At 43.0% G+C, this 576,716-nt stretch overlaps 1 protein-coding gene across 1 annotated transcript; it reads left to right on the plus strand.

Annotated features, from left to right (window-relative positions):
- Positions 1–14,475: 14,475 nt before the first annotated feature.
- Positions 14,476–382,649, plus strand: LOC309548984 (vertebrate ancient opsin-like). The gene is made up of 4 exons (XM_082248920.1): positions 14,476–14,893; positions 46,084–46,412; positions 248,463–248,696; positions 382,371–382,649. Exons 1-4 carry the CDS (start codon positions 14,533–14,535, stop codon positions 382,644–382,646), a joined length of 1,200 nt encoding a protein of 399 aa, XP_082105046.1. The 5' UTR covers positions 14,476–14,532; the 3' UTR covers positions 382,647–382,649.
- Positions 382,650–576,716: the final 194,067 nt, after the last annotated feature.

Here is a 576,716-nt window from a genome sequence, read left to right on the forward strand (position 1 = left end):
GCTCCTGGTATCAAAGTATTATTGTGATTCTTTAAAAAAAATAAAGATAAAATAGTTTTATCTAGATTAGTGTTAAAGTCGGTGTTAGCATTACAGTCAGCGTCTGCATCATAATTGCCAACATTTCAAATATGTTTCCAGTGACACCATGTCTTGCTGTATATCCAGCAAGCAATTGTAGGACTAGAATGTACTTTAATTAGGAAGGGTGCAGGGGCAGGGATTCATCTAAAATGGGCATGCTTCTACAAAAAGAATATTGTTAACTATGAATTTATTTAAGGGTCAGCACTGATGGAGAAGCTGCTAATGATTGCAGGTGGAGTTGCAGAAATCCTCTAATAAATGCATAAGTGACCTATATTATATAGTAGGTCTAAGTATAAGGTGAGCAGGCATTGCACTTATTTGGCGGATTGGTATTTCTGAGCACTGGAGCATGGTTCGTTAAGCACCTTCGGAAGTTATATTTTCAACGTTCATGGAATGGACACTTATCGAATCTGGACATTGCTTTTGATATTTCAAGGATTTTTTTTTTATTATTTTTTATACTACTGGGACTGTGTGTGAATATAAGCTTTGTGTTTTTTTTTTTTTTATGTTCCATATTTACTGCTACATGAATGTATAGTACATTTTTTACACGCTGATTATTCATTTAGAAGGAAGTACACTTAAATGTATGTGATAAAATAATTTAAAGGGACAGCGCACCATTTATTATAGTTTTAAGTACTGTGACAAATAGCCCTGAACTGTACATGAGGACGCCAAAGCCTGGAGCATCAGAGAGTTGAGCGGCAGCTGACATGAGAACAAGGATTAAGTAAAATTAATCCTTGTTACTTGTACCTTAAGCTTTAAAAGCATTTAATGCTTACAGTGCGAAGAGAGCCCCGCTGTGAAAGCATTTATTGTTTTCCCCAGAGTTCAATTTAAATATAGCAACTTTTATTTTATTATTATGGGTGCATTAAATACATTTTTGCAAACAGTGGACTGTGCCTTTATTATACTTTTTCTATTAGGGAGAAAATATCAAAAAGGGTTTGGGTTGTCGGGAGAATTGTTTGTTATCTGTTTATTACCAGATGTTGATCTACATTAATCTAATGTTTCATATAGTAATTCTGCTGAGAAAAACTGATATTGTTATTTCATACTTTTTATATTTATTATTTTTCTCCTAAAATTAATGTGATACTAAAAAGAGAAGTGTTAATTTTCATAATTTATGCACATAAATCATATATATCATGCAACTGTATTTTTTATTTTTTTTTGTTGATCCTCAAAGTACCTTATTTCTGCTTTGTGGTCACATGATCTTTCCCTGTTCTTTGGCATCTGCAGAGAAAGATCTTTGGGAGGGGCTTCTATTGCTCTGCTGATGTATGCCCTCTACAGTGTGAGTCTGTGTCTGGTCAGCCCTGATTGGTGCTGTGCCAGTCACATGATTAAAAAAAAAAAGGTTTCAGAAGAGCAATTCAACAAACTATTGCTTAAGCCTGAAGAACTCCATCCCTGAATCTTAGAGAAGTGGAGCAAAGAATTATGGGCACCATAGTTCATGGAAAATTAGCATCAATCCTAATTGATAACCATTCTAACTTTTTAAAAATCTGGTCTCCATGGCTCGACTATACCAACAAACTCAATATTGATAATTATCTGCTTTCTCTCTAATGTTATATGGCTACATCCATCATTCACCTGAACTCAGCATATCATAATCCACCTCTTCCTCTACTCTTTATTTCTTCTCTCCCCCCCTCCTTTTTCTTTTTCATCTCATATTTTTTTTTGTTGTTAATAATTCGTAATATATTGTATTGGTTTACATATTATACATGTTTATTTTTGGATGATAACTATGTAACATGTTTTTCTTTACATTGTTGGTATTTTATATAACATATCTGTATAACCCTGTTTATGTATTCTATGTTAATCTTCTTAATAAATAATTTTCAAATAATAATAATAAACATTCTAATAATAATAAACAAATAATAAAAAACATTCAAATTAGATTATAAATATCAATTAACTGTTTTACAGCTCCCTATAAGGCTCCATTCACACCTGAGCGTATTGTGTTCGGGCGTTTTTTTGGGCTTTTTTTAAGGCGTTTTTAGGGGGGGTTTTTTGCAGGTGTTTGGAGGCAGGTATTGACATCTAACAAAAACGCTTATAATCTGCCAAAAAAGAAGCTCATGCACTTTTTTGAGCTTCAGGCCTTTTGCTTCAGGTGACAAAACACTCAGATGTGAACAGGGACCATTGAAATGAATGGGATTTTGCTTGTTGGGCGTTTTGAGACGTCAGAGATTAGCATTTTACAAGCTGAAATACGCTCAGGTGTGAACAGGGCCTAAATATTTACTGAACATCAGATGTGTATTTGTTTGTGCATTAATATGGTATAGGCAAAGTCAGAGATGGCTGATACTAGCTTTCATTTTGTTCAGACAGCATCTGTATCCTAGGCTCTTTTTTCTACTTTATAGGTATTAGCAATTACATTTAGATATATTTAATACTTATTTATATTAATGTGATACTAAACACACACTGTGTAATATACATTATCGTTTCTATTTCTGTATGTAAATGATGGCACTGTAATTATTTTAATAATAAATAATTGATAAAAAAAATAATTGATATAATTAATTGAATAATTTATATACGGCTGTCACACGACCCAGATCTTTCCCAGCCTACCTGCAGGAAAACATAAGCAGGAGGAGCCTCTAGTCCTCTGCTGTTGGTCACATGTTCAAAATAAAAAAACAGCCTTTTGGTAAAAATAAATAAATAATATCAATAAACTGTTTCAAATTGGCATATAAATATATATTTGAAATCAAATCTTTATTATTTTGTGGAAATAACATGGTGTGGGTGGATTTTTGCCATTCATATGTGTCACGCACCTCCAGCCTGTGTCTTTGAATAAGAGGGAGGTGAAGCCTGAATCAATGTACATGTAGTATCCCGCCCCCATTGTGTTTAGCTTGTTAGTGGACAAGAAGGAGGAGGAAGGGAGTGGGCTGTCATTTACCACTGTGTATACACCCACATGTGTGACTCTATAGTCACATGGGCTGCTCAGATGTGATAGGCAGGAAATGCTAAGCATAGAAATTCACTCATAACTGAGCATGTGTAGAATTGCCACCACAGCTGAAAAATCCCACGCTGGGGACATAAACAGAAGGTGAAGATAGAGAGCAGCAGGATTAACCTGATTTTTTTGCAGAATACAGAACGCAAATCTCATAGTGAGTGAGTAAGTATGAACAGCATGTAATACACCATTTATTGATATTTTTTTATGACATGAGTTTAGTGACACTTTACAACTAAGCATTTTTGGAAGTTTCTTAATGAATGTAATCAATCAGCATATTTTATCCCAACCCACAGCATATTATATTCTGACCCCCAAGAGCTTAGAAAGGAAATGAAACTGAGCATGCTTAGTAGAGGACACCAGCTGGTCTATACCATCGCAACCTACAGTGGGGACTCTAGGGAGGGACAGCTGAGGGCAGGATCAACCAGGTATATTTCACTCTACACAAAATGTATTCTTTGGAGTCTTTGGGAGTATGAACACTCTGTTATATAGCATGTAATGGGTTTTTCAAAGTATTGGTTTAATGACACTTTAAATTAGAATGCAGCTGGCAAAGATTCCTTTTATATTCCTTATAGGTAGGATTCTTTATCCTTAAATCTGAAGCTTAGTGATTTTTTTAATCAGCACCATGGTCACCTATGCCCTTCTGCCCCCATGCTTTATTTATAGAAGTTGTACTATCAGTTCCCACAGTGCAAGGCATTCTGATTAAAGGAGAAGGACCTTCAATTCTTCCACCCAACCTCCAATCACAGAATGCTTTGCATTGTGAGAACCTATAGTATGACTACTATTACTGAACCCCAGGGTGGAAGGGGCAAGCATAGCCATCACTTCTGATGAGTGCCTGTCACAGGCATAGTTGCTGATATTAACTCCTGCAGCACTGGAGCATCACTGCTGTGGGGGTATCATTGGGCACAGGATGGAGGATTTCTACTATAAATAGCAGCCACCAGCAAACTAGACACACCTCAGTGCTGGTGCTGCCTAACAGCATTGCCACTGCCAGTGGCAACCGCACAGATTGGGTTTTCAGATTGCTGCCCACACACGCTGCATCTACTCACAGTCTCCCTTGCTACAAATGGATGGAGCGGCATCACAGGGACGGGGGAGAGAGACTGGAGAGACTGTAGCAGCTGTCATCTCTTCCTCCCCAGCTGCAAGTGTGCAGAGCAGAAGGTCAGGGGAAAGAACGGAGGAAGGAGCAGGGACACTAACAAACTGTAGACTGTATGCCTGCAGTCACAGCTGTCGGAGAAAAAGCCTCACCCACCAACTGGGACAACAGGGAGGATTGTGATTGGTTGTAGGGTGACAGGAAAAGTCAGGAGGGGAGTGTGCTGCTGGGAGCTGCATAGAATTGTAAAAAATGTAGGTAACTAGGTTTGCCACCTGTCCAGGATTCACACGGACATTCCGGGTTTTGAAACGTGTCCGGGTTTCAGGCAGACTGAAACTTGGACACATTATTCAGACTGGGCTGTGACTCCCCAAGTGACCGTACGGGAGCTATGGGCAGCTGTCTGGGGGCAGGTTCAGCATCAATGGGGGGGCAGGGAGATCATGTCAGCAAGAGCAATTTGGCCACACCTACTGCTGCGGCACGGTATGCGCACCACATTACTACTCTCCTTGGGGCACCCAAAGGTGTCCAAGGCTGCTAAAGGCTGATCGGGTTTAGCTTGAGGTAAAGATGGCAACCCTATAGGTAACCCCTGTTTAGGAAGAACTTTTTGGGACTACAAGTCCCAGAGAAGAGCTGGGCTGGGGAACAGGAGGAATAGCACTGTAAAGCTTGGGATGTGGGGCAGCCTGACGTTGAGAAACAGGCTGAAGTTGCTGGAGAGCTGCTGCTGAGCCCGATAATGCTGCTGAGTGTCAGATCTCCCTGTGTTATTAGATCAGAACAGTCTTGTTGTACCTGTCAGAGATCACTGTGACTGTACCCTGGAGTAGAGGGACCCAGCGAGCTGTGGGAGAGGACATCTGTGCTTGGAAACATCTGTAGCTTAACCGAGAATTGCTGTAATAGGTTTCAGAGCTGCTACCTCCTCTCTCTTAGACCACAGGAGGTAGCCTGATTGTGAACCCAGTGTTCTAGACCAGCCTTTTTTAACCAGGGTGCCTAGGCCCCCTGGGGCTGCCTTCAGGTGTCTTTAGGGGTGCCTTGGCAAAATGCCTAAAAACTTCCCAAAAATGGTATACAAGCCAGTAAGTGGATCAAGCCTGCCTTTAGTTCCACAAAGCTACAGGTTTTCATTATGCGCCATTACAACCTTCTAGCCACAGGCGTCCTAGCAAGCAATGACTTCATAGGTTGATAAGGAGGAAGTTGGGCACCTGCAGAGCACCCTTGTTTGCCCCTCCCCTACCCCTCTCCATCAGCACTGGGGGTCACATTAGCTGAGTGAGGGAGAGAAACTGAGGAAGAGGAGAAACATTGGAATACTTGTCAGTACCAGTGTGCAAAGGTTTTTGCTTTGGAAGGATAAATCACCGCTAAGGTTGGGTGTCCTAGGCATATGGGTGTTGCTGCATTATGCAAAACTATTATTTTATTTTTTAAATTTTAGAATGGTGTGTCTCGAGATGTGGAATTCTAAAGGGTGCTTGACTGAAAAAAAGTTGAGAAACACTGTTCTAGACACCCAAGAAAAGGAGGGGACTCCATGGCTAATAGCTACCATCTTGGTTACTCTCCTTTTAAAGAGAAAGCACCACCTCAATTTGGGACCTCTGGGTATTTGATTTGGGGTTTACTCCCCTTTTCATTGGAATTACAAACTTTTGTTAGGAGCACTCCAGTGCAGTTTAGGCCTCAACACCAGCCACCACCTGGTTTAGCACTGGCCAGTGGGAGGAGATAAGGAAGGACTGAGAATTTAGCCCTTGAGTGTATATATCCTGTAATTAGGGTTCTCCCATAAGTCAGGTCCTGGGAGATGCAGATATTACCCTCCTTGAGACAGATTTCGGGTACCCTGTGAAATTAGGTTTGATAATATCCCGTTTATAATTTGTTACTGTTGTAGCTGCTATTTGCCGTTGTTTGCAGTTCTTGCCACAGTTATTTGCTCTGCTGGGCATTCTGCCTAAATAAACATCTTTTCCTCCAGCCTTGGTGTGTCAGAGGGTGCGCTATGGCCTCAGGGTAACTCACTACTCCTAGGAGCCAGGGAACTTAAAAACTGAGTATGCAACAATGACTAAAACCTTTTTTTTCATGTATATTTTAGCAAGCAAAATAAAGAGTGTTAAATTAAGAATATACAAAGATAGCATCCACTCTGAGCTTTGTAAATTGGCCTCTAAGGGCTCTTTCACATGTGCTTTGTCTTCTGAAGAGCAATCTGTGGTGGATAACTTTTCAGAGGGTGTTTGACAAGTTGTGAGGAGGCATTATGTCGTCTCCACACCACCTGTTTAGGCCTGAAAAACCTGCACCCCCGCTTGGCAAACACATCCATTACACACGGTTGCAGCACGACCCTATTCGGTTGAATGGGTCACATTTGGTAGGCGGTACTGCTTGTGTACACTAACATCTGCTGCCTTTGCAGCTTAAGGGGTAGCAGTTGGGGGGAGGTATAAATGTTGTCCCATCTTTTTTTTTTTTTTACTGCTTTCCCAACCCCAAGTGTAAATTAGGCCTAATGTTGAGCACTTTTATTGCAATGTTTCTTTAACTAGGTGCAGGTTAGTACTATGTATGATGATTTGTATGTACATTAATAGTTCAACTTTTAAGGAGAAGCTTTCCAGGTTCACCCCCTTCTTCTTGGCCCAAGCAGTACTGATACACAGAGATTCACAAACGAATAAGGCCCCATTACATTTATGCAATGCAGAACCCATGTGAAATATGTTCTGGCATGCGAAATTCAGTGATATTCATTCTACAAGGCATCCTAAATGCCCCAGCCAACACGTGTGCACTGAATGCCAACTTATTGCCATGCATTGTAGTGTGTAGTGGACATACACTTCTGCGATCGATGTGCGAAGGGCTGACCATATTCACACGTGCATTGGTAATGCACATGCACTATTAAAGTGTTTACAAACCCCATTAATGAAATCTGACCTAGGCACATATATCTGTAGTGTTTACTTATCTCTCTCTCCAAAGCTCTGAGTGCTTTTTCTCTCTGGTACGTGTATGAAGAAAGGAAGAATTGCCATGTAGCCACGTCCCACGGCAACTGGATGCACAGCAACTCTTCCTTTCTTCATACACACCCACCGGAAGTGACGCTTCAGAATGCTCAGAGGAGTCAGGTGAGATAATGACGTATGCCATTAGGTCAGAGTGGTGACAGAATGGAAAGAAAAGGGGGGTTCAATAACCCCCTTTTATCTATGGGAGAGTGACAGGTGTTAAGCTTAGCAACTGGGAGTTATTTTGGCGGGCTTAGAGTGTGAGGAAACCTTGTTCCTGGGGGGGGGGGGGGGGACAGGGACCGTAGCATTCTGTTGGTTAGAATAAGCCCCTATCCAAGGCTAGGAAGATTAGGTACTGTACCTGTTTTTTCCTGTATCTTTCCCGCCTCCAGAGCTCGCCTCAGCGCTATTTAAGGAGGCTCACAAGTGACAGAATCTTCAGACCACCTCACAACTCAAACCGTGCTGTTCCCCTCCCTCCCCTTTTGTTTGTCGCGGCCAGTATATTATTTGTAGGGTCACCTTTGCTTAGTGCAAAGGGGGACGATACCTCACTTGAATATGTTTTAACAATATGTTTTGGTTTAAGTGTGGATAATTGATTTATTTATTATTTATTTGTTTTAACCTGGGCCGTAGTGGCCGGGTTTATTTGACTGCTTTGAACTGTGTTTCAAGTTATAAGTGTTTGTTAAACAAATAATAAACGGCCGCAGCCTTTTTTAAATCCAACAGTTAAGTGTGCAGTGTCATCATTTTAGTATAAGTTTAGAGTATAAGAAATCCTGTCTACTATCCCATCACTTTGAGTGCTAAACTGCGTTGGATTCACACGATTTCCGTGTTTGGACACCACACATGTTTGAGGATATTGGGAACTTTTCTCGAACTTCATTGTTTAATTTAGGTGTCACATTATAATAGACTTTTTTTTTTTTGTGGTGTCACTATTGGACTTAAACACTTTATTTATATTTTTGTTCACTTGGCATTAGTCACTTTATAGGTTGTTTTGCACTTTAATTTGCACTAAGCACTTTTGGCAATCATTGTACATTGTATATATATATATCATGTCCTATTAGCAGGTTTTTTTATATAGGTTGTAATGGTTTATGCAATTTGTTTACATTGTTGACTGAGCACATTTAGGTAGGTGTGTGGATCAGCGCTGCTCACCAAAAAATCCTTCCTTCACATGAAAGAGTTAAAGTAGGACTATAGGCAAACGTTTTTTTTTTTTTTTGGATAGAGTAAAGGCCCGTACACACGATAAGAAAATCTGATGGGAAATTTCGTCCGACGACCGATCTGCCGATTTTTGGATTGTTAGTATGGTGCTTTCGACAGCCGACTACGACTTTTCGGCCGAAAAAAATCCTGATGTGCAGGCTATATAATTTTTGTTTATTAAAAAAGAATAGCGCACACATGCAAAAGAAATGACTATCAGATAATCCAAAAATGGGGATTTAGTCCCACCATATGGCCATATCGTGCTCAAGCCCACCACTGCATCAAAGTACCCCATTATCAGTGGGTCCTACACTATCCATAAAAAAGGAGTGAGTCCAGCCTCTCTAACCCTTGGAGACAACACTCCTTGCTGGGAAAGATGTGCTAATGCACTACAAGGGACTCCTCCTATATCTACTTGATAGTGGACTCTGATAGAGTACAGGTGTGTGTGGGGGGTGGAATGCTCAACCTCAGAAGTCTGGTCAAACCGAATACATAATAAACAAGCAAAAAATTGGGGGAGCAAACCCTGAACATGTATATCTAAAGCCGGTGCAGCTATGGACCAAGCAACATGTATATTAAAAAAGAATAGCGCACACATGCAAAAGAAATGACTATCAAATATGGAGACAATCCATAAATAAAAATGGGGATTTAGTCCCACCATATGGCCATATCGTGCTCAAGCCCACCACTGCATCAAAGTACCCCATTATCAGTGGGTCCTACACTATCCATAAAAAAGGGGTGAGTCCAGCCTCTCTAACCCTTGGAGACAACACTCCTTGCTGGGAGAGATGTGCTAATGCACTACAAGGGACTCCTCCTATATCTACTTGATAGTGGACTCTGATAGAGTACAGGTGTGTGTGGGGGATGGGATGCTCAACCACAGAAGTCTGGTCAAACCGAATACATAATAAACAAGCAAAAAATTGGGGGAGCAAACCCTGAACATGTATATCTAAAGCCGGTGCAGCTATGGACCAAGCAACATGTATATTAAAAAAGAATAGCGCACACATGCAAAATAAATGACTATCAAATATGGAGACAATCCATAAATAACAATGGGGATTTAGTCCCACCATATGGCCATATTGTGCTCAAGCCCACCACTGCATCATGGGGTACTTTAATGCAGTGGTGGGCTTGAGCATGATATGGCCATATGGTGGGACTAAATCCCCATTTTTATTTATGGATTGTCTTCATATTTGTTAGTCATTTCTTTTGCATGTGTGCGCTATTCTTTTTTAATATACATGTTGCTCTGTCCATAGCTGTACCGGCTTTAGATATACATGTTCAGGGTTTGCGCCCCCAATTTTTTGCTTGTTTATTATATAATTTTTGTCGTCCGTCAAATCAACGTCCGATTTTCGTCTCATTAGTACAGATTTCGACGAAGAAAAATCTTAAGAGCAAGACTAGGCATGCTCAGAGACGAAAGAACACATACAAAGCAATCCAACACATGACATCACTTCTGAAGTAGAATTCTGTCGTACGGGAAAATTTGTATGAAAATAACCTCTTCACTTTCCATATGAGACTAGCATGCCACAAAAACGGACGACAATCTGATCGTGTGTACGGGGCTTTAGGGAGGGTATAACCCCCTGTAAGATTTTTTTCCCACCATCTGTGTGGAGATTTCCCTTCACTTCCTATCCTAGCCAAACAGGAAGTGAGAGGATATCCCTGCAAATTCAGGGAATTTCTTGGGGACCCCCAGGTCACCAGAACTAGTGTCCCCGTTGGAAGATTTCACCTCTATTACTTTTCTGGGCACAACCCAAAATTTGGTATTTTATTTTACTTTCACTTTCAATGATAATGGTAAACAGGACAAATAGAGAGGGTGAATCTCTCTAACAGAAGCACAGAGAGCAATAAAAACTGACAAGTGTTCTAATCCATCTCCATGCTATGTAAAAAAAAAAGTTTTGCCTTTAGTTTTACTTTAACAATAGACAGTGCAGTCTAGAGCAAGTCTGTGCTTGTAAAAGGGATGGAGAGGAGGAGGCATGAGCAGGGAAGTGCCTTGCCACCCCAGGCTATGGGGCTATGTGTTTCTATTGATAGATACAGTGTGGGGAGACACAACTCTAGTCCCTGCATACAATAGTGGCTCCAAAGGATAGTGTAAGGGAGTCACCCTGAAACAGGAAACCTGAGGCAGCATTCATGGCACCAGCTTAAACTGGAACAAGGATTAAAAGGTAAAGAAGCTGTATACTCAGTAATTGATTCCATCAGTTGCTAAAAGTGCTTAGAAAATGAGGGTTTAACATCACTTTAACCAATTGCAGACCCGCCACAGTACATATCCTTTTTTTTTTTTTCAAAATGTTCATTTTTTTTCTTGTTTATATTGCAAAAATTAGTGTCTCAGCTGTCTGAGATTTTCTCTCCTGATTTGGCTGAGACACAGCAGCGCCATTGGCTCCTGCTGCTGTCAATAAAAATCAGCTAGTCAATCAGGGGAGAGAGGGGACGGGGGCCGGATCGGGGCTCCATGTCTGAATGGACACAAGGAGCTGTGACTCGGCTCAGGTGCCCCCATAGCAAGCTGCTTCCTGTGGGGGCACTCACCAGGAGGGAGGCGCCAGGAGCAAAGAAGCGGGACCCGAGAAGAGAAGGATCCGGGCTGCTCTGTGCAAAACCAACTGCACAGAGGAGGTAAGTATAACATGTGTGTTATTTTTATAGGGGAAAAAAACAAGACTTTACAATCACTTTAACTTGTGCAGTGTGGGCACAGCCCCACTGCATTTGGAAAAAAAAACATTTTGCCTGGAGTTCAGCTTTAAGTGGTTTGTTTCATCCATGTAAACTGATACATTCTGCTGGAACGCTTGTCCTTTTAGGCCGGGTTCACACATACTGCGGCTCACAGCAGGGAGTCCAGTGCGTCCCTGTTCACCGATTTAGGTGCGAATCAGGTACGATTTTCTGCCTGAATTTGCACCTGATTCGGAGCCAAAGATGCACAGGACCCTTTCCAAATGTGGAAAAAAAAAAACAACAGACTTGCTGGCTGCATCTCCAGAAAAAAAAAAAGTAAAAATTAATACAGCCATAACATCTCAGAATTGGTAAGCTGTAATATAATGTTTGTTTTTGGGATTAATACTGTTTTAATTCTGCATTGTATGTCAATGTTGTCTAAAATTGTTCAGAATAGCTGAGTGCAGGTTCACAATAGATGTGATTCGCACCGCAATGCAAACCGCATGCGATGTCTGTGCGATGCAAATTCATCCATACAGGTTGTATGGCTGAATTTACATCACATTCATACCAAAGTTGTGCAGGACCCTTTCTTTCGTCTGCACCAGAATTGGATCACATGGGTGTTCACACCTATGGGATTCAATTCCTGTCCGAATTGACAATTCTCACTGTGATATGTGAACTAATCTGGGGGTGTCATTAACTTTGTATCAACACTCCCAGCAGTTCCCATATGGCAGTGTGAACTGCCTGCGAGTCGGGTGCGATGCGGGAACCCCCAGTGGATTCGCAGGGTTCCCGCATCGCACCAATGTGAACCGGCACTGACAGTCTTGTGTACAATCCTTCTCCGAAGAGACAATTAAGCTGGATACACACTATACAACTTTTGTTGTTCAATTTCCTTTAAATTTACCTTCAACTATGTAGTGCAAGGGCCTGCCCAATTGCATACAAATGAAAAGTGTTTAGATTTGACCTCATATTATATGGTTTTGGTAAATCTAAAGGAAAAAAATCTAAAGCTAGTTGTATAGTGTGTATCCAGCTTTAGAAAGGTAAGAAATATTTTTTTAACTATTGAATTAAAAAAAAATGTATTTTTAGGTATGCTGTGTGAATGGGAACACATAATAAAACATATATTAGTAAGGTTCATTTCTTCACCCCCCCCCCCCCCCCCCCAGATGCTGGGTATATTTTTGATGCCGACATGTGTAAGTGATGAGGCAATATCATTTTTTTTTTTTTTTTTGAGATTTTGTGTTTTTCTATACAAACCTACATATTATACATTTACAGGTAACTCTTTGGCTTTAAGCTACTGATGAGTGGACAGGGTTCCACGACACGCGTAGAGCTACTTAGGCTGCATTCACATGTCAGCGTATTGATCGCGGGCAGAATCCCCGCGATTCCGTCCGTGATCCGAAAATCATTGCAAATCACGGGACGCCTGTGCGATGCCCGTGATTTGCAATAGCACCCCAAACGCTGTGTGATGTTGCCGCGACTTCCACCTGCCGAATTGCGGTAACGTCGTGTAAAAAAGATCGCGGGACGCATAACGCTCCAAAGAAGCTCTTGTACTTTTTTGGACGTAATGCGTCCCGCAATTTTTTTTTTGCGCGATGTTAACGTGATTCGGCAGGCGGAAATCGCGGCAACATCGCACAGCGTATGGGGTGCTATTGCAAATCACGGGCAACGCACAGGCGTCCCACGATTTGCAATGATTTCCGGATCGCGGGCGGAATCGCGGCGATTCTGCCCGCGATCATTACGCTGACATGTGAATGCAGCCTTAGACACATAGATGCAACATTTAGCGACGACCATGTACTTTTTTACTGAATATATCTTGGGATAGTAGACAGGATTTCTTATACTCTGAAACTTATATTAAAATGATGACACTACACATTACTGTTGGATTTAAAAAGGCTGCGGCCGTTTATTATTTGTTTTAAAAAACACTTGTAACTTGAAAACATCAATTCAAACCAGTCAAAATAACCCGGCCACTACGGCCCAGGTTAAAACAAATAAAAAATACATAAATCAATTATCCATACTTAAACGAAAACATATTATTAAAAAAGATTCAATAGAATATCGTCCCCCTTTGCATTATGCAAAGGTGACCCTACAAATAATATACTTGCCACGACAAACAAAAAAGGGGGGGGGGGGGTGAGAAGGAAACAGCATGGCTTGACTTCTGTGAGGTGATGTGAGGTCCTGTCACTGATGAGCCCCCTTAAATAACGCTGAGGCGAGCTCTGGAGGCGGGAAAGCGCAGGAAAAAACAGGTATGCTGCCTAGTCTTCCTAGCTTCAGGGGCAGGCTTAAGCTGATTGGGGCTTATTCTCACCTAACAAAAAGCCATAGACATTTTCTACCCCAGCAACAACTTCTCCTCACATTCTAAGCCCGCTAAATTAGCTCAATTTTACTTTAGCTAGACCTGTTTTTGAAACCTCCTTTTATTTCCATTCTGTTATAACACTGTATTATATGCATTTTTTCATGTCAGCCTTTTTTGTATACATGTCTGCATCATATTTGTAACTTATGTCAACATTTGTATCAATGACTGTATCTATAATAAATGCTTACATTTATATTCTAATTTTGTATATCTTAGTCTCATATAAAGTCCCACGACCTGTTTTCTGTTTGCATTAACCATTAGGGATGGAGGCACGTCACTGTGTTTGCTTCGGATCATATTCCTCTATCTTTGCATATAGTAAGGTTTTCTCAAATTTGACTGCAAAAGTGGACATGCCCTTTAAGATAAGGGAAGCTACATCCCTGCTGTGTGTGTTATCACAGGGGAATCGATGACAGTACAAACCTGTTTAAATTCTTCTTTGCTGAGGAATCCTCATGTGCAAAGACACTGCCGCGTGGAAATAGGATTAACGATGAGGATGCTTGCTGCATCTAAGTGACACAGCTAAGACTCCCCCCCTCCAGCTCTCACTACGCGTGTAAGCCCCTCCAAAGGTGCACGCCGCACCCCCTTTAAATCCAACACGCATAAAAAGGCAGGCTGCCAGCTGACAAATGGCCACACGATGGAGCCTCGCAGGCACTGCTTCCTCTTACAACGCTGCCATTAACCCTTTTCACTTCACACGTGCTACCGAGCCATCACAGACAGCAAAAAAAAAAAGAAAAGTAGTGCATGAGAAGCAGCTGCTTGCATTATATTGCAGGCTCCCATCATGGCTTTCCCAAGTTTCAGTCCCAGCTGTAGTGACAGCAGTAGTGTCACCTGCAGAAGCAGCAGCCACCAGTATGGGACAGAGCATGCAAACTTGTCACCGACAGGCCACCTGCTGGTAGCTGTGTTTCTGGGAATCATTGGAAGTTTGGGATTCTTCAGCAACTTGCTGGTACTTGTCCTCTTCTGCCAGTACAAGATTCTGCGTTCCCCCATTAACATGTTGCTGATGAACATCTCTCTGAGTGACCTGATGGTGTGTATTCTGGGCACCCCGTTCAGCTTCGCTGCCAGCACCCAGGGACGTTGGCTCATCGGAGAAGCCGGATGCGTCTGGTATGGATTCATCAACACACTTTTTGGTGAGTCTAATCCCCCCCCCCCCCCCATACCACCGCTGTGCTGTGATCATCCTTCATTGCCGAGCCATTTACTCATACGGACGGCAAACAATCTTCCGTCTCATGTCGCCTCTAATTGAGCTGGACTGGTGGGAGCGAAGGTGTGAAATGCATTGGGCTCCGAAAGAAGTAGAGCATGTTCACTTTGAAAGGCAATTTCCACTTAAAGTGACACTAAACTCTGGCTTAAAAGAAAAAAAAAATGCATTTTTAAATCAAAAAGTATATTCTATCCATCTAAGCCTCCTCTTATTCTCCTTTTTATTGCTGCTGTGACTTCCTGACTTCCTGTTAGAGTGAGGCTATGTCCGCTCTCCATGGTCCCACTCTCACCGTATGGAGGAACTTGCTTCCTCCAGAGATGGACTAGGGACTATTGGATTTGTAGTGTGCACATGAAAAGGGAGGGGGAAAAGACAGAGTTAGGGAACTCACAGAGGATGTTACAAGGAAGCAGAAAAACACAATAGAAATCATTTCATGACAAAAAGATACAAATTCTATTAAGTAAAGGATGTGTATGGATTATTTTTGAAGAATATACATTTTGTTTAGTGTCACTTTAAAGTATAACTAAAGGCATATTTTTTAGTTTTGGATAGATTGGAGAGAAATTAGAACATCTGTCTTCTTTTTATTGCTTAATGCCCCTTAGGGAGATTCACCTTTTCTATTTTTCCTGTTTATCCTTATCCCCTCCCAGAGTGAAAATGAAGGGAAATTCCAAATTGTGGGTTGTTACCAGAACAGGAACAAAGGGGAAATCTTCCAATGGGGACCCCGGTGACAACAAGGGATTCCCTCGCTGCGGAATGATTTCCACTATCTTCGAAAATGAGAAGAAAAAAAAAAAAAAAAAACTTTTGCCTTTAGTTTTACTTTAAGTAAACATGGTAAAACTTCACTTTGCAATGGATACACAATCACATGCAAAGAAAAAAAAAGAGGGGGTGTTTTTTTATTTTTTTAGCCCAGCTTCATTCCATTCAGTAGACTAAAGGGCCATACACACTATAAGATTTTCTGAAGACTTTTCCCTTCAGATTTACCTTTTCTATGTAGTGCAAGGGCCTGCCAGATTGCATACAAATTGAAAGTGTTTAGGTTTGACCTCATATTATATGGTTTTGGTAAGGAAAAAGTCTTCAGAAGATCTTATAGTGTGTATGGCCCATAAAGCTGGTTACATACAATGTTGGGGGTAACTAGTTACAAAGTAACTGATTACAGTAACTACATTACTTTTTTTGGTAACGAAGTAATGTAACTAGTTACAATACTAATATTGGTAACTACACTACTTTACTAGGTTATAGGAGGTAACTACACTACTTTACTAGGCTATAGGAACGCGCTTTCCTGCGTTACCCAAGCCGTGCGATAAAATCGTTATTTCGAAGAATAGAGAGGAATGAAGTTTATGACTTTTTGTTGCACTTTATGTTTTATTCTGTTTTTTCAGGTTTTCTTCTCATGTTTCCCAAAGCCTGTGTTTATACAATAAACTCTATGCAGAAAGAGTGTCATGTATCTTCTTCTACACGGTCAATTAAGAAAGAGGAAAGTAAAGTAATAAGTAGTGAAGTTACTTTTCAAATGCAGTAACTAGTAAAGTAATCTCATTACAATTTACAGAAGTAACTAGTAACTAATTACATTTTTTGAGTAACTACCCCAACACTGGGTACATACTATACAATTTTCCTTAGATTTATTTTCCTTTAGATTTACCAAAACCATATAATATGAGGTCAAACCTAAACACTTTCAATTTGTATGCAATCAGGCAGTCCCCTGCACTACATAGTTGAAGATAAATCTAAAGGAAATCGAACAACAAAAGTTGTATAGTGTGTATCCAGATTTAGTGAAGGTTCCCTTGCAAAGTAAAAATCCACTTTACTATGTAGTCAACCTAAACTCCTTTAGTAAATGAACCCCATTGTGTGGAGGAGGACAGACAGGAACGTAGAAGGCACTTCCTCTCACTTTTTTAACTGTTTTGCAAACATTTGCAATTATAACTTCAATTTCCTTCAATTATAACTAAAGGCATTTTTTTTAGCTTTAAATAGGATGGTAAAGACTTAGAACCACTGACAGGTTTTTATTGTTGTCTGTGTCCCCATTAGGGAGATTCATTCTCTTTAGTTGTCCTGATCACCAGTGCCACCAGGAATGAAAGTGAGGATCAATCCAAAAGTTTGAGTTGTCACAGAACAGGAATAGCTTCCAATGGGGTCACTTGTTCCTGTGACAACTGTCTAAGGAGGAATTCCCCTCACATTGGAAAGCTATTCTCTATCTTCTTGTTGAGTCTACAGGATAGAAAGTTAAGGGAAATCTACCCAATAAAACTCAGATCGCAAAAAAAAAAAAAAAAATTACCCTCCCTTACTCTACCCAAAATGAAGTTCTTGCTTTAGATATAGTTTAACCACTTGACCTCTAGAAGTATTTTCCTCCTTCAGGCGATTTTCTGCGATACAGTACTGCGTTATTTTAACTGACAATTGTGCGGTACTGTACTGTACCCAAATAAAATGTATGTCCATTTATTCCCCACAAATAGAGCTTTCTTTTGCTAGTGTTTGATCTCCTCTACGGTTTTGTTTTTTGCACTATAAACGAAAAAAAGACAGAAAAAAAAAAAAAACAATATTTTTTTCTTTCTGCTATAAAACATAACCAATAAAAAAAAATCAAATTTCTTCATCAATTTAGGCCAATATGTATTGTGCTACATATTTTTGGTAAAAACAATCCCAATAGGCGTATATTGATTTGTTTGCGCAAAAGTTATAGTGTCTACAAAACTATTGTATTTTTACTATTGTATTTTTACTAGTAATGTCCGTGACCAGCGACTTATAGCGGGACTGCGGGACTGCAATACTGGGCAGACAATCAGACACTTACTGACACTTTTTAAAGACTAGTCACACTAAAACGGTGATCAGTGCTAAAAATATGCACTATCACTGTACTAATGACACTGGCTGGGAAAAGGTTAAACATCTAGGGCGATCAAAGGGTTAACTGTGTGCCTAGCTAGTGTGTTTGTGTACTGTAGGAGGTGCTTTTACTAGGGGAAGGCATTGATCCATGTTCTTGCTTTGCAGGAACACAGGATCAATGCCTTCTCTACTGACAGAACGCCGATCTGTCTTGTTTACATAGGCAGAGAGCTGTGTATAATCACAGTGAAAGCGGGTTGCCGGCGGCGCCCATGCACACCCTAAACCTGGAAGTGTCGGATCATGTACTAGGTACTGTATGTGATACTGGCGGCAGGTGGTTAAGCTTGAATAGAAAAATAGTAATTTACCGCCCATCAAAACTCATGAATGCTAAAATAATATATTACAGTCTACCGGTCCGCAGCTGTGGTGGCTGCAACATTTTATTTTATGCTCATCTGGTGATCTAGCTGGTAACACACATCCCATTCTAGGGTCACACCGCTCACATACTCATTGTATTGGGGAAGCAATGTTGTCATGGGCATCTGCAAGTAAGGACAAGGGGGGACAAATACCCCCCCCCCCCGGAATCTCAACTTCCCCCTTAAAGTGGTTGTTAAGCCACTTTATACCATCCTTTCTGGTCTGTTTAATAATCCTGTTTGCCCCTATGTCTGTGAATGTAACTTAAACAAAATAACTAGTTTTCAGAGCACCGAGCGCCACTCACGTGACCCATGTTTGCTCTCTCCTTTCCCCGTCTGACAGCTGCCTGCAGCGGGTGGGGCCAAGGATTCCTTGCTGTAGTCAGTCAGGAGGGGAGGAGAAGGGGAGAGGCGGCGGGTCACGTGAGCGGCGATTGGCGCTCTGAAAAATTGTAAAGGATGGCTTATTTTTTATAAAATACAGACACAGGGGCACACAGGATTAATAAACAGACTGTAGATAGGATATGAAACTTTAAATGAAACTACAGTAGCAGGAGGGGAAGGGTGGGCACTGACACAGGAGCAGACAGGCAGGGAGGGAGGGGGGAGAGAGGACAGAGGACAGGTGAGCTGCAGATGAAGGAGGCACGTAAACTGACCACGGTGTCAGGGCTCAGCAGCCATGGTGTACTGTGGTCAGTTTACAGAGGGGAGGACATAGCCAGCCAGGATCAGCCAGGTATTTTAGGTGATACGGGGGGAGGGGGGCAAATTACACAGCACAAGCACTGTGCTGTTTAACCACTTAAGCCCCGGAAGATTTTACCCCCTTCCTGACCAGGGGGATTTTTTGCGATTTTTTACTGCGTGACTTTAACGGACAATTGCGTGGTCGTGCGACGCTGTACCTAAACGAATTTCACGTCCTTTTTTCCCACAAACAGAGCTTTCTTTTGGTGGTATTTGATCACCTGTGCGATTTTTTGATCATGCGCTATAAACAAAAAAAGAGCGTAAATTTTGCAAAAATAACAATATTTTTCACTTTTTTTATATGAAATTCCCCCCCAAAAAAATGTAAAAATCAAAATTTTTTAACATTTTCGGCCAATTTTTTTATGCTACATATGTTTGGTAAAAAAAAATCGCAAAAAGTGTATTTTGATTGGTTTGCGCAAAAGTTATCGCGTTTACTAACAAAGGGAAAGATTTTTGTCATTTTTGGTGTTTTTTTTTTTTAACGAGTAATGGCGGCGATCTGCGATTTTTTTTGCGGTACTGCGACATTGCGGCGGACAGATCGGACCCTTGACTGACATTTTTGACACTTTTGGGGGTACCAGTGACATTACTGCAGTAATCAGTGCTATACATATGCACTGTTACTGTAAAAATGACACTGGCAGGGAAGGGGTTAACTGTATTGGAGAGGGAGGGGTTAAGTGTGTCCTAGGGGCGTGTTTCTAACTGTAGTGGGACAGGTCTCCTATTGTAAAAACAGAGATCAACGGTTCTACATAGTAGAACCGTCTGATCTCCATTTTTACACAGGGGAGAATGACAGGCGGCTTGTTTACATAAGCCGTCCGCCTTTCTCCCGCTCTACCGACGATCGTAGTGTGACCGGCGGACATCGGGTCCGCCGGTCACACGCCCGGACTCCTCTGTGAACGAGCCGAGGCGGGCGCGCGATCGCCCGCTATTGGCTCAAAACCCGGTGAAAGGCTAGTGACGTAGATCTACGTTACTCTGCCTGGCCGGGGCTGACTGCCACAGTAAATATACTGTGCGCAGTCGGCAACCGGTTAACATGCTTTAAGGGAACAGGATCAATTTTTTTTGGTTAACAAATGCTTTAAAAACAAATTCTGCCGTTTGCTCTTTAAAAATAAATACTAAGCCCCTCCCTTTAATGACATTGTTGAAAAGGGGTGGGGCATGGGTGACCTTAAAATGATGCCCCCCCTGAAAAAAAGTTCTGCGGACGCCCATGAATGTTGTCACCCTAGGACCCAGGAACTGCAGAACGCCTTCATCTCTCATAGAAGGGATGTGGTTCTGTAGTATTCAGATATAGATGGAACAATGTAACTGATAAAAGTCAGTACAGGCAGAGAAGGGAGGAAGGTATTAGCTGAAAAGATTTCTGGCAGGATCAACAGGTATTTTTTTACTCTTAAGACGATATAACAAAATGCTTCCAATCATATATTTAACTTACCAAAAGGGAGCAGGGAAGAGAAGTTCATGTTGCTGAACCGGGCGAATTTTGATCCATGGATGGGCAGGGTGGTTGTACAGATATCCATCTACCGATAAACGATCAGCTATAGCCTACAGCGCTGAAGGCTCCATGCTGTCATAATACAATGACACAGCGAGGAGGGTTCCCCCATCCACTTCAAATGTGGGGACAGGGGAATCGAGCCATATTTTTTCATTCAACTCACTGGTTGAATTAAAACATATGAATCATCAATAGGCTGCCTAAAACTGCTTGCTGTGAAGCGTACCTTTTCATTTCCATTTTTTTAAATGAAAAATTACAGTATGTAAATCTAAAACCTTATTTTTTTTAGATAAAGTAGGATACAGACAAGATCCCCTGTTTTTAATATTTACCTTTTTTTTGTGTTTGTCCTATCTGGAAATGTCCTTCCACTTAACCACTTGCCTACAGGACACCGTTACCCCCTCGCTGCCCAGGCCAATTTTCAGCTTTCAGAGCTGTCACATTTTTAATGACAATTGTGTGGTCATGCTACAGTGTACCCATATGAATTTTTTTTCACATAAATAGAGCTTTCTTTAATCGCCGCTGGGTTTTTTTTTTTTTTTTGTTTTTGCTAAACAAACGAAAAAAGACCGAAAAATTAAAAAAAAAAAAAAAAAAGAAAGAAAAGGTTTTTCGTAGCTTGTTATACAATTTTGCAAACAGGCAAAAAATCCACCATGCCTCTTACTAAATACCTTGGACCAGGGACGTGCAGTGAGGTCAGTGGCTGGTGAGGCACTGGCTAGTATCAGAGCCAGATACAACCCCCACATTATTTAGTGAATAAACCCCACATCACCATTTAGTGAATAAACCCCCACATTACCATTTAGTGAATAAACCCCACATCACCATTTAGTGAATAAACCCCCATAGTGTAGCTGAGCACTGTGAGATGAAAAATGTCATCTTCATCTTTAACCAATTGGCTTGCGCTTAAAAACCCGCGCGTCAGGACGCAGGCAGTCAATCAGATTCCCCCAGACAAATAAATAGTTGTCTGGTGAAAGGAATCTATTGAAAAGAGGATTTTTATTTTTTATTTCTGCATTCTGTAACAGCTCTGTAAATGCTGATATTTCACTGGTTAAGTAGAGGGCCGTTACATAATGAAGAATTAAAAATTAAAAATTACACTGTGCTCTATATAGCTATCAACAGTCCTGATTTTATTATGATTATAATTAACTAATGAAAGTGCCATATATAATCAATAAAAGAATAGAACTTGAACCATTCTCTGAATATATAGATTATATATAGCACCTTCATTAGTTCTCATAGTTTACTAATTTAACCAGCATAAGGACTTGTTTTAGCAACTTTAAACGGCATTCAAACCACACATGTGAGGTTATTGTCGCAAACGTTCGAACGAGAGCACCAATTCAAGCACTAGACCTCCTCTATAACTCTAAACATGTAACCTGTAAAAAAAATGTAAAACGTCGCCTATGGAGATTTTTTAGGTACTGAAGTTTGGCACCATTCCACAAGTGTGAGCAATTTTAAAGCATGACGTGTTAGGTATCTATTTACTCAGTGTAACATCATCTTTCACATTATAAAAAAAAAAACTTTAGTGGTTTTTTTTATTCATGAAACTGTTTTTTTTCCCCAAAAAAAAAACTTGAAAAATTGCTGCGCAAATACCATGTTGCAATGCCCACCATTTTATTCCCTATCATGGCTGCTAAAAAAAGTATACATAATGTTTGGGGGTTCTGAGTAATTTTCTAGAAAAAAATGGTTAATTACCATAAGTAAGTAATATACAAAGAATTATTATATGTTGTTTTTAAGGTAATTTACTATATTTTGAAAAACTGCACTCAAGCAGGTGGCTTAATGGACAAACTCCTGAAGTTTGAAGTCATAACTTCAAACAACTAATTTCACAGAAAATAGATAGATAATAAATTATTATGGTACAGTATACCATATAGCATAATCATATATTATTTTGCTTGATTAAAAAACCTTTTCAACAGCAGCAGCAGATTCTTCCTCCTAACTGTGCGAGAAAACATGGAATTATGGGTAAACCTTATAACCATAAACCCATGTTTTTTCCTGGAAGGGAGCATGTGTCTTTTAGACACACTCCCCCTTCTATGACACTGCAGGAGAGCCTCCACTGCAGCATTTTTTTGGACAGCTTGGACCATTGGTGCTTTACCATTGGTCCAAGGCTCCAAGCTGTCCCTTGAGCTCAGTGCCTCTGACAAGAAGTCAGAGACACTGTGAGCTCATCCTCTCAGTCTGCTGCATTACTATAGAGAGTCCTGCTCCACCACATGTATTACTATAGAGAGTCCTGCTCCACCACATGTATCACTATAGAGAGTCCTGCTCCACCAAATGTATCACTATAGAGAGTCCTGCTCCACCACATGTTTTATTATAGAGAGTCCCGCTCCACCACATGTATCACTACAGGGAGTCCTGCTCCACCACATGTATTACTATAGAGAGTCCTGCGACACCACATGTATCACTATAGAGAGTCCTGCTCCACCAAATGTATCACTATAGAGAGTCCTGCTCCACCACATATATCACTATAGAGAGTCCTGCTCCACCACATGTTTTATTATAGAGAGTCCCGCTCCACCACATGTATCACTACAGGGAGTCCTGCTCCACCAAAGGTATCACTATAGAGAGTTCTGCTCCACCACATGTATTACTATAGAGAGTCCTGCGACACCACATGTATCACTATAGAGAGTCCTGCTCCACCAAATGTATCACTATAGAGAGTCCCGCTCCACCACATGTATCACTACAGGGAGTCCTGCTCCACCAAAGGTATCACTATAGAGAGTTCTGCTCCACCACATGTATTACTATAGAGAGTCCTGCGACACCACATGTATCACTATAGAGAGTCCTGCTCCACCAAATGTATCACTATAGAGAGTCCTGCTCCACCACATATATCACTATAGAGAGTCCTGCTCCACCACATGTTTTATTATAGAGAGTCCCGCTCCACCACATGTATCACTATAGAGAGTCCTGCTCCACCACATGTTTTATTATAGAGAGTCCCGCTCCACCACATGTATCACTACAGGGAGTCCTGCTCCACCACATGTATTACTATAGAGAGTCCTGCGACACCACATGTATCACTATAGAGAGTCCTGCTCCACCAAATGTATCACTATAGAGAGTCCTGCTCCACCACATATATCACTATAGAGAGTCCTGCTCCACCACATGTATCACTATAGAGAGTCCTGCTCCACCAAATGTATCACTATAGAGAGTCCTGCTCCACCACATGTTTTATTATAGAGAGTCCCGCTCCACCACATGTATCACTACAGGGAGTCCTGCTCCACCACATGTATTACTATAGAGAGTCCTGCGACACCACATGTATCACTATAGAGAGTCCTGCTCCACCAAATGTATCACTATAGAGAGTCCTGCTCCACCACATATATCACTATAGAGAGTCCTGCTCCACCACATGTTTTATTATAGAGAGTCCCGCTCCACCACATGTATCACTACAGGGAGTCCTGCTCCACCAAAGGTATCACTATAGAGAGTTCTGCTCCACCACATGTTTTATTATAGAGAGTCCCGCTCCACCACATGTATCACTACAGGGAGTCCTGCTCCACCAAAGGTATCACTATAGAGAGTTCTGCTCCACCACATGTATTACTATAGAGAGTCCTGCTCCACCACATGTTTTATTATAGAGAGTCCTGCTCTACCACATGTATCACTACAGGGAGTCCTGCTCCACCAAATGTATCACTATAGAGAGTTCTGCTCCATCACATGTTTTACAATAGAGAGTCCTGCTCCACCAGATATATCACTATAGAGAGGCCTGCTCCACCAGATATATCACTATAGAGAGAGTCCTGCTGTACCACATGTATAAAATTTGAGAGTCCTGCTCCACCACATGTATTACTATAAAGAGTTCTGCTCCACCACATGTATTACTATAGAGAGTCCTACTCCACCATATGTATTACTATAAAGAGTCCTGCTCCACCATATGTATTACTATAGAGAGAGTCCTGCTCCACCACATATATCACTATAGAGAGACCCGCTCCACCACATGTACCACTATACAGAGTTCTTTTCCACAACATAGATCACTATAGAGAAGCTTGCTCCACCACATATATCTCTATAGAGAGTCCTGCTCCACAACATGTTTTGCCATAGAGAGTCCTGCTCCACCACATATATCACTATAGAGAGACCCGCTCCACCACATGTATTACTCTAGAGCAGGGGTGTCAAACTCCATTTCATCGCGGGCTGCATCAGCATTATGGTTGCCCTCAAAGGGCCGGTTATATCTGTAAGATTAGATGTCCAGAGCACCCCATGCCCTCTTACATAAAATGTCAAGAGCCCCACCACCATCAGAAGTCAAGAGTCACCCACTCTTCTTTACATCACAATGTACCCCCTTACCTTGTGCTGCTGCCAGGAAGAAAATGCGGGTGGATCTGGGAAGAAGTGCAGGGTCTGGAGGAGAACCAGGAGAGCTGGAGTCAGCTTCCAGAGTCTGGTGAATGCTCAGACCAGGGGAGGCAAAGCAAAGGTGGTGGTGCGGCTGCACAGAGAGGTGCAGAATATGTAGGAGGAGTTCTGCTCTCTGCTGAGAAGAGGGGGGGCAAAGACGAGCCTTTCTGCAGCTGCACAGAGGAGTGCAGGATCTGGCAAAGGAGTTCTGTCCTCTCTGCTGCCGACTACAGAGACAAGGTGGGAGCAGAGACAAGGGGGGTGCCGCAGCTGCAGGAGAGGTGCGAGGGCCACATGAAAAGGCCTGGGGGCCGCATTCGGCCCGCGGGCCTTGTGTTTGACAGCTGTGCTCTAGAGAGTCCTGCTCCACCACATGTATCACTATAGAGAGTCCTGCTTCACCACATGTATTACTATAGGGAGTCCTGCTCCACCACATGTTTTACTGTAGAGAGAGTCCTGCTTCACCACATGTATTATTATAGAGAGTGCTGCTCCAATACATGTATTACTATAGAGTGGGGATCACTAAATGGCAGACCGTGGGCCAAATGTGGACCACGCCACATTTTCATTCGGACCACTGCAGTTCAGCTATTTAACAGCCTTTTCTTACCCTGCCATCGCTCTGTAATCCTTACAGAGCAGACAGCAGGAGTCAGGACAGTTCTGGATGGAGGGCAGAGCTGGGCAGAGCTAGGCGGAGCTGCCCGAGATTAACAAGCAGGTAATTGGCTGCTAGGATGAAGGGCGGCCCTAGCAACCAATCACGATCTTGCCACATCCCCCTCCATCCAGATATTCTGTGCCTGTGTACAGTGAGGGAGGGGGTGAAGTCACAGGGAGTGAGGACACTAGTTTGAAAAGCTAAAAATGAGGAATGTGTGTGCTGAGGACAGTGAAGGGGGAGAGCTGAGGACTGTGATGTGTGTGTGTGGGGGGGGGGGGGGGGCTGAGGAAATTACAGTGGGGGACTGAGAACATTAAAGTGGGGGACTAAGTACTGTAATGTAGGGGGGTTAGGACATTAAAGTGGGGGACCAAGTACTGTAATGTGGGGGGGTAGGACATTAAAGTGGGAGCCTGAGAACTGCAATGTGGGGGGGCTGAGGACATTAAAGTGGGGAGGCTGAGGACTGTGATGTGGGGGGGAACTGAGGACTGTGATGTGGGGGGAACTGAGGACTGTAACATGGGGGGGACTGATGATTGTAATGTGGAGAGGGCAGAGGACATTAAAGTGGGGGACTGAGGACTGTAATGTGTGTGTGGAGGGGACATTCAATTGGGGGAGGCTGAGGACTGTAATGTGGGGGGCAATAAGCACAGTAATGTGAAGGGGGCTGAAGGCAGTAATGTGGGGTAGCTGAGGACTGTATTGTAGGGGAGGGGATTGGGGGATCGAGGACAGTAATGTGGGGGAAAGATGTAAATGGGGCAGAGGATAGTACTGTCGGGGGGGTCGATGACAAGGAAGTATGAGAACATTACTGTGAAAGGAGTGGAGGAGGGTGAAGTAAAGGGGACCTGAGGACACTCATCAAGAGGGGATCTTGATGTGAAGGGGGAGGGGACTGTGATGTGCAGTGGGGACATTTTAATGGGCTGAACTACCCGCTAGAAACAGAGAAAGAAGTCCTTGACCTTTTTTTTCCAAAGTCCCGCAGGACCAAGCTGCATGGTGCTGTGGCAACATGCTATTTGGTGCATGCGAAAAGATGCCACAGGTACCAACATGATATTCGGACCTCTGCTACAAGAAAATTTTACTGACCAGACCTCTGTGAATTTTAATTCAATACCCCTGCTATAGAGAGTCCTGCTCTACCATATGTATCACTATAGAGAGCCCTGCTCCACCATATGTATCACTATAGAGAGTCCTGCTCCACCATATACGTCACTATAAAAAGTCTTGCTCCACCAAATGTATTACTATAGAGAGTCCTGCTCCACCACATATATCACTATAAAGAGTCCTGCTCCACCAAATGTATTACAGCCTTTCTCAACCTTTTCAACACAGAGGAACCCTTGAAATACATTTCTGGTCTCAGGGAACCCCTGCAAAAAATCAACAATCTACAACTCATGACACATTAGTGTGACAGTCAGTGGGAAGAATGCTCCTTACTCTTGTCATCATTGGGAAGAATTACCACCTTACAGATAGCTAAAAGGAACAATGGTGTCATTGGAAACTTATCTGAGAGGCATAAATTGCCTATTACGCAAATAACCCCTAACAACCTCAGAAGGAACCCTAGGGTTCAACTGAACCCTGGTTGAGAAACCCTGCTATAGAGAGTCCTGCTCCGCCACATGTTCTACTATAGAGAGTCCTGATCCACCACATGTATTACTACAGAGAGTCCTACTTCACCACATATATCACTATAGAGAGACTTGCTCCACCACATGTATTACTATAGAGAGTCCTGCTCCACCACATATATCACTATAAAAAGTCCTGCTCCACCACATGTTTTACTACATAGAGTCCTGCTACACAACATGTAGTACTATAGAGAGTCCTGCTCTACCACATGTATTACTACAGAGAGTCCTGCTCCACAACATGTAGTACTATAGAGAGTCCTGCTCCACCACATGTATTACTATAGAGAGTTCTGCTCCCCCACATGTATTACTATAGAGAGTTCTGCTACATCACATATATTACTATAGAGAGTCCTGCTCCACCACATGTATTAGTATAAAGAGTCATGCTCCACCACATATATCACTATAGAGAGTCCTGCTCCACCAAATATATTGCTATAGAGAATCCTGCTCCACCAAATATATTGCTATAGAGAGTCCTGCTCCACCTGTGGTTAGAAACAGATGTACACCCCAGGATGTGAACTGCTGCATCTAGGGGAGCACATCCATAACGGCACCATGTGTGATTATATGCAGACAGCAGTGGGCTGTGTCAGCCTGTCATTGGATTTGTATAGGCTTCCTGTCCGTGGCTAATCAGAAACCCCTGGCTGTACCTGCTGCAGAAATTCGCTGATCTGGGTGGTGTACGGCCCTAATCCTCCCTTTGCATGAGCCGTAAACAAAGGGGATTTTATACAGCGAGCTAATCCCATTCACACACAAATCTCACAGTATGAAAAACCTATTCGCAGAGTTTAACAAGTCAGACGAGATTGCACTGGCTGGATGTTTCTCATGCACCATGTAGCAGGATGCTGTGTGATAGTGAGAAAGTGTCACTTGTAATCAGGAATGGGAGTGTGAACTGACAGTGCCATGAGATGCGTTATTCACTTACTTGTCTTTATTATCCTGCCCAACTGCTGATTCCTGCTGTACGAGATTGGTGACAGATGACAGGTGATCTGATCATATCACAAACTTTTCTAAGACTTTTATAAACTTTTCGAGTTCATATCGCTTTATTAGAAAAAAATATAGAAAAATCTTGTATAGGAGTCACACAGACAGCTAGTAGACCCCGTTGTCTTTCTCTTAATTATGTTATCTGTCCTTGTGATACAACCTTTTATTTTGCTCCCGGGATTCCACCATTATACTAATTCCTATTATATTACCAATGCTGAGCACATTGTTCTGAAATGCAGTGTTCAGCCTTGTAATTCCTTCTGACCTAAAGAATGAGGATAACTGGATACGCAGCACATGTCAATTAACTGAAAGGGCATTTCAGTAGCCATCTTTCTTGCTGACAATGGTAAAATTAGTTGTTGCCAGAACTGGTCCCTTTTTAAAGGAAGCTTGCATGTTTTTTTCAAGATACTGCTCCCATAATTCTAGGTTTCAATGACATGCCATCTGTGGGGGTGGGGGTGGGGGTGGGGGGGGGTTGATCTGGTATTGCAGGTGTGAATAGAATCTTGGTTGATGTCCATGTAACACATACAGTGGGGATCGAAAGTTTTGGCACCCCAGGTAAAACTTTGTATTAATGTGCATAAAGAAGCCAAGGAAAGATGGAAAAATCTCCAAAATGCATCAAATTACAGATTAGACATTCTTATATTATGTCAACAAAAGTTAGATTTTATTTCCATCATTAACACTTTCAAAATTACAGAAAACAAAAAAATGGGGTCTGCAAAAGTTTGGGCACCCTGCAGAGTTAATATCTTGCACTGCCCCCTTTGGCAAGTATCACAGCTTGTAAACGCTTTTTGTAGCCAGCCAAGTGTCTTTCAATTTTTGTTTGAGGTATCTATTCCCATTCTTCCTTACAAAAGTCTTCCAGTTCTTTGAGATTTCTGGGCTGTCTGTCACGCACTGCTCTTTTAAGGTCTATCCATAGATTTTCAATTATGTTGAGGTCAGGAGATTGTGAAGGCCATGGCAAAACCTTTAGTTTACACCTCTTGATGTAATCCCCCGTGGATTTTGAGGTGTGTTTAGGATTATTATCCATTTGTAGAAGCCATCCTCTCTTTAACTTCAGCTTTTTCACAGATGGCATCAAGTTACCATCCAAAATTTGCTGAAATGTTATTGAATCCATTTTTCCTTCTACTCGTGAGATGTTTCCTGTGCCATTGGCTGCAATACAACCCCAAAGCATGATTGATCCACCCCCATGCTTAACAGTTGGACAGAGGTTCTTTTCATTAAATTCTCTGTCCCTTCTTCTCCAAACGTACCTTTGCTCATTCCGGCCAAAAAGTTCAATTTTAACCTCATCGGTCCACATAACTTGTTTCCAAAATGCATCAGGCTTGTTTATATGTTCATTTGCAAAGTTCAAACGCTGATTTTTGTGGTGAAGGCGTAGAAGAGGTTTTCTTCTGATGACTCTTCCATGAAGACCATATTTGTACAAGTATCTCTTTATAGTGGAATAGTGTACCACAACTCCAGTGTCTGCCAGATCTTTCTGGAGGGATCGTGCAGTCAAACGTGGGTTTTGAATTGTTTTTCTCACAATCCTGCGAGCTGTTCTGTCTGATATTTTTCTTGGTCTTCCAGATCTTGCTTTAACTTCCACTGTTCTTAATTACATTCCGAACAGAGGATATTGACATCTGAAAACGCTTTGCTATCTTCTTATAGCCTTCTCCAACTTTGTGAGCGTCAACTATTTTCAGTTTAATTTTTTTAGACAACTGCTTAGAAGATCCCATGGTGCTGATTGTTGGGGCAAGGTCAGATGAGTCTGGGCATTTAAAACCTTTGAGATTGACATCACCTGGTCTTCCCAGACGATGATTGAGAACAATCCATGACACTGGCAGGTCTCAGCCTTGAAAGGGGGCAGTGCATGCTATAAATTCTGCAGGGTGCCCAAACTTTTGCAGACGCCATTTTTTTTGTTTTCTGTAATTTTGAAAGTGTTAATGATGGAAATAAAATCTAACTTTTGTTGACATATTATAAGAATGTCTAATCTGTAATTTGATGCCTTTTGGAGATTTTTTCCATCTTTCCTTGGCTTATTTATGCACATTAATACAAATTTTTACCTGGGGTGCCCGAACTTTCAATCCCCACTGTATCCTATGTAGCACTGTCCTTGTAGGGCTTGCTGTATGATGACTTGTTGGGCCTCCTCTGATTACCAGCACACAGTCACTTAGGAAACAGTTCACACATCACTCATTACTCCCAATGGCTCGTCACACAATAAACAGCCCAGGGGTATTGGCTTTTAGTGTTTATTTTGGAACTTGGATGGGAGAAGGGAATAGTGGGATACTCCAACTGTAACTATTCACAATAGATAAGGACAAATCTCACTTGGCTTCACCAAGCTGCACTGCCTAATCCCTACTGCCACATGTATGGAAAGGGTTAAGTCTCCTTGCTCTTTCTCTCCAGCAATAGACTTGGTGAACCTACATTATCTTCGAGACACTCACTAGGATCCCCTTTACTGACATGATGCTCATGCACTCTGCAGTGTAGTTGAGCATCATGGGAAATGTAGTTCCAAAACATCTGAGGTGCCAAGGTTCGCCATCACTGCCCTAGGCCCTTTAGGCCGCATGGCACCTCTACAGAGGAGGAGGCAGCAATCCCCTCCCTTCGGGACACCGCTATCCAGCCAATAGAACCCGAGCACATGTGTTCCTGGCATTTATCCAGTATCCCAGCATGCAACGAGGCCCTTTCCTCTGCCAAATCACTAGGGCTGTATCAAACACCTGTGCACTCCTTTGTCAGGTTTCCTCTCACTGTCCATCATGCCTCCCTATTGGAAACACTCTGCAGACAGACTGAGCTGCACCTGAGCACATTGAGCAGACCTCACTAACAGATCCTGCTTTCTGGTAGGCAGAGAACAATATAGATTTACCTGCAATCCCCCTGGTAAGCAGACAGGATTCAAAACTAATCTCTCTCTCTTTAGCACCTACCTAGGAGGGTGCTACACCTACAGTATATTACCAAATGTATTGGAACGCTTGCCTTTACACGCACATGCACTTTAATGGAATCCCAGACTTAGTTTGTGGGGTTCAATATTGAGTTGGCCCACCCTTTGCAGCTATTACAGCTTTAGCTCTTCTGGGAAGGCTGTCAACAAGGTTTAGGAGAGTGTCTATGGGGATGTAGCACCCTACCAGGTAGGTGCTAGGCAAAGTATAGTGGGCCTTGGCTGCCTAACAGCAGGACCATGATTTTCAGCTGGGCTGTCATGTCTCCCAGGTGTTGCTATTGAGGCTGGGGAGTCTCCAAACTGGCTCCATGAGAAGGGTTCTCATTGGGCAGTGGAGGAAACCCAATCAGTGGCACATTCAGGCCTGTATCTACCCCAGAAAGGCAGACTCTGCTGCACAGGATTCTGGGAGTGGGTATAAGTCTGAGGGGAACGCATGACGCATCGTCTTTGGCGGGAAGCAGAGTCCCAGGAGGGAGGGTACAGCTGTCTCTCCTCCTGTCAGAAGGATTGGGTGTCTCAGTGGCTGCCTGAGAGTCCAGAGAGAGAGCTGAGCTGAGTTGCAGAGAGGATCTGGTGTGCCGAGGACCAGTGGAGATAGAGGGGTTCAGTTCCAGGAAAGCATGCCAAGTTCGTGAGTACTGTGAATTGCCCCTGAGGGTCTGCCTAGTGTAGAGGGGACCACTCCGGTGTAGGTCCCAGGGATCCAGGAGCCAGCTAGTGTCAAGGGGTGCCTAGTAAGAGGACCTGAAGTGTCAGAGGGGGTGCCTAGTGAGAGGACCCTGAAGTGTCAGAGGGGGTGCCGAGTGAGAGGACCCTGAAAGTGTAGAGGGGGAGCCAGAGGTTGGGTTGAAGAGTCAAGTGTACAGTGTTAAGGGTTGCAGCAGCACAAGTAGTTACAAGGAGCTACCTCAGTCAGTGAAGGGCAGGAGGGAGCCATTTGCAGGACTTTTGAGCTAGACAGAGTGCAAGAGTCAAGAGTTAACCAAGAAGTCGAAGTTTCAGCACATTTCAGCAAAACAGTATGTTCAAGTGCCAGGAAGCGTTGGTCGGCATTCAGCTGGCGTCAGGACAGTGCTAACAGGCATTTTTCCTACAAAGTGTCCCAGTCAAACCTAGTTGAGCCAGAGGAGTATCCCACTCATTCCCTTCTCCCATCCACATCACAAAATAAACAAAACAAACCAAAGATGCCGGAATGAATGGTCATTGTCTCAGCTCTCACACTTGGGTTTTCAACTTAAATGTGTTGGAAGTGTTACGGGTAACAATGGTAGACCCACATTAGGCCCAATGCCTGGAAATCCTGCTACAGGAATAATTGACCATTCTTCCAGAAGTGCATTTGTGAGGTCAGGCACGGACATTGGATGAGAAGACCTGGCTCACAGTCTGTGCTCCAATTCATTCCAAAGGTGTTTTAAAGCCATAAAGACATGGATGAGTGAGTTTGGGGTGGAGGGACTTAACTGGCCTGCACAGCAGTGTTAATTTTGGCAGCAAATTTCAATTTAGTTTTAGTCTTAGTCTTAGGACTAAAATGGCATTTTAGTTTTAGTCCCATTTTAGTCTTCTGCAAGTGTTTTAGTTTTAGTCGTATTTAGTCGACTAAAACTCCAGTATATTTTAGTCGACTAAAACGCCCTACATTTTAGTCGACTAAAACTCATTTTAGTCATCTATAATCGAATGGGTGTAGTTCAATTGTAATTTGTAATGCATTATTTAAGCATTTCTCTACAATTTCCAAACTCATTATATACTACTGCTGGTCCTGGAGTGAAAAATCGAATATGTTATTATTTATGCTTTGAGCATGCACCAGTGTTAATTTTTGGCAGCAAATTTCGATTTAGTTTTAGTTATAGTCTTTTGACTAAAATGCCATTTTAGTTTTAGTCGTATTTTAGTCTTAAGACTAAAATGCCATTTTAGTTTTAGTCGTATTTTAGTCATCTGAATTGTGTTAGTCGACGAAAACGTTTTAGTCGGTTTTAGTCGACGAAATTAACACTGCTGCACAGAGCCCTGACCTCAACCCAAATGGGAAACCTTAGGAATAAATTTGAGTGGAGACTGCGAAGCAGGTCTTCTCTCCAACATCAGTGCCTGACCTCACAAATGTGCTTCTGGAAGAATGGTCAAAGATTCCCATAGACACACTCCTAAACCTTGTGGACAGCCTTCCCAGAAGCTGTTATAGCTGCAAATGGTGGGCCAACTCAATATTAAACCCTACAGACTAAGACGGGGATGCAATTAAAGTTCATGTGTGTAAAATGAAGGCGCCCTAATACTTTTGACAATATAGTGTATGTGCGGTGTCAAAAGGGAGAGATTTAAAGCGGAGTTCCACCCAAAAGTGGAACTTCCGCTTTAGGGAGTCCTGACCCCCTGACATGCCACATTTGGCATGTCATTTTTTGGGGGGGGGAGCGGGTACCTAGTTTTGACAGGTACCCGCTCCCACTTCCGCTCGGAACGCCGCGGCGCCCTGAGCGGAAGTTCTCCTCTCCCCCTCCCTCCCTGCAATCTTCTGGGACACGTCAGAGGTCCCAGAAGATTGCCGGCCAATCACGGCGCGCAGCGCTACTCGCGCATGCGCAGTGGGTACCCGGCTGTGAAGCCGCAAACTGTAACAGCCGGGTGCCCACAGCAGTGATGCCGGCGCCGAGGGAGAGGATCGAGGCTTCCGGCGGCCGCATCGCTGGACCGTTGGACAGGTGAGTAAATGGCTGGAACTCCGCTTTAACATCCACACTCTGCACATATGTATAACTGATGTTTCTGTGCTGATAGTGCACTTATTGCATGCTCCCAGCAGTGCACAGAGGACAAGCTGTGAAAAGACAGATTTAGGTCTCTTTAACGATTGATAGCTAGCAGGATCGGCTGTGGCAGCTAATTACAGTGGTCATGTGATCGGCTGTTGTTTCTCAACCCCCGGTGTTCATAACTTTTTAAGGGGATTCTGGGATGGACAGGGAAGAGTTAAAAAGGAATTCCAAATATGGATATTTTATACATAGTTCTATTGGTCCAGCTTGAATCAGTGTACAAACTATACCTGGCCAATGCCCCTCAAAGCTGGAAATTGGTGGAATAGACTCAGCTACTCCAGGGTTCTCCACTTGTTTCTGGGTCCAATGCTGAGTGGATGTAGAGTGTGAGGTCACCGCCTCCCTTCCCCGCTACTTACATTCAGAAAACACTTTGCATTCGTTCAGAGGATGCAATGCATCCTCTGAAGAGTTCTTGTGCTAAGCGGCCGACCTCCTGTCTTCACAATGCATCAGTCAAATGAATTTCTACATGTTCCGTTCACACCACAATGCTGGTGGGATGTGTGATGTAGTGCACTGCAGAAAAATGTTGCATATCTACATTTTTACACAGCGCACTGCAATGCTGCACAGAGATGTTAATGAAGTGTCATTATGTGACACTTCAAATATGATTTTAAAAAAGTGAGTAGTGTAATGTGCTGAAATACGCAGCACACCACTTCCTGTCAGAGTCCACACTGACACTAGTCTGCACATGAAAACGCTGCATTTTACAGTGTGGGATAGTGTGAACCTAGCCTAATGTGTGTTGAATGAGGCAAACTGAAAAAAACCCACTGTTTTCTATGGGCCCATGGAGTGACCTACAGCCCCTAGCCAAATGTTTTGAGAATGACACAAATATACATTTTTGCAAAGTCTGCTGCCTCAGTGTTTATGAGGACATTTGCATATACTCCAGAATGTTATGAAGAGGGATCAGATGAATTGCAATTAGTTGCAAAGTTCCTCTATGCCATGAAAATTAACTTAATCCTATAAGAAAAACATGACTAGGGAACCTCAGATCCCACTTGTATAACCAGATTACCTGGATCAGTAAAAAAACACCCCCCCCCCCTTTACCTTTAAATGACAACACTAACTCAGCATTGGGATTAAATGGTCGGTTCGGCCTGACAGAAAAACATAAAACAGTCAAACCAATCCAGATCAAAGAATGGTTGCAGATCCTTGACGATACCATCTCCCACAACTTTGGAGTCTATAGTAACATTAAGCTAGGTAATGCCCCCTGCCGCTAAAACACCGCCTCAAGGACTATCCTAACTGACCACAGACCCCTACTATCTTACACTACCCAGTCGGTCTAGACTGAACCAGACCAACCATAGGACTCCAAAACTGAGATGGGTCCCACTATTTTATCGTTCAACACCATATTTTGGACCCTCGTCAAGGACCCCAATTGCCACAGCGACACAAGTGTGAAATCTTACATTTCCGCCATACCGGAAAGCCCTCTGGATACCATCCTGTAATCCCAAGGCCCACAGGTCAATACCCACCGCAATAAGATGCACTCCATCCCCTCTCAGGTACAACCATGTGTCCTGGAAAAGAGAAATGGACAGAGGACGCACCAGCCTAGCGCATTATCTTTAAAACAATTTATTGTAATAGACATGTATACACATTATACTCACAAAATGATTATGAAACATGGGCAATAAGCAATGAGGGACCACCAGGGGTCTCCAGTGGGCATCTTCAGCCGCCGCAGGCCGTGGAAGGATGTAGACCTCCAAAAAAACGCTTACGCGTTTCGTGGTGTTCCCCCTTCATTAGAGCTTCTGGGCGATGGACTGGTCAAGCATTTCTCCAGACCTAAACCCTATTGAGCATCTGTGGGGCATTTTCAAATGGAAGGTGAAGGAATGCAAGGTCTCTAACATTCACCAGCTCCGTGATGTTGTCATGGAGGAGTGGAAGAGGACTCCAGTGGCAACCTGTGAAGCTCTGGCAAACTCCATGTCCAAGAGGGTTAAGGCAGTGCTGGAAAGTAATGGTGGCCACAGAAAATATTAACACTTTGGGCCAAATTTTTATTTTTTTACTTAGGGGTGTACTCACTTTTGTTGCCAGCAGTTTAGACATTAATGTGTTGAGTTATTTTGAGGGGAAAGCAAATTTACACTGTTATACAAGCTGTACACTCACTAATTTACATTGTAGCAAAGTTTCATTTCTTCAGTGTTGTCACATGAAAAGATATAATAAAACATTTACAAAAATGTGAGGGGTGTACTCTCTTTTGTGAGATACTGTAAATGTTACATATTGCCGCACATGCCGGCTGATTACCTATAGGGGAGTTTTGAAGCATCGCCTATAGAAAATAAAAGGTACTGAAGTTTGTGGCCATTTCATGAAATTTAAGGTTTGTTGAATATCTATTTACTCAGTAAAACCTCGTCTTTTATATTTTTTTAAAAAAATGTGGGTAATTTTATTGCGTTTGTTTGCCCTAAAGTTTACATTAGTGTGTTTTTTACTGAAATTTTGTGTTTCCTAGACCTTTGTGGTAATATCGTGTGACTTAAAAAAAACATAATCTCTAGGGCAGAGGTCTCCAAACTTTCTAAACAAAGGTCCAGTTTAGCGTCCTTCAAACTTTAGGAGGGTCAGACTGTGGTCAGTGGGAGCAGAATATGCCTTGGCGTCAGTGGGAGAAAACAATGTTCAATAATTGGTATTAGGGGAAGTAATAGTGCTGTATTGTTGGTATCAATGAGAGGAATAGTGTGCCACCATTGGTATCAGTGGGAGGAATAGTGCCCAGTCATTGGTGTCAGTGGGAGGAATAGTGTCCCACCATTGGTATCGGAGGAATACTGCCCCGTCATTGTTATCAGTGAGAGGTATAGTGCCCCATCATTGGTGTCAGTGGGAGAAATAGTGTCCCATCATTGGTGTCAGTGGGAGAAATAGTGTCCCATCATTGGTGTCAGTGAGAGGAATAGTGCCCCATTGTCAGTGGCAGGAACTATGCCCCCTGTTACTGACAGTGGGGGGAATAATGGCCAAAGGGCCAGATAAAAGCAAACAGTTTGGAGACCACCACTCTAGGGTGTCTGCTTTCAGAAAATATAATGTTTGTGGGGTTATGTAATTTTTAGTCCCAGGAGGAGGTGGACGGCTGTCTCTCCTCCTGCTGAAGTGAGGAAGGTGGTCCAGGCAGTAAGCCTAGGGACCAGGGGTTGAGCTGTGCTGAAAGGATTCAGTGTGCTGACCGAGTGGAGCTGGTGGGCAGAAGACTTCAGGAAAAACAGTGTCGTGAATACTCAAGGAACTGCCCAGGGGTCTGCCTAAGAGAGGAGACCATTCCAGAGAAGTCAAGGGGATCAAGGAGCCAGCTAACCCAGAGTGTTACAGGAAAGGGGGTGACAAGTTGTTAAGCCCTGAAGATTAGGGATAAAGTGGGCACCAGGAAGGGCCCTGAAATTGCTGCACAGTCTACCTTAAGCAATATCTTGCCTTAGGACAGCATTAACCTCAGGAAGCTTAAAGAGAACCTTTCACAGCCAAGGGCAATGTGGAGCAGCGGCCGAGCCCTGACTAGCTCAATTTCAGTGTATTCAGTGTTACTCAGCATTAACCAGCATTTATTCAAGTCGTCCCTGCCTATTGTGCATAGTTTAATTCAGTTGGAGTATCCCACTCATCCCTTCTCCTATCCATGTTCCAAATTAAACATAAAAACAAAGAAACTGGACTGGTCCTTGTCTGAGGTAAAGACACTTGGAAACATGTCAGAATGTTCTGCTGTTGCTAATGGTAACCCAGGGGAACCTGTCCACAGCAGCTCCCTTGGGAGTAGTGCTACATTTGGGGGCTTGTCTGGGATTTCACCCTGGGTTACTGGCCTGGTTGCTAATGGCAACGGCCAGAAAATTTTCAAAAATGCCATTTTTGTGTCTGGGACTTTGTTCTAATGCTCAACCTAAGTGTGTGGCCTGCTCTACAGGAGATCGGGAGAGTGGGATGAAGATAAAAGTGCACCTTGAAGGTTGCCCGTGGCAACGCCAAAATTTCAGTCAGAACTGTGCTATACAGTGCCTTGCGAAAGTATTCGGCCCCCTTGAACTTTTTTCGACCTTTTGCCACATTTCAGGCTTCAAACATAAAGATATAAAACTGTATTTTTTTTGTGAAGAATCAACAACAAGTGGGACACAATCATGAAGTGGAACGAAATTTATTGGATATTTCAAACTATGTTAACAAATAAAAAACTGAAAAATTGGGCGTGCAAAATTATTCAGCCCCTTTACTTTCAGTGCAGCAAACTCTCTCCAGAAGTTCAGTGAGGATCTCTGAATGATCCAATGTTGACCTAAATGACTAATGATGATAAATAGAATCCACCTGTGTGTAATCAAGTCTCGGTATAAATGCACCTGCACTGTGATAGTCTCAGAGGTTAGTTTAAAGTGCAGAGAGCATCATGAAGAACAAGGAACACACCAGGCAGGTCCGAGATACTGTTGTGGAGAAGTTTAAAGCCGGATTTGGATACAAAAAGATTTCCCAAGCTTTGAACATCCTAAGGAGCACTGTGCCAGCGATAATATTGAAATGGAAGGAGTATCAGACCACTGAAAATCTACGAACACTTGGCCGTCCCTCTAAACTTTCAGCTCATACGAGGAGAAGACTGATCAGAGATGCAGCCAAGAGGCCCATGATCACTCTGGATGAACTGCAGAGATCTACAGCTGAGGTGGGAGACTCTGTCCATAGGACATCAATCAGTCGTATACTGCACAAATCTGGCCTTTATGGAAGAGTGGCAAGAAGAAAGCCATTTCTTAAAGATATCCATAAAAAGTGTAGTTTAAAGTTTGCCACAAGCCACCTGGGGGTGAAACCAAAATTGAACTTTTTGGCAACAATGCAAAACGTAATGTTTGGCGTAAAAGCAACACAGCTCATCACCCTGAACACACCATCCCCACTGTCAAACATGGTAGTGGCAGCATCATGGTTTGGACCTGCTTTTCTTCAGCAGGGACAGGGAAGATGTTTAAAAGACTGGGACGGAGATTTGTCTTCCAACAAGACAATGATCCAAAACATAAAGCAAAATCTACAATGGAATGGTTCACAAATAAACATATCCAGGTGTTAGAATGGCCAAGTCAAAGTCCAGACCTGAATCCAATCGAGAATCTGTGGAAAGAACTGAAAACTGCTGTTCACAAACGCTCTCCATCCAACCTCACTGAGCTTGAGCTGTTTTGCATGGAGGAATGGGCAAAAATTTCAGTCTCTCGATGTGCAAAACCGATAGAGACATACCCCAAGCGACTTACAGCTGTAATCGCAGCAAAAGGTGGCGCTACAAAGTATTAACTTAAGGGGGCTGAATAATTTTGCACGCCCAACTTTTCAGTTTTTTATTTATTAAAAAAGTTTGAAATATCCAATAAATTTCATTCCACTTCATGATTGTGTCCCACTTGTTGTTGATTCTTCAAAAAAAATTACAGTTATGTTTATGTTTATCTTTATGTTTGAAGCCTGAAATGTGGCAAAAGGTTGAGGGGACCTAATACTTTCGCAATGCACTGTAAATCATGCAAAGTGACAAAGTGAATTAGCGTCCAATTCCTTAAGCCTGGTATACAAATTATAAGTGTCCACACAAAGTATGATCCTCTGTATGGAGATTAAATCCCAATCACAAGTGCTCAAATATGGTCATGAGCAAACTTGATTTCACCTCCAATCTCTGTGCCCCTCCCCCCCCCCTTCAGGTGGGTGCCTCACCTTTATGCCTGTGACCTTGCACTTAAAGCGGTTGTAAACCCTATATGAAAAAAAAAAAAAAAAAAAAACCTGCAAGACAAAGGCATAATGAGCTAGTATGCATCGCATACTAGCCCATTATGTTTAACTTACCTTAAAACGAAGCCCCGACACGGACCCCCGGACATCGATGTGGGCGCTGCCATGATCCCTCGTCGTCTCTTCCGGGTTTGGCGGCTCCGGCGCGCTGATTGGCCGGAAGAGACGGCTCCAGCGCGCTGATTGGCCGGAGCCGCGATGACGTCACTCCCGCGCATGCGCGCGGGAGTGATTTTTCCGGCAAGCTCCCGGCAAGTTAATTGAAGGTCCCCCCGGACCTTCAGAGCGCATGCGCCGCTCGCGCGAGCGGCTGCATGCACTGTAAATATCTCCTAAACCGTGCCGGTTTAGGAGATATTATTTGTACCTACAGGTAAGCCTTATTATAGGCTTACCTGTAGGTAAAAGTGTCAAAAAGCGGGATACAACCGCTTTAAGCATGGTCAGTAATGGCCTTGTGCTCAATCCAATAGATATGGATGCTGGGTTGCTTTTTCTTAAATGCTGTCAGAGTGCTCCAATCCCTCAGGGTTGGCTCACATGGATAGGAAGAAAGATATACATGGTGCAAGTAACGTCTTGTAAACAGACTTTATTAAAAATAAACGTATTGCACTTACATTTAATTGGTGCTTGCAGCACACCACACTATAATGACTATTTTGCAAATAGTGGCCCAGAAGCTCAGGCAGGGGTCTCCAACTGTTCTGGTTTATCCGCTCAGTGGGCTGTAAAAATGCTCTCAGCCGTACTCACACTCCGACGTATGGCCCCTCCCGTATCGACACAGGGCTCTTGTATAGAATGCCGTTGATATAGCAAGACTTGATTTTATAGATAAATGTTTGTGAGGGTTGAGCAGGGCATGGTGTCAACCCATCGGTGATACGATGGAGATAGAAAAATTATAGTTTTGATAATCAGTTTTCCTTTTTATTTTCTGTGCCCTAATTGGAGAGATTTCCCATAATGTTCTGTCCTGACAGGAAGTGTGGGATATATCACTGCAGTATGGAAAAAGACAGCAATAAAAACCCGACAGAGGCTCTAAATTTCCCTTGTCTATCCAAAATAAAATAATAACTGGTTAAAGTTTGAGTTTAAAATACCTAATAGGGTTTCCTTGTCCTTTAACCACTTAAGCCCCGGAAGATTTTACCCCCTTCCTGACCAGGGGGTATTTTGCGATTCGGCACTGCGTGACTTTAACGGACAATTGCGCGGTCGTGCAACGCTGTACCTAAACAAATTTGATGTCCTTTTTTTCCCATAAATAGAGCTTTCTTTTGGTGGTATTTGATCACCTGTGCGATTTTTTGATCATGCGCTATAATCAAAAAAAGAGCGACAATTTTGCAAAAATAACAATATTTTTCACATTTTTTTATATGAAATTCCCCCAAAAAAATGTAAAAATCAAAATGTTTTTAAATTTTTGGCTAATTTGTTTTCTGCTACCTATGTTTGGTAAAAAAAAAATCACAATAAGCGTATTTTGATTGGTTTGCACAAAAGTTATAGCGTTTACTAACTAAGGGAAAGATTTTTGTCATTTTTGTTGTTTTTTTTTTTTAACGAGTAATGGCGGCGATCTGCGATTTTTTTTGTGGGACTGCGACATTGCGGCGGACAGATCGGACCCTTGACTGACATTTTTTTGGGGTACCAGTGACATTACTACAGTAATCAGTGCTATACATACAGGTCCCTCTCAAAAAATTAGCATATTGTGATAAAGTTCATTATTTTCTGTAATGTACTGATAAATATTAGACTTTCATATATTTTAGATTCATTACACACAACTGAAGTAGTGCAAGCCTTTTATTGTTTTAATATTGATGATTTTGGCATATAGCTCATGAAAACCCAAAATTCCTATCTCAAAAAATTAGCATATTTCATCCGACCAATAAAAGAAAAGTGTTTTTAATACAAAAAAAGTCAACCTTCAAATAATTATGTTCAGTTATGCACTAAATACTTGGTCGGGAATCCTTTTGCAGAAATGACTGCTTCAATGCGGCGTGGCATGGAGGCAATCAGCCTGTGGCACTGCTGAGGTGTTATGGAGGCCCAGGATGCTTTGATAGCGGCCTTGAGCTCATCCAGAGTGTTGGGTCTTGCGTCTCTCAACTTTCTCTTCACAACATCCCACAGATTCTCTATGGGGTTCAGGTCAGGAGAGTTGGCAGGCCAATTGAGCACAGTAATACCATGGTCAGTAAACCATTTACCAGTGGTTTTGGCACTGTGAGCAGGTGCCTGGTCGTGCTGAAAAATGAAATCTTCATCTCCATAAAGCTTTTCAGCAGATGGAAGCATGAAGTGCTCCAAAATCTCCTGATAGCTAGCTGCATTGACCCTGCCCTTGATAAAACACAGTGGACCAACACCAGCAGCTGACATGGCACCCCAGACCATCACTGACTGTGGGTACTTGACACTGGACTTCAGGCATTTTGGCATTTCCCTCTCCCCAGTCTTCCTCCAGACTCTGGCACCTTGATTTCCGAATGACATGCAAAATTTGCTTTCATCTGATAAAAGTACTTTGGACCACTGAGCAACAGTCCAGTGCTGCTTCTCTGTAGCCCAGGTCAGGCGCTTCTGCCGCTGTTTCTTGTTCAAAAGTGGCTTGACCTGGAGAATGCGGCACCTGTAGCCCATTTACTGCACACGCTTGTACAGGGTGGCTCTAGATGTTTCTACTCCAGACTCAGTCCACTGCTTCCGCAGGTCCCCCAAGGTCTGGAATCGGTCCTTTTCCACAATCTTCCTCAGGGTCCGGTCACCTCTTCTCGTTGTGCAGCGTTTTCTGCCACACTTTTTCCTTCCCACAGACTTCCCACTGAGGTGCCTTGATACAGCACTCTGGGAACAGCCTATTCGTTCAGAAATTTCTTTCTGTGTCTTACCCTCTTGCTTGAGGGTGTCAAGGATGGCCTTCTGGATAGCAGTCAGGTCGGCAGTCTTACCCATGATTGCGTTTTGAGTAATGAACCAGGCTGGGAGTTTTTAAAAGCCTCAGGAATCTTTTGCAGGTGTTTAGAGTTAATTAGTTGATTCAGATGATTAGGTTAATAGCTCGTTTAGAGAACCTTTTCATGATATGCTAATTTTTTGAGATAGGAATTTTGGGTTTTCATTAGCTGTATGCCAAAATCATCAATATTAAAACAATAAAAGGCTTGCACTACTTCAGTTGTGTGTAATGAATCTAAAATATATGAAAGTCTAATGTTTATCAGTACATTACAGAAAATAATGAACTTTATCACAATATGCTAATTTTTTGAGAGGGACCTGTATGCACTGTTACTGTAAAAATGACACTGGGAGGGAAAGGGTTAACTTTATATGAGAGGGAGGGGTTAAGTGTGTCCCTAGGGGCGTGTTTCTAACTGTCATTGGATGTGGCTGTGTGTGTGACAGCACAGATCAACGGTCCTACATAGCAGGACCGAGTGATCTGTGCTTTTACACAGGGGAGAATGACAGGCAGCTTTGTTTACATTAGCCGCCTGCCTTTCTCCCTCTCCACCCGACGATCGCGAGTGACCGGCGGACATCGCCGGTCACTCGCACACCCGGTACGTCACTTTGCCTGGGAGGGGCTGACCGCCGCCGTATATAGTCGGGTGGCGGTCAGCAAGTGGTTAATAAGAATCCTAAAAAATATTTCTAAAGCTTCACTTGAGACTTTACTACTAGATTATTTTTTCAACTTGCAGGGCATGTTTTTGTTCCCCCAATATTTATAGGATTTCTTTGAATTTATATTACAGGAAGGTTTCAGCAATTCTAAATGCAATCCATATTGTTTTTATGAAACATGCCACCACATATAATATATATCTTCCTCAATAACACAAAATAATATATATCTGCTTTTAGAGGTCTGTATAATCTGTCATAAAACTCCTATTGCTATCATATATGAGAAGTATTTTCATTCACTTCTTTATTGATCATGGCAATATAGAAGCCAGTATAACACCTACTATACATATTGTTCTTCTGGGTCTTGCAAAATCTATACAGTTTGCAGTCTGGCTGTCCTTATCTTTGACCTTTTCTCTGTCACATAGCATCCCTTGCATTTGCGATTAATTTTTTGTGCATATGATGCCTTTAGTCGCTTATCTGTACCGCTGCGAGTGACTGTTCCTTTAGTGATGACACCTTTCATTTTTTTTGACCTCCCCAAATGTTTTATATGAATGTTTGAATATTGTTATCTTTATACCATGTTCTTGCTAAAAAAGAAGCTTTATGAAATATCTCTATATTCATATAAAATGCAATCTTATGGCTGTTACTATGAATTATGGCATCTGTGTTTAAAACAGATAAGCTATGCATCATCTCCATATTTTTTCTGTGATTACATAAAGATTTATTCAAATGAACTTTACATTTTTCAAGTTTTAAATAGCTGATTCTTTGTTTTAGCTGTGTTTTACCTGACCTGCAGAAATCTCCATAACTTTTAATTTAATTATGTTGCCTTAACAAGTCTTAAGCTTTTACTGAGACAAGTTAGTCTTATTCATTGATTGCACTAGTCCCTATATTCATCATACATAATCCTATATAAATAAAGTAGAGGTTTTCAAAATATTAACCAAATATTGTCAATGTATCGTTTCCCATATACTGTATAAAATATATATATATATATATATATATATATATATATATATATAAAAGATACATTTAGATAATGATTAAAGTAGAACTATAGGCTATTTTTATTTTGGATAGAGCAGGGAAGTGCCCAAATATGGGGATTTCACTTCACTTATGCTGGCCATACACTAGCAGAAAAATCGGCCGAAAATCTACAATGACGATTGTTCGCCCGATATTCTTATAGTTAGTGGATGACGAACGGCAATCTCTCAACTTTTTGGCCTTAAAAAATTGTTTAAGAAATAGGAAAAATTTTTGCTGATCTACCTACATTCTTGTGTTTTGTGGCTGCCTCGCTCGAGAACAATCGTGCGACTTTTCTTGCGCATGTGCCGAAACCTTTAACCTGGAAGGTAAACATATTACAGAATGAACATAATAATAGAAATGTACGATCCTCAGCCATTGCTTGGACCATTGACTTCTCCTCTTCTTATCATTTGCCTGTTGTATTGCAATAACTCCAAACATTGCTATGGCAATGGTACTCTCATCCATTTGATCCATTGTGAATGTATCAGGAAAGAAGGTTCTTCAACAAACACACCGATCGTTCCGGAAATCAGAGTGAGTATAACCCAGAGGTCAATTTTATGTCGTCATTTCCCTTCTGATTTCACGAAAACTAATGATAAAATGGTTAATTTATGTTCATGGAGCGTTTATCTTTTTTCGAAATTTGATGGTTCCATGATGGTAGTATCTTTTGCCATTCCGATAAATCGTTTGATTTTATAAAACACGCACGGCCGATTTTTCTGCTAGTGTATGGCCAGCATTACTGTTCCATAGCCAAACAGGAAGTGAGAAGAAATAAAGGGAATTTCTTGGAACCCTCAGGTCACCAGAACTAATGTCTCCATTGGACTATTACTTTCCTGGGGACAACCCAAAATGTAGGATTTTCTTTTATTCTCACTTTCAATAATAATGGTAAACAGGACAAGTATAGAGGGTGAATCTCCTTAATGGGGGCACAGACAGCAATAAAAACTGACAAGCCTTCTAATCCCTCTCCATTCTATCCAAAACTCAAAAAAGTTTTGCCTTTAGTTATACTTGGTGGTGTAGCCCCTTCTTCAAGGTCCAAACAGTGCTTTTTGTTTGTTTAGTAGAGCTACAATCACCTCACATTTATATACACAACTATGAAATATAAAAAAGATAAATACCTTTAATATGATGGTTTCCCCCACTTGTATTTTATAGGAACAGTATCTCTGGTTTCTCTAGCTGTACTGTCTTATGAGCGTTACTGCACCATGCTCAGGAGCACAGAAGCGGACGTGACAAACTTTAAGAAAGCTTGGTTGGGAATTATAGTTTCTTGGGTATACTCCCTTTTTTGGACTCTACCGCCACTTTTTGGGTGGAGCAACTATGGCCCAGAAGGACCAGGTACCACGTGCTCAGTGAACTGGCACTCCCGCGATGCCACAAACACATCTTACATTGTGTGTTTATTCGTATTCTGCTTGGCATTGCCTTTCATCGTCATTGTATACTGTTATGGAAGACTGTTGCTTGCCATCAAACAGGTAAGGAAATCTATGTATTGTCACAGTGTCATGGTGAAAAGAAGTGTCATATTTGAAACATGATTCAGTCCTGGTATATAAAATATATCTTTATTTGTATATATTATGAATATCTTTTGTCCCCACTTTGTTTGGATTTTTGGCAAAGTGGCAACGTATGTATGCTGGAACCACCATCCTCTCTCTCCTGGGGGCAAAGTGAGTAATGTCATTTAAAGGGCATATATAAAGGGCATCTATAGAGAAAATGTTTTCTTTTTGTTATAGATACAGTAGGAAAGGGTTAAAACCCATGCAAGCTTTTTTTTTTTTTTTTATTGCTGTCTTTGTACCATTGGAGAAATGTTCCATTTACTTCCTGTCCCAGAGACAGAACTCAAAGTTAAAAGATATGCTGTCCTACTAACGCTTACCTATAGCTAGCTAACAAAACTGTTCTGTTAAACTGCAATACAATCACATAGACTGAGGATACAATACATTCTTATGTATGTCGCTTACAAATTCATACAATGAACACATTGCTTGCAAACAGCTACCTACAAATCACAATAATGACATTGCAAAGCAATATATATATATATATATATATATATATATATATATATATATATATATATATATATATGGGACAAATGGACAGAAATGTTGGGGCATAGGGCAGGATTTTAAGGGTACCATCTATGACAAATAGTCAATAGTATACAGAGATACAACATAGTATATTAAAAAATATTAAATTTTATTACAAAATCAAGTTTAAAAAACATATACAAAAACAATAGGACAGTCCAAATAGACAGTGCAAGTTAGTAAAGCTATAACATTTGAGCAATTGTAGCAGGCCATGTGGAGATCCCAGATGTCCGGGCATACGCCCTGGTATATCTAGGAGACCTTCCTCGGACCAATTACCCACTACACAACATGTTTTGCGGGTAATTCCGCTTCCTCAGGGGTGTACAATCTCAATCAATGTAATAACCAGTAAAAAGGCAATAAAAAGTGGATGTCAGACGGTGGAGTGAGGGGAACTGGATAACCCAATTCAAGATGTATTGCTCACTGATGGACACAGTTAATAGATAAAGATGAACTAGCGTTCCAAAAACTCCAAATGCGGCATGAATAGGGGTCTAGAATGTGTCCAGTGTCAGGCATCCACCATCTGCCTGCCTGTCTGCTATATGTATATATAACTTTAACAAACAATGAATGATCTTACAAGCATATGTGTATCAAAGGGAGAAAGGAGGCCTTCACTGCTGTGTTCTTCTGAAAGATATAATGGCTTTAGACCAGGCATCACTAAATGGCGGACCATGGTCTGAATTCTGCCCAAGCCACTGCTCTATCCAGACCGCCACAATTGCACCATTTAGCTGCAGCTTTTGTCCCCAGCCTCCACCGCTGTCATTAGCAGAGCAGAGGGGGCGGAAGGTGGGACAATTCTGGACTGAGAGTGGATGCAGCACTGCATGGAGAGCAGCTGCCTGAATTAACTTTTCAAGTTAACCAAGAGGTAGATGGCTGCTAGTATTCAGAGGGCGGTCCTAGCAACCAATCACCAGCTTTTTAATATGAAAAGTTAACCCGGCAGCTCTCGTCCTCCATCCAGTGCTGCTGTGCCTCCTCCTTAAGTACAGGATTGTCCCACCTCCTGCTCCTCACTCTCTGTAAGGAAGGAGGTTGAAAGGGGCAATGGACATGATTGTGACCTTGTGAAGGATGGGGTGGCGGGGGTGATGTAAAGGGGGGTATGCTGTTTGTGTTGGGGATCATGTAAAGGGGGGCAGTGCTGTGTATGTGAGGGGGGAGGGTCATGTACAGGGGGCAGTGCTGTGTGTGTGTGGGTGAGAAGCCATGTAAAGGGGGGCAGTGCTGTCTGTGTGGGGGGTCATGTACAGGGGGGCAGTGCTGTGTGTGGGGGTCATGTACAGGGGGGCAGCGCTGTGTGTGGAGGGTCATGTACAGGGGGCAGTGCTGTGTGTGAGGGAGTCATGTACAGGGGGGGGCAATGCTGTGTATGGGGGGGTCATGTACAGGTGGGTAGTGGTCTTGTACAGCGGGGCAGTGATGTGTGTGTGGGGTCATGTACAGAAGGGCAGTGCTGTATGTGTGGGGGTCTTGTATGGGGGGCAGGGCTGTGTGTGTGTGTGGGGGGGGGACATGTACAGGGTCTATGCTGTATGTTGGGGATCATGTACAGGGAGGCAGTGCTGTGTGTGTGTGTGGGTGGGGGGGGCATGTAAAGGGAGGCATTGCTGTGTGTGGGGGGAGGTCATGTAAAGGAGAGCAGTGCTCATGTAAAGTGGGGCAGTGCTGCCTGTGTGGGGGGTCATGTACAGGGGGCAGTGCTGTGTGTGAAGGAGTCATGTACAGGGGGAGCAGTGCTGTGTATGGGGTGTCATGTACAGGTGGGTAGTGCTCATGTACAGTGGGGCAGTGCTGTGTGTGGGGGATCATGTACAGAGGAAAGTGCTGTGTGTGTATAGGGGTCATGTACTGGGGGCAGTGCAGTGTGTGTGTGGGGGTCTAATACGGGGGTCAGAGCTGTGTGTGTGGGGGGGGAAATCATGTGCAGGAGGTAATGCTGTAGGTTGGGAATCATGTACAGGGTGGCTGTGCTGTGTGTGTGTGGGGGTCATGTAAAGGGGGGCAGTGCTGTGTGTGTGAGGAGGTCATGTAAAGGAGAGCAGTGCTCATGTACAGTGGGGGGTCATGTACAGGAGACAGTGCTGTGTGTGTGTAGGGGTCATGTACTAGGGGGACAGTGCTCATGTACAGTGGGGCAGTGCTGTGTGTGTGTGGGTTCATGTAAAGGGAGGCAGTGCTGTGTGTGTTTGTGTGTGTGTGTGCGTGGGGGGGGGGGGGGAGGGTTATGTAAAGGAGAGCAGTACTCATGTACACTGGGTTAGTGCTGTGTGTGGGGGGTCATGCACAGGGGGGTATTGCTGTGTGTTTGGGGGTCATGTACTAGGGGCAGTGCTCATGTACAGTAGGGCAGTGTTGTGTGTGGGGGGTGTCATGTACAGGGGGGCAGTAGTGTGTGTGAGGGAGTCATGTACAGGGGGGCAGTACTGTGTATGGGGGGTCATGTACAGGAGGGCAGTGCACATGTACATTGGGGCAGTGCTGTCTGTGAGTGGGGTCATGTACAGGGGCGCAGTGCTGTGTGTGTGTGTGTGTGGAGGTCATGTACGGGGGCAGTGCTATGTGTGTGGGGGAACTCATGTACAGGGGGCAATGCTGTATGTTGGGGATCATGTACAGGCGGGCAGTGCTGTGTATGTGGGGGGTCATGTAAAGCGAGGCAGTGTTATGTGTGTGTGTGTGGGGGGGGGGAGGGGGTCATGTAAAGGAGAGCAGTACTCATGTACAATGGCATAGTGCTGTTTGTGGGGGTCATGCACGGCAGGGTATTGCTGTGTGTGTGGGGGTCATGTAAAGGAGAGCAGTGCTCATGTAAAGTGGGGCAGTGCTGCCTGTGTGGGGGGTCATGTACAGGGGGCAGTGCTGTGTGTGAAGGAGTCATGTACAGGGGGAGCAGTGCTGTGTATGGGGTGTCATGTACAGGTGGGTAGTGCTCATGTACAGTGGGGCAGTGCTGTGTGTGGGGGATCATGTACAGAGGAAAGTGCTGTGTGTGTATAGGGGTCATGTACTGGGGGCAGTGCAGTGTGTGTGTGGGGGTCTCATACGGGGGTCAGAGCTGTGTGTGTGGGGGGGAAATCATGTGCAGGAGGTAATGCTGTAGGTTGGGAATCATGTACAGGGTGGCTGTGCTGTGTGTGTGTGGGGGTCATGTAAAGGGGGGCAGTGCTGTGTGTGTGAGGAGGTCATGTAAAGGAGAGCAGTGCTCATGTACAGTGGGGGGTCATGTACAGGAGACAGTGCTGTGTGTGTGTAGGGGTCATGTACTAGGGGGACAGTGCTCATGTACAGTGGGGCAGTGCTGTGTGTGTGTGGGTTCATGTAAAGGGAGGCAGTGCTGTGTGTGTTTGTGTGTGTGTGTGCGTGGGGGGAGGGGAGGGTTATGTAAAGGAGAGCAGTACTCATGTACACTGGGTTAGTGCTGTGTGTGGGGGGTCATGCACAGGGGGGTATTGCTGTGTGTTTGGGGGTCATGTACTAGGGGCAGTGCTCATGTACAGTAGGGCAGTGTTGTGTGTGGGGGGTGTCATGTACAGGGGGGCAGTAGTGTGTGTGAGGGAGTCATGTACAGGGGGGCAGTACTGTGTATGGGGGGTCATGTACAGGAGGGCAGTGCACATGTACATTGGGGCAGTGCTGTCTGTGAGTGGGGTCATGTACAGGGGCGCAGTGCTGTGTGTGTGTGTGTGGAGGTCATGTACGGGGGGCAGTGCTATGTGTGTGGGGGAACTCATGTACAGGGGGCAATGCTGTATGTTGGGGATCATGTACAGGCGGGCAGTGCTGTGTATGTGGGGGGTCATGTAAAGCGAGGCAGTGTTATGTGTGTGTGTGTGGGGGGGGGAGGGGGTCATGTAAAGGAGAGCAGTACTCATGTACAATGGCATAGTGCTGTTTGTGGGGGTCATGCAAGGCAGGGTATTGCTGTGTGTGTGGGGGTCATGTACTGGGGGGGCAGTACTCATGTACAGTGGGGCAGTGCTGTGTGTGTGTGTGTGTGTGTGAGGGGGGGGTGGTCATGTACAGGGGGGCAGTGCTCTGTGTGTCTGGGGGGAAGTCATTACAAGGAGAGCAGTGCTCATGTACAGTGGGATAGTGATGTGTGTGGGGGTCATGTACTGGGGGGCAGTGTTCATGTACAGTGGGGCAGTGCTGTGTGTGTGTGGGGGGGGGGGGGGAGGTCATGTACAGGGGGGCAGTGCTGTGTGTGTGGGGGTTCATGTAAATCGAGGAAGTGCTGTGTGTGTGTGTGTGGGGGGGGGGAGTAATTTAAAGGAGAGCAGTGCTCATGTACAGTGGGGCTATATGTGTGGGGTTTATGTACAGGGGGCAGTGCTGTGTGTATGGGGTCATGTAAAGGGGCCAGTGCTGTGTGTATGGGGGGGGTCATGTAAAGGAGGGCAGTGGTGTGTGTGTGGGAAATAATGTAAAGCGGGCCAATGCTGTGTGTGTGTGTGTGTGTGGGGGGGGGGGCAGTCATGTACAGGAGGGCAGTGCTGTATGTAGTGGGGGGTCATATAGGGGATAGGAAGGGGGCAGTGCTGTGGGTGGAGGGGGGTATGTGAAGAGGGCAGTGCTGTGTGTGGGGGGTTATGTAAAGGGGGGCAGTGCTATGGTGGGATATGAAAGAGGCATTTCTGTGGGGATGATATGCAATATGTACAGGGGGGCAGTGCTGTGTGTGAGGGAGTCATGCACAGGGAGGCAGTGCTCATTGACAGTGGGGCATTGCTGTGTGTGTGTGGGTTCATGTACAGAGGGGCAGTGCTGTGTGTATGTGTGTGGGGGGGGGGGTCATGTACAGAGGGGCAGTGCTGTGTGTGTGTGGGGGGGGGGGAGTTCATGTACAGGGGGCAATGCTGTATGTTGTTGGGAATCATGTACAGGGGACAGTGCTGTGTGTGTGTGTGTGTGTGGGGGGGGGGGGCATGTAAAGGAGAGCAGTGCTCATGTACAATGGGGTAGTGTTGTATGTGGGGGTTATGTACTAGGGGCAGTGCTCATGTACAGTGGGTAAGTGCTGTGTGTGGGGGGTCATGTACAGGGGGGCAGTGCTGTGTGTGTGGGGGGCTTTGTAAAGGGAGGCAGTGCTATGTGTGTGGGGGATCATTTAAAGGAGAGCAGTGCTCAACAGTGGGGTAGTGCTGTGTATGGGGGGTCATGTACAGGGGGGTAGTGCTCATGTTCAGTGGGGCAGTGCTGTGTGTGAGGGGGGTCATGTATAGGGGGCAAAAAATATATAAATCAGCGCAACTAATACAAATAATGCATATAAAGCAGCTATACCAAAACTTTTCCACTTCAAAAGTAAATAGATGTATAAAGTAAAGGGGTACAGCGCTAAGTATAGGGGGCAGTGCCGTGTGTGTGGGGGTCATGTACAGGGGGCAGTGCTGTGTGTGTGTGTGGGGGGGTCATGTAAAGCCACCATTACTAGGAAAAAAAAATGAATAAAAAAATAAATAAATAAATAAAAAATGAATAAATAAATAAAAATTGCATAAATCTTTCCCCTAGTTTGTAGACGCGATAACTTTTATGCAAACCAATCAAAATATACGCTTATTGTGATTTTTTTTTTTTTTTTAAGTCGAGCCGCAAATGAAATCACTGTTCAAACCACACATGTGAGGTATCGCCACGATCGCCAGAGCATGAGCAATAATTAAAAAAAAAAGAGCTACACTCTAACTCTAAACTGGTAACCGTTAAAAAATGTTAAAGTGTCGCCTATTGAGATTTCTATTGACCGTAGTTTGTCGCCATTCCACGGGTGTGCGCAATTTTAAATCGTAACATGTTGGGTATCTATTTACTCGGCGTGACATCATCTTTCACAATATACAAAAAAAATGGGCTAACTTTATTGTTTACTATTTTTTAAATGCAGTGAAATGTTATTTTTCGTAATTTTTCCAAAAAAATGGCGTTTTAAAGACCGCGACGCAAATACCGCGTGACAAAAAATATTGCAATGACCGACATTTTATTCTCCAGAGTCTTTGCTAAAAAATATATATATATAAGGTTTGGGGGTTCTAAGTAGTTTTCTAGGAAGAAATACTTTATAATATTTATTTGGTACCTAGAACAGCGCTGATACTTACATTATCTATTCAAGAATACAAATTGGCCTGAAAAGATGAGAAATTTAGATTTTTTTATTTTTTTTTATAGGGAATGTTTTATACCAGAAAGTAAAAAATATAGTTTTTTTTTTTTTTTCAGCGTTGTTGCTCTTTTTTTGTTTATAGTGCAAAAAATAAAATTGCAGAGGTGATTAAATACCTCGAAAAGAAATCTCTATTTGTGGGAAAAAAAAGGACATCAATTTTGTTTGGGTACAGCGGTGCACGACAGTTAAAGTAACGCAGTGCCGTATCGCAAAAAATGGCCTGGTCATTATGGGGGTAAATCCTTCCAGACCAGAAGTGGTTAAACAGGTGTCCCCATTGGAATATAATGTTTGGGGGTTCTAAGTAGTTTTCTAGGAAAAAATACTGATTTTAACTTGTAAACAAAAAGTGTCCGAAATAGGGCTGGGGCTTAAGTGGTTAAGTATACCTAATATTGGACTGCTGCTGATATGAGGTAATGGTGACCTTGAATAGATAATGTAAGTATCAGCGCTGTTCTAGGTACCAAATAAATATTATAAAGTGTCAAGTGCATATCCACAATCGCCAATAAATATTCAACAATATATAATAAATAGATAAATAAATAAATATGTGAATATAAAATAATTGTTCTTAAATTGATCAAAAAACCATATGGTATTAAAGTGCCTGTGCTAAAAGATGTGCTGACAATCAAAAATGGATAACCAATACATAAATAAATAGATAAATAAATAGTTCTGTAAATAAAGTTCTTGTGAATAAATAAATCATTTATTTATTTATTTATTCACAAGAACTTTATTCACAGAACTATTTATTTATCTCTTTATTTGTGTATTGATTACCCATTTCTGATTGTCAGCACATCTTATAGCACAGGCACTCTAATACCATATAGATTTTTGATCAATTTAAGAGCATTTATTTTATATTAACATATTTATTTATTGAACTATTTATTATATATTGTTGATGAATATTTATTGGCGATTTTGGATATACACTTGACACTTTATAATATTTATTTGGTACCTAGAACAGCGCTGATACTTACATTATCTATTCAAGAATACAAATTGGCCTGAAAGGATAAAAAATTTCGATTTTTTAATTTTTTTTATTGGGAGTGTTTTATAGCAGAAAGTAAAAAATATAGTTTTTTTTTTTTCCAGCGTTGTTGCTCTTTTTTTGTTTATAGCGCAAAAAATAAAAATCGCAGAGGTGATTCAATACTACCAAAAGAAATCTCTATTTGTGGGAAAAAAAGGACATCAATTTTGTTTGGTTACAGCGGTGCACGACAGTAAAAGTAACGCAGTGCCGTATCGCAAAAAATGGCCTGGTCATTGAGGGGGTAAATCCTTCCAGACCAGAAGTGGTTAAACAGGTGTTCCCATTGGAAGATTCTCCCTACCCCTTGTCCTGCGGACAGTGCTAAAATGTTGGCTTTCCCCTCACTTTTTTTCTTGGTGACAATGATCATCAGTACAAATAGATTGGTGAATGGTCCCGATGGGGTCACAGACAGCAATGAAAAACTTGACAGTGGGTCTAACCCTTCCTCACTCCATCCAAAGAAAAATATTTTTGCATAGAAATACACTTAATGCAAAAAAAAAAAAAAAAAGGAAACAGGGCATTTTTTTGGGGTATGGTTTAACGCCTTACTGTCTTACACCTAGTTACTGGTATGATCACCACATGGTGAATCCAATCATCTCTCTAAGTCTAAGAGGATGTATAAAGCATGGGATGTTGCAGATCCCAGTTGAGGAATATCAGGCCCGTTATACAATATTCCTATTCTTTAAGAATGTTCTTATGGTATGCACCCACGGGCACAGGAACAAGTACAAAGCTTCATAATGCTGGGAAAAAAACAGAAGCACTGTGGGTGCAATGTAGTTATACCTTGGAATTGATGATTATGTTGTTCTAGATATGACACCAGATATGCAGAATGACTATGGAACAAGATGAATCCTTTTATTTTCAGTTCTTCATTGTTATTGCTATAAAATATTTCTAAAATGCATTGTAACAAGTCAGTATGCAACCATATTCCATGAGACAACTGTAGTGCTATTTATGTCCCGTCCATAACATATTTAACTCACACGCTACAGCATACTGAAGTCTTATATAATACTGTTATACACAAAATAAACCATTATTCCTTGACCATGGGTTTTATAGAAACAAACAGCTTATGACTGCCATATTGATACATGTGATCAAATATAGGCATGCCATTCCATGTTAGGTTGGCCAGTAAATGTTACAAGCAGATGCTTTTATTTAACAGTCCTGCTATTGTTTTCTTTCTGCATGGTAGAGCTCAGAAGTCCCCTGAGTACAGGAAATCAGTTCCAAGATGGTGAATATCTGTCTGCGACATTTTTTTTTTTTTCACACAACTACAGTCAAAATATCTATTTATCTATTTAAACGTTTGTTATATGTGTGTATATATGTATATATATATATAGTATCTCACAAAAGAGAGTACACTCCTCACATTTTTGTAAATATTTTATTATATCTTTTCATGTGACAACACTGAAGAAATGACACTTTGCTACAATGTAAAGCAGTGAGTGTACAGCTTGTATAACAGTGTCAATTTGCTGTCCCCTCAAAATAACTCAACACACAGCCATTAATGTCTATACCGCTGGCAACAAAAGTGAGTACACCCCTAAGTGAAAATGTCCAAATTGGGCCCAATTAGCCATTTTCGCTCCCCGGTGTCATGTGACTCGTTAGTGTTACAAGATCTGTGAATGAGGAGCAGGTGTGTTAAATTTTGTGTTAATCGCTCTCACTCTCTCATACTGGTCACTGGAAGTTCAACATGTCCCACCCTGCTTCGCCTCACCTCGCCCCGCCTGTCAGAGGCGTGTAGCACGGAGCTAAGGAGGAGTTTTCAGACTTCACTCAGCTCTGAACTACACACGTCTGACAGGGGGGGTGGGGCAGGGCTGGGTGGGACAGGAGTCACCACTGGAAGCTCCATTAAAATGAAAAAATGCAGCGATCACGATGTGGGGACTCGGGGCACCAAGTGACACATGCACAGCTGTACACATGTCCTGAGTGCCTGGCAATAGGACACAGAAGCCAGGGGAGGAAGCGAGTAGTGCAAAAACTTCCTCTACTGCCTTCTTTGTTCAGTGACAGGATGGAGAGGACAAGGCTGCAGGAAGGTGGCAGAATGCCATTCCGCCACGTTTCGGCAGAAAAGATTCCCTGACTAAAGCTCAAAAAACTCTGAAAGCGACCATCAGAAAATATATAAATACATTCTAAAATATAGATCAATATATCAAAAAGCTAATACCAAACATGTTATGTATGAATAGTAAGGATGTAGTGATCACATAGCAGTGGTGCTATATGATTGCTACATCCTTTTTTGCTTTACATAAATAAAGCAAAACTTTACCCATATCAACTTGAAAAAAAAATAATGTTCTTTAGCAAAGAACATACATTCCACATTAAAAAGGCAACTACCCAAATTAGTGTGCCCTGTAAATTGCCTACAGCATTGCTCCTGTTTCTTCTCGCTTGAGGCTGCCATTATGTTGAAGCTCAGAGCCCCTGAACAGCAGTAAATCATAAAGCGGAACTAAACCCATCGATTTACCAGTTTAAAAAAACAGTTACATTCCTGGAATGTTGGAAATGCAAACTGTTACATTTGCTTGTGCCCACAACCAAACTGCCAAACCATCAAATGGCTGGTGACATAACTGATCAGATGTGCAGCACCATGGCAGTGCAGATCAAACAGAAGCAGCTACCTTGGCTGTAAAGGATAGGAGGGTTTAATTCTGCTTTAAGGTTGTCAGCACATTGGCCTCTACAAACTCAGCAGTGCTTGAAAATGGAGAGCAACTGAGCATGTGCAAAGCAGGGCGAGACAGGGTATTACTGGATTTTAAACTGAATAGGCACTTATTTTTAATGTTTTACATAGCTATACCTGCAAAAGGGGTCAGCCTGAAGTCATCTAACAGGACCACCCACCTTCAAACAGTCACTTCTACAACCCAGGTCTCAAAATGATACAAGGATGCTCATTGGTTGCTGTTAGCAACAAGAAATTTTTCTGTTAGAACACTGTTCGTGCATAAGCCCCATAATTCCACAGTTAAACCCTTTAACATTTTACCTTTAAGGACATCAACTTCCAGCCCAGACTGTGATATTCAGGCTGAATTACAAAAGGCAATTAGGCTGTTTACGTTCAAAGGAATGAGTCTGGGAGTCACCATCTCGGCATGGCGCTCTCTGCATCCACGGCACACTCATTGTGCCCTGAAGTGACATCATTGGATGGAGTTGATGTGAATATCTACTAAAATTGCTACATAAGTCATTTTGTAATTTAAAGCAGCATTAAACCCAAAAACAAACATTTATTATATTGTAGCTTACCAATCATTAGGCGTGACCTTTATACCAAAAGGAACAAAACTGTTGCTGTAACTGCCTAAAAAGTGTTAGCTGGAGTTTGGCTTTGATTAGTTATTGTATCTAAATCTGCTAGTACTGTACATCTAACACTCCCCTACCCATTAAACTGACACTGCTGTTTTCTGTATCTCTGTGGACACCCTAATACAGTCTGAAACACCAGGAGAATACAGAGGGAGAAAAGTCTAAAAAAAGAAAACAAATGCAGCCACCACATCTAATGATTTGAAAGGTGCAATATATTACATTTTTGGTTTTGAATTTAAATTTAAAGAAGTATGGCCAAAGCTTTTTTGACCTTACTTCTCCTATGGATCACAGCAGTGCAGATTGTGCTGCACTCCTGTCAATCCTTTTCAGGTGACAGTAGACTAAAGCCTGCTGTCAGCTGACGTCATTAAGCTTGTTCAAGACTCAGGAAAGATCCCAACCATATGGTTGGGATCTATCCAGATCCCTGGACTGGCACCTTGCACAGCCTCTCAGTGATCCACTGAGAGCCTGAGCCAGCCCCTCCAACCCCCCCCCCCCCCCCCCCCCCACAGCCCAGTGCTCCAGTCACCGCTATGTGCTCAGAGCAGAGGGGGAGAACTGAGCGATCAGAGGTGTTTGATCACTTGGTTCTAACTGCAGAGATGATTGGATCAATGCTGCATTCACCTAGGTGAGTATAATTGTTTGATTTTTAAATCCCAAACTTCTCTTTTAATACAGCTTTATTCCAGTAGCTTTATTTTCATGATTGTGAAAAAACAAAAATTAAACCCGCGCTACACAACGTGAGAATTTAAATCAAGATAAATGTAATATTGGGCAGCTGCTGCAGACACTAAGAAAGTCTTAGGAAAATATGATGAAAACCAAATTATGCAGCGCTAGCTCAAAACAAAGTGTTAAGTGTTGTGATATAAATACAATAATCAGTATGATCAAATATACAAAAAAAGTGCTAAGTGCTTATAAATATCTGAGCAGTAACAGATAAATATATAATTAAATATGATAGTGCACAATAAATAAGTGATTGAAAATAGTCCAAATAAATATTCAGTGCTTGAAAAAGTCCTTATAGTGATCCAATTAAGGTGCCAAGGTGCCAAATAATTAAGGTGCTTGCAGAGTGATATGGTGCCCCTCAAGGTTCCCCACTCACCAGATTGCAGATAATCATAGACCTTCAAAGTTATTGCACATTGCCCGGGATCTTTACAGGACCAGAACTTCTCCTATGTAGCCTTGGAAATTGTTTTGGGTCAGCTTCCGCTTCCACCGTTAAACAAAAAAATGGCCATACATGGTGAAGTAAGTATGAGCAATTTTATTCCCAAAAAAAATTTTAGATGGGTACTCACAAGCAAGAATATAACTCAGGCATATACAAGGAACTCGTGTGGCGCCGCTCTCGGCGTGCGTTCCACACACAGGAAGTTCCTGACCGGAAGTGACGTTTGTTTTGGTCCGCGACCGGAAGTGCGTCAACGCGTTTCGCCGTCAATACAGCGTCTTCAAAGACATCACTTCCTGTTAGCGGAGGCTCTTTATATCGTAGCCTCTCGATGCTAATTTCCGGAATCTAATTATTTAAACTTTGGCAATCGATCATAAACCATATATCTTATCCAATGGCATTGTTATAGTGGAATTACTCATCTATAACCTTTGTTATTTAATTGATATATCTATAATATTCATGAGCGATTGTTACGTCCGGGCATCACTTCCTGTGCACAATGCTTATTTAACCCATTGTTTATCCTGCTGTTTTACAATGTTAAAAACATCAAAGATATAAATATTTTATTGTGTTCTCATTAAATAGTTATTCAATTTTTGATACTAAGTTAATTGATGATAATAAAAATAATAAAAATTCATTAAAATTGATCTTAAATTAAACAAAATGAAAATAAAAAATATATAAAATTATAATAATAGAAAAACCTGTAATATGTTCCTATAAATAATGGGACAATTGATATTTTAATAATATGATATGCATAATTCATTAAAACCTTTATATAAATTAATATATAATCTTGGATTATAAAAACATGTAAATATATGTGTGGAGAGGAAATATGGTCATCAGAGGAATATAATAATATAATAGTATATATAGTCAATTCTGAATTTCTATACTAAAAATAATGAATAAAATGTTAATTAAAAAAAGGTTGAGAGGAGATTATATATATATATAAACATTTTATTCTTAAAGGAATAAAGGATATTTAGGGAGGGTTACCAATTGGATAGGAAACAATTGACATCTAAGTCTACGTTCAATCCTTTTGGTTTGAGTGTCTCCAACCGATGGATCCACTGGGTCTCGTTTTGTGACACTGCTTTTTTAAGGTTACCACCCCTCCAGTGGGGTTCTATTTTGTCTATGGCACAAAAGGACAAAAGGGTGGGGTCACTATGATGGAACAATTTGAAATGGTGGGAAAGGCTGTGGTTTTTAAACCCTTTCTTTATATTGGAGACATGTTCTCTCAGTCTCACCTTCAGTTCCCTTGTGGTCCTACCCACATATTGTAGTCCACATGGACAAGAGAGAAGGTAAGTTACATGTGTGGATGAACACGTTATAAATTTATTGATTTTATACATTTTACCATTAAAAGATGATTTAAAATTCATATTTTTCCTTTTTCTAAACCTAGAGGTGCGGCAGATCATACACCTGCCGCAACTAAAGAACCCATTCTGATCCCAGAATGTGCCTATTTTTTTAGGTGGATTGACCACATTATGTGCTAGTTGTAACCTGAGGGTTTTAGGCTTGGTATAAATGAACTGTGGTTTTGAGGGAAGTAAAGTTTTCAGAACATTATCTTTTAGTAAAAGGTGCCAGTGCTTTTTTAGAATCTTCTCCATTTGGGTGTGCTGTCTTGAAAAGCTGGTGAGGAATGCCATACTATAATCTCTATTAGTCTTTTCTTTTTTCTTGAATAGATCCTTACGTTCAATATTTTTAACTTTTTTCTTTATTTTCTCCAGATCTTTTTTCTTATATCCCTTTTCAGAGAATTTATTTATGATTACTTCTGCTTGTTCATCGTAATCACTTTCTTTGTCACAATTCCTTCTTATCCTCATTAGTTGACTGCTAGGAATTGTATTGAGCCATCTGGGATGGTGGCAGCTACCTATGGGGATGTAGCCATTGGCATCCACTTCTTTAAAATAGGTTTTTGTAAAAAGTTTGTTAAAATCTTTAAAAATACAAAGGTCCAAAAAATTGATACCTTCCAAACTATTTGTGTGGGAAAAAGAGATGTTATATTTATTGTTATTCATAGATGATAAAAATTGATCTAATGTATTCTGGGTACCCCTCCATATAATAAAAATGTCATCTATGTATCTCTTATAGGTGATGAGTTCCTTAGGTCTGTTTTTGAAAATTTGTTCACTCTCCCATTTCCGCATAAATATGTTTGCTATGGAGGGAGCATATTTTGCTCCCATGGCGACTCCTTTCTTTTGTCTATAGTATTCTTTCTCATGCCAAAAAAAATTGTTGCTCATTGCGAGGTCAAGACCTTGTAGTATAAATTCCTTTTGTTTCGTTTTTATTTCCGTCTGGTCCAGGGCCCATTTTGCTGCTTGTAATGCATGATCCTGCTTAATATTTGTATAGAGGGAGTTAACATCTACTCCCACTAGAATGTCACTTTCCTCTATTTTAATATCTTTTATAATTTCCATAAGGTGTTTGCTATCTCGCAGGTAAGCCAATCCTTTCTGTGCTAGCGGCTGAAGAAAACAGTCCAGATATTCTCCTAGACGTGATAAAAGGGAATCCACCCCGCTCACAATGGGCCTGCCAGGTGGTTGTTCCTTGTTTTTGTGTATTTTGGGCAGCTGGTATATTACCGGTACTCTGGGTGCATCTGGTACCAGGTACCTACTTTCCTTCTTATTAATAATATTTTCTTGGCGTGCCCATTTAATAAGTCTGGTAAGTTTAGCTTTGTATTTCTTAGTAGGGTTCCCTTTTAATTTTTCATATGTCTCAGGATCATTGACCAGTCGGTTTAATTCATTCAAGTAGTCATTTTTATTTAAGATTACAAGACCACCTCCTTTGTCTGCGGCCCGTATTACTATATCTTTTCTTTTTTCCAATAATTTAAGACCTCTTTCTATGTCTTCTTTTTTCCTGGAATTTTTTATTTTCAGACTATCCAAATCATTTTCTACCATAGCTTTAAAAACATCTATAAATTGATTATTTAAAATTTTGGGGTTAAAAACAGATTTGTTTCTCAATTGGGTATAGGTGAACTCTCCTAAGGGTGCAGTGTTAGATGTATTCTTCCCCGCATAATATTTTTTGATATTTAATTTCCTCACAAATTTTTGGAGATCGATATAGGTATCGAATTTATTTAAATTTTTTTCTGGCGCATATTTCAATCCCAAACTTAAAACTTTGAGTTCATCCTCTGTGAAAGTGGCAGTGCTTAGATTAAAAATTCCTTCTGTTAATTTGTTCTTTTTCTTTTTCTGCCCTCCTCTACATCCTCTCTTTCTTCTTCTCTTTCCTCTCTCACATATTGTGTTTGTTCCATCTGGGGCCAGGGTCTCCAATCGTCTCTCCGGTCCAGGTGGTAGGGGTTCCCCCCTCCTCCTCTGTAGTTGGGTGCTCCCCTTCCTCTCCATGGGGGTCTGCCTGATCCCCTCCTTTGAAAATCCCCTCTGTAATTATTGTATCCATAGTTGCCTCTACCTCCTCTGAATCCTCCATTATTTTGTGGACGTCTTGCTCCACGTTGTCCACGTTGTCCTCTATAGTTATTATTATATCCTTGTTGCTGGGGATAATGTTGTTGAGGATATTGTTGTTGAGGATATTGTTGTTGAGGAGTTTCATTCCTTAATGGCATGAATCTGTTACTCGTAGGAACATTGTACATTGGGGTGTTTGGTTCCGATCTACCATATGGAGTAAAGTTGGGATTCTCAAATCTTTCCTCTCCATATTCTTCGTTCTCATTGAGATTCACTCTGGGGGTCATGGCAAGGGGATATGGGAGACCTCTTTCTGGAGATGAGTCTCTAGAGGCTCCTTCTTGGGGAGGAGCTTCTTCTTGCCATTTGTAGATTTTATTAGATTTGTAATCATTTGAATCTCTTAAATATTTTTTCATTTTTTTCCTTTGTGTGTCCCTATCAACTTTTTCAACAAATTCTTGTAGGTTTTTCATTTTTTCTTTGAAATCTGTAGTTTCCTCTAAGTTCACAAATTTAGCCTTAATACCGTTAATATTGGCCTCCAATAATTTTAATTTCTTTGCTTTCCTAGAGATGAGTAATTCTAATAGTTTCCTCTTAGCACTTTTTTTGTATATTTGATCATACTGATTATTGTATTTATATCACAACACTTAACACTTTGTTTTGAGCTAGCGCTGCATAATTTGGTTTTCATCTTATTTTCATGATACTAATAAAAATACTAATAAAATAATCTGTTCATTTTTAAACATCCTACTATCATTTAACATGTCTTACCACTTTAAAGGTATACTCTGGTTACAAATGGTGAAACTTTTATATTTCAGAATATCCATCTAACATGGCTTATTTCCTGAAGAGTGTATAAGTCCCCCTGGCATTCAGTCCTTGCAGTTTCACTAAATCATTACAGTGTTTTTATCCTTTTTAAATGGTCCTAAAGCTAAGCTTACATTTTGCAGGTTCAAATTGTTCCCAAGCAACCCTCTGTAGTTCTCAGAGAAAAGGAGATTGCACAGCATGACATAATGTCAGCAAACCTGCCAATATACTCTGTGAATATTCTGCTGAACCTGGCCATGACAAATTTTTATGAAATCAGGCTAAAAGTAAATTGAGCGGACTTTATGTATGTAGCACAGTTGCCATGTTCCCTGGATAGCAATATTTGTTTCATAATGTTACTTTTTTGGCTAGTGTTCGTATTTAAATGAGAAAAGAATATATCAATTTATATTTGCTAGGTAGAAATACAACTATTTTTTTTGAGCTGCTGTTTTAGTAGATATCTGTTATTTTCAGCAAAGTGCAAAGACACTGTTATAGCAGAGTAATAATAAATACTAGCTATATACTGTATATATATCCATAATATTATTCCACCAAGAACCTTTCTAACAAGTAACAAGCTCTTAAAAGTTATAATATACATTAGCAGCCAAATTTCATACAATATTACAATTTATTAAAGCATAACTAAGGCAAACTTTTTTTTTCAAAATTTTAGAGTGGAGATGGATTAGACTTCCAGTCAGGTTTTCTTTGTTTTTGTTTTTTTGCTGTCTGTGCCCCCCGTTAGGGAGATTCACCTTCTTTTTTGTCCTGTTATCATGAAATGTTTAAGTGTAGCACCACCCCCGCAGGAGCTGCTGATTAGATTATTGGGTCTACGTCCTGCCTAACAACCCACAGAATTGGCTCGAACCCTCCCTAGGCACAACTGACCCAGAATAGGACTGGAATACCAAATGGCTACACAGATTGGAATATAACACTTCAATAAATAATAATGACCTGTTACCTCTCTCCAGCTGCAGTCCTTCTGGGTAATACAAGGTGACCACACACAAGCTTGCTTTTAAACAGGAAAGTTATTTACTGTAAATCAAATAAACAGTTTCGATACAGTAAAATATGACTTTGTAAAAGGATATACTGATTAATTAATCAAAGATAAGATAAATACTGTGATATCACTCCTCAAGGGCACATTAATTGTTTCAGGAAATGTCTCAGAGCCTATAGGACCACCATCTTAATCACTATTATACTTTTGGAGATAAGGCTCAGCATTCAGTTAGACACAGTATCAGAATGTCAGACCTATCTGAGTCCGCTGTTTCTTCTCTATATCTTCGCTAGCAACGTTGGTGCACTCGCAATTTGTAATCCACATTGAGGATGGGTGATCAATAGAGAGAATGGCAGCAAACAGTTAGTAATCACCGCGGGGTGTCTGTGCAGGATCGGCGGTAAAACTTCTGTGAGAGATGTACTGGGCCACCTGGTATATTGCCTTCTACTACTCTAAGGCTAATCCTGACTAAAGTTACTTCTTTGATAGATAGAGTCAGTTTTTGGGCAGGTGCCCTCTCACCAACAGGACTGTCTCCCAGGAAGCCTCAGTCTCCGGCCTCTGTCACCAGCCGCGCTAGGTATTTGGGGTGGATGAGTCTGGTCTCTGTAGAACATCGATGGGACCTCCAGGAGGGATCCTCTACTGGAGATGAAACACTGCAACTTAGTCACTTAAGGCCCAGGAGTTTCGGCCTAGCATACAGCATCAGCCCACAGCACTGGCATCCTGCTTGTCTCACTGTGTCTTTCCCAAGAGAGTGAGCCTGGCTCCTCCCTTCCTTTATAAAGCTTCCCCCAGAAGGCTGTGCGGTGCAGCAGTGCACCCTGGTACTCTCAAAGCACTATGGGCGATGAAGACTGCTCAACTTCCTGAAAGGAAAATAACATCAAAAGAAATTCCATAGCCGCTGCAATGTGTCCTTTTGGCCACTAGATGGAGCCGAGTTCCTCTCAAATGTCAAGCAGCAGTCTTTTAGAACTTGTATAATGGAAGACCCCGCTACACAAGCAAAAAAAAACACCCCAGATTTTGGGTTGTCCTCAGAACAGTAATAAATGGAAGTCTTGGACATGGATTCAGGTGACCTGGGGGGCCCCAGTGGATTCCCTTAACTTGCAGGGGTTTCCTCTCACTTCTTGTTTTGGGATAGAAAAAGGTAATTCTCCCCAATGGGACACAGTTGGCAAAAAAAAAAAAGGAATCTATCCAAAATGAGAAAAAAAGGCTTTGCCTTTAGTTCTACTTTAACAAATAATCTTTTGCAAGTGCCGATATACATGGTAGGATTTTTCTGTTGGTGCACCTTTTTGCACTTAGTGTACAAAAATGCAATCAGCGCAACCCTATAAACAAGATACGATATATATATGATATGTAACTCCAGCTGCTATTACTAATAGCGATGAACTTCGAGTTCGATTCGAACGTAAGTTCGACTCGAACATTGGCTGTTCGCTCATTCGTCGAATGACAAACAAATAGGCTTCTTCGTGGGAAATTTGAATTCTTGCATTATCATGGACTCTGACCTCCGATACCAATAAATCACCTGCTGGCCAGGGGATTCGAACCCCTTGACCATCTACATTGCAAGCCTGGTATTCTACCAACGACACCGCCATCAAGCCTGCTGCCTGCTGCACCATCGAGCAGCTTAAGCATGCTCGATGGTGGTGTAGGTGGTAGAATGCCAGGCTTGCAATTGTGAGGTTGTGGGTTTGAATCCTTTGGCCTGCGGGTGATTTATAAGTGGAATTCTATAGTTAATATTACATTGCCGGGAGAGAGATTTTTGCTTTTTACAGTTTGTTGAGATCAGATAGTACAGTGTATACCACAAATATATATGTGTATATAGGCACTTTAGGTTATATCAGTTATGTCAGTATTGCTGAAAAAAACAGCGTGGGGTTCCCCCTAAAATCCATACCAGACCCTTATCCGAGCACACAGCCTGGCTGGCCAGGATGGGGGTGGGGGCGGGATAGCACCCCCCCCCCCCCCCCCTCCTGAACCATACCAGGCCACATGCCCTGAACATGTGGATGGGGACAGGGGTCTCTTCCCCACAACCCTGGGCTGGTTGTGGGGGCCTGCAGAGGGAGGCTTTTTGGAATCTGGAAGCCCCCTTTAACAAGGGGCCCCCCAGATCCCGGCCTCCCCCATGTGAATTGTACACCTATCCATTCACCAAAAAAAGTGTACAAAAAAATAAAAACAAAGGCCAGTTTTGGACAAGTTCTTTTTTAAAAACTAAAAAATAGTGTCCCCTGATGATTAGTCGCCTGCCCGCCTGAAAAAAAAAGAAGCTCCTGCTTCTCCGGACGCTTCCCACACTATGAGCTGTTTTGAGTTTGACAGCTTTTTTATAGGGATCTGACGTCACGAGCCGCCCCACAATGCACTGCTCAGGTGCAGTAAATAAATTACACGATGTCAGTAATTTATTCACTGTACCTGAGCAGTGCATTGTGGGGCGGCTAGTGATGTTCGATCCCTATCAAAGAGCTGTCAAACTCAAAATAGCTCATAGCATGCAAAGCGTCCGGAGAGGCAGGAGCTTTTTTTTTTCTTTCTTTCTATTTTCGGGTGGCGACTGATCATCGGGGGACACTATTTTTTTATTTTAATTTTTTTAATAAAGGACTTGTCCCAAACTGGTTTTTGTCTTTATTTTTTTTGTACACTTTTTTGGTGAATGGGTAGGGGTACAATGTACCTGATATCCATTCACATAGGGGGTGGGGATTTGGGGGCCCCCTTGTTAAAGGGGGCTTCCAGATTCCGATAATTCTCCTCCCGCAGACCCCCACAACCACAGCCCAGGGTTGTGGGGAAGAGACCCCTGTCCCCATCAACATGGGGGTAATGTGGTTTGGGGCACCTACCCCTCCATGTTGAGGGCATGTGGCCTGGTATGGTTCAGGAGGGGGGCGCTTGCTCGCCCCCCACCCCCATCCTGGCCAGCCAGGATGTGTGCTTGGATAAGGGTCTGGTATGGATTTAGGGGAAACCTACATTTTTTTGTATTTACCTATAGCTAAGTAGGCTTAGCTATAGGTAAAACTTAAAGATGGAAGTTTAAAAAATGAATATTTTCACTATAATTAAAATAGAAAGAAAATATTATTTAACACACTGTAAACAAGGACTGGAACAATGTCAAAAACCTAACTGAATGTGACTTCCCTTTTTAATACTCCCTTTAATAGTGATTAATGAGAATATACACTTGGAACATGGCTTTATGACTCCACGTGCATAATTTATACTGCTTTATATTATGCTAAGATAATATTTTTTTGGTCTTTACTTGATTGTATAACTTATAACATTGATTAATGTGTCTGTGAGAAAACATTGCGGGGAATTAAAATGTGAAATTATGGTAATATTTTCCTGTTGCAATTGTAACGGTAGTTAGAGGTCTTCTGGGGCATTGAAAAGGGCCCATACTGTATTTCTTGCAGCACCCCAGAGTCAAGTGTACCACCAACATAGTATGAGATGCAATCATCAGCTATTGTCTCTTCCATGCAGCTGCATGCACAAGGTTAGCTTCTGATTAGAGTACTTACTTTGACTGTAGTTGTCATGTATGTTGATTCCTTCAAAATAAGTTTAAAGTAATTGTAAAGTCTCTTTTTTTAAAATAATAAACATGTTATACTTACCTGTTCTGTGAAATGGTTTTGCACAGGGCAGCTTGGATCCTCCTCTTCCTGGGTCCCTCTTCTGTGCTCCTGGTCCCTCCCTCCTGTTGAGTGCCCCCACAGCAAGCAGCTTGCTATGGGGGCACCCGAGCCGAGTCACAGCTCCCTGTATCCATTCAGACACAGAGCCATGACCCAGGCTCAGTCATTTTAAATGACAGCAGCAGGAGCCAATCACGCCACGCTGCTGTCTCAGCCAATGAGGAGGGGAGTCACAGGCAGCTTAGACACTCCTGCAACATTGTTGGATAAAGATGGGCTCAGAAATATACTAGGAGGGCTGAGGGGGGCTGCTGCACACAGAAGGTTTTTTTTATCTTAATGCATAGAATGCATTAAGATAAAGAAAAACCTCTGCCTTTACAATCCCTTTAATAAGATTTGATCTTACTGGTACAAGTGTTCCACAAAAACTCTACTCCTAATTGCAAAGACATAATGAAGATGTTTAATATCACCAACATCATTGTCACCAGGCCCCGACCAGCCATAGGGCACACCAGGCTTTTGACGCCGGGCCACATATCCTATCAAAATCCAATCCGCTGTTGATTGGCTTCATTCTTCTTTCTTCTCCCTTGTCTTTAAAATCCAGGGCAGCGGGTCCTCTCAGCACTGCCCCTGGATGCTTGGTGACAGCTGCAAGGTCCGCCTCCAAGGGCGAGCTAAACATTCGGGTACTTGAGCCCCCTCTCTCTTGCCCTCACCCCCTCTCTCCCTCACCCCCTCCTCTTCCCCCCTCTCTCAACCCCCTCTCTTCTCCTCTCTCACTCTGACCCCCTCTCTCTCTCACACCTCTCTCTTTCCCTCTCACCCTCTTTCTCTCACCCCTCTTGCACCCTCTTATCTCATCCCCTCTCTGTCCCTCTCTTTCACCCCCTCCTCTACCTCCCCTCCTTCTCTCCTCTTCCTTCATCTCTCTCCTACTTTACCATCTCCCCATCTCTCTTCCTCCTATTTCTATCTCTCCTCCACCTCCTCCCCCTTCTGCCTCTATCCTTCCACCTCTCTTCCCCCTCTAAGGTTCTAATAGGAGTTTGTGGCATATCTCGGGTTCTCAGTAAAAAATGCATTCTGTCAATAGATTTTCCATGTTTTCTCAGTGTAAAAAAAAAAGTTGTAGAGGGTTGGCAACCCTCTCAGGAAGAAGCTGAGTTGGAGCCGAACGGCTGCACAAGGCAACCCCTCAATCATCAGGCATGTTTACTGTACTATGTAACCAGCAGGTGCTGCCGAGAGCCCCCAAAAAACACACAAACATTTACTGCACCGCACTTATTTCTCTGCCTTTAGAGCCCAACTTATGATTTTACACACAAGCCCACTGTAAACATAAACTCCTCTGGTTGTGTCATAAAGATGGCTGCTACCCATCTACCCAGTGGCTAACAATAATCACTGTATGTTCTTCCGGCAGGGGTGGCTTCCCTCCCCCCCCCCTGCTGGGAGAACACAATGCCTCCACAGGAGGGATCCCCATAAGGTGGGGTGGCACCCAGAAGAGGCCTACATACAACCATCCCCCTTTTCCCTTCTCCCCTTTTATTTCCCTCATTCTATTCATGAAGGCGATAAACCTTCTGTGCTGCAAAATCCCCCCCCCCCCCCACCAACACGCCCTTATCCCCTTATACTTACCTTAGCCCGATCTGACCCAGCGATGTGCATAGGAAAAACGGCTTTTGCTGCTGTCTCCCTCCTCCCTGGACAGATTGGCTCCCACTACTGTCAATCAAATGCTGTTCCAAGCGAGCAGGGGATGGGGCCGAGCCGCCTGCTCTATGTCAATATATGCAGCCAGGGTGGCTCAGGAGCAAGCATGCACAGGTGCCCCCAGGGAAAGCTGTTTGTGGAGGAGGAGGAGCCTGGAGCTCTGATGGGGGACCCCAGAAGAAGAGGATCGGGGCTACTCTTAGCACAGAGCAGTTACGTAAGTATAACATGTTTGTTATTTTAATTTTAAAAAGAAGCTTTAGGCCCCTTTCACAAATACGGTCCGTTTGTCCATTTTTCATCCATCCATTGATGGATGAAAAATGGACATCAATGCATCTCTATGTAAATACAGATGACAACGGATGATCATCCGTTAACATCCGTTTTCATCCGCTTCCGTCAATGTCCGTTTTTGGAACGGATGAATGCCCTATTTTTCATCCGTCAAAAAAACGGATCGGACCGTTTTTCATCCATTTTTTCATTGGTAGTGGATGTAAAAAAAAGGATGAAAAAACGGATGAAAAACTGATACATTTTGACGTGACTGAACTGATGAACTGAACGGACCATAAGTGTGAAAGGGGCCTTAATGCCGCTTTATAGTGAAAGTACTGCTAATCTATTTCTTCTCCCCCTCCTCTAATGTATTTGGCAGGCTTTGTTTTTGGGGGGGTTCCGCTGTCTGTAGCTATGCCAGCAGCGTTGCCATTGCCATGCCCGCAATGGGCAGGGTACTCTGAAAAAGGGGCCCCCTTTTCTCTGACTCAGACCTCAGATCAGACACGGCAACCAGCTGAATTTAAGCATATTACTAAACTCCCACTTCCACGATTATCGCCAGTTTTTGTAGCTGCTGACTTTTAGTTTTTTTTTTAAATTACTGCAGTTCCTGTTTAATTTGGGTCTTTTATATTTTCAGATTTCAGATATTTTTTAGAGTTAAGCTTTAAGTATTAGAATACTTCCATTCGCAAGTACTCTAAAAGATATATATCAAGTTCAACCTAAGTTGGATCCAGAATACCTCAAAAATATCCTCACTGAGACAAGTCAATTAATCTTCACAATCTTGACCTTAATATTCCCCTTGATACATCACTTTCCTATTGAATTCTACTAAACAAAGCTGGGCATGTCATTTTGAGAAAGAAAGGCTTCCAATTCACATTTAAATACATACTGTATATGCTATTAGATATCCTTTGGAAGAGAAGTCTGTCACAGATCAAGTTTTCAGAGGATACAAGGACGAAAGAGACCGGATGATGCAAAAGATATCGCTGCCTGACGCACTTCCTTTGAAATTCACCAGCCACCACCACCAAATTACCATAACAATTCAAATCAACCAAAAACATCAGGCATGCATTGACACTAATCTGCATGCAATCAGTTTGACCGTCTTGCTCTCTGTCAGTCAACCACTGCAATTACTAAGAATACAATGGAGCGACCACACGATACAATCTCTTACAGATTAGTAGCACATTTACCGCCAAGCACTAGCAGGTACTGGTAACACACAGTTAGTGCAACTGTTTCTCTAATAATTGTAAATTCTTTGCTTTGTATACAGAATGTCAGTTTATTAATTTTAATTTGTAATATTCCAAAGTCAGAACATTGCACGGAGATATGCACAGAAGTAATAAATACGTAAAAAACAAACAAAAATAAACTACATACAGATATACTAGCTATTTGATAAAACAGGAGAAAAACATACTGGAATGCAAGCCAGACATGGGTCGAAATCCAAACTAATTTTGTTTTGAAAATCATACATTTTGGGCATTTTTTGATCCGATGGTGCCACCATTGATTTTGAAATTCGACCAACCAAGCCTTCAATTTCACCTCATGTTGCTAGGAATCTTCTTTTCTTTCCGAGAATTTTCTTTTCTTGTGCACTTTTTTTTTAAATATATTTCTCACACGATTCTCCTATTATTAATTAGAAAATCGTTTGTTTTTCAAAAAATGTAATGTTTAATCACTCAAATTCACACAAAAAGTGGCCGTTGCCGTGACCCACTAATGGTGCAAAATTCAACGAAAATTCTTAGATAAGATTTAAAAAAAATAAAATAAAAAAATCTTTTAGAATTCGACCCATGTAAGTAAACATAATGCTAAGTAAATGTTACCATATGGACAGTATTGTTTTATCCTGTTGTTGGGAGAACTCCAAGAAAAGCTAGTAACTGACTTGTTTAGAACAAGCTCCAGATGAATTACACTGTTCAGTTTAACCACTTGCCTACTGTGCACTTAAACCCCCTTCCCATCCAGACCAATTTTTAGCTTTCAGCGCTCTCACACTTTGAGTGACAATTGTGCGGTCATGCTACACTGTACCCATATGAAATTTTTATCATTTTTTTCACACAAATAGAGCTTTCTTTTGGTGGTATTTAATCATCTCTGGGTTTTTTATTTTTTACAAAAAAAAAGAAAAAAGACAGAAAATTTTGAAAAAAAAAAAGTTTTTCTTATTTTCTGCGAGTAAATTTTGAAAATAAATACATTTTTCTCCTTCACTGATGTGCGCTGATGAGGCGGCACTGATGGGCACTGATAGGCTGCACTGATGGGCACTGATGAGGTGGCACTTATGGGCACTGATGAGGTGGCACTTATGGGCACTGATGAGCACTGATAGGCGGCACTGATGAGCACTGATAGGTGGCACTGCTGGGCACTGAGAGGTGGCACTGCTGGGCACTGAGAGGCGGCACTGACGGGCGGCACTGATGGGCACTGATAGGCGGCACTGATGGACACTGACGGGTGGCACTGATGAGCACTGATGGGCGGCACTGATGGGCAGCACCATCAGTGCCCACACTCAGTGCCCATAGTGCTGTCAGTCACTGCTGGGCACTGAGAGGCGGCACTGACGGGCGGCACTGATGGGCACTGATAGGCGGCACTGATGGGCACTGGCGGATGGCACTGATGGATGGCACTGATGGACACTGACGGGTGGCACTGATGAGCACTGATGGGCGGCACTGATGGGCAGCACCATCAGTGCCCACACTCAGTGCCCATAGTGCTGTCAGTCAGTGCTCATCAGTGCCTAGATGAGCAGGCACTGATGGGCACTGACTGGCAGCACTATGGGCACTGATTGTGGGCACTGATGGGGGGCACTGATGGCGGGCACTGTGGGCACTGATGGTGGGCACTTTGTGTATTTTGTGTACCTTGTGTAATCAGGGCACTGGTGATCAGTGCCCTGATTACATTCCTCTGTGTCCCCGACGGCTGATTGGCTCTGCTCCTTCCTCACACTGCAGTCTCTGTGTGAGGAAGGAGCGCTGGCGATGAGAGATGATCTCATATGTTTACATATGAGATCATCTCTCATTGCATGGGCCGATCACGTGGTAAATGGCCGCTGTGATTGGCCATTTACCACGATCTGTGATTGGCTGTGTCCAAGGGACACGGCCAACACAGATTTTCCCCGCTGCGCACTCGCGGGAGCGCGCAGTGAGCCTGTCTCTGGGAGACCGTATAAAGACGGCCTCCCGGAAATTAGAGTCCGCGCTGTAGCCGTACTTCGGCTATAGCACGGATCTGAAGAAGTTAATGGGATAGCAGACAGGACTTATTCCAATACTTAGCAACTTATCCTAAAATAATGACACTGTACGCCAATCTGGAATTTAAAAAGGCCGCGGCCGTTTTAATACTTGTATAATAAATTAACATTCAGTAAACATAAAATTAACCCGACCACTACGATCCAGGTTAACCAATAAAATTATATAACCACCAAAAATTATCCATCACATATTCATCTCTTGAAACAAATAAACAATATCAACACATCGTCCCCCTTTGCACTACGCAAAGGTGACCCAACAAGTATAAACTGGCCGCGACAAACAAAGGGGAGGGAACAAAAGCTGGGATCTTGACACGAAGTCCTTCTTGAGGTGAGTGGAATCTTCTTGTCCTGAGCCCCCTTAAATATCCCACGGGCAGGCTCTAAAGGCGGGAAAAACAGGAAAAAACTAGTTATCTGCCTAATCTCCCTAGCTACAGAATAAGCCCCACTCAGATTGGGGCTTATTCTGACCAAACGTGGGCTCCCTTACTTATTCTGCCTAGCAACAACTACCTTCACTAAAAAACCCTCTTAAGATGGATTCTTAAAGCTACCTAGCCTGTCACTATCCCATCTAGAAAAAGGGGCTTATTCAAGCCCCTTTTTCTTTACATGGGATAGCAGACAGGACTTATTCTAATACTTAGCAACTTATCCTAAAATAATGACACTGTACGCCAATCTGGAATTTAAAAAGGCCGCGGCCGTTTTAATACTTGTATAATAAATTAACATTCAGTAAACATAAAATTAACCCGACCACTACGATCCAGGTTAACCAATAAAATTATATAACCACCAAAAATTATCCACCAGACAGGAGGCTTAAGCCCTCCTGTCACCACCCCACTGCGCGGCCTGTTCGGCACAAGTGCCCAGATTGGCGTTGAAGATATCGAGCCCGATATCGGACAGGTGAGTGTCATCACACCTATATAGTCCGGCGATTCCACCTTCCAGCTCGAAATGCCGAAAAGATAAAATGCCAGCATTACCTAACCATCTAGCTAAAGCCTTGTTGATTCGCCTCCGCACCTTCTCCAATGGCTTCAAGTGCGGATGCTTGAACCAAACAAGCCTGGGAATAACCTCTGAAAAAACAAGCTTTATACCTGGATAAGCGGACTTAAGGTAAACGAGATCGTCTCTAATTTTAAAAATTAAGTCAAGAGTCCTAAACTTACCAATGTCATTTCCCCCCAGATGAATTATCATTACATCAGGGGGGGAAAGGACCTGTAATAATCTACAAATTTCGGGTAACAATTCCGACCAACACATGCCCCGTTTACTAAACCATTGGACGTGATAAAACCGTGGATCCAGGCCAATGTTCTCGGAATAAATCCTCCTCCTTGCTCTCGCTCGGGCCCAATGAACAAAAGAGTGGCCAACAATCCAGACCGAGAGGCATTGGAGTCCTAGAATATTAATGACAAGTGTTAGGACGAATGTAAGTGAGATAAGCATCTGACTTCCACCTACCAATGTTTTTTAAAACCTGAGCATTGACCCCTAACCTAGCGGCCTCAGTGGCCGCTCCAATCCTAAAAGAGTGTGAGGATAGCCGAGATTGCTCCAGGTTCAAAAACTTCAGACACTTCTGGAAGACAGCATTAAATTGGAACTTAGTCAATGCCTTACCAGACTGGTGAATGAAAAGAGACCCATCATTGGTCGACCGTACTGATAAAAAATGTTTTAGCAATAAAACAGGGCATATCTTGGATTGCGTGTATTGGTGCAAATGAATCCACTTACCAATACCTAACTGATCCGTCTTGGAGAAACGCAGCAGAATACTGACAGTGGTATCCCGAACTTTAATATCGGATAATAGTTAACCGGAGTTGCCACGCCTGCCATCATGGAGAAGCTCAGAGATCCTCAACGCCCCGAAAAACATAACCGAAAAAGCCGCCTTGAACATGGCCGACTCATAAGGAGAAAAACATATACGCCCAGTTGCATGACATAATGTCTCCAAAAGGTGAGGTGTAACAGCCTCCCTGCGATCAGGGCGCCAGTTTGCTTTGCGATAGCCCTTTAGAGCCTGTCGCACAGAAATATAGGATGAACCTGGGGGGTGATTAAGTCATTTAGCGAAAAAGGAGACACCCGCTAATAATTTGTTGATGTGGGACCAAGAGTACTGCTTAAGGAATATAAAATGTAAAAAGGATAAAACCAGCTGTTCTGAAAAAAGATCTGGAGATTCCCAATAGAGCTCAGATGGGACAACCAAAGATCCCAGGCCGATTGATATCCGGCCAGTGTCGCCGGAGCCAGGGAAACAGCAATATTGTGAGAAACCAAATTCATACAATGCCCCACAGCTGAGCCGGATAACGACAACCTGCTCGATCCGCGTCCGGAAATAGCCGAAAAAATCGCTCCATCTGCAGACGAGATAAAGAGTCTGCCAAATCGTTGTCCTTACCAGGCACAAAAGCAGCCTTAATCCAAATGTTTAAGCATAAACACCTGGATACAAGGTACCGCAGAAGTTTAATGACAGGTGGGGACCTAGAAGAAAGGCAATTAATGGCAAACAGTACCCCTTTATTGTCAGTGCGAAACAGAATGTGCCTGTTCCGGAAATGGGAACCCCAAACCTCAAGGGCAACCACAACTGGGAAAAGCTCCAACAATACACTGTTGCGAGTGTAACCCAGTTGCTTCCATCTGTCAGGCCAAGAGTCAGCACACCAATGAGTGCGCCATATGGCGGCGAAACCCACTGAGCCCGCCGAGTCTGTGGCAAGACAGAAGTCCCGATCAGTGACAAAATCTTCCTGCCATACCGCTCTACCATTAAAATAAATCAGAAACTGCACCCAAACCAGCATGTCCTCCTTGATTTCAGAAGACAATCGGATGTGTGCAGTAGGTGACTTCAAACCAGAAATGGCAGCGTACAACTTCCTAGCAAATAACTTACCCAAAGGGATAATTTGAGAAGCAAACGCTAGGAGCCCTAGTAGTGACTGCATTTCTTTTAAAGTTGCCTTCTTTCTGCGTATCATTAGTAACAAGCAAGATTCCAACCTGTCAACCTTCTCCTGGGGCAATTTGAATTCCATTAAAACAGAATCAATGGAGATACCCAAAAATTGCACATTAGTAGATGGCCATTCCGTCTTTTCATGCGCCAAGGGGATCCCAAACTGTTCACATATATCAAAAAATGTTTCAAGCAAATGTAAACAATCAGAGGATGCGCCTGACCCATGAACAAAAAATCGTCCAGATAGTGTACAAGACAAGAAGAACCCCACTTGCAGGACACTACCCACTCTAAAAAAGTAGAAAAACATTCAAAATAAAAACAGGACAGGGAACAACCCATGGGGAGGCATCTATCAAAGAAATAATGGTTCAAAAAGAAAAACCCCAGAGAATTAAATGAATCGGGATGAACCGGCAGCAGGCGAAACGCAGATTTAATGTCCGTTTTCGCTAGCAGCGCTCCCCTACCCAATTTCCGCAAAATCACCAAGGCATCCTCAAAGGAAGAATACTGTACAGAGGCATCATCCCCGCTAATCTCATCATTTAATGACTCCCCAAAAGGGAACGATAAATGATGGATAAGGCGATATGTAATAGGTTCCTTTTTTTGAACTATGCCAAGAGGAGATATCCGGAAATTGGGAAAGGGGGGGGAAACAAAAGGGCCCCCAAACCTACCAGCCTGTAACTCCTTACATATTTTGTCAGCAACCACATCTTCAAGATAAGAAACAGATTTGAGATTATTTACCAACTTACAACCTGTGCCGCTAAACTTGGTCAAATAAAAACCATCAGTAAAGCCCTCAATTACCAGCGTGGCTTTCGCCCTGTCGGGGTACTGCTGAAGCCACGGTAGCATTGCGCACACCCTCACCGGCGTTGTGGCCTTTTGAAAAACTCCCTGGTTGTTGAGAACTCTGCATTCTCTTAAAACACTTGGCAACTGGGTGGGAACCCGCACAAAAGGCACATTCGTGCCTATATCTGCAGGTCCCAGGCCACTTGCACTGTGAATCATTGTAACTAAAGCATACTCCTTTCCGAAAGGAAGGAGCAGAAGGCTGTGGTTGTGTACCAACAAACGCTTGTCTCTTAAAAATGGACCTTTGTGGAAGTAAAAGATCCAGCCAAAGGCCGACATCCTTCACTCTCCACTTCAAATTCTGCTGCACAGACAACTTCTGACGGAAGGCAACGTCATAAGAAAACCAAGCCGTTCTGCCAAAGTTTTTATATGCTTCCAGAATGATATCCAAATGCTGGAACAAACCGATACATTTGGAAGGGTGTTTCTCACACATTACCGCAGCATATATAAAAAATGCCTGTAACCAGTTATAAAAATTTTTTGTTACTGGGCGTCTCCTCTCATCCTCATCCCTCCTGTCACCCTTGGAAACAAAATCCTTTGCAGAAGGCAGCAAAGAAAGCATGTCTATAAAATTTCCACTCCAGATTTTTTCCTTTATGGAATCCGATAGGTGGAAACCTAAAGGTGACATCTCACATGTCAAGGCCTCCCTGAGACACACCTCGGGGAGATTCTGAGATTTTGCCAGGGTGACAGAGCTAGGAGGAGCGGGAGGAGAACTGACACTTGGGACAGGATTAAAAACTGGCATGCCCGTATTAATTCCTAAAAGGCCACTAGATGGCGCCCATACATCCAAAGGAGAAGAAACATGCACTGCAGCATCAGCTGAGGTGGTTGACACAGGCACACCAGCATTAACAACAGGCATATGCACGCTGCTAGTGGACACAGGGACATTGGAGTGCAGCACTTGTCTAAACTCTGTAAGAAAACCCTGAAAGAGACTCGCCATGGCATCGGTGGCTGACTGTGCAGAAAATTCAGCACCCTTGTCAGCGTGTCCCGCCGTGACCGCATTGAGGTCATCAGAGAGGACTAAACCTGGGGTCAATAGGGAAGGAGCCTGTGGGAGACAAAAGTTAGCAGCCTCACCTTGCCCCATAAGGGGCGGAAGATCTTAAAACTGCCGATCCTGTTCCGCGGCTGCCGGGGCTGCGACCAGCCCGCCGCCGGTGCGTGAGGCCGACCTGCCTCTCTCCTCTCTCCTTGGCGACGGACGCAGTGACTGCCTCGGCTCCCTGTCGGCGACGGATGGCGAATAGCGGCGGCGGGGTGCCCGTTTCCTCTTCGCCGGGATGGCCTCCGACCCGGAAGGTCTCGATGTGCCGCGCCTGCGCACTGCCGACGAACGATCTCCCCCGTCCGGATCCGGTGACAAAGACGCCCTTCGACCTCTGGCGCTGACGACATCCGCTCTCCTGCTTGAAATGGCGGCCGGTTCCATCGCTGTGGAAGGACGAACTGCTGCTTCCGGAGGCTCCGCTTGACACGAAGAGGACAGCATGGCCAGACACTGCTTGATCCAGTCTTCCGATCCCTCCTCACCGGCCCGCTCGATCAAACGGCTCATCACGAAGAAGATTTCTGGACAGGAACAAAAGCTGGGATCTTGACGCGAAGTCCTTCTTGAGGTGAGTGGAATCTTCTTGTCCTGAGCCCCCTTAAATATCCCACAGGCAGGCTCTAAAGGCGGGAAAAACAGGAAAAAAATAGTTATCTGCCTAATCTCCCTAGCTACAAAATAAGCCCCACTCAGATTGGGGCTTATTCTGACCAAACGTGGGCTCCCTTACTTATTCTGCCTAGCAACAACTACCTTCACTAAAAAACCCTCTTAAGATGGATTCTTAAAGCTACCTAGCCTGTCACTATCCCATCTAGAAAAAGGGGCTTATTCAAGCCCCTTTTTCTTTACATTCTACTTTATTTTTTCTGCATAGAGATGTGGGACGGACTCTTCCCTCTTGCGGATGTTACCATACTGGGTGTGAGGAAAGTTCTTGCCTCAGAACTGACCATCGGTTAAATATATGGACCAGCCCTGTTTGATTGCTGGGTTAGAGTTAGGATTTCCTCAACCAGGGCATCATGTGTGTTACGGACGGACCAAACACAACCAGACTGTCAAGGGCAGGTTCCATATCACTGTTTAGTAGTTTTTTTTAGGCCGGGACATGCCATTTTCTACCTGCATGCAGGTCATAATTCATACTGTCAGAAGGAATAACTCTCATCTTCCCATGACTAATATTTTTATCTTACAGGGGATAAAACATATTCCTTCTGATCTGTGGGAATGAGTAATGTTCTCAGACAGTTTGGTGCCCCAGGTTGACTGACTATTCCCTCCTTTCTAATTTGCCGTTGCAAAGTCTGGGAGGATTGTTTTTATGGTTTGTGAGGTAATAGCTGATTACATTTATCTTTAGTAACAAGCCAACGGGATCCTGTCAGAGACTCATTAGCACTGAGGTAATAATGCCTCAGATTTACAGATCTGATAGATGCCTATTCAGATTCTGTTACATGCAAATCTGACACCACACTTGTCTGTACACTGAACATATCATCCTACTTTCTATATCTACAAACTCCATATCCTGCCTTATGTCAGGGAAACAAAAGTGACTGGGGTGGTTGCCGTTTGTTTGTGGTGTTGGTCTGTTGGTTAGGGGATACACTGGATACCTTCCCTGCCATAGCGCTATTGTTCATTGTCCAGTGTGTTCCCTTACCTTTAAGGAGGGTGGACTCCCTCCATACATACCTTCCCTTAAAGTGTTTGTTACCCCGGCATTCCAAATTCCTGATATGTGCCTGCTGTACCATGTACTTGTATGAAAAAGCATTATGTTCTCTTTGTATTGCTTCCTTTGTGTAAAATCCCTTGTGTTCCTTCCAGCCCCTCTGCTTTCCTGTTAAGAACTGACCACACTAGGCAGAAAAACTCAACCTAGTCAGTTCCCTAGCTGTGCTGGGAACTCAACCTAATCTCCTCCAATGATCAGACTTATCTTGACATGCTCCCTGCCCCCCCCCCCCCCTGCACAGTCAATCACTGGGAAGATCAGTGTACTGTTGCTTCTCCTACCCCCTGCTCTTTGCAACTGAGAACAGAGGGAATGTGATCAATTATAAAAAAGACAGAAAAAGGTATTTATACTGTTTTTGTTTCTATCTATATCTAAATGTTTGCCTTTCATTAACATTTTAAACGGAATGGTTTATTTTGCAAGGTGATCATTTACAATCACTTTTTTCTATCTATTATTATATATGTGCTCCAGCTTAACCACTTAAGCCCCGGAGGATTTTCCTGCTAAAAGACCAGGGGGTATTTTGCGATTCGGCACTGCGTGACTTTAACGGACAATTGCGCGGTCGTGCGACGCTGTACCTAAACGAATTTGACGTCCTTTTTTCCCCACAAACAGAGCTTTCTTTTGGTGGTATTTGATCACCTGTGCAATTTTTACTTTTTGCGCTATAAACAAAAAAAGAGCGTAAATTTTGCAAAAATAACAATATTTTTCACATTTTTTTTATATGAAATTCCCCCCCAAAAAAATGTAAAAATCAAAATTTTTTAACATTTTCGGCCAATTTGTTTTATCCTACCTATGTTTGGTAAAAAAAATTGCAAAAAGCGTATTTTTATTGGTTTGCGCAAAAGTTATCGCGTTTACTAACAAAGGGAAAGATTTTTGTCATTTTTGTTGTTTTTTTTTTTTAATGCGTAATGGCGGCGATCTGCGATTTTTTTTTTGCGGTACTGCGACATTGCGGCGGACAGATCGGACCCTTGACTGACATTATTGACACTTTTTGGGTTACCAGTGACATTTCTACAGTAATCAGTGCTATATATATGCACTGTTACTGTAAAAATACACTGGTAGTGAAGGGGTTAACTTTATTTGGGAGGGCGGGGCTATGTGTGTCCCTAGGGGCGTGCTTTCTACTGTGAATGGCTGTGGCTTGAGCTGTAAGGACACTGATCAACGGATCTACATAGTAGATCCGTGTGATCAGTGTCTTTACACCGAGGAGAATGACAGGTGGCTTGTTTACACAAGCCGCCTGACTTTCTCCCTCTCCCCCGCCAACCGCCGAGTGACCGGCGGACATCGGGTCCGCCAGTCACACGCGCGGGGGGGTCCGTGACCGCGCGGGAGCGGGAGCGCGCCTCCGCGGGTGCGCGCTCGCTCCCCAGACCCTCCCAGGCTAGTGACGTTAATTAACGTAACTCTGCCTGGCAGGGGCTGACCGCCGCAGTAAATCTACTTGCGGCGGTCGGCAAGCGGTTAAGTGCCGGTTCACACTTGTGCGATGCGGGAAGGCTGCGAATTCGCAGCCTGTTCCCGCAACGCATCCGCACAAGAGGCAGTTCACACTGCCATATGCGATACGCAGGGGGTGTCAATTAAAGGTTAATGACACCCCCAGTTTGATCGCATATCGCAGTGCGATCTGACAGTTCGCACAGGATCGGATCGCACAAGTGTGAACCACTGTGCGATCCGATCCTGATGCGGCTGAAAAAAAGAGTTCAGTGCGTCTTTTGTGCGGGTGCAGTGCAAATTTCAGCCATATAGAGTATATGGCTGAATTCGCATCCGCACAGGAGATCGCATGTAATGAAGGAGCAGTGCGCCTTGAATTACATGCGATCAGCGCACCCGCAGTAGTGTGAACCGGAGCTTAGAGTTTATAATGACTGCAGTACACTGAGGCGCAAATATGCAAAAGTAAACCCCTGGTTTTAACGTGAACTGTTAGACAGGACAATTCAGTTTATTGCAGGCTGGTTCGTAAGGGAGCTGGGAATTTTCCTTTGTTGCATTTTGACATAGGTCTCTCTTTCATGTGCTCTTTGCTGCAAAGGACAGTTATAGGTTGGGTGGTTGCCATTTGTTTGTTTAAACAGTAGTGATCACCTAGAAAAATCCATCTCAAGAAACGTATCCTTCTGCTAAGGTCTTTTGGTCTAGTACTGTCTGCACAAATTAAGGTCAGTCCCTAAACCTATAGTAATTTCTCAATCTAACCATTGCCAGCTAATAGTGATTTTATATCTATAAAAGCTTTAGTGGAAATCCCTATCTCACCTAGAGTCCTAGGAACTAGAGGGAGTGTGAAGAGTGTGCGTACTTCAGGAAGATAGTCTTTCCAGTGGTCCAACCCATGATTCTTATCTAATCATTAATTAATCTTCTGCTGGTTGTTGGCTAGAGTTTCAAAGTATTTACTAAGAACAGCTATGAAACCTTTTTTTGTGAATTCTTAGCAATTGTCTGAATGTGTTCTTCTCTGGAATTTATTTCTACAAATCCGAATAGGAGATTAAGCCAGTGTTTGGAGTGGAGGTAATTTAATTCATTTATAAGAAGGATGCAATTCTAAATGTAGCCACAAGGTGTCACCTGTAAACAACTGTCCTGTGCTTCTTATATGCAAGTATTTTTGTGAACACACCTGAAGCATTAGAAATAGAAAACTAGTTTCCTTAAAGTGGGAAAATGTCAGTCAGGGGTCCGATCTGTCCGCCGCAATGTCGCAGTCCCGCAAAAAAAATCACAGATAGCCGCCATTACTCGTTAAAAAAAAAAAACACCAAAAATTACATAAATCTTTCCCTTAGTTAGTAAACGCAATAACTTTTGCACAAACCAATCAAAATACGCTTATTTGGATTTTTATTACCAAACATAGGTAGCAGAAAACAAATTGGCCAAAAATTTAAAAAAATTTTGATTTTTACATTTTTTTGGGGGGAATTTCATATAAAAAAATTTGAAAAATATTGTTATTTTTTTCAAAATTGTCGCTCTTTTTTTGTTTATAGCACAAAAAGTAAACATTGCACAGGTGATCAAATAGCACCAAAAGAAGGCTCTATTTGTGGGGAAAAAAGGACGTCAATTTCATTTGGGTACGGCGTTGCACGACCGCGCAATTGTCAGTTAAAGTCGAACAGTGCCGAATCGCAAAAAGTGGCCCAGACGTAAGACAGTAAAATCCTCCGGTGGTAAAGTGGTTAATCTTCTGAGATGCACATGCATGGGATTTACATCATCCCCACATGGCTAATCAGGATGACCAAAGATCCCAAACCTAAAAGAAGACCAGGCAAAGATGTTGCTGCTGGCTAGGGAACCTTACAGATGTTGCATCACTGCAGGGGAGGTTATTAGAGTTCTGTTTTAAATTGGGCATGAGTCAAAGGAAAAATGCATGTGAGTGTGCATCTGCCTTTATTGTTGTATTTAGGCTACAGGTAATGTGTTTAAATTAGAAAGTCTGTATAAAAGAACAAAAAGTGGGCGCACCACCCTTGTGAATTACCCAAATGGGATTTAAAAAAATGAAATAAAAAGAAATATACTCACAAACACAAATATTATTAAAAGCATACCAATCCACAATGGACCCAAAGCAACCACGTTATCAGGACAGTGTCCAGCACACCAGGAGACCCTCCAAATAGCTTATTTCATTTTAATAAACTCCATTTGGGTAATGCACAAGGTCAGTGCTCCCTCTTTTTGTTCTATTATACAGACCTCTTTTTGTTATGGTATACAGTGTTCCAATTGGGTTTTCCCTCACCCCAGGAGGCAAAGATTCTCTACTGTCTCCATGCAAAAAAACCTACTAGGCCTCAGTGGCAGAGCAATGCCCAATACAGACTGAAGGGCAGTCTTTCCATGTGTAGCATCCTCCTAGGTAGGTGCTAGTGAGAAAGTATAGTTTGGGCTCTGTCTGCTTACCAGAAGGGCTGCAGGTAAATCTACTGTATATTGTTCTCTGCCTACCAGAGAGCAGGATCTGTTAGTGAGGTCTGCTCAATGTGCTCAGAGTGCAACTCATTCTGAGAGTGTTTCACACTGGTAAAACAGGGAGGCATGTTGGACAGTGGGAGGAAACCTGACGAATGGGTGCATGGGCTTTTGATACAGTCCTGACGATTAGCAGAGCAAAAGTTGCCTTGGTGCATGTTGGGATATTGTATAAAAACCAGGAGCACATGTGCTTAAGGTCTTGGGGAAAGGATGCGGCCTCAGGGGGTCATCTTGAGGGCTGGAAGATTAGCAGTGAGGAGCTGAACCAAGGGGTCCAGGGAAGCTGACTGAGAGGGGCGACACTGGAGGATGTGTCTCTGCAGTACAGCGAGTACAGAAACTTGTGTCAAGGGGGCTTACCTGAGTGGGGCCACCCCTGCTCCCAGGATAGTCATTAGACGGGTGTCAGCAGGAAGAAGATGCTAGAGAGAGTGTCTTGAAGATAGGTTATCGTCCATCAGGTCGTCTTGTTAGAGGGCAAAGAGAACAAGAGACTTAACCCCATCCACCTTAGTGGAGGTGTGGATTAACAGTCTGGCCATTTCTATATTTTCAAGCAGAACTCTGAAGATAGAAGTCCTCAAACAATGTGAATAGTTCAATTGGAGTACCTCACTATAACCCTCTCCTATCCCAAATTATCAATAAACAACAAAACAAACAACACCTGTAGACTGTTCATTCATGTGACGAGCCATTAGGAACAAGGAGAGATTCAGAGACTTGTTCTAGCAAATATGTGTTGGTAACCAGGGGAGCCTGCAAAGACAATCTTCAGCAGTTCCTACGGGGGCAGTGCTACACATGTTACCCTCAAATTGATGTCAGCTGATCAGATGTGGGTGCTGTTGCAGAGCCGTGGATAACACAACCTACAGCTCTACACATACTCCCTCATAGTTGTGACCTGGACCTTGACTCCCTACACTTGTAGAGCACCCTACATCTGACTTTACAGGTGGAACGCATATTGTTCCCCATCCTAGGTATGCCACTTGATAATTATTAGCTTTTTCTTTGTTACTATGGGCTTAACCTATCCATCTTAGAAGGATGAACTGTCTGAAGACCTATAATGAGTCAGATTCCTTCTTCTAGTACAGCTTGGGGGAACAAATGAGATCATCTGTTTTTTCCCTGTGAGTAATAGTTCTTTTTTATTAGGCCCTAGGTGAAATAGCTGCAAGACATGAGTGAGGGATGAGTACAGGTATTGTTTGTATTCTAAGGTAGTAATTACATAAAGACATTGTCCAAAGCATAACTATTACTTAGGTTTATTTACCCATTGTGTGCTCACAGTATGTTCTGTGGAGAATGAAATATTAACTCACAGAGCTTTCTTTGTCCTGTTACCTACCTCAGTTCCATTAGGTTTACTGAAAATAAATAAACTAGATCATAAAGTGTAAAAAAAAAAGAAACAAAAAACATCAGCTCGAGGGCTGATTTTGTTGTTCATTGTGCATATTTATTAACCACGTTTCAGATACTAAATTCATATTAATGAAATTTGATTTCTTATTGGTTGCTGTGAGTCACTGTATTTTGCAAATAGTCTCCAAGCCTAACTCCAGGAATATTTATTTATTACAGGTACTTATATAGCACTGCCAATTTTATGCAGTGCTTACATATACAGTATATAATACATTCACATCAGCCCCTGCCCTGAAAGAGCTTACAATCTGAGTCCTTAACTCACATTCATGCATACACATACTAAGGCTAATTTAGGGAGGAGACATGTACCCTACCAACATGTCTTTGGAGTGTGGGATGAAACCTGATTACCTGGAGGAAACCCAGGCAGGTACAGGGAGAACTTACTAACTCCAGGAAGGTAGTGCCATGGTTGGGATTTGAACCAATTACTATAGCACTGCCAGGTGTAAGCGCTAACCACTTAGCCACTGTGCTGCCCATATAGTAAAAAAAAAAAATAAGCAGCAGTATTGGGGGGGGGGGGGGTTGGGCACATGGCAGGACATCAATGATGCTGGGGGTTCCAGTACAGGAAGCAGAGATCAGAACAGCGGTGGGGGGACATTTGTTTTACTGTGTTCAATCCTCTTGTGGCTGCAGCAGGTGAAGCTAGCAAGAGGGGAGCAACAGGGGGGATTGATGCTATGGGGGAGTTCAGAGCTGGAGGGGCACAGAGGAGAGCTATGGGGTGCAAGAGCAGGGGGGGTTTGTAGAGGGTGCAAGGAGAGGCAGTGCATCGGGGGATGTGCAGTGGTCAGTAGAGCGCAGACAGAGCTTTTGCCGCCCCACGGCTCTGATTTCTGGAATGCAGCCCAGGACACAACCATCACAGGGCAGCTTTTTAAAAGAGTGACTGAAACTACATGCTATTAGCTCACGTCGGTTCTGGCAGTGTAGGCTCTCCCATCTGGCTGCAGATCATTTGCCCACCTACCTTTGCCTCATCAGGTGTGGACTCTCTGAGCTGCTGCAAAGTAGTAGCAAAGCCCCACAGTCGGTATTGTTTTTAAAATTGGTTGGCCTTTTCCCAAAATACACATGTTCAGGTTCAGGTTGCATAGTTAAATAATATATAGAAAAATAAGTCGCGCTGCGTGATGTGGGTAAAACAAATAAATGTCCAAACAAATGAATGTCCCAAATATCAAGTTGAACGACGTTGGAAACAAAGAGTAACTCCACAGTCTCTTTAGGAAATGAGCTTACCAAATAGCCATTAAAAATCAGCAAGATTCATGAGCCAAGGTGCAGTCACAGATCTGGAAGATTGGAGTGATCAGAGTCCTCAACGAATGGTGTTAGTGTTGTACATAAAAAAGAAAAACTTGCATAGTGTGATACCGTACAAGTAATGATCAAATCATAAGTTCCACCACCAAGGGAAACCCCTTAACAATTGTGCAGCAGCCAAATATGCCCCGTCCCTTGCCAACCTCTTCATGGCCCAATGGGAGGAGGACGTCATCTATGCATATCATCGCCCACAGATTCTTTTGTGGGCTAGATATATTGATGACGTCCTCCTCCTGTGGGATGGCACACATGAAGATCTTTCTTTATTCTTGGAGGATCTTAACTCCAATGATAGAGGTATACACTTAAATTATGAATGTAGCCAACTTGGTGTCAACTTTTTGGATTTGAATATTTCCATCCGTGATGGACAATTTGTCACCTCTACCCATTTCAAATCCACCGACAGGAACTCCTATATTCCTGTCGAGAGTTGCCACCACACCCCTTGGTTGCGAGCCATCCCTAAGGGCCAATATCTCCGTATCAGACGGAATTGTTCTGATATTCGCGATTTTGATAGACAGGCACATACTTTAACAACTAGATTCCTTGACAAGGGATATAATGAGGAATTCCTCCAACATGCCTTGTCTGAGGTGAGATCAACGGATAGACAGTTTTTGTTGAGCAAATCAAGAAGGCAGGACCAAACTGACCCCTTCACTCTGCCATTTGTGACTACTTACTCTAGCCAACATATGACTATAAAAAATCTGATTGTACGCCATTGGCATATATTAAATAACGATATAGTGCTTCGAGAGAACTTACCAATTAAACCTAAGGTGGTCTTCAGGGGTGTCCCCTCTTTGAGAGACAGGGTGTCCCCCAACATCTTGGAGCCCCCTGTCCCTAAACCCAGTTTTTTACAACAACTTACTGGATATTACAGATGCAACCGTTGTCAGATCTGTACCCTCAGTTCTAATAAACGAAGAAGGGTTCAGGAATTTGTATCCAAAAGTACAGGACGCAAGCATAGTATAGAGCCTTTTATATCATGTACTACTACTGGGGTGGTTTACCTTCTACAATGTCCATGCGGACACCAGTACATAGGCAGGACAAAACGTCCACTTAATGTTAGATTAAACGAACATGTGGCTAACATAAGGAAGGGTTTCCCTAAACACTCAGTATCCAAGCACTATGCAGCAGTACACAACAAAGACCCCAGACATACCCTGTTCTTGGGCATAGATCGCTTTGTGCCACATTGGAGGGGGGAGCCTCTAGTGAGGGGCATCTCAAAACTCGAGATGTCCTGGATACATCGGGTCAAATGTTATGTACCGTATGGCCTCAACGTTGATGTTGAGGTTAATGCATTTTTGGACAACTCCTAATTCTTCCTTTTTTCTGGTTATTTTCTTTTTGGTTTTTATTATTATTTTTTATCAATTTTTTCTGTTATATTAATTAATTAACATGTTTTGTGTTATACAATTTATGTTAGATTTTCTTTATTATATATATCTAATTGAATAACACTAAATAGTTTGAACGATCTACATATGTGGATGATGTGCTATACGAATCCCCAGATGTGGATTGTGTATCTATATACATTCAATTATGTTTTTATTTAACTGTTGGGATTATGTCCTAATGCTGTTACTGCGTAAGTGTTTGGATATTAGATCAGCCTTTACGCTACTTGTAATATCTTGTAACATTAACATGTGCTCTAGTTTTGAATGTCGATCTCTGGTGGTAGTTTGAACACTTTCCGCTATAATCTGACTGCTCAATATTGTTTAATGGCCCCTCGATATGGTCCTCAATGCCGTTTGCCCTAGTTGTCCTCTTTTTTCTAAGCGCTAGATGGCGCTGTTGTGCCCATATCTGCTAATTCTTAATTGAATTTAATTTTAATTTTTTTAATCATTGTTTTATATATTAGTGCAATTTATCTTCACCCCGATTATGCCTAGTGATATATAGCAATATATATTCCGCATATCGAAAAAAATGGTTGCCTTGAATGGAACATTTTGGGTGAGTGATCTTTGATTTATGCCCATATTTAAAATGGTGAATTAGTTCACCTAGTTCCGGTCACATGATGTCCGGTTTTTTAGTTGTAGAGCGGAACTATTCAAACACTTCCGGGTTTTTTGCAATTATTCTCGCATATAAGAGATGGCGTCAGCACGCCGTCTGTACCTTTGATAACGTCTTCTTGGACGAAACGCCGTCAGGTCGCGGCGTGCTGACGTCATCCCGGAAGTTATCCTAGGAACGGATGTGCTTTGCCGTCCGGCCGGCGGCCTTCCATCCCACACGATTTTATCGACTTTTTTGGAAGTGTATTTCCTTTATCCAATAAATTTGTCCAGACTTCATTACACTATTGGGGCTTTTTTCTCTTTTACTCCGGCTGGTGCTAATACTCTGGCACTGAGTTACAGTGATTATTATTGATGCCGTTGGTCATGAAGTTACACCTGTGAAGGGAATGCGATAAAGGGATCATACTGCACAGATTATTTTTCTTCTGGTAAGAGGCTTGCAGTGCCACCTGAGTGATTCTTTTGGCTCATTGGTTCTCTTGGATTCACCTTGTTTGCATTTTATTTTTTAACTTCGGTAAGAGGCTTTGCAATTGGTGGAGGTTCCTTCCTCTATTTCTCACTCCCTGTTACTTGGTTTCACTGATCACTAATTTTTCTATTTGGTGAGCTGCTGCACAATTGTTAAGGGGTTTCCCTTGGTGGTGGAACTTATGATTTGATCATTACTTGTACGGTATCACACTATGCAAGTTTTTCTTTTTTATGTACAACACTAACACCATTCGTTGAGGACTCTGATCACTCCAATCTTCCAGATCTGTGACTGCACCTTGGCTCATGAATCTTGCTGATTTTTAATGGCTATTTGGTAAGCGCATTTCCTAAAGAGACTGTGGAGTTACTCTTTGTTTCCAACGTCGTTCAACTTGATATTTGGGACATTCATTTGTTTGGACATTTATTTGTTTCACCCACATCATGCAGCGCGACTTATTTTTCTATATGTTATTTAGGGTGTGGTCGCACTTGAAGTCGCTGCTTTTCTGATTTTTTGTTCACCTTAGCGCAGTTATTTTCCTTTATAATTTCTAGTTAAATAATATACAGAATATATACAGAAAAATGGAAAATATGGACTTTAAAGGCACAATTTACTAAAAAATATACATTTTATTGATAACAATTTACATAAAAACATGTATATATGATAAGATTACAATGTAAACAGCAAAAACATATAGTTAGTTCTGACAATAGGGTCTGGAGCTCATTTTCTTGTACATATTCTCTATAACGAAAACACGTCAATAAATACCCAAGTAAGAAACAGATTTCATGTACAAACAATATATTGAACCATATGAATAGGTAGTACAAATGTAGATTAACAAAATGTTATATTATTACTGTGCCAGAGAGCCCTTGACCATAACCAACATACATAAGGACAAAGGCAGATGTGGGGACACACATCAGGTATGAACACAGAAAGTATAAAACCTAATTAACAGCCCCATAAAGAGTAATATAATAAAGGCCCGAAAAAGCTGCATGTTCAACACCAAAGGAGAGTCACTAACCTATACACGTTGCTGTACCCGATTGTACAGGAATCTGGTAATTGCACAGGATAGGAACAGATGATTTTGTCTTTAAAAACACTTCCAAAGTTCAAAATGTCTTCTGAAATGAAGAATATATTTTATAAATATAAAAATAAAAATTGTCCAGTGCAGGAGAGGAGGGAAAAGAAAAATGTGTGTGGGGGGGAAGGGGGTGGGTAAGGGAAGGGATAGGGGATGAACCTAAGGTTGAAGAAAAGTTAGGTGGATAAAGATGAGAGAGAGGAACAAGAGAACAGAATCTCACCTTAACCATAAGATAATATTGCTTTAGATAGGAATGATGGTATACTAGTTGGTGACATTATTGCATCACAGATAGAACACAAAGTCGTTCATCATATTTTTTTAAGGAGCCTGGAGATTCACAGCGATTAAGTCTGCAGAGACAAAGTAGAATACAAGGACAATATACCAAGTATATGTATATATAGAGTTCAAGCCAGGGATAAACATAGCCCAGCAACAAACAGACCTCAAGTGTAAGGAAAGAAAAAGATTTTTAAGAACCTGTGATTGCTGGTAAAGAGACCTTGGTTCAACAGCATGGTAGAAGCAGCTGGTGGAGAAGACATCTGACACAATATAGGGCTTAATGGAAGCCTTATATGTGTGACCCAATCAGGTCGCCGGCTCCGTGACGACGACCTGACCTGGACGGAACCGCGCATGCTCCATATCTTCGCTCATGCTCAGACAAACCCAGTCGTGTCGCCACCAATAGAGACAGGAAGAGAGCATAGAACGGTCCCCAGTGATGGCGCCACCACAGGGAGATACCCTCTGGTGTTGCCAAACCAGTTCCGCATGCTCATTGGCACCCACCAGGGTAGGTCCTGACAGAAAAACAGCGGCTACCCAGCCGCACATGAACCCCGAAGCCCAGCAGGCGGTCCAGCACAGGGCACCCAGGAACAGCCCAATAGTTACACAAATAAAACAAATAAATTGCACAAAAATATATATAGAATCATTAGGTAGTATTGGGGAAAATACAAAAAAATACAAAAAGGCAGAGTGTATAGGCACATCTTAACCATTTCAATACAGGGCAATATCATCCCCTTCCTGCCCAGACCAATTTTCAGCTTTCAGCACTCTCACACTTTGAATGACAATTGCTCAGTCATGCTACGATGTAACCAAACAAAAATTGTATCATTTTTTTCCACACAAATAGAGATTTCTTTTAGTGGTATTTGATCGCAAAAGAGCGAAAATTTAAAAAAATTAAAAAAAAAACACTTTTTTTTAAATTTTTATTATAAAATTTTGCAAAAAAGTAATTTTTCTTCATACTTCCAGGCCAAAATGTATACTGCCACATAGCTTTGGTACAAATAACCCAAATTAGTGTATATTATTTAGTCTGTGTGAAAGTTATAGAGTCTACAAGCTATGGTACTAATCACTGAAAATTGATCACACATGATGTACTGACTGCCTATCTCCTTTCTTGAGGCCCTCAGGCCAGTACAAATACCCCCAAATGACCCCTTTTTGGAAAGTAGACAGTCCAAGGTATTTAGTAAGAGGCATGGGGAGTTTTTTGAAGTTGTAATTTTTTCCCACAATTCTTGGGAAAATGAAAAAAAATTGTTTTCTTTTTTTTTCCCACAAAGTTTTCAATTTATAAGATATTTCTAACACATTGCATGTACACAGCAAAAATGACGTAGCGATACCACGTGTGAGACTTTTACACAGCCTGGCCACATAAAGAGACTCAACATCCAAGTAGCATCTTCAGGCGTTCTAGGAGCATAAATTAAACACATCATTTTCTGCCTACCTATCACACTTTTGAAGGCCCTAGAGCACCAAGAAAATTGAAATGCCCTCATAATGACCCCATTTTGGAAGCAAACACCCCAACGTATATTCTATGAGGCATTATGAGTCTTTTGAACATGTCATTTTTTTCCACAAGTTTTTGGAAAACGTGAGGAAAAATGAAAATTTAATTTTTGTACACAAAGTTGTCAATTTATAGGATATTTCTAACACAGCATGTACATAGCAAAAATGGCACCCCAAAATACATTCTTCTACTCCACCTGAGAATAGCAATACCACATGTGTAATACTTTTTCACAACTTAACCACATAGAGGGGCCCAACATCCAAGGAGCACCATCATGCATTCTAGGATTATAATTCACACACATAAATTCCTGACAATCTATCACATTGTTGATGGCCCTTTATATTTCTAACACCTAGCATAATACACAGCATAATACTTTCTGCTGAGCAAAGGGTAAACTAAAGATTACCTGTGGTTTTAGCAGTGCAGTGGTCCACAGAGGAGAACATTGGTCCAGGCAGCAGACAGGAACGTAAACAGTGACAGTGAAAGGATTGTCCAGGCAGCAGGCAGGAATACTGTCCATATTCAGTACAGGCAGAGATATTGTCAGCACAGCCAAATAATTGGTCCAGGTAGCAGGCAGGGATGTGGTCAGCAGCAGCAAAAGGTTTGTCCATGCAGAAGGCAGGAATACTGTCCTTAGTTAGTATAGGCAGAAGGCAGAGATATGGTCAGTACAACCCAAGTATTGGTCCAGACAGCAGGCAGGACTATCAAGCTTAGGGCCTCGGTCAGGAAAGAATGGGGACAGTGGTAGAGGCTTCTCCCACCCGAATCACTTTGAAGCCTCTGGATTTCAGACCCTGTTCTGGGAAATACAAAACCCAGAGAAAACCAAAAAATGTTTTTCTCAACTCAGAACACTATTCTGAAGCCCCTCACATATGTGAGATCCCTTCATTATTTTGAATCCCACTACTACAGTAGCAGGCGAAAGAGGCAGGCAAAAAAAACATGGTCGTAACAGGCCGAGGTCAGTGCAGGTAAAAGGCAGAAATAGATGGTAGGCAAAGGCATAGTCAATAAACAGTCCAGGGCCAGTTCACGTGAAAGGCAGAAACGTAATGGATAAACAGTGTAAACGGCAGGCAGAGGCATAGTCGATAAACAGACCAGGGTCACATGAAAGGCAGTGATATGGCTGGTTGAGGTAGCAGGGAAATATTCAGCACAGAAATTGAAAACAGGGGAATGGTAGTCAGTTAGGAATATGAGCTAATAGTTTAGGGCAGTGTGATAGCGAGGGATGAGCTTCGAGTTCGAGTTGAACCAACTTGAACATTGGCTGTTCTCTCGTTCGTCGAATGACAAAAAAAATGGTCCTCTTCGTGGGAACTTCGAGTCCATTATCATGGACTCTGAACTCTGATTCCAATAAATCACCTGCTGGCCAGGGGATTTTAACCCACAACCATCTCAATTGCAAGCCTGGTATTCTACCACCTACACCACCATCAAGCCTGCTTAGACTTTACACACTCTCCCTAACTTCTACCTCATCCACTATGTTTAGGGTGAGATAGAAGTTAGTTAGTTAGGCAGGGAGAGTGTGTGCAGCCTAAGCGTGCTTGACGGTGGCATAGGTGGTAGAATACCAGGCTTGCAATTGCAAGGTTGTTGGTTTGAGTCCCTTGGCCAGCGGGTGATTTATAAGCGGAATTCTATAGTTAATAATACATTACTGGCAGGGAGAGAGAATTTTGCTTTTTACAGTTTGAGATCAGATAGTGCAGTGTATACCACAAAGATATATATATATATATATATATATATATATATATATATATATATATATATAGGCACTTCAGTTTATATCAGTTTATGTCAGTATTGATGAAAAAATGGCGTGAGGTGACCCCCAGTCCATGCCAGGCCCCTCCCCTCCTGAACCATACCAGGCCACATGCCCTCAATATGGGGGGGTGGGTGCTTTGGGGCACCCCAAAGCACCTTGCCCCATGTTGATGGGGACAGGGGTCTTTTCCCGACAACCCTGGGCTGTGGTTGTGGGGGGAGAGGCTTATCGGAATCTGGAAGCCCCCTTTAACAAGGGGGCCCGCCATATCCCACCCCCCCTATATGAATGGATATCGGGTACATTGTACCCCTACTCATTTACCAAAAAAGTGTACAAAAAAAATAAAGACAAAAGCCAGTTTTGGACAGGTCCTTTATTAAAAAATAGAAATAAAAAAAAATAGTTTTCCCCAATGATCAGTCGCTCGCCAGCAGTAACTGACATGCATCCCATTAGTACCTGACTTGCAGTTCATTAGTAGAAAAATAGAAAGAAAAAAAAAAGAAGCTCCTGCTTCTTTGGACACTTCCCACGCTATGAGCTGTTTTGAGTTTGACAGCTCTTTTATAGGGATCTGATGTCACGAGCCACCCCAAAATGCACTGCTCAGGTGCAGTGAATAAATTACATGACGTCAGGATGTAATTTACCCGATATCCATTCACATAGGGGGGCCCCTTGTTAAAGGGGGATTCTATATTTTGATAAGCCTCCCCCCCTGCAGACCCCCACAACCACAGCCCAGGGTTGTGGGGAAGAGACACCCTGTCCCCATCAACATGGGGGCAAGGTGCTTTGGGGTGTGGGGGCAGAGCCCCACCATGCCACAAAGCACCCACCCGCCCATGTTGAGGGCATGTGGCCTGGTATGGTTCAGGAGGGGCGCTCGCTTGCCCCCACCCCCATCCTGGCCAGCCAGGCTGTGTGCCAAAAACTGAACTGCACATTCCAGATGAAGTCTTACTAATAATTTGTACAGGGGCAAAATTATATCTCTCTCTCTCTGGAATCCATGCCTCTCTTAACCAGTTCTGGACCAGAAGGATTTGCCCCCTTAATGACCACGCCATTTTTTGCGATTCGGCACTGTGTTAATTTACCGGAAAATTGCGCGGTCGTGTGACGCTGACACGCTGTACTGCAATAAAATTGATGTCCTTTTTTCCCACAAATAGAGCTTTCTTTTGGTGGTATTTAATCACCTATGCAAATTTTATTTTTTTGTGCTATAAACAAAAAAGAGTGAAATTTCTGGAAAAAAACAAAAAAAAAACAATATTTTTCACATTCTGCTCTATAATATTCCTCAAAAAAATAAAAAATCTATTTATATAGAAGGATCACAGGGGCTCTGTGATCATTTCAGAGAGAAGAACGGTCAGCTGTGTTTACAACAGCTGACCGTCCTTCTCTCTCAGCGGGGAGTGATTGTGGGTGCCCAGCGGCAATTGCGGCCGCCGCCCCAGTGCATCGGCATCCCTGCTGCCTACCACACGCACGCAACCAACATAGGGCTATGTCGGTTCGTGCAGGAGAGGCAGCCTGCCACAGTAAAGGAAAGACTTTGCTTGCTTTGGAAACCGCAGCTTGGCATTGCATGCTATTATTAAGCTTATGATTTACCAGAACACCCCGATCCTTCTCCACTATGGATTCCCCCAGTTCTACTCCCACTAGTATGTATGCTGCTTGCCTATTCTTAGCCCCCAAGTGCAAAACTTTACATTTATCAACATTAAACCTCATTTGCCACGTAGTTGCCCAAATAAACAGTGCAGTTGAAGACATCCCATATTACACTGCATAGCTTGGTGTCATCTGCAAAGGCTGAAATGGTATGTTTAATCTCAGACCCTATATCATTTATAAAGATATTAAAAAGTAAGGGTCCCAAAACTGAACCTTGGGGTACACCACTGATAACCTTAGACCATTCAGAATAAGAATCATTAACCACTACTCTCTGAATTCTATCTTTTAGCCAGTTTTCTATCCATTTACAAACTGATCTTTCCAAGCCCCAAGACTTTACCTTACAAATTAGCCATGAGTGGGGAACTGTGTCAAACGCTTTTGCAAAAAACAAGTATACTACATGCACAGCCACCCCTCTGTCCAAGGTTTTTCTCACCGCCTCATAAAAACATATGAGGTTTGGGGGGGCGTGGTCGCCGTGTAGCCGCATGGACGTGTGAGCCTGAAGCTCCGCCGGACCAGAGACACTATCCGTCTGCATCGGCGCCCTAGCATCTTTTACAGCCACATCCATACCCTTCTCGGACTCCCCTACACTTCCCGAGCCAGGTACCATGGCCAGAAAGAAGAAAGAGAGTGGCCATCCGCGACAACTACAGCACTTCTTCATGGTGCAGGGACAGCAGCGCGTGCAAGATGGCGCCGGTGGAGGTTCCCCGGCGTCTTCCAGCGGATCGTCCCACTCACCTCATAGCCCTTCGCCTCCACACTCCCAAAAGGCAGGACAGCCGCGCTCTCCATCGGCATCGATCCCACTCTCCTGGAGCCCGGTGAAGAGCAGGCCCAGGATGTCGGATGATTCGCCTACAGGGGAGGTTAGCCTTGGGGACTCTTCTTCATTAAACTCCACAAGGGAGCTGGCTGCTAGTATTGACTCTTTCCCTGCCAGCGACAGGCCAGTCTCCGAATTAAAACAGAAAGACATGATGATGTCCCTGAGAGCCTCCATGCATGCTGATTTAATGGCATGTGTTAACTCGTTCAAAGGGGAAGTCAAGGCCTTGGGGGGGCGCATGGAGAAAGTGGAGACTAAGATGGGTGAATTTGCCTCATCCCATAATGAGCTTATTGATGCTCACTACAGTCATGAGGAGGAAATTGATCTATTGAAGGATAAAATGGTGGACATAGAGGATCGATCGCGACGTAATAACGTCAAAATTAGGGGCATACCTGAATCAGTCCAACCCAGTGAGCTAGATCGCTATGCCGGGAACTCATCCAAGCTGTCCTCCCCTCTACTCCTCCCTCTTAACTGGTAATAGATCGCATCCACCGTCTCCATAAACCATCCCATCTGTCTGAGGACATTCCCAGGGACGTTATCATGAGGGTCCACTTTTTTCATGTAAAAGACCATTTAATGTCTGAATTTCGCAAGATGGCCCCTGTCCCGGAGAAATATGCTAGAATCCAACTTTTTGCTGACCTCTCCCAGCACACTTTGCAAAAGAGGAGGAACCTTCAGCCGCTTACCAAAGCATTGAGGAACCATGCCATCATATACAAGTGGGGCTTTCTGGTCAAACTCACTGTGACCTATAACAACAAGGCCCACATTGTCACCTCCCTGCAGGAAGGCCTGGATCTGCTACAATCGTGGGGCATTCTCCCTAAGCAAAATTCTGACCCCCCTCCCCTTTCCACCCGAGTCTCTCCGCTCCCAGATGCTTGGCAAACAGTTTCGTATGGGAAGAAGGGTAAAAAATCCTCGAAGGGCTCGCCGCCTCACAGCAACCTCCAATAAGTGTCTCTCCATGTCTGGCTACACAGACCACTGTTCTTTACCCCTCCATAATGTTGTGCAGCTTGACTGCTTTCGAGTTTATTCTCTTTTTTTATTGACTGTTTTTCTCCCCTTCCTTTATGTCTTCCTCCCATCCGATCTTGTCCCTTTCCTGAGATCCCTTGGTCAGCTCAACTCATGGATTCCACAAGACCTAATCTTCTACCAGGTTGGTGAACACTTTGGTCCCTACATGTATCTCGGAGGATCTGCTGCTCTCCCGCCACGCATCGTCTTGATGAATCTCGCTACAGGTAACACTTTTATCTCCTTTGCACAATGACTATTAAAATAACGACCTTCAATGTTCGTGGATTGAATCATCCGGCCAAAAGGGCATCTATGTGGAGGGAGGCGTTAAAGCTCCAAAGTGACATACTATGTGTCCAAGAGACTCATCTGCAGATGAATTCTGCCCCTAATATTGCACATAGGAATTTTCCGCATGTTTTTCAAGCTTCAACATCCCAGAAACAAAAGGGAGTGCTGATTGCGGTCAGAGACTCTGTGGCATTCTCCCTGAGAGATCTCATTATGGACCCCAACGGCCGCTACATAATACTAACTTGTGAGATGAATAACATGCCACTCACGTTGATTAATGCATACTCTCCTAACACCTATCAGCTTCGTTTCTGGAGAAAGATGCTCCGTCTAGCGTCTAAATCTAAGAAAGGATCCGTCATAATCTGCGGAGATTTCAATATCACTTCTGACCCTCTGGTGGATACCACTTCGGTGCCCTGCCGCCCCCCCCCCCCCCCGCCGCCTTACAGCCCCTGCTCCACTCAGCGGACCTATACGACTCTTGGAGATGTCTCCATCCGGGAGAGAGAGACTATTCCTACCATTCTCAATGCCACAACTCATATTCACGTATAGATATGATATTGGTCGATAAGCACTTGTTACAAATGGTTCAGTCATCGGAGATACATGCAATCACCTGGTCGGACCACGCTCCGGTTTCCACAACCTTACGGGAGACTGGGGCTGCAAGCCCGGCTTACTTGTGGAGAGCTAATAGCCAAGTTCTGGATGCTCCTCAACATGCCCAGTATATTGCGAAGTGTTTACAGGAGTATTTCATTAATAATGCAGGTTCTGTGTCAGATCCTACGGTGGTCTGGTGCGCTCATAAGGCCTTTATTAGGGGTGTCATGATCCAACTATGTGCTAGACTCAAGAGGCAGAGGAGTCAGCAGCTCGACCACATACTGCAGGAAATCAGGAGACGTGAGTGTAATGTTCTGGTACCTCTGGTACCCTTGTTCCATATTTCTCCTTTGCTAATTGCGTCCCATCTTGTGTAACAAGAGACGCATATACCTTTAAGACCGGATGACATCATTGCCGAGCGCCGCTATGAGCGGCTATTTCAATCGCCGGCTTTCTCTCACTCATCGCTCGTTCAAACCACATGTTCACCGCACCTTCTCCTGTGAAGTCGGAGCTGCTGACATTTCCTTTGCTGAACTGACGCCGGAACCTCGCCGCTGATCCGTATCTCGCTACGGGATCACCTCTCTATCTATGGACATTGTTACTACTAACCTATCTAAGTGATAAGTACCCCACAGGGGATTCCTTACTAACCAATCTCCTACTGTCATCTACTGCAATTACCAGGACTATCTATCTATCTATTCCATACCATCTGCATAGACTGTTAGCTCTTGGGACTACCTTCAACTATCCTTGCACTAGGTTACTCTGTCTAAGTATACTCCATCTGTGTCCTCTTACCATCTGCACTATACTAGACATCAGAACCTATCTGCTTTACCATCACCTGCAACTCTCCTAATATTACTCCTAGTAATCACCATACAACCTGTCTCTCATCTATACATTCTCATATGTTCTATCCCTCCACTAAAACATCTGATTGAGTATATGTATATTGCATAACAGGCTGTACACCGTGATGAAGTCCTAAAAGTTGGATAGGTTTATTCAACAGTATCTCTACAAGTCTACTGAGTGTGATAATTCTGCAGCTGAAAATCCATCCATTAACAAAAACGCATGAACGTTACAGATTGAACGAGCCCTAAAAAAAAATATGGATTCAGCAGAATTACCCACTCATGTACTACAATTAAAACAGCAAGTAGATGCATTGATCCTTGCGCTTACAGAGGTACAAAACGAAAATCAGACCTTGAGACAGCAGGTTGGCCGTCTCACACAGCTTTCTGCTACTCAGCCCCGTGAGCCTAAGATAAACCCTCCTCTAGTGTTTTCTGGTGATCGGAGCAAATTTAGTGAATTTAAAAACGCATGTCGTTTACTTTTTTTGTTAAAACCTCTAACCTACACCAATGACCAAATTAAAGTTTGTACCATCATCTCCTATTTAACGGGTGAACCCCGGGCCTGGGCAGACGCTCTCTTTGAAAAGGATGATCCACTCCTTAATTCTTACCCTCTATTCCTAGCACAACTCGCTAGTTTATATGAAGACCCCAATAAGCAGAGTACCGCTGATACCCAGTTACGGGCCTTGAAACAAGGAAGGAGACCCGTTGAAGATTTCGTGGCAAATTTTAAAAGATGGTCCCCTGATTCAGGGTGGAACGACACATCTTTGAAAACGCAGTTTAGACTCGGCCTATCTGAGGCCATTAAAGACGAGCTCGCCCGAGCGGATTTACCTGGCACTCTGGAGGGACTGATACAGACCAGTATCAATATTGACAGACGACTACGAGAAAGAAAGGCTGAGAAGATGGGCTCACCATTTTCCAGTCCTTCTCGGATGTTGCCTGCTGACCCTACTCCTATGGAGGTAGGAATGATACGCCCACCTCTGACCCTTTCTGAACGTGCCAGAAGGAAGACCGAACATCTCTGCATGTACTGCGCATCCCCGAATCATTTGATAAGCGGCTGTCCCCTTGTCCGCAGAAAAGAGGGTGAGTGTTCAAATGTCTTGCTAGGCGGAATCACAACTTCCTTTTCTAATCCTTATCTTTTTGTTCATTTAACATTGCAGTGGGACCAAACTAGGATCACCACCAAGGCTATGATCGACACAGGATCTTGTGGAAACTACATTGACATTTGTTTTGTCTCCCTTAATAAAATACCTATTGTTTCAAAACCCAAACCTGTCTCCGTTAGTTTTATTAACGGTACCCCCCCTATCCTCTGGTCCTATCACCAGTCAGACACAGGCACTCCTTGTAACTGCTGACGAGTCTCATGTGGAGACCACCACCTTTGATGTGTTAACATCACCACATTTCCCAATCATTTTGGGACTTCCCTGGTTACACATACATCAACCAATCATCGATTGGAAAACAAGAACGCTAGCGTTCTCTTCACACTATTGTGAAACGACGTGTAATCTCCCCACATATGATAGGATCCTGTCTGTAGTGCCGGATGACATTATACCCAAGTGTTACCAGGACTTATCTGAGGTTTTCCTTGAAAAAAACGCTCAAATGCTACCTCCTCATAGGGACTATGATTGTTGTATCGATCTACTCCCTAATAGCAAGTTGCCCTTCGGACATGTTTATCCTCTCTCACAGAATGAACTCTCTCATCTTAAGGAGTATCTGGATGAGAACTTGGCAAAAGGATTCATCCGACCTTCTACTTCCTCCACTGCTGCTGGACTCTTCTTTGTCCGCAATAAGGATTCTAGCCTTAGGCCTATCATTGATTTCAGACAATTAAATGCCATTACAATAAAGGATCGTTATCCTTTACCTCTTATTCCTGAACTTATCGAACAGGTGCGTGGAGCTTCTCTCTTTTCAAAATTGGACCTAAAAGGGGCATACAATTTAATTCGAATCCGTAAAGGGGATGAATGGAAGACGGCATTCAGAACCAGATACGGACTGTTTGAGTACCTTGTAATGCCATTTGGGCTATGTAATGCTCCCTCAGCCTTCCAACGGTTTATAAATGAGATATTCAGAGACTTGCTTGACGTTTGTGTTGTAGTATATTTGGACGATATACTTATCTATTCTCATTCCTTACCTGAGCACATAAAACATGTGAGACTTGTGTTGTCAAGACTACTTGCACATAACTTATATGTTAAATCAAAAAAATGTTTGTTTCATAAAGAGGAAGTACTATTCCTAGGATATATTATATCAAAAAATGGAATCAAGATGGACATGAGCAAAATATCCTGCATTCTAGATTGGCCTGTGCCAACCACTCGCAAAGCATTACAAAGGTTCCTAGGATTCTCTAACTACTATAGGAAATTCATTAAGAACTTCTCTGCGATTGTGAAACCTCTCACACAACTCACAAGCACGAAGAAACCATTTAATTGGTCAAAAGAAGCAGATGGAGCATTCTGTCTGCTGAAATCAAGCTTCACTACTGCCCCCATACTATGCCATCCAGACCCATCCCTTCAATACATCTTGGAGGTAGATGCGTCAAATATGGCAGTAGGAGCAGTTCTCTCACAACGACCAACAAACACCTCACCTCTTCACCCAGTTGCTTTCTTCTCAAAGTCATTAAGCAGCCCCGAGGTGAACTACCCAGTAGGAGAGAAGGAGTTATTAGCCATAAAACTGGCATTAGAGAATTGGCGACATCTACTTGAGGGCACTCAATTGCCAATCCTGATATATACTGATCACAAAAACCTTCAATACCTTCAGACTAATAGAACTCTTTCCCACCGACAGGTTCGGTGGTCGTTATTCTTTCTGAGGTTTAATTTTTTAGTGACTTATACGCCCGCAGACAAAAATAAAAAAGCGGATGCACTTTCACGACTAGCCGAGAAAGATTCTACCGAGGTTCACTCAGTTCCTATAATACCACTTGAACGTATTATCGGTGTCATTCGCTCCCTGAAGGAAGAGATTTTGCACAGCATAGGACTGGACTCACCTCCACCACAACTAACTACTATAAATTATACATACCCCCTACTATGCGAACCAAGATCTTGGAATTGTCGCATGATGTACCTATGGCAGGACATATGGGTATGACTAAAACTTTAAATCTACTTACTAGGCAGTTTTGGTGGCCAGACATGAAGACAACCGTAAAAAAGTTTGTTTCATCTTGTGATATCTGTGCAAGGTCTAAAATCGACAACACGAAACCATCGGGGTTACTTTGTAGTTTACCGATACCCCAGGTTCCGTGGGAAGTGGTATCCTTAGACTTCATAGTGGAACTACCACCTTCCAAAGGATTCAACACCATCTTGGTATCGGTGGACCATCTGACCAAGATGGCACATTTTACTCCTATCCGAAGACTACCTTCGTCCAAACAAACAGCGGAATTACTTGTGAAACATGTCTTTAAGTTACATGGTATTCCAAAAACACTGCTGTCTGACCGTGGTTCACAATTCATCTCAAAGTTTTGGCTAGCTCTATGTCAGATACTACGAATAGAGCGTAAACTTACTTCTCCATACCACCCTCAGACCAACGGACAGACAGAGAGAGTTAACCAGTGCATTGAACAGTATCTGCGTTGCTATACTTCGTATCTACAGGACGATTGGGCAGATCTCCTCCCGCTGGCGGAATTCGCCTATAACAACGCGACTCATAGCACTACTAAACAAAGTCCATTTTACCTAAATTACGGGTTTCATCCCACACTCCTTCCACCACGTATCTTGCCATCAAGTAATCCAGTGGCATCTGATTATCTTGCCCAGATAAAGGATTCTCTGGGATTACTCAACAATACCATATCACATGCTCATAGCCAACAAAAGAGGTACTACGACCTTCGTAGGAAACCCTCTCCCCAATATGCCATTGGGGATCTTGTTTAGCTTTCTACAAAAAAATCTGAGATTAAAAATCCCTAGTAAAAAACTTGGACCTCTATTTCTGGGACCTTTCCCAATAGAGAAGCTTATTGGAAAAGCTGCAGTACAACTCACATTACCAGCAAACCTCAAGATACATCCTATCTTCCATGTGTCTCTACTGAAGCCCCATTTTCCTAACCAAGGAATAAGGCCTACTATCTCACCTCCACCTCCTGTACAAGTGGAAGGTGGAAAAGAATTTGAGATAAAAGAAATTTTGGATTCCCGTTTCAATAGAAGAAGACTCCAGTATCTTGTACGATGGAAGAACTATGGGCCCCAAGATGACACCTGGCTGGATACCTCCGATATACATGCCCCTAGACTGATTCGCAATTTCCACTCGAAATATCCAGAAAAACCAGTTCTAGAGGCCTTCCGGAGACGGCCTTAAGGGGGGGGTACTGTAATGTTCTGGTACCTCTGGTACCCTTGTTCCATATTTCTCCTTTGCTAATTGCGTCCCATTTTGTGTAACAAGAGACGCATATACCTTTAAGACCGGATGACATCATTGCCGAGCGCCGCTATGAGCGGCTATTTCAATCGCAGGCTTTCTCTCACTCATCGCTCGTTCAAACCACATGTTCACCGCACCTTCTCCTGTGAAGTCGGAGCTGCTGACATTTCCTTTGCTGAACTGACGCCGGAACCTCGCCGCTGATCCGTATCTCGCTACGGGATCACCTCTCTATCTATGGACATTGTTACTACTAACCTATCTAAGTGATAAGTACCCCACAGGGGATTCCTTACTAACCAATCTCCTACTGTCATCTACTGCAATTACCAGGACTATCTATCTATCTATTCCATACCATCTGCATAGACTGTTAGCTCTTGGGACTACCTTCAACTATCCTTGCACTAGGTTACTCTGTCTAAGTATACTCCATCTGTGTCCTCTTACCATCTGCACTATACTAGACAACAGAACCTATCTGCTTTACCATCACCTGCAACTCTCCTAATATTACTCCTAGTAATCACCATACAACCTGTCTCTCATCTATACATTCTCATATGTTCTATCCCTCCACTAAAACATCTGATTGAGTATATGTATATTGCATAACAGGCTGTACACCGTGATGAAGTCCTGAGAGTTGGATAGGTTTATTCAACAGTATCTCTACAAGGCTACTGAGTGTGATAATTCTGCAGCTGAAAATCCATCCATTAACAAAAACGCATGAACGTTACAGTGAGCCACTAAACAAATCTTCCCCGTCGCTTCCTCTAGCCCAACAACTATCCCACCTTAGAGCAGACCTTAGACGAATGTTAATAGAAAATCAAGACAGATTCTTCAGGGCCATGAAGGTTTCCCACTACTCACAAGGTAATAAAGCCGGCAAGCTGTTAGCCAACAAGCTAAAGGCGAGACAGGTTAAAAACAAAATTGCATATCTCCTGGACCCGGCTACGAATGCAAAGATCATGAATCCCCAGGCGATTGCGGATTCCTTTGCTAAGTACTATAGCTCCTTATATAACTTGAAGGAGGATCCATCCACTCCCCAACCCACTGAACAGTCTATATCAGACTTTCTGTCCTCTATTGACCTGCCTTGCCTTACTCCCGACCAGCTTCGGATTCTTAACGCCCCTATATCCCAGGCGGAAATTGCGAAGGCTATACATATGCTGCCTAGTGGGAAATCTCCTGGCCCGGACGGCTTACCCAACCTCTACTATAAGAAGTTTGTAGATATACTTAGCCCACATTTGGCCTCAGTATTCGAGTCTGCTGTATCCTCTGCCTCCCTACCTACTGAAATGCTCCAAGCTTACATTGTGACGTTGCCTAAGCCAGGGAAAGACCCTGTATCTCCCCCCAACTTTAGGCCAATTTCTTTACTGAATACAGATGTTAAGTTATATGCTAAAGTTGTGGCGTTGAGATTGCATCCTATCCTACCTGAGCTGATTCAAGCGGACCAGACTGGTTTTGTGCAGGGCCGTCAGGCCTCTGATGCAACAAGGAGAATAATTGGCCTCATTGATAAAGCTGGGTCTGGTGCCTTCTCTGCTGTTATCCTTGGATGCAGAGAAGGCATTCGACCGCGTCCATTGGACCTATATGACTCGGGTGCTAATGAAGTATGGTTTTAGTGGTCCTATTGTATCGGCAATATTGGCGCTCTATTCGAACCCGACCGCCAGGGTGTGTACCTCCAACATGCTGTCCCAACCTTTTTCCATAACAAATGGAATGAGGCAGGGTTGCCCATTGTCCCCCTCCATTTTTAATTTGTTAATTGAGCCGCTTGCTGAGGCGGTTCGGTCGTCGGGTGACATCAGTGGACTCCACATAGGCTCCCGCCACCATGTGGTTAATTTATTCGCAGATGATGTGATCATTTTCTTAACTGATCCTGCCAACTCTTTGGCTGCCACCCATCAGATATTGCAACGCTTTAGTTTGGTGTCGTGTTACAAAGTCAGTCAACTTTTCGAAGTCCCTGATCCTCCCGGTGGCCGTGCCTCCAAAGCTTTGCCACACTCTGAGCGCGCAGTACCCCTACACGTGGAAAACGAATAGCATACCCTACCTGGGAATTCACCTCACCCCTAAAGTCTCTCAACTAGCCGATGCCAACCTGCCTCCTTTGATCACCAAAATTTCTAATGAATGCCTCCGTATGACCAAAACTGAACTCACATGGTCGGGCCGTCTTGCCTCGTTTAAAATGATCCTCTTGCCCCAAATGAAAGTTGTGGAATTCATGGTGTTCGGTTAATTGAATTAAGCACTCATGTTCTCTTTTGAGCTGACCCCCCCCTTCCCTCCCCCTTCCCCCCATTGTTCAACTTCTTGTTGTTGAAACAGCAGTAGTATGCAGATAAAGTGGGACTAGCGATATATGTTGTATTGAAATATGGCAGTTGCCCTCTGAGTCATTCCACTGCCGTTCTACCCTCACGCCTAACCTAATCCCTTCCGCTTACCCTCTCCTCTGCCTCCGCCTTCTCCCTCTTAACCTCTTCCTTCCCCCCATATCTCTATCCCTTCTTCTCCCCCCCTTCTAGTCCACCCTCCCTTCCCCCCCCCTCTGCCCCTCCCTACTATCTTCCCTCATTCCATTTCCCCTCCTCCTTTTCTTCCTTTTCTTCTTCTCTCTCTCTCTTGTCTTCTTCTTCTTCTTCCTTCTTCCTTCTTCTTTTTCTTCTGCCTGCTTCCTCTTCTTCCCCTTCCTCTTTCTCCCCTCCTCTCCTTCCTTCTCTTCCCCCCCCCCCCTCCCCTCTACTTTCCATTTTCACCGGCAGTGAGGGACTATTCTATTCTATGATATGCTTGGTATCTGTGGCCCACGTCGCATTCCGATTGACTATGTACCCTGCTTATGATGTATGCTCCGCTTGTCGACATTGCTATGTTTACTGTGTCTTTACTCTGTATTCTGTATTTGTTTGCTACTGTTCCGTTGTTCTTGTAAAAATCTTAATAAAAATGTAATGGAAAAAAAAAAAAAAAGATATGAGGTTTGTTTGCAAACTTCTGTCTTTCGTGAATCAATGCTGTCTGTTGCTTAAAATATTTTTTTCCAGCAAGAATGCATTTATGTGGTCTTTTATTAAATTCTCCAGTATCTTCCTAACTATAGAAGTTAAACTAACAGGTCTATAGTTACTTGGTAAAGACTTTGATCCCTTTTTAAATATAGGCACCACATTGGTCCTATGTCAATCCAGCGGTACTATTTCAGTCCTAACAAGTCCCTAAAAATTAGAAACAATGGCTTTGAAATGACAGAGCTCAATTCTTTTAGGATGCGTGGGTGGATGCCATCTGGTCCAGGCGCTTTATCCACCTTTATTCTGTCTAGATATTTTTGGACCATATCACTTTTAAGCCATTGTGGATCATTTGAGCGTGTGTTAATACCATCCCCATTATAGTCATGAGCTCCCCCATGCTCCTTTGTATACACAGAGCTGAAGAAATGATTTAATAACTTTGCCTTCTCTTTGTCCCCAGTCACCCACTCCAGATTATTTTTAAAGGGCCTACAAGCTCAGACCGGACCTTTTTACTATTAATATTTTTAAAGATTTTTGGGGGGTTTGTCCTACTATCTTTTGCAACATGATGTTCATTTTGAATTTTTGCATCCTTGATTTCCTTTTTTCATATTCTGTTATTTTCTTTGTAACAATTAAACAATGATAGTGTTCCTTCATATTTACATTTTTTAAAAGCTCTTTTCTTGTTATTTATAGCTTTTTTAACTTTGGCTGTGAGCCATATAGGTTTTATTTTTAGCCTTTTAAACTTATTGCCCATGGGTATATACTTTGCAGTAAGTTTGCATACAGATTTTTTGAAGAATTCCCATTTCTTGAGTAGGATTGTGTCGTTATAGTGAAACAGAACATAAACAGAAGTAAAAGCTGGTACTTACATCCTTATTAAATTGATTATACATCAAAATCTGATGAATCTTGCCAGTCAAATGGCGGTGTGAGGACTGGGGAGAGGGGGACTTTAATGGTACCCAATAACAGGTTTAGACCACAAACCAGTAAAATCTATATATAAACTTTATTACATAAAACAGTTGTACATAAAGCAAAAGACATTGAAAAACTTGGCTTATAAAAACAATATTGGTTTCTCAATATAACCTCAGATGATCAGCCAATACGGCTAGTATCCACAGATAGTGCCCAACATGTTTCACTGTCGCTTCCTCAGGGGCAAGTAACTGTAATAAGATGAACTTTAAGATTCTATATTGAAATATAGACACAATGTTATTATTTGTAATACAACATTCCGCTGAGTGACTCACCAACACCGCGCCATGCCTGCTCACCAAATGACCCCCACCACCAGTGAAAAGATGGAACAGACATAGACTAGATGGCATGCAAGGAAAATTCTCCCCGAGGACGAGTGCGGGAGCCGGTATGTAGTTAAACATCACTTAAGATATATTCCATATTCTAGTAAAAAGTTGTAACCATATAGAGGAAACAGTAATCCTAATTCCCACACCACTATGTGGTATATTAAAAGGATATTATCATTACTGAAGAGGGTTAGCATCATACCTATTGTTTCAAAGCCTATACTTGAGAACTTGTGTATCAATTCCACAAGTCACCACTGGAATGGACTAAGGGAGTATGGGATACAAAAAACATAAATGTATGCCTTTATATAAAAAAAAAAAAAAAATGTAATAGACTTATTTGTCCTATTCAATAAGGACAAGGACTCTATATACATATTATGGAGCCTAAACGGGATCCAATAGGCTTATCATTCAACAAAGGTTTACATAATATATGGTCCTACCTAATTATCGTTTGATTGTTGGTATGTGGGTTCACCTCCCCAACTTTTGCCTGTATGGTAACATGTGGCATAAAGATGGAAGTTTGAGCTGACTCTCTAATTAAAATACATAAAAATCCAGTGGCCCCCCCGGGCAGACCCATAGTGTCTGCCTGTGGGGGCCCACTGGACAGGATTGGTAAATATTTAGACTCATTGATCAAGGATCTTGTTCTCGACCTTCCCTCGTATGTGAGAGATACGGGGGACGTCCTGAACAAGATCCAGGATCTTGAGTTTACCATTGAGGCATTGCTTGTCGGTATAGACGTTGAGTCTCTCTATACCTCCATCCCCCATTCTTGGGGGCTACTATCAGTATACCACTTTCTGGAACAGAAATTTCCATTGCTAGGTTCACAAAACGAATTCCTCTTGGAATTACTTGAATTCTCCCTATCGAATAACATTTTTCAATTCTCCAATTGCTTCTATCAGCAAATTAGAGGTATGGCCATGGGTGCCCCCTGGGCACCGTCGTATGCATGCCTGCACCTTGGCATGTGGGAGGAAGAAGTGGTGTACACCTCGTCTATGTACCTCAGCCACGCGTTGACCTGGCTGAGGTACATAGACGATGTGCTCATGGTTTGGGCAGGTACGCCACTCGAGCTAGAGCAGTTTATGTCGGAACTCAACGCTAATCAGCGCAATATTCGGCTGACTTATACAGTTGACAAGAAAAAGATTTCCTTTCTAGACTTGAATATTTAGCTTAAAAATGGAAAATTAGTCACCACCACCTTTCGTAAACCAACAGCCGCCAATACCCTCCTTAGGGCAGATAGTCATCACCCAACCAATCTCAAAATGGGGATCCCTGTGGGACAATTTATCCGCATAAAGCGTAACTGCTCATCCGGAGAGGATTACTTACGGGAATCCAGAGAACTATATGCGAGATTTCGCGAGAGAGGATACTCTCACCGAGTGATTAGGAGGGCTAGAAGGAAGGCGGCTGCTAGGGATAGAAATGAGCTCCTGACCCAAAATAAGCCAAAACCAGAAAATCCCAACCTACCGCGCTTAATTACCAAATATGGTTGCCAATGGAACGAGGTGAGACATATCCTTCAATCACATTGGCACATATTACAAAATAATGAACAACTAAAAAATATAGTGGGCCCACGTCCACTGTTAACAGCTAGAAGAGCCACAAATCTCAATGACCACCTGGTACGCTCTGAGTTTACACGTACCACCAAAACCAACTGGCTCACTGAACTACAACCTCTAAAAGGAATGTACCCTTGTGGTCATTGTCAGATTTGTAGCCATGTGATAAAATCACAGGTTTATACTGACTCACAATCAAAAGTGATATACAGAGTTGAGTCCTTCATAAACTGCTCTACCTCCCGAGCATTATATATCATAGAGTGCCCATGTCATAAAATGTAGGTGGGTAAGACCAAACGGCAACTACGTATTAGAATAGGGGAGCACCTGAAAAGTGTACGCCTCAAGGAAGAGACCCCTATTGGCTTACACTTCGCCGAAAAGCACAACGGCGACCCTTCAGGTTTGAAGGTAATGGGCTTCTGGGCTTTAAAGATATCACCCAGAAGAGGTGATTTCGATAAAGTCCTTCTAAAAGAAGAGAAGGCGTGGATTTTTCGTCTCCAGACGTTGGTACCCCTGGGTCTGAATACTGACATGAGCCTCAGTATATTTCTTGAGCCATAGCACCCTGTAATAAGCTCTAGCATAAGGCCCCTGGGTGGGCAATAGGGTGTAAGACTAGGCAGACTATGAGACACTGAGCCACAGAATACCAAAATAGAGAGTGATAGGGTACTCCTCACTCTCTGTGTTATCAATCAATACTACCTAGTTTCCCTGACATCCTCTAGCGAGTTTTATGATGCCCCCTCTGAATCAGTACCCGCTTGATTGAAATTATATATGTCCTTAGTGAATCAAGATAATTTGCTTATATATTTACTCATATGAATGTCAATCGTGGGTGATTCCAGTATATAAATGTCACTCTCTACATGACCTAGGCCATTGTATAAAAGTATAGTTCTAGACCTTACTATATTAGGAGTGTAAAAACTCCCTCTCAAAATTAAAATAATGCTCATTTCTAGGCACCTAGCAATACCTGGGTTAAAAGTCACAATCGATTAGGGCTTGAACAATGGCACTTACGGCCATTTATTAATCTTGGTATCTGTCTAACTATATGACAATTCTAGGCCGCATTCATCCCTGTCATAATATGACTAATGACAATGTGATTCGTTAGTGGAACGTTGGAAGATAAAAGTATTAAAGTTGTCTAATGATTAGTTTGGCCAATGGGACCCTTATATCGATTCAGCATCGTTTTGACTTATGCCTTTAAGGAATACATTGTTGTCTGGAGAGCTGTTGAGAGTAGTTCTGGAGCGGGGCCATAATTGTCAATGAATATGAAATATAGAGCATTACCTACTCCAAGATGGAGTTTCACCATCCGGTTTTTAATTACATAGGAAGTGGTAATGGAGGAATGTCTGCAGTACTGCCACCTGACGGCATTCACCAATCAGGCTATTTCCCTATTTATTTACCTTCCGTACCATCCAATGACGTCCTGACGAAGCGTGCGTCACGCACACGAAACGCGTTGACGTCACACGCCGGCCGCACGCCACCCGGAAGAGCCACCGCTGCGTTCCAGCTCCCGCCCACGGCGCTGTTTCCCTGTCAAACCCGGAACACGCTATCTCCTCGTGGCATGCCGGAGCGGAACATCAATATCGGGCCTGCATTCTAAATAATACCCAAGGAAGATGAACAGAAGCCCCTCCATCTAAGATCTCAAGTGCACGGTGAGCATATGCTATTAAATGCCAGGGGATAGAGAAAAGGCAGTGACCACCAGGCTGTCCTAGTCATATAGTGAATTAATGCTAACCAGTGTACGGCCACTGACTGGCCAATGGCAAATTTGACCTATATGGGATACAGCCTATCCATGGTGTGAGCCCACGCAGCCTTTCCACGATACTGCGTCTCTCCCCTGCTCCCGCACTTTCGTCCATCACTAAAGAGAGAGACTTTCTGTCACAGGGGGATATATGTTGGCCTGATTATGCTACCCAAATCCCAGAGGATCTGAACTTCACCTCCACGAGGACATTAGTCATTACCCACCCTAAGGATTGGCTTTCCAAATAGCCCATGTAACTCGGTATTCAGACATTCCTCCAGACACCTTCCCTTTCATGGTGAAACTGCGTTGAAAATTTTAAGCACATTGAAATTTAAAGCACATATGCATTTCAATTATAGCACTAGTGTCTAGGTCCAATCTGCATCTGAGTCGTCGACTGGTGCCTCTCATCCATCTGATAGTCTGTTAGTGGACTCCAGAATTACAATTTCATCATCAGTTCTGAAGCACTGGGTTGACTAGATGGTAGTGTACTACATGATGTCCATGACCCTCTGTATTATTGGTGCAGCTTCATTGGTTATTTATTATACCAGGTAACATTACCTAATTGTGGCATCGACCAGCAGACCCATGAGCTAGCAGGATCTAGAAATTCCGTTCAGGAATGCATGCAGCTTACTCTGGTCCCTGCTGGTCAGATCTTCTGGAGTGTGTGTGAGGCCGGCCTTGTGAGTGTGAGTCATTGTTTTTTATGTGTCTTGTGTGTTGTTAGTAATATTTCTGTACCTGTCTATATTTGCATATTGTTCCCCAACGTAGGGGTAATTTTTAGACTATATGTCATTTGATCCTCAATAAATTTTTTTTGAAAATTTACACTTAGTTGGTCTGAGCATCCCTTCTTTGCAGCCGTTCCTAGAGGCACTCTTTGGCCCCTATCATTGTCTATTTTTTTGACTCTCTAATTAGACAGTGGTGAGTATCTGTAATCCAAGTGCAGTAATGCAGCCAAGCTACCTGTAATGAAATACTATATCAATGGCCAGTCCAATCGGTAAAGCCTCCCATATCACAGAACCCATTACAGCCTACCTCCTGTTCTGATGTTGTTCATATATCCTGTGGCCTGCCGCCGCTCCGGCGGCTCAGGCATTTAAGTATCGGCTTCAACCCGGCACGTCACCTCCGTCGGAAATGACGAATGTCAGGTCAGGTCTCTAACTGCACACGTGTCATATAGGCGCATATGCGCAGTGCTAATACAAAGGGAAACAACGGATGCCCCGAGGTTCCTACAGCCATAGGGAGACAAGGGAAGCCAACGAGCGGTTCCCATCACCCTATCCAGAGACCACATACTCGTCCCCATAGAAAAAACATCCAAAACACGCCCCCAGTACCCAGTTGATGAAGGGAATTGGCAAGCCCACAGCACCGGAGCTATCCCAGTGAGGAATGGATTCACCCAGCGTAATGTACATGAGCCATTATATTACTTACAGTCAGGTCCATAAATATTGGGACATCGACACAATTCTAATCTTTTTGGCTCTATATACCACCACAATGGATTTGAAATGAAACAAACAAGATGTGCTTTAACTGCGGACTTTTAGCTTTAATTTGAGGGTATTTATATCCAAATCAGGTGAACGATGTAGGAATTACAACAGTTTGTATATGTGCCTCCCACTTTTTAAGGGACCAAAAGGAATGGGACAGATTAACAATCATAAATCAAACTTTCACTTTTTAATACTTGGTTGCAAATCCTTTGCAGTCAATTACAGCCTGAAGTCTGGAACGCATAGACATCACCAGACGCTGGGTTTCTTCCCTGGTGATGCTCTGCCAGGCCTCTACTGCAACTGTCTTCCTGCTTGTTCTTGGGGCATTTTCCCTTCAGTTTTGTCTTCAGCAAGTGAAATGCATGCTCATTAAGATTCAGGTCAGGTGATTGACTTGGCCATTGCATAACATTCCACTTCTTTCCCTTAAAAAACTCTTCGGTTGGTTTCGCAGTATGCTTCAGGTCATTGTCCATCTGCACTGTGAAGCGCCGTCCAGTGAGTTCTGAAGCATTTGGCTGAATATGAGCAGATAATATTGCCCAAAACACTTCAGAATTCATCCTGCTGCTTTTGTCAGCAGTCACATCATCAATAAATAAGAGAACTAGTTCCATTGGCAGCCATACATGCCATGGGCGTAGGAACCGGGGGGGACGGGGGGGACACATCCCCCCCAGGAAATAATGCGGGCGGGACGGGTATGGTGAAATCCCCCCCAGTTTAGCAGTGGCGCGTCCGAGCGCAGTACAATTGAAGGTCCCGCGCTCAGACCGCGCAGCCACAGACGTGGCGTCCAGGGAGCAGCAGTGCGCCCCGACCCGCCCATTCTGTGACAATAACGAATGAGAATTCGCTATTGTCACACGGATCCTCCTCCCGGCCAATCAGGGAGCGGGTCCTCCCGCTTCCTGATTGTCCGAAAGGCAAACACCGTGCCATTGGACGAGGAGGAGGCGCCGCGGGAGGACTGAAGACTCGGAGACGCATGGAGCCGGGGACTGAAGAGAAGCTGCGAGAGAGGTAAGTGCGGGGGGATCTCTGGCACTCTGCAATCATTGAGGGCAATGTGTGGCTGGCACTCTGCAATCATTGGGGGCAATGTGTGGCTGGCACTCTGCAATCATTGGGGGCAATGTGTGGCTGGCACTCTGCAATCATTGGGGGCAATGTGTGGCTGGCACTCTGCAATCATTGAGGGCAATGTGTGGCTGGCACTCTGCAATCATTGGGGGCAATGTGTGGCTGGCACTCTGCAATCATTGGGGGCAATGTGTGGCTGGCACTCTGCAATCATTGGGGGCAATGCTGTGTTTTGGCACTCTGCAATCATTGGGGGCAATGCTGTGTTCTGGCACTCTGCAATCATTGGGGGCAATGCTGTGGCTGGCACTCTGCAATCATTTGGGGCAATGCTGTGTTCTGGCACTCTGCAATCATTGGGGGCAATGTGTGGCTGGCACTCTGCAATCATTGGGGGCAATGCTGTGTTCTGGCACTCTGCAATCATTGGGGGCAATGCTGTGTGGCTGGCACTCTGCAATCATTGGGGGCAATGCTGTGTTCTGGCACTCTGCAATCATTGGGGGCAATGTGTGGCTGGCACTCTGCAATCATTGGGGGCAATGCTGTGTTCTGGCACTCTGCAATCATTGGGGGCAATGTGTGGCTGGCACTCTGCAATCATTGGGGGCAATGTGTGGCTGGCACTCTGCAATCATTGGGGGCAATGTGTGGCTGGCACTCTGCAATCATTGGGGGCAATGTGTGGCTGGCACTCTGCAATCATTGGGGGCAATGGTGTGGCTGGCACTCTTATATCATTGGGGGCAATGCTGTGGCTGGCACTCTGCAATCATTGGAGGCAATGCTGTGGCTGGCACTCCGCAATCATTGGGGGCAATGCTGTGGCTGGCACTCTGCAATCATTGGGGGCAATGCTGTGGCTGGCACTCTGCAATCAATAGGGGCAATGCTGTGGCTGGCACTCTGCAATCATTAGGGGCAATGCTGTGGCTGGCACTCTGCAATCATTGGGGGTCCTGTCCTGTCCTTGGGGGTCATTTTCTGTTCCTTGGGGGGTCCTGTCCTGTCCTTGGGGGTCCTGTCCTGTCCTTGGGGGTCCTGTTCCTTTGGGGGGTCCTGTCTTATCCTGAGGGGTCCTTTCCTGTCTTTGGGGGGTCCTGTCTTGCCCTGGGGGGTCCTGTTCTGTCATACAAACACAGGCTGGCAGGCGGGTGGAGGGGGGCGTGCACAGCGGAGTGGCATCATGCAAGACGTCTCACCAGCATAGGGAGAGTGCGCGGCGCGCACCAAGCACCCAGCCTAGGCGGCCAGGCCTAAAGCGCATGTGGGAGTGGCGTCACATGGACAGTACTGACTGACTACCTAGCAGTCTGTCCACTGTGTGTCGGGGACCGGGACCGGACAGTGAGGAGGTTCCGGCGGCAGCGCAAGGCAAGGCACTGGCAGCAAGCATATGCCAGCCCAGCCAGCAAGCCAAGCAGCAGCACCAGCACTAATTTTTATTAATGCCATGGGATTAATTTGGGGGTTCATTTTTATTAATGCCAGGTGGGTTAATTTTTATTAATGCTATGTGGGTTAATTTTTATTAATGCTATGTGGGTTATGTGGGATATAATAAACAAATTTGATTAATTAATTGTATTGCACGCACACACACACACACACACACACACACACACACACACTCTCTCTCTCACAGTTTACTGAAAAAGCATATACCTGGCGAGTAAAAATGCTGTCCCCCCCAGATTTGTGTGGGTTCCTACACCCTTGATACATGCCCACGCCATGACACTACCACCACCATGCTTCACTGATGAGGTGGTATGCTTTGGATCATGAGCAGTTCCTTTCCTTCTCCATACTCTTCTCTTTCCATCACTCTGGTACAAGTCGATCCTGGTCTCATCTACCCATAGGATGTTGTTCCAGAACTGTGAAGGCTTTTTTAGTTGTTGTTTGGCAAACTCTAATCTGGCCTTCCTGATTTTGAGGCTCACCAATGGTTTACATCTTGTGGTGAACCCTCTGTATTCACTCTGGTGAAGTCTTCTCTTGATTGTTGACTTTGACACACATACACCTACCTCCTGGAGAGTGTTCTTGATCTGGCCAACTGTTGTGAAGGGTGTTTTCTTCACTAGGGAAAGAATTCTTCAGTCATCCACCACAGTTGTTTTCCGTGGTCTTCTGGGTCTTTTGGTGTGGCTGAGCTCACAGGTGCGTTCTATCTTTTTAAGGATGTTCCAGACAGTTGATTTGGCCACACCTAATGTTTTTGCTATCTCTCTGATGGTTTTTTTTTTTTTTTTTTTTTGCAGCCTAATGATGGCTTGCTTCACTGATAGTGACAGCTCTTTGTATCTCATATTGAAAGTTGACAGCAACAGATTCCAAATGCAAATAGCACACTTGAAATTAACTCTGGACCTTTTATCTGCTCCCTGTAAATGGGATAATGAGGGAATAACACACACCTGGCCATGGAACAGCTGAGCAGCCAATTGTCCCATTACTTTTGGTCCCTTAAAAAGTGGGAGGCACATATAGAAACTGTTGTAATTACTACACCTTTCACCTGATTTAGATGTAAATACCCTCAAATTAAAGCTGAAAGTCTTCAGTTAAAGCAAATCTTGTTTGTTTCATTTCAAATCCATTGTGGTGGCGTATAGAGCCAAAAAGATTAGAATTGTGTTGATGTCCCAATATTTATGGACCTGACTGTAGATCATACAATCTGGTCATATGGGTCCGGAAGTGGTTAACTGTTCCAGCAGTGTCATTACTCCAGTCAATGTCTAGGTAGTTAAAATCCCCCATTATTATCATTATCCCAGCCCTTGCAGCCCTTTCTATCTGTGCAAGGAGCTGAGTCTCCACCTCCTCATTAAAACCGGGAGGTCTATAACAAACTCCAATGATAATCTTTGTATTACGCACACCCATTTACATTTTAACCCATACTGCTTCAGACTCAGCACACTCTCCATCAACTAGGTCCTCTTTCACACTCACTTTGAGATCACTTCTCACATAGAGACAGACACCACAACCCCTCCGTTTTACCCTGTCTTTCCAAAAGAGAGTATAGCCAGGAATATTAATAGCCCAATCATGTGAAGAATGAAGCCCAGATTTAGCAATACCAATTATGTCATAGTTCCCCTTGTGCACCAGAGCTTCCAACCCACCTTTGTTGCTTGGCAAACTTCTGGCATTGGTGAACAAACACTTTAATTCATTGTCACATTTTGCCCACTTATTTTGCATATTTTTATATTTTAGTACAAATAGTACAGTTTCCAATGGTTGTTTGTAACATGGGAACGTTATCTTCTGCTATAGCCCCCCCCCCCCATCTTTCCCCATTCCGTCCATCAATAGGGGCTGACCCCTGTCTGACCTGTCTTCCCCATTTTAATCTAATTCACCCTCCCCCCTCAATCCTAGTTTAAATACTCCTCCAGACTTCCCATAAACCTCTCCCTCAGCACAGCAGACCCCCTTCCATTTAGGTACAAACCATCTTTAGCATATAGGTTGCACCCCAATGAAAAGTCAGCCCAGTGCTCTAAAAACCCAAATCCCTCCTTCTTACACCGGGTCTTTAGTAATGCATTCAGCTCTCCAATCTCCCCCTGTCTTTCCTGTGTTCGGCATGGCACAGGAAATATTTCGGGGAATATCACCTCAGAGGTCCTTCCCTTCAACTTGCAGCTTAGTTTATTAAAATGGTTCTTAAGGAGCTTCTACTTTCCATATATTCTGTCATTGAATCCAACGTGGACCAAGACAGATGGGTCATGCCCAGCCCCTCCCAGTAATGTATTAAACCTGTCCACCACATGCTGAACCCTGGCACCAGGGAGAAAGTAAACCATTTGGATGAGGCGATCCTGGCAACAAATTATTCTATCAGTCCTTCTAATTATAGAATCCCCTATTACCACCAACTGTCTAGGCCTACCTGCACTACCCTTACAACCCCTGCTAAGATGGGCTGCTCTCCCAGCTGTTAAGGATAGCAGTGACATCTAGGGCTGCCACCTCTGAGCTTGACATCCCACATCTTCACCCAACTTGGCAAATCTGTTAGGGTGCTCAAACCCAGGGCTGGTCTTCCTTTTCTGTGAGCCCCTACCACTCCCTCTGATTGTATTAACCCATCTTACTACCTGATAATCCTGACTTACCCCTCCACCCTCCCCATTAACCCTACTAGCCATCTGCTTAACGAGCTGAGGACCACTTTCAAGGTTACCAGTTCTAACTGGTGTTGCAACTTGCTCCTTCAGATCTCTAATGTGAGCTTCCAGAAGGGCAACCTGCTCACATCTGTTGCAGCAGTATCCATCCTGGAGTGGTTGCTCTATTAGTGCATACATGCGGCACACTGTGCACTGCACAAAATCGCATAATTTTATGATTACTTCAGCTATCGCCAGATAATTACTACAGCCAAACAGACTATCCTAGAGAGCACCTACAAGACAGTAAGCCCATTTTGAACATAAAAAGTATGAATATCATCACTGTGCAGCAACATGTGTAATATGCACTACCACAATGCAGTAGTCTAAATGGGCTCTCAATTACACACTTGGTAAATTAATCAAAGTGAAGCGATCAAAGCCCTCCCCCCCCCCCACCCCCCACCCAAAACCTTCTGGGACACCTCACCAGTCCCAGAAGGCTGCATGACCATTCACAAAACACTGCACGGCTCGGGCATGAAGCCACAAAGAATCACAGCTGGTGGCCCACAGTAAAAACACTGGTGTTGGGGACTTGAATATGGGAGAAGAATGATGGTGCTGGACCCTCGGACAGGTCCTTTTATTAAGGGTGAAGAACCACTTTAATTTTGCCTAAAAACTACCGTGCAAAATTCATCTTTTGTCTTGAATTAATTCTAAAAGTTAGCAGTGCACTTCCTGAAATGTGAGTGTGCCTAGGCACTCTGGTGTCTACAGACCATAGCTATATGGATACATTGTGAGAGGCACAGTTGTCTGTGGATTAAGAGTGACATTTTGTGATGCCCCACTGCTGGGTTACCTGTCGAAGGGGAACCTGCATTGCTTGCATCTCCCTGCTTCTGTGTTATTAATTCTGTGGACCTGTGCTTTTATCACCTCCCCCACTGCTTCTTGAATATTACCCCACCAGTCATCAGGGGAGGAGGGCAACTCTGACACATGGAAATAGGACATGTTCCTCTACCAAGATGGCTGCACCGACACAGAAACACAGTATTGGTAACTAGTCCTTTTGCTTCTGCTTGCCCTTTTAGGGCATGCAGGTCCTCTTTAAGATTGTATTAAATAATGTTATGATATATGACACGGCTGAACACTTTTAATGCTTTGTGGAATACTTTCTTTCTTATTAGGTTTAGCATAGCCAATAATGATTGTCATTATTCATTATAAGACTCAGGTCTTCCCATGTTTTTTTCCTTTACTTTGTTTGTTTGCTGAATGATTACATCAATTACCTTCAAGCTGATTCTTTTTTATTTAATTGCTTTTAAAAGCAATCATATAATCACTATGTTTTTTTGATATGTAAGAATAATCACATTGTTTAATATATTTATGTCATGTCATATTTTTCTTGAAAACGCATTTTAAAAAAATGTAATCCAGTTTTTTTTTTTGTTAAATCTAGAAATCATATAAAACTAATACTTGTATGCTGTCTACTTGGGTTTATAGGTTTTCTGATAAAATGTATTTAGTCATATACTGGACTATTAAATATGGGTTAACTGGTGTCTCCTGCATACACTGCATGAGAATATGATCGAAAGAACTCACTGCTTAGTTCTAAATCTAGTCCTGCTGTACTCGATGATAATCAGCCACTGTTCACGTAGCTGAGTTCTTCTAAGCACTCAGTAATTTAGCATCCAATCCAATTTTATACTTTAAAACAAACAATTTTCACTCTATGCTGATGGAAAAAACTACAATAAAAGCTGAAAATCCCAGCATCTTTTGTTTGCATTGTGGAACAAAGTTCTTTTGTGCCCTTTATGGCTGAAGATCATCATGCTGTGCTCTGTATGAGATGAGGTGGATCGTAGAGGAGCTAAAGATAAAACAAAACGTCACATATCTTAGTTTACAGTGACTGAATACCGATCGATAAATGCTGATGAGATGTGCAGTAAAGAATGTTATATGTTCGAGTCATACAATATATATATATATATATATATATATATATATATATATATATATATATATATATATATATATATATATATACAGTAAAACCTTGGTTTGAGAGTAACTTGGTTTAAGAGCGCTTTGCAAGACAAGCAAAATTTTCAAATAAATTTTGACTTGGTTTACAAGCGATGTCTTGATATACAAGTAGCCTCAAGTCACAGCTGAGTAGAAAAGAGAAGAGAGGCGCCTCTAAGTGTAGCAATATGGTTAAATTTAATGAAGGTACAACATTTAGCAACTCATATGGTTGATGATTGGAACAAGCACATCTAAGGATGCAGGCATCCAGGCTAAAGCTGTCCACATAGACGGTCCTCCACACCACCATCTACGTCATCCCTTCCATGCTGCCCCTCCATTTCAGATCGCTTTACTGCAGGGTGGTCTTCCCGGTCAGGATTACAGACTGGCAGCCGGCGGTGCAGAAGATAGTCTATGTGGACAGCTTTACCCCGGATGCCTGCATACTAAGATGTGCCTGTTTTATTCATCAACCATGTGGGTTGCTAAATGTTGTACCTTCATTAAATGTAACCATATTGCTACACTTAGAGGCGCCTCTCTTCTCTTTCATACTCTGTAGCTCCTGCTGGAAGCGGCTATTTGTGGATGGACATTTTATGGTTATATAACCTCTCGCAATGCTATAATCTTTTTATATGGACTATAAACTGAAGGGCTTATGAATAAATGGTTGTGGAACGAATCATCTGAGTTTCCATGATTTCTTATGGGGAAATTCGCTTTGATATAAGAGTGCTTTGGATTACAAGCATGTTTCCGGAACTAATTATGCTCGCAATCCAAGGTTTTACTGTATATATACAGTATCTCACAAAAGTGAGTACACCCCTCACATTTTTGTAAATATTTTATTATAGTGTAAATTTGCTGTTCCCCTCAAAATAACTCAACACACAGTCATTAATGTCCAAACCGTTGTGTAAATGTCCAAATTGGGCCCAAAGTGTCAATATTTCGTGTAGCCACTATTATTTTCCAGCACTGCCTTAACCCTCTTGGGTATGGAGTTCACCAGAGCTTCACGGGTTGCTACTGGAGTCCTCTTCCACTCCTCCATGATGACATTACGGAGATGGTAGATGTTAGAGACCTTGCTCTCTTCCACCTTCTGTTTGAGGTTGCCCCACAGATGCTCAATAGGGTTTAGATCTGGAAACATGCTTGGGCAGTCTATCACCTTTACCCTCAGCTTCCTCTGCAAGGCAGTGGTAGTCTTGGAGGTATATTTGGAGTCGTTATCATGTTGGAATACTGCCCTACAGCCCAGTCTCCGTGAAGATGGGATCATGCATCTTCAGTATGACACAGTACATGTTGGCATTCATGGTTTCCTCTATGAACTGTAGCTCCCCATTGCCGGCAGCACTCATGCAGCCCCAGACCATGACACTCCTACCACCATGCTTGACTATAGGCAAGACACACTTGTCTTTGTATGCCTGACCTGGTTGCCGCCTCACACGCTTGACATCATCTGAACCAAATAAGTATATCTTGGTCTCATCAGACCACAGGACATGGTTCCAGTAATCCATGTGCTTTGTCTGCTTGTCTTCAGCAAACTGTTTGCGGGCTTTCCTTCACATCATCTTTAGAAGCGGCAGTGTGCGGCATATGTTCTGAGCAAAGACAGGCTGGCCCCCCACCCCTTTCACCTCTGCAGCAATGCTGGCAGCACTCATACATCTATTTCCCAAAGGCAACCTCTGGATATGACACTGAGCACGTGCATTCAACTTCTTGGTCGACCATAGCGAGGCCTGTTCTGAGTTGAACCTGTCCTGTTAAATCACTTTATGGTCTTGGCCACTGTGCTGCAGCTCAGTTTCAGGGTCTTGGCAACCTTCCTATAGCCTAGGCCATCTTTATGTAGAGCAAAAATTTTTTTTTTTCAGATCCTCAGAGAGTTATTTGCTACGAGGTGCCATGTTTAGCTTCCAGTGACCATTACAGTTTGGCCCTTGTCAAAGTTGCTCAAATCCTTATGTTTGCTTATTTTTTTTACTTTCAACACATCAACTTCAGGGACAATGTTCACTTGCTGCCTAATACAGTACTGTGCAAAAGTTTTAGGCATGTGTGAAGAAATGCTGTAAAGTAAGAATGGTTACAACAATATACATTTTAATTGTTTATTTTTATCAATTTACTAAATGAAAAGTGAGTGAACAGAAGAAAAATCTAAATCACATCATTATTTGTTGTGACTACCCAGTGACTTCATAACACCATCAGTTCTTACACTTGTACACTTTGTACACTTACACAAAGTCATGGATTTTGGAGGATTAGAGTCAGGTGTATGATTAATCAATTTTACCAAGAAGGTGCTAATAATCATCAATATCATATGTAGGTTGAAACACAATCATTATCTAAAACAGAAACAGCTGTATAGAATGCTTAAAACTGGGTGAGGAAACGCCAAACTAAGTTAAAGTTGTGGAAGACAGTTTCATGTCACAGGTCATACCAATGGTAAGACTGAGCACAGCAACAAGACACAAGGTAGTTATACTGCATCAGCAAAGTTTCTCCCAGGCAAAGATTTCAAAGCAGACTGGGGTTTCAATATATGCTGTTCAAGCAACATTGAGGAACGTAGACACAGTGGTCGACCAAGGAAACGTAATGCAGCAGATAAAAGACACACCATGCCTACTTCCCCTTCGACATCAGAAGATGTCCAACAGTGCCATCCGCATAAAATTTGTGGAAACCGTTGGGACCCAGGTACACCATCTACTGTCCGGAGAAGTCTTTCAAAGAGTGACCTTTAGGGAAGAATTTAGCCCAAAAAGCCCGGAGCTGCATTACTGCAAATGAAGTTGGAAATTTGTTTAGAATCAATGGTGTCCTCAATGAGGAGAAATACGGGCAGATACTTATCCATCATGCCATACCATCAGGGGGGCGTGTGATTGGCCCCAAATTTATTTTGCAGCAGGACAACGACCTAAAAACATACAGCCAATGTCATTAAGAACTATCTTTATTGTAAAGAAGAAGAACAATCCTGGAAGTGATGGTTTGACCCCCACGGAGTCCTGATATCAAAATCATCGAGTCTGTCTGAGATTACATGAAGAGACAGAAGGCAGCCTACATCCACAGAAGATCTGTAGTTAGTTCTCCAAGATTTTTGGAACAACCTACCTGCCAAGTTCCTTCAAAAACTGTGTGCAAGTGTACCTAGAAGAATTGACACTGCTTTGAGGGCAAAGGGTGGTACACCAAATATTGATATGATTTGTATTCCCCTTTAGTTCATTTACTTGCCATTTTGTTAATTGATAAAAAAAGAAACTATAAACACTTCTGCTTGCAGACAAAAGCAATTAGCTGGAAGAATTTACCTCTGCATTAGGAATGCTACGAAAGCTCCTGTTTGGGGATATCTGTCATGGTCAGATAGGATCTATGAATAAAATATCTTGACTGAGCAAAGATTTCCTCTCTAAATGCTTCCTAACAGAGAAATATACATTAGACAAATGTGGGCTAGGCCCATGAAAATATGTAGAGCCCAAAAGGAAGGAGAAAAAAGTTCCCCACCTTTATTCGATGTCCATCTTGACTGTCAGCTTTATTTTGTTTTCCTGTAGAGCCGCAGCCATGGTTCCAGAGAAAAAGATTTATCAGCATTTAAAGTGCTACTACACCCAGGACCCTGCATTCACTATATCTTGTCTCTCATAGTACACAGATCATGGAAATACAATAGTTACAGTGAATATAAACTGCTAAATACCTTTTTTTTCTTAAGCAGTTAGAGCAGTCTTGTGACTTCTATAAGTGTCTGGTTAAAGCTTGTAGGAGTACTTTTCATTCTCCCCTGATTGTCCTATGAGAATGCAGGACCCCTGGCCCTCTGTCTGGATAGTGCTGATTGGCCCTGTGCTGATCACATGCACTCTCCCAATAAAAAAAAAAAACCTCTCATCAATACACACCAGACTGAGCGCATGTGCAGCTTGTTCCCTAGCCTCTGTTCTATCAGGAAAAAGAGAGGAACAGAGAAGACAGGATCAAGCAGCCTTTTTACACAAGGCAGAGGGTTAACCCCTTAGGTTCCACACTAATTTTACGTTTGTGGGTTTAGTAACACATTAAAACAAATGCTCTCGCCCTCACTATTTGTTCAGTTTACCAGTGTGATTGAAAGTGAAAGTGAAAGCAAAAGCTACTCCCAAATTTTGGGTTGACACCAGAACAGTAATAGAGGGGAAGTCTTCCAATGGGGGCACTAGTTCTGCTGGCAACCAGGGTTTCCTCACTTCGGAGGGTTCTCCTCTCACATCCTGTTTGGTTTAGATTTTATAACTATTCCTTACTCCATCCAAAATGAAAAAAAGTTGCCTTTAGTTCTACCTTATTACATTGAGAAGCCAAAGAAAACATGTTACTAGGCTTCAGAATAGCATTGTATCTCTCATTTGCTGCTTTCAAGGCTAAAGGTTAAAATGATTCTACCGTATGGATTTAGTATAAAGTGAATTCTTGCGATAAGTATTTTCAGCAACAGATTATGCCATTGTTAAGTAATTTTCATGTCAAAACTGAACTTTTTTTCATACATGCCCTCCAGTACTACTCTATTTTAAAGCACATAATCCAGGAATCTGTACAGAGAATTATGTGAATCCCCAGGTTCCTCAACGAAGCACTAGTATTCAGGTTTTGGCCTATATAACATTTCCTCTATGGAATGCCACACTTGACTAAGTCTGAGAGAACTTATACGGAGGACAATATCTGGAGAACTGAAAAACGGTGAAGTAATGGAATTTGACATAAGCTTTTAAAACTCTGGTGGAGTTTAAAATAGTTAAAGTGATTGTAAAGTCTTGTTTTTTTAATAACAAACATGTCATACTTATCTGCTTTGTGCAGTGGTTTTGCACAGAGCAGCCCGAATCCTCCTTCCTCCTCTTCTCAGGTCCCACACCGGAGCTCCTGGCTCCTCCCTCTGGCCAGGTGCCCCCACAGCAAGCAGCTTGCAGTGGGGGCACCCAAGCAGGCGTATTCCCAATTAATGGCTCTCTATGTCCAGTAACCAGATGCTGTTAGGGTAATGCTGTGCAAAGCCTGATACATACACCCAGTCTGTGTCTCCTGCCTCCATCCCTGGGTTGACGACTCGGCCTGCTGCACAGTTTACATCACTCCCTATGTGCTGACAGCACACCCAGCTGCAGGTACCGTTTTTCCTGCACTCTAGTATCAGGCTTTCCACAGCATTACCCCTTATTTTTTGGTCATCCATCCTTGTGGGACTACACATACCAGCTATCAGCCTTATGATCACACAGCTGTGGCTGTACAGACTTCTATCACTCAGCGCTATTCATTGAGGAACTTTGTGGTTGGATTTAAATGTTTTGGCACTCCCTTGGTGCTCATGTTTTTCATCTTAGCTGTGAGGGGTTTCAGTTTTGTACACTATTTTCATCAATTAAGTATCTATTGTATGCTTACAAGAAGGGAGTTGCAATAGTCAAGGCGAGAGATAACAAGGGAGTGAATGAGTAGCTTGGTGGTTTCATTAGTTAAAAAGGGGCGAATTTTAGACATATTATGGAGGTGAATTCCTGGCACATCTAAACTTATTTCTGGTTCTTACAGGGTATTCAAAAGGGATAAAACATGAGCAGTTATTTATGTTTTGCAGAGGTGTACTGCATATGTGTTTTCTTATTATTGATGGACAAAGCTCTCTTGACTGCTGAGAAGCATAGGCTCATTTATGATCAACTAATAAACCAATACGTTGCCCCCCAAAAAGACATGGAAGCTGATTAAGTTAGAAAAAGGGCAAGGCCACAGCTTTATTGAACTCTGCAAAAGTAACAACTTTCCAAATGTACCAAATAACAATGCCAGTCACAGTTATACTGTGAGCACCTATAAGACTGCATTCACACTTGAGCGTGGCGTTTTTACATCGATTTTTACCGCGATTTTACCGCGATTCTTACCGCGTTTTTCAGGCGTTTTTTTCAGGCGTTTTTGGAGGCAGGCATTGACATCTAACAAAAACGCTGGTAATCAGCCCAAAAAGAAGCTCCTGTACTTTTTTCAGCTACAGGCGTTTTGCTTCAGGCGTTAAAACACTCAGATGTGAACAGGGGCCATTTAAATGAATGGGGTTTTACTTGTTGGGCGTTTTGGAACGTTTTTTTTTGCGTTTTTGGAGCTGAAAAACCCTCAAAAACGTCCAGGTGTGAATGGAGCCTTAAACATAAACTCACATAGTCTAAGAGGCCTGTCCTTACCATCTGTGCAAAACAGGCATTAGACTGACCCAAGAATTTGCCAAACAACGCCAGTCACAGTTTTACTGTGAGCACCCATAAAACATAAACTTACATAGTCTAAGAGGCCTGTCCTTACCATTGCAGATAAAAAAGTAATTAAATTTTTCCTCTGTAATATAATTGCAGTTGCCTGCCAGTGAGTGTCAGGCCCACAGACTGTACGGTGCCCACTGCAAATGGACTGTTTGCGGTTGTTTGAGGTGCGTTAAACAGGGAGTTCGTTCTGACAGACATTAGACTGACCCCAGAATATAACTTGAGGGCTTAGCCCATAAAGCAAGATCAATTTCTGGCAAAGTCAAAACCACCAATAAAGCTGTAACAAAACATCACATCGGGTGGAAGGGTGGGCAACTCTTTTGACAGCTGAATCTCCTCAGAGCAGTTGGATGTGCCCAAGCTTAGCCTTTTCCTAGAGTTCAGGCTGCACCCAGTCACCTCAGGTCTTTGTAGCCAATCCCAAGGGAGCTACTTTCCTTTTAGGTTCACACCCACAGTGATGTCATGCTTCCAGCAGTCAAGGCTCCCTTTCCCTAAAGGAGGTTCAAGGGTCCTTCATCATTTGTTGCAATTAGGCTATACTTTTACCTGCAGGAGTAGGACAGTAGGTACAAAGCAAAACCAATTCTCAGACTAGAAATGACCCTTCCTAGTATAGTACAGCACAGTTTTTGACCTAGTGTAAAGGAGTTAGGACCACATTTTTTCTGTTTGTATTAAATTTTTCTGTTTAAGGGCTCTTTCACACGGAGCGGACCTCATTGCAATCCGCTCCGGCACTTTTTTTTTTTTCACAGAGCGGATGACATTTGTGTCATCCGCTCCGTATGTCCGCATATCATCCCATCCGTTTGCGGATGATATACGGACATAATGTATGTCTATGGGCATTGCGGATGTCAGCGGATGACACCACTGACATCCGATTTTGCTTCCTTTCCGTTTTTTGAACGGAGGAAAAATAGGGTTCTGTTCCGTTCCAAAAAACGGAACATAACTGAAAGGAAGAAAATCGGATGTCAGCGGATGGTATTCCGCTGACATCCGCAATGCCATTGGCTTACATTATGTCCGTAAATCATCCGCAAAAAAATAGGATGATTTGCGGACATACGGAGCGCCCGTGTGAAAGGGCCCTTATCCATGGAAGAAAATGTAGTGTGGTGTCACCCTCTGTAGTATGGTAAGCAACGGGTTAAGTTGCTGTCTGCAAAATGTTACAATTATGTATATGTCTGGGAGCTGGGTGTGGCTGAAGTTAGTTGCATGCGTGATGTTCAGTGAATAAAGAAGCAACCTGTACAGCCTGGTCTGTGCTAATACACTACATGTTGGCGACGAGGATGGCTAGCTTTCTGGATTTACCGGCTATCGGACCGTTTGATGTGTCTGGAGACCACACTAGTCTCTCACAGCGCTGGGACAAGTGGAAGAAGGGATTTCAGCTCTATGTTATAGCCACAGGAGTGACTGCACCTGCTCAGAAGAGAGCTATGCTGCTGCATCTAGCTGGACCTCAAGTTCAGGACATTTTTGAAACCCTGGGAGCAACAGGGGAAGATTCAGACTATGAGACAGCCATGAATAGACTGAGTGAGTACTTTGAGCCAAAGAAAAATATTCCCTATGAAAGATATAAGTTTAGACAGGCTGTGCAAGAACCGGGAGAAACCACAGACAGTTATGTGACTAGGCTGAAATATCTGGCAAAGTTTCGTGATTTTGGGACTGTAACTGAGGAGATAATCAGAGATCAGGTCATAGAGAAATGCACTTCTATGCACCTCAGGAGGAGATTATTGAGAGAACCTAGTCTCACACTTACTAGTCTGCAGGAGATTGCAAGAGCCATTGAACTGTCTGAGCTCCAGGCTCTGCATATTGAAACCAAGGACACTGCATCTGTCAATATAGTCTCCAACCCTACCTATAATAATAGGAATATCTGGAGTAGGAAAGAGAGTTTTCCAAAGAGGACTTTACATGTAACCTGCAGTAAATGTGGCAGAGAGGGACACACAAGTCAGGACTGCACTGTGGTACAGAATAAAATGTGCTATGCTTGTGGAAAGACAGGTCATTTTGCAGCTGTGTGTAGAAGTACAACCAGAGATAACAAAACCAAAGGACCATCAGCACAAGTAAATGTTATAGCTGAGGATAAAGAGAGTGCTCCTGACTGTGAATTTATATTCTCTCTGTGTTCTCTGCAAGCTGGGACATTAACCATTAAGATTGGAAATACAGATGTGTCAGTGTTGATTGACTCTGGAGCTACATGCAGTGTTATGGACTTAGCTTCTTGGCACAGTCTTAATGGCAGAGAAAATCACCTTAAATTGTGTAACACCACTAAACAGATTTATACTTATGGCTCCAGTACACCACTACAACTTAAAGGCAAATTTTATACCTCTGTTCAAACACATGAAACTGGTCCTCCATTGCAGACCGAATTCTATGTTGTAGATGGCACAGGGTCGCCTCTGCTTGGTCGTCAAACCGCAATGGCACTAGGGGTGTTAAAGATTGGCCATGATGTAGGCATGAATATGGTGTCTCCTGCTATTTCTGCATTGAAAGAAGAATTTAAAGATTGCTTCTCTGGGTTTGGAAAATTAAAGGATTTTCAGTTGGAGCTTCACATTGATCCACATGTAAAGCCTATTGCACAGCCAGTACGCAGACTTCCTTATAGCCTGAGATCACCTGTTGAGCACAAACTGGCAGAGCTGCTAGACCTTGACATTATTGAACCTGTAGAAGGACCCACTCCGTGGGTATCGCCGTTAGTTGTTGTACCAAAGGGCACAGATATTCGGATTTGTGTGGACATGAGATGTGCTAACCAAGCTGTGCAGAGAGAGAGACATCCAATTCCCACTATTGAAGATGTTCTACATGCAATGAATGGGGCAAGTGTCTTCAGTAAACTGGATTTGAAATGGGGTTATCATCAGATTGTATTAACCCCAGCATCTAGAGTCATCACTACATTTGCAAGCCATGAAGGTCTTTTTAGATACAAGAGGTTGATGTTTGGCATTTCGTCAGCACCGGAGGCCTATCAACATGTGATTCAGCAGGTGCTACATGGTTGTGAAGGCACGCATAACATTTCTGATGATATAATTGTGTGGGGAACAAACACACAGGAGCACGATGAACGTCTCCGTGCAGTGCTAAATCGCTTGAAGGAGAAAGGGTTAACATTAAATGAGAAGAAGTGCACATTTCAAATGAATAAAATGACTTTTATGGGCCATGTGCTGTCTGACAGGGGCATTGGTCCGGAGGACTGTAAAATTAAAGCTGTGTCTGATGCCAGAAATCCTGAAAACCCTGCAGAAGTACGCAGTTTTCTTGGGCTAGTGAATTACTGTGCCAAGTTTATTCCAGATATGGCGACTGTCAGTGAACCTTTGAGATTGTTGACTCGCAAAGCAGTCCCTTGGAAGTGGGGCCTTTTGGAACAAGGTGCATTTGATGAACTTAAGAGACGGGCTGACTTGCGCCACAACTTTGGCTTATTTCAATCCTACTGCACACACCCAAGTTATTGTCGATGCTAGCCCTGTGGGGTTAGGCGCCATCTTGGTTCAGAGACAATGCACAGGCGATTACAGGCCTATTCAGTATGCAAGCAGATCCCTTACTGATGTAGAGAGACGTTATTCTCAGACCGAGAAAGAAGCTTTGGCTGTTGTTTGGGGATGTGAAAGGTTTCACACCTATCTCTACGGCCTTGATTTTGAAATCATCACAGACCACAAGCCTCTGGAAGTGATATATTTGCCACGCTCAAAACCATCCGCCAGAATTGAAAGATGGGTTCTCAGATTGTTACCGTATCGATTTGCAGTGCGGTACAGACCTGGACCGACTAATGCGGCAGATGCACTTTCCAGATTGCCTCAGTCTTCAGCACCTGTTCATAACCTAGCAGAAGAGTACATTCGTTTTGTGGCTACTAACGCCATGCCTCAGGCATTGACACCGCGGGAGGTTGAAGAATTGTCATCTGTGGATCCGGAAATTGCTCAGTTGAGAAAATGTGTAAGACAAGCGGTTTGGGTGGATTGTGACCCAAGCTATCACAGAATCAAACATGAGATGAGTATTGCAGGACAACTAGTTTTACATGGCAATCGTATTGTGATGCCTAAAGACTTACGGAAACGTACATTACATTTAGCCCATGAGGGCCATCAAGGCATTGTACGCACCAAACAAAGATTACGTGAGAAAGTCTGGTGGCCAGGAATTGACAAGGATGTGGAACGTTTGGTTTCTTCATGTCGAGCATGTCAGTTGGTGGGCAGCAAACCTAAACCAGAACCAGTAACTCACACTGTTCTACCTGAGGGACCATGGGAAGATTTAGCCATTGATCTGTGTGACATTCCATCTGGACACCATCTTTTAGTTGTTGTGGACTATTATTCAAGGTGGCAAGAGGTGGTAGTTCTCACTAAAGCTACATCATCAACTGTAATTGAGGGGGTTGGAGAGCATTTTTGCATCTCATGGGTTGCCTAAACGGATTGTGAGTGATAATGGTGCCCAATTTACTTCTCAGGAATTTCAGGATTATCTGAAATCAAATGCTATTGAACATCATCGTACAACTCCATACTGGCCACAGGCTAACGGGGAAGTGGAACGCCAGAATCGAACCTTGCTGAAAGCTTTGCGGATTGCTCATTTAGAGAGAAGAGACTGGAAAAAGGAACTGTGGCGTTTTCTTTTGGCTTATCGCACAAATCCGCATACTGTCACGGGAGTTAGTCCTGCGGAACTTCTTTGTGGTCGCAAATTCAGGACAAAATTGCCAGATGTTGGGGGTCCTCCTACGAGTCAGAAACCTTTTCGGCATATTGATGAGGAAAGGAAGATCTGGGCTGAACAGTATGCAAACCACCGCCGCCATTGTCAACCTAGTGGCCTTCAACAGGGTGATAAGGTGTTGCTTCAAAATGATCGGTTTAACAAACTGGCTCAGTCCTTTGAACCTGAGCCTTATGTTGTAAAGGAGAAAAGAGGTACTCAAGTGGTTTTAGAGGATTTAGATGGACACACAAAAGTGTGTAATTCCTCATTTGTGAAGAAATTTATTGAGTCAGAAGGTCAAGTATCGGAAGACGGCGAACAGGCAAAGAGTGGTGATGATACTGCCAGTGATCCAAACTTCAATCCACAACCATCCACATTGGAATGGCCAAGAGAAAAACGAGCAACTAATCCACCGGCCTACCTTAAGGACTATGTGTATAGTCAGGAGTTTATAGTTTAAATTTTTAGTTGTTCATCCATGCATTTTAATCTTTAATACGTTGTGCATGTTATGTTTTATTCAAAGAGAGGAGGGAATGTAGTATGGTAAGCAACGGGTTAAGTTGCTGTCTGCAAAATGTTACAATTATGTATATGTCTGGGAGCTGGGTGTGGCTGAAGTTAGTTGCATGCGTGATGTTCAGTGAATAAAGAAGCAACCTGTACAGCCTGGTCTGTGTTAACCACTTACCGCATACTAACGTAGGTCTACGTCGGTAAACTTTGCGGTAGTGTACCGGGATGATGCCTCTAGCTAGAGACACCATCCTGGTACCGTGGTTTGAAGCCGACGGTTGGCTTTCCGTCGGTACCGACCGATGCGGCTTGGGAGCCGCTCGATCGGTACCCGGGGGGGCGGGAGGGGACGTCCCCCCCCTCCCGCCGCCTTCCGTGGCTTTGCTCGGGGCTCCCGTCCGCCGGCTGGATGGTGTCCCGATGAATGCCGGAAACGGCATAGATCGGGTCTCCGTTGACGTAACCCGGAGGCGGCGTCCATGACGTCACTTCCGGGTTACTGTGCTGCAAAAGGCGGCAAATTTGAAAATCGGCTGTATGCAAAAACACAGTTTTTGGCGTTTTGCATACAGGGAAGTGTAGTGGAGGGGTCTAGGGTCTTTTAGACCCTTGATCCCTCCATAAAGTGTACCTGTCACACATATTGCTGTCACAAGGGATGTTTACATTGCTTGTGACAGCAATAAAAGTGATCAGATTTTTATTTTTTTTTAAAACTGTAATAAAGTTAAAAAAATAAATAAAATAAATGGGAAAAAAAATAAAAAATTTAGCTGCCCCCGTCACCGTTAGCTCGCGCACAAAAAAAAAACGTATACGCAAGTCGAGCCGCAAATGAAATCGCTGTTCAAACCACACATGTGAGGTATCGCCGCGATCGCCAGAACGTGAGCAATAATTAAAAAAAAAGAGCTACACTCTAACTCTAAACTGGTAACCGTTAAATAAATGTAAAGCGTCGCAGATTGAGATCTCTATTGACCGTAGTTTGTCGCCATCCCACGGGGGGGCGCAATTTTAAACCGTAACATGTTGGGTATCTATTTACTCGGCGTGACATGTTCTTTCACAGTATACAAAAAAAATGGGCTAACTTTACTGTTTAGTATTTTTTAAATGCAGTGAAATGTGATTTTTCAAAATTTTTCCAAAAAAATGGCGCTTTAAAGACCTCTGCGCAAATACCGCGTGACAAAAATGATTGCAATGACCGACATTTTATTCTCCAGAGTCTTTGCTAAAATAATATATATAATGTTTGGGGGTTCTAAGTAGTTTTCTAGGAAAAAATACTGTTTTTAACGTGTGAACAAAAAGTGTCCGAAATAGGGCTGGGGCTTAAGTGGTTAATACACTACACCCTCCTTCTTTGATCTTCTTCAGGATAACCAAGCTGTTTCCCTCACTTTGTGAGGGAAACGCATAGAATCAAAGTTTCTTTTTTTTGCTCCCTCAGGTGCTTGCTGTGCTCAGTAGCAACAATCCTAGGAATTTTATTGAGAATCTCCATATCACTTTTTCCCTAGGTGGTGTCCATCCCGGGTGAGACACACACCGCTCCTTACGGTGCGTTAGTCTGTGTCTTTTCCCATCCTTGCTGCACCTCTCGGTCCAGCTCAGACTAAACAGGAAGCCGAAGTGTACTTCTACACTTCCGGTTTCGTCCCCCGTGTCGGTGGAGCGCAGGTGCCGATCCCGCCCGCACCACGTCACGCCGCCAGCGCGTCACGGGGGTTGGGGGCGATCTCGGCACCGGTGCTCCAGGAAGTCCTACCTGGATGCCAGCTGATACCTCTCAGCTGCAATCATTGAGCATTCAAATAGCTGCCTCTCCTCACAGTCAGCCAGCGCATTCGTCTGCTGGCTGCTGTGTGGAGAGGACGCTCATCTAAATTTATCCCTGGTTAAGGTATTGTCACTGGTTCATTTGCTTTATTATATTTACCCCAATTCTGGATCCTCTTATGGACCTCTCTGCAACTATTTTTGTGTTTTTTTTGCAAAAAGAAATCTTTTTGCACCCTATTCAAGCAAGATCCATCCCACTTACCAGTAACTATTTGCCTATCTTTTTAGATCGGGTATATCCTGCCTCTCTGTGGACATTTTATACCATCTGGGATTGCTCCTGGCTCCTCCTTTTCAAAGACTTCAGATGTTCAGCTAATACTAGGGCACCCTCTCAATTCCACCAACTAAGATGCTTATGGATTGATCATAAGTGCAATTTACTCTGCCACATATTTTGCCGGACGGATCTACACCTTCAGTTGTTTTTAATCATTATGTATACCTTGTAAGCTCAACTCTGACTCAAAACTCTGTAAGTACTCACTATTTATCTACTATGTCTTGCGAAATGCAAGAATATTGTACAACATCTAATCTTTTACAAAATATGGGTCTCATACCTCTATTTTTATATTATTAGAGTACCGCTTTGAGAAACAACCCCTGAAGAAGGAGCAAATAATGTTTATGGCTTCGAAACATGTTGGGTATCCATCTTAGCGTTATGAGTTTTTTTGTCTTGCTGCTTAGTGTCTACACATGGTATTTTATCTCTTCTATTGTACTATATATTTAATAAAAAGATTTTTCATATTATTATATATCTTTCTATATTTTCCAATATTTATGTGCCTTTAAAGTCCCACTCAGGGGAACCATTTCTTCTTGTACTTAATCAGGGATGTGGCACTTCCTATTAACCTAGGTCCTCAGCACCCCTTGCCTGTCAGGAAGAATGAGTCAACAATCCACATTCTAGTGGAGGATTACTCCTTCTTCAAGGATTTGATAGATAGGAAGGCAGAGGCTGTGGCATGATCCTCGTGGAATTCCTGATCTACATAAAAATCCTAAAATCAAGGAACAGCACTGTAAAAACCCTAAACCTATAATAATAAACACATCAACAACATATAAAGCGCTCAATCAGTTCAAAATATATAAAGTTAAAAAAAGGTAATATTGCACTCTGCTACTTCAAAAAAACTAATTTACTAAGCTCAGGAGCAGCTGCTGTTGCAGAGTGAAACTGCACTTTGCAAAGTTCACAGTGTATTTGCCTTTATTAAATAAACCCCATTGACTTTAATGCAACATCCATAGTGCACCCCTTCCAAAATGTGGGCTCCACCTCCACACTGCACTCATCAGAAGGAGTTGACCTTTTACATAAACAATTGGATCAAATAGATTAGCAAATCCAAAGTATTAACCACTTACCGACTGCCCGCTGTCGATTTACGTCGGTCCTTTGATGCTAAATGAATAAAAGAAGGGTTTGGGACTTTGAGTGAGGTGGAGACCAGAAGTTTTCATCACTATCTGCAGCATGGCAATCATGGTTCCTCTTGTTCATGATATACAATTACTTATTTCTTTTTCATCGTCATTGTGCGGTCCTGTGGGCTGGGCATTTGTTTGGTTTCCAGACCAGGGAGCTGCGACGCGTATCGGTGCCCTGCCTTTCCCCCCCTGCTTCACCGGCATGGGGGGTTTGGCAGGTTTATTCCGACGCGCGTCGGCGCCACGTTTTTGTGTCTATTGCTGGGCGTCATTTGGCGTCTTAGCATTAGATACCATTATTACATCTACAATTGCTTTGTGTCTGAGGTGTATCACTCCCTCTTCTGGCAGCAGGTTTGCCTCAATTGGGAGACACCTTTTACCAATTAGCAATCAACGTGACGCTGGGAGGCACCCGTGGTTGTGCTGACGTGCATATATATCCCCTATTTTGCTACAGGTCATTCAGACCCAGGATTTGAGAGACAACACATGTATACTACTACTATAACACTTGATGCAGTCATTTAAGGTAACCACATTTTTAATATTTTGCTGTATACTTTTTATTTTTGGATATACTGCACCTACTTACTACTTGGTTATTTTGACTGATTCTCTTGGAGTATTTCCTATCGCTACCTATTTTATTTTAACTTTTTTTTTTTTTTTTCTTCTTTTGGGCTGTGGAGAGTTTATTTTTTTTGGTCCACTACTTCTACACATGCCATTTTTTCCCACACTTTTGTTATTTCAGACTCTTAGTAGTTTTTTGCTTTTTCACAGCAACACAGCCGCAACCCACCTTTTTTCATTACTCTGCACTTCGTTTTTAGGGTGATATGTGTGGGGCGTTGTGCGGGACTGCGGGGATGACCACCACAGCTCCCAGGGGAGGCGCATGCGATGCCCTGCGCCCACAGAGCCGCACTTTGTTAATGACAGCCATCTTGTAAGTAACCATAGGATTGGATAACCCTTTCCTCCCTCCTCATTCTCATGTATGCGATTTTAGTCGATCAATAGTTACATTTATACTTTTTTACATTTATACTTTTTTACAGAGTTGTTTGGCATCCGCTCCTGAAGAGTGGTATTTAGCCATGAAACGCGTAGAGCTACAAGGATGTCATCAATTTTTCTACTATACAGGAATTAATCGCTACTCAATCAATTTTAACGGTTACTTACCCATTGAACGTTTATTGCAATTCTGTGTGATTCAACACATGATATATATTAGGTCCATGACTGCTGCAGCAAATTCTTGATTCAACATTCATTACCATGGTGCACCCTGCAGACCGCCTACAGTATGGCAATAATGTAGCAACTTTGGACTGTGTGGCCAATACGAAGTGCCATAGTCCCTATACTCTTTATGCATATTTTGTGTACCTGCAAATGCATCAGACTGACCGATATGTTTGTAATATGCTGTTTATACATGAATTGCTATTTTACATGTTGTACTTTGTCTATTGATAGTATACAGTAATAAAATGTTTATTACCCATGTTTCCCAGCGTTCTGGTCTCCACCTCACTCAAAGTCCCAAACCCTTCTTTTATTCATGTAACCAGGGATGGGGGCACTATTTTTAGTGCTCCATTTAAAGTCCCAACCTCTGCCTTTTCTACTTTGACGCTAAATACCGGAGTTATGGCAGCAGATAGCTGCCATAGCCCCGGGATTTTTTTCAACGGCGGGCGATTGGCTTTTAGGTAAGGGTGGTCCCAGCAGCAGATTTGCCACAGGATCACCCTTACGATGCAGCAAAAAGTTGCCCCCCCCCCTCCCGCCCCGTCCTGGTCCTTTTCCCCACTTACCGGACCCGCCGGCAGCAGGGAAAACGATCCGGTCTCGGATCCTCTTAGACAGGAAGTCGAGTGAGGGCAAGATGGTCTTAACTCTTGGAGGACCGGAGCGACCTCAAACGTCGTTGCCTAGCAACCAGCTTAAGGAGCCATTTTTTTTAACTGTTTTTTTTTTTTTTTCTTTTTTAGTGTACTTGTGAGATCTGAGGACTTTTTGACCCCAGATCACACAATAAAGAGGTCCTTTGTCCATGTTTACATTCCTTGTGATAGGAATAAAAATGATCACATTTTTTTTTTTAAATTGTGTAAAAATAATAAATAAAATAAATAGGAAAGAAAAAAAAATTAAAGTGCCCTGTCCCCGTTAGCTCGCACGCAGAAGCGAACGCATATATGGAAGCCCCGCCCACATATGTAAACGGTGTTCAAATCACACATGTGAGGTATCGCCGCAATCGTTAGAGCGAGAGCTATAATTTGAGCCCTAGACCTCCTCTGTAACTCTAAGCTGGTACCCTGTAGAAATTTTTAAAATATCACCTATGGGATTTTTAAGCACCAAAGTTTGTCGCCATTCCGCGAGCGTGCACAATTTTGAAGCATGACATGTTGGGTATCTGTTTACTCGGCGTAACATTATCTTTCACATTGTGGAAAAAAATTGGGCTCACTTTACTGCTTTCTTATTTTTTTATTTAAAAAAGTGTTTTTTCAAAAAAATTGTGTGTTGGAAGACCGCTGTGCAAATATAGTGTGATAAAAAATATTGCAATTATTCCCATTTTATTCTCTAGGGTCTTTGCTAAAAAAAAAAAAAAAAATATATATATATATATATATATATATATATATATATATATATATATATATATATATATATAATCTTTGGGGGTTCTAAGTAGTTTTCTAGCAAAAAAAAATTATTTTAGCTTGTAAACACCAGTTGTCAATAATAGGCCTGGTCTTAAAGTGGTTAATATGGCCAATATTCCAAACAATGTTTCACCATAATTCAGTACCCAGATTTAGAAACTCATATTTCTGTTAGATTACATGGAAGCAATGGAGTGGAAGGAAAAAGACTTTCATTGTGAAATACTGCTTACTTCTTAGAAAAAAAAAAAAAAAATTAAAACCAATGCACTTACATTTCAAATGTACAAGATTGCTTTGTAATCAGGAAGCGCCATAGGTGTGCGCAGCCTGTTGTATTAGAATGTGCACCCCAAAGCTCAAACACACGTACCAACATTTGGAAAAAATTTCCAGGGACACCTGAATTCAGCAAGCAAATATAGGCAGGGAATGTATTTTTGTTTGGGGCAATCATTTAGCATGGGCGTGGTTCCACAATAGGCATATTGTTAATCTAATGGCAAGAGAACTTTATGGTTAGAGCCGGTTCACACTGGGGCGACTTGTCAGGCGACCTGGTCGCCTGACAAGTCGCCGCGGGTCGCCTGCCATAGATTAGCACAGGACCCGTTCTAATAGGAGCGACACAAGTCGCTCCGACTTAGAAAAAGGGTCCTGAGCTACTTTGGGGTGACCTGGAGCGACCTGCATTGACTTCAATGATATGAAGTCCGTGCATGCCGCTCTGAGGTCGGGTCGCGCCTATGTGAACCGGCTCTTAAAGGAAAACATAAGTAAACCAAATCAACAAATAACACGGGTAGTAACAATCAAACAATACATTGATCCCAAAATTTTAAAGGAAGACTGCTTTACAATGAGCGAACAATGATTCTATACAGTAAAGAAATGGTGAAAACACACTTTGTACATAAAAATGAAGCTGTCCCATGCAGCATGTACATGAGAGGAGGGTTTAAACCGAGCAGTATGTGTTATATCATATATATATTTATTTATTTAGGCAACCCCAAGCAACCCCAAGCACTGAATTTGCTTTGTGACCATTCCATTTAACTCCGTACAATCCAAAGTGTAATCTCACCACATAAACTAAACCCTCTAAGGCTAAGTTCACATCTATGTGCGTGGGGAATGCGTACAGAAAAGTATGTTTTCCCAAAATGCACAGAAGTGAGCTGCCATTAGGCTGATCTGTAGCAGTGCCATTAATTGTTATTGGCACCCCCATGCATCTGCAAACATGCGCGCCAACCTACATGGTGCCGCAGCATCCTGCGGTTTGGTGTGGCACGCTTTTGGAAAAGACTCAGGGACTTCTTTTTAGTTCCCTTAGTAAAAGCACCCCCCACAGTACACACATAAACACTGGTTAGGAACACAGTCAACCCTTTGATTGCCCTAGATGTTTAACCCCTTCCCAGCCTGTGTCATTAGTACAGTGACAGTGCATATTTTTACCACTGATCACTGTATTAGTGTTACTGATTCCCGCAAAGTGTCAGTTAGTGTCCGATTGTCTGCCGCAATATCGCAGTCCTGGCATAAGTTGCTGATCGCCGCCATTACTAGTATAAAAATAATAGTATATATATATATCCAATAGATTGTAGACGCAAACCAATCAATATACAGTAAAACCTTGGATTGCGAGCATAATTCGTTCCGGAAACATGCTTGTAATCCAAAGCACTCTTATAGCACTTCCCCATAAGAAATAATGGAAACTCAGATGATTTGTTCCCCCACCATTTATTCATAAGTCCTTCAGTTTATAGTCCATATAAAAAGATTATAGCATTGCGATAGGTTATATAACCATAAAATGTCCATCCACAAATAGCCGCTTCCACAAGGGATTAGAAGCCAAATCCAGCAGGAGCTACAGAGTATCAAAGAGAAGAGAGGCGCCTCTAAGTGTAGCAATATGGTTCCATTTAATGAAGGTACAACATTTAGCAACTCGCGTGGTTGATGAATAAAACAGGCACATCTAAGTATGCAGGCATCCGGGGTAAAGCTGTCCACATAGACTATCTTCTGCACTGCCGGCTGCCAGTCTGTAATCCTGACCGGGAAGACCACCCTGCAGTAAAGCGATCTGAAAGCGAGGGGCAGCATGGAAAGGATGACGTAGATGTTGGTGCGGAGGATGGTCTATGTGGACAGCTTTAGCCTGGATGCCTGCATACTTAGATGTGCCTGTTCCAATCATCAACCATGTGAGTTGCTAAATGTTGTACCTTCATTAAATTTAACCATATTGCTACACTTAGAGGCGCCTCTCTTCTCTTTTATACCCAGCTGTGACTTGAGGCTACTTGTATATCAAGACATCGCTTGTATATCAATCAAAATTGATTTGAAAATTTTGCTTGTCTTGCAAAGCGCTCTTAAACCAAGTTACTCTCAAACCAAGGTTTTACTGTACAGTTATTGGGTTTTCTTTTCTTTTTTTTACCAAAAACATGTAGCAGAATACATATTGGCCTAAATTTATGAATACATTCAATATTTTTAACTTTTTTATTGGATGTGTTTAAAGGAGAAAGTAAAAAAATATAGTTTTTTTTTTTTTTTTTTTTTCAGAATTGTCAGTCTTTTTTTGTTTAGAACACAAAAAATAAAAAAACCGCAGAGGTGATCAAATACCACCAAGAGAAAGCTCTATTTGTGGGGGGAAAAAATGACAAATGTTATTTGGGTACAGTGTCGCATGGCCAGTGAAGGTGAAGTAACACAGTGGTGTATCACAAAAAATGGCCTGGTCATGAAGGGAGGTAAATCTTCCGGAGTCAAGTGATTAAGGATTGTTATTTTGTACATAGGGTGTTTATGTGGTCAGTTTACATTTTGATTGTTCAGAGTTTAGATAACACAGGGTTAATTAGAAAGGTCATCAAGTAACTTCTCAACATCTGGACATACAGAGGGCTTAGGCCTTAGGGGATGTGTACAGTGATGTGTATACAGTGATATGTGCCAGTTTGGGAGAAATGTCTTATCTATGAGGAAAGCTGCAGACACAGTCAGCTCCCCCCCACACACTCATCCCTCTTCTAATCCTTCTTATCAGTTTCACTCTTTTCATGTCCTGCAAACAAATTCTTATAAATCCTTACATGAAACTGCCAGCTTACCTCAGGAGCCAAATAGACACTCCTCAGAAGAACATCAGTTTAGCGAAACGTTCTCACTGCACAGTGTCAGCACACCCGGCAGTATCTATGCTCCGCCTCCAAAATCTCTCAGCACAAGGCACTGGAGATTGGTGAGATCAGAAGCAAGTAATGATAGGGCTGCAGTACTCACAGCCTTCGTTCCGGGACTGAGCTGTAGCAAAAAAGTCACTGACTTGGCAAGCATGTAATGCGCACCTGACTGATTAGGGTGTGCCTGTGCACACTCGGCACACCCCCTGCGCACGCCTATGGTAAGCGCCACTCTGTATACAGTGTGCGCTCCAATTGGCGTATATGATGTCACCCAAAAGCCCCACCCAGGATTCCTGATGTGTCCTGTCTTGGCCACACCCTTTGTTACACAGACCTAACCAGATAAGCCAAACTCTTTCACTAGGTTTGGGTGCATGAACAGGTATCTTCTGTTTTTCTTGGACCTGCTGGAACAACTGATTTAGGCTCGGGCATATGTATATATTGTGCCTGTTCTCGAATATTGGGACTATTAGTCTCTGGCATATTCAGGGCTTTTTTCAGCTGGAACTTGGTGGAACTGAGTTCAACCACCTTCGGTTTAGGGTCTCTGCTCGGCGATCACCACTATTACTTGTAAACAGAGAAGTGTGGCTTCTGTGTTAACAAGTCACAACTTGTCTCCAAACATCTCCCACTGATCTCATCTCTTGAGCAGATCCCACTGAGTGCAGGAAGGGGACAAGGGAGATGCAGGTGCCCGGGGTGCAGTGTGGTCATGGGCAGGAGGGGGGCATTGTGTGGTAGGCTGATCCTCTGTGATTTCCATTTTTCCCTGGTGTTCATATGCCATTGCCAATACCCCTGCTGGATGATCTCCCTGCAAGTGAGAAAGGCGAAACTACCTACAGTTTGTGGGGAGGTACTAGAGCCAGCTGGGTGCTTCAGTTTAAAACAGCAAGAAAAGTAAGACATGCGAAAGATGGAGGAGTGAGGGAGAAGGTGGGGAGTGGAGGGGGGGGGGGGGTTGTGGGCAGAGGTCAGAGCTAAAGAGGGGTGAAAATGAGATGTGGATGGGGAATAAAAAGTTAAGTGGCTTTGGAAGAGTGCCACCCCTGAACTCTGCTCTCAATGTGTAGTGCCACCCCTGAACTTGGCACTCTGTGTATAACCCCCCAGAACTCTGCACTCAGTACATAATGCACTCCAGGTATTTATTGCCCCTTTATGACTTGGCAACACCCACTATTTAATGCCGTTTGGTGTGTGTGTTTCGGGGGGATGAGTTCCTACACCTATTCTCTGAGAAAAAAACTCTGGGCATACTTATTCCTAAGGTTCAGGTGTTTCTTTAGAGGATACTACCCTAAAGATTATTAAGAAAATCACAAGGTACAAAGTGTTACCCTGTCTCAAACGAACAAGTCTAAGACTTCGTGTCTAAAGTCAGATACTGTCTTTTTTCTCACAAATGGATTTTTAGTTAACAAGGAAGCCAAGACCTCCAAATACTTCACCCCCTTGTAGGGTAATTTGAATTGTATTTGTAATATACAGTGCATATACAGTATATATTTTTTTTTTGATGTACATGCATGACAGGTAGCAGTCTATGTGCAAACTCAATTAAGCAGCATTGTTTTAACGAGCCATTGACCCTTGTCAGCTGCCTCCATTGGTTTCAATGACAGTAGAGAGCAGAGTGATGACTCTTCAGTCTCCTGCTGCTCTTTCTCAGTCCATTCACAGCAGGGGATCAGAGAGGGGACTGGTCTGAATAACTAAACTACAGGAGAAAATTAAGGTCACCAATGTGGCCCTGTTGTATGACAGGCCTGTGTAAATCTCGTAATTCAAAAAAGCAATACAAATGCCTTACCAGGTAAACCAGACATTATATATGTATTTCAATTGTATATGTACCTGTTTGTCTGTAGTTTCTTTTTTAATGGAAGTTGGAGATTATACTTCTTCTCACCTATCAATAATGTAAAAGGCATTTTCACCTATATATTGGACATTATTCACACTGAACATATCATTTTTTCCCACTAACTGGGTTTAATTTATTATCACTGTTGTCACTAACATTGCTGTTACCTGTGTATTGTCATGATTACCCATTTTTTGCTCACATATGGTCACATCTGTTGCTTTCATGTTGTCAAGACTACCCATTTGTTTTTCACCAAGAGTATTGTAATTATTGCTCTGTTGTTGTTCACGAATTAACCTTGTGTTGTCTCAATTGTCTATTTGTTGGGCCTACATATTGTCACAATTACCTGTTTGTTGCCCATATATTGTAAGGATTGTCAATCTGTTGTGTAAGTGCCTATTTATTATATGTGTATGGTTGCCTGTTTTTTCCTGCAACGTATTGTAATAATTGACTGTTTCTTGACCACGTATTATGCTTGTCCTTTTGCTTCCTATGTTTTGTCATGACTGGATTATTTTCCTACAGATTGTCAAGCCACTGCCATCTAGAGGGCCATTTTACTATAATTTAATCCCTTGCAGACTGTTTGCGGTCAAACAACACCACTACTTTTAGTCTACACCCTTTCACAAGATTAAAATTTGCCATTGGAACCTTAGCCTAAGATGTAACGTTAGTGATTGTTAAGAGGTAATGAAATGCAACCATTCGGTGACCATTCAGTCTTTCTTTCAGCCCTGGCTTTGTGTAGGTCAGACATTATTCCAGCAGCTAGTTGCAAATGTTGTGAAACCTTTCTTTCACAGTAACTAATAAATCAAAGTGACTAATTTGTAAGTTTACACTTTCATGATTTTCAGCTGTTCAGTTCATGATCAACACGATCATGATTTTCACCCACAAATGACTCATAAGGCCTCTTGCACACAATACTCCTGTTTGAGCATCTCCTTTTGGCCTCTTGCACACAATACTCCTGTTTAAGCATCTACTTTTCTCCAGACCTTTTTTCTTGTATGTATTTGCGAGTATTTGAGAGTATTCGCGTGTATTCGCTAGTATTGAGGCTTAAATTACTGACCAAAAATGCAGATTTTTCTATTTTGTTCTTACTGAAGAATACACAGCGCTTGTTTACGCGCCTGTGTGCATAGGCACATTACAATTAATGGGCTGTATTTTAGCTGAAAAAGCTGTACTGAGCATTTTCAAGCCGCAAGATGCCCAAACAGGAGTATCGTGTGCAAGAGGCCTTAGTGGTCAGAAAACTTCCATTAACTCTAGAAATAATAAATCCCAGGACATCTAGCTTGTCAACTTCATATGATAGTGCAGTGTGCTGCAGTGCCATTCATTGGGAATTGGCACCGCAAAACATTGTACAGTAGAGCCCCACCCACTACAGTACTCCACATCAAATATACCATGTACTGTGGTGCACTACATTTTTTTTAAATAATGGGCATGTAATATTTTCATCTTTTGTGGTGCATGGGCATCCTATAAATAATAAATGGCTGCCTTTATTCAACATACAGTATGCGCCATAATGCATGATAATGTGTGTGCATTAACACACCGCTACAAAGAGCTTAAGTGTTAAAGGATCCTCAGAGTAACCAATTCAGATATTTTCCTCCTAAGCAAATTACCTATAGAGTTTAAACCACACAGACGGGTGTTGTTTGATCTTGAATATGCTAGTATAAACATTATTAGCTTCAACATGACTTCGCAAAGCATGTCACAAGTTTGGAAAAGCTTTCTCAAAGCTATTGAAGTACAGTATCATCAGTTTTATCACTGGTTTCTTGAGAACAGACATTATAGGAAACTAAGAAGAGAGGTGGTGGGGAGCTGAAAGAATGCCATCATCCCAGTCAGTATAGAACAAAATGAATCCCTCCAAAAAATGGGAGCAGGGTCAGGTTAACCTTTAAACCATTTTAAATGGGAGATTTCAGCACCAATAGCCTATATTTGTCATTAGTTTCCTATAGAACAAAAGGAAACCCTCCATAAAATGGGACTGTTATGGGCAATATCAACAGGCAAAAGAGGGGGCATGAGTATATGCATATATATACTAAAATAGGTTTCTATTTTATGACAACATTACAATTGTCAGAAGAGGATATTGCCCCAAGATATCCCACTAAAGACACTAAACAGTTTTAGAGAGGTTTGCTCAAAAATTTATATTTCATCTACTCCAGGCCCACTAACACCTATTCAGCTTAACCCAACCTTTCTCCCTGGAATGTCTGCCCATTTTCTAAAGGATTTCTGGCCGCACCCTGAGATACTAGCCAGCCATTTCTTCAAAGAAAGAACCCTATCTGATCTTTCCAATCTGAATCTGACTCTGCTTGAACATTCTCTTCCTTTTTGGAATTATTACCAAATACACCACTTTCTTAGGGAGCTAGACTGTGACACCTCAGTCTCTTGACCTCTCACGCCATTTGAAACATTATGCTCCCGAACATCACCCCAGAGGCATGTGATATCTACCCTTCACAGCCTGCTTTATGACTCCATATTGCCTAAATCAAACAAATCATGCTCTGCATGAGAACGAGATCTGGGACTCGATCTTTCTACGGAACATTGGGAACGCATGTTCTTTCTTGCTCACAAAGGATCTAAAAATGTTAAAATACAAGAAAATAATTATAAAATCCTGGGTCGCTGGTACCAGGTACCAACCCTACTCCACAAAATGAATCCCTCCTTATCTAACCAATGCTGGAGATGCGCTAAAGACATAGGCACATTCCTCCACATCTGGTGGTCTTGCCCAATACTACAAAAATTCTGGCAGCAAGTCCACAATGTAACAACACAGGTCACTACATAGCCATTGGAGTTCGCCCCAGCCCCTCTCCTTCTTTATCACTCCTCCAGATCTGCTTACTCGTACCGCAAATCTCTAACAATTCGTTTGATAAATGCTGCTAAATTCTGTATCCCAAAACATTGGGGATCTCCTTCTCCCCCAAAGATTTTTCAATGGCTCTTATGTGTTAACAAAATCACAGAAATGGAGGAGCTAATATGTATAGTGAATGACACTCCCACCAAATTCTCACACACATGGGCATGTTGGACGCACTTTCAATTCACCAGGAAAGATACAAATCTCTACTGAACTCGGAATCACATAACCCACCACGTTAACTTTGGCTTCTATTCGCACACCCCTCCAATCAAATCAATCTACTCACTTAATTACTGACGATGGCTCTCCTTCCCCTAAACAAGGGATGAAGTTGGGAGAGTACCACGTCAGAGCAATACGCACTCAAAAATGATCAAACCTAAAAAGCAATATAAAATCAGGACTACATTTCCCACATACAACAAGACACTTCTGTACGCAAACATTTAACATGCAGATGACAGCACATCTACGGTGGAGACCAGGGAGGTACACATACAAATATGGACTCATAACACTTCACTCCCTTCCCCCCTTTTTTTTCCTCCCCCCCTTTTTTCCCCTTTCTCCCCCCCCCCCTCTCATTCCTGCTTAACCCCCATATCTCCCCCATATGCCCCACACCCCTCCCTGACCCAGTCCCAAATATAATTACACAACAGATTCGTTTAGAGCTCTACCTCATACTAATTTTATACTTCTTTAGTTCACACTGAATAAAACCCTGGATACAACATTTACACGAGATTATAGCTATTTGATGGATATACCCGACCCTTCGGACGAACTAAATCCACAAAATAGTGACCCCCAAGCATGGCTTTTCCACTATGCTCTATGATAGATGTTATTAGTAGTCTATACCTTTCATGATGAAAATGGGTTCGATGTTTCTAGGTTTACTTACCTTGATATTTTTATGTTTACTTACCATGCAAGATACCTACTGAAACTTGATAGGTTTTCTTTCTTTTTGTCTCTACTTGTAATCCTTACATGATGTAACAGTTAATTGCTTTGGACTAAAGTTGACATTGTGTATCGCTCTTTGTTATTTGACAATAGTTTTTGTGGGGGAAAAAAAAATTGCCAGAAGAGACACAAAGACATACATTTTTTTTTTTTTTTTTTTAGAGCTGGCATGTATGTGGATACAATGTCTCATTGTCATAAGAAGATCCTCTATGATGAACAAAAAACAAGGGGTGAGACAACTGACGCGTTTTGGGACTTCAGGGTTGTGCTCTTCTTCAGAGATGCTCACATATATAGTTTTTTACATAGATGTTCTAAAAGGCAAAGTAGAGTAATAAATACAGGATATATGGATATAAAAGCAAGTAAGTATATGCATTTAATGTATAAGGACATGATATACACCATGAAATGAAACCAATTGGACTCCGACGAGATGCTTCACATACAAGATTAGCCTCAGGAATATTTAGAACCAATAAGCAAGAAGGTAGTCTGCGTTGACCTAGTGGTCAGCCGAAAAATTAGCAGCCCGCCCAGAATCCCCACCAAGAAGGGAGATGCGGTCCAGACCACACTGAAGCTGCATCGAGCTTCAGTGCATTATATAGGCAGCCAGGACTTAAAAGAAGCCAATCAGTATATACTTGGGGAACTTCAGTGTCGACAGCCAATAGTGGCAAGGCTAATGGTAGGGGTCCAAGCACACCCCCCGGGCTAAGGGTGCACCACAAGGCCACCGCACTGGGGGTAGTATCACGCTGCATCATCTGCCAACCGGCACATGACGTGGCCATGGGCAGCACAAAGGGGCAGAAATCTGGAACAGCAACCAAACACGGGCCAAAAACGGCCATGAACAGAGGCAGGACCGGAGACCGCACACAGGGGAGATGACAGCAAGTCCCATAGCCAGAAAAGACAGGCCACCACATCCTCCATATATAAATGGACAAGGCTGGCAGCCCTCATGCGCCGGGCAGCACTGCACACGCAAGACAGAACACCGAGACAGAGCGATGTGCAAATCGGGCATCACTCACAACAATACAGATACCCACATGGCCATTGCATATGTATCGAACGTCTAAGCGGAAAAACACAAAAAAACGGGTGAAGAACACCAAGATGGGGCTTGTATTGGAACAGTGTTTCTCAACTCCGGTCATCAGGGCACACTAACAGACCAGATTAGAAAGAAAAACTGAAATTTATCACAGGTGATATAATTTGCTGCTCAGTGATTGCAGTATTCTAGTCTACATCTCCCCAAGGTAAAACTTAAAATCTGGCCTGTTAGTGTGCCCTGAGGACCGGAATTGAGAAACACTGTATTAGAGGAACATCCATGTCCAGTCGGGCCAGTCACATAGCAGATGCACATCATAGCCCTATAGTGATTTCAACCATTTTTTGTACCTGAAAACTACCGATATCAGCAGGTTTAGGTTGGTCTCAGACATAGAAGTAGAAAAAAAATAAAATGAAATAAATAAAGTAAAAAAATAAATAAATAAAACATAAATAAATAAAAATAATATAAATGAAATAAAAGAAAAAATCAAAGAACAGACAAACCAAGACAAAGCAAAACCAAAAAAGACAAAACAGAACAGAATAAAGAGAGAAATATGTTGTTATAGATACATATAAATGTTGGAAAAAGAGATTACAGATTGGTTAGGCCCTTGGACATATCTCTCCCAGCCCCTGAGTGGAATCCATGAAAGCGCTGAAGGATATAGCCTCATTGAGACCAGGTAGTGTGGTGGAAGTGAGCCTAAAGATCCACCAGAGCTCACAGTGAAGGAGGATCTTATTCCAATCTCCTGTGTGAGCTCGGGTGGACCCGATCCAGCACCAAAAAGTGAAAACAGGGAAAATGTCCCCCATGGATATTTATAACATGACGACCAAGTGGCAATTCATCGTCGCAAGACTGCATATTGCGAATATGCCGATAAGCCCTCCTCCAAAGTTCCAATTTGTTTTTGTTTTTTTTGAAAAACATTTTATTGAAGTTCAACTCTGTACAGCAAAATAGACAGTACAACCACATGTGAGAATTACAGGAAGTAATATGCATACAACATGGTATTCCGTAGTGCACAACAATCACAGCAATAAACCTGAGAGTAATCTCGAGGAACTCCACATAAAACAGGGTGTTAAGGAGGGTATAGGTAGAACTTGGTACGGGTATTTTCAGTTTTCCTCGTAGGGTGTGGGGAGGGGGAAAAAAAGGGGGGGGGGAAGTGATAAGAATGGGGGGGGGAGGAGAGGTGTAGAGAAAGGCAGGGGTGGGGAGGGAGGAGTGGGAACTGGAAAAATGGGGGGTGGGGGGAGGGGAGGCTAGGCACAATATTGTTCAACATCAATATAAGAGGTATTGGTGGGTCCAATGCCCACCATGGGGAAAATACAACATAGATATATATAAAGTAAGTAGCTATGTAGGTCACCGTCTCTACTGCCCCTTCTTGACAACAGCACCATGGATCACCTGCTGTTCATGTTGGCTAAGGGTGATGACGCTCGGCACTCAGGTAGTTAAATGCGTATATGAGGGAAGAGCGTTATCAGCCTAGATGCAATAGGTGAGCCATCAAATGGTCAGGGTTGTGTTATTCAGGGCCAGTTCAGGTCACAAAGGTTGGGTGCCTACACCCCAGGAGGGGGGAAGGCAGACCATTTTCTAAGTAAGCGGGTGTGTCCGTTGGAGGAGGGATATTGCATGCCTACCAGTTCTCTATCCCTGAGGAGGGATAAGTCACTATGCAGTTCATGGATGGTGGGAGGAATGGAGTCCATCCAATGTTTTAGTATTAGCCTGCGGGTCACCATGAGGCAGGTTATTATCCAATGTTTGTAATCCAGTAGAGGTTTCTTTGAATGTTTGGGTAGCGGTAGCGTTTGTAGCGAGAGGTCACCAAACAATAGGAGGTATATATCCTTCGGTAGGGAAATCCCAGTATATCTGGCTATGTACCTCAGCGTCTTGTCCCATAGGAAGGATATAGGGGGGCATTGCCAAAATTTGTGAAATAGTGATGGGAACCTTAACTTGCACAGCGTGCAAAAGTGATGGGAAATGTCTGAGGACCATCTGATATGGGGGAGGTATGCTCGATGCATAATTTTGAACTGTTGCTCCCTCCAGAACTCATTGGTGATGAAACGACGAGTAATTAGGTATCCTGACAGGATACGGAGATGAGCATCGGGAGAGTTCAATGGATCATCCCATGCCTTAGCAATTTGAGTAGAGGTCCCTCGGTAAAGTTCTGAATGCAGCGGTTTATATATATGCGATATTTTGTGTTTAGCCTGCTGTATCCAAGTATCCAAGATAGAAGTTCGGAAGCGGTTTATAGGAGTATGGCAGAGAGAGTCCACAAAGCTTACACATTGGTGATAGTATAAGAAATGGTCAGACGGGAGGTTGAAGTTTTCCATAATTGTAGCAAAGGGATGAGGTTTACCAGTCTGCACATTATACAACTGTATGAATTTCGTGATCCCTCGCCTTGACCATTCCTTATAAGCCGAGCACTGCTGGGCCTGTGGGAACACGGTCTGATTACGGATAGGCAGATAGCTGGAGAGTCGTTGGGGCAATTTGAAGCGTTTTCTCAGTTCTCTCCATGCCATCACAGTGTCTCTGAGTAAAAGATTGTGTCTCAGAGACACAGGTAAGTCCGCGATCCCACAGTGCAGCAGTGCCGTGAGATCATAAGGAGCAGCCAACTGCGATTCCAGGGAGAAGTTGGTGTATCTCGATTCGCGGCTCAACCAATCCATACATGTCCGTAATAGACAGACCACATTGTATACGCGGGTGCTCGGGAGGTCCACTCCCCCCTCTTGAGTAGATAAGTGTAGCTTGGGCATTGAGATCCTAGCCCGTTTCCCCTTCCATAAGAAGAGAGAGACTGCTTTGTGTAGTCGCTTGATGTCAGTGTGTTTCAGTAGAAGTGGTATAGTTTGGAGGGGGTAGAGCAGTTTAGGGAAGGTGGCCATTTAGTACAGGTGGCACCTGCTTCTGAATGAGAGGGGGAGATCAGCCCAGTTCTTCAACTCGGCTATCATCTTGTCTATAACAGGAGTGAAATTGAGCCTGTACAAGGAGGACGGGAAGGGCCCTATTTTTATTCCCAAATATGTGATGTGGCTAGTGTTGATGCGAAGTGTAGAGGAGGACGCCCACTGCGGGGATTGTGTGGTATTTAACGGGAGTACCTCACTTTTGGCGAAGTTAATGCGGAGACCAGAGCACCGTCGGTATTCCGCAAATATTTGTTGAATAACAGGAAGATCGTGGCCAGGATCTGCTGTGAATATCAGCACATCATCTGCGAACATAGCCGTGCGCAGTTCTTCTTGTCCCACCTCAATGCCCCGGAGCTCAGGTTGCGTCAACAGGCATCTGGATAAAGGTTCCAGTGCCAGGTTGAACAGCAGGGGTGACAAAGGGCACCCCTGCCTAGTGCCCTTGTATAATTTAAAGGGTTGTGATGCGTGCCCGGCTACTATCACCTGAGCTGCAGGGGAGGCGTACATGGTTCTGATCATGTGTAGAAAGGGGCCTGAAAAGCCAAAGCAGGTTAATACTTTGTCTAACCATTGGACGTTAACATTATCGAAGGCCTTTTCGGCGTCGAGGGTGATGATGGCTGCCTTGTTAGTAGGATTCAGTTTCGAGGCCTCGAGAGCTAGCAAGACCTTTCTTATATTGGATGTGGCCGACCGGCCTTTCGTGAATCCCGCTTGGGCCGGGTGTATGAGCGTGGGTAAAATGGAGGCCAGTCTGTCTGCAATAATTTTGGAAAGCAGTTTGGAATCTATGTTCAATAAAGATATGGGTCTATACGATCCCGGGTCTCTGGGGTCCTTGCCTTTCTTGTATATCAGCTTAATGTGAGCTTGGTAGCCCGTGGGCAGATAGGGGTGTCCGGTTAGGATGTGATGGAAAACCGACTGCAGAGTGGGGGCTACTTGATCTATAGCCAGTTTGTAAAATTCCGGGGTGTAACCATCAGGCCCGGGTGATTTCCCGGGTGCCAGCCCTTGGATAGTTTTGCGCACTTCCTCTAACGTTATTGGAGCGTTCAGAGTGGTTAGTTGCTCAGCGGTTATTTTGGGGAGATCAGTCGAGGATAGCCAACGCAAGGCCACGGCCTCATCGCAGGGTTCATGGCTGTACAGGGAAGTGTAGAAGTCTGCAAATACCCTATTGATGTCTGAAGGGGAGTCTACCAGTTTGCCGTCCGAGTCTCTAAGAGTAGTTACGTGTGTGGGCATGAAGGGGCCCCGACATAGGGAAGCTAGTAGCTTTCCAGGTTTGTTTCCAAAGAAGTGGTACTTCCACTCCTGCTGGGATTTATAGAGGAGTTCCCTGGCGTCGGTCCATGTGTCAAAAGCCTCCTTCGCTTTCCGCCATACTTCCCTATGAGTAGGGGAGTTGGTACGATACAGGTTTGCTGGCTTTCATGTAGGCTTCTGCAATGCGTTTTTTGTAGGCCGACGCGTACGAAATGATGCGACCCCTTAGGACCGCTTTGCCCGTTTCCCATAACAGGGTAGGGGATACCGAGGAGGAGGCATTAGTGTCAACAAATTCTGCCCAAGCGTCGCCAATCAGTGTAGCCACCCCGGGGTCCCTGGCTAGGTAGGAGGGGAATCGCCAGTGTTTAAAGGAAGGAGTCTGGGCAAATATGGATATGTCTATAGAGATGGGGGCGTGGTCCGAGATTGCAATGTCATGTATCTTAGGGGAGCTAGTGTACGGGAGTAATCTGTCATTTATTAGTGTATAATCAATCCGCGAGAGTGTGTGGTGTGGGTGGGAGAAAAAGGTGAACTCTCTGCCTGTGGGGTTCGACAGGCGCCAGGCGTCTGTCAAGTGTAGGCTTTCCGTCATGTGAAGCAGCAGGGGGGAGTGATATTGGCGTAAGGTGGGTGAGGAGCCTATCGCTTGAGACCTGTCTTCGGATGGGGACATGAGCTGATTGAAGTCACCTGCTACCAGTAATGGCAAATGTAGAAAAGGGGCCAGGTCGTGGGACAGTGTCTGGAAAAAATTTGCCGAGGGTGAGGTAGGTGCGTACACCCCAGCCACTACCCATTCTTGGTGAGAGTCAGTGAAGTGCAGGATGGCTGTTCGCCCTTCCTTGTCAAAGTGGGTGAACTTAACTGTGGTGGGGTAGTTCTTATGAACCAGGATCAGCACCTCGGATTTGCCTTTAACTGCAGGTGAACCATATACCTGCCCTACCCAGAGTTTTTTCATCCTATGAAAGTCCCTTTCCTCCAAATGAGATTCCTGCAATATGGCTATATCCGCCCTTAGACGCTTCAAGTGTCTAAGGACGGCCATCCGCTTATGAGGCGATCTGAGACCCTTAACGTTCCATGAGATTATGGTCATGGAGGATCATATGGATAGGATTGAGCCGCGAAGTAGTACAGAGCAACAAGGGGAGTGAGACGGTGCCACGTGTGATACACAGAAGCAAGCAAGAAGCTTGTACACCTTGAGAGTGATGTAGCTAGACCTAGCAAACAGGTGGGTGTAGGAAGGGGATAACAAGACCCAACTGGGGTCAGAGGAAGGAGGAAAAGGAAGCATAACCAGAAGCATGAGGACTTCACTTTTTTCCTCATGTAGGGGAGCATGCTTATGGACAGCGTTACCGGACTCACTATGCTTTGCGTCTGGTGTAGATATGATACGTACGGTTTAGGTCGACCGCAAAGTGCGGATGGAGGCCGTGATCATATACGCCAGGGGCAAGGCCTAGGCCTGAATAACAGTAAGGCTGTGCAATGCCATAACATAGAAAGGAGCAAATAGCATCATATCATATAACATAACATATCACCGTAAGTGTATGAGATAACAAATGTGATAGCAACCTAAAATAAAACATACAACCTCACGTAGACCTGCCAGGGTGGCCGTGGTCGCATAGTTCTGTATAACGTGGAACACAGGGAGAAGCAAAGCTGAACAGTTACCGGAACGCGTTGCAGTACTGTAGACCAGAGGATGTAGAGACAGAACCTGGTATTCAGGGAAAAGGCAAACCGTTGCCAATGTAGAGCCTAAAGGCTCCTCGCAGAACTGTAGTGGAGAGCAGTAGGTGTATACATCATGGAGGTGAAAGAATACACATCACACCATAGGAGAGTCGATGAGTTCAGCGTTGTCTTTGGCGGGACGCGGAACCATTGGTGCGCCGTTTCTTCGCTGGGTCCTTTCTCGGGCTGCGTTGTTCTCTCGCCCCCTGCGGGCGTTGGGGAGAAGGGGTTGCAGGCATGTCCACCTGAATATTAAAATGGCGTTCGAGAAAGTGCATGGCTTCCTCAGGATGTGAGAACGATTTTTGTTCCCCCGATAAGTCCGATAAACGTAAAGTAGCAGGGTATGCCAGGGTGAATTTGATAGATTTTCGGTACAGTGCTTGGCAAATCGGCTGAAAGGCTTTTCTACGCCGTGTTACCTCTTGCGAGTAGTCTGCAAAGACCAACAGCTTGTGGCCATCAACTTGGAACGTTTTGGCGTTTCGGAATGACTTGAGGATGTTTTGCCGGTCCATATAGTTCAAATATCTCACTATAACCGGTTGAGGTTTTTTCCTGTCATTAGAAGGAGCCCCTAGACGGTGAGCCCTCTCGGCCGTGCACGTGTTGTGGATCCCCAAGGCCAAAGGGAGGCGTGTAGTGACTATGTCCATAAGTGTGTCAGCTCCATAGGTTTCAGGGAGGCCTATAACCCGGAGGTTGTTCCTCCTAGAACGATTCTCCAAATCGTTTAATTTGTCCAGCAGGTATCTCTGGGTCTGCCTGGCTTGCTGGTCCATGGAGAATGAGCCCTGCAGCTCATCCTCAACGTCGGACAGCCTGTGCTCCAGTTCCTGCAGCCTGTGTGAGTGATTCCCCCAGTTCCTTGCGGAGCTGTGCCATCCCTGAGGCTATAGCTTTGTCTACTGCCTCGGTGATTGTTGGTGACAGCAGCGTTGCTACTGCTTGGGCCAGGGATGCGATCTGAGTGTCAGGAAAGGGCGATGGAGGCTGACCTTGCCGGACCGCGGGAGATGAAGGCGCGCCGTCCGCCATTATGGCCTCGGAGTAGGCCGGAGATGGAGCCGCGGGCTCAATTTGTGGCGGTGCGGCGGAGCCGTTCGGGCGGAGGAAGCGATCCATCCCACAGTGTCTCCAGAGGGCGGGGAGCGGGTTGTGCGGTCGGACGAGTCACCCAGACCGGGTGGAAAGGCTAATGTAGCGGGTAGTTACCGGAGCCGATGTCCCTCACAGCCTCTTACATGGGCGCCGGAACCGGAAGTTCCAATTTGGTTTTACCAACATAAAATCCAAAGCATTCATACATGGGGAGGTACACTACCCCTTTATTCTTACAGTTACCATCATTTTTAGGGATATATTTTATATATAACATATTGTTTTTTCTGTATTAATGTACCGGCAATAATTGCATCCCCCTCATCTAGAGGTGCCCGGATATTTAAACAGATCTCCCTTAGCATTTCTACTGTACTCGCTCTGCACCAGACTGTCCTTTGCAAACCTGGCTTGTCTAAAAATGAAGCCTGTTATTCCTGAAACAAATGGTCCTATATTAGGATCAATTGTTAGCAAGTTATGGTGTAGTGAGTCCTGCGCTGTCTAAACTAGAGCGATAGCAGGGGTTTAAAGGAGACCCCAGATGCTGCTAGTACCGGAACTGGTGACCAAACAGTGTAAGATATATAAACGGTGGGGGGTACTGCGCTTCTGGGTAGGTGAACAATATTAAATAAATAAATAAACTATATCTGGTGTGTGTGCCTATCACAATATATATAGAAGAGAACTATACCAAATAAATTAAGTCCATATTCATAGTAAACAATTTAAAATAAAAATAAAAGTGCAATACTCTAAAAAACACTTAATGTGCTGATGATGCTTTAGTGACAAATAAGGTGCTCGGGTGCATATCTATAAAACCAAAGTGTCCTCAGTGCTTCACAAACATATTATATAACGGTCTGGGTGTAAACAAAGTCCAAAATAAATAAAAAAATGAATAAACAGATGTGTTCAAGTGGGTAAGTTAAGTCCACAGGTGCTACTCCTTCACCAAACACTGTGCTGCAAATAGTGGGGTGCTTCTCCTTATCCCCTCAGGGTGTTCTAGCCGCTCACCTTAAAGACTAAGGGTAAAAAGCCTTATCACTAATCCAGGGGGCTCCTCTCCAATTATATGCCGTACTCCACTAGGGTCAGATATCTGGGCTGCTGCGGATGATTTGGCTCCCTCTCCCTCTCCAGACTCTCCCTAGGGACGTTCGGACCGGAAGTGACGCACATCGCGGAAGTGAGGACAGCGATCCCACTCCGACGCTATCCTTTTTGCGCTTTGTGTACTCAGCAAATGTGAGTAGTTTTAATATTTTAATAAAGCACCCGTTATCCAGACATACTGCACTATTTTGAGTATTCTGTTTTGAGAGCCATTGTGACTGTGGAGAGTCTGGAGAGGGAGAGGGAGCCAAATCATCCGCAGCAGCCCAGATATCTGACCCTAGTGGAGTACGGCATATAATTGGAGAGGAGCCCCCTGGATTAGTGATAAGGCTTTTTACCCTTAGTCTTTAAGGTGAGCGGCTAGAACACCCTGAGGGGATAAGGAGAAGCACCCCACTATTTGCAGCACGGTGTTTGGTGAAGGAGTAGCACCTGTGGACTTAACTTACCCACTTGAACACATCTGTTTATTCATTTTTTTATTTATTTTGGACTTTGTTTACACCCAGACTGTTATATAATATGTTTGTGAAGCACTGAGGACGCTTTGGTTTTATAGATATGCACCCGAGCACCTTATTTGTCACTAAAGCATCATCAGCACATTAAGTGGTTTTTAGAGTATTGCACTTTTATTTTTATTTTAAATTGTTTACTATGAATATGGACTTAATTTATTTGGTATAGTTCTCTTCTATATATATTGTGATAGGCACACACACCAGATATAGTTTATTTATTTATTTAATATTGTTCACCTACCCAGAAGCGCAGTACCCCCCACCGTTTATTTATAATTGTTAGCAAGTGCCAGTATTTTTTTTACAATGTTTTTGACCGGTTTGTGTAGATTAGAATATCTGGTGATAATACGAGTGGGCATAGTAGAATTTTCATGTGTTTTGTTTTGATTAAATATAAGCTCATGTCTACTTTTTTTCTGGGCGTGGTTAAAAGCCTTTTTCAGACATGAGGATGAGTATCACTGCGCAAGGAGCCTCTCTCTTAGCTTGTCTGCTTCCTGTTTGAAGGAGCTGTCAAGGGAACAATTACGTCTGAGATAATGGCTGAATGGGATTGACTGTAATACAGGTCTGGGGTGAATGCTGCTGGCATTAGGGATCGAATTCCCAGCAGTAGGTTTATGGTAAAGATTGCTATTTAGGTATCCATCATCATCTTTTTTCATCTCCACATCAAGAAATGAGTGACGTGAGTCACTTTGGTTGGGGGGCTTGTGGAACCCAGATTGCTTTAGGGAGGTTGGGAGACTCCTTGTCCAAGCTTCCCCAGCCCCTCTTATGTCTAAGTTACCCTGTGTCTATTAGGTGCACAGGGTGCCCAAGAATCCAAGTTGGGTCTGCACTAGTTAGACTCACTGCACAACCACAGTGGACTCAGTGTGTTACCCCGGTTATCCTGGGTTCTATATGTGTGGTTTGTGTTGAAAGAGTGAAGGGCCTCTTTAACTTGGGACAATAATATTTTTGGATAATATCCCTCAGGAAACATATAAAGATAAACAATTTGACTTTTCAGATTGCTAGAATTTTGCAGGAGTGTCTCATAGACCCTTGCTAGAAAGAGAGGTGGGTGGGGTTTGTTATTGTTAAGTACCTGTATTCCATTGTTCTATTGTTTATGTCTGCCTTAAGATCAACCTATTATGGGATGTGTATGTGTATGTGGATTGGCTGCTAAGGGGGAGGGGGGATTGTCCCAAAGTGTATATCCCTTTGTGCCTGTGTTTAAATCAACAGTTTATTTTCTGGTTGACTCCAAAACTTGTATTGTCGAGTTCTTGGGGTAACCATAGCCAGATTCACAGATCTTGTGTTCCAGAGCTTAGGAAGCAGCTTCTTGTCAGAGATAACTAGTTGGGGTGTCCAGAGACTGTCACAAAATTATATGGAGTACCTACTGTAGTTCATAGTGAACTTGAGGTCAAACTCATTATAGTCAAGTGCCTTTAAGAAATCCTGTAATGAATCAGTTGTGTCATCCCAGACTATAAAAACATTGTCAATATATCTGTTCCAGAGGATCATGTGATCTATGAATCTGGCCAGTATGTCAGAGTCCAACAGCATGCACTCCCATTCCCCCAGGTACATGTTGACATAAGCATGTGCCAATAGCCACTCCCTGTACCTGTAGGAAATGGGAGCTATTGAAAGAGAGATAATTGTGATGGAGAATGAAGTGTAAAGACTCCAAGATTAACTTTATCATGGAGGCTACCCTGAGGGAGGATATTTCTAATACATGCAAGGCCTTTATCATGGGGAATCGAGCTGTATAATGCTTTGATTTTGATAGCTACCAGATAGGCGTCCTGAGATATATGTAAATTTTCTAAGATTTGAAGAAGGTAAATTGTATCAATTATATATGAGGGCAAGCTAATCACAAATGGTCTTAAAAAGTTGTCTACAAGAGTGCTTGAGTTCTCTGTGAGGGAAGCATTGCCCGAAATAATCGTGCGACCAGGTGGAGGATAGACATTCTTGTGGAGTTTGGGAAGCGCATAAAATACAAGAGTGCGTGGATGTGTTGTATGAACAAATTCCCATTGTGTCTTATTGATATTCTGCAAAATGCAGTGTCATCCAACTGGTAGAATTCATTGTGAAATTTCTCAATGAGATTACTACCTTTTGAACGGTACCATTGCCTGTTTCGTAAGATTGTGTTACACATATTTTCATACTGTTCATTATCCATGATAACGAGATTTCCTCCTTTGTGAGGGGGCTTGATTGTTATGTTGGAATTTTTTGCTAAATTTTGAAGTGCTAATTTCTCTCCAGTGGTGCAGTTACTAGTGGTGTTGTGAATTCTTAATTATTTTATCTTATCTGTCGTAAGTTTGACAAATGCTGCCAAATTTGAGTTGAAACTAAGTGAGGGGAACTTGTTAGATTTTTTCTTGGTTGCAATGTTTGTTTGTGGGAGCCAAAGGGGTATTTTCGCAATTGAGATGCTCCAATATCTCATATGTAGCTAGCTGCCCTGGATCCTGCTCGTCAAGAAGAGATATAGGTGTTGTTATGAAAGCAGGTAGGAGTCTGTCGTGTAGAGGTTGGCCTACCGATTGCCAGTGGGTGGAGCTTGGATGGAACCCCCGAGGTGAGTAGCACAGGCTAACCTGAGGTGCGGAGTCTAAGTATCCACCGGTCTTAACCAGAGCCTCTGATGGTGAGGATGGATTTGGCTGCGGGTGAATACCAGGTCGCGGTCCCCAGGGTTTCACCACCAGGGGAGAAACGGTCAAGGTCCGAAAGCAGATGAGCAGACAAGGAGGATCCAAAAGAATAGTCAAATGAGCCGGGGTCAGGACAGGCAGCAAACAAACTAAGTCAGGGACGAGCCAAGGGTCAACAGGAGTCAGACAGGAATCAACAGGATGCAGGTTTAGGAACATGGAGAAGCTGAAGACAAGACAGCAAAGTTCAATTGCACCAGCTGCCTTTAAATAGGCCTTCTTTGGCGCCAAAATGTCCAGGTCAGAACACGCAAACGCGGTCACGCATATTGCGAACGGGCATGCGCATTGGCAAACGCGCATTAGCCCTGGAATAACTCTGAAGATAGTTTGCGTATGCGCGAACGCTAATTTGCATCTTCTAACAGGTGTGTCCAAGACAACTAGGTGTTGATTCTTATTTTTGTTGGATGAAGGGTCATTTTTGTCATATAGGGACTTAAGGAGCAACTTTCTCGCGAATATGTGCAGATCTTTAATCAACTCATATTTATCAGTAGAGATGTCCCGAACTATTCGCCGGCGAACAGTTCCCGGCGAACATTGCTTGTTCGCGTTCGCCGAGGTGGGCGAACATATGCGATGTTCGGTCCGCCCCCTATACATCATCATTGAGCAAACTTTGACCCTGTACCTCACAGTCAGCAGACACATTCCAGCCAATCAGTATACCCTCCCTCCCAGACCCTCCCACCTCCTATAAAAAAGCAAGGACAGCATCCATCTTAGATTCATTCTGAAGCTGCTGAGTTAGTTAGAGCAGGGAGAGTGCTGCTGCTGCTCCTGAATTAATAGGGAAATCATTAGCTAGGCCAGTGTTCTGTGTCCATTCCTGCTGTAAGGACAGCGTCCTGACAGCACCCCAAAAAGCCCTTTTTAGGGCTGGTATATCAGTCTGCTTTTATTTATTTTTTTTCTATATATATATACAGACTGTACTGTGTGCACACCACTCATATCGGGGGGCACAGTACCTTGCAGATAAAAAAGTCATTTAATTTTTACCCTTTAATATAATTGCAGGTGCCTGCCAGTGAGTGTCAGGTCCACAGACTGTACTGTGCCCACTGCCCACCACTCATATAGGGTGGCACAGCACCTTGCAGATAAAAAATTAATTTAATTTTTCCTATAATAAAAAATAAAATTCATCCAGAAAAAACAGGAACTGGCTTTTTAATTCGAATTTCAGTAGCGCAGGGATAGTGATAACCTCTTACCAAATAAATAGGATGATAACATATAGCAAAATATATGAATCAGATGTGATAAATATAAGCATAAAATCATAAATACATAAAAGCATGAAATCACATCAATAGTAGTCCACAAAGTCCATAGGTATAAAGTGCATAGAGCAATGAAAGTGCAAACATGAAGGATCATAGGTGCGACTTATGGGGACCACCCTTGCTTGCCACCACCACACAGTGCCGAGAGAAGTATCTGAAATTCAGACTCACCAGACACCTATGCCTAACCACTCTCATGGACTAGGCAACAACAGCATATAGTAAAATCAGGTTTCCTCCAGATCTCTGATTTATGCTGCAATGACTCCTCTGGAAGATTTCCTGGTAAATTTATAGTGCACTATTTATGATTTTATGCTTATATTTATCACATCTGATTCATATATTTTGGTATATGTTATCATCCTATTTATTTGGCAAGAGGTTATCACCATCCCTGCGCTACTGAAATTCGAATGAAAAAGCCAGTTCCTGTTTTTTTTGGATGAATTTTATTTTTTATTATATTTACTCATTTAAGTAGCAGCAATTTGTGTTATTTGTGTTATTCTGTCAGGTTTGTGTTACCTGTATTTCCTAAAGCGCAGTGGATTACAACATCGTCTATTAATTTAGTACAAGTAGTGATATTTATATATTTAATTTTTCCTCTGTAATATAATTGCAGTTGCCTGCCAGTGAGTGTCAGGCCCACAGACTGTACTGTGCCCACTGCCCACCACTCATATAGGGTGGCACAGCACCTTGCAGATAAAAAAGTAATTTAATTTTTTCTCTGTAATATAATTGCAGTTGCCTGCCAGTGAGTGTCAGGCTCACAGACTGTACTGTGCCCACTGCAAATGGACTGTTTGCGGTTGTTTGCGGTGCGTTAAACGGGGAGTTTGGTCAGTCAGAGTTTGGTCTGTCACTGTGAAGCGGGCGTAACCCTTACACTACCTGATCGATACAACATCATACCTGATCGTATTCACACACTGGATGTTTTAAAGCACGTTATTCCAAACAATTTAGGAATGTTAGGTGATTTATGCCCTTTATGGATTAAAACCCGACTCTGCGTCAGCTACGTAATTTTCCACGGGAGTTTTGCCATGGATCCCCCTCAGACATGACACAGTCCAGGTGTTAGTCCCCTTGAAACAACTTTTCCATCACTATTGTGGCCAGAAAGAGTCCCTGTGGGTTTTAAAATTCGCCTGCCTATTGAAGTCTATGGAGGTTCGCCCGGTTCACCCGTTCGTGAACATTTGCGGAAGTTCGCGTTCGCCGTTCGCGAACATAAAATTTTATGTTCTCGACATCTCTATTTATCAGCATTGCTGTCAGGACAGAAGCTCAAACCTTTAGTCAAAACTGAAGTTTCATCAGGTGAAAGTTTGTGATGTGAAATATTGACAAGTGTGAGTTGATCGTTGAGGTCTCTGGGAGATATTTTGCTATCACAAGATTTAGTGAGTGAAGTAGATATTTTACAGGGGGGTGTCTAGGCCTAAAAAACCCTCATCAGATGGTACAACTGGAGTGGTAGTGTCCATGGAGGTTCAAGCAGAATGTGAAAGAGCAGAGGTTTGAGTGAGTCTTGGTGTAACATTGAAACCACCACCTGTGTTACCTGACACCGATAGAGAGGAAGAGACACCGAAGCCTTGAGAGTGAGGTTGTTCCACTGTGCGTTTCTTTTGTGCTTGCCCCTGCAATTTCCCACTGTGGGAAGGTCGTTTCAATTCTTGTGGTTTTTTCCACTTGCTAGATCCTTTAGAAGGAGTAGAAGAGTTAGAGGAGGCTTGGGAATGAACAGATTGTGAGTCGTCAAAGTTTCTATTATTACTATAGTGAAATCTCCTAAACCCATGACTAGAGTTCCATTTGTACGCAGTCTTTTCATCAAATGCCAATTGGTCTCTCCAAAACTTTTTTCTTTGGTTGTAAGATTTTCCCCTTGTAAAGCTTTTTTTTTTTTCCAACAAGTTTATTGAATAGTAATGAGGTTAACAACATGTAATTATACTTTTCACATTGTATGAAGAAATAACAATCATATCTGATCCAATAACATTATAAACGAGTAAGTATCAGTTTACATTAGGCAAAAGAAATAATCAGATGTCAAGGAAAACGTATGTTGAAACACGTGTTAATACAGGAATGATAAAACTGAGGTGATTCGCCCTTTAGAGTGAGAAGTTTTATGTTGAAACAACATAACCCATGAAATATGGCTGTTAAGGGCTAACATCTTTTTCCGCTTAATAAAGCTAAAATAACAGAGTAAGAGGTAGAATATCAGAGGAAGTGGGGGAGCGGACCCTCTGACCAGCATTGGGTCCGCTGGGATGGGGAAGGAGTAAGCTAGAGAAGTAAGATGGGGAATAGGGAGAGGGAAGGCAAGGAGAGTGGGCAGAGGGGAGGCGGGTAGGGACCAAATCAACTTATGTGTCTAAGCCACTTAAGGGATCATGAAGATAAATGATAATACGGAGGAGGTGGATTAACTAATTAGTAGAAGAGTTAGTAAGCTGTTCATATTCGGCAGAGTATCGGAAAATGATCCACTCTTTCCAGATTTTAAGATATTTGTTTGGAGAGTCATGAACTGTAGATATGAGCTCCTCCATTTCGGAGATTTTGTTGATCTGGGTAAGCCAAGTATGTAGGGATGGGACTTTTGTGGTACCCCAAAGTCTGGGGATGCAAAGTTTAGCAGCATTTATCATAATCATAGGAAGGGATTTGAAGTACTTAGGTGGAGAGTTGGGGTGAAAGTGCAGTAGAAACTGAGCTGGATGTAATTGTAAGTCTTGAGTGGTTATTTTGAGTATGTAGGATTTGACCGTATTCCAAAATGGCTGTATCAGGTGACAGGACCACCAGATATGTAGTAAATCTGCATGAGATTGTTTGCACCTCCAACATTCATTTGGGATATCTTTGTTATATTTGTTGAGCAGGAATGGGGTGCAGTACCATTCGGTAAGTATCTTATAATTATTTTCTTGAATGGATACATTTATTGATCCTTTTAAGATGTTACGATATATTTTTTCCCATTGGGGGTCTGTCAGAGATAAGTCCAAATCAATGCCCCAGTCATCACACAGTTTGCCAAGTTGTATAGGGCAGGAATCCCAAAGGAGAGAGTGTATAGCTGATAGCAGGTGTCGCTGGGGTTGCTGAAGTGCACAAATTTGTTCAAATTTGGAAAGAGGTGCCTCTTTAGGATTTTTTTTCAGGCGTGCGGAGAAAAAGTAATGGAGTTGTGTGTATTCCCACCAGGTCAATGCGGGACTAAGTATAGCATTTTTGAGATCCTGAAAGTTAGGAAATTTCCCATTTTGTAAGAGGTGGAAAATGCGAATTCCTATATCATTGGGAACCGAGCGCAGGGTGTGTGAGGATTGGCCCGGAGGGAATTGCGAGTTGTCTAGTAAAGGAGTAAGGAGGCTATGTTTACGGATTAGTTGGCGTTTGCTGTATGAAAACAACGAATGGTGGGACCTATTAACGGGTGTTTTTTTAGGGAGTCCTGTAAGGAGGAATAAATTAGCCAAGGGGTACTTTGAATGGGAATCTGAGAGAGAGAGTCTTCCAATTCAACCCAATCCTTTTTGTGCTTCTGTGCGTGCCAGTCTGCTATGCGTAAGAGGTGTGATGCCTGGTAGTACAAGTAGATGTCTGGGATTCCCATTCCACCTTTGGATTTGGGTCTTGAGAGTGTCTCAAATTTAATGCGAGGGGCTTTGTGATGCCAGATAAAGGATCTGATGGCCTTTTTTAAAGTGGAGAAGAAGTGTAAGGGCAGTTGAATGGGAACCGTTTGTAGTAGGTAGAGGATACGCGGAAGCACATTCATTTTGACAATTGCAGCACGACCGAACCATGAAAAGTGTACTTTATTCCACTTTTTAAGGTCTTGGAAAATATCCTGTGAAATAGGAAGATAGTTTTTTTTTGAATAGGTTATTTAGATCCGTGGGGATTTCAATACCCAAGTATGTGATGGTATCCGTTTTCCATTCGTAGGGGAAGGATTGTTTACACTGCTCAACTATTGGGTCAGGGAGGGATATGTTAAGTGTTTCCGATTTGGATCTATTTATTTTGAAGTTAGAAATGTATTGAAATAATTTCAACTCTTTTTGTAAATTGGGGATTGAGATAAGGGGGTTGGAGAGGAACAGCAGAACATCGTCTGCATAGGCAGCAATCTTATATTGTTTAGAGTTGGAGTGTACGCCTGAAATGTTAGGATTTGTTCTAATACTATTGAGAAGGGGCTCAAGTGTGAGTATGAATAGGAGAGGAGACAGGGGGCAGCCCTGACGGGTTCCGTTGCTGATGGAGTAGGCATTCGATAGCGAGCCGTTCACACGTACCCTTGCTGATGGGCTGTGGTAAAGTGCAAGTATGAGGGACATTAACCTGGGTCCCAGACCGATTGACTGAAGGATTGCTTTCAAGTAGTCCCAGGCAAGCCTATCGAATGCCTTCTCCGCATCAAGAGATAGCAGGAAGCCGGTCTGTGAGGAAGAAGAAGGAATGTGGTGTATATTAAGGGCTTTAAGTGTGTTATCCCTAGCTTCCCTGCCAGGCACAAAGCCAACTTGGTCAGAGTCAATCAGGGATGGAATGAAAGAAAGGAGGCGGTTAGCTAGTATTTTGGCAAATATTTTCAGATCTACATTGAGCAGTGATATTGGACGGTAGTTTTGAACTCGTGTGGGATCCTTCCCTGCTTTTGGTATAACAGAAATATGTGCTTCCAGGAGTCTGGAGTGGCTGGAATTCGAATTGGAAAGACTGTTGAATGTTTTCAGAAAGGGTACGGTCAAGATATCTGCAAAGGATCTATAATAGGCTAGAGAGAAACCGTCAGGGCCAGGGCTTTTCCCTGGTTTCATTTGCTTCAGAACCAGATTAAATTCTTCACTCGTAAGTGGTCCGTCAATATTGGAGGATTGTTTATTGGTGAGTGGTTTGAAGCCGTTTTGAAGTAGGTATTCCCTGATAATTTCAGCTCTAGAACTATCAGTCGCTTGAGGTTTGTGTTCAGGTGGTAGGTTATAGAGAGAGGTGTAGTATTGAGTGAATGCTTGTGCAATTTCAGAGTTGGAGTGATTCTTTTTGCCTGTGGAGTCTGTTATGCAGTGGATGGTGTTCTGAGCTCTTTTTGCCGCCAAGGCCCTGGCCAAGTATTTGCTGCTTTTATTGCTAAATTCGTAGAATAGCTTTTGTGATAGTATGAAGCGCTTCCTGACTTTGATGTTAAAAAACTCTCTGATCTTATACCTGACCTAATCTAACTCCTCTAAATGTTGAAGAGCATGCGATCGTTTATGTGTGAGTTCCAGTTTCTTAGCTTGCGAGAAGAGCTCAGAAATGCTTTTTTGTGCTGCTTTTTTCCTATGTGCCCCCATTTTGAGTAGCGTACCCCTTATAACGCACTTGTGGGCCTCCCATATAGTGGAAGGAACCATGTCACATGTATCGTTTGTTAGGAAATATTCAGATAGTTGAGTTCTAATTATTTCCGCGTTTTTGGGGTGCATAATAATAGACTGGTCTAGTCGCCAGATTTTTTCATGTCTATTAATTTGAGGGATCGCAAGTGTGGCAGAGATAGCACAATGATCTGAGATACACATCGGTTCAATAGTCGCTTTTTTGAGTAGATGGATGTCTTTTTGCGTGATAAAGAGGTAGTCCAACCTCGAATATCTGTTATGTGGAGTGGAGAAGAATGAATAGTCCCTGCTGGACGGGTTTAGAAGGCGCCAAGTGTCGTGTAAGGACAGATCTTGTAGTTGTTTCTTGACCTGTTTAAGTGCCTTATACGGCATGGATGAGGTCCCGGTGGAGGTGTCCTCTATGGGATTAATTGCAAGATTGAAGTCTCCTCCGAGGAGGAGACATCCCTCTTGGAAAGATGTGAGGATTGTGGACATCTCTCTAAAAAAACTAACTTGTGCTGTGTTGGGTGCGTAGATATTAGCCAAAGTCAGTGGAGTGTTCCACAAGGAACCCTTCACGAACACGTACCTGCCGTCTTTGTCAATCAGGGTGTCCGTTATTTCCAAAGGGATGTGTTTCGCTATCAGAATAGAAGCCCCCTTGGTTTTGGCAAGGCTGTTAGTCGCGTGGAACATCGACAGAAATTCTCTGACATGCCATTTCGGAATACGGTCAGTCTTGAAATGTGTCTCCTGCAAAAATACTATGTCTGCTTTAAGAGAGTGGAGGTAGAGGATTAGTTTGGACCTTTTTTCAGGAACATTTAGCCCTTTAGTGTTAAGTGAGATAATTTTAAGATGTTTGAATGCAGGTGTGTGTGATGGAGTATCCATCATGGTGAGAATCGCAGATGACAAGGGAAGGGGGTGGGAAAAGACAAAAGAAAAAAGGGGAAGGGAAGCGGGTGTTAGGAAACAAGAGAAGAAGAGAGAAAAAAGAGAGCAATTCCCCCTTGAAGTAGGAGGGGGATCACGGACCAACAGCAGATAAAGACCTGCTTTAACTGCTATAGGGATAGAAAGTGTTGGATTTAGTCAGCTCAAATCTGAGCTGTGTGGGGAGGTGGTAGAAAGCGTGCGGTATCTGGAGGGTACCAAAGATCGACCAAAACGTGGGAAAAACACATGGTACCCCCACCCGACCACCCGAACAAAAACTTATTAGGTGTTCATTTCTATGAGGTAACATTGAACCTGGGATAAAAGCAATATAGGAGTAGAAACAACACTATAACTGTAAGGATAATTACCTTTGGCAAGTGTAGACAGCACCAGCAATGTGGAATAGGTTGAGGTCGAGTGAGGAACTGTGTGCACATACCTGTGTCCCGAGAGGAGCACTGGAACATATCACGCAAGAGCAAAAGTTTCTGTTGCGTATGGTCAAAAGATAAGAAATAGGGAATGAAAGGACAAAAAGTTAAAAACTTTGATACCATATTAATATATAACCATAACAAGTTGTGAAATATCGCCATCTAGTGACATCAATTGGAACTGAGCCACGATGGGGATCTTAAAAGATACCCATGGTAATGGATCCCGAATAAATGCTCCAGTGCTCCTCACCCGAACCAATATTAAACTTAGACTAATAAACAAGAGTATATGATTCTGGGTAATGAACTGAGTAGAACCATAAACCTGACTCGCCCTTCAACCAGGCACTTACAAACCTGTGTGAAACCGTTGCAAATCATTAAGAAGTATAAATGAGGACCTTAGTTCTTGAAAAACAATATGCATAAGCAGAAAAGAGAGTAGACCCATCCCCCTCGGTCCCTAGAGAGTCCGGGGGTAGCCACTCTCAGGTCCTTGTGAGCCGCTGCTAATTGGTCATAAAAAAAAAAAAAAAAAAAGGAAAAAGGCACGCAAAAACGGGTTTTCTTCAGGTGTCCAATGTGAATTGGAGTCGTGGTTTAAAGTGATGATAATCTGACACCACATTTGTACTCCTGGATTCCGATACAGAGCGTTCCTAAAGCAGCAGAGCGTTCCTTTAGTAAACATCCTCTCTGACGGTTGATGAAGAAAACAGTGTGGATGTCATATAAAGGGGTGGAATGCAAGGAGGTGAAGCTAGAGGAGGGTGTATTCAGTATAAGCGAGGTCTCCTATGGGCAGGAGATGAAGGGGCACTGCCCTGGTTACGGCCTTGCCTGTGTCCTGGTGAGGCAGGACGATTGGGTGAAGGTCAATGTCTTCCGAAGTGCTCAGGGTCCTCTTGATGATGAACATCCATGTCCTCTATTTGCATATTAGGAGGTTGTCTGCTCACATGTGACCAACCAGGAATCTCTATTAAAGGTATGCCCAGAGAATTGCAAAAGGTCATAGTATCTTCAGGATGTCTGAGTGAGGCAAAGCGACCCCTGGAGCCGGCAAACAGACAAAACGGAAATTTCCATTTATTGGGAATTTCCCTTTCTCTCAAGATGTTCAATAATGGATGTAAATCTTTGCGCTTTTGCAAGGTGATTGGGGAGAGGTCTTGGAATAGTTTTACCTCAGTGCCCTGATAAAGTTATCCTAGTGTTATTGAGGATCTCCTCTTTTAATTTAAATTGTGCTAGACAGCCAATAATGTCCCTTGGAGGATCCGAGTCCATTCCTTTAGGTCTCAGGGCTCTGTGGAGCCGCTCTATTTCTATTGGGGTATCGGGTGGTCTTCCCAACAGGTCATTAAAGATTGTGAGGGCAGTTTGAGTCAGTTGGGCAGGTTCTATTGATTCAGGGAGTCCGCGAATGCGAATGTTGTTTCGACGACCTCTGTTCTCAAGATCCTCCAGATGTCTGTGGAGGTCTCTGATCTGGGAGGAATGATCAGATATCTCTCTCTGTGCACTCAGTATATCTGCATCTTGCCTATCAGTAATTTCTTCCACCTCTTCCAGTCTATCAGTAATGTTATGCATCTCTTTTTTAAGGTCTGCAATAGGAGCTGAAAAGGAAGCTGAAAGGGTAGATTTAATGTCGTCTGCTACTGCTTTAAGATCTTGCAGTGAAACGCAGTGTGAGGATGAAGCATGGCCAGGCATATCTGTGCGCACATTCTGGGCAAGTGGGCAGGATGAGAGGTCACCAGAAGAAGGGGTTTTTGGTGCTTGTGGTGTTTGTGCCTCTTTCAGCTGCATGCTGTTGGGTGCAGCCTGTGCTGCTGCTTGTGCAGTTTCTCCTGTCTGTTTTTTGAACATGTCAGGAACCTGGATCCCTGAACGCTGTGTTTGGTCCCGTGGAGAGCGAGAGCGGGTTGAGGAAGAAGATCTATCTCCTAACCCCATGATGAAGCTTTTTAAGGTTACCTCAGGTGTTGCAGTATCAGGCGGACGGGTGGGGGAGCCCCTTCTTTACATACTCCCCGCCATGTGCATCTAGTGCAAAACTTCTTGGCATGCCAGAGAGGGGCTAGCGGGTGTGCGGTATTGTAGCCAGCAGGACCAGAATATAGTCAGGGGCGATTGCTGGATATGCTGAATAGTGTGCAGCCTGCTAGATGTCTCTATCCCCTTCTGCAGCCAAGATGGCGTACTGCTGTGCTGTGGAGACTGTGGGGTTTGCTGGGGCCTTCTTATGAGGAGCAGGCTGGGATGGATGGATGAGGGGGCACCCAAAGGAGGAAGTAGGACCCCTATGCACTGCGGCCTTACCGAATCCCGGTGTTCGCGACCGTGGCCCGCTTCAGGAAAGGCCGCAGCTTCGTGCTAGACTAGGCCGCAAAAAAACGATCCTCTAATCCGGCTTATTTTTTCAAAATAGAGGTCGATATTGGTCCCTGGGGTATAGATGGGTCCCCCCGAGGTGTTAGCTGCCCTCAAAGACGCTGGATGAAGGAGGATTGCAGAGGATAGATGACGGTGAGAACGGAGCTCTCCTCTGCACGTCCGTCCCGCACGGCTTCCAGACACGCCCCTGTAAAGCTTTTAATTTGCTCTTTTAGTCGAATGTCCAATTGTGCATAGTTCAAAGCAGTTTTTAAGGTACCAGTTGAGCTGAAATTTTGTCCAATTCTCTATCAGTCTGTTTAATTATTGTGTTGTATTCACCTATCAATTGTGTCATCATAATTTTTGAGCAAATTTTCAAATTTTGTTCCCATTCCTTTTTGAAGGCTGGATCAAGGCTCTAAAGAGTAGGGAAAAACTGGACCCTCAATCCAAAGGGATTGATGCCATTTTTGACATAGTTTTCAAAGGTCTAAACGTGCCAATAAAAATAAACTTTCTTCTCTAACAACTTCCTAAGATTCGAGAACAACATCAGTAGTTCCGATTCTTTGGATTACTTCTGACTAAATTCTTTGTGTATATTAGACATGAATGAATCCCAATTCTTTCCCAAATATTAAGCCATTTTGAAAGAGGAAAAAAAAGGAGGAGAGACCAGAAAAAAAACACTACAAAATATCAGCATGTAAGTAGATCAGAGATCAAAATCTACAACTTATTTAATATCCTTCTCAACAAAGGAGGGAATAAATTGTTGTCCATCTGACAGCTCCCCCCACAGAGGGGAAGGAAAATGGGATTTGCTACCTAGAATACAAGTAGAGAGGTGGTAGGGGGCAGAAAGAATGCCATCATCCAAGTCAGTATAGAACAAAAGGAAACCCTCCAAAAAAAATGGGACTATTATAGGCAATATCAGACAACAGGCAAAAAAGAGGGCATGAGAATATGCGTATATATTAAAATAGGTTTTTATTTTATGACATTACATTTTTAAAAAAAAATTATTTTAACTTTGTTTTTTTATGTTTTTTTTTTACTTCTATGTCTGAGACATAAGCCTGCTGATATCAGTAATTTTCAGGTACAAAAAATGCTTGAAATCACTATAGGGCTATGATCTGCATCTGCTATGTGACTGGCTGGGCTGGACATGGATGTTACTGTAAAACAAGCCCCATCTTGGTTTGGTGTGTTTTTCACCCATTTTTCTGTGTTTTTCCGCTGTGACATTCAATACATATGCGATGGCCGTTCGGTTATCTGTATTGTTGTGAGTGATGCCGGATTTGCACATCGCTCTGTCCCCTGTATGGTGCCACCCGGTGCATGGGGGCTGCCGGCCTTGTCCATTTATATATGGAGGGTATAGTGGCCTGTCTTTACTGGCTATGGGATGGCTCCCCTGTGTGTGGTCTCTAGTCCTGCCTCCGTTCACGGCCGTTTTTGGCCCGTGCTTGGTCCCTGTTCCAGATTTCTTCCCCTTTGCGCTGCCCATGGCCATGTCATGTGCCAGTTGGCGGATGATGCAGCGTGGTACTACCCCCAGTGCAGTGGCCGTACGGTGCACCCTCGGCCTGGGTGGTGTGTTTGGAGCCCTACCATTAGCCTTGCCACTATTGGCTGTCACCACTGAAGTTCCCCAAATAGATACTGATTGGCTTCTTTTCAAGCCCTGGCTGCCTATATAATGAACTGAAACTCGATGCAGCTTCAGTGTGGTCTGGACAGCAATTGGTATACATATACTTTTTTTTTTTTTTAATAAATTCAACGTTTATTAGGAGAGAAAAAAAGGCATACAAAATAGGCAAGAGCGACAGTATCGGTCCATATACACAATTAAAAACAATTGAAACCTCAAGAGTTAATACCCGCAGTTGCAGTACATAAGACCATATAGAAAAATGCAGTGCACAAAATGTCAGAGAAAAATTGCTGCAGGAAGCCAGGCCCCCGGAGAGGCCCCCCGCCCCCACCGGCCTCCTTTACATGGCCGGCGTGCGGAGGCGGAGAGAACCAAACCGGGCGAGCCAAGCCCCCAGCGACCAACAGGAGATAACATGCGTAGGTATGCCCATGGGAGGAGGTAAAAACTAGAGAAACAGAGTGATTATCTATTCCCTTCATCTCCTTTACAACTCTTTTATGTGGAGACGGGGAAGGGCCCCCAGATTAAGGGGGAAAAAGGAAGAAGGGGGGGAACCAGAGAGGAGGGGGTAAGAAGGAAAGAAGGACCGTGGGTGCCAAACTAGGCCACCAAGTCTTTGTATTCTGCGGAAAAACTGAATTCATGCCAGTAGTACCATCTTTTGAGGAACCTTTCCCTCGTGTAGCCACAAGGTCCTCCATTTCGTTAATGCTGGCCATCTTCCTCAGCCACATAGCTATTGTGGGAGGTTGCGTTTCCAAGTGGGATACAGCTCTTGGCTGCCGTGAAGAGGAGCGGCAAGAGTGATTTTCTATAGGACGCTTGCGGAAAGCTATTGTGGTGGAGGAGAAAAAGAGCAGGACACAAAGTAAGAGCATGGTCCGTGAACTTTTGCGTGATGCGCAATACCTAAGCCCAGAACGGCTGCAGACGGCTGCAGGACCAGAAGATGTGGAGAAGGGAGCCCGCCTCCTCTCCGCAGCGCTAACAAAGGTCAGAGCAAGATGGGAACATCCTGTGCAACCTGGCCGGGGTGTAGTACCACCTGGTCAAAAACTTGTACCCTGCCTCCTGATATTTGGAACAGGTGGAGGTTTTATAAGTAAAAAAGAAAATACGTTCAACCTGGTGGTCCGACAGAGAAAGGCCCAAGTCACATTCCCAGGGTGAGATACAGGGGCGGGAGAAAGGGTCAGGTCCCGTCAGAAGACGATAGATCAAAGATACGGTATGTCGTAATGGAGAGTCCGAGATACAGAGCTCCTCGAAAGGCATGAGGCGTCTATCGAAAGAGGCAGCAGATGGCAGGGACTGCAGAAAATGGGCCAGCTGGACTTTTTGCTAGAAGGACAAGACCGCATAGGAACCACTGGACAAGAGGGTTTGCCGAGAGACCCACCTCCCCCCAACGATGAAATGTCTAGCCTGGTGGAGACCTCTTAACTTCAGGGTGCAAAAACCCTGGCCCATCAGACCTGGGGGGAAGTTCTGGTTGTCAAGTACCGGGAACAAAGGAGAGGGAAGAGAGGCAATCAGGCCCTCCCCGCATATCCTACGCCCCAATTTCAGAGTAGCCCCGATGGACGTGTTTCGGTAAATCGGTAGTGCCCCACAAGAGGGATTCCAGAGGGGAGTCTCCCGGACTCCGCTCAATCCTGATCCACTGCTTCAGGTGAGCATGAACGTGCCAGTCTACAATCCTGGTGAGGTGACAAGCAGCGTAGTACATAGTCGCATCCGGGAAGGCCATGCCGCCACTGAGCTTGGGCATACGGAGAACCTTCAGCGCAAAGCGGGGCCTCTCATCCACAGAAACCTGCGAAAAGTTTTGTTTATTCTACGCCGGAAGACCAGGGGAACAGCGATTGGAAGGGCTTGCAGTACATAGAGCAAACAAGGCATGACATTCATCTTGAAAATGTTACAACGTTCAAACCAAGAGAACATCCCCTTCTGCCACCCCTCCAAGTCTTTCCGAATACGAGAGAGAAGAGGAGGGAAGTTGCATTCAAAGATGCGTTCGGGACAGTTGGGGAGGAAAATACCCAAGTATTTGATATGGGAGGAACTCCACTTAAAAGGGAAGTCCGTCCTGAGGAGGTTCAACAAAGCTGAAGACATCGCAACAGGTAGGGCCTCCGACTTCTGGTGATTAATCCTATAGGAGGACAGGGTTTCGTATGCACGGAACTCTTTCATAAGATTAGGTAAGGATAGAAGCGGTCTAGTAAGGAAAAAGAGGAGGTCATCGGCGTAAGCCGCTAACTTTGGTGCGAGCGGCGAGGAGATGCTCAATCCAGTGACGTCGGTATTGGCTCTAACAGATCGCAGAAATGGTTCCAGGGTCAACACGAAGATCAGAGGAGACAGGGGGCACCCCTGCGGGTCCCATTGGAGATCTCCAGTGGGGTGGATAGCAGGCAATTAACCTTAACACAAGCCGATGGGCGGGAGTAAATCGCCCTGATCCAGGACAGCATACGCTGCCCTAGTCCGATATGCTCCATAGTACCAAGAAGGAAATCCCAGTTCACCCGGTCGAACGCCTTTTCAGCGTCCGTCGAGAGAAGCAGCATAGGAGTCCTCCGAGCACACGCCAAATGCAACAAATCCAGGGCCTTTGTAGTGTTGTCCCTGGCCTCTCTAGAAGGCACAAAACCCACCTGGTCATCGTGGATCAACTGCGGGAGCAAGGGGGCTAGGCGGGAGGCCAAGATTTTGGTAAACAGTTTCAGGTCCACATTGAGGAGCGGGATGGGCCTGTAACTCTGGCAGAGGAGGGGGTCCTTACCCTCCTTCGCTATCACAGTGATGTGCGCGCGAAGTGAGTCCACCAGAAATGCCGCTCCCAAGCCCGTCGCATTATAGGCAGCAAGGAAGTGTGAGGAAAGAATGTGTTCAAAACATTTATAATAAGTCAAAGTATATCCGTCAGGTCCCGGAGCCTTGCCCCTCTGAGTCTCCGCCAAGGCCCTCGAGAGCTCATCAGGGTGAATTGGTTCCTCCAATCGCTCCAAGTTGTCCAGCGGGAGGCTGGGGAGACCCGAAGCCTGTATATACTCTTGAATCTTAGAGCGACGAGCCTCCCGTGCAGGCCCAGAGGCATAGTATTGGCGGAAGGCCTCCGCTATACGATCCGTAACCTGAACCTTTTGAGATGGAGAGGCAAGAATTTCAGGTATGAACATCTGCGCCCTCTGCTGTCGCAGCGCGTGAGCCACGATCTTGCCGCATTTATCCCTATGCTCATAGAAGACCCTCCGGCACTTAGAAAACGAGGCCTTTGCTCTGAAAAGGGTCAGGGATCGTAACTGTTCACGAAGGACAGTCAGTTCCTGGAGGACGGATTGTGCCAGGGACCTCTTATGGGTGGCCTCCAACGACTCTATTCGTGCAAGAAGATCGTGCATCTGGCGGGTTCTGTCTCATTTACACTGGGAACCAATTTTGATCAGCACCCCCCGCATATAGCTCTTATGAGCTTCCCACACCATCAGCGAGGGACTCTCCGGGAGGGCATTAGTGGAAAAGAACCGTCCGAGTTCAACCTGAAGTTCCTCCAGCACTTTGGGGTCCTGGAGGAGACTGTCATTCAACCGCCACTGCCACTGCCACTGCCGACTCTCTGGGGTCCGTAAATCCAGCTCAAGGACCACTGGCGCGTGGTCAGAGACCGTGATAGAGCTTGCGGGATCAGAAAATAGTCGATACGGGTATAGGAGTCATGGGGGGGGAGTAGAAGGTATAATCACGGGTCGTTGGATGGAGAACCCGCCAGACGTCCACAAGGTGGAAGGCGTGGAAGCTCCGCTTAAGGCATTTTAGAGCCTCATAAGAGATATGGGAGGCGCCTCTCGACGCATCCAGGACCGGGTCTAAGACAAAGTTAAGATCTCCCCCGAGGAGAACCTGACCCTCCATAAAGTCATGGAGCTGGGAAAGTAAAGGTTCAAGGCAAGATATCTGTTCCGTGTTTGGTAAATAGAAATTGGCAGGGTAACCGGTACAGACCCCAAGCGGCCCTTCACAAAGAGAGCCCTGCCCGACTCGTCACTCCACGAGTCCAGGAACGTCCACGGAGCTCGGTAACTGATCAAAATGCTGACCCCTCTGGATCTGGAATCAGGCGAACAGCAATGGTAAACAGTGGGGAACCGCCGGTCACCCAACCTCTGGAGTTTGGCGGTTTTGAAATGGGTCTCCTGCAAGAAGCCAACGTGGGCCCAAAGACGGTGAAGGTCCGACAAAATGATGGAACTTTTTTCGGGAGTGTTGAGTCCCTTAACATTAAGGGAAACTAAACGGATCGGGTCTACTCGGTCTACTCGGGGGGTGGCCATCTCCACCCAGGGCAACCGGGAAAAAAAAAAAAAAAGGGGGGGCGGGAAAGAGGGAAGAGAGAGGAGGCTGAAAGCGGGGGGAGAAGAAGCAAAGGAGGTAAAGGAGGGAAGAAGGTGAAGAGCTACAGTGCCAATTGGCACACCGAGAATCAGTCTCGAGTCACCCGAGGTTCCAAACCCACCACCCCTAACTCGGGTGGAGTGTGTGGGACCGCGGGCGAAAAAACCCTATAGGGGGTACGGGGAAGGTCACAACCAGAGGAGGAGAGTGGTGACCGCTCCCCGCCACTCCCAACTCGGCAGAGAAAAAAAAAAAGGGCGATAAACCAACATAATGGAAAAGCAAGAAATTGAAGACATACTAACTAGAACGTCCAATAGTCAACATAGCATCATAGAACATCAGTGGGAATATTGACCAATAGGTGATGTGCAGGACAACAACGTCATAGGCCGCCAGGGAGAGCCCACTCCGCAGGCGTCGTGGGCCACAACCCCAGGAAGATCATAACGATCCCCGGCTCCGAGGTCCCCAGAGGCCCCGAGAGGGCCCCAACTAGTAGCATAAGACAGGTCTGGACATAAGGGATGGCCCCATGGAGAGGGGGGAGGGAACATGGGAGAGATGATGGGGGAAGGGAAAGAAGAGGGGGAATGGTAGAAGGAAGGGGAAGGAGTGGAAGGCAGGGGGTGAAGGGGGGAGGGTGAGGGAGGAGGAAGGGGGAAGGGGAAAGGAGGGAGGGTAGGAGAGGGGGTGAGGGGAGAAAGGAGGAGAGGGGGAAGGATGAGAGGGGGGAAGAAGGAGAGGGGGGGAGGAGGAGAGGGGGGAAGGAGGAGAGGGGGGAAGGGAGGAAGGGAGGGAAGGGACAGAGGGAACCCCTAAAGCGACACCCGTGTGATAGCGGAAATCAAAAAATACAGAGGACAGCAGGAGACCCAAACAGTCGGTCGGCGCAACATGCGGGGTGCCCCCCGCCCACGGGAGACAGAGGTGGAGTAGTGAAGGAAATGCCTGAGGTAAAATCGCGGGTCAGGCCGAGGTCCACCCCACATACTGCACCGACCAGTAGCAGCTGAGGAAATACTATAAGCATTAGCATAGAGCCTAGCCAATGCAACAGGATAACAGAGAGTAATAACATACACCATCAAATCCCACCAGCCCCAAAGCCTAAGAGCAGGCCATCCCACGCCCCCAGGGCAGCCCCCACAGAAAAAGGGGGGGAACCCCGCCAGACCGGCATGGGGAGCCCCACGGACCGGAGGAGAGCCCACCCCCCCACCCCCACCCACGCAGCCCAGGCAAAGAAAACACCCCCCGTGGGCCACAGCAGAGAATAGGGAGACAAGAGAGGAGGACAGCAAGGGACAAGACATTGGGAAAGGGAAAAGGGGGAAATGAGGTGGAAAGGCACAGGACACATAGTAAAGGAGTAGGAGCTTGAAAGACCTCCCTCCAGCAGGTGAGGGAGGCAGGAGAGAGAGAGAGCGAGTAACAGTGGCCCCCGGAGGAGTGCCCCGCACATTCCCCACATCTCAAGATAAGAAAACAGTGCTGTCCCCGGACAACATAGCAGTTACCCAGCATATCCCCCGCATCCACTACCCAGTCCAAAGCCCAGGAGGAAGTAGTCCATGGAGAACCGCCTCCGAGGTCATTCACGGCCGCATCTCAAGATGAGCAGGAGATCCAGATCCACAGCCGCGGGAGGGGGGGGGCATGTAAAGCTCAAATGCCGAGTTAGCCGAGAGGGGGGAACACATAGAGAGGGCAGAGCAGGATCGTTCAGCTAGCCACCAACAATTGCAAGGAGGTCTCTAGGCGGCAGTCCCGGGAAGAGAAAAAAAATATGGGAGAAATGGGGGGGAGGCGAGGTGGGGACATGAGGGCCAGTCAGCAGAGATGGGGGGGGGGGTCCAGAGCCGGCGGGAAGATCACGGGAAGTAGAGATCAGGCAAGCCAGTTCCAATGATCAGCGGGAGGCATCGGGGTCCGGAGCAAAAGGAAGAGGGAGAGTCAGGGAAGAAACAGGGAAGGGGCCATACTCACAGACCATGTCAGCCAGAGGGTCAGGTCTCAGGGGCTGCGATCTCCAGTCCCCGGGAGTTCCCACGGGAACGCTGAGTGAGCCGGCGCTGTCTCGGCGGCAGGGATTGGTTGAATTTTCCGGTGCCCTGACGGGGATCACGATCCGGGAGCCACGCCAACCAGTCCGGGAGATCAACAGGAGGAATACCCAGGAAGTCAAATAGGGCTGGTAAGTCCACATGTCTCCGAAGGGTAAAGGATGACCCGGCTTTCCGCACTGTGAGCTGTATGGGGAACCCCCACCGATCCGAAAGTTCTGGGTGTCGGAGCCGTTCCAGCAAGGGCTTCAGCATCGCCCTGCGTTGCAGAGTGCCACGGGCTACATCCGGGAAGACCTGCACCATTGCGCCATCAAACTCCACCGGTCCCTTGGTCCACGCTTCCCTCAGTACCTGTTCCTTGATGGTGTACCAGTGGAGGCGGCAAATTACATCCCGGGGTCTGGAGGGGTCCGACGGTCGGGCACCCAGGGCCCGATGGACCCTGTCGAACTCAAAGGATGCCTGGGGCTCCTGAGGCATGATGAGGGAAAGAATCGCCCGCACCGTAACCACAAGGTCCTCGGGTCCAGTAGCCTCTGGTATACCGCGGAGCCGCAGGTTATTACGGCTGCTCCGATTTTCAATATCCTCCATCTGGAGCTGGTGAGCGGCTAAGGCTTCACTGTGAGAGGACTGGGTCTTTTCCAGCGCGGCCATCCTTGTCTGGAGGTCACTATCCGCCGCCTCTCCAGCAGTCAGGCGGGTATCCAACAGGGCCACTTCACCGCCCAGCTGTTAAAAGTCTCGCTTGTGCTGTTCCGCTACCTGAGCAACAATGGCCTCCATGTCAGCCCTGGTAGGCAGCGCCCGGAGGAGAGCCCACAGTTCCTTGGTGTCACCGATCTGCACCTCCGGCGAGGGTAGAGAGGTAGGCGCTGTACTGTCGGAGGCCATAGCAGGCACGGTCGGCAAAGTAGGAGTGCCCTGGCCAGGAGAGGATGCAGCTGCGGGTCCCGGTCCCCCACGTGGCTTCAGAAACAGGGCCTTCGGCGTCGGGCTCACAGATTCTGGAAAGAAGGCACGAATAGGGGTTGTTGACGCCGTCCTGGAAGACAGTGTAAGAGCAGGCTTTGTCTTTCTGCGTTTACGGACGCTCATAGCAGCAGAAAATAGCAGATAATCAACGAGAAGGGAGGACGAGGAGCGGGAGCACCATGCGAAAGCGTCCTCACGCCACCATGCCCAAGCCACGCCCCATACATATACTTTTTGACTGCAACTGTGTTAGGTGTTTATATTACCTCCTACTGTACACATTGTTTCTACTAGTCCTTTGCTAAAGGATAATACTTATAATTACAATTACTTATACTTTTTTATGTTTTGTTTTTGATTTTAATTCCATTTTAAGCTTATCCCCACAGTCTTGGTCAATATGTGACCGAATGCCAATCCATTTAACTGCCATACACCTTCAGGAATACACCTATGTCCTTTTGCTTACTACTTGATGTAAGTGGTTTTAAACATCCTATATCTGAATTTCATGTCGGCAGTCAGTATCTCTATCTTCTAAAATATTACATGATAATTAATTTATCGCCTGTACCTATTATGTGTATTTTGTATGCAACCCTTAGGTTATCTGGCTAATCTGAGCACTACCTTGCACCCCAGTGGCATCACCTTCTTGATGGGGATTCTGGGCCGGCTGACCTCTAGGTCAACACAGACTACCTTCTTGCTAATTGGTTCTAAATATTCCTGGAACTAATTGGTATGTGAGTCATCTCGTCGGAGTCCGGTTGGTTTCATTTCATGGTCAGGGCCGGTGCTTCCACTAGGCAAACTAGGCAGCCACCTAGGGCGCATTGCAACCTAGGGGCGCAGCCATAAGTTGGCACTCTCTGTCCATCATGAATGATCCTTGTGAGCTGAGGGGAGGGGGCAGCAGTGGGGGAGGAAGAATGGACAGAGGAACATCAGGTGCCCCTGGTGTGACATGGAGGATCATCGGGGTACCTTTGGTGTGGCATAGAGGGACATTAGGGTCCCCAGGTGTGACATGGAGGAATATGGGGGTCACTGGGTATGACAGCATAACATAGAGGAGCCATCAGATCAGGGTCACTGGGTATGGCATAGAGGAGTTTTTAACCCCGTCCCTTTTTATTTTTTTGGGGGCGGCGCAAGTAGCTGGTCTTGCCTAGGGCGTAAAATAGTCTAGCACCGGCCCTGTTCATGGTGCATATCATGTTCTTATACATTAAATGCATATACTTACTTGCTTCTATATCCATATATCCTGTATTTATCCTGTATTTATTACTCTTTTTTGCATTTTAGAACATTCAGAAATGATATACACTGTATAAGGCACACCTGTGCAATAATCATGCTGTCTAATCAGCATCTTGATACACCTCTGAGGTGGATGGATTATCTCGGCAAAGAAGAATTGCTCACTAACACAGATTTAGTCAGATTTTGCTCAGTGTATGTGAGCATCTCTGAAGAAAAGCACAACCCTGAAGTCTCGAAACGCGTCAGTTGTCTCACCCTTTGTTTGTTGTTCTTCATGGAGGTTCTTCTTATGTCAATGAGACATTGTATCCACATACATGCCAGCTCTAAAAAAAAAAATAAAGGTGCCACATATATTCAAAAAAGTCCACACAATCAATTCAGCCAAGCGATCATTTCGAAGGGGAACACCGGAGTGCTGCTCTCCTCAGGCGGGGAACTCCAACTGAGATACATAAGAGAAAGAAAAGGAGGCGCAACACCTAGTGCATTACCCATGGTCACCGTATAAAATGTTTTATTAAAATGCCAAATGCATACTCACATACGAGAAGAATATAAAATCGCATTAAAAGATTCTACCACAGATGGAATGGAACACGTTTCGGGAGTCAAGCTCCCTTCATCAGAGCCCTGATGAAGAATCTTTTAATGCGATTTTATATTCTTCTCTTCTGTGAGTATGCATTTGGCATTTTAATAAAACATTTTATACGGTGACCACGGGTAATGCACTAGGTGTTGCGCCTCCTTTTCTTTCTCTTATATTCAAAAAAGTGACCAAGTGCAGAATATAAAACAATTTAGAAAGTTCACATCAAAAGGCAGAATATATACTTTGAAAGTGCCAAATACAATCAAAAGGTGGCAAGGTGCTTTGGCACCTTTAATTTATATGTTCGGCCCTTTTGAGCTGAACAAGTCTATTATTGGTTAGTTATCTCCCAAGATACCCCTGGGGACCTGCATGTTGTCACCTTTGTGAAAGATAAATTCAGGTGGTCACTATATTTACTTACACATTTTCCAAGCCATCTCTTGCACTTTGTTCACTTTTACCCATTTGGTATTATATAGATTTGTTATTGATGTACTCAATATCATTTTTTGCAATTTACGTTTGTATTGATTTATTTATTATATTTTTTCTCACTCAACACCATTTGGTTTTACACTAGCACCTTGATAGAACATTGATCCTTAATTGCACCTTATTTGACCCAATTTCTACATATACTTCCTTTTGAGACATATCTGCCATTTGCACTTTATTTATTTGCTCCAAATATTAGCATTTAGTTACACTATTGATTTACCTATTTCCGTACACCACTCTGTGATCCCACAGGGATACTATACCTATTAGGTTGTTCCCCTCTACTATATTGTACACCTATTGATAGCGCCATTTACCTCCCCCACCATTTATCTATTTTTACTAAATCCTTCTAGGATTTTAGTTATGAGGCAGGCAGCTGTCTTATCCCTTATTTGTTTATTACCAGTCTGTATCCTAGCGCGGAATTTCTTCCATCTAACTAGGTACTTTTACCCTCTTCATGCCCAAACCAATTTTCAGCTTTCAGCACTGTCACACTATGAACGACTATTGCGCGGTCATGTAACACTGTACTCATAAGAAATCTTTATCATTTTTTTCACACAAATAGAGCTTTCTTGTGGTGGTATTTAATCACCACTGGGCTTTTTATATTTTGCTAAATAAACCAAGAAAATACCAAAAATTGTGAAAAAAGAGTTTCTGTTGTAAAATTTTGCAAATAAACTTTCTTCATAAATTTAGGTCAAAATGTATTCTGCTACATTTTCTTTTTGAAAACCCCAGATCAGTGTATATTATTTAGTCTGTAGGAAAGTCCACAAAGTATGGTATATACTCTACATCTGAAAAATGATCAATCCTTTTATACATATCTTGAGGCCCAAAAAATGCCAGGACAGTAAAAATACCCCTAAATTACCCCTTTTTGGAAGGTATACACTATACAGTCTAAGGTATTAAGTAAGAGGCATGGCGAGTTTTCTGAAGTTGTCATTTTTTTTTCACATTTTTTTTTTTTTCTACATACCGGTGCACTGGTGTGGCATTGATTATTGACACTGAGTGGTGACAATATGTTAAAAAATAAATAAATATTTTTTTCCGATTTTATTTTCCTTTTCATTACATTTTTTATTTTTTTATGAATTTTTTTTCAACACACTGTGACGAGAGCAATACAGTGTTACCATAGTATCACTGTACTTCTCTGGGGAAGCGATCAGGATTTTTTTTTTCTAACGCATTATGATTGCTTACACTGTACCAGGGAATTTCATTGGTAAAAACAACCATTTTTACTGAATGAAACTGATGAATTCAGTGTCTTTTGTACTGGTTAGCTGTGATTGGCCAAAGCTAATTACATGGTACAGATGACCTATGATTGGCCTGTCTGTACATTTAGGATCACGGTGACCATTCACAGCTAGCAACACAATTATAATTGATCTGCTGTGATTGGCCATAACGATCACATGATACTGGTCACATGATACCGGACACAGCTAGCAACAGATCATGCTGCTGCATGGCCCATGAGCAGCACCTTCTGGGAGGACATCATCTGACGTCCACTCAGAAGGATGAAAGGCCCTCCCGGCTGTTAATCTGCTATAACCTGGACGGGAAGGTGTTACCGTATATCTAAACCTCGAAAACAAAAATGTAATATATTGCAGTTTACCGGGCCTTAACCACTTCCCGCCCGCCTATATCAGATTGACGGCGGGAATGTGGTTGTATTATCCTGACCGGACGTCATATGATGGCGGTAGGATAATACAGCTCTGCGCGCCCCCCGGGACGACACCCTGCATCTCCAATCTCGGTAAAGAGCCTACTGACGTAGCTCTTTACCATGTGACCAGCCGTGTCCAATCACGGCTGGTCACATAGTAAACAGGAAGAGCCGTTGATCGGCTTTCCTTAGTTTGTGCCTGACAGGCACGAGTAAAGGAGCGCCGATCGGCGGCTCCCCTGACAGGGGGGGAGGTCGGTACTGATAATCAGATCATTGATTACCAGTGCAGACCCTCGGGGGGGGTGCCACTAGAATCACCAGGGATGCCCACCCATGACCCCAGGGATGCCCACCTATGACCCCAGGGATGCCCACTATGGCCACCAGGGATGGCAATCAGGGCTCAGGGAGCCCCCCATTGTCCTCCCCATCAGTGCTGCCCACCAGTGCCCTCCCTATCAGTGCTGCCCACCAGTGCCCATCATTGCCATCTTTCAGTGTCGCCCACCAGTGCCCATTATTGCCCACCAGTGCCGCCTATCAGTGCCCATTAGTGCCCATCAGTGCCGCCCGTCAGTGCCGATCAGTGCCGCCTATCAGTGCCCATCAGTGCCACCTATCAGTGCCCATTGGTGCCCATCAGTGCCACCTATCAGTGCCCGTCAGTTCCACCTATCAGTGCCCATCAATGCCACCTATCAGTGCCCAGCAGTGCCGCCTATCAGTGCCCACCAATGCTGCATATCTGTGCTACCTATCAGTGCCAACCCATCAGTGCCACCCCATCAGTGCCTCCTCATCAGTGCCTGTCAGTGCAGTCTCATCAGTGCTCATCAGTGCAGGAAAAAACTTTATTTACAAAATTGTATAACATAAACAAAAAAACTTTTTTTTTTTCAAACTTTTCGTTTTTTTTTATTTGTTTAGCAAAAAGGAAAAAAAACCCAGAGGTGATCAAATACCACCAAAAGAAAGCTCTATTTGTGGGGGGGAAATTACATAAATTTGGTGTAGGTACAGTGCTGCATGACCGCGCAATTGTCATTCAAAATGCAACAGGGCTAAAAGGGGAAAATTGGCCTGGGCAGGAAGGGGGTGAAAGTGCCCTGTATTGAAGTGGTTAAAAGTGATTGTTGCATTAGTTTTTTTTTTTTTTTTTTTAGGAAAAGAACTATCTGTTATCTTGGCAGAAATGTACTGTACCTGTTTCTCTTTAAAAGAAATGCTGTATCCTTGTCACTTCCTGCCAACTGAAAAATACAGCATGAACAATGTTATCTCTCTTTTGTAAACTACAAGTCCCACCAGTTCCACCTATAATGCTAGTTAAAAAAGACAAATATGTCTGAAGTCCAGCCTGTGTTACAATCATGGCTTCTTCAATAGATACAATGGAAAAATAGGTGTGGACACAAACCGATAGAAGTGTGTTATCTACAGGATTATTAGGTGAAATTAAAAGGAAAAAGGCATGAGACGCTAAGGTCTGGTAAGCTGTAATATACTGTATATATATATATATATATATATATATATATATATATATATATTTTTTTTTTTTATTTGGGGGGGGGTTTAGATATGCTTTAACCACTTGCCGACCGCTCACTGAGCTGGTACTGCGGCAAAGTGACTTGTTATCGTCCAGCGACGTAGACCTATGTCGCTGGACAACTCCCCCTCTCGGCGGCACGCGCGCGCCTACGGAGGCTCGCTCCCGCTGTATTCAGACACAGCGGGAGTCGGGCCAGGGTAGGAGAGGCGATGATCACCGCCGCTCTTCCCCAATCGTCGGGATCGAGTGAGGAAATCCGCCCACTTGTGTAAACAAAGAGGGCGGATCTCCTCTGTGACAGACAGTCACAGATTACAGGATTCAGCATAGCTGAACCTGCGATCTGTGTCTGTGTCACACAATCCCCTCCCCCCACACACGTCAGTAAGCATGAGGCATACATTTAACCCCTTGATCACCAGTCATTATTACAGTAACAGTGCATATTTATAGCGCTGATTACTGTAGTAATGTCACTGGTACCCCCAAAAGTGTCAAAAATGTCAGTTAGGGGTCCAATTTGTCTGCCGTCATGTCCCACATGTCCCGCAGTCCCACAAAAAAAATCGCAGATCGCCGCCATTACTAGTAAAAAAAAATAAACAATAAAAATAACAAATCTTTCCCGTAGTTAGTAAACGCGATAAACCAATCAAAATACGCTTATTACGATTTTTTTTACCAAAAATATGTAGCGGAAAACAAATTGGCCTAAAATGTTAAAAAATGTTGATTTTTTAATTTTATTTTGGGAATGTTATATATCAGAATGTAAAAAATATATATTTTTTTTTTCAAAATTGTCGCTCTTTTTTTCAAAAATTTAAAATCGCACAGGTGATCAAATACCACCAAAAGAAAGCTCTATTTGTGGGGGGGAAAAATGACATAAATTTAATTTGGTTACAGCATCGGATGACCGCGCAATTGTCCGTTAAAATAACGCAGTGCTGAATCGCAAAATATAGCCTGGTCAGGAATGGGGTAAATCTTCTGGTCTTAAAGCGGTTAAAAATACGCTCATTGAGGTTTTTTTTGTCAAAGACATGTAGCTAAATATATTTTGGCCTAAATATATGACAAAAATTGAATATATAGGATATTTTTTAACTGTCAAAGTAGAAGATGTCAATTTTTTCGCAAAATTTTTGCTCTTTTTTTTATTAATATCGCAAAAAATGAAAAGCACAGAGTTGATCAAATACCACCAAAAGGAAGCTCTGTTTTTGGGGAAAAAAAGGACGTAAATTTTGTTTGGGTACAGCATCGCATGACCGCGCAATTGTCAGTTAAATTTGCGCACTGCCAAGTTGCAAAAAGTGGCCTGGACATAAAGCAGGAAAATCCTCCGGCGGTAAAGTGGTTAAAAGTCACTGGTACACTGCATCCCTTTTTTCACTGTTCTCTCCTCTGTTTATTTCCCCACTTCTATGCCCATTGTGGTCATTTGACTATTCTACATTCTGGTCATTCTACATTTCCATTCATACTCACCCTCCTCCTCTCTATGATTGTACTCCTTTGCTTCCATCTATACTGGATCTTTTATCTAGTCATTCTCTTATACTTATGTCCAAGTCCTCTTTCATTTCCTCCTTGATCATTGTCTTCCAAAGAAAACAGGTGGCCAGGACCTTTCATGCCCCCTCAAGTCATTTCCTCCATAGTGTGTAATTCTGTATGGAAGGAGGAAATGAAAGTAGGACAGGGCTAGTTTATGTTGGATAAGGGGAATAAGATTGGCTTTTGCGTGTAGTGGCAGATCTCATTTGTGGCATGGGTGCTTGGTAAGTGGGGTGTACATTATGTGCTGTTCTGCATATATCACTTGTGGCATTGATGAAGGGTGTGTATGGGAGTGCAGATCTCACTGGGTAGTAATTTCCCTTGGGAGTAATAAACTATCTGAATCAGAATCTGGTAGTGTGCATACTGGGAAGTAAGCGGTTTGTACTGGAGAGAACATCTATCAGGTTTCTTCTCTTGCAATTAACTTCTTGTGTTTGCAGGAAATTGGTGACTTCCGTGAAAGCCCAGTTCCAGCCCTAAACCAATGTACCTAAACCAATAACCCTAAACAGTAAAATAACATTCTTTTAACATCAGTGCCTTGGTAAACAATTTTTTTTTTATGAGCACTGTATATATTTGCCCAAATTCTGTATCCATGTTTTGTTATGTTCTTTTAAAGTTAGGTTGAATAAACAGGACAAGTAGAATGAAACCTTATCACCGATCTTAGCCAAAATGTCATCCAACTAGAAACATTATAATTATCATTACAGGAAGTTTTCTTTTTTTTCTTTTCCAATAATCCTCAAACAGTATGCACATGTGCATGTCTTTATTTTACTCAGCAAGGAGCATATTGCGTTTTGACAGTCTTTTATTTTAAGATATCTATTTGCCTGAAATGGAAGAACATGCATGTCAGTGTGACTAGTCGGAACAGTAAATTAACTGAAAATGAAAATATATTCCAAGATAAATGAAATGTTGCTTATAATGGAGTGCCTACAGGAAGTTAGAATGTATTATTTGTAACCACAGGTATCGGGACACTTCTGTTCACTTAACCTTCTTGTGCATGATGTCTAAACAATGGATTATTTTAGTGACAACTCATTATAAATATTGATATGGTTTTGGAAGATCGTGTAAAGCTGGCTATTTACTTAGACATGACTAATGCAGATTTTTTAAAATAAAGGTTAATTTACCCTTCTGTACCTTCCTTTTGAGCTGGGAGGACATCCCATAATAATGGTCAATATGGAGATATTAAAGCTAGTGTAACACTAATCATGCAGGAGCCATTGGTAATTTGGGCCTATGTCTGCCACTCACAGCATACACAGCCAGGCACACAACATTTTCAGCATACTTTCTCTGGCACAAGGATCAGTCTAGGGGTTTCTTTTAAGGGTTTTTATTGGAACAGTTCCTTGAATAGGAAAGGGGAGCATGGGATAGCCAGTAACTGTAGAGTGACTCGAGGACTGCTTGGCTTCTGGCTGCTCTGCACAAACATGCAGGCTGTTTTGCACAACCTCTGGATGTACTGTACTCTATTGGCTGTCTTGCACAACTTCTGGCTGCCTTGCACAACTGAGGGCTGCACTGGGCACACTTTTGAGCAGTATTGCACATTCCTGGCTGTTTTGCACAGCTCCTGGTTGCCCTTCACTTGTTTGGAGGTTTATACCACCCCAAGGTCACTTCTGCTCTGTATAGCAGGATTAGTTACAGTACTCACTCAGTCCCAGAATGATTGGGCTTCTTTCCACCAACTCCCTTATGGTTCTGCTCAGTCTCTGGACACTGCTCTCTTCAGTATAAGCATGTGTATTCTTTGCCGAATCTTGGCATGCTTTGTCTTTTTCTTCCAGATCTGTGCATTATTCCAGCAGAAAACTTTGCCCATGTGCAGGAGCTTCCTGTAATAAAGACTGGTCACTGCTGCTCTCTCTCCTTGTTCAGAGTTACTGGCAGGGCAGCTATCACAAATTTTGGGGCCCCTTACACAGCTTTAGGGCCCCAACCCCCCCCCCCACCACCAGCCTGACTACAAACATTACCCAGGACTTGTCCAATGGCCGTCCCACCAAATCCACCCACTGGACACCCACTTTTATTTGAAAACTCTTACAACTTAATATATCCTCCATCCCATGCCCTCCTCCAATCCCATCTCCTCCATCTCACGTCCTCTTCCTCCTCCAGACCCATCTCCTCCATCCCATGTCTTCCTCCTTCATCATCCCATGTCCTCCTCCTCCAGTCCCATCTCCCTCATCCCATGTCCTCCTCCTCCTCTATCCCGTGTCCTCTTCCTCCTCCAGTCCCTCCTCCTCCATCCCACATCCTCTTTCTTCTGCAGTCCCATCTCCTCTATCCCACATCCTCCTCCTCCAGTCACATGTCCTCCATCCCATGTCTTCTTCCCCCAGTCCTATCTCCTCCATCCCATCGCCTTTTCCTCCTATAATCTGATCTCCTCCATCCCATGCCCTCCTCCTCCAGTCATATCTCCTCAATCCCATGTCCTCCTCCAGTCTCATCTCCATTTCATGTCCCCCTCCTTCAGTCTCATCTCCTTCATCCCATGTCCTCCTCCGGTCCTATCTCCTCCATCACATGTCCTTCTCCTCCTATAGTCTAATCTCCTCCATCCCATGGCCTCCTCCTCCTCCAGTCCCACTGTCTCTATCCAGACAACATAGGGAGATGCTGTTTTGAAAACCGAAATCATGGTTAATTGTTTAAAATTTGGATAAAGTGCTGCAGATGGATCCCTAACTATCTGTGGGTGATACTAATAGTGCAGTCATGAATAATCATATGGTAAATAATGTGGCATGAAAGCAACTAAACATGCAGTGAATAAATTATGAGCAAAATATATAATTGAAAAAAAAAAAAAACAATCATATGAAAGTGATATAATGAAATAGGTGCAAAATCCAGTGTTAGGTGAACATAAAAAAAGTCCTTTCAATGAAAAATATGGATTTTTTCCTACAGCTTACCTGTAAAATCCATTTTTTGGAGTACATGGGACACAGAGCCATATTCATTACCATATGGGTTATACGCCACCTATAGGGGAATGGACACTGGCAACCAATCAGACAGGAATTCCCCCTATATAACCCCTCCTACACAGAAAGTACCTCTGTTTTTTTAGCAAGCAATAAAAATCCCATACAAGAGGGGAGGGACCTCTGAGTCCCATGATGTACTCCAAGAAATGGATTTTACAGGCAAGCTGTATGAAAAATTACACATTTCTTTATTGTACATCACAGGACACAGCGCCATATTCATTACCATATGGGACGTTTCATAGCAATGCACTTGAGGGGAGGGGGACACCATGAATACTGCCATCAGACTACAAAAGATCTACATAGCTGCCTGCAGAACACTGCAGCCAAATGCAAACTCCTTCTGGGTCCTAACATCTACTTGATAGAATCTAGTGAACGTATGCACCAATGACCAAGTCGCGGCCTTGCAAATCTGAGCCATGGAAGCTTGATGGCGAACTGCCCAAGAGGCACCTACTCTTCTAGTAGAGTGTGCCTTTACCGGAAAAGGTGAAACCTTCCCTTTTAAACTGTACGCCTGGATAATAACCTTGTGAATCCATTGAGAAATCATAGACTTAGATGCTGCCTGCCCTTTCCTGGGCCCTTCTGGCAGCACAAACAAAAGGTCGGTATTTCGAATCTGAGCTGACCTTTTCAAGTAAATCTTAAATACACGTACTACATCAAGAGAATGTAATAACCTTTCCTCCACTGTTTGAGGATTTGGAAAAAAGGAAGGCAGTATAAAGTCCTGATTCAAAAGAAAAGCGGACACCACCTTGGGCGAAAATCCTGGCTGTGGACATAGAATTACCATTTCTTGATGTAAAATCAAGAATGGTTCTTCTGGTTGAAGTTATCGCAATCAAAAAGACAAATTTTCTGGTCAAAAGAACTAGGGGAATATGCCCTATGGGCTAAAAAAGGCTGTTTCTGTAAAACTGCCAGCACCAAACTTGGATCCCGAGGACACAATACAGGCTTCACTGGCAGAAGCATTTGTAACACCCCTTGAACTAAGGTTTGAACCATGGAATGTAAGCAAAAGGGGAGGGGACAGCGCTCAAAAATATTAAAAATCTCATAAAAGTCCTCAAGAAAGTGTATAGTGCAATCAATTATATGCCAAATGAACTCAATACATAAATTCTTAATGTATCACATTACAATAAAGTGACCGTGCTTGGTGTCAAAATCCATCTAAACAAAGTGACAGTGCATAAATACAAGAATAAAAACATATAAATAGTCCATATGTGCAAACAAACCAGTGCAGGAATAAGTGCTTGAAAGTGCTCAAATGTCTTATCGGGAGTGCTTCCTTTGATCGTGATGAAAGGAGAAGAAAAGGGAAATCCACCAGCGGATGTATAACACACTTACCAGATGGCCCCTTGGGGTCTAGCATTGGTAAGTGGTGTGCTGTATGCAGAGTCCCAACAGAGTGGAAGCCGACTTCAGCTAGAATATGGATCTCTCCACTTAATCCGATCAGTGAATCGCCTTTAGTACCTCTCCTCAGACCATAGCCACCCCGATCATAAAAAGATAAATAAATTCCATGGTGTAGTATGTAATCGTTGTTTAATCAAAGAAAAAATGGAGCCACTTACATCAGGTTAAGCATGGAAGGCAATACAGCATCGCTCGCTGGTTTGCGCTCCAGCTGCGTTCCAGGAACCAGAAGTGACGTTGGCGTAATGCGTGGACCCGACCGGTTTCGTCAGCCTACGTGTGACGTCATTACGTGTGATGGCATTACGCCAACGTCACTTCCGGTTCCTGGAACGCAGCCGGAGAGTGGATCCCTGGTCCTGGACACAAATCTTTTCAACTTGTTGTTGAACCTGGATGCCAATAATATATCTACATCTACCCCCCACCCCCCAGCGTTGGCAGATCAATGCAAAGATTTCAAGGTGTAGGGACCATTCTCCTGGAAATATCTGTTGACGACTCAGAAAGTCTGCCTGCCAGTTTTCTATTCCTGGAATGAAAACCGCTGATAGGCAGCAAACACATTTTTCTGCCCAGGATAGAATGATATCTACCTCCTTCTGGGCAGACTGACTTTTGGTGCCTCCCTTATGGTTGATATAAGCCCCAGCTGTGGCATTGTCGGATTGTACCCTGACAGGGTAACCTCGAAGTCTGGGCGTCCAGTACTTTAAAGCCCAACAAACTGCTCAGATTTCCAAGACATTGATGGGAAGACTCTTTTCTACCCAAGACTACTTTCCCTGGACAGTGGCTTCCTCCAGAACTGCTCCCTAGGTGGAGAGACTGGCATCTGTAGTCACTACTTTCCAGACTACTGGAAGAAAGGATTTTCCTTTTTCCAAAGTTCTGGTTATTAATCACCAACTTAGACTCTGAAGTACTGTTGGTACCAGAAACATTCTCCAGTCTAGGAACTGGACCTTTCTGGTCCATGCAGACAGAATGTTGTTGTGTAAAGGTCTGGCATGGAATTGTGCATAGGAAACTGCTCCGAATGCAGACACCATCTTCCCCAATAACCTCATGCAAAAACGTGCAGAAGGATGCTTTCTCCTTCTTACGGATCAAACCAGATCCTTGAGGTCTGTGACCTTTCTTGATGGCAAGAATATCTTAGCCAGTCTTGTGTCCACAAGGAAACCCAGATGTTCCAGATGCTGGATTGTTGTTGCCAAGTTCAGAATCCAACCCAGACGTTCTAAGAATTGAACTGTCTGGAACACATTCAGGCTTAGACCCGAAGGCGATCGATCTATTAGTAATAGATCGTCTTGATATCCTATCACTGATATCCCCTGAGACCTTAGCGCAGTCAATCCTGGAGCTAGGATCTTTGTGAACACTCTTGGAGCCGCGGCCAACCCAAAGGGCAGAGCCACAAACTGAAAATTACGGTTTTCTATTGCAAAGCGTAAAAACCTTTGATGGGCCTGAAAAATAGGCACATGAAGGTATGCATCCTTGATGTTTATGGATACTAGAAATTTCTCTCCCCGCAGGGAGGGAGCAAATTGACTCCATTCGGAAAGAACAAATGTTTTGAAACTGGTTAAGAGCTTTGATATCCAGAATAGGTCTCACGTCTCCGTTTGGCTTGTGGACTAGGAAAAGGTTTGAGTAAAAACCCCTGAATGTTTTGTCCTCCGGAACCTCTATAATCACTCTTTGGGACCATAAATGGTCCAGAGCCAGAAAGAGAGATCTTCTTTTTAGAGGATCTGCAGGTATGTTTGACTTTACAAACCAAGGATACAGGAACACCCGAAATCCCAGTTTGTATCCCCGCTTGATAGTGGAAATAATCCAGTTGTTCTGAATTATTTCTACCCAGACCTCTGAGAACCATAGCAGCCTTCCCCCCACCCAACTGAGTGGGGGAACCCCTTCATAAGGTAGGTTTAGAGGTAAACTTGCTGGGTCTCTGGGCCCAGGGTTTCATCTGCCCTCACCCTAAAGGCTTGGTTCTAAGCTGGGACCATCGCTACTGTCATGGATTAGAAGCACTGGGGGTCTGAGTGCAGGGAATCTTAAAAGGACATTTGCTTCACCTCTTAAAAGGTAGCAACGCGCCCCCCCCCCCAAACAAATCTTTTGGATATATTTATCCAGATCAACACCAAATAGGCGTTCTCCATGAAAGGGAAAGCTAGCCAGCAAATTTTTACATAGTAATTCCGCAGACAAGCTTTTTAGCCATAGGATTCTGCGCATATGCACTGTCAAAAGAGCAAACTGTGATATTTGCTGTATGGAGTCTTTTCAGTTGGATCTTTAAAAACTTGGGCATTAGCCACAGGACAACTTAAACTTTTGTTAACAGAAGAAATGGCAGCATCCACAGTAGGTTTATACCCCATTTTCCTATGAACTTTTCCTCCATAGTATACAATAGAGAAAACCTTTTGGGAGGAACAAAAATCTTATCAGGATGATCCCAATCAGCATACATTACTTGCTCCAAGAGCGGATTTAAGGGAAATGACCGAGGACTATGAGGAGGGCGCAATGAACCTAGAGAGGAAAAAGAGACTTCAGACATCTCTAAGGGAGGTAATTTGTATCCAACTCAGGCCATTTCAGTAAGGGACTGAATTACCAATCTCTGGGATTGAGAGGCAGAGTAAGACTCCTCAGATTCTGACTCCCCAGAAGTGGAAACCTCAGCTTGATCTTCTTCAGGGTCATATACAGTTACTTCTTCCACATCCTCTGCCCAATCCTGAAATAAACCGGTAGTGGCTCAAGTGAGGGGGATCTATCACATTTCCTCCCTCCTTGTGATGCTGCAATCATTCCAGCAATCTTACCCTCAAGGCTGGCAAATGCCGATGCCAAATCGTCCTTAGTGACTAGGCTCCATCAGAAGCACTAGATGTGGCTACTATGCCTGACAACCATAATGGCTCAGATTGGCTAGTCACCTCTGGCCCTTCAGGGGAGGTAAACACAGAGGAAGGATGGCTAGGATCTTCAAGACCTGACAGAGGCACCACAGTGCCCCTTCCAGCTGTGCTCCCCCCAATTCCTCTTTCAAGAGGACATTGCTCTTAGGCAAGACAAACTTGAGATACTAACTTTAGTGTACTCAAGGCTTGTGCTAAGCTATACAGCTTATCACACACACACAGCACTGATTATCCCAAGTAACAGAACCTGTCTGTGCCTGTAAACATGCACCCACAGTGACTCACGCAACCCAGCTGCCACTGCTCTGTGTCCCCTCCAGCATCTGAGAGAGGCTTGCATGCTAGAAACATTTCCTTAAGAAATCGTGCCGTTTGTGCTTGTACTGCGCATGCGCAGTGTGCTACTTGCATGCCTCGTGCACGCCAATCGCATCATGACACGCCCCTCCTGGGTCCATGCTCACGCTTATGCTTAACTGGCGAATATTCACATGCACAAGCGATTCTTCGCCACAGACACCGTACTGAAGCTGCTTTCCGAGGAGACGAATGCACAGGTGCTTTCGCGTCAAGGCGAAAAATCTGCATGCCAAACAACATGGGTTGAGAGCAGTTTAAGCAAACAAAGTGTGTTTTGTCACAGCTGATACACCTACTGTTTTGCACAGGAAGCAAAAATGTTTAAACAAACAAGGTGTTCTTTAACACAGCTAATACACCTACTGTTTTGCACAGAGAGAGAAAAATATGTTTAAACAAACAAGGTGTGCTTTGACACAGCTATACACCTATTGTCTTTTGTAGAGACTAACATGGCACATGTTATCTGTTATCTTTAACCACTTCTGGACCGGGCCTTTTTCTGACACTTGTTGTTTACAAGTTAAGTTTATTTTGCTAGAAAATTACTTAGAACCTCCAAACATTATATATATTTTTTTTAGCAGAAATCCTAGAGAATAAAATAGAGATCATTGCAATATTTTTTATGACACCGTATTTGCGAAGTGGTCTTACAAACGCAATTTGTTTGGGAAAAATACATTTCTTGAATATTAAAAATAAGAAAACATTAAAGTTAGCCCAATTTTTTTCTATAATGTGAAAGATAATGTTACGCCAAGTAAATAGATACCCAACATGTTATCTTTCAAAATTGCACACGCTCATGGAATGCCGACAAACATTGTTACTTAAAAATCCCCATAGGCGACACTTTAAAAATTTCCACAGGGGGCGTGGCTTGGCACCGGACCTGAATGGCCGCATGTTAGAGGAGCTCTCTGCATTGGGGGACTAATTACAGCCTTTTTGGTATCTCTACATCGCCTCAAAATGGTAAGATCGGGTCGCAGCGCCTCTGCCAATAGAGCAACACCCGACCGGAATGCTCAGACCTCGGGTAACATTCCAGCGCTCTTCCGATCTCAGCGGGAAGGCCTAAGGGCGGCCTCGCCATCTCCAGCTCCCCGCTCGCCTGGATCGCTCCCTCCCCCTCCCACACAGCTCCAAGCAGGACCGAGCATGGCGACTCCGCTACCCAGCCTAGCAGACCTTCAGTCAGTCGCTGCTGACATTAAACACACCCTGGGCTCCGCCATCACCGAACTCTCAGTAGAGCTGCGCTCGGTGACAGCGCGTCTCACTGAGACAGAGAAGTCTTCCTTCACCCAGGCCACCGCCATTAAGCAGCTTCAACGCTCAACAGACGCCCATACAATACACCTAATCGAGATTAACAGACATCTGGAAGATCTCGACAATCGGGGTCGGAGACACAATATTCGCCTGAGGGGTCTTCCTGAATCAGTGGAACCCCCAGCCCTGATGCATGCTTTGACCGCCATTTTTAATGATCTGCTTGAACGGCCAGCAGACACCCCTGTGGACTTTGAGAGGGCTCATCGGGCTCTAAGACCAAGAGGAGCTGATTCGGACCCCCCAAGGGATGTCGTGGCTTGCTTGGTTAATTATCAAGTGAAGGAGGCTATTTTGAAAAAGGCGAGAGCCCGAGATCATATATCCTATGAGGGATCTGAGGTCAAACTTTTCCAAGACTTGTCCTCTATCACTTTGCAGAACAGACGGGCTCTTCGTCCCCTGCTGGAAACCCTGCGAGCCAAGGGAATAACTTACAGATGGCGCTTCCCCTTCTGTTTGTCCGCAACATTTCGGGGGAGACCCGCAGCACTCAGAATCCCAGAAGACCTACCTGCCTTCTGCGAAGCTATGGAGATTCCGGTAATGGACTTACCTGACTGGTACAGCACCTTCTACACCCCAGAACCCTGGATTGCAGTCACATCTTCATCAACCCCTAAATCCCAACGCCATCGTCACAGGCGCCGTCAATCACATCATGGATCAACACCTAACCGTGGAAGGGATGATCACCGGAACAGTCCATTGCGCTCCCCAGCCCAGCAGAGGGAACACGCAGATCTCTGAACCTGCTCATCTATTCAGCCTGGATACCTGCCAATGTGAGTTCTTTCCTTTCCTTTGTCCTCACCTATTATACCCATCTTCCTGACCCACAGACTTTCCTGATGCCCAGATAAAGCCCCTATGACTTTTAATATCATTGCTTCCCTGCCTGAACCCCCACCCTGACCATTCTCAGTGGCAGTCATATGCACCCTCTGCTCCTCTCATCCGTGCTCGCCTCCCCCGCTCCCCCCCCCCCCCATCCCACACTGATTACTTGTGCATGAGACTAATGCCGCAGCCTGAGTCCGATCCCCTGTCCCATATAATCTGCTCCCGCACTGTGCTCCAGTAACGAAACTTTTCTTCAATATACCAGATTGCAGATCAAACCTCATTCACCTGAACTGCCTACAGAATTACTTGAAGATATGTCTGTGTATTTTTGCAGAGCGATTTTTGAGATTTCAGATCGTTGATCGAATGAAGAGGACACTGACCCTTTCTCTGGATCCCCTACTGATTACGGTTTGATACCCCCATAGCATGATTTAGTGTTCTTGATGAGATAGGGGAGATCCACTTATTAGGGTTTCTAGACCCCTTCGCTCCAAATCAATGCTTGGTCCATGGCTGGGGATGTTGGTCTGGAGGGGGGGTGGGGGCGACGGGGGGGGGAATTTCATTATTTCAAACACGGAGATTGTAATCATTTATGTCTTCTATGTTAGTGCTGGTTGATAATTCTGTATCTTCCTACTAGTGATACTACAGCGCTTCATTCATCATTTACTCCTATGCCATCTCCCCCCGATCTGCCCATTTTCCCTAGCCTCTTTCTCCCTCGATTATCCCCCCCCCCCTCGGCTCTTCCCTTCCCTCCCATCCTCCTGCTTTATCCTTTCACCCCCCCGTTCCCCCTCTCCCCCTTCCCAATTCCCTCCCTCCCCCAATCCTGCCCCCTCCTCCTGTTGAACTCCTTATGCCTTACTCCTCTCCTTGTAATTTCTTCAGGAATCCCCTTTTTACTTCCTTCCTGACTGTTCAGGATAGGCCTCTCGTTGAAATCCACTCCATATCCAGGCTCAATGAGATGTAACAAAATATACTTGTTAACCAGTAGTACTTTGTTTGATTTTCATGCATCGTTATATGTTCCTGCCATTTTAGTTTATGTATTTCAGTAGTTAAATAATGCTTACATGAAGCTAAACTTATCCTTATTGTTGAGTTATAAGGTACCACATGTCTGTCGCTGTGGCATGCCCATCTCGGGCGGGATTTCCGCTCGTTTGGTTCTTTCCCGACATGGGCACTGTAGCGACCGCGAGAATGCCCTGTATAGACCACCAGGTCTCTCTGCAGCGGTTATTTCCTGTCCTTTTCACTTGTATTTACAGATGCCTCAGATGACCTTCAATTCATGAGGCCAAGATTGTTATCATATAGTTTACTCTCTGAATGTATTATTACTCTATTACTATTTTTTTTTTTTTTTTTTTGGAGATACCACCCAACTTATTCTTCATTTCCCTGCTGTCCCCCAATGCCGTATAGCCCCACGGTTATTTGGTTTTTTGTTCTAAGACTCCACCCCGCACCACAACGGGTGCCTGCACATTTTATCAGACATCCGTTGACCCCGAGCACCAAGTGCGCATTTCCTCGCCCCTTAGAGTAAGGCTTTGCCGGTACCCTTGGTAAGCTTTCTGGGGGCGCCTCCGACCCTAATTCTCTATCTCTTTCTGCTCCCCTAATACTTCTATCTTTTTTTTATTCATTTAATTTATTTATTTATTTATTTATTTTTTTCTTTCTTTCTACCTCCCTTCCCTCTTTCTTGATTATTTGATCCAATCTACCCTCTCTCATCCCCTTTCTTTCTCTTTTATTTTTCTCTTTTTCTCTCACCCCCTTTTTTTTTTTTTTTTTTTTTTTCCTCCCTCCCCTCTCCCCTCCCCTCCAACATGTCTAACCCTAAACTGATGCAGATACAAAATCGTGTCAAAATCCTTTCATTAAATGCACATGGACTTAACGTTCCAGAAAAACGTTCACAAATATTAGCAGAGGCACACAGACTCCGGACGCAAATTGTTTTACTTCAGGAAACCCACTTCCGAACTGGCGACCCGATCTACCTATCTAACAAACGATTCCCTACAGGATTCCACTCCACGACGGAAGGCTCTAAATCTAAAGGAGTCTCTATTCTTTTGGCACGTCATCTAGATTTTAAATTGACTGACACCAAAACAGACCCCAATGGTAGATTTCTTTTTGTTAAGGGACTCCTAGCCTCTCGCCCAATCACAATTGCAAATATTTATGCCCCCAACACCAAACAAGTGGCCTTTTTCCGCTCGACCATTCAGGAGCTCCAGGATTTCACATCTGGACTCCTGATCTTTGGGGGAGACTTCAACGCCCCTCTGAACCCATTACTTGACTCCTCCACGGGTAACTCGGTTCTTCCTTACAAAGCTCTTCGCCAAATCACCACACTGCTTCAATCTCTCCGGCTTCATGATACCTGGAGATTGACTCATCCAGACACCAGGGACTATACTTTCTTTTCTTCGCCCCATCAGAAATTCTCCAGAATTGATTATCTTTTTCTCTCCCAACCGGACCTTCCTTACCTTTCCTCCTCTTCTATAGAATCCAGTGCATTATCAGATCATAACCCCATAACCTTGTCTTTGTTGTTTCCAGAAGTCGAGACGAAATGCAAGTCTTGGAGACTTAACACCTCGCTCCTGAGAAACACAGAGGTAATCACGAAGCTCCAAAATACCTTAACGGAATACTTTGATCTGAATAACACCCCTGACACCACAGCACTGACCCAATGGGAGGCACACAAGTGCGTGATTCGGGGAGAATTTCTTGCATTATCAGCTTCACTCAAAAGAGCCCGGCAGAAGGAACTTAATGATCTCTATTCTAAACTAGAAACACTTGAAAAATCCTTCAAACGCTCCCAAGCTCAATCTACTTTATCAGAGCTAACTGCGGTGAGAACTGAGCTACGAGACATGCTGGGTCTGCAAGCTCATCGTAGACTAGTTCTATCCCGCAAATTATTTTATGAACAGGGAAACAAAAGCGGTCGCCTACTGGCACGCTCGGTGCGTCCCCAACATACGTCGACCCCGGTACATCTAATCAGAGACGCCTCTGGTAAGGATCACCATTCTAATCCTGAGATTGCGAAAAACTTTGAATCTTATTACAGGAAATTATACAATCTTGCTGATTCTCGTGCTCATAAACCCTCCTCAGACACCAGAAAAGCTCATTTGGATACTTTCTTCCAGAAACATGGCATGAACCCCCTTTCCGAAACGGACGCGATCTCTTTAGAAAACCCTATAACTGGAGAGGAACTACATCGAGCCCTTAAGGAAATGAAGCCGGGTAAATGCCCGGGTCCCGATGGACTCTCGCTCCAGTATTATCGCTCTTTTGCTGATATTCTCACACCACACTTCCTCCGAGCGTTTGGGAGTCTGGCCACTTCACCTTACCACCCGCCCTCCCTGCTAGAGGCTCACATTTCAGTGATCCCGAAGTCAGGGAAAGATCCCTCTTTAGTCACAAGCTACAGACCGATTTCCCTCCTTAATGTCGACGCCAAGCTATATGCTAAAATCCTAGCCAACAGAATTCTCCCCTTTCTACCATCTCTTGTCTCTTTGGACCAAGTAGGTTTTGTCCCCGGCAGAGAAGCGAGAGACAATACCACAAAAGCTCTCAACATTCATCATTGGCTAATCACAAAACAAACCCCCGGGTTTTTTCTCTCTCTGGATGCTGAGAAGGCGTTCGACAGGGTGGCCTGGGACTACCTTTTGAAGACCCTGGAGTCTATTGGATTCCGAGCTCGGATGCTTTCCAACATCCAGGCCCTTTATACAGACCAGTTTGCCAGGGTCAGGGTCAATGGCCACCTGTCGGACGCCTTCCGCTTAACTAACGGCACGAGACAGGGATGCCCACTATCCCCCATCCTTTTTGTGTTATCCCTTGAACCCCTCTTAAACATGCTCCGCCAGAATCCCAATATTCGTGGCATACAGATGGGCAATTCCATCCATAAAGTTGCTGCGTTCGCGGACGACATGCTCTTATTTCTGTCGCAACCGCACATATCTATCCCAAACCTAATGAAAGACTTGGAATATTTTGGTTCCCTATCCAACCTTAAAATCAATCACTCAAAATCGATGGCCCTCAACGTCTCCCTTCCTTCCCTTGAAGTGGAAAGATGTAAATCCAATTTCCCCTTTTTATGGGCTAATTCATCACTCTCATACCTGGGTATTCATATCCCAAGAGATCTGTCACATCTCTTCTCCACCAATTACCAACCCCTCCTCTCAGCAATTGGAACAGATCTGAAATCATGGAGGAATATCCAGGTCTCGTGGTTTGGAAGAGCAGCTATTCTTAAAATGTCCATCCTCCCCAAACTTCTGTATCTGTTTCAAACAATCCCTATACACATTCCCTCTGCCTTCTTTTCCTCTCTTCGCAATATGTGGCGCACATTCATCTGGCAGGATAAACCTCCCAGGATTAAATTCTCCCGTCTTACAGCCCCCAAACACAGAGGTGGACTCAACCTGCCGGATGTGGCAAGCTACTACAAAGCTTGTCTACTTAGCAGAATAGTTGATTGGTCCCTTCATTCCAATCAAAAGGAGGTAGTAAAGATAGAAAATCACTGGACGAATACCCCTCTCCATCTTCTCCCATGGCTTCCCCTATCTGATATATCGCAATCCCTCAGAACACATCCTCTCATTGGACCTCCGCTTATCACTCACGATGCCTGGCGCAAGAAAATGAAAATAGACCCTAAATGTGGTCCCCTGACTTCTCTTAGGCATAATCCAGCATTCCCTCCAGGGATGTCTTGTAGCTTCTTGCGCTCCCTTTGGCCACATCAGGAAGTTTTCGCTAAACATTTTTTTAAAAAAGGAGTAATCCTTTCGTGGGAAAACCTTAATTCCTCACTACACCCACCAGGCATTCCGTTATGGACATTCTTTCAATTACGCCATTTCCTCTCATCTAGGGGCACCCCGGCAGCGTGGTCTAGAACCCTAACACCGTTAGAATCCATTTGTGAACGCTCTCAACCTCAAAGACATATAATCTCAGAATTATATGGTCACATACTTGAGGCTCCATCGGCATCATCTGCCACATTTGCTCTTTCTTGGTCAAAAGACCTGCAACTGTCCCTCTCCGAAAAAGATTGGGAAGCTATTTGCCGCGCGCCCCATCGCTCCTCGATCAATGTCACCGTCCAAGAAAACGGATATAAGATCCTTTCCCGATGGTATAGAACACCAGACAAAATACATAGATTCGCCCCGGCAGCTGACGACACTTGCTGGAGATGCTTGACATCCCCGGGTACCATGCTACACATATGGTGGTCATGCTCGGTAATCCAACCCTTCTGGAGGGAAGTCCATGACACCATTAAAAAGGCCACATCAAGTGAGATTCCCTTCACCCCTGAAAAATTCCTTTTGAACTACTCTCCTAGAACACCTAATTCCTCACAAACTGTACTTGCTCGTCACATGATGAACTCTGCTAAACTTTGTGTACCATGCCATTGGCGTTCAACAACGATCCCCTCACTCGCAGAGTGGTTCCGCAGACTGAATAGAACTGAAGAAATAGAGGAACTGATAGCCATCTCAAGAGATGACATCTCCAAGTTCTCTGCGGAATGGCTTGACTGGCTCCGGTACAAGGAGACAGATGAATACAAATCCATCATGCGTGTTCCATGACCTGATTCCGTGGGTTGTGGTGCTATAGTATTACATTTGAGTCGGGTTCTCCAGAATGACTTGAAACGGAGAAGTCGAGCTCAAATCTCCATTATACTCAATCCCTTCTGACCCCCCCAATACTCTTTTTCACCCCCCTCCCCCCCTCCTTTTTTTTTTTTTTTTTTTCTCTTCCTCTTCTTCTTCTCTCTCTCTTTCTTCCTTTCAAGCTATTCCCCCGCACTCCCAATGATTTTCGTTACCAAGAAAACCTGCATCCCCATTACAGACACCCGAAAGAAGCACATTTCCTTCTCTTTTTGTTCACTATAACTCTCTTGCCGAATATAGTGCTCTAATCACATGCCAATGTTATGCCTCCATATGTCTGTCAATACGCAATTTCATAAGCTATCACACTTGTTAATTCTTGATATTATGTGGGTTCATTGACTTTCAATGTACTTGACTGTATTCATTTATTGTTTTGTCTTGCTTTCAACCAAATAAAATAAAAATTTGTTTATGGAAAAAAAAAAAAAAATAAAAAATAAAAATTTCCACAGGTTACCAGTTAAGAGTTACAGAGGAGGTTAGGTCTATGTGGGTGCGACTTGCGTATGCATCCCCTTCTGCTCCCGAGCTAACAGGGACGGGGCTCTTTAATATTTTTTTTTCCTATATATTACTGTCCTTTTAAAAAATGTGATCACCTTTATTCCTATTACAAGGAATGTAAACATCCCTTGTAATAAGCATGACAGGATATCTTTAATATGATATCTGGGGTCAAAAAGACCTCAGATCTCAAATCTACACTAAAAAAGAAAAAAAAAAGTATTTTTTTCATGATGAGAAAAATTGGCTCTTTAAAGCCTTTGCTAGGAAGCGGTGTATGACGTCGCTCTTGTCCCCCAAGGCCATAGAGTCGAGTGAGGGCCATCTTGCCCTCACTAGACTTCCTGCCTGAGAGGAGAGTGGATTGTTTACCCCGCTACCGGCGGCTCCGGTAAGCGGGGAAAAAAATGGGAAGCGGCAGGAGAGGAGGGACACCTCTTCTGCCGCCCATAAAGGTGATTCCGTGGCGAATCCACCGCTGGGACCACCCTTATGTTAAAGCGGACCGCCTGCCATTAAAAAAAAATACCAGGGTTATGGCAGCTTTCTACTGCCATAACCCTGGTATTTAAAGTCAAAGTACTGACGTACATACACAGTGGGCGGTCCGTAAGTGGTTAAAGGGAACAGTGCACAAAAATATTTTCACAAATATTTTAAAGTGGACTTTCCAGTCCTGCCACAGGATTCTTTAACAAGAATCCAATCTTCACCCATCACAGTAAGTTTCTATTACTTGCCGACCTTCAAGGACTGGGTCCCCTTGTTTTTTTAGGGGCCACTCCCTTGGACCTGTAGAGCATCCTGCCGGGGCACCTTTGGGGTTTGGTTTTACCAAGGGTCCGGATCCCAGTGTCCAATGCCTAAAAAGAACAACATGACAGGCAAAACCTCTTATCGCCTTTCCCGAGGCTCAGGTATCATCCTTGTAGTCTGTGACTTTTTTTTGGATGGATCTGATTGCTAACCCTTTAGATTCAGAAATCTCTTATCGGGGTTTGTAGCATATCTTCTTTCTTATTATTTGAAAAAACATAAATCCACCATGACTATCACCTTTAAGACACTGGCGAAAAAACTGAGGTACTTTCTGTGTAGGAGGGGTTATATAGGGGGACTTCCTGTCTGATTAGTTGCCAGTGTCTATTCACCTATAGGTGGAGCATAACCCATATGGTAATGAATATGGCTCTGTGTCCCGTGATGTACGATAAAGAAAGTCCTTTTCAATATTAACCACTTCAGCCCCGGTAGGTTTTACCCCCTTTATGACCAGGCAATTTTTTGCGATTCTGCACTGCTTTACTTTAACAATTGTGCGGTCGTGCGATGCTGTAGCCAAATACAATTGATGTTCTTTTTTTCCCACAAAGAGCTTTCTTTTGGTGGTATTTGATCACCTCTGCGGTTTTTAGATTTTGTGCTATAAACAAAAAAAGAGCAACAATTTTGAAAAAAAAAAAACACAATATTTTTTACTTTCTGCTATAAAACACTCTCAAAAAAAATCAAATGTTTTTATCAGTTTAGACCAATTTGAATTCTGCTACATATTTTTGGTAAAAAAAAATCCCAAAAAGCGTATATTAATTGGTTTGCGCAAAAGTTTTAGCGTTTACAAACTATGGGATAGATTTTTGGACTTTTTATTTTTTTGTTGTCTTTATTAGTAATGGCAGTGATCAGAGATTTTTAGCATGACTGCGACATTGTGGCGGACAAATCTGACACTGACACTTTTTGGGGACCAGTGACACCAATACAGTGATAAGTGCTAAATATTATGCACTGTCTGGCTCCCGCTGTACCTAATCACAGCGGGAGCGTGGCTCAGGCAGCGCGCATACGCCGATGAGACCGCATGCACATAATCCCGTGATAGATCTACGTGATTATGCGCAGCCGAGCCACCCTGCCACAGTAAATCTGCGTGGGACGATCGGCAAGTGGTTAAACAAGAGTATCCAGAAAGTGCAAAAAAGTAACGTTGATTAATGAAATCCACCACCAAGCACCAACACTTCTTCTTACCAGATAGCATAGACCATGAATTATAATGGTCATAAAAGCATAAAATAAACCAGCATCCAAGATAGGCAATGGCTGCTCAGCAGCTCCAAATGGATCCGGATAAAAAAAAAAAGAAATAAACATGCATAGTGAAGCTTGCTAACATTTAAGTCCTTTCATTTTAAATATATAAAATAGTACCTTTTGATGAGTTGTAAGTTGTAAAATAAACAGGCACAAACAAGTAAAAACCAGCAGACTGTCAGCTCTTGAGAAAGGAACGGCATGAGTGATGACTGAGCAAGCATGTCGTCAGTAACAGCCAATCCTGGTGTGTTTCTTCATCGGTGACGTCTTCCCAGGGGCAGGCCGAGCGTTAGATACCAGATCCTGGATTGTGCACCTATTTCATTATATCACTTTCATATTATTAATTTTTTTCAATGTTCTATTTTGCTCATACATTTTTCACTGCATGTTTAGTTGTTTTCATGACGCATTATTTACTATATGATTATTCATGATTGCACTATTAGGCTTTAGCGCTGCTTCTTTTTTTTTTTTGATCATTTACAGCTGGTATCATAGTTGGTTAAGTGGCTGCTTACCTTTTTGCTTGACCTAGCGCAGATTTTTTTCCGTTTTATATCTGTGGGTGATAAATCCAGCTAGACAACATCTCATTTTATTGTACACTGCTCAAAATTGTAAAGGAACACTTTTTAATCAGCGTATACCATCAAGGAAAATAAGCTCCTGGGATATTGATCTGGTTAAGTAGCACAGGGGGTTGGTAATCAGTTTCAGCTGCTTTGGTGTTAATGAAGTTAACAACAGGTGCACTAGATGGGCAACAATGCGACTGCCTCCTAAACAGGAATGGTTTTGCAGGTGGAGACCACTGACTTTTTTTTTCCCTACTCATCTTTTCTGACTGTTTTTCACTAATTTTGCATTTGGCTAGGGTCAGTTTCACTACTGGTAGCATGAGGCGATACCTGGACCCTATAGAGGTTGCACTGGCAGTCCAACTCCTCCTGGATAGCACATCAATAGGTGCCATTGCCAGAAGGTTTGCTGTGTCTCCCAGCACAGTCTCAACAGGATGGAGGAGATTTCAGGAGATAGGCAGTTACTCTAGGAGAGCTGGACAAGGTTGTAGAAGGTCCATAACCCATCAGCAGGACCGATGTCTGCTCCTTTGTGCAAGGAGGAATAGGACGAGCACTGCCAGAGCCCTAAAAATTGACCTCCAGCAGGCCACTGGTGTTTCTCTGACCAAACAATCAGAAACAGACTTTTCAGGGCCTGATGTCCTCCAGTGGGCCCCGTGCTCACTGCCTGGCCCCATGGAGATCATTTGCCATTGAACACCAGAATTGGCAGGTCCGCCACTGGCACCCTGTGCTTTTCACAGATGAGGGCAAGTTCACCCTGAGCACATGTGACAGATGTGAAAGGGTCTGGAGAATCCGTGGAGAACGTTATGCTGCTTGTAACATCGTTCAGCATGACCAGTTTGGTGGTGGGTCAGTGATGGTCTGGGGAGGCACATCCATGGAGGGCCACACAGACCTCTACAGGCTAGACGATGGCACCCTGACTGCCGTTAGGTATCAGGATGAAATCCTTGGACCCATTGTCAGACCCTACGTTGGTGCAGTGGGTCCTGGGTTCCCCATGGTGCACGACAATGCCTGGCCTCATGTGGTGACAGTATGCAGCCAGTTCCTGGAGGATGAAGGAATTGATACCATTGAAAAGCCCCCATGCTTGCCTGACCTAAATAAGATAGAACACCTCTGGGACATTATGTTTCGGTCCATCCGGCACCGCCAGGTTGCACTCCAGTCTGTTCAGGAGCTCAGTGATGCCCGGGTCCAGATCTGGGAAGACATACCCCAGAACACCATCCATTGTCTCATTAGGAGCATGCCCTGACATTATCAGGCATGCATACAAGCACAGGGGGGCCATACAAACTACTGAGTACCATTTAGAGTTCCTGCAATGAAATTTCAGCAAAATGGACTAGCCTGCTGCATAATTTTTTCACTTTGATTTTCAGGGTGTCTTTGAATTCAGCCCTCTGTAGGCTGATAATTTTCATTTCCATAAAAAGATGTGGCATCCTTTTATTCCTAACACATTACCCAGTCCATATCAGTACAGATATCCAGCATGATATATTTTCCCATTGAGATCTGATGTGTTTTCAAAGTGTTCCTTTAATTTTTTGAGCAGTATACTTCTAGTTTTTTTTTTAAGTTTTTAAAAAACATTCAGCATGTTCTTTGTTATTGAACAACTTTAAGAGGACTGTTTATTTGCAATAATTATTGATTAGGAAAATTAGACTGCCGATGTAAATACATCATTTTCCACATGATCATATAAACTACATGCCTCAAGACCAGATAAACATTACCTTTCTTACGATTATATGCAATAAATCACCCGATATTATATAATATATCCACCAGAACTGTATGCTATAAAGTCCAGCTGTTGCTCTAGGTGTGGCATGGTGTGAACAAATGTATGCAAAATACCAAGGCTAAGCACTGAGACGGACTCTTACTGGCAGCTGACGTGCATGGAAAATAACATGCAGGGCTTTTTTTCTCAGAGAATAGGTGCACCTTTTAGAGAATTCAGAACCAAGTATCGTTTTGTGGTGCTAAGTAAGTTGTTTGGAATTTCTTAATGATAGTAAGAAAAGCAGTAAACTCGATCCTTTGCAGCAACACTATAATCCCCCACAACAAACACCCCCAGCAACAATAGATCCACCCCAGCAACAATAAGCCCCTGTCAGCAACAATAAATCTCCCAGCAACCAGCATCAGTAGATCCTCCAGCAGCTACAAACAATAGACCCCTCCCTAGGACACTAGGTCCTGCCTAGCAACAACTCCCCCCCCCCCCGCAACATAAGACCCTACCAGCAGCAATAAATCCACCCCACCATCAATAGACCCCTGCCAGCAACCATAAATCCCCCAGCAACCAGTACCAGTAGACCCTTCAGCAGCAAAAAACAATAGACCCCTCCCTCAGAGTAGGTCCCTCTAATAAACAACTGATCCTCCCAGCAATGTAAGACTCTCCCAGCAGCAATAGATCCACCCCAGCAACAATAGACCCCCCAAAAACCATCATCAATAGACCCTCAAGCAGCTAGAAACAATAGACCCCTCCCTCAACAGTAGGTCCTCTCCAAGCAACAACTGAACCCCCCTCCAGCAACATAAGACCCTCCCAGCAGCAATAGATCCTCCACCAGCAACAATAGACCCCTGCAGCAACAATCAACCCCTACAAAAATAAATCCCCTCAATGTTAATAGATCCCCCAGCAGCCAGCAACAATAGACCCTCCTGCACGCCCCAACACCCCTTGCCATTAGAGACATTTAGTGCTGAAGGTGGTGAACTATGTTCCCCCATGTTCCTGCTAAAAAAAAAGCCCTGATAGCAAGTGATGTGTGGATCCTGTCACACACCACAGTAAGTATGATATGGTTTACAATAGCTGTAGCTAAATTATATAGGAATATATATCCAGCGAGAATAATTTCAGACAAATGTACTTGCTGTCAGCATTATTTATTTAATTGTCTACGGTACAGAATATTATATAATGCATACATCAAAATTGATTAGGATGCATTATACAGTACGTTAACAATACATTTCCATACTATTTACCTTTAATGCTCTATGTAATAAAAAAACTTTTTGGAATGTTTTTCTATACTCTGCATAGTCCATAGCATATATTTATCAATCTATACGTTTTGACACGTGGAATTTGGCAAACCTACTGAACTCTGCTTTTCACTCTCCATCACAGCAAGTTCCATCAGGTTAGTTACACAAAATGCTGAAGAGCAATGCAAATACTGAAAGGCAGTAAACCTATTTATGGATATCAGGGCTGATAAGTCTGTTTGTTATGCAATGCAGATTAGTGAGAGCTTGTGGAAGTTGGTACTAGAGTTGAAATGGCAGGCAAACTCATTATATGACATACTTACAGATGAAATGTAATAAAACATCAACTGCTGCTTGTGGACATTGTAGGAAGTTCTGGTTTCTTTTCCTGGAAGATACTGGTGCTGCCTGGTTGTGCTTAACAGTCTGCAAGTACAGTTCAACAGCCTGAATTGACTATTGCTAGAAGAGGAGTCATTCTTGTCTATTTTTTGGTACTCTGTGCAATAACCCTCTCTCCTTGAGTTTATTATGCTTTACAGCCCATTCAGACTGGCGCGATCTGACTTTGAGGGGCGACCTGTGAAGTCGCGGTGCACAGCGTGCACCACGACTTCGGCGCGACTTGCAGGGACTTCACATAATGGAAGTCAATGCAAGTCGCTCCCAGGTCGCCCCAAAGTAGTACAGGACCCTTTTTCTAAGTCGGAGAGACTTGTGTCGCTCCTATTAGAACGGGTCCTGTGCTAATCAATGGCGAGCGACCGAGCGCGACTTGTCAGGCTGACAAGTCGCCTGACAAGTCGCGCTAGTCTGAATGTACTAATGTAACTGGCACCCAGTAACTTTCACTGCACAAAGAGTCAATGATTCTGCCTTCTGGGGTTCCTCCTTAGACAGGCGCAAGGGGGAGCTACACTTACTGCTAGGCATGATGATCACTCTTATATGGACCAAGGATGAAATGCTGCTGACTTTGGCCAGGCTGAGGAGTGGTAAAAACTTCTAGAAAAATAGATAATAAATCCTTTAGGCTGGATTCACACAGCTGCAATAAAAAAGTTGTAGGCTTTCTCCAATTTACTGTGGGGTGTGGAAGGCATCGCATGCCACTTTGTTATTATCCATGCATGCCAGCTGCCAACAAGTGTCAATCTCAGTGTTTAGCCATTGTATTTTACATCATTTTGCTCACACCATGCTGCACTTAAAGGAACAGATTGATGCATTATTAGGCATGCTAATATGTGGCAACATACATTATAAACGGTGGGGTGCTTACCAATGCACCTGTGTTGCAGTGCACCACAATGCAATGTGATACACTGTTACTAAAAAAAATCCATGCATTTTGTTTGCTGCTTTAGGTTGCCCATTCAAAGGAAAATAGTCCAAATCATTTCTAGGCCTGTGCATACAATGGGAAGTGAAAGGAAATTTGCCCCTTGACAGTTGTCATTGAAACAGATTGCCTCATTATAAGATTTCCCCTCTATTACTGTTCTGGGCACAACATTTAGATTTCTAATCACATTTAGCACCAGCTACAGTGGTCAGCAGGACAAACCAAGAGAATGACTCTCCCTAGTAGGATCACAGCAGCAATAGAAATAACAGGCTTGCTAATGTGTCATAGGACTAATAGGGGCACATAAATTGTGTTACAATCGTCAACTGCTTCACCTAACTCTAATAGACAGCATCTTTAAAAGAATTATCTGCTCAGTAAGATATTTGTTTTGAAAATTATGAGAATTTTGCTTGTGCATTATTAAACAATATCTCAAGTAAATCTGTTGGGAATTGATGTCAAACAAAGTGTTAATTAAATGGAGCGTGTTAATAGGAGCCCTGGGGAGGAATTGTGCATGCAAGAGAATGAGGAATGGGAGAGTGTTTTGAGGATCTATCATGTGCCCAATTGGTAAAGGAATGTATTGCATACATACAAACTGTCCTCTGTATTGGTTTTAGGTAGTGCATTAAAACAACATTTTGGATCTTTAATAGCTACATTAAAACATTTTTATACTTGAAGTACACCTGTTATGTTTAAACATAGTAAATTGCCACAATAATGGACAGTAGGCACATACAAGTACAGTCTCTGCATAAACAGTAGTATATTTTATTCCAGAACCCTGTTGTGTTTCAACTCAGTAAACAGCCACGAAAACTGGACAACATATACCCAGAAGTACAGTATCTGTATATACAGTATATTATGTTCATAAGCCCTGGAAACCCTGCAATTTCACTCTTTTGCACAGAAAGTTAAATTCTGTCCTAACTTTCCCCACAACCCCAACCTTGCTGGTAAGCTGGCGCTACCTTGGCTGACCATGAATGACTCGAAAGGTACAGACTATGCTCCTGATTATGAATATTACTATATAAGCTGTTTTAAAACGGCTAAGAAGCAAAATAAGTGTATTTAGTGATCAGATGTACCCATTATTGCACAGGGAGATTTTCCAACCAGATTGAAAATCTCCCTGTAAGTGAGCTTTATCCTTTTCTCTGCTATGGGGTGCCACTCTCAGTTTTGGGTGGGGACTGCAGTCACAGTACTGGATTTACTTTGGAAGGGGGAAAAGCTATCTTTATGCCTGTTGTATTTACTCAGCTATGGCCTGAAATATTGCTAACCTCACTTAACTATGATGAGCTGTGGAAGGCAAAGCAGTCTGACTTTCTCTGCAGAAGTCAGCACTTAAATAGGATATTGCCCCAGGTACCCATAGTTGTATTCCAATCTGCATGTATGTTAAATGTACTGTATGTATTTATGTACCTACATTTTATTGCCTGACAACTACCATTTCATCCACTTTTATTGTTGCTGTCATAGGTCCACTGAAATGGGTTATTCCATGACTTTCGTATTCTATAGAGTGGATTGTGTTCATATACATATTAACTAATTGCACTATAAGGTATATGCAAATACCAACTCTTAGGAAAAGAAGGGCAAAGACTATTTAACTGTAGCACTCTCCAAAACGTAAGACATAGGCCGAAGGGAGCTTGATTTTATGATTCCTTCCTCTCAGATATGTTCACATATGTGTATATATGCATATAATATGTATTTTTATACTGTTTACATATAAATCTTTAGTAAAGATGACACTGATATTGTGTCTTAAATATACAGTATTAGTTGCAGGGTCATTCAATCCATACATCCAATATCTGAATGAATTTTCCCATGTTCCACATTCCAGGGACCAAACAGTCTACACATGCCTCCAAAGTGTCTCTGTGTATAAAACATTAGGGAAAGTATGGAAAAAAGGTGTTATAGAATATTTTAATCATGTAAAATAAATCTAAAACACTAGCAGCGCTGAAACCAGAACTAATGTGTACAACCAAAAGTCCTTAAGAACTCATAAGATATATAGGCATTTAGTCCATAAAATTGATCAAACGAAGTCCATCAAACAGGGGTAGGGGAGTGAGAGATCTTGACTATTCACCAAGCTTCCACCACACTTCGGTGCTCCCCCCCTATTTGAAACACTCACCGGAGATCAATGAAAACAGATCCTTCAAATGCATCCACCAAACAACGGGTGTAGGACTCTCTGCTGGACAACACCTAGCTCCTTCCTCCTCAAATAGTCCTCCGTTCAAAGCACATGCAATTGAACAAAGTGGGGGCAACAATAGTGTAATTCCGCAAATGATTTATTAAAAGAACAACACACACTGAGCCCCTCTCCCCTCCAGATGTCTACTTACAAGAGGGCAAAGTAGTGAAGGCATAGAGCTCAAAATATGTACACTGGATAGCCACCATTCGCAATTCCTTTAAGCCGAGGAACCCTGGAAGATGTCCTGTGTAAAGTAATGAGCGACCGCTTCGTCTTATCGACTTCTTCTGAGAGCCTATGTGCGCGGCGCGGTCTATCTCCATTTATGATGACGCCGGCGTAGCAGGGCATTGTAATGGATCAACGATTCCGGACTATTATGAGGTGTCTAATTCCTTATATCTGATTTATAGTCGGTTCTTAGGGGTTTTTAAGTAACGTTTTTCTTGTCTTCAGGTTTTTAGAAAATTTTTATATTATTTTAGATGCAAGACTTTTGTGTTTTATAACATTTTAGATATTTATGCATAATTAACCACTTTACCACCAGAGGATTTTGCTGTCTTCCGTCCAGGCCACTTTTTGCGATTCGGCGCTGTGCGACTTCAACTGACAATTGCGCAGTCGTGCGACGCCGTACCCAAACGAAATTTACGTCCTTTTTTTCCCACAAACAGAGCTTTCTTTTGGTGGTATTTGATCACCTGTGCGATTTTTACTTTTTGCGCTATAAACAAAAAAAGAGCGTTTATTTTGAAAAAATAACAATATTTTTAACATTTTTTTATATGAAATTCCCCCCAAAAAAGATGTAAAAACCAATTTTTTAAAAAATTTTTGGCCAATTTGTTTTATGCTACCTATGTTTGGTAAAAAAAATCGCAATAAGCGTATTTTGATTGGTTTGCGCAAAAGTTATTGCGTTTACTAACAAAGGGAAAGATTTCTGTCATTTTTGGTGTTTTTTTTTTAACGCGTAATGGCGGCGATCTGCGATTTTTTTTGCGGGACTGCGACATTGCGGCGGACAGACCGGACCCCTGACTGACATTTTTGACACTTTTGGGGGTACCAGTGACATTACTGCAGTAATCAGTGCTATAAATATGCACTGTTACTGTAAAAATGACACTGGCAGGGAAGGGGTTAATTTTATTGGAGAGGGAGGGGTTAATGTATGCCTGGTGCTTACTGACGTGTAGGGGGGGAGGTGACTATGTGATTCATGGACAGATCGGATGTCCAGCTATGCTGAACAGTCCGATCTGTCACTCCCTGTCACTATGGAGATCCGCCCGCTGTGTTTACACACAGCGGGCGGATCTCCAGACTCGATCCCCGACGATCGGGTAAGAGCAGCGGCGATCGCCGCTGCTCCTCCCCTGGCCCAACTCCCGCTGTGAATGAAAACAGCGGGAGCGAGCCTCCGGCGGCGCGCAAGCGCCGCCCAGAAGGGGGAGTGTCCAGTCACGTTAATACTACGTGGCTGGACGATAACGAACCACTCTGCCGCAGTAGTATTACTGTGAGCGGTTGCAGAGTGGTTAATGAATTTAAATCGATCATATATTTGAAGTTTTTTTACCTTTTTTGGTTGTCCCTAGTTAATTAACGTGAATGTACATTTATTGTCATATTGCGTATTGCAACTTGATATGATGCCGGTTTTAGCATATTTTATGTACAGTGTAAGGCATTCAGTGAAAAATATGGCTGCTTTATATAAATAGTCCGGAATCGTTGATCCATTACAATGCCCTGCTACTATGTGCCTGACAGTATGATTATAGGGCAGTGAAAGAGCTAAGTGATGCCTTGGCCGGAAATAAGGTGCGAAGGGTGTCCGCAGAGCCGATGTCTTAATGGCTTTGTGAGGATATACATCCGGGTCCACCAACCATATGTTGTAATCAGCTGCACACTTCCTGTCTAACAGCAGGATGGACGTTATAACGCCGGGCGGAAGTACGCATCCGCGCATCAGGGTACTGATGCCGGATGTTGTCATTGGTTGTTTACTTCCGGATGACGCCGAGCAGGGCGCAGGGGTGCATGCGCCGGCATCATCATAAATGGAGATAGACCGCGCCGCGCACATAGGCTCTCAGAAGAAGTCGATAAGACGAAACGTCAGAGCTGATGTGCGCGGTTGCTCATTACTTTACACAGGACATCTTCCAGGGTTCCTCGGCTTAAAGGAATTGCGAATGGTGGCTATCCAGTGTACATATTTTGAGCTCTATGCCTTCACTACTTTGCCCTCTTGTAAGTAGACATCTGGAGGGGAGAGGGGCTCAGTGTGTGTTGTTCTTTTAATAAATCATTTGCGGAATTACACTATTGTTGCCCCCACTTTGTTCAATTGCATGTGCTTTGAACGGAGGACTATTTGAGGAGGAAGGAGCTAGGTGTTGTCCAGCAGAGAGTCCTACACCCGTTGTTTGGTGGATGCATTTGAAGGATCTGTTTTCATTGATCTCCGGTGAGTGTTTCAAATAGGGGGGGAGCACCGAAGTGTGGTGGAAGCTTGGTGAATAGTCAAGATCTCTCACTCCCCTACCCCTGTTTGATGGACTTCGTTTGATCAATTTTATGGACTAAATGCCTATATATCTTATGAGTTCTTAAGGACTTTTGGTTGTACACATTAGTTCTGGTTTCAGCGCTGCTAGTGTTTTAGATTTATTTTACATGATTCAAATATTCTATAACACCTTTTTTCCCATTTGTTACTGTATAGCAGCTGCTTTTTAGACTTTGGGTCTTAAATATTTTTTTCCATCACAGTTGCCATCGTTAAGATTTAGTCTTGTGCGCGGGGTGAGTTAATATATGAGATCAGTTTTTCTGTCATACATATTTTGACTTTTTGTGTTTGCATTAGGGAAAGTATGCCAATTATAGTGACAGAGTATGGATAAAGCCAGAAGTTCCTCTAGGCCTGAACATCCCTCTCACCTTGATGCTCAATGTCTCAGCGTATGTATTCCTCACACTCCTCAGTTAGCATAATGGAGAGTGAGTGGCATTCATTAGGTATGCAATGGAGAGACAATGATCATCAAGGTCAGGGGGGTATTCAGGTATTGCATTGTGTACCCCCTCTCTTTCTGAATGTTACTCCTTCCTGGTTTCCCTTCCTGGTTTCCCTCTCAGGTACTGATTTTTTTAAGTTCTTTAAAGTTAAGTTAGCTCATTGATTACATAGGTTATATAACAAGGCAATATAGAAATGGCAAATTATGACTGAAGATTCCATGTACTGTATATATGGATAATTTAATCCCAAGGAATAGTTTGAGGTCTCTCTGTTGGTGTGGTGTCAAATACAAAATTAAAGACCTGGTAAAGAATTATGTCCTGTGAACTCCACCTAAATGAAGAAATTTGGAGGAAGTTCAAAATTAATTCTCTAACCTATTCTAAAACAAACAGCATCGTATTGGCAGCACCAAACTTTGTTTTTTACTATATCATTGTATTGGCTGCCTTTTTTTTTTTATGATTTTAAAATGTATGAATAATTTATCTTTTGCATGCTGGATTTATGATTTTTGGCCTTTACTATTTGCAGTATTTTAACCTATTGTAAAACAAACAACATCTTTTTGGCAGCACCAAACTTTGTTTTTACGAGATCATTGTATTAGCAGTCTTTTTTTTTTCTTTTTTCCTTTTTAAAATGCATGAATAATTTATCTTTTGCATGCTGGATTTATGATTTTTGGCCTTTACTATTTGCAGTATTTTAAGCTTCTTTCTTTTATAAGTATAAAGGTTGACAATAAGGTTTTTAGCCAATATTGGAAATGGAGTACACAGCTTGTACAATGCCGTCAGGAATAAACTGAAAAGTCCCAGAAGCCAGGTGCACACAGGTGTTGGCTCTACATGTAATCAGTGATCCTGGTTGCATCTATACTTTGGTAAATGTATTAATATAATTATTGTAATTAATGATTATGCCAGCTGAAGTGCACTATATTACAATTGTTCATATATATTAGAGATACTGCTTCCAAAGACTTATATAGGGTTAAAATAATGCTTTCATTACACAGCATAATTGTGGGCATGATTAGATCTTAGTGACCTTTTCTACAGAAAAAAAAATGACATTGCGCACAGTCTGTTGTTGACAATCAGCTCCAAGTACTTCTTCTTCAATGAGTTCCGTTTATTGTGCACAGAACACAACCTTACACTTATCTAAACGGAATACAAATGCTCATTATCTTTTTCTATTCAAATTTATTACATCTACAGAAAGTCAACCATGACAAGCTTTGTCAAATATGGTGGAATTGTAAGCCATAATGTCAACATCATCTACACAATGAATAGAAAGTAGTGATGATGGTCATATACATCAGATGTTGGAAAAATGTCACTTTCCAGGGGTGATGGATGGAATAAAGAAATCTGCAGAAAGGGGATACGCCTACCCAGAGGCACTAATCAAGTTCCATTTTTCACTTATAAGGATTGAGGAACAATGGCTACCTATTAAAAATGTAATGACAGATGTCCCCAAGGCCATTGATTGAACTACAGTCCCTTAAAGTAATATTGTTGCTCTGTGCCAATCATACTTTCATTTTCTTAAGTGTTTCAGTTTTTATGCTGATATTTAACCTCCTTTTATATATATATATATATATATATATATATACAAGATCATATTCATATGCATTACTTTACATTTACTTAATATTCAGGCAAACGACCAGGCGTACTGGCTGTAATTATCTTCATATACTATGCAATACTCCTCAATCATCTGCATCTCTGAACTTTTCTTTGCACAGTCAAATTTGGGGAGTCAAATGATTGTGTGAAACAGTTGTGATCAAACATACCTAAAGATCTTTCCTGCTGATATGGGAATAAATAAACACTGGGGCTATTTGTGGGAAGCTACAAGATACTCTGGAGCTCAGAAACTTTATGTAACACTTGAGATTTAAATTCTAACTAGGATGCCCTTTCAAACAATCATTTATTTTGGGCTTTTCGTTTGTTTTAAAACATTGAAATTGAACCCCCAAACCATATAGTTACATAGTTACATAGTAGGTGAGGTTGAATAAAGACAATAGTCCATCCAGTTCAACCTGTGTAGGTGTGTGTGTGGCAGTAATCATCTCACATACCCCTAAATGTTCTGATCCTTGAGATGTACGTCTAATAGTCGTTTGAAAGCCACCATACTACCCGCAGAAACCACTTCTTGTGGTAGAGAATTCCACAGTCTTGTAGCCCTAACAGTAAAGAACCCCCCACGTTGCCTGAGGTTAAAACGCTTCTCCTCTAATCGCATTACAACTAACAGCTGGGATCCCCATTGAGATATTTAAAAAATGCTACCATGTCCCCCCTCAGGCTCCTCTTCTCCAGGGAGAATAAATCAAGTGATTGGAGACGCTCTTCATAATCAAGGTCCTCCAATCCCCTAATTAGCCTAATTAGTTTAGTTGCCCTTCTCTGTACTCTCTCCAGCTCCAACACATCTCTTCTGAGGACTGGCGACCAGAACTGGACAGAATACTCCAGATGAGGTTGGACCAGAGTTTTATAAAGTGGAAGGATTATATAGTCTTATCTCTGGAAAACATCCCTTTCTTTATGCATGCTAATATTCTGCTAGCCTTGGTAGCCGCCGCTTGACATTGCATGCTGTTGCCTAGTCTATCATCAACCAAGACTCCCAGATCTTTCTCCATTTTTGATTCCCCCAAGGGTTCCCCTCCTAACATGTATTGTGCTTTTATGTTTCTAGTCCCCAAGTGCAAAACCTTACACTTCTCCACGTTAAACCTCATTTGCCAAGTCGTTGCCCACTCCGTTATTTTGTCCAGGTCATTCTGTAGGATATCTGCTTCTTGCTGTGCAGTTATTGCCCTGCCTAATTTTGTGTCATCAGCAAAAACTGATATCGAACTACTGATCCCGTCCTCAATGCTGTTTATGAATAAATTGAACAAGGTTGGTTCTAGGACTGAGCCTTGGGGGACCCCACTTACCACCTTAGACCAGTCTGAGTATGCGCTGTTTATTACCACCCTTTGGACACGCCCTTTTAGCCAGTTCCGTATCCAAGAGCAAACCCTGCTGTCGATACCTGCAGACCTTATTTTATAAATTAAGCGCTTGTGGGGAACTATATCAAACGCCTTAGCGAAATCTAGGTACACCACATCCACTGGTTTGCCCCTATCTAGCTCACAGCTCACCTCCTCGTAGAATGTTAAGAGATTGGTTTGACAAGAACGCCCATTTGTAAACCCGTGCTGGTTACTACTGATGATGCTGTTGTATAGGAAAATACTCTCCAGAGATCTTCACTGTGTGGCCTTCCTGGTACCACACAGCCTTTGTATGCAACGGTATCCATTTACTAAAACTGGAGAGTGCAAAATCTGGTGCAGCTTCTAGTTTCTTTTGGTAAAGCTTAATTGAACAAGCTGAAGTTAGAAGCTGATTGGCTACCATGCACAGCTGCACAAGATTTTGCACTCTCCAGTTTTAGTAAATCAATCCCAAAGTCTCAGCTACATCCTGTGTTTACTGCCATCATAAGACCTAGAGAGTCTTGAAGCTTTTTAATAGTTTGGATAGAATGGTTAAGTGTTAGAAAAGGTTCCTGCTGCTTACTTCCTGTCCCAGCAGTAGGGGGTCAGACAGATACATGCTAGGGATCCCCCCCCCCCCCCATTTGAATGAGTATGGGGCACATTGTACAAAAGCAGTGTAGCGTTACAAAAAACAAGAGACGGTTTTTGGCAAGTCCTTATTCGAAATGAAGAATGTCCCCTGTTATAGCTCCAACGTGTCTTCTTTCTCTGGTGTCCCTCCCCTGTCTTCTCCTTCTGGTGAGGTCTTGTGCCTCTGCTGTCTTCTACCCCTGCTGTTTTCTCCCTCAGGTGAAGTCTCCATCCTCGTCTCACCTGCTAAAAATAAAAAAAAACGGTCCTTCTCTGTTATGAGTATGCGGCAGTGGCGGCTGGTGCTCGGTAATTCGGGGGGCAAACCAAATCGTGTGTCTCCTCCCTCTTCCTGGGCAGTGGCAAGTAAGATCGCATCTCCTTTTGGCCAATCAGGAAAGGGGTCTCACAACCCTCTTCCTGATTGGATGGGAGGAGAATCAGTGTGACTTTAGCGAATATTTATTCGCTATTGCCATACAACTGGGTGGGCTCAGGGCGCAGAGTCCACCTTTTTTTGAAGCCTATTAAAGCCTCTGGCTCTAATCACGTGCTTAAAAAAAAACCCTATTGGAATCCATGCGTCCGTGCTCTGCATGTAGATTAGAGGGCCGGATGCGTGGATGGGGGGGCGGTGCCCCTGTGCCCCTAATGGATGGGCTGCCAATGGTATGCGGCCTGATATGGTTCAGGAGGGGGGCACTCGCCCATAGACTCCCTCTCCTTACCTGCCGGGCTGCATGCTTGGATAGGGTCTGGTATGGATTTTTTTTTTTTACATTCAGCTGTTGGTGGAGAACCCCGCTGACAGCTGATGACTAATGTTAATGTTAAGACGGCTGGATTCCTAGTCCACTCCTTAGAAACCAGCTATATACAGTTTAGTGTTTACAGTGTGTTTAAAGAGAGAAAAAAAATGCAAAATGCATGAAAACCGCATGCAAAAACGCATAAAAAAACAAGGGTTTTAAAAAAAATAATAATAACTTTAAGTCCAGATTTTTCTTGATGAGTCTGCAATCAATATCAAGTTCTAGATTTTGCAGTGTTGTTGTTTTATTTATTTATACATAGTGTATGTATGTTTAAAAAATCAGGTGCTGTGCTTCTTTAAAGCTTTAGTAGATACCCTTAAACCCACCCTTAAACCCATACAGTGTTTTAAATTCAGGACAAAAAGGACATAACTTATTAATGATCTACAGTCTCCATATTTTGAAAATCTTTGGATATCTCCAACAGACATGAATAACATTTCCATAATGACCACAGGTTCTCTGCTTGTATCGATGTGTTTTAAAGCAGCTAGAGCTCTTTACTTTGCCTTGTGTTTTTGGCACTGCATTGAAAGCTTACTTAACCACTTGTCTACTGTGCACTTTCACCCCCTTCCTGCCCAGGCCAATTTTCAGCTTTCAGCGCTCTCACACTTTGAATGACAATTGCGCAGTCATGCTACACTGGACCCATATTACATTTTAATCATTTTTTTTCACACAAATAGAGCTTTGTTTTGGTGGAATTTAATCACTGCTGGGTTTTTTATTTCTTACAAAAAAAAAAGAAAAAAACAGAACATTTTGAAAAAAAAAAGTTTTTTCTTAAAATTTTTTGAAAATAAATACATTCTTCTCCTTCGCTGATGTGCGTTAATGAGGCGGCACTGATGGGCACTGATGAGGTAGCACTTATGGGCACTGATGACGTGGCACTGATGAGGGGGTACTAATATGCCGCACTGATGGGCACTGATAGGTGGCACTGATAGGCGGCACTGATGAGCACTGATAGGTGGCACTGATGGACACTGAGAGGTGGCACTGATGGGCACTGAGAGGTGGCACTTATAGTCACAGAGATGCGGCACTGATGGGCACTGACAGGAGGCACTGATGGGCACTGACAGGTGACACAGATGGGCACTGAGGGGTGGTACTGATGGGCGGCACTGATGGACACTGATCGGCAGCACCATCAGTGCCCACAATCAGTGCCAATAGTGCTACCAGTCAGTACCCATTAGTGCCTAGATGAGCAGGCACTGATGGGCACTGACTGGCAGTATTATGGGCACTGATTGTGGGCACTGATTGCAGGCACTGTGGGCACTGATGGTAGGCAGTAATTGGCACTTTATTTACATTTTTTGTAATCAGGGCACTGATGATCAGTGCCCTGATTACTTGTATTTGTCTCCCCTATGAGGAGGAAATGTTGATCGGCTCTCCTCGCCTCACACACTGACAGTGTGAGGTGAGGAGAGCCGAATAATGGCACTTCCTCATTTACATGTGACCGGCTGTGATTGGACACAGCCGATCACATGGGTAAAGAGTCATGTCATTGACTCTATACCGAGATGGGGATCGCGCCATGTCCTAGCAACACGGCACGGTCACGAGAGAGGCTGTTCTGGTGCGCCGTCATATGACGGCGTCCGAGGATAATAGCTATACCGCTCCGCCGTCATTTGACGGTGGGCGGGTAGTATGTGGTAAAGTTGTGGAAATTTTATTAGGATTAGTGTGGACATTTTTCAGGATGTGTTTTATTTAGATTGTCATTATGGCTCCTGTTGTCTGTTTGCTTGCAATACGCTCATCAGAGCGTGTACAGGTGAACCAGCATTGAGGAAAAACTACTGGCAGTGAAAGCCTTCCCTTAGATGTGTAGAAACGTTCGCTCTACATAGACATCTTCGCTGGTGAACACTCCATGCGCAATGCACGGGTCTGTTTGCCGGTATAGATCTATGTGTATTGCAGTGCGGAGTCAATATCGTTTTGATATCGATCTGCCTTTATAAAGGGATACACGCTTATGTCTTTCTACTATACCTGATCACCATAGTGGAAACCGCATGGTTCTTTCCCTGCAGATAGACTCATGTCTATCATCCGATTACACATTGTTCTCTGAAGCTTTGGTAAATAGGATTCACACCAGTAGTAGTGGTGGGAGTGCATGCGCAAGTTTGATCAGAGCAGCGTTCACAGTTCTACACGCTTGTTTCATTGTGTAGTTTTAGGCAAGAAGCCGCGCTCACTATTCTGCCCATTTGCGTTTGTGTACTCCCCTTTTCTATTGCATATTTGAATGTATACGAGTGTGTCATTGGCTGATTCTATGTGAGTAACTTGTGTCATGTGACTGTACATTTGGAACTGATTGGCTGATGTAGTATAGTCATCACTTCCTATTGATTGTTCCTTTGTCTCATAAATAAACCAAGCTTCCTGTCTGAGACAGGACATTTTTTGTGAGAATCCAAGGTGATAAGATCCTGTGTGTGTCTGTATTCCTGGGGATTGCAGAGAGCACTCGATTACCTTATACAAAAGAGCACTGTGCTTTTTAGCACAACAGGATTGATTGCACGTATATTAATATCCAAAAGTGCACTTATTAGCGCAACAGAGATTTTTGTGCATCAAGCGTACATTCATTTCCAAGACACCTAGCAATAATGTAATCAGCTCAATCATCTGGATATAGAACTCTACTCTTGTTAGATATTTTGGTGTTACCAAAAACTGGAGAGTGCCAAATCTGGTGCAGCTGTGCATTGTAGCCAATCAGCTTCTAAATTCTGATTGTTCAATTAACGTTTGCCAAAACATTTTTAAAAAAATTTGGAAACTGATTGGTTTCTAAGCAGAGCTGCATCAGATTTTTCACTCTCCAGTTTTAGCAAATAAAACCCTTTGTTTCCTACTGTTTCTAATGTATACTTACTTGGATTAATTTAGGTGAAAATGAACCCAAAAAAATAAAATGAATTATATTACAGATTTTTTTTCCATTATATTCACCTGATGTTGCTTGCTTACAGACCAAGTAAACATCTTTTAACAGACCAAGCTGCCCAGCAAAAAAGGCAGAGAGTTTAGACAAACCATTTAACCATTAGCTTTTATTCATTTATGTAAAATCTTTACCCCAAAAGGAAAAAAAAAATACTTTTGCCGTAGCTCAGGACAAAAATTAGGCACGGGCATTTTAGACAGATATGCAGCCCAGCCACTGTAGGCAGAGCATGTACTTTAATTAGGGGCGGGGAATTAATTTATTATGGGCATGGTTTTACAAGAAGCATAGCATTACTATTTATTTGTTGCAGATATATACAGTGTATATATATATATATATATATATATATTTACTATATCGTCAAAACTATTGGGACGCCTACCTTTACACGCACATGAACTTTAATGGCATCCCAGTCTTAGTCCGTAGGGTTCAATATTGAGTTTGCCCACCTTTTGCAGCTATAACAGCTTCAACCTGTCTGGGAAGGCTGTCCACAAGGTTTAGTAGTGTGTCTATGGGAATGTTTGACCATTCTTCCAGAAGCACATTTGTGAGGTCAGGCACTGATGTCGGACGAGAAGGCCTTGCTTCCAGTTTCCGCTCTAATTCCTCCCAAAGGTGTTCTATCGGGTTGATGTCAGGACTCCGTGCAGGTCAGTCAGGTTCCTCCATCCATGTCTTTATGGACCTTAATTTGTGCACTGGTGCGCAATCATGTTGGAACAGGAAGGGGCCATCCCCAAACTATTCCCACAAAGTTGGGAGCATGAAATTGTCCAACATGTCTTGGTATGCTGATGCCTTAAGCATTTCCTTCACTGGAACAACCCCACAACATAATCCCCCCTGCACCAAATGATTTGGACCAGTGCACAAAGCATTTAAAGTCATTTATTTAAATCAATTTGATCAGTGTTTACTATTATGATTAGCTGTAATTGGCCACAGCTAATCACATGGTACAGATGGGCTGTGATTGGCCCTGTCTTTGCAATGTATGATCACTATGACCAATTAGAGATCAACACAATGGTACACAATAAATGGCATTAATGTAAGCCATCCATTGTGTACAATTGTCATGTGATCTGCTGTGATTGGTCAAAGCAATCAGATGACCCTGGCAGCGGGCCGGTACACTGATCTGTCATCCACTGTGTTCGGTAGACACAGCAGGAGACAAATTGCCAGGGGGACGTGCACTAGGCGCGTTATGGGGAGAAAGGTATATGAATTCCTTCCGGATCTAGTAGTTACTATTCAAATGATTTGGGTGGTTTTGGTACCTCAGGCCAATGGTTTGGGACTTTATGGGCTAGTATAGAGTCAGATTTTAATCAAGTAATGTTTTATTCAAAAAGGTAGAAAAATAAAAATAATAACAATTACATGTATACAATAATCACATGAGGTGTGGGTTATAGACCCATTAGTGATTGGTGAGAAATAAGAAAGAAGAGGTGACATATGTGATGACAGTTTGGTATGTCTCTCTATTCTTCACGCTTGCATGGCGTGAAGTCTGTAGGGAGAGATATCCTTAGTCCCTACGCGTTTCGGCTTTGCGCCTTTGTCAAGGAAATTTATCACCGTATCTGCAAGTATATGGTATATAGTTAGGGTATTGTGCTGCCAATGGAAAACTTTCATTGGTAGCCAATAGAATACATACTTTTGAAAGAGTTGCTGCCATTAAAAACTTTGTCCTTGGTCCTTGTTTCTCCACACAGAAATTGGAGGTGGGCACTGGTCTCTGGAGCATAAATTGTGAGTAGGGTGAGTAATCATGGTATATATGTATATATGGATTGTAGAGAGATTTCAGGTTGAGAGTACTTACAGCTTATATGGCGCTTGAAGGTGCCAGTGGTGGGGTAATCCTCCATCCTGGTCCTTTAATTCTAATAGGACAGAAAGGGGGTCCGTTTAGAGGAGGATCATCTCTCTAATATGTAATATCTCATATATGGAAAACCTGATCAAAACTTACATTGTAAATGGAACAGTCTAAGTGTAGTATTACTTTTGGCCACCGGGTGGTGTTCACATTAAGGATGTTCCTGTTTGGTGATAAAAGGAATATATGGTGCTTTTACTTTTAGATAATGACTTGGAAGGAAACCATCAATGCATAATTCGCATTGTGGTTTACTTACTGTTTTGTGGCAAGTTCCTGTGTCCTTTCCAGGTTAGTGGTCTGCAGAGCGGCAGCGTCCTGGCGTCCTATCATTCCCTCGGCTGGAGGGAAGTGGCGCCCTATTGCAATTCCCGGCCTTTATATAATGCCTGCGCATGCGCAATGGAGTGCATGACGTAACGTTCGCTGACTTCCGGGTATCGGGCGCGGTGCGCGCGCAGCCTGTCAGCTCATAGGGGATTATGAAGTTAGCGGCCGCCGACACAGTGTTAGAGTGGAGATCCGGTGTTGTAAAATTTTGTCGGACCCGTGAAAAAATCGGACCTCGTCACTTCCGGTCATGGGAGTCTCAAGTGCGCATGCGCACCAGACATTATCTTGGTTTGGTAAACTTATAACACAGAGCGACCAGTTGAATAAGAGGAGGCGGGACTGAGGTGGGACGGAAGACACCGCCGCGTCATCTGCAGAGCTGAATAGAGGAGGCGGGACGGAGGTGCGGCCGTGTAATAAATGCAGGACTTTAGCGACTCCTTCTGTTTTATTATCTTTACTAATTATCGTATTATTTACCCTTAGGATTTCATTACATTTAGTATTTCTTATTTTGCATTATAGAAATACTAAATGTCATGAAATCCGAAGGATAAATAATACGATAATTACTAAAGATAATAAAACAGGGAGTCGCTTAAGCCCTGCATATATTACACGGCCGCACCTCCGTCCCGCCTCCTCCGCCAGCTCTGCATATGTGCCTCCGTCCCGTCGCACCTCAGCCCCGCCTTCTCTCAATCAGCTGTCCGTTCTCTGTTATAATTTTGCCAAACCTCGAAAAATGTCTTCTGCGCATGCGCACGGACGACTTCTATCAACTGTTTTGTGACGCTCTGTCCCCGGAAGTGACAAGGTCCGATTTTTTCACGGGTCCGACAAAATTTTAGAACACCGGCTGTGGATCATAGGGATAGATCTATTCTTCCATCCGTTCGTTCAGCCCCTGGATTTATAGAAAGCCAGGGACCCCTGTGCCGGGTGTGGAGTTTTTAAAGGGGCAAGGATTATGGTTTTCAGGCAGTTTCTAGGAGATTATATCTGATAGATTCCAGAATAGGAATTATTTATAAACATTAGGTGCATACATGTTATAGTGAATTATAATGTTAAATACATGTATTTATTTTAAAACAGCAATTCCAATAGATGGATTCAGAGAGTTTGGGATATCAATGGTGGTTTAGAGGGCATGGATGGGAGTTTCCCCATGATGGGGATAGTTGGCAATTATATCCAAGAGGTAATAATTAGGGTTGAGCGAACACGGACTGTATTATTCGTGTTCGTACTGAATAATTGGATTTTTGTTACCCGAACACGGACCCGAAAACTTTACTGTATATTCGGGTAAAAATCCGTGTTCGGTCATTTTATTTCCGGGTTTTGTATGCATTGGCGCGCTTTTCATGGCGGGCTTTCAACAGCCATTCAACAAGCGTTTAACTGGTGTGCCTTAAGCCATCCCAGCCATGCCTACAAATGTATTAGTAGCTGTGATTGGCCATCTGAAGCATGTGACCAAGTCTTAATAAGTTCGAGCCAGCGCCGCTGCGTCATTCTGCTGTGTAGTTCAGGGACAGAGCACACATCATACGTGCTGGCTGCTGATTAGGGACAGACAGGCAAAAATCATTTGTGTCCGGATAGAATTGAGGGATAGGTCGGAGTGTGTTAGGCAGGGCGAGGCTGCTGATTTTTAGGGTCAGTGTTCTACAATCAATTTTGCTGTGTGTGGGGGGGGGGGTTTGCAGTGACCGATCTTATCAATCCTTTTAGGGAGAGGCTGGAGATAGGCAGGTGTCAGTGGTCCACATCGATTTTGCTGTGTGTGGGGTGCAGTGAACACAATCTTTTTTTCTTTTTTGCCCACTGAGGAGGAGGGAGAAAAGTCTTTTTCTATCAGTCACTGTGTGCAGCATTTTTCCTTCAGTGCTGTGCTGTGCTGACTGTGATAATACACTGCTGTGTTCACATGTGCTATTATTGAGAGATTTCAAAAGTTATACACTTTTTTCTATTCCACTATTCAATATACATCCTTGGGTTAAAAAAATTAAATTGTGGCATAGTCTGTACTAATCTAGTTAAAAATTACAAATTTAAAAGGGGAATTTTTTTTTTTCCCTCCATAGCCTGCAGCAGAGCTGGTCCACATCGATTTTGCTGTGTGTGGGGTGCAGTGAAAATAATCTTTTTTGCCCACTGAGGAGGAGGGAGAAAAGTCTTTTTCTATCAGTCACTGTGTGCAGCGTTTCTCCTTCAGTGCTGTGCTGTGCTGACTGTGATAATACACTGCTGTGTTCACATGTGCTATTATTGAGTGGTTTCAAAAATTATACACTTTTTTCTATTCCACTATTCAATATACACCCTTGGGTTAAAAAAATTAAATTGTGGCATAGTCTGTACTAATCTAGTTAAAAATTACAAACTTAAAAAGGGAATTTTTTTTTCCCCTCCATAGCCTGCAGCAGAGCTGAATGATATAAGACACTGCTGTTCACATGTGCTATTGATAAATCACACCAATTTTATATCATATTTTCTATTCCGCTATTCAATAAAAACCTTTGGGTATAAACAATTAAATTGCGGGATAGTCTGTGTTGGTACGTGTGAGATACACCTGTCCAATTTTTGGGGTGCATCTCATACTTCCGAGGATTTGAGGGTGCTGCCTGTTCCGAACTCCTCCTACTCCTCATCCTGCCTTTGGGGGTACAAAAAATAGTAATTGGGGCCTAGTCTGGTTCTGTACGTGTGAGATACATACACTTTTTTTGATAATATTTTCTATTCCGCTATTCAATAAAAACCTTTGGGTATAAACAATTCAATTGCGGGATAGTCTGTGTTGGTACGTGTGAGATACACCTTTCCAATTTTTGGGGTGCATCTCATACTTCTGAGGATTTGAGGGTGCTGCCTGTTCCGAACTCCTCCTACTCCTCATCCTGCCTTTGGGGGTACAAAAAATTGTAATTGGGGCCTAGTCTGGTTCTGTACGTGTGAGATACATACACATTTTTGATAATATTTTCTATTCTGCTATTCAATAAAAACCTTTGGGTATAAACAATTAAATTGCAGGATAGTCTGTGTTGGTACGTGTGAGATACACCTTTCCAATTTTTGGGGTGCATCTCATACTTTTGAAGATTTGAGGGTGCTGCCTGTTCCAAACTCCTCCTACTCCTCATCCTGCCTTTGGGGGTACAAAAAATAGTAATTGGGGCCTAGTCTGGTTCTGTACGTGTGAGATACATACACTTTTTTTGATAATATTTTCTATTCCGCTATTCAATAAAAACCTTTGGGTATAAACAATTAAATTGCGGGATAGTCTGTGTTGGTACGTGTGAGATACACCTTTCCAATTTTTGGGGTGCATCTCATACTTCTGAAGATTTGAGGGTGCTGCCTGTTCCGAACTCCTCCTACTCCTTATCCTGCCTTTGGGGGTACAAAAAAATAGTAATTGGGGCCTAGTCTGGTTCTGTACGTGTGAGATACATACACTTTTTTTGATAATATTTTCTATTCCGCTATTCAATAAAAACCTTTGGGCATAAACAATTAAATTGCGGGAAAGTCTGTGTTGGTACGTGTGAGATACACCTTTCCAATTTTTGGGGTGCATCTCATACTTCTGAAGATTTGAGGGTGCACATGTTGAATTAGGCATGCATGGCTGCACCCTTTCTCCTCTGGGTGCATGCCAAGGCACAGCCCTTAAGGCCCTTCAAAATCCTCAGCACCAAGCCCATGATGCTCTTAATCCGGCCCTGGTCCTCCTCCACCGCCGCTTCCACCTACACCGCCCATAGGTGTGCGCAGCCTATTGCATTAGGGTGTGCACCCCAAAGTTTAAATACACATGCATGTGTTTGCCTACATGTACATGGCCCCGATACATTACTCTCCCTGCTGGCAAAGTGAAATAGAGCAGAGCAGGTCCGAGGGAGATCTTTCCCATCTCCTCACTGGCAAACAGAGCGATAATGCTACGTGCCCTAGGTGCCCTAGGTGATTAGGGTGTGCCCAGGCACACCCTGTGCGCACGCCTATGACACCGCCACATCCACCACCACCTCAACCTCCCTCCTACTCCATATGGGCCTCGTCCTTCAGAGATGAAGAACATTGTTTTATTTTTCTGTTTTTTTGTTGTTGTTTTAAGTTATTTCCCTATCCACATTTGTTTTTAGAGCACTTGTCATGCTCTTAACTACGTTTTTCTGCCATTTGCAGCACTCTAGCCCTTTCCATTGGTGTTTTAGAGCCATTTTAGTGCCTGAAAGTTCGGGTCCCCATTGACTTCAATGGGGTTCGGTGTCTGGGAAAAAAAGGACGTTTTTTTCAAGTTCGGCCGAACCCGCCGAACACGGACATCCAGGTGTCCGCTCAACTCTAGTAATAATCATTGTGAATAATGAAATTAATCAAATTGAACATCAAATAAAAATAAGTATAATAAGTACAAAAAAAAAAGGGGGGAAAATAATAATCAATAAAAGTATATGAAAAAATAAAAAAATAATAATGATATTAAAAATGATAGTAATAATAAAAAAAAAAATGCTACAAACCCATCTCTCCATTGATGATTAAAACATACAATCAAAAATTTTACAAATTGGTGGACCAAGCATTCCACAAACATACAATATCACAAAACCTCTGGGAGTTCATCAGAACTAAACATCCCAGAACCCCCACTTTTTATTCACTGCCCAAAGTGCACAAAAATCCAACCGACCCCCCCGGACGACCTATAATTTCAGGAAACGGCAACATCACCGAAAAAATTAGCCAAGTCATAGACAAATACCTCAGACCCCATGTCACTCAGTTGGCTTCTCACACCAAGGACACAGTTCATTTATTACAGATTTTGGAAGGACTAACTATACCCAAAGAGGCAATCCTCATGACCATCGACGTAGAGACCCTCTATAACAACATTCCACACTCTAAAGGGCTTAAAGCAGTAGAAAAAACATTAAACCAACATAGCAAACATGACAAAAAATGTAATAATTTTATTCTTATGATGTTGGACTTTATATTAAATCACAACACCTTTTCATTTAACGGTACATACTATGTACAAAGCTGTGGAGTTGCAATGGGAACTAGCTGTGCACCCTCGTATGCAAATATATATATGGGGGAATGGGAACAAGAATTTCTAACATCAGAAGATAATACCCAATTTACTGAGAATATAATGATTTGGCAGAGATACCTGGACGACATCCTGATAATATGGAATGGACCGGAAAATCTCATTGAAGGATGCCTGACCAAAATGAATCAAAACAATCACAATATGTACTTTACTTTGACATATAGTACAACGAAAGTCGCATTCCTGGACACCTACATTTATAAGGATCCAGAAGGTAACCTAATGACCACCCTATACCGTAAGGAGACCGCCGGCAACACTATACTCCATGCTACCAGCTTCCACCCAGAACCACTAAAACAATCTATACCATACAGTCAATTCCTTAGACTAAAAAGGAATTGTACTACCCAAGAGGAATATCAAAAAGAAGCGGATGCTCTGACCAACAGGCTACGCGAGAGGGGATATACTAAGACATGTCTCAGGAAAGCTTTTAATAAAGCCCAAAAAAAGGACAGACAAGACCTTATCTTCAAAAAAGTGAACCAACAGGACCAGAAGACTAACCAACAACCAACAAGAATCAAAATGAGGTTCTCAAATGAATACCAAAAAATTCGCAACATCTTGCAGAAAAATTGGACTATCCTCAGAGAAGATCCATCCATGAAGGACTTGATCACGGAAAACCCCCTAATCACATATAAGAAGACCACCTCCTTACAGCAAACGTTAGTGCATAGCGAGTTCAAATCTAGGAAAGATCCATGCAGGACCAAGGGGACATTTCCCTGTGGGTCCTGCGCACAATGCGCAGTCATTCAAAAATCCACAGTCAAAATCTTACCGAATGGAGACTTATTCACCCCAAAGCATTTTGCAAATTGCAAGACCCAGGGTGTGGTCTATCTCATGGAATGTGAGTGTGGGGCATTCTATGTTGGTAAGACTCGCCAAGAATTTGGCCTTCGAGTCAATCAACATATGAACACAACGTCAATTGGAAACTTTCACCTCCCACTGGGTCGCCACGTTACCCACCATCATAAGTACAAAATGCCTAAAGTTAAGTTCTCTATCTTAGACAGAGTCCATATCCCCCCCCCCCCCCCCCGAGGTGGGGACTGGAACAAACTTTTACTCCAGATAGAAATGCGCTGGATTAAGAAATTAAATGCTACCCAGCTACCAGGACTAAACGAGAATGCGAGCTACCGCCCCTTCTTAGAAGGATTTATCTCTGGAAAAACAGACTGATAAAAGAAAACCTCTCCTAAAAATTAGCTGTACCAAGTATAGTCCATACTTCCCCCCCCCCCTCCCCCCCTCTCCACCCATCTATTCACATTTATTTATTTATTTATTTATTTATATCATACATTATATTTTTTCATATATATATATTATTTTTTTTTATTATTACTATCATTTTTAATATTATTATTATTTTTTCATATACTTTTATTGATTATTATTTCCCCCCCCCCCCTTTTTTTTTTTTTGTACTTATTATACTTATTTTTATTTGATGTTCAATTTGATTAATTTCATTATTCACAATGATTATTACCTCTTGGATATAATTGCCAACTATCCCCATCCCGGGGAAACTCCCATTCATGCCCTCTAAACCACCATTGATATCCCAAACTCTCTGTATCCATCTATTGGAATTGCTGTTTTAAAATAAATACATGTATTTAACATTATAATTCACTATAACATGTATGCACCTAATGTTTATAAATAATTCCTATTCTGGAATCTATCAGATATAATCTCCTAGAAACTGCCTGAAAACCATAATCCTTGCCCCTTTAAAAACTCCACACCCGGCACAGGGGTCCCTGGCTTTCTATAAATCCAGGGACTGAACGAACGGATGGAAGAATAGATCTATCCCTAGGATCCACAGCCGGATCTCCGCTCTAACACTGTGTCGGCGGCCGCTAACTTCATAATCGGGCTGCGCGCGCACCGCGCCCGATTCCCGGAAGTCCGCGAACGTTACGTCATGCACTCCATTGCGCATGCGCGGGCATTATATAAAGGCCGGGAATTGCAATAGGGTGCCACTTCCCTCCAGCCGAGGGAATGATAGGACGCCAGGACGCTGCCGCTCTGCAGACCACTAACCTGGAAAGGACACAGGAACTTGCCACAAAACAGTAAGTAAACCACAATGCGAATTATGCATTGATGGTTTCCTTCCAAGTCATTATCTAAAAGTAAAAGCACCATATATTCCTTTTATCACCAAACAGGAACATCCTTAATGTGAACACCACCCGGTGGCCAAAAGTAATACTACACTTAGACTGTTCCATTTACAATGTAAATTTTGATCAGGTTTTCCATATATGAGATATTACATATTAGAGAGATGATCCTCCTCTAAACGGACCCCCTTTCTGTCCTATTAGAATTAAAGGACCAGGATGGAGGATTACCCCACCACTGGCACCTTCAAGCGCCATATTAGCTGTAAGTACTCTCAACCTGAAATCTCTCTACAATCCATATATACATATATACCATGATTACTCAGCCTACTCACAATTTATGCTCCAGAGACCAGTGCCCACCTCCAATTTCTGTGTGGAGAAACAAGGACCAAGGACAAAGTTTTTAATGGCAGCAACTCTTTCAAAAGTATGTATTCTATTGGCTACCAATGAAAGTTTTCCATTGGCAGCACAATACCCTAACTATATACCATATACTTGCAGATACGGTGATAAATTTCCTTGACAAAGGCGCAAAGCCGAAACGCGTAGGAACTAAGGATATCTCTCCCTACAGACTTCACGCCATGCAAGCGTGAAGAATAGAGAGACATACCAAACTGTCACCTATCACATATGTCACCTCTTCTTTCTTATTTCTCACCAATCACTAATGGGTCTATAACCCACACCTCATGTGATTATTGTATACACGTAATTGTTATTATTTTTATTTTTCTACCTTTTTGAATAAAACATTACTTGATTAAAATCTGACTCTATACTAGCCCATAAAGTCCCAAACCATTGGCCTGAGGTACCAAAACCACCCATATCAATTTTCAAGGGATGAAGGCTAAAACCTACTAACAGGGTCTTGGGAACCAAACCCACTAGCAATATTCAAATGATTACCAGGCAGGAACTGGTTAAATATCTTCTGAGTTTTATACAGCTCTTTTAAAAATTATTTTGGACCTGCTTTTATGCCATAGTAGCACTTTTTTAGGGTCTTTATTTTATATTTTTTCATAGTGGGAAAAAAAAGACAGTGAACTAAAAGGCAAAATAAATGGAAAGAGTCAGTACACAAATGTTTACAAAAAAAGGACACATTCAAAATAAAGTAATATACCAAAACCTCTGAAAAAAACTCCAAAAAAGAGTAGATAATCCATAAATTTACAGAAAAATCAGTTTGTGTGAAATCACCTGTTCAGATTTCTTGAGAGTAATGGAGCCAGACAGCCAATGTTGAAACAGCTAATGATGCTGCCCCCTTCCTGTCATTCTGCCCCTCTCCTGTCTCTCTGCACCCTGTTCCTCTGCCCCCTCCTGTGATACTGCCAACCTCTTGTCCATCTGTCCCTTTCCTGCTATGCTGTCCCCTTTGTGTCACCATGCCCCCTCCTGTCATCCTGCCCCTGTCCTGTCCCGATGCCCCCTTCTGTGATGCTGCCCCCAGTCACTCTGCTCCCATCCTGTAACACTCCCCCTCTATCATGCTGTCCCACTCCTGTCACACTGACCCCCACCTGGGGAGATTGGTCACTCCCAAAATTTGTGTGATCAGAGTGAAACTGCCCCCCAATGCCCCCTCCTGTCCTGCTGCCCCCCACCTATCCTGCTGCCTGTCTCCTGTCTATTGGCCCTCCACTGTCCCACTGCTCCCCTCTTGTCACACTGCCCCCCTCCTTTCCTGATGCTCCCCCACCTGTCACACTGCCACCCACCAGGGAGGATTGGTCATTCCCAAGGTGTGTGATCAGAGTGACACTTCCCCCACCTGTCACACTGCCCCCCACCTATCCCACCCCTTGACTTGTCCAATTTCCCCCCTTCTGTTATTCTGCACGCTCCTGTCCTGTTGCCCCCTTCCTGTGATGCTGCTTCCCTTCTATGATGCTGCCCCCCTCCTGTCCTGCTGTCCCCCTCCTGTGATGCTGCCCCCTTCCTGTCTGTCACCCTGCCCCCCTCCTGTCCCACTGCCCCCATCCCGCTTCCCCCTCCTGTGACACTGCCCCCTCTCTTATCCATCTGCTTCTTTCCTGTCACCCTGTGGCCCTCCTGTCACCCTGCCACCCTCCTGTCACCCTGCCCCCCTCCTGTCACTCACCCCCAGTCCTGTCATGCTGCCCTCTGCTGCCCCCCACCTTTTGCATTGCCCACCACCTGTCATGCTGCCCCCACCTGTCATACTGCCCCCAACCTGGGAGGACTGGTCATTCCCAAGGTGTGTGTGATCAGGGTGACACTGCCCCCCTCCTGTGATGCTGCCACTCCTTTGACACTGCCCCCTCCTGTGATGCTGCCCACCTCCTTTCTTGCTGTTCCCCTCTGTGATGCTGCCCTCCTCCTGTAATTCTGCCCCCTCTTGTCCCGCTGCCCCCTCTTGTCCTGCTGCCCCCTTCCTGTGATGCTGCTCTCCTCCTGTCTCACTGCCCCCTTCCTGTCACCCTGCCCCCTTCTGTTACCATGCCCCTCCTGTCATCCTGCCTTCGTCCTGTCCTGCTGTCCCCTTCTGTCATTCTGCCCCTCTCCTGTCACTCTTCTCCTGTCCTGTGCCACTGCCCCCTCCTATCATGCTGCCCCACTCCTGTCATATTACTCCCCACCTGGGGGATTGGTCATTCTCAAGGTTTGTGTGATCAGAGTGACACTGCTTCCCGCTGCCCTCCTCCTGTCCCACTGTCACCCACCTATCCCACTGCCCCTCTCCTGTCCAACTTCCCCCTCTTGTCACACTGCCCCCTCCTTTCCCAATGCCCCCCACCTTTTTCTATGCCCACACCTGCACACTGCCACCCACCTAGGAGGATTGGTCATTCCCAAGACGCGTGAACACTGACACTGCCCCCCTCCTTTCCTGCTGCCCCCCACCTTTCCCACTTCCCCTCTCCTGTCCCATGGCACTCTGCTGTCCCAGTGCCCCCCTCTTGTCACACTGCCCCCTTTTTTCCAGATTCACCCCCCACCTATTCCAATGCCCCCACCTGTCACACTGCCCCCCACCTGTTACACTGCCTCCCACCTGTCCTGTTGCTCCCTCCTGTGATACTGCACCCTCCTGTCCTTCTGCCCTCCTCCTGTGATGCTGCTTCCCTTCTATGTTGCTGCCCCCCCCTATCCCACTGCCCACCGTCTGTGACATTGCCAACCTCCTGTGATGCTGCCCCCCTCCTGTCCCTCTCCTGTGATGCTGCCCCCTTCCTGTCATTCTGCCCCTCTCCTGTCTCTCTGCACCCTGTTCCTCTGCCCCCTCCTGTGATACTGCCAACCTCTTGTCCATCTGTCCCTTTCCTGCTATGCTGTCCCCTTTGTGTCACCCCGCCCCCCTCCTGTCATCCTGCACCTGTCCTGTCATGCTGCTCAGTGGCCACAATTTTCATAATAAAAACTGACTAAAATGTTTTAAATGAGATCAACCTAGCATCACTATGCTTTCCCTTTAAGGGACCAGAGTTCAGTAAATGACCTACACGATGACTCTTGGAAGAAAAAAACCCATTGGATGTATTCCCTACAATATACAATTAATTCCAGGGTGACATTAAAATAATTAGCCCGTCTTTATGAAGCCAAGAGAGATGTATGTCATGGAAAAAAATTATTTGAAGGTGAATCCCATTAAAAGTATATTCTAATGTACATAAACAATAAAAGTTCATTTTTTTAGAACCTGGGATTAAAGATCACCATTTATTTAAGGCTCGGATCAAATGGTCTTAAATCTTTGTCTCAAATTTTTTTAGCAGCAGAGTTAAAGAAAATTTTAGATTTTTTTCACACCTTACTTTCTAAATATAATCCTATATACTAATAAAGGTTAATTAAAGCATGTATGTGGCTTTTGTGCAACATTCGACTAAATGGATAACGGTTTGAATAACCTAGGAAGATGGGAGAATATGCATCCATTTTGTCCACTGGCAGACAGAAGCAAGAATGGAAACATTTCCAGCATCCTGAAAGGCAGCATGTGTCCTTGGGTTTAACCAGGAGAAGGAGAGTCCTCTTTCACCCTGCTTTGTGAGACCAGAAAACCAGGTCACCTGAAAGCTTCGAGCAATGGTCTTCAGTTTCTCCTGATCAAATCACTAATCAGGAGAAAGAGAACTTACATTGTAGGCATTGCAACTAAACTCTGCCTGAAATTGTCATATTCCACTTAAGGCTGTAAGGAGAAAGGCCTCACAAGAGCTTTGATTTTGCCCAAGTACGAAAAAGGTGTTTCTGGCCAGTTTTCAACTGGGGACCTTTTATGTTTGTGGCAAAAGTGTAGACCACTACACTATATAAAAACTACACTATATAAAACCTATTCTTGGTGCTTTCCCTTGGCATCCAAACTGAGTCTGTACTAAAGTAAAAATTATGAATAGGGATTCAGAAAGTGGCATTGATCGTGGAAACAATCTCTAGGGTGTGCAGTTTGTGCACACCTTTTCTGTCTGGTTTCAAAGGAGGGACCTTTCCCGTGTAAAACAAACTTGATGACCACTACACTACCTATTCTTGATGCTTTAATTTAGTATTTTAAAAATCTGCCCCACCCACCTATTCAACACACTGTAAGAGTTAAATAATTTGTAAATTTAGGGCTAGAGGAATTAGCTGTAATAATTACGTCATTCCTTGCTCCAGGTTGTGGGCAAACCCTTCACATACAATGCAGGACTCAATGTAGGTGATGATATCAGAATATGGCTGCCATCCAGAGTGCTGGAGAGAAGAGGTTTGGGGAGACTGGACACACAGCAAGTAGGGAAATAAATTGTACTGTAGTAAATGTGCATGTGCCTCATGTTGAACCAGGATGCATGTGCATATCACATGCTCACATTGGAATATGCTCTCTTTCTCTAATTCAGAGTTAGATTTTCCTGGAGGACCATCCAACAGCCTGTTGAATAAACTTGTGATGTTAATAAATCAAGAATGTATTGTAGATTATAGAAGCAATGAAGCAGAATGCATTCAAGTATCTTTTTCCTGCCAATGTTCTTACAGTTTATATGCTCTAGTTAAGTCACAATGTATTTTAGCAAAATCTTGCAAAATAAAAATTGTTGCTTGTAGGCACAATTTTAAATACACATTTTTTGAATTATGAAACAGGTATTAAACGCATGAAGAATTCCTTTAAATTCCAGTATATACATTTCTGTTTTTGTTTACTTCCTGTGTCTAATTCTTCAGATTTGAATCATGATGTGTCTCTTACTATAATGGCGTTTGTGACATTACTGTGCCTTTATTCTTTCACTCATGATCTTGTCTTTCTGAAAAGCTTGGTTTTCTCTATATATAACTCTGACCCTCGAGTGGTACAATATTGAAATTTAAATTTAGAATAAAGTTTCATTTCATAGGCTGGACTGATTCTCCCTTCTGGCAATTTAAAGAATTATTATTTTTTAAACAAAACCACCTTAGGCTGTACAGCTTATATTATAATTAGTTAGCTATAATATTTATTTCAGTTCATTTGCAGACAGATGAATGAACTTATATAGACAGTATCATATACTATTTTTTCTGCAGACATACAATTTCCAATATTGAATACAACTAAGGCTGTATGGTCAAGTTTAATTGCAGTTTTAATAGGTCCACGTGTGGTACCAAGGTGGTATTATTGTATGTACAGACACTTTTAAGTGTATTTCCACTTTTGCAGCCAATTTGGGATAACATGTATTTTATATTTGTTACAAGTTCTCATTCACATAGAATAACTTAAAAAAAAAAATTGCTGCTTATGTTTTTACTTCCTATTTTCTGAAAACTCAAAAACTGAAGTCTTTCAATGCTAAGTAATGTTAGAAAAGAGTCTGGGAGCTATGTTTGATGTAATTAAACCTGTCTGTACTATGCTGGAAGATTTCATTATCAGTTCTAAACTAGATTTGGACACTGTCTGGCCTAATATAAGGTTTGGCCAGGGGTCTTCAAACTTTCTAAACAAAGGGCTAGTTTACTGTCCTTTAGACTTTAGGGGGGCCGGACATTGGTGTCAGTGGGAGGAAAAATACCCCATTGTTGGTGTTAGTGGGAGGAATAGTGCCCCATCATTGATATCACTGGTATCAGTGGAAGGAATTATGCCCCCTTGTTGGTGTCAGTGGTTGGAATAATGTCTTGTATCAGTGAGAGGAACACTTCCTCAAGGGCTAGATAAAGGCAAGCAAAGGGCCACATCTGGCCCCTGGGCAGTAGTTTGGAGACCACAGGTATAGGCTAAACTTCAGGGAAAGAAAATACCCCCTTTCCAGTTGACTGCATTGTTTAAATGCACATTTAAATGCTCCCTCCATGCTGTAAGACTAGTTTCCATAGCCTTTTATTCCTAAAAAGCTCCATTGCACGCAGGTCTTTTGGCATCATCAAGATCAATGCAGAGCCCATAGCCCTGCATTGGACATGAGGACTCCAGGGGACAGTCCTCTGCTGGATTGTAGGGGAGCAGAGAAGAGTGCCAGTTGCTGGTGGAGGGGAGTATGGGTCAATAAAATGTCATGGACCTAAACAAGCATTTAAACCTTGCTGTGTGGAGGCATTTCAACTGCAAAGGAGGAATTTCCTTTCCCCGGAGTTGAGACTTAAAGATCTTAAGACTTGAATTCTGCCTTGTATGTTGATGAGACAACAACTCAGTACGTCACCAGGCAGCAGATTACCCAGCAAAGGCACCAGGGACACAAAGGGACTGTCTTCTGTTGAGGAGCTCACCACTACTCCTCCTGACTTCTCCTGGCCCTTCCTCCCTTTTCCACTATGATCATGGGAGTGGATATCTGCCTGAGAATAAGTTAACAACCACCTGCCTCACTATCTATACAATATTCCCTATGAGGATGAAATATATGGATATGGATATGGCAAATTAGTGGTGTTGTGGCCACAATACTGAGGCATTTAAGACGTATATCTATATAGCATGTGCCTTTGGTACACATACACGCACATGCGACCCAATATTTTATTTATATAACTATGACTTTTCCATCATCCAATGATCAGTATACTTCCACATAAAATTCATGTTTTATATACCATCTGAATCTTACTTATGGACCTGCCGGCTGCCCTATGATTTCACATACGGAGGAACACTAGTTGGTTTCTTGGTCTCTTAAGCCCTGAAGAAGCAAACCCAAGCGAAACGCGTTGGCTACGCAGGGACCAATTTCCATCCATTCTTATCTGTGTTCTGGTTTTTATTATTTGTGTTATTATTTGTTACATGTATGTAAGTCATTTGAGCATGTTTGCACATGCTTTTTTTATGAGAATATATTGATGAATAAACATGCGTTTTTAATCTACCCTCTGTGTTGTGTTATATTCTGACCATCTCATTTTGGCCTACAAAACCCCACTTTTTCTCCTTCCTTATTTTTGTGTGATTCAGTACGTCCCCACTTTGTCACTTCACTTTCACTTTAAAAATGTTCAGTGCATCTTGCAGTCTGCCCAAATGCCGACTCTAAAGAAACAACTTGAAAGGTAGGAAATATGTTTTATTTTTTTTAGGTATGCTCTGTGAATGGGAAGACATAATAAACATATAATAGGGTTTTCTGAAAAAATCTGTATGCAAAAGCCCAAACTGTATTTTAAAGAGATTCAAAAATAACAAACATGTCATACCTATCTACTCAATGGTTTTGATGCAGCACCCCCGATCCTCTTATTTTTGGTTTCCCCGTCAGTGGTTCTGGCTCCTCCCCCTTGCCAAATGCCCTCAATAGCACTCCTGAACCACGCTCTGTGTGTCTATGCAAACGCAGATCACAATTTGGCCCCACCCCTGCTCTCTCGTCATTGGCTCACTGGACAGACTGCTCCACTGCACATTCCTGGATCGAGATAAGGCTTAGGTAAGTATATGGGGGCGGGGGGGGAGGTAGCTGCTCCTGGAAGGTTTTTTACTTTATTGTATAGAATGCATTAGTGTAAAAAAACCTTATGCCTTTACAATCTCTTTAACTACAGTACAACATGGCACCCCAGAAAGTAGTATGAATACTGCTACATAGAGCTGGAGCTTAGGTAAGTATATGGGGGGTAGCTGCACCTAGAAGGTTTTTTACATTAATGCATAGAATGCATTGGGATGAAAAATGTAATGCCTTTAGAATTAGATTAACTGCAGTACAACATGTAACCCCATAAAGTAGTATGAATACCGCTACATAGTGCTGGAGCTGTGCAAGGTCAATCACACATGATCATAGGACAACTGCAGCAATATATAACACTTTAGCCATCTCAAAGAAGCAAGAGGATCAAACTTTAGAGATATTGATTGCAGAAGTTAACACTTAATTGCAATTTTGGATGTGTTATGAGAAATGCACCCCCCCCCAACCCCCAACAGGATGTTGCACTAGTACTGTAGGTAGATCAGAGAACCAGAACCTTTACCAAGTTAAAAATTGGGTTAAATTATAAAGTTGGCAGTGTCTTCACCCAGGACAGGGCCTCTGTGAGAGGGGATTCCCTTCCAGGGAAATTAATCAGTAATCTAAACAAAGTAATTGGGAGCAGATGACCTACTCCAACCAGCATATAACATTAACCATAAGTACACCTGTAAAGAAATAATACAAGCTTTATATAAGGAGAGATTAATAACAGGTATTATTATCAAAAGGGCACGGTAGGAGTCCTGCTGGAATTGTGCACAGGTGGATATGTATTTTTATTATAATTGCGATACCACCAGATGAATGTTGAAGCAAAGTCCAGTTGCAGGTGCCCCTGTGGATTATGTGGCATCTGTCTTTGTGTTGGAGACCCAAAGGCAAGATCAGCTGTCACGGGGGGGATCCTCCAACCATTGTCCAACCAGCCTGGAAGGAACTGTGGTGTGACTGGAACTGTGACACTGGAACTCAGAGTCAGCCTATCTACTCTGCATGTTAGTTTCTAATTTGACATACAACCGGACCTCTAAGCCAGTGTTTCTCAACCTTTTTTCAGTCAAGGCACCCTTTAGAATTATGGACAATCTCAAGGCACTGTGCAAAATTTTGGACAGTCTTGAGGCGCCCCATTCTAAAAATGTAAAAACTATTCTGATAGTTTAACATCTTGCAGCAACATAGATTCACATAGGACCCCCAACACTAAAGAGGACTTATTCTTCCAAAGCAAATACACTTTGGCAAACTGGTACTGATTAGTATTCCAATGTTTCTCTTCTCTGTCTTGTCAGTTTTTCTCCATCCCTTAGCTAATGAGACCCCAAAGCTGATGAAGAGAGGCAAGGGAGGGTCAAACAAGGGTGATATGCAGACAACTGACATCCTCCTTATCAACTGTTGATGTCATTGGTCATTAGGCGGTTTGCAGCTAGAAGGTTGTAATGGTGTACAATGAAAACCTGTGGCTTTGTGTAACTAAGAGCCAGGTTTCATCCACCAGCTTCTATACAATTTTGGGGCAATTTTTGGGTATTTTGCCAAGGCACTCCTGAAGAAACCTCAAGGCACCCTAGTTAAAAAAAAAAAGGCTGCACTAAGCAGAGTTTAGAAGCTGCTGTGGTTAGGTGAGGTTAAACCTCCCTCTCCTGAACACGAAAGAATCGCATTCAGTATAGGAACGTTTTGACTGTTGGCCGCCGAAAAACTCAAACTGTGCCCATGGGAAATGACGGTCAATTGTACATGAAACCTCTGTGTATGGTGGGGTTAAAGTGCAATTTGTCCCCACTGTGCAGCTAGATTGTCAGTGCTGTACTGTGGAGCAACAAAGGGGTTTTCTGCTGTTCAGTTTCATGCATGCGTTTTCTTTTTCAGTGTTTCCTTTTTTTTACCTGGTTATTTTGCCAGCAACACACTTCCTTCCTTAGGGTAAAAAAAAAAAATGCTAAATCACTGTACTAAAGACAGCAAATGTAGTATTAGGACTACCAGAGCCCCCCCCCCCCCCATCTCCATAAAATAGGGAGTAGGGAACTGTAGCTCACTACAATGATTGGAGCAGGGCAGGACCAATAGATATTATCTGCACTTTAAAGCTGAACTCTAGACAAACGGCTAAAAATACTGTATATACATGGAAGCTGTTAACTGGCAAAGGATTTGTATTTCCATCCAGTCTTGGGATTATACAGTTCTGCTATACATTACAGCTCTGTCTGGCAGCCCATGATGATTTTTCTCTGCTGCAGTCCAGTAACACGTACAGTTCTTGCACCATTCTCAGCCTGTGATTGGACAGGGAAACGAGAAGTAGGGATGATCGAACTTTTGAAAAGTTCGGTTCGGCCAGAACATCCAAACTACCCGAAAGTTCGGCCCGGATTTCAGAACCCCATTGAAATCAATGGACCCGAACTTCGGTAATCAAAAAACACAATTTTTAAAGCCCTAAAACCCAATAAATGTCCCTAAAAAGTGCCTAGGGTTCTGGGTCATGCCCCAAGGACTATTAATCACACAAAAAAAAGTTCTTAAAAATTGTCATTTTTGATAAAAAAGCCAATTATTGAAAAAATGCCTGTCACACAAAAATTAAAAACCTAGGGAATACTATGAACTTGAGAAACCATGTTAGCCGTTTTCACTCTGAGTTAGTAACACCTGTCGCCACCAGCAGTGCCACCACTGCCAAGGAAAGACTGCTAAACCCAGATCAGCCAAGAATTGATGCCATACTGTCAACTTATCCGCCCAACTCAGAAAAAGGGAAGAAACTAACCAAAGCTGTGGCAGCTTTCATCGCCAAGGACCTACGGCCTTACTCAGTTGTGGACAACGCCGGGTTTCGCTACCTTGTGAAGACGCTAGAGCCACGTTATAAGATCCCATCACACAGGCACTTTACAGAAAACGTTATACCTGCACTCTACCACGACACCAAAGCTCAGGTACTTGCGACAATGAACCAAGCCAGTCGAGTCACAATAACGTGTGATTCATGGACGTCAGTCACAACGGAGTCCTATGTTACAATAACAGCACATTATGTTACTAAGGACTGACAGGTCTTGTCACATGTGTTGCAAACAAGAGCCATTTATGAGTCTCACACAGGTGCTCATCTGGCAGAGCTACTGTCTCATGTTGTGGAAGAATGGCAGCTGTCTGATAAATCTGTAGTGCTTGTGACCGACAACGCGGCGAACATGATAGTTGCAGCTCAAGTTGGTAAATTTCCTCATGTTAAATGTTTCGCCCATACACTCAATCTTGCATGTCAGTGGGCACTGAAAGGGGCCACGCTCTCCAGGCTTCTCGCCAGAGTGCGACGAATATCCACATTCTTCCATCGCAGCACTAGAGCAAGCCACTGTCTAAAAGAGAAACAGAAATGTCTGGGCCTGAAGAATCATAAGCTAATAACTGATGTGCCAACAAGATGGAACAGCGCATATGACATGGTCAAGAGGTTCTTAGAACAACAACCTGCAGTTTGTGCCACCTTGCTGTCTCCAGAAGTCAGAAAAGGAGAGTCTGATCTCTGCACTCTCAATGAAACAGATGTGTCAAATGCAGAGGACGCTGTGAGTGCATTAAAGCCAATGAAGGATGCAACCTTGCTGATGTCAGAAGAGCGCAACCCAACAGTGTCTCTCATTGCCCCTCTAAATGCACAACTGCTCCAGAGCATGACAGACACCATGGGAGACACAGCCATGACCCATGAGATCAAGAATGCCATCAAAACAGATCTCCTGAAGAGGTACAGCAGAGAAGAAGATCCTTCATACAGCCTCTGCTCTGGATCCTCGCTTTAAAGGACTGCCTTTTATTCTCACAGAGGAGGAGAGATCGGAGATATACAGAGGAGTGACTGAGGAGGCTGCATCTTTGGTGGTAATTAGAATTTCATCATGTTTCCTGCCAGACAGCTAGAAGCTCAGCTACATTGTGTTGTGTAATAACATGCCCTGATTCACTGATGCGGTGTGGGAAGTGGAACTGTATGGTATGGATTACCGTGCAGTTTCCCACACCTCATCAATGAATCACACTCTTAGTCAGTTCAGCTCTTCTTATACTATTATCTTTTGTTCAAACACACAGATTACATCTAATAGAAGGACAAATGTGGATGAAGTGCCTAGGGAAAAAGCAACTGTGGAAGAAGAAACAACACCCATTGAGGACAGCCATTCTCCTCCCAAAAAAAAGGCCACAACATCGCTGCTCATGACTTTGCTGGGGCAGTCTTTCACTGATGGTGCAATAGAACCTAAGACCCCCTATGCCAAGGCAGAAGACGAAATGGAAAAATATTGTAAAGCCCCACCTCTGCCTCTCACTGAGGACCCTTTAAAATGGTGGCGTGAGCATGAGGTCATATTCCCCCTCCTCTCTCAGCTGTCAAAGCACTACTTGTGTATCCCAGGTACAAGTGTATCTGCAGAGCGGGTTTTCTCTACTGCAGGAGATGTTATAACAGCGAAAAGAAGCCGTCTTAAACCTGAGCATGTGGATCATCTAGTGTTCTTACAGAAAAACCTACATGTTCCCAAATGCTAAGCACTGAAATAATTACTAATTCATGTTTTTAATGAATTAGTAATTACTAATTCAGTCTGCCGCCAGTCACCAGTCGGTCACATCACCAGTCTTGTTTTATAGCTTTATAGCACTGATGGTTTGTTTTTGAAGATTGTCCTGTCCAATGTGTCCATTTCCAATCCATAATCCGTTCCGTTGCTTCACACTAAAAGTGTCTAGGCAAGTACTAGGCAGGGGTTCATTTAACCCTCAACCAAATAAATAATATTAAAGTGTATTTTCTTCTAGACAAGACAACTGACTGACACCAAGCCAGCCACGGTGCAGCATTATAGGAAGGAAAATCATTGAGAGAAATAACTTGTACATTCGAAGCTTAACCTCGAGTAAATCTTATCTTATTGGATCACAAACACCAATTGTGGATTCTTGTGTAATATACTATATTTGTGAGTTTGTGAATGTGACCCCCATAGGATTTCCTCAAGGTTAAGCTTCAGTTTACAATTTATTCTCTCAAGGATTTTCCTTCCTCTAATGGTGGCTTGTTGGCTAGCTTGGCTTCAGTTACAGATGTAATCGACATGGTAGAGTGCTGCTCAGTGCAGTGCAAGTGAAGTTTTCTTTCTGTAACGTGACTGACTGACTGTCGTGACAACTCAAGAGCTTATAACGCAGCTCTAGCATTAACTCAACACACACACACACACACACACATAGTGTGTGTGTGTGTGTTGAGTTGATGCTGAGGCTGCGTATAAGCTTTTGAGTTGTCACGAGTCACGACACACACACACACTGTGTTTAGTTGACTGGCAATGGCAGGGGCAAACACAATCGCAGTGAACCTGGAACATTTTTTATTTTTTACAGCTTTTCTTGCACTGGAGAGATGGAGAATGGCTTGTTTTCAAAAATGGTCCATTCACATGTGAATTGATAATTATTTAAGCTTAAGCTTATATTTGTATAACTCCCCTCTAGCAGCCATCAACTCACTTCACTTGAGTTGACTGGCAGTTGCAGGGGGAAACAAACATCACGGTGAACATGGAAGTTATGCAGCAGTGCACTATTGCCAGGTTCACCTTTGATATTTGCTACTAGTCAGGAAGTGCTCTATTTTGTAGAGGACAGGTTATGGCACATACCTGGAATTTATTGCAACGCATGTCTGTCTGCTGGTCTGTTGTACTCTGTAGCAATAGCAAGTGTAGGGGGTTCCCTCAACCAAACAAATACTAAAGGTAAAAGTGTATCTAGACAACTGAAGGCAAGCCAGGCAGCCACGGTACAGGAAAGGGCATCCTTGAAAGATTAAATCAATCATACATTGAAGCGTAAAACCTTGATTAAATCTTTACTGGATCACAAATACACACAAACCTGACCTAACCTATATGCCTTGAGTTGAACCAGTGTGGCAATGCCAAACCTTTCTTCAATTCTCATGATTCTGATGCAGACAATCGTGTTGTGTGTTTTTTTGTGATCCCATGAAGATTTACTCAAGGTTTAAGCTTTAGTTGATGATTTACTCTGTCAAGGGTTTTCCTTCCTCTAATGGTGGCTTTGGCTTGGCTTCAGTTGGGTTTAATCGTGGTAGAGACAGAGACTGTCTGCAGGACAGGTAACGTTTTCTGTAAAGTAAGTGACATAAAAGTGACATAAGTGAATTGATAAGCTTAAAGCTTATATTTGTAACTCCCCTCTAGCAGCCAATCCATCAACTCACTTGAGTTGACTGGCAGTTGCAGAGGGAAACAAACATCACGGTGAACATGGAAGTTATGCAGCAGTGCACTATTGCCAGGTTCACCCTTGATGTTTGCTACTAGTCAGGAAGTGCTCTGTTTTGTAGAGGACAGGTTATGGCACACCTGGAATTTATTGCAATGCATATTCACATAAAAGGATTTATATATAATGTTTTGTGGGAATTTATGATGACCATTTTCACAAGAATATTAGCTTGGCTGGCTGGCTGGCTGGCTTCTTCTATCTTGGCTTGCCTTAAAGTACAACTATAGGCCAAACTTTATCCAAAATCCAAAAAGTTTTGCCTTTAGTTGTACTTTAAATAGTGGTAGGCCTGGCTTATATTAATATTTTCTTTTATGAAGCAGTAAACTGCACTACTACAGTTTTTTACTAATTTTACTGTTACTTCTAGTAAAATACTAGTGTTGTTGTCTGTCTCTGCTATGCTGTTTGCATTTTCAGACCTTCCTATATGTTTGCAGTGCAAGTGCACTAAAGTATGCAGGGCTTGCAGGCCATGACAGGGTCCAGGAAAGTGTCCTTTGAAGCAAATGAAAATAAAAAGGATTCTTTTATTTGTGACTGCTTGATTGTTTTTTTTTTTTTATAAAGTTTTGAAAACCATTGGGCAGTGGGCTGGGCATGGGCATTGGGCAGTAATCGTGATGCATCTTGATGCATCGCGGAATCGAATCGTATCGAATCGCGACCCTAATAATCGTAATCGCATAGAATCGTGAGGTAAGTGAAGATGCACAGCCCTAATATATACCCCCTATACACATGTTCAGATGTCATGTCTGACTCCAAACATGTGCTCAAAAAAGCACTAGCAACGCCTGCAGCCAAAAATGCTGGCGGCGGCGAAGCCATATTACAGAAACGAAAGTCAGCTAAGAGAAAATAGCTTTTCTCTATTGCGGTCACCCTGCTATGGAAGGGTTCGGTCACCCTGCCATAGCAGTCACTGTCAGTTCACCCTACACTACATTACGGTCACCCTGGTATGGAAGGGTTCGGTCACCCTGCCATAGCAGTCAGTTAACCCTACACTACATTACGGTCACCCTGACACCTCACACTTTCCCTACAGAAACTAAATTTTTGAAGCTAACTAAAGTGTAAAGGAGCACTCTAACTACACTAGATATCCCTTTCCTCACACTAATAAATGCTAAATGACACTTTTAAAGTAAAATTAACAGAACTGCTTCCACTCTCTTCCATGTCCAGTATAACAATGCTAGGAATTTGGCGGGGGCTATCTTATATACTGGGGGGCGTATTCACTAATGATTGGTCTAGGGACCCCCTAGTCACTCCAATCACATTCCTAGCATTCTTCTGCCCCCTCAATTGGCTTTTGCTAATGGTTCTGGTCCAATCACTGGCTTTTAAAGCCCATTTCCTGAACCATTGCATTTTGGTCGGTTCTGGTTGCCGAATTCCGAACTTTTTGGGCAAAAAGTTCTAAATTCGGCCGAACCTCGAACACACAATGTTCGGGCCGAACCGATGGTGGACCCGAACCGTTCGATCATCCCTAACGAGAAGCACAAATTCACTCATCCCTCTATCACTCAGCTCTCTAACTCTACGTGTGGCTTTTGTTAGCACATGAGCACTGCAGCACAATTTACTTATTCTTCCAGTCTGAGCTCTACTATACAGGAGAATAAAAATGCATAACACAATTTGCTTAATTACAAATTAATAAATACAGAGCTGCATCACTTTTTGCCATGTACTATAAACCTGCTATTTGGCTTTACATTTATGTTTTTCTTTGGTATCTGTTTATAGCATCCAAATCTCTTCTCTTATCATTATATATGATTTATGAGTTTTTTTTTTAAATTCAAGGAAAGGAGGGATTTGGAAAACTGCTGGATAATATGCTTTCTTGTGTCTTCTTCAGATCAGTGGTGTCACAAAAGTAACAGCCCGAACTCGGGAGCAGAGAGTCCTCATTATGGTCATTGTGATGGTCATCTGCTTTCTTCTCTGCTGGCTGCCATATGGAATAATGGCCCTGATTGCTACTTTTGGAAGACCTGGTCTGATTACCCCTTCTGCTAGCATTATACCTTCTGTCCTGGCAAAAAGCAGCACTGTTTACAACCCTATCATCTACATCTTTCTGAACAGGCAGGTAGGTAAATGCGTTTCAAAATCTCATGTATAGAGGATGAGTATAGATAGCACAGGAAGGGGGGGGGGGCCTGGTGGTATAAAGAGATACATATCAGAAAAACCATAAGATAAATGCTGTATAAATGTACCATTTTCTCACCATAAATTATACATTTCCATAGGATATTTACTAGATATTAACTAGATGGAAAAAAAGACTGCAGTTTTGAATTGTGTAAAAGAAAAATTATAGTGTCAATAACAGGAAAAAAATCGATACAGAAAATATATCCAAATACAAACCAATATAGCTTCCTTTTATACAAGGATGTTCAGGAGATGTGCATTGTTAGTAAATACTTAATAAATAACAACAGTGCTGTGCCACTTCGGAAGTTAACACACATATATTAAAACACTATGATGACAGCGGACATTAGTAAAAGTCAGTTGTTATACTATTACTTCCATATTGGGATAGCTTTCCCTTTACAGTAGGATTTTAACCTCCTTTTTTATGCCTCAAATATTTTGACCTTATTATGTTATCCATTTAGAGCGGTATTTGCATTATTTTTAAAATCACTTTATGTATTTAGGCTTTAGGGTCTGGCTTTGTAAATCTCGATCTAAATAGTAATATTTAGTTTTTTGATCACCGGCCTACTTGTTTATTGATTATATATGTTTTTTTTTTGTTTTTTGTTTTTGTGTTAATGTATGAGACTCCTTGGCTCTTTAACACTGTACAGATTCAATCCTGTAAACTTGCCACTTTTCTGGGGAAAAATGCTAGCCTTATTATCTCTTCCTTATTAATAATGAAGGGACCTGTAATGGTGTTTTATACTTTTTATGATCCGCAGAAAGTAGTTAGTTCTTCTCCCTCCACCCTCAACCTTCTGGAACATGTCACAGGTCCCAGAAGGCTCCTGGACCATTCACAAAGTGCAGCACGGTTTGTGTATGCGCAGTGGGCAGACAGCTGTGAAGCCACAAGGAATCACAGCCAGCTGCCCACAGTAAACATGCCAGCACTGGGGACCCAAAGACCGGTAAATAATCGGTTTAGGTGAGGACAGCACTGGACCTTAAATAGGTGAGCGTCCTTTCATTAAAAGTCAGCAACTACAGTAAATGTAGCTGATGACTTTTTTTTTTCTTTTTTTTAAATAGGACAAAGAACTGCTTTAAGTTATAACTTCTTCTGCCTGATGCTGTTGAGCATGTTTCAGCAGTTTTGAGTTAGATTTTCAAAATGATGAATAGTTATCAGCCTTAGCAATCACTTAAGACAGGGATCCTCAAACTATGGCCCTCCAGCTGTTGCAGAACTACACATCCCATAAGACATTGTAAAACTCTGACATTCACAGCCATGACTAGGCATGACGGGAATTGTAGTTCCTGAACAACTGGAGAGCCATAGTTTGAAGACCCTTGACTTAGGAGCTTGTCTTAGTGATGTGAGTTGGGTAGGTGATAAATGTTTGGTGCAACCCTCCCAGAAGGGTCTTGGTTCCCTGGACTCCTGCCCATGGGGGTAATGTGCTAAGTTCTGTGTCCCATAAGCACAAGTCTGGGGAAAACTTCCCTCGTGGGAGGCTAATGAAAGATACTGGCGTACTGAAAGATATGAAGAGCTTTGGCCTGGAATCACCTGCAGCTGTCCCTACTTACAAAAAGGGTTTTAGTTGCTGCAAAAAGTTTACAGAAGAACATTGTCAGCTCTCCTACTTTAATATCTGCTATTAAGATACCACTAGAAGTTTGATCTCTTAAACACCAATGATCTATTAGTTACTATAAGCCTACCTAGACTATTGGTACACAAGGAAAGAGGAGTAAAACTCAGCCTGGTGTCTGAGACCAATTTGTAGTTGGGGTATCTGGGTATCCACAACTCTTCATCCTGAAAAAAATAATTGTTACAGATTATTTTACAATGTAACTATCTTTTATTTAACAATCCAGAAAGAAGGATGATAGTATATTCTAGCTATGTAAGTGAACTGGGGTACACAACGTGACCTTTTTTATTATCTTAGTGGTCATTAGTTATGTTATGCAGGGTAAAAAGCTTTACAATAACTATGGCAAAAATTTCCACTGTGGTAAAATACGAGTCAAGTTGCAACTATTGCTATCATCAGCTGAAGATGGATCATTCAGCCAAACCTTAGAAATCTAAATCTAAGCAAAACAGTGATTGTAACACAACAACGGTAAAGACATTTACAGCTTTCATGCTGAAAGTGACTACTACTTTGAAAAAAAATTAAAGACATTTTGCATTACTGTTATTTTAACAGAAAAGCACCATAAAGGTTTTAGGTTTATTGACCGTTTTATAGCTAATGGATTTACATAGTTACATAGTAAGTCAGGTTGAAAAAAGACACAAGTCCATCTAGTTCAACCAATACATTTTTTTTGTAAAAATCATACAATCCCATATACACAATCCTATACCCACAGTTGATCCAGAGGAAGGCAAAAAACCCCAGCAAAGCATGATCCAATTTGCTCCAGCAGGGAAAAACATTTCTTTCTGATCCCCCGAGAGGCAATCAGATATTCCCTGGATCAACTTTACCTACAAATGTTAGTATCCAGCTCGCCATAACTGCTTTAGGATTTAGAGAAACCTAAGTCAATAGCACCTTTTATTTTAAGCCTAATTTGATGAGGAAATATCGCAAAGGTTGACATTGATGGTAATTATCTTTCACTTTCTTAATTAGCTTTTAAGACTGGGCTGGATAGTCACAGGTGAATTTGTGATTTATGCCAAGCATTGCTCTCTAGATAGGCATCACTTTAAAGAGTTTTACATCCTTCTTCCTATGAGGAAAATGTCTTCATTAAATCTGTGTTACTATCTAGAGGGGCATACTGGATGGAAGAGTCTATATTCTCCACCGCATTATTTAGATAGCACTCCATTTATATAATATAAACACTACATCAAAATGTTTATTAGGACAAGATGTCTTAGATTCTTGGATGCAGCTGTAAATATTTTTAGAAAGGCTTTGTTTTAATTATGTAATTACTGGTTGGGAAATATCAATAATATTTTTTAAGAATAATCAGATTTGCTGTATAAGCATTGTGTTATGTACTGTGAGCCTTACTCATTTATTTATGGCAATTACTAGGCTTTTCAGTTGTGCAAGACATGCACTTGAAACAAATTACTAAAATAAATAACTCCAGTCTGCACCCCAGAGACTTCTATTGTGATTAATAAAGGAATGTGGGGCCGATGCTTTAAAATTGTAGAAAAGATCTGTAGAAAAGTTAACTTTGCTTTGTGCCCGTGGCAAAGTTGACACAACATGTAGCGTTCAGTGTACAGCAAGCCTGCCGAACATTACACTTTCATATCAATGGGGAAGCGCCATGTTTGTCGGCAAAAAATGGGGTTCGAACAGGTGGTGAGGAGGTGTCGCATCTCTTTCTCACCACCTATCAGTAGCCTCTGGAGTGCGATCTGAATGCGGATTGGGCTCCAGAGGCAAGGGAAATTTAGACACATGTCTAATTCTACCCTAAGGTTTTTTTGTGCTTAAAATTATACAGTATGTTGTAACAATTTTTTAATGCTTTAAATATTACTGTTGCACTGTAGATGATACTATCGCAAATATACTATTTGATTGAAATTTTGAATGTATGTACTGATAGGACAGATTTATTTGAAGGGATATCTCTTTCACATACAGGTATATGTATATTCCCAATATATGTTTGTGGATATTATTGTGGACAGTTGTCTCTTCTTTCAGAGCACAATAATACTCTGACATCAGCTCGGCGTTTATTTGGGATATATAGTCTAATTTACATGAATTGGTGTACAGGACACTAGAGATGAGAACTCCTTGGAATCAGCTGATAACACACAAACAATTCTAATTGTTAATATTGAACACACCCGTTAAATATTAATACAGTGATGGAGGAAAAAGTAAGTAAACCCATAGACTAATTATTTCAATGCAAGCTGATTGGAGTCAGTAGTTTGTACACCTGGAGTCCAATTAATAAAATTAGTTTGGAGATGTGGTTTAGAGCTACTTTGATTGATAAAAGACACTCAAATATAGACACTCAAATATAGATACTCAAGATTGCTGTTCATAGGAAGCATCAGCTGATGTGAACCATGCCTCACAAAATGAAGCTCTCTGAAGGTATATGATCAAGAATTAATTGATCTGCATAAGGCTGGAAAGGAATACAAAGCAATTTCAAAGTGTTAGGCATCCATCAGTTGATAGACAAATTACCTATAAATTTAGACAGTTTAGTACTGTGGCTACTCTTCCTAGAAGTGGACATCAGCCAAGATGACTCCCAAGGCACAATGCAGAATCCTCAATGAGGAATGAGGATGGACCCACAAGTTACAGATAAAGACTTGAAGACATTACTGGAACTGGCAAACATCCCTGTTCATTAGTTTACCATACGTATATGTGTGAACAGGCAAGACTGTCCATGGTAGAACACCATGGAGAAACAAATACAAAGAGATTTCCAAGCTCAAACTTACCAACCAGCCAGCGATAAACCTAATTGACCTGTCTAGTAATATGCACAGGGGTTTAGTCTGCACACATTTGCAAATACATGCGTAAGCTACAGGCCCCTACAGGGTGCCTTGATGGGGCCTGTAGCTTATGCATTTATTTGGAAATGTGCGCAGACTAAACCCCTGTTTTTAGCATATACTGTTAGACCAGTCAATTTGGTTGGTCACTGGCTGGTTGGTAAGTTTGAGCTTGGAAATATCCTTGTATTTGTTTGAAATGCGTTGCCCTTCCACTGCTCCTTGCTGCAAAGACCAGTTATAGGTGGGGCCACTTGTTTGTATTTTTGACTATGGAGAAAGCTGCTGCTCTAAAAAAAAAAAAAACGCCTGAAGTTTTCCACAGAGCACCTTGGCAAACATTGTGTAGGTCTGATATAGAGCTACTGGAAGTGCTTTCTTGAAGTCATTGCTGCCAAAGGAGGTTCCACTATAAAATAGGGATGGGCTAAACACCTCCCTGTTCGGTTCACACCAGAGCAGCTCGAACAGGGAAAAAGTTCTAGCAAACGTGCAAACTCTATTAAAGTCTATGGGACACAAACATGAAAAATGTAAAGTACTCATTTCAAATGCTTTTATGCAAATTATTGCCATAAAAAGTGTATCGGGACCAGGGTACTGCCCTTGAGGACATGTATCAATGCAAAAACTAAATTTCTTTAAAAAAATCGCTTTTAAAGGAGCAGTGATTTATGCTTAAAGTGAAACAATAAAAATGAAAAATTCCTTTAAATATAGTGCCTGGGGGGTCCCTTTAGTCTGCCTGTAAAGTGGCACATCTGTGCGATGTATAGAGCCTGCTGCAGCAATACTGACATTTCTAAAGGAAAATATGTCATTTTAAATTGCTCGTGGCTGTAATGTATTGCCGGCTCCCGGCAATACAGATAAAAAGAAAAAAAATAGCATAGGTTCCCCCTCCCCCCCCAGTCCATACCAGGCCCTTTCACGCAGCCTGGCAGGTCAGTAAGGGGGGGGACCAGTGAGCGTGCCCCCTGAACCATACCAGGCCACTTGCCCTCAACATGGGAGGGGTGGGTGCTTTGGGTCAGGGGGGATCTGCCCCACTCACCCTAAACCACCTTGACTCTATGTTTAAGGGGGGCAAGACCCTCTTCCTGACAACCCTGGGCTGTGGTAGTCGGGGTCTGCGGGTGGGGGCCTATCGGAATCTGGAAGCCCCCTTTAACAAGAGGGCCCCAAGCAGGGCAGCCATCAGAAATGTTGGGGCCCCTTACACAGCTTTAGGACTGGGCCCCCCGATGCTTGACCACCAATCTTCCCCATGGCCCGGCCACTGGCCGTCCCACCAAATCTGCCCACTGGCCATCTTACCAAGTCCTTCAGTGCACCCACTTTTATTTTAGCACTCTTACAACTTAACATGTGAATATGAAAAGTATTAAAAGTCACCAGTGCTTTCAATATTTAACAGTAAGACTTCATTCACACTAGTCCGACACTAGCGTACAGGCCCCCTTAGAATGCAGTGACCAGCATACATGTCCCCTTAGAATGCAGTGACCAGCGTACATGTCCCCTTAGAATGCAGTGACCAGCATACAGGCCCCCTTAGAATGCAGTGACCAGCGTACATGTCCCCTTAGAATGCAGTGACCAGCGTACATGTCCCCTTAGAATGCAGTGACCAGCGTACATGTCCCCTTAGAATGCAGTGACCAGCATACATGTCCCCTTAGAATGCAGTGACCAGAGTACATGTCCCCTTAGAATGCAGTGACCAGCATACAGGCCCCCTTAGAATGCAGTGACCAGCGTACATGTCCCCTTAGAATGCAGTGACCAGCATACATGTCCCCTTAGAATGCAGTGACCAGAGAACATGTCCCCTTAGAATGCAGTGACCAGCATACAGGCCCCCTTAGAATGCAGTGACCAGCGTACATGTCCCCTTAGAATGCAGTGACCAGCATACATGTCCCCTTAGAATGCAGTGACCAGAGAACATGTCCCCTTAGAATGCAGTGACCAGCATACAGGCCCCCTTAGAATGCAGTGACCAGCGTACATGTCCCCTTAGAATGCAGTGACCAGCGTACATGTCCCCTTAGAATGCAGTGACCAGAGAACATGTCCCCTTAGAATGCAGTGACCAGCATACAGGCCCCCTTAGAATGCAGTGACCAGCGTACATGTCCCCTTAGAATGCAGTGACCAGCGTACATGTCCCCTAGAATGCAGTGACCAGCGTACATGTCCCCTTAAAATGCAGTGACCAGCGTACATGTCCCCTTTCAATGCAGAGACCAGCATGCGTGCGTGCCCCCTTCAATGCAGTGTGCCCCCCTGGGTGGGGATGAAGATGATGGAGTTACATTGTAAAAATAGATGAGGATGATTCTGGGTGGGGGTGAGAGTTACTAAGTGAAGAGGCTCTCCACAGTGTAATTCCTTTCCCCACTCAGAATCATCCCCAGACATTTTCACAATGCAACTCCATCATGTCTGGAGTCTGTTTGTGTCCCATCTAGTCCAAACAAAAGAACAAGCAGCAGGCAGCACATTGCACATTCAAAGTTTTGTCACTTACTCTCCACGATGATCTTTATTCTGCTGCATGTACTGCGAGGGCTGAGGACACTTCCTCCTGCATAATGATAGCCCCACCCCCATGCTAAGTGCTGGCCAATCAGAGTCTTGCCAGGATCTACCCGTGGCCACTCGGAGGAGAAGAAAGCCTGTATGCAGGGATTTCTTCTCTCCTTCTCTCCTCAGTCAGACAGCGGCGGCGGTGGGGGCGGGGGGCGTGCGGCGACAATATTGCTGATGATTAGAATGCCCCCACCCCCACTAAACACACAGGCACAAACAGTATTATCTCATATCCCCCCCTCCCCCCCCCCCCCCCGTGGTGGGGGAGGGGGGGGTCGGGTGGCGGTCCCGTGAAGTTCGGAAAATTATTTTTTTTTAAAGTGTAAGGGAAGCAGTCCCCGCCGGGCCCCTCTAGAGGCTCGGGCCCCTTACATCAGTACTGCCTGTACCCCCCTGATGGTGGCCCTGGCCCCAAGATCCCAGCCCCCCCCCCCCTATGTAAATGGGTATCAGATACATTGTACCCCTACCCATTCACCAAATGATGTCACGTGATGTCACACAATATCAGAAGGGGCGGTGCCACCACGTGATGTAGCTGGATGCCCTGCCCTTTGCCTATTTCAGAACTGTCAAAGCGCAGATCGGCAGGCGGTGGGGCTCCTCCCAAGAGGCGGAAGCATTTTTTATTTTTTCTATTTTTCAGGTCTGGCAGGTATTGTGATTGAAGATATATTTACTGTACATCGAGGGACACTATTTTTTATTTTTTAATAAAGGACTTGTACTCAATACCCACTCACATAGGAGGGGCTGGGATCTGGGGGCCAACTTTTTTAAGGGGGCTTCCAGATTCCAATAAGCCCCCCACCCGCAGACCCTGACAACCACAGCCCAGGGTTGTCGTAAGAGGCTCTTGTCCCCATCAACATGGGGACAAGGTGCTTTGGGGGGCACCCCCACCCCCTGTGGGGAGACTGTGAGCTCAGAGCCTGCACATCTAAAATGGTTTACGAGAAGCCTTTCCTCTACATAACTAATAAAGCATCTAAAAATTGATATCAGCTGAGCAAGTGGAGGCGGACGTGGGGTTGACAACCTTTTGGATCCATACACTTCATGCTACCTCTCATCCCAGAGGCTACAAGTGTTGATGACCTTGAGGATCACAATTTTTTGTAAACCTCCCTGGCGGTATGATTCTTTCCGATTTTCGGTGCTGAAAGCGGTACAATTATTTTGCATGTAATTCTTAAGAATGAGCAGCCCAAACCAACTATGTACATAGGATTTTTTTTTTACTGTGCGTTCTTCTTTATAACATCTCAGGTATGATAAAGTTTGAAACACAAAATCATAAATTATAATATAATGAATGACTATAAATTAGTTAAAGTATGTATGTATATATATACTGTATATATATATATATATATATATATATATATATATATATATATATATATATGTATATACGTATGTATATATATATATGTGTATATATATATATATATATATATATATATATAGTACAGTAAAACTGCAGGAAAGGGCACTGGGGGGCAATCTAATGTGAATTTATTTTATTTTGCAATGTATCGGTATGTTTAGTGTGTTTTGGAGTGCCACACTCGGGAATACCGCTAGGAAGGTTAAGAAGCCGTCTAGTTTTTGGTGAAGGATTCACTTTGGGCTGTGAAGGTTTTTTTTTTGTTTATCACAGAAGAATCGCACAGCTGCATTGTGGCTAACTTATTGACCTGTCTAGTAATATGCACAGGGGTTTAGTCTGCACACATTTGCAAATACATGCGTAAGCTACAGGCCCCTACAGGGTGCCTTGATGGGGCCTGTAGCTTATGCATTTATTTGGAAATGTGCGCAGACTAAACCCCTGTTTTTAGCATATACTGTTAGACCAGTCAATTTGGTTGGTCACTGGCTGGTTGGTAAGTTTGAGCTTGGAAATATCCTTGTATTTGTTTGAAATGCGTTGCCCTTCCACTGCTCCTTGCTGCAAAGACCAGTTATAGGTGGGGCCACTTGTTTGTATTTTTGACTATGGAGAAAGCTGCTGCTCTAAAAAAAAAAAAAACGCCTGAAGTTTTCCACAGAGCACCTTGGCAAACATTGTGTAGGTCTGATATAGAGCTACTGGAAGTGCTTTCTTGAAGTCATTGCTGCCAAAGGAGGTTCCACTATAAAATAGGGATGGGCTAAACACCTCCCTGTTCGGTTCACACCAGAGCAGCTCGAACAGGGAAAAAGTTCTAGCAAACGTGCAAACTCTATTAAAGTCTATGGGACACAAACATGAAAAATGTAAAGTACTCATTTCAAATGCTTTTATGCAAATTATTGCCATAAAAAGTGTATCGGGACCAGGGTACTGCCCTTGAGGACATGTATCAATGCAAAAACTAAATTTCTTTAAAAAAATCGCTTTTAAAGGAGCAGTGATTTATGCTTAAAGTGAAACAATAAAAATGAAAAATTCCTTTAAATATAGTGCCTGGGGGGTCCCTTTAGTCTGCCTGTAAAGTGGCACATCTGTGCGATGTATAGAGCCTGCTGCAGCAATACTGACATTTCTAAAGGAAAATATGTCATTTTAAATTGCTCGTGGCTGTAATGTATTGCCGGCTCCCGGCAATACAGATAAAAAGAAAAAAAATAGCATAGGTTCCCCCTCCCCCCCCAGTCCATACCAGGCCCTTTCACGCAGCCTGGCAGGTCAGTAAGGGGGGGGACCAGTGAGCGTGCCCCCTGAACCATACCAGGCCACTTGCCCTCAACATGGGAGGGGTGGGTGCTTTGGGTCAGGGGGGATCTGCCCCACTCACCCTAAACCACCTTGACTCTATGTTTAAGGGGGGCAAGACCCTCTTCCTGACAACCCTGGGCTGTGGTAGTCGGGGTCTGCGGGTGGGGGCCTATCGGAATCTGGAAGCCCCCTTTAACAAGAGGGCCCCAAGCAGGGCAGCCATCAGAAATGTTGGGGCCCCTTACACAGCTTTAGGACTGGGCCCCCCGATGCTTGACCACCAATCTTCCCCATGGCCCGGCCACTGGCCGTCCCACCAAATCTGCCCACTGGCCATCTTACCAAGTCCTTCAGTGCACCCACTTTTATTTTAGCACTCTTACAACTTAACATGTGAATATGAAAAGTATTAAAAGTCACCAGTGCTTTCAATATTTAACAGTAAGACTTCATTCACACTAGTCCGACACTAGCGTACAGGCCCCCTTAGAATGCAGTGACCAGCATACATGTCCCCTTAGAATGCAGTGACCAGCGTACATGTCCCCTTAGAATGCAGTGACCAGCATACAGGCCCCCTTAGAATGCAGTGACCAGCGTACATGTCCCCTTAGAATGCAGTGACCAGCGTACATGTCCCCTTAGAATGCAGTGACCAGCGTACATGTCCCCTTAGAATGCAGTGACCAGCATACATGTCCCCTTAGAATGCAGTGACCAGAGAACATGTCCCCTTAGAATGCAGTGACCAGCATACAGGCCCCCTTAGAATGCAGTGACCAGCGTACATGTCCCCTTAGAATGCAGTGACCAGCGTACATGTCCCCTTAGAATGCAGTGACCAGAGAACATGTCCCCTTAGAATGCAGTGACCAGCATACAGGCCCCCTTAGAATGCAGTGACCAGCGTACATGTCCCCTTAGAATGCAGTGACCAGCGTACATGTCCCCTAGAATGCAGTGACCAGCGTACATGTCCCCTTAAAATGCAGTGACCAGCGTACATGTCCCCTTTCAATGCAGAGACCAGCATGCGTGCGTGCCCCCTTCAATGCAGTGTGCCCCCCTGGGTGGGGATGAAGATGATGGAGTTACATTGTAAAAATAGATGAGGATGATTCTGGGTGGGGGTGAGAGTTACTAAGTGAAGAGGCTCTCCACAGTGTAATTCCTTTCCCCACTCAGAATCATCCCCAGACATTTTCACAATGCAACTCCATCATGTCTGGAGTCTGTTTGTGTCCCATCTAGTCCAAACAAAAGAACAAGCAGCAGGCAGCACATTGCACATTCAAAGTTTTGTCACTTACTCTCCACGATGATCTTTATTCTGCTGCATGTACTGCGAGGGCTGAGGACACTTCCTCCTGCATAATGATAGCCCCACCCCCATGCTAAGTGCTGGCCAATCAGAGTCTTGCCAGGATCTACCTGTGGCCACTCGGAGGAGAAGAAAGCCTGTATGCAGGGATTTCTTCTCTCCTTCTCTCCTCAGTCAGACAGCGGCGGCGGTGGGGGCGGGGGGCGTGCGGCGACAATATTGCTGATGATTAGAATGCCCCCACCCCCACTAAACACACAGGCACAAACAGTATTATCTCATATCCCCCCCTCCCCCCCCCCCGTGGTGGGGGAGGGGGGGGTCGGGTGGCGGTCCCGTGAAGTTCGGAAAATTATTTTTTTTTAAAGTGTAAGGGAAGCAGTCCCCGCCGGGCCCCTCTAGAGGCTCGGGCCCCTTACATCAGTACTGCCTGTACCCCCCTGATGGTGGCCCTGGCCCCAAGATCCCAGCCCCCCCCCCCCCTATGTAAATGGGTATCAGATACATTGTACCCCTACCCATTCACCAAATGATGTCACGTGATGTCACACAATATCAGAAGGGGCGGTGCCACCACGTGATGTAGCTGGATGCCCTGCCCTTTGCCTATTTCAGAACTGTCAAAGCGCAGATCGGCAGGCGGTGGGGCTCCTCCCAAGAGGCGGAAGCATTTTTTATTTTTTCTATTTTTCAGGTCTGGCAGGTATTGTGATTGAAGATATATTTACTGTACATCGAGGGACACTATTTTTTATTTTTTAATAAAGGACTTGTACTCAATACCCACTCACATAGGAGGGGCTGGGATCTGGGGGCCAACTTTTTTAAGGGGGCTTCCAGATTCCAATAAGCCCCCCACCCGCAGACCCTGACAACCACAGCCCAGGGTTGTCGTAAGAGGCTCTTGTCCCCATCAACATGGGGACAAGGTGCTTTGGGGGGCACCCCCACCCCCTGTGGGGAGACTGTGAGCTCAGAGCCTGCACATCTAAAATGGTTTACGGGAAGCCTTTCCTCTACATAACTAATAAAGCATCTAAAAATTGATATCAGCTGAGCAAGTGGAGGCGGACGTGGGGTTGACAACCTTTTGGATCCATACACTTCATGCTACCTCTCATCCCAGAGGCTACAAGTGTTGATGACCTTGAGGATCACAATTTTTTGTAAACCTCCCTGGCGGTATGATTCTTTCCGATTTTCGGTGCTGAAAGCGGTACAATTATTTTGCATGTAATTCTTAAGAATGAGCAGCCCAAACCAACTATGTACATAGGATTTTTTTTTTACTGTGCGTTCTTCTTTATAACATCTCAGGTATGATAAAGTTTGAAACACAAAATCATAAATTATAATATAATGAATGACTATAAATTAGTTAAAGTATGTATGTATATATATACTGTATATATATATATATATATATATATATATATATATATATATATATATATATATATATATATATATATATATGTATGTATATACGTATGTATATATATATATGTGTATATATATATATATATATATATATATATATATATATATATATATAGTACAGTAAAACTGCAGGAAAGGGCACTGGGGGGCAATCTAATGTGAATTTATTTTATTTTGCAATGTATCGGTATGTTTAGTGTGTTTTGGAGTGCCACACTCGGGAATACCGCTAGGAAGGTTAAGAAGCCGTCTAGTTTTTGGTGAAGGATTCACTTTGGGCTGTGAAGGTTTTTTTTTTGTTTATCACAGAAGAATCGCACAGCTGCATTGTGGCTAACTTATTGAACATTATCACTGGTCAGTTTTTTTTATGCACGTTGATATGGATTTCCTTTCACATTGTGGATCATTTCACAGTATGGACATTTATTCAATTATGATGATTTAACTTATTAATGTTTGTCACATCAAATAGTGCAACTTTTTAGATATTAAGTTCCACTACAGTGCCATCAGTGCTAATCTGCGCCACTACAGTGTTCTACAGTGCCATCAGTGCCACTACAGTGTCCAATAGTGCACATCAGTGCCCATAAGTGAGCGCTCATCAGTGCCACCCTATCAGTGGATCCTCATCAGCGTCATCCAGTGCCACCTCATCAGTGCACATCAGTGCCACATCATTAGTGCAAATCAGTGCCAGCTAATCATGGCAGTCTCAGTGCAGTGCATTAGTGCACATAAGTGCACCCTCATCAGCACCCATTAGTGAACCTTCATCAAACACAGCAGTGCAGCCTCTGCAGCACCCAGCAGTGCAACCTCATTAGACCAGCCTCATCAGCACCCATCAGTGCAGCCACATCTGTCCTAGAGTACCTATCACACCACAGCCCACAGTCACCAGTATGGCAAAAAAGTGTATTCTAGTAAGGAGGCATACCAACTTCTTAGCTTGAGCGACAAGAGTAGCAGGGAGCTCTCGGAGTCTGAGTCCAATTTGGCATTTAAACCTGTTTTAAGCAGTGGGTCTGCTAAAGAATCAGAGGAAGAGGAAAGTGTGCCTGTGAAATGAAGGCGTTCTGGCGAGGAGCAGGCTACCACAAGTAGAGCAGTGTCATCAACCAGCAGCTCCATGACATCCACCAGTAGCACAGTGGCATCCACTAGTAGCGCAGTGCCATCCTCGAGAAATGAAGTGCCACTGCAAAAAAGGCCAAGCACTAGTGGGGTGTCATCTCAGCCCCAAAGGGTTAGGACCCATGCCAGCTTTCCCTGTGCCTTTCAAAACCCTCTGTGGCTTCCCCCTAATTCAGGAACAGTCTCTAACTGACCCTGGACTGTTTATTGACCATGCTTTTTGCCTGCCTCTTGGACTGATCTTTTACCCTGCTGCTTGAGTAGTGGGATTCATAATACAGGGGTATCATATATGTGAAGGGCTTCAGAAATTTTTATCTGGATGAAGAAAACTATTTTTTTTGTTTTCTCATTCCTGTATTAGGGCCTGGAGACTGGAGGCTTCAAAGAGATTTGGGTGGGAGAAGCCTCTACCCCTGTCCCTATTCTTTCCTAGCCTGCTGCCTGTACTATGGACCATGCTCCTGCCTACTACCAGGACCAATATTTTGGCACTGCTGGCAATATCTCTACCTGCACTGACTCTGGACTGTATGAGGACGGTATCCCTGCCTGTACCGACTATTGACAATATTCCTGCCTGAACAAATCAGTTCTCTGTGGCTGACCATCTCCCTGCCTGCTGCCTAAATCAATTCTCTCCTGTGGACAACTGCACTACTAAAACCACAGGTAATCTTTTGTTTACCCTGTGCTCAGCAGAATGTATTTTGGAGTGTAATTCTTGGTATGTACATGCTATGTGTTAGAAATATGAAGGGCCTTCAAAAATGTGATAGGTTGTCAGGAAATGATATGTGTAATTTATGCTTCTAGAATGCCTGTAGGTGCTACTTGCGTGTTGGGCCTCTTTATGTGGCCAGGCTGTGTAAATGTCTCACACATGTGGTGTCATTATACTCAGGAGGAGTAGCAGAATGTATTTTAGGTTGTAATTTGTGGTATGCACATGCTGTGTCTTTAAAAAATCTGATAAATGGACAACTTTGTATAAAAACATGCTTTTTTATTTTCTCTCCACATTTTCCAAAACCTTGTGGAAAAAATGATATGCTAAAAAGACTCATAATGCCTCATAGAATATACCTTAGCTTTCCAAAATGGGGTAATTTTGTGGACGTTTCCATTGTCCTGGTGCTCCAAGGCCAGTAATATTCTGTTAATAAGACAATTTTGTAAAAAAATAAATAAAAATCTTCATTTTGCAAAGAATTGTGAGAAAAAATGACAACTTTAAAAAACTCACTATGCCTCTTACGAAATACCTTGGAACATCTACTTTCCAAAAAGGGGTCATTTGGGAGGTATTTGTACTTTCTCAGCTTGTCAGTGTCTAAATAAATGAGATAAGCCTTCAGTACATCAGATGTGATCAGGTGTTATAAATTTTAATTGATTGTCACCATAGCTTGTAGACTCTATAATCTTCACAAAGACCAAATAATATACATCTATTTGGGTTATTTTTTACCAAAGATATGTATATTATTTGGTCTTTGTGAAGTATAACTTTTGGCCAAAATTTATGAAAAAAAAATACTAATGTGCTAAATTTTATAACAAAAACAAAGAAAAATGCAAGTTTTTGTAAAGTTTACGCCATTTTTTCATAAATAGCGCAAAAAAAGAAAACCCCAGTGGTGATTAAAAACCACCAAAAGAAAGCTCTATTTGTGTAAAAAAAAAAGACAAAAGTTTCATATGGGTACAATGTTGCTTGACTGAATAATTGTCATTCAAAATGTAAGAGCACTGAAAGCTAAAAATTGGCATGGTTAGGAAGGGGTTTTAAGTGCCCATTGGGTAAGTGGTTAAAATAAAACTATGCCACCAGACAATGATTAGGTTAGTGCAAAAATAACTTTTAAACTATTCCATTAATCCCATAGTTGTGACATCAAAATAAATTAAAATTATTTTAGTTTATTCTCAGAGATAATCAGGCATTTAACCCACAGGCAAAATCCCTAAGAAAGAATAATATTGGCATAAATACAATTTTAGTTTTATTAGATAATCTTAGAGAACAGCAGGGGCTTTATCATTTCTGGGCATGACAAGAAGGTATGTGACATAAAAGTCGTGTACCATTCCCAAATGTCCTACAAACATGAACGTTTTAGAAAAAGAATGAGGTTTTAAATTGTGTCTTCAGCTCTTAATGTGTTTGGAATAAAAATGAAAATTTGTAAAGATGTTAATGCATTTAAAGATAGACTTTTGGAGGATTAACTGTAAGACACCTACTTCAGATGCTAGGGAGAAAGGATGGCAAGCTGGGCTTTGTAACTATGGGCAGTTTGCCATTCGGATCCTCTGAGTCTTTAAAGTGGTATTAAACCCAAAACTAAAATGTAATATTTTGCAGCTTACCTATCATCATTAATTGTGGTGGCTGCATCAGTTTTCTTTTCTTTGGATTCTGTTTTGCTTGGTAATGTGTTTAGTAAAAGTACACCTATATTAGCAGATTTAGAACCACTAATAAATTGAAGCCAAACTCCAGCTCACACTTTACTAGCAGTTTTTTCCTTTTGGGATAAAGGATTTGCATTAATAAATACAAGCTGATCATTTTAATCCCTGCCAGGGTTAGGTGGTTTGTCTCATCCATGTAAACAGATAAATGCAAACAAATACTACACCGACCTGGATTGATGGGTCAGCGCTCACTACAACCACATGTGTAAACAACCCTGCATGATGAAAATGCAATAACACATAGTCATTGAAATAAATCCAAAAAACCTGTCCACAGGTGTTAAACTTCAATGTGATGTCCAGGATAGATGAGTGGGGATGTGATGGTCTCCGTTGTTATGGAAGTGGGAAGTCCAAATGGAATGGGGTGCGAAGAATGGCAGTTCCTAGATGAGGTGAGCAATCCCTCCAGACATGTAGGTTGAGGAAAAAACAAGGGCGCCAGGTCAGAAAATGGTAAAAGTAAAAGCAAAATTAATTCTGAGACACTTACATAAAGGAAAGCCAGCATTGACAAACAGGTTACTCAAGGACATGGGTCCCACATCCTTGAGTACCTGTTTGTCGATGTTTGTCTATGTAAATTTTTACCTTTTACTTTTAAACAGATAAATGCTACTGGAGAGTTTGTGCTGTTGAAAAGAACAGACTTGCTGGATGGATTATCAGATGACAATAGAAAAAAGAAAGCCTAAAAAAGAAACTAATTCACCTACCACCACATCTAAGAATTGGTAAACTGCAATATAATAAATGTTTGTATTTGGGTTTAATACTGCTTTAATGTCAATGGCTATGGCTATGGCTAGCTTCAGCACCTCAAGTTCAGCTGCTCTTTTCAAAGTGCCAAGATGAGGCAGAGATGAATTGTCATGTACCTGTTTAAGGCCAAAGTGAGGGCTTCCCCTACACCTCTTGTCTTATTTCCCCTGGGGTTGACAATAGGGTTTAACAGAGCACAGAGTGGCACAGGAGCCTGTAGGAGATCCAGGTCAGGAGATCTTAAAGCAGATGTGGATCTAAAGACAAGGTGGTAGCTGGTAGATGTAGGATCTCAGATGAGTGGCCAGACGGGCAGACGTTGGCAACAACCAGGTGGCAGAGGTACAGAATCAGGAACCAGGAGCAGAGTCAGGGCCAGGCCAAGGTCAGTATTGGATGAGCAGATCAGGTACCAAAATAGCAGGCAGGAGGCAAGGTTGGGTCACAAGCCAAAGCCAGCAACAATGGTTCAAGAAGCAGAGTCAACAAGCAGGGTCAGGATACAGACATAGACATAGATATAGACATAGACATAGACATAGACATAGAAGATAGGTATACATGTGCTGAAATCACAGTAGCTGCTACATACATATTCAATATATATTTATGTGTATTTACAGGTGCTAAAGGGATGTAACACTAAAAACTCTGGATGAACCCTCTGCAAACTGCAACACACCCTCTTTAGCAAACTATGCATGCAATAAAAAATGGATTGGGAGTACAGGCACATCTTTCTTCTATTGCATTGCAGCTCAGTGACCAGACCTGGGACTTGTAGCTGTCCTACAACTTGTGTCTATCTGCCCCATATTGGCACTGTATCTGATGTAGCATTTGCACTTTTCAGAATAGAATAGGACTATTCTATTCTAGAGAGAGATTACTTTGACGCAGTTGGCCAGCTTAAACATGTATTGCAACGTATGTAAACTAAAAATCCCCAATTTTTTTTTTTTTTTTAAGTTTGCTAAAGAAGGTGCATTGCAGTGTGCTGAGGGTCCATCAGGAATGTTAAGGATTCAGACATAAGCACGGAATCAGGTCACAGGCAGAAGGAGCTGATGACCGCTCAGCAATGATCCTGAGTTCTGCGCTGCTTTAAAAAGGCCACTGGCTGCCAAAGTCTCTTTAAATGTGCATGCTCATGCACATGCGCATGCTAACGCTAATAGGCACATGCATGAGCAAATGTAGATGTCTGCATGGTCCTTATTCCAGGTACAGTTATATGGACCGTTCTGCACGCATGTGCATTTCTTTAAGCATGAGAATGAGCTTTGTTTTGCTGACATTAACACTTGCCTGGAGCCTCTACCTATAGTGTGACAGGGAAAGTTATCACTGATATAGAGTCTCCCATTGAAAGAAGTATCACTAAAGAGTTATAATTATTGGGTGATAATACCATCATAGAATGTGTTTTAACTCCACACTGCATCTGCATTTTATGAGTCAAAGGTTAGCTCCATTTTTCGTGGGAAAAAAATAGCAAATAAAGAAACAATAATATAGCGTACACAACTGCGACACGAGTCATATTGTAATTGAATGTTATTAAAAATGACCTTCCCTTTTCAATCTGCAGCTGCTGTAATTTTCTGAAAATGTAATATGGCTACCATGATTTGTTCGGTACACAGAATGTGTACTGACCACACACCAGAAACATAATTTCCTACTTGCGTGATTTTCTCACTGCTTTTCCCAGTATTCTCCATTAAGATACAAGTCAGATTTCAGACATTCCCTGGATTAAAAAATGTCATTTTTGGTGAGATACTCCCAAAAGAACACATCTAAAGGGATGCAGGCCCAGCAGATTTCCTCATTTCCTCCTTTGCAGGTGCACAGCTGTTTGATAATTATGAAACCACTCCCATTAGACCCACTCGGAACATAGACACAGAGAAACACACAGGGATTTCTTCAGAATAACAAAAGGTAGAAATTTGCAAAGTTTGGTATACTCCTTGCAATTTACATAGATCACCCCGAAGGGGATGTTTTTTCTCAACAATAGTGGAGTTACGCTTTAATCAAATTATGCAATCCCCAGGTTGGACCAATGTAACTATGCATATACCATACCTGTGGGATCCTTTCACAAAGTGGAAATAACTGTAGTAGGCACCACTATTCCAGTAATCTCTGCTAGCTTCCGGGTCCTTGGTGAGCATCTGCCCTGCTACTTTCTAAAAACAGGAGGTCAGCTCCACTCATAGAATGCTTTGCCTTTTCTCAGTGAATGCAAAAAATTCTCTGTTAGGACAATGTGGAGAGTGTGACATCACTGCCCCATCTCTCTCGCAGGGCAGCTGCTCAGCACAGGACCTGGAAGCTAGTGAGGAATAACTCATTTCCAGTAATTTCCAGTTCCTAGAGGGATTCCTCATCTATGGTATATGCAAAGTTATATTGGTTCAAGCTGAACCAATGTAACCATGTAAAAAATGCCATACCTGGAGTTCTTTGTAAATTTACATTTGTAAAGCACAGGGTTGTGCTTTCGAAGTGTGCTCCTATTTTGTAAACCAAGGTTAGAGCACAGTAAGGCCATACTGCTACTTTATAAGTGGGACACTAAGTCAACCAATAACTGACATCTTAATTGGCTTATTCACCCCAGAGGCAACCACTCATAACTGAGTATTTTCTGATTTGTAAAGCTGAAGCAATTCCTTCTATTGTATTCTTCTGAAATGAAAAACAAGTGAATAATGTAAAAAGGACAGTGAGATCTTTCTCATATGGTTGTGGCAGGAGGGCAGAGCTGAGAAATCAGATGAACATACAAAAAATGTACTGAAATCTACCTGAGGTGACTTTGTAAGGTTGTCCTCAAAACTTTGTGGGTTCATTTTTTGGGCATTTTTATCCAGAACATTTTTTTTTTACTGAATTGTATCCACTGTCCACAGCAGCAATTGTCATCCATTGTGAACTGCCACCCAATTTAGATTCAAAGCAGATGCTACATTACATAGGTAGGTCAAACTTTAATTAATATTAAATTGTGATACCTTCATAAATAACACTCTCATGTGATTACATTAACTCCAGCTGAGACTGAACACCACCCAATTAGCTCACATAAAAGCACAGCTGGTGAGCATTTCACTTGCAAATAGAACAGCCTTTTGTTCTTATGTCTTTATATGGGTGCTTTTATACATTTGAAATATGGCTCAGGCTTGTAAAAGAAAAACTCATCTTAATACGACATTTCTGGTTTGACATGAAAGATAAACACTGCAATGTAATTAAAGGGATATTCATTCTACTATGTTGTTTTTAAACAATTTAAACTGCTGCTTTGTAATCTCCACAGTAATTTACATACTCTGGATAAATATGTATTCTCTGTCTTTGGCTATTATCATCTAGCGCTCGGAGAAGATGTAAAAAATTTGCTTTGCTGACCAGGCACAAAATTCTGAACTAAATCTCTTTCTGCTTGCCCTACGTTATTATAGCATTTAAAGGGTTTTATTTTTGTGGAGGTCTGGCTTTCATTTTCTCAACATTCTGAATCATTTCTACACTTGGAATTGTTCCTACACCAGGGTGATGTATGAACATGATGAGAATAGAGGGGAAGCGTGCCATTTCTAAATCGGTACTGTGACAAGAAGATACAGTGACAGTGACTAGAATACGTAGCAGTTACAGGAAAGAGTGGTGTTGATTACGGGCGTATCATGAAAATAGTGGGCCTGTGTGCAAAATCAAAAGTGGGCCCCAGGCACTGACAAAAATAAGAATGAGGGTGGATGGGTGTGGTTTAAATTAGGCTACATATTGGGCGTGGCTGAAAGGAGGTGTGGCTAGAGTCTAAGATGGCTTACATAGTGCAGAATGTGATAATGTTAAATAGGGAATGCACAGTGTGGAGTGTACTGCAGTGGGTAGTATGTGCAGGCGAGGGGTGTGGAGTGTAAAGCGGTGGGTGATACGTACAGGAGAGGACTGCAGAGTGTATGGCGGTGGGTAGTATGTGCAGGGAGAGGAGTGCAGAGTATATGGCGGTGGGTAGTGTGTGCAGGAAAAGAGTGTGGAGTGTATGGTGGTGGGTAGTATGTGCAGGAGAGGAGTGCTGGGTCTATAAAGGTGGGTGGTATTTGCAGTAGAAGAGTGCAGAGTGTATGACAGGGGGTAGTAGGTACAGGATGGTGTAAGTAGGGCAGTGGACAGTGTCAGTGGTTCTTTATTTTTATTTTATTTATTTATTTTTTTACAATTGTTCTGTAAATGTTATAGATAGGCAACTCCTATCCCCATATTGATTAGTGGTTCCAAATGAATAATAACTACTGCAGTAGAAAACAGACACAAAAGACACACTCAGCATCTTTCCAAATAACTGTTCTGTTTTTTTGATGCAATTTAAGTTTTTTATACACATGATTACATAGGTATCATATTAATATTACAATTGTACTTTTATAGAAACAAGGGGCATAACATAGGCAGGCTAATTATAATCAGGACTTGAAAAAAATGCAAACATGTAATGAAAACATTATTAGTGCCGTGTGCACAATGAGTGCAGTGTGAAATGCGTAGGCAAACATACAAAGTAGAATACAATTATTTACAGATTTTACATTTTCCTTAACAAACTCCCCTCTTTTGATCAATATTTTACATTTTGATCACCAACCATACCCCCTATCACCTTTACCCTAAAACCTCCATACGCTTAGGCAGAGCTAGTCTCAGCCTAGAATACAACTCCACTAGGGAGAATATAATATAGTATCTGAGAGCAGCTATATTATTACTGTAGCAATGTTTCCAGGCCTATGGCCTGATGTGGGTCTGCCATTAGTACCGGAATCCTCTCCAACTCATGTGAGCTGAGTCCCCAGGTGTGACAACTGAAGCAGCGACAACTCCAGCATCTTTGTTTGTGGTTTTTATTATAAATTAAGGGAATGGGAGAAGGGAATGAGTGGGATACTCCTTTCGGCTCAAACTAATTACAATTGGGACTTTGACCCTGAAAATGCTGGTTGGCGCTTCCTTGACGCCAGCCGGCGCCAGCCAACGCTCACTGACTCTGAGAACACTCTATATAACAGAAGAAGTGTTGAATCCCCGACCTATAGTCCAGTAGATCCAAGACTGAGAACTGTAAAACTCCTCACACTGTTTCACTGTGTAAATCTCTGAATACTTTCCCCCGCCTGGCACAGCTTGAGGTAGTATTTTGTAGAACTTCGGATAACTATCACTATAACTGGCACACGCAATACAATTCAGAGCCCAGACTGCAGGTGCCCCCTTTACTCCTTGAACTCTTCCGGGTTCACTGACTATGTACCCCCTTTACAACTTCAGGGTCCTCAACCTAGGTACCCCTTTTACAACTTGCTGACACTGGATCCCAGAATCTCTTCCGGAGTGGTCCCCTCTGACTCTAGGCAGACCCCCAGGGGCAATCCACAGTACTCACGACCTGTGTAGGCTTTCCTGGGACTGGACCCCTCTCTCTCTCTCTCTCTCTCTCTCTCCGCAGGCTCTGGGGCACACCGGATCCCCTCAGCTCAGCTCAGCACTCTCTAGATTCTAAGGCGACACCCCGAGACATCCACCTTCCTCAGACAGGAGGAGAGACAGCCGCACAATCTGCCTTCTGGGGTAGTTACAAGCTGGGATGTGTCCCCTGATTGGGCTTCCCACACTGCCCTAGGAGAAGCCTCTCACTAGAGCCAGTGGAGATACTTCTCCCTTCAGCAGGCACATCTGGAAGCCCTGCCACCCTAACTAGATAAATCACAGCCCTGCTGTTAGGCAGACAGGGCCCACTATAGTTTTACCTAGCACCTACCTGTAGGGTGCTACATTACAAAATGACTTTTTCTTTGTGACTAAAACTAACATAAAAACAAATTTATAAGATATCATTATACAATAATTAGCTGTACACTCAGATCATGTGCCTATAATGGGCTTGTAACTTAATTGTGGACATGCTGACTTGTCAGCATAGTTAAAGTGTAAGTTAACTTCCATCACTGACTTTTTCCTATGGGTAAGCCTATAATAAGGCTTACCTATAGTTAGTGTAAATATCTCCTAAACGTGCACAGTTTAGGAGATATTTACTGTACATGCAGCCAGTGACATCACTGGTGCATGCGCTCTGAAGGAACAGCCACCTGTTCCCTTCCTTCAGAGCCCTGTGCCGCGAACGCAGAAGCAAAATGGGGGTAGATGGAAGTGGCCTCCAGCTCTGACATTTCGCCACGGGAGGGCTTCATTTTAAGGTAAGTTTAACATAATGTGCTAGTATGCGACTAGCACAAATTGGCTTTACCTTTCAGGGTAAAAAAAAAAGTCCAGCAGTTTACATCCGCTTTAAACACAGGCAATTCTACATAAAATGGAGGATATATAAAAGATAATATGACTTCAAAATGGCTGAACTTCGAAATTAACAACAGGGGCACTAGATGGGTAACAATGAGAAAGCCTCATAAACAGGAATGGTTTTGCAGGTGGAGACCACTGACTTTTTTTCCCCTACTCATCTTTTCTGACTGTTTTTCACTAGTTTTGCATTTGGCTAGGGTCAATGTCACTACTGGTAGCATGAGGCGATACCTGGATCCTATAGAGGTTGCACAGGCAGCCCAAATGCTCCAGGATAGCACATCAATACGTGCCATTGCCAGAATATTTGCTGTTTCTCCCAGTACAGTCTCAACAGGATGGGGGAGTTTCCAGGAGACAATCAGTTACTCTAGGAGAGCTGGACAAGGTTGTAGAAGGTCCTTAACCCATCAGCAGGACTGGTGTCTGCTCCTTTGTGCAAGGAGGAACAGGAGGAGCACTGCCAGAGCCCTAAAAAATGACCTCCAGCAGGCCGCTGATGTGTCTCTGACCAAAGTATCAGAAACAGACTTCATAAGGGCTACCTGAGGACCTGACGTCCTCCAGTGGGCCCTGTGCTCACTGCTCGGCACTGTGGAGATCAAGTGCCATCTGCCATTAAACACCAAAATTGGCAGGTCCGCCACTGGCACCCTGAGCAGGTTCACCCTGAGCACATGTGACAGACGTGAAAGGGTCTGAAGAAGACATGGAGAACGTTATGCTGACATCGTTCAGCATGACCGGTTTGGTGGTGGGTCAGAGTTTGTCTGAGGAGGCATATCCATGGAGGGACACACAGACCTCTACAGGCTAGACAATGGCACCCTGACTGCCATTAGGTATAAGGATGAAATCCTTGGACCCATTATCAGACCCTACGCTGGTGTAGTGGGTCCTAGGTTCCTCCTGGTGCACGACAATGCTTGGCCTCAAGTGGCGACAGTATGCAGCCAGTTCCTGGAGCATGAAGGCAATGATACCATTGAAAAGCCCCCACACTCGCCTGACCTAAATCCAATAGAACACCTCTGGGATATTATGTTTCGGTCTATCCTGCACCCTCAGGTTGCACCTCAGTCTGTTCAGGAGCTCAGTGATGTCCTGGTCCAGATCTGGGTGGAAATACCTCAGTACACCATCCATCGTCTCATTAGGAGCATGCCCCAACATTGTCAGGCTTGCATACAAGCACATGGGGGCCATACAAACTACTGAGTATCAATTAGAATTCCTGCAATGAAATTTCAGCAAAATGCACTAGCCTGCTGCATCATTTTTCAGTTTGACTTTCGGGTGTCTTTGCATTCAGCCCTCTGTAGGTTGATCATTTTCATTTCCATCAAAAGATGTGGCATCCTTTTGTTCATAAGACATTACCCAGTCCATAACAGTACAGATATCCAGCATGATATTTTTCCCCATTGAGATCTCATGTGTTTTCTAAGTGTTCCTTTGATTTTTTTTTAGCAGTGTATAATAAATAGTACCCCCGACTGTGATTCCAAGAGGAAAACCAATCAAACACAGAGATTCTTTAATCTAGTAATTTTTGCAGCATCTGGTGTGGATCCAGGTGACTTTACCTTAATTTTTTGTAAACTGTACATGAAATAGTATTGTGTCTCCAAACATTTCCTTATATAATGTCTCTTAACAATCCACAAGTCACCTGGTTTTAGTTTATGAGATGCTTCCAAACTGTTAGAATCTGGAATTGGGGAGAAAACACATAAATGAGTTTGTCAAATATCTTAAGAGATCAGCAACATTCTCTGTGAGATCTGAGTGGAGGACTTCAGCTGCTGAGAAAAAAAATATAAGCAAGTGAGAAACACACTCCCAAACCAAATCTCATAGGGAGAGAGACCAATATCCCCTTAGGGTGCTCAATAAATTTATTAGAAGACATTTAGGCCACAGTTCTCTAGTTTCTGACATTCCCTTAGTTACTATACTTTTTCCACTACATTGTAGATGGTAGGGGTGTAAAATAAAACCTCAAAACTTCTTGTAAGAACCTTCCCATAAAATGATTTCCTTTTTTACTCTCTCTAGCTTCTGCCACTCTGTACTTCTACTTCTGATAACAATTTTTACTGTGGCCTTTGCATTAGCATTTTTCACTGGCAAAAACAGACATCAGACAAGTGCACACACATAAAATCCTGACTTGGGCATCTGGATTTATCTTTTTGTAATCTCTGGAAGGGAAGTTCAGCTTTTGGTAACACTTTTGGTAACAGGTAAAACAAGAAGCAGGATATTATAAAAATAACTGTGTTGAACCTTGGTACTATCCCTTCATTTACTTAGGCAGCCATAGCTGCTTTTGACTGATGACATGAGTCAACCTGGAGAGAAAATAGTGGCGGGAAGACATAAAAGATCACCTTTTTCCAAAGTCCTGTTTCATAAGAAGTTGCCACCACTGCGAACTGCTTGTTTTTCTTGTTCTAGGGTCCTCAAAGTGTCATTAAACCCAACTCTACTGGGCTAGACCTAGGGTGGAATCCGTGAGTTGCACAGACCCAGCAAGTGTTTGGGGCTGTAATGCAGCATCCTTAGTCACCCGGTCTGCTTCCATGTGTATATTTTAATGTTAGTTTGGCTACCTCAGCAAGAAGCTGGAAAGCTGAAGACAGCCAATCAGTTTACTTAGCATGCTTTATTGATTTACCTGCTGAAGTAAAAACCTTCTAGCCCTTTAAATGGAACCACAATCATGCACCACCCCAAAAGCTTTCTAATTATCTACTATCTATATAAATGTTTACTCTTTTGACAGATCAGAGACTTTGCTAAGGCATGGAGCTCGACTTCTTAAGCTGGGGAAGAAATATCCTATGCCTCTGAATACAGAGCGTCCTTCCTGGTGATAACTGCATACTAAGCATGGGTATTGCCATCCTCGGTATAAAACCGGTATCAAATCTACAAAAATCTAATATCTGGGTCTTCAGGGAGTGTGTCCTGCACTGGGCTCACAGCAGCTGATTCCTATGTCATCAGTTTAACACATGGGTTTTCTTTGTCTCCAGCCTCCTCCAATATAGGTAATACAGTGGCTGGGTTTAAATGTACATATTTTTCATTGTTAGATTTGTGAATAAACAACCATATAAAATAATATTTTGTGAACCTTTCATTAAACAAATATTTAATTTGGCTGTTTGCAATATTTGCTGTGCAGAATGTGGGACCATTAAACTTAAATATTTGACCCAAATAATGTCTGTAATTTGTCTAGTAGCCCTTTGCATACAGCTACTGCTCTGATATGGCCGGGTGAACCCTTCATTATTAGGTCCAGCTTGCATGAAATATATCTCAATGGCTTGATTTTTTCTATCATGCACTTTGTGTAAGAACTCCAGTTTTATGTTTCAAAAAACTTTTTCCTGGCAATATTATAATTTCTATTTGCTTGCTAGGTTGTTAGTTTTAGCAAGATAATACAAGTCCTTAAGTCCCATCTTACATTATTTTTCTGATGTCACAACAAACTATTAATAACAACACCGTGGGGTCATGCAGAGATGTCCATAAATCCAAAGTTTTCTTGAGTTTGCTACTGAACTTACAAGAAATAGTGACACATCATTTCACATTTCACACATTCTGCTTCGGATTTAAAAAAAAAAAAAAAAAAGTAAAAACAATCTGTATATGAAAGATCAGAAAAATCCTCAGACAGATCAAAAACTATAAAACAGCTGGCTGCAGGTGGCATCTATCCTAACAGGGTGTGTAGACTTGGCGTGATGGGTCTGTTATATTTTAATTGTATTTATAACTCTTACATCATGGACTGCACATCGTTATTATCAGACCTTTAGATTTCATTTTTGTTCAAAAATGTTTATGTACCCCATCCATCTAGGCTAACCACCTCATCCTAATCTAAAGTAACCAATATTACAAGTTTTCCCAATAACCTGTGTTTTATTTCCAACCAAAAGTGTCCAAACCAATTAAAATAGTATTAGTGACTTTCGTTACTGTCTGCACCCAGTCGTTCAGCTATGGCTGGGATCGAGTGGTATGTTTTAGCAAGTCCTGCAAGTACCAGCTCATGTAAAGTGACTGTTCCTGCTTGTTTCAGCTCTGTAAGTAAAGAGTTACTAAGCATTCGGGAACAAGCCTGTTTATCAGAGCTGCTGGCACCAAATGGTCTGGAAGCTTCGGGACAGAGCCACGCTCCGAAGGAAGTCCAGCGTACCTAGAACCTGAGAGCGGAGGAGAAGTACATAATGGTGGGTTATCTACAGTCCTACAGCCAGTTTGTAAACCCTCCTGAAACGCAGATACTGGATGGCAGATACCAGATGGTGGATACCAGGGGATTCGCTCTCAGCACAATAAACGGTATGGAGAAGCAGTGCCTACTGTGTCCTGGCTGCAGAAAACCTACTGCAGTGGTCAGAGCCTGACTGAAGTGTGGGCACTGTGAAGAGCCATTGATAAGGCTTAATGCCCAGTGACCTGCAACCAGTTGCTTTTGCTGTGGATCTGACATCAGGACTGTGTGTGGAGTGGAGAGAGGAATCCCGGTCAGCTAGAGGAAGTTGAGGGGTGAGTGGTGTGCAGGCCTGCAGTCGGTTAGGTGTCCACCACTACACCTGTGGAAGAGCCCGGAGAATAGCAGTGGTTCAGAGTTCAGGGAAGAAGAGCCATGGCAGGAGATGAGAAATACCAGCCCAGCTCAAGTCATCCCATCGGAGAAGCTGGCTGCTGAAGTTCACCCACCTCGAAGGAGCCAGCTGTTGAGGGCCGTGGGTCTTTAGGTGAGCCAGTGGGGAGTGACAGTGGTGGTGAAATTGATTGGAGGTCTCTCAGGCTGGAGGCTGAGTTTGGGCCCCTAAAATTGGAGTGGTCCCGAGAGAGAGAGTCAGAGGAGGAGTGGACTTGGGGGGGACACACATGAAGCTGAAGATCTGCCAGCAGGGATACCCGGGGGAGAATGGGGTTAGGATCGTTACCCCTGAAGAGGCAGAATGTGCAGCAGATGTGAATCTGCAGCCTCCTGCACAGATGAAATGCTACCAACTCCACTGGACCAACTCCATTGTGCTCCTGCCTCATGCCAGCTTCAGGCAGAACCAACTGCCACCAGGGTCAACTTACAAGCACATTACACAGCCTACAAGATCTGGATCACAGGCCTGTGTCTTTCCCTGAAAAGGAAAGCCCAGGGAACCCCTAAGATTCTCCTGGTTTTAGAGGGAGGTGCAGAAGAGAACTGCTCTGGAGTGGGGATTGGACTTTCCCTATGTCTCAAAAGATGTTATGGACACCCGCACCAGCTGGGAAGGGCAGCTGGTTTGGGAGTACCTGCATGTTCTTAAAACCCATAGAGGGTCTCACAACAAAGTTGCTTGGGCCCGGTTCTAGGATATCAAGAGATAATGGAGCCTAGGAAGGGCCATCTACAGGAACTGCGTAGTTGTCATTAAAGCTGGACGGCCCAGCAGAAGCCAGTGCCATCTTAAGAGCCTTATAGGCCCCTGGGCAATGCAGTGCACTGGGGCCCCCTGCCTAAACAATCACCCACGAGAATATACTACAAGAGAGTACAACTACCTGGAGTATATACCTTACTATATACATATTACAGGGACCAATATATACTACAAGAGAGTACAACTACCTGGAGTATATACCTTACTATATACATATTACAGGGACCAATATATACTACAAGAGAGTACAACTACCTGGAGTATATACCTTACTATATACATATTACAGGGACCAATATATACTACAAGAGAGTACAACTACCTGGAGTATATACCTTACTATATACATATTACAGGGACCAATATATACTACAAGAGAGTACAACTACCTGGAGTATATACCTTACTATATACATATTACAGGGACCACTATATACTACAAGAGTCTCTTGTAGTATATAGTGTTCCCTGTAATATGTATATAGTAAGGTGTATACTCCAGCCTAGATGTACTCTCTTGTAGTATATATTGGTCCCTGTAATATGTATATAGTAAGGTATATACTCCAGGTAGTAGTTGTACTCTCTTGTAGTATATAGTGTTCCCTGTAATATGTATATAGACTATATACACATTACAGGGAACACTATATACTACAAGAGAGTACAACTACTACCTGGAGGATATATACCTTACTTTATACATATTACAGGGACCAATATATAGTAAGGTATATCCTCCAGGTAGTTGTCTCTTGTGTCGATGGAGAGAGAGAGTGTGAAAATAAAAAAGAAAATCAAGCAGCCTGGAAGCTGGCTGCCTTACCTTTCACAACGGCTGCACAAGTGCACATGAAGGGAGAAGTTGGGTGGAGGTGGAGCCAGTCTTCTAGGCGCGTAGAGGAGGACGAGCCGACGAGGAGGATCCTTCTCCGCTGTGCATCATGGGTCTGCTCTGCTAACGTCACTGGTTGCTAGATGCCAGTCGGCCTGGCCTTAGCAACCAGTGTGCAGTGCAGACAGCAGACAGAGACTCGAGCCACCGGCGGACAACAACGGGGGGGGGGGGGGCGGCGGGGCCCGGCGGACAACGAGGGGGCCCTAGACCACCGGGTAATCTGGATTCTGGCCTCAGGCCTGTTGACAGTAATTGCCACCATGTCCATGTGTGTGGGGCCCCTTGGCAAGTGGGGCCCCTGGGCAACCGCCGGGCGTGCCCAATGGAAAAGACGGCCCTGGCAGAAGCTACTCCATCAACAAGAGGGATCCCAGCAGAGAAATCATCAGACTGCCTAATCCAGAAATGTACTGGTGAGAAAAGAGGCTGACGCAGGATTCCAGCCGGAAAAAAGCAGCTGATGCCTTGGGAAACACCTTTATTGAATGGACTAGGCTGGACCATACCACCCACCCTTTCTAGATGTGTGATCCACGGAGAAGACGCAGTGGTAAGGCCTAAGTACAGCTAAAAGAGACTGTTGCTATGGAGGGGCTCCTCCTTTTAGAGACTCGTTTGTAAAAACAAAAAGTTCTCTGACAGCAGGATCATAACTCCTGGACTCCCTGCTGACAGAATGTACAGTTAACTAGTTAGTGTGAGGATTGTGTTTATCCTCTGCTTCTGGAGGAATCATCATGGATGACTTTCCTCCTGCTCAAGTATTCGATTTTGGGTCTTTTTCCAGTGTTCCTACAGTTTCTGCTGGGAGGGCTGCTCCGATAAACATGTACATATGTTGGTAATTGATAACTTTGCTAGCTACAGGGACCTGTAGTCAGGATGTGCATGTGTGTGTGTGTATATATATATATATATATATATATATATATATATATATATATACACTGTATACTCATTAGATTCCCTGAATGATTTTACTGTACAGTTACTGATTAGCCCTGTAGGAAGTGGGGAGGCTGTTTTCTTGGTCAGAAAAATACTAAAGATTATGGAGAGGAACTCCAACATCACAGAAAATGTACATGTGGTTGCAAAGTGGAGCAGCCAGCAGTGCGCATATCACTCCTTTTCTGCGAGTGTTATCCTCCTGTCAGATGGCCAGAATTGTCACAAACTAACTAGTGTGGTTCACTTATTCCTGCTACTATCCAGATCTATCGGACAGGCCCTTTTCACTCCAGCAAATCACTGCTTTTTATAAATGAGTGGATTGTATGAGCAGTAATTAGCAAATATGTACTGTACATTTAGTCCAATAGAAATGCAGGTATGAATTTAGAAAACTACCTGCAGAATATTTTTCAAATGTAATAACACGTTTTTGTTTTCTGCAACATCTTTGACCTTATCAGGGACATATTTTTAACTTTTGCAGAGAAAGCTTGAATAATAAGACTACCTTGTTAGTTTACATTGAAGCAAGCAATTACTATATTTTATCACAAAAATTTTACCTGTAAGTACTGCATTAAATGGATTTTTATACATTGACAAAATGTGTGCTTGGCTAGTGCTGCATTATTATATTGTTTTTAACAGTTTTTTATGCACTACTTTGTCATTAAACTTTTATTTAAAACTTCCTATGTGTATTATTCATTTTTTACAGTACTATATTCTCTCTATTGCTGAGTTTGCCTTTCACCCACCCCACCATTTTGCCTTGGTATGCGTCCATGAAATTTCAAAATAACCTAATTTTATAACCTGATTGAATTTTTCTACAAACAGAGCTGTCTTTAGCTGCTGAATGATTTTGACATGCAATTTTTTTTAGTGTAGCTGTGGACTCTGATTCTCTTCGTAGCAAGTGGAGCATAAAATCTTGTATTTTGCTCATGACAAATCCTCTTACTGGTCACCCAGGAACTATCTGCCAGCATGCAGATATTGCAAACAACCCATTGTATTATCAGCCCTATTGTTGTACATGATACTGTAAATATATCTGATACCTACTACTCTGTCACCAGACCAGGATGTCTGAATTGAAGAGAAATCACTCTAGACAGCACTAAAAGCCTGATATACTGTGTGTGTGTGTGTGTGTGTGTATATATATATACCGTATACACAATAAATATATATATATATATATATATATATATATATATATATATATAATATATTGTGTGTGTGTGTATATATATATATATATATATATATATATATATATATATATATATATATATATATATATATATATATATATATATATATATTATATTGTGTGTATATGTAAGTGTGTATATATGCTGTGTGTATATATATATATACCGTATCTACACCCCTCACATTTTTATAAATATTTTATAAATTTTCATGTGACAACACTGAAAAAATGACACTTTGCTACAATTTAAAGTAATGAGTGTACAGCTTGTATAACAATGCATTTGCTGTCCCCTCAAAATAACTCAACACACAGCCATTGATGTTTAAACCACTGGCAATAAAAGTGAGTACACCCCTAAGTGAAAATGCCAAAATTGGGCCCAATTAGCCATTTCCCCTCCCCGGTGTCATGTGACTCGTTAGTGTTACAAGGTCCCAGGTGTAAATGGGGAGCAGCTGTGTTAAATTTGGTGTTATAGCTCTCACTCTCTCATACTGGTCACTGGAAGTTCAACATGGCACCTCATGGCAAAGAACTCTCTGAGGAACAAAAAGAATTGTTGCTCTACATAAAGATGGCCTAGGATATAAGAAGATTGCCAAGACCCTGAAACTGAGCTGCAGCATGGTGGCCAAGACCATACAGCGGTTTAACAGGACAGGTTCCACTCAGAACAGGCCTTGTCATGGTCGACCAAAGAGGTTGAGTGCATGTGCTCAGCATCATATCCAGAGGTTGTCTTTGGGAAATAGACATATGCGTGCTGCCAGCATTCCTGCAGAGGTTGAAGGGGTGGGGGTATCAGCCTGTCAGTGCTCAGACCATACACTGCACACTGCGTCAAATTGGTCTGCATGGCTGTCATCCCAGAGGCAAGCCTCTTCTAAAGATGATGCACAAGAAAGCCTGCAAATAGTTTTCTGAAGACAAGTAGACTAAGGACATGGATTACTGGAACCATGTCCTGTGCTCTGATGAGACCAAGAAAAACGTATTTGGTTCAGATGGTGTCAAGCGTGTGCAGAGATGTATAGTAACTAAGTAGAACTACTTCACTACTGTACTTAAGTACCGAAAGGCGGTATCTGTACTTTCCTGGAGTAGAATTTTAGTCTCCTACTTCCACTTTTACTTCACTACATTTTTTCGATGATTTCGATACTTCTACTCCGATTTTTTTTTTTTTTGTGCTGCATAGTTACTCGTTACAATTATAAAAATTACCACTGCCAGAACAGTAGATGGCGGGTTTCATGAAGTTCAAAAAAATGTGTATAATGTCATGTGTAAATCAGCGCATACGAAAATAAATGCTACTGTATGTATAAATAAAATGGTCTACATATCTGCTGTTAAGGGGAAAGAGAACCTCCCCCAACCAAGGAGAGTCACAAGCATACATAGACCTTTTTTCTGGTAAGAGGCTGATTTTGCTTTTTTCACTGGAAGTTGAGAGCACAGGTTTTGCAGTTTTGTTTCACTGGAAGAGTCTATTTGGATATTATTTTGCACTTACCTTCATCCGCCGGGTAAGGGGGAAATCCACAAGGTGGTGGGAGTCTGCACCTATTTTTTGGAATAGCACCTGTTTGATTCCTGCACCTTTGAAAATATATTCATCTTGTTTTGTCACATATATATGGTATTATGGAACTATGGCATTATATACATATGGACTTTTTATTGACTTTGATTTCATACACTCTTACTTTATTTCCTTATTGGAATATATTGTTGTATATCACATTGGTTTATATATGATTTTGCACACCATTAAGCTGTGGAGAAAAAAAAAACATGCAGGGAAGAGAAGGAGGGATGCTTTAAAGGGGAAAGGGAGGGACATACTTTATCTGTTTTTGTTTACAAAAAGTTACAGCCAAAGGAATTGTGATTGTCCTTTAGGTTAATCATTTGAAATAATAAAAAACAATATGATGTTCAAACTTTTGACTTCTTTCTTTATTAACTACATAACACAGTACTTTTACTTTCAGTACTTGAGTAGCAATTTTTTTTAAAAAAACTACTGGTACTTTTACTTTCAGTACTTGAGTAGCAAAATTAAAAAAAAAAAAAAAAACTACTTGAAATACTTAAGTACAAAAAATGTTGAATACTTTAGTACTTCTACTCAACTCACTTTTTGATAGAGCACTTCCACTTCTACTCAAGTCCCTTTTTTTTGAGCACTTGTACTTTTACTCAAGTATGGGTTTCGAGTACTTTATACAAGTGTGAGCGTGGGTGGCGGCAACCAGGTCAAGAGTACAAAGACAAGTGTGCCTTGCCTACTGTCAAGCATGGTGGTGGAAGTGTCATGGTCTGGGGCTGCATGAGTGCTGCTGGCACTGGGGAGCTACAGTTTATTGAGGGAACCATGAATGCCAACATGTACTGTGACATACTGAAGCAGAGCATGATCCCCTCCTTTCAGAGACTGGGCCACAGATCATTATTCCAACATGATAACAACTCCAAACCCACCTCCAAGACAACCACTGCCTTGCTAAAGAAGCTGAGGGTAAAGGTGATGGACTGGCCAAGCATATCTCCAGACCTAAACCCTATTGAGCATCTGTTTGACATCCTCAAATAAAAGGTGGAGGAGCACAAAGTCTCTAACATCTACCAGCTCCATGATGTCGTCTTGGAGGAGTAGAAGAGGATTCCAGTGGCAACCTGTGAAGATCTGGTGAACTCCATGCCCAAGAGGGTTAAGGCAGTGCTGGAAAATAATGGTGGCCACACAAAATATTGACACTTCGGACCCAATTTGGACATTTTCACTTAGGGGTGTTCTCACTTTTGTTGCCAGCGGTTTAGACACTATTGGCTGTGTGTTGGGTTATTTTGAGGGGACAGCAAATTTACACTGTTATACAAGCTGTACACTCACTACTCTATTTACATAAATGTGAAGGGGTACTGTATATATATATATATATATATATATATATATATATACAGTACGTCACAAAAGTGAGTACAAGCCTCATATTTTTGTAAATATTTTGTTATATCTTTTCATGTGACAACACTGAAGAAATTACACTTTGCTACAATGTAAAATAGTGAGTGTACAGCTTGTATAACAGTGTAAATTTGCTTTTCCCTTTAAAATAACTCAGCACACAGCCATTAATGTCTAAACCGCTGGCAACAAAAATGAGTACACCCCCTAAGTGAAAATGTCCAAATTGGGCCCAATTAGCCATTTTCCCACCTCGGTGTCATGTGACTCGTTAATGTTACAAGGTCTCAGGTGTTGATGGGGAACAGGTGTGTTAAATTTGGTGTTATCGCTCTCACTTTCTCTTACTGTTCACTGGAAGTTCAACATGGCACCTCATGGCAAAGAACTCTCTGAGGATCTGAAAAAAAGTATTGTTGCTCTACATAAAGATGGCCTAGGCTAAAAGAAGATTACCAAGACCCTGAAACTGAGCTGCAGCACGTTGGCCAAGACCATACAGCGGTTTAACAGGACAGGTTCCACTCAGAACAGGCCTTTTATGGTCGACCAAATAAGTTGAGTGCATGAGCTCAGCGTCATATCCAGAGATTGTCTTTGGGAAATAGACGTATGCTGTCAGCATTGCTGCAGAGGTTGAAGGAGTGGGGGTCAGCCTGTCAGTGCTCAGAAAATATGCCGCACGCTGCATTAAATTGGTCTGCATGGCTGTCTTCCCAGAAGGAAGCCTCTTCTAAAGATGATGAGACCAAGATGAACTTATTTGGTTCAGATGGTGTCAAGTGTGTGTGGCTGCAAACAGGTGAGGAGGACAAAGACAAGTGTTTCTTGCCTACAGTCAAGCATGGTGGTGGGAGTGTCATGGTCTGGAGCTGCATGAGTGCTGCAGTCACTGGGGAGCTACAGTTCATTGTGGGAACCATGAATGCCAACATGTGCTGTGACATACTGAAGCAGAGCATGATCCCCTCCCTTCGGAAACTGGGTATTCCAACATGATAACTACCCCAAACACACCTCCAAGATGACCACTACCTTGCTAAAGAAGCTGAGGGTAAAGTTCATGGACTGGCCAAGCATGTCTCCAGTCCTAAACCCTATTGAGCATCTGTGGGGCATCCTCAAACGGAAGGTGGAGGAGCACAAGGTCTCTAACATCCACCAGCTCCGTGATGTCATCATGGAGGAGTGGAAGAGGACTCCAGTGGCAACCTGTGAAGCTCTGGTGAACTCCTTGCCCCAGAGGGTTAAGGTAGTGCTGGAAAATAATGGTGGCCACATAAAATATTGACATTTTGGGCCCAATTTGGACATTTTCACTTAGGGGCGTACTCACTTTTGTTACCAGCGGTTTAGACATTAATGGTTGTGTGTTGAGTTATTTTTTTGAAGGGACAGCAAATCTACACTGTTATACAAGCTATATACTCACTTCTTTACATTGTAGCAAAGTGTCATTTCTTTAGTGTTGTCACATGAAAAGATATAATAAAATATTTACAAAAATGTGAGGGTGTACTCACTTTTGTGAGATACTGTATATATATATATATATATATATATATATATATATATATATCACTGTGCAACAGTTTTAGGCAGGTGTGAAGAAATGCTTTAAAGTAATCATGCTTTTTAAAACTATACTGTATATTTTAATTGTTTATTTTTTATTAACTTACAAACTGCAAAGGGAGTAAACAGAAGAAACATCTAAATCAAATTAAAATATTTCATAACTACCCTTTGGCTTCAAACCAGCATCAGTTCTTACACTTGTACACTTTGTACAAACAAAGTCAGAGATTTTGCAGGATTAGAGTTGGGTAAATGGTAACCAAAAATACTAAGCAGGTGCTAATGATCATCATTTTCACATGTGGGTTGAAACATAGTCATTACCTGAAACAAAGAGCTGTGAAGGAGGCTTAAAATTGGGTGAGGAACAGCCAGACTCTGCTACTAAGGTGAGGTTGTGGAAGACAGTTTCCTGTCACAGATCATACACCATGGCAAGACTGAGCACAGCAACAAGACACAAGGTAGTTATGCTGCATCAGCAAGTCTCTCCCAGTGAAATATTTTGACGCAGACTGGGGTTTCAAGATGTGCTTTTCAAGCTCTTTTGAAGAAGCACAAAGAAACAGGCAACGCTGAGGACCCTAGATGCAGTGGTATGCCAAGGAAACCTAATGCAGCAGATGAAAGACACATCATGCTTACTTCCCTTCTACATTGAAAGATGTTCAGCATTGCCATCAGCACAGAATTGTCAGAAACCAGTGCGACCCAGGTACACCTATCTACTGTCCAGAGAGGTCTGGCCAGAAGTGTTCTTCATGGGAGAATTGCGGCCAAAAAGACATACCCCAGATGTGGAAACAAGGCTAAGCAACTCAACTATGCAAAAAAAACATAGAAACTGGGGTGCAGAAAAATGGCAGCTGGTGCTCCAGAGAGATGAGTCAAAATTTTAAATATTTGTCTGTAGTAGGAAACAGTTTGTATGCTGAAGGACTGGAGAGCCATAAAATAATGAGTATCTGCAGGTAACATAGAAGCATGGTGAAGGTTCCTTGCAAGTTTGGGGCTGCATTTCCAAATGGATTTGAAGATTCGGTCAGGAGCAATGCTGAAAAATTCAGACAGATACTTGTTCATTATGCCATACCATTAGGCAGGCATGTTTATTCTGTAACAGGACAGTGACCCCAAACATAAAGCCAACATCATTAAGAACTATCTTCAGCATAAAGAAGAATAAGGATTACTGGAAGTGATGGTTTGGTCCCCACAGAGCACTGATCCCAACATCATGGAGTCTGTCAGGGATTACATAAAGAGACAGAAGGATTTTAGGCAGCCTTCATCCACAGAAGATCTGTAATTAGTTCTCCAAGATGTTTGGAACAGCTTACCTGATGAGTTCTTTTAAAAACTGTGTGCAAGTGTACCTAGAGAATTGATACTGTTTGGAAGGCAAAGGGTGGTCACATCAAATATTGATTTGATTTTGATTTATATTATGTTCATTTAATTTCAATTTTGTTAATTGAAAAAAAAAAAAAAAAAAAACTATTAAGGGCCAGTTCACACCATAGAAATGCAATCCGGATGCGTTCCAGATGCTTTTCTGCATGAGCATTTTTGACAAGTTTTTGATGCTTTCCAGTGCATTTTTGGTGTATTTTTGATGTAGTCCAGTGCATTTTTGGTGTATTTTTGATGTAGTCCAGTGCATTTTTGGTGTATTTTTGATGTAGTCCAGAGCATTTTTGATGCATTTTTAAATGTTCCAGTACAGTCCAGTGCAGCAAAAATGCAGCATGTTCTGCATGTGGTGTGAACTCTCCCTAACACTTCTATTTCTGAAAGCATTCTTAATTTGCAGCATTTTTCCCACCCGCCTAAAACTTTTACACAGTAGTGTATACATTACATAAATTTAAGAGCTAAGCCTTAAACATTTTTGATTTATGGAACAACTGTTTTTAGGAAGGGTTAATAAGTAATCTTAGAGCCTAAGCTGTCAGAATTATGATTGAGGTTTAGATTTGCTGCTTCCCTGCTCCTGTGGGAAATTATCATAGTAACCCTAATGCTCTGCCTGGCCTTTAAATATAGGTCAGCTGGCTTAAAGGAGCCAATAAAGGAGGGGGGGGGGGAGTGAAATAATCCAGTCCCTTCCCCATAAAAGGCTGACAAATGATTAGGGAGAGTACAGTGTAGGACTTGTAGTCACTGGCAGATCTCTTAAGGTAAAGCCTTACTGCATGTCCTATGGGTAGTAAAATGCTGTGTATCATGGAGAACTTGGGGGTGAAGGAAGGGTCAATACCCTCTTCCTCATTTGTTACATTGTAATGCTGCTGATGTCCAGCAGACTTTTTACAAGCCTGTCCCTGCCCACATTCCCTACAGTTAATGTTTTGAAAGGATGGGAGCGCCACACCAGCTTGTATAAACTTTTAAAATTTTAAGATTTGTTCAAAAAAAAAAAAATCTAGAAATCTTTTAAAAGTTTATAAAAGTTTATACAAGCTGGTGTGGTGCTCCCATCCTTTCAAAACTTTAACGGACCCCTCTGGGGGGGGGGGGGGGGGTCCAGCAAGACACCACAGTTCAACAATTCAAAGAAAATGTGACCGCACTCAGGAAGAGTTGAAGAAAGAAGTGTTTAATCCCCTGTATAATAGAATACAAACAGTGCTTCACATAGACACGGGACAGGTAAACGCGTTTCACGATTCTACAGATCGCTTAATCATTACCAAACATTAAGCGATCTGTAGAATCGTGAAACGCGTTTACCTGTCCCGTGTCTATGTGAAGCACTGTTTGTATTCTATTATACGGGTGATTAAACACTTCTTTCTTCAACTCCTCCTGAGTGCGGTCACATTTTCTTTGAATTGTTGGACTATTGGATGACGGATCCGACCTGCATCGGAGCACTTTGCCTCACCTGAGCGGCTTCTTTCCCTTACCTACAAGACACCACAGTTGTTGGTGAGCAGCTCCTAGAACCACATACCACCTCTCCCATCAAAATACGTGCGCATAAGGTTCAGCACTCCTACATCACAAAGATTACATTCACTACAGTGATACAGGCTGCTTGTTTTTTTCATGGAACATATTTCCTAATTGTTGGTAGCTGCATTTTTTTCGCAGGTCTCCAGGAATTAACTCACTCTTTAAAATGTGCCAGCCCACGTTTAAGTCTAATGAGATGTATTTCACCTTGTGGACTTCTCCTCCTTTTATTTACAACTTACAGTTTTCTGGTGCTGTGACACTGGATCTTCAGGTCTCCTATACAGCAGCCACAACGTCGACAGAATGCTTGTATTATGTGAACCCATCCACAAAATGTAAAGCCATGTGTATATGAAAAGAGAAGAGGAGGGACAATTAGCCACAGAGCAGCTCTCCTGTCAGAGTGCCAGTGGATATATTGGTAGCTATACTGTCAACGTCCAGTAAAACTGTAAATTGTACACCTTACTAGACTTATCTAATTGTAAGCCTGCATGTTTTAAATAGTGAGTTGATTCCTGGAGTTCTTCTTTAAAACTGAACCTTTTCCTATGTTCCCTGTGTGTGTGCACAGATCTGTACGCCACAAAATCAGTCTGTTTTGGAGCTGATTTATTTTTATTTCTTTGCAGCACCTAACTGTAAAAACACTATGCACACAAAACACCACAACATGCACACACTGGGTGCACCACAAAATTCTGCCATATCCCAATATAACAAGTTAGTTAAAAATATGAAAAATACATGCATTTATTTTATCAGTAACATCTACAGTGGGTGTTTGATAGTCCTCTGTGATCCAGGTCTTAATTGTTTTCTCAAAAGTGGAGACTCTAATTGGCTACAAAAGGGTTGGGCTCGGGGCACAGATCACTGTGTCTCGTGCCCACCCACTTGTGACATTAGAGAATTAACATTTGCTATTGTCTTCCTGCTTCTCCTCCTGGCCAATCAGCACAGGAAGTGGTTCCTAAGACTGGATTGGCTGGGAGGAGAAGCGACCGGATTGGCCAGAAGGAGAAGCTGGGGAAGCCGCTGAAGCCGTCCGTGACCTGGATGGGGTAAATGCGGGGCAGACGAGTGGGGGGGGGGTGTTTGTTTGCCACCCCCCAAAAAAGGAAACACCAGTCGCCCTGAATTCCTCTGCCCTTAGCTCAGGCACACAGACAGAAGGGTGTGCTAAGCTGAGAAAGGTCCTCCTCCCCTCCTCCAGATAAAAGAAAAATGCCCATGAAGACTTATGGGATGTATGACATCATTTTGGCCTAGGCCAGAAATCAGAAAGCAACTAAAGAAATGTAAAAGTATTTATTAAATCTGTTTAGTAAAGCTGAACTCCAGCTTTTGTTAAACACTTTGTTACAATCTGGCCCAAACAAACTATGTCCCTCAATAACATGTGAGGCCACTGGATGAGCTGTATAAACGGTATGTAGCTGAGCCTGCATACAGCATACAGCACTGTGTTCCGGGTGAGAGCCGAGACCTTCCTGTCTCATAACCAGAACACAATAGAGTCTGTCTGAGTGGTGCTCTGCTATTCATAAAAAGCGATGTATTCTAGCAATGAATACAACGTTTCCTCTGATTGGCTTATAGGTGTGCGCAGCCTATTGCACGAGGGTGTGCACCCCAAAGCTCAAGCACACACCACCGATCACTCTCGATGTTCACCTAGAGTTGGAAGGTGCTAGAAAATTACATATTTACTGGCTCCTTCCCCCGCTCATCCTAAAACATCTCCGCAGCAACAGCCGGCAGAAGAGGAGAGGAGGGCGCTGCATAGGGGAAAAGGGGAGCCAGGGCAGTAGGGGAAATTTGTGCTTCACAGGGTGATTACGGTGGGACTGAGCACACTGACATATCCTGTGTGCAGAGGTTGTAACATCATCAGCCCGCCTCTCAGACTCAGCCAATCAGAGGAAGCTTTGTATTCATCACTAGAATACATAGCTTTCTATGAATAACTGAGCACCATACTGTAGCTGCTGACTTTTTGGCAGTGTTGACCAGAAATGGAGCTGTTACCTATCAGATATAGGTACACACTCAACTTTAATAGTGGTAGAGGAGGGGTGAGGAGGAGAATAACTGGAACTTCCCTTTTTAGGTGAAGTTCAGCTTTAGGGAACAGAGACTGTACACTTAATAAAGTGAATGCTTGCAGGAAATTGCATTCCCTACAACTAACCAATTGTGCTCTCAAAAAGCATTTCCCCCCCCTTGCACATGTTAGGTATTCAAAGTGAATACAGACTCCCTTTATTTACAGAAAAATATTTTCATTGGTCATGGGACTTTAAAGCGGAGTTCCGGCCTCAAAATCGATAAAATCGATTTTGGGCTATCCGCTTGCTAAGGGGAACCTGAAAAAGAAATGGATACTGGCGATTTTTTTTTTAGTCACTTACCTTATAGAAGAAAATATACTCACCTTCCTTCCACTTCCTCCCTCTGCGACCGCGGCGCGCCGTCACTTCCGGTTTGCGATGATTCCTGGGAGCTGAACGTCATCACTCCCAGGAATCAATGTGCCTGCACCGGCCCCGCTTGTCATTTCCGGTGCAGGCGTGGCATTCACTGCTAAACAGTTTCTGGGCATACCCAGAAGCTGTGCAGGGATGCCGCGCCTGCACCGGAAGTGACGAGCGGGGCCGGTGCAGTACATTGTGGAACTCCAACGTCACGAAGAGGACACGAAGAGGGATGCTGCGGCTTCAGCGGCCCACACCTGAGATGGCAGCGCCGGAGAAGAAATTTTCAAGGTAAGTATTTCTTCTTACAGGTAAGTGCGACCCGGGACAGTTCAGAGGCTATCAGAGGCTATCCATTATGGAATGCACTAGCCCTGATTGTCCCAGGGGTATTTTTAGCTCAAATTGACCCCCGAGGCCGAAACTCCGCTTTAAATGAGGCAGGTCACTTGTTGAAGTACACACAATTGATATTTTATTAAAAATTGATTATTGTTGGACAGAATAAAAAGTATATAACGTAAATCAATTTCCAATTATAATGGATACAAATATTAAAAGAAGCTGACATATAGGAGGTTCATACATAGATGGAAAAATGTCATATGATTATGGTACATGATAGTATATACATAGGGGGAATCATAATTAACATATAGTATAGGATAGCAAACACAATATTTTGGCATCCATAGGACTCAAAGAATTTTGTGGATCCCTGTCCACTTCATCAGGAGTTTGATGCAAAAAAGTTATTTAGAAATGTAAGTAGATGTTATATTAGAAAAATCCCATATACTGTATATACCATATGAAAGCGTCAAGCATACTTTTTGGAAATTGAGTCTTGCCAACCTGGTCTACCCTCAGCTTGTTCCCCCTCTGGCTAGGATGGGCCTCTCCCACCTCAGCCCCGGGATAGATGTATGTTTGACGCCTTAATTTTCCTCCCAGAGGCTGGGTGCTATCGTTGAGCTGACCTGTAAGTAATAATTATTTTTTCTTCCCCTTTTTTGGGAGTCATTTGTACCCCCTGCAATATATGGGATTTTTCTAATATAACTTCTACCTACATTTCTAGATATCTTCTTTGCATCAAACTCCGGATAAAATGGACAGGCATCCACTAAAAGTCCAATAGATGCCAAGATATTGAGTTTGCTATGCTATACTATATGTTAATTATGTATCCCCTACGTATATACTATCATGTACCATCATAATATGATTTTTTTCCATCTAGAATATGTATGAACATCTTATATGTCAGCTCCTTTTAATATATGTATCTGTTATAATTGGAAATTGATAAAATATACTTTATACATTTTTTATTCTTGTAATCATGGAATGTCCAACAATGATCAACTTTTAATAAATTGTCAATTGTGTGTACTTCAACAAGTGACTTGCCTCATTTAAAGTCCTATGACCAATATTTTTTTTTTTTTTTTAATATATATACAAATAGGGATGGAGGCTTGTCTCTATGTCTCTGTTTTTCTTTTATTGACACTCTACTATTTTGATAAGTAAAAAAAAAAACAACATTTCATGCATCTTGGATTTCATGCATCATACTCCTGAGACTGGAGGAGAGCATTGTGGGAACTGTAGTCTTCTGAAAAGATATTATTGCACTGCTGAACTGTTTATGGACTCCCCCTCCCAGCAGGCCATTCGCTCCAGGGGAGAATTGTGGGAGAGACTAGAAAGGGATCTGCTGAACAGGCCCACGCTCTCTTTCTTTCCAGTATTTATCATGTGTTTATCGGTCCGCGGCAGAGAGAGAAAGGACTGCGGCCTACTGTACACCACCCATCTGTCTGCAGACTCAGCCCAGACGGTACAGACGACGCACGCTACGTCGCGGACAACCCTGCAGCATCGTTGATCGCGTCGAAATCGGTGGGACTCACTGAATCAGCAGAGCACGGCCATCTCATTGTCTCACAGTGTGGAGAGTTGACTTTGCTTAGTCTTCAAGGAGGTTTAAAACAGTCATCAGGATTGGTTAGAGAGCACCTGCTCAAAGTTGAGTTATCAGCTGCTACTACTACATCTCTTTGAACTTTGTATACAGACACCCTACATCTGGATCGGTTAGTGGATCATCATTATTTAGAACCAGCTATCTTGCATTGCTTGTCTCATACTGTGCTGCATTTAGAAATCGTTTGTTCTTTGAGCTCCAACTGCCAGTGAAGATAATGGTAAGGTCTTTCATTCTGAAAATTGCTATTTTATTGCTTTTAAAGGGAACATGCTACTGGTATCTAGATTACCTAATTTCTCATTAGGATTCAAGTACTGTAGGCCGGCCGGGGTTCCCCTTTAGTAGGAGTATTTCACATAGCAAATTCATAGCTTTCTGAGAGATTAATTCACTTACTGTCTGATACTGTGTTTATTGGTGTTATTTGCTTGTTACTGCAAATGGTTATTTAACTATTTCCTACGTTTATTTTAACTGAGTCCTGGTGTTTACCTAGGGCCTAGTTGATTAATACCTCCTTTAAACCTTCCTTTTGAAGGTAAATCTAAAGAGTTAAAACAGATCTACATTTAGTCAGTGTGTCATTTAAAGGTATACACAACATGTCTGAACTTAGAGTGTCAGGACGGCTGGACAGTTCACAGGGTCAAGGCGGCACAGAAGAACATGCAACTACAAGCAACCCCCAAGAGGGCAGTGCTACATGTGATTCTCTACAGAGGTAAGAAAACAGCAGATAAGAAAAACAGCATATAAGAAATACAAGGAAACAAAACGTCCAGCTGATAGACAAATGTATAAAACAGACAAAAGCAGGCCAAATGTAATATCAATGTTGCTAAAAAAAAACAGAAATAGGAGGACATGTCTAAATCCATTAGAAATGAGCCAAAACAGTAAGAAAAAAACCATAGGATCACAAAAATGAAAACTGGGTACAAAACCTGTGTTGAAGGTGACCCGGATGCAGCAAACCATTAAAAAATGTAATTCTGTTAGGGTAGGTTCTCACAACCTGCAGAGAAAAACAGAGTGGTAGTAATTGCACCTGCCCGCAGAGGAGGGGTGGTGCCTTACGTTTTTACAAATCAAGGCACTGTTTTCTCTTTTGTTTTCATAAAGCAACATTCCTTTCATTTATATGCACAACTGTTTAGCTGAGCGGAGCAACTGTGCATAAAGAAACACAGGGTCGCACCAAAACCTGCAAAATGGTGTGGGAAAATCCAGCCATGTTGTATTTTTCTGTATCGCTCTGCCTTGGGAACTGACAAGTGTGAGGAGTAAATATAACAAAGGAAAACCTGCGCTGGATATATATTACAAACATCAAAGTAAATAAATCAAGAAAATAAATAAATATACCAGCAGCTCGCACGGGTCAATAGACAAGAACCCAGCAAACAATGTAATAATACGTGCAGTGCTAGCAACAAAGTGACATGACATGTGATATAAAAACAAATTCATACATAAACTGCTATTGATAAAAAATATATATATATATATTGTATATAAAAGTAGAAAACTGATGTATATATATCTCTATATATATAAAAAAACCTGCATGAAAATCCAAGTAGTGTCCTTATAATAAAAAAGTGTCCATATATTTGTGAAAACACACAGTGAGGAAAACACTATCCTTAGGAAGAAACCAGTCCACAAGTCCCAGCATGCATGTAGAGCCAATCTTCCCAGCTCTTGATAGAAAAGGGCCCCAACAAGTGTGATAAAAAATTGGCACCTTAACAAATAAAATTGGCCTCCAAATTAATGGACAAGCCTGTAGCATTTTTTGAGGATATTCTCCACCAGGTAGAAATCACCAGGATAAAAAAATTAAAAGGACTTGCAGATGATAGACAAAATCCAATGACCATAAAAATAAATACAAGGTTCCATAGCGTAATACAGTTAAAAAAATTCTTATTTAATGTAAAAAGATACACTCACATGATGCAATGTACAAACGAGCATGTATAAAACTCCTAAGAGAACCGGCTGTGCGTTCCTGTAATAATCGGCCGAGGGGCGTGGAGACGTCACATCTGGTCCAACTCAATGCGTTTCGTCATACGTTTGACGTTGTCAGGGGTGTGGCTACTAGATGTGCACCCCGCCATATATACCCACATAACAATAAGAAGGGCAGAAGTGATGTCATCCTTCTAACAAAGAGTAAGGGCGGAAGCGCTGAACCCAATATGTGCTAATCCAGTCTAACAAGAGAAGAACAAACTGAGAGATCGGTACTTTCACAGCAAAAATAAGAGATCGTAACTTCCACAGCACAAATTGATATGAACGATCATATAAACTGGTGTTCTGATATACCATCGGCTAAAAAATGAACCAAAGTAAAGAGAAGGGAAAAACATATTATTGTTCTGCCACCATCTAGTGGCAAATGGGAAAACAGAACAGGGACCCACTGGACCCCCTGCTGTGAGCCGCAGCTGCAGCATGTGTGAACCCAGCCTAATCAATCTCTTCTAAAAAGAGAAGTTCCTCATGGTTGACGGACAGCTAATATTGTACCTATCCACAAGAGGTATGGCTGGCAACTATATGCAACTATACCCAACTGAGTTTAACATCTGTAATAAGTAAACACAGAAAAGATTGGCCCGCGGGACTTTATATGAGGTGGGTGCTAGTGGCTGGAGATGAAATGAATAGCACAATAAATATGTGAAACAATATATGATTTATTACATTGTATAGACAATCATTATTCGCAATATTTGTCTATACAATGTAATAAATCATATATTGTTTTACATATTTATTGTGCTATTCATTTCATCTCCAGCCACTAGCACCCACCTCATATAAAGTCCCGCGGGCCAATCTTTTCTGTGTTTACATGTATTTTGGGATGGAGGCGTGCTTGGGTCGGAACCAGACCATTGCCCTCTCAACATCTGTAATAATAACATTAAAATAATCACTTCTAAAAAGAAGGATCAAAGATTAAACACACAAATGTCTGGACCACAGAGAATCATGGCTTTACTGAGGGTAGATCATGCGACTAATCAGATTGAACTTCTTTTTTTTTACTGTATCACAAATATTTTGAACCAGGGTAGTACTGTGGACATAGTCTGTTTCAATTTCAGCAAAGCATTTGATAGCATTTCAATTAATCGCTCATAAAAACAAGTTGTAAAAGCTAGGACTTAACCTATGGGTGGCTTGGTGGATTTCACAGAATGGCACTGCCCTAATTGTGCATTTAGTCAAAGGATGGATATCCAAGTGTCTTCTTAAATGGAATTTATACAGAACAGAAACCAGCCACTAGTGGTGTTCCACAGGGCTCTGTAATAGGTCCTGTTATATTAAATCTGAAAAGTTTCCTTTGATAGAGTACAATATTGGGGTTACAGTTTTAAGCAGAATTACAGAGGAAAACGATCTGGGGCTGCTTTTTTAAGATGACTACAAAATGAGAAAACTGTGTAGACTGGCAGTGGGGAAAGTAAATAGAATTCTGGGGTACATCACTAGAGGCACAAACAGCAGGAAGAAGGCAGTCCTAATCCCCCTTTGTAGATCTTTATTTAGACCTCATTTTGAGTGCTGGGGGTTATTTACTAAAACTGGAGCATGCAAAATTTGGTGCTGCTCTGCATAGAAACCAATCAGCTTCATGATTTAATTGCCAAAGCTTAATTGAACAATCTGAAGTTATAAGCTGATTGGCTACCATGCACAGTTGCACCAGATTCTGAGTACACCAGTTTTAGTAAATCTCCCCCACAGTTAGAATCATTGTAGAATCATTCTAGAGATGAACATCAAAAACGGTGAAAGGTCTGGGGGATAAAGCATATCAGGAGAAATTACAGGACAATAACACAGAATTCCTGCTTTCATTTGACAAGCTAAGCTGGCACAAACTATTTTTATTACCCAGCTGCTGAATGCGCTGTATCATAGAGTAGTACTATTAGCTGCATACAGTATGCCACCTAGTGTTCCTGCAGCAGTACAAATAACTTCCTGTCTGCTGCAGGAACAAAATTGAACAAAAGACTTCCTCTGATTCAATGAATAAATGGCTTCCTCTGGTTGGCTGTGGTGGAGAGGCAGGCACATGACATCACAATTTCCACTTTGGCCAGTCAGAGGAAGCCTCACATTTATTGATAAAAGTGAAAAATACCTCTACTGAATGGAGGTGAAGCATTCAAAATGACTCTAATCAAGAACACTGGAACAGGACCTGAAACTAGCAGGAGGAAGAGATAACCTTAGAAAGTATTTTTTTTACCAATAGATTAGTGATGCTTGAAACAGACTTCCAGCATAGGTAGTGAATCACTCACTAGAAAGTGAATTTAAATATGCTTGTAACAAACAGATCTTACTTACTACTGACCACTGACCTATGAAAAATCTACTAACTACCTCTGAATCACCTACTATTGACCTGTGCACCGCTCTAACCTCTGCATCACTTACTACTGACCTCAGGGTCAATCACAACTGACCTCTGGACTCTGCATCAGTAACTACAGAGTTCAGGGGTCAGTAGTAAATGATGAAGATTACAGAGGTTTGAAGTAAGTGACGCAGAGTTCGGGGGTCAGTAGTAAAAGTTCAGTAGCAAGAGTTCGAGCGATCAGTAGTCAGCGATTTACACAGTTGTATAAATGTACATTGTATACCCCTGTATGTTGTGATCTTAAAGGTGCCCATCTAATAGTTTTTTGAAACTATTAATGTTCCCTGCTGATATCACTGCTTGTGGAATAGAATTCCACATCCTTACCACTCTGACAGTAAAGAACCCCTTACGTAGTTTAAGGTTAAACCGTTTTAGTGAGTGGCCCCGTGTCTTATTGAATTCCCTTACTCTGAAAAGTTTGTTCCTTATGCTATGGTCACCAGTACAGTATTTGTACATTGATATCATATCCTCTCTCTAGCGTCTCATCTCCAGAGAGAATAAGTTCAATGCTTGTAGTCTTTCCTTATAGCTGATGTCCTCCATTCCCCTAATTATCTTTGTTGCCCTTCTCTGTACTCTCTCCAGTTCTAGCACATCTTTTCTGAGGACCGGTGCCCAGAACTGGACAGCATATTCAAGATGTGGCCGGACCAGAGTCTTGTAAAGTGGGAGAAAAATCTCTTTATTTCTGGAGTGAATCCCCTTTTTTATACATGCCAGTATTCTGTTGGCTTTGCTTGTAGTGGCTTGGCATTGCATGCCACTGCTAAGCATGTTGTCCACTAGGACCCCCAGGTCCTTTTCCATCTTAGATTCACCCAGAGGTTCCCCACCTAGCGAATAACTTGCATTTGTGTTTCTGACACCCAAATGCATAACCTTAACATTTTTAACATTAAACCTCATCTGCCATGTAGTTGCCCACCCCATTATTTTGTTCAGGTCTGCTTGTAAGGTTACCACATCCTGCATAGAAGATATTGGCCTGCTTAGCTTAGTATTGTCAGTTCCACCACCTTTGGCTCAGGCCCTTTGCTCCCTGCTCATCACTATCACTTCCTGTGTTTTCCAAGTGCAGTATGAGGACAAAGGAGATGCTGGTGCCTGGGGTGCAGTGTGAATGCTGACACCCCTACTGGATGATCTCCCTGCAAGTGAGAGAGGTGAAGCCATCTACAGTGTGAGGGGACGTACTAGAGAAGAAGAGGGGTAAAAGTGAGATGTGGATGGGGGATGCCGAGCTAAGCAGCTGTGGAAGAAGGCTGAACTTGCACTCTGTGTGTAGCGCACCCCTGAACCCTGCACTGCATATGTAGCACACTCCTGAACTCTTCACGTAGCATACCCCTGAACTCTGCACTCTGTACATAATGCACTCCTGGTACTTGATGCCCCTTTAAGACCCTCTCACTGTTAGTGAAATTTTGACCAGTTTGGAGAGGGGGTTTTGGGTGTGTGTGTGTGTGTGGGGGGGGGGGGGGTCGTGGTTGAGTTCCTGCACCTTTCTTCTTAGAAAAAAAGTCCTGTTTACATATAACATTTTAAGATGACTGGTACATCCACAGTGAGCATCTTAACATCCATTCTATACGTATATAACTGTGTGTTTCTTTTAAGGTTCTGACAGTGTTGTTTTTGTGCTTTAATGTCTAAATGTGGAGAGGCATCCTTTTGCTAGGTAGCTAGGTCTACTGTAGTTATGTCCATAAAATCCTGTGATTGTGGTAACTGCTTTGCTCCCTTACATTTTAAATTTCAAAAAGGACGTGGGGGAAAAAGAAGGAGTCTGTAGCATGTCAGTGAAAGCCGTGTAAGGGTAGGGCTATGGAGACGAGAGAGAGAAAGAAATCAGAAAAGGGAAGGGAAATGAAAAAGGGGATGGGGGCACTTTGGGGGTGGGGAGTGGGAAAGCAGGGGGACCTCCACTCTCTGGTGTGCACTGCCCTTAAGCATGACGCCAGCCCTCCATGGGCTATCTTTCAGAATTCTTGTATTCTTGTAGAGGAAGTGCAGCATCCAAATTTGAAATTTTGGAATTGTTGTTTTAATTCTGAGGCAAGTTGTTCCTTTTGTAGTATGTCATTTAGTCTGGCATACCATTGTTGGGTGGATCTTTTTTTCCATGTAGCAGGTAATCAGGTTATCAAGAAGTGTTTGAGGCGAGAATTTTAGTAGCATTTGATTGATAGGGGAGTACCATAAAGTACATAAACTACTGGTTTATCTGCAAGAGAGATTTATGGGAAGTTTAAGGGGAATCCTGTAATTTTGGGTAGTCTCAAAATATACGTAGGAGTGTGCCCTAGGTCTCCTGACACTGTCAATGTAAGGGAGATACCTGAGGATATATGTGATGTAATAACTGTGGGGTTTTGTACCCATGTGTTAAAAATCTTATAACCATTTTATTGCTATATATTAGCTAAGGAGGCCTTGTGTGCAAAAAGTATCCAGTCTTTCTGAGCCTGGGAGAATGTGGTATGCAGATCATTTTCCCTTTTTCCCTTTATGAATTAGGTTCTGGGGTGTAATTCCCCATTACTATCTCCTAAAGCTGGCAATACCTGGGTCAGTTTTTTTCATTGAACCACCGTGTTGAACCCCCATCCACACACGCAATGTGGATGTAAGAATCCTCCCTGCTGTGTCACTATATTCTGACAGCAAAGGGATTCCCCTGCCGTCAGGATACACAGATCAGTGCTGCAGTCTATAGCCTGCAGTGCTGATTGAGCATAAAAATACCAAAAGGAGGGTTGAGCAAAAGCTGATCAGTAGATCGGCTTCTATTCAACTACAATGGCCACATTTTGATCAATATTTGGCTGGTCCCTGTTAAACCAGCCAAATTTTGATCCACGTATGGCCAGCTTAAGAGTGATTTAAAGTTTGAATATGACAACAAAAGAGTTTTTCAGAATGGAAAAGTTTGTCGTGCCTTGCAGAAATCTGTCAGAGATTTGAGATAAAAGTTTCATTACAGCAAAGCTCCTAGTAAAAAAAAAAAAAAAAAAACATTGCACATACAGTATCTGTAAGAAGCTTTCCTGCTTCCTCCACCGTGGAGGAGCTTTAATCGTTCTCTAATACACCCTGCAGGCACTAATAATACTTCTACCTAAACATCCTTTTAAAAGCCTAAACTTGCTGTTCACAGTTTTAATAGCACAAGAAAAGATTGCTAGTTTTGATATCAATGTTTTTATATTCTCTGTAACTTGTTATAAAATGCATTTAATTATTTTCTCTGTTTCTGAAGTATTCTTGAAGCCCAACTCCAGGTATCAAAATCATTTCTGCTCCTGTCTTCAACTTATCTGCCCCCCTCTGGGCAGCCGGTCAACATGCATTTTTTCTTTTGTGATAGATATCTCAGATTATCTGTAGATGTACTACCCATCCCAGCTACCTTTGGAAAATTAATTTCATAAGCCTACGGGCAGGAAGTAACAGCGTGCACATTTCAGCGATCTGTGTCTTTGCTCAGGGACTACATGTCCCATTAGATGTTGTGCCATCCTAGCTGGTGGATGTGGGTTGAGGTGTTGTGTGTGTAGCAAGTGATAAATTATATCAGGTTACTTCCATTGCTTCCCACTCACACAGCTTTGCAGGGACACTAGTAACAACAGCATCATGATGTCATCCCTGTGGTCCAGAGAACTTTGAGGGTTGGGTGTTCGTGACAGCTGGGCTAGAGCAGAAGAGACAGAGTGACGTTAGGTGTCACAAACTGTAAAGTATGAAGGAAACCATTCATAGAATTGTCAGTTTTTAAGCTCACTGTGAGAAGAGGAAGGAGCGTTGCAGTACAGGAGAAACACATTATAAATGTGATGATGTAAGGATTAGCCCTGTTGTGTTTAAATTATAGTAATCCTTTCCATAAAATGTATTGCTTTTTGCAAACTTATGGTAATGAAGGGATCAGACCCATTGCCGTGATGAAGGAATCAGACCTGCTCTCATGATAATTAGGGATGATCGAACGGTTCGGGTTGACCATTGATTCGACCCGAACATTCGCTGTTCAAAATTCGGCTGAATTCTGAACTTTTTTCAGTAAAAGTTCGGAATTCGGCAACCAGTACCGCCCAAAATGCAATGGGACAGGAACTGGGCTTTAAAAGCCCGTGATTGGACCAGAAACGTCAATAAAAGCCTATTGAGGGGGCAGGAGGAAGCTAGGAATGTGATTGGAGTGACTAGGGGGTCCAGAGGCCAATCAGTAGTGAATACGCCCCCCAGTATATAACATAACCCCGCCAAATCCCTAGCATTGTAATACAGGGGCTGTGGAAGAGAGTGGAAGCAGTTCTGTTACTCCTGCTGCTCCAGTGTCATTAAGCAATTATTAGTGTGAGGAAAGGGATATGCAGTGTAGTTAGGGTACTATATACCACTATAGTTAAATTCAATAATCTAGTTTCTGTAGGGAAAGTGTTAAGTGTCAGGGTGACCATAATGTAGTTTAGGGTGAACTGACTCTGACTGCTATGCCAGGGTGACCGAACTCATCCATGTCAGGGTGACCGCCAGAAAAAAAAGATAATTTTTCTTAGAATTTTTAGTAGAGCAGGGATGGGGTTCCGCTCCTTTCACACCTGGGCGTTTTTGTTTCAGGCGTTTATTGGGCTTTTTTGTGGATGTCTTTGGAGGCAGGCATGACATCTGAACTTATATATATATATATATATATATATATATATATATATATATATATATATATATATATATAGATATATGTGTGTGCGTGTGTATATACCCCTATACAGCTATACAGAAGTTCAGATATCATGCCTGCCTCCAAAGACGACCAAAAAAATGCCCAATAAACGCCTGAAACAAAAACGCCCAGGTATGAAAGGAGCGTAACACCATCCCTGCGCTACTGAAATTCTAAGAAAAATAATCTGTTTTTTTCTGGTTCTGGACATGCTACAGAGCTGAAACTTCACAGGTTTTTAGACCCCCCAGACACTAAATCCAAAGAAATCTCATTTTTTTTTTTCAATAATCTTTTCAATAATTGGCTCTCTATCAAAAACTAAAAATTTTAAGAACTTTTTTTTGCCTGATTCATAGTCCCTGGGGCATGACCCAGAACCCTAGGCACTTTTTAGGGGCATTTATTTGGTTTTAGGGCTTCAAAATGGTGTTTTTTGATTACCGAAGTTCGGGTCCCATTGATTTCAACGGGGTTCTGGAATCCGAACCCGAACTTTCGGGAAGTTCGGGTGTTCTGGCCGAACCAAACTTTTCAAAAGTTCGATCATCCCTAATGATACCGGTTGCCACAAAGTTACATTGATCAAATACAAACCTGTTGTCACTGGCAACAGGGGCATTGTTGCACCAGAGGAATATGACCCATTGGGGCTGATTTACTAAAGGCAAGTAGACTGTGCACTTTGCAAGTACAGTTGCTCCAGAGCTTAGTAAATGAGGGGAAGCTCTGCTGACTTCCATCATTCAACCATGTGCCTGCAAAAATGCTGACTTTTGTTTTTCCTTACATGTGATTGGGTATTCTTTGTAAAGGGGAGCTTTATTTTCATTTCCATAGAATTTTATTAAGTATTTGAAAAACAAGGAACAGTCATATAAAACATATGAATCCATCCATAACAAGAACATAACGTGGCGTTTTACAAACACAATAAACTATTGTGAGACAAAAACATCGCCCAGAAACGAAATAAGTGTTTCTTCCATGGTCAAATCGGTAAATAGTAGTACAATTAAAAGACAGCAACACCTCATCTGTATAATGCCTTGCTTCCAGTGAACCCTTACACGCCATATGGGTAGGTCTGAGGCAGAATGTTGGGGGGGGTGTGAAGGGATTGAGAACGAGTAGATTGTGGTGCAGAGGAAGAAGGTCCTGTCATTGGTAATTGGATAGCACAAGGTAGTTGGAGATTTCGCGCTTGGCGAACAGGTGAGGATGAACATCGTTATAAGGGGGAGGTTAAGGGTGGGGGGGAAGGGGGGTGGGGAGAGTGCCTCGGCAGAGCCCTGCTAAAGTAGGTACATGTGCCTGATGATGGGAGAGGATCAGGGCAGGCAACTGCCCCAACTCCTCTAGATCATAGAAAATAAAGGGGAAGGCGAGTGCAGGAGTATGTTCGTATTTCCTATGACAAAGGGGATAGATGGTGGGATCAAGGTATGGGAACCCAAAGGCGAAAGAGCGGAGCAGGCCCGGGTAGGGGGGGCATAGCCTCCATCAAACCCAACCATAGACCTGTGACCACCCCCCGCCCCAGAAACTCCATTGAAAAGGGTGTGCAGTAGCACATGACTGCGAAGACAGGATTAAAATAGTATGAGTTGAGGGGTATGAGTTGAGGGGTAGGAAGAGTACATGTGAAAAAACCAAGGGGTCAAAATCCATCAGGATAACCTGCAGAGTAGGGTGAGAATTAAAAGTAATATTAGGTGTCTCCTTGTTTCGTTTGCATAACTTGGATATAGTCAGGTGTATGTTTGAAATGTGTCCAGCACGACCAGGTTTGTATATGTTTTGCAATATTATCATTAGAAATGGCTATCAGTTCCTCCATTTCTGATATTCTATCTATTCTGGAGAACCACTCAGAAATGGAAGGGGCTCTAGTGTTGCCCCACAGGACGGGGATGCACATTCTTGCAGCATTGGTCATATGCATGGATAAAGACTTATGGAAGGAGCGACCTAAATTGGGATTGTGATTTAGCAGGTATTGAGCAGGTGAGTATTCCAGTTCAAAGGTGGTCACTTTCATGAGGGTAGAGTGGACAGTTTGCCAGAATGTTTGAATTTCTGCACATGGCCACCAAATGTGAAGCAGGGATCCCTGTTCCCGGTTACATCTCCAACAAAGGTTGGAGACTGAGGGGTTGAATTTGTGGAGCAAAGTCAGAACCCTGTACCAGCGAGTGAGGATTTTATAGCTGTTTTCTTAGGCAGAGACATTAAGCGTACCCTTGAGGGTAATTTCAAATGCTCGTTGCCATTGTGCATCCGAGAGGGAAATATTAAGGTCGGATTCCCATTTCTCGCATGCAATCATTTTCACAGAGCGGTTCTGGAAGAGCAAGGAGTATAAGGTGGAGACAAGATGTGGCCGGGGGGAATCTTCTAGGCAGAGAGATTCAAACTGAGTGGGGAGAGTGGGAAAGAAAGTGGCGGACTTGCATGTACATCCAGACAGGGAAATCCTTGTTCAGCATGTGAGAGGAGAGTTGTTCACGGGTTAGAAGACCCGTACCAGAAAATAAATGTTTGGCCAATACAGGTTTGTGTGGCCAGGAGGTAGCCAGAAAGTGAGAGGATAGTTCAGATGGGAACTCCAGGTTGTGACGGAGCAGGGTCAAAGGCCCAGGGTTTGAAGAAATTGCGGATTGTGTACAAATTTTATGAAAGAAACGTAAAGAAGGGCCAATCAATGGGTGATTCAGGAGAGGTAGAGGTATATGTTTCAGGGGCGTCCAGGGCAACAAGGCTAACGGAGTGGAGGAGTTAGCTTCCTCTAAGGTCACCCACTGCTTGGTCCCGGCGTGCGTGTTCCAGTTCACTATTCTCGTGAGCAAGCGTGCTCTATAATAACTTTGGATATCCGGCAGGCCAAGGCCTTTAAGTTTGGGTAAAGTAAGGAGTTCGTAGCTTACATGCGGCCGGTTGTTGTGCCAGATAAATTTCATGCATAGGGCCTTGTACCTGGCGAAAAAGGTGTTTCGGTAGATAAATAGGAATGGCTTGCTTAACGTATAGGAGATGTGGTAAGATGTTCATTTTTATGATCGCAGTTCTCTCGAACCAGGAAAAAGAAGTCAAGTCCCATTTCAGCAAGTCTCTCTCTATCTCAGTTAAAAGGGAGGAGAAGTGGAGAGCATATCGGTTGGAGAGGTTTGTCGGGATATGAATGCCCAGATAGGATATGGACTTGGGTTTCCAAATGAAGGGAAAGTTGAGTTGGCATAGAGCAACCATCTCACGTGGTAGAGATAAATTCAGCGTGTAAGATTTGTCAGAATTTATCTTGAGATTGGATATATTCTGGAAATGGTCAAAATCTTTTAGGAGATTCGGAAGAGATGTATGGGGTTTTGTGAGAAACAGCAGAATATCATCTGCGAAGGCGGCTATTTTTACTTCAAGATCCCGGAGCATGACGCCTTTAACGTTGTGATTGGAGCGGGGGAGCTTTATTTTATGTACTAAGCTCTGAAGCAACCACACTTGCAGAGCACACAGTCTATTTTCCTTTAGTAAATCAAACCCATTGTGATAGAAACAGAGCAATTGGCCTCATTTAACAACAGAGCGACTAAAATGTGGCCATGGGGAAAGAAGTATCAGACCTATTGCCAACACTGGACTGATCAGTCGCATATCATTAGCGACAGGGGGGATCAGTTACAAACCTATTGCAATGGCATTACATGGATAGCTCACAACCTTGTTATGACTTTGGGAGATTGGTTTGATTGGCATGAAAGTGGTAGGATCTGACCCACTGCCATGGTTATACAACATTCAGCCTAATTTCAGTATCAACCTTAGTATCAAGGATCAACAATAAGATAATTGAAACTAAGATTTCTGACCCCTTGTCATGGATCTGTTCTATTTGCATGGCATTCCCATTACAATGACAGCAAACAGATTTGTCCCATTGACATGTTGAAATAGAGATGGAAGATCACCTTGCTGCCATGGCGATGGAGGGATTGGTGCTTGTTACATTCCATGACTAGAGGGATAAACCCTTTTGCAATAGCAATGGTGAATTTGTCCATTTGCTATGGCAAGAAAAAACTGGAAATGAGTAGATTTCTACTCAAAGTACAGTAAGTGTATATGCCAACTTTAAGAGATGTCATTAGAACTGGTGCCCTTATTGGAAGATCTCCCCTTACCTTGTATTGCTTCTCATTGTTCGATCAGTGTCTGGCAGTTTAGTGCTCTGAAATAGGGATGATTTTTAAAAGTTCTGTTCGACCAGAACACCCGAATTTCCCAAAAGTTCGGTTCGGATTCCAAAACCCCATTGTAACCAAGGGGACCCGAACTTCGGGAATCAAAAAACACCATTTTGAAGCCCAAAAACCCAATAAATGCCCCTAAAAATTGCCTAGGGTTCTGGGTCATGCCCCAGGGACTATGAATCAGGCAAAAAAAAGTTCTTAAAATTTGTCATTTTTGATAAAGAGCCAATTATTGAAAAAATAATTGAAAAAAAAAAAAGAGATTTCTTTGGATTTAGTGTCTGGGGGTCTAAAAAGTGTACCTGTGAAGTTTCAGCTCTGTAGCATTTCCAGAACCAGAAAAAAAAAAAACAGATTATTTTTCTTAGAATTTCAGTAGCGCAGGGATGGTGTTACCCTCCTTTCACACCTGGGCGTTTTTGTTTCAGGAGTTTTTCAGGAGTTTTTTGGGCGTTTTTTTGAAGGCGTTTGGAGGCAGGCATGACATCTGAACTTCTGTATAGGGGTATATATATATGTGTGTGTATATATATATATGTGTGTATATATATGTGTGTGTGTGTGTATATATACATATACATATATATACATATATATATACCCCTGACCCAGAATCTGCATAGTGGGGTCACCCTGACATGGCAGAGTGGGGTCACCCTTGGCATGGCAGAGTAAGATCACCTTAAACTACACTACGGTCACCCTGACATGGCAGAGTTCGGTCACCCTGGCATGGCAGAGTCTGTCACCCTAAACTACTCTACAGTCACCCTGACATGGCAGAGTTCGGTCACCCTGGCATGGCAGAGTCAGGTCACCCTAAGCTACACTACGGTCACCCTGACATGGCAGAGTCAGGTCACCCTAAACTACACTACGTCACCCTGACATGGCAGAGTCAGGTCACCCTAAACTACACTACGGTCACCCTGACATGGCAGAGTCAGGTCACCCTAAACTACACTACGGTCACCCTGACATGGCAGAGTCAGGTCACCCTAAACTACACTGCAGTCACCCTGACATGGCAGAGTCAGGTCACCCTAAACTACACTACGGTCACCCTGACACTTAAAAGTATCCCTACAAAAACTAGATTATTGAATCTAACTATAGTGGTATACAGTACCCTAACTACACTGCATATCCCTTTCCTCACACTAAAAGAAAAGCTCCATACAGCAGAAGATAATTGCAAAATGACACTGGAGCTTTACAAGCAGCAGGAGAAACACAAATGCTTCCACTCTCTTCCACAGCCTCTGTATTACAGTGCTAGAGGTTTGTCGGGGCTATGTTATATACTGGGGGGCGTATTCACTCCTGATTGGCCTCTGGACCCCGTAGTCACTCCAATCACATTCCTAGTAGACTCCTGCCCCCTCAATTGGATTTTACTGATGTTTCTGGGCCAATCACGGGCTTTTGAAGCCCAGTTCCTGTCCCATCGCACTTTGGGCGGTTCTGGTGACCGAATTCCGAACTTTTACCGCAAAATGTTCAGAATTCGGCAGAATTTCGAACACCCAATGTTCGGGTCGAACCGATGGTCGACCCGAACCGTTCGATCATCCCTACTCTGAAATCATCATTTATTTTTCATTCAGTTATTCTGGATCAATTGTGTTCTACTGCTGCCTTCAGGATTAACTACTGTAGCTACTGACAAACAAAAAAGTTCTTGGCCAGCCAGGTTTAACCCATCCCACTCTCATCATGCTTTAGTTTTTTGCTAGTGTCCTAGAATGGTGAACATCTTTTCTTTATTAACCATTTGCTGCCCAAGCCAATTTCTCACATTACTTTTCTCACATACATGCAGAAAAATCAGCATTTTTTACTTGTAAACAACAAATCAAAACCGGAATTGACAAAATCCTTGTCGCTTCCGGTTTTATACACCATATAGATGAATGGGGAACAGAATAGCCTACTTCATCTCTATAGTGTGCTGCCCCAACTGGCCATTTCAGTCTCGGGCTCCCCAGTGAAATAGGAGAGCCCGGGAAGGTGGTGGGGGATAGGATACCACCTTTCGCTAGGTGTAAAAGTGATCTGGCGGATGTATAGTGTTTAGCTGCGACTTGTACAGCTACTTGTTTGGGATCCCTGAAAGGCCCAAAAAGTATCAACCCTTGTCCATTCCTTACTTGATCCTGTTCTGTGTGGTGAAAGGAAATCCCCTGATAAATAATTAATTCCTCCCAAACACTTTATAAATTAATACCTTTTTAATGTCAGTATGTCAAACCTAAAGGTAATGGACATGTAAAAAAGCTTACTATGCATGCCTTTTGGTGCCTCTTTGAACAACCTCATAAAGGATGTCACCAGGCATAAAAGTACTCTTTTGCTGGGGAAAAAAGTCTAAACTACAAACTGGAAAGACTCCAAACCTAGAAGAGACACCTGGTGTCTGCAAAGGCCAAAAGCAGCCCCTAACCCCCACTTTGGCATCCCTTAAAGCAGGGGTGTAAAACTCAATTTTATCGCGGGCCGCATCAGCATTATGATTGCCCTCAAAAGGGCCGGTTGTATCTGTAAGACTAGATGTCAAGACCATCCCCTACCCTTACATAAGACGTCAAGAGCCTCTCCACCATCCAAAGTTGAGTCCCCCACCCTCCCTTACATCACAGTGCACCTCCCTTACATTGTGGTGCTGCTGGGAAGAAGCTGAAGGCATTGCTGGAAAGCAGAAAGTGTAAGGTCTGGAGGAGGACTGGAGCTCTCCTGCAGCTACAGGAGAGGTGCGAGGGCCACATAAAATGGCCTGGAGGGCCGGATTCGGCCCGCGGGCCTTGTGTTTGACACCTGTGCCTTAAAGCCTTCTGGTGACTGAGCTGGGCGCATAGCTTGGGTCTAACTGTGAAGGTTGAATCTTAGAAATAATACAAGGTTGCTATTTTCAGGATCCAAGCTTCATGGTTCATGGTTTGTCCCAAGCCAGGGGCCCAGCTCCTTTGGCCTTTGCAGACACCAGTTCAGAAAGCATCTTGGATTATTGGGGAATAGAACAGAAGGGGCTACAAGCTGGAGTTGCATTCTCTGCTCCTGCCTTGTTTTATGCTATCCAACCAGCCTGTCTGTCCCCCCACAGACTAGCAGACCTCCATGGTGAGCTTGTAGACCTCTAGAGTGTCTATTGCCATTGTTCAATTTGCAGAATGTTTTTTTCAGGTTTTACTCCCACGTTTTTAACGTGACCAAAAGGGGCATTTGCTCTAAAATCAATCTGAAAGCTTTAAATATCTTTATTTAAGTCAAAAGATTTTGCATTCATTAGATCTAGAGTACCTTCCCGATCCATTCGATCAATCATAGCTTCCAGACTTACATGTCCCCATTTAAGCAGTGCATCAATGCTATTTTTATTTTTCTGTGGGAACTTAACAGTATCAATTTGTAGGTCTACTATTTGTTCAGTCTTCCACACCCCTAGTGTTTACCAAAGTATTGGCACCCTTGTTTTTCCTCCTATGCTCCCAGATAATTCCTATTTTTGGTTACCTTGATGATGTTATCAAAAGGACAGTTGGTGCAAACAATGTTATGCAGACAGTCCAGTCCTAAAAAAGGTTTGGTTGGATCTTGAACTTTCAAAAGTTAGCTACAGTATGATAACACCACATCAGTGGCATACATAAATCACAAGGGGGAATCAGAAGTCATGCAATGGCAAGAGAAGTAGCTTGGGCATAAACCCAGCCTTTCTTTTTTTAGCCGAGGCACTTCCTCATGCACATAGTCTCTTGCCAGGAACCAGGAGGGCTGCTGTAGAACATCCAGGCAGAATCAGGGCACCAGAATGGCTTGACAACATCAGATAAGATGTGGGGATGTGTTTCAGGGCCCTCCTGCCCCTTTTTCAAGCCTGCCGAACACTTACAGACCTCAAAATAAATAGGCTCTAGGCGCGATTTTAGAGGAGATCAAACTGGTGCCACCATATTGATGGAGACCAAATATAAACTGCATTGCGGTGCCATCTTGCTGGAGACCAAATCTTGTTAACAATGACAAACAGCCTCCCTCCAGGTGCTATTTTGAGAAAATAAAAACAGCGTAGCCATATTTATGGAAAGCAACCAGTAAGGGCATCAAGGTGGCATCTTAGTGTAGACAAATAAGAACTTTAGAACGCCATGTTTTCAGATTATTATTCTTATTCTGAAAATGTCCCAAAAGAAAGTGAATAAATTGCTAGACACATAATAGAGAGAAAAACAATGATAATAATTACAGTAGTGATAATAGCAATACAAGGAGGGGACTACTATTAAAACATGGATACATAAATGGCTAAATAAAAATAAACATAAAAATAGGCTGGGATGCTTAACCTCCCTGGCGGTAAAATTGTTTCCGGTTTTAGGTGCTGAAAGCGGTACCATTATTTTGCTAGTAATTGTTAAGGACGAGCAGCCCAAACCAACTATTTACATAAGGTTTTTTTTTTTAACTGTGCGTTCTTCTTTATAACATCTCGGGTATGATAAAGTTTGAAACACAAAATCATAAATTATAATATAATAAATAACTATAAATAAGTTAAAGTATATATATATATATATATATAGATACATGTATCTATATATATATATATATATATATATATATATATATATATATATATAAAGTACAGTAAAACTGCAGGAAAGGGCACTGGGGGGCAAACTAATGTAAATTTATTTTATTTTGTAATGTAATCCAATAGTATTACAATATATCAGTGAGCTTGTGTGTTTTACTATTTGAATTTGCCGCCAGTTCCACCCCCCTGCGAGCGTCACGTCGCAGGAGACAGAAGCTGGGGCTCACAGCATCAGGTGGAAGATCCGGTCGCCGTATGCTTCTGGGACACATAGCGGGATCCCGGGGACAAGGTAAGTACCCTCTACCAGGATCCAGCGATGCTCCCTGGCGGTACCCCGAGTGTGGCTCGGGGTTACCGCTAATGGCACTAAAATTTCACCCCGAGCCACACTCGGGAATACTGCTAAGGAGGTTAAAGGAGTTGTAAAGGCAGTAGGTTTTTTTATCCTAATGCATTCTTTGCATTAGGATAAAAAGCCTTCTGTGTATAGCAGCCTCCCCAGCACCCGCTAATACTTAACTGAGGTCCCTCTCTGTCCAGCGTTGTCCATGTGTCCCTTGGCAATCGGGGACTCTCCCTCCTGATTGGCTGAGACACAGCTGCGATGCCATTGGCTCCCACGGCTGTCAATGAAAGTCAGTTAGCCAATCCAGAGAGAGTGGGCAGGGCCGAACCACAGCTCCATGTCTGAATGAATACACAGCATGCTGCAGCTTGGCTCGGGTGCCCTCATAGCAAGCTGCTTGCTGTGGGGGCACTCAACAGGGGGGGGGGGCAGGAGAGCTCAAGAGGGACCCAAGAAGAGGAGGATCCAGGCTGCTCTGTGCAAAACCAACTGCACAGAGGGGGTAAGTATAACACGTTTGTTATTTTTCTTAAAAGGGAGTTTAAAATTACTTTAGAGAAAAAAAAGCTGTATCCATAAATACCATAAAAATGTAAGAAATATATATGAATGCAAGAAAAATGTCTACGAAAATTCAAAAAATATATACTACTTCTTAAAAAAGGGTAAACACGTGTATATAAACTGTAAAAAGGAGGAGAATGAACAAACCATGTTAAAAATAAAATACTGCGTCAACTGTAAGACCCTGGGTGAGCGCATGCGCATATGGCACAAAATAATATATATATACACACACACAGTTTTGGTAAGAAAAAAAGTCCTGTTTTACAACTTGTATGGTCCAGGACATGCCTGAGGTAAGTGCTGTAATGTTTAAGTAAAAACCAAGATAAGGCTTGAAGGGAGGAAGATGAGAGACAGATCACCCACTGTTCCATAGTTATATAAAACAAGGCATCCTTGGCATCTTGTTTCTTGCTCATCACTGCAGGCAAAATGCATTATAGCTGCCAAAGTTACAGAATTTGTAAGTGTAATCTCAAGATCTAAAGATTTGCCGCTGGAATTGTATCAGATTTAGCAAAATATGTTATATTTATGTTGCTACAAAAACTTGTGATTTTAATTGTGTACCACCTCAATAATATTGGGAAAATTGCACTTTTTCAGACTTACAAAATGAAAATGTGCACAAAACACTATATATACCCATAAAAGCTTAAAGTATATCAGTATTTCTTATTTTTTAACTGTGAGGTTTTTTATTATTATTATTATTTTAGCCTTTTTTTATTGCCTGGTCCATTTTAAGGCACCTAGTGTCACTGACATAGCAGTGTGAGAATAATTACAGAAAGGAGCTGTGAAGGCAAGTAGCAGGAGGGCAGGTTTCTGCTGTGGATTGCCGTCTCACATCCAGGATGACCGCGGATATGTGATTTCCGTAATGCTGACAGATATTTTGTCTTTTAATTATTTGGTGCATTGAGACACTTTTGAAAGAGATATTTATCATATTGTAGTTGGAGATGAGCTTGGAAATCGTTTAAACCCATATTCAGCAGAACACCGAAGCTGAACTCAGAACTCCAATGAGCTGTAAACTGAGTCTTTGCCATTCCGCAGCTCATATAATCAAATAAGCAGGCTTGATGGGACCACAGTTCATGGGAGTAAATAAGAGTGCAAGTTTGGAGTTGGACTAGAGATGAGTTCAGAGGACACCCCAACTAATCTCTAATTGTGATGAGGAGTGGAGGATAATACAAAGCTATAGAAAGTAGCAATAGACAGCATTGACAAGGACAGTGAGTTGCTAAACAGTGCAGCATACTCCTGTACAGTGTGTTAACAAAAATATAAATTCCCTTTATTGACACTTATTGGAAAAATGCAAGGATAAATTAAGGCACAAAATTTTCTCTCAACCTCAAAGATCCTAAGTATGACCATAAATTACTATAAATTTCCTGTTATGACAAAGGAGGATTACGCACTCTCAAAGAAGGTGTGGACAGACTGTGATAGCAGAGAGATACTGGGGTTGAATTACAAAAACTAGAGAGTGTAAAATCTACTGCAGCTCTGCACAGAAACCAACCAGCTTTAATTTTTGTTTTTTGTCAAAGCTTAATTAAACAAGCTGAAGTCAGAAGCCGATTGGCTCCAGTTTTAGTAAATCAATCCACTGAATCATAGCATCGCTGCTTCAACATGCAGCCCATTATATTTAAAAAGAGAAAAACGCTGACAATCCCTGCCACAGAATATGCACTGCAGTTCATAAAGGTGGGCATGGCTGGATCAGGAAAGCTGCAGCCACTGGGTGATCCCTCCCCCCCCCCCCCCCAGGTGAGTCGCTCCATCTAGGTTCTGATGACCCCATGAACTTCTGCAGGTGCAGGAAAGAACATGGGAAAGGGAGCAAAGAAAACCCACAGTCAGAGGCATGGTAAGGCAGTATCTGACTGCCGAGGCTCCCAACTCAAAAGGTAGGCACAATCTCCATGTATACAAAGTTTTGTTCTATCAAAAATAATCAGTGAATTTGAATCAAAATATATCATAAACATTTGACATATAAATGTCCAACGTGAGAAAGCAGTCCAACAGAAATAATAATGAAAAAGTAGGTGGTTCCAAAGATCGAAGATGGATGGTCTTTCCTCCACCATAAAGGCCAATCACCAACACCCAACTCTCCCTCGGAGGAAGTCCTATGATGACTAAACACGGATGGAAGAGTGAGTTAGTCACGTCATTGCGCTACCTGAAAGTGAAGGCAGACAACATCTTATTCGAACAGGATTGTTTTGAGGAAGACGTGTGCATGTTCTTTTTACATCCGTGAGTAGCACTCGTTTTTAATAAAGGATCTGTTTTAAGGTTTTACACTATTTAGTGTTTTCTTATCTATATGTACAACACTCTTGGGAGTTGGTGGTATCCACTTTGAGATTTATCCTGAGACATCATCCCTGTGGCTGTTTGATTCTGGCTGGAGTATTGCTATAGGGAGATAGTCCCCAAAGCCTGTATGACCTGTTTGTTCTCAGGGGGTCCTTGAGCTCTAGTAAGAGGACATCTTATGTGGGTGTTAATGGAGGGAAGGAGATACTGTCTTTCTTCAGTCTTTTTCTGTTTGGAACCCAGGGACATAGATAAGGGGGGGGGGGGGGTAGGGGGGTTGAACCACCCCCCCCCCCGAGCATCAGTGTACAATATACATTCACAATTTTTTATTTTTATTTTTGCGCTTCACTAGGCACTAATGCATTGTTTTTTTAATGCTGCTGCCTGCTGTTACTACACCTGACCACCTGGAGCGCTGCCCGGGCTGTAAGCTTGGCTTGGGATGAGGGAGGCTCTGGCTGACAGTGCTCTTGCCTGTCTGCTCCACCTCCACACCTCCTCTCTAGTCTAGACTGAGACTCCAGAGACATGTCTTGACTTTCCAGCCAATTACAGAAGCTTCCAGGAGGACAGCAACACTGAGAGCAGAGGGAGCGGGCACCACCTATTCCGCCCACTGACGCATATGATCTGCTCCTCCTCTCTTCGAGCTGCCATTTCCTGCCTCTGGCTGTTGCTTGGGGAAGGAGCTGCCTGAGTCTGAGTGCTGTTAGCTCAGCTGAGCCTGACTGCCTGCCTGCTTGCCAGTACCACATGGAAGGATCATGTCAATTTTTTCTGAAGTTCTGCTGTGCTGTGCTGTGCTGGAATCTGGACCCTAACCTTAACTCCAGGAAGACAGGTCACCAACAACCACCAGGTTTGTCTCTCACTGTGTGCTGTGTTCTAGATCTGAACTTCAACCATGTTTCAAGTTCATGGCTGCTCGAACAGTTGGAGTTCAGTTTTTTTTCTTCTGTTCTTTTATAAACTCTTTCATAATATCTCTTTTATCCTCCTCTTATTTCATGCTTGCAATGCATACCTCAGTCTTAACATTAGAGTGTAAAATAGGTATAAGGTTGATCTCTTACGAAAGCCAATCCTGCCATTCTGAATATAAGTACAGTGGGCAGGATGGATTTTTTTTTTTTTTTTTGCTCTTGTGTTACCTATTTTATGACAAAGATTGGCTCTGAAAAAAAGGAAGGAGACCTATAAATGAACAGGCTCTCTCTCCCCGTGTGTGCTATTTGCACATTCACATAACAGTGGGAACATTCTGAGATTTACCCTTAGCTGTATGGAGTGCTGTGCTACTACATTTTAATGCTACCTGAAGGTTATTAATCCCTATTTAAATGTATGCTGCTAGCCTGTTACATTGTAGTCCTGCTGAGCAAGTTGTTGACCCTTTCCATGCAATGCTAGGCCTACTAGTCTTAGCTTAAAGTGGTAGTAAACTACATATTTTAATGTATTCTGTGTTAATTATCTCACAGCAGAGCAGAGTCGCCCCTTGTGTGCTCCTCAGGCTAAAACTGCAGTGCAGAATTTCTTCCTGTCATTGATTCATACAACTGTATAACTAGGTATCTGAGATTGTGGGAAGTGCTGGCAAAGTTTGTTGATTGAGGTGCTATGTACTGAGTCTTCTATAATTGCTGTTGCGTTAGCCTGTTAGGCCCTGACTGTTCACATGTAGCAATTTGGGATTGTGGGCAGAATATCCCTGTAATTCCGCCACACCCAGATTCCAATCCAAATTGCACGGCAATGCTGGCAAAACGCAGCCCGTGTTTTTGTGAGCGATTTATCACACAAGGATCCAAAACCACACCATGTTTTGGTGCCACTAAAAGTGAATGGAACACAAACACACGTGCCAAGCGTTGCCAGCATTGCAGTGTGATTTGGAATTGCAGGCAGAATCACAGGGATACTGCCAGCCCGTGATCCCAAATCACTTCATGTGAACAGGGCCTTAATGACATCGACTAAGGCTGGGCTGAGTCTTCCATAGCCATTGTGATACTGTTATGTTTCCGGGGTGCACGCATTCTAAGAATCTTTTCTTTTTTTGTATGTATGGACTCTGCGGTGTCTGCAAAGTACCACTTCTCTTGTCCTGTATGCCTGTTTAACAAAAAATCAGTGTTTGCTTAGCTGCTCCCTTCCACAAGATGGTGCCCTTTGCATCTGCCCAGTAAAGATCCCAAATTGCTACATGTGAAAAACAGCAATTATGGAGGCCTAGGCCTCAATGTATTTTATAGGTACAAGGAAGCCCAGGTTTTGTTTAACCATGTCTCTTAGACCCTCCTACTCTAATATAAAAAATAAAATGTTACGCAAAAATATCATGAACCAAAATTGTTCTCTGCGCCCCGAGCCCACCCTTTTTTGAAGCTGTAACGGAACAGGGCACCCCGGACCGGGTGCCTCCGTTGAAAGATGCTCCTAGTGCTTTCCGAGGACTCCAAGCACTCCACCAGACACTGTAACCACTTCAGATTCCACGAACCGCCGCAGCTTGGTTAGGGTCTCGCAATCTCCTACCCACCCTGGACCTACGACAAGGCTCCAGGTTCCTGTGGGTGAACCTCTCTTTCCCCAGAGAGTGCAGCAGAACAAGCTCTACACAAGCTCTTAAAAGAGCTCAGTGATTCTCTAAGGGAGTATGGAGGACCATAGCAATCCCTTGCAGCATATCCCCCAATAAGAGACAGAACTCTAGATTGAGGTTGAATGAACTCAGCACAACTTTATTGAACACGACTTATATACAGTTTTCACCCACAAAGTTACCACCCAGATGGACCTTGTTGAAGACTGAACATAATATTCACCATCCAATAGGAACAGAGTTTTACACTCTCATACAGTCTACAAAATATACAATGTGAGACAATCCCCCCTCCCCCTTTGCATCTAATCAACATTCCTATAAGTTTCTCTTAAAGCAGACAGACAGGTGGGCTCATTAGCACAGTTAACAATAGGTGAATGGGAAAGGTGTCTCAGACCCTATTTTAGACAAAAGCACTTCAATGATTAGCAGCCATGCTGTCTCTACCAGTTCCTGGATGCCCATATAAGGAGTGGACTTCCTGTACCTTACAGTTTACAGGAATAAAGGTTTAGCTTCCAGGATAGAGGCAAGACTCCATTAGCCCCATGACTTATCCGTCTTTAAATTCCAGTGACGGTGAGTCCCGTCACACATCTTCCCCCCAAAGGTAGACTAATCCAGGCACTAGACCTCCAATCGGTCTGTGCCTGAGATAGTCGGGTAACAAGTCCCAAAGAGTCCATCCATCATGGCAGCTTCCTTGACAAAGTTCCACATAGTTTGTAAGTTTGTCCTGGCAAGGCGCATGGAGCTCTCATAGCCGATCAGTCTGTGAAAGTCTGGTTTGGGCAGGCCAGACTGGGCTTCTTGGGCACCCTGTGTCCCTCTAAGACACAGGGTGATTTAGACATAAGAGGAGCCTAGTAGGCTGAGAGAAGAACTTTCCAACCTCTCTAAGGTAGGCTGTGTTCCACAGGCCCTCCCAATGTCTGCACCCACCCAGTACCCCCAACAAATTGTCGGGAAAACAGTGTTACTCACCCAGCCAACCTCTGCCTCTCTCGCAGAACATACCCGCTGCTGGGGATAAGTGTGGACTGGCCCTTCTCCTGGAAGTCCTTTCAGGCGCTGGAGAGAAGACAGGGTGGTGGGGCTCACTTCGTCAGGCTGTTGGGGATCTGGGCCGACTGTCCAGCATCCCCGGGGTGTACAGATGAAGACTGTAGCTTTTGCAGGTGCTGGGCAGAGGTTGGTAGCACTCTGCCCTGTTGCCAGCTCTTCTGCTGGGTTGGGGTTTGCGAATACTACCCCCAGAAACTGGTTGGGGGTCTGCTGTAGAGAGGAGGGATCGCCTACCTCCTCCTCCTGGTATTCCTGCGGGACAGGTTGGGGATCTGGACCAGCCATCCAGCATCCCTGTAGGTCTGGTGCAGAGACCGCGGTCCCATCTGTACCATTGGGGTCAGGGCTGTTGTCTCCCTGTGGTTGGGGAGAAGGATTAGTGGTCTCCTCTCCCTGGAAGGTACACTGCTGCTGGGAAGGAAGGACGACACCTTCGGCTCCCTGTAACTCCTGCTGTAGCTGGGGATCTGGGCCGGCTGCCCAGCCTCCCTGTAGGGCCGGTAGAGAGACCTCGGTCCCATCTCCACCTGCCATTGGTGGGTCTTCACAGTACCACCAGTCTGTACTGTCTCTCCAACTCAAGGGTTGTGGGTCTGGATCTGCCACCCAGGACTCCGGCTCTGCTTGCAGGGTAGATTGGGGTGGAATGGAGCAGAGCAGGCGTTGGTAGTCCTGCTCCAGTTCCCACTCCATTGTGACCAGATGAATCAGGTCTAACACCAGGTCATCTACTCTGGGGAGATCCAGTAGGGCTTCCCTGGTGTCCTGGATTTCCCAGCGCCTAAACTCTGCTGGACATCCAAAGTCCCTCTCTTCAAAGGCCTCCCACAGCAAGCCCGGGCCACTATAGTCCTCACCTTCCGGCATATTGTTGTCAGCCATCCAGTGGTCGTGCCGGGTAGCGTACCACTTTAGTGCCCGGTAAGCTTCATCCAGCCACAACTCCTTCCAAATCAGGTTCCACAGCTCCGTCACCCACTCATCCAGGGGTTGCTCTCCTAGGAAAGGTAACCGCAGGGCAACGTATACCTGGAACCGCTGTTCTTCGCTGGGAAGGTTCTCTCTCCGCCTCCACTGTGCATCGTCTAAGGCCTCATACCACATTTCCTTTCGAGTGAAATCTCTCCAGTCCAGTATGGCTTCCTCTGATACAGGCCCATCCTGTTGGACCAAGTGTTGCTGCAACCTCCAGACAAACTCCTCCTCATATGGAGACGCTGCACGGGTGTTATCTCGCTCCATAACGTTACCGGTGTCTCCGAGCTGCTTCTCCTCACACTAGGACGCCACCCCACCGCTTGCCACCAATGTAACGGAACAGGGCACCCCGGACCGGGTGCCTCCGTTGAAAGATGCTCCTAGTGCTTTCCGAGGACTCCAAGCACTCCACCAGACACTGTAACCACTTCAGATTCCACGAACCGCCGCAGCTTGGTTAGGGTCTCGCAATCTCCTACCCACCCTGGACCTACGACAAGGCTCCAGGTTCCTGTGGGTGAACCTCTCTTTCCCCAGAGAGTGCAGCAGAACAAGCTCTACACAAGCTCTTAAAAGAGCTCAGTGATTCTCTAAGGGAGTATGGAGGACCATAGCAATCCCTTGCAGCATATCCCCCAATAAGAGACAGAACTCTAGATTGAGGTTGAATGAACTCAGCACAACTTTATTGAACACGACTTATATACAGTTTTCACCCACAAAGTTACCACCCAGATGGACCTTGTTGAAGACTGAACATAATATTCACCATCCAATAGGAACAGAGTTTTACACTCTCATACAGTCTACAAAATATACAATGTGAGACAATCCCCCCTCCCCCTTTGCATCTAATCAACATTCCTATAAGTTTCTCTTAAAGCAGACAGACAGGTGGGCTCATTAGCACAGTTAACAATAGGTGAATGGGAAAGGTGTCTCAGACCCTATTTTAGACAAAAGCACTTCAATGATTAGCAGCCATGCTGTCTCTACCAGTTCCTGGATGCCCATATAAGGAGTGGACTTCCTGTACCTTACAGTTTACAGTAATAAAGGTTTAGCTTCCAGGATAGAGGCAAGACTCCATTAGCCCCATGACTTATCCGTCTTTAAATTCCAGTGACGGTGAGTCCCGTCACAGAAGCCTATTAGAGCCTCTGGCTCTAATCACGTGCTTAATCACTTTAGCCCTGGAGGATTTTCCTGCTTAACGTCCAGGCCACTTTTTGCAACTTGGCACTGCGCGACTTTAACTGACAATTGCGCGGTCATGCAACGCCGTACCCAAACGACATTTACATCCTTTTTTTCCCACAAACAGAGCTTTCTTTTAGTGGTATTTGATCACCTCTGCGCTTTTCATTTTTTGCAATATTAAGAAAAAGAGCGAAAATTTTGCGAAAAAATTGACATTTTCTACTTTGACAGTTAAAAAATATCCAATATATTTAATGTATGTCACATATTTAGGCCAAAATGTATTAAGCTACCTGTCTTTGACAAAAAAATTCTCAATGAGCGTATATTTAACCACTTTAAGACCGGAAGATTTTACCCCATTCCTGACCAGGCTATATTTTGCGATTCGGCACTGCGTTACTTTAACGGACAATTGCGCGGTCGTGCAAAGCTGTACCCAAATTTATGTCCTTTTTTTCCCCACAAATAGAGCTTTCTTTTGGTGGTATTTGATCACATGTGCAATTTTTAATTTTTGAAAAAAAGAGCGACAATTTTGAAAAAAAAAAAAAAAAACAATATTTTTTACATTCTGATATATAACATTCCCCCAAAAAAATTTAAAATCAAAATTTTTTAACATTTTATGCCAATTTTTTTTCTGCTACATATTTTTGGTAAAAAAAATCACAATAAGCGTATTTTGATTGGTTTGCGCAAAAGTTATTGCGTTTACTAATTACGGGAAAGATTTGTCATTTTTATTGTTTATTTATTTTTTACTAGTAATGGCGGCGATCTGCGTTTTTTTTTTTGCGGGACTGCGACATTGCCGCGGACAGATCGGACCCCTAACTGACATTTTTGACACTTTTGGGGGGACCAGTGACATTACTACAGTAATCAGTGCTATAAATATGCACTGTTACTGTAATAATGACACTGGCAGGGAAGGGGTTAACTTTATTGATGATCAAGGGGTTAAATGTATGCCTCATGCTTACTGACGTGTGTGGGGGGAGGGGGTTGTGTGACAGAGACATAGATCGCAGGTTCAGCTATGATGAATCCTGTATTCTGTCACTGCCTGTCACATAGGAGATCCGCCCGCTTTGTGTACACAAGCGGGCGGATTTCCTCAGTCGATCCCCGACGATCGGGGAAGAGCGGCGGTGATCACCGCCTCTTCTCCCCTGGCCCGACTCCTGCTGTGTCTGAATACAGCGGAAGCGAGCCTCCGGCGGCGTGCGCATGCCCCTGAGAGGGGCGGAATCCAGCTACGTAGGTTTACGTCGCTGGACCCAGGAGAGCCACTTTGCCGCAGTACCCTCAATGTGAGCGGTCGGCAAGTGGTTAAAAAAAGAAAAACACTGGAATCCATGCATCCGGTGCCCTGTATGTAGATGTTCATGTATGTGCTCGCAGACTCATTTTTGAGAATCATCCACAAGATGAAAGCCCAATTACCATTAGATGGTTTATTGAAGAATTGGTTTTAAAAATGTCTTGACAAGGGGGTTGATTCACTAAGACAAATACGCTGTTCACTTTGCAAGGGGATTTCCCCTTAGCTTAGTGAATAGGGTGAAGATCTGATGTTTTCTATCATCCATTTATGTGCAAGCAAAATGTTGTTTATTTATTTTATTTTTTTACGCGTGATTAAGTAATTTTTGTGTAAGTGAATTTTCACTACAAGGGAAAATTCCCATGCAAAGTGAATATTTTCATGGAAAATAAACAGCCAATTGGCTTTAGCAAATCTACCCCAGGACTCATTTTTTAAAATTGTTTAACTGAGTTGTTGAGGAGAGAGATTTGGAGGGTGTCCATCATAGCAACGCAAATGATGGATGTGGGGAGATTTAGAATTTTTTATTACAAATTATTTGTGAGAATATAGAAAATGATATTGCTCAAAGTAATGGTTTTTCCAAGGCAAGTGAGCTTTGTAGTATGGAGTGCAAGTATAAATCCTTTCCCCAACTCTTCATATTCTGGTATATGGGTGTCCTGACTTTTGTTACCAGTGGATTTAGAAAACTTGAGTTTTAAAGTGATTGTAAACTAATTTTTAAAAATAAACAGTTTTATACTTTCTTGCTCCAACCCTCCTCTTCTCGGGTCCCCCACAGGCACTCCTGGCTCCCGCTCTTCTTTATTTGCCACCATAAGAAGACGCATCCTAGCGTACCACACCCGCAGGCTCAATGCCATGCAGCACATCCTGTGTCCATAGACACAGACAGCACAGCTCAGACCAGCCCCCTGCTTCCTCGTCACTATAGCTTTGATTGATAGCAGGCTTGAAAAGATCAGTTCATGAATGAATAGAAAACTGGCTAAAAGACAGATTTCAGAGAGTAATGGTTAATGATTCCTACTCTGAATGGTCTAAGGTTATTAGCGGTGTACCCCAAGGTTCAGTGTTGGAACCCTTACTTTTTAATATACTTATAAATGATATAGGGTCTGGGATTAAAAGTAGCATTTCACTCTTTGCAGATGACACCAAGCTATGCAGTGGAATAACTTCCTTACAGGATGTCTCCAACTTACAAGTCAAACTCAATGCACTGTTAAATTGGAAAAATAAGTGGCAGATGCGGTAAAATGTTGATAAATGTAAAGTTATGCACTCGAAGGCTAAGAATATGCATGCATCATACATAAAAGGGGGGAGTAGAACTGGGGGAATCCATAGCGGAGAAGGATTTGGGGGTTTTGGTAGATCATAATCTTAATAATAGCATACAATGCTAAGCTGCGGTTTCCAAAGCGAGCAAAGCCCTTTCTTGTATTAGCAGAGGTATGGACTCCAGAGAGAGAGAGATATCATTTTGCCCCTGTACAAATCATTAGTAAGATCTCATCTGGAATATGCAGTTCAGTTTTGGGCACCATTTCTCAAAAAGAATATCTGGGAACTGGAGAAAGTGGAATGAAGGGCAACCAAACTGATAAGAGGCATGGAGGAGCTCAGCTATGAGGATAGATTAGAGGAACTGAATTTATTCTTTCTTGAGGAGAGGAGATTAAGGGAGAATATGATCAACGTGTACAAATACAAAGGGGTCCATATAGTGAACTTGGTGGAGGTATTCACTTTAACCCCTAGTCGCCGCAGTTATTCGGCAGCAGGGCGGCAGGTTCCTGCAAATCGCCATATTTGTATGGCAGTCCGCGGGAGTGGTGCTGGGGGTGCGCGCCCACTTGGCAGCGGGGAGGCCGATCCACTGGGCCAGCGGACACGATTGTTGCCAGGCACCCACGATCGCTCCCCGTGAAGAGAGAACAGTGGTCTGCTGTTGTAAACTATTTAGGAACACAGGTCTCTGTATTGATATTACAAGCCTATCCCCCCACAGTTAGAAAACACCCCCTAGGCTCACACTTAACCCTTTGATCGCCCCTGGGTTAACCCCGTCCCTACCAGTGTCATTATTACAGTACTATTTTTAGCACTGATTACTGTAGCAATGTCACTGGTCCCCCAAAAAGAGTAAAAAATGTCAGTTAGGGGTCAGATCTGCCGGCCGCAATGTTGCAGTCCCACTAAAAATTGCTGACCACCACCATTACTAGTAAAAAAAGAAATAAAAAAAATGAGATAAATATTTTCCCTAGTTTGTAGACACGATAACTTTTGTACAAACAAATCAAAATACGCTTATTGTTTTTTTTTTTTTTTTTTTACCAAAAGTATGTAGCAGAATACAAATCGGCCTAAAATGATGAAAAAAAAATGTTTTTTAATTTTTTATTTTTTTTTTTGGTAATGTTATATCGCAGAAAGTAAAACATATTTTTTTTTTTCTTTTTTTTTTTTTTTTTAGAATTGTCGCTTTTTTTTTTTTTTATAGCACAAAAAATAAAAATCGCACAGGTGATCAAATAACACCAAATAAAGATCTATTTGTGAGAAAAAAGGACATGAATTTTATTTGGGTACAGCGTTGCACAACCGTGCAACTGTCTGTTAAAGTAACGCAGTGCGGAATCGCAAAAAATGGCCTGGTCATTAAAGGGGAAAATCTTCTGGTCCAGAAGAGGTTAAGGTCATTACAGAGGACAAGGGGGGCACTGTTTACATCTAGAGGAAAATAAATTTAATCTCCAAATATGGAAAGGTTTCTTCACAGTAAGAGCTGTGAAAATGTGGAAGAGACTCCCTCAAGAGGTGGTTCTGGCCATCTCAGAAGATTGCTTTAAAAAAGGCCTGGAATCTTTACTAAATGTAGATAATGTAGATAATATAACTGGGTACTCACATTTATAGGTAACATTGATCCAGAGAACATCCGATTGCCTAAGGAAGGAACTTTTTCCCCTGCTGTAGCAAATTGGATCATGCTTTGCTAGGGTTTTTCGCTTTCTTCTGGATAAACTGTGGGTAGAGGATTGTGTATATGGTATTATGTTTTTTTCTTTTTTTCATTGGTTGAACTAGATGGACTTGTGTTTTTTTTTAACCTGGCTAACTATGTAGTGTGAGTATAGTGTAGTGCAATGTTTACCAGAATTACATTACATTTAGTGCTGTATACACTTTTTTTTTTTTTTTGCTCCGTCTTTGGCTCTGGTATGAATTTTAAGGGAAACCCCATGCCAAAAAAAAATGGCTTGGGGTTCCCCCCCCCCCCCCCCATCTATACCAGGCCTTTTGGGTCTGGAATGAATTTTCCATTCCCCACCACAATCCATACCAGACCCTTATCCAAACATGCAGCGTGGCAGACCAGGTAAGGGGGGGGACGAACAGTGCCCCCCTCCTGAACCATACTAGGTCACATGCCCTCAACAAGGGGGGGTTGCATGGGGCAGGGGGGCACCTCAGAGCACCTTGTCCCCATGTCGATGGCCTACGCGGTGGGGCTTATTGGAATCCAGAAGGACCCGGACCCCCCCTATATGAATGAGTATGAAGTAAATTAAATTATACCCCTACTCATTCACCAAAAAAAGTGTCAAAAATAAATAAAAACACAGTTTTTGACAATTCCTTTATTAAAAATAAAAATCAATGTCCCCCGATTTAGATCCATCCGCCCGTGATAAAAGCCACAGCTGTCTGCCTGCTCCGCTGTGTGACAGTTTTGACACTTTTTCTGGTGAATGAGTAGGGGTAAAATGTACTTTATATTCATTTATAAACCCCTGCCCACAGACCTTTACAACCACCACCCAGGGTTGTGGGGAAGAGGCCCTTGTCCCCATCAACATGGGGACAATGTGCTTTGGGGTAGTGGGGCCTGGCATGGATTGGGGGGGACCCCACAGTGTTCTTTTTCACATTTTTTTTATTGCTGGCAATGGTTTGAAAGCTACTAGTGTATGCAATATCACATTTTGATTGAGTCTATCACTTTAGCACAATGGCTATATAGACCGCCCAGGCACTTTGGCATGGTATAGTACACATATACTTTGTTTTCTTCCATTGCAATTTTTTGTACTGAACTGCTTTGGTTCACACTCACCGCTCCAGTACATATATATATATACTGATCGGGCTTGTTGATTGGTACAGGGTGTACCTAGGCCTGGTTTGAGCACTGCACATTAGTATACATTTTTTCGGAGCACAGTACACGTATATATATATATATTGTTTTCACTTTATATCACCAATTGCATATACACTGTTGGAAAATTCTTTATTTAAGACACTATATGTATCAACGCCCCTTCATCTTTATATTTTCATTAATCTCCAGCTACTGAAAGTCTTTTCTGGAAAGAATCCCAGACCCTTTTTACAATAGACCATATAAACAGGAGAAGAAAGTTCATGGAAGTTAGCCCAATGCATTTTCTGTTTGGGACATACTTGTAAGAGTTATATTGCTTTTTGATGTCAGTACATTATGTTGGTATACTGTATGTTCAAACCATACCTTTATATACCTCATATACCTCTATACAACACTTTAAGATAAATATTTGTGGCCTAGTGGTTAATCCTTCTGAAACTGATTACTGGAACTTCTATCAACAGGCTAAAGCAGTCAACCCACCGTGTTTAGGGAAAACCTACTGAACCCTGAAAAGGTCAGTATCAGCTCAGGCTGGTTACAGCCCAGCCACAACACACCATAATTGTAAATAGAGACACAATTGCTTAGGGCAGGGTCACTACACATATAAAAAGACTATGACTTCCCATAAAAAAAAAAAAAGTGTGCTGCAACACTTACTAGGTGCATCTACACTTCCAGTTTTCTCTTAGTCGCTCTGCAAAGTCCAACAAATACCTCTTGAGCCTGACAGTGTAGCCGACCAGTTTCTTGTCATGGGGTGGCAACAGTGATACACTGTTCTGGGTGAAGCAGCTGTAAATCTGCTTTTACATAAAATAAGCTTGTAAAGTGTGGAAATAGCACATTACATACATTGGTGGGGATTTTCTGACATCATACACCTGAGCATCAAAGAAAGCACAAAGCCTATTAGGTTTCTGGCATGCCTTGAGATTTCCATACCCAGTGCAAGGATTTATTTTAACACCCAACTCCAAGCTGACTCCCCACACAGAACCCCCTGAGGTCTCTGCCAGTGGTATGATTTGTTTTCTTTTTAACTTTTTTTATGGCCGGTCTCCCAGGAGTGAACATTCCTGGATGATGCACTGTGAATGTAGGGCACCATGCTCAGGAAGCAGGCCACAGCTCCTTACACTTGGTTGTTTCTTAGTCTTCTGGGCTGAATTATGCTGGGCGTCATTTAACTCAGAAGACTGAGGGCATTTTTTGAGAAAGAAGAGGTACTGTGGGGAAGAGCGCTGGATTAAAGTTGAGTTTTTTTTTTCTTTAAACCTCTGGAGGACAGTAAAAAAAAAAAAAAAAATAGCCTGGAATATGCCTGTAAGCCAGTTGGCTCAATATACATGAACCAATGGATGGGCATGTAGACTGCAACATCAAATGTAATTTACTTTAAGTTTAGTTGTATTATTTACTCCAGTGGAATCCCTCACCCCTGTGGAATTCGTTTTTGAACAGATAAATAGGACATAATTGCCATTATTCTATTCTTTTACTTTTAATTAGGGTTAGTCTAAAAGGAAAAAAAATATGGGCAGTGTGTTTGCTGCCTTTTTTCATAAATTACTGGTGCCTTGGCTCTCATTCCTAGTGAAATACTTTGCTACTTGGTGACTAAGTGACCGGAACAAGTATGCAGGTCATGACTTCGGACTTCTTAGCCTGCATGCTTATTTTAGATCAGTGACAAAGTACTGAAGCCCAAGGATGAACATAATAGCCAGCTACTCAGCAATTAAAAAAAAGTCAGCAATGGCAGTGTCTGTACAGTAATTCTGTCAATTCAAGTTTTACTTTAAATGCTTGAAACATTTTGTTTTATTAAATGATTCCCTGTATAGTGAAAATGCTATTATAATTTGTTTGCTAAAAGCTCTCCCCAATCTATCAGACTGCCCTCACCTAAACAGCCCCCACTGCAGAATCCGAGGCATCAAAGTAGATTAAGTCCGGTCATTGCAAATCTCATTGCAGCTGTGTGTTTGGACAGCTCAGGTCATAGAGGTTTATCACTGAAACATTTATTCCACTGCAAGCTTCTAAAGCCCGGAATAAAATCATCGGACATTCAGGCTGTGTGCAGTCTAGGGCTTCACTCCAAGTACCAGAATTTACATTGTGAGGTGATACAATTTTCTATGAAAGCTAATGCTTTCTTATAGATCCACTCCTCATGTCCTGTTTATTTTGTCTTACTCCTGTTAATGACAGCTAAGCTGCAATACAAGGTAAAACACTGAATTATGACCCATCCTCCCACTTTATTTCTTATGAAAAGTGTGCAGAGTGCTCAGCAGGGGCCCAGCGGGATGGGAGATACAGGAGGGCAGGTGCATAAATACTTTTCTAACGGCTGCCATTTACTCGCCTCTTCTATACATTCTCATTTCATTAGCACTACCGACTATTCATGTAGGAGGTATAATCAATACATCTTCATTCTCCATCGGTCATACTATTATTATATTTCAGTTATGTTGAGTCTCAGTGGGAGAAAAATGTGTTATTGTTATTAAAGGTAATCTCAGAAAACAATAACTGAAATGTGTTCAGCACAGCCTATTACTCCAATATGGTATACAAATGCACTGAATAAACCAAAAAATTACATATCCATATTATTGCTGGATGTCTATGTTGTTATATAATGAGCAAGTTGCATTAAAGGTAACCAGTACTGAAAGAAATCGGAACTCTCCTCCTGAGAATGTTAGTTGCCTAGCTGACATACAGATCTAAATCCTATGTAAAATAACAATTGAATAGCTTTAGGGCTCTTTCACACGGCCGCTCCGATTTCTTCCTCCGCTGCGGCAATTTTTTTTTTTTTCACGGACACGGATGACACTTGTGTAATCCGCTCCGTATGTCTGCATATCATCCCATCCGTTTGCGGATGATATACGGACATAATGTATGTCTATGGGGATTGCGGATGTCAGCGGATGACACCGCTGACATCCGATTTTGCATCCGTTCCTTTTTTTTAACGGAAGAAAAATAGGGTTCTGTTCCGTTCCAAAAAATAGAACAAAACTGAAAGGACACAAATCGCCGGATGTCAGCGGATGGTCATCCGCTGACATCCGCAATCCCATTGACATGAATTATGTCCGTATATCACCCGCAAATGGATGGGGAGATATACGGACATACGGAACGCCCGTGTGAAAGAGCCCTTTGTCCTTTATGGGGCACTGACCTGGAAAAGGTATGCAGATAAGGAGTGCAGTTATTACTTTGAATTTCCAATCTCCACTCTTGTTTCCACTGAAACACTGATCTCCCTGTGCCTGTCACAGAACCCCCACAGTTAGTAAGCACAAATAGGCATACATTTAACCCCTTTGATCACCCCAGTATTAACCCCTTCCTTGCTAGTGACATTTATACAGTAACAGGGCATATTATTTAGCACTGATTAGAGTATTAAAGCGGAGTTCCACCCAAAAGTGGAACTTCCGCTTTAGGGAGTCCTGACCCCCTGACATGCCACATTTGGCATGTAATTTTTTTTGGGGGGGGGAGCGGGTAACTAGTTTTGACATGTACCCGCTCCCACTTCCGCTCGGAGCGCCGCGGCGCCCTGAACGGAAGTTCTCCTCTCCCCCTCCCTCCCTGCAATCTTCTGGGACACGTCAGAGGTCCCAGAAGATTGCCGGCCAATCACGGCGTGCAGCACGACTCGCGCATGCGCAGTGGGTACCCGGCTGTGAAGCCGCAAACTGTCACAGCCGGGTGTCCACAGCAGTGATGCCGGCGCCGAGGGAGAGGATCGAGGCTTCGGGCGGCCGCATCGCTGGACCGTTGGACAGGTGAGTAAATTGCTGGAACTCCGCTTTAATGTCACTGGTCAAGTGTAAAAAATGTCAGTTAGGGGTCCACTCTGTCAGCCGCAATGTCTCAGTCCCGCTAAAAATCGATGATCGCCGCCATTACTAATAAAAACAAAAAATAAATAAAAAAGTCCAAAAATCTATCTCATAATTTGTAAATGCTATAACTTTTGCGCAAAACAATTAAAACACGCTTTTTGGGATTTTTTTTTACCAAAAATATGTAGCAGAACACAAATTGGCCTAAACTGATAACCAAATGTGTTTTTTTCACTTTTTTTACTCTTTTTTATTGGGAGTGTTTTATAGCAGAAAGTAAAAAATATTGTAGTTTTTTTCAAAATTGACTCTCTTTTTTTCATTGATAGTGCAAAATCTAGTCAACCACAGAGGTGATCAAATACTACCAAAAGAAAGCGCTATTTGTGGGGAAAAAAAGGACATCAATTGTATTTGGGTACAGCGTCGCAGGGCCGCGCAATTGTTAGTTAAAATAACGCAGCAACGAATCACAAAAAATGGCCTGGTCATTAAGGGGGTAAAACCTTCCAGAGCTGAAATGGTTAAACTTCCGTTTGAAAGCAATCTCACTTATCCTCCTATCCAGTGCCGCTCCTCTTTCAAGCTGAATGATGTTGAGAGGAAGAGGGTGAAGAGGACTTTGGACATCGCTGGACCATACTCAAAATATGTGAAAAAGGGTATGTAGATAGATTTTTTTTTTAAGGATGTACGTATGCTCCACTGGGGAAGAAGGAATTCCAAACTTGGAATTGGGCTTTGTGATTATGCTGTTATTATTGTGTCCTGAGATCCTGGAACATGACTGGTCTAGTGTTCATCTTTACTCCCCTAAGAACCATAAATTCTCCCCAGTCACCTTGCACATTCATAACAAATGACACTGACACGGTTTTTCACACTGGAATGATATATATTTTAATGTATATATATCGGCCACAGCTTTAAAATATAACAAACCATAGACATTGATATCCAAACCATACAAATACAGAAACAATCCCTTTTTGGCTGATCTAAAATTTGCAAGCCCAAATCACTCGATTCTACCAAAAACCACAAAGACTTATTGATGTCTGAAGCCAATACTGCCCCCAACCGCTTTTTCTGGTGCAGGATCTTACCGGGGCTTCAGCTGTTCCAAAAATGTGCCATAAATGTCAAAACATAAAAAAAAAAAATTGCTCAGTGTCCGCTACTCCTCTCTGTCAATTCCTCCACTGGCTTACGCTCACCCAACCAATTACATTCAAAATACTAACAACATCTTACAAAGCCATCCACAGTTTAGCCCCCAGCTACATCACTAGCCTAGTCTCAAAATACCAACCTCTCAAAACCTCCTGCTCTCTAGCTCCCTCGTCACCTCCTCCCATGCTCACCTCCTGGACTTTTCCAGAGCCTCTCCAATCCTATAGAACTCCTTACCCCAATCTGTCCGATTATCTCCTACTCTATTACTGTAGCTTTTAGACGACCCCTGAAAACCCTCCTCTTCAGAGAAGCCTATTCTGCCCACACCTAACAACTATACTTCCATTTTCACCGTCTAGATTGTAAGCTCTAACGAGCAGGGCCGTTCAGTTCCTCCTCTATTGAATTGTATTGTAACTGTATTGTCTTCCCTCATATTGTAAAGCACTGCGCAAACTGTTGCCGCTATATAAATCCTGAATAATAATAATAACTGATATATCTAAAAAGGCAACCATTTTTATTCCATTGCTGCTAGTGGGTCTAATAGGCCGAAAAGTTTTTGTGCCGATTCTAGTCTAGTCCCCATCCATAAAATCCAAGCTGTGCTAATCCACCAGCCTTTTTACTGCCACCTCAGTCAGTCAAGGGACACCGCTAACTCAGGCTGCCGATGACATCTCATCGGCAGCCTGACCGCCAACCCACAGAACCCACTGAGCACAAGACACTACAAGTAAATCCTGCAAGCCCAAAGTGGACATGTCAAGACCAACATCATTCAAATGCAGGCCATCCTGCCCAGAGGACATCCTCTGATACTGTAATTAAACATGGCACACTACAACTACTACAGCATCGTGAAAAAAGTTGGATATGGCTCTTCTGACTTTATAAGAGCCTTGCCCACAGCCTCGTGTTCTCTTGCCACACACCCAGGAAACCTGGGAAGAGTTTCCGACCATATAGTCACCACCCTGGGAAATAAGGTCAGCCAATAAAAAAGGTCAAACTTAATTGGCCCTATATGATGCCACATAAGTGTACTGTCCAAGTTGTTGCTACCAGCATGAATAACATATCCAGATGACCGTCATATGCAACACATGCAGAAAACATGGAAAGTAACTCCTTCCACACCAAACATCCTACCCCCATCTAACTTGGGTGTATTCTGTCTTCAGAAAACCAATCTGGAAATTACTCCTTTTAAAGTCAGCTATGCACGCAGCCCAGAAAACTTAGGACTGACCCATCAACCAAACCGTGGCTGAACCCAAAAGGATATAAAGGAAAATAAAGGAGTAACTAGAAAAGCAAAAAGAACAAATTGTCTCCACAAACAACAATAAGAATGAAAATGTCTACCCAGTACAGATAGGAGCTCAGAAAAAAAACCCACCTGTCACGGTCCAACATAAGACAAAATCTTTCCTAGGAGCCCCACCTCCCAATGCCCATAGCCATCATCGCATATTTACCCACCCTGGACATTTCTGTAGTGGCCCAATAATAAACAAATGGGTGCCAGAGTCCCCAACTGATAGACAGCCCATCCAGGCATGGTTTGAAGATGGAAGAGAATGGAAAAAAGAGACAAAAAAAAGCCGTCGGCATGTATAAAACAAGGGCCTACACCCACATGCCACAGTGACAGGAATGCTCTACAAGCCTGTACTGGGTAAGTAACACAGTCCACCAATGAGAGCAAGGAGATATAGGCCCTTTGGCCTAGCTGATCAGTTTAAGACCATTGTACAGAGATGTATAGTAACTAAGTAGAACTACTTCACTAATGTACTTAAGTACCGAAAGGCGGTATCTGTACTTTCCTAGAGTAGAATTTTTTTCTCCTACTTCCACTTTTACTTCACTACATTTTTTCGATGATTTCAATACTTCTACTCCAATATTTTTTTTCGTGCTGCATAGTTTCTCGTTACTATTATAAAAATTACCACTGCCAGAACAGTAGATGGCAGGTTTCATGAAGCTCAAAACATGTGTATTATCAGCGCATACAAAAATAAATGCTACTGTATGTATAAATAAAAGCTGCATTTGAAATAATAAAAAACAATATGATGTTCAAACTTTTGACTTCTTTCTTTAATAACTACATAACACAGTACTTGTACTTTTACTTTCAGTACTTGAGTAGCAATTTTTTTTTTCAAAACTACTGGTACTTTTACTTTCAGTACTTGAGTAGCAAAATTTTTAAAAAAAACTACTTACAATACTTAAGTACAAAAAATGTTGAATACTTAAGTACTTCTACTCAAGTCACTTTTTGATTGCGCACTTCCCCTTCTACTCAAGTCACTTTTTGATCGAGCACTTTTACTCAAGTATGGGTTTCGAGTACTTTATACAACTCTGCCATCGTATACTAAGTATCAGTGACCCACAAGAAAGAGACACGTCTGAAATGGCAAGACCACCAGGAGTTCTGGTGCTAGGGCTACCTCCCCCACACTTAGGGTACCAGGAAAGGTAAGGGGGAAGGCCAATGCAAATAAATGCAGTTGAAAAATAAGAACTGCAAACATTGGGCTGTTGATACACCAAGCCTATGATAACGTCCCAAAATACCGGACTGCGGCGATCTACAAAAAAATTTCTTCCCATTCTCCAACCCTTAACAGTTTTAAAAAATTCAGCCAAACCATCAATTTAAAAAGAAAAGCTGAGGCACCAATTTCGCAGTCAGAGGGCACATACCAGATGTCCTAACCAAGTCAATCGCTAAATCAAATGTCATGTGAATATTAAACCCTACCAGACCCTTATCCGAGCATGCAGCCTGGCAGGTCAGAAAAGGGGGGGGGGCGAGCACCCTCCCTCACGTGATGTCAGAAGGGGGCAGTGCCACCAGGGGACGTAACCGGGTGGCCCGGCCCCTTGCCTAGAAAAAACTGTCAAAGTTGAGGACCGGGCAGACAGCGGGTAGCCTCTGAAGAGATGAAGCATAATTGTTTTGCTATTTTTCAGGTCCAGTGGGCATCAATGGATTTACATTGAGGGACACTATTTTTTTCTTTTTAACCACCTCCCACCCGGCCATAGTACATATACGGCCGGGCGGGAGTCTCGTCCTTCTGAATGGACGTTCCGGAACGTCCTTCAGAAGGAGAGAGATCGCGCCGCCGCGGGCACGCGCAGCGGCGCGATCTCGATGTGCCTGTGTCGCTCGGACACACGGCAACAACATTCGGCAGGAGGGCCCTGTGATTGGCCCTCCTGATCACATGACAGCTGTGTCCAATCACAGCTGTCATGTAATGTAAACACAGCCGTTGTAACGGCTTTGATCTCTTCTTTTCCTCACACAGATCCTGTCAGTGAGGAGAAGAAGAGACAATCTGTGCTGCAGCCAGGGGATCAGTGAGTTTTAAGCATTTTTTTGCTATTTACACACTGATCACCCTGTTAGTGTCCCCAAACACAGTGTCCCCAAACACAGTGTCCCCAAACACAGTGTCCCCAAAACACAGTGTCCCCAAAACACCAATATAAAAATCATCAGGCGCACATCTGTCCGTGGATCATCCCGCGCACACCGTCACCTGATCTGCTACACCTGTCTGATCTGACACATCTGTCCGTGGATCATCCCCGCACACCGTCACCTGATCTGCTACACCTGTCTGATCTGACACATCTGTCCATGGATCATCCCGCGCACACCGTCACCTGATCTGCTACACCTGTCTGATCTGACACATCTGTCCGTGGATCATCCCGCGCACATCGTCACCTGATCTGCTACACCTGTCTGATCTGACACATCTGTCCTTGGATCATCCCACGCACATCGTCACCTGATCTGCTACACCTGTCCGTGATCTGACGCACCTGTCCCAGTGAACATCTGCCGCATCTCACTTCAACACCTGTCCCAGAAATCATCTGTCCACATGGCGAAAAAATTTTATAGCGGCGAAGAGGCTGTCCAAATTATTCAGAGTATGTCGGATGAGAGTACCGGGGAACTCTCTCCGTCAGACTCGGATAGCGAGTATGAGCCAGTAGAAAGCAGTGGCTCAGAAATGGAAACGGAGGATGACAGAATCCTTACAAAGAGGATCAGGAGATTTGAGCAGGCGCAGGCTTCCACCAGCAGCGCAACAACTCCGCAGACATCCACCAGCCGCGCAACAACTCCGCAGGCATCCACCAGCCGCGCAACAACTCCGCAGGCATCCACCAGCCGCGCAACAACTCCGCAGGCATCCACCAGCCGCGCAACAACTCCGCAGGCATCCACCAGCAGTGAAGCACTCCACGCAAACAGGGCATCATCCCTGCATGACAGGCCAGCTGCTGGTAACGGGGCGTCCCACCCACAACGAGGCAGGGCCCATACTAGCCTTCCGGATGTTCTGTTATATCCGACATGGCTGCCCGATACTTCAGCAGAACCTGTAATTCCCCCTTTTACAGCACAGCCAGGCCCTCAAATCCAATCGGATAATGTAACCCCACTTTATTATTTTAATTTGTTTTTCACGAATGATCTGCTGAACTACATCGTGGAGCAGTGTAATCTGTACGCCAGCCAACATATTGCCAGCAATCCGGATTCATCCTATACCCGCCCCTTTGTTTGGAAACCCCTCACCGTGGAAGAATTTAAACTTTTCCTTGGACTGACCCTCAACATGGGTCTGACAAAAAAAAATGAACTCCACTCCTACTGGTCTACCGTACCTTGCCATCATATGCCAGTCTACTCCTCTTTGATGCCCAGACACCGTTATGAAATGATAATGCGATTTTTACATTTCAACGACAATGCCCAGTGCCTCCCCCGAAATCATCCAAATTATGATAAATTATTCAAAATTCGGCCCCTAATCAATTTTCTTTGCTCCAGCTTCAAGCAAATGTTTACCCCTGATAAAAACATTTGTGTGGATGAATCCCTAGTCCACTTCACCGGAAGGCTTGGGATAAAACAATACCTCCCAAGTAAATGTGCCAGATATGGGGTAAAGTTTTACAAAGTATGCGACAGGGCCACGGGCTACATTTTTTATTTCAAAATTTATGAGGGAAAGGAAAGTCAGATAAACCCCCCTGGGTGCCCTACCTATATTGGGACAAGTGGCAAAATTGTCTGGCAGCTGATTGAACCACTGCTTGGGAAGGGTTACCACCTATATGTTGACAATTTTTATACAAGTCTCCAACTTTTCCGCCATCTATACCTAAAAACACTGTGGCCTGCGGGACAGCACGGTCCAACCGCAAGGGCTTCCCACAGAGATTGATCAGCCAAAGATTAAATCGGGGGGAAAAAGCCAGTATGAGCAATGAAGAGGTACTAGCTCTGAAGTGGAAAGATAAAAGGGACGTCTACATCCTTTCCACAATACATGAGGACACCCTGGTGGAACTTCAGACAAGACGAGGTCCCATCCAGAAGCCAAAATGCATCCATGACTATAACCTATTCATGGGGGGGGTGGATATGAGCGACCAGCTGATGCAGCCCTACTTGGCCACCAGGAGATCACTGTTCTGGTATAAAAAAGTAGCCATTTATATCATTCAGCTAGCCCTGTTCAATTCCTATGTCATTTTTTCCAAGTGTACCCAAGGATCCCTAACCTATTTAAAATATCAAGAGGACGTTATCATGGCCCTTCTCTATCCCCATGGCCACCCCCCCGAACAAATTCGCTCTGATGCATTAGCCAGACTTCATGAAAGGCACTTCCCGGATATCCTCCCTCCTACCCGCACAGGCCGCAGACACCAAAAAAAATGTTGTGTATGTTCAAGTAGAGGAATTTGCTGCGACACCAGATACTACTGTCCCCAATGTCCCTCCCAGCCAGGCCTCTGTATTGTAGGGTGCTATCGTGTTTATCACACTTCAGTACACTATTAGTAAAGACATTTTCCCAGTTTTCACTATCTGCTATTTCTGTGTATGACCCGGACTGTTTATCGACTATGATGTGAAGATATTTTTCCAGTTTCTGCTATTTTTGTGTATGACCCGGACTGTTGAATGACCATTCTTTTTGCCTGCCTCCTGGAACTGATTATTTGCTCTGCCACTGTACTATTCAACACAGGGGTCTCACACAGGTGAGGGGATCCAGAATAGAAATTCCGAGTGGAGAAAACTTTTTTTTCTCCAGGTTTTTGTTTTCTCGGATTAGGGTCTGGATCTCGGAGGCTTCAAAGAGATTTGGGTGGGAGAAGCCTCTACCCCTGTCCTCAGGTCTTACCTGACCAAGGCCCCCAAGCCTTATAGTGCTGCCTGCTGCCACCTGAACTGGCCATGCCTATGCCTGCCACCTGAACTGGCCATGACTATGCCTGCTAACTGAACTACTGCCAGGACCAATACTTTGGAATATCCCTGCCTGCTGCCTGGAAAATTCCTGAACATCTCCATTGGCTGCCTGGACCAATGCTTTTCCTGTGCTGGGACCGTATTCGTGCCTGCTTAAACCACAGGTAATCATTATTTTTTACCCTTTGCTCAGCAGAATGTATTTTGGGTTGTAATTCTTGATCTGTACATGCTACGTGTTAGAAGCCTGACTGTGCTACTTGGATGTTGGGCCTCTGTATGTGGCCAGGCTGTGGAAAAGTGTCACACATGTGGTATCGCCATACTCAGGACGAGTAGCAGAATGCATTTTGGGGTGTAATTTTTGCTATGTACATGCTTTGTATTAGAAATATCTTAGAAATGGACAACTTTGTGTAAAAAAAAAATACGTTTTTATTTTTTCCACATTTTCCAAAAACTTGTGGAAAAAAATGACATCTTCAAAAGACTCATAATGCCTCATAGAATATACATTGGGGTGTTTTCTTTCCAAAATGGGGTCATTTTGTGGGTAGTTCCATTGTCTTGGTGCTCCAGGGCCTTCAAAAATGTGATAGGTACTCAGGAAATGAAATGTGTAATTTATGCCTTTAGAACGCCTGACTGTGCAACTTGGATGTTGGACCTCTGTATGTGGCCAGGCTGTGGAAAAGTCTCACACATGTGGTATCGTCATACTCAGGACGAGTAGGAGAATGCATTTTGGGGTGTAATTTTTGCTATGTACATGCTATGTATTAGAAATATCTTATAAATTGACAACTTTGTGTAAAAAAAAATACGTTTTTATTTTTTCCCACATTTTCCAAAAACTTGTGGAAAAAAATTACATCTTCAAAAGACTTATTATGCCTCATAGAATATACATTGGGGTGTTTTCTTTGCAAAATGGGGTCATTTTGTGGGTAATTCCATTGTTCTGGTGCTCCAGGGCCTTCAAAAATGTGATAGGTTGTTAGGAAATGAAATGTGTAATTTATGGCTTTCGAACGACTGACCGTGCTACTTGAATGTTGGGCTTCTGTATGTGGCCAGGCTGTGGAAAAGTCTCACACATGTGGTATCGCCATACTCAGGACGAGTAGAAGAATGCATTTTGGGGTGTAATTTTTGCTATGTACATGCTATGTATTAGAAATATCTTATAAATTGACAACTTTGTGTAAAAAAAAATACGTTTTTATTTTTTCCCACATTTTCCAAAAACTTGTGGAAAAAAATTACATCTTAAAAAGACTTATTATGCCTCATAGAATATACATTGGGGTGTTTTCTTTCCAAAATGGGGTCATTTTGTGGGTAATTCCATTGTTCTGGTGCTCCAGGGCCTTCAAAAATGTGATAGGTTGTTAGGAAATGAAATGTGTAATTTATGGCTTTCGAACGCCTGACCGTGCTACTTGAATGTTGGGCTTCTGTATGTGGCCAGGCTGTGGAAAAGTCTCACACATGTGGTATCGCCATACTCAGGAGGAGTAGCAGAATATATTTTGGGGTGTATTTGCAAGTTTATGTATGTCATGTGTGAGAAATACCTTGTTAATTTAACAATTTTGTGGGAAAAAAAAAAAAAAAATCTTCATTACCAAAACTATTGTGGCCAAAAAATTGCAACTTCAAAAAACTCACTATGCCTCTTACTAAATACCTTGGACTGTCCTCTTTATAAAAAGTGGTAATTTGGGGGGTATTTGTACTCTCCTGACATTTTAGGGCCTGAAGAAATGAGATAGGTAGTCAGTACATCAGGACTGTTAAATTTTCAATGATACGTAGCCTAGCTTGAGGGCGCTCTAACTTTCACAAAAACCTATTTTCATACACTTACCAGGATTTTTTTTACCAAAGACATGTAGCAGAATACATTTTGGCCTAAATTTATGACAAAATTTGATTTTATTGGATTTCTTTTAAAACAGACAATAGAAAATATAATTTTTTTTTTTCGCTATTTTTTCGCTTATATCACAAAAAATAAAAAATCCAGCGGTGAATAAATACCACCAAAAGAAAGCTCTATTTGTGGGAACAAAATGATAAAAAATTCATTTGGGTACAATGTAGCATGACTGAGTAATTGTGATTCAAAGTGCGAGAGCACCGAAAGCTGAAAATTGGTCTGGGAAGGAAGGGGGTTTAAGTGCCCAGTATTGAGGTGGTTAATAAAGGACTTGGCAAAAACTGTGTTCTGTGGTTTTTCAATTTTTTTATTTTTTTGGTGAATGGGTAGGGGTACTATGTACTCGACATCCATTCACATAGGAGTGGGCCGGGATCTGGGGGGCCCCCAGGGACTGGTATCAATTTTGGGGGGGGGGCCCATGACATTTTTTTTTTAATTCTGTGATAGGGTTACCCGTAACCACTAAAATACAGGGCACTTTCACCCCCTTCCTGCCCAGACCAATTTTCAGCTTTCAGCGCTCATTGGAATTTATGGGAAATATTGCTCAGCTTGACATGGCACTGCTCCTGAACTATAAGTGACAGGAACACAAAACTTGGGGAGCACCGAGAGGGGACCCAGGACTACAACATATCCATACATTTTAAAAGTGGGGTATGCCTGTACACTACACTGACTGCACTAAACTGACTGAACCCACTATCCACTAACTACCTGCCTAATCTCTATTGTCACACACTACATGGCTGCTGTGTAAGCAGCAGCCTTATATAGTGTGGGGGCGTGGACTTAGCCCCTGAGTCATGATTGGCCAAAGGCACCCTGCCTTTGGCCAATCATGGCTCTGACCGGATATTGTACTGTGATTGGCCAAAGCATACAGGTCAGGTGCATGCTTTGGCCAATCATCAGCAACCAATGCACTGCAACAGCTCATCGGCAGGCAAACTTCTTGCCGAGTGCCCCATTTGTTTGTGTGTTCTGCGAACACACAAACAGCTGATGTTCAAGTTGAACGTACATTCAACTCGAACACAGAGCCCATTCCTAGAGCTAAATGAGCAAGAGGACGAAGCAAAGAAGAGGAGTGGGAGCAGAAGAGGTTAAAGGACTAAGGAGAGGAGAGAGAACAGAAAGCGTTAATGGATTAGAGAGAGCTGGGAGGACATAAGGGGTTAAGGCAATAGGAGAACTGGTGAGGCTGCTGCAGCTGGGGACAGGAGGACAGAGATAAAGTCCAAGCCGTTTCTATCCCTCCTCTCAGCCTCTGGGTGAAAAACAGCCAGCACAGTGCTGATAAGAGTCATTGCAGGGAGGGGAAAAGGGAAGGCCAGGGGTGGGGGGAATCACAGACCAGAGCAAAGAGAGGAGCTTTTCCTTCTGTTGTAATAAGTGCAATGCAACACTTCTGTTGGCGGAAATACAGTTACGACCCGCCCCCTCCACTCTCTATGGGACACCACTGGTCCGTTCACTCCCACCACAGTCATGTCACGCTGTGCTTAAAGGCATTTTCCTTACCAAAATATCCAAACATAAGAAGCCAATAAATGATTAACTACTTGGCACCCGCGCTATAGCCGAATGACGGCTATAGCGTGGACCTGAATTGTCGGGAGGGTGTACAATGATGTCCTCTCGGCAACGAGCAGCCTGCATGCTCCCTGTGGAGCGCGCCCGGCTCGCTCTGTGATCAGCGAGTCCGTGAGACTCGTCTGATCACAGATTGGAGATTAATGGCAATCCTGCCCCCTTACCACGTGATCAGCTGTCAGCTAATGACAGCTGATCATGTAAAGTAAACAGCAGCTGGCGATCAGCTGTTTTTTCTCCTCACACTGTCAGTGTAATGAGAAAAAAACTACGATCGCTGGCTGCTGTCAGAGGGACATCGGTCCCCGAAGAGGGGAGGGATAATTTGTGCCTCCAGTGCCCACCAGTGCCACCCACCAGTGCCACCTACCAGTGCTCACAAGCGCCACCTATCAGTGCCCACCAGTGCCAACTGCCAGTGCCCATTAGTGCCACCTACCAGTGCCCACCAGCGCCACCTACCAGGGTCACCGTTCAGTGCTCACCAGTGCCACCTATCAGTGCCCCATCATAAGTGTCCCCTACCAGTGCCTGTCATTGCCCATCAGTGCCACCCATCAGTGCCACCTATTAGTGCCCATGAGTGCCACTTATTGCTCTTCAGCACCACCAACCAGTGCCCTTCAGTGCCGCCCATCATTTCCCATCAGTGCCACCCATCAGTGCCACCTATCAGTGCTGCCTTATCAGTGCCGCCTTATCAGTGCCACCTTATCAGTGCCCATCAGTGCCGCCTTATCAGTGCCCATCAGTGCAACCTACCAGTGCCTATCGGGGCCAATCAGTGCTGCCTCATCAGCGCACATCAATGAAGGAAAAAAATTACCTGTTTGCAAAATTTTATAACAAACTATAAAAACAGTTTTTTTCTAAATTTTCAGTCTTTTTTTTGTTTTTTCAGCAAAAAATAAAAACCCCAGTAGTGATTAAATATCACCAAAAGAAAGCTTTTTTTGTTTGAAAAAAATTATAAAAAATTTCATTTGGGTACAATGTTGCATGACCGCGCAATTGTCATTCAAAGTGCGACAGCTCTGAAAGCTGAAAATTGGCATGGGCAGGAGGGGGTTTAAGTGCCCAGTAGGCAAGTGGTTAAATCTCCCTGCAACTGCAAAACTGAGATATCAATCAGACAGCCAATCCGAGGATCACAGTAATTGATAAATATCCTCAATGTCACATTTTTCTTAAACATTAGCAGTGACTTTCAAACTTACTCAAAGGATTCTGCATAAGTAGAAAGTTAAGAAGCATTTAAGAAAAAGCCGCATTCATAAAGGTTCACATACTGAGGGCAAGGAGTAGATTAATGGACTAGAATAATGCAATATACTATGGCTTAGGACATAAGACCTCACACAGGATATACAATTGTCCAGGTTTATTAAAGCAGCCAGCTATAGCTTTTTAAGCTATTTTGAGAAGCTGAGACTGTTCTATAAATAGCAATTTCAATTGCAATTTCAGAATATATCACACAAATCTATCTCATATAAAACATAGAAACATAGAAACATAGAATGTGTCGGCAGATAAGAACCATTTGGCCCATCTAGTCTGCCCAATATATCTGAATCCTATGAATAGTCCCTGGCCCTATCTTATATGAAGGATAGCCTTATGCCTATCCCATGCATAAAAAAATGTTTAAAATGAATGATTTCTTTTTATTTAATGTTATTTATTTTGATCCACTATCGGGGTTTTTGTTCAAAATACCTAAAGCTCAATGGAAGTCACAGAAAAATGGTAGATATGTAGTCAGATGGGCTTTGTACTAACAACCTCCATTTTCATAGCTTTACCTCCACTCTTCTGTTACAGCGGCTGTTCAGAGTCTAAACAGCTTAGCAGAGTTGGTCAGACACAACCTCTCTGCTATGCAAGTCTGTGTGAAGACATTTGCTGGGAGGTATGACTGTTACCCAGCTCTGCAAACATAGAGCACTGCAGTAAAATGATTGGAAGCAGTCTTTTCATTGAGATAAAAGTATAAAGTATATGTTAATGTATTTTACATGCAAAGAGATCAAGGATATGTGAAACATTGTTGTAAACATTTGAAAAGAAAAATGAACAAAGCATATCCTTCTATAGCGTGTACTTGTCTCAATCCAAAGCACAGAGTGTCATTTCTTTTTGCTGTCTCCTTTTTCAGTTATGTCAAGTTATGTTGACAATAATCTTGGGAGACAGCCCCACCCTCAGCTCCAACACACAGTAGATGATTGACAGCCTCGGCTTTTCATGTTTCATAATAAGAGTATGTAAAGGGGGTGTGTCCATTCCCTCCACTCAAGTCTCAATTACACTGAGCTCTCCTCTCTACTCTGTGAAATGTGTAGCATCAGAACCCTGCCCCCTGCCTTCTGAAGTTAAGAAAAAGCTTTTGATCTGTGTGTTTTAGAAGACATTGAGAACTTTTTATCTTATTTGATTGTGTCTGCTTCTTCCTCCTGGCCTTAACAACAACTGTACTGTACAGTAAAACCAGTAATTAACCTATGTATTTGAACTGTTGGCTTGCCCAGTAGAAGGGGCAAAAAGATGACCAGGCAGAATTAATCTCACCAACCCGTCCGTATCCTCTTCAAAAGCCTCTTTCTGTTATCATATGATGGGTAACTCATTAGTCAGTAAACAACAGTAGCATGAAAGACACAATTCATTACCAAAAGTGAATAAGAGCCAGCAACACAGCAGAGGTGGTGGAACAAATCACAATGCGGGTCCCCTGCATCATTCAAGCCTGATTTACTGTATATTGTTCTACTGGAGCTTGGAATTAGTGCTGGAATCATTGCTGCATGATATTTCCAAGAAAGCGGTAACATTTTATCTATAGATTGATATACTTGTTGATCCATGTTTAAAAAAAAAAATATATAAAATGCTAAAACTACCATAATCTGAGGGTTTTTAGGGTTAGTCTCACCGATTTTTACATAGTAGTTGAGGTTGAATAAAGACAATAGTCCATCCAGTTCAACCTGTGTGGGTGTGTGTGACCCTAATCATCTCTCATACCCCTTAATGATCTGATCCTTGAGATGTATGTCCAAGAGTCTGTTGAAAGTAGCCATACTTCCCACAGAAACTACCTCTTGTGGTAGAGAATTCCACAATCTTGTAGCCCTAACAGTAAAGAACCCCCCGCGTTGCCTGAGGTTAAAACGCTTCTCCTCTAATGGCATTGTATGTCCTCACGTCCTCATGCAATCCTTGCGACTGAATAGCTTTTTTTTCTATGCTGAGATCACCATTAAGGTATTTTTAAATTGCTATCATGTCCCCTCTCAGACGTCTCTTCTCCAGGGAGAATAAATTAAGTGATTGTAGACGCTCTTCATAATTAAGGTCCTCCAATCCCCTAATTAGTTTAGTTGCCCTTCTCTGGACTCTCTCCAGTTCCAATACATCCCTTCTGAGTCCTGAGGACTGGCGACCAGAACTGAACAGAATACTCCAGATGCGGTCGGACCAGAGTTTTATAAAGTGGTAGAATTATAGTTTTATCTCTGGAAAACATCCCCTTCTTTATGCATGCTAATATTCTGCCGGCTTTGACAGCTGCCGCTTGACATTGTATGCTATTGCCTAGTCTATCCTCTACTAAGACTCCCAGATCTTTCTCCATTTTTGATTCCCCCAAAGGTTCCCCCCCTAAAGTGTATTGTGCTTTCATGTTTTTAGTCCCCAAGTGCAAAAACGTACACTTCTCCACATTAAACCTCATTTGCCATGTCATTGCCCACTCTGTTATTTTGTTCAGGTCATTCTGTAAGTTATCTGCCTCATGGTGTGTAGTTATTGCCCTGCCCAATTTTGTGTCATCTGCAAAAACTGTTCTAGAACTAATGATCCCTTCCTCAATGCTTTTTATGAATAAATTGAACATGGTTGGTCCCAGGACTGAGCATTGGGGGACCCCACTTACCCCCCCCCCCCCCAGACCAGTCTGAGTATGTGCTATTTATTACCACCCTTTGGACACGCCCTTTTAGCCAGTTTGGAATCCAAGAGCAAACCTTGTGGTCGATGCCTGCAGACCTTATTTTATAAATTAAGAGCTTGTGGGGAACTGCATCAAACGCCTTAGTGAAATCCAGGTACACCACATCCACTGGTCTCCCCCTATCTAGCTCACAGCTCACCTCCTCATAGAATGTTAACAGATTGGTTTGAAAAGAATGCACATTCGTAAACCTGTGCTGATTACTGCTGATGATCTTGTTGTCTTTAGCAAACTCTACGATATATTCCCTTATCATCCCCTCCAGAAGTTTACATACTATCGATGTCAGGCTGACTGGCCTATAATTTCCCAGGACATGCTTCTGCCCTTTTTTGAATATCGGTATCATGTTAGCTTTCCTCCAATCACCTGGTACATTTCCTGTCATAATACTGTCAGCAAAGATCAGTGGTCTAGATATAGTTTTACTAAGTTCTTTGAGTACTCTCGAATGTATGCCATCCGGGCATGGTGATTTATTTTAAGTGCACTTTACTCTCGGATGTACACCATCCGGGCCTGGTGATTTATTTTAAGTGTACTCTAAAAACTCTGTGCATTCCTTTAAGCAAAACAGTAAAAAATTAGGAGAAAAATTGTTAGAGTTGGATCAGTGCACCGAAATGCAGTTTTGGCATGAGACGTAAAGCGGCCTACTTTTGCACACATAAATAAAGTTTTCTCAAAGGAACACTGATGTCTTTACACTGGCATCATTATCATCTCATTACAGTTGTAGAATGTTGCTGCTTGAATTTTAGTTTGCTGTTAAAACAATGCAGGTTGAGGAAGGACAGTCCCCTCATTAATCCACAGGCACTCAGACAGATCAGTCAGGCCTGGTTGAGGTTAAAGCTTGTGATCCAGCATATGACGCTGAAGCTCATATTAACTGGATCTTCCCCTGCATCATCAGTCATACAATATAATTTACACTACATATTGTACTCAGTTGTAGAATGTCTACACACACACACAGCCCCAAGTTAAATTAATAATTCAATTTTTTAATTTCCTTTCCCCCACAAATATAAGTCATATTGATGATCTTTAAACTGGATGTAAACCCTATTCATGAAATCTGACCTGGGCATATACTGTATATCTGTTGTGTTTACTTGTCATTTTCCAAAGTCCTAAGTCCTGTGTCTTTCTGCTGCTTCATTCCTCTGTTATCAGCATGATAACTTCTGACAAGTTCCCTGACACACAAGATAAAAGCAGCTGTAAATTTGTGTCAGGGAGGTAACTTAGAGACAGATAAGCAGAGAGCTTGTCTATTCAGAGCACAGGTCTGCAAGTTTCTTCATTCCTCTGCCTATGTGGAAGGGGGTGTGTGCCTTTCCTCCAATCAGCTCACCCACAGTATATACTTAGACTTCCTTCCCACTGCTGAAACAAGAAGAAACATTTCTTACACAGTGGGCACTTTCTAAAGAATATAGAAAGCGAAAGACAGCAGATATACATGTAATACTTATTGTATGTAAGGAGATTTGTCTCATCTCTGTGTATCATCTGAGGCTGTTCACTTCACAAGTTATACGTAAAAGGTTTTCATCCACTTTAAGTCGAACAAGAGCATGACAATGATTTTACATATTTCACAAACAGTTAAATGTTTCTGATGCATATGAAATGAAAGTGAGCATGCTCTCTAGCTAGTGATTCCTCTGCACCACTTCCCGATCTTGTCTGCCCCTCCTCACACTAATTTCATCTGTAAGCAGCTGCTTCCACAATTTTAAAACCCAACCCATGAATAATGCAGCCTTGAGCTTGCACACACTGTGCACCCTGGGCCTGTGCTGTGAATATCTATCAAGTATGCATTTGTTGGCTGATTACATCACCTTAACCCTGAAGATCCAATCTTTAGCCTCTAACTGATATCAGGAAAAAGAACTGAACTATGCATGCTCAGTAGAAAGAGGGGCAGAAACAACATAACAAAGTACATGATAACTATAATTATGTAAGTTTTTATATGAAAAGTCACATTCTTAAGACAACTTGATAATTACTGTCTCCTAATATCCATTTTTTGAAAACTTTTTTTTCTAGACTATAAACCCCTTATGTCTTAGAAGAACTTTGAACAGAAAAAAAGTTGTTCTACAAAAATCAGTACATTTTGTGTCAAATCTGCTGTACTGAATAGCTAAGATTTACAGTACATGTAACATCAGCAAATAGTTTCAGTAATCAATTATGAAATATTAAAAATACATTTTCTGTTTAATATCAGGAATAATTTTGTTCTCTTGCAGTGAGTAAGCCAATGAATTATAGAAAGGCATTGTGACTAGTGTTGAGCGAACACGGACTGTATTATTCGTGTTCGTACCGAATAATTGGATTTTTTGTACCCGAACACGGACACGGACACTTTACTGTATGTTCGGGTAAAAATCCGTGTTCGGTCGTTTTATTTCCGGGTTTTGCATGCTTTGGCGCTCTTTTCATGGCGGGCTTTCAACAGCCAATCAACAATCGTTTAACTGGTGTGCCTTAAGCCATCCCAGCCATGCCTGCAAATGTCTCAGTAGCTGTGATTGGCCGTCTGAAGCATGTGACCAAGTCTTTATAAGTTCGAGGCAGCCGCAGCGGCGTCATTATGCTGCTTAGATTCAGGGACAGAGCACACATCAACGTGCTGGCTGCTGATTAGGGAAAGATAGGCAGGAAAAAACCATTTGTGTCCGGATAGAATTGAGGGACAGGTCGGAGTGTTTAGGCAGGGCGAGTTGTAGGCATTTTAGGGATAGAGTCTGCTGAATTATATAGGGTCAGTGTCTTCTACAAACTACAATCGATATTGCTGTGTGGGGGGTGGGGTCTGCACTCAATCCTGATCTACGATCTCTTCTCAATCCTGTTAGGGACAGAGTCTGCTGAATTTTAGGGAAACTGTGTTCTACAAACTACAATCGATATTGCTGTGTGGTGTGGGATTGGAGATAGGCAGGTGTCAGTGATCCACATCCATTTTTCTGTGTGTGAGCTGCAGTGAACACAATCTTTTTGGGCTGCAGTGAACACAATCTTTTTGGGCTGCAGTGAACACAATCTTTTTGGGCTGCAGTGAACACAATCTTTTTGGGCTGCAGTGAACACAATCTTTTTGGGGTGCAGTGAACAAAATCTTTTTGGGGTGCAGTGAACACAATCCTTTTTGGTGTGCAGTGAACACAATCTTTGTGGGGTGCAGTGAACAAAATCCTTTGTGGGGTGCAGTGAACACAATCTTTTTGGGGTGCAGTGAACAAAATCCTTTTTGGGGTGCAGTGAACAACATCCTTTTTGGGGTGCAGTGAACACAATCTTTTTGGGGTGCAGTGAACAAAATCCTTTGTGGGGTGCAGTGAACACAATCTTTTTGGGGTGCAGTGAACACAATCTTTTTGGGGTGGAGTGAACAACATCCTTTTTGGGGTGCAGTGAACAAAATCCTTTTTGGGGTGCAGTGAACAAAATCATTTTTGGGGTGCAGTGAACACAATCTTTTTGGGGTGCAGTGAACACAATCTTTGTGGGGTGCAGTGAACACAATCTTTTTGGGGTGGAGTGAACAACATCCTTTTTGGGGTGCAGTGAACAACATCCTTTTTGGGGTGCAGTGAACACAATCTTTTTGGGGTGCAGTGAACACAATCTTTGTGGGGTACAGTGAACAGAATCTTTGTGGGGTGCAGTGAACACAATCTTTGGGGGGTACAGTGAACACAATCTTTGTGAGGTGCAGTGAACACAATCTTTGTGGGGTGCAGTGAACACAATCATTGTGGGGTGCAGTGAACTCAATCTTTGTGGGGTACAGTGAACACAATCTCATACTTCTGAAGGTTTGAGGGTGCTGCCTGTTCCATACTCCCCCTACTCCTCATCTAGCCTTTTAGGGGTACAAACAATAGTAATTGGGGCCTAGTGTGGTTGTGTACGTGTGATATACATACACTTTTTTGGGATCATATTTTCTATTCCGCTATTTAATCAAAAACCTTTGGGGATCAGTTAAATTGGGGGATAGTCTGTGTTGGTACGTGTGAGAGAGATCCACCTTTCCAAGTTGTTGGGGTTCATCTCATACTTCTGAAGGTTTGAGGGTGCTGCCTGTTCCATACTCCCCCTACTCCTAGCCTTTTAGGGGTACAAACAATAGTAATTGGGGCCTAGTGTGGTTGTGTACGTGTGATATACATACACTTTTTTGGGATCATATTTTCTATTCCGCTATTTAATCAAAAACCTTTGGGGATCAGTTAAATTGGGGGATAGTCTGTGTTGGTACGTGTGAGAGAGATCCACCTTTCCAAGTTGTTGGGGTTCATCTCATACTTCTGAAGGTTTGAGGGTGCTGCCTGTTCCATACTCCCCCTACTCCTAGCCTTTTAGGGGTACAAACAATAGTAATTGGGGCCTAGTGTGGTTGTGTACGTGTGATATACATACACTTTTTTGGGATCATATTTTCTATTCCGCTATTTAATCAAAAACCTTTGGGGATCAGTTAAATTGGGGGATAGTCTGTGTTGGTACGTGTGAGAGAGATCCACCTTTCCAAGTTGTTGGGGTTCATCTCATACTTCTGAAGGTTTGAGGGTGCTGCCTGTTCCATACTCCCCCTACTCCTAGCCTTTTAGGGGTACAAACAATAGTAATTGGGGCCTAGTGTGGTTGTGTACGTGTGATATACATACACTTTTTTGGGATCATATTTTCTATTCCGCTATTTAATCAAAAACCTTTGGGGATCAGTTAAATTGGGGGATAGTCTGTGTTGGTACGTGTGAGAGAGATCCACCTTTCCAAGTTGTTGGGGTTCATCTCATACTTCTGAAGGTTTGAGGGTGCTGCCTGTTCCATACTCCCCCTACTCCTAGCCTTTTAGGGGTACAAACAATAGTAATTGGGGCCTAGTGTGGTTGTGTACGTGTGATATACATACACTTTTTTGGGATCATATTTTCTATTCCGCTATTTAATCAAAAACCTTTGGGGATCAGTTAAATTGGGGGATAGTCTGTGTTGGTACGTGTGAGAGAGATCCACCTTTCCAAGTTGTTGGGGTTCATCTCATACTTCTGAAGGTTTGAGGGTGCTGCCTGTTCCATACTCCCCCTACTCCTAGCCTTTTAGGGGTACAAACAATAGTAATTGGGGCCTAGTGTGGTTGTGTACGTGTGATATACATACACTTTTTTTGGATCATATTTTCTATTCCGCTATTTAATCAAAAACCTTTGGGGATCAGTTAAATTGGGGGATAGTCTGTGTTGGTACGTGTGAGAGAGATCCACCTTTCCAAGTTGTTGGGGTTCATCTCATACTTCTGAAGGTTTGAGGGTGCTGCCTGTTCCATACTCCCCCTACTCCTAGCCTTTTAGGGGTACAAACAATAGTAATTGGGGCCTAGTGTGGTTGTGTACGTGTGATATACATACACTTTTTTGGGATCATATTTTCTATTCCGCTATTTAATCAAAAACCTTTGGGGATCAGTTAAATTGGGGGATAGTCTGTGTTGGTACGTGTGAGAGAGATCCACCTTTCCAAGTTGTTGGGGTTCATCTCATACTTCTGAAGGTTTGAGGGTGCTGCCTGTTCCATACTCCCCCTACTCCTAGCCTTTTAGGGGTACAAACAATAGTAATTGGGGCCTAGTGTGGTTGTGTACGTGTGATATACATACACTTTTTTGGGATCATATTTTCTATTCCGCTATTTAATCAAAAACCTCTGGGGATCAGTTAAATTGGGGGATAGTCTGTGTTGGTACGTGTGAGAGAGATCCACCTTTCCAAGTTGTTGGGGTTCATCTCATACTTCTGAAGGTTTGAGGGTGCTGCCTGTTCCATACTCCCCCTACTCCTAGCCTTTTAGGGGTACAAACAATAGTAATTGGGGCCTAGTGTGGTTGTGTACGTGCGAGATACATACACTTTTTTTGATCATATTTCCTATTCCGCTATTCAATAAAAACCTTTGAGGATCAATTGAATTGCGGGATAGTCTGTGTCGGTACGTGTGAGAGAGATCCACCTTTCCAAGTTGTTGGGGTTCATCTCATACTTCTGAAGGTTTGAGGGTGCTGCCTGTTCCATACTCCCCCTACTCCTCATCTAGCCTTTTAGGGGTACAAACAATAGTAATTGGGGCCTAGTGTGGTTGTGTACGTGTGATATACATACACTTTTTTTGGATCATATTTTCTATTCCGCTATTTAATCAAAAACCTTTGGGGATCAGTTAAATTGGGGGATAGTCTGTGTTGGTACGTGTGAGAGAGATCCACCTTTCCAAGTTGTTGGGGTTCATCTCATACTTCTGAAGGTTTGAGGGTGCTGCCTGTTCCATACTCCCCCTACTCCTCATCTAGCCTTTTAGGGGTACAAACAATAGTAATTGGGGCCTAGTGTGGTTGTGTACGTGTGATATACATACACTTTTTTTGATCATATTTCCTATTCCGCTATTCAATAAAAACCTTTGAGGATCAATTGAATTGCGGGATAGTCTGTGTCGGTACGTGTGAGAGAGATCCACCTTTCCAAGTTGTTGGGGTTCATCTCATACTTCTGAAGGTTTGAGGGTGCTGCCTGTTCCATACCCCCCCTACTCCTCATCTAGCCTTTTAGGGGTACAAACAATAGTAATTGGGGCCTAGTGTGGTTGTGTACGTGCGAGATACATACACTTTTTTTGATCATATTTCCTATTCCGCTATTCAATAAAAACCTTTGAGGATCAATTGAATTGCGGGATAGTCTGTGTCGGTACGTGTGAGAGAGATCCACCTTTCCAAGTTGTTGGGGTTCATCTCATACTTCTGAAGGTTTGAGGGTGCTGCCTGTTCCATACCCCCCCTACTCCTCATCTAGCCTTTTAGGGGTACAAACAATAGTAATTGGGGCCTAGTGTGGTTGTGTACGTGCGAGATACATACACTTTTTTTGATCATATTTCCTATTCCGCTATTCAATAAAAACCTTTGAGGATCAATTGAATTGCGGGATAGTCTGTGTCGGTACGTGTGAGAGAGATCCACCTTTCCAAGTTGTTGGGGTTCATCTCATACTTCTGAAGGTTTGAGGGTGCTGCCTGTTCCATACTCCCCCTACTCCTCATCTAGCCTTTTAGGGGTACAAACAATAGTAATTGGGGCCTAGTGTGGTTGTGTACGTGTGATATACATACACTTTTTTTGGATCATATTTTCTATTCCGCTATTCAATAAAAACCTTTCTAGGGCAAGATCTTAAATTACAGAAATATGAGGAGACCGTCAAATAAGGGCCGTGGCCTGGGTCGTGGTGCTGCTGGTAGAGCTCCTGTTGCAAGGAGAGGACATGGTCGATCTGTGCCAGCTACACGCACAAGTGAAACACCTTCCTCAAGTGTGAGTAGGCGACAGAACCTGCATCAGTATTTGGTAGGGCATCAAACGCCCCTAGAAGTGATGAGGCCAGAACAAGTTGAGGCGATAGTAGATTGGTTTGCTGCTGACAGTGCCTCCAGTTCCTTCACATTGTCTCCCACCCAGTCTACTGCAGAAAGGTCAGAGTTGGCACCTGCAGCCAATGTCCAACCGTCTTTCACCTCACCCCCTTGCAAATCAGGCCAGCAGTCTGAGCCCCAAGCCATACAGCAGTCTCTTATTCTTTTTGAGGACTCTGTCAGCAGGGTTTCCCAGGGCCATCCACCTAGCCCTGCCCCAGAAGTGGAAGAGATTGAGTGCAGCGATGCCCAACCACTTATTTCTCAAGATGAGTACATGCAAGGATCATCGCAGCACGTCTCCGATGATGACGAAACGCAGGTGCCAACTGCTGCGGCGTTCAGCATTGTGGAGACCGACAAGGAGGGCAGGGGTGAAGACTGGGTGGAAGATGATGTGGAGGACGATGAGGTCCTCGACCCCACATGGAATGAACGTCATGCAGGTGACCTGAGTAGTTTGGAGGAAGAGGCGGTGGTCGCACAGAGCCACCAGCACAGCAGAAGAGGGAGCAGGGTGCAGAAGCGGAGCGGCCGTGCCCTAGACACTACGCCCGCTACTGCCCAACGCAGCAAGGGAACGAGCGCACCAAAGTCAGCTCAAAGGAGTTCTCTAGCGTGGAAGTTCTTTAGAAAATGTGCTGATGACAGGACACGAGTGGTTTGCACCCTGTGCAATCAGAGCTTGAAGCGAGGCATGAACCTTCTCAACCTGAGCACAACCTGCATGATCAGGCATCTAAGTGCAAAGCACGAGCTGCAGTGGAGTACACACCTTCAAAACCAAGAAACGTCTCTGGCTCATCCTGCTTCCTCTTCTGCTGCAGTCTCGGCCGCTCCAGCCACATCTGTAGTGATACCGGCACCTGCCACCCCGCAAACAGACGATCTGTCAGCAACACCACCACCTGGGTCACCAACAACCATCTCCACAATGTCCCGTGGAAGCGTTCAGCTTTCCATCTCCCAAACACTTGAGAGGAAGAGGAAGTACCCCCCTACCCACCCGCGATCCCTGGCCCTGAATGCCAGCATTTCAAAATTATTGGCCTTTGAAATGCTGTCATTCCGTCTGGTGGAGACGCACAGTTTTAAAAACCTTATGTCGGTGGCTGTCCCACAGTACGTCGTGCCCAGCCGCCACTACTTTTCCAGGCAAGCCATCCCTTCCCTGCACAACCAAGTGGGGGAAAATATCAGGTGTGCACTGCGCAACGCCATCTGTGCCAAGGTCCACCTAACTACGGATACGTGGACCAGTAAGCACGGTCAGGGGCGTTATATCTCCCTAACGGCACACTGGGTAAATGCAGTGGCGGATGGGCCTGAGGCGGATAGCAATTTGGCGCATGTCCTTCCACCACCGAGGATTGCAGGGCGCTTCAGTTTGCCTCCTGTTCGTAACTCCTCCTACTCCGCTTCCTCATCCTCTACCGCCTCCTCATCCGGACAGCGTAACACCTTCACCACCAACTTCAGCACGGCCAGGGGTAAACGACAGCAGGCAGTTTTACAACTTGCCTGTTTGGGGGACAAACCACACACCGCGCAGGAGTTGTGGAGGAGCATGGAACAGCAGACAAATGAGTGGTTGCTGCCAGCGAGCCTCAAGCCCGGCCTGGTGGTGTGTGATAACGGGCGAAATCTCATAGCAGCTCTGGGCCTAGCCGGTTTGACGCACATCCCTTGCCTGGCGCATGTGCTGAATTTGGTGGTGCAGAGGTTCCTTAAAAACTACCCCGATATGTCAGAGCTGCTGCAGAAAGTGCGGGCCGTTTGTGCGCACTTTCGGCGTTCTCACCCTGCTGCTGCTCGCCTGGCAGCGCTGCAGCGTAACTTCGGCCTTCCCGCTCACCGCCTCATATGTGACGTGCCCACAAGGTGGAACTCCACCTTGCACATGCTGGAAAGACTGTGCGAGCAGCAGCAGGCCATAGTGGAGTTTCAGCTGCAGCACGCACGCGTGAGTCGCTCTGCGGAACAGCACCACTTCACCACCAATAACTGGGCCTCCATGCGAGACCTGTGTGCCTTGTTGCGCTGTTTTGAGTACTCCACCAACATGGCCAGTGGCAATGACGCCGTTCTCAGCTTAACTATCCCACTTCTATGCCTCCTTGAAAAAACAATTCGGGCGATGATGGAAGAGGATGTGGCACAGGATGAGGAGGAGGAGGAGGATGAAGAGGTAACATTTCCAAGGCTTTCAGGGCAGTCATTCGCAAGGGGCTCCGAGGGTGGGTTCCTGCACACGCAAACGCCAGGGACGCAATTGTCCAGCAGGGGCACAGTTCTGGAGGATGAGGAGGATGAGGAGGAGGAGGAGCTGGAGGAGGAGATGGAACCATGTTCACAGCAGGGTGGCACCCAGGCCAGCTCATGGCCATCACTGGTGCGTGGCTGGGGGGATACAGAGGACACGGACGATACACCTCCCACAGAGGACAGCCTTTCGTCGCCTCTGGGCAGCCTGGCACACATGAGCGATTACATGCTGCAGTGTCTCCACAACGACCGCCGAGTTGCCCACATTCTAACTTGTGCTGATTACTGGGTGGCCACGCTGCTGGATCCCCGTTACAAGGACAACGTACCGTCCTTAATTCACTCACTGGAGCGCGATCGCAAGATGCGCGAGTACAAGCGCACGCTGGTAGACGCCATGCTGCTGGCATTCCCATCTGACAGCGGGGCCACAGTGGAAGCACAAGGCAGAGGAGGAGGAGGAGGAGGTCGCCAACGCAACCAGGGCACCGCCAGCACCTCAGAAGGCAGGGTTAGCATGGCCGAAATGTGGAAAAGCTTTGTCAGCACGCCACAACAAACAGCAGCACCAGCAGCTCAGATGGAACGTCTTAGCAGGAGGCAGCATTTTACCAACATGGTGGAGCAGTATGTGTGCACACGCCTACATGTAGTGAATGACGGGTCTGCCCCCTTCAACTTCTGGGTCTCCAAATTGGGCACATGGCCTGAGCTTGCCCTTTACGCCTTGGAGGTGCTGGCGTGCCCTGCAGCCAGTGTATTATCTGAACGGGTATTTAGCACGGCTGGGGGCGTTATAACAGACAAGCGCAGCCGCCTGTCCAGAGACAATGTGGACAAGCTCACGTTCATTAAAATGAACCAGGCATGGATCCCACGGGACTTTTCCGTACCTTATGCAGAATAGCAATGGATACCGACCTTACCCACCCATTGTTCCATTTTTGCTCTTTCTCACTCTTTTGGGGTGTACCCTCATTTAAAATTTTTGAAAAGAAGCAGTGTTGGCTACCTCGTCCTCCTCCTCAGGGCCAGATTAATGTAGGGGCTATTGGAGCTGCAGCTCCAGGCCCCTACCTTTTATATAGGCCCCGGGTTGGCCATATTCACTGTTACCGCTCTTCTGTCACTTGTAAACACAGAAGTCTGGCTTCTATGCTCGCTTCCCCAGGCAGCACCCTCAGAACCTCCCCACACAGCGTGAAGGCCGGACAAGGAGGGACAGTTGGCGATGCATGGATGTGTTTATGGGCTTCAGAGACAGCATCCCATGTTGAATTAGGCATGCATGGCTGCACCCTTCCTCCTTTGGGTGCATGGCAAGGCACGGCCCTTAAGGCCCTTCAAAATCCTCAGCACCAAGCCCATGATGCTGTTAATCCGGCCCTGGTCCTCCTCCACCGCCGCTTCCACCTACACCGCCCATAGGTGTGCGCAGCCTATTGCATTAAGGTGTGCACCCCAAAGTTGAAATACACATGCATGTGTTTGCCAGCAGGGAGAGTAATGTATCGGGGCCATGTACCTGTAGGCAAGGAGAAATAGAGCAGAGCAGGTCCCAGGGAGATCTTTCCCATCTCCTCACTGGCAATGCTATGTGCCCTAGGTGATTAGGGTGTGCCCAGGCACACCCAGCACACCCTGTGCGCACGCCTATGTCACCGCCACATCCACCACCACCTCAACCTCCCTCCTACTCCATATGGGCCTCGTCCTTCAGAGATGAAGAAGAACATTGTTTTATTTTTCTGTTTTTTTTTTGTTGTTTTAAGTTATTTCCCTATCCACATTTGTTTGCAGAGCACTTGCCATGCTCTTAATTACGTTTTGCTGCCATTTGCAGCACTCTAGCCCTTTCCTTTGGTGTTTTAGAGCCATTTTAGTGCCTTAAAGTTCGGGTCCCCATTGACTTCAATGGGGTTCGGTGTCCGGGAAAAGTTCGGTAAAAGTCCGGGACACGGACCCGGACTTTTTTTTAAAGTTCGGCCGAACCCGTCGAACACGGACATCTAGGTGTTCGCTCAACCCTAATTGTGACTTGTTCTTATGCAAAAGGTGAAGAATGAATGATTTGATTTTATCTGTGCTTCTCTGATAATTTCTAGTTTGAATGTAAAGCAGCTATGAAGTCAATAGTCCTACAGACTTTGTAGGTCAGTTTGTAAATGTCTGTGTTGCCTTGAAAGTTACATGCAAAAGAAAACGGTTGAAACTGTTAAAGCAAATATTTCAGACATGAATGTATTTGAAGCTGCCCACCTAATGCTGATTTTTCAATTTTGGGTGAATGCTGGTGAACTGAATCATGCACTGGATTCAAGGACAATATGGCTTCTTTTTTCTTAGAGGAAATCACATTTGTAATAGGGGGAAGGGGGAGGAGAGGTCCCATTTAAGGTGTTCCTTACCCTGTTTCCAGTTGGTTTAGGCCAGCTCTCCCTGACCACATGTTAGGCTACTATAGAAGGAAAGGAAATGTTTGGAGAAACTTAAAATTATTGTAAACGATCCCCTTGTAAAAAAAACCTATTCAGTTTAAAATAGAAATGAAAAAACATTATAGCTACCTTTTTTCCCTTTTTTATGTGATCACAATCCCCCTGTTCTTAGCTGCATAAGAGTTAGGGGAGAAGAAGCAACAGCACACATAACCTTTCTTTGAATGGCTGTGCAGGAAGGGTGTGTCAGGGCAAATCTGATCACTGGAGGGGAGCACACTGAGTTCCCAGAATACCTAGAGAACTGACCACGGTGTGTTCTCCTTAGTGTGGTCAGTTTTTTAAAGGAAAGCAAAGGGACTGGCAGGAACACCAGTGATTTCCCACAAAGGAAACAATAAATAGAGTACAGATACTTTTTCATACAAGTACATTGTACAGCAGGCAAATATCAGGAACATGAAATGCTGAGGTAACAAAGAAGAAATTGTCTTGTTTACTAGCCAGAATGCCTCCATGCAAGCTTTTTTTTATGGAAGTAAAAATTGTTAAAAAGACAAATTGATCTGACAGGACATTCCATTGTTGTGTATGGTGCTGAGATGTGTGTAAGAGCACCGTTCAGTATTAAAGAGGTTGTAAACCCCAACATTTTATTATTTTTTTTTTTAACCTGAAAGAGAAACACATAATGAGCTAGTATGCATCACATACTAGCTCATTAGGAAATACTTACCTTAGAAAGAGCCCCCCACTGTGCCGCCCGGTTACCTCTATGACGGGCGACATGTTCAGTCACCCGTCTTCCGGGATCGCAGCATCCGGCCATCTGATTGGCCGGAGCCGCGGTGACGTCACTCCCGCGCACACGTGCGGGAGCCGATGGGCACGGGGCTCTGAAGAAACGGCACCAGCGGCCATTCCTTCAGAGCGCATGCGCCAGTGATGTCACTGGCTGCATGTAAGGTAAATATCTCCTAAATGGTATATGTTTAGGAGATATTTACAGTACCTATAGGTAAGCCTTATCATAGGATCACCTATAGGTAAAAGTTGCAGAGGAGGGTTTACTTCCTCTTTAAGAGAGTGTGCAGTCTGTTGTTAGCAAGGGCTTGAGTAGCCAGTGTCCCATGACAATCAGTGAAAAAGATAGTGCGCTGAGGATTTAACTTCTGGCCTGGTCTTACTAGGATAGGTAAGGGACTGCACTTTGGGCACTATATGCACCGTTAAGTCTCTGTAGTGAGTGGAGGAACCACATGAATGATCCTTTTGACTGCGCCAGGTTGTTCTGAGGGAAGGTAGCATTATCCCCTAAAACTGTTACCTGATCCTGTGGGTGTTGTACCTATGAAAGTGACAGTGAGTTAAGTAGAGAAGTGGTGATAATACCAGCCTTTGGGTCACCGGAAACTTTACTATTCTCAGGTATTCATCATGAGCCCATAGTGGTGGTGGACCAAAACCTCATCTTTATCTAGAAGTATGGATGAAGTTTGGGGTCCCCTCTACCATGGGTTTGATACAAATCCTGGGGGTTTGACATTTATGATCCCAGTGAATTTATGTGCAGATTCCCCTACAAGAATATATTAAAGTGCAACTAAATCCCTCAATTGAACCACTTCTCAAAACCATTAATACAAGACATGCCATGAATTAACGTGTCATATTTGGCTGTGCTCCAGACTGAACTGTCAAGCCATTAAATGGCTGGTGTCATGACTGATCACATGTGCAGCATTTTGGCAACTACAGATCAAGCTATATAACATTTAATAAATAAAAATAAAAATAAAAATCTATTTTTTTCATCCTTTTGGGCGAATTTGTATTCTGCTACATATTTTTGGTAAAAAAAAATCCCAATAAGCGTATTTTGATGGGTTTGCGCAAAATGTATTACGCTTTCAAACTAGGGGAAAGGTTTATGTAATTTTTATTTATTTGTTTATTTATTTATTTTTACTAGTAATGGAGGCAATCTGGGATTTTTAGTGGGACTGCGACATTGCGGTGGACAGATCGGACCCCAGCTGACATTTTTGACACTTTTGGGGGGGACCAGTGACATTACTACAGAAATCAGTACAAAAATAATGCACTGTTACTGTAATAATTACACTGGCAGGGAAGGGGTTAACCCTGGGTTGATCAAAGGTTTAAGTGTAAGCCTAGGGGAGTGTTTTCTAACTGTGGGGGGATGAACTTGCGAAATGATCACAGACACCTGTGTTCCTATATAGGAGGATCACAGGCGCTCTGTGATCATTCCAGGGAGAAGATTGGTCAGCTATGTTTACAACAGCTGACTGTCCTTCTCTCTCAGCAGGGAGCGATCACGGATGTCTGGCAGCAATCGGTGCCGCCGGTCCTGTGGATCGGCATCGCTGCTGCCTATGGGGTGGGAGTGTGTCACCCCCCAGGAGAGCCCCCGCGGATCGCTGTACAAGTACGTCAATTTGCGCAGCCGAGCCAGCCTGCTATAGTATATATGCAGCGGGTGGTCGGCAAGTGGGTAAACTTACCTGCCCTGTGAAGTGGTTTTCACAGAGCAGCCCGGATCCTCCTCTTCCCGGGTCCCTCTTTGATGCTCCTAGCCTCTCCCTCTTGTTAAGTGCCCCCACAGCAAGCAACTTGCTTTGGGCGCACCTGAGCCAAGCTGCAGGTCGGTGTCTCTGTCCAATCAGACACAGAGCTGCCATTCGGCCCTGCCCCCTCTCTTTCCTGATTGGCTAACTGACTTTGATTGACAGCCGTGGGAGCCAATGGCACCGCTGCTGTGTCTCAGCCAATCAAGAGGGAGAGTCCCAGGTGGCTGAGGGACTTGTGGAAATCGCTGGATAGAGATGGGGCTCATGTAAGTATTTTGGGTGCTGGGGAGGCTGCTGCACACAGAATGCTTTTTTAGATTTTTTTATTAATTTTTGTGTGCAAAGAAAAAATACACAAAGATGCGTACAGTTAACATCTGCAATGAAAGATAACACAGAACAATGTTAAACAGTTGACATAGTCCACAAAGAAGCTCATGGCAATGGTATACATGGCTAAAGAACACCACTAAGGTAGTCCCATGGACCGGGGCAACGCCAACTCCAGTGCCCCCAGGGGAACACACTGCGCCCCAAGGAGGGAAGCGGTCACCCATCCCCCAGTCCACCGCATCACTGCCGGCACCAGGAAACCGCACCGTCTGCATGGGTATACCAGAGTCACTGATACATCAAATTAAGGCAAAAGGCCGCTGCAGGCGGCAATGAAAGGTCTATAATGATCCTAAGAGAAAAATGTCTTCATAAAGTCCTTTGCAGTAAAGAGAAGGAGATAGCATGTAGGAAAGAGAGATGAGAAAAGAAAAGAAAAGAGGGAAGAAGGAATGAATGGGGAGCAGAAAGAATAGAGTAAGGAACAGAAGCAGTAATAGGTTGGTGTCCAGGTCCGTGAGAGAGGGGTCCAGGCGGCTCCAGAAAGCCGTCCGTTCTCGGGATATGGAGGGAGTACCCTCCTATTTACGGGGAATCCGCCAGGTATCTCACACGGGGTCCCAAGTCTTCTCAAAAAGGTGCATTTTATCTTGGAGGATGGCCACCATCCTCTCGTTGATCATGATCCAGGTCAGCTTAACTTTAAGCAGCTCCATCAATATTACCGGCGATCTCCAGGAGTGGGCTATAGTTATTTTGGCTGCTGTGAAAATAAAGTTGACAAAGCGTTTAGTGTGTTTAGAAGCCTGCTCAATAGGTTTACCCAAGAGCGCCTGTAAAGGTGACTTGACCAAATTGATGTGAGTGAGTAAATATATAAAATTATATATGCGGATCCAGAATCTTCGGACCTTAGGACAGGTCCACCAGATATGTAAAACTTTGCCCGTTTGGCCACAGCCTCTAAAGCACAATGGAGAGGCCTCTCGAACAGCTGCCGCCAATCTGACCGGGACCATGTACCACCTCAAGAATACTTTATAGTTGGCTTCTATCAGAGATGTGTTAATCAGGGATTTTGAGTTTAGCTGTGCAAACTTGTTTCACTCCGCCCTGTCCAATTCCTCACCCAAATCTGCCTCCCAACGTGTCATATAAGGCAATTTAGTGCTGTCATCATTCAGTATGTTATAAATCATAGATATGAAGCCAGTCTGTTTATCAATTGTGTTGCAGAGATGCTCCATGGGAGTCTAGGTTGTTAGGTCACAAAGACGTTTCATAGAGTTCACATAATGGGAGATCTGAGTGTAGCGAAAATACTCTCTCACTGGAAGAGAATACTTTCCCTGCAATGTAGCTCTAGGAAGCAGACCCTTCCTATCACAAAGGTCCGCCAGGCGGAGAAATCCCTTGCTCGTCCACCATTCAAAAGCCGGAGGACAGAGGCCCGTAGGGAACTGGATTGCCCAATAAGGGTGACAATGGAGTGTGGGGAGACTTGAAGCCATGTCGTTTCAACAATCTATCCCATATCCCCAAGGACAGGGACAAGGTGGGGCACAGGACCGCTGGACGGTCCCTGGGCTGCAGCCACATCAAGTGATTGATTGGGTTGGTGGGTAGAAAGGTGGCCTCAAGTTGCATCCATATCGGGTGGGATGCTTTGGAATGGAATCTGATCAGGTGAGTGAGTTGAGCAGCATAATAATATTTGACTAAGTCAGGGACCCCCTAGACCTCCCCGTAATTTAGGTGTAAACAGGGTTCACCTGTTCACTCTAGGCCTCTTTTCCCCCCATATAAATTGCACAAGCTTATTTTTAAATGCTTTAAGATCCGGCATACTGATTGAGATCGCTAAAGTTCGAAATTGATAGAGCAACCGTGGCAAAACATTCATCTTCACTGAGTGCAACCTGCCGAACCACGACGGGGGGCTAACTTCCCATCTTGTGAGATCTGTCCCAGAATTTTGTACAGGGGTGGGTAATTAGACGCGTAGAGCGTGTCCACAGAGGCAGTGAGATGGATGCCTAGGTATGACAGTGATTTATCCTGCCATTTGAAGGGAAAATTAGTCTTAAGAGCGGACACCATGGTGTCATCTAGTGTCAAGTTCAGGGCCTGGGATTTGGAATGGTTCACCCGCAAGCCAGAGATTGCGGTAAACGACCCCAAATCTCGAAGCAAATTAGGGACCGAGACCAACGGGGTAGATAAATACAGTAGGATATCAACAGCAAAGAGAGCGCACTTATGCGCTCTATCCCCACAGGGAATACCCTGGATATTTGGATTCTGGCGTATTTTAATAGCTAGTGGTTCTAGGGCCAGAATAAACAATAGGGGAGACAGTGGGCATCCCTGACGTGTCCCTCTACGAATGTCCAGATACTCTGAACTATAACCTTTGATTGATAATTTCGCTATGGGTTCCCTGTATAGGGTTTTTAGCAGTGTGAGGAAAGTATTCCCGAAGCCATATCTCTCAAGTGTTTGCCATAAGTATTCCCAGGATAAGGAGTCAAACGCCTTATGGAGGTCAAGGGACAATAGCATGCCTCTTCTCTGTCCTCCCCCATCCCAATTCGATTTCAGAGCGGAAATAATGTCGATGGCCCGTCTGGTCTGGTCAGAGGCCTGTCTGTAAGGGACAAAGCTCACTTGGTCAGGGTGCATGTAATCGCCTAAGAAGGAATTCAGTTGTGTGACCAGGATTTTTTACATTATTTTCATATCTAGATTAATTAGAGAGATTGGGCGATAGTTTAAGCAGTCGCCATGGTCCTTGCCAGGTTTGGGTATTACGTGTATAAAATCGTTATTTTCATATTTAGGGATGGGAGTGCCTGTTCTGTTCGGGTTGAAATATGAGCAAAGGTGGGGGGTGAGAATCTCCTTGAACTTCTTATAGTAATTGCTGGAGAAGCCATCCGGGCCTGGGGCTTTTGAGGAATTTAGGCTTTTGATAGCTACTAATATTTCTGATTCAGAGAATTCTCTATCCATAGCAGCGACATGCTCTGTGGATAGCTGCGGGAGGGGGATAGTGTGGAAGAACGCTTCGAACGGGGGGTGTTGGAGAGAATTTGGTTGGGAGTACAATTTAGTGTAGAAGTGATAAAATTTGTTGATTATCAGTTGAGGGTTCTGAGATCTGTTACCATTTCGTAGCCTCAATTTTGGAAGTGCCGGGGAGAATTGTCTCGGAGTCAATTTGCGGGCCAGCATTGTGTGTGGCTTATCACCTAACGTGCAATAACGATTATCCAGCCATCGGATGGATTTTTCCGCTCGTGTGGTTAAGCTAAGGTTAAGGGTCAGTCTTGCCGAGTCTTGTGTCGTATGTCAACGCTGGGGTTTAGTTTCTGTTCCACTCCCCCCCCCCCCCCAGATGTCCTGAGCACGTTCTCTTTTTGTTCGGGAGGCTATTTGAATAAGCTGAATAAGTTGCAACCTATCCCTCTCCCCTTTCAGAGGCTGGAATTTCTTATCCTGCTTTGATGTAATTGATAAATTAGCCGACTGTTCTGTCCCAGCCCGGTCCAGCATTGGCTTGGTCTATCAAGGCATTCACTACCCCGCGTCCATTTAGGACCTGGGGGAGGGTCCGGCACCACCCAACATGCACGACCAGTTCACAGTTGCTCTGTCTATGCTAATTACGTGTTGGTAAGTTTTGAATGCTTATCTGTATGTATATGCCTTTAAGTAACAATGCATTGTTCTGAAATTCATGCGTTTATATACGCACAATGAATACTACTAACATTTCTATTTATTAGTGTTTAGAGCCATTGCGAGAGGTCACAAGTCACTTGGTCCCTGACGAAGCCATTGAAATGGCGAAACATGTAGGACCCCGGTGACCCCCCTGCATCTCCTCGGTTCACACGAACGTAGTATTCACATGTATATCAACTGTAACTTTTGTTTTATGAAATAACCTTTGACTATGAACTTTTGGATACAGCTTACGTATCCTTTTAATTCACAATGTTAATTAATAAAATTTAATATTTTTAATTCACTTTTTGTTTGCTCTGTCTGTGCCACAACCATACACCTTTAAAGTCCCATCACTTTGGTGGTCCTATGGCTGGTTTTCCAGTCCATCGAACACCGGATTTTGCTGTTATATGTTCATACCAGGGATGTGGTGGTTTTGGTTGGCAATAGGTGTAACTCTGTCAGTCACCCAATTCCATTTTGTCTTTTTAAGTGTATATTGATTGTTTTTTTTTTTTTACTATTAATGGCGGCGATCAGCAATTTTTAGTGGGACTGCGACATTACAGCCAACAGATCAGAAACCTAACTGACACTTTTGAGGGGACCAGTGACATTACTGTAGTAATCAGTGCTAATAATAATATGCACTGTTACTGTACTAAGGACACTGGCAGGAAAGGGGTTAACACTAGGGGCGATCAAAGGGTTAAGTGTGCTCCTAGGCAGTGCTTTCTAACTGTGTTGGGGGTTTACTCAATAGATGAAGACAGAGACCTTTGTTCCTAAATAGTAGGAACACAGGATCCCTGTGTTCATCTGTGACAGAACGGCGGTCTGCCTTGTTTACATAGGCAGGAGTGCGATCGGAGGTGGCCGGCGGACATCACGTCCTTCAGAACTGCTTATTTGCTCCCTCTCTGGCCAATTGGCACGTGCCTCCACTGTCTAATACATGAAACGACATACAGGTAAGTCGCTTTGGGTAATAGAACCGAGCTGCCGCATTAAAACTACTGTGGCTGATCGGCAAGTGGTTAAGAAACAGCTTTTTACGCCCTGTATGCAGAATGAGCATTTGGGGTGGGCAAACTGGGCAAATGCCTTAGTTTGACATAGTTTTATGTGCAGGCATGTTTGTCTGCATACTCATATATGTATATAATGCAATGATGCGTTTGCTTGGTTGTAATATACAGATTGGTTGTATATTTATGTGTAATGTGCGAATTGTGCGTATACTTGTGTGTATTGTGCACACTGTATGTATGTTTTTATGTACTGTGCACATTGTTTGCAATGTGCAGACTGTATTTATGTTTGTGTTGTGTGTAATGTGCACATTGTATGTATAATTGTGTGTAATTTGAAGATGATATATAATGTGCAGACTGTGTCTAATGTACAAATTGCATGCATGTTTGTGTGTAATGTGCAAAATCTTGTGCAAAACCAATCATCTTCCAGTTTTTCTTTTTGTCAAAGTTTAATTGAACAAGCTGAAGTTAAAAGCTGATTGACTATAATGCATAGCTGCACCAAATTTTGCACACTGTCCTGTTTTAGTAGATCAACCACTGTGTGGTCCCTCGCACTAACCAGGCAGGATATCGTCACTTCCGCCCCACATATGAAACGGGGAGGAGATGATGTCCGGTCATATCCAGTCACTCCCGACCTAAGCAGACACAAATCAACCACGTATCGTCACTTCCGCCCTGAGTTAGAAAAGAGAGGAGGTGCTGGGGTGGAAGGAAAGGATATGTCGCCCATGCCTTTAACAAAAATAGCGATAACGGACATTGTACTGGCCAATGAGGAAATGTTATGACGCCTGTGCCGTTAACAAAAATTGCAATAGCGGACAATGTACTGGCCAATGAATAAATATTTCCCTACATAAGGGAGATAAGCCAACAAAAGTAAAAAAAATTCTAAATACCTACAACTGGCATGACTAGGATGTATGTGTGAGAAAATATATTTGAATTGTGTCTGATACTAAAAATTAATAATCAAGTTATATGTGTGAAAGTGTTAATGGTGACCGTATCAAAAACTAAACCAACGATGTAATCGTGTATCAAATTAATAATTACATTATGATGTAGATATAACAAATCGATATTTGATAATGAGTTATTAAAATACAAATGAGGAACAATAACCATCAGATATCATATATAAAAATTATTATTAAATTATATGTATTAATATTGACTATTTTTTACACGGTGAGACATCCATAGGAAAAAAAAAATATTAATTAGGATGCCATTTGTGATAAATCGTTAACGGTGGCCCAGATAGTAAAAAATATAATGCAAAGTGGAAGGAACGATAAAGTATATTATAGTGAGAGAAGTGCTCTTAAATAAAAGAGTGTATAAATGAACTAAAAAATATATAGAGGTGAAAAGAAAATCGACTAACGTGTATCTATAAAACAATTTACGTCCCAGTCTATATTCAATCCTAGAGGTCTAGTCTAATTTGCCTCTCCAGTAAGGGGCAAGTTTGCATATAGCTGCAAATTTTAGATAACTGGGATTTCTATTATGGCAAAATCTGTAGTGTGATGACAGGCTATGGGTTTTGAGACCTTTTTTAATATTATAAACGTGTTCACGGAGTCTGTCCCTAAGCCTGCGTGTGGTTCTGCCCACATATTGTTTATTGCAGGAGCGTTGTAAAACATATACTACATGTGTAGTTGTGCATGATATGAATTGATCAATATTGTATGTTTTATTGGTGACAGCTGAGGTGATATTATTGATTCTTCTCTTTCTACCAGGAGTGGTAGTGCATATAACACATTTGTTACATGGAAAGAAGCAATTCTTGAAAGAAGGATATTTTGGGAGGAGGATTAACAATGTTGGGAGCTATCTAGTCTCTTAAATTGGGAGCTCTTCTGAAAATGACTTCTGGTTTAACTGGTAAATGTGTTTTGAGAATTGGATCTGCTAGTAAAATATTCCATCTTTTTTTAAATATTTTCTTAATATGGAAATGTTGAGTAGCAAAATTAGTAATGAATGGACAAAAAGGTTGTTTACGTGTTCGGGATTGTTCTGCAGTAAAGAGCCTCTGTTTATTTGAGAAACTTCTTCTATGATGGTATCCAGTTTAGTGTCACAGTAACCTTTCTCAATAAATCTATTTTTAAGAATGGTACATTGACTGTAATAATCATCCAAATTTTGACAATTTATTTTCATACGGAGAAATTGTCCTTTGGGTATGTTGTTTAACCACATTGGGTGGTGACAGCTATTAAGTGGGATGTAACTATTTCTATCAGTGGATTTAAAGAAGGATGAAGTTACAATTCTCCCATCCTGGATATTAATATTCAAATCCAGAAAATTGATTCACTGTTTACTGTATGTGAAAGTTAATTGTATGTTTTATGGATTATTGTTCAGAGTAGACATGCAATCTTCCAAAGAACCTGAATCACCTTTCGAAATAAGGAGATTATCGTCTATATACCTTTTGTAATGTCTGTTATCGCCGTTTGTTAATGACACGGGCGACATACAATTTCTTCCACCCCAGCACCTCCTCTCTTTTCTAACTCAGGGTGGAAGTGACGATACGTGGTTGGTTTGTGTCTGCTTAGGTCGGGAGTGACTGGATATGACCGGACATCATCTCCTCCCCGTTTCATATGTGGGGCAGAAGTTACGATATCCTGCCTGGTTAGTGCGAGGGACAGGAAATGAGGTTCCGCTCCCCGCACTCACCTCTAAAAACTTTATTATCACAGACGTTCCTATGATTTTTATATATTGGCACATTTTTCCATTTTATGTAATGAATTTTTATTGCACATTATATGTTTTGGGTGATAATGAAATGGAAATGACGTTCCGTCCCCGCATCCACCCTATAAAACACATATTATATATGCCCTCTCACTCCTTTATTGGTTTATATTATGTGAATATTTCTTTATAGATAAAAAACATTTTATATTCTCTGTTCTTCTCTGACTTTGATACTCTGGACTTTTATATGTATGCTATCGTGGGAATCCAACAAAATGGTGGAGAAACAGGAAACAGGAAGTAGTACCTTCCAGTAACCCCCCCCCCCACATAGCACATAGCAGGTTTTTTGGTGATTCCAATTAACATGCCCCTATATATAGTTTGTTTGAGATGATAGATGCAAAGCTCCTGATGACGTGTGGGACGCAAAATGGCCGTAGAGCTATTATCTCAAACGCCTAAGGTCCAGTCATCATTCCATCTTGTAGTGGTGGCTTTTGAAGAGAGTCCTTTTTTGCTTGAATTTTTATATTCTCATGTACACTGTTTTCTCATGTCAGTGTTACTTTAATTTTATTCATTAAATTTTAAACATTTATTCGTACTGCACCATGAGCCTTTTCCTTCTTTATTCAAATCGTATATGACGTGCTGAGTGGATAATCTTTTTGGAGTTCATTCCTAAGTCCGGATGGTGTGGAATATTTGGATGTCCAAAAACTACAAGATTTGCTGAATTATACCTTAATGCTGTCCTATAATTTAGACAGCACCTGGCTCTGGTGAGTGCACATTTCATTCATTGGTGGTGGATATATTAACGTTTATGAACTCTTATCATCTACATTGGAATTTATCCATGAACTTTATTACATCATACCAATGAACTTTTCTGATATTATTTACTTTATTCCCCTCATAGGGATAATGTCTGTTTAATTTATTTAGTTTAATAATCATTTTTCAAGAGCTCAGAAAAAAACCCCTTTTTTTCTACAGTTCAGTGTATGTATATTTATGCTTCCTTTGCTAGCCGCTGATACATTGGATCACTAGCGCTGAATCAATACCTTTGTTTTTCCATTTAGTGACAACTTTGTGTAAAAAAAAAAAAATAATAATAATAATTTTCCAGAAACTTGTGGCAAAATATAAAATATTCCATGGACTCACCATGCCTCTTAGGAAATAGCTTGGAGTATCTACTTTGCAAAATGGGGTCATTTGAGGGGGGGGGGGGGGTTTGTGCAAAACTAAAATTTCAGGGCCTTGGAAACTGTGATAGTTAGTGAGAAAGTGCATTGAGCAATTTACGCCCTTTGAAATTCTGAAGGCGGTGATTGGTTTTCGGGGTCCCGTACACAGCTAGACTCCCAAAAAGTCTCAGACATGTGGTATCTCTGTTCTCAGGAGAAGCAGCAGAATGTATTTTTGGGTGTAATTACACATATATCCATGGCATGTGTGAGCAATATATCATTTCAATGACAACTTTGTGTAAAAAAAAAAAAATATGTTTTTTTTTTTTAGTCATTTTTCAAACACCTGTGAAAAAAAAATTAAATATTCAATTGGCTCAACATGCCTCTCAAGACATTCCTTAGGATGTCTACTTTCCAAAAAGAGGTAATTTGGGGGGGGGGGGGGTTGTACTGCACCACCATAGTTTGTAGACGCTTTAACCTTTGCGCAAACTAATAAAAATACGCTTATTGAGATTTTTTGTCAATGACATATAGCTAAATACATTTTGGCCACAATATATGACAAAAATTGAGTATACTGGATATTTTTTAAAAGACAAAGTAGAAAATGACATTTTTTTCTCACAATTTTTGCACTTTTTTATTAATATCACAAAAAATAAAAAGCGCAGAGATGATCAAATACCACCAAAAGAAAGCTCTGTTTGTGGGAAAAACAGGACATCGATTTTGTATGGGCATTGCATTGCATGTCCGCGCAATTGTCAGTTAAAGTCATGCAATGCCAAGTTGAAAAAAGTGGCCTGGTCATTAAGGGGGCAAATCCTTCCAGTCCAGAAGTGGTTAAGGTGTGATGTGTTTTCTATTAAGCCTGTTTGTCCCATTGTTAATTATTAATGAACTCACATGTTGTTTTTGTCCAGATGGCTAGATAAGTAGTTCAGGTTAATTATATTTCTGTATACAATTTCATCTGCATATGATAATGTATTCAGGCACCTGACCTGATGTAGTAATCTGGTCAGGAGGGGGATGTTTCCCTGTGCTGTATATATTCTGTATGAGACTGTTCAATAAAGGAGAAGGTTCCATAACTTATACAAGCTACGTTTTCGTCTAGCTTTGTATGGGGGGTGGCTTGAATATCTGATATCTATGTTCAAGACTGGAGAAAGCCCGTATACTGAGCGAAGCCCACAAACACAGTGTGGGTCGAGGTTATGTTGCATTGGTGGCAGTGGTGGGATGCTTCCTGCAGTCTGGGACATTCAAACCTCCACCGGGATCCAAGGTCTGGATAGCAGGATAGGAGAGGTACAGATACCAGCCGCCATGGAAGAGGAATTCGGTTGGAGGGGTCACAAACACAGTGTGGGTCAAGGTTCCATTACAAGCTATATTGAGAAAAAGATGAGTTTAGGTGAGTCCATCATGAAGGCCAGCATTTATGAGGGAGTAAAACCGTGCATTGGATCTCTTGATCCAAGCTGGTGAAAGGGTTTTGTACCATTCTGAATTGTTAAGAATCTTGAAACACATTATTTTATAATCCTTGTTTTTCATTTTAACAGTTCTCCCTCCCTTGTCAGCCGGCTTTATTGTGATGGACTCATATCTAGCCAACTCAATGAAGGCTGACTGTTGTGCATTAGTGAGATTGTTGGTCATAGAGGAGCAGGGAGGGATAGCCTCAATTGCTTTAGTAATGCATTGTGGAAAGGCCACCACATGGTTTTTAGAATATACAGAGGAACATTTGTGTGATTTTTTTCCTAAGTTGAGAAGAGGCCTTTAAATCAGAGGGGTCTGAACCTAATGTATCAGAGAACAGATGCTCAAGATCAATCCAGTCAAAAAGGTCCCTAGTGTCCCCTTCCTCAAGCAAGATAGTTAAATCTCACAATGCCCTACATTCCTTTAAAGTACATTGATCAGAATCAGTATCAGTAGTCTGTTTTATATGTGACAACTGAAGAATAATTTTGTTTGCAAAAACATTTTACTCTGATGTGCCTCAATATTGTAAAACTTGTGTCACATGGATTTTGCTTTTTCTATCAACTCCCATTTTAATATGTCGTGTTAATACATTTTCAAATTCTACTCTTACTGTATAATTGAATGGCTTTTTGGGCATCATTCAAAGTCCCTTCTCATCCTTTCATGGCCCTTGCGGTGTGTAGTTATCTTTATTCATGAATCCAACCATCCAAAATATATCTTATGCTTGGTATACTTTAATGGAGTGTACAGAGAAAGGTCATCATACTTTATGATCCTGCTTTGCTCCATGCTGTTTCCCTCTGTGTTGTTACCAGTGAATGTTAGTCATGCTCCCTCAATGTTATTGTTATTTTCTTGAAGGGCAAAGTCCACCCCAACTGGTGATATACAACTCACAGGAGACTCATTTTTAAGCCAAAGTTAACCTGCAGTGCTGTAGCTGGAGAAGTGTGGCAAGCATACAACCATGCAGAAGAGCAATCGTAGATCAGTCATCCCCTGTCTTATTTTGCTCCATGGAGAGCAACAACTAGAGAACTGGTTTTGGTAAAAAAAAACCATTGACAATCATAACATTTTTGATGTCTGACTTTTGAAATGTGTTTTCCTTACAAAATGTGCCCCTAAGCAAAACTTAAATCAAGACTTTGTTGGAACTCTTCCTTCATTTTTTTCCTGTATATGCACGGGTAAATGAAATTCAGAGGATCAAAAACTGTGAAAGATGCGCATACCTTTTGTAAAGGAAATGATATATAGTGATGTTTACAGCAAAGGGACCTCTATCAATAATGTGTGTGCTATATAACACAGTACATGGAACCTCACATTTTTTTGAAGTTGATTGCTTTAGCTGCATGCAGAATCTTTTATGTCAAACCACAAGGTTGTTCTTAATTACTTTTTTCCATAAAGATGTTTATTTATTTTAATAAAAGTGCAGATAGCAAAATCATCTCTCGAAGGAGTGCAAAATATAGAGTACAAAATTCTATAAACATTCTATATACAGTGCAAAAGCAAGCCCATGACCGTAACAAGTCACGGATAAATATTGACATTGCTTTTCACAATACCTACAAGATTCAAATCAAATTGTACCAAACATGTTGAAAATAAGCATCTCGTTCATTATAGCCCACCTTTGCTACAAATCCTTCATTGATGGTAAAATCCAAAGCCAAATACTCAATAATGAAAAAAAGGAGGACCTCTCTCTCCAAGAGCCATGTAAACACCTAGGCAAATATGAAAAGGCACTGGGACACTAACCTCCACCCTAACCCAGATAGGACATTCAACATCCAGTGAAGCCCTGGAGAAGTGTAACAGCAATCTGAGCAACCCTGACTTAGCTATCTAATACGTATCAAAGGCCATCTAGTCCATCAGCCAGAGGCCGTCCAGATATTCTGATACTCTGTGGTGGTCTGGAAATGCATTCAGCAAGCCCAACCATTGGAGAATTTATGAAGGGTATCTCTAGCTACATGGATCATTTCATTTTCAATTACTTTTAACATTAAAGTGGAACTACACTGCATCTTATTATCAAAAACCAAAAACACTAATTCATTTTTAATATTCAACGCAAACTCCTCCTCCTGCTCCATCTATGTCTTCTTGCTTTATTTTGTGGAGAAATCACTTTGAAAAACACCCTCTTAGCATTTCTGGCTGCAGCCATCTTGAGTAAGGGCAAATGATTAATGTAGCATTTATTTCCTGGAATCCATCTGCCCTTAGCTCATGCATAAAGACAGGAGGATGTGCTGAGCTGAGAAAGACTCCTTCCTGAAGACTCTTGGGATGTATGACATAATTTTCATAGGCATGGAAATAATGAAATAATTAAAGAAATGTAAAAAAAGAAAACAGTTATAACAAGTAGTAAAGGTGATATAATTTTCTATTTATTTACTAGTGCTAGCAGCATAAAGATTCATCATAGTCAAAGTTGATTGAGAGAGTGAACCTCCTCTTTAAGCCAAAGGAGGATGGACTTTCAAACTTGCATGGGACAAAAACATGTAAAAAATTGGGGGTGGGTATTACAAACACACTTACAATGGAAGAGGTTATTTGTTTCTCCAACCACAGTAACTATCTAACACAATTTTCAAGGGTGAATCAATAGGTTATTCCAATGTCAATAAAGAAGGGAGTAATGGTATCTCTTCTGCATTTAACTGAAAAATGTTGGCATTTACTCACAGTGAATCACATTACATTGATGAAGAAACACCTAATGGTATGATTTTGATAATGGAGAGCCTGGTAATAGGCAATTCTATGACTGGCACATCTATTTTTTTGGAAACCAGCACTCTGGTCACTTTGGTAAAACACTCCTTACTTATCATTGTGAGCATTTGTATTACTTTATAATATCTTTATAATGCACCTATACCTATGGTATATACTTCATAAGGTAATAATTTAAAGTGTCCAATTATAACCTTCTCAGATGTAACTTCCAATTGAGTTATCACTCACTATATCATTTACCTTGAAGTATTACATACATGTTCTTCACAGCAATTACGGTCTGTGTTTGCCTGTGGGAGTTTTATGGTTTGCATTGGGGCACAATGCTACAAACTTAACTCACCTGATGTACAGTATGTATGACATTTATTTTAATCACAATATAATTGTTTTTTTTTACATATGCTTTTTATTTCTGCTCAGGGTATTTATGCATTTTTATGTAATTCTTGTAGATATACTTCCATTATGTCCTGATGAAGCAGATCCCATTGTATTTGATAAATAAATTGAGTCATACCCATCTCACTGCATACTCAGCATCTTAATACAGAAATAGGGCATTTTATAACACGGCTGTGTTTATAATGGATCATAGATCTAGTTTCTATATATACACTGTAATTACAACCAGGACCACCCACCTGAACCAGACCCTGGCCCCATCAGTTCAACAGGCGGCCCAGGCACCTGCTAAGCAAGAGGACTGGCTGTGCCGCCTTATCACTGGAACCAATTCTCCTGTCGCTCCCCCTGCAGTACAGTTGGCTTCTCCTCTTCTTCTTTCCATGTGCTGTTGTTGTGTTTGTGCCTGCAATAAATGATTTTAGTGTATATTAAGCAGAAATAACACTTAATATTTTCCAGGGGGCTGTCAGGTAGACTTTCCAGGGCCCCGTGATTTCTAATAGCACCCATGTATACAGCTTGACCTCTTTCACCTGCATGGTGGTAAAAACAGGTGGTTGAGCCACAGTTTTTACAACCTGACAGCCCACCTAAAAACCTACAACACAGCCAGGGGGGCCACTTGCATGATGTGGCCATGATGTTTTTTAATACAGCTTGTTTAGTTAACAGACATCATCACCTATCAAACCCGGCAATTTAATTTAATGGGGCATCATTGTGGTGCATTAGTCCCCAAGAAAAACAGGCATTTAATAGGCATCGGGATTGCCTCCTGAATGCCTGACAGCTTAGCCACACTCTGAAAAGCAATACACTGTGAATTGCTTTTCATAGAACGGGCAACTGTGAACTTACCACTAGTCAGTGGTATGTGGGTTAACACATATGGAGAATTAGGCAATATAGGAGTGGACATAATAATATACAGTAATATTTTAATGTATATGTTCTGAAACTTTTATCTGCACATGATCAATAAAAAAATTGGTTTGGTGTCTTAAAAGTCTGACCTTTCTTTGGTATAGATTTTTTATTATTATTGTATTTGTTCCAGATTAATCAAAGAATGGCAGAATTTACTCTTTGATAAATTTGGTTTTCTAAAGGTGAATACGTTTAGAAAATGAGGGATATTTTAGAAATCTCTATGTATTATATGTTCCTAATAAAATAGAGCAGACTTTTTTTAAAATTTATTTTACAGTAAGTGGGATTAATATGTAAAGTAAAGGTTAAAATGTAACTGCTTACCAGTTATAAAATATACTATGTACATTTACAGTATGTAGTGTACCTGGAGAGATTTGGATTAATTTATCTTTGGTTTACTAGATAAACTCAATTCAAGCTTTATTTTATTTGATCTCTATTTATAGAAATACTTACATAGGTATACTTACTAGAGCCAACAGCAGCATTACCAAATCAAATGATGAGTTTGAATGTGAATGTACCTCTTTCTTGCCATGAATAATAATGTGCTTATTCAGAGCTACCTCGTTTGACCTAAATCCTTGGTAAAATATCACATGATCTATAGTTACGACAATGATTGTTTACGCGACTGAAGACTGCAAAAAAAATCTGTTCTTTTCATTCAGATTGTTTCTGGTAGACTTGCAGTGAGATAAAAAGTTTAGCAAGGCACATCACTGTGTAGCACTACTACATAGGAAACAAATCTTACAGATGTAAAGAGTAAATATGGTCACAACATACATTTATACATTAAATGTCAACTACAAAGAGAAACAAGGCTTTTATGTTTAGTGTCATTATGCTCATTATGCTATTTTTTTATGATTATACTATTTTTATTCCAAATATTCTGGATACAACAAATTTCTGGCCTGGCAGTGACATCAGTCTTTGTACACACTATATAGGTGTTATCCTAAAGATAATGTGTTCAGAACATTAAAAGGATTGCAGTTCCCCTGTCAATGAATTACTGTGGCAGTTTAGGCTATAGTAGGACACAAAACAGTAATGACTGTATATTATGTCAAATTATGTATTTCTTATGTGTATATCATGGGTATATGTAATGAAAAATGTTCTGTGCCCAAAAAAATAGGTCTAGGATACATCGTTTTCATTTCAAAGAAATGCCAGTTGAAACAGTAAAACAGTGCAATAACTGCAGCACCGAAGCTGTAAGAAGATAAAAGTTCAATTGTACATGAGGGACCCATTTAACCTGGTAACCCATTTATTTCTTAGCGGCAGTCTTTAATCTGACCTTCTCTGTATCGGCTACATGAGAAGTCCTGAAGCTAATCTATGGCTCTGTTCTTTTACTCCCACCCAAGTCACCTCAGCTATTTATTACTTATTTTTATATATTTCTCTCTTCTTTTTTCTCAAATTTTTCTTTTCTCATTTTCTTTATTCCAAGCTATGGTATTTCAGCCCTAGTTAATTTCTCTCCATTTTTTGAGGGCATACAGTTAGCTGCCTAATCTGCTGCATTTCAAATATTGTATATGCCTATTCCTATTAAGGTGTTTGTAAACCCAAGAGCACACATTTATAAAATTCCAGCTTACCAGTTCTTAGATGTGGTGGCTGCATTAGTTTACTTTTTTCATACTTTTCTTTCTTTTTTAACCTGATAATACTGCCATTGACACACGTCCTGTCCTAAGGTGACAACCGTACTGAGCAGCATTGTCACCCTAGGTCAGGGAGTGCAGAGTATGTTAGGGCTACTTAACAATGTGTTAGGATTACATAATGCCTTCCTTTTTTTCCCTCCATAACAGGAGCAGGTGTTTTTTAGGCCATGGAAAAAACAGGGAACAATACTGATAGAAGTCCTGAGGCAGAGAGCCCAACACAATTTTCAGCTGGATGAGTAACTAATTATTTTGCCTATCTCCTGAGGGTCTCCTATGTCAGGAAAGAACCACATAGCTGTCTGTGCTCATGTATGAACATCAAGAAGAAGCAAAGTGTAAAAATGATGGTTGGTTGAGAATGGAAGGACTAAGTAAGTGTGTAGCTAAGGATTGGGGAAGAAGGGAGTTGAAGCTGTGAGCTAGAGAAAATAATTAAAAATATACTTTTGTGGAAGTTTACTTATCCCTTAAGTTTATACTTTTACCCATGTTGAGTACACTTATTTGATAAAGCTCTTGACTCTTCAATTAGCAGTTTGTTTACTTGATATGTCTCTCATAAGATCAAAAACAAAAATCTAACAAAAGGTTCCAAAGCTATAAAAAGTCCCAGTCAACATTTTGACATGTAGAAGTTAACCTTTGAATCATTAAAGAGTAACTCCACTCTGGGTGATCTATGTACATTGCAAGGATTTTAACAAACTTTGCTGCAGGTTAATACCTGTCTCTGCTCGGAAGAAAATAGCTGTTTGTGTGATCATGTCTTTGGATACTGATTCTGTTTAAAAGGGTCTGGTTCATTATAATCAGCTGGTACACTCTCAGGGTCTGCATCCCTTTTGAAATACTGAAACCGTGTGGAGTATCTCACCAAAAATGACATTTTTGTTGCAGAAGATGCCTATAATTTGACTTGTATATTAGCGCGGGGAGTAAATCATACAAGCAGGAAATCAAAGCACTGCTTGTCGCTATATAAATCCTGTATAATAATAATTACATTTTTGGAGACATTCTATATACCTCCAGGTTGCTATATTGCAATGGATTTGACAGAAAATGACAGTGCTGCAAACTGAAATGGAAAGTATTTTTTTAATAACATAAAAATATATTATTTTTTATTTGCTATATTTTTTTCCACTAAAGCATAGTTACCCTTTAAGGTACTTCTGCTGCTAAGCTTTTTGAGCATTGGGGAGAAACTGCCTGCCACCAACACATAGGAAAAATATATAAAAACAGCAGAAAGAGAGCGCTTGGGTTAGTGTGATAGTAAAAACAAGTAACACTTTATTCATATACACGTACATAAAAATGTATCTTGCAAGCTGCACACAGGGTGGATGTGGATCACCAATCAAGCAGCCAGCCGTCATGAGGGATCAGAAGACCACTGTGGGGATAAGCTCGGACCTGCCGCATGAAGATATATAACTGGCGGTGTCTCTAGCTCTCACGCACGCAGAGCTAGCAAGAGAACAAATCAGGATGGGGGGAGGAAGATTTGGGTCTGCATGTAAAAAACTGAAATCTGCAGTACCTTGTTATTTTCATTATCAAGAACTTCAACAAGAAAAATTATAAATCACAAGGAAAATAGATGTTTATTCTTGTGCCTTAAATAGTTAGGGTTCTGCATAACTTGCAGTTCCTGTTTTTGCTGACGGTTGAGAAAGGTAAAGATTTTCCTGATAACTAAGCAAGCATTCCTAAAGATGTCAGCTTTATACAGGTTTAGTGACAAGAACTAGATGAGATGTTATATTACTGGCCTTTATCCAGATCAATTGTCTGGGTAGGGTATATCTAAAATTGGATGCATTATATTGTTTTGATCCATTTGTCTTTGGTGTAAATGGTTATCTTATAACAGCTACTCATGGAAACGTTGGTGATAAAGTACTTTTTCTACTATAGGGTGTATTTATTGTAACAACATTATTTCCTGCTTCTGTGAATTATCCAACATAGATCAGGAGAAAAGGTAGTAAAAGCTCTCCAATCTAACATACTGCGGTACAAAAGATTTTAGATTTGACAGGGTCCACGCAATATTATCTTGCCAAACTTCCTATGTGTTCATCTTCAAATGCATCTAGATTCAGATTCTAACTTCAGCTTGTTCAATTAAACTTTGACAATAAAACCTAGAAGCTGATTGGTTACTATTTACAGCTGTACCTGATCCCCCAGTCTCATCTCCCCCTTTCCTGCTACCAGGTGTACATTATTGGTAACTTTGTTAAATTTTGTTTTTTGTATTTCACAATACTTGTTTGGCATTTATAGCACAATGGATGCTATGCTCCTTGCACTATGTTTGAATATGTTTTGCCCTAGCTGTTAGGTTTAACTCCATGTTGTCAAGCTGAGCTCCTCATGGTGCTGAGATGTTTGTGCTTTGTTCGTACAACTGTGTATGATACATGATGATAGCTTTATACCAACTTTCTTATGTCAGAGATGACTCTCTCTTTTTAGGGATTCCAATCTTTTTATTACATTTTCATGCATTTCCCAAAACAAAGCCCCCATGAGGGGGAAAATTAGACAGGCACTTGGGTACAGATTCCCTTCAAGGTTTAACCAATATAGCGAAGACGAAGCATTCATTTAGGGCAGGGGTGGGGAACCATTTTTCTGCCAAGGGCCATTTGGGTATTTATAAAACCATTCGGGGGCCGTACAAAATTATCACCTTAAAAATTAGCCTGTTATATTTGGTCAAACATTTAATTAACTCACCCCTAATGTGATGGCTGCAACTGCTTCTCTTTGGTGATGAGTGTGAGGTTAGCTGGTATTGATGATGTTGCTACTCGCAACAGGTTTCCCAGGTTTGCGTCGGTCAGTCTGGAGCGCAGTCGACTTTTTTGTGGTGGTAAGTTTTGAAAAGAACTGCTGGCAGGTACTGCTGGTGGGTACTGCTGGCTCAAGCTGGTACTGCTGGCTTGTACTGTGCTGCGCCTGCGAGTACTGCTGGCTCAGGCTGATACTGCTGGGGGTACTGCTGGCTGGTACTGCTGACTCAGGCTGGTACTATGCTGTAGGTACTGCTATGGGTACTGCTGGCTCAGGCTGGTACTGATGGCTGGTACTGTGCTGTGGGTACTGCTGGCTGGTACTGCTGGCTCAGGCGGGTACTGCTGTGGGTACTGCTGGCTCAGGCTGGTACTGCTGGCATGTACTGCTGGCTGGTACTGTGCTGTAGGTACTGCTGGCTCGTACTGTTGTAGGTACTGCTGACTCTGGCTGGTACTGCTGGTTCTGCTGTGTGTACTGCTGGTTCTGGCTGATACTGCTGTGTGTACTGCTGGCTCTGGCTGGTACTGCTGGCTAGGAGAAGTGTAGCAGCGCCACGCTGGAGGAAGAGGTGATGTTTCCTGTATTGGTCACAGGCAGAGTGCATTTGATATCACTCCGCCTGTGACTCACTCAGACTGTAATAACGGAGCAGGAACTATATAGGAAGCATCGGCTCCATTCTGACAGATCAGCTGAGAGACACAGACTCAGCTGCATGGGGGGCCGGACCAGATGACTTTGGGGGCCGCATACGGCCCCCGAAACGTAGGTTCCCCACCCCTGATTTAGGGTAAAGGAAAGAAATACCATTACATCTCAACAATTACTAGAGAGCTAGAGAAAAGAGCAGGTTCTAATGAGGTAATCTCTCTTATTTGACATTCTCGCCTGCTGTCTTACTTGCACCAAGTGCCTAAACAAAAACAGATTACCTTAAAATAGAAATGTTACGCGCGTTCCTGGAGATCACCCATGGTCCCTTTTGATCTCCTAAAGGCAAAATTGACGTGGATCATAATCAATGAACATATGGTGGCTACCCTTCGGGACAAGCTGGCCTACTTTGAGAAAACATGGAATCCTTGGATGAAATACCTGTCAGAATCCACCTGATCTGGATGGAGAGACACTGACACACTGACACTAATACTTTCTCCTTGTCTTTTCTCAACTCTTTATTTTTTGTTTTTTTTTTACTTTATACCCAGACTTCGGACTTTATTTCATCAGCGGCCTAGCTACTTGACCAATGAATCAGTGGTCACACATAGGTCTGAGAGTCATTGGGCTGTTTACCCTTGCCTTGTTTTGTATGTACCCAGTTCTTTGTAATACGCTGGACCAAAAAATGGTTTCTGTACTGTACTACTCTTTTATGTTGTTATTGAAAATTCTAATAAGAACCATTGGAAAAGAATGTTACTAGGTCATACAAAGGAAGGAAGAAGAATACAGGGCAAAGGGGAGACAAGGAGAAGGTTAGAGAGCAAGGAAGGAAATAGAAAAGATGTAAGCAAGATCCCCAGGTCACACTAGGCTCTCTCCAGGTACTGCAGCCAAGGCTTCCAGGTCTTAACAAACTTCAACTGGGTACCTTTGAGGGTACACAAGAGTTTATTGTCAATCATTATCCAGTTTAGTTTTTGAATAATGTATTCAAGTAAGGTCACCGACTGGTTCCAACACCTAGCAGTGGCAATTCTAGCTGCCAGGATAATTTAGGATATACGTCCCCCCCCCCCCCCCGGGGTTTAGGAGCCCCAATGTCTAATTTCTGAAAAATGCCAATTTCAGGCTTTTTGGGGAGGGGGAAGTAAAGATCCCTATTCAAAATCTAGTGACTTTGGGTCATTGCCACCAAATGTGGAACATGGTTCCCAGTTGTCCACATCACCTAAAGAAAGAAGAGGAGGCTTGCAGGCATATTTTAGCAACTCTGGTAAGGACCATGTACCACCTCAACATCATTTTGTAATTGGATTCTACCAGCATTGTGTTAAGAGATACTTTGGCCAAAATATTAGCTACTTCTTTCCATTTGCATAGCTCTAAGGTAGTTTCCAGATCTCGTTCCATTATGTCATGTGGGGACTTTGTGTGTTGAAGTAACTAAAAGCTCATATAAAGTGGACACGTGCCCCCCTCAGGAGTGTGACAGCCTTGATCGAGAATTTTAAGGTTGTTAGAGTAAGTGGGTGAGTCGTCCCTTTTAGTTTTGGCACCAAAAATTACAAATCCTGGCAGTATTAAAACATTTTGTTGGGATATTAAATAAAGGAGCCAGAGGAGTGTGAGGAGAGTGTAACCCTTTTGTGAATCTAGGTCTATCACAGACATCTAGTGTATAAGAGAACGAAGGGAACAAAATAGAAGGCTGCAACACTTTGAGTAGAATTCTAGGGCAAGCTAAGTTTTCTATATCTACCCACCAAGGTAGATGTTTCTTCCACCAAGGAGATGATGGGGGCCAAGTGTGCTAGTTTTGTTGCATGATTCTTGATGGTCTGTTGTTCCATATGAAGAAAAAGATCTTGGTTTGAATGGATTTTAGATCCCTCCCAGGTGACTCTCATTATATTTACACTTTTCCTACAAGTATTATATTTACAGCACCCATTCCCCTTCTTTCAGATTCTCTATTGCTTGTGCTTTTATGAGTGTGCAAGTCTTATTATGTATAATAGGTGAGGCGTAACAAGATCCATTTTCAGTCCTACTTTCCTAAAGCAGGAAAAGGTGCAGTTTCAGATTGATAAAGAATGTGACAAAAATAAAAATCCTTCCTTAAAGGAGTTGTAAAGTCAGCAAGGTTTGTTCCAGCAACGGATATTCACATTTGATGCCCTTTGTGGAATAATCAAAATATATTGATCTGTCTTGGTCAGGTCTCTTCCATTTTAGAATCACTATATGTAATTTAAATGTTGTATATTTAATAAAAATTCTGTGTAAATTTTGTATAAAAAAGCTTTTCCTTTTCCTTTTTTGTATGTATATATATTTATTCTAGAGGCACATTTAAATCCCACCTGTTACAGCTCTACCGACCCGGTGGATCTGTAACCCCCCCCCCCTTTTTTCCATATAAATAAAAAAGAGCTGCAGAAGTTGTCAGCACTACATAAGTACCTGTAACAAATTAAGGGTGCGCTCATGGTCCCACATCCACCCACATGTTATATTAGCACACTGCAGCTGTGCCCATGCAGCCACGTGACCCCATAAAAAATGAATGGAATTCCAACTAGGGGATGCCCGCAAGAGCTGTGCATCCCTGTACTGGTAAAAGACAACTGTCCATTCCAAGGTGTTTTAATGGGCTAGGCAAGGGGAGGAGAACAGTTTTATAGGAGCAGAAGAATTCTTCAGGAGTAAAAATATGCACAAAAATGCATGTATTGTTCATTTATAGACATTCTCATTGAAGTCTGCGAGATCCAAAATTCCTGAAGTTCATGTACTTTTTTTAAGCATAGGGTGTAGAGTGTAGAATGACTGAATGTACAAGTGTGAACAGGGACAATTAGAAAAAATTAGATTCTGTGTAGTAAGGTGTTGTCAGGTGTAGGGAAATGATCAGAATGGGGGCCAAAATGTGTTGAGCGTTGAAAGTACAGTTTTTGACAGAGCATCATAAGCAGGACATTGAACATTTGCAGTGGGATTGATGGCAGGCAGCTAAATTAATTAAAGAATGGGAATCTCAAAATGAAAGGGTAACAAAATTGCTCTTGTTACTAGGAATTGGAAAAAAGTAGATCTTTAATAGATATACATAGTTAATTTTCTTTTCAAAAATAAACTCATTATTCCCAAGATAGCACAGAAATCTTTTATTTATTGATTTATTTATTGATTTATTTTGGACCAACCCGGTTATTGATAAAAGGTTGAACTGGATGGAGATGTGTCTTTTTCTAAAACCCTAGCTAACTTTGTAACTAATTATTTTGCTTTTATAACTATTAAAACAATAATATGGTATTGTTTGCATCTTGAACATGGCAAGACTATGTTTCAGTGTATATTAATACTGCACATAAACCTTCAGGTGAGCTAGATGTACTTGTCTGTAAAGTATCCAAAAAGAAAGAAATAGCAGGTTAGGAAAATAATGCAAGAAGTCTTTTTTATTACAAAGATATGTGGCAGGTATATTAAACTTCTCTTCTTCTCAGTTCTACAGATGCTTCATTGCCTTACTTCACTGCAGCAGTGCTCCTCAGAACTCAAGTAATAAAGGCTCCTCCAAAACCACCAAAATTTGCTTGGCAACACGTAGGCTTCCTGAAAACCTGACCTGCAATGCTGCTTCCTCAAAATTTCCTACCTCAGAAGAAGACAAAAACTCCAATGCAGATACAAAACCAGCCACCTATTGCCAAGAGGAGACAAAAACATTGTATATCCAACAAAAACCATCTGTCACATTGGTGGCACATTATACACCTTAATTGTTTTTTTTTTTTTTTTTTTCCAATTTGAAGGCCAGAGGGACACTAAAGCACAGAAGAAGATTCTTGTATTATGGTTTCCCATCAGGAAAACCTAATATGTCACTAAAGATTGTTACAGTGTACTAGCTGTACACATGCAAATCCTTGTCTGGGACCCCTGGTCAGTGTTTTTTTGTTTTCAAAGGGGCTAGTGAACTTGCAAGGATTTTTTCATCTGCAAAGCTTTTAAAATATGTTCACTACGAATGGCAGATTCAGAATAAAAAGAATGTGTTAATTGCTTGGGTATGCCTAATTTTAATTATCAAGATGGATACATCAAAGCATTTTCAAATGTGTCTGTATCATCTTTACGCATTGCTGAGATTTCTGAGCTCCAGACCAGGTGGGAAGAGAAGAAACTGTAATGATAAATTCTAAGATCTAATGATAAAGGAGAACTCCAGTCAGGGCCAGCATTACAATTAGACATACAGTGGGTACGGAAAGTATTCAGACCCCCTTAAATTTTTCACTCTTTGTTATATTGCAGCCATTTGCTAAAATCATTTAAGTTCATTCTTCTTCCTCATGAATGTACACACAGCTCCCTATATTGACGGAAAAACACAGAATTGTTGACATTGTTGCAGATTTATTAAAAAAGAAAAACTGAAATATCACATGGTCCTAAGTATTCAGACCCTTTGCTGTGACACTCATATATTTAACTCAGGTGCTTTCCATTTCTTCTGATCATCCTTGAGTTGGTTCTACACCTTCATTTTGAGTCCAGCTGTGTTTGATTATACTGATTGGACTTGATTAGGAAAGCCACACACCTGTCTATATAAGACCTTCCAGATCACAATGCATGTCAGAGCAAATGAGAATCATGAGGTCAAAGGAACTGCCTGAAGAGCTCAGAGACAGAATTGTGGCAAGGCACAGATCTGGCCAAGGTTACAAAAAGATTTCTGCTGCACTTAAGGTTCCTAAGAGCACAGTGGCCTCCATAATCCTCAAATGGAAGACGTTTGGGACGACCAGAACCCTTCCTAGAGCTGGCCGTCCGGCCAAACTGAGCTATCGGGGGAGAAGAGCCTTGGTGAGAGAGGTAAAGAAGAACCCAAAGATCACTGTGGCTGAGCTCCAGAGATGCAGTCAGGAGATGGGAGAAAGTTGTAGAAAGTCAACCATCACTGCAGCCCTCCACCAGTCGGGGCTTTATGGCAGAGTGGCCCGACGGAAGCCTCCTCAGTGTAAGACACATGAAAGCCCGCATGGAGTTTGCTAAAAAAACACCTGAAGGACTCCAAGATGGTGAGATGAGACCAAAATAGAACTTTTGGCCTTAATTCTAAGCGGTATGTGTGGAGAAAACCAGGCACTGCTCATCACCTGTCCAATACAGTCCCAACAGTGAAGCATGGTGGTAGCATCATGCTGTGGGGGTGTTTTTCAGCTGCAGGGACAGGAGGACTGGTTGCAATCGAGGGAAAGATGAATGCGGCCAAGTACAGGGATATCCTGGACAAAAACCTTCTCCAGAGTGCTCTGGACCTCAGACTGGGCCGAAGGTTTACCTTCCAACAAGACAATGACCCTAAGCACACAGCTAAAATAACGAAGGAGTGGCTTCACAACAACTCCGTGACTGTTCTTGAATGGCCCAGCCAGAGCCCTGACTTAAACCCAATTGAGCATCGCTGGAGAGACCTAAAAATGGCTGTCCACCAACGTTTACCATCCAACCTGACAGAACTCGAGAGGATCTGTAAGGAGGAATGGCAGAGGATCCCCAAATCCAGGTGTGAAAGACTTGTTGCATCTTTCCCAAAAAGACTCCTGGCTGTATTAGATCAAAAGGGGGCTTCTACTAAATACTGAGCAAAGGGTCTGAATACTTAGGACCATGTGATATTTCAGTTTTTCTTTTTTAATAAATCTGCAACAATGTCAACAATTCTGTGTTTTTCTGTCAGTATGAGGTGCTATGTGTACATTCATGAGGAAGAAGAATGAACTTAAATGATTTTAGCAAATGGCTGCAATATAACAAAGAGTGAAAAATTTAAGGGGGTCTGAATACTTTCCGTACCCACTGTACTTATAATAAGGTTGTATTCAGGTACAGGGCTTCTCATTTTAGATTAATTCAACTTACACTAATTTAAAAAAAAACACCATACTAAAGATTTTGGGATGCAGAGGGAAACATGAGTGAGTGGAGTAAAGATGTTGTCTCCCATATGCATACACTTACATATTTAGTTTAGTCCGTGGCTGTCAAGCACTTTAGAGATAATCACATTACAATTAGACATGTAATGGCAAGCACAACTTTGTGTGCTGCAAATATAGCAGTTCTCGTCAGTCAGTTTTGTAGGGTGTAAATAGGGTAGTGCGAAACAGTTCCCACCAATTTTAATGGGGGAGAAAAAAGGTTTAAATCACACAGAATTTGTGCTGTACAAGTTATAATAATGTTTAAAAAAATGTAACTTCAGCAGCTCTTTAAATGTTTTGTCAACCACTGGTGATTTGAAACTATCATATTGAAAAAAGGATCAAATAGTGCTGCACCAGAAAAAAAACAGCAAAAAGTGCTAATAATTTGCATCAAATATTAATTGCATCAAATATTAATAAATAATGTGAAGAAATAGTCCATAAAGTGCAAAAAGTGCTAGCGATATTATTATTAAACAATAATGTAAAGAAATAGTCCATAAAGTGCAAAAAAAATGGAAGGTGCTAGCAATAAAGATATTATTAATAAATACCATGAAAAACATTACAGTAATGTGCAAAAAAAAAATGTCCATAAAATCTCAGTGGGTGATACTCCAGTGCAAAAATCCATAAAGTGCTCTGTTCTTCTCCACCACCCCTATGGATGAGCCTCTCACCTTACTATCTGACCCCTGTTTCACTAGCAGGTCAGATAAAGCAGTTTCCCATGTGCGGATATATCCAATCAGGTGCAGATCTCTGGTTAAAATCCTTCAGATCCCTCTCAAGGAAAACAATCCATATATAAGGCAGAAAGGAAGAAATCTAGTGCTCTCTGTCATTTAGGAATCACCATGCAGTTTATTAAAAGCAATGTATACTCACAAAATAGGCACAAACAGCTGTATGGGCTTTACAGACATTCAATGGCTACCATGGCCACAGTTTGAAATAGACAAACAGGCTCCGCCTGCTATAAACTTTACGTCAGTATTTACTTCTACAGTAGAGGTCAATACCGAGGTTACGGTATTATGCCTCATATATGGATCGTTTTCCTTGAGAGGGATCTGAAGGATTTTAACCAGAGATCTACACCTGATTGGATATATCCCCACATGGGGAACTGCTTTATCTGTCCTGCTGGTGAAACAGGGGTCAGATAGTAAGGTGAGAGGCTCATCCATAGGGGTGGTGGAAAAAGCACAGAACGCTTTGCACTTCATGGATTTTTGCACTGGAGTATCACCCACTGAGATTTTATGGACTATTTTTTGCACATTATTGATTAATATTATTATTGCTAGCACTTTTTGCACTTTATGGACTATTTCTTAACATTATTTATTATTATTTGATGCAAATAATATTTGATGCGATTTTTGTTGAATTATTAGCACTTTTTGCAGTTTTTTCTGATGCAGCACTATTTGGTATTTATTCATTATGTCTATGTAAAGTGGTTTACACATACAGTGTTGGCAGCCAGATATTTATGCACTATGCACTTCTTAGATATTGTTTCCAGATTATGAAATTATCATATGCCCGGCAAAGTCCCATTAAATATATGTTATTAAAGCCTGACCCACTTAAACTCACCATTTTTAAACCTTGCAAACCTGCAAAATAAATTTCACACAATTTAAATATTCTGCAAAGTGTTCAGCTCCCACGTTTTTTTTTTCCAATGTAAAGGGCATAAATTTATCATAAATTCTTAATGCGAAAGATTTAAGCCACCCTGCCCTCCAGGCTACTACCCAAGTTGCCCCTCTTTTAAGTCGGCCATACATTATATATTATTCTTGTTCAATTTCCTTTAGATTCACCTTCAACTATGTAGTGCAAGGGCCTGCCTGATTGCATAAAAAATCTAAAGTGCTTAGGTTTTACCCCATATTATATTTATTTTGGTATATCTAAAATTGTCCAAGATAATTGTATAATGTATGGCAAGCCTTATAAAACTAAAAAAATGAAACAAAAAACTGTGCTTGGGTCTATTAAATAAAAAACAGCTGCTGCACATATGCTGGATAAAACATAAAAACAATATAAAATTGAAAAGCAGCACTATATAAAAAGTCCAGGTATAGGTAGGGTCCAGCTGATTGGTCTCCTTGAAGTGCCACCACCACCAGAGAGAGAGAGAGCAACCCCAATCACACTGCCGCTTACCATCCCACTAATAAAAGAAAGCCCAAAGGTTCCACCAAACTGCTCCTCCAGAAATCCTCAGCGATTCCAGGATCAAGCCAATTAGGTGCGACTCCATACAGATGGTACAAGGGAGACTGATCACTCATATATACCAGAAAAAAGCAAAAAAGAAAACCATAGTGCAACACCTAATGAACCACCATTTAATTTCCTTATGCCAAATAAATGCTTACAGGTAATAAGAGTAAAAAGAGCTTATCTGGCAGAAATGTTTGACCGCCAACGAGATGATCGCTGCTTCACTCTGTAGTGACGTCCCGCGTCACAGGCTAGTGGGACGGTAAGCGGCAGTGTGATTGGGGTTGCTCTCTCTCTCTGGTGGTGGTGGCACTTCAAGGAGACCAATCAGCTGGACCCTACCTATAACTGGACTTTTTATATAGCGCTGCTTTTCAATTTTATTTAAGCCTTATAAAACGTCGCTACAATCTATAAGATATAGAGGTGTCCACTGATGGATTTAAAATTTGGTCTACAAATTTTGACTTTGTCAGATTTCTAAAGTCATTACTTGCTCTGCCATAAGGTGCATCTAAAATCAAAAAGTATTCTCAAATAAATAGCTATTCATTCAACCTATTCATTAATTGCATATATTATTGTAAAACATTACAATAATAATTACAGTTATGCTCTAACTATGTATTATAGTTACATATTTTATTACCAAAAGGAAAAGAGTTGTCTTAACTGAGCCACATACTCATGTAATGTAGAAAACTGGAGTTGACCTGGAATGATCTGATTATTTTAGAAATTGTTTGGCTGTTGACAAGGGATTCACAATAGTGCTTTGCATTTTCACTGTTTTATGTTCCTTAAAGTTTTTGTTTCATTATCCATATGTCTTTGTATAGTATATGTTGATACTGTTTGCTATCTGCAAGCATTGTACTAAATGCCGATTATAATTATATGTATAGTGTATGACGGTTTGTGCAAAAGTGTGTTTTATCTTCCATGTATGTTAAAAAAAATCTGTCAATGTTTATTTGTGTATAACGATGTATCTGTCTGGACTCGTGAAATGCTGCTATCAAGAAAAGTCTGCATTTTCATGTTTGTAATGAATATTTAAATTATAGCTATCTATAATGAAGCACTCTTTAAGGGGCTGTATAGATTAGTATACTACTGAAAGTATATTACAGTGCGTTAAACACAGTACTTTTTTAATATGTTATTATTATTATTAAGTTCACCTTTTACATAAATGAGGCAATTAAGACAAGGGACCCCAGTAGTTGAAAATACTGTATAATGTGCCATGTGTAAAAATAATTTTTATTGCAAATGCAATACCTATAGGCCTTTTCTGTCACCTATGAAGTCTGGCCAAAATACTACAGATGTTTAGATTTCCACATCCTGGTTTACGTTGTATTTTAAGACAGTCATTGGGTACTCATCTCCACTATTCTGGGAGCGACCAAGCTTCCTTATTCAAAAGCTGCTCATGTACAGTGAACTCTTTTCTGTTGCAGCAAAGACTCTCCAGTTGCATATCCTTACTATGATTCTCATACTGCCATAGTCGTTTTCCACCTCATACACTGGACTACAACTGAGTGTCCTTCATTGAGGACAACTAAAGAGATGCTAACTTTAATTGTCATAAAGAAGAAGGCTCAGCAGCCATTTTGCGGTAGCTCATATTCTGGAAAAAAGCCAGGATGTATGTAGCGGACCCCCTAAAACCTCCTAGGGCCTGGTGGTGACCCTCAGAGGCAGAGAGGGCCTACATACCTCCTTTGGGTGTGGATTGTTAGGCATGGTGGGTAATGAACAAGTAAAGAAACAATGGGCGCCAGTCACTTTTATGCTTGAACAACAGAAGAGCTTTATTTCTTCTCAACAGGACAAAAATAAGATAAAGGAGAGAGGGGTAGGGCACAGGACACCCTTAGTGAACAATCAAATTGGCAGACTCTGTATACAAAAATGACAGGCACTCAGACAGCTGTACAAGAAAACAGACATTGAGGTTCAGACTGACCTGGGAGGCAACTCCTCTCCCCTGGATTCAGTCCCTTTCAGTAATCTGTGAAGCTTCAGATTGACCCGGGATGTAAATCCTCTCCCCTGGATTCAATCTCTTTCAGCAATCTGTACTGGCTGGACAGCTGTCTTCTATATCAAAAAGGCAGGTAACTCACAAAAGTTTGTTGGAGCTCTGTGGATGCTCACTTACATGCAGAACACTGGCTCTCCTCCGAAGAGTCTCAGGCATGTGGCTAGGCCCCTGGCTTCAGGTCTACCCAGCAGCAGTATAGTGGCACACACCCACCCCAGAGGGGGTCCAGGTGGCAAGAGAACGATCATTGGACTTCCCCCAGATAAAAAGCCTCTCCCGGCACGCTTCAGCTGCAATGTAATTGGCTAGGAGACACATACATATTCATAACCTATTTGCCTGTATTTATCACTCTAATGTCAAAGGCAACAGTGCCACCTACTGACAGAAGGGAGAAATACAGCCAAACCCGGATTAGAAGGAAATCCAATATACCACAGTACTATAATCAACCAGGCTAGCTATCGCCCAGCAAACTAAATTTTCCAGCAACCCTGCTTATGACAAGGGTGCTACATGTAGAAATGTAAACGTATTGCGAGTATTCATTGCCAGGATTCATGGGTTTGCATGAAACAATATTTCTAAAAATGGTTCAGTGGAGTTTATTTACTAAAACTGGATAGTACAAAATCTGGTGCCTAATTTAACAAGCTGAAGTTAGAAGCTGATTGGCTACCATGCACAGCTGGACCAGATTCTGCACTGTCTAGTTTTACTAGCCATTGAAATGTGCTATTTAAATTACTACTGCCCCTTGTCTGCATGGGCCAGTTTATGTAAAAAGGCAAACTTATCCTTTAAGAATAAGTCCACCCAAAGTGGATATTTACATTTAGGGTAGATGCCAGCAGTTTCAGTCCCTCAACAGCTTTCTGTATCTCCAGTGCTGAATTTGCCACACCTAAGCTTTCAGACATACCTAATTATTGTAGAAACATCTGTGTGAGTTGTTCATATATTTATTATGATGATAATGCAGCAGGTATAGTGAGTAGCTTTCAGTAAAAGAAAAAAAATAGCTTATAAAAAAACAGCTTTTATTGTTTCACAAAATGATTGTTTCATGTGTCACACAACTGAATAAATGGCTGCTGAAAAAAATCTATATAAAAGTCATATTGCCATTAGTCTTAAGCAAAAACGGTAGATGGCAACAATGATATTGAGCAAATGTTTTGAATGTAGCAACTGGTAGTACGTACCTCTGCTATAGGCAATAGCCACAATGCAATTCTTTCTGTAGTTGCTGATCTGCCCACACATGATTTTGTAGGTGTTTGTGAATTGTATTGAACACATATTTGCTTCTTTTTTTTTTTTTTTTTTTTGAGTTGCAATGTTTAACTGTCCTTCAGATCTCCCAATTTTTATGGAATGGAATTAGAATGTGGCTATTGTAAAATATGGAATTTCTTTTGAATTGAATATGATATCCTGCCGATGCCTGAATTTATTTAGCGTTTTAGATCATGACAAATGATCTGGCAATTCCACGGCAGCAAGATACAACCTAAAAATAAATGCAGCCAGAGACAGCAGAGAGGCCCCAGATCATAATAAATTCTCCACAGTGTTTTACATTTAAAGCTGAAGTTTAGATATGGCAATTTTTACATAGTTACATTGGTTCAGCTTGTATATCCATACCTTTGGGACTTGGTCCAAATTGCCATACCTACACTACAGCTTTAAGGTAAGGATTGCTGTTAGTATGCAATAGTATACAATATGAATATTTTATCCTCACATTACATTATGCACATTTGCCAAAAGGTGAACTTAGTCTAATCTATTACTGTAGTGCAACAGAGCTATTTTAGCAGTTATTTTGGTTTGATTATGTTTTAGTCCATTTTTGAGTCAGTTTGGAAGCAGGAGTAAATTTATATATATATAAAGAAAAAAGAAAATCACTGATTTTGAAGGTTATAAAATCATTGATATATTTAGTGGAATACTTTGAAGCTATTTTTGCAACACATTAATACTCATAATAAGTGGATCTACTTTCACAATATTGAACTAGTTCTACTGATTTTTAAATGTTACTATTTATATAGAGAATTGAAAGCTTTTTTTAAAACAACAGATACAAATGGAGAAATGCATGCTTACTGCAGGCCTCATGCCAGTTGGATAATAAACATCCATAGAGGTCAATTCATAGAGTACATGGCGACTACATGTCAGATTTCTTTTACACAATCATACATTGTAAAGCAAAAATTTGTAGAAAAAGGTTATAAACAAGTTATTTTGGAAGAAATCATTAAAACAATGTCTCATATGAAAATAGCTTATAGAATATATAGAGAAAAAGGTAGATTAAGACCGCATTCACACTGACGCGGCACGACTTCTGCACGACCTGTGAAGTCGCGAGCACCGCGACTTCGGCGCAACTTGCACGGACTTCATATAATGAATGTCTATGCAAGTCGCTCCGAGGTCGCCCTGAAGAAGTACAGCATCCTTTTTCTAAGTCGGAAGCGACTTGTGTCGCTCCTATTAGAACGGGTCCTGTACCAGTCAATGGACCGCGACTTGTCAGGCTGACAAGTCGCCTGACAAGTCGCAGTAGTGTGAATGGAGCCTTAAAATTTCATTTGAATTAACTTTTTTTTTGTTTTTGTTTACGTTAAAATACAAAACATTGGATTTTTTTTTTGGAAGCAATGGCCAATTTTATTTGAAGATAGAACCCTAGGATCTACTGTATATTGCCTATAATCCATAAAAAATCTTTAGGGTGGCTCCATAATAGGTTGGTACCGTGTTTTATAGATCACTCATAGAAGAAATGACATTTTTGAATTGTAAGAGTTTTAATGCCTGCCATACTTATTTGCTACAAAAGTATGCGGGTATCAGTATGTAAAATGAACAACAAGATTTAGAAAAAGACAAAGAGGGAAACATTAATTTTACCAAGAAAGGATTAAAACTCGCAATAGATTATATTTTATTAAATATTACAATAATAACCCTAAAGGTTTTATACTGTAGGGTATTGATCAGATTTATAAATATTGTGTTCAGATTTAAATGGAATCCAGAGGATAAAACAAATCTCAGCACTATGAAACCCCAGAGGCACAAAAATGGAATAAGATATTGTTTTATTTTTAATTCTTAGTAGCTGAATAATTATTAGATTAGATTTGCTTAGGGTTGGCAATTATTTACATCGATAAGATGTTCTTGAAAGTAAAATACATTAATTGTATTAACCAGTTTTGGACCGGAAGGATTGGCCCCCTTTAATGACCAGGCCATTTTTTTGCAATTCGGCACTGCGTTATTTTAACGGACAATTGCGAAGTCGTGTGACGCTGTACCAAAATACAATTTATGTTCTTTTTTTGGGGGGTTTTGCACTGATTGGAAGTGTATTGTAGTGCTGAGATTTTGTTGTATCAGCTATTGTATAACTTGTAAAGGCACTAAAAGGGGAGCATCACCTTTTTTGAGTTATGTTTTTTATGGTTATAGTAGTGTTGTGAACATCTGGATGGGTTTTAGCAAACATTCAGATTTTCTCAGGAGCAGTGGTTTATTCATTTCTTTGTTACTTTTACAATGGCTCTGTTTTTTGCTATGAGATAGAGTAGATCAGGATCAATTCCTTTTTTCATGCAGAAATTCAGAAAACATTTCACATGCAGATTATATTCAGCAAAATGCTAGTTTAAATGCAATAAATGTTCTATGCTTAGAGATGTTTGAATAAACATAGAGTGGCAGCAGAAAAAACAAAGGGGTTGATGAAAATACGGTGGACATGTAGCAGCCAATAGGACTCTAGCTTTTTTTTGTTTGTTAGAAGTCTTCAAACTAATTTGTTATCTTTGACAACACTCTTTGAGTTTTTATGCAGGAGGCCCATCGCAGTAACTTTACTGACTGGACTTTGCTAAATGAGAATGTCTTTGTGAACTCCTCATCTGTGTTGAAGTTTTCTTAAATTACATTTCTAATATAATTTAAACTATTGCACTTTTATTTATATGTACACGCAATATGCAAAGAAGGAACTTATTCAGTAATAAAAAATAAGCCATATTCACAGCACTGAAAATTGTGAAAGTTATTTTTTTAAACATTCAAAATATATAAAATGAAATTGAAAAATGAATTTTTAATGTTGTTGACTTGGGTTTTACTGCATTTTTTATCTTTTGAGCTAAGTAGCCACAAGACTTTCAATAAGGTCTTTATTTAAATTACATAAATGTTATATGGTTATAGTTTATTCATTCATTTATTAATGTAAAATGGCAGGAAGACCCAATGTATTAATATACTTCTCCTTGTATAATAATTATTTGCACTTTTACAGAGATACTTATATTTGGCAATACAATTATTTTAAGCCTTCCTCCCAAATATTGGAAATCTGTCAGATCACTTCCTCTTTTCCAGAAGATGAAGCAACATTAGAATTGTTGCTATTGATGTGTAAAATCCTGTTTTTTTCTTCCATCTTATTACACCAACTGGTGCTAGAGCTCATATCCTGGCCCTAATTCATAAAGCTGCAGTTATACCTACCTGTAAAGCATCATCCTGCTCTTATATAAAGAAAAATACATTAAATGGAACAAAATAGCATGCAGTTCTTCCAAATGTTTTGGAGAGTTTGTAAAAAAAAAGCCTATTGCTCCCATGCATAAATGTCTGTGGAAGCAGGTATCTTTAAAAATATCCCCTGGGGATGTCCAAGCAGCCAGTATATTTAAGATTCCTATTAGGCCCAGTCAGGAGATGCAGCTGTCATATGTAGTGAGGAAGGCGGGAAACCAAGAATTCAACTTGGTGCTGCAGATATTTCACCTCTCGCTCTGCTCCGCTTACAGGTACACCGTGAAATGCAAACTTGGCTTTTAATTGCTCCCTTTTCCTTATTACTACATATCATTAAAACACAGCCTTAAGGCTGCTTGTCAGCCCAGTTAGGAGGTAGCAGGTTTCAGGTGGCAGTGGCAGCTGCAGGTAATCCCAAGCTGAGGATGACTTTTTGGTTTACTGCCTGTAAGTAGCAACTGTAAGTGTCCAGGAAGACTCAGTCAGGCTTTTAAAGTGTTAGGACAGTGATGTGACAGTCAATGGTCACAGTAAATAAAAATTTGGTTGTTATCAAGAAACCAGTAACAGTATCTATGATGTGGTGGGGCCAGGTGTGTGAGCTACACACACAAAGATTTTAGTGAAAACAACACCATTTTTTACTGAACAAACTAAATATATACATATAATAAATCTATATTTAAATAATGTAACATACGTCCAAGTGAAGCAAAAGACTAACCAAAATTTAAGTATGTACAATTAATCTCTGTAAACAGGCAAGTGGAAAGAAGGCAAAGCAAGTTCAGGTGAAGGGCTGAGATGAAGGGAATAACAGGTTAGAGCAGTTCAGGACAGATGCTAAGATCTTGCTGATCCCAGTGGTGGAGCAAACAACCTCTCAGCAATCAGAATCAGGTGGTAACTAACTGAAATATTCTGTTGGCTTCTGAGTGACACCTGTTAGTGGACATTACTCCAATATAGCCCACAGACCACAGTGCCACCAGCAGTGGTCCTGGCTGTTCCATGTGCCCCTGACAGTGCTTCCCTCAGTTCTGACTAGTATAGTTCTTGTTAAATCCTTGTCATTGCATACAGATGTCATTACCAGTCCTGCCACCAGAGTCTGGAGACTAAATACATGGCTGCCAGGGTTAAACATTAGGCCATGTTCACTTCTGCCAATGTATAGAAACTGGTTACATGCTCCATTGCCAGGATCAGAAAACAGGCCAGGTGCCCCACTGCCAGGGTCATAAAACAGGACCAATGCCCCACCAGCAGGGTCAGACAAAAAAGGCCTGCCGTCCCTTCCAAGTTTGCCAAAAAATTGACTTTAAGTATCCATCCACACAACAGATACCCCAACACTAGGGTATACCATTGCACTGGAGTCTTCAGTGGACAAGAAAACATACACCACCAGTTAGCCTCTATGGATACTCATGTGCACTTAGAGGCACAGCGCATCCATCTAAGGATATATACACTATATACACTTAAACTCTCTTGTTCCCCAAAAGGTTGCTGCAGCTTTGAAAAGTGGTTGAGGTACCCACTTGGCAGAATAAGTGAGTTCGTCCAAAGGTAGAGTCATGCTTCTTATAAAGGGGGAGATTTTTTGCAGAGAAGGAAGGCTGGGGTGCAAAAAACCCAAAATAAACCCCCCCCCTCAAAAAAAAAAAAAAAACATACACAGATTGGCAGCACCCAGAGCAGCAACTGACAAAGAGGCAGGATTGATTGGAACCACTGGTATAGAGGCAGGCTCCATTGGAACCAGTGGCACAGAGACAACTGGTTCAGAGGGTACAGACAGACTCAACTGTAACAGTTGGCAGGTGAGCAGGATGGTTTGGGTTTGAGGCTCGGAGGATGGCAGGTGAGCAGGCTGGTCTGAGGCTAGCAGCCGAACCAGCTGGTTTTAGGTGAGCAGGCTGCCCAGAGACTGATGGACAGTAGGCTGGTCTGAGAACAGTGACTGAATCTAATGGGTTAGGAAAACGTTCGATTCTTCTTTGGTCTGGCTGCTGGACTTCTACTGGAAATGGCTGGCAACTTTTTTAGGCTGTTTTGTTGGTGGAAAAAGTAGAACAGCAGTGCAAAGCTGAGAGTGCCCTTGATTAGTGACAGAATAGGATGTCTGAGGAGTCACAGGTAACTTCAGGGTGCTTGAGGAAATGTCAGGGCTTGAGTAAATGGTGCAAACAGAAACAAGAGGGTGGGAGGCAGAAAACTGATATATGATTGGGAGTAAGTTACAGTTGTGATTGCCATGGGTAGTGGAAGTGAAGACATTTGGGAAAGCTGGTATCGAGAGGAAGGAATGGACCAGTGTAAGTTAGCTGTGGCTGAAACTGACATGCCTTACCAAAGCTATATTCATAGGTTCCCTTTTTAACCAAGAAATTCACAGTAACAGTCATTACATGCCAAAAGGCCCTCACTGGAATACACTGATTACTTAAAAATAGGATTTGTCATCCTCAAGTAACCATACCAAGAATGTTACAAAACATAATTATCTTAATCAACACAATTAAATATCAAACCAAAATAAAAATAAAAATAACAAATATATAATTAACCACTTTACCACCGGAGGATTTTGCTGTCTTCCGTCCAGGCCACTTTTTGCGATTCAGGGCTGTGCGACTTCAACTGACAATTGCGCGGTCGTGCGACGCCGTACCCAAACGAAATTTACGTCCTTTTTTTCCCTCAAACAGAGCTTTCTTTTGGTGGTATTTGATCACCTGTGCGATTTTTACTTTTTGCGCTATAAACAAAAAAAGAGCGTTTATTTTGAAAAAATAACAATATTTTTAACATTTTTTTATATGAAATTCCCCCCAAAAAAGATGTAAAAACCAATTTTTTTAAAAATTTTTGGCCAATTTGTTTTATGCTACATATGTTTGGTAAAAAAAATCACAATAAGCGTATTTTGATTGGTTTGCGCAAAAGTTATTGCGTTTACTAACAAAGGGAAAGATTTCTGTCATTTTTGGTGTTTTTTTTTTAACGCGTAATGGCGGCGATCTGCGATTTTTTTTGCGGGACTGCGACATTGCGGCGGACAGACCGGACCCCTGACTGACATTTTTGACACTTTTGGGGGTACCAGTGACATTACTGCAGTAATCAGTGCTATAAATATGCACTGTTACTGTAAAAATGACACTGGCAGGGAAGGGGTTAATTTTATTGGAGAGGGAGGGGTTAATGTATGCCTGGTGCTTACTGACGTGTAGGGGGGGAGGTGACTGTGTGAGTCATGGACAGATCGGATGTCCAGCTATGCTGAACAGTCCGATCTGTCACTCCCTGTCACTATGGAGATCCGCCCGCTGTGTTTACACACAGCGGGCGGATCTCCAGACTCGATCCCCGACGATCGGGTAAGAGCAGCGGCGATCGCCGCTGCTCCTCCCCTGGCCCGACTCCCGCTGTGAATGAAAACAGCGGGAGTGAGCCTCCGGCGGCGCGCAAGCGCCGCCCAGAAGGGGGAGTGTCCAGTCACGTTAATACTACGTGGCTGGACGATAACGAACCACTCTGCCGCAGTAGTATTACTGTGAGCGGTTGCAGAGTGGTTAAGGTGTGAGTTGATTGCTGCCAATACTCTCCAAGTGTATTCACCTCACTTTCAGCAACATCAGTGTCATATTAGTACAGCGTAATCATCTACCTAAATATTGTGATATATTTACACAAAATCACTACATATGTATAAACATTTGTATAAACATTAAATCATCAGTGACAAAATGAAGCTAACTTAAATCGGAGATACACCCAAAAATGGAACTTCCACTTTAAGGCCTCCTGACCCCCTGACATGCCATATTTAGCATGTCATATTTCTGGGGGGGGGGGGGGGAGCAAGTACCTAGATTTGACAGGATCTCCTGAAGAAGTCTATTGGAAGACGCAATGCGTTTGGAGGCAGGAGCTGACAGCTGACTTTACCCTACCACCATTACCAAAGAGACAGCTGCTAGCCGGTGGATTTCATTGCCTGCTTTACATAGCTAGCACGGCTTGTAGTGCTGCTCAATGTGAGTGAGCCAATTTATTCCTTGTTGCAATAAATCTGCTTTTACATCATATAAGGCACTAGATAGTTTGTGTTTTGTCTTATATGGTCAAATAATATACAAGTACTGCTTTAAAGAAAGAGTGGGATCCTGAAACGTCCAGGGACATCCATCCATCCACAGTGTCTTGATATCTCCAAGGGGGAACAGTGCACTTTGACTATCTGGTGAAACAGGAGTCAAAGCTGGAGGTGAGCTGCGAGTGAATACTGGTGGTGGATTACTTGAGCACCTGTTTTTGCAGTTGATTATTACACACAGAGTAGTGGAAAGAACATTCGTTTGTTTGGGATTCATTGATTATCACTGGATGATTTTACTGTTTTTGTTTATTCACTAATCTACACATGTACATATGAATGCATATGAATTTGGAATTTCTATTTTAGTTTTCACTTAAATTAGCTTCATTTTGTCACTGATCATTTAATGTTTATACAAATGTTTATACATATGTAGCGATTTTGTATATATACTGTATATCAACAATATTTAGATAGATGATTGCGCTGTACTAATACCAAGGATGTTGCCAAAATAATACTAAAGGGAGGCGAGAAGCCATCAACTGTGGAACTACAAGGCAAAGCAAGCTCAGTCCAGAACTTAACCTATGAATGAATCTCACTAAATGAGAAAAGCCCTGGTCCACAAGATATGAGTCTGATGCATTTTCTAGCTGCATACAACCAATTTATTGTCCTGGGACTGTAAATGAGGCACAGCACATACAACCAATGAATAACTAGTTTTCAACATTGTTGTTTATTAAATGAATAAATATTGCATATAAAAACAGGATAAAATAGTAACAAGCTGATTTGTAATGAATCCATATTAATGCATTTCATACATAATTAAATATAGTATTGACCGTATACAATCCAACTGGCATTACATAATTAAAACAAAAATTTCATCCATAAGCTCAAAACGTTTCATGACTCTTTGTTCACTCTTCAGGAGTAGATGCATGTATAGTATCTATATGATAAAACATCAGGCATGTGACATACCTAATGGTATCTCGTAATACATAGAGTAATTCCAACCTCAAGAAGCCGCCAGAGGGGATCTAATACTTACAAATCAGCTAAGAATAGATATGAGAATATTTCCAAAAGATGATTGCCAGGGGAGTCTCACTGGGAAGCTGTGTAAGTGTGACTCAGCGAGAACCCAAGGGGGCAAACAGTAAGCAGATTCAATGTGGGTGGGCAATCCATGATAGCACCCAAAGTAGTTTCTATAAAAAGAATAAGAGAGAAAAAGAATAGTCTAGCTGTTTACTAGACAAATGATAAAATAACTGGCAGAAATACTCACTGTCTTCTGCTGCCAACAAAATACACAAGTGTCTGGATCCATCTTAACACACACAAAAAAAACACTTCTACAGGTGAAAAGGTAGACAAACAAGCTCACATGTCCCAAGTGTAGTCAATCTGGTCATTTGGCCTCAGTATTAAATCAGAAAATGAGTCAATGCATAAGGCTGAAGAAGGTCATTGCCCTATGTAGCCTTAAAACATTTTCGTATTTTCGCTATGCATTCGTCCCATCTAGTAGATTGCTGAAGGTCACACAATATGTATTTAAGGGACTTTAGCTACTATTCTAAGTTTCACAAGGTCTATTTTAAAATTGACCTGTTTTGGCTATACCAATTCTACTTAGATATTTGGAAGACGCATTTACTCAGCAGATTACTTTTTCAGATCATGACCTGATGTCAGTCACAAACTGACTTCCTGGTAGTACGTAGAGGGATTGGACTTGGCGCATGAATGATGACATTTTGGATGATTCAACTGCTTGGTAGCTGTCTCTGAAGCAATTATTACATATTTTGAGATCAATAACGCAAATTACGTTTCTAAAAATGTATTATGGGAAGGGCACAAAGTGGTTATAAGAGAGGCCTTGATCTCTCAAGGTTCATGGCCTAAGGATGTACAGCAAATAATCTCAGAGACTCAACAACTAGAGAATAGACATAAAGGTTCTCAATCTTTAAACTTTGAAGGCCGCATTAATGAAATTAAAAATTGTCATGTCTTTTAGACCAACAGATACAGAATAAAATGAGGTACTGGGCCCAAAAGTTTTATGAACATGGTAGGTAATTGGTCAGAAAAATTGCTGACAAGAGTTTTGAGAAAGAGGAAGGAGAAGTGCTATGTACATAAACTAACCTCCCCTGCTGGGCAATCTGTCCTTCACTCAACTGGGATTATTTAATTATTTAGTACAGGCACTTGCATAGGGATTGCTAAGCAAGTTCATGATTTCCACTGCAATCTCTATTGTCTATCTGTTCATAAATAAGATAAATTGGAACATAGGCTCAGGATTAAGAATTACCTGGCAGAGATAAAATACACTGAAATATCTCAAGAAATAATTGCTCACTCAGGATGAACTGTAGGGCATTATTAAGAATCTTCCCAAGGGTAAGGGCCCTGGCCCTGATGGATTTAATAGTATATACTATGGTACATTTTCATCACTTTTGCTTCCTCATAAGTGGGGCTATTTTAATTATTTGACTAAACATAACAATATGTTACCAGAAGCCCTCATGGCCTATACAGTATCTCACAAACGTGAGTACATCCCTCACATTTCTGTTAAAAAAAGTATACTTTTTAATATGACAACACTGAAGAAATGACACTTTTCTGCAATGTAAAGTAGTGAGTGTACAGTTTGTTTAACAGTGTACATTTGCTGTCCCCTCAAAATAACTCAACACACAGCTTTACACACATTAATGTCTAAACTGCTTGCAACAAAAGTGAGCACACCCCTAAGTCAAAATGTCCAACATGGGCCCAAAGTGTCAATATTTTGTGTGGCCACCATTGTTTTCCAGCACTGCCTTAACCCTCTCGAGCATGGAGTTTACCAGAGCTTCACAAGTTCCCACTGGAGTCCTCTTCCACTCCTCCATGACGACATCACAGAGCTGGTGGATGTTAGAGACCTTGCACTCCACCACCTTTTGTTTGAGGATGCCCCACAAATGCTTAATAGGGTTTAGGTCTGGAGACATGCTTGTCCAGTCCATCACCTTTACCCTCAGCTTCTTTAGCAAGGCAGTGGTCATTTTGGAGGTGTGTTTGGGGTCGTTATCTTCAGAGAGTTCTTTGCCATGAGGTTCCATGTTGAACTTCCAGTGACCAGTATGAGAGAGTGAGAGCGATAACACCAAATTTAACACACCTGTTCCTCATTTACACCAGAGACCTTGTAACACTTAACGAGTCACATGACATTGGGGAGGGAAAATGGTTAATTGGGCCCAATTTGGACATTTTCACTTAGGGGTGTACTCACTTTTGTTGCCAGCAGTTTGGACAATAATGGCTATGTGTTGAGTTATTTTGAGGGGACAGCAAATTTACACTGTTATACAAGTTGTACACAAACTACTTTACATTGTAGCAAAGTGTAATTTCTTCAGTGTTGTCACATGAAAAGATATAATAAAATATTTACAAAAATGTGAGGGGTGTACTCACTTTTGTGGGATACTGTATAAAAGTCATCCCTAAGGAGGGTAAAGATCCCACCTAATGTGCTAACCTAATGGTAGATTTAAAGGAATTTTGTACTTTGTCTAACATTAAAATAAATTTCAATAAATCTAAAAACCCTGCCGCTATATTTGAACCTGGCTATAGAGGATTCTCTTATACAATCATTTTCCTTTACATGGAATAAATGATCTAGTAAATATATTAGTATTTATTTAATATCAGATCTATCCAGGTTATATAAAGAAAATTATGGTCCACTGCTTTAAATAATAAAGGGTGATTTAGACAGCTGGGACAATGATACCTTTTCCTGGATGAGTAGAATCAATAATAATAAAATTAGTGTATTGCTAAAGGTCTTATTTGAATTGCAGATGGTACTCATTTAACTTCCAAAGGTATTCTTCACTAACATTTGGCGGATCTTTACAAATTTCATCTGGCCAAAAGCAAAGCTCAGATTGGTCTATCATATCCTTGTGAGGGCAAAATCTGAAGATGGTCTTCTTATTTGAGGAGTTACTATAGAGCAATAGCATTAACCAGAATCCTTAATTGAAGATATCAGGCTACTGAAAAAGTTTGAGTGTTATTGGAGGGAACTTTGGCAGGCCTGTTTTAGCTTATGCCTCTTGGGTTCCCCACCCTTACAGAGGTTTCTCTGATTCTATTTCCTTTCTCACCATCCACACCCTCAAACTTTGTGACTCTATTAATAAAAGGGGAGCCCTATCTCCATCAATATCGCCTTTACTTCTGTTAGGTGGCTTCTGCTGTTTTTTAGGTTCTGTCTTTTTTAGGTCTTGGGCAATGGATGGAGATACTAGTTATCTTAAAGCGGAGTTCCGGACACGAAAAAATTTTTCAATAAAAATACCCCCGGGACAGTCAGGGCTAGTACATTCCACAATGGATAGCCTCTGAACTGTCCCGGGTCGCACTTACCTGCAAGAAGAAATACTTACCTTTAAAATTTCTTCTCCAGCGTTGCCATCTCGGATGTGGGCAGCTGAAGCCAGCGCGATCCTCTTCTGCGTCCTCTTCCGTGTCCTCTTCTCCCAGAATGCGCCTGCACCGGCCCCGCTCGTCACTTCCGGTGCGGCGCCGCATTCCTCCACAGCTTCTAGGCATGCCCAGAAGCTGTTTAGCAGGGAATGCGGCGCCACACCGGAAGTGACAGGCAGGGCCGGTGCCGGCGCATTGATTCCTGGGAGAGATGACGTTCAGCTCCCAGGAACCATTGCAAACCGGAAGTGACGGCGCGGGCTGCGGCCGCCGAGGGAGGAAGTGGAAGAAAGGTGAGTATATTTTTCTACAATAACAAGGTAAGTAAAAAAAAAAAAATAGTAACTATCCATTTCTTTTTCAGGTGACAAATAGGAAGCGGATGGCAACAAAATCGATTATGTCGATTTAGTGGCCAGAACTCCGCTTTAAGTTTTTGTGAGATGGGAGAATGCGCCCCTTTGGGGAACTTAGGGAAGTATATGGTAAGTTTCAATTTGATGCTTGGAGACACCAGCAAATACTTCACTTTAGTACTACCCATTTGAGGGCTATTAGAGCAGGAGACTCTCTTACAGGTTTTGAATCCTTAAGGCTTAAGCAATCCACAGACAGAGGATTGATATCGATCTCCTATAAACTTTTGAAGCAACATGTTGCTCTTACAGGTCTTAGATATTTTAGGGTTTAGGAGACAGAGCTGGAGTGCTCATTCACAGACTCTCAGAAATGTAAGATGTTGAGGTTGGTAATTAACTCTTCTATCTGTACTAGAATACAAGAGACTAATTATAAACTCTTGCCAAGCTGGTATAAGGTCCCAAAGATGTTAGCTGCAGTGTATCCTTCAAATTCAGATAGGTGTTAGGGAAGTTGTGACCTACAAAGGTGTCATGCTCATATTTAGCGGGAGTGTCCTAAAATTAGGTTGTATTGGACCGAGATTTGGAAATGGATATTTGAAATGACCACTGAGCTTTTTGTTGATGACCCTTACAGTGTCTCTTTCATGACACTCTTGGTTCTATAGAGGCCTAGAAGAAGGGCATTGTCCCCCACTTTTTAGATGCCACTAAGAGGTTAATACCACTTTACTGGAAAAAGCTCCAGATGCCTTCTATGGAGCACTGGATGAAATGAGTCAATGATATTATGGAACCTGAGAAATGGGTGCACATCTGCAGGAACACACCTGAAAAAAGTGGGCAACTTGGAAAAGGTTCATAAAAAGCAATAGGAACTAGAATTAAAAGGCCATGCCATTTGCTGTAGGTTAGAACAAGGTTGGAATAAGGCTTCATTGTTTCTGTACATTTTCTGTGGATGTTTATTTTGTATTCCTTTAGCTCCTCACTGTTGGTAAAGAAACTATGTTATTCCCCCCTTTATTTAGATTTGTTTTTGTATATAAGTATATAATAAAAAAATATTGTGCATTCTTATCCTGTTCCCGGACCACCCGCCGCAGTTATACTGTGGCAGGCAGCCCCTCCTGCGCAAACCAACATAGGGCTATGTCCATCGCGCGCAGGGTTTGGGGATGCGCGGTAGCGCGCCCTCCGTCCCCGCAATGGTTTGATTCGGTACAGAACCGATCAGTCATCAGGTCCAGACCAATGATTTTTCGCCTGGATCTGGTGATTGGTTCTGACCAATGTCAGACCGTCCTCTGCCTGTGTTTTGTAAACACAGGCACAGGAACTGCTGCTTTCTCCCCTCGTGGATCCCTTTTTGGTTCTAGCTTGAGAGGAGAGAGCATCTAAACGTGTGTACATCAATCACTAGACTAACACCACTTAACGTAGGCATGCTTAACTCCCGTGATCACCCCCAGTTAACCCTTTCACTCCGTTTCACAGTGCACACTATATACAGTATATAGCTTTTTTTCTGATTACTGTAATAGTATGCCTTGTGACTTCATTTAACGTTAGCAATCGTTAGTTTCTATCCCAAATACGTTTAGGGTACCCATCATCCCCCCAATAAAGATTTAACCATTGATTACCCCAAGTTAACCCCTTCATTGCCCTGTCACAGTGTCACTTTTATAGTGTACAGATCTTTTTTTCTGATCACTATATTAGTGCCACAGGTGACATCAGTTAGCGTTAATGCTAGTTAGTGTCAATCTAGGACAGTGTCAGATCCCCCCTGCATATGCCCATCAGCTGCCACAATGATTTATATATTCTGACAGCAATAGCATTTGCTTTCAGCATATATATGGAAATCTATGATGGCAGTGCTGTAGGAGTTGATTGCATCACCGCAGTTAAAAAAAAAGAGCATACATGGCTTTCATCATGTATGCCCATCATTAGAAGTGGATGGATGTTGGGCGGTCTGATGATGGGTATACCACACATTTTCTGGTGGAGATTTCTTCATCCACATCGATCAATGTGAATGGAGTAATCTGTTAGGCTCTCTTTTTTTGTTCAGCCCACAGGCTGCATGAAAAAAAAACCCACAATATATGCCTAACAAGGACCAGCAACGTACTACAGGATGATGCTTGCAGATTTAGGCAACATCTTGGCATAGTTCTTTACAGCCAGCGGTCGGCTTACATGTAAAAGTGATCCTAGCGGATAATTAGCCACTAGACTGCTTTTACAAGCGGTGGAACGGTTTTCTCCCCCCCCCCCCCCCCCCGCCGCCTTTCGCAACTTTTCTCTGACTCTCCTGTCCCACCGGGGTAACCCGAGAGTGTAGGCGGTAGTTCCATTATCTGACCATAGAGCTGATTGGAGACGAGAATGGTTCCAAGCATCTCTATGGCCTAAGATACCGGAAGCAATAAGAATTTCCTGACTTCGATTTCGCCAGATATAAACAGCACCAATGGGAAATTGGGAAAGCATCCTATCTTGGTGTGGTCAGATGCTTTAAGGGCAGAGGAGAGATCTAGAACCTAATAGACCCCATTTTTTTTTCTTGCAGTTAAATTCCTCGTTAAGTCTAAAGTGGTAACCTGTAAAGACTTTTAAAGGCTTTTTAAAAATGTACGTAGTTTGTTGCCGCTGCACGGGCGTGCGCAATTTTAAAGCATGTCATGTTTGGTATCTATGTACTCAGCATAAGATCACCTTTGAAATTTTACCAATCAATTAGTAAATATATAGTGTATTTGTGCATTAAATTAAAAAAAAGTGTTTTTTTTTCGCAGAAATTGCGTTTGGAAAATCTGTGCGCAAATAACGTGTGACAAAAAAAAATTGCAACACCCACCATTTTGTCATGTCGGGCCTCTGCTTTAAAAAAATATATAATGTTTTAGGGTTTAAAGTAGTTTTCTAATAAAAAATATATATTTTTTCATGTAAACAAAAAGTCACAAAAAAGGCTTGGTCTTCAAGTGGTTAGACGAGTGGGTGAAGTGTTGCATAAGCTTCTTAGATTGAGCATAAAATGCCAGGACAGTTCAAACACCTCCCAAATTACCCCTTTTTGGAAAGTAGATACCCAAAGATATTTGCTGAAAGGCATGCTAAATCCATGGATTACCTCTCAGGAAATTTCTTGGGATGTCTACTTTCCAGAAAGGGGTAATTTGGGGGTTGGGGTTGTACTGCCCTGTCATTTTAGCACTTCAAGAAATGAGATAGGCAGTCAGAAAGTAAAAGCTGCGTAAATTCCAGTATACTGTATACACCATAACTTGCAGATGCTATATCTTTTTCGCAAACCAAAAAAAAAAAAGTGAGGCCCCTATGGCCAGCCTTACTTATTTTCAGATTTATTTATTTTTTTGGAATACCACTATACACAAGTTCAGATGTTTTTCCTGACTGCAAAGAACCCAAAAAAATGCCTGCTATTAAACCGGCAAGGTGTTACAGCAGAGAAGCCATATTCCTGTGCTTAAAGTTTTCTAATACAAACGATCTTTTTTTTTCTGGTTCTGGACATGCTACAGAGCTGAAACTTCACATGTACACTTTTTAGACCCCCCAGATACTAAATCCAAAGTAAAAATCAAAAAATCTCTTTTTTTTTTTTTTTAATTTTTCAATAATTGGCTTTTTTATCAAAAATTACAATTTTTAAGAACTTTTTTTTTGTGTGATTTTGTGTCTGGGGGGTCTAAAAGGTGTACCTGTGAAGTTTCAGCTCTGTAGCATGTCCAGAACCAGAAAAAAAGATCATATAGGTGTTAAAGTTAAAGGAGGGTCCCGACCCACATCCCTGTTCTACTGAAAAATTATCTTTTTTTTTTCCATGGTTCTGGACATGCTACAGAGCTGAAACTTCACATGCACACATTTTAGACCCCCCAGATACTAAATCCAAAGTAAAAATCAAAAAAATCTCTCTTTTTTTTTTTTTTTTAATTTTTCAATAATTGGCTTTTTTATCAAAAATGACAATTTTTAAGAACTTTTTTTTCTGTGATTAATAGTTAATGGGGCATGACCCAGAACCCTAGGCACTTTTTAGGGGCATTTATTGGGTTTTAGGGCTTAAAAATGGTGTTTTTTGATTACAGAAGTTCGGGTCCCATTGATTTCAATGGGGTTCTGAAATCCGGGCCGAACTTTCGTGAAGTTCGGGTGTTCTGGTCGAACCGAACTTTTCAAAAGTTCGATCATCCCTAGTTCCATGTGCTGAATGTTCACAGGAATGACTGCTGTGGGCTGGGAACAGGGTCAGGGTGTACAGCTATCTTTGAAAGGTTTACACCATTCAAATGTCTTACATCTCATCACTGTACTGTGCTTAAAGTCTTCTGTAGATATCTGGTGGTTTCATTCATTCACAAGAAACTTCATTACCACACGCTGTTCCATGCACTCACTAACACTGTTGTCTGCCATCTTGATTAACAGTCTCTGGACTGGCTCGTGATATATGCGCCGCCTATCAGTAATGGGACACAATTGAAAAAATGCCTGATCCCCTGCGCTACTATGTGCACACAAATGGATTGGGTAAACGAAATGTATAAATTAAACCAGAAAGAGATATAAGATAAAGAGAAAACCTAAAGTAAATATATGTGAATGGGTCTGCTGCTGAATACCTGCTACTGTTTTAATTGATTGTAGACAGTGATAAAAATTACATGTGTGGTACAGCACTACTACATAGTAAAACACACTGATGTGAGGTCCTATACATCATTAGAACCAAGTGTGCTGTGAAGAATATAAAATATTAAACAACAAAAAACACTTTAAATAAAACACCACTGTGATGCCTAAACCAGTGATAATCAGTGATAGGCATTTCCAGTGAGATCAAGTAAGCTTGAAACACAAAAAGTCCAATATAGTGAAGATGCTAGTCCATGGGTCCCATAAAAGGTTCACAGCAATTTCCAGTGCCTTCCACCTCTCAAACAATGCGCTCACCTTCATTTCTGACCTTCCACAGGTCAATATGCACCTTCCCCTTTTGGAGGCTAAAGAAACCTCTGGTTGGTGGTTGGATTCTTAGTGGTAAGTAAATCCTCTATCTCCTGCGACAATCCTTATCAGTAGTACTCATAAAGAAATCAGAAAACTGATATAGTGCTGAACCATTTGAAACCACTTTTATAAAAACCATAAGAAATGAAAACACTCAGATAGCATGCGTAGCACAATAAGGGTGTGCAGCCCTCTTAAGGATCGTTATGATTTGGTACTGGCAACCACCAAACAGGGTGCAATATTCCTCTGAGAGCGCGCTGACATTTTGCACAGGGAAGCCCTGATCTTCCTCTTCTTGGGTCTCTCTTCTGCGCTCATGGCCCCTCCCCCCTGCTGAGTGCCCCCTCAGCATGCAGCTTAGCTTGCTATGGGGGCACCCAAGCTGAGCCACAGCTCTGCATGTCCATTCAGACACGGTGCCATGGCCCAGCCCTGCCCCCCTCTCCTCATTGGCTCACTGAGTTTGATTGACAGCAGAGGGAGCCAATGACGCCCTGCTGCTGTCCTGGGCAATGAGGAGGGAGAGTCCCTGGCAGCCGAGTCTTTCGTTCAACATTGCTGGATTTAAATGGCCTCAGGTAAGCATTAGGGGCACTGAAGGGGGCTGCTGAAAGCAGAAGATTTTTTATCTTCATGCATTGAATTTTTTAAGATAAAAAAAAAAAAAAACCTGCCTTTACAACCACTTTAACCACTTGCCGACCGCCGCAAGTACATATACTACAGCCTCCCCTGGGCAAAGTGACGAATCGGTACGTCACTCGCCTGCGAGCCAATAGGGGGCAAGCGCGCGCAACCTGGGCCGGCGCTCCCACCCCCACTCGTTCACTGCCATCCCCGCGCGAGTGACCGGTGGCTCCGATGTCCGCCGGCCACTCGCGATCTCCCGCTGGAGAGGGAGAAAGGCAGGCGGCTAATGTAAACAAAGCCACCTGTCATTCTCCCTGGTGTAACTGCAGAGATCATACGATCCTGCTATGTAGGATAGTATGTCTCTGTGGTTACATCAAAAGCCACGCCCCTTTACAGTTAGAAGCACACCCCTAGGGACACACTCAACCCCTGGATCTCTAATAAAGTTAACCCCTTCCCTGCCAGTGTCATTTTTACAGTAACAGTGCATATGTATAGCACTGATTACTGTAGTAATGTCACTGGTACTTCCAAAAGTATAAAAAATGTCAGTCTCATGTTTAACTAGATTACTAGTTTAAAAAAAAAACAATAAAAATGACATAAATCTTTCCCATAGTTAATAAACGCAATAACTTTTGCGCAAACCAATCAAAATACGCTTTTTGCGATTTTTTTCACCAAAAATATGTAGCAGAAAACAAATTGGCCTAAAATGTTAAAAAATTTTGGTTTTTAAATTTTCTTTGGGGGGGAATTTCATATAAACAAATGTGAAAAATATTGTTATTTTTTCAAAATTGTCGCTCTTTTTTTGTTTATAGCGCAAAAAGTAAAAATCGCACAGGAGATCAAATACCCCCAAAAGAAAACTCTGTTTGTGGGAAACAAAGGACGTCAATTTCATTTGGGTACAGCGTCGCACGACCACGCAATTGTCCGTTAAATTCAAGCAGTGCCGAATCGCAAAATAGGCCCTGGTCTTTGAGCAGCCAAATCCTCCTGGGCTTAAGTGGTTAAGTCATAGTTTTCTTTTTTATACATTTTAAAGCTTGCTCTTTTAACCAGTTCAGCTCTTGCACCTGTGTATCCCCTGTAACTCAGAACAATTTTTAATTTCTGTCATAGACCAATTACTTTGTGTTATCTTTATTATTACTTAATGTAAAACTAAAGGCAAAACGTTTTTTCATTTAGGAAAGAGTTAGGCCTGGTTCACATCTAAGTGGCTCACCCCCACACCTTTAACCACTCAAATGGAAAAATGCACTGGATGCGTGTGGGTGCCATTAATCATAATGGCTAGCCACACACACTGAAAATCGCACAAGTACTGGGAACTGCACTGCACTTATGGTTCCTCTGCAGGCTGCAATTCCAGAAATGGTGTAGGGACATTTCCCTGCATTTCCGGAGACACGGCAGCCCATTCAAATGAATAGGCTTCTGTGCCAGTGCTAAATGTGGCTCACAGAGCTGCATAGATGTGCACCAAGCCTAACGGAGGGTTAGATCCTTGTCAGTTTTTTTCTGTCTCATAGCCAAAACAGCAAGTAAGAGGAAATCCCTCCAAAGGGAATCCGGGGGAGTCACCAGGGGCACCAACACTAGTCTCCCCATAGGAAGATTTCCCCTCTATTACTGTTCTGCTGTAAATCCAAAAAGCTATACAAAAATAAAAAAAACATACTTTTTGTCTAATTTGATCAGTGTTGGTTTTAAAAAAAAGTAGTGTTACTGTAATTAAAATGTATAAATTGTATTATATACATTTTTAAAGCAACACAAAAAAAACTGCTTTAAAACAAAATGTTTTAATTATTATCGGCTTAAAATATATATAAACATTTAAATTAGCAGAAAAATAATAGCTGAGCAGAGAAAAAGGGAAAGGAAATAATTGGGGCTTATTAGAGCTACCTAAGGATTTAGTCCACAAAGCAAGGTCCATTAAGAGTTTAGAGTGAAGGAACTTGACTGGCCTGCACATAGTCCTGACCTCAACATGATAGAATACCTTTGAGATGAATTAGAGCGAATACTGAGAGCCAGGCCTTCTTGTCCACATCAGTGCCTGACCTCACAAGTACTCTTCTGAAAGAATGGTCAAACATTCCCATAGACACACTCCTAAACCTTGTGGACAGCCTTCCCAGAAGAGTTGAAGTTGTTATAGCTGCAAAGGGTGAGCCAACTCAATATTAAACCCTATGGACTAAGACTGGGATGCCAATAAAGTTCAGGGGCATGTAAAGGCAGGTGCCTCAATACTTTTGGTTATATAGTGTACTTCCATCTTCCTGAAATATTGTCCAGAAGAGCCTATGCCTGCTTAGCACTTATCATAGGTGTTCAATTCGCAGTCAGTTCAAGCAAATAGGTCAAAATGTTCGGGATTGAGTACACATTGAATCTGAACTCTACTGAAGTCAATGGAGAAAAATGTGTACTGCAGTGGGAAAAGAGCAGTTTAAAGCTTTGTGGGGTCCCTTAACGCTGTACATGCTTTTACAGGATCACTAAGGGTAATTTCTGAGACTCCCAACAGCCACATGTACATTGACCCTGCATACTTTGCTCTATATGTCAAAATTTTTTAATGGGAGGTTCTGCTGTCCCCCCCCCCCTCCTCTGTCACATTTGGAAGACATTTTTTGGGAGGGGGACTGTGTTCCCTTATTTGACAGGGACCTGCTCTCAATTCCAGTTGGATCGCCACATTGGATCCACTGGAATTTCTCCTCACCACCTTAATGCCCGCAACCTTCTGAGACAAAACAGGTCCAAGAAGGCTGCAAGATCAGAGTGCAGCGCAGTTCACACATGCGCAGTGGGAAGCAAGCTGTGAAGCCGCAAGGAGTCAAAGTCAGCACCCCAAAGTTAACATGTCAATGCTGGGGACCTGAAGACTGGTGAAGAATCGACTTGGATGAGGACAGAGCTGGATCCTTGGACAAGTGAGTGTCTGTTTATTAAAAGTCAGGACTCAGCAGCTACAGTTTTTGTAGCTGTTGACTTTTAATGTTATCAGAGCTGACTGAAGATCCTCTTTAAAACGGTAGTAAACCGCCCAAAATAATTTGCAAAAAAAGTTGCAAAATAATAGCATAATGAGTAGTAGACATCGCATACTAACATGTTTTGAAAGACTTACCTTGGAACAAACCCCTCCATCAGCACACTGTCACCGCTTGCAGGGCTTCCATCCTCACCCAGTATTCCTTCCGGGCCACGGCACTGTTCTCTCAATGAACGGCATGACATCCACTGAAAGCGCAGTGCGCATGGGCAGTGACATCATCTACTGCTACTATAGTAAATATCTCTTAAAGGGTGCATTTTATGAGATATTTACTTTAGTACAGGCAAGCCTTATTTTAGCCTTACCTGTAGATACTGTACAAGTAAACAAGTTAGGCTTTACTGCCACTTTAACTATTTATCACACAATAAAAATAGGATAGCCACAAAAGAAATGACAGACTCCCTTTTAAAACTATTTAGACTGTGTAACTGTAATATCATGAACACTAAGCCAGCTAACCCGCCTCTCCTGCCCGGTGTTCCAGTGAGCACTATAGGAGCAGAGTGGAGAGTGGTGATTGACAATCATTGCTCCCTGCTCTAAGAAGACCAAGAACTGAGCGATCAGTGGTCATTTGATCAGTTCTATGGGACAGCTGCAGCATCGCACCAATGCTGCAGCATTGATGTGATGTTGCAGCATAGAGGTGAGTATACAGTACAAACCTGATTCCAAAAAAGTTGGGACACTGTACACATTGTGAATAAAAACAGAATGCAATGATGTGGAAGTTTAGATGACATATCAAATGTTTAAACTGAGAAAATTTATAATTTTAACCACTTGCCGACCGCCGCAAGTACATATACTGCGGCGGTCAGCCCCTCACAGGCAGAGTGACGTATCGGTACGTCACTAGCCTGTGAGGCTCTGGGGAGCGAGCGCACGCCGCCGGCAGAGCGCTCCCGCGCGGTCACGGACCTGCCGGTCACTCAGCGATCGTCGGGGGAGAGGGAGAAAGGCAGGCGGCTAGTGTAAACAAGCCGCCTGTCATTCTCCCCTGTGTAGAAACAATGATCATACGGTTCTACTATGTAGGATCCTTGATCATTGTTCCTACAGCTCAAGCCACAGCCAATCACAGTTAGAATCACGCCCCTAGGGACACACACAGCCCCTCCCTCGCAAATAAAGTTAACCCCTTCACTGCCAGTGTAATTTTACAGTAACAGTGCATTTGTATAGCACTGATTACTGTAGAAATGTCACTAGTAACCCCAAAAGTGTCAAAAATGTCAGTCAAGGGTCCGATCTGTCCGCCCCAATGTCGCAGTACCGCAAAAAAAATCGCAGATCGCCACCATTACGCGTTAAAAAAAACAACAAAAATGACAAAAATCTTTCCCTTAGTTAGTAAACGCAATAACTTTTGCGCAAACCAATCAAAATACGATTTTTGCGATTTTTTTTACCAAACATATGTAGCATAAAACAAATTGGCTGAAAATGTTAAAAAATTTTGATTTTTACATTTTTTTGGGGGGAATTTCATATAATAAAATGTGAAAAATATTGTTATTAAGTGCGCATGCACGCGGGCACGAGTGAGGACATGTCCTAGCTGCGCTCCGCACACCACCGGCCACAACCTAGCTATAATTAGCGGCGGGAGACGGCGAGTTCGCCCCACCTGACGACCGGAGCGGCGGTGGAACTGCCATGAAGCGGGGGAGCGCGGGGCCGCCCAGGAAAAGGCAGAACAAGCAGCATAACAAGCGGGACGGATTGAGGACTACTTCAGCCAGTAAGTCCTCCTTGCCAAATATGGCGCCCGGCAAGCAGAGCGCGCGGAGCGGCCGGGATGCAGCCCAGGAGAGGTCTCCGGCACCAGCATCTCCCCACCTGCCGGCCTCTTCCCCCTTTGGGGAGGATTTGGGGGACCCCTTTTCTTCCCAGCAGTCCGGACGATCGGGAGGGAGCCCGGGCACGGCGGCGGGGTACGGAGTCCCATCCCCCGCAGCCTCATACGGCGAACCTGCACCATCTGGTTCCCCGGGATCCTCCTTGGACAGGAACATGGCTGAACTGGCGGACTCCATGTTCAGTCAACATAGCCCCTCGGGTGCAGACCAAGCAGGTCACCTATTCGGGGGACGCAGTTTTGCTGGCACGTTTCTCTGCCTTGCTGCAACAGGAACTGTCTAAGGCCTGCACAAAAATCACTACAGACATTAAGCAGGACTTTCAAGCTTTTGGGTTCGGCTGGATGCCATTGAAAGCAAGGTGGACGGTTCCCTACAAAGGGTTAATCAGAATACCAAATTGGTGACCCAGTTGCACGACAGGCTAGAAGAGGCCTATTCCAAGATCGAGGACCTTGAAAACAGGTCGCGCCGTTACAATGTGCGCATTAGGGGTCTCCCGGAAAAACATCAGGACCTGGAGGCAGCGGTACAAGACCTCATGAGAGACCTGATCCCTGATATTTCCCCCCATCAGCTTGAGGTGGATCGGGTTCATAGGGCCCTGACAGCACCCCGGCAGGATGGTCTCCCTCTGGATATCATACTGAAACCGCATTACTACAAAATCAAGGAGAAAATGATGTCCACAGCCAGGAATCGCCCGGATCTCTCCTTGTTCGGCTCTCCCATACAGCTTTTTACAGATCTAGCTCCTTCCACGGTTCAGAAACGTCGGACCCTCAAGCCTTTATTGCAACAACTGATGAATCACCAAATTAAGTACAGATGGTCCTTTCCTTTTAGACTCTCCTTTTCCTACGGAGGCAAGAATTATTCGTTCAATAATTTCCATGATGGTGAGGACCTTCTGCTGGAACTGGGCATATTATCCAGGGAACCTCGCTCTTCAACTTCAGCTGCAGGGCCGGTTTGTCCTCTGTCTCCGATGTGGTCTCGTCGGGATCCTCCGTCCTCTCGGAAGAACGACAACCGCAAGACTTGAAGAGTGTTTGGGAACTGGTCTCACCTTTTTTATGGTTTTTCCTTTTTGTGGTTCGTATTCTTTTTTGTTTTTCTTAGATGGGTTTCCCTTCCCTGTCAATCCTGGCCAATGCCAAGTTTGTGGCGGCGGCTGGGTGAGGGAGGGGAAGAGAGTTTTCACGGCCGCCTCCGGTCGGTGAGCACATACTTATATTTTTCTTGTACCTGCTGGACTGAACTTTGAGGCTGCTACCTGTTTAGATTTTGTTTAACTTTGGGGCTTTTTGTTTGGTTCCCTTTCTGTATTGGAACTCCTATCTGTTTTTTTTTTTTTTTTTTTAATTTTTTTTCATGTTCTGGATGCCCTGTGGGGGTGAACTCTCCAGGGGAAGTTTGGAGTTCGGTCGCCGGGAGACCTGGCTTACTTCCTGCAGCCCAGGCTTTGGGAGCGGGGTGGGCGGGGGCTTCTGGCTCCTCACATCTCACAGGGGATGGGGCGACTCCGGGGAGCGGGGTTCTTCTGCTCCTCGGCCGCAACTTACTTTTGTGCATTTTTCAGGTTGTGGCCCGGGGTGTTCCCGCATGCCACTTTGGTGAATTTGCCCTTATCTTGGGATGGGGGCAACCTCACATCAATCACCCCAGGTTTAGGAACTGGGGGAATACCATTCCCAGGTACTGTTTTTTGTGTTTATATTGATAGTTTGTACGGCGTGGGGGGGTAACTCCCCCTGCCGCTTCTTATGCTCTTCCTAATCCTTTTCTTTTTCTTCTCTGTTCTTGGACCCTAACTCTGCGTGCCAAACCCACTGTGAGGCCCCGGGGCCGCCAGACGGCCTGGACTCCGTTCGGAGAACGGTTGAGACCTGTTGAGATGCGACCAGGTGAGTGCAGTCTACCGGACCACCATGACACCCTCTAGTTCCACTAAGTTCTCCATTATCTCTCATAACGTGCAGGGTTTTAATTCCCCAGTGAAGCGTACCAAGGCTTTCCTGCACTACAAGCGCCAGAAAGCTGACATATTATTATTACAGGAAACGCACTTTTCTAAAAATTCGGCCCCGCGTTACCTCTCGTCCCACTTCCCACAGTTTTATCTGTCTTCAGGTCAGGAAAAGAAGAGGGGGGTAGCTATATGCTTCTCGCGCAAGGTTCCGTTTACCCCGGTCACTGTGGTTCGGGATAAGGAGGGCAGGTATTTAATGGTGGTGGGGTCGATTGCCGACCAGCTAGTCTCGTTCGTTTCCTATTATGCACCTAACTCGGGACAGGTGGCCTTTTTTCATGATAGGCTACGCACTTTGCTCCCCAAGGCTCAGGGTAGGGTGATCCTGGGGGGGGATAGCAATCTTCCCCTAGAGCACACTCTTGATAAATCGGTCCCGGGAAAGCCTAGATATAGACATCTACCCAGGAATGGGCATAAACTGGCTCGTCTCCTACATGATTGGGACTTGCTGGACCTCTGGAGGGAATTTAACCCGTCCCAGAGGGACTATACACATTTTTCCCATGTGCATGACACTTACTCTAGGATTGACCACATGTTCGCCAGCTCTGCTCTGGCCCCGTTTGTGTGCTCGGCGCGGATCTTGGCGACTCCGTGGTCGGACCATTCGCCGGTTCATCGTCAGCTTACGGCCCTGTGGTCCCGGCCGGGACCCTCCCCATGGCGGCTCAATGCAACTTTACTGTCTGATCCGGGGGTTCTGGAAGAGGTGAAGCGAGACATTAAACTATTTTTCCAGGAAAATGATACGGGGGATACTTCTCCGACCACGATTCGCGGAAAATTAATTCAAATTGCGGCACGTTTGAAGCGCAACCGCGAGAGCACCATAAAAACGCAAGAACAGACCCTGACGGCTTTGCTCCAGGAGCAGAGGACGCATCCCCAGGTGGACCTCAGGGATAAAATAGATGCGGCTAGACTGGCCCTGAACTTGAGCCTCACGACCCAGGCCGAGAAGTGTCTTCGCTGGTCCCGCCATAGATATTACACCATGGGAGACAAACCGACCACGCTTTTGGCGCAGAAATTGGTCCCTCGTCCCTTTACTTCTGCCCTTCCTAGGTTGCGGTTACGGACTGGGGCGCTATCTCGTAACCCGGAATTGCTCACGTCCGAATTCACGAGGTTCTATACTAAGCTCTATCGAGAGCCGACAGCTTACGATCGGGGGCAGGCAGACGCCTTTTTTGCGGAACTCGATTTGCCGTCGCTATCACAATCTCATGCAGCACTTATGGACGAGGCGATCACGACGGCGGAGGTGGCACAGGCCATTAAGGGCTTGCATCCCTCCAAGGCCCCGGGGCCTGATGGTTTTTCAGGCATGTACTATCGCAAGTTTCAGGAAACCCTGACCCCTCACCTATTTGCCCTTTTCAATGCACTTCGGTCGGGTGAACCCCTTCCGCCTCAGGAAAACGTAGCATATATACACGTCCTTCCTAAACCGGGTAAGGATCATAGCATTTGCGATAATTATCGCCCGATTTCCTTAATCAATTCTGACCTGAAAATTTTGGCTAAGGTTATGGCAGCCAGACTTTGCTCTTTCTTGCCTACGTATATACACCCTGACCAGGCCGGGTTTGTCCCGGGTTGTCAGACCTCGGATCAGACCAGGCGGGTCTTGGACATTATCTCGGCGGTTCAGTCGAACTGGGACGAGGGAGGGCCTCGTAGGGGTATGCTTCTTTCGTTGGATATACACAAAGCCTTTGATTCCCTTTCTTGGGATTACCTGTTCGATGTTTTGGCTCGCTTCGGCTTCGGCCCCACCTTTCTCACTTTGCTCCGGACCCTATATAGCACACCTAAGGCGACCCTTAGGCTGAAGGGTTGCTCCTCGGGACCTATCCCCATAAGAAGGGGCACCCGCCAGGGTTGCCCCCTGTCCCCTCTCCTCTTTGTTCTAGCGTTAGAACCACTCGCGATCAAGATCCGGGCCTCGCCTGATGTCCGAGGCTTGGTATGTGGGAGAACAGTGCATAAATGCGTCCTCTTTGCGGACGATCTTTTGGCAGTGGTTTCCTCTCCTCTTACGACCTTGCCCAATCTGTTTGCATTACTAGACTCTTTCTCGGGAATCTCGGGGTTGCGTGTTAATCAGAATAAGTCACAGGCTATGAATCTTTCTTTGGAAGTTGGGACGGTGGTGTCGCTACGAAACTCCTTCAAATTTACCTGGTGCTCAGACTCTCTCCCTTATTTGGGAATTAATCTAACCCCAACCCTGCACACTTTGTACGCTAAAAATTATCCACCCTTGTTTGCCCGGTTGAGGGAGGACATGGGAAGGTGGTCATTACATCCCCCTTCATGGTTTGGTAGACTGCATTCGATCAAAATGAACATCCTTCCGAGGGTACTATATTTATTTCGTACACTGCCGGTAGCTCTGCGCAGGACGGATGTGCTCAAGTTTCAGAGCCAAATCCTCTCATTTATCTGGGGGAATAAGAGACCTAGGGTGAATAAGAAAACGCTATATACCCCCAAAACCAGGGGAGGTCTTGGGGTACCGGACCTGATGAAATATTATCACGCAGCCCAAATGGCCCAATTAATACAGTACCACTCCCATCAGTCCCCTACGGCCTGGATGAGCATGGAAGCAAGTTGTATACCGGATGGGGTGGTCTCCCATGTTATGTGGTTGCCACCTAGAGATCGCCCCCCCATTCTATGTCCAGCTTTATCCCACTCTTTAGCCATCTGGGATCGTTTGTCTAGAACACATGCCTTTCGATCCCCCCACACCCCCATGGCCCCCATTCTCAATAATAGCGGGTTCCCCCCCGGGTCTCTCCCCCAGGTCCTTTCAATGGTGGACGAATAAGGGTCTCATCCGCATAGCAGATCTATGCGACCATAGAGGTTTCCTTAAACGACAGCAGCTGGTTGACAAATACGCTTTGCCTCGGTCCGAATATTTTAGGTACACTCAGATTGACCACTATGCACGTACACTGTCTCGCCTCTCAGATCTGACCACAATGACGCCTGTAGAGTATTTGATAAATTACGGGGCTACATTTCCATGGTTTATAACGTGTTAACTGACTCACCTATAAAACTTCCTTATATGCTCCGTTGGGAAACCGACATCCAGGACACCCTTGAGCTGGCGGACTGGCATGTTATGGCTCAGGAGGCCTCCAGGTCACTGATCAACACCTCCATCGTAGAAGCGAATTATAAAGTGTTGCTCCGCTGGTACATGGTGCCGGCCAGAATAGCAACTTTCGTCCAGGGCGCATCTTCTCTGTGCTTTCGGGGTTGCGGCCAGGAGGGCACCATGTTTCACGTTTGGTGGCAGTGCCCCAAAGTGCGGCGTTTTTGGATCAGGGTGTACAATTTTATTTACACCTTGACCCAGGTTAACCTAATCAAATCTCCACAGCAGGCCCTGTTGGGTCAGAAGGTGGGTGCGGCCACGAGAGCGCAGAGGCGGCTTATCACTTTTATCTTTACAGCAGCTAAAATTACCATAGCCAGGTCCTGGAGGTCTCCTGTTATACCATTTGAGCAGTTGAGGCACAAGCTGTCCTGGATTATGCTGAATGAGCGGCTGTCGGCACAATTGGACGACAAGCTGCGCGGATTTGATAAAGTGTGGGAGCCCTGGCTCAGTTATCTGACGGGGCCGGCTTGAGGGAGGTCCAGGGGGCAGGGGGCGGGGCGCGGAGTTGGGTCCATTCTTTTTCTAATCTTCCTTTATTCTATCGCTTCTTCTTCCCTTTCTTTTCTCGCGTTTCTTTTTTTCTTTACCTTCCTTCTTTGCCTTTTCAGTACTTTTCGCTTAGCATGGGGCTGCCTTGAGAGGGCACGTAGCTATGTACCCTAGCACTTTTTACCTACTCAGGGGAATATGCTTTTGTAGTCTATCTCAAAGGCCTCTGTTGGATTGTTATGCGGGGTAAATACTGTGGGTTTACTGTTTGCCTCTGGGCTTGTTACAGTTTGTTGCAGCACGGGCCTTGCCCCTAAATGATACCAAATGTCGTTGTTCTGATGTATATGTTAAAATTCTCAATAAAAATTATTGAAAAGAAAAATATTGTTATTTTTGCAAAATTGACTCTCTTTTTTTGTTTATAGCGCATGATCAAAAAATCGCACAGGTGATCAAATACCACCAAAAGAAAGCTCTGTTTGTGGGAAAAAAAAGGACATCAAATTAGTTTAGGTACAGCGTCGCACGACCGCGCAATTGTCCTTTAAAGTCACGCAGTGCCGAATTGCAAAATACCCCCTGGTCTTTCAGCAGCCAAATCCTCCGGGGCTTAAGTGGTTAAGGGAAAAATAAGTTGATTTTAAATTTCATGGCATCAACACATCTCAAAAAAGTTGGGACAAGGCCATGTTTACCACTGTGTGGCATCCCCTCTTCTTTTTATAACAGTCTGCAAACATCTGGGGACTAAGGAGACAAATTGCTCAAGTTTAGGAATAAATACTACGTAAGTGGAAAACCACCGACACCCCAAATCTTTCTGAGGCAATCACCCTGGTTAATGAGAACTATAAACTAGAAAAAGCTTTATCCTTCAACGCTTTAACCCATCACAAATTTCAAAAAGCTTGGTCGGAATGGCCCTATTTAACACCTGATACTAGAAGCTTATGATATAACCCTTTATTTAGCTTAGTTCTACTCATTCTGGTCCTGGGGATGATGAGAGGTGTCGACGACCCATGGCTTGGTGACATTGTTCCCCTAGGGGTTCTGAGTCGGGGTGGTTCGACGCCTCTCTTCTCCTCCCTGCATCAGAACAAACTATGTTAACCTTTACATGCATGATGCCTATGCACTTGTACGAAGCTTATACTATTGTTTGAACACTGTATCATCCACTTTTGGATAATATTCTACCTTGTTGTGGTTATTTTCTTATTTTCTTATTTCACATTCTGTTAATGTGATTTTCTGTTTTTCATCTGTATTTGAAATTCAATAAAAATTATTGATTGAAAAAAGTTTAGGAATAGGATTTTTTTCCAATTCTTGTCTAATACAGGCTTCCAGTTGCTCAACTGTCTTAGGTCTTCTTTGTTGCATCTTCCTCTTTATGATGCGCCAAATGTTTTCTATGGGGGAAAGATCTGGACTGCAGGCTGGCCATTTCAGTACACTGATCTTTCTTCTACGCAGCCATGATGTTGTAATTGATGCAGTATGTGGTCTGGCATTGTCATGTTGGAAAACGCAAGGTCTTCCCTGAAAGAGACAACGTCTAGATGGGAGCATATGTTGTTCTAGAACTTGGATATACCTTTCAGCATTGATGGTGCCTTTCCAGAGATGTAAGCTGCCCATGCCACATGCACTCATGCAACCCCATACCATCAGAGATGCAGGCTTCTGAACTGAGCGCTGATAACAACTTGGGTTGTCCTTGTCCTCTTTAGTCCGGATGACATGGCGTCCCAGTTTTCCAAAAAGAACTTCAAATTTTGATTCGTCTGACCACAGAACAGTTTTCAACTTTGCCACAGACCATTTTAAATTAGCCTTGGCACAGAGAAAACGCCCGTGCTTCTGGATCATGTTTAGATATGGCTTCTTTTTTGGGCTATCGAGTTTTAGATGGCAACGGCGAATGGCACGGTGGATTGTGTTCACCTACAATGTTTTCTGGAAGTATTCCTGAGCCCATGTTGTGATTTCTATTACAGTAGCATTCCTGTATGTGATGATCATGGGCATCCAGTATGGTTTTCGGACCTTGACCCTTACGCACAGATTTTGTTCCAGATTCTCTGAATCTTTTGTTGATATTATGTACTGTAGATGATGATAACTCCAAACTCTTTCAAATTTTTGTGTCCTCTTACCATCTGCACTATACTTGACATCAGAACCTATCTGCTTACCATCACCTGCAACTCTCCTATACTACTTCTAGTGCTCACCATACAATAGCCTGTCTCTCATCTATATATCCTCATATACTCTATCCCTCCATTAAACATCTATTAATATATATATAGTATATAACAGGCTGTACACGGTGATGAAGTCCTGAGAGTTGGATATGTTGTTCAACAGATTCTCTACCAGGCTACTGAGTGTAATAATTCTGCAGCTGTAAATCCATCCGCAAACAAAAACGCATGAACGTTACAGTGCTCCTCTTTAAAGAGCAAGCTTTTTCCTTCTAGGTTGAGATGATGTAGAAAGAGGCAATGGGTAAGACTGTAGCCAACCTGGTAGGTCCAAACCAGACTGAGAAGTGCAAGTTGAATACTTACATAGTTGGTAAGGTTGAATAAAGACATCAGTCCATCCAGTCCAACCTGTGGGGACGTAGGTGTATGGGTCTGTATGTATTTATACCCCTACCATTTCCCATATCCCTGAATATTGTGTTTGATAAGATGACCATCTAAGAGTTTTTTTAAATTATCAACACTTCCTGCTGACACCACCAATTGTGGAAGAAAGTTCCACATCCTTATTATTCTAATAGTAAAGAACACCCTGCGTAGTTTATGGTTACCTGCTTCTTGTCCAGCTTCATTGAATGGCCACGTCTTCCTACGTGATCTGAGACTGAAAAGTTTTTTTTCATAATGCTAGAATCACCATTTAGATAGTTATATATTGCAATCATATCTCCTCGTAACTGTTTCTTCTACAGGAAGAATACGTTTATTGTATATAGTTGTTCTTCATAACTGAGGTCCTCCAGTTCCCTTATCAGCTTTGTTGCCCTTCTCTGGATTCTCTCCAGTTCTAGCACATCCCTTCAGAGGAGTGGAGACCAAAACTGAACGGCAAACTTAAGATGTGGTATAATGTTAGAAATATAGTATGTTATTGCTAAGCCTGTGGTCTAATAGGACCATAAGATCATTTTCCTTTCTAGATTTCCCTCACAAACACTGAGATTGAACTAGTTATTCCAATCTCTATATCATTTATGTACAAGTAAAACAGAATTGGTCTCAGGGCAGAGCCCTAAGTCACCCTTCTCACAATTTCAAACCATACTGAATATGGGAAATTGATCACCACCCTCTTAGGGGGTGGTGATAAATTGCCTATATTCAGTATGGTTTGAAAAGCATGCTCCTGTAAGCAGTTTTCTATCCAGATACATACACTATAATCAATGCCAACTGATATAAATTTGTAAATTAAGCATTTATGGATTACTGTACCAAATGCTTTGGTGAACCCCAGATACACCATGTCCACCGGCATTTTTCTGTGTAGACTACTGCTTACCTCCTCAAAGAATGTTAAACGATTGGTCTGGCAAGAGAGACCCTTGATAAATCCAAGCTGATGATATTATTTTCATCTGAAAATTCTTGTATATTGCCCTTTATCATTCCCTCCTATAATTTACATACTATTGATGTTAGGCTGACTGGTCTGTAGTTACCAGGTATATATCTCTATATATATATATATAACCTTTTTTTAATATTGGTACCCATTGGTAAGCTTTTTGAAAGTCAGCTGGCACCATTCGGGTTAGTAATCTGTCCTTAAAAATTAGGAATAACAGTCTAGCAATTACCTGGCTAAATTATTTGAGGACTCTTGAATCTTAGCCCTCAGGTCCTAGTTTTTTATTCACATTAAGCTTTTCCTGTCTTTTTTGAACACTGGCTTCAGTTAGCCATAAGGGAATATTCCATGCTGTGTTCATAATAAAACCCTTATGAATATCTATTATACCCTTCCTTTTCCATAGTAAAAACCAAGAAGGAGAATGTCAAGAATCAGCACGGGGATAACCAGATAAATGTAGCTGCACTTGGAAACTGGGACCAGACCATGTATGTATATCTTTAAAGTGAGATTTATGTACAGTGAATGAAAAAAAATCCCACACCAGCAAATAACATAAGAATGCATGAAAATGCCTAATCAGCAACCATCAACAAAACTAACAATATCCACAATAAAAATTTGCATTTGAAAGACCGCTGCGCTAATAAGGTGTGACATACAATATTGCAACTACCACAATTCTATTCTCTAGGAACTCTGCTAAAAAAATATATATAATGTTTGGGGGTTCTAAGTAATTTTCTAGCAAAAAATAATGATTTTAACTTGTAAAACACAAATGTCAGAAATAGGCCTGGTCTTGAAGTGGTTAACCGCCCGCCACAGTTTTACGTCAGTACTTTTACGTTAAATAACACTATTATGGCAGCAGATAGCTGCTATAAACCCGTTATTTTCTTACAGGGCGGGCGGTCCTCTTTCACATAAAATTGGTCCCAGTGGCAGATTCACGGCGGAATTTTTATGGGTTGTGGGAGAGGTGCTCCGTCCTCCCGCCGCTTCCCGGTCGATTTTCCGCTTACTGGATCTGTCGGTAGCGGGGAAAACTATATGATCCACCTATGTCCCAGGCAGGAAGTCGAGTGAGGGCAAGATGGCCTCCATTCGACTCTATGGCCTTGGAGGACCGGAGCGACGTCATATGTCACTTCCTCCCAACAGCCTTAAAAGGCCCATTTTTTTTCTTGCTGAAAAAATTGACTTTTTTTTTTGCTTTTAAGGGTAGATGTGAGATCTGAGGTCTTTTTGACCCCAGATCTCACATTAAAGAGGACCTGCCCTGCTTATTTCTATTACAAGGGATGTTTACATTCCTTGTTATAGAAATAAAAGTGATCAAAAAAAGTTTTTTAAAGGAACAGTGTAAAATTAAAAAAGGTAAAATAAATAATCAAAAAAAATTTCAAGCGCCTCGTCACTCGGATCTTGCGTGCAGAAGCGAACGCATACACAAGTCATGCCCACATATGTAAACGGTGTTCAAACCCCACATGTGAGGTATCACCACGATTGTTAGAGCAAGAGCAATCATTTTAGTCCTAGACCTCCTCTTTAACTCTAAACTGGTAACCTGTAGAAATATTTAAAGTATCACCTATTTAGATTTTTAAGTACCAATGTTTGTTGACATTCCACGAGCATGCGCAATTTTGAAGCATGACATGTTGGGTATCTATTTACTCAGCCTAACATTATCTTTTACATTATAGAAAAACATTGGGCTAACTTTAGTGTTTTCCTACTTCTTAATTCAAAAAAGTGTATTTTTTCCAAAAGAATTGCGTTTGTAAGACCGCTGCGCAATTACGATGTGACATAAAGTATTGCAAAGATCTCCCTTTTATTCTCTAGGGTCTCTGCTAAAAAAAAAAATAATAATGTTTGGGGGTTCTAAGTATTTTTCTAGCAAAAAAAATACAGATTTTAACTTGTAAGCAAGTGTCAGAAATAGGCCTTGTCCTTAAGTGGTTAATATGCCTTTTTACATTCAAGTTTAGTCACCCTGGTTTGACTTTAGTTCCTTCATATTTGTTGCCCATTGGAATACACTGACTGATGCCATTAATTCATATTAATAATAATAATAATTAAAGCACCTCCACTTTTTCTCCATGGTGTTTGTGTCTAGAATATTTTTGTGAAAAGCGTAGAGGAAGTGGTTGCATTAATAGATGAGATTGAGATTTCCCTCTGTGGGACCCCTGAGAGCCCAGAGTCTAGGAAACAAGATGGTGTGTCTGCAGGACTTTGCCTGAAGCAATTTCATTTCACATTATGAAGGGATGCCATAGTAAAATATATACCATGGAATGCAAAATGTGTATACATAATGTGCAAAGTGAGATGATTGAAACTATGACAAGTCTTGTATTGCATGAAATCAAAAATAAATGTGATAATGTTGATACAGCAGGGTTCTGCTTAAAGAAAGATAGCACATGGGATAGGTACAATATAGAGAATCTAATAATAATAATTGTCTGTAACTCTGATTCCAAGGAACACCTGATTGGTTTGCTCAAACTGACACAGTTGGATGCTGAGTACATCACAACACAGGTGCTAAACATCTCTCAAATGGGGGCTACAGTAGCACATTCTGTGCTATGATGATGCTTATGTTGTAAGAGGAATACGTGGTGTGGGACAGACATTGCTACAAAACAAGATTGGCCAACATGTTCCCATACATTCACTTTTACAATCATCAGCATCAACTGGCAGTAGTACATGCTATGCAAACTGAGGCCTATGCCAAAATCTTTTTTGAGTTATCAGGTTTACTCCCCTCATTATTTTATCACTACTTTATTACACATCATTACAATGTGTCATCTTTGAAAAGTTTACAGGAAATATGGTGGACCAGTCACTATGATATGGCCAAGGGTGTGTTTGAAAATCAGCATGCTATCTTAGATCTTCTTTCTGAGAGCTCAGAGAATACGCCAACAGGAATGGGTATTTGTACTGAAACTTCAGGACTATTAGAACAGCAGGAAACATGGGTTCTTCAAAATAGATAACTTTCTTGTCCAGATTCTTAGTGCTTTAAAGCTTGACAATTCTGTCCTGCAGGTTCCCTCATTAGAACTCTGCAATGTTGGGGAGTTTATCACTGCTTCTATGCAGTCACTGAAAGATATGCTAGTAAATTTTTTCATGCACTTATATTGAATAAACACATACTCCACCTGCAACAAAAAGAGAACAATGAATAAGCAACTGACAGGCAGTGTTGTTCTCTCTACTATTGGTCACCCTTGTCTTGGAACATTTATAGATTGGCAACTTCTATCCTAATGTTGATAAGTGGGTCCAAATTAATATTAACTACTAAACCCAGTAAAAATCCACACTAGACAAAAGAAATAATAAAAATGTAAAGAGCCGCTGGCACAGGTCAACAGACACTAACCTAATCAATATTATTTAAACAAAGTGCAGTGATTATCATAATCAAATGAAAAATAAATACAAATAGTATATGGTCCTCAAAACAACCCATACGCAAGTGATGATGTGGTAATAAAAATAAAAAAATAGATGAAAAGTCCACAGATCAGCAGAAGAAAGTGATGCCTCCTGGGAAGGTCTCCAAGAAAAAGGCAGGCATAAAGGAGCTCCCTAAAAATGTCCAGTGGAAGTGAAGAGAAAAATGGCTGCTTACCAAAAGTTGTTAGCTTTCAAATAAATAAAAAGCCAGAAAGAGCGTTAGAGGATAAACCCAAAATGAATCCACACTTTGTAAAACAGCACACTCTCAAACACCCTTTGGCTGCCCATCTTCACTCTCGATGTAAGGGGGCATATATGACATAAAAACTCATAGTGTATTATGTAAAGATGAGATGAGATGAAAAGCAAAACATATTGCACTCAAACATGTGACGAAGAGTGTTGGGAGCTGCCTAACGTGACGTCACTATGTACAGGGGCCGCTGGAAGGAAAGTGTAGCTGAGTTTTTTGTCAAGCTGTAGGTTATACATTACAGTAACCCAGTTGGTTACACTGGACTCAGCTGGGAGAGGACGCGGTGCCGAGCTCCGGTGTTACGATCTGCATTTGGTTGAAAGACGGATATAGGAACTGCAGAGGACAAGTCCCATTGACATCTCATTGCATATCTCTGGCGCAATTGACCCTTAGCGGCCCTTCTTATCTGGTAAGCAGGTTTTTTACTTTCAAAGATTTTTATTAAGTTTTAACAAAACAAAATCCATCAACAGATAACAGCATTTAGCCTTATAAATTGGTAGGTAACTTACAGAAAGCTTCACCATACAAGTTATGACCTGTGTAGTGAAACATTTCAGCCATAAACAACAATGCAGGTAAAGAGGCTCCTATGGAGGAAGAGCAACGTGAGTAAAAGAAGAACATCATGCAGTCGGGGGGGGACCCCCCTTACCCCCAGGCAACCCCAATGGGATCACAATCTGTCGCCCGTAGAGCCAGGAAAGAACCCACCCGAATAAGTGATCAGTAGCAGACTGAGGGAGTTCAGAATGCAAAATATTGAAGCCGATTCGGAGGAGAGTCAGGACCGCTTAGGTGATTTGCTAAGGTCTCTGGTGAGGAGCATAAATCAGGCGGGCAATAACATCTGTAAAAAACATAAGTAGAAACATAAGTAGTATTTTCAGAAAAAAGGTCCTTGTAGAAGGGAGACCGTAGGAGAGCAGGATCAACTAGAATTCTGGCATGGTTACCCTAACAAAAGTAGATACCTACCAACAGAGGTGGAGAAAGGGCAGAGAGATCAGGGGGTAAGAGAAGACAAACGGGATAACGGACAAGAAGAAGAAAAGAGGGGGGAGAAGAGTAGGGGTGGGATACATATTCCCCCCGGAGGTCCCAAGATCCACTAACAGTGTGAGATAGACTCCTCAATAGATAAGCTAGGTGTGAGTATAGGCAGCCCAGGGTTCCCAAATAGTCTCAAATTTTTGGTATGTATTCAGGAGACTACTAGATAGTTTTTCTTGGGTCATGATCCAGGAGACTTTTCTTTTAAATAAGGTGAATGAGACCGTAGGGCTCTTCCATGCTTTAGCTATAGTCAATTTCGCCCCCAGAAGCATGAAATGGATCAACCTTTTTTGACCATTGGTGGCGTTGTTCGGAGCAAAGTTTAAGAGGGCTATCGGAGGGGTTTGAGGTACGGATATACCAGTAACCTTGCGGATCAGATGAAAGACCTTGTTCCAGAATCCCCGTAGTTTCGGACACTCCCACCATGTGTGCAGGAAGGTGCCCTTATGAGCGCAACCCCTGAAGCAGAGTGGCGAGGACGAGGGAAAACAGCGGTGTAGCCTTTCCGGAACAAGGTACCATCTGGTTAAGACTTTCAGACTTGCTTCTATTAAGGTAACATTCAAAATCCCCTTGTATGCCTGTTGCAGAGCTGAGTACCACTTTTCCGGTTCCCAAACCCGAGATAAGTCCTTCTCCCAAGCCAGAGCATAGCTCAGCTTGGGGCCACTCCCGGAAAGTGCCCCATAAATAGCAGAGACCCCCCCCCCCTCTGCTCCATGGCTGAGCAACACCACACCTCATAGGCCGTAGCCGTGGGAGGCAATGGCTTAGATTTCCATATGGAATGTAAGAAATGTGTATTTTGGTGAAACCTGAAGAGTTCAGAATTAGGCATCTTGAGTTTGCTTCTACAGTAGGAAAGAGAGACGGGTTCCGAGGGGGTGAAAAAGCGGCCTATCCTGTATAAGCCTTTGTCTAACCACCATTTGAATTCATCGATATTTAGACCCGGAGGGAAGCTGCGGTTTTGGAAGAGGAGTGAGAGTGGGCGTAAGGAAGAAGTAAGTTCGGATTTACCTGTCCCAGAGAGCTAAGGAATGTGAGAGTGTTGGGGCTAAAATGGCCGGTCTGTATTTGGGGAGGCACCACATAAGGAAATCAATGGTGTGCAGCGGCAACGCCTGGCGTTCCATGTGCACCCAATCAGGATTTGCCGCGCGAGAGTAGATCACCAATATCTGTGCCAGTTGGGCCGCCTGATAATACCATTTTAAATGTGGGACCCCCAATCCCCCTCTGTTCCGCGATCTGAACAATAGCCCCTTGCTAATCTATGACCTTTTGAACTCCAAATGAAAGATATGATTCTTGACTGAAAGCGTTTGACATGGTCCCTTATCAAGGGAATGGGTAGTGACCTGAAGAAGTAAAGAATTCTCTGCAATAATGTCATTTTCACTGCATGGATCCTACACAGCCAGGACAGAGGAAGGTGAGACCAGCTTTGTAGGTCTTGACTGAGTTTACGGAAAAGAGGTGGGTAGTTGGCTTCATATAACCCATTTATTATATTCGTGAGGGAGATACCCAGGTATGGGATAGAACTTTCACTCCAGATGAAGGGGAAATAAGACTTAATGTTAGATAACATCTGTGCAGGTATATTGATATTTAGAGCGTGGGACTTGGACATGTTAACGTGAAGACCAGATATAGTGCCAAAAGATTGCAGGAGTGTATAAATGTTCGGAAGGAAGATGAGTGGAGAGGTGATGAAGACGAGCAGATCGTCAGCAAAAAGATCGCATTTGTGAGTGTGCGGACCGCATTGGACCTCGTGGATATCAGGGTGAGATCTAATTGCTTGTGCCAAGGTTTCCATCACTATTGCAAACAGGAGGGGCGAAAAAGGGCATCCCTGACGTGTACCCCTTGATATAGGGAGTGGATCAGAGTAGCAACCCAGAAACTGCACCCTAGCCACCGGTTTGGAGTATAAAGCTTTAAGGATATTAGTGAAATTTGGACCAAAGCCCCATTATCCAAGACCATAAAAATATAATGCCAGGAAATAGAATCAAATGCCTTCTGTAGGTCAATTGACAAGAGGAGACTGTCGGGGCCCTCCCGTCCATCCTGAATGCAACAGCGACACAATATCAATGGCCCATCTGATTTGGTCCATGCCCTGTCGACCCGGGATAAACCCTGCTTGGTCTTTGTGTATGTATTGCGCAATGAATGAGGAGAGCCTGGTGGCCAATATCTTGGTTAAGATCTTTAAGTCATTGTTAATGAGAGAAATCGGGCGATAATTGCCAACTTCACTGTCATCTTTCCCTGGTTTGGGGATTACAGTGATGAAGGCAGAGTTGAGTGCCGGATCTAAGAGCGTTGTTTTACGTAGTTCGTTAAAAAAGCGCGCTAAATAAGGTGCCAGGGTGGAAGAAAAGGCTTTGTAGTAGGGGACTGAGAAACCATCCGGGCCTGGAGCAGTGCCACCCTTCAGATTATTGATAATTACTTCAATTTCTTCAGTGGAAATAGGAGTTTCCATCATGGAGCTGTGGTGACCATTCAGTTTAGGGAGAGGAATAGAGTCAAGGAAGTCCGATAACTTAGAGGAGGAGGGTGCGGATTGCATACTGTAGAGGGATTGATAGAACTTGTGGAATTCTGACATAAGTTTTTTAGGATTACGGGATTTTATCCCGTCTGAGATACGAAGGGCTGGGGGAGTTCGAACACGAGGTTTATGAGAAAGACCTGCCGCTAATAAAGTTCCCATCCGATCACGTTGGGAATAAAACTTGGCTCCTTGCCATCTTAGATATTTGTCTGCTTTAGCTGTCAAAGCTAAGTTAAGTTCCGTTCTGGCTGCGTCTAGTTGTGAGATTGAAACCGAATCTGGACGGTGTTTATGTTGCTTGGAGAGAGCAAGAAATTCTCTTTCCAGCCTGGCTATGTCGACTTGTCGGCCGCGCTTCATCTGGGCAGAAATTTGTATGAGTTTCCCCCTAATGGTGGCTTAAAGAGCTGCCCAGAGGGTGGAGGGGGAGATATCCCCCGAAACGTTAAGCAAAAAATATTCCTTGATGTGCATTTCAATCTCCTGGGTTTTGACAGGGTAACTAAGTAGAGATTCATTTAGTCTCCAAGTGTAGTGTGAGGGGAGGGAGTTGGGTCGCTGAAGCAACAGCGTCACCAACGAGTGGTCGGACCAAGCCACGTCCTTGATGTCAGTCTTGCGAGCAAGGGGGACAAGCGAGGTTGGTAAAAATATGTGATCAATTCTCGCGTAGGACTGATGAGGATGTGAGAAGTGTGTGAAGTCTCTTTGAGAGGGATTGAGTTCCCGCCAAATGTCCACAAGGCCTTGATCATAGACCAACTTAGCTACTTTTAAGCTACACTTGGTGGGTCTTGTGAGTTGAGAACCTGCCGGACGTTTTTTGTCGATACTCATATCGAATGCGACATTTGAGACCCCCCCCCAGATAACGGTGCCTTCGACCAGCGGAGAGAGGGAAGCGAACATGGAACTAAAGAATCTGTCTTGTGCTAGATTGGGAGCATAGTAAGAGATAAAGGAGTATGTGGATTGTCAAGTGAACCCTTAACCAAGATATAGCGACCTTCAGGGTCTCTGTGAATAAGGGAAGGGGCGAACTTACAATGATGAGAAAACAATATCGTCACTCCATTGGTTTTCCCTTCAGCATTGGCTAGAAAGAAAACTGGATATTTAGGGTGGAGAAATTTGGGATTGAATTGTTTGGGGAAGTGGGTCTCCTGTAGGAGTATAACATCTATTTTCTGCGTGTGATAAGATTGGAAGGCCTTCCTCCTCTTAACAGGGGAGTTTAGGTCCTGAGTGTTGTGGGTACCTATTCAGAGAAGTGGAACGTGACTATTGTCATCAGCCATGGAGATAGAGTAGGAGGAACCATAGACACTTACCCCACCGTTGAAGGAAGTGAGAGCTCGGCAGAACAACCCCATTATGTGGTAAACCGTGGAGTGGGTATTGTGACACAGGAGACCTCCGGGGCGCCTAAAAACACAGGGAAAGGTTAGAAGGGAGGAAAACATAAAGGATAGATAGAGGGACACACAAAAAAGAAAATTCCATTCAGGGAATGAGAGGGAAAAACCCCTCACACCCCAAAGGAAAATGGTCAGTACCCTCGCTAAAATCGCGAGGGTGAACCCATCAAGAGGACGGAACATAACCTAGTCCTCGAAATAGGTAAGGGCGCAAGCTTTGCCGAAGCGCCCATGTATCAATCGTATTAAAACTAAGAATCAAAGTGTTAGTAAGCCAAAACAAATACATAGTGGACCAAAAGTCCTCGACAGACAATATCCTGAGAGTACAACATTATAATTAAAACAATGAGAGTATATATGGGTGTTGATAGGAACAGACATCAGGGGAGCAAGCCATGGATGTTGTTATGACTCCAGGGGGACAAAAAAAGAATTTATTTATTTTTGTTTGGGGGGGGGGGTGGGGGTAGTTGCATGTTCAAAAAAGGTATAGGTGGTAAAAGAAGCTGAGCAGATCGGGGAGGAATGAGTGGAGAACCTCCCGGAACCAGGGCGGCTGCTCAGGGTAAAAATGGGCACGCTGGCCCTACACTTGCAGAGTTCCTTGGGCAGGGGTCAGCCCGTGACAGGACAGTTCATCTCGGTCGCCTGGAGTCCTTGGAGCGCTTGTGCTTGGGCTTTTGCCAAAGAGGTGCAATAGGACTTGTGGGCATCTGTCGTTTAGTTGATCCTGAAGGCGTTTCCTGTGGAGGAGGGGAGGCTGGAGCTTGGGAGAGCAGATGTAGATCCAAGAGAATTTTTTCACCAACAGAGATATTGGAGAATGTGTAGTATTTGTTTTTGTAGGAGAACTTCAGGTTGAAGAGAAAAAGCCACCAATATTGTATCTCCTTTTGAGAAAGAACTGACAGCAGGGGTTTGAGAGACCTGCGTCTTTGTATGGTGAATAGCGATAAATCCGAAAAAATTTGAAAAGGGTGGTCCTGGAAAGAAAGCTGAGCAGTGGCACAGGACTTTTTCATCACTTCCTCCTTAATTGAGTATTAGTGGGGTTTTACAATGTCCCTGGGTAGGCCATCCGAGCGGGGGGGGGGGGGGGGTGGCAGAGCTCTGTGAGCCCTGTCCAACTCCAGCTTGTGTGAGGGAATGTCAGGTATCAGCAGTTTTATGAGAGCTTGGACTGTGGCAGCAGTGGCAGTGAAAGATTCTGGCAGCCCTCTGATTCTGAAGTTATATCTACTTGCTCTGTTCTCTAAATAATCTATTTTTGTAAGTGCCGAGTCCAATTGAGAGTGTAATTCCTGGATCCTGTCAGTGTTCTGGTTAATCCGGGTTACTGACGTGTCCACTGTTGATTCAATTGCCTCAATCCTGGTGCCTAGATTCATTAAATCTGTTTTGATTTCTGAGGTGATTCTAGCAGCTGTAATGGAGAGGCCTCTGTCTAGCATTTCAGAGAATTTTAGCATCAGATAGTTGGGGTCAAAAGGCATGTCTGTGGGATGAGATGGTGTGGGGTCCCTGGCCTGGAGTGAGGCCGTTGCTGATTCCATAGGGGTCATTAGTAACCTATCCATAGTCTGTTCAAAAAGGGATGTAGTTGAAGCTGGGGAGGCCTGAGAGCTGACAATGTGGAATGAAGGTGTCCCTTGAGGCAGATCATGGAGGGATGAGATGGGGGATAGCTGGGGGGATCCCGGGATCTGGTCGGGCAACCTGAGGAGGTACAGCCGCCATCTTGGAAAGTGAGGCCTGATAGAATAGAGGGCAGGGTCGGGGTTCCCGTGGCCTTAAATCATAAAATAATAGTACCTGGGGGTGCCTTGGGGACTCAGCTTGCCTCTGGTGTGAAGGATGGCTTACCTTATTCTGGATGCAGGGAGGATGGCAGCAGATGAGGCCGGGCCATGGCAGGAGCTCACAGCTGCCCTAGGCCTGAAGCCATGCTGAGCTTCAACTTTGTTCCCGGTGCCTTAAATCGTAAAATAATAGTACCTGGGGGTGCCTTGGGGACTCAGCTTGCCCCTGGTGTGAAGGATGGCTTCCCTTATTCTGGATGCAGGGAGGAAGGCAGCAGATGAGGCCTAGGCCCGAAACCAGGCTGAGCTGCAACGTTGTCCCCGGTGCCCAAAACTGTTCAATAGTGGTACCTGGGGGTGCCTCGGAATCTCCTCTCTCCCCTGGGATGGTGGGGGTCTGTCGATGTGCTGGCTACGTGTCGAATGGCGGGCGATTTGGCCTGGCTGAGGCAGTAGCTTTACTGCTATGCAGCCATAGCGGAGCTCTTCCCCCTTGCTAGTCTGGTAAGCAGGTTTTTTATTGCGGTGGTGGATACACACTGATGGTGGTGGATTTTTATTATTTAATTCACAATTGGACACTGCTAAGGAAGAACTCTGTATTCATCACCGATTGTGGACTTCAATCATCTATTTAATTCAGCATTTTCCTATCTGTATATAATTTTTGCTGATATTCATGTTTTGACTTATACATTGATATACACTTATTTATTATCACAGATTACAGCGCAGCTTTTTGTATGTTTTACACAGTGTGGATTAGTTTGGGGTTTCTCCTCTAAAGCACTTTCTGGCTTTTTATTTATTTGAAAGCTAACAACTTTTGGTAAGCAGCCATTTTTACCTTCAATTCCACTGGACATTTGGGGAGCTTCTTTATCCACGCCAACCTGCTGGGAATAGAACTGGCCATGGTGACAAAAATAATTATTGAAGTGCAAAAAAACAGTACCTTCCGTAAAAAAAAAACATTTCTGTTTGTGTGGGATATCGTCCTCTTTACTGAGAGCCCAATTTAGTGCCAGCAGAGCATCATCATGCTGGATAATGGTATATAATAAAGATACATCTGCAGTCACTAGAAAGGTGGGTACATCCGGCTCTAATCGCATCCCCACTAGTGACTTCAGTAAATCCATTGTATATTTCAAATACGCTCTAGTCTCCTGTACACTGGGTTGGAGGAATTTATCAAGGTATCCCCCCCCCCCAACCTCAATGTAACAGACCCAATGCCATTAACGTTTAGGTTTGCAGGGGGTACTTGCAGGGGATCATTTTTTCTTGGAAAAAGAAGGAGAGACACCTAAATGAGAGGATCTAGAATTTAGGTAGGGTGGAATTTAATCATAAGGAACTAAATATAATCAATTTGCGTCTTAAATGTGCCGCCAAAAAAACCCTGAATAAATTTGAATTGTATATATACACACATAAATATATACGCAATCTAAATATGAAAAGGTATTTTTTAAGCAGTCCAGTTGGGCCTTATTAAAGAGTTATTGCGAATCCTAATCATTTGGACAGTGGATTACGCAATAAATCTCTATTTAATCCCCAAAATAACAATAACCATCATATTGAAGTATTTAAAAATTTGGTACTAAGGGATATAGATAATTTAAAACCAATAAAAAGGCTGAATCCGGACTATATTAACGAGGGCATTAATTCATTGGAGGAGAAAAAAGATATCATTATACGACCAGCAGACAAAGGTGGAGTCGGAGGTGTGGTTGTAATGTTGGAGTTATTGGATGATAGTTATTGGAGTTATTGGATGATAAATCCACATATAAAAGGCTGGTTGGTGACCCTACAGAGCTGTATAAAAATCAGCTTAATTCACTTAAAGAATCTGGATTTGGGAATAAAGCTCTAAATAAAAAAGATAAAAAAATATCTGGTCCCTAGTGCATGAAAAATTCCTATAATATATACACCCAATTGTTAATGGCATTGGGTCTGTTACATCGAGATTGGGGAAATACCCAGATATATGTTTTTCTCTAAAGTAAATTGAGATACTATGTTTCTTAAAGCCTTTTCTTATGTTAATTATTTGTTCAGCAATAATGTTTTTAAATTCAATACATTTTTTTTTATGTTTTCACAAAGAAAAAGTAAAAAAGTGTATGAAAGTCATGTCATACTCTGTCATGCATCCAAACATATCACATAGGGTTAAGTGAGTGGTTACATTAGCACAACAGAGATCTCGGTTGATCTTGAACCAAAACCACCGTAATGGGATTAGTCATGCAGGAACAGTGTTTTCCCCTCACCTAAACACCCCATCTGGGAGCACACTGTGTCACAGGGTGAGGGAAAACCCTGTCACCATAATTTTTAATGTTTCAATATTTTAGTTCAGAAAAGCAAACAATAAAAAAAAAAAAAAACATGTACAATGGCATTAGGAAATTAACGACAACAGACCAGAAAAGCATCATGGGGAATTATGGACATCCATGGAAAAGAAAGAAAAACAACCTTCAGAGTAAGATTCTAGAGCTTCGAGAGTCAATCATATAAAACTGAAACGCAAACAAAATATATTACTCTTCGAGTGGACTTGTGTGTCCCCTGGATTCCAAAGCCATGATATGTCTGGCAGACATAGAATCCCAGGAGTCAGAAATAACAGTTCAAGTAACTCATTTAAATAGTAGGGGGGTAAAGCTAGGAAAGAGTTAGGACTCGGAGTAGAGATATAGAAAGTTAGGGAAGGGGAGAGATAAGTAAGATAATATGAAGATACCTATGCAATAGGTCAAATTGCATGGAGGGCTATGAAGTCACTTTCATATCTGAGGCCCAGGGTTCCCATGTTGTCTCAAACTTCTCCCCAGTGTTTTGGAGGATGCTGGCAATCTTTTCTTGTGACGTAATCAAATATATTTTCCGCTTGGCTAAGGTGAAGGAGACAGAAGGGTTCCTCTAAGCCTTGGCTATAGTAAGTTTAGCACCAAGAAAGATGAAAGATATCAAAGCTTGAGTACATTTTGGAGAATTGGTAATATGAAAATTGAGGAGAGCTAACCCAGGATCCTGGTTCAAAGAGGTTCCAGTGATTCTGCGTACCATATTAAAAATTTGATTCTAAAATACCCTGATTGTGGGGGATTGCCAGAAAGTGTAGAGCATTGAACCTATGTGTTCACAGCCTCTGAAGCATAAGGGAGAAACCTCAGGGTAATGTTTGGAGAGACGGATGGGAACCAGGTACCAACGGGACATCACTTTTACATTTGATTCTATTAATGATATATTATGTCCACCCCTAAAAGAGCAGGCAAAGCATTGGTGCAAGGAATCAAGATCCCATTCTATTGCTAAATCCCTCTTTCAATCCAACATACAGTATATAGTGTTTTCTCTGTGGGCTCCGCAAGGGATGAGTATATTAATGAGATACCTCCTCTCAAGTCCAAGACCTTAGAACACTATTGTTCATATGGTATGACTGTTGGGGGATTTGGTTTGTCTACCCATATAGAATATAGGAAATGAGAAATTTGGCTGTAGAGAAACCCTTCAAAAAGTGGCATCTCCAACTTGTTATTGCAATGGTTAAGTGATAAAGGACCAGTAGAGTTAAAAAAGTGCCCAATTCAATAAAGTCCCTTGTCTGTCCACCACTTAAAAGCCTTTATATCCGACCCAGGAGAGAAGTGAGGATTGTGAAATATATGGGCTACAGGATGCCCATGAAGCTATTTTAGTTAGCTTGTATAAAGAGTCACATAAGGCTACAGAATGGGATAAAATTGGAGAAAGTATGGGTGGTCGAGACTTGGGAGTACTCCATATAAGGAAGTCTAAAGTGAAATGAGGGACTGCCTGTCTCTCCATGCTAACCCAGTCAGGTTTAGGGCCCCTGGAATAAATGATAGACACATGAGAGAGCTGCGCTGCTTGGTAGTACCACTATAAATTAAGGGGACACAACCCTCCCTGGGATTTAGGTCTGTATAAAATGTTCCTTGAGAGGCAATAACCTTTCTTATGCCACATAAAACGGATAATAGAAGATTGTAGTTTAGAGATATGGGTTTTGATTAATGGGATTGGCAGAGGGCAAAACAAGTAAAGAATTAAGTAAAGACATGCCCGGCGACAGGAGAGAAAGGACTAGGCATAGGGCATACATGAATGGGTGAGAAAGGGAAGCGTGCAGTAAAGGTCAAGTGGGGGACAAAAGTAGGTGGGCTAACAGGGGGGCACTTACCTTATTGGTCAGTTGTCCAGGCAGGGGGTGGAGAGGTTGAAATATAGGTCCAGGGTAGGAGGGGTCAGGTCAATCCTGAAGGAGAAAGCGTGGAAGAAAAGTCCCTCCCTCCCGCCCCTTTTTTGGTTTGTCAGTGGGGTTGTTGCTTTTGGGGTGTGTTATATTTTTGCTGCTGAAGTTGGCAGTTTGGGGTCCTTGACAGGGGTTCAGCAAACTGGTTTTTGGGAAAAATGGTGGGGACCCATCCGAGGTATGGCGTCCTCTAAATTGTACAGGTGGGGTGTCTGGGTCGGCTGTGTTAGTCCCCGAGGCGGTGCTTAGCGGCTGGGGAAGTGACCAAGCCAAATGGTGACCCAGACACAGAAGTTGGTTTTTACATGGTACTGTCAAGGACCACAAACATAGATCTGGGTTATTGTTATTATTATTATTGTTATATTGTTATTTCATAATTTTATATTTGTTATTTAATAAAAGGCCATGTCGGCCATTTTTACTCCAAGACGAGTAGTGTGTTTTGTATATAGTTTAAGTGGGTGTGGGTATTGGGGAGTTAGCGGGTGTTTTTTGTAGTCCAGCATGGGAGCTCTGATCTACCCAGATCATGGAATCATTTTGATTGCATTGACTCTTCCAAGCCAGGAAAGCCCTAGAGAGGACCATTGAGTAAGATCAGAAGACAACTCTTAATGAGGCCGGGATAATTGGCACTATAGAGTTGATCAATGAAGGCAGCCAATTTGATCCCTAGATAGGGGATAGACTTATGTTGCCAGGAGAAATAGAAGTGATTCTGCAATCGTTCAACCAAAGCCTTAGGGGTTGTTATATTAACCTCCCTGGCAGTATGATTATGTCGGGAATTACATACCAAAAGCGGTACAATTGTTTTCATGGAAATTTGGCGTTATGTATTATAGGCCTACAATTCTTAGTAATTACTGACTTAAACCTGACCAAAACAAGAGTCTAGTAGACATCCCAGATGTGATAAATTTGAAACACAAACGCATGAATTATAATTGAATCAATAATATAATTATATTATTTAATATATAATATATATAATAAAATTATATTATTGATTAGATTATAATTCATGCATTATATATTATATATATATGTGTGTGTGTGTATATATATATATATATACACACACATATATATATAACGCATTAATTATAATTGAATCAATAATATAATTTTATATATATATATGCATATATATATATATATATACGCATATATATATATATATATATAAAAGCTATCAGCGCAATACCAAATTAGTGATGTAAACACAACAACAAATTAAATCACTGTGCGTGAAATGAATAGTGCATAAGTGTCAACCATCAACGTGTGTAAGGAAATATCCGGCAGCATACACCAATCGTGTTCACAAATCACAATAAACTCATATACATACAAAAACGTGATGCGCCAAAATTACACAAAAAAACTCTTAAAGTGATGATAATATATATATATATTAATAAAATAAATCGAGTCCATAAGGCACTCAACAGTGCTCGTGCTCAAATACAATAAAATGTGCGTAAAGTGTCCAAGTGTCCCAATAAAGAATCCAATCTTGTGGACAATGAAGTGGAAAATGAACACCAATAAGTGAGATCCCTCCACCGGATGAATTAGCCTTTCACCTCCATGTAGGACCCAAACGGGCCAGCAAATGTATATATAAGGGTGTTGGGCTCCTGGAAATGACCTCCCAGCTTTTCACCTCCGGGAATCACGGGACATATAATTGAAAAAAATAGGGCAAAATCTAGTGCTCTCTGCTAGTAAACCCAATAGGCTTTATTAAAATGAATTACAGTCAACTCACATTTTCGGGGCACTAAGCCGTGCCTGCTGATATGGCAAAACAGTAGTGTATATCACCGGAGAGATGGTCGGCCGATGGTCAGGGCTTAGTGCCCCGAATATGGGAGTTGACTGTAATTCATTTTAATAAAGCCTATTGGGTTTACTAGCAGAGAGCACTAGATTTTGCCCTATTTTTTTCAATTATATGTCCCGTGATTCCCGGAGGTGAAAAGCTGGGAGGTCATTTCCAGGAGCCCAACACCCTTATATATACATTTGCTGGCCCGTTTGGGTCCTACATGGAGGTGAAAGGCTAATTCATCCGGTGGAGGGATCTCACTTATTGGTGTTCATTTTCCACTTCATTGTCCACAAGATTGGATTCTTTATTGGGACACTTGGACACTTTACGCACATTTTATTGTATTTGAGCACGAGCACTGTTGAGTGCCTTATGGACTCGATTTATTTTATTAATATATATATATATATATATTATCATCACTTTAAGAGTTTTTTTGTGTAATTTTGGCGCATCACATTTTTGTATGTATATATATATATATATATATATATATATATATATATATATATATATATAATATAAAATGTGTTATGTGTTTGTGTTTTGTGCAACGTTTTTTTTTTTTTTAATTTCCTTCCCTAGTTCCGCTCCCATGCAGCAGTCATCACACCGACGGAGGACGGAGGAGCGGCGGGACTCTCGGCTGGCAGTCACAGCAATGAGAGATCATCGCTGGATCGCCAGGAGAAGGTAAGAGAACACCGCTGCGCTCTCTGCACATCCACCCCGAGCGTGACTCGGGGTTACCGATCCTAACCTAAAAAATCCACCCCGAGTCACGCTCGGGATTACCGCCAGGGGGGTTAAGGGCCATGGATTTGGACATATTGAGGCGTAGGCCTGAAACTTGTCCAAAGTCATGTAAAAGTTTAAAGATCTAAAAAGAAAAAGTACAGAGGGCGCACCAGCCTAGCGCATTACCTTTGTAACAATTTATTTTGATAAAAATATACATCATACTCACAAAGTAGATAAAATGACAGGCGAAAATAAAATAGTGAATCCACCGGAAGTTTCCACTGACTGAGCATAGTCCACTGATGCAAACCGTGAAAGGATGCAAACCTCAAAATAAATCTTACGCATTTTGGGGGTGTCGGCATTTTTGGTGCGCCCTTTATACTTTTTCTTTTTAGAGCTCTATTTGAGTTTCCACCGACCTGTTGGGAGTGGCAGCACAGCTGGAACAACAGCAATACCAGCTGAGTCGTGTTTCCATTAAACTAAGTCGCATAACAACCCCTCAAGCGCAGGAGCATCAATCTTCTTCTTTACAAAAGTTTAAAGAAATTGGGAGTAGAAATAAGGGGGAAGTTAAAAAGAAGAGCATATCATCTGTGAAAAGGGCGCATTTATGAGTTTTCAGACCACAGAGAACACCTTGGATATCAGGGTTTCCATAGTGATAGTGAAGATAAGGGGTGAGAGGAGACAGCCCTGTCTCATTCCCCTTGCTATTTTCAAAATTTTCGGAATATAGATCTTGTATCCTGACTTGGGTAGAGGAGTTGGAGTATAGGGATTCCATAATGTTCATAAATTTAGAACCAAAGCCCCATCTTTCCTAAAAATGGAGAAGAGGTAAGGCCAGGAGACCAAATAAAAAGCTTTTTGACGATCTAATGAAAAAATAAAGCCTTCCTATAGGGGGGCCCCCATCCCAACCGGATTTCAACAGGGAGATTGCATCAATCACCCTTCTTATCTGGTCCGGACCCTGTCTTCCTGGTATGAAGCCCACCTGATCTTTATGAACATTTGAGCCAATGAAGTAAGCTAAGCGGTTGGATAAAATTTTGTCAGGATATTCAAGTCGTTGTTTATCGGGGAAATGAGCCTTTAATTACCCACTTCATTGTGTTCTTTCCCTGCTTTAGGAATAACTGAGATATGGGCTAAGTTAGAAACTGAATCTAAGAGATTTCCTGTTCTCAAAAAATTGAAGAACCGGACCATATAAGAAGAGAAAGTACTTACAAACGTCTTATAATAACAGGTCGAAAATCCATTCGGTCCTGGAGCTGACCCATTACATAAGCCCTTGATAACATCCTGCACCTCTGTCCCTGATATAGGGCAGTCAAAGAGGGAGCAGTGGCTGTCCTTTAATTTAGGGAGGGGGATCTCTTCTATGAATGTCTCTAAACCTGTAGGATCCTCAGAATTATCTTTACTGTATAAGTTAGAGAAGAATCAGTGAAAAGTTTCCATAATGTGTTTGGGGTTCTGTGTAATTAAGCCCGATAGGGATCTGATTTTTTTCGGTAGAGAGAGTACACGATATTTAGGGGTCAACTTAGCTGCAAGTTTTGACCCTATTCTTTCCTTTTGCAAATATAATCGGGCTCCTTGCCACCTTATACTTTTTATCTGCTGCTAAGGTTAATGCCAAGTTTCGGAGCTAATCTAGCTAAGTCAAGGTTAGCTAGTGAAGCAGGGGAGGGTTTTTTTTTTTTTGTGTAATTTGCTGAGCATTTTAAAATTCTACTCAAGTTTATCCAAGTTTGCCTGACGTTCTAATTTCAATTGTGAAGCTAACTGAATGAGTTTCCCTTGAATAGCCACTTTATGGCCTCCCCATAAGGAAGGCGATGCCTTCCGCATCGTTTAGCAGAAAGAATTCACGAAGATCTTTCTCTATCATAGAGCATCTAACCAGGTCACTCAAGACAGACTCATTGAGACGCCAAGGGTGTGGACCTTTTTGGGAGGGTGCTTTGATAAGTTTGAGCAGAATTAGGGAGTTGTCAGACCAAGAGATGTCCCGTATGGAAGCTTGCGATGCTATGCACACATCTGAAGTAGGAATGAAAATATGGTCAATTCTGGCGTGGGTTCTGTGAGAGGCCGAGAAGTGCAGGAAGTCACATGTAGAGGGGTTAAATTCCCTCCAGATGTCTATTATACTGAAGGAATGTAGGAGTCGGGCTATCCGAAGGCTGTGCTTAGGGGGCCTTTTTAGACTAGGAATACCTGTTCCTGATTTGGTCAAACGCAATGTTAGAATCCCTGTCTTTGATAATTCGACCCTCAAAGCTGGGGGAGAGGGATTGAAGCATTGCTGTGAAAAATATGGCCTGCCCTGGATTTGGGGCATAATATGAAACAAATGTGTACAGAATACCTTCGATATGTCCTTTGAGTAAAATGTGTCGGCTGTCACAATCTTTAATCATTTGAGAGTGAGAGAAGGAACTTTTTTTTGAGAAAAATATTGCTACTCCCCTTTTCTTATCCTCCACATTTGCTAAATAGAAGGTATTATGTTTGTGGTGGATATACAGGGGATTATAATACCCAGGGGAATGAGTCTCCTGGAGTAGGAGGATATCAAGACCCTGGGAATGATAGTGCTGAAAAGCCTTTTGTCTCTTTATTGGGGAATTTAGGCCCTGCGTGTTATGGGAGGGAATTAGTCATGGCTGTGAGAGGAAATATACGCTATCAAAAAATAGTGACAAACCCATGGGTCCATTCAGAAGTCCATGTAGAAATTGATCCAGAGAGGAATAATTCCTGGAGTATCTGATGATTGTAGAGACCTCTGCATTGGTACCTGAAATAGAAGAGAAGACATAAGAAAGCAAGAAGGAAGATAAGTAAGAGGGAAGAAGCGGGAACCCAGGACTGGGGTAGTCCTGTGTTCAGAGAGTGCAGGAGTAGACCTGTCTAGTCCCACACTGCAAAGAAAAAGTAATTACATCCTGAGCCATGCAGGGTGCTATTCTCAGGTCACCAGACAGAATTTTACCCTCTAGGTCACAACAGGGGGAGGAGCATGAAAACTGCTCCAGCCTTGGAGCCTCCTGGGAATAAAAACAAAACCCTATGTGAATTGTGCTAATTATAAGGCCCTACTTTTGTTATCAAATATTTAAATAAAATTAGAACAGAAAAGAAAAAAGACTAACAATTGAGAGGTAAGGAATAGTCCCGAAAGGCCCCATCAGGAGAGCGATTGACAACACCCCTGATTGAGTAGGAACGAGTCAACCCCCCCCAGGAAGGACCATAAACCTCTTTGAAGATCAAGTCATGCTTTCCCTCAAGGGCCTGTTCGTTGGGTGAAAATCCTTGAAGGGGAGCATGAAAAAAGGATCATTAAATAAACCAAAGTCCAAACTCCGGACAATGGAGAGAATCCAATAATCAGGGGGGAAATGTCATTGTAACTGTAATTGCCCCTGAAAAGGATGAGACTGAAACTGAATCCAGTTCAACACCAGGAATTAAGGAACAAAATCTTCCAACTGTGGACAGTCTAAAAAAGATCTCAGAAGATGTAGACACTATCAGGGTGGGTTAGAGTCTCTGTGTTTCTTTGATTTCTACTTGTGCCAGACTGGGTTCAGAGGGCTAACCAGAGGGTGGGCGCTTTGAGGAGCTTGGGCAATTGGCCAAAAGCGATGGGGAGGAATTTTGAGAGATGAAGCCAAGTAGTATCAGTAGGCGTTCTCCATCTTGGAAGGTAGTAAAGCTGTGGCATTTGTTCTTGAATTGAAACTGCAGACCAGAAGGGGTTTCAGAGATCTCCATCTCTGAATGGTTGTAGGAGATAAATCCGCAAATATTTGGACTGGATGGCCTTGTATAGATAGGTTTCCAGAGTCCCGGGACTTCCTCATCTCCTTCACCGCACAGAAATTAGGTTTAACCACAATGTTTCTGGGAAGACCGCTTTGGCGAGGGGGTTGTACGGCTCTGTGAGCTCTATCTAGTTCCAGCCTATGGTCAGGTATCCCTGGGATAAGGTCCTTGATGAGGGACCTAACAGAGCCTTGGACATGCAGGATTGATTCGGGGAGGCCTCTGATGCAAAAATTGTACCGTCTGCTCCTGTTCTCGAGATTATCAATTTTGGACAGAGCGGTGTCCAATTGGGCCTGTAGGGTCTGTATATAGGTGTTGTTTTGATTTACCCTAGCAACTGTTTGATCCACAGTCTGTTCAATGGCCTCAATACGGGAGCCCAGGCTCTGCAGGTCTTCTTTAATAGTGTTTGTGATCTGTGCTGCATTCTGGGCCAATGCATTACCAACATTTTTGAAAATCTTGCCAGGATGTGAGGGATATCAAAGTGGTGTCCCGGGGTAAGGGGAGAAGCCTGGAGAGGTGTATCAAAGGCTGCTGGGCTATTAATTGCTGGGGTACCTAGTATCTCCTCCATGGTTCTTCCCAAGAGGGATTTGGTTGAGGCAGGGGAGACTGCTTGCATGAGAGGGTTACTCACAGGAGATGAGAAGTTTCCACACCCTTCCCAGGGTAGAGGCATAGGATCTGCTACTGAATCAGTGTCCTTGTCTCCTCGTGGGAAGCTTGCAGCCGCCATCTTGGAGAGCTCTAGGACCTGCTCTCCGAAGTTCAGCTGACAGAACACCTCTCTCTTGGCCAGCTCTTCTGGTAAGCTGGAAGGATCTCTGCAGTGTCCTGAGTTTGGGTGGGCAGCGAGAGGACAGGCTGTGCCCGGGGTCTGGTGTAGAAACTGTCAGTCGGCTGGAGCGGGACGAGCTCCCGAACTAAGCCGCCATCTTTTTTTTTTATAACATTTTATTGAAGTTCAAAGCATTACAGCAGAAGTACATTACAACCAGAAAAAAATTTTTCAGTGATATGATTACAAAGTATATGACTAACGGTCATGAAACAAAATATGCGAATTTGCGCGAGAACTCCAGAGACAATATAACGACAATTTGTCGCGACCAGAAATGATCAGCAACATCAAACAAGTAAGGCAATTTGTTATATTTTATAAGCCGCCATCTTAAGAGCTGCTGTGCATGCTCCAGCAATATGGTTTTTGAGGAGTCTTTTGGTCCTCCCTGACTGATGGTTACTCATTAGCATATGGAAAGGTATGTACAGTATCTCAAAAAAGTGAGTACACCCCATTATTTTATTATATATTTTCACTTTGCTACAATGTAAAGTAGTGAGTGTACAGCTTGTATAACAGTGTGAATTTGCTGTCCCCTTTAAAATAACTCAACACAGCCATTAATGTCTAAACCGCTGGCAACAAATGTGAGTACACCCCTAAGTGAAAATGTTAAAATTGGGCCCAGTTAGCCATTTTTCCTCCCCAATTTCATGTGACTCATTAGTGTTACAAGGTCTCAGGTGTGAATAGGGAGCAGGTGTGTTAAATTTGGTGTTATCGCTCTCACTCTCTCATACTGGTCACTGGAAGTTCAGCATGGCACCTCATGGCAAAGAACTCTCTGAGGATCTGAAAAATGAGTTGTTGCTCTATATAAAGATGGCCTAGGCTATAAGAAGATTGCCAAGACCCTGAAACTGAGCTGCAGCATGGTGGCTAAGACCATATAGTGGTTTAACAGGACAGGTTCCACTCTGAACAAGCTTCACCATAGTCGACCAAAGAAGTTGAGTGCACGTGCTCAGCGTCATATCCAGAGGTTGTCTTTAGGGAAATAGACGTATGAGTGCTGCCAGCATTGCTGCAGAGGTTGAAGGGGTGGGGGGGTCAGCCTGTCAGTGCACAGACACCTCACACTGCATCAAATTAGTCTTCATGGCTGTCATCCCAGAAGGAAGCCTCTTTTAAAGATGATGCACAAGAAAGCCCGCACACAGTTTGCCGAAGACAAGCAGACTAAGGACTTGGATTACTGGAACCATGTCCTGTGGTCTGATGAGACCAAGATAAACTTATTTGGTTCAGAGGGTGTCAAGTATATGTGGCGGCAACCAGGTGAGGAGTAAAAAAAAAAGTGTGTCTTGCCTACAGTCAAGCATGGTGGTGGGAGTGTCATGGTCTGGGGCTGCATGAGTGCTGCCACCACTGGGGAGCTACAGTTGGTTGAGAGAACCTTGAATGACAACATGTACTGTGACATACTGAAGCAGAGCATGATCCCCTCTCTTCTGAGACTGGGCTGCAGGGCAGTATTCCAACATGACAACGACCCCAAATACACCTCCAAGACGACCACTGCCTTGCTAAAGAAGCTGAGGGTAAAGGTGATGGACTGGCTAAGTATGTCTGACCTAAAAATAAAAAGTGATGTCGCGCTAATCAACATATAACTCAAGCTGACAATAAGGAGCAAACAAGTCCCAAGTGTGAGGAATCCAATCCACATAAATCCCAGATGAAAAAGAGGGGGTGCAAGCAGGAGAGTCCACCACCAATCAAGATACCAAGGTACTCTTACCAACTTTAGAGACCCCGCAGGGTCAAACACGCTCTGAATGTGGATTGGCAGATAACACAGGGGAACCAATCACATTGGTTCGTCTCCTCCCAGAGCGACCAGATCAGACCTCCAATCATTCCTTCAGAAGCTCAGGGGACAAGAGAGAATACTCCTCATGGTGCAGTATCATCAAAAGATTTATTAAATAATAAAAAAACAGCTTACATTAGTGGAGATAACATCCAGCGTGTAGAATACAAAATCGTGTGGGTACCCCACCAACAAGATGGCCGCCGCGTCCCTCGTCTGCCCATGCGTCAAGGTCTCAGCCAATCTCGACGCGTTTCGTCATAGAGTGACGCTGGATGTTATCTCCACTAATGTAAGCTGCTTTTTTATTATTTAATAAATCTTTTGATGATACTGCACCATGAGGAGTATTCTCTCTTGTCCCCTGAGCTTCTGAAGGAACGATTGGAGGTCTGATCTGGTCGCTCTGGGAGGAGACGAACCAATGTGATTGGTTCCCCTGTGTTATCTGCCAATCCACATTCAGAGCATGTTTGATCCTGCAGGGTCTCTAAAGTTGGTAAGAGTACCTTGGTATCTTGATTGGTGGTGGACTCCCCTGCTTGCACCCCCTCTTTTTCATCTGGGATTTATGTGGATTGGATTCTTCACACTTGGGACTTGTTTGCTCCTTATTGTCAGCTTGAGTTATATGTTGATTAGTGCGGCACCACTTTTTACTATTACATTGAAGATAAGGTTTACTGTCTTTTGATGTCAGCTGCTTATCTCACTAAGGATTATACCGTTTGCCATATCATTGTTTTACTTTTTAAATGAATATAGCGCAGCGATTCTATACCATATATGTCTGACCTAAACCCTATTGAGCATTTGTGGGTCATCTTCAAATGGAAGGTAGAGGATCACTAGGTCTCTAACATCAACCAGCTCTGTGATGTCATCTTGGAGGAGTGGAAGAGGACTCCAGTGGCAACTTGTGAAGCTCTGGTGAACTCCATGCCCAAGAGGATTAAGGCAGTGCTGGAAAATAATGGTGGCAACACAAGATATTGACACTTTGGGCCCAATTTGGACATGCTCACTTAGGGCTGTACTCACTTTTGTTGCCAGCGGTTTACACATTATTGGCTGTGTGTTGAGTTATTTTGAGGGGACAGCAAATTTACACTGTTATACAAGCTGCACACTCACTACTTTACATTGTAGCTATAGTGTAATTTCTTCAGTGTTGTCACAGGAAAAGATTTGATAAAATATTTACAAAAATGTGAGGGTGAGGGGTGTACTTACTTTTGTGAGATACTGTATATGTATATATATATATATATATATTGCAAAAGTCGTAATGATGAAATACATCAGTACATGGCTGTACGGCAACCGGAAGTGAGGTAACACGTAGCACCAGAAGTGAGGTTCCGGTGGAATTGACATTGGTCGGGTGAGACACTGCTTTACAAGTGCTGGGTCTGCCGCAACGGCATATGACAGTTTTTTGCCACTATACATTTTATATGGGATCTTGTACTGTGCATAATGTGAGTACAATATTTGTAGGCTTTTATTTTTGCTTTTAATAAATTTGTGTCAAACATTATTGAATTATTGGAATCTTTTTTTGTTTCAAATATATGGAGTGTCTATGAGTCACCATTGAGGAGTGGAGATCAGCGCAGGATATCTATTAACCCTAGAGGGCAAATGCCTGTTTTGCTAAACATGAGAATGTGAGGCATTTATATTTGGTAAGTTGATACCCTAGGGGGAGTGCTGTCACAACCTTTATGTGGTGTGGTGGAAAGAATTTTGACAAGATCGATTCATCACGGAAACATATTTTCTATTTTTGGGTTCTTTGTTACAATTATTAGAGGACTCACTCTTCACTGGACTTTATTTACTTATTTAGTTCACTGAGTGTTATCATTTGTTCATTGTGGTATTTACCTATATTTATTTTAGCACCTCTAATTACCGTGTATGTCTATAGTATACACTTTGGTAGATGTGTTGTTATTTGTTTAATTATTTAGGTGGCAGCTATATGCATATTCTTTTTGATGACATATTGTTTGGCGTAGTAGTAGGATCAATAATGTAGATGGGCGTTGATTACGGATCCTGAGGTTTAAAATTGCATTAAGATTTTAGGCAGGCTAGTTTCTTATTAGAAACAAACAAAGATAAAATTCCCAGTTCAATTTGCCAACCAGTCTGCTTACCAACCAAATTGGCCTGTCTAACAGTTTGCGTCAATACAGGGGTTTAGTTAGCACACATTTGCAAACGCATGTGAAAGCTGCAGGGCCACGTCAAGGCTCCCTGTTACCTGCAGTCCTAACTCTAATGAATTTTAAAGAGTCTCCACAGTGGGAGCACATGCAAGCTAATGGATAGATAGGGGGCAGGTGAGCCTGGAGGTGGCCCATCCCTCCTTAAAGGTAATTGGGGGCATAATGGAAGCCCAGCTGATAGTATTACAGCAAAGGCACCCAGTATGTCCACTCACCAGTACACATATACAACAAAGAAAATGGCCTCTGCCCCCACCTATAACTGGCCTTCATGGCAAAGAACACATGGAAGGGCAACGCACATGAAACAAACAAAGATAAAATTCCCAGTTCAATTTGCCAACCAGTCTGCTTACCAACCAAATTGGCCTGTCTAACAGTTTGCCTCAATACAGGGGTTTAGTTAGCACACATTTGCAAACGCATGTGAAAGCTGCAGGGCCACGTCAAGGCTCCCTGTTACCTGCAGTCCTAACTCTAATGAATTTTAAAGAGTCTCCACAGTGGGAGCACATGCAAGCTAATGGATAGATAGGGGGCAGGTGAGCCTGGAGGTGGCCCATCCCTCCTGAAAGGTAATTGGGGGCATAATGGAAGCCCGGCTGATAGTATTACAGCAAAGGCACCCAGTATGTCCACTCACCAGTACACATATACAACAAAGAAAATGGCCTCTGCCCCCACCTATAACTGGCCTTCATGGCAAAGAACACATGGAAGGGCAACGCACATGAAACAAACAAAGATAAAATTCCCAGTTCAATTTGTCAACCAGTCTGCTTACCAACCAAATTGGCCTGTCTAACAGTTTGCGTCAATACAGGGGTTTAGTTAGCACACATTTGCAAACGCATGTGAAAGCTGCAGGGCCACATCAAGGCTCCCTGTTACCTGCTGTCCTAACTCTAATGAATTTTAAAGAGTCTCCACAGTGGGAGCACATGCAAGCTAATGGATAGATAGGGGGCAGGTGAGCCTGGAGGTGGCCCATCCCTCCTGAAAGGTAATTGGGGGCATAATGGAAGCCCAGCTGATAGTATTACAGCAAAGGCACCCAGTATGTCCACTCACCAGTACACATATACAACAAAGAAAATGGCCTCTGCCCCCACCTATAACTGGCCTTCATGGCAAAGAACACATGGAAGGGCAACGCACATGAAACAAACAAAGATAAAATTCCCAGTTCAATTTGCCAACCAGTCTGCTTACCAACCAAATTGGCCTGTCTAACAGTTTGCGTCAATACAGGGGTTTAGTTAGCACACATTTGCAAACGCATGTGAAAGCTGCAGGGCCACGTCAAGGCTCCCTGTTACCTGCAGTCCTAACTCTAATGAATTTTAAAGAGTCTCCACAGTGGGAGCACATGCAAGCTAATGAATAGATAGGGGGCAGGTGAGCCTGGAGGTGGCCCATCCCTCCTGCTTCCATTATGCCCCCAATTACCTTTCAGGAGGGATGGTCCACCTCCAGGCTCACCTGCCCCCTATCTATCCATTAGCTTGCATGTGCTCCCACTGTGGAGACTCTTTAAAATTCATTAGAGTTAGGACTGCAGGTAACAGGGAGCCTTGACGTGGCCCTGCAGCTTTGACATGCGTTTGCAAATGTGTGCTAACTAAACCCCTGTATTGAGGCAAACTGTTAGACAGGCCAATTTGGTTGGTAAGCAGACTGGTTGGCAAATTGAACTGGGAATTTTATCTTTGTTTGTTACATGTGCGTTGCCCTTCCATGTGTTCTTTGCCATGAAGGCCAGTTATAGGTGGGGGCAGAGGCCATTTTCTTTGTTGTATATGTGTACTGGTGAGTGGACATACTGGGTGCCTTTGCTGTAATACTATCAGCTGGGCTTCCATTATGCCCCCAATTACCTTTCAGGAGGGATGGGCCACCTCCAGGCTCACCTGCCCCCTATCTATCCATTAGCTTGCATGTGCTTCCACTGTGGAGACTCTTTAAAATTCATTAGAGTTAGGACCGCAGGTATACAGGGAGCCTTGACGTGGCCCTGCAGCTTTCACATGCGTTTGCAAATGTGTGCTAACTAAACCCCTGTATTGACACAAACTGTTAAACAGGCCAATTTGGTTGGTAAGCAGACTGGTTGGCAAATTGAACTGGGAATTTTATCTTTGTTTGTTTCATGTGCGTTGCCCTTCCATGTGTTCTTTGCCATGAAGGCCAGTTATAGGTGGGGGCAGAGGCCATTTTCTTTGTAGTTTCTTATTAGGGTCTTAGGAATGTGAGTACATGGCAGAAAAGTTAGTGTAAAGCCAAGGACTTTGGCTGCAGTGGACACAGAGTACAAAATTAAATAGATGTATATACAGAGTTAAAAATTTCTTTCACACCCTGAGGCTGATTCCTACAAAACACAGTCAGTGTCTCTAAAAAGAGCCTTCTAAACATTCTGAACACAGCCATTCCGGATATTGATAATATGTTTTCAAAGCAAAATGTGAACCCTAAGAACCTTAAACCTTCTGAAGACAGTAAATTGCCTTTTCTCTTAGGCTAATACTTTCATAGGCCTTGACCCCTTATATCAAACTCACCATGTCTTTCTGAAAGCAGGCTGGTATAGCCACTCTCCTTTCTAGCAAGGCACGAGTGCAATCCAGGCCGTACTCACTCCTCATGTTGACGAGATAGGCCCCTTGCTCTGGCACTACCATCCTTACTAGCTACCGCACTTCCCTTTCAGTCCATTCGCTTCCAGGTATCTCCACCTCTGTACACAACTCCAGTTGGCTAGCTTGCTCTTGACCCCATGCTGCGGCTGAGTCTACCCGCTCTTCACCTCTTGGCTTATCACACTGCTTTCTAGGGCCAAGCATGAGGGGTATCTCGGATGATCCCCCAAATGTAGCACCATCCCTGTAAGGGCCACTGGAAGATGATTGTCCCCAAATGTTGCCCTGATCTTGCAAGTCTCCCGACACCTCTGCCACCCTGGGTTCAAACACAATTCAAATGATGCAGTTGCAAAGACACCATACTGTAGCAAAGTAAATGAGTATTTGGCAAAGGATTCTTAAGGCAGCAAAGAGAAAGGAGTGTTATTAATTCAGATATCTTTCAAATCTCAAACTTTAGTCTTAGCAAGTACACAAAGTATATGCAATGCAAAGAAAGATCACAGTAAATCAAAAGGTAATAACCTGTGTGCCCTAGAAAAACCTATGACCTCAGGTATAAAAGGAAAGAGTATGACCATTTTGCATCAAACTGATCCTGATGCCACGAGCCCAAAAAGCAAACAGCACAATTTATAAGAACACAATATGTGAACAATGCAATAAACAAATTCTGACTAAAAGTTCCCCTGATGTTATGAATTTAGTCCTTCATGTGGGTGGTAAGGAGAAGAGTAGAGAAGTCCTTGTAGTTTAGGTGTTTAGAATCTTCAGCTTGCTTAACAAGTGCCCAGAGGGACTGCTGTGCAATTGTGACCAGTAATAGTGGATTGCATATGCAAAGTGTTTCCTGTTAGAAACTGCTGTGTAAAGAGACGGGATAAAGGTGTCTGCATGCAGTGTCTTTGTAGGGTGTACATAGGGTGGGCTTCTGCCCACTCACCACTCACCAGTCCTGATGATACCAAGGTTTAAGGGAATAGGATGTCCCAGAACAGGCTCCTGAAGAAGTGAAGGGTGCCTTACCATGCACCTGGAGATACTGGGATTCAGCTGGGTCTATAGCGGTGATGATGAGAGTGACCCCCGACACTCAGCCGACAGGGGGCTGGCAATAGTGGATCTGCCTGCAGGTGAATGGCTCACTGGCTGAAGACTCTCCACACCATCCTGGCTGTGGTGCCTGCTTGTATCCCCCAGAGTGGGTCCCTGCTCTCAGCTGAAGGCTGTGGTCCCAAGAGAAAGAGCTCCTCCTCAGGCCAGGCTATTTATGTTCTCACCAAGCATTCTTCTCTCTCCAGCTGGCTGGAACTTGTAGTTTGGAGCAGCACTGCCTCCATGGAAATCCTGGCTCTTCCAGACCACATTTCCCATGATCCTCTGCTTTCAGTAATGGTCTCTCTCTCTCTGCTTTCAGGAAATGATGTTACAAAGTCCAGGGTCAAGGCAGCTCTTGTTAAAGAATGTCCCATGATGACACAGGCAGACTAGCCAGCGCCTGGCTACAGGTGAAAGAATTATAAGTTTATTTCTTCCATCCCCTGCAACAGAAATGTCATTCTTTTTTTTTTTTTTTTTTTTTTTATTTAAAATGAATATGCATGTACAATACACATAATGAAACAACAAGTTATGACAGGGGTCGGGGGCAGGTTGCCCACTGATAGTGAGCAAGGTAGGGGAACTCGGGGTAGGGGGTGGGACCAATCTCCAAAACATAGGATCCACTAGGGGAGAATCATGTGGGGATTGCAACTGCGGGAGTTTGATGGTTCGGAAAGATGAAGGAAGCAGGGGGAGAGTCCAAAACATTGGTAGTGTAGTTCGAAAAGACACTCCTTTTGGCGTTGAAGGTGTCGACCGCACGTGGGGCCGCAGAGTTCATGTTGAGGCGATCAATGGAATGAAGTGTGGTTAGCTCTGACCGAAGCATGGATACATGAGGAGGGGAGGTGGCTATCCATTGTTTTAGTATCAGACATCTTGCGATGAGCAATGTGGTTAGGATCCAAAGACGAGGTGAGTCGGCTGAGGTGCTGGACCATTTCTGTAGAGGCTTGTCCCAGTAACCAAAGAGCAATAGCAAAGGATCTTTTGATACGGATACTGTGGTTACCATCGTTATAAAGGTTAAGACCTGGTCCCAGAATGCAGAGATCGGGGCACAGTCCCAGAATTTGTGGAAGAGTGAGGGGCGCTCCGTGTGACACAGAGTGCATTTGTGGGCATCCGGGACCGATTTGTCTGACAAGAAAGGAATATGTGCTCTGTGGAATATTTTAAGCTGAGTCTCTTTCCACACTGAATTGGGGGTGAGATTTAGGGTGGTCCGAAGACCGCTGATAATCTTGGGCAGTGTGTCCTCGCCTGGGAAGTCCTTGAGCCAGTTCGCTGCTGAAGAGGTGAAGGAGGCAGGTGGGCAGAGTTGGATAAACAGTTTATAGATATCCGAGATAGTATACTTGCCAGAGTCCAGTAGGGTGTCAATGAGAGAGAGCTTGATCCTGCTGTCAGGTTTGGTTTGCGTGCCACGGATAAAGTGGCGGCATTGCGCCAGGTAAAAAGAGTCCGAGGGTGGCAGATTATACGTTTCCGACATTTCAGTACAAGACAACAGTAGTCCTGTTTGAGGGTCACAAAATTGATAGAAATTGACCAGTCCCTTTGATTCCCATCCTTTGTAAACCGCATGGTCCAGGCCGGGGGGAAAAGTGGGGTTCCCTCTAATGGGAAGGTGTTTGGAGAAGTACAGGGGTATCTTCAAGAGTTTCCTCACCTCCCTCCACGCAATAACCGTGTCCCGCAGGAGCAGGTTATGGCGCAGTGTGGGTAGAAGATGAGCCCATTTGGCATGCAGGAGTGATGTTAGTGTGAAAGGGCTAGACATCTGGGACTCTAGCTCAAAATTAGAGAATTGCGAAGTCCGAGATATCCAGTCCAGTGCCACTCTCAACAAACAGGACAAGTTATATAAACGTATACTAGGAAAATTTATACCAGCGTCTCGCCTGGGGAGGCATAGCTTTTTCGAAGAGATGCGGGGTCTTTTTCCTCGCCAAAGAAATCTGGAGAACGCCCTGGAGAGGTCTTGTATATCCTTATGCTTGATCAATAAAGGAAGGGTCTGAAGAAAATACAGGATGCGGGCAAAACTGACCATTTTGATCAAGTGGCATCTCCCCAAAAGAGACAGCGGCAGGTCCTTCCAGTCTTCCAGTTCCCCCTTCACTTTGGTAAACAGTGGTGGGTAGTTGAGGGTATAGATAGATGCGGGGGTCCTGCCAATTTTTATACCCAGGTAGGTGATGGAATGTTTCGCTATTTTAAAGGGGGAGTCTGATTCCCACCTTCGGGCCGTGCCCAACCCCAAGGGGAGAATCTCGCTCTTGGAATAATTTATTTTGAGGCCCGAACATTTCCTGAAGGCATTGAACGTGGAGACAATCGTGGGAATGTCTGCAGAAGGGCATGAGGTGAATAGGAGGACGTCATCTGCAAATAAAGAGATCCTCAGGTCTAAGTGACCCAGGCGGATCCCATGTAGGGGGGCAGGGCCAGAAAGGTACCTAGATAAAGGTTCCATGGCCAGGTTAAAGAGTAGTGGGGACAGCGGGCAACCTTGGCGAGTACCTTTAAACAGTCTAAAGTCCTCGGTCATAGAACCACCTACACAGAGTCTAGCCGTCGGGGAAGCGTACATAGAAGTAATCAGGCGGACGAACGGGCCCTGAAATCCCATGGTATCCAAGACTTTACGCAGCCAGACAAAGTTAACATTGTCGAATGCCTTTTCGGCTTCTAGGGTCACAATGGCCAAGTCTTGCGAGGGGTACAGACGTGCTTGTTCCAGTACCAGCAGTACTTTTCGGATGTTCGCTGAGGCCAATCTTCCCTTAGTGAAGCCGGACTGCGCTGGGTGGATCAAGTGTGGCATAATGGCAGCCAAACGAGAGGCTACGATTTTTGACAGTATTTTCACATCAAGATTGAGCAATGAGATAGGGCAGTAGGATCCTGGCTCTAGGGGTCCTTACCTTTTTTTGCAAGTAGTTTAATTATGGCTTGGTTCCCCGTTGGGAGGTAAGGCCCGCTGTCCCAAATGCTGGCATAAGCCGCCACCAAAGTGGGAACTAGGCTTGCCGTAATAGATTTGTAAAATTCCCCTGTAAGGCCGTCTGGACCAGGCAAATTATTCGCCGTGAGGTGTTTAATTGCGTGCGTGACCTCTTCCGCCGAGATGGGTGCATTTAACATGTCGAGCTGGGCTGGGGTAATGCGAGGGAGACCCGTACCTGATAGAAACATCTCACCCGAGGCATCATCGACGTTCTCTGGGCCATAGAGCGAAGAATAAAAGTCTCTCATAATACGTTGTACGCCTTGGGGGGTGGAATCTACTATGCCCGATGGATCTCGCAGGGACCCAATATGTGTGGGTGACGGTCGACCCTTGCACATTTTCGCCAACAGTTTGCCAGCCTTATTGCCGAACCTGTGCAAGGATGCTGCAAAATGCGCTGTGTGCAGACTTTCAACTTTATCGGCCCATTTGTCAAAGTTCTTTTTGGCCAAGACCCATTTTTCCCTGGTTGACTGGGTATCTCCCAGTAATAGAATACGATGTGCTTCGCGGAGACGATTACTCGCCGACTTATAGCCGCTCTTCGCGTGTCGTTTGAAAGCCGCCGCATAGGAGATAATACGACCTCTCAGGAAAGCCTTACCCGCTTCCCAGAATAGATGGGGGGAGGAGACGTGTGATGCATTAGTGTCAACATATTCCTGCCATGCCCGTTCAAGATATCCTTTAAAGTCCTCGTTGTTGGTCAGAAAAGAAGGGAATCGCCATATTAGGGGGACAGCGGGGGAACCGGTAAGGTCAATAGATAGGGAGAGGGGGGAGTGGTCCGATATAGCTATTTCGTGGATCACCGCGTCTTGAGTTACTGGTAGTAGTGAGTCAGAACAAAAGAGATAGTCAATTCTCGTGAAAATGTTGTGGGGATGGGAATAAAAGGTGTATTCTCTGTCCGTCGGGTGGAAGTGTCGCCAGACATCTGTCAGTGAGAGGGAATCAATAAGAGTGGCTAGAGGAGTGGGGGGACTGCCCATACTAGACCGCGTATCCGCGAGGGGTCGTGATCTGTCAAGAACCGAGTCCATGACAGCATTGAAGTCGCCCCCCATCAAATGGGGGATAGGAGGGAAAGCCAGAGTTTGGGTTGATAACATAGAGTAGAAGGACTGGTCAAAAACATTGGGAGCGTAAACGTTAGAAATAATGAATTCCCTGCTGTTGATGCGGACGTGGGCCGAGACATACCGGCCTTCCGTGTCCCCATCCACCGCAAGAACTTCCACCGAGAGCCGTTTATGAAACAGAATGAGGACACCTGCTTTGCGCCCGAGTGCTGCAGAACCTACCACCTTGCCTACCCAAAGTTTCTCCATACGAGCCATATCAGCAGAGGGAAGGTGCGATTCCTGAATAAGAGCGATATCGGCCCGGAGACGTTTAAGATGTCTCAGGACTTTCATTCTCTTAGCCGGGGATCGAAGACCTTTAACATTCCAGGAAATCAGTGTCATAGTTCACCTAACGAGATTGGATATCTGTCACAGTCTGTAGGGTGCCTAACCATTATCAGGGGGATAGCTAGATTTAAGTGAATAAGTTGAGACCGCCATCTGGTAAGAACGTGTCGCCATGTATGCGTGCAGACCATAAGGAGTTTGACCCCTGGGGAGAAGGACTGGGGGAGGGGGGAACTGGAAAACCGGGTAGGAAGACACAAGAATAAAACAGGAACATAAACATAGTCGCATAGACTCCTCTTTTTTCCGCATGCGTATGCGATGGAGCACAGCTCCCCAAGTGTGTCTCCAGACACTGCAAGGGACAAATTTAACCCCGTCAAAGAACGTGTCCGCAGAGACTTGGGTCGCGACCTACAACATAGTGTTGTGCAGCCATGGCATATATAGCACAACGAATAAAAGGATCAATAAAAAGAACCATTGAACAGCAGAAATATAACATTGGATACCAAGTAGTAAAATACATTACAAATCTCCAGTGAGAGAAAACTATCTTACGTTATCAGCCGTCGTACGGCCGGAGCAACCCGGGAGCAAGGCCCGGAGGAAAACGTTCCCAAGGCCCATTTAGAGGTAGAAAACCCAGCGAGTCAGAGGGCCAAGTCAGCGGGGAGGGCTACCGCGGCCAGAGCTAACCACATCAGAGTATTGTTGCCGTTTCGGGGATTCCTTCCTGGGGCTGTGAGGAATGTCCGGTATGGAAAAGGAGAGGGATTTGGCTGAGTTGCTATGACCTGGTTCGCCATGGTGAAGTGAGTGGACAAATTTTTCTGCCTCCGCAGGATCTTGGAATGATAGCTGGTTGCCGTTCGGGGCTCGAAGGCGCAGAGTCGCCGGGTAGGCCAAGGTAAATTTTATGCATTCCTGGTGTAACTGGGAGCATACGGTTTGGAAAGTTTTGCGTTTTTTTAGTCTGCAAAGATGAGGATTTTCATACCTTCGATCTGGAAGTGTGGGTTTTGGCGGAACTTCTGAAGGATGGCAGATTTGTCTGCGTAGTTTAAGTATTTCGCGATGACAGGGCGAGGGGTCTTACGTTCCTCCGAATAGAGTCCCATCCTGTGGGCCCGTTCGACCACACAGGTCCCTTGTATGCCCAGGGCCGCAGGGATTTTCCGTGCGCAGATTTCTGGAATGGCCGAGGGTTGGACGGATTCTGGAATCCCAATAAATCTTAGGTTACTCCGCCGAGACCTATTTTCCAAGTCCTCCAGTTTGTCCATAACAAGACGATTGATTTTGTCTTGGGTTTGCTCTGTGCCCTGCATTTGGTAGATTTCGTCTTCCACACTAGAAATCCGGGTTTCGGCCTCATTGAGGCGGTGGGAGTGAGACTCCAGATCTTTCCTTATCGCCGCCATGCCGGCAGATACGGCCTGTTCCACCGATGCCTTTATCGTGGGGGTGAGCAGCTCCACCACCGCTCTCGCAATCCTCTCAGTGGAGGGGTCCGGGGCTGAAGAGGACGCCGTGGTGGGTGGTCGGAGGTCACCTTCTGGCTACCTGGTAGTGTCCATGGCTGCCGAGTTCGCCGCCGGTCCGGAGTAGGCCGCGACCGCGGCCTCGATTTGCGCCATGCCCGGCGGAGGCCTCGGGGCCGGTTTCTCCGAGAACCGCTCCATCCCGGAACGAGGGGCAGATAGCGGCCAGGTCCGGGAGGTGTCCCGAGGCAGAGGGGGGTGCTGATGAAAGGCTGGATGCGTCGGGTGAGGTTTTTTATGCCGGTTTGCTGGGGCGCACCGCGGGAGCTGCTTTAGAGCCTGTTACTCCATGTGGCGCCGGAACCGGAAGTTAGAAATGTCATTCTTGATGAGATACTCCCACTAGGAACATCTAAAGGGGTGCAGGCCCAGCAGCTTTCTTCATTAGAGCCTTGCAGCTGCCACAGCTGACAGATAATTATGAAACCACTCCCATTTGACCCACTGATCACGGAAGCACAGAGGAACAAACAGGGATTTCTTCAGAATAACAAAAGGTAGGAATCTGCAACGTTTTTTTAAAATCCTTGTAATGCACATAGATCACCTAGAGGGGAATGTATTTTCTCCTCAACAAAAGTGGAGTTACGCTTTAATATTTTTTTTTTTCCTAAGTAATTTCTGAGACTGTTAATGCTACTGTATCACATGGCTGCCCTGAAGCTCAAAATAGAGCAAATGCAGCATGAGGTCAAAGGGGGGCTCCATGTTGAATAAAATTGAAGGATGAGCAATCAGAACCTGTCACAAAATTTCTCCCTCACATGACTGGCATACAGAGGCAGCACAAGGGCACTGGATGGTCAGTTTTTCATAGGAGACTGGAACCACCAGTGAGTAATTGCAGGAATTTTGAACATGTTTGGCAATCTGATAATGAGGACTTCTGATGCACACAAGGGTTTGTTTTCAGTTTTGAAATCACCTGTACAGATTCTGATTATTGAAAAAAAAAATGTATGAGTCTGTCTTATCTTTTGACCACAACAGCCCCTGTCTATACTACAGTACACTAAAAGGGACCACTGTTCATTTTGAATCTTCAGAATAGGCATAGTAATACCTTCCAGATGAGGTTCCAGTGGTAAGAGAGGGCCACTTCAACCACACCTACTTCTACTATAGCTCACAGATTGCTCAGTCTGACTTAAATTGCTGTTCTGCTTCTCCAATTTAAGGACTGAAAGTGTGAACTCTATAACTGATCCAGTTGTAGCAAGATAGCTGTAACTTATAGTCTCAGTGGAATTGGCAGACAGTGACTCAATCCAAATGACGTCTTGCAGATCACAGAAAGCTTTAACACAATACCTGTGCAGATCACAACAAATGAACATCAGATAGTTAAAAAAAATCATAATGTGTCTAGCTCCAGTAGTATACAGAACATGTGGGGAATGGAGGCTAAAGCATGAAGAAAAATGGAGGGACTAGCTATACAGAGCATCTCCCAGCTATGAAATTGGGAAGGGAAAAGATTATTTAAAAGGTAAACAAACAGAAATGCATGTAAAACATCATAATTACTGTATAACTCATCAGTAGATACTGCATTTTCAGAAAAAAAAATCCAACATAAATTTCATTGCACACAAACACAATTTCATCCCCATTTTTATACGCAATAAAAGATGAGGTAATGTAGAATGGATAGATACCAAATGTGTCAAGCTTCAAAACTGCCTGCGCTTGCAAAATGGCAAAAACTATAGTACCCAAAAGTATTATTAGACAATGCGTTAAATGCCTTTGCAGCTCATCATTTTAGAGTAAATTGTAAATGATAGCCCTAGAATGCTCTGACAGTGACTCTGAATTAAGTTATTTTCATTTTTTTGTTAGAAATCCTCTTTAACAAAGAGAAGATGTCTTGGGGACCTGGATTACATCTTATATTAGAATACAGAATAAGTTAAATTACTCTCCTGCTGGTGCTGTTATTGGTGCATAGGTGATTATAATCTTGGGTCAGGCTTTACTTAGGAGTCAAATGTGTGCTATTATCATTCAGTATAACCCTAAATGCAATATACACATAGTGGAAAAACACAGTTGAAATGTGCCAGCTGAGACAACATGAGTTATTTTCATAGCTTTTCCTTGCACGATTTTAAATTACTTACAAGCATCTGATTATTTTCAAGGGCATTCTGCATCTTTACATTTATTAATGTCATGCAAACAAGACATGAATCACTGCAGTCAAAATGATAAGATGGCAATTTATGATTACCATCAATATATTAAAAAAATATCACCTTCAGTAAATCTTTTTATATAGCATAGTAAACACAGAATTAGAAGATAAAACCACATCCATATCAGGACAAGAGAAGTGTATCACTTGATGCTCATATGTGCAAAGATTTTGTCTACATTGCAACTACTGGGTCAGAGGGCATGGAGGGAGGGGGCTATGGCAATAGCAAAAAAACACATTAAGACTGGACTGCTCTCTAGAGCAGTGTTCCTCAACCTTTTTTTTTTTTTTTTTTTTTTTTTAGTAAAGGCACCTTTTCAAGTTATAGACAATCTCGTATCACCTTATTCTAAAATGTAAAAAACTACTCTAATAGCTTTACACAATGCAGCAACATCCCAACACGTAGGACACCACCCAACGTTAGAGGTGATTTTTTCTTTCAAAGCAAATACACTTTTGCACACTGTTACCGACTAGTATTCCAATGTTTCTCTTCTCCCTCAGTTTCTCTCCATTAGTCAGCTAATGTTACCCCCAGTGCTGAGGGAGAGGGGCACAGCAGGGTCAAACAAGGATGCTGTGGAGGCTTCAGACATCCTCCTTATTTAACTGATGAGGTAATTGGTTATTAGGATGCCAGTATCTGGAAAGTTGTAATGGTGCATAATAAAACCCCATGGCTTTGTGTACCTAAAATGAAGGCTTGATCCACCTATTGGTTTGTAAACAGTGTTTAGGCAATTTGCAAAGGCACTCCTGAAGAAACCTCAAGGCACCCCGGCTGAAAAAGGCTGCTCTAGAGGAGACGACTGCTGCACAAACATCCACCCCGTATGTGCATAGGTCCATATGTCAGGTAATAAAATATTTTCTTTGAATTTTCAATACATTTATTTAAAAAGAACCAGCCACCAGCAGACATTTGTTATCAGCTGATTGGCAGCAACTGTTCAGCTGACAAAACTTTGCCCGTCTCTTTCAATTTTTCAATCGAAGCATGTTTAGCAGGAGGGTGGCAAAAGGACCACCCACATAACAAATTTCAGTCAGTTCCTCAGGGTATACTTACTGACTTATGCTGGCCTTACATTATACAATTTTCTTTAGATTTACCTCATAAGTGTGCACAGCCTATAGCATTTGGTTGTGCACCCCAAATCTCAAACATGCAATGTGTGTGTGTGTGTGTGTGTATATATATGTATTTATGCATGTGTAATAAATATATATACTCTTATAAATTAATGTAAAAAGAACAATAGGGCAGTGGATGGTGCCAGTAGAGCAGTGTCAGTAGGGCAAATGTTGGTGTCAGTAAGGCAGTGGACGGTGTAAGTAGTTTTTTTATATTTTTTTTTTACAATTTTGTTTTTTAGGAGGAGCTTTGGTGATATATCAGCAGGGGGACTCTGCGTCACACAGGGTGATTAGGGTGTACCCAGGCACACCACGTACACCCTCTGCTTAAGCCTATGATTTAGCTTCAACTATGTAGTGCAAGGGCCTGCCTGATTGCATACAAATTGAAAATGTTCAGGTTTGACCTCAGACATGGAGCACCTAGAGAAAATCTACCATGGAAGATGGCTACCTGTATGAAATATCCTTAGAGTAGTCCACTATGCTTTGGGGCACATGTGAGTGTTTGCATAGGGTCAAAGGATCAAAGGAGGTTGCTCCTAAGGGTCCACAAACTTTTTTGCCGCTACTAGAAGGCATGAGATAATTTTTAAGAATCTGTATCCCTAATCTTCTCTACAGAGTTTTTGAGTGAATAAACTAATGGAAAATACTAAAGTGGCTAATGACCAACTGTTTGTTTAAACCCCCAATAAGTTAAGGACCTAACTCAAGATGTTAAATGCTAGCCTGCCAAACTGCCTTGGGGGTCATTCTACAGTGTCAAGGTGTGAGGAGTGTTACAGTAGCCATTGGCTTTAACATTTTAAGACATGAGTTTGCTGAAAAATGTATGCTTGAAAAATAAAATCACATTGGCAAGAATGTCTGAAAAGATACTAAGAATGCTCTGCTGCGATATTTCAAACACAAACCAGCAATGGGTTGTACGTTACACAATATTCAGTTATCTCTCAGATACCTGAAATATTCAGAACTTCTGTCTGTTGGTTTTTTGCTGCAGCTTCTCACAGCATTTTACTGATTATCCATTTTATGATGTACAAGTAAATGTTTTAAGCACCAGCCATACATTATATCTTTCTTACACAGGAATTTTCTGGCTAGATTTGTTCTACCTGTTTTTTTGCTTCACCACATTAAAGCCTTCCTTACACAGTAAATATGTTTTCTATATTTTCTTTACTTTTCCTTTTAACACCTGTTATGTTATATATGTATATATGATATTATCTTCCTAAACCGGTAAAATACCAGCAAAAGAGAAGAAGAAAATAAAGATTTACAGAGTACAGTATAAGTACAAAGCAGCAACGTCTGACAAAACTGAGCCCTGACATTTTAAGGCAGCCTAAATAAGCAACACAAAAGGGTCATGTCAGTGTGAGGATTAAACATTTGTTCTAAGGTCATGATTTTTTGAGTTCAGTAAGGCGACTTAGGAGGTGAAGCCCCATGGTGCTTCTCAATCTGTGACAAAAGTATGTTCCGCTACCACAATGAGTAGCTTGTTTGGGTAGATTACACTGAATTGAATGTTTTTTACATATTCAAAATTTCTTTACGGAGGTAAATGCTGCTCTCTATCTCTGAACCTGTAGAAGATAAGACTGCAAAGAAAGATATTTGAGTGCCATTAAATGTTATATCCCAACTCCCAACTTGAATGTTTGAGTTATGGCTTAAGCACAGTAGTTAGAGATGGAGGCTCACACAAAGGGAAGCTCAAAGGATCAGGTCTTTCTAGGACACAATGGGCAAAGATTCAAACTAAAACAAATGACTGTAGGAAAAAAGTCTATTTAAGCTGGACCACTATAAGTTGTTTGACTTTTTTGGCACTCATCCACCTCTAGGAGAACCACAATCCCCTTTTATATCTTTTAATCTTATTCTAAGGGTATTCTAGCTTGGGTTTATCTCTAGCAAAATTGGTATGATACATTCTAGATCTAAGTGTATGAAATTAATTACATCCTCCAGAGTGTCTATTTTAGCCTCAGATTTTGTTGCGTAACCCTCTCAGTATCTAATGGTACTGAATAAGCTTTGGCAATAGAGTCCAGCTGTACAGCCATACAACTTTTGATGGCTGTTTTAGTGCCAGTAAAACATTAAACTGGGCTCACTGTGACATATTATTTTCAAACTCTTCTTTTCATAAAATTCCTAATCACAAAATGATCAGGACCGAGTAAAATAGGCAGGGAAATTACAGATTAATGGCTGCTGGAAACTGAGGACCACACAACAGGTACAAAAGGGCTACAAAAAACTTTTGTGCTGCAAGATTTTCACCTAAACCATAAATGGAACAATGGTACACTGCCAAACACACCTTAACATGTGTTAATGTGCTTTTCATTAATGTATAGTCTGTCAATATATGTAAATCCTCCTGCACAATTTTTTCCAAAGCAATGTGCCCCAAAACACAAATAAGCTGCATTCAGGTAAAATATTGTAAAATGGGAATTTTACTATAAACTACCACAACACATAAATGAGGAGCAAATGTGTCTTGGTTCGGTTCGCAGGGCATTTGTTGAAACCATCATGAAGTCTGAAAATTGCAAACTTTATACTGAGTACATTTTGAAAATTAGTTATGGCTATTTTCAAGGTCAATATGCAAAGGATTGTAAAAAAAGGCATTGGGTACCAATGCAAAAGGAGAGAGGGTCCATATTTTAATGCTATTTTAAGGGTGACATTGGAAAAACAGTAATCTTTAAACAACATGCAGGGAGATGCCTTTAAACTGTACAGTATGTGGTGTTCCAGAACAGTACAATCCTCACACATTCTTTAATGTGTATTGATTTGTTAACTGTTACATTGATGCTTGGTTTAAATACAGCAGCAACATCCTGATCTCAATCATTTCAACTAGAAAAAAAGTCTTTCTTTAGTTTGTTTTGGCTGTGACACCTGATTTTTTTTTATCTATCAGTAATGGGTCGAAATTATATAGTGAAAGTAAGAGCAACAACAAATTTAAAAGCTATAGAAAAAAAAAAGTAAAGCACTAATATCATAGAAATTAATGAATGGCACGGGAGTTTATTTTTTTCTGAGCTTTTTTCACAATACCAAAACATAGTACACACAAAAAAAAACCTCAATATTGTAACCCCACATTCCCTGAATCATCTTCCATCCCTGTGTGCCTAATTATTCCAAAAATACCCTAAATGTAGGCTTCATACATATGTGTGCTAGAAATTGGCTAGCAGCATGTAAGCAGCATGATTAGGCTGCACTGTAAAATGGAGAGACAAGACCATTTTAAATAAAAAAATAAAAAATAGAGTGTATCATTTTAGAGACAATAGCCACAAATTTTGTATTGTCCCCGGATAGAAAGTAGGTAGCTTGACTGGACTGGACTGGGAGGAACAAGGCAGTTTGTATCAAGAAATGAGAATTAGAGTGTATTATTTCAGACACAAACATTTTATATAGTTGCTGGACACTATGCAAGCAGTTTGGTTAGGCTGCAATATAAAAGGAAGAGATGAGGCAGGTTTAATTTTTAAACTAAAAATTACTGTGTATTATTTCAGAGACAATACCTAAAAAATTATAGTACAGTTCCTGGACAGTGTGTAATGAACTTAATTAGGCCACATTCTAAAAAGGAAATATCTGACAGGTTAATTCTGAAATAAAAATGTGTATTATTTCAGAGACAATAACTACAAGTTTTGTACAGTCCCTGGACAATACGTAAGCAGCTTGGTTAGGTCACACTATAAGAGAGAAAGAGACAAGGCAGGTCATATTCTGAAATAAAGTTTACAATACATTATTTCACAGGCCTATAATATTGTACAGTCCCTGGGTAGTATGTAAGCAGCTTGATTGGGCCACAGACAATAAGCATAAATATTGTACAGTCAATGGGACATGAATAGGCTGCAAAGTAAGAGAAGGATGAGTCAGATTTTATTATGCAATACAAATGACAGTGTATTATTTCAGGCGCAAAAACTATAAATATAGTGCAGTCGGTTGACAGTATGTAAGCAGCTTCATTAGGCTGTAATGGAAGAGGCAGTGAAAAGGCAAAAAAAAAAAAAAGTTTTTATAAAGAAGTAAAAATTACAATGTATTTTTTCAGGGACAATGGCCACAAGTATTGTACAGTTGCTATCCAGTATGTAAGAAGCTTGGTTAGGCAAAAATATAAGAGATAGAGACTAGACAGGTTTAATATTGAAATAACTGTTATAGTGTATTATTTCAAAGAAACAATAGCCACCAAGAGACAGATGCAATATCTGGTACATAATGCATGATTTTCTCTGCAGAAATATAGCATCTTAAGTACAGCTGCTGAAACGTTGTATGGCACCTTTACAGTTCCTGAGCACTAAATCACTTTAATGAGACAACAGGGGTCTACTATACCCCTGATGTCTCACCTATCCTTCCATGAAGCTAATGGAGTGCAGATTGCACCCCATTAGATTCTTCCCTGGTCACAGTGATCCAAGAAAATGACAGCCCTATCTGGAAGTGATGTAATGTTTGTCGCTTTAGGGTTCATACTAGGTAGGGGGAATCTAGGGATAGACGTTTACTGGTCTCCCTTGCCTCTACCTGGTGGCACTCACTATGCAGGTCCATGAAGGAGAGCCCACATTGGGGGGGGGGGGGGGGGCGGAGGGAAATACTGTACCAGGGGTATGTAGAAGCAATCAGGCTGCAAACTTTATACCTTTTAACTGATGCCCAGCTGCTGAAAAATTATATGTGGCACTTTAGGCGCTTTGCCTGAGCACTGGAATAGGCCATTAGAGCTGGCAGAGGATGGTAGTAGTGGCTGGCCAGCAGAGGTTGCAGGAGCTGAGAACTGCAAATGGATTGGGTTTGCCACGAACCCAACCTGAAACTCATGCCTAAAACACCTTGACTGTGACCTCAATCTTATTGTGTATGTATAGCCAAAATTTGCCATTTTGTTCTAAACACAGAGAAAACAGAGAATGTACAGTATCTTTTTAATATACTCAGATGCAGCCTCAGGATGGGGGCCCTTTTTAACCCCTAAAATGCGTGAATATCCTATTCTATGTTATCCCGCTTATGTATTAGAAGACTCTATGACAAACGGATTTGTACCATCATTACTTTCTTAACCATAGAAGTTTGCTTATCCTCTTTAATTGGCATTATTGCTGAGACAGAAAGTGATGGGGAATTAAAAGAAAATTGAGTTGTCATCAGAACAAGGGGTGATGATAAATATTTCAATGATGATATTTGTGTGGCCACAGCTGACTAAGATGGAAATTCCTCTCCTCTCACTTGCTGCGCCTCAAGGAGAGAATATGATAGGAAATTACCCTAATAAAACACAGACAGCAAAAAAATAAAATGACAAATCTTTTTTTAAGAAAGAATTTTCTTACTCTATACAAAACAAGAAATTAGCTTTACGTACACATTAAAGGGGAACTATGGCCAAATCTATTTGGCCCTAATTCCTATGGATTACACGAGTGTAGTTCGTTCTGCACTCCTCTCACCCATTTTCAGCTGGCAGAGGGCGAAAGCCTGCTGTCAGCTGATGTCACCTAGCCAGGCCAGACTCTCGATTGATCCTGACATTACAGAAGACCAGCAGCTGCCTCTCAGTGAGCTGCTGAGAGACTGAGCAAGCTGCTCCCGCCTCCTCCACAGCCCAGTGCTCCAGTGAGCGCCGGAGGAGCAGAGCAGAGAGCTGGTGACTGATGGTCACTGCTCTCTGCTCAGAGTGGAGGGGAGAACTGAGCGATCAGCAGTGTTTATTCACCCAGTTCTCAGTACAGAGGCAACAAGGGACAGATTCGGTATCGGACTGATGCTGCATCCACCTAGGTGAGTATAATTTATTTATTTATTTTTTATTTTAACCAAATCCCATACTTTTATTTTCATATCTAACTTCTACATGCTAATTCATGCTAAGGGTAACCTAAAAAAAAACCCTAAATTAATCCCCATAACAAATCCTTAGGAAAACACCTGAGGCATTGGTGCCAAAAGCTACCAACCCCTTGCATTGATCTAAAAGTGCTTAGATTTCAGCCCAGAAAACTAGCCTTCTGAGGGGCAGGTTGTGCCTGTACTGAGTAATGATATGCAGAGTGGTGTGTAATGTGTAATGTTATAAAGAGCAGGGTGTCTCCAAAGCAAGATATGCAAGCAGTGTGTATTAGCAGCTGATTTCTAGTGTGGCGGTGTGCAACCCTCTTGGCTGAACAGTGAAGCCTCCAAGGTCAGATTATCTTAATAGAGTCATCTGAAATATTTCTAACTCCAGAGGCATTTGACATGAAGATGAAAATAATTGGCTGTTCCCTGCTGTGCTTTAAACATTTGCCAAAAGCATTTGGACAGCTTTGAAAATATTTGCAAGCGCATGATAATTATGTGTGATTTTAACTTCTGAGAGATAACGCAAGCCAATGCATTGAATCTGAGCAAAGCTATGAGTCTTCATCTGAGGACATTTACCATTTTCTATATTCAAAGGAGGAACAAACCTTTAATATTGAAAAAAACGGTCACTGTCCCACTGTTACCAATGATTTAATATGAGAGGGCCCAGAGCCGAGACCTGTGTGTACCTGGCAGCTGTGCATCAGCACTGTGAACATGAAGACATGCTGTTCAGTGCTCTGTGCTTGTTGTTTGGATGTTCACCTGCTGTTTTGTGTCTGTGCACACCTGCTCTTGGTCTCTGCCTGCCTCTGCTCAGTAATAGTGTCTCTAGCGATGTAGTAATAGCACAACTATCTAAATAATTGCAAGACTTAAAAAAAATACAGATAATTTCAAAAATTTTTTTTTAAAAAAAGGTAATTCAAAGCAATTCTCTGCTAAATTTAAATAATCTCCAGGCAAATATAAATTACACAAATTAATACAGTTCTGTATAAATGAATACATCATTACATTTATTTGTTTAATGCAAGCATTATAGGTGTAGCACCCTACAGGTAGGTGCTAGGTAAAAGCATGGTAGGCCTTGTCTGCCTAACAGCAGGGCCATGTTTCTTTTGTCAGGTAGGTTGTCATGACTCCCAAGTGTGACTTCTGAGGAAGGGAGTCTCCCCACTGGCTCTAAAGGAGGCTCCTGATAGGGCAGTGGAGGAAACCCAATCAGAGATACATTCAGGCTTGTATCTACCCCAGGAGGCAGATTCTGCCACAGAGGATTCTGGGAGAGGATATAAGTCTGAAGTGGCGCATGGCTTGGCGTCTTTGGCGGGAGCAGAGTCCCAGGGGGGATAGAACGGCTGTCTCGGGGTGTCGCCTGAGGATCCAGAGAGAGTGCTGAGTTGAGCTGAGGGGATCCGGTGTGCAGAGAACCAGCGGAGAGCGAGAGGGGTCCAGTCCCATGAAAGCCTACACAGGTCGTGAGTACTGAGGATTGCCCCTGGGGGTTTGCCGGAAGAGTTAGAGGAGGCCACTCCGGAGGAGCGCTACCACCTTGTACAACAAAATCAATGGTGTATGTGGTCCCAATATGAAAGTGAACTGTGATCATATAAAAACAAATTATGTGCAAGAAAAAACTTTTTTATACAATATATAAGGTGCTGCGTGCTATAAATGAGATAATATGGTGTGCAAACAGTGCATACAGTAGTGCAATCCACAGTATATGTTGTTTAGGTGAATTGTACCATTTATTGAGTATATACTAGAAATGCGACCATCAGCCTGTGGTCGGTGAGAAAGTGCCAAGTGCAAAAAAATCGGGTGAATAAACTTAAATAATACTTGAAAAACCTTTTATTGTGATATCCCCTTGCGGGGAAGACTGGCCTCCGTGGTTGGTAAACCAGTGGTAGTAAAGTAAAGTGGTGAGTGAGTTGCGCTATTATGGCGCGTGCTGGGAGAAAAAAGTGCTTTGTACCGGAGGTCAAGCACTTACCAAGTCCTCTCCCTTCCTCCACACTCAGCCGGGTTGGTTACTTCTCCCCTTACTGTGATGCCTGCGGTGTTTGGATTATTCACCGGAGTAGTAGTGCTCGCATCTAGGGAGTCAGTGTACAAAACCAAAAGAGGCTTCCATGGCGTAGTACAGTAATTCAATAAAGAATACGAAACGCGTAGAGCAGCATCCAGCGTCATACGTCACTTCCGGTGTGGTGGTTCTGGCCGGTGGAACGCGGAAGCGCCGCGCGGCCGCACACCAGAGACACATTGAGCAAAAGCTGACGGTGAGCTTCTCATACTGTGAGTCGCTACACTTTATTCTTTATTGAATTACTGTGCTACGCCATGGAAGCCTCTTTTGGTTTTGTACACTGACTCCCTAGATGCGAGCACTACTACTCCGGTGAAACATCCAAACACCGCAGGCATCACAGTAAGGGGAGAAGTAACCAACCCAGCTGAGTGTGGAGGAAGGGAGAGGACTTGGTAAGTGCTTGACCTCTGGTACAAAGCACTTTTTTCTCCCAGCACGCGCCATAATAGCGCAATTCACTCACCACTTTACTTTACTACCACTGGTTTACCAACCACGGAGGCCAGTCTTCCCCGCAAGGGGATATCACAATAAAAGGTTTTTCAAGTATTATTAAGTTTATTCACCCGATTTTTATTCACCCGACCCGATTTTTCAAGTATTATTAAGTTTATTCACCCGATTTTTTTGCACTTGGCACTTTCTCACCGACCACAGGCTGATGGTCGCATTTCTAGTATATACTCAATAAATGGTACAATTCACCTAAACAACATATACTGTGGATTGCACTACTGTATGCACTGTTTGCACACCATATTATCTCATTTATAGCACGCAGCACCTTATATATTGTATAAAAAAGTTTTTTCTTGCACATAATTTGCTTTTATATGATCACAGTGCACTTTTATATTGGGACCACATACACCATTGATTTTGTTGTACAAGGTGGTAGCGCCCCATACCAACACCCCCTGACCCATATAACACTTTTACCCTTGTGGTAAGTTGGAGGCAGCACAACCATCTGGTCCTCTCGGTTATTAAAAACCGTTTTAAACATTTTAACAAGTTCAGTATTTTATCCATAGCGCGGGTGCACCCCAACTCTATTTTTTACCACTCCGGAGGAGGTTCTGGGATCCAGTGACAGCTAGTTGTAAAGGGGGTACCTAGGTTGAGGACCCTGAAGTAACAGAGGGGGTACATAGTCAGTGGACCCTGAAGAGCTAAAAGTGTAAAGGGGGTGCCTGCAGATTGGGCCCTGAATTGTACAGAGTATCAGTTGAGAGTTGCAGCCATATGGGAATTCACCACAAGCTACCTCTAGCCAGTGCCAGGCTTGAGGGAGTAGTCAGTGACTTTGCATTGCAGCAGTGTCAGCAGTTCTATGCTCCATAGTCCTGAGTCTTCTGGACTTAGAGTTGAGGATTCAGCACTTCTTTCAAGTTACAGTGTGTTCTAAGCGTCAGTGAGCATTGGCTAGCGTCGGCTGGCGTAAAGGCAGCGTTGACAGACATTTTTCTGGATAAAGTCCCAAGTTGTACTTAGTTGAGCCTAAAGGAGTATCCCACTAATTCCCTTCTCCCATCCCCTTATCTACAATAAAACCACAAAACAAAGATGCCGGAGTTGTCATTGTCTCAGTTCTCACACCCAGGGTCGCAGCTCACATGGGCTGGAGAGGTAACCGGTAACAATGGCAGACCCACATCAGGCCACAAACCTGGAAACCTTACTATATAAGTATCTGAATTTGACTTGGTATTAGGCTCTTACAATCCCTGTACAAGAGAGCTATTTCAGGGAGAGGGAGAAGCAGCACAAGTTGACAATTAGAGATGTATAGAACTGTTCGCCGGCGGACAGTTCCCGGCGAACTTAGCATGTTCGCGTTCGCCGCTGCGGGCGAACATATGCGATGTTCGGTCCGCCCCCCATAATACATCATTGAGGCAAACTTTGACCCTGAACTTTACAGTCAGCAGGCACATTTCCAGCCAATCAGCATACCTCCCTCCCACACCCTCCCACCTCCTATAAATAAGCAAGGGCAGCATCCATCTTAGATCATTCTGAAGCAGTGTGTGTAGTGAGAGTAGGGAGAGCTGCTGCTGCTGCTGCTGTTAAGCTAGGGACAGTTAGTCAGTGTTCCTGGTCTTGCAGTGTTCTTGGTCCACTACTGCTGTAAGGACAGCACCCCAAAAAGCCCTTCTAAGGGCTGGTATTTGTGTAATTTTTTTATATATATATATATATATATATATATATATATATATATATATATATATATATATATATATATATATATATATATATAGATATATATATAGATATATATATATATATATAGATATATATATATATCTATATATATATATCTAGCGTCCCCAAAAGCCCTTTTAAGGGCTGGTAATTGAGTTTTTTCTTCTTATATATATATATATATATATATATATATATATATATATATATATATATATATATATATATCTAGTGTCCCCAAAAGCCCTTTTAAGGCCTGGTAATTGAGGATTTTTTTTAATTTATATATATACATATATATATATCTAGTGTCCCCAAAAGCCCTTTTAAGGGCTGGTGCGGTAATAGAGTTTTTTCTTTATATATATATATATATATATATATATATATATATATATATATATATCTATTGTACACTGCAGTTGCCTGCCCGCTGTGTGTGAGAGGCCACAGACCTACCACAGACTGTACTGTGTGCACACCAAACTCATTTCGGGTGGCACAGGCACAGTACCTTGCATTTTAAAAAATATTTATTTTTCCTCTGTCATAATTGCAGTGAGTGCTGTGTCAGGTCCACAGAGTGCACTGTACCCATTGCAGTGCACTGCCCACCACTGATATATATACGGTGGCACAGCATCTTGTTGCAGATTGAAAAAAAAAATATTTTTTATTATTGCAGTTGCCTGGGCTGCCAGTTACTGTCAGGTCCACTGAGTGTACTGTGCCCACTGCAGTGCCACTGTGTGCCCACCCACCACTGATATATAAGGTGGCACAGCAGCTTGCAAAGTAAAAAAAATATATATATTTTTTTTAATTGCAGTTGCCTGGGTGCCAGTGACTGCTGTCAGGTCCACAGAGAGTGTACTGTGCCACTGCCCACCCACCACTGATATATAAGGTGGCACAGCAGCTTGCAATGTAAAAAAATATATATATATTTTTTAATTGCAGTTGCCTGGGTGCCAGTGACTGCTGTCAGGTCCACAGAGAGTGTACTGTGCCACTGCCCACCCACCACTGATATATAAGGTGGCACAGCAGCTTGCAAAGTAAAAAAAAAAATATATATTTTTTAATTGCAGTTGCCTGGGTGCCAGTGACTGCGGTCAGGTCCACAGAGAGTGTACTGTGCCACTGCTCACCCACCACTGATATATAAGGTGGCACAGCAGCTTGCAAAGTAAAAAAATATATATATATTTTTTTAATTGCAGTTGCCTGGGTGCCAGTGACTGCTGTCAGTGTCAGGTCCACAGAGAGTGTACTGTGCCACTGCCCACCCACCACTGATATTTAAGGTGGCACAGCAGCTTGCAAAGTAAAAAAATATATATATATTTTTTAATTGCAGTTGCCTGGGTGCCAGGGACTGCTGTCAGTGTCAGGTCCACAGAGAGTGTACTGTGCCACTGCCCACCCACCACTGATATATACGGTGGCACAGCAGCTTGCAAAGTAAAAAAAATATATATATATTTTTTAATTGCAGTTGCCTGGGTGCCAGTGACTGTCAGGTACACAGAGTGTACTGTACCCACTGCCCAACACTCCTATAAGGTGGCACAGCACCTTGCACTCATAGTACAACACATTAAAAAAAAAAATGACAGGCAGAGGCAGGCCACCCCGCAAGGGCCGTCATGGTCGTGGTGCTGTGATTTCCTTAGGCCCTAGAATAATGCCCAGTGTTCAGAGGCCACCACAGACCCTGAACTCAAAAAATTCTGAGGCCATAGTTGACTGGCTTACACAGGACACCCAATCGTCTACAGCTTCCGCTCGGAACCTTAATGCACCATCCTCCTCCAGCTCAGCTTCGGGCACCTCTCAATTTACCACTCGCCAGCCTGCCGGCACCACCACCAACACTAGCACCACAGCCGCTTCACTTGATCCGTCAGAGAAGTTATTTTCACATCAGTTGGAAGAAATAAGTGATGCGCAACTATTAGTGCCAGAGGATGTAGATAACGGGGATATGTCTCAGTCAGGCAGCATTATACACATGGACGTACATTGTGATGATGATGATGATGATGTTGTACCTGCTGCTGCTGCCTTTGCTGAGTTGTCAAGTGAAGCGGCTGATGATGACGATGTGTCTGTGGATGTCACCTGGGTGCCTGCTCGAAGAGCAGAAGAAGAGGGGGAAAGTTCAGATGGGGAGACAGAGAGGAGGAGGAGACGAGTTGGAAGCAGGGGGAGGAGGTCATCGCAAGGAGCTAGTGGCGCAGTCAGACAGCATGTAGATTCGGCACTCGGGGTCAGCCAGACAGCACGCCAATCAACGCAAGCTGTTGCCACCACCAGAATGCCGTCCTTGCAAAGCTCAGCAGTGTGGCATTTTTTTTGTGTGTCTGCCTCTGATATCAGCGATGCCATTTGTAACCTGTGCCAAAAGAAACTGAGTCGTGGGAAGTCCAACACCCACCTAGGTACAACTGCTTTGCGAAGGCACGTGATCTCACATCACAAACGCCTATGGGATCAACACATGAGTAAAAGCAGCACACAAACTGAAAGCCACCATCCTCCTCCTGGTCCAGCATCTTCAGCCACGTCAACCACTGCTGTCCTCCATGCCCCCTATCAACAACCCGCCCCTCCGCCTCTCACCTTCAGCAGTTCCTGCTCGTCACCTGCCCACAGTCAGGTGTCTGTCAAGGAAATGTTTGAGCGTAAGAAGCCAATCTCACAGAGTCACCCCCTTGCCCGGCGTCTGACAGCTGGCTTGTCGGAACTCTTAGCCCGCCAGCTTTTACCATACAAGCTGGTGGAGTCTGAGGCCTTCAAAAAATTTGTCGCTATTGGGACACCGCAGTGGAAGGTACCCGCCCGAAATTATTTTTCACAAAAGGCAATCCCCAACATGTACTCTATTGTGGAAAAGGAAATCATGTCACATCTGGCACACAGTGTTGGGGCAAGGGTCCATCTGACCACTGATAGCTGGTCTGCAAAGCACGGTCAGGGCAGGTATATAACTTACACTGCACATTGGGTAAACCTGCTGGCGGCTGCCAAGCATGGAATGCGTGGCTCTGCTGCAGAGGAGTTGGTGACACCGCCACGACTTGCAGGCAGGCCTGCTGCCACCTCCTCTACTCCTCCTACTCCATCCTCTTTGCTAACCTCCTCGGCTGAGTCCTCTTCTGCTGTTGCGTCTTGCTCCACACCAACTGCACCCCCCCAGCTCCCCAGGGGCTATTCCACATGCCGGATACGACAGTGTCACGCTGTCTTGGGGTTGACTTGCCTGAAAGCAGAGAGTCACACCGGACCAGCACTACTGTCCGTCCTGAACGCACAGGTGGATCAGTGGCTGACCCCGCACCAACTGGAGATCGGCAAAGTGGTGTGTGACAACGGGAGCAATTTGTTGGCGGCATTGAATTTGGGCAAGTTGACACATGTGCCGTGCATGGCACATGTGTTGAATCTGATTGTGCAACGTTTTGTGCAGAAGTACTCAGGCTTACAGGACGTCCTCAAGCAGGCCAGGAAGGTGTGTGGCCATTTCAGGCGTTCCTACACGGCCATGGCGCACTTTGCAGATATTCAGCGGCGAAACAACATGCCAGTGAGGCGCTTGATTTGCGACAGCCCGACACGTTGGAATTCAACACTGCTAATGTTCGACCGCCTGCTCCAACAAGAAAAAGCGGTCAACGAGTATTTGTATGACAGGGGTGCTAGGACAGCCTCTGCGGAGCTGGGTATTTTTTTGCCACGTTACTGGACGCTCATGCGCAATGCCTGTAGGCTCATGCGTCCTTTTGAGGAGGTGACAAACCTAGTGAGTCGCACCGAAGGCACCATCAGCGACATCATCCCATATGTTTTTTTCCTGGAGCGTGCCCTGCGAAGAGTGCTGGATCAGGCCGTAGATGAGCGTGAATAGGAAGAGGAAGAGTTGTGGTCACCATCACCACCACCAGAAACAGCCTTACCATCGCTTGCTGGACCTGCGGCAACACTGGAAGAGGAGTGTGAGGAAGAGGAGTCAGAGGAGGAATGTGGCTTTGAGGAGGAGGAACACCAACCACAGCAGGCATCCCAGGGTGCTCGTTGTCACCTATCTGGTACCCGTGGTGTTGTACATGGCTGGGGGGAAGAACACACCTTCAATGACATCAGTGAGGACGAGGAATTGGACATGAGTAGCTCGGCATCCAACCTTGTGCAAATGGGGTCTTTAATGCTGTCATGCCTGTTGAGGGACCCTCGTATAAAAAGGCTGAAGGAGAACGACCTGTACTGGGTGGCCACGCTACTAGACCCCCGGTATAAGCAGAAAGTCTCTGATATGTTACCCAATTACCGGCAGTCGCAAAGGATGCAGCAGCTACAAAATAAGTTGAAAAGTATGCTTTACACAGCATATAAGGGTGATGTCACAGCACAACGGGAATCCAACAGGGGAAGAGGTGAAAGTAATCCTCCTCCTACCACCACAACCACGCCGGCAAGGACAGGACGCTTTACAGACGTCTTGTTGATGGAGGACATGCAGAGCTTTTTTAGTCCTATGCATAGCCACAGCCCTTCGGGGTCCACCCTCAAAGAACGACTCGACCGACAGGTAGCAGACTACCTTGCCTTAACTGCAGATATCGACACTCTGAGGAGCGATGAACCCCTTGACTACTGGGTGTGCAGGAAACGGTCAAGAGGGAAAAGAACCGCTCAAGTGAGGGAATAGTTCCAAACACATCCAACCCAGGTGCAGGCACGGATCCGCAGTCCTGATAGCAGCAAATGGAAGAGCACAAAAAGCCGCACAACCGGTTGAAGATGCAAAAAGTTAAAATCCAAATTTATTTTGCAGGCAAAAAGATAAAATCATCCAAGATGAAACCAAAACAGCTGTACAGGAGAAAGAGGATAATGTCAACAAAATTTCATTCAAAGTACCCTCATATTTTTATCCTGTTCAGTCACGGGTACCCCAGATGGACACCTTTCAAAAACTAATCGAAGAGGACATTTTTGAACTGAAACAAACGGTTCCCAATAAGGTACAGGTGAGAAATGACAATCTGAATGTACAGGAAAGGAATGCTTTAATATCTTTGATGGAGGATGACTCTATTGTTATTAGGAATGCGGATAAAGGGGGATCGGTAGTCATATTAGACAAAGGTGAATACAAAATGGAAGCTCTCAGGCAATTGTCTGATACGGATACATATAAGACTAAGTGGTGACCCCTTGAATAGGTTCAGAGCCATTTTGCGAGAGCTTATTGATAGAGGTGCCTCTATGGGTATCCTTACCCCTAAGGAGTCTGATAAATTGATACCGGAATATCCCATCACCCCAATTTTTCATCACCTCCCTAAGGTGCACAAGGGGGCACGCCCGGTTCGGGGGAGGCCCATTGTCGCTGGCATCGGGTCTCTCAATGAACGATTGGGAGAGTGGCTTGATGGCCAGCTTCAACCCATTGTGCACACTCTACCCAGTTACCTAAGAGATACTATGCACCTCTTAAATATCACCAGTGAGATTTGTTGGCAGCCAGATTACCAGTGGATGACTTGTGATGTAGTGAGTCTCTACTCTTCGATTCCCCACAATCTAGCTCTAGTAGCTGTACATTTTTCACTTACCCACTATACTGATCTGGCTGAGGTGGCCAAGACATACATTTTGGAGGTCTTGGAATACCTCCTTGGGCACAATTATTTCATGTTTGATGGGGTTTACTATCTCCAGAAGTGTGGGGCAGCCATGGGGGCTATTTTTTCACCCTCCCTGGCCAACCTTTACATGGGGTGGTGGGAGAGGGTCCACATTTTTGGAGATAGTAACCCCTACAGGAATCAAATTGTCATATTCTTTCGTTATATAGATGATTTGATCTTTATCACTAGACAAGGCCTTCCTTTTGACCTATTTTTGGAATATCTTAATCGCAATGATTACAATCTGGCATTTACTGGCCAATTCAATGTTGATAGGATTGATTTCCTAGATGTTACCCTTGAGCATCGACAAAATCAGGTGGTCACTAGCCTATATAGGAAACCCTCAGCTGGTAACAATTTGTTACATGCTGACTCCAGTCACCCATTTCATACTCGAAAGGGTATACCGGTAGGTCAATTCCTTCGTATCAGAAGGATATGCAGTGACTTGGACGTTTTCAATAAAGAGTCAGCACTTTTGTATAGACGCTTTTTGGCTAGGGGTTATCCAAAATGGACCCTTGACAGGGCATACTCTATTGCCCTTAATAGGGACAGGAAAAGCCTCCTTACACCAAAGAGACATTTCAATGAATCTAAGACTTCTGGCAATAATGGCTCCATTAACCACTTGCCTACAGTGCACTTTCACCCCCTTCCTGCCCAGACCGATTTTCAATTTTCAGCGCTCTCACACTTTGACTGAGAATTACTCAGTCATGCAACACTGTACCCATACAAAAATTGTGTCCTTTTTTTCACACAAATAGAGCTTTCTTTTGATGGTATTTGATCAATACTGGGTTTTTTATTTTTTGTGCTATAAATAAAAAAAGACTGAAAATATCGTGAAAAAACTAATTTTTCTTTGTTTCTGTCATAAAATTTTGCAAATTAGTCATTTTTCTTCACAAATTTTGGCCAAAATTTATACTGCTACTTATCTTTGGTAAAAAAAAAACAAATAAGTGTATATTATTTGGTCTTTGTGAAAGTTATAGAGTCCACAAGTTATGGTGCTATTCATTGAAAATTGATCACACTTGATCACACCTGATGTACTGAAGGCCTCTCTCATTTCTTGAGACACTAAAAGGTCAGGAAAGTACAAATACCCCCCAAATGACCCCTTTTTGGAAAGTAGACATTCCAAGGTATTTAATAAGGGGCATGATGAGTTTTTTGAAGTTGTAATTTTTTCCCACAATGCTTTGCAATATGAAGATTTATTTTTTTTTATTTTTTTTTTTTTACAAATTGCCGTATTAACAGGTTATTTCTCTCACACAGCACATGTATACTTTCAACTACACCCCAAAACACATTCTACTACTCCGCCTGAGTATGGCGATACCACATGTGTGAGACTTTTTCACAGCCTGGCCACATACAGAGGCCTAACATCCGAGTAGCAGCGTCCGGCATTCTAGGAGCACAAATTACACATATCATTTCCTGACAACCTATCGCACTTTTGAAGGCCCTGGAGCACCAGGACAATGGAAACCCCCATAAAATGACCCCATTTTGGAAAGCAAACAGCCCAACGTATAATTTTTGAGGCATAATGAGTCTTTTGAATATGTCATTTTTTTCCACAAGTTTTTGGAAAATGTGGAAAGAAAATGAAAACACATTTTTTTTACACAAAGCTGTCCATTTATGCAATATTTCTAACACATCGCATGTACATAGCAAAACTTGCACCCCAAAATACATTCTGCTACTCCTCCTGAGTATGGCGATACCACATGTGTAACACTTTTTCACAGCCTGGCCACATACATAGGCCTCACATCCAAGTAGCGCTTTACACAAAGTTGTCCATTTATCCACTTTAAGACTGGGCCTATTTTTGACACTTGGTGTTTACAAGCTAAAATCATTTTTTTTGCTAGAAAACTACTTTGAACCCCCAAACATTATATATTTTTTTTTTAGCAGAGACCCTAGAGAATAAAATGGAGATCGTTGCAATATTTTTTATCACACCATATTTGCGCAGCAGTCTTCCAAATGCGATTTTTTTGAAAAAAATTCTTTTTTTTGAACTAAAAAATAAGAAAACAGTAAATTTAGCCCAATTTTTTTCCATAATGTGAAAGATAATGTTACGCCGAGTAATTAGATACCCAACATGTCATGCTTCAAAATTGCGCATGCTCACAGAATGGCGCCAAACATTGGTACTTAAAAATCCCCATAGGCAACATTTTAAAAATTTCTGCAGGTTACTAGCTTAGAGTTACAGAGGAGGTCTAGGGCTCAAATTATTGCACTCGCTCTAACGATCGCGGCGATACCTCACATGTATGGTTTGAACACCGTTTACATATGTGGGCGGGACTTGCGTATGCTTTTGCTTCTGCGCGTGAGCTAACGGGGACAGGGCGCTTTAATTTTTTTTTTTTTTTTTTTCTATTTATTTTATTTATTATTTTTTTATTTTTACACAGTTAAAAAAAAAAAAATGTTTTGATCATTTTTATTCCTATTACAAGGAATGTAAACATCCCTTGTAATAGAAATAGGCATGACAGGTCCTCTTTATTGTGAGATCTGGGGTCAAAAAGACCTCACACCTCACAACTACACTAAAAAAGAAAAAAAAAAAAAAAAATTGTTGAAAGAGGAAAAAAAAAAAGCAAAAAAAAAAAAGCGGCCCTTTAAACCGGTTGCTAGGCAACGTCTTTTGACGTAGCTCCGGTCCTCCAAGACCATAGAGTTGAGTGAGGGCCATCTTGCCCTCACTCGACTTCCTGTCTCTGAGGATCCGGGACCGGATAGTTTTCCCCGCTGCCGGCGGGTCCGGTAAGCTGGGAAAACGTCTGGGACGCGGCAGGAGGGGGGGGGCACCTCTTCCCCTGCACCGTAAGGGTAATTCCGCGGCGAATCCGCCACTGGGACCACCCTTATCTGAAAGCCGACCGCCCGCCGTTTCAAAAAATACCGGGGTTATGGGGGCTATCTGCTGCCATAACCCCAGTATTTAGCTTTTAATGGCCGACGCATATAGTCGTTAGGCGGTCAGTAAGTGATTGCATGTATATGGCAAACCGGTGACGATGACTGACGGGGTGACAGGTGACGATGACTGATGGGGTGACAGGTGACGATGATTGATGAGGTGACAGGTGATGATGATTGATGAGGTGACAGGTGACGATGATTGATGGGGTGACAGGTGACGATGATTGATGAGGTGACAGGTGATGATGATTGATGGGGTGACAGATGACGATGATTGATGGGGTGACAGATGACAGTCACTGACGGGGTGACATGTGACGATGATTGATGGGGTGACAAGTGACGATCACTGATGGGGTGTCAAGTGACGATGACTGATGGGGTGACAGGTGACGATGACTGATGGGGTGACAGGTGACGGTGATTGATGGGGTGACAGGTGACGGTGATTGATGGGGTGACAGGTGACGGGCGATGGTCACTGATGGGTGACAGGTGATGGTGCACGGCGGTACTGATGGCAGTCTCTGGTGACCGGTGAACTTTAGGCTATGTTCACATGTGAGCGTAGCGATCACGGGCAGAATCACTGCGATTCTGCCCGTGATCCAGAAATCATTGCAAATTGCGGGGCGCCTGTGCATTGCCCGTGATTTGCAATAGCACCCCAAACGCTGTGCGATGTTGCTGCGATTTCCGCCTGCCGAATCGCGGTAACATCACGCAAACAACGCATGACGCTCCAAAGAAACTCTTGTACCTTTTTTGGGCGTCATGCGATGTTTGCGCGATGTTACCGCGATTCGGCAGGCGGAAATGGCGGCAACATCGCACAGCGTTTGGGGTGCTATTGCAAATCACGGGCAACGCACAGGCGTCCCGCGATTTGCAATGATTTCCGGATCGCGGGCAGAATCGCAGTGATTCTGCCTGCGATCGCTGCGCTCAAATGTGAACGTTATGGGTGTCAATTTCTGGGCACTGATGAGGTGACTGTTGGGTGACAGGTGATATTGGGGGGGGGGGGCTGAGGACTGTGTGGGGACAAGTTTATCAGTGTGATTTTACATTTTACAGGTGTACAGAGCAGTAACTCACTATTTCTAGCTCTGCTCCCCTCATACTGGAAACTGTATGAGGAGAGAAGAGCTAGTAACAGTCAGTTACTGCTCTTTGTTTACATTTTGTGATCGGCTGTGAATGGATTCACAGCCGATCACATAGTAAACAGTCACTGTCAGTGACTGTTTACTACCGCCGGTGACAGCTGTGTTCCTACGGAACACAGTGCCACCGACACGACCGCGCTGCGCGCTCCCGATCGCGCATGCGCGGTCATCTGGTGGGCGCCTTCATTGTGATCGGCTGTGTCATTGGAACACAGCCGATCACGTGGGAAACAGCCACGCCCATTGGCTGTTTTTTTACCTGCCGGTGAGGGGGGGTGTCCCGGGGACACCCCGACACCGACAGTGCAGGGCGGCGTGCACGCGATCGCGTGCCTGCCCTGCTTAAAGTGCCGCCGTCATATGACGGCGGCCCAGGATAATGGTCGCTCCGCTCCGCCGTCATATGACGGCGGGCGGGCGGCAAGCGGTTAATCTCACCATCCCATACAGTTTGGAATTTAACAGGATCAAACAAATTATCAATAAACATATTCCCATTCTGTATGGTGATAAGGACTGTGCCAGGATCTTAGAGGGAGGAGTGAATATTGTCGCCAAGAGGGCCAAAACACTGGGAAACCAGTTATCCCCAAGTCTGTTTAGCACTACAATTAAAAATACATCAGAAACATGGTTGCATCTGAAAGGTAATTTCCGATGTGGGGCTAAGGACTGCATTACATGTCCCCATATTCTAGGGGGTGTTAACTTTCAATCCTCTATTGAGAACAAAACACAAAATCAACAGGTTTTTTAATTGTAACACTACATACCTTATTTATCTCATTACTTGCAGAGAATGTTTTGTACAATATGTGGGTCGCACCACACGAAAACTTAAAGACAGATTTAGGGAACACCTTAGTGATGGCAGATTGAGGAAATCCACGAATGTGGCCCGACATTTTAATTCAGAACATGATGGTGATCTGTCTTTGATATCGGTCCAAGTGATCGAACGTGTGGTTGCTCCTGTAAGAGGGGGCGATGTGTTCCGCCTTCTGTGTAAGCGGGAGGTTTTCTGGATTCATAAACTCCAGACCCGCTTACCTGGCGGTTTAAACTTTGAATGGGATGTTACTCACTTTTATTCCCAGTAATGATTCATGTATCTATTCGTGGGTACATACATTTAACTATACATACAGAGAGGGCTACCTGTATCCCATACTCACACATGGTACATGTTTCTTTGATTGACCATTCTATGTCTTAGTGTTTCTTTGTTTCTTCTTTTCTCTTTTTTTTTTTTCTTCTCATTTCTCCTTCCCTTTTGTCCCACTTCGGTCTCTGCATCTTTTTTTTTTTTGGAATGCATGTGTTCTTCGATATATATGCATGTTGTTTCGTTCGGCTTGCCTCCATGGCTATATATTTATGCAATGTGTGGCTGATTCCTTTATGGATATTGATTGTGCTATATGCACGGTGGTTCACACATGTGCATGCTATACTCTGTGTTCAGTATGATCTAAGTCGACATGTACACGTAAGCATATATATATATATATATATATATATATATATATATATATATATATTTTTTTTTTTTTTGTTAGATCGATGTGGGATATGCCTGAGACGTTACCAATGTCTTGGGTATATATCCATTTAAATGTCCCTATTTTTATATCTTTATAGGGGATAATAATACCATTATGCTGATAAAGACACACAGGACTTCTATGTTTATGCATTTATGTATTTATTATTATTTTTATGGTAATGTTTAGTGTTCTTACATATCTCATTGGTTATTTTTATATTCTTTCGATTGGGTGGATTGCCCTATGTATGTGAACACAGTTGCAGATATACCACTCAATGGATGGGGTTATACGTTTTTGGGGGTTGTGCTCATACCTATTACATATGTGTACAATTCCCCCCCCCCCATTTATCTATTTGTTTCATATGCTATATGGACGTGATGTATGTGTTTGTGGTTACACATTTATTATTTTTATGTGTACCACTTATATATTTACACATATATGCTCTTCATGACTATATTATACACCATTTCTTTTTATACCATAGTTCCATCTGGGTATGAACACATCTATATGCTTCCGTATTACTGTTTTCTTTTTCTTTGTCTTTCTTTTCTTTTTCTTATTTTTTTTCTTTTTTCCCCCTTTTTTTTTTTTTTTTTTTTCCCTTCGTTTTTTTCCCTTCGTTTTTCTTTTTTCTTTTCTCCCTTTACTTTGTTTTTGTTCGTTTTTTGGCTTCTACCAGCTGTCTTTTTATATTATCACTACTAGTGTTGAGCGAACACGGACTGTATTATTCGTGTTCGTACCGAATAATTGGATTTTTTGTACCCGAACACGGACACGGACACTTTACTGTATGTTCGGGTAAAAATCCGTGTTCGGTCGTTTTATTTCCGGGTTTTGCATGCTTTGGCGCTCTTTTCATGGCGGGCTTTCAACAGCCAATCAACAATCGTTTAACTGGTGTGCCTTAAGCCATCCCAGCCATGCCTGCAAATGTCTCAGTAGCTGTGATTGGCCGTCTGAAGCATGTGACCAAGTCTTTATAAGTTCGAGGCAGCCGCAGCGGCGTCATTATGCTGCTTAGATTCAGGGACAGAGCACACATCAACGTGCTGGCTGCTGATTAGGGAAAGATAGGCAGGAAAAAACCATTTGTGTCCGGATAGAATTGAGGGACAGGTCGGAGTGTTTAGGCAGGGCGAGTTGTAGGCATTTTAGGGATAGAGTCTGCTGAATTATATAGGGTCAGTGTCTTCTACAAACTACAATCGATATTGCTGTGTGGGGGGTGGGGTCTGCACTCAATCCTGATCTACGATCTCTTCTCAATCCTGTTAGGGACAGAGTCTGCTGAATTTTAGGGAAACTGTGTTCTACAAACTACAATCGATATTGCTGTGTGGTGTGGGATTGGAGATAGGCAGGTGTCAGTGATCCACATCCATTTTTCTGTGTGTGAGCTGCAGTGAACACAATCTTTTTGGGCTGCAGTGAACACAATCTTTTTGGGCTGCAGTGAACACAATCTTTTTGGGCTGCAGTGAACACAATCTTTTTGGGCTGCAGTGAACACAATCTTTTTGGGCTGCAGTGAACACAATCTTTTTGGGGTGCAGTGAACAAAATCTTTTTGGGGTGCAGTGAACACAATCCTTTTTGGTGTGCAGTGAACACAATCTTTGTGGGGTGCAGTGAACAAAATCCTTTGTGGGGTGCAGTGAACACAATCTTTTTGGGGTGCAGTGAACAAAATCCTTTTTGGGGTGCAGTGAACAACATCCTTTTTGGGGTGCAGTGAACACAATCTTTTTGGGGTGCAGTGAACAAAATCCTTTGTGGGGTGCAGTGAACACAATCTTTTTGGGGTGCAGTGAACACAATCTTTTTGGGGTGGAGTGAACAACATCCTTTTTGGGGTGCAGTGAACAAAATCCTTTTTGGGGTGCAGTGAACAAAATCATTTTTGGGGTGCAGTGAACACAATCTTTTTGGGGTGCAGTGAACACAATCTTTGTGGGGTGCAGTGAACACAATCTTTTTGGGGTGGAGTGAACAACATCCTTTTTGGGGTGCAGTGAACAACATCCTTTTTGGGGTGCAGTGAACACAATCTTTTTGGGGTGCAGTGAACACAATCTTTGTGGGGTACAGTGAACAGAATCTTTGTGGGGTGCAGTGAACACAATCTTTGGGGGGTACAGTGAACACAATCTTTGTGAGGTGCAGTGAACACAATCTTTGTGGGGTGCAGTGAACACAATCATTGTGGGGTGCAGTGAACTCAATCTTTGTGGGGTACAGTGAACACAATCTCATACTGAAGGTTTGAGGGTGCTGCCTGTTCCATACTCCCCCTACTCCTCATCTAGCCTTTTAGGGGTACAAACAATAGTAATTGGGGCCTAGTGTGGTTGTGTACGTGTGATATACATACACTTTTTTGGGATCATATTTTCTATTCCGCTATTTAATCAAAAACCTTTGGGGATCAGTTAAATTGGGGGATAGTCTGTGTTGGTACGTGTGAGAGAGATCCACCTTTCCAAGTTGTTGGGGTTCATCTCATACTTCTGAAGGTTTGAGGGTGCTGCCTGTTCCATACTCCCCCTACTCCTAGCCTTTTAGGGGTACAAACAATAGTAATTGGGGCCTAGTGTGGTTGTGTACGTGTGATATACATACACTTTTTTGGGATCATATTTTCTATTCCGCTATTTAATCAAAAACCTTTGGGGATCAGTTAAATTGGGGGATAGTCTGTGTTGGTACGTGTGAGAGAGATCCACCTTTCCAAGTTGTTGGGGTTCATCTCATACTTCTGAAGGTTTGAGGGTGCTGCCTGTTCCATACTCCCCCTACTCCTAGCCTTTTAGGGGTACAAACAATAGTAATTGGGGCCTAGTGTGGTTGTGTACGTGTGATATACATACACTTTTTTGGGATCATATTTTCTATTCCGCTATTTAATCAAAAACCTTTGGGGATCAGTTAAATTGGGGGATAGTCTGTGTTGGTACGTGTGAGAGAGATCCACCTTTCCAAGTTGTTGGGGTTCATCTCATACTTCTGAAGGTTTGAGGGTGCTGCCTGTTCCATACTCCCCCTACTCCTAGCCTTTTAGGGGTACAAACAATAGTAATTGGGGCCTAGTGTGGTTGTGTACGTGTGATATACATACACTTTTTTGGGATCATATTTTCTATTCCGCTATTTAATCAAAAACCTTTGGGGATCAGTTAAATTGGGGGATAGTCTGTGTTGGTACGTGTGAGAGAGATCCACCTTTCCAAGTTGTTGGGGTTCATCTCATACTTCTGAAGGTTTGAGGGTGCTGCCTGTTCCATACTCCCCCTACTCCTAGCCTTTTAGGGGTACAAACAATAGTAATTGGGGCCTAGTGTGGTTGTGTACGTGTGATATACATACACTTTTTTGGGATCATATTTTCTATTCCGCTATTTAATCAAAAACCTTTGGGGATCAGTTAAATTGGGGGATAGTCTGTGTTGGTACGTGTGAGAGAGATCCACCTTTCCAAGTTGTTGAGGTTCATCTCATACTTCTGAAGGTTTGAGGGTGCTGCCTGTTCCATACTCCCCCTACTCCTAGCCTTTTAGGGGTACAAACAATAGTAATTGGGGCCTAGTGTGGTTGTGTACGTGTGATATACATACACTTTTTTGGGATCATATTTTCTATTCCGCTATTTAATCAAAAACCTTTGGGGATCAGTTAAATTGGGGGATAGTCTGTGTTGGTACGTGTGAGAGAGATCCACCTTTCCAAGTTGTTGGGGTTCATCTCATACTTCTGAAGGTTTGAGGGTGCTGCCTGTTCCATACTCCCCCTACTCTTAGCCTTTTAGGGGTACAAACAATAGTAATTGGGGCCTAGTGTGGTTGTGTACGTGTGATATACATACACTTTTTTGGGATCATATTTTCTATTCCGCTATTTAATCAAAAACCTTTGGGGATCAGTTAAATTGGGGGATAGTCTGTGTTGGTACGTGTGAGAGAGATCCACCTTTCCAAGTTGTTGGGGTTCATCTCATACTTCTGAAGGTTTGAGGGTGCTGCCTGTTCCATACCCCCCCTACTCCTCATCTAGCCTTTTAGGGGTACAAACAATAGTAATTGGGGCCTAGTGTGGTTGTGTACGTGCGAGATACATACACTTTTTTTGATCATATTTCCTATTCCGCTATTCAATAAAAACCTTTGAGGATCAATTGAATTGCGGGATAGTCTGTGTCGGTACGTGTGAGAGAGATCCACCTTTCCAAGTTGTTGGGGTTCATCTCATACTTCTGAAGGTTTGAGGGTGCTGCCTGTTCCATACCCCCCCTACTCCTCATCTAGCCTTTTAGGGGTACAAACAATAGTAATTGGGGCCTAGTGTGGTTGTGTACGTGCGAGATACATACACTTTTTTTGATCATATTTCCTATTCCGCTATTCAATAAAAACCTTTGAGGATCAATTGAATTGCGGGATAGTCTGTGTCGGTACGTGTGAGAGAGATCCACCTTTCCAAGTTGTTGGGGTTCATCTCATACTTCTGAAGGTTTGAGGGTGCTGCCTGTTCCATACCCCCCCTACTCCTCATCTAGCCTTTTAGGGGTACAAACAATAGTAATTGGGGCCTAGTGTGGTTGTGTACGTGTGATATACATACACTTTTTTTGGATCATATTTTCTATTCCGCTATTCAATAAAAACCTTTCTAGGGCAAGATCTTAAATTACAGAAATATGAGGAGACCGTCAAATAAGGGCCGTGGCCTGGGTCGTGGTGCTGCTGGTAGAGCTCCTGTTGCAAGGAGAGGACATGGTCGATCTGTGCCAGCTACACGCACAAGTGAAACACCTTCCTCAAGTGTGAGTAGGCGACAGAACCTGCATCAGTATTTGGTAGGGCATCAAACGCCCCTAGAAGTGATGAGGCCAGAACAAGTTGAGGCGATAGTAGATTGGTTTGCTGCTGACAGTGCCTCCAGTTCCTTCACATTGTCTCCCACCCAGTCTACTGCAGAAAGGTCAGAGTTGGCACCTGCAGCCAATGTCCAACCGTCTTTCACCTCACCCCCTTGCAAATCAGGCCAGCAGTCTGAGCCCCAAGCCATACAGCAGTCTCTTATTCTTTTTGAGGACTCTGTCAGCAGGGTTTCCCAGGGCCATCCACCTAGCCCTGCCCCAGAAGTGGAAGAGATTGAGTGCAGCGATGCCCAACCACTTATTTCTCAAGATGAGTACATGCAAGGATCATCGCAGCACGTCTCCGATGATGACAAAACGCAGGTGCCAACTGCTGCGGCGTTCAGCATTGTGGAGACCGACAAGGAGGGCAGGGGTGAAGACTGGGTGGAAGATGATGTGGAGGACGATGAGGTCCTCGACCCCACATGGAATGAACGTCATGCAGGTGAACTGAGTAGTTTGGAGGAAGAGGCGGTGGTCGCACAGAGCCACCAGCACAGCAGAAGAGGGAGCAGGGTGCAGAAGCGGAGCGGCCGTGCCCTAGACACTACGCCCGCTACTGCCCAACGCAGCAAGGGAACGAGCGCACCAAAGTCAGCTCAAAGGAGTTCTCTAGCGTGGAAGTTCTTTAGAAAATGTGCTGATGACAGGACACGAGTGGTTTGCACCCTGTGCAATCAGAGCTTGAAGCGAGGCATGAACCTTCTCAACCTGAGCACAACCTGCATGATCAGGCATCTAAGTGCAAAGCACGAGCTGCAGTGGAGTACACACCTTCAAAACCAAGAAACGTCTCTGGCTCATCCTGCTTCCTCTTCTGCTGCAGTCTCGGCCGCTCCAGCCACATCTGTAGTGATACCGGCACCTGCCACCCCGCAAACAGACGATCTGTCAGCAACACCACCACCTGGGTCACCAACAACCATCTCCACAATGTCCCGTGGAAGCGTTCAGCTTTCCATCTCCCAAACACTTGAGAGGAAGAGGAAGTACCCCCCTACCCACCCGCGATCCCTGGCCCTGAATGCCAGCATTTCAAAATTATTGGCCTTTGAAATGCTGTCATTCCGTCTGGTGGAGACGCACAGTTTTAAAAACCTTATGTCGGTGGCTGTCCCACAGTACGTCGTGCCCAGCCGCCACTACTTTTCCAGGCAAGCCATCCCTTCCCTGCACAACCAAGTGGGGGAAAAAATCAGGTGTGCACTGCGCAACGCCATCTGTGCCAAGGTCCACCTAACTACGGATACGTGGACCAGTAAGCACGGTCAGGGGCGTTATATCTCCCTAACGGCACACTGGGTAAATGCAGTGGCGGATGGGCCTGAGGCGGATAGCAATTTGGCGCATGTCCTTCCACCACCGAGGATTGCAGGGCGCTTCAGTTTGCCTCCTGTTCCTAACTCCTCCTACTCCGCTTCCTCATCCTCTACCGCCTCCTCATCCGGACAGCGTAACACCTTCACCACCAACTTCAGCACGGCCAGGGGTAAACGACAGCAGGCAGTTTTACAACTTGCCTGTTTGGGGGACAAACCACACACCGCGCAGGAGTTGTGGAGGAGCATGGAACAGCAGACAAATGAGTGGTTGCTGCCAGCGAGCCTCAAGCCCGGCCTGGTGGTGTGCGATAACGGGCGAAATCTCATAGCAGCTCTGGGCCTAGCCGGTTTGACGCACATCCCTTGCCTGGCGCATGTGCTGAATTTGGTGGTGCAGAGGTTCCTTAAAAACTACCCCGATATGTCAGAGCTGCTGCAGAAAGTGCGGGCCGTTTGTGCGCACTTTCGGCGTTCTCACCCTGCTGCTGCTCGCCTGGCAGCGCTGCAGCGTAACTTCGGCCTTCCCGCTCACCGCCTCATATGTGACGTGCCCACAAGGTGGAACTCCACCTTGCACATGCTGGAAAGACTGTGCGAGCAGCAGCAGGCCATAGTGGAGTTTCAGCTGCAGCACGCACGCGTGAGTCGCTCTGCGGAACAGCACCACTTCACCACCAATAACTGGGCCTCCATGCGAGACCTGTGTGCCTTGTTGCGCTGTTTTGAGTACTCCACCAACATGGCCAGTGGCAATGACGCCGTTCTCAGCTTAACTATCCCACTTCTATGCCTCCTTGAAAAAACAATTCGGGCGATGATGGAAGAGGATGTGGCACAGGATGAGGAGGAGGAGGAGGATGAAGAGGTAACATTTCCAAGGCTTTCAGGGCAGTCATTCGCAAGGGGCTCCGAGGGTGGGTTCCTGCACACGCAAACGCCAGGGACGCAATTGTCCAGCAGGGGCACAGTTCTGGAGGATGAGGAGGATGAGGAGGAGGAGGAGCTGGAGGAGGAGATGGAACCATGTTCACAGCAGGGTGGCACCCAGGCCAGCTCATGGCCATCACTGGTGCGTGGCTGGGGGGATACAGAGGACACGGACCATACACCTCCCACAGAGGACAGCCTTTCGTTGCCTCTGGGCAGCCTGGCACACATGAGCGATTACATGCTGCAGTGTCTCCACAACGACCGCCGAGTTGCCCACATTCTAACTTGTGCTGATTACTGGGTGGCCACGCTGCTGGATCCCCGTTACAAGGACAACGTACCGTCCTTAATTCACTCACTGGAGCGCGATCGCAAGATGCGCGAGTACAAGCGCACGCTGGTAGACGCCATGCTGCTGGCATTCCCATCTGACAGCGGGGCCACAGTGGAAGCACAAGGCAGAGGAGGAGGAGGAGGAGGTCGCCAACGCAACCAGGGCACCGCCAGCACCTCAGAAGGCAGGGTTAGCATGGCCGAAATGTGGAAAAGCTTTGTCAGCACGCCACAACAAACAGCAGCACCAGCAGCTCAGATGGAACGTCTTAGCAGGAGGCAGCATTTTACCAACATGGTGGAGCAGTATGTGTGCACACGCCTACATGTAGTGAATGACGGGTCTGCCCCCTTCAACTTCTGGGTCTCCAAATTGGGCACATGGCCTGAGCTTGCCCTTTACGCCTTGGAGGTGCTGGCGTGCCCTGCAGCCAGTGTATTATCTGAACGGGTATTTAGCACGGCTGGGGGCGTTATAACAGACAAGCGCAGCCGCCTGTCCAGAGACAATGTGGACAAGCTCACGTTCATTAAAATGAACCAGGCATGGATCCCACGGGACTTTTCCGTACCTTATGCAGAATAGCAATGGATACCGACCTTACCCACCCATTGTTCCATTTTTGCTCTTTCTCACTCTTTTGGGGTGTACCCTCATTTAAAATTTTTGAAAAGAAGCAGTGTTGGCTACCTCGTCCTCCTCCTCAGGGCCAGATTAATGTAGGGGCTATTGGAGCTGCAGCTCCAGGCCCCTACCTTTTATATAGGCCCCGGGTTGGCCATATTCACTGTTACCGCTCTTCTGTCACTTGTAAACACAGAAGTCTGGCTTCTATGCTCGCTTCCCCAGGCAGCACCCTCAGAACCTCCCCACACAGCGTGAAGGCCGGACAAGGAGGGACAGTTGGCGATGCATGGATGTGTTTATGGGCTTCAGAGACAGCATCCCATGTTGAATTAGGCATGCATGGCTGCACCCTTCCTCCTCTGGGTGCATGGCAAGGCACGGCCCTAAGGCCCTTCAAAATCCTCAGCACCAAGCCCATGATGCTGTTAATCCGGCCCTGGTCCTCCTCCACCGCCGCTTCCACCTACACCGCCCATAGGTGTGCGCAGCCTATTGCATTAAGGTGTGCACCCCAAAGTTGAAATACACATGCATGTGTTTGCCAGCAGGGAGAGTAATGTATCGGGGCCATGTACCTGTAGGCAAGGAGAAATAGAGCAGAGCAGGTCCCAGGGAGATCTTTCCCATCTCCTCACTGGCAATGCTATGTGCCCTAGGTGATTAGGGTGTGCCCAGGCACACCCAGCACACCCTGTGCGCACGCCTATGTCACCGCCACATCCACCACCACCTCAACCTCCCTCCTACTCCATATGGGCCTCGTCCTTCAGAGATGAAGAAGAACATTGTTTTATTTTTCTGTTTTTTTTTGTTGTTTTAAGTTATTTCCCTATCCACATTTGTTTGCAGAGCACTTGCCATGCTCTTAATTACGTTTTGCTGCCATTTGCAGCACTCTAGCCCTTTCCTTTGGTGTTTTAGAGCCATTTTAGTGCCTTAAAGTTCGGGTCCCCATTGACTTCAATGGGGTTCGGTGTCCGGGAAAAGTTCGGTAAAAGTCCGGGACACGGACCCGGACTTTTTTTTAAAGTTCGGCCGAACCCGTCGAACACGGACATCTAGGTGTCCGCTCAACCCTAATCACTACTGTTTTTTCCTTATTTTTATTGAAAGCTTTTTCGCATATGCATTTATAGAACTTTTTTGCTATGCGTTTTTGGACAAAAGGTGAAGCAAAAACCAACATACAATTCCTGCTGGGCTGTTTGTGTGCCCTTAATTGGGATTTAGTATCTGCAGCTGTGTGGGCTCAATCAAGCACATTCTGGGAGGTACATGTTATTTGAAATGCCTTTTCCTCTATATATAGCAGTGTCTTGTATTGTACAGCATGGTTACGACTAAGCGGAAGACTCCGTGAAACGCGTCAACCGCCGTGCTCCCCCTTTTCCCCCCCCCATGTCTCCGACTGTTTTGGTTTCATCTTGGATGATTTTATCTTTTTGCCTGCAAAATAAATTTGGATTTTAACTTTTTGCATCTTCAACCGGTTGTGCGGCTTTTTGTGCTCTTCCATTTACTGGGTGTGCAGGCTTGACCTGTGGCCTGAGCTATCCCAATTTGCCATTGAACTTCTGGCCTGCCCCGCTTCAAGTGTGCTGTCAGAAAGGACCTTCAGTGCAGCAGGAGGTATTGTCACTGAGAAGAGAAGTCGCCTAGGTCAAAAAAGTCTTGATTACCTCACGTTTATTAAGATGAATGAGGCATGGATCCCGAAGGGACTGACAGTGGGGGATGCATTTGACTAAAAAAGGCCTGGTGATGACTGAGATGCCTTGGCCTAAAAATGGTCCACACGCTGCTGTCCTTAATCATTCTCTGCATGCCGGATGACTTACGTGACGTCTCCGCCACCAACTACGGTTCAAGCCGCAATGTTTTAGTGCACTTTCTGCCTTGAAAACCTCAATTTTTCAGGCCGCTGCTACAGCAATTCCTACTTTTTCATGCATGTGTACATGCCTAATTTTTCTGGCCTCTGTGGCTGCAAAAAAACAAAAAACCAAAAAAAAAGGCACATACATGTGTCAATTCCCCTTCGTGATCGTTACCTTGTCGTGGTGAAGGGGCTTGCGTACAGAACAAAAGCGATCCGCAGGATAATTTTTCATAGAAAAAACATTCATTTTCTTTCATTCTTTCTGCGGAGCTGGGTATTTTTTGGCCACGTTACTGAATGCTCATGAACAATGGCTGTAGGCTCATGCGTCCTTTTGCGGAGGTGACAACCCTGGTGGTCAGTCGAACCCAAGGCAACATCATCGACCTCATCCCATATGCGTTTTTTCTGGAGCGTGCCCTGCGAAGAGTACTGGATCAGACTGTAGATGAGCATGAAGAGGAAGAGTTGTGGTCCACTCCCCATCACCACCAGAAGCAGCCTTGTCGTTGTCAATTGCTGGACCTGTGGCAACGCAGAGAGAGGAGTCTGAAGAAGAGAAGTCAGAGGATGAAGGTGGCTTTGAGGAGGTGGAATACCAGCCACAGCAGGCGTCCCAGGGGGCTTGTTCTCACCTTTCGGGGACCCTTGGTGTTGTACGTGGCTGGGTGGAGGAAGAGACCTTCAATGATGTCAGTGAGGACAAGGAACGGGACATGGCTAGCTTGGTATCCAACCTTGTGCAAATGGGGAGTTTGCGGTTGTGCAAATGGACTGACTGACTGTTAAACGGGGAGTTTGGTCTGTCAGAGTTTGGTCTGTCACTGTGAAGCGGGCGACGGGCGTAACCCTTACACTACTTGACCGATAAAACATCATACCTGATCGTATTCACACACTGGATGTTTTAAAGCACGTTATTCCAAACAATTTAGAATTGTTAGGTGATTTATGCCCTTTATGGATCAAAACCCGACTCTGTGTCAACTACGTAATTTTCCATGGGAGTTTTGCCATGGATCCCCCTCCAGCATGCCACAGTCCAGGTGTTAGTCCCCTTGAAACAACTTTTCCATCACTATTGTGGCCAGAAAGAGTCCCTGTGTGTTTTAAAATTCGCCTGCCTATTGAAGTCTATGGCGGTTCGCCCGGTTCGCCGGTTCGCGAACATTTGCCGATGTTCGCGTTCGCGGTTCGCGAACGGCGAATTTTAGGTTCGTGACATCACTATTGACAATCAGTTACACTGCATTGCTAGTGTGCTAACAAGAGACATGCTAAAAGAAGAAGAGAGCAAAGCTACAGAGAAATCAGCTCATCTGTCTGTTGCTTCTCCTTTCACTGTCCAGTTATAAGGCTAGGGGATGGACAAGACCCTTAAATTTAATGTAGCACCCTCTTAGTTAGGTGCTAATAGGTAGGTATATACAGTTACACGCAACCAATATTAGCCCATGGGACTTTAAGTGAGGCATAATACAAAAGTCATAAAATATAAATTTTTAGTTCAAGGATTTGACACATACAGTAAATGTATAAAGTACACAATATACTGTATAATGCACATCAAGTTGGTATAAAAATATACCAGCTTGATGTAGACTATATATTATTATTATGTGTAACCCATTGGCTTGATATGCCAAACATTTTTTATGTGTATTTTATACATTTTTGTGTCAAATCCTTTTGCAATGAATTGATATTTTATGACTTTTGTATTATGCCTCATTTAAAGTCCCATGGGCGAATACTGGTTGTGTGTATGTTATATATGGGGATGGAGGCATGATACATTAGGCACCTGGTCACAGTTCTTTTCTACTAATAGGTAGGTATAGGTAAATGTAGTCATTTTTGCGCTCTGCTGTAGCCAGTGGACCTGGGCCTGATTAATTTGGTCTGTTCTGGGCTCTGCAGCTGCAGGCTTGCCTGTCTCCCCATCTTTCCAAAAAGTACTGGAACATAGTTAGTGGAGAAGGTGGAGCTGGGCTGATCTTGTAGGTAGCCTCAGCCAATCCCTGATCGGGAGAGTGACCAGCAGGGACCTGAGAGGTGTATATAGGTTCTGCAGCATGGAATAGCAGGGTCCTTTGCCTGTTGGAGAGAGATCCAGCCTGCTGTTAAACTTTCCACTGATTTGGGGGTGTCACTGACTTTATACTGACACCCTCAGCGGTTCACAGAGAGCAGTGGTTCCCAAACCTCACCAGTGTAAACCCAGCTTCAGTCTGTAATTTTATCATTTCCTTTAACAGACCAAGTTATCCAGCAAAAGTGGCAGTTTGAAGGTTGAGATAAACCATTTAACACTGATAGGGTGCTTACAATAGTCAGATTTTATTGATTTATGTAAAACCTTTATTCCAAAAGCAAAAAAAAAAAAAATTGCTTGCTATAACTGCTTAAAAAGTGTTAGCTGGAGTTCAGCTTAAATTTGTTGGTCAACTCAATCGAAATCTGCTAGTTTAACCCTCTCCCCAGTTTGACAATGCTGTTGTTCAAAGGTGTCTACATTTCTCCTCCATCAAGAGTGGAGAAGTCCTAAGACAGGAACTGTGTGGTTGGATCACCAGGGGAAATAAAGGAAAAAAAGCCCCCCCACCAAAAAATAAATACATAAATAAATAAAGCAGTTACCACCTCTAAGGATTGCTAAACTGAAATATGCAACAGTTTTGTTTCTGGGTTTAACCCTGCTTTAACTGCAGAACATTAAAATCCTTATCTCCTGTCCTTCCATATAGGGCTGTGTAAATCTCAAAAGCAGTTGGACAGAAATACAAATTCTTGGGCATGTAAAAGAGCTCCTATATTTGTGTTTTCTATGCATATTTAACCACCTGCATTTTAGCTTGAAATGGCAACTCAACTTTCCTGGGGAAAAAAATAACAAAATAAATAAATAAATAAATAATTGTCCTTGTCAATCTGCAGTGCTGCAATCTTCTGTAAAATGCAATGGAATATGGAAACCTGAAGGATTTCTGTACAAAACTGGTGTATAGAACTTCCCAAAAATGTAATTTTCTGCTTGTGTGATTGCCTCACTGATTTTCGCAGAAATCTGCACTAAGATACAAGTCAGATTTTAGGCATTCTCTGCAACTGAAATGTCATTTTTGGTGAGATACTCCCAAAGGTTAATCATTTTTAGAGGGATGTTGACACTGCAACTTTCCTCATTAGAACACTGTAAGTGCATCAGCTAAATAATGATGAAAAAGTCACACCCACTAAAATTGATTTTAAAAGATATAGACAGGTTTTCTTCAGAGCAGGAACCCGGTAGAAATCTGCAACAATGTTTGTTAAATTCCTTGCAATGTACATAGGTCACATAATATGCATTTTATCATTCTACAAAATGTGGGTAGATATTTTTCCTTTTTATGCATAAATTAGTTTAACTTCTGCACTTAGAGGTGCCCTGCTGTGTCCTTTTACCCACTATTCTTGAGTCTACTCCAAAAATGTGTGCAATGGGAATATTGGACACTGAACCTGTCCCTCCTGAGCATGCTAAAACACCAGGAGGGAGATATTGCCCCTAGATGGCCTCATGTGCAAGGGGCCTAAAAAGATACTGTTGCTAAACTTAAATGTTTAATGAAAGCTGTACCTGCAAAGAAACCAGCTGCCGCACCACTGAAATCCATTGCAGAGAAACCATCCATTGATATTTATTGCAAAATCAACACTTGTGGTTATTGATCGCCTTCACCCGCCCCTGCCCTCGTTTGTTTCACCTGCCAACCCTTTGCCACTACTGGACCCATCAGCAATATGGGCGTTAGCGGGATGAACCGCTGAGTGCAACAAGATGCAAGTATATATTAGCTTCTTTGTAAGTGTAGTTTATATCCAGCATGTAAGTTTAGCATTAGAGTTGCTTTATTGCTGCTATCCTAGAGTGCAGTTAATGGTGGCCATACACACTTTGATTTTACTATCTAATTAATGCTTGAGTTAATTAAAATGATCAAATTTGCACACAATTGAATAGCCATAAGTTTCCTCCTGAGTGACTTGGGCTTAAATTAGATAGGATTTAATCAATCTGAGTTGGTCAGCCGGAGCAGAAAATTATTGACTGGCACCACCAAGATACTTTGTTTAATAATACAATCATATTTTGATTTTTTAGAATATGAAATTACATTGCGTAAACAAAGATTATAAAAATTAGTCGAAATCCACTTTCCTGTAAGTGACATATCGATTGAATGGCTATACGTAGATTATTCCTACTGACTGGAAAATAATTTGATAATTTATTGAAGTGTGTATGGCCACCATTTGGTCTGCATATCCCATCGCACTCTATTTCAATTAAAATCCAACTCCTGGCAAAAATGTTTTTTTTTTGATAGAGTGGGGATGCGTTATAACCCCTGTCTGATTTTACTGATGAAAGTAAAGGTGTAGTTACTGAAGAAGACAGCAGTATTATGAACGGAAGAAGATGATGGTGATGATAGATGGACAGATGGATGGTAAAGCCTGCATGACAGGGACACTGGTTGGCAGATGCAGTGTATTTTCTCCACTGCATGTGGCACTCATCCCCAGGTCAAGTCAAGAGTAACATGGTTCCTCTTTGGTGTCCTAGGTCATTGGGTAAGCTATTAAGTTGGATAGAGAAAGATAAGTATAGGATTTTTTTTTTATTGTTGAATCATATTTCTCTAGGTGGATGCAGCATTGGTCTGATGCTGCATCTGTCCCCCGCCGGCTCTAAGACTCTGAGAATCAAGTGATCAAACAAAGCGACTGCTCGGTTCCCAGAGCTCCCTGAGCAGAGAGCTGGTGACTGTCAGTCACCACTGTCTGCTCTGCCCCTCCAGTGCTCACTGGAGCTCTGGGCTGTGGAGGGGGTGTTAGTGGCTTACTCAGGCTCTCAGCGGCTTGCTGAGAGGCTGAGCCGGGTGTCGGTCTAGGCATGTGGGTGGATTCCGACCATATGGTCGTGATCTTTCCCTAGCCTGGACCAGCCCTGTGACGTCAGCTTCAGCCCGCTGTCTGCTGAAAATAGGTCACATGAGTGCAGAATGAACTGCACTCCTGTGATCCACAAGTAAAGTACAGCCAAACTAACTTCTCTTTAAAAACCAAAGGAATAGTGGGTCTGACTCACCTTTAAATATTTTCACTTCTGAGGCTCCTGTCAGCAGATGAATCTTCAATCAAGCTGAGTTGCCTCGCCCTTACTCCCCTAATCGCGGCTATCCTTTGTTAGAGGTATTGTCACCATTTCTCACCCATTTGTGGGTAGACAGTGTGACTAAATACTTTAACAGACAGGCCACGTTTAACTTGAGTCTTGGTCACTGAGCTTTTGGGGTATGGCATTTATTTAAAAGTTTTGATTTGATTTATGGTTATTATTTTAAATAAAGTTATTTGGTTTATTTGAAATAATTTTAACCCCAATAAAGAGCAGCAACGTAACTGCACCTTCAGTGTCACTTACAACTTTCCTGCCTCCTCTTCAGCTCCTCTCACCCTTGGGATCCTCCAATGTTCTTTCCTTGGACCTCTACTATTCACAAACTACACTTCCTCCCTAGTTCAGCCTCCCATGGCTTCCACTACCATTTCTATGCTGATGACACCCAAATCTATCTCTCTACCCCTCAGCCCCCATCAGTCTCCTCAAGCATCACTGATTTACTAACAGACATACAGTATCAGCCTGGATGTCACCCCACGTCCTCAAACTCAATCTATCTAAAACTGAGCTCATTATGTTTCCTCCCCCATGTGCCCTTTCCACTGACTTCTCTGTCAAGATCAATGGCACAACTATCAGTCCTTCCACACATGCCAGCATGCTAGGGGTAACCCTCAACTCTGAACTGTCCTTTCAGGTCCAAATCAGGCCACCTTAACCTCCGCAACATCTCTAGAATACACCCCTTTTGTCACGTACCTGATCCGAGGCCGAGATGCAGAGAGGGCTCCCCTTGTGGCTGAGTGCGGCACACCCCTGGGGTTGAGACAGAGGGTGTAGCGCCCACAGAAGCACTGGTTGCCGGCAGGGTCCTGATGGTAGACAGGCGGTCTCTAGCAGAGTGCTGGGCAGGAATACACCGGACAGTCCAAGGAGGAGCCAGGAACAACCAGGCAGTAGGTGTAAGACCAGCCTGGGGTCAAACACAGAGCTCGGCAGGAAGCTGCAACAGGTGCAAGCCAAAGGTATAGCAGGAAGGCCCTGAACAGACAAGTCCGTGGGAAAGCCGAGATGCGGTACTAGAGGTCAGGTGGACAGGAAGCAAGTTTGTGGGCCAAGCCGAGGTCAGATAACAGGAGAGCCAACTAGAGCAGGGATGGTCAGACAGAGCCAAGGGTCAAAGCCAGGAGAGAGAGCAGACAGGTCAGTAAGAAGCCGGGTCAAACTGGAATCCAGGAATGTGATGGGCTAAGCAGAGTCCTTTTATAGGCCAGTGAATGAGTCTATGGCCTGAGTCCATTTCGGCCATTGGAAGTACTAGCGTAGTTGCCTGTTGCAGCACAGCCATTTCTCTGACACCTTTTTAACTAATGACACCACCAAGCTTCTAATTCACTCCCTGGTTATCGCTCGCCTCGACTTTTGCAACTCCCCCCTCATTGGATTACCTTGACAAAGACTATCCCCAATTCAGTCTATGATGAATGCTGCTGCAAGGCTCATCCACCTTACCAACCATTCAGTTTCCTCCACCCCTCTCTACCAATCCCCCCACTGGCTTCCACTCACCCAACAAATAAAATTCAAAGTACTAACAATAGTTTATGAAGCCACCCACAGCTATTACCTTTTGTATCATTTGACCCCCCCTCTTAGATTGTAAGCTCTAACGAGCAGGGCCCTCTGATTATTCTTGTACCAAATTGTATCGTAACTGTAATGTCTGCCTTAATTTTGTTAAGCGCTGCGCAAACTGTTGGTGCTATATAAATCCTGTATAATAATATTAATAATAATCTTAATAATAGAGCCACTTATAATCTTAAGGCATTTACTGTGGTTTATACAGTGCTTATATCCACCGATGGCTATTTATAGTTGCGTGAAATAAGGATTTTTAATACCATTTAATTTAGCAGAGATACATCAAATATCTTTACTGATTCAAGTACACACCTCTGTGACTAACAATTTTGCTGTATGTCAATCTTGATATTTAAGGCTTCTCTACACTAACAGTCATATAGAACCATCTGTCAATTAAATTACTTTTTAATTCATTACAGAAGAGAATTATTTACAACTTATTTATCATGGTTTTATCATTACAGCTTTAAACCTATTTCTCCATAAAAACATTTCCCCATATTGTCTTGATGAACGAAAACCAACCTTAAAAGTTTCTGGACTTTCGGCTCATTGGTCTGGCATTCATTTTGGACTTTTTATAGATAGCGTTTTAAGTAGGACCCTGTTTTTGTTTAAAGGGCCTTGAGCCATGGCATCCCATATGGATGTGTCTGGTCTTCTCCCTTCAAGATCCATTGAGCATACCTCCCAACTTTCTGACATTATACAGAGGGACACCTTTTAGCACACAGTATATAGGCAAAGGACATATCCCTGCCACGTCCCTTGTTACACAGACCACAAATGCCAAATATGCATAAGATGACTAGCTAAACCACACAAATGCTTCTTTGGCCTCTATTTTTCCTTTATATTGGCTTTTAAAAAAACAGTTATATACAGGTTGGATAAAATGTTAGTGCCACATAACACTTTTGGTAGTAAATAATACATTTTGTATTGAACTGTACACATCAGAGCAAAAATATAGAGTTGAATCCAGTGTGTAGTTGGGGCTACGGTACCTGATCAGGTAATGACCATGCACACACAGTTCTTCAGGTTATATTTGCCTTGTGTATTGTATATAGAATATTAGTCAAGAGTAATAACAGTAATTGTAGGTGCTGATATAAGGTAATAGAGCAGTTGAGGAGTACACAACGGTACCAAGCTTGACCCTATACTACTAGAGGATGGCTTCTGCTGAAGGAGTAGTGGTTGGCGGTGTGCCAGGATGGCACTGAAATTCCTCATGCACACAGGGCGTTTTTACAGCTGCTTTAAGGAGCATCAGGCATTTTTTTTTTATACAGCTCAAAAATGCCCCTCCATGGTATTCTATGCCCCGTGCACACACAGGAATTTTGAAGCTATAAGTGGTAAAGGCCATTTCAAGCTGCAAAAAAAACCCCATGGCCAGCGTGTTCTGAGGACCAGCGTTTCAGATGTAAAAACGTCTGACGCTGCTAAAGGCTGCTAAATGCGGCTTAACGTTAAGCCGTGTCAAACTTTTTTTTTTTTTACATTAAAATCAATGTTTACCTACAGTATGAGAGTTCATTGATTTGAATGGAAATTGCATCCAAGTTGGATCATGATGGTGGTGCAACTTGTGCTCTGATGATCTTGAAAGGGGAACCTCCCTTGCCAAAAAAAAAAAAAACTTGGCGTGGGGTCCCCCTCAAAATCCAAACCAGACCCTTATCTGAGCATGCAGCCTGGCAGGTCAGGAAAGGGGAGGGAAGACGCAAGCAGCCGCCCCCTCTTGGACCATACCAGGCTGCACGCCCTCAACATCAGGGGGGTGCTTTGGGGCAGGGGGGCTCTGCTTTCTCGCCCTAAAGCACCTAATCCCTATGTTGATGGAGCAAGGGCCTCTTCCCAACAACCCTGGGTGGTGGTTGTGGGGGTCTGCAGGCAAAGAGCTTATTGGAATCTGGAATCCCCCTTTAACAAGAGGGCCCCAAGATCATGCCCCCCCATGTGAATGAGTATGGGGTAGATTGTACTCCTAAACATTCACCACAAAAAAGACAGTGTAGTATATATAATGACAAGAGACAGTTTTGAGAAGTCCTTTATTCAAAATCTCCCTCCACTCTTCTCCCTCGGGTCTTTTTCCATAGATCTTCTCCCTCCGGTGTTCTTTCCCTGGTGTTCTGTGCCTCCGGTGTTCTTCACCTCTGCTGTTTTCTCTGCCACTGACCCGGTCCTCCTCCGATGCTGTCTCCCGTGATTATGCCAGCTCCACTCTTTGTGGCTTCTTATATAGCCTTGGGGTGTGGATACCCAGTGACATCATGTGGAGACCCCGCCTGTTAGCTCAATTCTTGTCAGGAGGCAATCACGATGATATTACAGCCCTTCAGTTGCTAACCTCCCAATAGATAATGAATTCACCCTCTGTCCGGCCGGGAGTTATGACAACACATAGCACTCAAACTTAGTGCAGTCACAACTGTTTATTTCAAATTTCGTGCTCCCATTTAAAGGATATTTCGGCAGCAGAAACTGCTTGAAACTGGTTACAAGTCATGATTTAACAATATGACATATCTTACAGAAACTGTACATGAAAGGCTTTTGTTTCCCTATGCATTTGTGTCAATATGAGGTGTTTTGTTGTAGTATCGGTCTGTCTTGTGTTCAGCTTGTCTGTGTTAATGTAAGCAATTGTCAATTGTTTACAAGACATTTTGCATAGAGACTGACACCACCCATAATCTAAATGCTAAATATCCAACTGCCAAGTGTTCAAATAAATGAATAGAGAAGTGTTTAACATGTCGTCTAAATGCAAAATACAGCTGTCTGATGTCCCGGGCCGTATGAATGAGTGTCAGTCTGGATCGTTAAATCTGTACTTGCAGGGGGCCACATTCTATCGTAGAATGAGCCCTAACAAAGGTAATATGAAATATAATTTTTGTAAGGCACGTTGATACACTCTTTCAACCCAACCTTTGATCCCAGCTTATTCATAACGGTGGGATCACTTAGAGTCTTTGAATAGCACAAAACAGGTGACATTATATTCTGAAGTGTATGTAGGCTGGTGACTTGGTTGTGTGCACATAGGGATATAACTTATTAGAATTCTATCAAATCAAAAACAGACATGTTCAATGGGGAGGGCCATAGCTTGCAAGAGTCCATGGCCTGAAAAATTCAACTCCATTATTATGGCAATAAAGTCACTACAAATAGACCATGGCAGCACATACCACCTGTTGACGATGGCATGTGATTTTTCAACATGTCCTAAGGCCTTTTCCAGGAAAGGGCAAAAAATAAACCTCCCGTTTTAATGAGAGGAAAAAAATTCCCTTTCAACCCTCGTTCAGAGTGGTCAGACCAAGTCCCTGGCGGCTATAACGAAAAAACAATGTCCTTTGTGTCCAATCGGCTTGACTTCGACTGTAAAGTGGAGACATGAATGTCTCATGTCTCTCTCTTTTCCTGGGGTGAGCAAGGGCAAAATGAGGAGAGGTTCTCGGGTGGTGAGCACATGTTGCAAGTAACCAGACAGTGGCTACTAGTGCTCAGCTTGCTACAAAGCGTACCACTGTCGCACGAATGCGAAGTCTTCCAGGAGTAGGGGTGTCCGCTGGCATTGTACCAATGCGTCTGTCTAAATCCAGCTGGAATTCGTCTGGTGCCTGTCGTCACAATCTCCAATGATTCGGCTGGTGCTCGTCACAATCTCTGGTAAGTTGTTGTGGGGTCCAGGGGTGGGGCTTCCGTCTGTCGGGATGCGTGGATCCAAACCGGGGAGTCGTCTGTCAGTACCGCTGTTCTGGTCACTGCTTGAACCGTTGCAGGAGGTCCGTAGGGTCAGTCTAGCGACGTCAGCTTATGGAGGGGCCTTCACCAGGATTCTGTCACCAGGCTTGAATGGGTGGGTTGGTGCACCTGTTGGCAAAGGAAACGAGAGCGAGAGATCACCATAATCACTGTTTAATTTTTCAATTAATTAATTCTGAGACATTTTCCTCTTGCAAAATCTCTAGATATGAGAATAAATGGACTCATGGGGTTGAGACGGGTCTGAAGTCATTCTGACTTTAGCAAGAATAGCAGGTAAGTACAGAGACAAAAATACAAGTTTTACAAGAATGGCAGGAGTATTTTGCGCCACTGGGCTTCTGGCCTATAGGCAGGCAGCAAAAATAAATGCTAGTGAAACTACTCGCAGCACTGAGGTTTAGGGCCTACAGGAAGGCAGGTAACAGGAAGGATACTTAATGGCACTGTTTTGGGAGAACACAGCATGTCTACACATGCAACAATGGTGAGGGCCCTTGGAGGGGTTGAACTGCCTTGTATTCCTCCTGAGGTGGAGATGGGTTAAATTGCAGTCCTCTGACTCACCCAAGCAGGCAGCTACCTAGAACTGAGTATCCCTTGCATGGCTAAGATGCTGTGATCACTGAACAACAGGGAGTGAAATTCAAGCTGTCTTGTGTACATGGACACATAGAGACACACAAAACAGCTAGAAGTCAGTGCTCATGCAAACATAAATCCATACGGGTTTGCACAAGTGCTTGGTGACACCTGAACAGGAAATTGAAACCAAATGGCCTTGGAGACACAAAATCTGACTTCAAGAACCATTCATATGCAAAACCTGGGCAATGAGTCACTTTTTTGGATGAAAAGAGATCAACTAATTGAATTCACCGCAGGAGGTTACCTTTAAAATTTTATCAAAGTAGTAACGCTGGCATAAATTCATTTTAATTCTTAGCATACTATCAACAAGCCAACCACTTCCATCCTATTTTTTTTTTTTTTTTTTGAATGACAGCTTTCTATTCTATTATTTAACAATACAGATTTCACATACTGCACATCTGATAACGTGCTGTGACATATAAATGACAATCAGCTCACTAGTTTCCAGAGTTACATATGGTATATGTACACAAATCTGTAAAATTTCATTTGTATCCAAGATTATAATATAAGAGTAGTACTACAGTATCTGCCTGAGCACATTATCCATACCAATAATCTTGTCAAGAGAAAAGGTAGTAAAAGCATAAGTGCATAAATTCAAAAATTAGTGTTTAGCACCAGAATACAAAAGTATGTACCAATATACCAAAGGAAAACTCTAAAAAAAAGACCAGAGATGCTTAATTATCTAAAGCATAGCACCTGATTTATGCCAGAGCTCATATATGTCAAATTAGAACACATCAAATATCTGACACCCAATAAATAAAAACTTTCTAACACCCATAAAAACAGTCTAATCAATCAGAAAAAAAACAATTTGGAAACAATACTCCCATGAGGTTGGTTGTTGTTGAAGGCTGTGCTTGGTCGTTCTGAAAATCTCAAATTTCACTTATCTGAGGAATAAGCATCAGAAAGGTTTAGTAACAAAACATTTTACTTTTCCTCCTAAAAATAAACCAACGGTTAGAGGAATTGAGCATACAGTAAGCATATCAAACATTTCCCTTCCTAACAGTGCACTTCTCTAATACCAAAAATTGCTGACGTCAAAGTAATTATTACCAAGTGGATTTCTATATTTTTTTATATTATTATGGTATACCATAAACTTAAAGAAAAAAAATTATTATTGTTCACCATGGTTGAAAAAAAAATGAGCAGCTCAAAACATTAGTAATTTCTCATTTGAAATACAAGAACCCATACGTCACCCATTCTTTAGCAATTCGGAACATTCCTTAAAACTTGTTTTCTCTACAAGGCAAAACTGATCGTTAATTTGTATGACAATACAGCTGTTTACAGTCCCTCTTGCTATTCCCTGTGTCACAGACCGAAAGAGGTGGGGGGGGGGGGGAGGGGGATTTGTTTGCTAAAAAAAGCCAGTGATATTTTTTTAAGGATAGAGATACAATTTTAGTCCTTAAGGTCACACTTTACACACCAAATATATATTTCCTTGCTTCTAAAAGCTGCCATGACCAGCATAGTACGGCAAAATCACATCACTTTTAAAACATAAGTAATAACCACAAAACAAATTATTATGCAACCAATATTCATTTAGTGTTATGAAATGCTTTGCTGATACAGCACCTATAGGAACAGTGTTAAAACGAACACAACATAACGATTCATGGATCTAAGGTTGCCCATACACGATACAATTTTCATACAATCTTCCTAAACGTACATTTCATAATTTCCTCGGAATTCTCCTTACCTTGAAAATTTCCCATTATCTTAAGCTCAGAATACAAAGTGAGATCAGCTGAGTTTGAAGGTTTATATATATCTATATAGGGGTAGTGACGTCAGTGTTTATACTTTATTGGAAAACCCTAGTTTCCCAATTTATGTGGTTTCCTGCGTCTTAATAATTAGATTTATATATATATCCAATTTATGGTTTGGTGTTAACTATCCTTTGGTGGGCAAGTTCTATACCTTCAGGCTCAGCTTAATATCACATACAATCTCCACATACATCTATACAATGGCATGCAATCTTATATAACGACTAAATACACTTAAGTGTCTATACAAATATATACAAGGTTTTGGAGGGAGAATTCACCATCACGCACAGTACTGCTTTGTAACCGGGTCCCAGACCCCATTTTATCTTTGGCACTCCAGGCGCTGGAGTATCAGACCCCATCTTTGGGAATTTCAGATTCCCGGGAGGTGCTAAAATTTGCGGTTAACTGGGTACCGTTTATCTGCTCTGACAGTATAGGGTAGTAATAATAATAATAGAAAATATAATCACTTACCCCATACTGTGTTTTTGGCAGATCTCACTTTCTGACACCAAAACTGTTAGCTCAATTCTCGTCAGGAGGCAATCACGATGATATTACAGCCCTTCAGTTGCTAACCTCTCAATAGATAATGAATTCACCCTCCGTCCGGCCGGGAGTTATGACAACACATAGCACTCAAACTTAGTGCAGTCACAACTGTTTATTTCAAGTTTCGTGCTCCCATTTAAAGGATATTTCGGCAGCAGAAACTGCTTGAAACTGGTTACAAGTCATGATTTAACAATATGACATATCTTACAGAAACTGTACATGAAAGGCTTTTGTTTCCCTATGCATTTGTGTCAATATGAGGTGTTTTGTTGTAGTATCGGTCTGTCTTGTGTTCAGCTTGTCTGTGTTAATGTAAGCAATTGTCAATTGTTTACAAGACATTTTGCATAGAGACTGACACCACCCGTAATCTAAATGCTAAATATCCAGCTGCCAAGTGTTCAAATGAATGAATAGAGAAGTGTTTAACATGTCGTCTAAATGCAAAATACAGCTGTCTGATGTCCCGGGCCGTATGAATGAGTGTCAGTCTGGATCGTTAAATCTGTACTTGCAGGGGGCCACATTCTATCGTAGAATGAGCCCTAACAAAGGTAATATGAAATATAATTTTTGTAAGGCACGTTGATACACTCTTTCACCGCCCCTTGTGTCATCAAATGTCATCATGTGCCTTTTTTGGGGTGAATGGGTGGGGGTACAATGTACCCCATACTCATTCACATGGGGGGGTGGGTGGCATCTGGGGACCCTCTTGTTAAAGGGGGCTTCCAGATTCCGATAAGCATCCTGCCTGCAGACCCCCACAACCATCACCCAGGGTTGTTGGAAAGATGCCCTTGCCCCCATCAACATGGTGGGACCCTGATAGAATGTCCGTCAGAATTGTTTCCCTGTCTGTGGTCCTCAGGGATATTTCCTGTACTATTGATGGCAATCATATAGAAAAAGGAGTGAAGGGATTACAATGGGGACACGGGAAGCACTAAAAACATCACAGGGGTTTTAACCTGCTACACGCTACATCCGATATTAAAAAGTATTGGCTTGAATAAAGCTTTAGTCTTGACTACAGGACATTAATTCCAATCATGCTTGTATTATTTACTCTTTTGTTATAACAAATGTTTCCAGGTGTGTGTCAGCTTATATCAAGTTCCATGTCAAATGTGTACATTTATTGTCCATACAGTACCTTCAAAATATATATTAAGGCTACATATAAGTGTACTTTGACAGGCAGGAATCCCCCTTGGACCTACCAGATGCACCCCTGGGGTAACACACAATCAAAGGGACAAAGGGACAAAGGGACAAAGGGTAACACAGGTTGAACACCTTGGCAATAAGATAACGATGAAGTATAAAATGTTTAATGAAGACAGAAGGACCTCACAGGAGAAAGTGCTTATTATAAATGGAAAAGATTGCCTATCCCAAGATGACCACTCAGCAGAGAAAAGAGCTTTTAACTACCATTTCTTCTATCTCTTGCTTTGTTCGCAAGCCACAAAGTTCACAAGCCCTTCATGTATGTTTTTGGACTTACAGCTCCAATCCCTATACAAGAGCACATGAAAAAGTGAAGAAATCAATATAGTTTTACAAAATCAAATTCTCTCCATTTCTCTAAGAGTCCAGGAACTGTGCTGAAAGGTATAACCTTACAACCTCTCAACATCAGCAGTGATTTGATCATTTATTTAAAGTGAGGCCTTTTTTTTAGCCCTCTGTATAATTCTGTTTCTGGCATGTTCTGTATGAGGTAAACCATTTTCCCTGAACTGAAGGCTAAACTACAAAGAATATAAAAAAATACAAGGAATGTTCTTTCTCAAGAGAGTGAAAAGAAAGCTATTCAGACAGTAACTGATGCAGGAAATGCTTATTATATGCTGTCTGGTACGATGGGTTCTCTCCTCTGCCACAATTCTGCAAACTGCTTTGTCCCCTATGACACATCTGGGTATATATAATTTTATGATTGAACACATCTGCATGACCTAAGTGTTATTATACTAACGCACTATATTAGCACCAAGGAAATAGGCCACAGGCAACCAGATGGTAGTACATTATAGCAAGTTAGGGTAAACACAATACACAAACCAATAAAAGGTCAGAGAATATTAGAATGCTTTAGAATAGCTGAAGTAAATACTAGCTTCAACTATGGAAATGACCTAGATTGCAATAACGAAAAACTAAATGTAACTGGTATACACAACATTAATTAAATCTGCCTAAACAGTAAGAAATGTGAACGGCAATAGTAACTCTGTATTACCCAATCAAAAAAGTGTCCCACTGTGGATTATACCCCTGTATGTGATTTTATAGTACCTGTCCCCTAAATTTTCAATCCTAAGCCGGCTAACGTTGGGGCACTTGGAAAAGGTTCCTACTTGGCGGTGGGGCAGGGGGGTGTTAGAGGGAGAGCAGGCACAGAGCACATAGTGCAGCGTTCCTCTAGCTGACAGAGCACTTGGCTACATAAGCACTTTCCAGCACTATGGACCCCTTCACAAGTTCGCAGGGGAAGTGGTAGCAACATACAATGATGGAACAAGGTTATCCAGTAGATGGCAAACTGGGGGAATGGGGGTAATAGTGCTTGCAGCAAAATTGATGTGATGTACAGTATCTTACAAAAGTGAGCACACCCCCTCACATTTTTGTAAATATTTTTTTATATCTTTTCATGTGACAACACTGAAGAAATGACACTTTGCTACAATATAAAGTAGTGAGTGTACAGCTTGTATAACAGTGTAAATGTGCTGTCCCCTGTAAATAACACAACACACAGCCATTAATGTCTAAACCATTCACAACAAAAGTGAGTACACCCCTAAGTTAAAATGTCCAAATTGGGCCCTAAGTGTCAATATTTTGTGTGGCCACCAATATTTTCCAGCACTGCCTCAACCCTCTTGGGCATGGAGTTCACCAGAGCTTCACAGGTTGCCACTGGAGTCCTCCTCCATGATGATATCACAGAGCTGGTGGTTGTTAAAGACCTTGGGCTCCTCCACCATCCATTTTAGGATGCCCCACAGATGCTCAATAGGGTTTAGGTCTTGGTTTTGATGTGACGTAAAGCCTTGTACGTCAAGGATGAAGAGCCCATGGAGGTATCAAGTAATGGGTTCAGGGCTACATTAAAATCGCCGCCCATGACTGTCAGACCACTTTGAAAGCCTGCTAGGAGTTAAGAGAATTCCCTAAAAAAGCTAACGTGGGCCTTGTTGGGGCTGTATATGTTGGCCAGGGTCACCGGTCAGCCTCCTATCTTCCCCTTTAGGAGTAGGTATCGGCCATCTGGATCAGTGATAGAATCTGTGTTGCCATTGGACATTTTTTGAAATAAGTATTGAGACCCCTTTTGTTTTTGCGGACGGGTTGGTGGCATAAAAAAGCGTAGAGTAGAGTCGGTTTGAGAGCTTTGATATGTTATCTGAGCGGAAATGTGTTTCTTGTAAAAACACAATGTCCGCTCTGAGACTATGCATTAGATCTAGGACTTGGCTTAGTTTTTCTGAAATAATAAGGCCTTTCAGTGAAGCTATTTTCAAAGAGGGTTGTCTTGAGTAAGGGTTGTTGGGAGGCATAGTGAAAAGTGGTGTATTTCTGGGGCTAGAGATTAATTATAAGTATAAATGTTGTGGACTTTCCACCCACAGAGGTTGAGTAGCACTATGGCGTGTGTGGCAAATAATTTTTTATACAAAAAACTGTGTGTGTACGAGGGCCAAGGATTCGGAGCATGGTTGGGTGGGCATTGAGGGAAAGCAGAGGGAGGGGGAGCGGGGTGGGGAGAGAGAGAAGAAAAAAAATGTTAAGGGGGGGGTAGAAAGACCCTTCCCTGAGTAAAAGGAGTGTAAGGAACGGGGAAGGGGGAGAAACTAAGCGTGGGTCACCCAGTAGCAGAGGCAACTAAATTAATTGCCTCTAGTAGGTAGAAGTACAGGAAGCGTTCAATGAGAAGTCGGGGTTCCTGTTGTGTGGAGGAATGGAAGGTGTCAGTCAGAGGTGCCCTGAAACTCTGAGTCCATCAGGGGTCTTTGAGAAGCTGGGAGGAGATAGGAGTCGTTTCGTTGTTTCTTTTTTTTTTTGTCATGTATGATGGTAGAACATGTGGGGAAATCGTATAGAAGGCAAGGGTCAATCATTTGAACATCCTTTGTGTAGAGCCAATGGAGATGAAAGAGGTAAGTATTGTAAGTCATGTAAGTAATGTGAGGGGTGTACAGAAGGCTGGCCTTTTGTGTGCGTGTTATAACAAGATTGTATGAGGAAGTAGGTCGAGTGAAAAGAATATAAAAGCCGTGTCTTGTAGAGCGGTAGATGGGGGTGACATCTGCTCTCTGTTTGGTGGGAATGGCCTTATTGGTATACTGTCAGTCAGTGTTCGGACCATTAAATTGGAACAAACATGAATAGACTGGCGCAACAGAAAACAAAAGTAAACCTCAATGGCCTCCTATAGATCATATGGAAAGATAAAAAACGGACCTGGATGAAGTACTAGAAAGTCCATAAAGTCCATTAGTGGGATCGGTCTATGCACTCCTGAAGGCAGCTTAAGCTCAAGTGAAGAAGCAAACTTGCAGGATACTGAAAGGAAAGAAAAAGCGCCACTCTAAGTGCAGTAGACTCTGTAATTTATTAAACATCCACCAATATTGGGTACTCACAAGATACAAACGAATTAAAACATCATGAATATCCTCAAAGGATCGGTTGTTCCACTGCCTGGGCGGGGGGGACTGGTGTACTCCAAAGGAATCCGCGTCCGACCATAGAAGTCAGCGGTATCCGGACCCAGGGGACACCTGTAGCACCTCCGGCGGCAAACTTCCGGGTTGGGCGTGGAGCGTGGGGCGTGATGACGTAGGCGACGCGTTGTCGGAGCATGCGCTCCTTCCTCAGGCCTCTGGACCCGCCATCTTGGAGAGGGGCATTATATAGGGGAGGAACATTCAGCTGCCGCAGGGTCCTAAGGGGAGTCCAATTACTTAACTGTGGACACCTGAACGGCTGTGGAACGTATTAGCTGGTCTTGAGTGATAGTAGATATATACAAATCATATATATATATATATCAATAACTGTGGTCATATGGAATAAAATAAATATAAATAACATACATGCTAATTAAAATGGCGAAAAATAATGTACCTTGAACCAATCCTAATATTAACAATCAACGATGAAAAGAAAATATAATAAAAATAAAAATAAAAAATAGATAAAAAATAAAAATAAATGAAAATATAAAAATAATGAAAATAAAAATAAACATAATAATAATAAAAATAAATTTAAATAAAAATAATAGTAAAAATAAAATGAAAATAAAAATAAAAATAAAAGTAAAATTAAAAATAAAAGTAAAAAAAAATAAAAATAAAATTAGATTGGATAAATATTAAATATAACTTAAAAATAAATATATACAGATGGAATAAATTGGAATATATAGAGCTAATAACAATTTTAATGAAAAGAAGGGGAGTGATGTGCATTTGACATGCCGTCTCGCAACCTTCAATAAAATATAAGAAGGGAAGCTGTGTGCACATGAACTTACGTGCACACAATCTCGCAACCTTCGGAGATAAAAACGATCACATGACCTGAAACATATACACATATATATATATATATATATATATATATATATATATACATATACACACATATATATATATACATATCTACACACACACACATACATGGGGGTGTGATAGTCAGATAAAAATGAGCTCATTTTTATCTGACTATCACACCCCCATGTATGTGTGTGTGTGTAGATATGTATATATATATATATATGTGTGTATATGTATATATATATATATATATATGTGTATATGTTTCAGGTCATGTGATCGTTTTTATCTCCGAAGGTTGCGAGATTGTGTGCACGTAAGTTCATGTGCACACAGCTCCCCTTCTTATATTTTATTGAAGGTTGCGAGACGGCATGTCAAATGCACATCACTCCCCTTCTTTTCATTAAAATTGTTATTAGCTCTATATATTCCAATTTATTCCATCTGTATATATTTATTTTTAAGTTATATTTAATATTTATCCAATCTAATTTTATTTTTATTTTTTTTTACTTTTATTTTTAATTTTACTTTTATTTTTATTTTTATTTTCATTTTATTTTTACTATTATTTTTATTTAAATTTATTTTTATTATTATTATGTTTATTTTTATTTTCATTATTTTTATATTTTCATTTATTTTTATTTTTTATCTATTTTTTATTTTTATTTTTATTATATTTTCTTTTCATCGTTGATTGTTAATATTAGGATTGGTTCAAGGTACATTATTTTTCGCCATTTTAATTAGCATGTATGTTATTTATATTTATTTTATTCCATATGACCACAGTTATTGATATATATATATATATGATTTGTATATATCTACTATCACTCAAGACCAGCTAATACGTTCCACAGCCGTTCAGGTGTCCACAGTTAAGTAATTGGACTCCCCTTAGGACCCTGCGGCAGCTGAATGTTCCTCCCCTATATAATGCCCCTCTCCAAGATGGCGGGTCCAGAGGCCTGAGGAAGGAGCGCATGCTCCGACAACGCGTCGCCTACGTCATCACGCCCCACGCTCCACGCCAAACCCGGAAGTTTGCCGCCGGAGGTGCTACAGGTGTCCCCTGGGTCCGGATACCGCTGACTTCTATGGTCAGACGCGGATTCCTTTGGAGTACACCAGTCCCCCCCCCGCCCAGGCATTGGAACAACCGATCCTTTGAGGATATTTATGATGTTTTAATTCGTTTGTATCTTGTGAGTACCCAATATTGGTGGATGTTTAATAAATTACAGAGTCTACTGCACTTAGAGTGGCGCTTTTTCTTTCCTTTCAGGACCATTAAATTGACATCTTGTCTAGAGCGGGTTCACCCCTGAGAGGTCATTCCATGTCATGTGATGTAAAAGCATATATGTGAGGATCCCTGGATATAAGTGGTCAAGTAGAGTATTATGATCCATATAAGGATATATCATTAGATAGAAAGATCAAGGACAGCCTTCCCAGAAAAGTTGAAGCTGTTATAGCTGCAAGGGCTGGGCCAACTCAATATTGAACCCTACGGACTAAGACTGGGATGCCATTAAAGTTCATGTGCATGTAAAAGCAGGCATCCCAAAACTTTTGACATTATAGTGTATATGCCGGTACTTACATTGACTTTGGAAGCAGAAATCCTTACATAACACACCACTCATGTACAACCAATAAATTAGTTAACATTTATGTGGAGGAGAGGTGAGCACAGGACTAGAAATATATGTGACAAAGGGGGACTTCAATACTGATAGCCATGACAGCTTTTTCTGACTTGTCTTATGCCGAACTATCTTAATCAGATTAAATTGTCAGCATTGACACATCATAGCTGAATACCGCTGCTATCCTGCTGTTTTTTCACATGCCTCTGCTTTTACTCGGCTTATCTTCATCTTGCTTGCCTGCATTCATCTGTCTAATGACCATATTCCCAGGCTATCTGTCAAGCTGTGCAGCTCCACAGACATTGTTTATCGATAAGTTAACGGGAGACTCTGTTCTTATAACTGTTTTTTTTTTTTAGTTGAGCTGTGATAATCAACTTAGTCCCATGACTTTCGTAGGGAGGAAAGAAATCATCCTTAACTGTGGTAGTTGTGAGTCACCATTAACAGCCCTACTTATACTTATCAGGTTAGATGTGAACGATCATTATATTTTCTTACTGGCCAGTAGTGACCTCTTTTTAACAATTTAGCAATTTAGTACAGAGGCCAAACCCATAAACTCAGTGGACATGCAGCTCAAACTCCCAAGGATTACACACATATGAGTCGCCACTTATTTTGCAATTACAATTGTTTGTTTACGAAAGGATTGCAGCCAAATGCTGCATCATAAGTCTTGGTTCACACTAGCACGGCTTCAAAGAGTGACTTCATTGCGGCTTGCAAACAACTTTTTTAACAGAAGTTAATGCAAGTCGCCCCAAAGTAAGAACCTTTTCCAAGTCGTAATCATTGCATTGAATGTCAGGGGACTAAACCTAGCTAGTGAACCGAGCCTTACTCTCTGTGTGAAGGTACTTGGCGTCTAGATGATTACATTGTTTTTTCTATATCTGTTTGTTTGTCTGATATGCACTTTGCTGTGCTTTTTTACTTGTGTGATTATTTTTAATGCTGGGTGTTAATTAATTACCTTGTACCAATGTAACTTTTACATTTTGTTACAGTTTATTACTTTTTCAAGTGTTTTAATAAAGCTGGCTTCCCTTATATTGACCCAACCACTATTATTGTCTCTAGAGCAGGGGTGTCAAACTCAATTTTATTTTTGGCCACATTAGCAGTATGGTTGCCCTCAAAGGGCCGGTTTTATCAGGGGTCCGCTACGTACAGGGTTCAGGAGTGCATTACATAAAGTGTGAAAAGCTCAGGATTATGCAATGAAGAGAGCGCAGGGTTCAGGGGTGAGTTGTGTACAGAGTGCAGGGTTTAGGGGTGAGCTGTTTACAGAGCTCAGGTGTGTGCTGTGTACAGAGTGCAGGCTTAACCCCCCCACCCCATAGCTTCCTCACATTTCTCTCTCCTACCTTGTCCGGATCTAGTACCTCCCTGAGTAGGTGGCTCTGCCTCATCTTGCAGGGAGATTGTTCTCTCTCTCAGATTCTGGAGATCTGTCCCCGCCGTGAGTGCATGCACAGATCTATTCGTTTCGGGAGCCACTGAGAACAAAGATGTCCCTTGTAAACACAGAAGGCTTCTGTGTTTACAAGTGACGGCGGGGAGTGGGAGTCGGAGGTGGGGGAATGGAGTTCTGCCAAGTTCCGACTGCAAAACTAGGTGTGAGGGCCACATGACAAGACTTTAAGGGATGGATTTGGCTCCCGATTTTCCCTGGTAGCTTTACTACGGTGGGACCTTTTGTGCTGTTGGTGTTTTTGGGTTACAGTGACAACACCCCTGTTAGGAACACTCCCTGTGTACACTGAAGTGCTGTCATGAATCTGCCAGTTAAGAGTTAACTTAGTGCAAAGTAATTGCACTAATTGGCAAAAGGCTGGCCTATTTAAACACCACAGCAGCACTGAGCCATTGCTGTCTTGTCTGCAGCTTTACCTGTACTTCCTGATTCTGAACCTGCTGTTTCCTGTTGACTTCCTGATCGACCTCCCGGCTTGTCCACTACTTCGTCTGCTTGCTGCCCGCCCTGACCTTGGCTCGTTCCTGTGACCACTCTCCTGCCTTATCCTTGTCGGCTTATCTGCTTCCGATTCTGGACGTGTTCACCTCCTGGTGGGGCAACCCTGGGGACCGCAACCTGGTGTTAGCTTGCAGCGCAGTCTATCCCCACCATCAGGGGCTCTAGTGAAAACCAGCTAGCACTTAGACTCCGCACCTCAGACTAGCCCGTGTCTACCACCAGTGTGACCCGTCCGTGTTCCTGTTGTACCAGATCCCACGAGGCTACCTCTGCACGTCAGGCTCAGCCACCAGCACCATTACAGTACAAGACAGCCATGTCGGAGCCTGCAAGAGGGGCTTCTCCTCTGGACGAGATCTGCCAACACTTGGCAGCATTGTCGCAAACAGTCAAGTCGCTCCAGGACAGCTATGTGCACTTGGAGGAACGGTTGCACTCTGTGACTAACCCAGGGAACCCTCCTGTTTCTTTGGTACCCCCAACTTCCACGACACCAACAGGTTCGGTCTCAGGACCCACAGTGGTGATGCTACCACCTGAACCCAGGGTTCCTACACCGGAGCGATTTTCAGGCGATCGGGGCAAATTTAGGACGTTCCGTATCGCATGCGAACTTTATTTCTCACTGCAGCCCCGGACTTTCTCCTTGGAAGCCACCAAGGTTGGATTTGTCATCTCCCTACTCTTGGATGAACCCCAGTCCTGGGCACACCGACTTCTTGAAAAGCGCAGCCCACACATAGACTCCTTGTCTTCTTTTTTTAGTGCCATGGCTCAATTATACGATGATCCACAGCGCACTTCCACAGCGGAAGCTGCTCTTCATGCACTCCAGCAAGGCCGCAGAGCAGTAGAGGAGTACGTCACGGATTTTAGACGGTGGAGTACTGATACCGAGTGGAACGACGCAGCACTACGTCACCAGTTCCGCTCAGGCCTATCTGAGGGTCTGAAGGACGAGCTAGCCCGAGTTGGCGTTCCAGACTCCCTAGAGGCATTGATTTCATTGGCTATCCAGATAGATCGCCGGCTTCGTGAGCGCCGTGCGGAAAGGTCTGCCCAGCACCCACGCCCATTCTGGATGATGCCGCGGTTCGCAACTCCGGCTCATGTCACCTCCACCAGGCCCATTCCGGCCAACCTGGCTCCTGCTAATTTCACACCAGATGCCCCAGAACCCATGCAGCTTGGCATTATGCGGTCTACCCTAACCGCTGAAGAACGACACCGCCGGCAAAAGAATAACCTCTGCCTATACTGTGGTGAAGCCGACCATTACATACGTTCTTGCCCAGCAAAGTTACGTAAGTTTCTCTCCATCTCTCCTTCAAGTTATCCAGCATCCGCTGCCAGTGCTACTCACTTAGCGCTCCCTGTTTCGTTTCAACTCCCGGGAGGTACAATACCAGTCACCGCAATTATTGATTCTGGAGCATGCAGCTGTTTCATCGATCTCACGTTCGCCATCCAACAACACATCCCTCTTCAAACCAAGACTCAAGGACTTTCCATTTTTCTTGCAGATGGGTCTCATATTAAGTCTGGACCTGTGACTCAGGAGACCCCTCCTCTTCCTATGGTCACTTCTTCAGGTCACAAAGAGCTACTAAGCCTGGATGCTATTGCTTCCCCTTTATTTCTGGTTATCCTGGGATTGCCATGGCTGCAGGCCCACAACCCGCAGATCGATTGGATGACAAGAACGATCAAATTTCAGTCTGATTACTGCATAAACTCCTGTTTACCGGTCTCTCTCAGCCCTGCCAGTACCCTGCTCTGTTTGGACTCTGACACAGATCTGCTTTCTGCCGTGCCTAAGCCTTATCATGGCTACCTTGACGTTTTTAGTAAACGGGGGGCCGAGACCCTTCCTCCTCATCGCACATACGACTGCCCGATCGAGTTACTTCCTGGGGCCGGGATTCCATTCGGTCGTATCTTCCCTTTGTCAGAAAGGGAATTGGAGGCTCTGAAAGAATACGTGGATGAAAATCTAAAGAAGGGGTTCATTCGTCCATCGACATCCCCAGCAGGGGCAGGAATCTTCTTCGTGGAAAAAAAGGACCACTCTCTCCGCCCCTGTGTGGACTACCGGGAACTAAATAAGATCACGGTCAAGAACCGTTACCCTCTTCCCCTGGTACCAGAACTTTTCCAAAGACTGAGGTCAGCCTCCATTTTCACTAAGTTAGACTTACGTGGGGCCTATAATTTGGTCCGTATTCGTGAGGGGGATGAGTGGAAAACAGCGTTTCGCACCAGGTTTGGGCATTTTGAATATTTGGTGATGCCCTTTGGCCTGTGCAACGCCCCAGCAACCTTTCAACATTTTGTAAATGATATTTTCAGAGACTGGTTAGATATCTTTGTTATTGTCTACCTGGATGATATCTTGATTTTCTCTGCATCCCTGGATCAACATCGGGGACATGTCAAAAATGTCCTCGGCAGACTCCGCCAACACGGATTATATGCCAAGCCTGAGAAGTGCGAATTTGAACGCCAGAGTATTCAGTTCCTAGGTCTCATAATTTCCACTGAAGGAATTAAGATGGATCCCCAAAAGGTCTCAGCCATCTTAGACTGGCCACCCCCGTCAGACAAGAAGGGGGTCCAGCGCTTGGTAGGTTTTGCCAACTTTTACAGGAGATTTATTAAGGGATTCTCTGACATCATTTCCCCCATTACACAGCTCACGAAGCAGAATACCCGGTTCAATTGGCCTCCTGAAGCCCAGACTGCCTTTCTAACCTTGAAAAGGCTCTTTACAACTGCTCCCATCCTGAGTCACCCGAATCCTGCCCTTCCTTACCTTCTCGAAGTTGATGCATCAGAAGTGGCCGTGGGGGCAGTTATTTCGCAAAGGCAGGGTACTAAAGATCTCATACATCCTATAGCCTTCTTCTCTCGTAAACTTTCCCCAGCAGAAAGGAACTATGACGTTGGCGATCGGGAACTTCTGGCCATTAAGGCTGCCCTTGAGGAGTGGAGGTACTTGTTGGAAGGGGCAACGCATCCTATCCTCATCTTCACAGATCACAAGAATCTTGAGTATTTAAGAGCTGCTAAACGGCTGAGGCCACGTCAGGCACGTTGGGCATTGTTTTTCTCAAGATTTTCCTTCCATATTACCTACCGGCCGGGATCTAAAAATGTCAAGCCAGATGCGCTCTCCCGCATGTTTGATGATCCAAAGGAAGTGCCAGTACCCGACACCATCCTGTCCGCAGGTAATTTTTTGTTATTACAGACCAACCTGATGGCCCAAATAAAGCAAGCTTCTGCAAAGAATCTCTGTCTCCCTGAGGTGTCCCTGGTACCCAGAGATGGGTTATTATGGCTTGAAGACAAGATCTTTGTCCCTGAAGAGGTCCGAGTGACGGTTTTAGGGTTATGCCATGACCACCCTCTGGCGGGCCATTTTGGTACTCATAAGACCCTGGATCTATTAAAACGAACATTTTGGTGGCCAGATCTGGAACAGAGTTGCAGGGAGTACGTGAAGTCTTGTACCGTCTGTACCCGTAGCAAGTCTGTAAGAAACAAGGCGTGGGGCCTGCTCAGGCCACTACCAGTCCCTGACAGGCCTTGGAAGATGGTCGCCATGGACTTCATAGTGGAGCTTCCCCCCTCAGAGGGCTGTTCCGCCATTTTTGTGGTCGTTGATCGTCTATCTAAGATGGCCCATTTCTTGCCACTCAGGAATACGCCCACAGCCAAGGAGACCGCAGAAGTTTTTATTAAAGAGATCGTTAGGCTTCATGGGGTTCCTGCAAATATTGTTTCAGATAGAGGGGTCCAGTTTACCTCCCGCTTCTGGAAAGCCTTGTGCGACGCGTTGAAGATTGAGCTGTCCTTGTCTTCCGCCTACCATCCTCAGACTAATGGACAAACCGAAAGGACAAACCAGACGTTGGAACAGTATATACGTTGTTTCACCACATTTGTCCAGGATGACTGGGTGGCCCTACTACCATTGGCAGAGTTTGCATACAACAATGCTAAACATTCTGCTACAGGGCAAGCTCTGTTCTTCGCAAACTACGGTTTCCATCCGTCCTTCTTACCGGACGTTCCCGCTGAACCCACAGTTCCAGCAGTACAGGATATCATTAGTTTCCTCAACCGCAATTGTAAACTGCTGCAGGATGCTATAATAAGGGCACAAGCAGCCTCTAAAAAAATTTTTGACAGGAAGAGGAGAGGGGAACTAATCCTTCAACCAGGTGACCAAGTATGGCTATCTACATGCAACCTCTGCCTAGCCTGTCCCTCAAAGAAATTGGCACCCAAGTTTATTGGACCCTTTCCGGTCAAGAGGAAACTCAACGAGGTCTCATATGAATTACACTTACCTGATTCTCTTAGAATTCATCCGGTGTTTCATGTCTCCTTGTTAAAACCTACAGTCCCTAACTCCTTCCCGGGCAGAAGCTCGGAACCACCCGAACCTGTGATTGTCGATGAGGAGGAAGAATATGAGGTGGAGGCTATTTTGGATTGCAGGAGGAGGAGAGGTCAATTACAATTTCTCATAAAGTGGAAAGGTTACGGCCTGGAAGAAAATTCCTGGGAACCAGAACGGAATATCCATGCTAAAGAACTGATCTATGCTTTCTTTCGCAGTCACCCACAAAAGAAAAACCTATTGGGCACCCGGAGGTTGCCCTTAAGGGGGGGGCAATGTTAGGAACACTCCCTGTGTACACTGAAGTGCTGTCATGAATCTGCCAGTTAAGAGTTAACTTAGTGCAAAGTAATTGCACTAATTGGCAAAAGGCTGGCCTATTTAAACACCACAGCAGCACTGAGCCATTGCTGTCTTGTCTGCAGCTTTACCTGTACTTCCTGATTCTGAACCTGCTGTTTCCTGTTGACTTCCTGACCGACCTCCCGGCTTGTCCACTACTTCGTCTGCTTGCTGCCCGCCCTGACCTTGGCTCGTTCCTGTGACCACTCTCCTGCCTTATCCTTGTCGGCTTATCTGCTTCCGATTCTGGACGTGTTCACCTCCTGGTGGGGCAACCCTGGGGACCGCGACCTGGTGTTAGCTTGCAGCGCAGTCTATCCCCACCATCAGGGGCTCTAGTGAAAACCAGCTAGCACTTAGACTCCGCACCTCAGACTAGCCCGTGTCTACCACCAGTGTGACCCGTCCGTGTTCCTGTTGTACCAGATCCCACGAGGCTACCTCTGCACGTCAGGCTCAGCCACCAGCACCATTACAACCCCACTGGTGAGTAGTAATTTGGGATATTAAATTAACTATTGTTGGGTGCCTCATCTGTATGTTTAGTTTGAGTATGAATGGGACCTAGCAGTTTCTAGCTACATTCTGACAGCTGCTATGAGTCCCTAGCTTTATCAACAGTCTATAACATTCTCTCGGAATGTGTCAGTGGTTTCGAACAGTCTCTAGGCCAGTGGTTGTCAACTTATGAGATAAAGGGGGACTTAATCTGTTTCCTGACATCACCATGTGTAAATGTGTGTATAATGTCTAATATATGTACTACTTGACAGGACTGTCAGAAACTGCAGAGCTAATAGAGGACATAAAGGTTAGAGAGTGTGGACATGCTAAATTTTTGGATGGGGATATGCTGCAGAAGACAATATGAAACTGGAGACACATCACATAAGGCCAGTAATGATAATAGATCAACACTATTTCCCTAATCATTGTTCCCACTAAACATTGCTAAGGCCCAAGGACTGCATCTGTACAAAAGGCCGCAGGTTGGGCACCAGGGCTCTAGGCAGTCATTAACACTCTTCTGCAACATATCAATGGTCTCTAACAGTCCAAAATAACTTTCAAACAGTCTTTTGGCAGCCCTAAAGCATATCTAATACCAAACGCAAACATTTAAATAGTGCATAATAATATATTATGCATAATATATATTAGGGGAGCAATGACATTATCTCCTATCTCACACAGTAGTGATTAGACCTAGTTCATGATCGACTGTCCAGATCCTCAACATGTGAAGGGGCATCAGCGGCAACCGAGCCAGGAGGATGGCGAGGCCTAAGGGTGATGGGAAGAGGAGAGGTGGGGGGGGGGGGAGAGGCTCAATCTTCCGTGGCCCAAGACCTGCCACAAGCCGACTCACAGCACAGCAGCGTCTCCTGATTTCAGATGACTGGAGCGGCGCTGATGGATGACGTCATCGGCGGATGACACTCCACTCCCGGAGGTCCGTCCGGATCACTATTCCCGATGCGAGCGGCAGCCTCACCGCACTGGATGTAACTCACCCCACAGTGGCAATGTCTACCTGACAGTGGGGAAAGAGAGAAGCCACGGGATGAAGGATGACATGTTTCGGGCTATGCCCTTCATCAGATCTCCAGTGGCAACGCGAGGGGGATTTAAATAGAGGGAAAGGGAGGGGAATGGAGAGGCATTACCACCCACTCACTGGCTCCACCTTCATACCACTATTAACAATATGAACAAAAACAATGCACAGAATGATGCACCAATACACAGAAACTGTGGACATGTACATAAAAACCAAAAATGAAAAATGAGAAATGAAAAATAAAATAGGAAAATATTGAATGAAAAAAAAAGAGTGTATAAAATAAAAAAATAATAAAAAAAAATTTAAATTACTTTTATATCACGGAATATATGTCCAACTCCTCGTTCAACCCATGGGGAGATAGTGTGTTGAGTTTATAAATCTAACTTTAGATAAATATTTTTTTATAAAAGTTATATTATTGGTAAGGGTGCCCTTGGGGACAAATTCGATGGCCCAAACCTTCAGGTCTAGCACATTGCCATTGTGGTGAGTGGCAAAGTGATGGGGGACACTATGAGGAACCTTTCCATTTTTGGTGGTCAGTCCTTGGGCAATAGCCCTACGGTGCTCGCCTATCCACGTGCGTAGATGGCGGATAGTGTGTCCCACATATAGAAGGTTGCACGGGCAGTGCAACACATATACCACAAACTGTGTGGAACATGTGATGAACTGACGGATAGAATAACTGTTGCCAAGTGTATCACAAAAAGAGTTGCGCCCATGGTTGATAAACTGGTTGTTTATAGGAGGGCGCGTACCATTAAGAACAACATTTCCCCTAATAAAGTAAATAGACCCACCGTTGAGAGCACTATGGACATTAGGTCTTACTTTGATGATAGAGTGGGCACCTTTCAATGTAAGAAAAGGAGTTGCCTCACTTGCCAGTTTATTGCTCTGCAAGGGAGAGACATTCTGGATTTATAAACTATCTCCCCATGGGTTGAACGAGGAGTTGGACATATATTCCGTGATATAAAAGTCATTTGTTTCACCCTCCCCTTTTCTCCCCCCCTCCCCCCCCTTTTCCCCACCCTTTTCCCCACCCTCTTTCCCTCTCCTTTCGTCATTCCTTTCACACCCCACATGCTTATTTCTTTTCAACGACTCATCCATTCATCATTTTTCCTTTTAGTTTACATTCATTATTCTTTATTTAGCTTAAATTATTTTTTATTTTATACACTTTTATTTTTCATTCAATATTTTCCTATTTTATTTTTCATTTCTCATTTTTCATTTTTGGTTTTTATGTACATGTCCACAGTTTCTGTGTATTGGTGCATTATTCTGTGCATTGTTTTTGTTCATATTGTTAATAGTGGTATGAAGGTGGAGCCAGTGAGTGGGTGGTAATACCTCTCCATTCCCCTCCCTTTCCCTCAATTTAAATCCCCCTCGCATTGCCAGGTCTTGGGCCACGGGGGATTGAGCCTCTCCCCCCCCCCCCCACCTCTCCTCTTCTCATCACCCTTAGGCCTCTCCATCCTCCTGGCTCGGTTGCCCCTGATGCCCCTTCACATGTTGAGGATCTGGACAGTCGATCCCACCCACTCCCCGGGTCCCCTCAACAGGTATTGCCTCACTGCTGGATACACCCTGCCTTACAGTGCTTTTACTAATTTTAATAAATGTGACATTTTTTTCATTGTGACCATCCAATCTTAATTGTGACTTTTAGTGCCTACTTGTCATTTTCATTGGGACGGGAGCGCTATCATACCCATCAATTTGTTGTTTTGGATGTCTCTCAGCTGGATCTGAGCATGGGTCAGCAGCAACCCTGACATGACTCACTGGCACTTTGGCTAAAATCCGTCAATCCCATACAGCTGGACATTACAGTTTTTTGGGACCTCTGACCTATCGTTTTTCAGCGCCAGGAATTGTTTGTATGTGTATACTATTTATTATAAGCCATTTCCATTGTTTGACAGTTAATACTCTGAAATATGTTCACCCAAGGTTTGTGTATGTTAGAGCTGATAAAATGTATATCTATGCCACTTTAATATAAAATGTACATATGCCTCCCAAAACGCAGACTACAAGTGGATTTGTGGCAGATGAAAATCATAAAATAACCATCAAAGGCTTGCTGAGCAAAGGCACCTTATAATATTCCAAAGGATGAATGCCTGAGGATCATACCCTAGGGCAGTGGTCCTCAACTCCGGTCCTCAGGGCTCACTAACAGGCCAGATTTTAAGCAAATGATATCACCTGGGATGTATTTCAGTTATCTTGCAAATCTGGCCTGTTAGTGGGCCCTGTAGGCCAGGGTTGAGGACCACTGCCCTAGGGTACTTACTGTATAGGGACAAGCTGCCAGTTCAGTCTGAACTCAGATTTGGACCAAATTTTACTTGTTTGAAGGTTGAGCTTGATGACAGCAGGAAGTGATACAATCAAACATGTTTTTACAACCATTGCTAAATGTGACAGCTTCTCTTTAGCTAGTTGTTAGTAAGCAGGCAGCCACCTGCACCCCAATAACCAAGACTCATCCCTTCTCGGCTCAATCTGTTGTTATATGTGAATTTACAACTGACAGAGGAATGTAAAGGGGAAGTTTTTGTGTATAAAACAGTTTAGGGTCCTCTCCCAGTATTGATTTTAAGGAGGAAACACAATGCAAAAAGCATATAAAAAATACACCCCCCCCCCCAAATCCTGATCCAAACATTTAGCCTGAATAGCAAGGAAAAAGGCAGAAGAACCATACAAGACACATGGGGGAATGTTGATGAGAACTAGAGCCCCTTCCACACAACCCTGGGCCGTTGGTGGTTGTGTGTGTGTGTGTGGGGGGGGGGGGGGGGGGCTTGTGGGTGTAGGCAGGCTTATCAGATTCTGGTGTAGGACCTCCCTTGTTAGGCTGCTAGATTAATTTAGTTCAGCTTCTACTGTAGTCACAGAAGCATTGATTGTTTGGTTTAATCTGCTCAGAGGTTCACAGGCTAGGTTTTTGATTATCTTCCTCTAAGGGATATCAGTGTAGTGCAACAGTAATATTAAACAGTTAAAAAAAGTCCCATAAAATGCACTGATGATTCAATCTGCAAATGTACGCTGAATGAATATATAATGACTCCTGTGTGAGTATGTGCACAACATCAACTACTTCAAAACAACCCATGTTCAAATTCTTCATGCACTGTTAATACCTGTCACCAGGTGAAGGGTCTGCTCACCTCCATTAAAATAAGAGAAATCTTGTCGCATTAAACCAAGGCAAATATGTCCTCCTCTCCACACCAATAGAGCAGAACCTTCCATCTTCACAGCTCCCCACGGGTAATACTGTATGTAACCGAGTAAAAAGGCCAGACATAGTGTACACCATAACACTTGATTTAAAATTCCACTTACAAGCCCTTAAGAAGCCCTATCATGTGGTGATACGTGTCTAGGGGAGGAGCTGAGCTCTGTGACATTTTAACCGGAGTCATAAAAAAACCCTAAAAAAAGCTGAAGGTGGTGAGCCGGATTATATTGTTTAATAAGCGTGTATTATCCACTCTCTTGTAAGTAGAATTTTATTGGGGTTTTAAATAAAGTGCTGTTACAATGTACACTATGTCTGTCCTTTTTACTCTGTTACATATTACCTGTGGAGAGCTGTGAAGATGGAACGTTCTGCTCTATTTGTGTGGAGAGGAGAGGAGAGGAGGGGAGGAGATATTTGCCTTGATTTAAAGTGACAAGCTTTAAAGGTGAGCAGGCCCTTCAGCTAGTGACGGATATTTATAGAGCATGAAGAATTTAGACACGGGGTTTGCTTATCCGTGGACCCTCCCATTTCAGATCTGGAGACTGGACTACCTTGTTGAAGGCTGCTCCTCTGGACTGGCTGCTGGAATACTCTTTACCGAGTGCTGGAACTATACTACAAGAGAGTATTTATGGTGTCAATGCTAGTCCTAGACCCACTGGGTATGCACTGTCCAAAAAAAAAAAGAAACAAAAAGGAGGATGGTAGTGTAAAGGCAAGGGGAACGAAAGGGGCTTGAGGAATAATTATTACAGGAGGGGAAGTCCATTGAGGCTATCTTCTGTTGGCTATTGTTGGAACCCTTTGAGAGCGTCTTTGCACGTCGCCTGACCTGTCTGTAGACTCAGCCTCAGAAGAGCGGATGTCCGTCGCTGCACTGCAGGCGTCTCTGAGAGAGAGAGTAGAGATCAGCTGAAAAAAACCTGAAGCAGCAGAGCACAGTTAGGTTTCCGAATGCAAGAGCGTGGAAGACCACATCGCCTGTTCTACAGGGTCCTCACAGATGGACATCAGAAGTTGGTGAGAGGCTACCTGTTCTTGGATCAGACCGCAAGTATTATCCTTCCTCACTCCACTGACACTGAAGCAGATATCAGGTCCCTTATAGAATATAGAAGGTTGCACGGGCAGTGCAACACATATACCACAAACTGTGTGGAACATGTGATGAACTGACGGATAGAATAACTGTTGCCAAGTGTATCACAAAAAGAGTTGCGCCCATGGTTGATAAACTGGTTGTTTATAGGAGGGCGCGTACCATTAAGAACAACATTGCCCCTAATAAAGTAAATAGACCCACCGTTGAGAGCACTATGGACATTAGGTCTTACTTTGATGATAGAGTGGGCACCTTTCAATGTAAGAAAAGGAGTTGCCTCACTTGCCAGTTTATTGCTCTGCAAGGGAGAGACATTCTGGATTTATAAACTCAACACACTATCTCCCCATGGGTTGAACGAGGAGTTGGACATATATTCCGTGATATAAAAGTCATTTGTTTCACCCTCCCCTTTTCTCCCCCCCTCCCCCCCCTTTTCCCCACCCTTTTCCCCACCCTCTTTCCCTCTCCTTTCGTCATTCCTTTCACACCCCACATGCTTATTTCTTTTCAACGACTCATCCATTCATCATTTTTCCTTTTAGTTTACATTCATTATTCTTTATTTAGCTTAAATTATTTTTTATTTTATACACTTTTATTTTTCATTCAATATTTTCCTATTTTATTTTTCATTTCTCATTTTTCATTTTTGGTTTTTATGTACATGTCCACAGTTTCTGTGTATTGGTGCATTATTCTGTGCATTGTTTTTGTTCATATTGTTAATAGTGGTATGAAGGTGGAGCCAGTGAGTGGGTGGTAATACCTCTCCATTCCCCTCCCTTTCCCTCAATTTAAATCCCCCTCGCATTGCCAGGTCTTGGGCCACGGGGGATTGAGCCTCTCCCCCCCCCCCCACCTCTCCTCTTCTCATCACCCTTAGGCCTCTCCATCCTCCTGGCTCGGTTGCCCCTGATGCCCCTTCACATGTTGAGGATCTGGACAGTCGATCCCACCCACTCCCCGGGTCCCCTCAACAGGTATTGCCTCACTGCTGGATACACCCTGCCTTACAGTGCTTTTACTAATTTTAATAAATGTGACATTTTTTTCATTGTGACCATCCAATCTTAATTGTGACTTTTAGTGCCTACTTGTCATTTTCATTGGGACGGGAGCGCTATCATACCCATCAATTTGTTGTTTTGGATGTCTCTCAGCTGGATCTGAGCATGGGTCAGCAGCAACCCTGACATGACTCACTGGCACTTTGGCTAAAATCCGTCAATCCCATACAGCTGGACATTACAGTTTTTTGGGACCTCTGACCTATCGTTTTTCAGCGCCAGGAATTGTTTGTATGTGTATACTATTTATTATAAGCCATTTCCATTGTTTGACAGTTAATACTCTGAAATATGTTCACCCAAGGTTTGTGTATGTTAGAGCTGATAAAATGTATATCTATGCCACTTTAATATAAAATGTACATATGCCTCCCAAAACGCAGACTACAAGTGGATTTGTGGCAGATGAAAATCATAAAATAACCATCAAAGGCTTGCTGAGCAAAGGCACCTTATAATATTCCAAAGGATGAATGCCTGAGGATCATACCCTAGGGCAGTGGTCCTCAACTCCGGTCCTCAGGGCTCACTAACAGGCCAGATTTTAAGCAAATGATATCACCTGGGATGTATTTCAGTTATCTTGCAAATCTGGCCTGTTAGTGGGCCCTGTAGGCCAGGGTTGAGGACCACTGCCCTAGGGTACTTACTGTATAGGGACAAGCTGCCAGTTCAGTCTGAACTCAGATTTGGACCAAATTTTACTTGTTTGAAGGTTGAGCTTGATGACAGCAGGAAGTGATACAATCAAACATGTTTTTACAACCATTGCTAAATGTGACAGCTTCTCTTTAGCTAGTTGTTAGTAAGCAGGCAGCCACCTGCACCCCAATAACCAAGACTCATCCCTTCTCGGCTCAATCTGTTGTTATATGTGAATTTACAACTGACAGAGGAATGTAAAGGGGAAGTTTTTGTGTATAAAACAGTTTAGGGTCCTCTCCCAGTATTGATTTTAAGGAGGAAACACAATGCAAAAAGCATATAAAAAATACACCCCCCCCCCCAAATCCTGATCCAAACATTTAGCCTGAATAGCAAGGAAAAAGGCAGAAGAACCATACAAGACACATGGGGGAATGTTGATGAGAACTAGAGCCCCTTCCACACAACCCTGGGCCGTTGGTGGTTGTGTGTGTGTGTGTGTGGGGGGGGGGGGCTTGTGGGTGTAGGCAGGCTTATCAGATTCTGGTGTAGGACCTCCCTTGTTAGGCTGCTAGATTAATTTAGTTCAGCTTCTACTGTAGTCACAGAAGCATTGATTGTTTGGTTTAATCTGCTCAGAGGTTCACAGGCTAGGTTTTTGATTATCTTCCTCTAAGGGATATCAGTGTAGTGCAACAGTAATATTAAACAGTTAAAAAAAGTCCCATAAAATGCACTGATGATTCAATCTGCAAATGTACGCTGAATGAATATATAATGACTCCTGTGTGAGTATGTGCACAACATCAACTACTTCAAAACAACCCATGTTCAAATTCTTCATGCACTGTTAATACCTGTCACCAGGTGAAGGGTCTGCTCACCTCCATTAAAATAAGAGAAATCTTGTCGCATTAAACCAAGGCAAATATGTCCTCCTCTCCACACCAATAGAGCAGAACCTTCCATCTTCACAGCTCCCCACGGGTAATACTGTATGTAACCGAGTAAAAAGGCCAGACATAGTGTACACCATAACACTTGATTTAAAATTCCACTTACAAGCCCTTAAGAAGCCCTATCATGTGGTGATACGTGTCTAGGGGAGGAGCTGAGCTCTGTGACATTTTAACCGGAGTCATAAAAAAACCCTAAAAAAAGCTGAAGGTGGTGAGCCGGATTATATTGTTTAATAAGCGTGTATTATCCACTCTCTTGTAAGTAGAATTTTATTGGGGTTTTAAATAAAGTGCTGTTACAATGTACACTATGTCTGTCCTTTTTACTCTGTTACATATTACCTGTGGAGAGCTGTGAAGATGGAACGTTCTGCTCTATTTGTGTGGAGAGGAGAGGAGAGGAGGGGAGGAGATATTTGCCTTGATTTAAAGTGACAAGCTTTAAAGGTGAGCAGGCCCTTCAGCTAGTGACGGATATTTATAGAGCATGAAGAATTTAGACACGGGGTTTGCTTATCCGTGGACCCTCCCATTTCAGATCTGGAGACTGGACTACCTTGTTGAAGGCTGCTCCTCTGGACTGGCTGCTGGAATACTCTTTACCGAGTGCTGGAACTATACTACAAGAGAGTATTTATGGTGTCAATGCTAGTCCTAGACCCACTGGGTATGCACTGTCCAAAAAAAAAAAGAAACAAAAAGGAGGATGGTAGTGTAAAGGCAAGGGGAACGAAAGGGGCTTGAGGAATAATTATTACAGGAGGGGAAGTCCATTGAGGCTATCTTCTGTTGGCTATTGTTGGAACCCTTTGAGAGCGTCTTTGCACGTCGCCTGACCTGTCTGTAGACTCAGCCTCAGAAGAGCGGATGTCCGTCGCTGCACTGCAGGCGTCTCTGAGAGAGAGAGTAGAGATCAGCTGAAAAAAACCTGAAGCAGCAGAGCACAGTTAGGTTTCCGAATGCAAGAGCGTGGAAGACCACATCGCCTGTTCTACAGGGTCCTCACAGATGGACATCAGAAGTTGGTGAGAGGCTACCTGTTCTTGGATCAGACCGCAAGTATTATCCTTCCTCACTCCACTGACACTGAAGCAGATATCAGGTCCCTTAGGATTAAAATCTACCATCTTGACCCACTTGTTATATTAAGCCACATTGGAAATTGTCCTATTGTCCATTGTCCAACTGCCAATGAAGAATATAGCAAAGTCTTGCAGGGGGAAGGGGGGGGGGACATTGTTCAATTTACAGAAAAAGAGGACTGCACTCCAACATGAAGAGATCAATGGAATTTATTAATAAAACTGAAATCCAGACATGACAAGCATCATGGATAGACAGACGAACAGGGACAGTTGACGCGTTTCACAAACTAAATTCACTTAATCGTATGTCTTATTAAAAAAGCCCATTGATCTTTTCATACCGAAGTTATCAGGTATCAAGTGCTGGAGGCCAATGTAGAGAGGGCTTCCCTTGCAGCTAAGTTCCAAACTCCCCTAGAGATGAGACAGGAGGAGTTAGGCCCAAAGTCGCACAGGTTGCCTGCAGAGTTGCTTGCAGAAAGGGTTCAGGGATACCGCTGTTGTGCTGCAGGGTTACTGCAGGCAGGTGGCACCTGTGAGATGAAGCAGGTACATAGGATCGCTGAGACAGAGGGTGGTTGATTCAAGCCAAGGTTCGATGCCAGGTGGGTAGCGGAGAAGACAAGGTCAAGTGGTAGCTGAGGTCTGGACAGGTATCAGGCAGAGGAGATCTGTTAAACAAGCCGAGGTCAAAGTCAGGAAGCAAGCCGAAGACGGAGGTGTAACAAGCCGAGTCAGTAACCAGGAATCACAGGAAACAGGAAACACAGGATGTTGGTAGAAGCTGAAGATCAAACAGCACTTAGAGAAGGGCTGGCTCCCTTATAAAGCCCCAGGTGATGGGGCTGACGGAGATGCTGGGTCCTAGAGCCCATTTCCTGTTCTGACGGATACTGGGTCCTAGAGCCCTCCTGCTATTGGTGCCCTGACAGGAGTGAAGTCTACTTTTCCTGTGAATTGGACACTACTTGGGTTGCAGACTGGGCATGCACCCAAAGTTTGCGCAGTGGCTCTTAAAGGGGACATGTTCTAGTTCTATTACCATATCTCTTATTAGTGTACGAATGGTATAGGTTAGCTTAGAGTTCCTCTTTAATTTGAGTACTGCCTTACAATAGGAGAGAGAAGATATATTTTTAGGATATAGAAGATTGTGTTTAGTATTTGTATTTGATATTGTAACATTCTGTTTATCTGGTGTCCTTGATAACAGTCTTGCTGAACTCTGATAGTTTATATAGTGTTTAGCTAACTGACATAATTTTACACGCTTATTCACTGAGTAAAAGTTAAAACTCATTTATACCGTGTCAGTGTGTTACTTAAAGGTATATACACTATGTCTGAACCAAGAGTGTCAGGAGGGTTGGATGGTTTACATGATCACGGCAGTGACCCTGTAAACAGCAACTCTCAAGGGGGTAGTACTACATTTGGGGGCTTGTTCAGGATGTTCTCCACTGCTGCAGGCCCTAGTCAGCCCAGCCATGAGCCAATGACTGGGACAGTGATGGATTTGACTGCTGCAAATGCTTTGGGAAAGGCCCCAGGAGCTTGGTTGTATAGAAGCACTGTTGTGGAGATCTCGGAGAGTGAATGTAAGGAGATCCGGGGGTGGATGAGGGCCTTAGTACCAGACCAGAGGGCCTACATTTTGGATGTGAAGGTAGACTATGATCTGGAGTTCGTGTGGGTGTTGCTGGAGTGGAAAAAAAATGTGCCTGTGTACATCCGGGGACCTCAGCCAATTGAGTGTCCCAAGACTAAACAGAGCTTCAGTGCTAGTAAAACTCTGTTCGTTCCCCTCCTTCTACGAATTCTAAAGAGAAAGGGTCACCCGGGTTCTGGGGAAAGACACAAGCGGTCAATGTATCCTCTCCTCAAAGGAAGAAAAAGAGGATTCTGTCACCATCAATTAAATCAGTCAGGGTGCAGACAGTTGAATTCCTTGGGAGAAGTATATCAAGATAATTAGTGGAGAAGACCCCATCATTACGGTCAAATATAGGGATACCGGTAAAACACAAAATTCACAGCAGAACGAGTTCCAACGGTATGGAGGAGACTGTTTGTGACTCAGCATGTGGATGCCCAAGCTGGAAGCGAATCCAAGAGATTGGTTGGACCTTCTCCCATAGTCCCATTACAAGTGGAGGGGATTTATAGCAAAGCTTTGCTTGATACCGGGACTCAAGTAACCTTGCTACATAGAGGCCTCTATGATAAACAATTGAAACACAGCTGGAGATTTGGGGGATTGGCACTCAGAAGTTCCCATATGATGGATACATACCTATCAAGATAGCCTTTGATCCTTCCTTGGCAGGAAAGACAGAGACTTTTGATACGTTGGCAGTAGTTTATCCCCGGCCTCCTGGGGCGAGACAGAACTCCTTGCTGATAGGAAGCAATACTGACCTGGTGCGAAGACTACTTATTCTGTTGGTCACCAAGGGTTCAGTTGTTGATGAAGTGCATCCGCAGTTAAGGAAAGCCTTTCAGCGTGTGGTTCAGGAACAGAAGGCCCCAGCTGAAGGGGTGGGAAAACTGTGGCGACTGGATACTCGGGAAAGAGCGTTGCAGCCTGGAGAAAGAACGTGTATAAAAAACTACTGTCAAGTTGTCCTGGGACTAGCTGGGTCCATTTGTGATGCTGAAAGGAGACCCCCTGGGAGAAGAGACAGGGATAGAGTTGGTTCCTAAAATAGTACCCACCAAGGATCTGTTAAAGACAGTCCCATTCAGTGTCCGTAATGTCACCGGGCAACTGTTCATTAGGGATGATCGAACTTTTCAAAAGTTCGGTTCGGCCAGAAAATCTGAACTTCCCGAAAGTTCGGCCCGGATTTCAGAACCCCATTGAAATCAATGGGACCCGAACTTCGGTAATCAAAAAACACCATTTTGAAGCCCTAAAACCCAATAAATGCCCCTAAAAAGTGCCTAGGGTTCTGGGTCATACCCCAGGGACTATTAATCACACAAAAAAAGTTCTTAAAAATTGTCATTTTTGATAGAGAGCCAATTATTGAAAAAAATTAAAAAAAAAAAAAAAAAAATTCTTTGGATTTAGTATCTGGAGGGTCTAAAAAGTGTACCTGTGAAGTTTCAGCTCTGTAGCATTTCCAGAACCATAACAAAAGATTGTTTGTATTAGGTCACTTATAGAACAGGTTAGTGGCTTCTCTCTTTTCACACCTTGCTGGTTTAGTAGCAAGCGTTTTTTTGGGCATTTTTTGGGGTCTTTTGAGGCAGGCAAAACATCTGAACTTGTGTATACGGTTATATATACACACATACTTATATGTATATATACACCTAGACATATATAGGTGTGATAGTAGCAGAAATATATGCTTGCGCTAATGAAATCATTTACACTAATATGGCTCCGCTCCTATCACACCTATATATGTCTAAGTGTAAAATACATATAAGTATGTGTGTATATATACCACTATACACAAGTTCAGATGTTTTGCCTGCCTCCAAAGAACCCCAAAAAATGCCCAAAAAAACGCTAGCGCCAAAAAAAAAAATGCCCAGGTGTGTTGTTGCAGGCATTTTTTGGGGGTTTTTGGAGGCAGGCAAAACATCTGAACTTGTGTATAGTGCTATATATACACACATACTTATATGTATTTTACACTTACACATATATAGGTGTTATAGAAGCGGAGCCATATTAGTGTAAATGATTTCATTAGCGCAAGCATATATTTTTGCTACTATCACACCTATATATGTCTAGGTGTATATATACATATACGTATGTGTGTATATATACCACTATACACAAGTTCAGATGTTTTGCCTGCCTCCAAAAACCCCCAAAAAATGCCTGCAACAACACACCTGGGAGTTTTTTTTTTTGGCGCAAGCGTTTTGTTGGGCATTTTTTTGGGTTCTTTGGAGGCAGGCAAAACATCTGAACTTCTGTATAAGGGTATATATACACACATGCTTATATGTATATATACACCTAGACATAGATAGGTGTGATAGTAGCAGAAATATATGCTTGCGCTAATTAAATCATTTACACTAATATGGCTCCGCTCCTATAACACCTATATATGTCTAAGTGTAAAATACATATAAGTATGTATGTATATATACCACTATACACAAGTTCAGATGTTTTGCCTGCCTCCAAAAACCCCCCAAAAAATGCCTGCAACAACACACCTGGGCGTTTTTTTTTTTTTTACGCTAGCGTTTTTTTGGTTATTTTCTTGGGTTCTTTGGAGGCAGGCAAAACATCTGAACTTGTGTATAGTGGTATATATACACACATACTTATATGTATTTTACACATACACATATATAGGTGTGATAGGAGCGTAACTATATTGGTGTTAATTATTTCATTAGCGCAAGTAGTGTTTTCTGCTCCTTTCACACCTATATATGTGCAGGTGTATATATACATACATGGGTGTGTATATATACCCCCTATACACATGTTCAGATGTCATGCCTGACTCCAAACATGTGCTCAAAAAATCCCTATAGACGCCTGCAGCCAAAAAGCAAGCTGACAGGGGCGAAGCCATATTACTGCAGTGAAAGTGACTTCAAAGAAACTAGCTTTTCTCTATAGCGGTCACCCTGATACGGAAGGGTTTGGTCACCCTGCTATAGCAGTCAGTGTCAGTTCACCCTACACTACATTACGGTCACCCTGATATGGAAGGGTTTGGTCACCCTGCTATAGCAGTCAGTTCACCCTACACTACATTACGGTCACCCTGACACTTCACACTTTCCCTACAGAAACTAAATTTTTGCATCTAACTAAAGTGTAAAAGAGCACCCTAACTACACTAGATATCCCTTTCCTCACACTAATAAATGCTAAATGACACTTTTAAAGTAAAATTAACAGAACTGCTTCCACTCTCTTCCATGTCCCTGTATAACAATGCTAGGAATTTGGCTGGGGCTATCTTATATACTGGGGGGCGTATTCACTAATGATTGGACTATGGACCCCCTAGTCACTCCAATCACATTCCTAGCATTCTCCTGCCCCCTCAATTGGCTTTTGCTAATGGTTCTGGTCCAATCACAGGCTTTTAAAGACCATTTCCTGGCCCATTGCATTTTGGTCGGTTCTGGTTGCCGAATTCCGAACTTTTTCAGCAAAAAGTTTTAAATTCAGCCGAACCTCAAAAAACCCAATGTTCGGGTCGAACCGATGGTCGACCCGAACCGTTCGATCATCCCTACTGTTCATCTTTAAACCTCTGAATGGTGTTGGGGCAGGTGAGCGTGGCTATCCCGGTGACGTTGAAGGATCTGGTCCAGAAAGTTGAAGGAGAAGGCCAAGATGAAGATTCTCAAGTCCAAAGCCCTGCATTGTCTTTTAAGTTTGGGGAGTGGATAAAGGATCAGCTGGTCAGATGGGACTAACTATTCTCCAAGAAAGATTTTGATGTGGGATGTGCTAAGAGTGCTCAACACCGAATTCGGCTGAGTGAAGATAAGCCCTTTCGGGAGAGAGCTTGGTGGATTCCTCTGAGTGACCTGGATGATCTCTGGGAACAATTAGCTGAGCTGAAGAAGTCTGGGGTCATCAGAGAGTCAAGGAGCCCTTATGCATCCCCCATTGTGGTGGTAAGGAAGAAAAATTTAACTATTTGGATGTGCATTGACTATCGGACTCTGAACCTATGGACCATCCCTGACCAATACACTACTCCTCGGATAGAAGATGCCTTACAATGCCTGTCTGGGGCCAAATGGTTCAGTGTGTTAGATTTGAAGAGCGAATATTATCAAGACGGCTTTCATCAGCCTGTGTGGGGATCTTTGAATTTGACTGTATGCCACAGGGAATGGCGGGAGCTCCTGCTACATTCCAGAGGTTGATGGAGAATACAGTGGGTGATATGAACTTGATTGAGGTCCTTGTGTATCTGGATGATATTATTGTGTTTGGCAAGATGCTTGAAGAACATGAAGCTCGACTTGAGAAAATCTTACAGAGGCTTCATGCGGAAGGATTGAAGCTATCCTTGGATAAATGTCAGTTCTACCAGATGTCTGCCACCTACTTGGGGCATGTGGTCTCAGCAAACAGAGTGGCTACTGATCCCCAGAAGTTGGACGCTATCACCACTTGGCCCAGACCCAGGACAGTAGCATAGCTGAGGTCCTTTTTAGGATCCTGTTCCTACTATCGGAGATTTGTGAAGAATTTTGCACTGATAGCAAGACCCTTAAATTAATTATTACAGAAAGAAGAAGGTGAAGAGTCACAAAAGTCAAGTTTAAAAGAACAACGGTCCAAGGGGCCTAGAAGACCATGTGAATCTGTTCGGGATCAATGGACTCCAAAGTGTGAACAAGCTTTTATACGCCTGATGGAGAGTCTCAATCAAGCACCAGTTTTGGCCTATGCCGACCCTCCAAGCCATATGAGTTACATGTGGATGCCAGCCGAGATGGCCTTGGTGGAGTGTTGTATCAGGAGAATGCAGGAAGGTTTTGTCTAGTGGCTTACGTGAGTTTCAGTCTTACACCGTCTGAGACGGACTATCCGATACATAAGTTGGAGTTTCTGGCTCTCAAGTGGGCTATGGTAGACAAGCTGCGAGACTACCTATATGCAGCTTCCTTTGTGGTGAAGACGGACAACAATCCTTTGACCTACTTGTTGTCCACTGCTAAGTTGGATGCTACTGGACATCGGTGGCTAGCTGCACTGTCTGAGTTTCAATTTAGTTTGAAAAATCAGCCAGGGAAAGGAAATTTGAATGCAGATGATTTATCCAGTAAACCCTATGTTTTAAATGGTGATGCTCGAAATTAGATACATTTAACCCCTGAGGGGTTTCAAGCAGTGTGTCAAGGAGTGGAGTACCGTCATAGAGGAGCCACGAAACTGTGGGTGCCACGCTACTATTGTGATTTAATTCAAGTACGAAGTCAGGAACTTCCCCATCTGACTAAAGAAGACTTGAGGAGGGATCAACAGGAAGACCCTTTATGTGCCCTAGTCAGGAAGGCATTGGTTGCAAGAGACTCTAAGATGCTGTTGACCAGTTCGGTTGAAGGTGCTAAAGTGGTTCACAAGGATTGGGACCGAATGCGGTTGGAAGACGGAATCGTGTATCTGAAATGTTTGCTTGTGGAGCCTGAGGGTGTTCAGCAGTTATTCCTTCTGGAGACGTATCGGTTGATGGTATTGACAGTCCTTCATGATGATCATGGACATCTAGGACCAGACAGAACTTTTACGTTGGTCAGGGATCGGTTCTATTGGCCCTTCATGAGATCAGAAATTGAAAGCTATTGCCATTCTTGCATCCGGTGTATCCAGAGGAAGACGTTACCAATACCTAGCAGAGCTGCCCCAAAAGGTCATTTAAGGAGCCAAGAACCAATGGAGCTGGTGTGCATTGATTTCTTGTGTCTTGAACCTGACCTGGGTGGGCGTAGTAATGTCCTCATTGTGACAGATCATTTTACTAGATACGCTCAAGCTTTTCCAACCCGAGACCAGCAAGCCAGTACAGTTGCCAAGACTCTAGTGGAGACGTTTTTTATTCATTGTGGCCTACCTCAGCGCATTCAAACAGGTCAAGGCCGAGACTTTGAGAGCAAGTTGTTAAGACAACGTTGTGAACTGCTGAGTATACAAAAGTCCAGGACCACCCCATATCATCCTCAGGGAGACCCACAACCTGAATGGTTTATTCATACTTTGTTGAATATGTTGGGAACTTTACCCCTGGAGAAGAAACAACATTGGGGTGATCATACTGCAGCTGTGGTTCATGCTTACAATAGTACAGTGAGTGATTCTACTGGATATTCCCCTTATCGACTAATGTTTGGGAGAGAGGCTCGTCTGCCAGTGGATTTAGCTTTCGGAACATCTCCAGATCATACTTCTCAAGCTTCCTATCGTGGCTATGTTGATAGACTCAGAAAAAAACTTGAAGTTAGCGTATGAGAAAGCCCAAGAAGCATCTGCTGCAAGGGAATAATGAAACAAGAAGAGTTTTGATCTTATAGTGAGGGTTTAAGATTTGCAACCCGGAGACCGAGTGGTGTTACTGAATTTGGGAGTGCCTGGCAAACATAAATTAGCTGATTGATGGCGTTCTCAGCCTTACATTATTTGCCAAAGGTTGCCTGAATTTCCAGTGTACCAGATTCGTCCAGGGGGAAAGACTGGTCCACTGGCATCAGAATTATCTTTTACCTATTTGGGATGCCATCCGAGTGCCTGTAGCCCCTTATCCAGATGTATCACGCCCCCCTAATTTGTGGTCCATGACTCGGCGAATGCCAGAGTGCACCCTTCAAGAGGAGAAAGGGGAGGAGAGTAATGAAGAAGAAATAACTCTTGAATGGTTATGGACTCCTCCACCGGAAGATACCTCTAAAGCTTTCCAGCCTTTAGTGGAAGATACTCAGATGCTGTCCTCGTCTGTGAGGGTGGATCGTCAGCTGGATGAAGTGGAAAGACCTACATCATCTCCTAAAAGAAGAATTGTAGAGGTTAAAGTAGAACCCACTGATCACTCTTAACCAACCAGTGTTGAAGAGGATTACATTTTACCCCCATCAGATAACTCACCACCCAGTATTGAAGAAAATTCAATTCTACCTCCATCAAATGAAGGTGAAGCTGTACCTGATAGTTTGGAAAAACCGCGACCTGAATGTCGTTTTTGGAGCCAAGGACATGAATCTGAGGAAAATATGTACTCTAGACCAGTGTTTCTCAACTCCGGTCCTCAGGGCACACTAATAGGCCAGGTTTGCAAGAAAACTGAAATACATCACAGGTGATATCATTTGCTGCTCAGTGATTGCAGTATTCTAGTCTGCATCTCCCCAAGGTAATACTTAAAATCTGGCCTGTTAGTGTGCCCTGAGGACCGGAGTTGAGAAACACTGCTCTAGACTTCGACGAGAGATTCATCCACCTAAGAGACTCACATATAATACTCTTGGAGAGAGCTCGGATGAACTTATTTCGACTACTCAACGTTCCAATCAAGCACTAGCCTCTTCTACCAAACCAATGGTAGAGGATGACCTTGTTCCACCTTCTGACACTATTAGGTGGGCCACTAAGTTGTCACAGGCTTATTGTGAGAAAGATTCAATTTTTCCTGATACTTTGTATAGTTTATTATCAGAAAACTCTTCTGTCAATTGTTAGCCACTGTAGGTTCTAATTAGTGAAGTCATTGTTTTAATTCCTTTTGAACTGTTATGCCGTAGATCTGCCTTGATAAAAGTTATATCTGTCTTTGGGGACCAAAGACGTTCAAGTGGGGGGAGGATGTGGCTGGGATCGCACTACCATTTTTGAGTATACAGACTTATCTTTTGTTTGTGGGGTCGTTTCTATGCCCCTCTATTGCTCTCTGATGGGATTATTATCTTGCAGAGACTGGAAGAGTGGCATTGTGGGAACTGTAGTCTTTAGCAGGGTGAATATCGTGTGCCTGGATTACTAAAGAAACTACCATCCCAGAAAGCAAAGGGGGAGTGAATCATCTTGGGAGGAGCTATAAAACTATCTGGCTAATAGGTTGGAGCTCTCTTGCTCCTGGGACCCATTGCATGCACATCAGCCTGCTGAGTGGTGTGTGAAGCAGCAGAACACGACCTATTGGCACTGCTGGAGTAATGGCACTGCTGCAACAGTTAAAGGGTAAAAAATTGTAAAACTATTACAAGACAATTTTATGGTGCAGTTTATTGAGGCCCCCACTAGAAATGATGCTCTGTTGGACCTGGTAATCTCAAACCATGCAGAGCTTATTAATAATGTTCATATAAAAGAACATCTGGGTAGCAATGACCATAATATGATTTAATTTAATGTTACCTGTAAGCAAAAAGTGCATACAGGAAATACAAAAACACTTAACTTTAAGAGAGCAAATTTTCCAAGGATGAGGGCTGCTCTCCAGGATTTAGACTGGGAGGGAATATTCGCATCGATGAGCACAAAACAGAAATGGGAAATTTTCTAAGACTTTATGCAAACTCACTGCAAAGTATATTCCCATGGGTAATACATTTAAAAGGGTAAAAATAAAACCTATGTGGCTCATGGCCAAAGTTAAAAAAGCTATAAATAAAAAGAAAAGAGCTTTTAAAAAATATAAAAATGAAGGAACACTATCATTGTTTAATTGTTACAAAGAATATAACAGAATATGTAAAAAGGAAATCAAGGACGCAAAAATTCAAAATGAACGACAGATTGCAAAAGATAGTAGGACAAACCCCAAAAAATTCTTCAAATATATTATTAGTAAAAAGGTTAGGTCTAAGCATGTAGGCCCTTTACAAAATAATAAGGAGTGGGTGACTGGGGACAAAGAAGGCAAATGTATTAAATACTAATGGATAAATGGATAGAAAATTGGTTAAAAGATAGAATTCAGAGAGTAGTGGTTAATGATTCTTACTCTGAATGGTCTAAGGTTATCGGTGGTGTACCCCAAGGTTCAGTGTTGGGACCCTTACTTTTTAATATCTTTATAAATGATATAGGGTCTGGGATTAAAAGTACCATTTAAGTCTTTGCAGATGACACCAAGCTTTGCAGTGGAATAACTTCTTTACAGGATGTCTCCAACTTACAAGCTGACCTCAATGCACTGTTTCATTGGGCAACTATGTGGCAACTGAGGTTTAATGTTGATAAATGTAAAGTTATGCACTTGGGGGCTAAGAATATGCATGCATCATACATACTAGGGGGAGTAGAACTGGGGAATTCATAGTGGAGAAGGATCTGGGTGTTCTGGTAGATCATAAGCTTAATAATAGCATGCAATTCCAAGCTGCGGTTTCCAAAGCAAGCAAAGTCCTTTCTTGTATTAACCACTTGCCTACAGTGCACTTTCACCCCCTTCCTGCTCAGGCCAATTTTCAGCTTTCAGGGCTCTCACACTTTGAATGACAATTGCGCGTTCATGCTACACTGTACCCATATGAAATTTTTATCATTTTTTTTCACACAAATAGAGCTTTCTTTTGGTGGTATTTAATCACCTCTGGGTTTTTTATTTCTTACAAAAAAAAAAAAGAAAAAAGACAGAAAATTTTGAAAAAAATAAGTTTTTCTTATTTTCTGTGAGTACATTTTGAAAATAAATACATTTTTCTCCTTCACTGATGTGCGCTGATGAGGCGGCACTGATGGGCACTGATAGGCTGCACTGATGGGCACTGATGAGGTGGCACTTATGGGCACTGATGAGGTGGCACTAATGAGGAGGTACTAATATGTGCTCTGATGAGCACTGATAGGTGGCACTGATAGGCGGCACTGATGAGCACTGATAGGCGGCACTGATGAGCACTGATAGGTGGCACTGCTGGGCACTGGGAGGCGGCACTGACGGGCGGCAGTGATGGGCACTGAGAGGCGGCACTGATGGACACTGATGGGTGGCACTGATGGACACTGACGGTTGGCACTGATGAGCACTGTTGGGCAGCACTGATGAGCACTGATGAGCAGCACCATCAGTGCCCACACTCAGTGCCAAAGTGCTGCTAGTCAGTGCCCATCAGTACCTAGATGAGCAGGCACTGATGGGCACTGACTGGCAGCACTATGGGCACTGATTGTGGGCACTGATCGGGGACACTGATGGCGGGCACTGTGGGCACTGATGGCATTTTATTTACCTCTTGTGTAATCAGGGCACTGGTGATCAGTGCCTTGATTACATTTCTCTGTGTCTGATCGTCTCTCCTCTTCCTCACACTGCAGTCTCTGTGTGAGCAAGAGAGCTGGCAATGAGAGATGATCTCATATGTTTACATTTGAGATCATCTCTCATTGGATGTTCCGATCATGTGGTAAATGGCCACTGTGATTGGCCATTCACCATGATCTGTGATTGGCTGTGTCCAAGGTACACGGCCGACACAGATTTTCCCTGATGCGCGCTTGCGGGAGCGCGCAGGGAGCCTGTTACTGGGAGGCCATTTAAAGACAGCCTCCGGGAAATTAGAGCCCACGCTATAGCCGTCTTTCGCCTATAGCGCGGGCGGGAGGAGGTTAACAGATGCATGGACTCCAGAGAGAGAGATATAATTTTGCCCCTGTATAAATCATTAGTAATGCCTTGTACACACGTTCAGAAAACGACTTATCGTTCGCATTTTGTTGCATGATACTAATATCGAATTCAACAATGCATATAAACATAGGATTTTTTCGTACGATTCTGGAATAGCTTCCTGGTTGCTTTGCTACGTATCAGATGGTACAAAACAAAAACAATGGCAGCCAGGCTTTTTCCCCTGCTATTTTAGTGTTTCTGATCATGCGCCGTCTTTGACGATCGATTTTTAGCGGACGCATACTGTACTGATTAAACTATTGTCGTTCGCTAGGCTATCGTACGACAGAAGTTTTTGTGTTTGTCCCTTTGGATTTTGTTGGATGAACTGTCGTGATCGTCTGTCTAAAGCTGTGTAATAACGATCAGATTATCGTGCGATCAAGTCGAAAGCGATTATTTTCGTCCGATTATCTGAACGTGTGTACGAGGCATAAGACCTCATCTGGAATATGCAGTTCAGTTTTGGGCACCAGTTCTTAAAAAGCATATCGGGGAACTGGAGAAAGTGCAGAGAAGGGCAACCAAACTGATAAGAGGCATGGAGGAGCTCAGCTACGAGAAAAGATTAGAGGAACTGAATTTATTTTCGCTTGAGAAGAGGAGATTAAGGGGGGATATGATCAACATGTATAAATACATAAGGGGTCCATATAGTGAACTTGGTGTTGAGTTGTTCACTTTAAGGTCAACACAGAGGACAAGGGGGGACTCTTTACGTCTAGAGGAAAACAGATTTTGTCTCCAAATACGGAAAGGTTTCTTCACTGTAAGAGCTGTGAAAATGTGGAATAGACTCCCTCCAGAGGTGGTTCTTGCTAGCTCACTAGATTGCTTTAAAAAAGGCCTGGATTCTTTCCTGGGTGTACTTAATATAAATGGGTGCTAATTTTTATAGGTAAAGTTGATCCAGGGAATATCCGATTGCCTCTCGGGGGATCAGGAAGGATTTTTTTTCCCCTGCTGTAGCAAATTGGATCATGCTTTGCTGGGGGTTTTTTCGCCTTCCTCTGGATCAACTGCTGGTATAGGATTGTGTATATGGGATTGTATGGTTGGGTTTTCATTACTGTTTTTTTTTTTATTGGACTTGTGTTTTTTCAACCTGACCAACTATGTAACTACTATGTTACTATGTAACTACGTGGCCTGACCTCTCTGTAGACTCAGCCTCAGAGGAGCGACTGTCCATCACTGCACTTCCGACGTCTCTGCAGTATTGCTGAGAAAGAGAATGGAAGTCGGCTGAAAAAAACCTGAAGCAGCAGAGCACAGTCAGGTTTCCAGACGCAAGAGCGTGGAAGACCACATTGCCTGTTCTACAGCAGTGGTTCTCAACTCCGGTCCTCGGGACCCACCAACAGGCCAGGTTTGCAAGATAACTAAATTACATCACAGGTGATCTCATTTGCTGCTCAGTGATTGCAGTATTCTAGTCTGCATCCCCCAAGGTAATACTTAAAATCTGGCCTGTTAGTGGGTCCCGAGGACCGGAATTGAGAACCACTGTTCTACAGGGCCCTCACAGATGGACATCAGGAGTTGGTGAGAGGCTACCTGTTCTTGGATCAGACCGCAAGTATTATCTTTCCTCACTAAACTGAACACAGACACTGAAGCAGATATCAGGTCCCTTAGGATTACAATCTACCATCTTGACCCACTTGTTATATTAAGCCACATTGGAAATTGTCCTATATGAGCTCCAACTGCCAATGAAGAATATAGCAAGGCCTTGCAGAAGGGAGGGCATTGTTCAATTCACAGGAGAAGTAGACTGCACTCCGGCATGAATAGATCAATTGACTTTATTAATAAAACTGAAATCCAGACATGACAAGTATCATGGATAGACAGACGAACAGGAACAGTTTACGCGTTTCACAAACGAAATTTCCTTAATTTGAAGGTTTTATTAATAAAGTCCATTGATCTTTTAATACCGGAGTGCAGTCTACTTTTCCTGTGAATTGGACACTGCTTAGGTTGTGGACCTGATGTGCATCTGTCGTTTGATGATCCTTTTGCTCACACCTGAGCGTCAGAATTTCTCTTTGGGGGACATCGTTGCACAGTGGCTCTTAAAGGGGACATGTTCTAGTTCTATTGCCATATCTCTTATTAGGATACGAATGGTATAGCTTAGAGTTCCTCTTTAATTTGAGCACTGCCTTACAATAGGAGAGAGAAGGTACAGTATATTTTCAGGATTGTGTTTAGTATTGTTATTTGATATTGTAACATTGTGTTTATCTGGTGTCTTTGATGTTAATCTTGCTGAACTCTGATAGTTTATGCAGTGTTTAGCTGACTGACATAATTTTACACGCTCATTCACTGAGTAAAAGTTAAAACTCATTTATATTGTGTCAGTGTGTTACTTAAAGGTCTATACACTATGTCTGAACCTAGAGTGTTAGGAGGGCTGGATGGTTTACAGGGTCACGGCAGTGTTGAAGAACACCCACTAAACAGCAACTCTCAAGGGGGTAGTGCCACACCTGCATGAAGTATAGGTACAGTAAAGGTATGGTGTAGTCTCGGCACAGGTGCAACTTACATGTGGTTTAGAGGCTGTAAAGGTTCGTTATAATGTGGTATAGGGTTGGTATAGGTGGAATATGGGTTTGGAATAAGTGCAGTGTAGAGTGCAGTATGAATGTGGTGTGGATTGGGTACACTTGGTATCCTGGTCTCAGTGGCTCAGTCTCTGCTAGCAGTATCAGCAATGGGTGAATAGCCCTCTCACCCATCCCCAGGATACTGCTCGCTCGCATCGATACTGCTCGATGACCTCTCGCTGTAGAAGGGGTCCCCCTTGGGTCTCTCCCTGAAAGCCTCCACTGATCAGTGGTGGGAAGCAGAGAGTGAGTGTGCAGTGCAAGTAATGTGATGTGGGCAATGCTGCCCTGCCCCCGGATGTCCTCACTCCCAGTCTCAGGTCTCTACTGGTATGGTCTCCCTCTGGCAGGTGAATATCCAGACAGAGGTGCTCTCTCGCTACCTCCCTCGGTGTCAAAAGGAAGAACTTTTCTGAGCATAGAAACATAGAAACATAGAATGTGTCGGCAGATAAGAACCATTTGGCCCATCTAGTCTGCCCAATATATCTGAATCCTATGAATAGTCCCTGGCCCTATCTTGTATGAAGGATAGCCTTATGCCTATCCCATGCATGCTTAAACTCCTTCACTGTATTTGCAGCTACCACTTCTGCAGGAAGGTTATTCCATGCATCCACTACTCTCTCAGTAAAGTAATACTTCCTCATATTACTTTTAAACCTTTGCCCCTCTAATTTAAAACTGTGTCCTCTTGTGGTAGTTTTTCTTCTTTTAAATATGCTCTCCTCCTTTACCTGAGCAGTTTATTTAACAGCATATCTCCACTCCTCCTACTGCACAGTGCCTATGGGAATCATTAGTCTAAGCATAGCTCCCAACTGTCCCTGATTTGGAACAAAGTCCCTCTGTTCCTCTTTCCTCCTCATTTGTCCCTCATTTTGGTCTGATCTATATAGTTGTATATAAAATGCACTATTTATCTTTCTAAGTGTTTCCCAGTGCTAAACCTTTCATCCAATTTCTAAGTTTCTGCATTTGTAGATTTTAAAACCTGTATAACGGAATAGTAGTGGTAAAAAAAAAAAAAAAGCACTTGTGGGTTTAACTTATCTTTTTTTTTTTTTTTTGTATAGTTTTCTTTTAAAGGGTAGGGTAGTGTCTTATGGCAACATGCATTTGCCAACAGGTGTCCCTCATTCCCATCTCAAAAATTTTGGAAGTATGGTGTAAAGAGTCCATTCATCGCATTATACAGTATGGCTGCTGTCTCAAACTACAACTCCCAGAATTCTTAGCAATCTGCTTCTCTTTAGCTCTCTCCCTGCTGGCTGAAAGAGAGTGGTGCAGCATAATATCAGTTAGATGTCTCATTAGACTAGAGAGAGAGAGAAGAATAAAAGGCAAAGAGACTGATTTACTATAACTGGAGAGTGCAAATTCTTGTGCAACTCTGCATAGAAACCAGTCAGCTGTAACAGTTACTGAATATATACACATATATATTATTCTGCTACTGAGTTTTTATGTTTTCCTTTTGCTACTTGCATTATTGTCTGACTTCAGTTGCTCCTTAGTGTCAGAAGGAACATAAGCAATGGTATACCTGTTTTCTTTGTATCCTGTGGAGTACTATCTCCTAATGGAAATGTAAAGATATCAACACATATATCCTGCCCTTAAGAAGATCTTTCTGTAAAAATGTAAAAAGAGTAGAAAGGCAAGTTAAGAACCTAAGAGTCAACCAAAGACTCCTCTACCAACCTCCAGAAAAGCAACGCAGAACGCCAAAAGGTATACTTATATTATTTATTTTCCTTTTACTTCAAATGTCCTCTTATCTTTGACAGACTCTTAAGATGTCTTGCCAGTTACATTTTTTTCCAGACAACATAGTGATTAAATAGAAAGTATTAATGTCAGGATTTCTGTCTAAACACGCCGAAGACTTAGAGTGATGGTAATAACATTTGCACCTGAAACACTGCTATATCTTATTAGTTTGCAGCCAGTGAGAAATATATGGGATCACAGAGAGATTTGCCAATAGAAGCCTAGAGATGCTGTAGGGCTTGTATGATTATGAAGGTGCTTTCTTGTTCTTAATGTCAGTAAAGAAAACTGCTTCCTCAAAACCCATGCATGTTATTTGTGCTATTAATTCCTTTAGTGCTATTGGTAAAGAAGCAAGGGTATTAGACATAGTACTGGTTACAGTTACAAGACTATAGTATGTCGCAATTCTATGCTTAGCAAGTTTAATCAATAATACAGTAAGGGAACATTATAAGAGCATCTATCACATTTTACACTAGACCAGAGCCAGAGGCTGGAACACTAATCTATTTGCCACCTGTTACCTCCCATATAATTGTACAATCAAATGTTCCTTGAAATGGTTGTAAACCCTTACATATACCCAGTGAAGTGTCTAGCCTCAGGTAATACACAGAGATTAGGAATCCTCCTACAAGGAGTTTTACCTGTTTATCTGCAGTCCTCTCTTCTCTACATCCATTCAAAGCCCGAAATTTATAAACCTTGTCTGATCTGTCAGAAAAAAAAGGGGGCTGATGTTATACTCTGCAGAGCTCAGTTAAAAGAGCTCTGAGAGCTGATTGGAGGGAAGGGACAAACTCACCTCCACACAGCAAACTGGAACAGAGCTGAGGCTGTCAATCAGCTGTTGGTCCCTCCCATGTTACCTTTTTTCCTCCTGGTTTCAGGAAAACTTGTCAGAAGTGACTCATACAGATAGCAGAGGAACAAAGCAACAGACAGAAATGGCACTTAGTGCTCTGGATTGAGACAAGACATAGGCGTGTGCACAGGGTGTGCTGGATGTGGCTGGGTACACCCTAATCACCCCATGCACATTAGCATTATCGCTCTGTGTGCTAGCAGGCAGTGGCGTCACTAGGGGGGGCAAGAGGGGGCCATGGCCCCCCAACATTAAACTTTGCCCCCCCAACAGGATCCCAGTGCCACCTCCTGCTCTGGGATGGCAGGTCGGTAAGTCCAGATTGCGGGTTCCCGTCCTGCCATCCCCGAGCATCAGTGTGAAGAACTGAGCCGGTACTAGAGGAAGCAGAGCCGATGCTTCCTGTATAGAGTCGACTCCTCTCACAGGCGGAATGATACAAAATGCACTCTGCCTGTGACAGGTCACAGGAGCGATACAGGAAGGATCTCTGCTCTCTACTGCAGCTGCATGCTTCATGTCACACTGATGCTCAGGGATAGTTGGTCGGGAGCCAGCCAGCAGTATCCACCAGCAGTACTCACCAACAATACCCACCAACAGTACCTAACAACAGTACCAGCCAGCAGTACCCACCAGCAGTACCAGCCAGCAGTACCCACCAGCAGTACCCGCCAGCAGTACCCGCCAGCAGTACCAGCCAGCAATACCAGCCAGCAATACCAGCCAGCAGTACCAGCCCTGGAGGACAACCAGCAGCAACCACCGGCCATACCTGCCTGGGGGAGAGCAGCAGCCAGCGATACCTGCAGAAATCCTGAGGAAGAAGTAATGAATGAGTTCAGTTGAGGTTCAGGTAAACTGCAGTCCATCCTTGTGAAAGCATCCTTAGGCCCCTTTCCCATGATCAGTCTGATCAGATCTGCCTGTCTGTTTTTCAGGTGGACCCAATCGGACCTTCCATTCATCTCTACAAAGTGTCAGATTCAAATGGACTTGTGTCCAATCCAATCCACTTAAAAAACAGAAGGGGATCTGTCCCCTTCTGTCTGGGCAGATGGGATCAGAGGGCCCTTAGAGTAGACCGGGCTGTGTCTGTGTCTGCTCATTGTGGTCCGACTGGTCATCAAGTCGTTAAAGTGGCCCTCACTCCTCAAAAGGTTGGGCACCCCTGCTGTAGGGGCATAAGTCCCGGATGGAGAGGTGTGCTGTAGCAGCCTTCCCCCTTAGTTTGGTCACGGTGTGTGGTGGAGAGAAGGAGTCCTGGATAGAGTTGAGTGAACACCTGCATGTTCGGGTTCGGCGAGTTTGACCGAACTTGAAAAAAAAAGTCCGGGCTCGTGACCCCGACTTAACCCGAACTTTGTCCCTATCCCGAACCCCATTGAAGTCAATGGAGACCCGAACTTTTGAGCACTAAAATGCCTCTAAAACAAACATGGAAAGGACTAGAGGGCTGCAAATGGCAGCAAAATCATCTTAAGAGCATGGCAAGTGCTCTGCAACCAAATGTGGATAGGGAAAGAACTTAAAATAACATAAAAAACATAAAAATAAAAAATAATCATCTTGAATGATGTAGGAGGACGAGGCCCATATGGAGTAGGAGGTTGAGGTGGCGGAGGATATGGCGGTGGAAATAGTGGTGTAGGTGGAAGCGGCGGTGGCAGTGGAGGAGGAGGACGAGGTAGCCAACGCTGGTTTTGGTTTTAAATTAAAAAAAAATTTAAATTCGGGTACACCCCAAACGAGTAAGAAAGATCAAATCCAGCAATGGCTGGGTAAGGCCGGTATACATGTCTATTCTGCACAAGGTACAGACAAGTCCTGTGGGATCCATGCCTGGTTCATTTTAATGAACGTGAGCTTGTCCACATTGGCTCTGGACAGGTGGCTGCGCTTGTCTGTGATAACGCCCCCAGCCGTGCTAAATACACATTCAGATAATACACTGGCTGCAGGGCAGGCCAGCACCTCCAAGGGGTAAAGGGAAAGCTCAGGCCATGTGCCCAACTTGGAGACCCAGAAGTTGAAGGGGGCAGACCCGTCATTCAGTACGTCTAGGCGTGTGCGCACATACTGCTCCACCATGTTAGTGAAATGCTGCCTCCTGCTAAGACGTTCCATATCAGCTGCTGGTACAGCTGCTTGTTGTGGCGTGCTGACAAAGCTTTTCCACATTTCGGCCATGCTAATTCTGCCTTCTGAGGTGCTGACGGTGCCCTGGCAGCGTTGACGACCTCTTCCTCCTCCTCCCCTGCCTTGGCCTTGTGCTTCCACTGTGCCCCGCTGTCAGGTGGGAATGCCACCAGTAGCGCATCTACCAGCGTGCGCTTGTACTCACGCATCTTGCGATCACGCTCCAGTGAGGGAATTAAGGACGGTACGTTGTCCTTGTAATGGGGATCCAGCAGGGTGGCCACCCAGTAATCAGCACAAGTTACCATGTGGGAAACTCGGCGGTCGTTGCGGAGAAACTGCAGCATGTAATCGCTCATGTGTGCCAGGCTGCCCAGAGACAAAGAAAAGCTGTCCTCTGTGGGAGGTGTATCCTCTGTGTCCTCCGTATCCCCCCAGCCACGCACTAGTGATGGCCATGAGCTGGCCTGAGTGCCACCCTGCTGTGAACATGGTTCCATATCCTCCTCCATCTCCTCCTCCTCATTCTCATCATCCTCCAGAACTGTGCCCCTGCTGGACAATTGTGTCCCTGGTGTTTGTGTGTGCAGGAATCCACCCTCGGAGCCACTTGCGAATAACTGCCCTGAAAGCCTTGGAAATGTTACCTCTTCATCCTCCTCCTCCTCGTCCTCCTCATCCTGTGCCACATCCTCTTCCATCATCGCCCAAAGTGTTTTTTCAAGAAGGCATAGAAGTGGGATAGTTAAGCTGAGAACGGCGTCATCGGCACTGGCCATGTTGGTGGAGTATTCGAAACAGCGCAACAAGGCACACAGGTGGCCCAGTTATTGGTGGTAAAGTGGTGCTGTTCCGCGGAGCGACTCACGCGTGTGTGCTGCAGCTGACACTTCACTATGGCCTGCTGCTGCTCCCACAGTCTGGCCAGCATGTGCAAGTTGGAGTTCCACCTTGTGGGCACGTCACATATGAGGCAGTGAGCGGGAAGGCCGAAGTTACGCTGCAGCACTGACAGGCGAGCAGCAGCAGGGTGAGAACGCTGAAAGTGCGCACAGACGGCCCGCACTTTGTGCAGCAGCTCTGACATATCAGAGTAATTTCTAAGGAACCTCTGCACCACCAAATTCAGCACATGCGCCAAGCAAGGGATGTGTGTCAAATCGGCTAGGCCCAGAGCTGCTATGAGATAAAGCTTTTTTTGCCCAACTTTTTTTGCCCCTAAATGTTTTTTTTATTGCAAGGCGCAATACAACAGTATGCAATGGGTGTATCTCACTGTAACATATGCAGACAGGGCCGCAATCAACTTTTTTTGTCCCCTAAATAGTTTTTCTTTATTGCAAGGCGCAATTCTACAGTACGTAATGGGTGTATGTCACTGTAACATATGCAGACAGGGCCGTAATCAACTTTTTTTGCCCCTAAATGTTTTTTTTTATTGCAAGGCACAATACAACAGTATGCAATGAGTGTATCTCACTGTAACATATGTGGACAGGGCCGCAATCAACTTTTTTTGCCCCTAAATGTTTTTTTTTATTGCAAGGCGCAATACAACAGTATGCAATGGGTGTATCTCACTGTAACATATGCGGACAGGGCCGCAATAAACTCTTTTGTCCCCTAAATCGTTTTTTTTATTGCAAGGCGCAATACAACAGTATAGAAATGGGTGTATCTCACTGTAACATATGCGGGCAGGGCCGCAATCAACTCTTTTGTCCCCTAATTAGTTTTTTATTGCAAGGCGCAATTCAACAGTATTCAATGGGTGTATCTCACTGTAACATATGCGGACAGAGCTGCAATAAACTCTTTTGTTCCCTAAATAGTTTTTTTTTATTGCAAGGCGCAATACAACAGTATGCAATGGGTGTATCTCACTGTAACATATGCAGACAGGGCCGCAATCAACTTTTTTTGTCCCCTAAATAGTTTTTTTTATTGCAAGGCGCAATACAACAGTATGCAATGGGTGTGTCTCACTGTAACATATGCGGACAGGGCCGCAATCAACTTTTTTTGCCCCTAAATGTTTTTTTTTTTTTTTATTGCAATGCGCAATACAACAGTATGCAATGGGTGTATCGCCCTGTAATGTATGAATGAAAAACTTAAAAATAATTGTCTCCTTAATTGGTGCTTGTTGAATGGCAGATTTGAAATGCAGTGTCTGTCTAAACGCTGTAAGGGCTCTTTCACACGGTCCGCCTCCGCAGGCGGATCCGTGTTGCTCAGCGGGGATCGATCCGCGATCCCCGCTGAGCCTGGCAGGTGACAGCTCCGTCTCCGCTTGCAGAGCGGAGAGGGAGGTGTCTCAGCACCCGCTGCCCTCTATGGGGGATCGGAGGAGAGCGGACCGCTTGTCCGCTCTCATCAGATCCGCTCCGCTCCAATTACTGAACGGATGGAAAAATAGGGTTTCCATCCGTCCAGATTTCAGCACAGGATCGGATGCGGATGGCAGCGGGTGTCAGCGGAGGTGTCTCCGCTGACACCCGCTGCCCCATAGAGCTGCATGGAGGATCCGATCAGATCCGCCTAAAAAACTGACAGGCGGATCTGATCGGACCGCCCGTGTGAAAGAGCCCTCAGTCACAGTAAAATATGAAGGAAAAAAGTTTTTTTCTTTTTAAAATGCAGATTAAGCAGACACATATGCACTGAGGTTGCAGGAAATGCCTGCTACACACCGTACGCCTAACAGGTTGGATACTGATGTTGTTCTATTCCGCTATTAAATTAAAAAAAAAACATTTGAAAGAAAAACTGAAAAATAATTTTTTTACCCTAAATACTGTAAAATAATTATTTTCCCCTCACATTGGTGCTTTTTGAAGAGCAGGTTAGAAAAGCAACGTCTGTCTGACATACAGTCTTCAAAGTTAAATATGAAGGAAAAAATGTTTTTTCTTTTTTTAAATGCAGATTAAGCACACACATATGCACTGAGGTTGCATGAAATGTCCAGCACCGCACGCCTAACAGACTAATACAATTTTTTTGTTTCTCCCTTCTCCTCCTCACTTGGCTCAGGTCAGGGCATAAAGATCGTTCACTGCACCCCCACACAATACAATCAATGTAGATCGCACCCATAGCACCCATATCAAAGGTTTCCACAATACAAATCATTTTGTGATTGGAGGAGGTGTCCTCCAATAACAGAATGCTTTGAATTGTGGGAACCTATAGTACATGTGCTATGAAGGGGACATGGAGACAGAAAGCGCAGGCATAGTCAGCATCCCCAGTGCTGTTATAAAAACAAAAAAAATTTCAGCTGTAAGGAATAAGGCCGATGATCTGAGGTCTACTGGGACAAACAACCACCGGCAAGACATTTTTTCCTTCTGGTGACAATGATACAGGGAGATTTATTTCTTTTACTAACCCCAAATCTTTTCTTTCTCACGCTAACACCAGGACCATTTTTCCATCAATTTACTCAAAGGGTATTTTTCACAACCACTGATGATTAGCAATTTTATGCTGATGTCAACAGAGCAAATTTTCATTCCACTATAGCTGGAACATTTTTTCTGGCCACTGACACTATGGAATTCATCTTTCGCTGACCTATGACACCAGCCATTTTTTCAACCACTGATCAGTGATAGCAGGTGTTTTCTCCCTATTAACAATAATGCCAGGCATTTTTTCTTTCACTAAACAATAATGCCAGGCATTTTTTCTTTCACTAAACAATAATGCCAGGCATTTTTGCTTTCACTAAACAATGATGCCAGGCATTTTTTGCTTTCACTAAACAATGATGCCAGGCATTTTTTTCTCCCACTGTCCAATGTTGCTTGACTTTTTTTTTCCCTCTGCCCACCAAGGTCAAGGTATATGTTTTTCTTTTCACTGACCAGAAATGTAAAGGGCATTGTGCTACATGATCCTGATAACACACACCCGCACACATATAGGTTGAAACTGAGGGAGTGGTGTCTTTTTTTCAACTATGTTACCTTGCCCATGCAAGGGAAAGTGACAGTGTCTTTGCAAATGGGTCCTTCTGACACCCTTTTACTCACCTTGTCAGTGCTCCTTTATAACTATTTTCTGCTCTTTAACTGCATTGTAATCTAAGGTGTCAGCAACTGTGGGGATTAGTGACATCAATCTCTCCTCTGTAGACCTCTTTGCAGAGCACTGGCAATGTGTGATGTCATCAGGAGCGGCCCCTGATGATATCACTCTGATGAAATGCATAGGGAGGAGCTTACAGCGTCATTGCATTGCTTCTGGATCCGGTCCGTGGAGCACATTGTGTTCCAGACTTCCTGATTTTTTGCTTTTATTGCCATGTGGACCATGTAAGTGTGAGTTTAATGGCTTTACAATAACTTATTCAAACAGAGTTGCACTATGGGGTTCATTTCTTCTATTTCACCATGTGCATGAGACTGCTGGATAAGAGGACCAGATAAAGAAGGGGAAACATAGGACACCAGAGCTTAGGATTTTGGTTACAGCCATTGTGAGCTGTCAAAAAATAAATTATAAAGTTGTTGTGCGAGGCCCTTTTTCCTATATATAACGTGGGCTGCTGCTATCAATAAATGTGTTTCCACATACAGTGCAATCGGTAAAGAAAAAAGTTGTGATAGCGCTGCTCATTAGTGAACAATCAATCATTCAATAATAAACTCCTGTGCTATAAAATTGCTATAAACATTGAGACATTGAAAAATACATAAACACAAATTAGGCAAATAAATAAAGTCCCAACAGTCTATACATAAAGTGCTCTAGTGCATCTTCATATTTAAATGTGTGCTCTACCATAAAACAAGAGTGCCCCGTCACCAGGTGAAATACTCGCTCCCCTCAGGACAAGACTGTCAAAAGGGACTTTATTTATTTACCTAATATGTGTTTATGTATTTTTCAATTTATCAATGTTTAAAGCGATTTTATAGCACAGGAGTTTATTATTGTTTAATTGATTGATTGTTCATCATTGGGCAGCACTATCACAACTTTTTTATTTACCCATTGTGAGCTGTGAATGCTGTGTATCCCCTTAGTGGGATTTTCTGGTGAGTGCGGTGAAGATAAACAGCACAATATAGCATGCTTTTTATGGACTTATAATTTTTGATTTAATATCAATTAGCACTTTATTATGGACTTGTAATTTGTGTTTTCACAGCTATTAAGTTATTAGGTGGGAGAGATTGAGTACTTTTAAGCACTTACCATCATTTGTGTATGAACTTATTTGATTGCATATGAATAGATTTATTGCATGTGGTGTATGCATTATACAAAACTACTGTATATTCAAAAGTGGTGCCACGCTCCCAAATGCTAATGTGCTAGTATCCCTTTAAATCTCTTTAAATCTGTTTGCATAGCAATTTTTAGAATCAGCATTTCATATCAAACCATATATAACATTAACAAAACAAAATAAACAATGCATCAGTCCATAAAGTGTCCTTTGATATGAATTTGCTTGCATATGCTCAATTTTTCATAGAAAACAGGCTTGTGTTCACATATCCAAACTACTGTTTCCTTAATTACATGGATGTCTATTAGTGGCAGTAGACACTGAAGCACTTTATTCCTCCATTCCACATGAGCTAGGCATTGCCACTATAGCTAATTTTTTCAGGAAAAAGACTCGGAGGCATATAACCTATTCATCTTGGAATCTTTATCTCATGTCCTCAAGTACAATGTATTCTCGTTCAATGGTTCCCACTCAAGGTGCAAAGGGTGGCTATGGGCACATGTTGTGCTCTCACATATGCCAATTGTACTTGGGGGGGAGGTGGGGTAAGAGGAGGATATTTTTTTCGAGCTAGAATTTATCAATTGCTTTGTTTATGTATATCATTGGTTGGTTTATGTGCATCCATGATGTACTGTTACTATGGGCTGGTTCAAAGAAAGAATTTCTGGAATTCTTTGTTAAATTTGGAAATAATTCATATAGTTTGATGTAGAAAATGTCATGTGATGATACATGTTTTGATTTTCCTAATACTAGTATAATCCTACAACTGTAACGCTCCTGCGTTTTTATAGTAAGCTGGATTTGCAGCTGCAGAATCTCCACTCAGTAGTCATGTAGAGATGTGTTGAAATACCAGATCCAACTCTCCAGACTCATCACTGTGGGCCTGTCTGCTTCAGCATACAGATATACACACACTCAATAAGATGTTCCTAGAGTGATGGGATGTATATGACAGTATGGAGGTGATGTGCTGAAGGGACAGGTGTGAGCAGTGACAGCAATGATAAGCACTTGATAGTAATGTTCAGGAGAGTAGTAGATGGTAATAGGTAGAAATGCAGATAGGTTAGTAATCATGTATGGTAACAGGTGGTGAGGACAGCAGATGACATATACAGGATAGACTAACCCAGTGCAAAGATAGATGGTAGTAGACTCAAGAGCTAGCAATCTATGTAACAGTGCAGATGATATAATTAGTATGCATAGATGGTAACAGTCCTTAATGCGCAGAAGTAGATAGTGTAAGTTAGTTATGGAGGAATCCCCTGTGGGGTACTTATCACTAGTAAGGTTAGTAAGTAGAGGGGTCCGGTAGTGAGGGAGTGATCTGGTAGCGAGATACGGGATCAGTAGCGAGGTTCCGGTCTGTTCCAGGTAAAGGATAATAGCTGGAGGCTCCGGCAGCATAAGACAAGGCTTGTGAGCATGCGGTAACATTGAACGAACAATGTGAGAGAGAAAGCCGGCGATTGAAATAGCCGCTCAGAGCGGCGCTCAGCGATGATGTCATCCGGCTTAAGGGTATATGCGTTCCACCTAACTAAAAAGGTGGGACGCAATATGAAGAGGAAAATGGGCAATAAGGGTACCAAAGGTACCAGAATCTTACAACAACAGAATGGCATAATTGGCACTACCCTATATCAAAAAACCGACAGCAGGGAATACAATATTGCATGCTGCCAGTGCCCACCCATGCCCTCTCATGAAAAGTATTCCATAATCTCAATATTCAAGGTTAAAAAGAAATTGTTCTACTGAGGACATATTTAAGATGGAGGCTAAAAAATTATTTACCCATTTATTGGGTTATTTATATAAGGTGGGACGCAATATGAAGAGGAAAATGGGCAATAAGGGTACCAAAGGTACCAGAATCTTACAGTACCCCCCCCCCCCTTAAGGCCGGCTCCGGAAGGCCTATAGCACTGGTTTCTCCGGGTATTTAGAGTGAAACCTTCGTATAAGCCTAGGTGCGTGAACATCAGAAGTATCCAACCAGGTGTCGTCTTGGGGTTCATAGTTCTTCCATCTTATGAGATATTGGAGTCTTCCTCTGTGGATACGAGAATCCAAAATCTCCTTAATCTCATATTCTTCTCCGCCTTCAACTTGTACTGGAGGTGGAGGCAAGAAGGTAGGCCTTATTCCTTGGTTAGGAACATGTGGTTTCAGTAGCGACACATGAAAGATGGGATGTATTCTGAGATCTGCCGGTAAGGTGAGTTGCACTGCAGCTTTTGCAATGAGTTTCTTAATTGGGAAGGGTCCCAGAAATAAAGGTCCAAGCTTTTTGCTAGGGATCTTTAACCATAAATATTTTGTCGATAGCCAAACGAGGTCCCCAATAGCATATTGCGGAGAAGGTCTTCTACGAAGGTCGTAGTACCTTTTTTGTTGACTATGAGCGTTTGATATGGTGGTATTAAGTAAACCCAGAGAGTCTTTTATTTGGGTAAGATAATCCGAGGCTACTGGGTTACTTGATGGTAGGATGCGTGGTGGAAGAAGTGTGGGATGAAACCCATAGTTCAAGTAGAACGGACTTTGCTTAGTAGTACTGTGGGTTGCGTTGTTATAAGCAAATTCCGCCAGAGGGAGGAGGTCCACCCAATCATCCTGTAGGTATGATGTGTAGCAACGCAGATATTGTTCTATACACTGGTTGACTCTTTCAGTCTGTCCGTTGGTCTGAGGGTGGTAAGGAGAAGTGAGCTTTCGCTCAATCCGTAGTATTTGACATAGAGCTTGCCAAAACTTGGAGATAAACTGTGAACCACGGTCGGATAAAAGAGTCTTTGGAATTCCATGTGACTTGAACACATGTTTCATTAGTAGTTCCGCTGTTTGTTTAGATGAAGGTAGTCTGCGAATAGCAATGAAATGTGCCATCTTTGTCAGATGGTCCACTGACACTAGAATGGTATTAAATCCTTTGGAAGGTGGTAGTTCTACTATAAAGTCTAAGGACACAACTTCCCATGGAACCTGGGCTATTGGTAGACTGCAGCGTAGACCAGATGGTTTTGTAGTGTCAATTTTGGACCTTGCACAGATGTCACATGAAGAAACAAATTTTTGTACAGACGTCTTCATATCAGGCCACCAAAACTGCCTGGTAAGCAAATTAAGGGTTTTCGTCATACCCATATGTCCTGCCATAGGCACATCATGTGATAATTCCAAGATCTTGGTGCGCATAGTAGGGGGTATGTAGAGTTTGTCGTTATATTAGAGGAAGCCTTCTGCATCAGTACAGTGGTGGAGGTGAATCCAATCCTATACTGTGCAAAATCTCTTCCTTCAGGGAACGAACAACACCAATAATACGTTCATAGGGTATTATAGGAATAGAAGGGATTTCGGCGCAGTTATCTTCGGTTAATCGTGATAGCGCATCCGCTTTTTTATTTTTGTCTGCAGGCGTGTAGGTCACTAGGAAGTTGAATCTTAGGAAGAATAATGACCATCGTACCTGCCGGTGGGAAAGAGTTTTGTTAGTCTGGAGGTATTGAAGGTTTTTATGATCTGTATATATGAGTATTGGTAATCGGGTACCTTCAAGTAGATGTCGCCAATTCTCCAGTGCCAGTTTTATGGCAAGCAACTCCTTTTCACCCACTGGGTAATTCACCTCTGGGCTGCTTAGTGATTTAGAGAAGAAAGCAACTGGGTGGAGTGGTGAAGTATTTGTTGGTCGTTGGGAGAGAACTGCTCCTACTGCCATGTTTGACGCATCTACCTCCAGAATATATTGGAGGGATGGGTCTGGATGGCGTAGTATGGGAGCAGAAGTAAAGCTTGATTTTAACAAGCGGAAAGCTCCATTTGCTTCTTCTGACCATTTGAATGGTTTCTTTATGCTTGTAAGTTGTGTGAGAGGTCTCACAATAGCAGAGAAGTTCTTGATGAACTTCCTATAGAAGTTTGAAAATCCAAGGAATCGCTGTAATGCCTTACGAGTTGTTGGTATAGGCCAATCCAGAATACAGGATATCTTGCTCATATCCATCTTGATTCCGGTTTTGGATATGATGTATCCTAGGAATAATATTTCTTCTTTATGAAATAGGCATTTTTTTAATTTCACGTATAGATTGTGTGCGAGTAATCTGGATAACACAAGTCTTACATGTTTTATATGTTCAGACAAAGATCGAGAATAGATAAGTATATCGTCCAGATATACCACAACACAGACATCAAGTAAGTCTCTAAAGATGTCGTTTATGAACCGTTGAAAAGCTGCGGGAGCATTACACAACCCGAATGGCATCACAAGATATTCGAATAATCCGTATCTGGTTCTGAATGCTGTCTTCCACTCATCTCCGTCACGGATTCGGATTAGGTTGTATGCCCCTTTTAGGTCCAATTTAGAGAAGTAGGTAGCCCCACGCACTTGTTCAATGAGTTCAGGGATGAGCGGTAAAGGATAGCGATCCTTTATCGTAATGGTATTTAATTGCCTATAATCGATAATAGGCCTAAGACTTGAATCCTTATTGCGGACAAAGAAAAGTCCTGCAGCTGTGGAAGAAGTAGAGGGTCTGATGAACCCTTTTGTCAAATTCTCATCCAAGTATTCCTTGAGATGAGAGAGTTCATCCTGTGAAAGAGGATAAACATGACCGAAAGGCAATTTGCTGTTAGGGAGTAGATCGATAGTGCAATCATAATCCCTATGGGGAGGCAACGCTTGAGCATTTTTCTCAAGGAAGACTTCGGACAGATCCTGATAGCATAGTGGTGCAATCTCATCTGACACCACAGACAGGATCTTTCCATAAGATGGGAGGTTACACGTAATCTCGCAATAGTGAGAAGGGAAAGTTAGAGTCCGTGTTTTCCAATCTATGGTTGGTTGATGTGTGTGTAACCAGGGAAGTCCCAAAATAATGGGAAAATGGGGTGAAGATAGTACATCAAAAGTGGTGGTCTCCATATGAGACTCGTTAGCAGTGACAAGGAGTGCTTGTGTTTGATTGGTGATTGGACCAGAAGATAACGGAATACCGTTAATGAAACTAACAGAGACAGGTTTAGGTTTTGAAATAATAGGAATTTTATTTAAAGTAACAAAACGTGTATCGATATAGTTCCCACAAGATCCTGTGTCAATCATAGCCTTGGTGGTAATCCTAGTCTGGTCCCACTGTAATGTTAAATGAACAAAGAGATAGGGATTAGAAAAGGAAGTCGTTAATCCCCCTAGCAAGACATGTGAACACTCACCCTCTTTTTTGCGGACAAGGGGACAGACGCTTATCAAATGATCCGGGGATGCGCAGTACATGCAGAGGTTTCTGGATCTTCTCCTGGCTCGTTCAGTAGTTGATAAAGGTGGGCGTATGGTTCCTACCTCCATAGGAGTAGGGTCAACGGCCGAAATCCGAGAAGGACTAGACAATGGCATTCCCATTTTCTCAGCCTTTCTTTCTCGCAGTCGCCTGTCAATGTTGATACTGAGTTGTATTAAGGCATCCAAAGTGCCAGGTAAATCCGCTCGGGCGAGCTCGTCTTTAACGGCTTCTGACAACCCGAGTCTGAACTGAGTTCGCAGAGATGTATCATTCCACCCTGAATCAAGGGTCCATCTTTTGAACTCTGCTACAAAGTCTTCAACAGGTCTCCTTCCTTGTTTTAAAGCTCTCAATTGGATATCAGCAGTACTCTGCCTATTGGGGTCTTCATATAAGCTAGCGAGTTCCGCTAGGAATAAAGGATAGGAGTTGAGAAGATGATCATCTTTCTCAAAGAGAGAGTCTGCCCAGGCCCGTGGATCACCCGTTAAGTATGAAATAACGGTACAAACTTTAATTTGATCAGTAGGGTAAGTACGAGGTTTTAGCAAAAAAAGCAATTGACATGCGTTTTTGAATTCACTAAATTTTTTCCGATCACCTGTAAACACTAGAGGAGGGTTTATTTTAGGTTCAGGGGGCTGAGCAGCAGTAAGCTGTGAAAGACGGGTTACCTGCTGTCTTAGAGTCTGATTTTCATCTTTTACTTCAGTAAGAGCAAGTATTAATGCATTTACTTGTTGTGTTAATTATGTCACTTGAGTGGGTAATTCTGCTGAATCCATTTTTTTAGGTTCGTTCAATCTGTAACGCTCCTGCGTTTTTATAGTAAGCTGGATTTGCAGCTGCAGAATCTCCACTCAGTAGTCATGTAGAGATGTGTTGAAATACCAGATCCAACTCTCCAGACTCATCACTGTGGGCTTGTCTGCTTCAGCATACAGATATACACACACTCAATAAGATGTTTCTAGAGTGATGGGATGTATATGACAGTATGGAGGTGATGTGCTGATGGTAATAGGTAGAAATGCAGATAGGTTAGTAATCATGTATGGTAACAGGTGGTGAGGACAGCAGATGACATATACAGGATAGACTAACCCAGTGCAAAGATAGATGGTAGTAGGCTCAAGAGCTAGCAATCTATGTAACAGTGAAGATGATAGAATTAGTATGCATAGATAGTAACAGTCCTTAATGTGCAGAAGTAGATAGTGTAAGTTAGTTATGGAGGAATCCCCTGTGGGGTACTTATCACTAGTAAGGTTAGTAAGTAGAGGGGTCCGGTAGTGAGGGAGTGATCCGGTAGCGAGATACGGGATCAGTAGCGAGGTTCCGGTCTGTTCCAGGTAAAGGAGAATAGCTGGAGGCTCCGGCAGCATAAGACAAGGCTTGTGAGCATGCGGTAACATTGAACGAACAATGTGAGAGAGAAAGCCGGCGATTGAAATAGCCGCTCAGATCGGCGCTCAGCGGTGATGTCATCCGGCTTAAAGGTATATGCGTTCCACCTAACTAAAAAGGTGGGACGCAATATGAAGAGGAAAATGGGCAATAAGGGTACCAAAGGTACCAGAATCTTACAACAACAGAATGGCATAATTGGCACTACCCTATATCAAAAAACCGACAGCAGGGAATACAATATTGCATGCTGCCAGTGCCCACCCATGCCCTCTCATGAAAAGTATTCCATAATCTCAATATTCAAGGTTAAAAAGAAATTGTTCTACTGAGGACATATTTAAGATGGAGGCTAAAAAATTATTTACCCATTTATTAGCAAGAGGATATACGAAAACCACACTATGCAAAGCCTTCAATAAGGCACAATTGAAAACAAGACATGAAATGTTGTGTAAGAGGAAAGAGGAATCAGGTCAGGACACAGTCAGACTGATTACAACCTATTCAAACCAACATGCCCAAGTTCGTAATATAACACTGGAGTCTGCTTACGAGCAATCCAATTGTAAGAAAATACATTGGGGATTACCCAGAAATAACATACTGGAGATGTACATCTTTACAAGATCTCATCTTTACCAGTGACTGCACTATGAGTTTAACTACTGGTGATGGTAACCCGGGTGTATACAAATGCAGGGGGTGTTCCTTCTGCCCCTGGATACTGGAGGGTGCGTCTTACAGCTTACCCAATGGCAGAATGATGGAGGGCAAACAACACGTAACATGCCAGACACCTAGTGTTGTATACATTATGTTTTGCCCATGTGGTGGGAAGGGGTTCTAGTAGGGAGGCCAGATGGATTTATATCCTCAATGCTATTACCCCCCCAGGACTCAATGGCATGCTAAGCTTTAAATCGTTTTTATGAGGCCCTGTATGTTGAATTATGATTCTGTATCCATCAAGATTGTGTTATACATATGGGGACATTTTTACAATATTGTTTATGTGCCCAGGAATAAGATTTTGTCATGTGACTGTGATAATAGGTGGGCTATTGTCATACTGTATATGCACCCTATATATATTAGTTGTGCATCCCATGGTACAGGATGAAATTTAAGCAATGTATACTGAATAAGCAATGTAAATTGTGGACTGATATGTGAATTGCTGTGTGGATCACTGCCAGCTACTGTGGGTGGTTGGTCTTGCCCACTTCCCTAGTGTACTCCCTCCCCTCCCCTTTGGTGGAGGGTGTTTATGGCAGCACAGTCTCTTTGCATGCATTCTGACACATGCTCGGTAGTTTAGGTGATGGTATATTGCATCTACGTGGATGGATGTTGGGCAGTGCTGCATGCTCTGCGCATGCACGACTGTCACCCATGCCCCCTGTCGCATCACCTGGGCTACCATTGCTGGCTATGCGTGCCCGGAGCGCTGGCCACACTCCCTGGCGCCTCTACGCCTGATGCCAGTTTGGCGTGGGCTGCGAGCATGCCAGGGTGGGGGTATCTAGGGAAATGTTCCACTATGTGGGTTGTGGCTTTCTGCACTGGGACATGCAGGCACTGGAACAATTATATGGTAGGTAATCATTTAAGTTTTATGCTGGAGATTATTCTGTCCTCCAGGCCTCCATGGCTAAGTGTTGGATTTATCTGTTTGATATATTTAGACAATCTGTTGGAGGGATGATGATTGCAGGCTCCTTTTCCTCTTTCCTATATTGAAGCAAAGCTGGTATACATAGTAAGTACAAATTGCGGATGATATATACTTTTAGGCTAAGGAAGTAGGAGTAAGAGAAGCTTAGATCTGTATTGTACTTATTACAGGAATTCCCTTATTTGGGACATCATATAAGCAGCAGAAGCTCTCTGTGGGCTGAGTGACATGGGACTCCTCTCCTCTCCCCCAATTTAGGTATATATATATATATATATATATATATATATATATACAGGGCTTTTTTCAGCGGGAACGCGGGGGAACACAGATCCGGCACCTCCAGAACTGACTGTATGTAATGGTAAGGGGTGCTGGGGTGTGCTGCAGGGTCTATTGATTCTTGCTGTGAGGGAATCTACTCTAACTGGAGGGGATATAATTTAGCAAGGGGGTCTATTGTTGCTGGTGGGGGATCTATTTTTGCTGAGAATGGGTTCTATGTTGCTGGGGGGTCAGTTTTTGCTGGGAGAGATCTACTGAAGGAGGGGTCGATTGATGCTAGCTGTAGCGAGATCTGTTGTTGCTGCCGGAGTCTATTGTTCCTGGGGGGGGGGGGGGATTTGTGGTCCATTGTTAGGAGGATCTATTGTTGCTGGCTGCAGGGGATCTATTTTACTACCTTTCTTGTTATCACTCCCAAATTATATACAAATTACTTAGCACCACACAATTATATTTGGTTCTGTATTGTCTAAAAGGGCAGTATTGGGAGGTGGGTGGGGGATGGAATCAGGGAATGGTGGTAGGGGGTGGAACCATGGAATGTTGCTCGGAGGTGGGTTGGAGGTGGAACCAAGGAAAAGTGCTCAGAGGTAGGACCAAGGAATGGTGCTCGGAGGTGGTTAGGGCCAGAGAAAAGGAGTACCTCGGAAAGAGGGGAGTTCCTGCACCTATTGTCTGAGAAAAAAAGCCCTGTATATATATATATATATATATATATATATATATATATATATATACTGTATATATATATATATACTGTATATATATATATACAGTTGGCTTCGGGAATATAGAAAATAGGTAGTTATCATCAGTGAAAATCCCTATTCAGTTATAACTAACTCTGGGATAGAGAAAAGAAACAAGGGCGCCAAGTCATAAAGGTAGATGAACAGCTGTGTAATTTAATGTAGTAACTTACATGTTAAAAACAGGTATTCCAATGAAGCAGCATGCATGGTGTAAAAGGACAGTCCCCACAGTAGATCCGATGGAAGATGCAAATGAAGGACAGTCACATCTGGGTCCTGTGTGGCGCGTCCTGTGTAGTGGTGAAGGAAGTCCTGAGTACCGGCAATGCCGGGTGATGCTGCAAATGGCGTGGGCTCCCTGGCTGGGCAGCCTCACCGCTGTCTGCCGTACAGCAGGAAGGTAATGACCCGGAACCGGAAATAGAAGGACAAGTCTGTCGGTTCCTCCACGGAAGCCGACAGGAACGTACACTGAACCGAGAGTGGAGGGCGGGCTGCAACGTCGTTTCGGAGGACCTCCTCCTTCATCAGGCAAGCCCACCCCTCCACCATAGAAAGTATTTATAATCCTGAGAAACAATTGCACTGCTGAGGATTGGACAAACCTCAGGTGTCACCAATAAAAAAGGGAGGGAAAATTAACAAAAAAGGAGGGAGGGGGGGAGAAACAAACACCTCCCAGCAGCAACAGAGGCAATCATTATTAAAGGAACATCACATTAATAGACATTATAAAAAAAAAAAAAAACCCTATATAAGAGCAGAGTAACTAACTCATCACAATAATTGGCATATGTAGAACCCTATATAGGAGCAGAGTGACTAGCTCAATGCGGACATCTCCACATTGGATTCATATAAAATTATAAATACATAAGATATAATTAAAACATTAAATTAATAAAACCTCCGCTGTGAAGGAGGTATAACCTATCTTGTGTGAACATGTCACATATAGAGAATATGTAGGTATATATGAATATAGCTGTAAATATGGGACTCTATTAAAAACCTAAATATTATATAGCATTAGTGGATGAATAATAAAATATAACTCTATAAAAAACAATCAATAAATTACATAAAAGGCAAACAACCGCACTGGGGGTTAACCAATTAACCGCTGGCAAGGACAAAAATAGGGGGGGGGGGGATGGAGGGAAAAAACAGCAAATGTCAGCAGAACTCCTTATAAAAGGAAGGGAAATGCATAAAATTACCGAAAGTACCAAAATTAGCAACGATACATAATCACATCCATAGTGCTCACTATAAAATGGTGTTGATTTCAAGCTCCTCATTTAACCCCCCGGGGGCCAAGGAATTGAGAGTGAAAATCCAGAAAGTTTCCCTATGGCAGAGGGTCTGGAAACGCTCTGCCACTGAATCACAGGGGGGGATGGTCTCGATGACCCAAACCCGTAGTGAGCGCTGATTCACTGACCTAGGTCAGTGTGTGTCTTTTTATTCACTAACTCTGGGATGCTGATTCTTATGGTAATTCATTTTCTATAGATTATTATTCTTATATAATTATATATATATACTATTATTTTGAGGTGTCGTGCTGAGATCTTGATTTTATCCTCCTTGTTTTCTCCGGTGATTGCCCCAGAGGCCATATACACCATATGCGATGCTGAGGAATGTCCCACACAGCAAACTAGATGATGTTGTTGCAATATAATGAACATTCATTAGTTTTTTTAACCTTATATACTGTTATTATATCATTTCTTAGAGGATTACTGTACTTTAATCATGCTTCCTGCTGAAGCATACCTTCGGTGAAACGAGTTGACACGAGGATCTTTATTGGTTGTATCAAGCAAGAGCAATATTATTGTTCCATGTACAGTTATTCAAACAAGCACCATATATTAATATTTTTATGAAGTTCTTTGTTTTTAAATCATGTATAATAAAAATTAGATATTTTATCCTGAGATTCCTTGTTTGGCCTGTACAGTCTGACCTTTTTTCTTTGGTTTTTGGATTCCCCGATTAGTGTTCACCACTATGTGCTCCAATCATCCACATACATCAGCGATAATCCCCTCATCCAATGTGCCCTCACATTGGTGATAAGTAGGGATGATCGAACGGTTCGGGTCGACCATCGGTTCGACCCGAACATTGACTGTTCGAGGTTCGGCCGAATTTAGAACTTTTTGCTGAAAAAAGTTCAGAATTCGGCAACCAGAACCGACCAAAATGCAATGGGCTTTAAAAGCCTGTGATTGGACCAGAACCATTAGTAAAAGCCAATTGAGGGGGCAGGAAAATGCTAGAAATGTGATTGGAGTGACTAGGGGGTCCCTAGGCCAATCATTACGGAATACGCCCCCCAATATATAAGATAGCCCCCGCCAAATTCCTAGCATTGTAATACAGGGACATGGAAGAGAGTGGAAGCAGTTCTGTTAATTTTACTTTAAAAGTGTCATTTAGCATTTATTAGTGTGAGGAAAGGGATATCTAGTGTAGTTAGGGTGCTATTTTCCACTTTAGTTAGATCCAAAAATTTAGTTTCTGTAGGGAAAGTGTTAAGTGCCAGGGTGACATAATGTAGTGTAGGGTGAACTGACACTGACTGCTATGGCAGGGTGACCAAACCCTTCCATATCAGGGTGACCGCTATAGAGAAAACATTGTTTCTCTTAGGTCACATTCAGTGCACTAATATGGCTTCTCGCCGATCAGCCTGCTTTTTGGCTGCAGGCGTTTATAAGGATTTTTTGAGGACAAGTTTGGAGTCAGGCATGACATCTAAACTTGTGTATTGGGGTATATATACACACACATGTCTGTATATATACACCTGCACATATATAGGTGTGAAAGAAGCAGAAAACTATACTTGTGCTAATTAAATAATTAACACCAATATGGTTACGCTCCTATCACACCTATATATGTGTATGTGTAAAATACATATATAAGTGTGTGTGTATATATATACCCCTATACAGAAGTTCAGATGTTTTGCCTGCCTCCAAAGAACCCAAAAAAATGCCCAAAAAAACGCCAGCGCCAAAAAAAAAAAAAAACGCCCAGGTGTGTTTTTGCAGCAGTCGTTTTTTTGGGCATTTTTTGGACCAGCAGCTAAGCACTCAAGGGCAATATCTCCAAAACACCTTCTGAATACATAATAGAAAAATAGTGCAGCGCAATCCTAGTGGTAAATTCATAAATCGTAAAATCATGCAGAGTCCCAATGTTAATAGGTGTCCATCTAAGCAGATAGAGTCTCCAGTGTAAAGTGGTCCTAGGGCAATTCCATAAGGTGCTCATGCAAACCCACCACCTGTTCACACTGCCGCTCACCTTAACAAAGAGACCCTACAGGGTCAACCAGCATGTCATCTCAAAATCAAAGCGCATCCTCTCACTTTCTTCCTTAAGCGTAGTAAATGATTACACCTCCGATGCACTGTCAGCTCCTCAAACAATGTTACCAATATGTGTAGGAGAAAAGAAAGAACGATCTAATGCTCTCTGTATGCAATCAAACACTCTTTAATCCATATTAGTAAACAACTCACATTTTTGAAGAAAATAACAGCGCATATCTGCAGAGTTTGTGAGCAGGCGTGCATCAGGTCCACTAACCCGGAAGAGTGAGAGGCGGCCGCGGGTCACATGACGTCCCCCGTACGCGTTGCGTCCGTAAAAGTAGGCAGGACTTCTTCAGCAAGGGTCTATATGCAACAACATGAAGGGATTCTAAATCACATCTCACCATGTGTTGTGTATAGAGCAGTATACAGAGCTCCAAAATGGTGCTAACATTGGCCTTTAGAGGTCCGGGGACTAAGGCGAGATGGTACCTTATGCTGTTGTGGAATCAGAGCTTCAGGAAAATGGCGCCCAATCGGGCTATATATAAGTTGGCACAGCTTGATGGAAGTATATCCCCTGAGAAAGCCATGTGACCTTGTGGCATAATGCGGAGGGGAGGGACCAATCTGTCATCACGCTGAGGCGGCATTGTGAGCATACCGTGGTAATACTGTCTAATTGTCTTATACCCGCACTGTGAGGACTGAATACATTTTACAGTTTGGTGCACTCTAAGCACCAGGAAGATGTAATTGTTTTTATACTTAGTGTTTAAAAAAACGGTTGTTTTAAATATAAAGCACTATGTCCAGCTTCCTCTCTTTATGATTTGGTGGATGGAGAGAAGTTCACACTTATGTAAATTGGATGCAGGTTTCCTCACATCCAATTCGCTCTCAATGAAGCAGGTTCACAAATATCCGGGGCGGCCACGGAGCGTATTGCACAGGAGTCCTATGTGTCTTTGGCTCTGTTTCAAGTCCAAATTCAGGCAAAAACTTGTGTCTGATTCATCCCTGAAACGGAGAACAGGGATTCACCGGATGCGTGCTGCAAGCCGCAGCCGAATTAGGTGTGAACCCTGCCTAAGAGAAAGAGAATTCTAAACTCAAGATTGCCACCAAAGGAGCAAAACAGCAGAAAACAGATCCCCAGAGAGGGACAAAAGCGCATATAGACCATTGGTTGGTCCTATCCCCCAGGTGAGGGCACATTGGATGAGGGGATTATTACTAATGTATGTGGATGATTGGAGCACATAGTGATGAACACTAATTAAGGAAGCAGTCGTTTGGTTATGTGAACACAAGCCTGTTTTTTTTATGAAAGATTGACCATATGCAAGCAAATTCATACTAAGGGACAGTTTATGGACTGATGCATTGTTTTGTTTTAATGCTATATATGGTTTGATATGATATGATATGCTGATTCTGAAAATTGCTATCCAAACAGATTTAAAGGGATACTAGAACATTAGCATATGGGAGCGCAGCACCACTTTTGAATACAATTTTGCGCATTAATACATGTTTAGAGAATGTGATTAGGTGTGAGCAATCCACTTTGTAAGTTTTGTAGTCTTATAGCACTCAATAGCATAACATTGCAGAGCGCAAGTACACCCATTTTTAATATGCATTGTGCAACACTGATCTGTTGTGTGTGTGTGTGTAGTGTGCTTTTATGAAGCCACCCAACATTGTTCTTTATCATTTTTGATGTCCAGACATCATTATACCTATCTGAGATATTAGTAACTGCATTTTTATGACATAAACAAACACTGGGTTAAAATATTTGAAACACTTTTTGTAATAATTTTCTAGTTGGTATTAAGAAGAAGAGGTTTGCACCATATCACAATAAACATTAAAGCAGCGTCACATCCACCCCTTATTTCTTTCACTTTCTTCAAAAATGACTTATCTTTTATATAGCGGTTTGCTAGTTTAGCTTAATCTTAAATAAAAAGTGTGCCGCACCCTGGTAATCTTCTAACTTTTTGTTGTTGTTCAGGTAGATCACCATCTCTCCAGGGTTGACTATTCCTGATATGTGAACTGTTTTTCCTGCTACAGGTTTTGCTCAGCTAGCCTTGTATTTTACACATCTCTGCCACACTGCAGCACTAGCAAGGTGACAACCCAGTTTGTGGTTCACCTACACAGCTTTTAGTTTTACCTCACCAACTCTGGTCTGCCTCCTAAAAAAGTAACCAATATCTTCACTTTTGTCCACAGAGCAGACCAGCAATATAGGTTGGCTTTGGCTATGCAGAGTTGCAGAAGTGCATGGATTACATGACTGACTGACCAGCATTACATACCTTAGTAAGGTAAAACAATTCACATATTCATATTTTATCTGTCTTCTTAGCTGTTTGTCTAGAAGAGTTTAAGTGGATGTAAACCCACTCTGTAGGCTTGTACCTACAGGTAAGCCTATAATAATGTGATCTCACAGACACATGCGGTCTGAAGGGACAGTATACCCATGCCGTCTCTTTAGAGCTCTGTGCCATGGCCTGTGACTCCTGTGCCCATGTGCGAGAGTGATGTCACTGCGGCCTAGCCAATCAGACAGCAGGAGGACAAGAACTCGGAAGGAAGTCCAAGTGAAGATGGAAGCATCTGCCAGAGCTCAGTGTGGCGGTGCAGGGCTTCGTTCTAAGGTAAGTATTTCATATTGTGCTAGTATGCGATACATATTAGCACAATATGCCTTTACTTTGCAGGGATTTTTTTTTTTTTTTTAAAAAGGAAAGTTTGCACAGTTTACTTACTCTTTAAGCTTCAGACATGAAAAACAAGCATTCTACAAGAGCACGTCTAATGTGACGAAAATGAGAGAACACCAAAGCATATTTATATTGCATCTCAAAACAATTAAAATAATGATAGGCTTTCTATATTTTCCTCATCGTCACCCATCATGTTATTGAAGGCCATTATAATTAGAATGCGTTGGTGCTGGCTCATCTGCATTTGTCAAGTTAGTTTAATTAAAATGCTGTATCATTAGAAAATAAAATACCTACCTGCTAGAAAATTATCAAACCATTTGGTAATGCATAATTTTTCATCCCTGTCAAAACCTCTATCAGATGTGTGTCTTAAACTAGACTATAATGGGAATCACTAAATTACATATGCAGCCTCCATAATAGTTCAGAAAGCCATACCAGTCAGATTCAGCGTAGCCTACGTAGGAGGATTTGTTTGGCTGTTTTGATGGTGGATTGCTAGACACTCACATTAGTGGACATTCATTCTACTAAACTGCAAGTTAAAATCACACATTACCAAAATCTATTCCTTAGCTTAGTCTTACCAAGCTATTGGTTCTCATATTAGGCTGTTATCAGAATTTCCATGTTGCCATTGCTTCAAGCCCTATGAACCATCATTATTTTCTCATGTAATGCAATAAGGCTCCAAGCCATATACCCTGTGTTTCCAGCACATAGGAGAGTCAGGGCAGTGGCTCTCTCGTGCAAAGCATTGGCCTAGCTCTCCAGAGTTTTGACAGTCCCCCTTACACATATAGTATAGTGCTGTTGATTAGAGCAATGTTCAAAGGGGTTCTGCTGGCAGCACAGGGTCTTTTAACTCTTATCAGTGTAAAAAAGTAAAGAGCCACCTTTATTGCTGTATATGCAGCCTGACTATATTGCAGCAATGCATAATGAGGGTTTAAATGTGCTTTCACAGCTAAAATTGGTCGTCAGTCTTCTGCTTAGATAGGTGTGGATAGGTATTCCCAAAGAAAAACAAATAACTCAAGATAAATAAGCATTCAAGGTTGAAACTTAAACATACCAATTAAGTCTTGGAATTTGCTTTCTTCCTGAAGAGCAGCATCTCGCCAACACGGCGTTACTGGATAATCTGGAATTTGCCAGCTCCCACATCAGGACAACATGGTAGATGTAGGGGAAGATGCATGTCCGATGCAGAGGATTACAGTAAGAAGGGTTACCCCAATGACATGTGGTCATTGTTCCCTCTGGTCCCAGGGTGGAGTATAATACCATTCCGGTAAAGGGGGAGAGGCAGATTGCGAAAGAAAAAAAAAAAACATAAAAACTTGAACGTCTGATAAGAACACAGTAATCAATTGGAGCAAAAAAGAAAGAGAAAAAAGACAAATGGTACAATAGTTAAGTGCATTAAACATGACATAAACAAGTCATAGAAGGGATATGGTAGTGAATAGGACCAATCCTAAGGGATGCAGGTTAGACGATAGTGAAGGGGCCATCAAGCCGCGTGCGGCAGGGTAATACGTTATGATTAGCGCTGACGGTCACTATAGGATTTTTGTGTGTATTTCGCTCTTTTAGGGGAATCTTTCCGTGGACTACGGAGGTCCCTGGTGCCTGGAGAGGAGGCAGCAGGGAATGATTTTTGGGCATCCATTGCTATTTGCATGTGTGCTTGTAGATAATCAGAGGCTTCGTCAAGGTGTGTAAAAGATTTTGAATCTCCCGCCGGAGTGGTGAAACGCAGGGTCGCAGGGTAGGCCAGGTGAATTTGATACCCTTTTGATATAGTGCGGCACAAAGTGGTTGGAATGCTTTGCGTCGCGACATCTTGTGAATAGTCTGCAAATAGGAGCAATTTTCAACCATCCACTTGTAAGGCTTTGGCTTTGCGGAACGATTTGAGTATGGCGGTCCTGTCGGCATAATTTAAGAAACGCACGATCACTGGGCGCGGTGTGTGCCTGTCGTTGGAGGGTGGGCCCAATCTATGTGCCCTTTGCTCAGTGCACGGCATTGGCAAACCAAGCGCTTGGGGAATGCGATTAGAGCACAAATAAGGCAGAGTAGCAGCAGTGAAAGATTCTGGGATTCCTATAATTCGCAGATTGTTCCTGAGCAAGCGATTCTCGAGGTCCTCTAATTTATCCAAAAAGTATTGTTGAGTTTGTGCAGTCTTTTGATCATTTGAGAGATTTGACTGAACCTCGTCTTCTACTTCAGAGAGCCTGTGTTCTATCTCTGAAAGCCTCCTGCCCTATTCCCCCATTTCCCTGTGCAGTTGAGTCATCCCAGCAGTAACAGCATTGTCTACTGCAGCAGTAATGGTGGGCAATAAAAGAGTTGCGACCCCCTGGGCAATACGAGCGTATTGGTCGTCTGTGCAGGGCAGAGTATCGGCAGGAGCTGGTTGCATAGTGGAGCCTGCGAGTCCCGCTTGCTGTGGAGCTGTTACGGCGGCCATATTGGCTGCATGTGAGGCGGGAAGCTCTGTGACGGAGCGAGCCTCTTCAGGGCCCGGGGCTCCGTGGATTAGAAAACGATCCATTCCTGGGGTATCCTCGGGAGTGTGGGGGGTAGGTGTAGTACAAACCCCCAGCTGTGGGGGCCGATTGCCGGTTTTATAAGCGGATGTGTCTGGAGCCGCCATTCCTGCCACCTAGCTCATCAGGCGCCGGAACCGGAAGTTTAAGTGGTCGTCAGTCTTAAAGGGTAACTACACTTTAGTGGAAAAAAAATAGCAAATAAAGAAAAAATAATATAGTGTATACAATTGTGAAACACGCCATATTGTAATTGAATGTTATTAAAAATGACCTTTCCTTTTCAATCTGCAGCTCTGTAATTTTTCTATAAAATGCAATGCAATCTGGCTACCTGGAGGTGTTCTGTACACAGAATGTGTACTGACCACACCCCAGAAACATAATTTCCTGCTTCTGTGATTGTCTCACTGATTTTCCCAGAAGTCTGCCTAAGATACAAGTCAAATTTCATGCATCCCCTGCAACAAAAAATTTATTTTGGTGAGATACTTCCAATATTAAATCACATTTAAAGGGCTACAGAACCAGCAGGTTTCCTCATTAGAGCTTTGCAGGTGCACAGCTGATTGATAATTAGGAAACCACTCCTATTAGACTCACTTCTGAACATGGATACAGAGAAACACACAGAGATTTCTTCAGAATAACAAAAGGAAGGAATCTGCAACAATGTTTGTTAAAATCCTTGTGATGTACATAAATTACCCAGAGGAAATGTTTTTTTCTCAACAAAAGTTGTTACGTTTTAAGCTTCTCATTCATTAAAAAATGGGCATCGCTTGGATCAAGGTACAAAAAAAAAAGAAAAAAAAATGTTTTCTTCTATCCCATTTCCTACTTCTGTGAGTTCATTTAGAGAATTGCAGATACTAAGAATAATCCAAGTTTTTCCTCTGGAGAGTCCAATCTCCACCTTCTCCAAGGCCTGCACGCTAACTCATTTTACATAGAGACCGCAGAGGTTCAGTGTCTGTGAAAAGGACTGATATTCAACCTACACTTACTGCACTCCCTTAAAGGACTGATTAGAACAAGAAAATCGAGAACCCAAATCATTAATGTCCCATACATAACAAACCACCCCTACTTGGTAAAAGGATTGGCTTAGAATATCGCATAATCTATGGCCTGCCTAAGTGTTTTCCATTTTAAACAACAGTGTAGTCATAATGAGAACATTGATTAAAGTGTTACTAGACCCAGGACCCTGCATTCACTATATCTGGTCTCCCACAGTGCACAGAACATGGAAATGCAATTATTTTAGTAAATCTAAACTGCTAAATACTAGGGATTGACAGATTATCGGCAAGGCCGATATATCGAGGGCCGATATTGACTTTTGCCGATATATCTGTCTCGGCCCCGGATCTGGCCGATATTGCCAATAGTCCAAATATTGAGTGAGAAGGCTGGAAGTTAAGCCCCGTACACACGTAGCGATTGTCGGCCGTAAATATTCGGCCACCGACCGATCGGCCGATTGTCGGCTTGTTAGTATGATGCTTCCGACAACCGACTGCGACTTTTCGGCCGAACAGAATCTGGTGTGCAGGCATTAAAATTTTTGTTGGCCAACACCAGAACGGCCGATTGTTCGCCAGTCAGTACAGATTTCGGCCGACAAACAGCAGATGAGCAAAACTGGGCATGCTCAGAGAAGAAAAAACACACGGAAAGTTAACCATCACATGACATCACTTCTGCAGTCGGCTGTTGTTGGCCGACAAAATTCGTGTGCAGTCTTTAGCACTTTTCAACCGACAGGACAGCACCGGACAAAAGACGGCCGATCGTTCGGCCGACATTCGGTACGTGTGTACGGGGCTTAAGGGAGCGCTTCTGGTTATAATTGTATTAATGAAATCAGTCACAAACACCTGATGGTAAACGGCATAGTGGTTGGAAAAACGACACAGTTTATTGCATAAAATCAATAGAAGTTAAAAACACACACTGGTTGGATGTTGGGCTGAGCCTGTGTACTTGCCCCCACTGCCGATGTACTGCTAGCTGGGTTTCTGGCAAGTGTCAATGTCACCAGCAGGCGTCCGTGCCGTCACAATGATGGATGGATGCTTGATTGACAGGGCTCCAGGTGGACCAATGGTACACAGACCGATACAGGAAACACTTGCGCCGGACAGCTGAAGCGGTGGCGGTGCGGGAGATGAAGTCATTCCACTGCGCTGGCAAGAGTCATGCCGATATAGCTGGCTCTTCCACTGTAGGAGTCATAGGCTCATCCTCCCTGTCTCTTGCCGGCGTGGTGGAGTGACATCATCTCCCGCACCACCACCGCTTCAGCTGTCCGGCGCAAGTGTTTCCTGTATCGGTCTGTGTACCGTGAGTCCTCCTGGAGCCCTGTCACATCAAGCATCCATCCATCCTTGTGACGGCACGGACACCTGCTGGCGACGTTGACACTGGCCAGAAACCCAGCTAGCAGTACATCAGTGGTGGGGGCAAGTACACGGGTTCAGCCCAACATCCGACCAATGTGTGTTTTTAACTTCTATTGGTTTTATGCAATAAACTGTGTGTTATTGGACCTTTCCCTGGAGTGGAGCCTTTTTTATGTTTTTTCCACCACTATGCCATTTATCATCAGGTGTTTGTGACTGATTTCATTAATACAATTATTACCAGAAGCGCTCCCTAACTTCCAGCCTTCTCACTGATCTGACTCTGCACCCAGGAGTCCCCATCGGAGCTGCTGAGGTTATACACAGGCTTTTCATCTACTGGTTGTTTGGGCGCCCTGTCTCTCTTTGTCTGCCCTCCACAAGAGTTCCTGTCAAGTAATAAAAACTAAAAAAAAACAATTTTTTTTTTAATGTACGAAAATATCGGGCAATATCGGCCGATACCGATATGCA

The sequence above is a fragment of the Pelophylax lessonae genome, assembly GCF_965119305.1.
Source record: "Pelophylax lessonae genome assembly, chromosome: 3".
Classification (NCBI taxonomy): domain Eukaryota; kingdom Metazoa; phylum Chordata; class Amphibia; order Anura; family Ranidae; genus Pelophylax; species Pelophylax lessonae.

Excerpts from the sequence above, each read along its gene's own strand:
- LOC309548984 (XM_082248920.1), top strand. The coding sequence starts at position 14,533 with ATGGCTTTCCCAAGTTTCAGTCCCAGCTGTAGTGACAGCAGTAGTGTC. Across the intron at positions 14,894-46,083 it reads ATTCATCAACACACTTTTTG|GAACAGTATCTCTGGTTTCT; the intron begins GTGAGTCTAATC and ends TGTATTTTATAG. Across the intron at positions 46,413-248,462 it reads TGTTGCTTGCCATCAAACAG|ATCAGTGGTGTCACAAAAGT; the intron begins GTAAGGAAATCT and ends TGTCTTCTTCAG.